The 576,716-nt window shown below is 43.1% G+C and overlaps 7 protein-coding genes across 14 annotated transcripts; 4 read left to right on the forward strand and 3 right to left on the reverse strand.

Annotated features, from left to right (window-relative positions):
* Positions 1–9,751: 9,751 nt before the first annotated feature.
* Positions 9,752–25,724, reverse strand: LOC106610169 (centrosomal protein of 44 kDa). Of its 2 annotated transcripts, none has more exons than XM_082978420.1 (11): positions 25,631–25,724; positions 24,970–25,068; positions 15,814–15,961; positions 11,899–12,045; positions 11,608–11,703; positions 11,293–11,451; positions 10,947–11,162; positions 10,593–10,659; positions 10,335–10,453; positions 10,021–10,058; positions 9,752–9,884 (listed from the first exon to the last, which is right to left on the reverse strand). In XM_082978420.1, exons 2-11 carry the CDS (start codon positions 25,059–25,061, stop codon positions 9,836–9,838), a joined length of 1,131 nt encoding a protein of 376 aa, XP_082834546.1. In that variant the 5' UTR covers positions 25,062–25,068; positions 25,631–25,724; the 3' UTR covers positions 9,752–9,835. The 2 variants fall into 2 exon arrangements, with proteins under 2 accessions (XP_082834546.1, XP_014064832.3); XM_014209357.3 differs by lacking the exon at positions 25,631–25,724 and adding an exon at positions 25,315–25,504.
* Positions 25,725–25,827: 103 nt separating this feature from the next.
* LOC106610168 (F-box only protein 8) lies at positions 25,828–40,134 on the forward strand. Of its 3 annotated transcripts, none has more exons than XM_045722716.2 (6): positions 25,828–26,453; positions 29,695–30,092; positions 31,308–31,434; positions 32,037–32,155; positions 32,246–32,442; positions 37,358–40,134. In XM_045722716.2, the coding sequence occupies exons 2-6, from the start codon at positions 29,704–29,706 to the stop codon at positions 37,543–37,545; spliced, it is 1,020 nt and encodes a 339-aa protein (XP_045578672.1). In that variant the 5' UTR covers positions 25,828–26,453; positions 29,695–29,703; the 3' UTR covers positions 37,546–40,134. The 3 variants fall into 3 exon arrangements, with proteins under 3 accessions (XP_045578672.1, XP_045578670.1, XP_045578671.1); XM_045722714.2 differs by having other exon boundaries at positions 25,828–26,111; positions 29,660–30,092; XM_045722715.2 differs by having other exon boundaries at positions 25,828–26,111.
* Positions 40,135–142,448: 102,314 nt separating this feature from the next.
* LOC106610170 (heart- and neural crest derivatives-expressed protein 2) lies at positions 142,449–144,642 on the forward strand. The gene is made up of 2 exons (XM_014209360.3): positions 142,449–143,549; positions 143,974–144,642. Exons 1-2 carry the CDS (start codon positions 143,013–143,015, stop codon positions 144,070–144,072), a joined length of 636 nt encoding a protein of 211 aa, XP_014064835.1. The 5' UTR covers positions 142,449–143,012; the 3' UTR covers positions 144,073–144,642.
* A 4,649-nt stretch (positions 144,643–149,291) lies between these two features.
* Positions 149,292–179,857, forward strand: LOC106610171 (scrapie-responsive protein 1). 3 transcript variants are annotated; one of them, XM_082978422.1, is made up of 5 exons: positions 149,292–149,512; positions 154,436–154,477; positions 158,916–159,003; positions 177,896–178,153; positions 178,845–179,857. In XM_082978422.1, exons 4-5 carry the CDS (start codon positions 177,906–177,908, stop codon positions 178,897–178,899), a joined length of 303 nt encoding a protein of 100 aa, XP_082834548.1. In that variant the 5' UTR covers positions 149,292–149,512; positions 154,436–154,477; positions 158,916–159,003; positions 177,896–177,905; the 3' UTR covers positions 178,900–179,857. The 3 variants fall into 3 exon arrangements, with proteins under 3 accessions (XP_082834548.1, XP_082834547.1, XP_045572569.1); XM_082978421.1 differs by lacking the exons at positions 154,436–154,477; positions 158,916–159,003 and having other exon boundaries at positions 149,295–149,512; XM_045716613.2 differs by lacking the exons at positions 149,292–149,512; positions 154,436–154,477; positions 158,916–159,003 and adding an exon at positions 171,368–171,512.
* A 6,163-nt stretch (positions 179,858–186,020) lies between these two features.
* On the forward strand, positions 186,021–188,231 carry hmgb2 (high-mobility group box 2). The gene is given in 5 exon segments (NM_001139698.1): positions 186,021–186,059; positions 186,848–187,009; positions 187,183–187,334; positions 187,423–187,597; positions 187,711–188,231. Coding segments are annotated over 4 exon segments (645 nt in total). The 5' UTR covers positions 186,021–186,059; positions 186,848–186,859; the 3' UTR covers positions 187,879–188,231.
* Positions 188,232–189,714: 1,483 nt separating this feature from the next.
* On the reverse strand, positions 189,715–224,446 carry LOC106610172 (N-acetylgalactosaminyltransferase 7). 2 transcript variants are annotated; one of them, XM_014209363.3, is made up of 12 exons: positions 224,131–224,446; positions 222,637–223,085; positions 207,073–207,239; positions 202,449–202,579; positions 202,134–202,213; positions 201,595–201,777; positions 200,245–200,362; positions 199,913–200,035; positions 199,152–199,370; positions 191,765–191,863; positions 191,547–191,675; positions 189,715–191,281 (listed from the first exon to the last, which is right to left on the reverse strand). In XM_014209363.3, exons 1-12 carry the CDS (start codon positions 224,251–224,253, stop codon positions 191,144–191,146), a joined length of 1,959 nt encoding a protein of 652 aa, XP_014064838.1. In that variant the 5' UTR covers positions 224,254–224,446; the 3' UTR covers positions 189,715–191,143. The 2 variants fall into 2 exon arrangements, with proteins under 2 accessions (XP_014064838.1, XP_014064837.1); XM_014209362.3 differs by lacking the exon at positions 201,595–201,777 and adding an exon at positions 201,220–201,402 and having other exon boundaries at positions 224,131–224,443.
* A 9,471-nt stretch (positions 224,447–233,917) lies between these two features.
* Positions 233,918–469,852, reverse strand: LOC106610173 (polypeptide N-acetylgalactosaminyltransferase-like 6). 2 transcript variants are annotated; one of them, XM_045722724.2, is made up of 13 exons: positions 469,398–469,852; positions 468,783–469,061; positions 414,931–415,039; positions 410,114–410,252; positions 405,482–405,648; positions 288,249–288,434; positions 285,207–285,390; positions 261,769–261,886; positions 246,513–246,620; positions 246,040–246,261; positions 239,963–240,079; positions 236,226–236,375; positions 233,918–234,871 (listed from the first exon to the last, which is right to left on the reverse strand). In XM_045722724.2, the coding sequence occupies exons 2-13, from the start codon at positions 468,915–468,917 to the stop codon at positions 234,698–234,700; spliced, it is 1,809 nt and encodes a 602-aa protein (XP_045578680.1). In that variant the 5' UTR covers positions 468,918–469,061; positions 469,398–469,852; the 3' UTR covers positions 233,918–234,697. The 2 variants fall into 2 exon arrangements, with proteins under 2 accessions (XP_045578680.1, XP_045578679.1); XM_045722723.2 differs by having other exon boundaries at positions 469,365–469,852.
* Positions 469,853–576,716: the final 106,864 nt, after the last annotated feature.

Genomic DNA, 576,716 nt, shown 5'->3' on the forward strand with positions numbered 1-576,716 from the left:
TCGCAGGATAACCAGCTTGGAACCGAGACAAATGTTAGGTAAGATAATAACGAAATCTTAATGTGAATCAAATCAACAATGACTGGATGTTCTTACACAGGGGCCCTAAGCGGGATATGGTTCAGCCATGAAGGTTTAGATATCTGGCTAGACTAACTTACCTAGCAATCTAATCGACTTTCTGACATAACACAAGAAAAACTGCTGATGCACTAGCTACCAAATTTCGAAATTGCACGTGGTGTATTCTTCTATGGTATTTTTCAACAGTAAGTTGAGAACCCCCGACTGAGGTCCCCCCTCAAATAGTCCTCCTAGCGGCCGCGGGGCCCTACCTGCAGCGCATAGTCTGCGTATAGGCAGATAACAAAACATCAAAGTCACTTTACTCATGAGCTCAGGAAAGAGCTGACAAACAATAACTACCGCTTACTGTGGACAGTCATGGGGGGGAAGTCATGGGGGGAATCCGCTATAAGCTAAGTGTCACATTTGATCGCAGGCGTCTGTCTAAAGGCACTTCACTGCCCGGTTTGGGCCCATACATTTCAGTCATCTATACCCGCAGCATTCATTACAATGACGGATTACTCCAATTAGCCTAGCATGGCCCAAGCAGCGGCGGTGCCTGCCATGTCTGTCTGCTATGGGGCTAACCAATCAGAAAGGTAAAGAGTTCATGGGCACGCTTGAGATCCATCTAATTAGGGGGGGAACTGAACTTGAATGTGGACTGGTGTGAGAGGAGGGAGGAGTGGCGGGGCGCACACAGAGGCATATAGCACCCTCACACACTCAGGACCCTGAAGGAATGTGCTGAGTGCCAGCTCCCTCTTAGATTATCCCTCCTTCTTCCCTCCTTCTTTCTCTCATTCTGCCTGTTTTCTCAGTACTGTTGAGACTGATGAAGGCTGGAGTGGAGATGCAGATTAAGGTAGATGTGGGGAGCGACAGACAGAACACTCTCTCGGTCTGTCTTAATATCAGCCTCTGGGGCTCTTAGTCTTGAGACACATTGTGATTACATCATGAATCATAGCGGTGGCTAGCGTATTCGTTTTAGAGCAGAGTGAATTGGGACTCTGATGGTATTTGGCTTTCAGTTAAAAACTGTAGCTCAATTGGTAGAGCATGGTGCTAACAAAGCCAGGATAGTGGGTTTGATTCCCGGGACCACCCATATATAAAATGTATGACTGTAAGTTGGTTTGGATATCCTAAATGGCATAGATACTGAACAAAAATATAAACGCAACATGTAAAGTGTTTCATGAGCTGAAATAAAAGATCCAAGAAATGTTTAATACATACACAAAGCTAATTTCCCTCAAATTTGTTTACATCCCTGTTAGTGAGCATTTCTCCTTTGCCAAGATAATCCATCCACCTGACAGATGTGGCATATCAAGAAACTGATTAAACAACATGATCATTACACAGGTGCACCTTGTGCTGGGGACAATAAAAGGCCACTCGAAAATGTGAAGTTTTGTCACACAACACAATGCCACAGATGTCTCAAGCTTTGAGGGCAATAGGCATGCTTACTGCAGGAATGTCCACCAGAGCTGATGAAACTGTGGGTTTGCGCAACTGAAGACGCTATGGACAACGAACACATTCGAATTTTAACGATGACAATTTGAATGCACAGATCAAATTGAATGCACGAGATCCTGAGGCCCATTTTCATGCCATTCATCCACCGCCATCACCTCATGTTTCAGCCTGATAATGCACTGCCCCACATCTCAAGGATCTGTACACAATTCCTGGAAGCTGAAAATGTCCCAGTTCTTCCATGGCCTGCCGACTCACCAGACATGTCACTCATTGAGCATGTTTGGGATGCTCTGGATCGATGTGTACGACAGCGTGTTCCAGTTCCTACCAATAACCAGCAATTTCGCAATGCCATTGCAGCGCGACAACATTCCACAGGCCACAATCAACAGTCTGATCAACTCTATGTGAAGGAGATGTGTCACGCTGCATGAGGTAAGTGGTTATCACACCAGATACTGACTGGTTTTCTGATCCACGCCCTACATTTTTTTTAAGGTACAGTGTCTGTGACCAACAGATGCATATCTGTATTCCCAGTCATGTGAAACCTATAGATTAGGGCCTAATTTATTTATTTCAATTGACTGATTTCCTTGTGTGAACTGCAACTCAGTAAAATCATTGAAATTGTTGCATGTTGTGTTTATATTTTTGTATATATGGAGGGAAGGGATTTTCTATTGAAACAGCTACTTGAGCAGACGGTGTTTGACTTACGTTATAGTAGGTATGTTGTAGCAATAAGACAACACAGATGTAATATTAGAGCCTTTTATCAGAAATACACTTTGGAGTGAACAGATGGCATATTTTGTATATTCCTTGTTGGACAGTAGTAGGCCTTTCTGCTGTAAAAGACACATTCCTTTAGGGTTGAAGAAGCATAGCGGTTCACAGTCTAGTCCATAAAACAAGAAAACATTCAAATTATGAAAGCAAAAAGTTTTTTTTCTTCTAATAATCCAATCTAACGCCTTGGACGATTGACCGTTTTACTGCAATTCATATTGACCTAAACTGATGACTGAGAAGACAATTGCAAAGAAAAAGATTGATGGAATCAATGGGCTTCATTCAACATGCATTAGCCTTGGAGTGCTTCCCTTTATTCAATAAATATCGACATTAGGGAGGGAGGGTGTATGTTTCTAGTGAATACACTTCCTCCTCTTCCAAAAGCCCTAAAGCTCCGGGTAATTACTCTAAGCTGAAATGGAACGGCTCTCTTCAACTCTACACAATGCAAGAGATGTGTTTGTTCAGGCAGGAGAACACAACAGTGCTTCATTGTACTCTTTAGTCATGTGTTGTATTCAATTCATAGAACATTATTTTTCTTGGGAGAGGAATTTCTCTTGATAGACTACATACAGCAAGACACAACCACATAATCCCAACAACAGTCAACACACACAGGATGCACAGTACAGAACATAAAATTAAAACCCTCGCACACAGCCAGTAAAAACAAGCAGGGTTTAGGGAACAATCTTGAGGAAACATAGCAGTGGAGAAGAAGTGATTAAGGACTTCTCCCCCGGCTTAGCCACATCTGGGTAGGGCAGGTCTCAGTCAGGCCGCAGCAGTCCTGTAGTAACCCAGACTGAGTGTTTCTGTATGGGGGAGGGTTGGGGGTGATCCAGGGTCTCCTGTTGGATTTGGGGGAGGTGGGGAGGGACGTGGGGGTGTTTTTAAAGGAGTTACATGCTGTCTGTTGAGTGTTAAAGGAGGAATGTGTGGATCTGCTACTTTTGGTTCTCGCTCTGTAGGTCTATGATCAGACTTTACTACAGAGACTGTGTGGTCTCGCTTTGACAGCTGGCACCCCCTGCTGAGCTCCCAGCATCACGGTAAGCTGCTCCACACACACACACACACACAAGCAACTAGAGACAGACACACACACCACCTCCACTGTCAGGGCTCACCTCTGATCTACCCATGTTTTTGCTGAGCTGCGTCACACACTTACTCCTGACTCACACTGAAAGTCAATAACAACGTTCAGGAACAGTGCCTTGGATTTGCAATAGCAGGCTCTGTTCCAGAATACTAATGTGTACATCCTTCCAGACAGGTCCCCACATGACCTGGATGTTTCCCCTCTCCAACAGCTTCAGCCAGCTAGAGGCCTGGGAGCTGAGCTAAACAACAGGTAAGAGGGAAGGAGAGGCGGAGGAAGAAAGGTCCGAGAGGTTAGGCTAGCTCTGTTCTGACTCGCTGTCTCTAGAACAAGGGGTCAATGAATGGACCCTCTAAGAATGACCGTTCAGATTTAGAGTGGCAATTTGCTCTGAAAACATTCCATCTCACAGAGCACTTTGCAAATATTCAAAGTAGCAGTGAAGGATAACACAGATGTATTGTTCTCTTATACATAGAATGACCAATAGAGGGCAACAATGAAGCATGAATTAATAATGTCAGCTGGAATATACTGTATAGCTGTCTGTTAGTGAACTCTAGTGGTCAAATCCATACATCACACTGTGGTCAGGGAAATAAAGCATCGGCAAAAGCACTGCATGTTTGTGTGTGCTTAATGTGTGAAATATAAAAAGATGTTGTATGTGAAATATACAAACATGAAAATCAAGAGGCATTTGAACACATTGAACACATTTGTTTTTTGACTCCGTTAATACATTTGGTAATGCAACATTTATTGGATGCCTTCATTGAAGAAGATGCATTGGGGACAGTGGTGGAATAAGTACCCAATTGTAAAGATTCCTTAATAGAACATGACTCAAGTAAAAGTCATCCAGTAAAATACTACTTGAGTAAAAGTCTCAAAGTATTTGGTTTAAAATGTACTTAAGTATTAAAAGTAAATGTAATTGCTAAAGTAAAAGTATAAATCATCTCAAATGACATATTAAGCAAACCAGACGGCACCATTACATGTATTACATTTATTTTACTAATAGCCAGGGGCACACTCCAACACTCAGACATCATTTACAGATAGCCAGGGGCACACTCCAACACTCAGACATAATTTACAAACGAAGCATTTGTGTTTACGGAGTCTGTCAGATCAGAGGCAGTAGAGATGACCAGGGATGTTCTCTTGATGAATGCGTGAATTGGACCATCTTCCTGTCCTGCTAAGCATTATAAATGTAACTAGCACTTTTGGGTGTCAGACAAAATGTATAGAGTAAAAAATACATTATTTTCTTTAGGAATGTAGTGAACTAAAAGTAAAAGTTGTCAAAAATATAAATAGTAATGTAAAGTACAGATATCCCCAAAAACTATTTTTACTTAAGTACTTTACACCACTGATTGGGGGTTTGCCACTTAGAGAGAGCAGCAGGAGCTGCTGAAGACTGTCCAAGCTCCATGTACCTTTGTTTGAATGAAGGTCTTTGGTTAAGTTTGATTAAGATAAGCTCTGACAGAGCTAGGCCTTTGAATTAGAGTTTGATCATGTTGTGGGCCCCTTAGAACCATGGTTCTAAGCCTCAGAAGGTGACCATCCCTTCGGCGACCGATTTGGTGGTTGTTCAGCCCCAGGAGGTCCTGGCTTTTGATCCCAGTCTCCAGCTAAGTTTGTCATTAAAAGTCTATATTTTGCCTTTAACCTGCCTCTTGAGTGTTTGTACTGTGGCCAATCCTTGATTAAACCACAGCTTATGTGGCACTTATAGGAATCAAAGCCAAATCTCTGGTGTTGCAAGCACCATGCTCCAGCACACTGGGTTGTCCATTTCTTTGGATCCACAACTCTCCTTGGTCATTGTTTTTGTTTTTTTATTATGCATTTTTATGATATTTTAGGCCAGGATTCAATTAAAGAGCACTTTGTCAGCAAAGACCACATTCACGGTACAATGCTGTATAGGGAAATAAGCATATCAAGAATCTGATTAAATAGCATGATCATTACACAGGTGCACCTTGTGCTGGGGACAAGAAAAGGCCACTCTAAAATGTGCAGTTCTCAAGTTGAGGGATGGTGCAATTGGCCTGCTGACTGCAGGAATGCCCAAAAGAGCTGTTGCCAGATAATTTTATGTTAATTTCTCTACCATAAGCCGCCTCCAATGTAGTTTTAGAGAATTTGGCAGTATGCCCAACCAGCCTCACAACCGCAGACCACGTGTAACCATGCCAGCCCAGGACCGCCACATCCGGCTTCTTCACCTGCGGGATCATCTGAGACCAGTCACCCGAACAGCTGATGAAACTGAGGGGTATTTCTGTCTGTAATAAAGCCCTTTTGTGAGGAAAAACTTATTCTGATTGGCTGGGCCTGGCTCCCCAGTGGGTGGGCCTATTCCCACCCATGGCTGCACTCATGCCCAGTCATTTGAAATCCATTAGGGCCTAATTAATGTATTTCAATTGACTGATTTCCTTGTATGAACTGTAAAACTCAGTAAAAATCACTGAAATTGTTGCATGTTGTATTTATATTTTTGTTCAGTATAATTGACCAATTGAATCAGGTGTGCTAGCTCTGGAATAGATCAAGTACATTAAAGATCTGGGGATCTCAATGAGAGGTTTGAGAAACCACTGTTTTATAACATGCCTTGAATTGAATCTCGGCCTGAATGAGGAAAACTTTGAGCAGAATTAGACTTTCTCAAATTATTAATTCCTTGTGTCCTTTCTCCTAGCCTTCATTTCAAAATGCAATTGATCTTCTTCATACATTGCAGTCCGTTCAGGGCCTAGGGGAGCTCTACAATGAGGAGGAAGGATTGAACGGGAGCTGGAGTATAGTCCAGTATAGCCAGAGAAGACGTCTCAGAGGTCTGTTAGTGACCTCTACTGGTCAGGTCCATAGTTCAGTGGCCAGGGAAATACAAGCAAGTGGATGTCAGTTTAGGCGCAGCTGCAGAGTAGACATCAACACACCGTGAGGCTTTATTCAATTTGCTTCGCTGAAGACTTACAGAATGCGTGACAGAAATGTAAAAGGTTATTTCAATTAAACTGACATCCAGCGTTTACCGTGAATGTAGTGTCCGCTTACACGGGAACATTGCATATACATTTCACATGCTGAACTTCCACTATACGGATTTAATAGAGCCCTCAGTTGACGGGTATTCCGACACACCACTCTGATTGAAAGTAAGGTTACACAAGACCGGGTATTGTACGTAAAATTGTTTGTGCAAATAAAATACAGAATTACAGTACCAGTCTAAAGTTTGGACACACTTACTCATTCAAGGGTTCTTTCTTTGTACTAATTTCTACATTGTAGAATAATAGTGAAGACAGCAAAACTATGAAATAACATATGGAATCATGTAGTAACCAATAACAAATCAAAATATATTTTACATTTGAGATTCTTCAAAGTAGCCACCATTTGTCTTGATGACAGCTTTGCACTCTTGGCATTCTCTCAACCAGCTTCATGAGGTAGTCACCTGGAATGCATTTCAATTAACAGGTGTGCCTTGTTAAAACTTCTTATGGCTTGAATCCCGTTAGCGGGATCGATATGACGACAGCCAATGAAAGTGCACGGCAGCAAATTCAAAACAACAAAAATCTCATAATTAAAATGTCTCAAACATACAAGTATTACACACCATTTTAAAGATAAGATTCTCCTTAATCTAACCACAGTGTCCGATTTCAAAAAGGCTTTACGGCGAAAGCAAAACATCAGATTATGTTAGGACAGCACCTAAACAAGAAAAACCACACAGCCATTTTCCAAGCAAGGAGACGCGTCACAAAAACCAGAAATACAGCTAAAATTAATTACTAACCTTTGATTGTCTTCATCAGATCACACTCCCAGGACTCAATGATACAAAATACATGTTTTATTCGATAAAATTCATATTTATATCCATAAACCCCATTTTACATTGGTGCGTGATGTTCAGAAAATGTATTCCCACCAAAACTTCCGGTGAATGAGCACATCAATTTACAAAAATACTCATCATAAACATTGATAAAATTTACAACAGTTATTGAAAGAATTATAGATATACTACTCCTTGATGCAACAGCTGTGTCAGATTTTAAAATTGCTTTTCGGCGAAAGCACATTTTTCAATATTCTGAGTACAGCGCTCAGCCATCAAAGCAAGCTATACAGTTACCCGCCAAGTTCTGGAGTCAACTAAACTCAGAATTAGTAATATAAATCTTCCCTTACCTTTGCTGATCTTTGTCAGAATGCACTCCCAGGACTCCCACAAGAAATGTTATTTTCTTCTAAATACTCCATATTTATGTCTAAATACCTCAGTTTTGTTCGCGGGGTCAGATCACTATCCAAAGGCATAACGCGTGAGCGTAAAACTAGAGACAAAAAGTCAAATAGTTCCATTACCGTTCGTAGAAACATGTCAAACGAAGTTTACAATCAACCCTTCTTTTTAACATAAAACGTCGATAATAGCGTATTCATTACAGAAGAAAAAGAAGGAGCGGCGCGCCAAACGTGCCTGCGCAGTAAACAACTCACTGGTCCCAGGCAGTCCACTGATAGACTGAGCTCCTATTCTCTGCCCAGTAACAGTAGACGGATGAAACAAGTTTCTAAAGGCTGTTGACAGCCAATAGAAGCCTTTAGGAAGTGCAAAATGACCCCACAGACACTGTAGTTTGAAGAGGGATTAGATAGAAAAACTACAAGTCACTTCCTGGTTGGATTTTTTCTCAGATTTTTGCCTGCCATATGAGTTCTTTTATACTCACAGACATCATTCAAACAGTTTTAGAAACTTCAGAGTGCTTTCTATCCAAATCTACTAGTAATTTGCATATCTTAGTTTCTGGGAGTGAGTAGCAGGCAGTTTACTCTGGGCAAGTTAAAAGTTCATTTGTGGAATTTATTTTCTTATTAATGCATTTGAGCCAGTCAGTTGTGTTGTGACAAGGTAGGGGTGGTATATAGAAGATACCAAAAAGGGCTAAAAGACCAAGTCCATATTATGGCAAGAACAGCTCAAATAAGCAAAGAGAAATGACAGTCCATCAATACTTTAAGACATTACTTTACTTCAATCCGGAAAAGTGCAGTCGTAAAAACCATCAAGCGCTATGATGAAACTGGCTCTCATGAGGACCGCCACAGGAAAGGAAGACCCAGAGTTACCTCAGCTGTAGAGAAGTTCATTAGAGTTACCAGCCTCAGAAATTGCAGCCCAAATAAATACTTCAGTGTTCAAGTAAGACACATCTCAACATCAACTGTTCAGAGGAGAGGAGACTTCGTGAATCAGGCCTTCATGGTCGCATTGCTGCAAAGAAACCACTACTAAAGGACACCAATAAGACTTGCTTGGGCCAAGAAACACGACCAATGGACATTAGACCGGTGGAAATCTGTCAAAATGTGAGATTTTTGGTTCCAACCCGCCATGTCTTTGTGAGATGCAGAGTTGGTGAACGGATGATCTCCGAATGTGTGGTTCCCACCGTGAAGCATGGAGAAGGTGTGGCAGGTAGCCTAGTGGTTAGAGCATTGAGCCAGTAACTGAAAGGCTGCTGGATCGAATTCCCGAGCTGCCAATGTAGAAATCTGTTGTTCTGCCCCTGAACAAGGCAGTTAACCCACTGTTCCCCGGTAGGCCATCATTGCAAATAAGAATTGGTTCTTAACTGACTTGCCTAGTTAAATAAAAAGGTTAAAAACAAACAAAAATGTTGTGGGGGTGCTTTGCTGGTGACACGGTCAGTGATTAATTTAAAAATCAAGGCACACTTAACCAGCATGGCTACCATAGCATTCTGCAGCGATAAGCCATCCCATCTAGTTTGGGCTTAGTGGGACTATCATTTATTTTTCAACAGTACAATGACACAAAACACACCTCCAGGCTGTGTAAGGGCTATTTGATCAAGCAGGAGAGTGATGGAGTGCAGTATCAGATGACCTGGCCTCCACAATCACCCGACCTCAACCCAATTGAGATGGTTTGGGATGAGTTGGACTGCAGAGCAAAGGAAAAGCAGCCAACAAGTGCTCAGGATATGTGGGAATTCCTTCAAGACTGTTGGAAAAGCATTCCTCATGAAGCTGGTTGAGAGAACGTCAAGAGTGTGCAAAGCTGTAGTAGTATTTCATAGTTTTGATGTCTTCACTATTATTCTACAATGTAGAAAATAGTAAAATAAGAAAAACCCTTGAATGAGTAGGTGTGTCCAAACTTTTGACTGGTACTGTATATAATGGATTGTGAACACAAGTCGGTATTTATCCATGATACCTTTATTCATCACTCACATACTAATCCAGAGATCAATTACAAAAATACTTTTTTTTTAAAGTCTGAATTTACATTGAGGGTTCCATACTTCTTAAAAGGCTGGAAGTGTCTTTCATCCTAAAACAAAGGAGAAGAACAAAACGAAGTTAATAATGAAATTAAACATAAATGCAGTATTATTTTATATACAATAGATTGTGTATTAGCCTTGGTTAACATTAGAGGGAATACAACATAGATCTACAGTACTTACATGTTGGCTATCCTTTCCAATCTCTCTTTCATATTCTCCTATAGAAAATGAGTCAAGAATGAATGAAAAACAAAGGGCTTGATTTAATCCGTATTGCGGAAGATCCGCGTAAAAATTCGAAGGTAATTTCCAATTGACTCGGCATATGCAGAGTTTACCGTGAATAAAGTCTCCTCGAACATTGCCTTTAACATTTCAAATCGACCTATAACGTGGATCTTTCACGATACTACAGATTGAATCCAGCCCAAAAAGTATTCTAATGTTTCCATTACACACACACACACACACACACTTGTAATATCTGCCATTACCTCTGGGGGTGCCGTTGTCACACAGGGGCTGATGGGATAGCTAGCGAAAGGGGTGGAGGACTGAGGACGCTCACAGCCAGAGTTGTGTAGGAGGCTCTCTGGAGGACTGGGTCTTGACTCTAAGGGTATGTGAGCATCAGTTTAACTTCTGTGTCACAGTGGGAATTTGATCTTTCTATTACTGTATTTCAGTTGTTGTATACAATGGCCTCATCAATACTCTACTAAGATACTTTTACTGTCAAAATCAGTTCCAACCCATGACTTCTGTTGCATTATCTGCCATGTGATGACTCCAACCTCCATTGATAAGTGATGACGACTCCTAGAGGGGGAAGAAAAAAAAACGACCTTGAAAGCTGTACATTTTTCCATCTTTAACCAGCAAACAGAGATGCAGTAGACATTCTGGAATGGACTGACATCATTAGTTCAACATCTGCTTCTACTTGTCATTGGATAGAGGTACGGAGAGTTCTTTAGAAGCGTCTCCAGATCAGACAGATGTGGTGTAGAGATCCCTTCCTACCTGGGCCATGGCGGACACACATGCAGACACACAGTATCCAATAATCCCTTTGCAGTGGATAGGGACACACACACAGAGCCTACCTGGGCCGTGGCTGTGGAGAGGGTCAGTCTGGTCTCCAGCAGTAGCACTCTGCTCTCCAGGTTCTCCCACTGGTGCTTGTCTATAGTGATCCTCCCGGCCGAGGCCTTCTCTAGAAGCTCCAGCCTCTGCTCCAGGGCCGAGAGCCTCCCCAGCCTGGTCTGGACCTGCAGCAGCTGGGCCTCCAGCGCTGCCAGCCTCCCCTCCACCACCAGGTCCTGGAAGGGTGGTCACAATCCAGTCAGTGTGTGTGTGTGTCACTTTGGTGCTGTGTGTTACAGAGAGAAGGGCTGTGTGTGTGTGTGTGTGTGGTCTGCTTATATTGTGGAGAAGTATGCTGGTACTCACTGTTTGAGGGACTGTAGGGGCTTGGTTCTGGACCTCCTCCAGTCCCAGCCCCTCCTCCTCCTCCTCCTCCTCAGACTCTTCATTATTTGAGGTTCTACTAGAGGAGACCCAGGAGTCACCACCAATGTGTCTCTCCACTAGTGGCCTGCTTAGGGACAACTGTGGGAAAGAACCATCTCACCTAGTCATGTTAAGGCCGGGCCATGTACTCATTTTACCTTTATTTAACTAGGAAAGCTCAGGCCTCTTTGATAAAGTGTAGAGAGCTGAACAGGTCTGTTGGTCTACACTGTCATGTCCTTGGCAAAGACTTACTGTGGTGGCCATGGGGTTCATCGTTTCAGCCTGAAATGGAAGAGCCTCACTTTTGGAGTCTGAACTCGAGGCCTGAAAACGAGGTCTCGGCTTCGGCTGCAACACACACAGATGCAATACAATACCTTTTCTTTTACCAGGTAGGCTATTGAGAACACATTTTCTATTACAATACAGACATGGTCTGATCATGAGGGTGCAATAGTTAATTGAACCGTGAATACCGTGTCATCATTATCACGTTGTTGATGAAACTCTTTGCTCTAGGCTCGTCAAAGCTGACAGACTGACCTTGTTGCCTTTGCTGAGCTCTTTGTGTTTCTGCAGGGCGAAGGCGATCACATCACAGAGGATGCAGGTCTTTCTTTCTGCAAAGCCAAACTGGAGGAACTGCTGCTTGGTCAGGACGGGTTTGTAGTGGAAGAGATCCCGCAGTACCTAGATGTGGGTGAACAATAGACAGTATGACACACGGCTGAATTCTCCCTGTTGAAAAGTTGTTTCAAATCAAAAATACACCATGTTTTTTTTTTATTCAAACAGTAAAGAAATGCAAAGATCAAAACAATATTCATTGAATTGTCATTGAAGATCACGTTGCAAAGTATCTCGTACAGGGGTTTAACTCATTTTGCGCCGGGGGCCACATTCGGTCTTCAAGAAGGTCCAGGGGGTCGCACTGAAAATGTGTTCATTTCGTCGCCATCAAAACGTGCAAAGAAATTGTCCTGTATCCAATGCTTTTGAAATTTGATGCTACCCGACTGGCTAGGTTTCATTTGAATAATTTTTACTGAGCTGGACACAGTATGAGTCTAGGTCCATTATATTTTCTACAGTTTCCATTTGGTTTTAATCGTTTTTAAAAAGTATATGGAGTTCGTTTTCCCTTCCAAAAAATGACATGTATCCCTTGCCTCGATACACTTAATTCACGTGAAAAGGGAATAATAGGAGCTGGAACACATGACAAATCCAAACATTCTATTGATAATTGTAAAACTCACTATAGTTAACATGAGTTCAGGGAAAGATGGCAGTAGGTATGTCAGGAGGGCTAAATGAGTGCTTTCCTGTTACACCGACTATAGCGCAGAGCAAATGGCTTGTCTCCTCTCTGGACTGTCTTCTGTATGAAATGCTGCTGGTGTGTCGGCCCAATCTGCCTCCCATATTTTTGTGTGTGTGCCAGCCAGGCGAAGCAGTGACTGGGCGCCGGCCTTCGCACAGAGGGTCTCGCTCTTCCTTCTCCTTATCGGTCTCCCTCTCCACTCTCGCCAAAATGAACCGATGCTGTGAGAGGCAGATAGTGCTGAGGCCGCAGGCGAGCTAAGAGAACAGAAGAGGGGATTCTGATCCGAGATGAGAACTTGGACCAACATGGAGTTCCTGTGTTCACCGCAGGAATCAGGATTTCATGTGTACCTTTAGAAAACATAATTGCTCAAGGACACTGTGCTGCCGACCACTGGTTGCCAGCTGGAAGGAAACACTAACAGAGTGTTAAATACAGATGCTGCAGATCAAGGCCTGCTCAGTGAAAACCCTGCTATCAGAACCAGAAGGGTTAACAGAGGCTACAGTACAGCCTCAACAAAAAGACTGAAAAACCCCTGATCCATTTACACAAGTCATTCCTTCCAAGTCCTCGGTTGGTTGTGATGAGAGAGGAGCTGTAATATTAGAACGCGCAATGACGGAAATGGCTTAGCCTTGACCAAGCACAATATCATGGAAAAAGGAATTCCGACAGTGGAGACCTATACCATTTCCCATAGATAAGAATGAATGGAATTCCTAGAGTACCTTAAGACTCCATTCATGTCATTTGAGCACCACAGGGATGAAAAGGAATCCCACGTGTAGCCTACCTTTTACTTCTACAGGGGAAATCTGTGAGGAAACAACTGGAAACACTGCCATTTTGAACCATTACAATAATAACTGTGATGTATGAGAGGGGATCTAGAGGGGATTGGGAGAAACTGCTATTGGGAGAAACTGTTTTGTGTTAGGGAGACGACACTGTATGGGGAGAGCGGTGGTGGGGAGCCTACTGGAAAAGTAGGACCCAGGAAAGATCCCAGCACGCAGTGAATGAACAGAGCATTATTAAATCATAGGGAGGGCATGAAGGAACAAGGCTGGGAGATAATACAGTCAACTGGGAGTGATGCCAATGTGTTTCTCAAACGGGTAGGTCTAGATGTGGGATTGCTGCAGGGGGGGATGCATTCAAAAACATGATTTCATCACGAAAGATGTTAGTCATTAGAACACAGTGTTCTAGTATTACGCTCTGTGTCTTCTTCCTACCGTACTAATGGAGACCTATGGAGTAAAATCCCTCCACTGTGCATGATGATACTTAAATACTAAGGCTACGTCACGGAAACATGTTAACCTACCGTATCAGTCAAAAGTTCGGACACACCTACTCATTCAAGGGTTTTTCTTCGTTTTTACTATTTTCTACATTGTAGAATAATAGTCAAGACATCAAAACTATGAAATAACAAATGGAATCATGTAGTAACCAATGTAGATTTTATACTTTGCATTTTTCAAAGTAGCTACCCTTTGCCTTGACGACAGCTTTGCACACTCTTGGCATGCGTTTGAGCCAATCAGTTGTGTTGTGACAAGGTAGGGTTGGTATACAGAAGATAGCCCAATTTGATAAAAGGCCAAGAACAGCTCAAGTAAGCAAAGAGAAATGACAGTCCATCATTACTTTAAGGTCAGTCAATCTGGAAAATTTGAAGAACTTTGAACGTTTCTTCGAGTGCAGTCGCAAAAACCATCAAGCACTATGATGAAACTGGCTCTCATGAGGACCGCCACAGGAAAGGAAGACCCAGAATTACCTCTGCTGCAGAGGATAAGTTAGAGTTAACAGCCATGGGCCTCCCGAGTGGCACAGTGGTCTAAGGCACTGCATCGCAGTGCTAGCTGTGCCACTAGAGATTCTGGGTTCGAGTCCAGGCTCTGTCGCAGCCGGGAGACCCATGGTGCGGCGCACAATTGGAACAGTGTCGTCCGGGTTAGGGGAGGGTTTGGCCAGCAAGGACGTCCTTGTCCCATTGTGCACTAGTGACTCCTGTGGCGGGCCGGGCGCAGTGCACGCTGACACCAGGTGTACGGTGTTTCCGCCGACACATTAGACCAGCTGGCTTCCGGGTTAAGAGGGCATTGTGTCAAAGAAGCAGTGCGGCTTGGTTGGGTTGTGTTTTGCAGGACGCACGGCTCTCGACCATCGCCTCTCCCGTACGGGAGTTGCAGCGATGGGACAATTGGATACCACGAAATTGGGGAGAAGAAAAGGGTGTAAAAAACACACTACTAAAGGACACCAATAAGAAGAGACTTGCTTGGGCCAAGAAACAAAAGCAATGGACATTAGACCGGTGGAAATCTGTCCTTTGGTCAGATGAGTCCAAATTTGAGATTTTTGGTTCCAACCGCCGTGTGTTTGTGAGACGCAGAGTAGGTGAACGGATAATCTCCGGATGTGTGGTTCCCACCGTGAAGCATGAAGGAGGAGGTGTGATGGTGCTTTGCTGGTGACACTGTCTGTGATTTATTTAGAATTCAAGGCACACTTAACCAGCATGGCTACCATAGCATTCTGCAGCGATACGCCATTCCATCTGGTTGGGGCTTAGTGGGACTATAATTTGTTTTTCAACAGGACAATGACCCAAAACATACCTCCAGGTTGTGTAAGCGCTATTTGACCAAGAAGGAGAGTGATGGAGTGCTGCATCAGATGACCTGGCCTCCAGAATATCACCCGACCTCAACCCAACTGAGATGGTTTGGGAAGAGTTGGACAGCAGAGTGAAGGAAAAGCAGCCAACAAGTGCTCAGCATATGTGGGAACTCCAAGATTGTTGGAAAAGCATTCCTCATGAAGCTGGCTGAGAGAACGTCAAGAGTGTGCAAAGCTATCATCAAGGCTAAGGGTGGCTACTAGAAGAATCTCAGATATTTTGATTTGTTTAACACTTTTTTGGTTACTACATGATTCCATGTGTGTTATTTCATAGTTTTGATGTCTTCACAATTATTCTACAATGTTGAAAATAGTCCAAATAAAGAAACACCCTTGAATGAGTAAGTGTCCAAACTTTTGACAGGTACTGTACACTATTACCCTTCACAGATTTTTTTTTAAAGAACAATAGAATCAATGTGTGGATTTACCTTGTAGATGCAGTCGATAAAACGTAGGTCGTTCTTCCCAGTGAGTTCCACTCCAAAGACCACCAGGTGTTCAGCAAGGTGTGGTGAATAGGAGATGAATGCATAACTCACTATGGGGAGAAAGGCAGAAGGATCCCCTTTGGCCAAGCTGTAGAGATAAAGCATAGATTGTGTTTTACAATGTGTACTACTGTTTTCATATGTATTAGTATCATTTAGACCTAAAAATATGACAATAATCCTCTGTTCAGACAGGTAGACCGAGTTTTCAACAAAAAAATGTTTTTTTGACCAATCAGATCAGCTCTGATAAAGACCTGATGTGATTGGTCAAAAGACCAGTTAGTGGAAAAAATGAGAATTGAGCTGCCCGTCTAAACGCAGCCCGTCTAAACGCAGCCCAACACACATTTTGACATCAATGGAACCCAAACGAGTTTAATAAAAACTAGTAAAATATACTGCTCAAAAAAATAAAGGGAACACTTAAACAACACATCCTAGATCTGAATGAAATAAATAATCTTATTAAATACTTTTTTCTTTACATAGTTGAATGTGCTGACAACAAAATCAAACAAAAATAATCAATGGAAATCCAATTTATCAACCCATGGAGGTCTGGATTTGGAGTCACACTCAAAATTAAAAGTGGAAAAACACACTACAGGCTGATCCAACTTTGATGTAATGTCCTTAAAACAAGTAAAAAATGAGGCTCAGTAGTGTGTGTGGCCTCCACGTGCCTGTATGACCTCCCTACAAATCCTGGGCATGCTCCTGATGAGGTGGCGGATGGTCTCCTGAGGGATCTCCTCCCAGACCTGGACTAAAGCATCCGCCAACTCCTGGACAGTCTGTGGTGCAACGTGCGTTGGTGGATGGAGCGAGACATGATGTCCCAGATGTCCTCAATTGGAATCAGGTCTGGGGAACGGGCGGGCCAGTCCATAGCATCAATGCCTTCCTCTTGCAGGAACTGCTGACACACTCCAGCCACATGAGGTCTAGCATTGTCTTGCATTAGGAGGAACCCAGGGCCAACCGCACCAGCATATGGTCTCACAAGGGGTCTGAGGATCTCATCTCGGTACCTAATGGCAGTCAGGCTACCTCTGGCGAGCACATGGAGGGCTGTGCGGCCCCCCAAAGAAATGCCACCCCATGACTGACCCACCGCCAAACCGGTCATGCTGGAGGATGTTGCAGGCAGCAGAACGTTCTCCACGGCGTCTCCAGACTCTGTCACGTCTGTCACGTGCTCAGTGTGAACCTGCTTTCATCTGTGAAGAGCACAGGGCGCCAGTGGCGAATTTGCCAATCTTGGTGTTCTCTGGCAAATGCCAAAACGTCCTGCACGGTGTTGGGCTGTAAGCACAACCCCCACCTGTGGACGTCGGGCCCTCATACCACCCTCATGGAGTCTGTTTCTGACCGTTTGAGCAGACACATGCACATTTGTGGCCTGCTGGAGGTCATTTTGCAGGGCTCTGGCAGTGCTTCTCCTGCTCCTCCTTGCACAAAGGCGGAGGTAGCGGTCCTGCTGCTGGGTTGTTGCCCTCCTACGGCCTCCTCCACATCTCCTGATGTACTGGCCTGTCTCCTGGTAGCGCCTCCATGCTCTGGACATTGATGTGCCATCCTGGATGAGCTGCACTACCTGAGCCACTTGTGTGGGTTGTAGACTCCGTCTCATGCTACCACTAGAGTGAAAGCACCGCCAGCATTCAAAAGTGACCAAAACATCAGCCAGGAAGCATCGGAACTGAGAAGTGGTCTGTGGTCCCCACCTGCAGAACCACTCCTTTATTGGGGGTGTCTTGCTAATTGCCTATAATTTCCATCTGTTGTCTATTCCATTTGCACAACAGCATGTGACATTTATTGTCAATCAGTGTTGCTTCCTAAGTGGACAGTTTGATTTCACAGAAGTGTGATTGACTTGGAGTTACATTGTGTTGTTTAAGTGTTCCCTTTATTTTTTTGAGCAGTGTATATACATTTCAAAAAAAGTGGCCAACCTTTGTCTCCTGATTTAAATTGTCTCACGTCCACAGAAAATTGTATTTGAGCCACATCATTTTTAAAATCCCCCACAAGCATATTATGTTTGATGCTCTTCGCTTCAAAAGGAATCCCTGCTCATCGGATGTGCAGACTGGGGTCCTCGTCAGAGGGGAACCCACAGCTGGTTAATGTAAAGCATGTTTACAAACCGAGTTATAGTCGGGCAGGGCTCCGTACAACCCCCTCTACCGCCTGCCGGAGACTTCAAAACAGACCCAGACCATGAACTGTCACCGTGGCTTCAGCCCCAATCTGGATGTTTATAGGACTACAGATGTTTAGTCTGTCTTCCAGCCAAATCATTTAGTCTTCGTCGCAAATAGCACCCTATATAGTGCAAAATTAGTTTAAACAGAGCCTATAGCACGCAAGAGTAGAGCACTATCTGGGGAATAGGGTCCCATATGGGACACAGTCTCGTGATTTTATCCTACACTACAGAGCAGGTTTGCCTATAGCACGCAAGAACATCATACAGACTGTTGATAATATTCATTCTAGCCCAAATTCTCATTCTTAATTCATCACAAGTTCCATATATCATCACACTTGCAATGTGTTGGCACTTTCAAGCCAAATACTGAGTGTAATGGACAAACGCCATAGAAATCAGTGACCCCACAACCTGGATAAAGAGCTGGTCAGATATGCTCATCATAACAACGGGATCATCGGAAATTAGGCTCATGGTGGAACAAAATGTTAAATCATGAGAAATGCTACCATATGCACACCTGCCTCTCCTTCAAGGTGTCATCTACACAAAATATTCTTAGATACTGCATGGATGGTTAATATTTAGAATATTTGTAGAATAATAGTGAAGACATCAAAATTATGACATAACACATATGGAATCATGTAGTAACCCCCCCCCCCAAAAAAGAAAGTGTTTAATCAAAATATATTTTATATTTGAGATTCTTCAAAGTAGCCGAAGGACTAGTAGTGAAGGACTGCCCGTTCCATGATCTCGCCATCACGGTTGACAACTCCCTTGTGTCCTCCTCCCAGAGTGCTAAGAACCTTGGCGTGATCCTGGACAACACCCTGTCGTTCTCCACTAACATCAAGGCGGTGACCCGATCCTGTAGGTTCATGCTCTACAACATTCGCAGAGTACGACCCTGCCTCACACAGGAAGTGGCACAGGTCCTAATCCAGGCACTTGTCATCTCCCGTCTGGATTACTGCAACTCGCTGTTGGCTGGGCTCCCTGCCTGTGCCATTAAACCCCTACAACTCATCCAGAACGCCGCAGCCCGTCTGGTGTTCAACCTTCCCAAGTTCTCTCACGTCACCCCGCTCCTCCGCTCTCTCCACTGGCTTCCAGTTGAAGCTCGCATCCGCTACAAGACCATGGTGATTGCCTACGGAGCTGTGAAGGGAACGGCACCTCCATACCTTCAGGCTCTGATCAGGCCCTACACCCAAACAAGGGCACTGCGTTCATCCACCTCTGGCCTGCTGGCCCCCCTACCTCTGAGGAAGCACAGTTCCCGCTCAGCCCATTCAAAACTGTTCGCTGCTCTGGCACCCCAATGGTGGAACAAGCTCCCTCACGACGCCAAGACAGCGGAGTCAATCACCACCTTCCGGAGACACCTGAAACCCCACCTCTTTAAGGAATACCTAGGATAGGATAAAGTAATCCTTCTAACCCCCCCCCCCTAAAAGATTTAGATGCACTATTGTAAAGTGGTTGTTCCACTGGATATCATAAGGTGAATGCACCAATTTGTAAGTCGCTCTGGATAAGAGCATCTGCTAAATGACTTAAAAATGTAATGTAAATGTAAATGTAGCCACCCTTTGCCTTGAGGACAGCTTTGCACACTCTTGGCATTCTCTCAACCAGCTTCACCTGGAATGCTTTTCCAACAGTCTTGAAGGAGTTCCCACATATGCTGAGCACTTGTTGGCTGCTTTTCCGTCACTCTGCGGTCCAACTCAACCCAAACCATCTCAATTGGGTTGAGGTCGGGTGATTGTGGAGGCCAGCTCACATGATGCAGCACTCCATCACTCTCCTTCTTGGTCAAATAGCCCTTACACAGCTTGGAGGTGTTTTGGGTTATTGTCTTGTTGAAAAACAAATGATAGTCCTACTAAGGCCAAACCAGATGGGATGTTGCGTCATACTGATGGCAGAGTCTATGGACCCTGCCTGGTGTCAACAGTACAGGATGGTTACAGTGGTGTACCGCCGTCCAATCTGCAGCAACAGCATGACACCATCGCGTCAGCATGTACCAACATCAATGTGTAACGTTTCCGACTTGTAGAATCCATGCCCCGAAGAATTCAGTGTATTCTGGAGGCAAAGGGGGTTCCGACCCAGTACTAGATGGGTGTAGCTAATAAACTGCCTGGTGAGTGAGTATGTACAGTGCCTTCGGAAAGGATTCAGACCCCTTGACTTTTTCCACATTGTTACGTTACAGCCTTATTACAAAATTGATTAAATAAAACATTTTCCTCAGCAATCTACACACAATACCTCATAATGACAAAGCAAAATGTAGAAATGTTTGCAAATGTATTCAAAATAAAAAACAGAAATACCTTATTTACATACTGTAAGTATTCAGACCTTATGCTATGAGACTTGAAATTGAGCGCAGGTGCATCCTGTTTCCATTGATCATCCTTGAGATGTTTCTACAACTTGACTGAAGTCCACCTGTGGTAAATTCAATTGATTGGACATGATTTGGAAAGGCACACACCTGTCTATATATGGTCCCACAGTTGACAGTGCATGTCAGAGCAAAAACGAAGCGATGAGGTCGAAGGAATTTTCCTTAGAACTCCGAGACAGGATTGTGTCAAGGCACAGATCTGGGGAAGGGTACCAAAAAAAATGTCTGCAGCATTTAAGGTCCACAAGAACACAATGGCCTCCATCATTCTTAAATGGAAGAAGTTTGGAATCACCAAGACTCTTCCTAGAGCTGGCCGCCAAGCCAAACTGAGCAATCTGTGGAGAAGGGCCTTGGTCAGGGAGGTGACCAAGAACCTGATGGTCACTCTAACAGAGCTCCAGAGTTCCTCTGTGGAGATGGGAGAACCTTCCAGAAGGACAACCATCTCTGCAGCACTCCACCAAATCAGGCCTTTATGGTAGAGTGGCCAGACGGAAGCCCCTCATCAGTAAAAGACATGACAGCCCGCTTGGAGTTTTCCAAAAGGCACCTAAAGACTCTCAGACCATGAGAAACAAGATTCTCTGATCTGATGAAACCAAGATTGAACACTTTGGCCTAAATGCCAAGCGTCACGTCTGGAGGAAACATGGCACCATCCCTACGGTGAAGCATGGCGGTGGCAGCATCATGCTGTGGGGATGTTTTTCATCTGCAGGGACTGGGAGACTAGTCAGGATCGAGGCAAAGATGAATGAAGCAAAGTACAGAAAGATCCTTGATGAAAACCTGCTCCAAAGCGCTCAGGACCTCAGACTGGGGCGAGGGTTCATCTTCCAACAAGAAAACTACCCTAAGCATACAGCGAAGACAACACAAGAGTGGCTTCGGGACGAGTCTCTGAATGTCCTTGAATGGCCCAGCCAGAGCCCAGGCTTGAACCCAATCGAACATCCCTGGAGAAACCTGAAAATAGCTGTGGAGTGAAGCTCCCCATCCAACCTGACAAAGCTTGAGAGGATCTGCAGAGAAGAATGGGAGAAACTCCCCAAATACAGGTGTGTCTTGTAGCATCATAGCCAAACTTGTAGCATCATAGCCAAGAAGACTTGAGGCTGTAATTGCTGCCAAAGGTTCTTCAACAAGGTACTGAGTAAAGGGTCTGAATACTTATGTAAATGTAATTATTATTTATTTTATTATAAATTATGGGGTATTGTGTGTAGATTTGAGGGGGGGGAAACAATTTATAATCAATTTTAGAATAAGGCTGTAACGTAACAAAATGTAGAAAAAGTCAAGGGATCTGAATACTTTCCAAAGGCAATGTATGCATGTATGCATTACACACACTGAGTATACAAAACAGAACACCTGCTCTTTCCATGACATAGATTGACCAAGTGAATCCAGGTGAAAGCTATGATCCCTTATTGATGTCACTTGTTAAATCAACTTCAATCAGTGTAGATGAGGGGGAGGAGACCGGTTAAAGAAGGATTTTTAAGCCTTGAGACAATTGAGTCATGGATTGTGTATTTTTGTCATTCAGAAGGTGAATAGACAAGACAACATATTTCAGTTCCTTTTAACGGGGTATGTTAGTAGGTGCCAGGCGCACCAGTTTTTGTTAACCTATCTAGGGAAGGTGGGACAAAATCGTCCCACCTACGTAACAGCCAGTGGAATCCTGTGGCGCGTTATTCAAATACCTTAGAAATGCTATTACTTAAATTTCTCAAACATATGACTATTTTACACCATTTTAAAGACAAGACTCTCGTTAATCTAACCACACTGTCCGATTTCAAAAAGGCTTTACAATGAAAGCAAAACATTAGATTATGTCAGCAGAGTACCCAGCCAGAAATAATCAGACACCCATTTTTCAAGCTAGCATATAATGTCACATAAACCCAAACCACAGCTAAATGCAGCACTAACCTTTGATGATGTTCATCAGATGACACGCCTAGGACATTATGTTATACAATACATGCATGTTTTGTTCAATCAAGTTCATATTTATATCAAAAACCAGCTTTTTACATTAGCATGTGACGTTCAGAACTAGCATACCCCCCGCTAACTTCCGGTGAATTTACTAAATTACTCACGATAAACGTTCACAAAAAACATAACAATTATTTTAAGAATTATAGATACAGAACTCCTCTATGCACTCGCTATGTCCGATTTTAAAATAGCTTTTCGGTGAAAGCACATTTTGCAATATCCTAAGTAGATAGCCCGGCATCACAGGGCTAGCCATTTAGACACCCACCAAGTTTAGCCCTCACCAAAGTCAGATTTACTATAAGAAAAATGTTATTACCTTTGCTGTTCTTCGCCAGAATGCACTCCCAGGACTTCTACTTCAATAACAAATGTTGGTTTGGTTCAAAATAATCCATAGTTATGTTCAAATATCCTCTGTTTTGTTCGTGCGTTCAAGACACTATCCGAAGTGTAAAGAAGGGTGACGCGCCCGACGCGTTTCGTGACAAAAAAATTCTAAATATTCCATTACCGTACTTCGAAGCATGTCAACCGCTGTTTAAAATCAATTTTTATGCCATTTTTCTCGTAAAAAAGCGATAATTTTCCGACCGGGAATCTGTGTTTTAGTACAAAGAGAGAAAATAAAAACATGGGGTCGCCTCGTGCCTCAGTCTCATTGTCCTCTGATAGACCACTTACCAAAGGCGCTAATGTTTTTCAGCCAGGGGCTGCCTCGACATCATTCAGCTATTTCCCGGGTTCTGAGAGCCTATGGGAGCCGTAGGAAGTGTCACGTTACAGCAAAGATCCTAAGTTTTCAATAAAAAGAGTCAAGAAGCCCAAGGAATGGTCAGAGAGGGCACTTCCTGTACAGATACTTCTCAGGTTTTTGCCTGCCATATGAGTTCTGTTATACTCACAGACACCATTCAAACAGTTTTAGAAACTGTAGGGTGTTTTCTATCCAAAGCCAATAATTATATGCATATTCTAGTTTCTGGCCAGTAGTAATAACCAGATTAAATCGGGTACGTTTTTTATCCGGCCGTGTAAATACTGCCCCCTAGCCCTAACAGGTTTTAAGGGCTGCAACACTGCTGGGTTTTTCCACACTCAACAGTTTCCTGTGTGTATCAAGACAGGTCCTCCACCCAAAGGACATCCAGCCAACTTGAAAAAAACTGTGGGAAGCATTGGAGTCAACATGGGCCAGCAGTCCTGTGAAACGCTTGACACCTTGTAGAGTCATGCCACGATGAATTGAGGCTCTGAGGGCAAATCATTATTAGGAAGGTGTTCTTAATGTTTGGTATACTCCATGTATACTGTATACAGTGAGCTCCAAAAGTATTGGGACAGTGACACATTTGTTGTTGTTTTGGCTCTGTAGTCCAATACTTAGGATTTGACTATGAATTTAAAATGCAGACTGTCAGCTTTAATTTGAGGGTATTTTAATATAGACCCCCATTTTAGAGGACCAAAAGTATTGAGACAAATTAACTTGTGTGTATTAAAGTAGTCAAAAGTTCAGTATTTGATCCCATATTCCTAGCACACAATGATTACGTCAAGCGTGTGACTCTACAAACTTGTTGGATGCATTTGCTGTGTGTTTTGGTTGTGTTTCAGATTATTTTGTGCTCAATAGAAATGAATGGTAAATAATGTATCGTGTCATTTTGGAGTCACTTTTACTGTAAGTAAGAATATAATATGCTTCTAAACACTTATACATTCATGTGGATGCTACAATGATTACAGATAGTCCTGAATGAATCGTAAATAATGAGTGAGAAAGTTAGACTCACAAATATCATACCCCAAGACATACTAACCTCTCCCATTATAATAACAGGGGAGATTAGCATTTGGGGGTGTATGATATTTGTGCATCTAACTTCCTCACTCATCATTATTCACGATTCATTCAGATCTATCTAATAATGACAGCAAAAATGGAGGGACTATGTACAAAAAGTGTTGTCATTTTTAAACGGTTCATACCCTCAAATTAAAGCTGACAGTCTGCACTTTAAACTCAATCATTGTATCATTTCAAATCCAAAGTGTCAACCCACTGTTCACCAGTCTTGGAATACCTGATGATCAAATCAGGTGCTGGAGTACAGAGCCAAACAACAACAAAATGGTCACCGCCCCAATACGTTTGGAGCTCACTATATATCAGAATGGACGAATATATGAGGGATGTATTTCTCCAACGTAAGCAAGTAAAAGTGAGACAAACGTGCATACATCTCCTGCACTGCACCTAAGAGACTGAATAGTAGAGCCATCATGTGGCCATCAACTGAACAACCACAACACAGGTGCCGACAGATTCTGTAAACTGGCTCCTTCCCTCAAAACATTTGGGAACGTGGCACAATTTTTTAGTTGGAACTGGCACCATTTTTTATCCATGACCTAGCTAACATACCCATTATAGTCGACCTCTCTTGGGTACTTCAATGCGCGTAGTTGAGCGTCCAGCTTCCGAAGACATCCTTTCAAATCACCGGTTGACATCATTGTGGACCTTGAAGATTCAAATGACAGACAGGTAACGTTACCGCAACAATTCTTCCATGAACTCTTTTACAACGAATGAATAAAACGCTAACTAACATAAACGATATAGCTATGTACGTGTTGGCTAGCTACCAACACAGCTTGCCAGCAAGTTATGTTACTTGCTATGTTATAGGCTAACGTTAGATTTTGTTGAGGTGACACGTTGTTGCAGCTACTGAAACATTCCATAACACAAAATATAATAAATTACCTTATATTTGAGTAGAAGTGCTAGCCAAATTAGCTATCTAGCTGGACATGTATTTAGTTTGTTTTGCCCGGGTAAATAACATAATTGCCGCGATTGGTTGCCATGATAAGTGAATCAGAAAAACTAGAAGGAAGATTCATAAGAGCACATTCATAGCTAGATGGCGTTAAAAGTTTTGTTTGTAGACTTCTAGTTTTAATGTCGATGGTAAACTGACGAGGATTTATGAAACAAGCTGAACTAACTAAAATACATGTAAAACGTCGTCTTTACTGTCTGTAGTTGAAAGGAAAACATAATTATTCTGGTTAGCTACCTTTAATGTGTTAGAAGAAACAAAGCAATGCACTGCAGATTTTTTCGTTAGACTGCTCTGTGTAGGCCGACCTTTTTACTAGAATAATACTTTTTTTTTAAACCAAAAAAAGAAATATTGTATATATCATAGTTAAGTACCATTCACAATCGTTAGATGGATTTACTCAGTTATAGCTACGTCATTTCCACCAATAACACGCGAAACGTCAAACCAGACAACAGTGCGTGTGAAAAGAGGAGGGCGAAAGGAGGAGTTGAAGAAGCCCCATATTGAGTGATGGGGCAGATTAGGCCTGTTGTCACTTTGTGAGCAGTTTTTCTCTACAACAGCGACGAGAGTGGGTCTTTTTGGACAGCATTTAACGGAAATGGGAGCATCTCGTTGTCGATAGAAGACCCACAACTATTCCCACCAAAGTTGTTTACGTTCTGGACTGTATATACGTCGCGGCGGCGGTAAAGTCTTCCATACAATTCAGGTAGGTGGCGCTGGTTACGATGGACTGTCATCGACCAGACGATCCTCCCCAATGGCTGGTTGGCTTGTATAATTATATTGAAGAAAGGCGAGGGCTTTAGGTCAATCTAGCTTGATAGTGAAATTATTATATATCAGCTGCAGAACATAACTTCAAGTTTGATGTTGTTTACAGCAAGACACTGAACATGTTTCCAGCCCACTACTGTCTGACTTTGTATGACAGTTTATCCAATTACTGAATTAGGCAAACGTCAACAGACGATGGGGCACATAACTCTAGTGCTTGACAGAGTATGGTCCCTCTGTTTACCAAGAGACAGTTATTATTACATGACTACAGGTATGTATGAATGTCCTTCTCACTAGCATAACGTTTGCATTAGTTTGTTAAAGATTGTACATTCAGTAGGCGGCTGATCGGAATGATTTCTCAGAATCTGTATGCTGCGTCACTTTATTGACTGTACACAGACCATTGGGTACAACATTCTCCGTACACACATGTACAGGTAGGCTACCACCTGTTTTTTCCATCACGAGTAAGTCAAAACCCACTGTAGATAGTTGCTCATTTGAAACAAATGATATGCTTGCAACCACCAGATTCAGTTAAAACACCCCCAAACCCAACTAATTTGAATGCCCCACCTCATGAACCAACTACCAATTTAGACCAACCATATGCCTGTCCTGTGCATTCGCAATACATCAATTCAGCCAATGTGATCACACCATGCACTGTGCTTTCTCTCCTTTTAAATGAGTGCAAGTTTTTATTTTTATCTACTGAATTATTTGTTCAGAAAATACTTAAAATAATTGACTCGCAAGCTAGGCCGTCATAAGTATGACAGTAAGACATCAATCCACATTTGAACAAATACACCCTTAGGTCAGTTGACCTAATCCATACAGTTTAGGCTATGTATCTAGACCTAGTCTTGGCCTACATGTCTAGAAACATCTATGACCTACAGTAACCCTCTCACCATGTAACCAGTAGACTCATGTCAACTTTAAAGATGCAATATGCCGAAATAGCTCTGCCTTTTCCTGGTTGCAAAAATGTTGTTAGTTTGCCTAATTTCAGTTTGTGACAAAATAATCAGTCAGTGTAGAGAATCATTGTACCATCTAAAACGCTGTGAAATATGTTTTCCGTATCCAAAAAGAGTGTATTTTCAGCTGTTTGAAGCTTGTGTACAAAAGTAAAAGATGCAAAAAAATAAACATAACGTGTATCATGGGCATAGCTTACAAAGAACATAACTACCACTTTTTTTTAGACTTGCTTTCAATGAGACTGACATATCTAGAACACACATTTCTTCGAATTTGGTCAGCTTGCCTAAAAAGTCACATATTGTAGCTTTAAGACATTCCCCAGTGTTTGAGTAGCCTACCGTCTTGATGCTCCCGCAGCAAGCAGGGAATGCTGAATAACAAGTGCAATGGCATTGCAGCAATGTAGCAGCAAGCAGCCTAGGAGCATGCCCGCATCACATGGGGGAACAAAGAATTGAGAACATGTGAGGAATTCCGAGTGTTAGGTTAAATAGGCTGGAATTGAGATTAAGCTGTAGTGACAGGGATGGATGATTCTAGCTTAATCCCAGATGTGTTTGTGCTGTCTTAACAATCACTACAGGAGTTGGCAAGCTGGAACAAACAAATCTGGGACCAGGCTATGATTCAGCTCTGAACCGTTCTAAGATGCTATTACAAGAGAGAAGAGAGTGCCTGTAGTGTGAACTGTCTGACTTTTTATTTGTCATGTGCCAACTACAACAGGTGTAGACCTTACAGTGAAATGCTTACTCACAAGCTCTTTCCGAACAATGCAAGTTAAATAAGAAAAAAGGGGAAACAAACGTGTGACAAAAAACACAAGAATTAGAAATGAAGCTACAAACCCACTCACTGAGACTGACTGACAGGGGAGTCGGAGAGAGTTGAATGCATGTCACCTAGCGGGTTAACTGAGGCTACTTCTGGTTTATAATGTAATACCACGTCGATCTGTGTTGTGGATAGGGTTTTTTTCATGGAGGAAAAATGGGGCCATAGCTGGCATGATAGAGGGTAAATGATAGCAGGCTACATGGTTTAGGCCTTGCCTCAGTTGCACTGTCTCCTGTTTGAAGGGGTAACGGTTTAGATGGCTAAAAATGGAAGGGGTAAGATAGTCTTTCCTGGCTAAAGGATTATAAGGGTAAAGATGGAGATGGGAGGCTTGATGCATATAGTAACTACACTGAACCAAAATATAAATGCAACATGTAAATTGTTGGTCCCATGTTTCATGAGCTGAAATAAAAGATCCCAGACATTTTCCATAGGCACAAAAAGCTTATTTCTCTTACATTTTGTGCACAAATTCGTTTACATCCCTGTTAGTGAGCATTTATCATTTTCCAAGATAATCCATCCACCTGACCGGTGTGCCATGTCAAGAATATGATTAAACAGCATGATCATTACACAGGTGCACCTTGTGCTTGGGACAATAAAAGGCCATTCTAAAATGTGCAGTTTTGTCACAACACAATGACACCGATTTCTCAAGTTTTGAGGGAGCGTGCAATTGGCATGCTGACTGCAGGAATATCCACCAGAGTTGTTGTCAGAGAATTTAATGTTAATTTCTGTACCATAAGCCGCCTCCAATGTCGTTTTAGAGAATTTGGCAGTACGTCCATCCGGCCTCACAACCGCAGACCACGTGTAACAATGCCAGCCCAGGACCTCCACATCCAGGATTCTTCACCTGCGGGATCGAAACTTAGGAGTATTTCTGTCTGTAATAAAGCCCTTTTGTGGGAAAAACATATTCTGATTGGCCTGGCCTGGCTCCCCAGTGGGTGGGCCTGTGCCCTCCCAAGCCCACCGATGGCTGCGCTGCTACCCAATCATGTGAAATCCATAGATTAGGGCCTCATTTATTTATTTAAATTTGACTAATTTCATTATGAACTGTAACTCTGTAAAATCGGTAATTGTTGCATTTATATTTTTGTTCAGTGTATTTCGAAATGGCTTGTTGTGCAAAGTCACATTAGAATCCTCCTCGAACCCTTAGAAACTGTTCCAGAGAGCACTTTCAGGAAGCAATTGCCTCTGCTTTCATGTGTCATCTCGCACACATTAGCCTAATCAAATCAAAGCAATCATTGAAATGTTTATGCGGACAAACAGCTAGGGTCTGAGTCCAGATTAAATTGACCCGTCACGGATGTTTCTCTATTTTGTGACAATCGCTGAGCCCTTCAGTGACTCAGCATAGCACGGTAACTCCAAGATAGATATGCCTACCATCAGCTGTTGCCATGCCAGTGACAAAAGTAACCAGGAAGTAATCCAGTTTCCCAAACATTTAAACAAGGTAGCACGATGGTGCACAGGAAAAACTCCCTAGAATGGCAGGAACCTAGGAAGAAACCTAGAGAGGAATCAGGCTCTGACTTTAATGCCTAGTAACTAGACCACTGAGCTACTTCTGTTTGATATTCCTCCTGAGGGAACCTATTCCCTATGTGACGCATGCAGGCTGTGCTGCCTGTGTTGTCTTGCCTATGCACCAGATCCTGCAGATGGGTCAGGGGCTGTGGAGGGTGGCCAGGAACCAGCAGCTGCAGCAGGAGTACGGAGAGCACTGGGACGCTGGACCAGGCCTTGACGGAGATCCCCGGGACTTGGGGATGGAGATGGGGGCTAACCCAGGCCAGGCTCCCCCCTCCCCCGGGGTGGGCGACCTGCCACCTCACCCCCACCCGCGGCGCCACCCCCAGCACTGCCAAGGGGCAGACATCTACCAGCTGCTGCGTGCCCGCCGGGGGAAGGGGCAGCAGGGTTTCATAGACCTGGAGATGCTTCCTCCAGAGCTCAGCATCACCATCCTGTCCTACCTGAACGCTACAGACCTCTGTCTGGCATCCTGCGTGTGGCAGGACCTGGGCCACGACGAGTACCTCTGGCAGGGGTGAGTAGTAGACTGACAGGGTCTGTGGAAGGGAGGCAGGGGTAAGTAGTAGACTGACAGGGTCTGTGGAAGGGAGGCAGGGGTGAGTAGTAGACTGACAGGGTCTGTGGAAGGGAGGCAGGGGTAAGTAGTAGACTGACAGGGTCTGTGGAAGGGAGGCAGGGGTGAGTAGTAGACTGACAGGGTCTGTGGAAGGGAGGCAGGGGTGAGTAGTAGACTGACAGGGTCTGTGGAAGGGAGGCAGGGGTGAGTAGTAGACTGACAGGGTCTGTGGAAGGGAGGCAGGGGTAAGTAGTAGACTGACAGGGTCTGTGGAAGGGAGGCAGGGGTGAGTAGTAGACTGACAGGGTCTGTGGAAGGGAGGCAGGGGTAAGTAGTAGACTGACAGGGTCTGTGGAAGGGAGGCAGGGGTGAGTAGTAGACTGACAGGGTCTGTGGAAGGGAGGCAGGGGTAAGTAGTAGACTGACAGGGTCTGTGGAAGGGAGGCAGGGGTGAGTAGTAGACTGACAGGGTCTGTGGAAGGGAGGCAGGGGTGAGTAGTAGACTGACAGGGTCTGTGGAAGGGAGGCAGGGGTAAGTAGTAGACTGACAGGGTCTGTGGAAGGGAGGCAGGGGTGAGTAGTAGACTGACAGGGTCTGTGGAAGGGAGGCAGGGGTGAGTAGTAGACTGACAGGGTCTGTGGAAGGGAGGCAGGGGTGAGTAGTAGACTGACAGGGTCTGTGGAAGGGAGGCAGGGGTAAGTAGTAGACTGACAGGGTCTGTGGAAGGGAGGCAGGGGTGAGTACAGTTAGAGGGCGTTCAGACTGAATAATTACAAAATAATGTCGCTAATTGGTATTTTGACCAAATAAGATAAGCTTTAAAAAATGTGATAAGTTCTGATGTTGTTGGTCAAAAGACCAATTATTGGCGAAAATATCAGAATTGGGCTCCCCGTGTGAATGCGGCCAATGAGAAGTGTGCTGCAGGACAGGACCTGATATGCCATTACAGATTCATCTATGTTTTTAATTGTCCACAAATCATTCAAATGGTGCTTGCCACAAGTAGGTATAACATTTACCAGGTTCTGTGTGACAATGTGCTTTTTTTAATGGTTCAAAGAGTTGATTGGGTGATCATGTTTCTAATTGCAGTCCTCCCTTTTTCTATGTCGCTCGCTTGTTCCCTGACTTGTTTGGTCTCTCTCTGTCTCTCTCTGGCTGTGTCCTAGTTTGTGTAAGTCCACATGGGGTCACTGTTCCATCTACAATCGAAGGCTTCCCTATGGCTTCTCATATAGAAGACTCTACATGATGCTAGATGAAGGCAGTCTGACATTCAACGCTAACCATCAGGAGGTAAGTCATCACTTTTTTACCTTTATCCCCAATGCCTCGTTCTCCTTTTATAAAGCATCGCTTCCCCACTGAAATACTCGGTTTCCCGGACATAGATAAAGCCGGCTTAATCTGTTTCCGGAAAATTGTTCCTTATAAGATTTGGCTAGATGTATACGGGCCAATTAGCTTTTTTTCTCTGTATGTTATTGGTTCTGCATAGATCAGCCTATGAATACCACAAAAAAATGATGATTTAGAAATAGTAAGTACACATCACACCCACCACACTTCAGCCCACCCTGAAGACAAATGACTACCAGCTAAATGACTTGTTTACTGCTGATGCATGCATTCTGAAAGACATCACAGCCTTGGAGGTCACTGCAGGTCAAAGCCTGGTTCCCTAGAATCTGTGGAACATTCTAATGGCGTTATTTGGTCTGTCTGTGTATCGCTAAGTGGATTAGGCTCACTATGGCCAGCCACTTAAAGGGCATGTGATAGCCCCACTGTGTGATGGACTGAGATGGTGCTGTCTGGGTCTCTTCTCTCTACTCTCCCCCTCTAATCCCTCTTTCTCTGTGTGTGTTTCATGTTGATCCACTCTCTCTCTCCAATAGGGTATCAGTTACTTCATGTCCAAAGGCATACTGGTGGACCACCCCAAGGACCTGGCCAAGTTCATCTTCTGCACTCGCACGCTCAACTGGAAGATGCTGAGGGTATACCTAGATGAGAGGTGGGTTTTCTTCATCGAATTCTCACTGGGCTTTTCTCAAATTCTCACTGGGCTTTTCTCAAATTCTTATTGGATTGTCTCTAATTGCAGGAGAGATGTGTTGGACGAGCTGGTCACGCTGCACAACTTCAGTAACCAGTTCCTGCCCAATGCACTGAGGGACTTCTTCAGACACATCCACGCCCCAGAGGAGAGGGGCGAATATCTAGAGACGCTCATCACCAAGTTCTCCCACCGCTTCTGCGCCTGCAACCCCGTCCTGGTCCGGGAGGTGGGTCTCAGCCCAGGTCAGTGCACTGCAGGGAGTTGGAGTTCTAATCTGCAGGGTGTTGAGGGAAGTCAGATGAGTGGAGGGGATTGTAGTTCTGGTGCGCGTTATGTTAATTCAGCCCATGTGAGGGGAGGGAGTTGTAGTTCTACAGGATGTTTAGTTTAGTGGAGGGAATTGTAGTAATAAATTAATCCATGGGAATTGTAGTCCTGACAGGTGTTTAGTTAGAGGCAAGATGTGTGTGGGTGCTGCAATGTTTGTTTTTCTTTTTTTTGCCGACGATCTAGACGTCTGCCCGCGCTACAGACTGCTACATCGGTCTGCTAATACAGGTCTACTAATACTAGTAAAGGCCCAGCGCACTACTTTGTAAGAGATGGGCCTACCGAGTGGCACAGCAGTCTAAGGCACTGCATCGCAGTGCTAGAGATGTCACTACAGACCCGGGTTCGATCCCGGGCTGTATCCCAATCGGCTGTGATCGGGAGTCCCATAGGGTGGCACACAATTGGCCCAGTGTCGTCCGGGTTTAGCCGTGGGGGCTTTACTTGGCTCATCGCGCTCTAGTGACTCCTTGTGGCGGGCCAGGCGCCTGGAGTATGACCCCCAGCCTGTGGCTGGCTTCCAGGTTAAGGGGGCGTGTGTTTAGAAGTGCGGTTGGGTGGGTCAGGTTTCGGAGGACGCATGACTCGACCTTCGCCTCCCCGAGCCCGTTGGGGAGTTGCAGCGACGAGACCAGATTGTAATTGGGGAGAAAAAGGGGGTGAAATACAAAAATATATACAGTCAGGTCGATAAATATTTGGACATTGACAATATTATTATTTTAGCTGTCTACCATAGCATATTGGAGTTGAATGAATATGAGCTTTAATTTGAGGGTATTTTCATCCAAATCGGGTGAACAGTGTAGGAATTACAGCACTTTTTATATGTGGTCCCTCCATTTTTGTCCAAGTAATTGGACAATTGGCTGCTCAGCTGTTCCATGGCCAGGTGTGTTATTCCCCCATTAGTTTATTTACAGGTAAGCAGATAAAAGGTCTAGAGTTGATTTCAAGTGTGGCATTTGGAATCGGTTGCTGTTAACCCTCAATATGAAGTCCAAAGGAGCTGTCACTGCCAGTGAAGGAAGACGTCATTAGGCTGAAAAATCCAAACAAACCCATCAGAGAGAAACATTAGGTGTGGCCAAATCAACTATTTGGTACATTCTTAGAAAGAAAGACACACTGGTGAGCTCAGGAACACCAAAAGGCTCAGAAGACCACAGAAAAACAACTGTGGTGGATGACAGAATAATAATTTCCCTGGTGAAGAAAATCCCCTTCACAACAGTTGGCGTGACCATGAACACCCTCCAGGAGGTAGACGTATGTGTCAGTCAACATTCAAGAGAAAGTTCATCAGAGTAAATACAGAGGGTTTACCACAAGATGTAAACCATTGGTAAGCCTCAAACAGGAAGACCATATTAGAGTTTGCCAAAAAACATCTAAAAAAAAAACCTGTACATTTCTGGAACCACATCCTATGGACAGATGAGACAAAGATCAACTTGTACCAGAATGATTAGAAGTGTATGGAGAAGGGCAGGAACTGTTCATGATCCGAAGTATACCACCTCATCTGTGAAGTATGGTGGAGGTCGTGTTATGGCGTGGGCATATATGGCTGCTTCCCTTGTATTTATTGATGGGACTGCTGACAAAAGCAGCAGGATGAATTCTGAAGTGTTTAGGGCTACATTTTCTGCTCAGATTCAGCCAAATGCTTCAAAATTCATTGGACGGCGCTTCACAGTGGAGAGGGACATTGACTCGAAGCAGACTTCAGGCAGTCATTGACTGCAAAGGATTTGCAACCAAGTATTAACTCATTTGATTGTTAGTTTGTCCAATTTATGTATAAAAATGGTTGTAATTCCTAAATGGTTCATACAATAATTTTGACAAAACCGTTAAAATAAAGATGAATCTACACTTAAAGCACATCTTGATTGTTTGTCTATATTTTTACTATTTTCTACATTAGAATAATAGTGAAGAAATCAAAACTATGAAATGGCATGTGGAATCATGTAGTAACCAAAAAAGTGTAAAACAAATCAAAATATATTTGAGATTCTTCAAAGTAGCCACCCTTTGCCTTGATGACAGCTTTGCACACGCTTCACATTCTCTCAACCAACTTCATGAGGTAGTCACCTGGAATGCATTTCAATGAATAGGTGTGCCTTGTTAATTTGTGGAATTTCTTTCCTTCTTAATGTGTTTGAGCCAATCAGTTGTGTTGTGACGACAAGGTCAGGGTGGTATACAGAAGATGGCCCTATTTGGTAAAAGACCAAGTCCATATTATGGCAAGAATTTTAAGACCTGAAGGTCCGTCAATTCCGGAAAATGTCAAGAACTTTTAAAGTTTCTTCAAGTGCAGTTGCAAAAACCATCAAGCGCAACGATGAAACTGGCTTTCATGAGGACCGCCACAGGAAAGGAAGACCCAGAATTACCTTTGCTGCAGAGGATAAGTTCATTAGAGTTACCAGCCTCAGAAATTGTAGCCCAAATAAATGCTTCAGAGTTCAAGTAACAGACACATCTCAGCATCAACTGTTCAGAGGAGACTGTGTCAATCAGGCCTTCATGGTAGAATCGCTGCAAAGAAACCACTACTAAAGGACACCAATAAGAAGACGAGACTTGCTTGGGCCAAGAAACACGAGCAATGGACATTTGAGTCCAAATTTTAGATTTTTGGTTACAACCGCCGTGTCTTCGTGAGACGCAGAGTAGGTGAACGGATAATCTGCATGTGTGGTTCCCACCGTGAAGCATGGAGGAGGTGGTGTGATGGTGTGGCTTGCTTTGCTGGTGACACTGTCGCTGATTTTTTTTTATTTTATTTTTTTAACTATTTTATTTTTTTATTCAAGGTACACTTAACCAGCATGGCTACCACAGCATTCTGCAGCGATACGCCATCCCATCTAGTTTGGGCTTAGTGGGACTATCATTTGTTTTTCAACAGGACAATTACCCAAAACACACCTCCAAGCTGTGTAAGGGCTATTTGACCAAGAAGGAGAGTGATTGAGTGCTGCATCAGATGACCTGACCCCCACAATCACCCAACCTTAACCCAAGTGAGATGGTTTGGGATGAGTTGGACCGCAGAGTGAAGGAAAAGCAGCCAACAAGTGCTCAGCATATGTGAGAACTCCTTTTAAGACTGTTGGAAAAGCATTCCAGGTGACTACCTCATGAAGCTGGTTGAGAATGCAAAGCTGTCATCAAGGCAAAGGCTGGCTGCTTTGAAGAATCTAAAATATATTTGGATTTTTTTGTTTACTACACGATTCCATGTGTGTTATTTCATAGTTTTGATGTCTTCACTATCCTTCTACAATGTAGAAAATAGTACAAATAAAGGAAAAACCCTTGAATGAGAAGGTGTCCAAACTTTTTACTGGTACTATATATTAATTTAGATTTTTCAGGGGGTGCTTCAGCACCTGATAATTCCCGTGGCTATGGTAAGTGGGTGTTGTAGTACTGGCAACAGATGGATTCAACCAGTCTAGACGTAGATCAGCTTTAGAGGACTGAGCCCTAGAAGACCCAAGTACTGTAAAAGGCCCTTTACTCCACTAGGAGCTAAACGGAATAGGTGATGTCACTGTAAACACCTGACATCATGCGTCTGTCTGTCTGTTGACAGCGCCTGCAACCACCTGCCAGTTTCTGCCACAGTTGAACAACTCCTAACTCGGGGTCCACGCTGAACAAATCCCACAGGCTTTAGGTCTTCTCTCGTCTGTTGATCTCCCCACAATGGCTCTGTAATTTACAAAGGGCTCTGGTGTTGCACTTGACCCAAGTTGTCCTGTCCTTGTTGCATGAATCAAATGTGAGAAATCTTTGTACTAACACTGTCATTGGTCCCTAAAGCCACAATAATCCCACGGGCTTAAAGTGTTAGGAGAGTGAGGGCAGCGCTCCAGCCAACCACAGGACGGCGTTGTAATAACATCTGGCGCGGTTCTCGGCCGTTCTGCGTCGTCCTGGAGGAGAAGTCGGCTGATTTATTATAAACTTACTGGCGATAGAATTGGCAGAGCAGTAACGGAGGAGCGGAGATGTACGCTCTCACACTTTCTCTCGCTCTCTCCAACTCTAAAGAGACCCCCCCTGTTCAACCCCTCTTAGTCTGCCCAGAACCAGGGCTGATACCCACACTGTAAGGTCTGAGAATATGAGTAGACACGTCTCTTTCCTTCCCTGTTATGTGTCCTGTCTTAAAGAACTATAATTCACACTTCAGAATGTGCTTATTTTTTTCTTTCTTTTTTGTAGACGCGTCATTATGAAACTATTTTTTTCTTTATCTGCCCTTCTCTTGTTCTGATGCTCTTTTCTGGTCTTCCCTTTACTCTGTCTCCCTGTCGTTTTATTCTTAAACTCCCACCCACCCTCTCAGCCAAGTGATGACCACACAATGAACAGAGAAAGTATTGCTGGACTGAGAAAGACATCAACTAAAACATTGGGGCTGGCTAATATATTGAATACATGTATATTACTAAGCAAGATAAAATATGTATTTTGTTGGCGTGTGTGTGCCCCATCTCCATTATTGATCTAAAATAGTTTTTTAGGTAAACACCATCACTTCTATATATGTGTGTATGTAATTTAGCAGACGCTATTCTCCAGAGCGACGAAGTGCCTTGCTCAAGGTCACATCGGCAGATTTTTCACCTTGTCAGCCCAGGATTCAAACCAGCGACCTTAATGGCCCAACTCTCTTAACCGCTAGGCTAGCTGCCACCCCACGTATACAACTTTATCTTCATTGGGTGCTGGGACTTGTTTGACCACTCTCCCAGTTCTCTCGCTCTCTCTCACATTCTGTCCATCTCTCCTCTCCAGATGCCGTGTATGTGCTCTGCTACTCGCTCATCCTGCTGTCTATAGACTTGACCAGCCCGCACGTCAAGAACAAGATGTCCAAACGCGAGTTCATCCGCAACACGCGCCGCGCTGCCCAAAACATCAGCGAGGACTTTGTCGGCCATCTTTACGACAACATCTATCTCATCGGCCACGTGGCGGCCTAACCAGGAAGTGACGAGGAGTGGTGTCGGTGAAGTACACGAACCAGTGATTGCACTGATGCAGGATACTACTTTGGACAATAGTTGTTGCTGGTCATTCTAAATATAGGGTTCTGTACTGCTAGCGATGATGCTTGTTTCCATACTGGGTGGGAGGCGATCTGTTCTCCGGCTGTAGAGCCAATGGAGACCAAGTAGCGTAGAGATTTGGCCCGCCCACATGAAGTGACATCTTAAGGTGCGAGGCCTCAGACAGGCTAGACGTATATCCGGCACACAAGTAGCATACGACAATATAACCAACTACTTCCAGCTTAACCACGCAGAAGTGTAGCTCCAGTATGTTAACAAAGTCCAGAAGAAGTTAAACATATGCTATGAACAAGGATTGAATATTATTACAGCAACAATTAGCAGTTGTGGTTCACATTATGCTCTGTTTTGGTTTGTGAGTTACTCTAAGTATGAGTTTTGAGTTTAATATTCTGGTTTTCTTTTTTAAATGTTGTTTTTGTTGGAATGTTTTTTACAATTAGAAGAACTTAAAAGAATGACTAATGGGGCTGGTAGAAACTCCGCTGCGTTTTTGTCCTTTACTTTGTGAGCTGGATTAAATTGGATGGAATTAATATGAATTTCCAAAAGGCACAACAATAATTAGTCCAACCACATTTACAACATGGAATCCTTTCATTTTTAGCAGAGCACTTCAAAGGACTATTTGCGTCCATTCCAAAGTATTTTATGAGTTGTAAAGTAATCGCCATGGGTCATACTCTGAAATGATGTGTGTGGATGACTCTAATGTCCATGGGAATCTCAGAGAGTCCAATTTTGAGTTTGTAATGTGAACTCTCATTTACATGCATCTCAGCTGGGTCGTATTAATTAGTGTGAAAAATTGAAAATGTTTTTCGCTTACGGAAGATGAAAATAAATGTTTCTTATTGGACAAGTCCAATTTAGTTTCTCAATGTTGCAATCTATTTTCTTCTATTTGGCACCTAACTAACACAACACTGGTAATACAGCTCTTTGATTGTTGATGGAAAAGTAGGTGTCAAAGTTGAGGACAATTTTTCAGTGAGTTTTTACCTGTGCCCAAGCTGTGATAGGTAATGTTGGTAAATGAAGTTGTTAGTGTATCTGTTACCTTATCCTTTTGTGTTGACAAGCATTCTACCCCTTCAAAACAGTCTGGATCCCAAATGGCATCCTATTCCCCTATGTGTTGCACTACAGTTGAACAGGGCCCATCGGGCTTGGGTCATAAGTAGTGCACTATATAGGGAATGGGGTGCCTTTTGGGACACATTCCGGCACTGACTAGCACCGATGCCTGCATTTACATAGGCAGCCCAATTCAGATTTTTTTTTTCACCCACTCATTGGTCTTTTGACCAATCGAATCCGATCTTTTCACACTCAGATCTGATTGGTCAAATGACCAATTAGTGAAGGAAAAAAAAGATTAGAATTGGGCTGCCTGTGTAAACAGCATAAGTGAAACCACAGATATGAACGTTAATCTTTCTCACCATCCTTTGCGGAATACATTTATCTTGTGATTTGTTTTATGTGTGTGACTCTGGACTGATGCCTCTATCATGTTTAAATCTTCCTGTCAATCTCTAATCTATTCTATGACTGCAACCTCTCACTCTTTCTCTCCCTACCTCTCCCCAGTGACTCTAAGGGCTTGATTCTATTTGCTATAAATGTCCAGAAATATGTCATCTAGATCAGACATGCCTCTCTGACATGTAGAATAAGGAATCATGTACACTCTATTTGTGACATTTCTATATGCAGTGTTCAGTAGATTGCACGTGACCCAGGACTACAAGATTGTTACTAACTAGTGAGCACTTTAACCAGGGGGTGTTTTCTCTCCACACTGCTGTCTTCTGAATCATATAGATATATATATATATATATATATATATATATCACACTATTTAGTTCTCACATATCTGAAGGACTGTTTGTTTTCTATCTGTTGTCTTAGCCATGCAGTCTTTATTATTAGTTATAGTGCCAATAAACAAAATGTTAAAAATGACAACCAAACTGACATGTGAACATGAGCAGAATAACTACTGTGGTAAATGTTTGCATACAATTGATTAAAACACAGATTTTATTTGCACATGTATAGAGATTTATATTTAAAAAAAACATTTTATTTTGATGTATTTTAACAGATCTTTTTTCTTCTCATAAGTTGACCTGTTTTTGCACTGACATTTTGTATGAGCACTGGACTGCATGCAGAGAACTGAGTCTTTGCGCAGTAAATGTTCTCTACTACCATGATCAATTTAAGTGATTTGAGATTATTATTGTAATATTTATGAAATGTTAATTACACTTAGTTTAACAGCAGCAAATGACAGTACAGACTTTTTTTTCTTTTCTTCAATTCCATTGTACATTTTAGTTTCCGGTGTGGATTTATGGATTGAGAATTTTATAGACAATTCCCGTTTCAACAGCCTAACGAAACCATTTACATCTGAGATAGGTTGCTGAATGACAACACTGGAAATGAAACATGTCTAGATTGTATACAAATAAAACTTTGACAAAATATTCCCCTTGTGTTGAGCTGTGACTATTTCTACAGTGATCATAATGTTTTGATATTCAAGATTGTGTCCATTACTGATTCACCCTTCGACTATGTACACTATATTTACGAATTAAGTCCCCTATATACACCTCTCAAACACGGCTCTCAAAACTACCAAACCCCATTTCAAAGCCCCGATCCATAGTGTATATATTAAACAGAGTTCCTCTGAGCCTGTCGGTGTATAGATAGACGGGAGTAAATCAACTCCAGACACAACATGACCCTCGACCTCTAGCAGAGTGTGCTTTATGTGCTGTAAATGAAAAGAGCGAGCGTCACAGGGGCCGTCAGCAGAGAGATACAAGGCCCTTAGCGCTGCATGGGAGAGGGGTCAATCTGAGAAAGTTTAGAGAGTGGTGATGCAATGTGTACCCTGACCCTTTTTAGCTCTCCATAGCGCAGGGAGACACAAGGGACCATGTCAAGGAGGGAGAATATATAACTCAACTTTATCTGTCTTCCTCAGACTCATTTCAGGGCCTACAAAAAAAAACATAGCAAAGCCAAATACTAGGCTAAACTGGATGGAGAACTGAAATGGTTCATGATTGAGTGGTTGGTAACCTACTTTAGAAGATACGATCCATTGGCTTAATGATTCATTTACTACCAGCTTTTTCGGTAAAAACACATGTTCGTACTAATTAAGATATGATTAATATCATTGTTGCAACAACCATGGGGTTATTCTACATTGAGGACCTATATAACTGTGCCAAAAGGAGCTCCAAGCTCCTTCCATTACTCGTATTATATAAAAGCAATACTATTTAAGCAAATCCTACATGCAAGTTACATCAGTTCATAGGAATCGTCGTGTTTAATTGACTGACATAAGTGACTTTCTGATAAGGCAGATTCTTAACTTGAGTAAAGCGATTACGCACGAGTTGACCGTGTAAATCAGTGGACGAGTTGTGCCAAACAATCGACTTATGCGCATAGGGAGGAAGGATGGGACATAAGATATCAAAATAAGGATTACAGTTAGTTAACCACGCTGAACATAAAATGGTACATGCAACATTAATATAGTTACATGTAAGTGTCTTATTATTATTATTTATGCACTTTGTAGTAATTTGCAACATTAAATTGAAATTGTGATAGTTTATTATTCTGCACTATTTATTTTTTTATTACACATAACTTATTAGCCTAGCTCATACATGTACATTTATTGGGCCATACCGTTCGTTTAATTTAGTCTAGGTGCATCTGAAACTGAAATGTATGATGATTTTTTTTTCTACCTTCCAATGAATAGGCTATATTTGATTCTGCTCTGTTCCCATAGACTAATCAGGGTTTCCGACAGTTGATGCTGTTTATACAGGTAACATTTTTTTTTTCGGGGTGGCTGACACAGAGGTTGCCTTTAATTTGGAATGATTGATGAAGTCCTTACGGTTCTCCAAATTCTGCAGTTTGTCAACACAACTACCTGCTGAGGGAGCGGGACGCCACGCTGTCGCTGCTGAGGCGCACGGTCTCTGGATGAAAGCAGGGGAAATTTGGGTAGGCTTCGAACCCATAGCCTAGCCTATATTATAAAACTACGCTGTACTTTTACTAATAATAGCAATAATAATAACAATAATAATTCTAATATAACGTTTACCAACATTCATATTGTATATTATTGAGGAACAGTAGGCCTATGCTAAAATTAACCTTCAAAATAGGCCATATACAAAATGCAGTTTGAGAGTTCAAGATAAACTCTACCTACGTTTACGAATTTTGTAGCAAACGTATAATATCTTTCTGGATAGGTAACGGCGAATGTTGAGTTCCATTTACCAGACTTTTGGTCATGTAAATAAAAAACGGATGCTAATCTGAAAGAAGCCAGGCCTATACTGCACAGGTATAATACAAGTAATACAAATATCATTGTCATTATTATAGTCTAATAGCCCCCCCAAAAAAATTAAAAGAAGAAGAATATAGATGGATAAGAATATTTAGATTCTGGAAATAGGCCTATCTACTATTTCGTCTAGTTGACGCCAGCATGATATGCCTACTTTCACTGGTCTCGTACACTTTGGCGAACTCACCATCAATCTCTAAACGTGATCATGCTGGACTAATTATGTTCATCCGAAACACAGCAACCGCCATTTTTTGCAATAATATCCATGACATCACAGTTTGAAAAGAGGCAAGAGGCATGCATCTCCTTTCATTATTTTGGTATGGTACCACCAATAATGTTTTCTGCCCAAGGTTTTAAATGTGCTTTGGTATCTTTATTGGTGTTACTCTCACGCAAGGCTTCCTCGGGTCCAAATGTCAAGCAGATGCCAAAGTTGGGGATGTTCTTAACAATCTGAAACCGCACCTCCCAATTCAAACCCCAAACCCAACGCTCTCGGAAATTGGAAATTTGGTTCCCATAGCCTTTATTATTTTTTTGTGTGTAATTTTACAATTTATGGTTTAGGATTATTTGGTTTTTAATGGTTTTCTGCTCTTTTTTATGTCCTAAAATAGATCTCAATCAATGTGACATTGAAATATTGTGATGTCAACAGACAGCAGTTATAGAAAGGCAGGAGTTTTGAGTGTTTGTTTTGTTTACCGATTTGATACATGAGTATAGGGTTATATTGTATGCAGTTTGTTTCAAAAGCATGCCTATAACTCAATCTGATTGCAAACGTGCACTACGTGATTACGTTTCGGGAAGTTTCGGTTGGATCCACTAGGTCCCATAACACCCCTGCGCACAAGGGGATGTGTCAATAAGGTTTTAAAAGCGTATTAATAAAACTGAAAATGATGGTGAAGATCATTTCAAGAAAACACGTTAACTAGGGGTAGTCCTTTGAAAGAAATGAATTACCCATCGGCAGTCCCGCAATGATGGTGCTTGTAGCTACCCTCTCTGACTCCAGGTCTTCTTTAGTGCTCTTGAGAAATCTACTTCCTATCGAAATAGCATCGAATTGCGATTATTTTAGGGAGTTACATGGCCTAATAATAACATAATTATTTACAATAGCATCGTTATAAGATGTATCTAATAGGTTCTCAATACTTAAACAAAGTTTATTGGTTGTAGGGAATAAAGCAATTTGCGTGATATATAACGAGATGTCCTTATGATCATTCTTTCGACATGATTTTCTATGATGAAAATATTTCAGAAATACATTCTATTATCCTTATGAAATACGTCAGTTCACGTAAATAAATTAAAAGCAGAAACATTATCACAAACAATGTTTCCCCTAACACTTATCAAGTAGCCTTATTGGCCATATCATAAATAATCATCATACAATATTATACTGATATGATTACCTGATATAATTGCTTGTTAGTCCGCTTAAATGTCACATTTGATTTGATCAAGAAACTGTGCGAGAGATAACGGACTTTAGTTCTGTCAGAGGTTTAAAGAATTGTAATCTCCAGATTGCCTTCTAATTGAAAATGGGCTGCCTTACTTTGTACTTAAGGTAACAAATGAAAGACGCAAGAGGACTTGATTTGTATGGCCGTTATGTCGTTCATGGGGAAGTCCTTTCAAGGAAGATGGAGGAGTATTGTAGCCCACCGAATGTTCATTCATATAAATGAACAAATCCTACATTTGCTATAGGGTTACATGGATACATATTGTTGTCGGGTGGGGAAGATTAAAACAATATCCGACCCTTTTTCTGACCTGACAGAGCGGCAGCATGTTGGTTGCAATTGATACTAATGTCACAATCCATCCCAAAAACAAAATGGTATAAAAAGTTAGCAAAAATCTGAAATCTTCTAATGATAATGTAAATGTATGTTCTCATAATGAATTACAATATGTCCAGGTATAGCCTCTGTACACTATACTGGCTATGAAGCCAAGCCAGTGAGGCAACTAATTGTATAATATAAGTCCAGTATATACCATAAGTATATACACCCTAAACATAGCCCCATCTGCAAACAGGGTCATTCTCTCCTTATCCCCATACACACACACACACTCTCTCTCTGTCTCCTATCCTGCAGCCTAAAGTGTCCCTTATATTCTGGAGTGGACAGAGAGTCTTCTGGACATCCAACAGCTCTGGCCAGCTGTTGTCCAGCTGTGGGGAGCGATCAGTGACCAAGTCTCTATACCCATCATAGACATCCCATCACAGACACGGCCCATAGGCTGATTCTCTATACCTGTCCTGTCATGGCTATGCTCTGATGAAGGGGAGTTAGGGAACAGTTGTCTTCTGTTTTATACAGGGAAGAAGGAAGGAGACTTCATATCCTATTGGAAAAGGGTACTTTTCAAAACCTCGGTCTGGCGCTCGACGGTACGCTATAACATTTCGTATTTGATTTATTCTGAATTCAGATTGGGAAGGAATATGGCTGCGAATATGACATGACCATCATTTTCAGCACCAGGACAGTGCTGTCATAGCCATGTGCATAACCTAGTAGACTGTTGCAGTCCGTTCTCTCTCCTTATGGTTCTCGTTTCTGAGTCGAATACTCAAAGGTGCGTTCCTGATTCTAAGGCGAGTCCTGAATAAGCCGTTAGGTGACGTAAGTGGTGGGGATATGTTTTACGGGATGTTTTTTTTTCATGAGACCATATCTCTCTGACAACTTACATTACATTACTGCCTCCCCTCCCCCAAGCTACATAAAGATATACTAGGGAGAGCTGCCCTGCCTAGACGTGACAGGCTGGGGTGTCAGACACTTGTCAGATTACAAGGAGGGGAGATCAGTGATCACTCTATAGGCTGTTGAGCTGTTGGATGGAACTACTGCTTTAATCTATCTGCTTATACAACCCCATCATATCGCAATCGCTGTGCTGCTACTGTTACTAGATTGGCACTGAGAGATGGAGAATAGAATAGAATGGACTGGAATAGAATAGAATAGAATGGGCTGGAATAGAATAGAATAGAATGGGCTGGAATAGAATTGGATAGAATGGGCTGGAATAGAATAGAATAGAATGGTCTGGAATAGAATATAATAGAATGGGCTGGAATAGAATAGAATAGAATGGGCTGGAATGGAATAGAATAGAATGGGCTGGAATAGAATAGAATGGGCTGGAATAGAATTGGATAGAATGGGATACAAAATAATACACCAAAATCTTCACTCATTTGTCCAACGTAGCCCACACATTATAACACACTGGAGTACATTTCCAACATTTGGAAATGAACTCTGCTGTAAATTTGGCAATAAGCTTTTATGGAAGGAGGCAGTTCCTTTCCGGATGGCGAGGGTCAACTTATTCAAAGGCTCTCTTCTGACATACTGCTGTACAACACCAGGCCATTCAGCAGCACTATGACAGTGTTATTAGATCCCGAGTGCATCTCAGGAAGTGTGGCCCAGGCTTTACTCGCTATGCTATTGAACATTAAAAGCCCACAAGTCATAGGAGCGTAATCTATATAATAACCCATAAAGGTTTCATTTACAGAAAGCCCGCTTGTTTCTCACCTCAGTGTCTATGTCTTAAAATGTATCCTATTCCCTACATAGTACACTACTTTTGACCAGGACCCATAGGGCTCTGGATAAAAGTAGCCCTAATGTAGGGAATAGGGTGACATTTGGGACGCAAAACCAGTGAATTCCATAAGAGTTACATTGTATCAAGCGTCAAATCTAAACAGGATCCGCTGGGCTGGTTTCCAGCTCGGGGTTCCTAAAAGATCCGACAGGAAATGTGATGGAAACCACTGAAACACAATCTTCGGTTAAAGCTGTTTTCTGGCCTTGCGAGGGGCTAGTTTCTGTACTGAATGAGGAGGCAATAGGTTGGGGGGGAAAGGGGGGATACGACTTTCAGTGAATCGTCCAAAGTATGCAGTATAAAGACAGAGTGCCCTGGCATATTAAAGCAAGGGTGGGAAAGCTACCGTAAGGTGTGTACATCAAATAAACAGATGGGGTGGCACAGACAAACACAGACCAACAGAGTGGTCAACCACATGTTGTGAGAGTTGTTATGAATGGCGTTAGTTATAATAGGGTGCTTGCCAATGTCCCCACTCTCCACAAGAGCTCATCAACTCCAATGCCCCCCTGCTTCAAAGCACCAGGAGGGAGACCCAGAGATCCAATGAGACCTCGGTTGGGAGCAGCCTTCTGTATGGAGGGCACCAGAGCCAGGGTACCAGGCCCTCCTGGGGCCTCAGAGGTCCAGCCCCCAGCCTCTCTAAGGGCCCAGTTCTTCCAGGTTCCTTTGGCCCTCTGGCTAAAATAATATCCAGTGGCTCCAGTCACTGAGCCTGGTTAATGCATCTGTCCAAGGCCTGCAATTACCTGGTCATAACATTACCCCAGCCGCTGCCGGCCAACCAATCAGGGCAGGGCTCCTATAGGCTTCTAAACAGCGCACATTTCGCCAATGTCAAGCTGTTTGATCTCTGAGGGTAATATTGCTGAGAGAAACGTATCAGGAGAGAGGAGAGAGGCCGAAGAGATGTGTTTTTGTCTTCTACCTAGCTACTATTGTTTGGAGGTATCCACCTTCATCACAGACTGGGACATGCGAGGCATACTACACACACAAAGGTGCACGTTTACACGTATAGAGACACACACACACAGACAATCATGCGTTATGTTTAGACACTTTTAGTAAGAAATAAATACTATGGGCATGTGTTCAAGATGTGTTGCTTATAAATCAATCTGACATTTTTCTTTTTTATATGTCAAATAATTATTCAGCTCTAGTTTTTAGATGTAAGCTATCCGTTATATACGTGGGGTTTTAAGATCATTCAAATGATCTCATTTCTGTAGGCCTATAGCTGCTCTATGTCGTGCCGGCATGCTGCCTCTTCATTATAGCTAAATGAAGCATGGACGTTTTACTTGTTTGTTATTTAGACAAGTCCAGCGTCGTCTATGTACCATATTTTGCTGCTGTGCCTATGAGCACTGGTGGTATAGTGCCTCGGTGTCTGCCTACTGAAGAACATAAAAAGGCGCGTGATTAATCGTGCAATTACCAGGGAAATTTTCCCTCTTATCGGCGCCGGACTGCAAAGTGATTTGCTTTATTGACTGGGCTGTCCTTGTTTTCACACATTACTACATTGTAAAAAGTCAAGGTGCGTTAATAAAAGGCAGAGGTGAGCGCTGTGTAATTATAAAACACACACATTTGTAATCCCGAGCCATCAAAGCGGTGAGACATAATTATAATTACTATGACAACCGATTATGTTTGTTTTTCAGAATGATTTGTAACGGGTTTTGATTTGTAATCGATTCGTTTAATCATAATTATCTTAATGGGAGGTAAATAATCACATTGAGGGGATGAATTAGTGCTTTAAGAAAGCCTAGAGGAACGTTTTACCGCCTGGTTTATCATTATGTCCATTACATAGAAATGAAAACATCCTTGATTTTGACCCACTCAACATGCAAGAAAAATATAGCAAACTCTACTTAAGTAGGCCTAGCCCAGGTAAATGAATGTTTGCATTGAAATGCAATTCAATAAGGCTATATTGATATTGTAGACGACACTGGAACTAAATCTAGGCCAGAATTCTTTTGAAAGAAGGTGACATTTATCCAGTTATTCTTTGTAATGATTAATGCGATACGTGTGTATATAATATATATATATATATTATATTAATATATATTAATATAGCCTTATTGCGTTTCACTTCAAAGCAAACATATTCATTTACCTGGGCCAGGCCTACTTAAGTAGATTTTGCAAAATTTTTCTTACATGTTGAGTGGGTCAAAATCCAGGACGTTATATATTTGGGTCGGCTATTAGAAAAAAATATAGTGGGTGATGGGCGATTTTCGTAAAACAAAATATGGGTAACAAACGTTGGTATCAAGACATTTACGTTTTTTTTATATACAGCTTATTAGAGATTGAATGAATGTATCAGTTTCCGTGTGTGTGTGTAATGTATATGCTGTACTTTTCCTATATAAGAAAATCTATAGGCCTATCTTCTATTGAAGATTGAGGTGTCCCTTCGCAATCATCGGTGCAATGCAGACTCTTACCCCCGTTGTTGGAAGAGGAGGACTCGGCTATATAGGCCAGTCAAGCATCCACTTTACATAGCCAGAAAAAGCTAATTATTTGATTCAAAGTGACCATGAGTCCTATGGCATTCTTTTCAAACAAGGATTACATCGCCACGAAATCAAGGAATAAACTATTCAAATTAATATTAAACGATTCATAATCATTCGATAGTGGATAGGTCCATTAAGAATTGAAAGTGAAAAAATCACGCTTTCAAAATAACGACAATGAGGAATACATTCACATAGACAACAATGATGGTTTCAACAATTAGATGAACATTTTTTACAGTTGCTTTCAGGGTTAGTGAGCGAATTGTATGCAGTTTAGGCTATTTCTATTCCCTTATTCAACTTGGCAATATGGCCAGACAAAGCAGAGGCACTACATGGGGGAGGGGGAGGGGGGGGGGGGGCCTGTGACAAAAATTTTGGACCCCCTTGTGGCCCCCCTAAATGTGGAGTATGAAATAATTTTTACATAACTAATTTTTTCTATCATTCTTTTTTTACATCCGTTATTAGACAGTGGCAACGATGATGATTGTGAACATGGGTATTTTACCTGCTAATGCCTGCAACGCAGTGAAGAACACGATATGACAACAATAACGTCTAATGTAACTGGCCCCTCTAACAGTACAACTGGCCCCAGCTTGGCCCCCCCAGTTGAAATGGTCTAGAACCGCCACTGGCCATATCGCTGTTTAAATTATTTCATAGGCCGAATAATGAATCATGTTATTATTTTTAATAAATGAACGACACATTTTTCACGAGGGTCAAATAAAAACGAACGGTAGGCTGATTCATTTAGAAAGTAATGGATTGTAGTATATTTTACTGTATATATCTCATATTTGCATCCGAGGGGATATCCTACACACCATGAGCAAGGCATTTTGACACAAAACAGGCAGGAAGAATAACTTAATTCATTCCTGATCACATTTGGTATTGCATAAAAGGCATTTCTTCAATGAGAGTATGAATTTCTCTCCAATAGTTTTTGTGTTTCGTTTTCAGATGTTTTCATTATACACTTGCCAGACATATGAATTCAATTCATGAAGAGCAAATCTGCACACAATATTGATGCTCTATGTTATTTTCTGTTCTATCCTTCGATGCGTCAAGGACATATTGCAATAGCTGGTCACCACGATTTTAGACCAAATAATAAGTAAAATATGAAATCCATTCACGTAAAATTGGCCTAAACTCTCAGAAGAAAAAAGTCCCAGTAGTGATTGTATCATTTTCGCATAAACGAACCATATACACTCTTAGAAAAAAAAGGTTTCGGGACGATCCAAAAAGGCTTCTAGGGTTGCTTCATATATGGCACCTTTAAGGGTTCTATGTGGTGCCATGTATGAAGCAAGAAATATAACCCTTTTTGGTTCTATCCGGATTTTTTTCTAAGAGTGTATATGTTTCGTTTATGCGAAAATGATACAATCACTACTGGGACTTTTTTCTTCTGAAGTCGACCATCTTCTCATCGAATGTGGAAAAACCATCATTGCTACCCGTAAGGTAGACCACTCTCTCTCACTCTCTCTCTCTCTCTCTGCACCAAGGCATTGTCCAGGATCACTAGGTGGCGATAGAAACCCCCACTAAAACACAACGTGGTTTCAGAGAAACCTGCCAACCTTTCGCCTCAGTCCAAACAACCAAAACAAAAACATATCCAAGTGTAAGCAGCATTCAGAAAGAACACAACCTCCCTAATAAACAACATCAATTGCTGTTTTTCTCTAGAACATGAGTTCGTGCTCTGTAGTTAACTTGCAGGCCGATTCCAGCTGCTCCTCCAATCAGATCCCACTGGGAACACACTGGTTGAATCAACGTAGTTTCCATGTCATTTCAATGAAAATATGTTGAACAAACGTGGAATAGAAGTTGAATAGATGTCTGTGCCCAGTGGGATATCAACCATCCATCAATCCCGTCAACACCTGGGGCGAGTGACTAGAAAGCTTACAGTTTATGTCAAAGTTGACTTTTCATAGCAGGTTAGAAGAATTTACATAGCAGGTTAGGATCATTAGGTTAGGTTTAGCTAAAATACAAAACAAAACTACTTTTGACGTCAATTTGACATAAACTGTATCCCATCTAGACATGGCCACATCTAGCTGAACAGTGAGGGAGAGAGTTGTAATCCCCATTGTTGTGCTCTTGAGTCTCTCTCTCTCTATGCCTCTCTTGGCTGCTCTACCAGTCTCTCATCTGTCTTTCACTCTCCCCATCTCTCTACACCTCCTTTCTCTAGAATGGTGCGTGCAGCCAGTCACATCAAACAATCTCTCTCTCTCTAGTTCTCTATTTTATTTAGTCTCTGTATACCTGCAGCCGCTCTCTCTCTCTCTCTCTCTCTCTCTCTCTTTCTCTCTGCCCATGGGGCCCGAGGTGACCCAGGGTGCCCCTCTCACCCGCTCTGACCGCCTGCGTGGCCCTGTGGGTGGCCGCGGGTCGTAAGGCTGGCTTGGACCGCCACAGGAATGCCCCCGGCTCCAGGCCTGACTCACAGCTATTGGCATACACTCAGCCCTCTGGCTCAGACCGTCCAGACACACTGTGCACTTTCCCCACATTCCTCCACACGTTGTTCCTCCTCAACCCCAAACTGACTGACATGTAGTCAACCCCAAAGCCAGCCTGGACAACCTAGTCCGTGCCAGACAGAGACATGTGTGGATATTTGTTGCCTGACTGACAAGGGAGACGCACGGTAAGAGGGTTGCACTCCGCACACAGCATGGAAAACACTGTCCATTGAACACTACAGATGGTGTAGTCAAAGTAACATTAGATACACAAAACAATGGGGGGGAAGAAGGTAATCTTGCAAAAGATTCATTCAATTATAAGCCAACGGAAGGATACTACAACATGACGCGCATTTTGATTACACTCCATCGAGTAATCTTTTAGTTAGACATTTCCCTCATTAAAGATCTAGATTTTTTATCATTCAATTATATTGATACAGTCAGCTAGAGGACTAGAACCCCCATTCTAATCAAGCTCTGTATAAAATCAATCATCCTCCAGTTTCAGTGGCCACAGTTTTACGGCTGCTACAGACGTGCGGGGCCGGAGAAGCTAAAAGTGGAGGGCCTGTACCTGGATTATGTAGCCGTTTGAAGTTTCTCCCTCTCAGATGGGCCCTTCAGTGAAAGGACACAATCAAATTGGGCCCCCTTCCCAGTTTAAAGGGACTAGAGTGGGACCACCAACAGCCAGGGAGAGCCAGGGCTGGGGCCTGCTTTTATGGCCTAGGTTGGGGCTGGGCTGAGGGGGTTGAGGGGCCGGGGTAGGCTAGTAGCTAGCTGGGAATCCATTTCAGCAATGGAAGTGAAGAGTTGGATAATGGCCTTCTTCCCTCAGGGGTGGCACAATGCGTTGTAAATCCTAGGAGTCCCGAGTCCCATACTCCATTTTTACTAGCTGCTTGCCTTGCCTGCTGATGTGAATGGATGAGTGAGTATCCAGTTTCAATTTAAGTTAGAAATAGTAGAAATGAGACTGAAAAAGGGCACTTATAATGCAGAAGTCTTGTTTTTCGTTCTCCGCAAAGACAAAGGCTTCAAAACGACATAGAAGGGGAGATCTTAATCCACTTTTCCGCTGTTAATTCATTTTTTTTCTGAGACAATCGGCTTGGGTTGCCCTGCCTGTACCAGAGAGAGAAAGAGAGAAAGAGAGAGATGTTGAAGTAAAACAGAGAGCCTAAAGAACACTTTATCTCCACCCATCCTGATCAGTTACTCTCTCCAAAATGGCCGCCCATGTACCACTACCACACACCCCTTCCTCCTTCGAAGCTGGCTACCATAGAAACGGTTCATTACCATAGATACAGAGGTCAGACCCGGTATGACCTCAGAGCAACAGGATGCCAGCAGCCAATCACAGGCTTCCCTCATGTCCCTCTGGGTTAGCGGTGGCATAGAATGAGATATAACAGATGCTTGCCCTCCTTCACCACTCAGCCACAGCAAGGGAGAGCCTAACATTTCATCATCCTTCTTCACAGCTCCAATCGCAAAATCCAATAGAAGCATAAGCCACAACCGTCTTGAGTGTTTGGGAGTCTTGCATTTAAAAACAAACAAATGTTGGCCACAAAACATACATTGTTTGACCATAAGGACAACACATACACTAATATTTGCGGAATCAAATCAAATAAGAAAAATGAAGTTGTTGTTTTTTACTTGTCAGACTACAATTACAAAACGTGATGAAACTACACCTCCCATGATCCTCTGTAGTGGCTTCATCGTAAACCGTGGTGGTCAGAGTAGCCTAACAACATTGTTGAAAGCTCTGGAGGAGCGGCCAATACTAAACAGAGCTGGTCCCATGGTGTTAGCACCTGGGTGGGCAGGCAACTTTCCTATGTCACGGCAGCCCTCGCCATTCCTGTCACAGCGATTACACGCCCTGTAAAATACTTGAAATAGTGTCGCATTAGTGAGAATATGTGAATGAGATTGACTGTTCTGCGATAGCCGGGGTTTGCGTTCATGTCAGTGTGTCGTGGCGTGACGCCTACGTGACAGGGACAAGTAGGTGGTGCCACTTCATAACAACAACACTACTTTACTCAACGGCCTGCGGAAAGGATGTTTTCCCAGGCATTTAAACATTATCCTGGTGCCATGTTTGGACATTATGAAATCATGGAAATCAGTCACACACATCAGAATTCAACCCTCTAACCCACTTCCTAAACCCTTCTGAATGGGCCTGAAGTAAACTAAATGACTAAAAGTATGTGGACACCTGCTTGTTGAACTTTTCATTCCAAAATAATGGCCATTAACATGGAGTTGGTCCCCACTTTTTTGCTATAACAGCCTCCACTCTTCTGGGAAGGCTTTCCACTAGATGTTGGAACATTGCTGCGGGGACTTGCTTCCATTCAGCCACAAGAGCAGGAGTGAGGTCGGGCAATGATGTTGGGCGATTAGGCCTGGCTCGCAGTCGGCGTTCCAATTCATCCCAAAGGTGTTCGATGGGGTTGAGGTCAGGGCTCTGTGCAGGCCAGTCAAGTTCTTCCACACCAATCTCGACAAACCATTTCTGTATGAACCTCGCTTTGTGCACAGGGGCATTGTCATGTTGAAACAGGAAAGGGCCTTCCACAAAACTGTTGCCACAAAGTTGGAAGCACAGAATCGTCTAGAATGTCTTTGTGTGCCGTAGTGTTAAGATTTCCCTTCACTGGAACTAAGGGGCCTAGCCCGAATTATGGGAAACAGCCCCAGATCATTATTCCTCCTCCACCAAACTTTACGGTTGGCACTATGCATTAGGACAGGTAGCGTTCTCCTGGCATCCGCCAAACCCAGATTCGTCTGTCGGACTGCCAAATAGTGAAGCGTGATTCATCACTCCAGAGAACGTGTTTCCACTGCTCCAGAGTCCAATGGCGGCGAGCTTTACACCACTCCAGCCAACGCTTGGCATTGGAAATCCATTTCATGAAGTTCCCGACTAACAGTTCTTGTGCTGACGTTGCTTCCAGAGGCAGTTTGGTACTCTGTAGTGAGTGTTGCAATCGAGGATAGACAATTTTTTCATGTTAGGTGCTTCTGCACTTGGCAATCCCGTTCTGTGAGCTTGTGGCCTACCACTTCGCGGCTGAGCCGTTGTTGCTCCTAGACGTTTCCACTTCACAATAACAGCGCTTACAGTTGACCGGGGCAGCTCTAGCAGGGCAGACATTTGACGAACTGACTTGTTGGAAATGTGGCATCCTATGACGGTGCCACGTTGAAAGTCACTGAGCTCTTCAATAAGGCCATTCTACTGCCAATGTTTGCCTATGGACATTGCATGGCTGTGTGCTCATCAGCTACGTGTGTGACTGAAATAGCCAAATCCACTAATTTGAAGGGGTGTCCACATACTTTTGTATATATAGTGTATATACTTGTTGTTAAGAATCAGTGTAATTACTGAAGACAGACAGAGACACCCATTCATAAGATGTTGTGTTGTGATTTGTGAGAAATTCTGGGGTAGACTTTATGGTGTAAACCCCCTGTGGTAATGACTTACAACTAATGACCACAGACCACCACACACTGCTACAGGGGCCCTGAGACACAACCAGGGCAAACAAGTCAGAACAATAAATCATCTACTGCTGAACAGTGGCAGTGCCTTTTAGACTAGAGGATGGCACCTGCTAAGTGTTGTGAGGCATAAGGGTCTCTTACTGTTGAGGCCCAGGGACTGTTGTGGCTGGCTATTCCAAAATGGCTGCTCAACTGAAGGAGGAATTGTCAGACATCACCTAAAGTAACGTCAGCGCAAAAGAAGAAAACAAATACAAAACACTCAAATGAAGAAAAAAAATTCTCTGTTGCGTGAAGAAAAGCATAAGCATTGCTTTATGTTCTGGTTGCATAGTTCACACTTCATTCATTAGCTAAACTAAAATCCATCCAATGGTTTAATTGTTTGTGGCCTGTATATCTTTAAGGCACCTTGTTTTGGAGGTCGGAGGCCAAGAGGAAACAATGGAACACTGTTTTCCTTTTTCTGTTAATTTGTTCTCTTGGCAACCCTGCCATTATGGCTCTTCATCCAAATGAATCTCCCTCGTGCATCAGAAATCATCCAGAGGTTTATATGTCTGTAAACCTATGTTTATATTGTTTCTATATATATACAGTATATATTGTTTATATATATAGAGAGGGCCTTGTGTTTTGGTGGTACAGTGAGGGTTAACGGACGCTACTGTATGTTGGTATACGATGTAATTCAGACTTTACTGTGGTTCTTTGCTGAGTGGCTATGTGACAGAGCTGTCTTATAAAGAGAATTTCATGACAGAGTGAGTGTACTTTGCGGGTTAACCTACCTTGTTAGTCGAAAGACAACTTTTACAGGCCTGTTAAAATGGCAAAATAGAGCTTTTTTTTTTTTACCTCACCTCTGCATGCGTGTAAACTAAGAGTTTGTAATTTCCTGTGACCGTATCTGCTTCCCATCCTCCTGTGTTTAATTTTGACTATATTTTTTTACTATTTAAAGTCAAATTTTCTTTCTCTATTCAGCATTTCTTCCCCGCTGTGGGGCTGATTCCAACCTCTCCAATTTGTGTGTCTGATGTCTGGTGCCTCTAGTATTACATTTATATCAGCAGGCTATAGACCCTTTCTAGCATGAGAGCTACTTTTTAAAATAATTACATTTTCTAGCTTTCAAATAGGCATATTCTTCTCTTCTCCTCTCCCTTGCAACTCTTCCCCGGGTCCTTAGTGGACTACCTTCTCTTGTACACTATGTTTTCTGCCAATATACCTGGTAAAATAATGTTTAATAAACAACTCTAAGGCGGGCCCTAAAAAATCAGATAAAAAAAAATATATGTTTTATATTTTCACAAATTATGTTTTCTTTGTTCGATTTTTCCTGGTTTTAGATATCTTTTAGTTTTTCCACTCTCAAAATTACATTTTTTTTATAGAGAAACAACAAAATTGTATGTTCTGAGTCCATGTCAATGGTTAAATCACATTAGAAGACCATCTTTCTTAGGTCTGGAAGAAAACTAACACATTCATTTTTTTGTGTAATTCCCCAATTCATTGCGCATCTGGCTCTTTAACTGTGCATCTAGTGAGTGAGGAATGTGCAGTCTAATGTGCAGGTCTAGTGAGTGAGGAATGTGCAGTCTAATGTGCAGGTCTAGTGAGTGAGGAATGTGCAGTCTAATGTGCAGGTCTAGTGAGTGAGGAATGTGCAGTCTAATGTGCAGGTCTAGCGATGGTTCCGTACTGCTGCTCCTCATTTCTTGGCAAAGTTTGCTAATAACAAGTAGTAGATACAAATGATATACTCACTCAAGATATACTTCTGCCAGGTAATCCTACTTTGCAGTTAACATTTCATTGAGAAGTATTTCTGTCAACCTACAAGATGGCTATCACATCAACTGGCTACACATGGAGTCATAGACAAATGTCTGCACCACACAGACAGACACTGTCACGTCCTGACCAGGTAAAGAGGTCATTTGCCATAGTAAAATGGTCAGGGCGGGGCAGGGGGTTGTTTTGTGTGGGTTTTTGGGTTTTCCGTTTCTATGTGGGAGTGTTCTAGTTTTCTATTTCTATGTGTTGTTTTTCCATGTTTGGCCGGGTATGGTTTCCAATCAGAGTCAGGTGTCTTTCGTTGTCTCTGACTGGAAGCCATACTTAGGCAGCCTGTTGTCCTTTGGGGTTTGTGGGTAGTTGTTTCCGTTTAGTCTTGTGTACCTGACGGGACTGTTATCGGTCGTTTGTTGTTTTTGTTGAGGTGTATTCATTAAAGAAAAAAAGAATGAGCACTTTACACGCCTTTCCACGACCCCTGTGACAGACACGGACAATATTGCTGGAAATTAATTGACAGATATTGTGTTAGGTTTGGCTTTTTAAGCCAATAGTGGCTAACCAGGGGTGGGATAATGTCAATGTTGCGTTCATTAGATTGTAGCTGGGAGCTTGTGTCTGATACTTGTGAAATTTGTTTGCGATGGAACACGTGAAAAATTGCACATACTTTCAGAAATAGTTTGGCGAGCTACTCATAGGTGGGTTACGAGCTACTCATAGGTGGGCTACGAGCTACTCATAGGTGGGTTACGAGCTACTCATAGGTGGGCTACGAGCTACTCATAGGTGGGTTACGAGCTACTCATAGGTGGGCTACGAGCTACTCATAGGTGGGCTACGAGCTACTCATAGGTGGGTTACGAGCTACTCATAGGTGGGTTACGAGCTACTCATAGGTGGGTTACGAGCTACTCATAGGTGGGCTATGAGTTACTGGTATCTAGCGACCTGTTGGAGACTCCTGCTATAGGCAGCCAGGCAGACAAGCAGACATGCAGACAGACAGGCCGACAGACCAACCGACAGGCAGACAGACAGACAGGCAGGCAGACTAGGCAGGCAGAGGAGAGTCGATGCTGAGCCCACTATAGAAAAATAACTACTAGAATGGGAGAAAAGGCCCTCATCACAGGAATATTGACTTGCATTTCACGGTAATGTCTACACTTGTTGTATTCGGCGCATGTGGCAAATACAGTTTGATTTGATTTGAATGAGAATATCCGTTCTAGTAATTTTATTTGTATGTAGGACATCCTCTCTACCAAAGGAGAGGAAGCAGCCATGTCTGTCTGACAGACTTTTAATTCAACCTAGAACAGAGCAGCTTACAGGGAAACAGACATCTCACCTGAGATTCTCTTCATATATTTAAATATCAAAGTGTTGTCCAATCCCCCATTACTCCCATAATATCCTAACGTTGATGTTTAAAGGGATCTACGACGGAATTCGATGACTATTATAATATCAAAGGTCAGTGTGTGTGTGTGTGTGCGCGTGCATGCCCGTTGGTGAGCGTGTTCCATTGATTGTGCAGGAGCGCGTGTGTGTGTGTGTGTGTGTGTGTGTGTGTGTGTGTGTGTGTGTGTGTGTGTGTGTGTGTGTGTGTGTGTGTGTGTGTGTGTGTGTGTGTGTGTGTGTGTGTGTGTGTGTGTGTGTGTGTGTGTGTGTGTGTGTGTGTGTGTGTGTGTGAGAGAGAGACGCTAGAATCTGCAGTGGCGGATTTCCCCATGGAGAGATGGGAGGGAAGGCCTTTTACCTTCTCTGACCCTGTCTCTCTCAGAGTGAGGTGTGTTAAGAGTTTTTGTAATTGATTTATTTATTATACTCTCAAAGGTTTATAATATGGCTGCGTTTCCATGTTTAAGGTGTACACAGATCCATTCTGTTGATTGTGTTATAATTTTATGCGATGGGATAACTCCTTAATAACCCAATACATTTACTGTCAGTGGTTTTATACATATAGGACGTGAAGGCTATAGTTTATTGTGTCTTATATAACATTTTGAAATGTTCACCATAAATTGCTGTATTATATTCGGGCGTTATTATTGGGACATAAGTCTGTTATACATGTGTAAATGTAATAATTATGTAGCATATCTCCCAAGGTTACATTTCATTATAATTACGCACATCGTTTACCAGGATGAATATACAAGGCTACATACTGTATTTACAGGATTAGCCTACTCATTTATTTACTGGTGTTTTAGAACACAATAAAAAGTCCTCTGAATTTCGTTCTCAAGATATACTAGGGGTTTTGCTTTCACTCAGTCATTTTACAGCATTAGTGAAGTGTCCAATCGTTTCACCATTACGCACAGGGGAGATTTCTAGATAATATCAAGATAGCAGAAAACTAAGAGCCACCACTTGTGGCTGATTGATTGAACCCAGGCCCCATTTAGTGACTGTTGGGCTGGCTGGGTTCTGTGAGGTTGTGGCTCGTTGAGCCTGCTGCTATCAGAAGCTCTGCTCCCTTATCTGATCACTGTGATCACACCAGCCGGTCGGTCGGTCATCCCTGAGTCGACAGTACGTGGACCAGGCCAGCCATGCGCAGACCGCGGTCCCAGTCACCCCTTTGGCCTTTGATTAGTCATCAGAGAGAAAGGAGGATGGAGGGCCGTCTGGTCGTTGAGGGGAGCTAACATGATTAGGAGCCTGAATGGCCACTGCAGCAGCCTTGATGTCACAAACGGCCTTAAATCAGCTGCTTTAGTGGACTAGTCCGGGTAGGGGCCGGTGGCTGTATAGACCAGCTGCTAGACGCCTGACCAGCCTGATGGGGGGACATTAAGACTGTCAGGATGACCTGGCCCCCAGGGGGTCACAGCTGGACCACCGACCGCCAGGCACTTATTCCTGATAGGGAGGTCTGAAATGACTGTTTCCTAACAGGCCGATGTCATTTCATAATTGGATTCATGTAATGAACATACTGTAAATGTTAGAAAGAGGAGGAAGGGAAGCGGTACTAAGGTATACAATAGTACATTTTGGTAGACAGAAGGTGCTCTTTGGTAAAAGGGGTGAATTGGTCATCAAAAAGAAAGGAGGACCATAGCACTCTTCATATAATTAATTAAAATGCCTTTATTAGAATGGCATGTTCAATAGAAACAAAGTATTAAAAAATCTGACGCGTTTCGGCTGCATGGCCTTCGTCAGGGAGTACAAAGAAATAATACAATGTCCTCTTTTGAACAGCTTTTCCAATTAGCCCTAATTAGAAGAGGGAGTGGTTACAAAATTGATTGGACACACCTAGTAAGCAATACTATACACATTCAAAAGTTAAATACTGTAGCTATGTTATCATAAAAATACAACTCCAAGCTAGAAGTATCAGGACACTTAGAAATAACCTTAAATATGACTGGGAGAAGTGTCAAGAATAAGAAAGCAATATATTCCATAGTACACTAGAACACAGCCAAACATGAACAACAACAGTCTAAACATAGCTGAGGGCAATTGAGCAAAATGTCCACTAGATGACAGCAAATGGACCTATCACAACCCTACAGGAAGGGTGAGAAATCCATATCTTCATTTAAACCAGGGTATTTAGTGGCCTGTAGTTTGTAAATCCCAAAACTTTCCTTTTGGTTTAACTGTTTAAGACGGTCCCCTTTTCTAATAGAGGCCGGAATATGATCAATACCCATAGCTTGTAGGGAGGCAGAGTTGCCATGGTGTAAGGACTTGTAGTGCCTTGCCATGGGGTAGTCTTCATTGCCTACCCGTATGGCGTACTTGTGTTCCGCTAAGCGGTCTTGAAGGCGTCTCTTTGTCCGTCCAATGCAGAACACCTTGCACTGTGGACATTCCAATCTATAGATGACATGAGTGGTTTTGCAGTTAATGAAATGCTTGACGTAATACTCCATTTTGGAAGCTGTGTCAACAAAATATTTATTCTGTGCAATATTTCTGCAATGGTTACATTTAAAAGAGCCCTTGGGTTTGTGGTAAAGTCAAGTTTTTTGAGAGTCACCCGGAAGATAACTGTGGACTAATTTGTCATTTAGGGTAGGACATCTCTTAAAGCTTATGACTGGTGGCTCAGGAAAGACTTGGCGTAGTAGCGTATCACTTTGGATGATTCCCCGTTGTTTTTAATGATTCTTTTAATGTTCTCTGCTTCAGTGCTGTATTTTGTATCAAAATACACTCTCTCTGATGTATCACGAGGCACTCCCTTTCGCAACAAGTTCTCTCTGTTAAGTAATCCAGCCCTTATACCTGCATCTTTCAGGACCTGAACGTTGTAGCCCCGATTCAAGAAGCGATTCTCCAATTCAGCAGATTTGACATTGTAGTCTGTTTCCTGATCGCAAATTCTGCGGACTCTTTGGAATTGGCCATATGGAATATTCTCTTTTAGCCTTTTGGGGTGAAAGCTGTCTGCCCTCAGAATGGTATTCCCATCTGTAGGCTTCCTAAAGATTGATGTGTGCAAACAACCTTTGTCATTTTTACTAATGTCGAGGTCCAAGAAATGAATGTTATCATTACTGTACTCCATAGTTAGTCCATGGTGACTAAAAAGGAAGCTATATTGTTCAATTCCTTAATTTTGTTCAACACATCTGTGGTATCTTGAAGATAGGCTGGGAGTGACGTCAGAAAAGGCTTAATAAAGTAATCAATGTACTTAGAGATGGGTTCTGTCAGACTTTCATTACCACTAATGACTGGTCTGCCTGGGAGATTTTCAAGATTTTTGTGGACTTTTGGTAGAAGGTAAAAAGAAGCCATACGCGGACTGCCATTGAAAAGAAATTTGAACTCATTGTCTGAAATGTAGCCATTCTCCTTAGCTTCTGTGAGGATCCCTTTCAATTCAGTTTTTAGGTCCTCTGTAGGGTTGAAGGTAAGAGATTGGTAGAATTCATCATTGTCTAATTGACGGTAGGCTTCTGTCACATATTTGTCTTTACTCCACAGTACTGTAGCGCCAACTTTGTCTGCTTTTTTAACCACAATCCGTTCATTTTTGGACAATGATTCAACTGCATCCCTCTCTGTCTTAGAAAGATTACGTTGTGTTTGGTTGGAGTCAATTTTACCCTTAAACAGATTCTCCACATCAAAATTCACTTTCTTTGCAAATGTATTTAGTGTGGCATTCTGGACGATGGGACAAAAAGTGGACTTGGGCTTAAAAGGTGGTTTTGAGGGAACAGAAGCTGCCTGACCTGAGACACTGGCGTCTGTAGTTGGAGAGATGTTTTGCTTGTACCAAGCCTTCAGATGTAGATTCCTGTAGAAACGAAATAGGTCAATCTTTGTATTAAATTCATTAGTTGAATATGTGGGGGCTAAGGACAGTCCTTTAGACAATACCCTTATACAATCATCAGAAAGGTGTTCTATAGAAATGTTGATCACAGCCTTGTTCTGGTCCTGCTCCATGTGGTTGGATAGTCTTGATTTCTACCTCCACCTTTGTGTTGGCCTCTTCCGCGTCCTCTCCCTCTCTTGTTGAGGAACCTGCGGGACTCCTCTTCCTGATCTAAAAAAATACATTTCCAGCTAATGGAGCACAAGGTAAAACTGAATTTAGAGATAAATGGGAGGCTATTCTCAACAAGTGTTCTTTTGACCTAATGCTACTTCTAATAGAATAATCTAAAAAGGACAGACAAGTAATCCAAACAGAAATTGAATAAGTAAAAAGGAAAATCACAGAACCCAGTGACAATTCTAACAAGGCACAATGTGATGAGATCTTGAAAGAGAAAGTAGACACATTCACTCTGACATTGAAGCAAGACAAGCTAAGAAAATTTAGAAGAGATGAAGTAGACTATAGAGATGGCAAGGTCTTTGCCTGAAGAAAACCAACGTGCAAGAATTCAGAATCACATCCGCAGAGAAGGAAACCTTGATCTGTTTCTTTCAACTTTACAAGCAGTGACGATGAGGATCACCCCAGACACTCAGAGGCCAGCTCCTCCCAAGATTTTTTAGATCAGGAAGAGGAGTCATGCAGGTTCCTCAACAAGAGAGGGAGAGGACGCGGAAAAGGCCAACACGGAGGGGGAGGAAGAAATCAGTAGTGTGGAGTAAAGACAAATATGTGACAGAAGCCTACCGTCAATTAGACAATGATGAATTCTACCAATCTCTTACCTTCAACCCTACAGAGGACCTAAAAACTGAATTGAAAGGGATCCTCACAGAAGCTAAGGAGAATGGCTACATTTCAGACAATGAGTTCAAATTTCTTTTCAATGGCAGTCCGCGTATGGCTTCTTTTTACCTTCTACCAAAAGTCCACAAAAATCTAGAAAATCTCCCAGGCAGGCCAGTCATTAGTGGTAATGAAAGTCTGACAGAACCCATCTCTAAGTACATTGATTACTTTATTAAGCCTTTTCTGACGTCACTCCCAGCCTATCTTCAAGATACCACAGATGTGTTGAACAAAATTAAGGAATTGAACAATATAGCTTCCTTTTTAGTCACCATGGATGTGGAGTCTCTATACACCACCATTGAACATGAACAAGGTTTGACAGCTATGCACCATTTCTTGAGTACCCGACCTGAAACTGAGATGCCTCCTACAGAATTCATTGTCTCACTGACTGAATAGACTCTTAATCATAACATCTTTATCTTTCAGGACCATATTTTTAAACAGGTCAAAGGATGTGCCATGGGAGCTTGCTACAGCCCTTCCTACACTGGTTTGTACTTGGGTAAATGGGAAAATGACTTCATTTTGGATCATTCTAATAACCATTTCTTTGACCGGATTATATTGTGGGGATGCTATATTGATGATGTTTGCCTGTTTTGGTCCGGCTCAGAAGATGAACTTATTTCCTTCCACCAATACCTTAACAGCATTAACCCTAACATCAAACTAACTATGGAGTACAGTAATGATAACATTCATTTTTTGGACTTCGACATTAGTAAAAATGACAAAAGTTGTTTGCACACATCAATCTTTAGGAAGCCTTCAGATGGGAATACCATTCTAAGGGCAGACAGCTTTCACCCCAAAAGACTAAAAGATAATACTCTATATGGCCAATTCCAAAGAGTCCGCAGAATTTGTGATCAGGAAACAGACTGCAATGTCAAATCTGCTGAATTGGAGAATCGCTTCTTGAATCGGGGCTACAACGTTCAGGTCCTGAAAGATGCAGGTATAAGGGCTGGATTACTTGACAGAGAGAACTTGTTGCGAAGGGGAGTGCCTCGTGATACATCAGAGAGAGTGTATTTTGTTACAAAATAAAGCACTGAAGCAGAGAACATTAAAAGAATCATTAAAAATAATTGGGGAATCATCCAAAGTGATATGCTACTACGCCAAGTCTTTCCTGAGCCACCAGTCATAAGCTTTAAGAGATGTCCTACCCTAAAGGACAAATTAGTCCACAGTTATCTTCCGGGTGACTCTCAAAAAACTTGGCTTGACCACAAACCCAAGGGCTCTTTTAAATGTAACCATTGCAACCATTGCAGAACTATTGCACAGAATAAGTATTTTGTTGACACAGCTTCCAAAATGGAGTATTACGTCAAGCATTTCATTAACAGCAAAACCACTCATGTCATCTATAGATTGGAATGTCCACAGTGCAAGGTGTTCTGCATTGGACGGACAAAGAGACGCCTTTAAGACCGCTTAGCGGAACACAAGTACGCCATACGGGTAGGCAATGAAGACTACCCCATGGCAAGGCACTACAAGTCCTTACACCATGGCAACTCTGCCTCCCTACAAGCTATGGGTATTGATCATATTCCGGCCTCTATTAGAAAAGGGGACCGTCTTAAACAGTTAAACCAAAGGGAAAGTTTTGGGATTTACAAACTACAGGCCACTAAATACCCTGGTTTAAATGAAGATATGGATTTCTCACCCTTCCTGTAGGGTTATGATAGGTCCATTTGCTGTTATCTAGTGGACATTTCGCTCAATTGCCCTCAGCTATGTTTAGACTGTTGTTGTTCATGTTTTGCTGTGTTCTAGTGTACTATGGAATATATTGCTTTCTTATTCTTGACACTTCTCCCAGTCATATTTAAGGTTATTTCTAAGTGTCCTGATACTTCTAGCTTGGAGTTGTATTTTTATGATAACATAGCTACAGTATTTAACTTTTGAATGTGTATAGTATTGCTTACTAGGTGTGTCCAATCAATTTTGTAACCACTCCCTCTTCTAATTAGGGCTAATTGGAAAAGCTGTTCAAAAGAGGACATTGTATAATTGTTTTGGTACTCCCTGACGAAGGCCATGCAGCCGAAACGCGTCAGATTTTTTAATACTTTGTTTCTATTGAACATGCCATACTAATAAAGGCATTTTAATTAATTATATGAAGAGTGTCTTGGTCCTCCTTTCTTTTTATACTGTAAATGTTGCTGCAAATGCATGAAGAGATTTTTCAAACATAACTTGAGAAGGGTTAGACTCAGATTTCACTAAAGCACAAGATAATCAGCTAGATAATATCCAGTTAAATGCATATGAAAATATCTCACTGTTTATTGCGTATGCATTACTTAAGATGAAATCATTTCTACTGCATTCCATTTCTTTTTCTGGAAAGGTTCTGGCAATGTAACATGTTTCTGCTAAATCATCTGTATATATCCAAAGGAGAGAATGAAAAATAGTATATATATATATATTATGTTGCAAATAATATAGTTGCCACAGTGATATTACATTCTGAATATTTCCTTGTACTGTTAATGAAAGCACAACAAAGTAATTTACCATCAGTTGTTTTAAAGAGCTCATGTTAAGCAGTTACAGTAAAGTGAGATTTGCCAGAACACTGCAAGAGGATGCTTGCTGGATATCCAGGTCGTGGATAGTTTGGTGGACTCACCACAACGAGAGCACACTACCACAAACAACACACACACACACACACACACACACACACACACACACACACACACACACACACACACACACACACACACCACACACACACACACACACACACACACACACACACACACACACACACACACACACACACACACACACACACACACACACACACACACACACACACACACACACACGCACACACACACTCCAACAAGCGCAGACTCCCACAAAAACAACACACGCACACTCCATCGAATACAGACTCCCACTGAAACACACTGATAACTACAATTTTGTTTGCCATCTCGTTATCTTTGTGTCTCCTTTTAAGGTTTCTTTTGACTGGTGAACCATTACAGTGTGTGTGTGTGTGTGTGTGTGTGTGTGTGTGTGTGTGTGTGTGTGTGTGTGTGTGTGTGTGTGTGTGTGTGTGTGTGTGTGTGTGTGTGTGTGTGTGTGTGTGTGTGTGTGTGTGTGTGTGTGTGTGTGTGTGTGTGTGTGTGTGTGTGTGTGTGTGTGTGTGTGTGTGTGTGTGTGTGTGTGTGTGTGTGTGTGTGTGTGTGTGTGAGAGAGAGAGAGATAATGTCCCTACGGTAGAGAAATTGAAACGACACCATGTATAGCCATACTTATTTCTGAATCCCCTTTGTGTTTTTCTATTTGGGTCATACACCAGTCATTAGCCATTAGAGGAAGCATCTCACTGCAACCCAGAGGTTACCCCCGTGCCAGCTTTCATGTCGGCGGCCACAGCAACCCCCTGTGACTGCGGGTGGCACTGCCGCCTCTCAAAGGCCCCCATTATGCTGCCCCGTCTCCCGCCTGCTCGATTATAAATGATTTTCTTGTCCGCCCAGAGTGTGTGGTATCATATACCCTCATCATCTTCAAATGCAAAATATCCCCTTTTCTTTTTCCTGCAAAGAGTTCCAAAGCCTTAGTCCTCTTCAACGAGCCATTGAGGATTTCCCTAATTGCCCTGAAGGAAGCGTTTCTCATGTTTAAATAAATACAGTTAGTAATGACCCGCCAGTTAGCAGCCTATAGGCCCTGGGCTACTGACAGATAAGGAGGGTTAGGACTGTTTTGGTCAGTTGGACTCTGAAACCTCTTTACACAGTATCAGAGAGGGCAGTGGGCAGGGCAGAGAAAGAGAGAGAGACAGAAAGGGCACAGAAAGAGAGAGAGGGCACAGAGAGAGAGTGAAGGACAGAAAGAGACGGCATAGAGAGAGAGAGAGACAGAGAGAAAGAGAGAGAAGGGGGAAACAGGAAACTATAAATCAGAAAAGAGCCAACGACTGATTGCTGTGTACTGCTAATTGAATCAGAGTGCTGCTCGGTGCAGTCGGCTCTCAAACCCCATTTCCATTTCCACCCCGGCCAAAAACACACAAACACACAGACCCTCATTTGACCATTGTCCGTATGTCCGTCTGTCGTCTGTGTCCAGCAGGGTTGGGGTCAGTTCCTTTTTAATTCAAATTGAAATTCCACATTTTTCTAATAGAGACACATTGAGCAAAATTGAAATTAGAAGTTCAGTATACTCCCTGAATTGACTGAATTGATATGGAACTGACCCCAACCAGCCAACGGCGGGGGAACACAGGAACGGGATAGGATATCAGTGAAGGTGGACTATCACCATCACTATCAACAACACTAGAGGGGGGCCAAATCACTGTGTAGTGAAATCAGCGCTGCCGGACCAGACGGCCCCCTGGCCCTCTGACACTCACCAGATACCTTGCTGGCCCTGCTTTAATTCACTTAACCCTGTCCCCTATGTGGTTCTGGGACCTGACTAGCCCCTGGGCAAGGGTTTGGGTTTATTACCATAGGGTTAACTGGATTTGGGCGATGTGTAATTGATGCTTAATGCACGGGTGTGTGTGTGTGTGTGTGTGTGTGTGTGTGTGTGTGTGTGTGTGTGTGTGTGTGTGTGTGTGTGTGTGTGTGTGTGTGTGTGTGTGTGTGTGTGTGTGTGTGTGTGTGTGTGTGTGTGTGTGTGTGTGTGTGTGTGTGTGTGTGTGTTCATGTGTGTGGTTGTTCTTGGAAGTGGACATGGAGATGGAGAGAAGGGTTTGATAACCTGGTTATATCCGGATTATAACGTCGGGTATATCGTTGATTTATATTCTAACATGAAACAGATCCACTGTCGTAGTTAACGCTGTGATTTATTTAGCTGACGTTAGACGACGTGAGTTTGACTGGGAATGAGTCCCTGGTACATGATAAATATATTCGATCACCCGGTATATTGCATGTCTTTTTACAGAACCACTACTCAAATTAAAAACAGTTGTATCAAGGCATTGCAATGTCAAAATATATGGCGCACACTCTGACACATTTGGCCTGTCATATCTTACTTTCATATCGGCTGTCAAACTATTTTGATTAGCTAATATATTACTAAGAAAATATTTTTCTGGCATGTATTATTTTACTGATAGAAAGAGAAGCCTCCATTAAAGTCGGTGGTGTGGGGTATCCGAGTGTAGGCCTCTGCTCTGTGTAGGGAAGGGAGCAGAAAGGTCATAGGTCATTTTGTGGTTTTAAGGTGATGATTGCCTTAGCAACAGGGTCACCACCGACAACAGCCACCAATAGACTTCTCTGCAATGAGTTATAATAGCTTCACAATCGTTGTGCACATAGCCCATTATGCAACTAAAGGGTTAAAGAATGTGGTTTATAGTGATGATGTCACGTTCGTCGTAAGAAGGAGAACAAGGTGCAGCGTGGTAAGCGTACATCTTACTTTTAATAGATGAACACCGAACAAAACAAAGAAAAATACAAAACGAACGTAAAGTTCTGCAGGCTTCACAGTAGCTATACAAAAACAAGATCCCACAATCACAGGTGGGAAAAGGGCTGCCTAAATATGATCCCCAATCAGAAACAACAAAAGACAGCTGCCTCTGATTGGGAAACATATCAGGCCAACATAGAAATACATAATCTAGAATGCCCACCCAACTCACACCCTGACCTAACCAAATAGAGAAATAAAAAGGCTCTCTACGGTCAGGGCGTGACAGATGAGCACTATGACGCTATCACGCAGCCGCTATTATTTCATTGATTTAATAAATAGCTCTATTGCAATCAATCTTTTAAATGACTTTTAATCAAGGCGAACAGGCCGTAAATCAGAAGGAGAGTTAACCGCAGCAGATGAATGAGTCTCCCACTCATATGGCTGTACATGGGTTATACTTCCTCTGTTTTGCACAGCACAGTGATTCTGCTCTGACGGTTAATTCATCTAATTCTCTGTTTTTTTTTTCTTCTTTTCTTTTTTTAAACTTTTCTTCCTCTCGTTTTTTTGTACGATGGAGTTGTTTGATGAGGTTTCTCCCAGAGTGTCAGAGAGCTCCGTGTTATTAATAGTGGCTGCATAGGGCTGGCCTGGACTGTGTACATCCCTGTCACACACACACACAGACACACACACACACAAAACAGGAAATGCACAGCGCCAGGCCACACTGTGGATAGATTCATATTGTCACTGTTTATTTTAAGATTCACAGAATGTCGATAAATCATGCCGATATTTAATGGATGATGGAATGGTGCAACACTTTTATTCCACATTGCGTTGCTTTCCATTCACAATTTGCACCTGACCCGATAATAAATGTTTTGAATACAATATAAATATGGAAAGATCGGAACGATCAACAGGCTGTGTAACCAGGGGAAATATTTACACATGGACCAGGCTAATATGGAGAGGGGCATTGTGCCAATCTAGTGTGCCAAGGTCAAATGGCGCTCATCTGTGTGTATTTGTGTGTGTGTGGAGGGGGAGTGCCTCATCTCTGCCAGGTGCCCCTGCCCATTTTCCCTGCATTAGCCACGGGGAGCGAGAAAAATGTGTCACTAGCTAATCATGATAGATAGTTCCTACCACTGCAATGGCAAGTGCTCTGTTGCTACATTCAACACTACAGCTGGTGGTAAGCAAGCTCCATATTTGAACTTTTAGCTCAAAGCTACATTACCAATTCACATTTTTCCTTCGATTTTACTTATCTGTTTCGGACTGTGCTGTTCTGAATCTCTATATCAAAAAGCAGACACTAAAATGTCAGATGACACAAAATGTGAAGATAAAAGAAAGACTCCTAATCAGCATCATAAGCCTCTCTGCTCTCATGCGCGACATCAATGGAAAGACTTGTGTCCCATCATCAGTCCTTTTGGGTTTGTTTATCTTGTTTCCACACAGTACTGATAAATACTTCCTGTCTTCTCAGAGATAGATAGGCAGTCACGCTGGAGCAGACCCCGTCCTCCACATTCAACTCACTAGTCACCACAAACACGCTGAGAACCATAGAAATATCATCACTAGAACAGTTGAAAAAAAACGTAGACCACTGTGATTCTATTTCTGTCCTGAGAATAACTTAATTCCATCCAAACCCATTCATATTCATGGCAGATTACTTTTATCTCTCCTCCTTCTCAGTCAGTAAGTCCTTGCTCACACAGAAGTCAGCCAGCCAGGCTCCCAGACTCCCGGCAGTTAGAGTGGTTCTAGTCTGCACTCTGCCTTAGGGTTCAAAAGGTGGAGGAGAGGAGAGGCGATTGAGTAGTCAGAGACAGCCAGACTCTCTGGTCATCTCCATCTCTTTCCCCCTGGCTTTGATTTCCACTCTGGGGCCCTGGGAGAAGGAAGACCCTGAGAGGCAGGGGGCGCAGAGCGATCGGACGTGTCACGGCGCCCGGCACAACCCGTGATTTATCCTCGCCGGTCGGGACCCATGTGAACACACCTCATTTGATTATGATGATGCAGAATGTCGGAATTCTTCGATCCGTGTTCAGTTACGGTTAAGGTTGGAATCCTTATGTGGACTGAGAAAAGGGACTGAGGGAAGGGAAGTAACAATATGGTTCCCATTTAGAGTTTTTTCTTTTCGCTTTTAAAAAAAAAAATTTTAGAAGGGTGTGGGTTGGCGAGGAAGGGTGGATGAAATGGGGTTTGGGGGTGGTGGGTGAGGGAGGATTACGCATGACAAAAGTTCAGGTGTGCCAGCTTTGAACGCATAAAACAAAACGAGAGAGAGAGAATGAACAAACGAGAAAGAGAGAGAGCGAACGAGAGAGAGAGTGAGAGAACGAACAAAAGAGAAAGCGAGAGAGGAGGTTCTGTTGGATGAAAGCCTGGCACACCCTGTATCCCCGGATATTTTTACGGCCGCCTTTCAAGATTACTATTCAGAAATATCGTCCGGGAGGGGGGTGGAGGAGTGGAGGGAGGTGGGGGGGGGGTATAATTGTGAAATCAATTAGCCGGCGTCGCGGGGTGATGAGGTGTACTAGGCCTCTCTCTCGCTGTCCCCTGTATTATTGTCCCGGTCCCAAATGGTACCCTAATCCCTATATAATTCACTAGGGCCAATAGGGCTCTGATCAAAAGTAGTGCCCTATGCAGGGAATAGGGACGCAGACATTGTCAGCTAGCGCTAGACCGCCTCACGCCCACCTCCACTACACTGGGCATCTGGACTACACATGTCAGGTTCTCCTACAGCCCCCCCCCCCCCCCCCAACCAAACTACCGCCCCCCTGTGTTCCCCACTACCTTTACACCCTACACCCCTTCCCCCTTCCACCCTCTCTCCCCATACGGCAGTAAGGCCCTTGAACCCAGAGTAGGGTGGAGGAATATTCCTGGGATTGTGACAGGAATGAAGTCTTTTCAGCTTTGACTTCATTACCTTTAATATGTACAAAATCAGGTACAGAAAATGTAGATTCATTTCTTTAAACAGACACACATTCATATGCTATAAGTAGCCAATGCACAAATAAAGTCAATCAAAGTCTATCTTAAATACAATAAAGGAAATTCAACTTAAGAATTACATCAGAATATATCATTTTTTCTATAACAAGTTGTTTTTGCGATAAGATACCCCGAAAAAGAATGAGGTCAAACACTGTCCCCATTATGAAACACACTACAGCCATGAATCATAGGGCTACAGCAGAGATACAAGAGTCAAGTCAACTAGCTAGGAACAGTAACCGATGTTGTTCTTCCACCAAAGAGCCACGCTAAGGATCTCACAAGATAAGCAATAAATAATCTCCCTATCCCAGCAGCCAGACACTTTCCATCCTTAGTGAGGTCACCAGAACCGTGGGTCCGTCAGGCTCCCCCCCCCCCCCCCTTCCCAGGCCATCCTCTGCCACCCTCTGCTACCCCAACCACGGTGGCCCACAGCTGGGCTGGTGGAATAAGTTAACCCCCTCTTGCCCCTGGAGTTATGGAGCTCCCAGTCCCAGCTCCCAACTCCCAACCCACTGGTAGTGGTAGGAGATTAGAGGGCCAGCTAGGTGCCAGTGTTATCTGTGTGAGTGGAGAAAAGGTTACACTACACTAACAAGAATGTCCCTGGCCATGCTTGACAAACTCCAGCTGCCTATGCCTGCCCCGGTGCTGCCCGCTTTCCAGGGCGGTGTGTGTGTGTGTGTGTGTGTGTGTGTGTGTGTGTGTGTGTGTGTGTGTGTGTGTGTGTGTGTGTGTGTGTGTGTGTGTGTGTGTGTGTGTGTGTGTGTGTGTGTGTGTGTGTGTGTGTGTGTGTGTGTGTGTGTGTGTGTGTGTGTGTGTGTGTGTGTGTGTGTGTGTGTGTGTGTGTGTACACGCTCTCCAGGGCTATGTAAGCTCTGAGGGCTGACTGAAGGGCAGAAGGTTCTACTTAAAAGCAGGGGAGGGGAGTGTTGAGGCGTCTCTGGAGATGAAGCACTCTAACTAGCCGTTTCCACCTCTCTGAGGGAGAAAATGGACCGACCGGACTCATCACGACGCCATTGGTTGGTCTACACGTCTGCTTCCATACCCTGGTCTCTGGTCACAGCAGATGAAATCATTTACCTTTATAACCTCTTGAACCTTCATGGTAGTTTTTGCTTTAGTTGTCATGGCCCCAAAAGTTAAAGGTTTTTGTACAGAGGCTGAACATTTATCTCTTGGCAATATCGAAACAATTTGCCTACAGCTTTTGATAATGCAACAATAAGAAAACATGTAACATTCATGTGGTACGTAGTATATATTTATTCCTAAGAATGGATATTTAGTTTCGCTATGTATTTTATCAAGGTATCATACCTCAGAAACCTCGTGATAAAATCAATGGATATCAAATTGGACCCATACTACATATATTGGTATCTCCATGGTGATGTTTTTAAGGAATTTAAGAGGTGGCGCCAGGGCAGCAAACACACCACGCACCGCAAACCTCCTACCCGCCCTCAATGATAGCCGTCGGTCTTTTGTCACCGTGGCGAGGGCGTCAGGCTTCCTGGTCATGTGACCGGTTAGTTGTCCTGGCCCTATTAGGCTGTCAGACTGTTGATAATGGAGAAGATTGCTTGTTTAGACTGTGTGTGTGTGTGTGTGTGTGTGTGTGTGTGTGTGTGTGTGTGTGTGTGTGTGTGTGTGTGTGTGTGTGTGTGTGTGTGTGTGTGTGTGTGTGTGTGTGTGTGTGTGTGTGTGTGTGTGTGTGTGTGTGTGTGTGTTTGTGTGTGTGTGTGTGTGTGTGTGTGTAGTGGCCTCCCCTCTCTAATTTAACCCCGGCTCTGCACTGACACCTTTAAATGCCTATCATCAGAAAATCCACATTTTCCAGAAGGACTAAAAACAACAGGAGTCTTGGTTTGGAGGTTAATTTAGCTCCTCTCTTTAGGGCCTAATTACCCCCTCATGTTTAATCTGCAATCTGGACCGAATCCTTTCCATCTCTCTCTGGCTGGGGTTAGAGCTGGGCTCTACCAACCAGGCAGACCTACTGGCCTCTATTATTTAATGACGGACCACTCACTCACTGCAGTCCTGGCTAGGGGAAATGTATGAAGAGTAAACAATGATATAAGTATTGTCTGGAAATGAACCATGATATTGTATCAAATGTTTTATTATATCAGAGATTGGAGCAAAACGGCCTCTTATGGATCCTTTGGTATAGCCTAAAATCTAGTATGATTACGTAATGAATAAACTGATGAAAGAGGGTTGCCATTTTCCTTTTGATATGGGAATCTAGGTTTTTCCAAGAATATGAAAATGCGTTACTTCATGAGTTGTTAATCCAGTTGGCTACTAAAGTAACCAAAGATCTAATCCATGGAATTCACAGTGTATCTGCTACAGAGGAAAACCACTAGTGATAATACATGGAGTAAAAGCAATCAGTGCCAATAAGCTGGATTTGAATACACTGGTCCATTGTTTGAAACAGAAGCAATGGCTTGTTCCCAAATACCCTTCGGAGTCCAATCTATCATTCCCAGCTCATAAGATCATCTTTGTGGGGGGAAATTGCAAAAACGGACAGTTTTCCTACTTGGCAGATAAATCAAAGAATCCATTTTGAAATGGTTAAAAACATGCGTTGCTTTGATCTTGCTCTTAGATCTGGATAGACGGCAGAAGGAGGGAGGACATCTTTATGCAGCCATTGTAGTTTACTAACTGCAGTCCTACAAGTATAATTGATACAAAAGTGCCTCTTTTCAATTAAATATATGGGGCGGAAACAAGAGACTGACCTACGCTAGTTCACTCAGCACAGGTAGCCTAAATCATGTCCTATGGTATTAGTTATATCCTAAGTGTGCTATCTGAACATTGCCGTTAAACACAGTACAATAACCAACCTGGCATGTTCAATAGGCTAGTGGTGGAGAACGGTTCAACACAAATATGGTAGACAGAACAAACGTGCCTCTGTGACATAGCTGTTCATGACATATCTATCTCAAACATTCAACAGCGTTTACTAAACGCGCCCCTGGTTTAAATAGCAGTCGCGGTGACTCCCCTGGATGCTTGCCCCGAAAGTGGCCCTGCTAAGTCCAACCAAATCTCTGTGAGACGCCAGATTGCCTTCACACTTAAACGCTAATACCCTTTATGCTATAGCTGGAGCCCATGTAAGATGAGGGATTGCCTGTGCAGAGTCAAATATCACCACTGCTAGAAATAGAGAGAGAGAGAGAGAGAGAGAGAGAGAGAGAGACAGAGAGAGAGAGAGAGAGAGAGAGAGACAGAGAGAGAGAGAGAGAGAGAGAAAATAAGAAAGTATGAAAGAGAGTGATGTTTGATGAGTTTGATGCACACTTGTTGCTTCACCGTTGCCTTTAGAAAAAACCTTTTGCTCCATAAAAATGTGCAAGAGAGTAGGGAAGTGAAAAAACACTCTTGTTGGACTGTCATATTGCATGACACACACACTCACACCGGCATCCTGAACTACGTAACGCTGTCCGACTACTAGAGTTACCGAAACACTGCTAATAGACAGTATTAGTGACAGCGCTGTCAGCGTTTGCATCATCAGCCCTCCTCAACGTCTCTCTCTGCCCATAGAAAGAAAACAACAGGAAGGGCGCCATCTTGTTTCCACGTCAAATTCCATCTGCCTGCAAATGTTTCCACACACACTTCAGCACGCAAGCACACAAACAGGCATGCACACACGATACACGATACGCGAACACACACACACACCAGTGGAGGCTGCTGAGAGGAGGACGGCTCACAATAATGGCTGGAACGGAGCGAATGGAATGGCAGAAAGCACATGTTTATTCTATTTGATACCATTCCACCTATTCCGCTCCAGCCATTACCACGAGCCCGTCCTCCCCAATTAAGGTGCCACCAACCTCCTGTGATACACACTCTCACACACGCACACCCCCCTTTTTCTCGGTGATCATCCGGTCATGGCCAGTTTATGTTTTCCCACAATTATAACCAATTTTATGAAATAGCCACCCGTTTCAATTTGTCCGTGACTAACCACCACCGCCGGTGGTGTTGTCCTTACAGGGGAAACCGTATTCCGAGTTCAAGGGGAATTAGGAGGACTTTGCATCACAAACTGACTTTAGAATTCAGTTATTTTATGAAGATATAATTGCATAACGGTAATGCCGTGTTGTGAAGGCTTGAAAGCTTAATGGACGGAGTCACAACACGATGGGAGGGCCTCCTTGACCTGTAGAGTGAGTTAAATTGTTTTTAATGTTCAAGAGCGCCTAGTCTAGACAAGTGGTTTTGACAGCTGGAGGCTCTCTGTATTCAACAAATAACAAAAACAAACACTTTTCTGAGATTATTTGAGAGAAGTTTCATCTGGTAAATAAATGTACTACTGATAATATCAATTGAGTGCTTTTTAGTGAACTGTGCCAAATTCGGAAGCGATAAATTCTAATGGCTGTAATTTTCAACATGTCAAAAAATATTCTTATAGTAGATTACAGTTTCCTTCTGTTGCACTGATCTGACGGAAACTGATGAGCCATTCAGGAGCAATAACTCTCCTACTGGAGAATTTATAAGCAAAGCTGCAATGTGTCAGACCGGGGGCTAAACAGGTCCGAATTATTCTTCCTCATGTAGAACAATAACTATACACATCTGAACAAATATTGTGGGGCTGGCAGTGTGTGCAAGCGTGCGTGCATGCCCACACTCACGTGTGTGTGTGTGTGTGTGTGTGTGTGTGTGTGTGTGTGTGTGTGTGTGTGTGTGTGTGTATGTGTGTGTGTGTAGCTCTTTCTGGACCAGACGTTCTCCACAACCTCCAGTGATTATCATACTCCTCACTGCTGTGATCAAACAGATTGCTAGTGTGAGCACTCCAGATTGGATCCACATAACGAGCAACCAGACACCTCCGGCTGGAGGTTGATAAGGCGGGGAGTCGTCCACACGCACACACACGCACACACACACACACACACACACACACACACACACACACACACACACACACACACACACACACACACACACACACACACACACACACACACACACACACACACACACACACACACACACACACACACACACACACACACTTGTCCTCATGCGCTGGTCGGGGTAATCCTGAGGTTACGAAAACATCTAAGTGCACCACTATATTATCCCCCCATTAAAGCTGACTCACTGTGGCATCCTTGTTTGGGTGAATGGGGGCTGGTGGGGGGGTACCCGGCTAAAGTTTGCAACATTCCCTTACGGGACATGAAAGAAGGCTATTCTTTTTTTTCTCACCCACTATTTCACTCCTGGAGGCTCATGGGCTTGTGGCAGAGGGCCAGAGGAGCAGCCAGGTTACAGCCAGGCCAGATGTCTGGGTCAGGGGGATCCACCGTTTGCTTCGTTGGCTGGGCTTGGGTCATAGAGCTGGGGCTGAGGATGGGGCTGAGGATGGGGTCATAGAGCTGGGGCTGAGGATGGGGCTGGGGCTGGGGATGGGGATGGGGATGGGGCTGGGGATGGGGATGGGGCTGGGGATGGGGCTGGGGATGGGGATGGGGCTGGGGAATGGGATGGAGATGGGGCTGGGGATGGGGCTGGGGCTGGGCTTGGGTCATAGAGCTGGGGCTGGGGCTGGGGATGGAGCTGGGATTGGGTCATAGAGCTGGGGATAGGGATGGGGCTGGGGATGGGGATGGAGCTGGGCTTGGGTCATAGAGCTGGGGCTGGGGATGGGGCTGGGGATGGGGATAGGGCTGGGCTTGGGTCATAAAGCTGGGGCTGGGAATGGGGCTGGGGATGGGGCTGGGCTTGGGTCATAGAGCTGGGGCTGGGGATGGGGCTGGGGATGGGGCTGGGCTTGGGTCATAGAGCTGGGGCTGAGGATGGGGCTGGGGTTATGGGGTGGTTAAGATAAAAAAACAGGGTCAATTGCCTGCCTATGTACAACAAAGTGTGGTCTGGCCTGAGATATCTATAACGCTATAAGTCTGTGGATACGCTCAGAGATCAATGAAGTTATGTTGCAGGACCCAGGACCCCCTCACAAAACCTTAAATCACTGCAACATCAAAGGAGGGCAGGGGGCTACGACATTGGGAAAGCTGGTGCCCTCCCCGCCCCTCCCTGGGTGACCAACCTCTGGATCCAGATGCCTTATCTATAACGGTCAGTCTGACCTCCAGTTGGAAGTAATTTACTCCTCGGCTATAATAAATTTGCCTCAGCATCACCTGCCTCAATAAACCGCCTGGAGGAACGCTAGCTATGTTGCTAATCTGGGGAGTGATGAAGTGATGTTTCTTGAAGTGTGAAGAAGACGAAGAAGAAGACGAAGAAGAAGAAGAATGGTCCAATCTATGGGGTTTCTAATAAGAGGCTTGTGCCAGCCATATTGGCCTTGTTTGACTTTATAACATCCATTTATATCTTTGACTTCTCGCTTAGGAATCCAGCTGAATATCCCTGAAGATATCCTGAAGCAGGGCAGGGAGTTAGTTTAATGAAAACATCCTGGTAGCTGAGTGCTAATGTTGGTGTTAAATCCACTTGGCCTAGTTTTAACTGGACTCATATCTACACATTGTGAACAGAACACACATTTATAAGGTCAACTGACTCAATGAAAGGAAACGGATGAAACAATGCCAATGATTTATAACTGAACTGAATTAAACTATTGCATAGTCTCTTCTCTCAATCCACAGAGGAAAGGATGCAAATCCTTCAACTACAGAATCAATCAATCAATCAAATGTTTTTATAAAGCCCTTCTTACATCAGCTGATGTCACAAAGCGCTGTACAGAAACCCAGCCTAAAACCACAAACAGCAAGCAATGCAGGTGTAGAAGCATGGTGGCTAGGAAAAACTCCCTAGAAAGGCCAGAACCTAGGAAGAAACCTAGAGAGGAACCAGGCTATGAGGGATGGCCAGTCCTCTTCTGGCTGTGCCGGGTGAAGATTATAACAGAACATGGCCCAGATGTTCAAATGTTCATAGATGACCAGCAGGGTCAAATAAGACTACAATCCCCCTCATTCTATACTATGGATTGTTGTTGGGCACTAAATCATCATAATTACCGTAGTAAAATAAAAAGTAGAATAGCTACCTTCCCTGCACAGCCAGATGGAATCTATGACATGGGAAACATGGGAAACCACAACATGGTTGTCAGTCTGATCCCTGTTAACTCTGGTCCCCTCTCCTCTCTCTCCCACTCAGAACCACTGAACCTGAATGCATTCCTGGCCCTCTGTCCCATATAGTGTGTATGTGTGTGTGTGTGTGTGTGTGTGTGTGTGTGTGTGTGTGTGTGTGTGTGTGTGTGTGTGTGTGTGTGTGTGTGTGTGTGTGTGTGTGTGTGTGTGTGTGTGTGTGTGTGTGTGTGTGTGTGTGTGTGTGTGTTTTTGTGTGTGTGTTTGTGTGCGTGCGTGCGTGCTTGAGGAATGGACTGTGATGTGATGACAGGTTAGACCCCTTTCACCTGTTCCCCCCCCCCCCCACCCCCACCCTCCACCTCCCAGCAGTTCCAGCTTCCGTGACCTCCGCTATCTTCTTCAAGGCCTCCAGGGATCAGAGGTCAGCCCAGACATGGGGCATGCTGGGTAACATATGTTCGCAGGCCATTCAATTATATTACAACTGGAAGTTGTGACAGTGATAGACGTCTGGCTCTTTACGTCAGAAAGGGAATGCATGGTTTGTTTGGTTGTTGGCGTTTGTTTAAATTGTGTTTTTATCTGTTTTTTCACTACTATCTTTCTTCCATCTTACTATTTTCTGGATTCTCCCTGCAGGTTCAAATACCCACTGGGCACAAACTGGTTGAATCAACGTGGTTTCAAAGTAATTTGTTAACATATTGTGACGTGGAATCAACGTGGAAAATAGTTTGGATTAAAAAACAATCATCAACTGTTGTTTTGAGGGTGAAATTTCAACCACAGGATTATGTCATCATGGTCACCAAATGTCAACATAGACAAACATTGGAGAAAATATGTTGAATTAGAACCTTTAAAACAATGTAAGCTCTTCAACGTTATATATCAGAAAAAAAACTATAGGCTGGGCAGCACCTCCTACTGGAGAGTTCATCTATCTACAGCTATCAATTTGGTCTCCCATCCAGGGTTTTAACCAGTCCTGCTTAGCTATGCTATTCATCCCTGACTATTATATAGTGCTATTGTGAGAATGATTGTTGAGAGATCTCCACTTCTCCAACGAAATAGATTCACTGTTGCTATCGAAGTCATTCCAAAGGGTAGGTTTAACAGAGCAAATGAAATGTGGTTGACGAAAGCAAATGAAAGCTCTGGTTGATTTCAAATGTATTTCTATTTTGTGATATTGAATTGTGTCAACAGTTGAAGGAGATGTATCTCCTGCTTGGGTAGTTCCTTCTGCCACTGATTTTAGTCTGGCTTTCACTTCAGTTTGTCTACAAAGTAATAATTGATATGTTGCATTCACGTCTCCATCTCAACCAAAAGTTAAAGGTCCAATGTAGCCATTTTTATCTCAATATCAAATCATTTCTGGGTCACAATTAACTACCTTACTGTGATAGTTTTTTGAAATGGTCAAAAATAAATCTAAATAGCTTCTTAGCAAATAATAATTGTGCTAGGACTGTCTGGGAGTTGGGAGGGGGGAACTGAAAACTAGCTGTTATTGGCAGAGGGGTTTGGAACTGTCTTATTGGTCTATTAACTAAGTTTCAAGTTTCAAGATTTAATGCCAAGTACAGTGAAATGCCTTTCTCGCTCCAAACCCAACAAAGCAGTAATCAACATCAACGCAGCACTAAAAGAACATGAGGACAAAAACACATGAGAAATCAAAATACAAAATAAGAACAAGAGAAAGTAAGAAGCTATGTACCAGGTTAGTTCCAATACCATATTTACAATGTGCAGGGATACTGGAGTGAAAGAGGTAGATATGTATAGGGGTAAGGTGACTAGGTGTAGTAGAGTGATGTTGTTCCCCTAGATTATGCACTAAGTTGCGCACAAGGACAGTTCAAGTAGGCCAGGTCAAGAGGGGATGTTAATAAGTTAATAACAATAATAATAATTCAATGTGTTTTCTTTATTTAATTACAGCAACATAGTTAATGTTATTTTTCGGTGTACAAACATTTTTTGATATCTATATTGTAAATACACCTAATTGTAAAAGTTTGTATATTTTGGTTTGGTCCATCGCGGGTTATCCGTACTTACGTACCCTTTTATCGTTCTCTTTTGCCGGACCTTCAGCTAGCAAGGTATGTTGTCCTTGGCGTCGTAATTTGGCAATATAAAACTGTGGTAAAGTTACATAAAGTGCTGTTACGCAACTATAGGTTTTGTTACAATGTGAACAATTATAAAGATTTATGTTAACAACTTTCACCAAGCTCGCTAATTAGGGTACCTATTGTAACTTGGGAGTATTTGGGACCGTGTTTGAGTGAGTTGGTATGTGCTCACGCAGGTGCCCGAGAGCTGTGACTGCACCGAGGGCTAACATATTGTGTGTTGTCTCTTCGTGTGCAGGTATGTCTTTTATTTTGTTCCGAATATGTTGTATACCATTTTAATTGTATAGTGTGCTGTTGGGCACTGAATGTATGTATGCACTTCCCGCTCTTTTGCCGGACCTTCAGCTAGCAAGGTGCCCGAGTGCTGTGACTGCACCGAGGGCTAACATATTGTGTGTTGTCTCTTTGTGTGCAGGTCGAATAAAAATGATTCTACCAACAGAATTCCAGTTGTGGCAGCGTCCTAAATAAAAATACACAACGCAGAACGAACCACGCTACAAACTGGTGCCGTGACCCGGATAGAAGCACTTGAAGCACAGCTGGTGCATCTGACAGTGAGCTTTGGTCCAGTGATTAGTGCTTCCACAGACGGCGCACTCACGCTGACGTTTGTGGAACTGTTTACGGGGCCCTCTGTTCACAGACTGAGTATTGCTGACCAGAGCCTTCTCTAACAAAGTCAAAACCTTCTCTAATGTCTCACCCTCAGATATAGATGGTGCCTGGTCTGGTTCACGGCCACATTGAGAAAAAGATGACACCTTAGGTCTGTTCACAGGACCCACTCCCTCCTGGGGGGAGTCAAAGACGGCAGCCACCTGCTGTGAAAGTTGTGTTCTACATGCTTTACGTTCCCTTAACAGTTCATCCAACTGATTCTGTACCTCGCTGGCTGTCCAGTCACGAAGGGGTTTGCTCTTGAACACTTGGGCCAACTCTTTATCAGGACAGTTGCGTACAAACATGACTGCCAACTCTGAGCACTCATTGGGTAGGGTCCTGCCCTCACTCACAAGGTACTGTTTGGCTGCCTCTGCAGCTTTGTTAAGCCTAATCCAGAAATCTATTGGACCCTCATTAGCATATGGTTTGATTGAATAGAAATCAGCTAATGGCATACCTGAGCAGACAGTATCCCCAAAGTGTTGCTTGAGAACACTGAACACCGCCTTAACATCTGTGACAACAGGGTTGTTACGCATCCAGACTTTGGTCACATCCCGTGCCCTCCCCATGAGCCTAGACATCACCTCCCCAACATTCTCAGACCTAGTGTAACCCCTCTTCTCTAAGTAGACTCCCATTAACTCCTCCCACTCCAGGACAGAGTACTTATCTGAGCCATCACCCCTAAAGAAAGGTGGAGGACTAACATCGGACTTCACAACCAGATTCAGCTTGGACGCATCAATAAAGGTTGACCCACACTGCTCAGGCAGGGGAAACTGCTGGGGTTGGTGAGGGGGACAGGCAGGAGCAAGACTTGAAACCCCAGACTGCAGTAAACTCGCTCTGATAGATTCACCTATCTCTGAACCAATCTGCTTAATAATGTCACTAAGCTGACTCGCAGGCGTCCCATCATCACTGAGGACTGTGGATGACGGTACATCAAAAGACAGAGGTGGGATACCCTGGTCAGGTGGAACAAACAGCCTACCCCTCCCAGCGCTTGCAAACTCAGGACTAGCAAACGCTCTACTCCCAGGAGCTGACTGTACAAGTGGTGTAAATGCAAGGACACCCCTCCCTCTACCCACACTAAAATCCCCAGCATAACTAAATTTGTGGACTTGAGAGTCTTCCATGGCTCAACAGAGCACTAAAATACAATGTAATTTACTGCATTCAAACACAAAAAAAAATTGCAATAAACAAATTCATCAAAAACATACAAATAAGCACGAATACCTGTATCTAATGAGTATGCTACACTCACATTCACTGTTCACAGTATATATTAGCTTACAGCAAACCATCAACAAATGCGCATGCGCAGGTCGTGCGCCTCAGCCACATGCACAGCTCCCGGGGGTCGGCTTGAGCTGACCAGTCGGCAGGTCACGGCACCAGTTTTTGGCATTTCGGCAACGGCACCAGGCCATTTCACATGCGCAGCACCTTGAGAAGTTGATGTCCATGGGTCAGAGCCCTTTACCTGTCTTTACACACAAGGAGCTGTATGATAACCAGTCACTGGATCCTGTCATCAGCAGAGTCATGTTCTTTGTAGATAGAGGCCGGCGCCCATCTAGGAGAGAGCGAGTCCTTGAAGCTAATGAAACAGTCTATACTCTAAGACAGTGGGGAAAACTCACCACGCGGTTAGGGATTCTGTATCGTGTCTCAAAACACCCAGTGAGTAAGAAGAAAATATTCCAGTATGTTGTACCTGTGTCTTTGAGAGGCCTTGTGTTGAAGGGAGTTCATGATGATGCTGGTCATCAGGGTCAGCAGCGCACATTGTGGCTTACGAGACAGCGGTTTTACTGGGACTCTATGGAAAAGGATGTCAAGGAATACGTGGCCCACTGTAAGAGATGCGTGTTGAGTAAAGCACCTGAGCCTGAAGCAAGAGCTCCACTTGTCTCCATTGTGACAACGGCACCTTTGGAACTTGTGTGTATTGATTTCTGGACTGCAGAAGATTCAAACAACAAGTCTGTTGATGTGTTAGTAGTGACTGATCACTTTACTAAGCTGGCATGTGCGTATCCGTGTCCAAACCAGTCTGCTAAGACTGTGGCTCGTGTTCTCTGGAATAATTTCTTCTGCGTTTATGGGTTCGCTGATTGTATCCATTCTGACAGGGGTGCATAACTTTGAAAGTTCACTTATTGCAGAATTACTTCAGTTATCTGGTGTTGGAAAGTCCCACACCACACCTTATCATCCCATGGGGAACGGTCAAGCAGAACGTCTAAATCGCACGCTGGGTGGGATGATTAGAGCTCTGCCAGCTAGGTCCAAGGCTAAATGGCCTCAGATGTTGAACACATTGACATTCTCCTATAACTGCACTGTTCACGAGACTACTGGGTTTCCGCCCTTCTTCTTGATGTTTGGACGCACCCCTAGGCTGCCAGTAGATGTTATGTTTGAAAGTGTGCTGTTGGATGGGGACACGGTCGATGTGGATAAGTATGTCCAGTCTTTGGGTGAGGATCTGAGAGAAGCCATGACATTGGCTCAGCAGCATGCAAGTAAGCAACAAAAGAGACAAGCCGAGGTCTACAACAGACGGTCGAAGGGTCATTCGGTAGAGAAGGGAGACAGAGTTCTACTTGCTAACAAGGGAGAGAGGGGCAAGAAGAAACTGGCTGATCGCTGGGACAGTGCGGTGTACATAGTTGTTGCGAAGAACAGCTCATTGAACACATATCGTATACAGCACCCTACCACTGGACGCATCAAGACGGTGCATAGGAACCTGATTATGCCAGTCAACTTTCTGCCTTTGCCTTCTTGGGAGGAACCTGAGAGTCACGGATATCTATCGAGTGGTGGCGTGTTCTCTGAGATGTCTGCAGCGTCCAGCAAAATGGATGGGAGTGACGCAAGGACTGTCCACTGGGTAGCAAGCCTTCCTGAGTCTTCTGGGAGGATATTCCAAGAGGATGGTGTAGTCCCAGTTGATGGAAGTGAAGTGGAACGGCCATATGACGTCCCCTTGAGTGAGGTGTGCTCAGTAGAAGTGGACCAGAGAGAGATCCCCAAAGCCTACAAGAGTTCTGATGGCGAAACTCCATTCAGTGGGGATGGTGCTGTAACAGATGTTGTTAACTTGGTTGAAGATGCTTTGTCAGTGTGGTCTGTGGCAATCTACCAGGATTCTGATCAGTCGTCTGACACTACTAGTGTTGAGTCTGTAACTGAAAGTGTGCTGGCTCCGGATAGGCCGAGTTGTAGTATTCCCCAACCTGAGGTTAGACCTCTGAGCACGGTTAGTGCTGTCCGTGACATTCCTGCTAGGTTTTTGGGTGAGGGTGTTCGGACTAGACTAGGTAGATTTATTAAGCCAGTGAATAGGTTAATCCAAACTATGTCTACACAGGAAATGAAACCGTTCTTGGTTTCTCAGTGACGGTAGGATATTGCCTACCTTTTCATTTTTTTGGGTGTATATGGTAATCTAACTGGGTGTTAGAGTGATTTGTGGGTTGGTCTAATATTTTTGACAATTCATGTAACTTTGTGTGTAGTTCATCAGCATAAAATGTATTTGGCATTTTTTGTATACGGTTGAATAAGGGATTAGCTACCTCTTATTTTTCCTAATCCTTCGCGGGATAGCTTTCCAGCTGATCGACCATTTGTGGGTCTAGACTTAAGGGACTACACTGGGTTACTCCGTCGCTCTGTGGGTGTGAATTTTTTTTCTTTCTTTGCTTTGTTACCTTCGAGGTAATGTGTTTTGTTTTGTGCCTAAAATCTAGTGTAAAACAGTGGGGGTGAATGTAGTAGAGTGATGTTGTTCCCCTAGATTATGCACTAAATTGCGCACAAGGACAGTTCAAGTAGGCCAGGTCAAGAGGGGATGTTAATAAGTTAATAATAATAATTCAATGTGTTTTCTTTATTTAATTACAGCAGCATAGTTAATGTTATTTTTCGGTGTACAAACATTTTTTGATATCTATATTGTAAATACACCTAATTGTAAAAGTTTGTATATTTTGGTTTGGTCCATCGCGGGTTATCCGTACTTACGTACCCTTTTATCGTTCTCTTTTGCCGGACCTTCAGCTAGCAAGGTGCCCGAGAGCTGTGACTGCACCGAGGGCTAACATATTGTGTGTTGTCTCTTCGTGTGCAGGTCGAATAAAAATGATTCTACCAACAGAATTCCAGTTGTGGCAGCGTCCTAAATAAAAATACACAACGCAGAACGAACCACGCTACATAGGCATCAGGATATATGATAAATAGAGTAGCAGCATCATAACTGATGATTGTATGTGTGTGTGTGTGTGTGTGTGTGCGTGTGCGTGTGTGTGTGTGTGTGTGTGTGTGTGTGTGTGTGTGAGTAGAGTCAGTATAAATGTGTGTGCATGTTATGTGTACAGTAAATAGCCTAATGTAACATTCAACCTTAAAATTAGTAACACATCCATGGCCACATTTTGAGGTCACTCTAACTATAAATGTCTTCATATGTAATCATAGAAAGCGTGGCTGTTTAATATAGCATGCGTAGGTTGTCGCAGGTCTGTGGAGACCTTCACAATTGCTGTGATCATCTGTGCAGAATCTCGAACAGCAGTAATCACTTGCACCATGTACTTATAATGTATTCTCAACTGCAATCCAGGTCATTTGGTTCTACTATTAGATGAAGTACAGTGATACCACATTAATCTGTTGTACAAATAAACTAAATATCTGAATATTTATTCCATTGGAATTTGGTTGTGCTTTTAGATGGTAGAAAGCATAGTGATAACACATAGAAAATTCAACTAACTTTTGGCTGTTTTTTTTTTTTAATCATTCAAATACTTTACCTGTTCTTGATTGAACTTGCTTGGCACTGGAACTAATAAAATAGTCCAAAAGACTAAAGATTTTGCATACCATTTGAACCCAGGTCAGATACTCCCATGGGATCCAACCCCCGTGGGGATCCAACCCTCGTGGGGATCCAACCCTCGTGTTTACTCACTACTCACTAATGTAAATGAAGTCACGGTTAACACTTAAACGTCTTTGGCTTCCCTGTTATGTCTTTACGGTCTGGGCCAGCTAGAAACAAACACTAACTGCTCACTCACACTCACACTCACACACTCTTACACACACACACTCACACTCACACACTCACACTCTTACACACACACACACACACACACACACCTAGACAGTTAGACCCATCCATCAGTTTAAAAAATACACACATAGCGTAAAGATGGGCCCTCAGAGAGACAAATGATCAATTACATGGAAGGAGTGGGACTCTGGTCTCCTGTGGCTTCATTTGCTTGAGGCAAGAACCTCTTTATCACAATGACCAATCAGTCACCTCCAAGGAAGGGAGGACAGACATGAGACTTTTACAAGAGTAAAACATCAGTCGTCATTCTATTCTAAATAAAAGTGATAAAAACATATTGTTAGTTGCTTGTTTTGACTGTCACTGTGGTTGTTGACATGTTGTTGTTGTGTCTTTAACCCTAGTGGGTTAAAAGGGAGTGTGTAAGGGTTCAGAGGGGTCAGTGACCTTATGGCGAGGTCTGAAAACAGGGAGGCAGACAGGGCGCGACCTCTAAACCCTGCCTTGTGCCTTGTCAAACGATACCTCCTGTGGGCTGTAATTACAACACTGACATGCATCTATTTTAAGATGCAGCACATCAACCAGTCTACTCAGATGGATATAAATAGCAGACAAAAAAATGCTAATTCTGACAAAGATTAAAATACCTTAAAGTAGCTATAAAGAAAATAGCCACACATATTGAGATAGAACAGGGTAGCAAAAGAACCTCCAACCAAAACGGCATCCATGCACACACACACACACACACACACACACACACACACACAGCCCCTCATCCCGACTCCAATTCGCCATTTTTGGCCGACCTCAACCGTGGGCCCTGTTATTGATTGCTGTGTGTATCCGCTTTCTAAGCTAGACCATTAGAAAACAAGGCCATTAAGACAATGCTGTTGTTCCTGGAACATCTAATAAAAGTGGCCATTTAGTTGCTCTGATGAAGTCCACTGGGCTGAACCAGGACAAGGTAATACATTTGAGTCTCTGTTCTGTTCTGGAGAGACTTCTCTGATATTCTGCCAGCTGCTCCCAAACACTGTTTACTCCCTTAAAAGCCCTCATCTAAGTCTGTCTGACATGCTGCTGCTTAAAGCTCTTTCAATTCCTTCTCTCATACTGTGATCTCGTTCTTATTCTCTCTCACGCTCTCTCTCCCTCTCTGTCTGTCTCTCTCCCTCCCTCCCTCCCTCTCCCTCTTTCTCTCTCCCCCTTTCTTTCTCTCTCTCTCCCTCTCTTTATCTCTCTCTCTCTCTGTCTCTCCCTCCCCCTCCCTCTCCTTCTCAATTCAATTTCAATTTAAGGGCTTTATTGGCATGGGAAACATGTGTAAACATTGCTAAAGTAAGTGAACTAGATAATAAGCAAAAGTGAAATAAACAATACAAATTAACAGTAAATATTACACTCACAAAAGTTCAAAAATAATAAAGACATCATATTATGTGCAAATAGTTCAAGTACAAAAGGGAAAATAAATAAACATAAATATGGGTTGTATTTACAATGGTGTTTGTTCTTCACTGGTTGCCCTTTTCTTGTGGCAACAGGTCACAAATCTTGCTGCTGTGATGTCACACTGTGGTATTTCACCCAGTAGATATGGGAGTTTATCAAAATTGGGTTTGTTTTCGAATTCTTTGTGTATCTGTGTAATCTGAGGGAAATCTCTCTCTCCGTCTCTCTCTCTCATTCCACTAGCATACTTCCCCTCTTTTTCTGCACTTGAACCAAGAATGTTAAACCCCCCCCCCCCCCCCCCCGACTAGACCGACCACAGTGTTTGTGGTCGATATGAATAGTTAAGTGATGTTTAATGTGTTGGAGGGGATCAGTTGAAGTAGTGTGCGGTATGTCTATGTACACATCGATGGACACTAAACCCAGCCAAGATTTTCTTAGCAGTTTCTTTGGAAAGCCAAAGAGCATGAATCCCCATGGCAATGTTTTATAAAGCTGTTCAGCAGTTTAGCTAACTACAGCTTTTGACCAGAGCGCTGGTCACACGTAGTGCACTGTATAGGGAATAGGGTGCCATTTCAGATGCAGCCTAGGTTACTGAGGTCACAGTTGAGTTGTAGGCTACATAGGAACCGACCGTGTCAACTTGCTAATAGGGTCGCTGCTTGGCCATTCATGCTACATAGGTACCATGTCAACTTGCTAATAGGGTCGAGCTACTCTGCCATTCACTCAAGTACACTCAATTAGCTGTGGTTATGGTCAATGTGTCACAGGGTTAATGCCCCATGAACAAAGACCTCTAACAGACCATTGGGCTGCTTCCTCCTGGCCATAAAGACTTTCTCTCTTCTCTTCCTCTCTCTCTCTCTCTCTCTCTCTCTCTCTCTGGTTTAATTTAAGAGTAACTAATGATAAGTTAATTGGTTCAGCAAACTCAGTCAGAACCCTCCCCCGAGGCAGTAAGAACACAAAAAGGACTGCACCGGGACAAGTACAGTAGTCACTGCACATGTCATCCAGCGAGCTAAGGAGCCAGAAACTGCATTACCTAAAATCCCATGCAAACATGATGGGAGATAAGGTTAAGAGCTACAGCGGAGGGAGGGAGGGAGGGAGGGAGGGAGGGAGGGAGGGAGGGAGGGAGGGAGGGAGAAGGACCTTTTAGGAGACACAGAGGAGAGGAGAGCAGAGAGATGGAGAGATAGTGAAGAGAATGTCTCAAGAGTCAAAGGTCAGAACGCGATAGGACAGATAGCATCTAAGAAATCTCATTATTGTTCAGCATGATTGTTGTTCAGGCACCTGTTGTGTTCCGTCACCTGGTGAACACACACACACACACACACACACACACACACACACACACACACACACACACACACACACACTGCCATGGCAACTGAGGAGGCACAAGCCAAGCAGCTGAGGAAGTGGATGATGGATTCAAGCCCTGCGGTTGGCAGGTGTGTGTGCGTGTGTGTGTGTGTGCGTGTGCGTGTGTGTGTGTGTGTGTGTGTGTGTGTGTGTGTGTGTGTGTGTGTGCACATGCAGGTGATGGGGAAGCTGTTGCTGCTATGAGGCTCAAATGGCTCCATGGCCTGTAGCACTTCCACTGGTTTAACAGAGAGACAGAGACAGAGGCAGAAAGCCTGAGGGTTAACACTGTAGTCCAGCTGACTATAAAGCTCAGCACTCACACACCTTAGGTCCGAGTGAAGAACAATGATAGTGTTGATCTTAAAATGCATTCTACAACAACCTTTGGCATTATTCTGATTTTATTATAATGCATATCAAATACAACACTATTTTCAGAGAGCAAATTCATACTATCTTGTTTAAATAATCAATAATAAAAAATAAATGCTTCAATGCAGAGTTATACAGTGCCTTGCAAAAGTATTCATCCACCTTGGCATTTTTCCTATTTTGTTGCATTACAACCTGTAATTTAAATAGATTTTTATTTGGATTTCATTAAATGGATATACACAAAATAGTCAAAATTGGTGAAGTGAAATGAAATAAATAACTTGTTTCAAAACATTCTGCAAAAACAATATGGAAAAGTGGTGCGTACATATGTATTCACCCCCTTTGCTGTGAAGCCCCTAATTAAGATCTGGTGCAGCCAATTACCTCCAGAAGTCACACAATTTGTTAAATAATGTCCCCCTGTGTGCAATCTAAGTGTCACATGATCTCAGTATATATACACCTGTTCTGAAAGGCCCAAGGAGCTCTCCAAACAGGTCAGGGACAAAGTTGTGGAGAAGTACAGATCAGGGTTGAGTTTTAAAAAAATGATCTGAATCTTTGAACATCCCACGGAACACCATTAAATCCATTATTAAAAAACTGAAATAATATGGCACCACAACAAACCTGCCAAGAAAGGGCCGCCCACCAAAACTCACGGACCAGGCATGGAGGGTATTAATCAGAGAGGCAACAAAGAGACCAAAGATAACCCCGAAGGAGCTGCAAATCTCCACAGCGGAGATTGGAGTATCTGTATCTGACTTAAAGATTGCTCTACACCAGCAGAACCCATCCAACTTGAAGGAGCTGGAGCAGTTTTGCCTTGAAGAATGGGCAAAAATCCAAAATCCAAGAGACTTACAGCTGTAATTCCTGCAAAAGGTGGCTCTACAAAGTATTGACTTTGGGGTGGTGAATAGTTATGCACACTCAAGTATTCTGTTTTTTGTCTTATTTCTTGTTTTTTCACAATAAAAAATATTTTGCATCTTCAAAGTGGTAGGCTTGTTGTGTAAATCAAATGATACAAAACCCACAAAAAAATATATTTTAATTCCAGGTTGTAAGGCAAAAAAAATGTAAAATGCCAATACTTTCGCAAGCCACTGTACAAGTTGCTTAGTCATATATACCCAGAATTCCATACACTGTTGCCGTTTTAGTCCGAGGCTCAGAGCAGAGATTTCCTGGATCTGAGGCTATAACGACCACTCAAATCTACTTTGGAGGTCGGATTACAACATTTGACCTATTAGTTCATGAGCCCATAATAGAAAATAGATATCAAATAAAATACTATTTTATTGGTCACATACACAGATGTTATTGCGGGTTTAGCGAAATGCTTGTGTTCCTAGCTCAGATACAGATACAGACGCTGTGTAACACCAGACAGTGACCGGGAAAGTACTGCACATTTACAGTAACAACGTGGCAAAGAGAAAAACTTTTTCTATTAGTAGTAGTGTTTATCTTTTCATCACAATGACGTAGTGATGTTTACAAGTGGAAAAAGTGAGCTCTCCTGTCCTATCAATGCTTGTCTGCTCAGTTGTTGCAGACCTATCTTCCTTCAACGATAACACCCAAACAGTTGAATCTAAAAGTAGCACTTTGACTTTTAGGGAGAATGGAAGCAGAGAGTAAGTTCTCTCCCTTCGCTCATTGTCTTTATCTCTCCTTGTCAGTTTGTTCTCTTCTTGTGTGTAATCATTCGCGTTCATGTAAGGTTGTGCGACGACGTGATCGTACTGCCACCAAACAGCGTTGTCATCATGAGCCTCCCTAGCAGAGCTCGGCGAAGGGAACGTCCGCGCTATCATGCTCCGAACTTAGACGTCACGAAATGTAGTCGTAATATACGCGCAAACTGTTTCAACTGGGAAGCATACGGTAAGTGTAAGAGTGCTTAAAAACAAGTATTCTCCGGCAGGCGAAAAGCATGAGAAAAATCCGTAAATAGGGGTTGACTTAACTGTTAAAATGCCATCTTCTGGGTCCTGCGATGGAGTCTTACCTACAAATCCCACCTGAGCAACTAACATCCAAATTCAACACAACTTACAACCGCAACACAATTCACAACCACCTGTGTCAAAAAAAGGTCAACAATGCTCTCTCTCTCTCTCTCTAAAGCACACACACACACACACACACACACACACACACACACACACACACACACACACACACACACACACACACACCACACACACACACACACACACACTGTCCCTCCAAAAAGAACTGTAAGGGTGAGTGATGGTGGGAAACAGCTGGCTCTCTGAGGTTTCATCAACCAATAAACCTGGTTTCCTCAAGACAAAATATGTCTTTCTCAACCAGCTCAGCACAGTACTGCCCTGACTGACTGGATGCCTGACTGGAGAACCGGCCCAGGCTATTCCTATGATAAATCACCAGCGTTAACCTAGTCAACATTCCCAACAACTCAAACTCCTCCATGTCATGACAAACTCCCTGTAAACGTTGTAAAGGTGAACGCAACTCCATAAGGGAGATGTGGTGAGCACCTCACTGTGTAAGTGTGCTATCCAGGTTCAGAAAGACAGTGTGTGTCTGCCTCTGCGTGCGTGCGTGCCTGCCTGCCTGCCTGCGTACGTGCTTGTGTGCATGTGTGCAGGTGTGTGAATGTGTGTGTTCACCAGCCACACTCAGAGGATGGATGGATTAGTGCTGTGAGGCGGCGGGCTGCAGCTGATGTCAAGGCCGCTTACCACCTCCCCCTGAAAGTGCTCTCCTGATGAAATGTCTGACATATATATGAGGTGGAATGCACCCATATAATTTGCTCTAAAAATCACCCTTTTCCCAAGGACTGGAAACAATGAAAAACAGCAACATGTGAGACACTTCCAGAGAGGGAAGGAGAGAAGGAGGGAGGGAAGGAAGGAAGGAAAGGAGGGAGGGAAGATAGAAAGAAAGAAAGGAAAACATGAGAGCAAGGAAGGGTAAAAGTTGTTTTTAGTACTATTAAAATATATATATATATATATATCCATAAAAGAGTAGGGAGAGGTATAACATGAAAGATCAACTTGAATATTTTGCACATATCTAATAAATGTAGGATCTTTCTACTCTTCGAAAAAAAAAGGTGCTATCTAGAACCTAAAATGGTTCTTTGGCTGTCCCCATTGGAGAAGCCTTTGAAGAACCCTTTTGGGTTCCATGTAGAACCCTTTCCACAGATGGTTCTACATGGAACCCAAAAGGTTCTACCTGGAACCGTAAAGGGTTCTACCCGGAACCCAAAATGGTTCTCTAATGGGGACAGCCAAAGAACCCTTTTGGAACTGTACACATATAAGGCAGAATGTCAGATCTACTTCATCAGCCTAAAACTATTCATATTAGTCACGTGGAAACATTTTCTAACTAATAGATACATAAATAACTATGATGACATCACTCAGATAAACTTCTCTCATGTCGATTGCGTCATCAAGGTTCTATGCAAAAACAAACCCAGTCTGAAAGAGTCCACCAGTCCAACGAGAGTGACATCATACTCTAGGCATGACACATATTAATGTTAGAACTGTAGAACTGATCATAATGAGTCGTCTCCAGTTGATATGCTCAATCACAAAGGAGTGAACTACGTCATAAACTGGCTAATAATGAAATCATTTAAAATCACACACACACACACACACACACACACACACACACACACACACACACACAGGTAAATACCCAGACCAGTCAAATAACTCTATGACCTTTGGTAAAACAATCTGACAACCCAGGTAGGGTAGGTAGATGAATCCTGGTGCTGGCACACAGACAGTGAGGGCGTATGGGGGTTAGGTATTAAAACATTGTAGTCGTTATTTTACGGCGGCATGGTCAGTTATGGCTGCTGGGTCGATTACCCAGCCAGTCAGACTGAGATATAAAATTAATGTTGCCTTGAATTGGTATACTGTCTCCTCCAATAGAGAGATGAAGGAGCTGTGTTGGCTACCTCTCCATAAAAACAGCCCTTTATTAGATCCTTAAAGGACCATACGGAGGGAGGGAGGCCCTTCAAGATGTCCGGGCCCTTGACTGGCCTCCCCACAATTACATTTCCGGAGGAAAAGGTCTGAGGGAAACAGGATAATGTAGTACTAAATCACAGGTCCCCAACCAGTCAGCCAGTCAAGCGGCCATCTTTGTTTGTATGTTGGGATGACTAAACACAATTCTTACACAATGGTTAGACAGAATAGATTCCATGCACCGTGAGTAACATTGACAGGAGACGTTTTTAAGTGACTCGCGGCAACATCATTTTAATGGGATTTTTAATTAGCTAAAGGGCGTGAAAGAGGAAATGATGTCAGAGATAAGGCGATCAAATCCTATAATGTCAATTAAGGGCTGCTACGGCATCCCCGGAAGCACCATGTACATACCCAAACTTGGAAGTTAGTATTTCAAGAGCTTTTTTTGTATTGTTCATAGTTATCTATTCTCTAGAGATGAGTCCAATCGAAAGGTGCCATTTAAAAAAAAAATCTTATTGCAAAACTGTGGTTGTCCAAATGAAGAAATAGAAATTCAAATTGATTGATGTCATAATGTCTTGAGCAAGGAGGGAGTAAAACACATTCTCTGAGATCCAACTCATCGACTCCCCCGTGATTTCACTACAAAATGTCATCATTCCTCTCTGTCTGGGGGAGAAAGTCTGTCATTGGTGCGTTCGGTACGTGTTGTGTAGCTTGCAGTCTGGGCTTGGGCTGAGTGAGGGTTGGGTGAGAAAGCAGTAAAACAGCCTGCTTGCTAAAGGACTCTTCTGAAAGGGGGAGGGCCCCCTGTCTGTTTTCTACGGTGATACACACACATTAGTGCTGCTTCATAAAATACATAAAGTACTCAGGGAGGATCGGTTATTAACTATTAAACTGTGTCTGTGAGTTATGATACAACGGCGACAAGGTGATTCATGCTTTGTCCTGATTTAAACTGAATATCAAGATAAAAGAGAGGTGGGAGTAGGGAATGTACTTTCCTTTGGAAATGTTTGTCCGCAAAAGTTGTTGCCAACGAGTTGACATGTTGATTTGGGATTTTATCACATATCATTAAATCCTGACTTTATCTAAATCTCCACGATCATCACATTTATAGTGCGTATCTATTACGTCCAAAAAAGAAAACAAACTGACAGAACCTCGAAACTTTGCCACCGCGGGTCTTTTTAGTCCAATGTCCTTATAGCCTAATATCAACAGACACTAACCAAGTTATTTCAGTGCTTGTTAATTGGCTGGCCAAATATGCTCTTTTCCTGTCAGATATCAGGGGCGACCCCCCGGTGACACACAGAGAAATTGGCAGCGCCAGCGATCGCGATGTGCGTAATTTCACTAATAGTCATAAGGCTCCTACCGGCCAGCTCCTTCTCTGAAGAATGTAGTGTCCCCCACCGCTCTGAAGTTAAAGTATCAACAGCTTTAAGCTATTAGGAGGCTTTTCAGACTTTTCCTTTTTTCTCCCTCTCTCGTTCTCTCTCTCTCTCTCTCTCTCTCTCTCGTTCTCTCTCTCTCTCGTTCTCTCTCGTTCTCTCTTTCTCTCTCGTTCTCTCTCTCTCTCTCTCTCTCTCTCTCGTTCTCTCTCTCTCTCGTTCTCTCTCGTTCTCTCTTTCTCTCTCGTTCTCTCTCTCTCTCGTTCTCTCTCTCTCTCTCTCTCGTTCTCTCGTTCTCTCGTTCTCTCTCTCTCTCTCTCTCTCTCTCTCTCTCTCTCTCGTTCTCTCTCGTTCTCTCTCTCTCTCTCTCCTCGTTCTCTCTCTCTCTCTCATTCTCTCTCTCTCTCTCTCGCTCTCTCTCTCTTTCTCTTTCTTTCCCTTCATCATCCAATCAGGCCTTGTATCAGACGAGAGCGGCTCATGACCCATTTTACAGATCGTTTGATTTGTTATCTAATTACTACATGAATAGATTATCACTGAAATGACTGAAATTACCGCATGAATAGATTATCACTGAAATGAAAATAGATCTGTTTTATGGCCGGAGGAAAATAGGAAAAATTGCCTTTATACTGCGCTAAATGGTTTTATTTGGACATGAATGAATGTCAACTAGACAGTATATTGCAGTGAGCTTGGGGGGGATAGTCTGTCCCAATAGGCATTGCACGTGCAAGGCTGCATTTACAAGCCGAGCACACTAACTCCTGTTGATTGTTAAATGTCGTTTTAAAGGCTCCTCTCTTCAGACTAGCAGTCTATTGAAGTGTCCTCCTTGTGTATCCCACCAACAAAACAGATCTAAGTAAAGAAGAAACCTTCATAACATCTGGATACATGCTTTAGGATCAAACAGTAAACAAACAGTCATATTCCAAAACATGGCAGATGTTCAGTAGTCTGATGACTGAAAGGGTTTGTCTTGACCTTCTCTCTCTCTCAACTAGATCCAGCACGGCTAAGTCCATAATGATGTTCCTAATCTCACTGCTCTTTAACAAGTCATTTCTCCCTTTGCTATCTGATGCCTGGCTATAATACGAGGCAACCAGAGGGTTAGGCAGAGGGGGAGAACTGGGAGAGAAGCCACAAAGGCAGTGTGGCCTGCTCCAGTGTGTGTGTGTGTGTGTGTGTGTGTGTGTGTGTGTGTGTGTGTGTGTGTGTGTGTGTGTGTGTGTGTGTGTGTGTGTGTGTGTGTGTGTGTGTGTGTGTGTGTGTGTGTGTGCGTGTGCGTGTGCGCGTGTGTGTGCGTGTCATGCCATATCACCCTGCTGCTCCCTGAGTTGATTGACACATGTGAAAAGCTTTATCAGTCTGGCACCACTGAGGCCTTTGTCTCAGCCTTGTTTTGCTCTGAGGCGTCTGGGACAGAGAGAGAGAGATGCCTGAAGTCACTGGGAAATTTGGCCCCAGTCTTACCTCATACACTATTGAACTCACACAAACACACCCACAGAGCAACAGGTATTTCAACACCCCCCCCCCCCCCCCCCACCCCCCAAAAAAAAAGAAAGAGTTGGTGACTTTATTCTGTGTTTGTTCTTTGAGTTATGCTTGAACTCTTGATATCCACCAATGTTTGAGTGAGCTTTCTTCGAATAGTCAAATATTTGGTCATTTAAACCATAAAGAGGCCTTGTTTCTATGGACAGTGACCTGACTCGTTTTGAACAGACAGCTTTGATGGTATCAATACAGGTCAAATGTCGCTTGACTCCCCGCAACAACTCTCACAAAGACCCCTGTCACATGTAGTGCCTGCAGAGGTTACAGAGAGAAGTAGGCTCATGTCTCTGAAGTGCAGACAGGCACATGTCCAACTAGCTCTCACAGTCTCATGTCACAATTAGACATTCATCCATGTTTCTCAAACGTCACGTTTCAAAGTTGTTCCAAACGTCAAATTTCGAAGCGGTTAAGTGAAGGTATTAACTACACATTTTTAAGGTTAGGGTTAAGTTAAGGAATTAACTCCGAAATCTTAAGGTTAGGTATTAACTCTGAATGGTTAAGGTAAGGGTTAAGGTTTGGGATAGGCTTAAAACAAAAATGGAAAAAAAAACGACTTTCTATCGCTGGATTCAAACATGCAACCTTTGGCACCAGAGGTAGATGCTTACGCTCATCCGCCAGCGCCGTCCACAACACCCTAGCAAAACCCGAAACCTACTTGAAGGTAACAGCGCTCACTGTTTTCACATCATCTCCTGACGTCCTCAGACATGGACGGACATCGAATAGTGATTTGACATGTCAGGGCTGAAAAATTAGGGCTTTAACTATCATAGCCAAAAGCTACAGAGTACCAAAGGCTACAGAGTACCAAAGGCTACAGAGTACGCTAAAGGCTACAGAGTACCAAAAGCTACAGAGTACCAAAGGCTACAGAGTAACAAGGCTACAGAGTGCCAAAGGGATACAGAGTACCAAAAGCTACAGAGTACCAAAAGCTACAGAATACCGGTTTGAAACACCAATAACAATGAGTAATGGGACACCACTTGGCTTTCGCAAAGGACTTCTGAATGATCTCATCATGTCTCGTCTTTAATAGAAAATAAACAATACTTCCCCCAGTCATCCTCTGTATTCCAACATGTCTCACACATAAGAGTTGAGTTTTCAATTACAGTATATTTCCATCAAGTTGAACTCCCATGTCCAATGTAAAGGGTAATGGTCCTGTCGGTGGATAATTAGGTCTACACAACTTCCAGTGAGGGACAATGGGCTTCGTTATGAGGCTGATGACTTGGAACTGACAAACTAATGTGGGGTCTGGTAACTGGTGGTCTTTCATGGGGCTAATGGGAGTAGGAACAACAGCCCTGGGGACATGGAGGGATGGGACTGGGGACTCCACACAGCTAGGGACCGGGGGTTTCAGAAAGAATCTCCAATACTAAGGCCTGTATGGGCTAAAGATAGCAGTGGTAATGGAGACGTACGACAGTGGCTGGGTCCGGGTGACTCACAGCACAGGGTCACAGTCTGGGTAAGTTAGCAAGTGAGTTAACTTGTGTGAGAGTGTCCAGTAAGCCTGGTGGAATTGCATGCACGAATGGCTTGCATAGGTTAGCATGGAATGCATCAATTCCATCATTTCAATCATTTGTTTACTTGTCAGCTACAGTTGACTTATCTGTTGCACCAGTACCAGAGCAATCCTTCAACCTAATTAGCCTAGAATCTAACAGCCCGTCAGTATTTAGTCTGTGTGGGGTAGGCCAGGCCAGTGGGGTTAGGTTAGAGGGCCAACCACAGGGCGGTGGATAAGTGACTCGGGTCACCTCTGTGGGCCAGCCAGCCACTGTCTCCTCTGCTGTACCCTGGAGCCACTGAGGGGGAGGGGAGAGACTAACCTACAGCTCTGACTGGGGTAACTCTGTCTCTATCTCTTCTCAGAGAGAGGCTATCTACACATGGGATTCCACCCACCACCACCAGACAGCCCTCATGATTCTGGAGTCATCAGACTGCCCCCCCCCCTCACAACCCACCGCATCCCCCTGTCCTCCAAACTGTCCACGGCTTAAACAAATCACTTATTCTCCTCTCGTCCTCTGCTCTGCCACCGAGTCTTCCTCTTCAAGCCCACTGTGAGACGGCCATTGTGTGGTGGTATATTGTGGGACAGTGTAATTGGGAAGGGTGGCAGTGAATCACACGGAGAGGTCAGACTGATTGGTTTGAGGACTGTACATTTGTACATAATGGCGGCTAATGGTGAGGACCACCAAGGAAACACAGTGGGGCCTCACTGACTACAGTACTATGTTCTCTCAGGTCATATTGTTGTCCTACCAGGCTATGGCTCAAACAGTATGTACCGCGTCTCTCCTATTGTTTACTATAAAGCATCTTGGTAACGCCACCAGGCGACAGGTTATAACACATTATGATGCTGTTATAATGTATTGTAATGTCTTATGGTCTCATAATGATCCTGACTAAAGATCTCTAATGCATCAGCATCAACTGTCACATGTCAGGGGTGGGAGACCCTGTTCTCTGGCTGCGCTGTGTTTTTCCTGAATGACGAGGCAGGCTGTCAGCTTGTCTATCAGCCTGCCTGCGGGCTGGAGCTGCAGAGCAGTCATAAGTTACCCTGGCTCAGAGTAGACACAGACAGTGCTGAGACAGACAGACAGACAGACAGACAGACAGACAGACAGACAGACAGACAGACAGACAGACAGACGGACAGACGGACAGACGGACGGACGGACGGACGGACGGACGGACGGACTCTATCCCTATTCTTCTCTCTTTCTCTTTCTCACTCTCTATCCCTCTCTGTCTATCCCTCTCTCTCTCTTTCTTTCTCTTCTATCTCTCTCTCCCCCTCTTTCTCTATTCTCTCTCTCCCCTCTCTCCATCTTCTCTCTCCTCTCTCCTCTCTCTTCTCTCTTCTCTCCCTCTCTCTCTGCTCTCTCTTTCTTCTCTCTCTCTCTTCCCTCTCCCTCTCAATTTTCAATTTTAATTTAATTTCAATTACGGGCTTATTTTGCATGGGAAACATATGTTAACATTGCCAAAGCAGGTGAAGTAGATAATAAACAAAAGTGAAATGAACAATTACAATTAACAGTAAACAGTACACTCACAGAAGTTCCAAAAGAATAAAGACATTTCAAATGTCATATTATGTGCAAATAAGTACAAAGGGGAATATAAATAAACAGAAATACGGGTTGTATTTACTGGTTGCCATTTTCATGTGGCAACAGGTCACAAATCTTGCTGCTTTCACCCAATAGATATGGGAGTTTATCAAAATTGGGTTTGTTTTCGAATTCGTACTGGATCTGTGTAATCTGAGGGAACTATGTGTCTCTAATATGGTCATACATTTGGCAGGAGTTTAGGAAGTGCAGCTCAGTTTCTACCTCATTTTGTGGGCAGTGTGCACATAGCCTGTCTTCTCTTAAGAGCCAGGTCTGCCTTCGGCGGCCTTTCTCAATAGCAAGGCTATGCTCACTGAGTCTGTACATAGTCAAACCTTTCTTTAAGTTTGGGTCAGTCACAGTGGTCAGGTATTCTGCCTGTATTCTGCATAATTCTGCATGCAGAATCTCAATTTGGTGTTTGTCCCATTTTGTGAATTCTTGGTTGGTGAGCAGACCCCAGACATCACAACCATAAAGGACAATGGGTTCAATAACCGATTCAAGTATTTTTAGCCAGACCCAAACTGGAATGTCGAATTTGATGTTCCTTTTGATGGCATAGAAGGCCCTTCTTGCCATGTGTCTAAGATCGTTCACAGCTTTGTGGAAGTTACCTGTGGCGCTGATGTTTAGGCCGAGATATGTATAATTTTTTGTGGGCTCTAGGGCAACGGTGTTTAGACATAATTTGTATTTGTGGTCCTGGCAACTGGACCTTTTTTGGAACACCATTATTATGGTCTTACTGAGATTTACTGTCAGGGCCCAGGTCTGGCAGAATCTGTGCAGAAGATCTAGGTGCTGCTGTAGGCCCTCCTTGGTTGGGGACAGAAGCACCAGATCATCAGCAAACAGTAGACATTTGACTTCAGATTCTAGTAGGGTGAAGCCGGGTGCTGCAGACTGTTCTAGTGCCCTCGCCAATTTGTTGATATATATGTTGAAGAGGGTGGGGATGAAGCTGCATCCCTGTCTCACCCTATGGCCCTGTGGAAAGAAATGTGTGTGTTTTTTGCCAATTTTAACCACATACTTGTTGTTTGTGTACATGGTTTTTATAATATCGTATGTTTTTCCACCAATGCCACTTTCCATCAATTTGTATAGCAAAACCTCATGCCAAATTGAGTCAAAAGCTTTTTTTTCAAATCAACAAAGCATGAGAAGACTATGCATTTGTATAGGTTTAATTTGTTTGTCAAATAGGGTGTGCAATATGTGGTCTGTCGTATGGTAATTTGGTAAAAAGACAATTTGACATTTGCTCAGTACATTGTTTTCACTGAGGAAATGTACGAGTCTGGTGTTAAGGATAATGCAGAGGATTTTCCCAAGGTTGCTGTTGACGCATATCCCACGGTAGTTATTGGGGTCAAATTTGTCTCCACTTTTGTGGATTGGGGTGATCAGTCCTTGGTTCCAAATATTGGGGAAGATGCCTCTCTCTCTCTTCTATATCTCCTTCCGTCTCTGCCCTCTCTCCCTCTCTCTCTTCTTTATATCTTCTCTCTCTTCTCTCTTCTCTCTCCCTCTCTCTCTTCTCTCCTCTCTCTCTCTTCTCTCTCCTCTCTCTTCTCTCTCCCTCCCTCCCTCTCTCTCTTCTCTCTCCCTCTCTCTCTCTTCTCTCTCCCTCTCTCTCTCTTCTCTCCTCTCTCTCTCTTCTCTCTCCCTCTTCTCTCCTCTCTCTCTTCTCTCTCCCTCTCTCCCTTTCTCCCTCTCTCTTCCCTCCTCTCTCTCTTCTCAATTCTCTCTCTCTTCTCTCTCCCTCTCTGTCTTCTCTCCCTCTCTCTTCTCTCTTCCCTCGCTGTCTTCTCTCTCTCTTCGCTCTTTCTTCTCTCTCTCTATTCTCTCTCCCTCTATCTTCTCTCCCTCTTCTCTCTCTCTCTCTCCTTTCTTCTCTCTTCCGCTCTCTCTGTCTCTCTCTCTCTCTCTGTCTCTCTGTCCCCTGGGGTTCTTCGGTCCTCTTCCCCCAGCTGCGCTTCTGAACTGTCAGGGCATCCTGATAAGGGCTGATCGATGGGCGACTCTCTGGCTCCGCTCTGCTCTGACCTCACTATGCCCCACTAAGGGTTCACCGCTTAGGGCTGAGCAGCTAAGGGCTCCCTTCGACTGAGGCCCCGGACCAGAGTCTGGGAACTGAACAAGGCTTCCCCTGAATCTTAAACAACAGCTGGGCCCCTATTCACAAAGAGCCTCAGAGTAGGAGTGCTGATCTAGGATCAGGTCTCTCCTGGTCTCCATTCAATGCTATTCATTATGATCTAAAAGGCCAAACTGATCCTATATCAGAACTCCCACTCTACTGTGACCCCCAGGTCCCCAGTACAGTAGCATGATGTGACTGTTTCTGTTGTGGCTGTTTTACACTTAGAGAAAGAAAGGTTAAATAGACGGGAGAGAGAAAGATATGAATGTTACGTAGGGAGGTAATAGCAGAGAGAGAGTGAGGGAGAGTGAGGGAGAGAGAGAGAGAGAGAGAGAGAGAGAGAGAGAGAGAGAGAGAGAGAGAGAGAGAGAGAGAGAGAGAGAGATTCTGGGCTGTGAAGGAATGCAGTGAGTGAGTGAAGAGCAGACCAGGTTGCTGAGAGAAGGGGGCAGTAATGGTGCAACACTGTGACAGATAGGCCAGGGAGAATAATGGCCGCTCACCGCAACACCATCGTTCATCCAGCTCCAGAACAGAGGCCTGCTTCACTTAAAGTTTAACAATGAAGCAGGACTAGGGCAGGGAGTGTTTCCTTACAATGCGGAAAAACTCCAGACTAGTTATTAATGGTCAGGTCACGTGGTCACGAAAAACTTGCGGCATTAGCATCACCCAGCTGTCTCCAGCCCACAGCCCAAGAGCAGTGTCTTTTCCTGGGCCTCCTAAAGGGTAAAACATGGGTCTGCCTGCCTGCCGACTTGGCCTAGATGGTAAAAAACCATCCACGTTCTGTCTACGTCTCAAATGGCACCCTATACCCTACATCGCGCACTACTTTTGACCAGAGTTCTATGGGCCCTGGTCTAAAGTAATGCACTATATAGGGAATAGAGTGCCATTTGTGACGCAGCCTCTGAAATACTGCATTGACTTCCATATAAACAGTACACCAACAACTGTCATGTTCGCAGCATCATTTCTCCTGCAGAGTTTACATTGTTTATACCCCACAATTCTTACATTTATTCAAACATTTTGCTATTCAATAAACATACAGGAACATGTTGCCACAGACCTTAGGGGGTTTGTTTATAATTCGTCACCTAGTATTTATGAGATCGCTCGCGCTTTTTTTCTGGTTGTCTGGCATGGAATCGCACATGTGCCAAACGGTGACAGTTTCACCATCCGTTTGTGTGGCTCTGTGGTCAAATAGTGAGAACTGGACATGTGTCTAACTTTGGACTGCCTCAACGGCTCAAAGAGTTTCTCTTTCTCAAAGCATGTTCGGTAAGAAGTGCTACTACTTATCTGTGTTTAACATGTCTTTAGTATAATCTCAGCAGACACGTAAACATCCCATTGATAAAAAGTCCTCGGTGGACAGATCACAAAATAATTAAAGGGGAAAAGTTTGGGAAGGAATGTAAACTTTGCGAGGGCTTCAATTTCTGTTTATTTTGAAACAGCTGTAAAGTGCCTGCGTTTCCTGCCAAGTGTAAGCAGCTGTTTGTCACTTCGATTTAACAAAAGGACCACTAGAAATGGAAAAAACAACTTCATACATGCTAATTTGTAAGGCATTATTATTCTCCCCAAAAAATTCAACGATGGCTTGTGTGTTTGTGTGTTTGTGTGTGTGTGTGTGTGTGTGTGTGTGTGTGTGTGTGTGTGTGTGTGTGTGTGTGTGTGTGTGTGTGTGTGTGTGTGTGTGTGTGTTTGTGTGTGTGTGTGTGTGTGTGTGTGTGTGTGTGTGTGTGTGTGTGTGTGTGTGTGTGTGTGTGTGTGTGTGTGTGTGTGTGTGTGTGTGTGTGTGTGTGGGAGGAGGAGGAGTTTAACTTACATGGTACCGGTCAGTGCCTTTCCAGCTCATACCGTATGACGGCTAAATGACTCTGTTCTGAGTCACGTCAACTAGGAGAGGCCTCTACCTCTATGTTACACACACACCACACACACACTTAGCAACTCCCTCACTTCTCTTCACTGTTAAAAAAAAAAACTCTTGACATTGCTAAAAGAGAGTCCTGTCACAGCCAAGCAAGCTCAGGGTGGATTTGTAAGCTTTGAGCTTGGCTTGGGCTGCAGGCCGTTTCTGTGATATATACTTCTTTCATTTACACCTTTAACGCAGGAGATCCTCGTATAAATAATTCCAAGAAATCAATCCGGTATAATCCGCCAAACCGTACATAGGAAAGTTTCCAGCTATTACTCGGAATAACTTGTGACAGTGCTGTCGGAGAGAGTCTCCCTGCGCAGGCCCGGGGATCAATTAGAACTGTAAGAGATGACTTAAACAAACACACGCAAGCACAGACGCAGATGCAAACACACACACACACACACACACCACACACACACACACACACACACACACACACACACACACACACACACACACAGCCTTTAGTTGTTCAGAATCTGGCAGGGTACATCCTTATAGTAAACTAGATCAATCTCAGAGTTGATAGAATCTAACCTTGTTCTCTCTCAGTGTTTTAATACCTCCGATAAATCAACCGGATCCAGAGAGAAGAAGAAGAGGTTCGGTCTGTCTGAAATCGGCAGGCTGCCACCAGCGGAAAAAGAGCGAGTGGGAAATGTTTAGAAACCCCACAGGTTGATTTATCCGTGTATATCAGGAAACATCAAATGAGGACCATCTAGTCGGTTTATTAAAGGACTGTGGAATGTCCCTTCTAAAATAGACCGACCGGCAGTTACCAAAGAAATTGTCATTCTTATAAGATATACTGTACTGGTCCATTTGTCTTCTGCTTTTATGCTTATGGCAGTAACAATCTCCCTACCTCCATTTTGCCTCATCTTGAAAAGTTTTTTTTAACCTTTATTTAACTAGGCAAGTCAGTTAAGAACAAATTCTTATTTACAATGACGGTCTACATCGGCCAAACCCGGACAACGCTGGGCCAATTGTGCGCCGCTCTATGGGACTCCCAATCACGGCCAGTTGTGATACAGCCTGGATTTCTGATCAAAGGTTACTGGCACCTTTGATATGATTGTAGCTGTATAATATAATAATATATGCCATTTAGCAGACGCTATTATCCAAAACAACTTACAGTCATGTCTGCCTACATTTTATTTATGGGTGGCTACCGGAACCGAACCCACAACCGTAGCGCTGCAAGCACCATTCTCTACCAACTGAGCCATGGACATCAGGCAGAGGAGCACAAGTTGTAGTACCATGGTAACATCTAGAATAAACACACCATCTCCCCTCGAAGTGCGTTGCACAACTGCAGTAGCGGACACCACAGGTAAGGATCAACCCTTTTTACTGTAGAGGGCCTCGTATCAACACCCTGGTTGTGGTCTGGTTGCGGTCAGGGTTTCACAGCCATAGAAATACATTTACAAGAACGGACATTCCCAATCAACTGAACGGTCCCTCGTGGATGGAGCAGCATCCATATTGACTGCACTGTGGAATTCCAGGGGTCGGAGGGGCCTTGCACATTCTATTTCGATACACTGATTGTGACATCACCAAGTAATGTCATGTCATTGCTACAACAAAGAGACATATTTAAGTGATAATGCCAGAGAAGCCGGTGTTTGGAGGATATATTGGCATGGGTGTTGTTGAAAACCGTACCAATATACCTGTATCCTCCAAACATCGGCTTTGAGGGCATTATCACTTTTATACAACGGGTTACCAGCATATTCCAATAATGATTGAATTTATTCATACTATTTCATCCTTCCACAAGATATAGTCCCGACAGAAATCTAGGGTTGCTACCCAAGCCGGCTGGTCGTTCGTTCTATTGGTTCAGTTGCTAAAGATGCGACCCAGTCGTTCAGTCTTTTTGTTCTGTATCTATGGACGCGACCCAGTCGTTCAGTCTTTTTGTTCTGTATCTATGGACGCGACCCAGTCGTTCAGTCTTTTTGTTCTGTATCTATGGACGCGACCCAGTCGTTCAGTCTTTTTGTTCTGTATCTATGGACGCGACCCAGTCGTTCGTTCTAAATGTTCCATTGCCATACTGGCTGGCAACGTTCTTATCCCTTGCTTGCTAGTTAGCCAATCACGGCAGCCAGAATAACAGCAAAGTAGATGCATTTGCATTTGTTTAAGCTGTTTTCTAGTGACATTTATTTGGATACATCCATAGCAATGAGCTAATGAGGAGCGATTTCGTCAGGACACTGTTGTTCAGAGGAGCTAGCCAACAACACAGCTAACACAATCACTTCAAACTGAAGCTGGAAAGACTGCAAACTAGCTGCACTTCGTTTTCTTTGTATATTTCCATAAAAATGATGCAGCTGATTCATGATTTCGACTGGCTGAGAAACGCTGCCTTCCTGTCTGTCTCGTCCCGACCCCGACACGTTCATTACTATGGGACAGCTGGAGTTCGACGTTAAATATTGAAACAATGTTGCAAATGTCGGAGAGACAGACAGCAAGTTTTATACAAATCTCCACTGTTGAAAACTAAATGTTAGTCTAAAAGAAATGTGAGATAATGTCTAGATGCTTTTTATAGTGGAGATCATGTTTATAACTTCCCTGCCTGGGCTGATGAGACAGTGGATTGCTCAGTCAGATGGAACAGAGTAAATAGGCATTTTAACATCATAGATTTAGCCAGTGGTGACATGTGGAATAGACACCGGCTGGAATGCGGTTTTAACCAATCAGCATTCAGGATTAGACCCACCCGTTGTATAAAATATAACAATTTCTGCCCTTCCTGTTTTGTTGTTCCAGAACCACCAGTTCAAAAGGTATTAGCATCTGGAACCACTTGACACTTTAAGGGCCAATCAGGGGTGAGAAACACGGTCTCAAGTAGAGAGGCAACGCCAAAATGAATGTGAGGGTGTTATATTTCAGTTTTCTACTGGATGAATCTAAACCTACATCATACAGTACCACATTCCACCAGTGAGATCTAGCTTACTCACCCTGCGTCTTCATAACATCAAAGAGCTGCAATTTGATTTGTTTATGTGGCTGTAAGAGGGGAGATCAAGGGTCAAATACTAACATATTGATAAACATTTTTGACAGGGAATAATGCAACTTGTTTTCCTGTTTACAAACACAATCATTTACTTCCTCTAAACTATTGCACACAATATGTTAATTTGTATGAAGGAAATAACAGTTTGATTAGTAAACCTTCTTGTATGTTAATAACCATATTGTGAAATCTTAATAGATAATGTGTTCAAGTAACTAAGGTAATACTGGCCACCGTGTCTGTCTGTCTGTCTGTCTGTCTGTCTGTCTGTCTGTCTGTCTGTCTGTCTGTCTGTCTGTCTGTCTGTCTGTCTGTCTGTCTGTCTGTCTGTCTGTCTGTCTGTCTGTCTGTCTGTCTGTCTGTCTGTCTGTCTGTCTGTCTGTCTGTCTGTCTGTCTGTCTGTCTGTCTGTAAACTGCCCTCATACCTCTTCTTTCTCCATTAACCTGGAGAGGTTTTAATTATAGAGACTGCATGGCTGGTCTGCCTGGTCAAAGAGGCCACCAATGAAGAAGCAGCTATTTAAAGCCCTAATGGTCAGACCTGACAGGGATGTTAGTTAATAACCGCCCCCATGATTAAACCTATTTGACCCCAGACGCACGCTCTGCCTGCACGCCCATGCCTGCACACACACACACACACACACACTTACCTTCTACTCAGGAGTCTGTGTGTGCGTCTCAATGATTTGTATTTCCAATTAATAATGGTAACATCCTGTTTCGGGCTTCTCTAGACTTGGAGACTCCAGCTTTGTTTCACTACAGGCTGACTGGGTCCCTAGGTTGTTACTCAGGTTACGTCCCAAATGGCACCCTATTCCCTACATAGTGCACTACTTTTGACCAGAGCCCTAGGGAATAGGGTGCCATTTGGGACGCAGACAAGTGGCCAGGGCAGATGATAAGGTACTGTTCCTACCTCCATACATCGTTAATGGATCGTCTAATGGATCTTACATAACTGCCTCTCCTTACTCCATTGGTCAATGCATTTGTTTTATTTATGATAGGTGGTGGTAACAATAGCTGGTTGTTGTTCCATTAAAATTGGACACAATTATACTAATGTATTTGTGGACCAGGTATGCACTGCCTATTTTTAGACTACATTTGCTGTTCCACTTTGCTTCTGCTTCCCCTATAGCCATGCGTTCCTTAACAGCCCTGAGCAGCCGAGCCAGCCGAGCCAGTCGCTAGGTGTTAACGTTAACACTGAGCTTAATTTAACAGCGAGGGTGCAAACAATTACACTGTGTGTTTGTCCTGTAGTTAGCAGGAGTAAGTGGCGTATTTACTACTGCGTGATGTCAGAAGGTGCCAAAGCAGATACCTTGTTAGAGCACACTGTAGCTCCCCTCTTCTCTCTCTCCACTTATCCTGCCTGTCATCTCTGCTCTCCTCTCTCTCTCTCTCTCTCTCTCTCTCTCTCTCTCTCTCTCTCTCTCTCTCTCCCTGTTCTGACTCTGTGTCCCCCCATGCTACCTCCTTCTCTCTCTCCCCCATCCCTCTCGCTCTCCTTCTATCTCGCCCCTACCCTTCTCTCCCATCTTCTCACTCCCTCCCTGTCCTGTCCCCCTGTCTCCCCCAGCCCAGGCGGTCTTTGAAGGGGCTGTGGTGTGTTTACGGGTTGACCCAGGCATGCCCCGTGAGCAGCAAGGGGACTCCAAACAGGCAGACCAGGGAGGATGGAACCGTGGTGAGGCCCTGATGCACAACCCTGGAGGAGATAGTGTTGTTTGGTGTTGTGGGTGGAGATCTAGAATTATTTTGTGTGGAGACTATAATAGAGATGAGAGATCTGGTTCAACTTTGCTATAAACTTGAAGTAGACCTACTGGAGGTGATATTAAAGGGAAGTACACAGTGTTCTAGCATAGGATTAGAACAGGTTTAACGAATCTGGATGTGAATGTGGGGAATCCATGATTTCCTAAAACCACCCAAGAAAACAATTATTAACAACCCTCCAATTTCCATACGCTACAGCATCCAATTCTTTGAATCTACATAATTGGGGAAATCTCACTGAGCAAGCACAGTTTAGTTTACCTCACTAAAACGTTTCACTGTGTTGGTCTGTGTGAACGCAGTGGAGAGGAGAAGGATAGTTAAGTCTCCACAAGCTAAACCGTCAAGACCAAAGCAGGATATGAAACATGAGACCAAAAGTAAGAAAATGTGTCTTAAACCAGCAGAGAGAGGAATATAAAACACAAGTATCATAGTTTTCTGCTGCGACCTTGCCATCTGTAACTTGATGTGAATCCCTTTCATGTTTTAGCCTCCCATCCCTCCCCGCAGTCCCCCACATGGGGCATAGGGTCTCCTCTCCAAGGCCAGAGAGGGGTGGTGGGATGGGGGATCTCTGAAAAGGGGCTCTGTCGTTAGGATAGGTCACCCCCGCAAAACCCCTTCTCTAACCACTCTCTCTCTCCCTCTATTTCCCTCTCCCCCCTTCTCTCTCCTTGGATGGGCTGTGTCGTTAGAATAAGTCACCCCGCTCCCCCCCCCCCACCACCACCACCCAGGCCCCCGAGGCCTCCAGGCTGCCTCTCTCTACCCCCAGATAGATAACCAGCCACAGACAGACCAAGGCTAATTATACGTTTGTCTTCCTGGGCGGCGGGGCATGAAGGAGCCAGCTCCATCCCCACTGTCACCCAGGAGAGATGGCTGGCTGCCAGCAGAGAGAAGACACGGCCTGTGCCCCCCTCAAACACTGTACAACACACTAGGGAAGACAGCAGATATACTGTGGGCCATAATGGCACTGTAGAGTGCACACAGTGTGTGTGCCATGATACTGTATTCCATCATATAGTGTGCCAACCATAGAAATATAATGAATAGAAAGGGGGTCTCCATTTAAGTCAATGACGGCATAATGGATACTGGCAGATATTTTGAGTGTACCCATGAGTTTACCAGTCAAATTGACAGGGTTAGAGCTTCCAAGCCTGTTCTGTTCATTCTATTTCTATGGTGCCAATATGCTCGATGGAGATTCTCAATTTTATAATCGAGGAATAGGCTTAATCTGTCTTTGGGAAACCTCCCCGAAGTGTGCTATATGCTACAGTGCTTTTTAAATGTTTTTATGTAGTAAAATAAACAGCATGGGACAATATTCTCCACCATTTCTCCCCAGCAGGGGCCAAGCCAGAGAAAAATTCCTATTTAACCTTATGTACAGTTGAAGTCGGATGTTTACATACACTTAGGTTGGAGTCATTAAAACTCGATTATCAACCACTCCACAAATTTCTTGTTAATAAACTATAGTTTTGGCAAGTCGGTTAGGACATGTACTTTGTGCATGACACAAGTAATTTTTCCAACAATTGTTTTCAGACAGATTATTTCACTTATAATTCACTGTATCACAATTCCAGTGGGTCAGAAGTTTACATACACTAAGTTGACTGTGCCTTTAAACAGCTTGGAAAATTCCTGAAAATTATGTCATGGCTTTAGAAGCTTCTGATGGGCTAATTGACATCCTTTGAGTCAATTGGAGGTGTACCTGTGGATGTATTTCAAGGCCTACCTTCAAACTCAGTGCCTCTTTGCATGACATCATGGGAAAATCAAAAGAAATCAACCAAGACCTCAGAAAACAAATTGTAGACCTCCACAGGTCTGGTTCATCCTTGGGAGCAATTTTCAAATGCCTGAAGGTACCACTTTCATCTGTACAAACAATAGTACACAAGTATAAACACCATGGGACCACGCAGCCTTTATACAGCTCAGGAAGGAGACGCGTTCTGTCTCCTAGAGATGAACGTACTTTGGTGCGAAAAGTGCAAATCAATCCCAGAACAACAGCAAAGGACCTTGTGAAGATGCTGGAAGAAACAGGTGCAAAAGTATCTATATGCACAGTAAAACGAGTCCTATATCGACATAACCTGAAAGGCCGCTCAGCAAGGAAGAAGCCACTGCTCCAAAACCGCCATAAAAAAAGCCAGACTACGGTTTGCAACTGCACATGGGGACAAAGATCATACTTTTTGGAGAAATGTCCTCTGGTCTGATGAAACAAAAATAGAACTGTTTGTCCATAATGACCATCATTATGTTTGGAGAAAATGGGGGAGGCTTGCAAGCCGAAGAACACCATCCCAATTGTGAAGCACGCGGGTGGCAGCATCATGTTGTGGGGGTGCTTTGCTGCAGGAGGGACTGGTGCACTTCACTAAATAGATGGCATCATGAGGCTGGAAAATTATGTGGATATATTGAAGCAACATCTCAAGACATCAGTCAGGAAGTTAAAGCTTGGTCGCAAATGGGTCTTCCAAATGGACAATGACCCCAAGCATACTTCCAAAGTTGTGGCAAAATGACTTAAGGACAACAAAGTCAAGGTATTTGTCAGGAGGTCTATGTGTAGCTGGTGTATAGGAGTCAGGCGCAGGACAGCAGATATGAGTAAATAAAGGTATTTTACTCAACATATAATAAATGCAATACAAAAACAGAGCCCACAATAACGGACCTTCCTACATAGAAACAATCACTCACAAACAAAAATGGGGGAACAGAGGGTTAAATAATGAACAGGTAATTGGGGGATTGAAACCAGGTGTGTAAGACAAAGTCAAAACAAATGGAAAATGAAAAGTGGATCGGCGATGGCTAGAAGGCCGGTGACATCGACCGCCGAACGCCGCTCGAACAAGGAAAGGGACCGACTTCGGCGGAAGTCGTGACAGTATTGGAGTGGCCATCACAAAGCCCTGACCTCAATCCCATAGAAAATTTGTGGGCAGAACTGAAAAAGCGTGTGCAAGCAAGGAGGCCTACAACCCTGACCCAGTTACACCAGCTCTGTCAGGAGGAATGGGCCAAAATCCACCCAACTTATTGTGGGAAGCTTGTGGAAGGCTACCCGAAACGTTTGACCCAAGTTAAACAATTTAAAGGCAATGCTACCAAATACTAATTGCGTATTTGGTAGCATTCTGACCCACTGGGAATGTGATGAAAGAAATAAAAGCTGAAATAAATCATTCTCTCTACTATTATTCTGACATTTCACATTCTTAAAATAAAGTACTGGTCCTAACTGACCTAAGAGGAATTTCTACAAGGATTAAATGTCAAGGAATTGTAGAAAACTGAATTTAAATGTATTTGGCTAAGATGTATGTAAACTTCTGACTTCAACTGTATGTATGTTGTTTTGTAGGATCCACGATGCTATATCGCTGTAAAGTTCATGTCCTGGTGGGGGTGGGTTTTTTATTTGTTCTATTGAGCATTACTTTGGAGGCCTCTGGGTAGAGAACATTTGTCATGCAGTCTCTCTGCCCTTAAAAGCCATGTGTGCTGGGCTAATTCATTTCCTCTCTCTCTTTCTCTGCATCTCACCCTCTCTCTCTCTCTCTCTGCCTCTTTATCTGCCTCTCTCTCTCTGCCACTCTCTACCTATCTCTCTCTCTCTGCCTCTCTCTCTCTGCCTCTTTATCTGCCTCTCTCTTCTTCTCTCTGCCTCTCTCTCTCTCTCTCTCTGCCTCTCTCTCTCTGCCTCTCTCTCTGCCTCTCTCTCTGCCTCTCTCTCTGCCTCTCTCTCTGCCTCTCTCTCTCTGCCTCTCTCGCTCTGCCTCTCTCTGACTCTCTCTCTGTCTCTCTGTCCTTTCTCTTTCTGTCCCTCTCTCTCTCTCCCCCTCTCTCTGCCTCTCTCTCTGTCTCTGCATCTCCCTCTCTCTCTCTCTCGCTCTCTCTCTGCCTCACTCTCTCTCGCTCTTGAACTCTTCTCAATACCCCAGAACAAATAAGTAATCAGAAAAATCTTCACCGTTCCACAAGATGAACACTTATCGCGGCCTTTAATTGTCTGTTCCCTAAGTTCAGCAGTGTGTACTAAAATATCATGAGTTTGGAAAGCAAGAGGGGGTCTGTCTGAGGGGCTGTGGCACAACAACATATGTCGAAAACCTAGGCTGCATATGAAATGGCACCCTATTCCCTTTATAGTGCATTACTTTTGACCTTCAAAAGTAGTGCACTATATAATACAGTGCCATTTTGGACGCCCCCCATCGTCATAACAGGTAATGGGAAATAGGGAAATTAAGAATACAGTGCTTCCATATTGGAATTGACTCTCCAGCTTGGACATTTTCCATGCATGTGCAGTCCGTCTGCGTCTTAATCTACTTCCTCTCTTCCTATCTCTATTAAATATTTCCCTCAATTTAGGAAACTTAGGTTGACCTCTCGATGATGTTGTGCAGTTTTAATGAATCAAGTCAGGCTGTGGTTTTAGCTTGGGAATCAATTTGGAACACTGCCACATTCTGTCTTTCTTCTTTCCAGGCTACAGATAAAACATGTTCAGTATGTTCAGTGACTGGAAGTCAGTGTTGCAAAATGCTGAACGTTGCATTTCCTGGCAGCTGATTAAAGGGGTAGTCAGGAGGGGAAACAACTCATCTGTGAATGACATGTCTGGTCCTTTTTCTATTGGCCATGACCGAGGAGAGAGTTGTCGAGCGTAGATACAGGAACAGGACATGGACACACACCTACGTCAAATGGAGTAGATGACGCTACGGCGTGCCAAACAGTTGAGATATTTCAATAAGTATATGTACATGTCCATAGACTTGTAATTAGCGATTGTAATTGTTGACATGGGTTGTTATAACCCGACATGGCTGTGCGCTTTTATTACCATTTACAATATCCTCCTGAAACCCAGATTTTTTTATTTTGACATTTTTTATTTTTTATAACATACTGTAAGTGTTTGAGTGGGAGAAAAAAAAACATGTTACAAATATTTTTTTTCACAAATATATTGTTATTTTGTAAGTGCCTCCTCTTTAGTGGTCATTAGGACATAATATGAAAAAAAAAGACAGTACAGTCAATGGGTACAGTAGGTGAAAAACAAGGCAGCGGCATCCAGGTATCCACTAGAGACGACATTTCTTCATGAGCTCTTATTTAGCTCTCAATTAATGTGAGAAAAAATATTACACAGTCCTGACAACTCACTTAACTATTCCTGAGATATTCACTTAATAGAAACGACTTGAATATCAACCTCCTAAAAATGATCATTAATAATTACACACACTTCTTTTAAAATGCCCATAAAATGAGCAAATTTTGACGGCAGACATTTTTTGAAGAACCAGAAGGATAAAGGTGTTAAGCTCTCTCCTCCATATCATTGAAAAGCCCAGAACATCCTCTCAAAGGGACAACAGGACTTAATACAGTGGCTTGTATGGCCTCAGTGATACGGACCAAGAACTGATGTCCACTAGAGAGGACAAAAATGAATTTCTGGGTCTCAGGAGGATATGACTGAAAAGGAAAATGACTTTCAGGAGCAACAGTAACAATTATCTCTGCATTATATCTTACGTTTTGTAGTTTTCCAAAGAAATTGCTTATCTCACAAGCCGTACGCACGACACAATCATCTATCTTTGACTAGGCAGATTAAGGAAGAGGCTGTACACTATTCTCAGACCCGGCCAACGTTCTATCCCGCTTCCGCCGTCCCATTACAAATGATGTCCCACCCGGTTTCAGAGGGAAGAGGAGAAAAGTTCACGACGAGACGAAGGAGAATACGTTCCTCCTGTTCTGAGACATACTGGCTTGTTAATCGTAAGAGGTTGACTAAAGGGCCATGCCAGAGTTCCGCACATTTGTTTATCTGTGGCACTTCTTTTCAAAATGGCTTCCTGGTCTTGAGATATGGCTGTAAACAGAGAGTGCTGGTAATTGGAAGAAGACATTTCTCTGTGAGCTTCGCAGTGATAAGAGAGCTGGAGTTGAAAAGAGAAAGAAGGAGAGAGAGAGAGCAAGAGAGAAATAGCGAGAGAGAGAGTGAGAGAGCGAGGGAGAGAGAGAGAGACAGAGAGACAGAGACAGAGAGACAGAGACGAGAGAGAGAGAGAGAGAGAGAGAGAGAGAGCATTTTCCTAAAAAGTTCCCTGATTCCCAAGACAAAAAAAAACAGATTAGTAAAAGAAACATCTCTGTCAAATAAATTTCCTGGCTATATATCTCATACATACGTGACACATGGCCTGGCTAACAATGGCAAACCCATGTTTGTTTTCTGAATTGCTTTCAAGGCCTCGCTCGATAGGCGTATGAAGAATCTATTGATTAATGACTCTGATTTTGCATACATCAAAAATAAAATACATTGTAAATAGAAATGGAAAAGGACAGGTTTTATGTTCGTCCCCTCTAACTGCTACAATTTTGTAATATTTTATTTTACAATCTATGTTTCTCCTATTTTCTTTACACCTGGGTTAGACTACATTTTAATGGTATTATTCTGGGTGTCTAGCTACATTAATTAAATGAAGTCAAATTAAAATATATGATTTAATTCAATGGTATATAGCTTTAGCATGTCATGAGAGGCTTAGCCTACGTACATGTAGCAACTTGTAAAGTTGTTGATTCTTTGTCAACATATTGTGGTGCCCTAATGTCTAAGTATTTGTTGTAACACTCGATTATAAAAGAAAGGGTTAGCATTTGGAAAAACATTGGTATCGTCAACTTGAAAGTGGAGAGGTCCTTATGACATGCTAAAACTTTAGTACATTGTTCCGAGGGCCAGTCACGTTCCCCTGATCTTTGAATGAGAGCGAGTCTTAAATTCCAGACGAAAAGAAAGAAGCGAATAAAAACAAAATTGAATTTGAGCACAACCACCTGACTATTTCCCAGCCACATGTGTCATCAATAAAAGCCTTGATGTGTGTGTGTGTGTGTGTGTCGGCTTTACTAAGAAGGCTAAATAAAGCATTTGTACGCTCATTGACTCACAGTGCACAGGCCTGGCCTTGTTCAGTACTACAAAATAGTGGACCTCTCTACCAACAACAACATGCTAGGAAAAGTAAATAGTGGACCTCTCTACCAACAACAACATGCTAGGAAATTAAATAGTGGACCTCTCTACCAACAACAAGATGCAAGGAAAAGTAAATAGTGGACCTCTCTACCAACAACAACATGCTAGGAAAAGTAAATAGTGGACCTCTCCACCAACAACAACATGCTAGGAAAAGTAAATAGTGGACCTCTCTACCAACAACAACATGCTAGGAAATTAAATAGTGGACCTCTCTACCAACAACAAGATGCAAGGAAAAGTAAATAGTGGACCTCTCTACCAACAACAACATGCTAGGAAAAGTAAATAGTGGACCTCTCTACCAACAACAACATGCTAGGAAAAGTAAATAGTGGACCTCTCCACCAACAACAACATGCTAGGAAAAGTAAATAGTGGACCTCTCTACCAACAACAACATGCTAGGAAAAGTAAATAGTGGACCTCTCTACCAACAACAACATGCTAGGAAAAGTAAATAGTGGACCTCTCTACCAACAACAACATGCTAGGAAAAGTAAATAGTGGACCTCTCTACCAACAACAACATGCTAGGAAAAGTAAATAGTGGACCTCTCTACTAACAACAACATGCTAGGAAAAGTAAATAGTGGATCTCTCTACCAACAACAACATGCTAGGAAAAGTAAATAGTGGATCTGTGACGTTCGTCTTAAAGGGTAGACCAAGGCGCAGCGTGTGTTGGATTCATCATATTTTATTTAACGGTGAACCAGCAAAAAAAACTAAACAATAAACAACACAACGAACGAAAAAACTTGCAGGGTACCTACAGCAATACAAAAACAAGATCCCACACAGAAGGAGGGGGGGAAAAAGGGCTGCCTAAGTATGATTCCTAATCAGAGACAACGATAGACAGCTGCCTCTGATTAGGAACCATACTCGGCTAAACACAAAGAAATAGAAAACATAGAACGGCATAGAATGCCCATCCCACATCCCACCCTGACGTAACCCAAAAAATAGAAAATAAACGGCAATCTAAGGTCAGGGCGTGACAGGATCTCTCTACCAACAACAACATGCTAGGAAAAGTAAATAGTGGACCTCTCTACCAACAACAACATGCTAGGAAAAGTAAATAGTGGACCTCTCTACTAACAACAACATGCTAGGAAAGTAAATAGTAGACCTCTCTACCAACAACAACATGCTAAGAAAAGTAAATAGTGGATCTCTCTACCAACAACAACATGCTAGGAAAAGTAAATAGTAGACCTCTCTACTAACAACAACATGCTAGGAAAAGTAAATATTGGACCTCTCTACCAACAACAACATGCTAGGAAAAGTAAATAGTGGACCACTCTACTAACAACAACATGCTAGGAAAAGTAAGTAGTAGGTCTCTCTACTAACAACAACATGCTAGGAAAGTAAATAGTAGACCTCTCTACTAACAACAACATGCTAGGAAAAGTAAATAGTGGACCTCTCTACCACAACAACATGCTAGGAAAAGTAAATAGTGGATCTCTCTACTAACAACACCATGCTAGGAAAAGTAAATAGTGGATCTCTCTAGCAACACCAACATGCTAGGAAAAGTAAATAGTGGGAGTGAACATTTAATGGATAACAGACAAGAAACTAACAAGGACAATGTCTGGACAGGGGAACGACATCAATGCTGACCCTTGGGAGCAAACTGAGTAGCAGACAGATATAGAGGGGCAATCAACAAAGTAATGGAGTCCGGGTGAGTCCAATATTGCGCAGATGCAAGAAGACTTCCGGTCGAGCAATGTAAGAAGACGCGTTTGAGAGAGGTCCCCAATTAAACTTTAATTTTAACGTTTTTTGCACGTCGCTGTTAGTTTTTATGTAGATGTCTTAGTTGGTTATATTATTCTAATCAATTTCCATGGTACCATGAGCAAGATCAACTCAAAGAGAACTGCTACGACTAACACATCGTCGAAGGCCGGATCAACTACGCGAACACTGAAAATGGCTGCTGCGGCCAGCCCTCCTGCAGAGTCAGAGGCCTTGTTTATGACCATGCTTGTAGCTGAGTTAGCTAAACAAAGAAGTAGCCTAAAAGAGGATATGGCTTCTCTCATCAGAACTTCACTGGCACCTCTCTAAACTTCCATTGACGTCTTTCGAGAAACGGTCAACACATTTGGGCAACACCTCACGACACAAGAAGGTTTCTCCACTGACAACACCGAGCGGATTGCTGAGCTAGAGGCAGCTGTCTCTTACATGAAAATGGCCAACACAGCTGTTGGAGAATTATACCAGAAGGGAAAACATCCGGATCGTTGGCGTCATGGAGGGAATTGAGACTGGAGTCAACCCTGTCAAATTTGTTTCCGACATGCTGGTGGAAGTGATGGGTAACAGGGTCTTTGACAAGCTGTCGGAGCTCAACCGAGAGCACAGATCCCTCGCCCCCAAACCCAACTCAGGGGAGAGGCCTAGGGCGATCATAGCGCGCCTTCATCATTACCAAGACAAGGAACGTGCAATGCGCTGGGCGAGGGAGCATTAACCAAAATTCCGTGCCCAACAGATACGATTCTACCTGGACCTGAGTGCCAATCTCGTGAAGAAAAGAGCTGAATTCAAAGACATCAAAACCTGTCTCTACAAGAAGGGGATAATGTTTCACCTCCTACACCCTGCCCGTCTTCATGTCTTTTATGAGGGAGAGACCCACATTTTTGACACACTGGCTGAGGCTAATGCATTCTTTGACCGCCGCATAGAGTAAAGTTGATAGAGGACGCAGCCCGGCTGGCTGGCCATGGCAGGAAGTATGTGGCTGGCTACTTTGCTAGCTAGAAATGGACTGATTTCATGACACCCACTTGGATATTATTTTTCACATAAAAGCAATGTTATTTGTTTTTAAAAATCTAATTCCGGGAGCACACAATGACATCTTTATTTTATTTAGTTTAATTGAGATGAGTGGCAACGTTAACTAATACATTACAATCAAATTGGCTGGCTAGCGGGTGCTGGCTGGACACTCTTGACTGTTTACTATCTGGCTGGCTAGCTAACGCCAATGTATTTTTACATGGCAACAAGGTGAATGGGGGGGGGGGGGGGGGGGTCAGCTATTAGGTTTACAAGCTGGAACGTCAGGGCAATGAACGGCCCGGTTAAACGGGCTAGAGTATTTGCTCTTCTTAAGAATTAAAAACTGATATAGCATTTTTACAAGAAACACATCTGTGTGCAGCACATCATGGTAGACTCCGTACATCTTGGGTAGGACAAATATTCCATTCAAAATGAAACTCCAAGGCAAGGGGAACAGCAGTACTTATTTATAAGAAAGTACAATTTACCGCTGCTGACATCATCTCGGATCCACAGGGGCGTTTTGTTATGGTATCTGGTTCTCTTTTTCACACTTGTTTTGCTTGTAAATGTTTATGCTCCCAATTGGGATGATGTTGATACATACGTATTTCTTTGCTGCCCAATCTCAACTCACAATATTACATTTTTGGAGGGGACTTGAATTGTGTGATCAACCCAGTCATGGACCGCTCAAACCCTAGATCATTATCTCCTTCAAAAATATCCAGCGCTTTGTCTGCATTTATGAGCCAGGCAGGATGTGTAGATCCATGGACATTCCTTTTTCCCAGTAACAAAGAATTCTCTTTCTTTTCATATGTACACCACTCCTATTCTAGAATAGACTACCATTTCGTAGATAAAGCCCTTCTCCCCTCTGTTAAGAAAGCAGAATACTCTGCCATTGTTATTAGTGACCATGCTCCTCTGTCACTCGACCTCTCATTCTCATTGAACTAAACAGATCGCCCCCCATGGAGACTTAACTCATCTTTACTTTCAGACAATTCATTCTGCACCATTCTATCGAATGCAATTGATGTCTTTATTGAGACAAATAAAACGAAATCTACCTCCCCATCTACACTTTGGGAAACACTTAAAGTTGTTCTTAAAGGCAAAATCATTTCCTATTCCTCTCTTCTCAATAAACAATGGAAAATTAAACAACAGCTGATTGACGCAATTCTGGAATTAGACCAAAAATACTCCGCCTCTCCATCACCAGAACTTTACAAAGGAAGGCTGAGTCTTCAAACTCAGTACAATTTACTATCCACAGATAAGGCTGAGCAGCCGCTACTCCGCGCACGCGCTTTTGTTTACGAACATGAAGAAAAGGCTGGTCGACTGCTAGCTCATCAACTCAAGTGCAAATCTGCCTCACAGATGATCCCTCAAATTCACAACACCTCGGGTGACTTAACAGTTAGTCCAACTGAAATCAATAACACCTGCAAAAAATTGGATTCAGATCTATACATCTCAGAATCACCTGAAGACAGTTCAATTATGAATGATTTTCTTGACAATTTGGAAACTCCTACCATTAGTACAGAGAAGAGAGAGGAAATCGATCAACCTTCGCAGGTTGATCGATTAAGATATTATTAATTAAATTACAGCAATGCAAAGTGGGAAATCCCCTGGCCCAGATGGCTACCCAATCGAATTCTACAATACATTTTCTGCCAAATTGGCTCCCCTCCTGCTTGAAATGTTTGAAAATGTCCTGGACCAGGGTGTTTTACACCAAACCCTGACACAGGCGTCGATCACACTTTTGCTAAAACCCGGCATAGATGCATCTGAGTGTGGCTCATACAGACCAATCTCACTTTTAAATGCAGATGTAAAAGTATTAGCAAAATTGCTTGCCTCTGGCATTGAATCCACTATAACAGACATCATATCGACGGATCAGACAGGGTTTATTAAGGGCCGCCACTCCTTTTCTAACATTCAACATCTGCTTAATGCCATACACTCTCTTGCGCCTTCTGGCGTTCCTGAAGTGGTTCTCTCTTTAGATGCGGAGAAGGCATTTGACAGGGTAGAATGGGAATATTTATTCTCTGTACTGGGAAAATTTGGCTTTGGTGCAAACACAATTTCCTGGGTCTGACTGTTGTACTCATCACCCAAGGCATCAGTACTTACAAACAAACTTTGTTCACCATATTTCCCATTATCAAGGGCCACACGCAAGGGATGTCCAATGTCACCTCTGTTATTTGCCCTGGCGATAGAACCCCTTTCTATTAAGCTAAAGGCCACACCCTCAATACATGGTATCTACAGATAGGAACTGGAACACAAAGTGTCCTTGTATGCAGATTACTTGCTTTTATATATCTCAGACCCCGAAGCGTGTATCCCTGAGGTAATGCACGTACTGCATAGGTTTGGTGTGTTTTCTGGCTATAAATTGAATTTCTCAGAAAGTGAATGTTTTCCTATTAATGAATTAGCATTACAAATTCCACGGGATACTATTCCATTTTGTATGTCCAAGACTGGCTTGAAATATTTAGGGATCAATATCAATCGTACGTTGTCCTCCCTTCCTCCCTTTTCTCCCCTGATTAACAAACTTAATCATCAGAGATGGAGTATTCTCCATTATACTTTAGCTGGTAAAGTGAATCATATCAAGATTAATGTATTGCCCAGATTTCTGTACTTGTTCCAATGTCTCCCTCTTGTTTTACCAAAGTATTTTTTCACTTCAGTGGATAAGCTTATATCTTTTTTTATGGGGAGGTGGGAATCCAAGAATGCGTAAAGCATTCCTCCAGAAAGATAGAACACATGGAGGACTATCCCTTCCTAACTTTATGTATTATTACTGGGCAGCAAATATACAAAAGATTGTTTACTGGCTTCACACACCAAAAACTGACTGTTGTCAAACAGAAGCCAACTCCTGTTTCTCCTCCTCATTGTCAGCTTTAGTTATTTCCAATCTCCCTCTTTCTGCTTCGCGCTGCACATTCAATCCAATTGTTGTCAATACTTAAAAAATGTGGACTCAACTCTGTCAACATTTTAAATTCTGAGATTTCTCTATTAAAGGTCCTATATGTAATACTCACCTCTTCCTTCCATCCCAACTAGATTCAGCTTTCAGGTTTTGGCAGAGGAATGGCCTTACTAAGTTGAATGACCTTTATATAGATGACACCTCGCAATCAAACTTTATCTACCCCATCCAAGTTTATTTAGGTATTTCCAAATTCGCCAGTTTGTCCGCATTCAAAGCCCAACCTTTCCAATTCTATCACCCGGATCCGATCTGGATGCCCTTTTGACAACTCCTTTTCACCTAAAATAGTTAGGCTATTACATTTTTGCTTGTATTGAAGTAACATTGTTGTATACTTTTGTTTTCTGATTTATAACTCAATGGCTTTGCCTTTCTTTGTAAATGTGTTTGGAGGAATTCTGGGGGAGGGGGATTGGACAATAAGGGGGAAAATGTACTATGTCTTTACATGTAATCTTTCATTCACTATGAATAAAAGTATTATGAAAAAAAATATTGCGCAGATGCGCGTAATGATTGTGACAGATGTGCGTAATGATGGGCCGCCTGGTGCCCTCGAGCGCCAGACAGGGGGAGCGGGAGCAGGCATGACACTTATAGGCTTTTTCAATGGAGGAAAGATCCAGTTTACATTATGGACCCCCTGTACTTTGGTTAGGCAGGGATCTGGTTCTTGTAGTACTTTTTGCATTTCTGTATCCTGTTGGATAGATGTCTGAAGAGATTACAGGGTACAGAAATGCAAAAACATCTATCCAACATATTAGCCCAAAACATGATAAATTTCTGAAATCCTCAGATGTTTCTTAGTCACACAAAATGTAATTTAATTGTCATTGGGTACAATTAGGACTATAATAATGGTGTCCCAGTTTATCTAATCTGCTGTCCCAATCTACCAAACGCAAACTGAAAATATGGTTTTGACTTAGTGAACACAAATGGGTGTCAAGCCTCCTGTCAACATAATATTAACATTTTTCTTTTGTGATTAGGAAACATCTTGAGGATTTCAAAAAATGTATTATGTGTTGGACTAATATGTTGGAGAGATGTCAAAAGAGGTTACAGAAGACGGAAATGCAAAAGTGTCCCACTTATTCCCTATACTAGAAGGAATGATGGTGACATATGATGGTGACATATTTTGGCCCCTTAGCTATATAGCTAACAATAATGTGATCAAGATGACACAGCGTCAGGTATGCAAAAACAAGCTTGATGGTTTTGTATGGTGCAACATACTTACAGATGTAGGATCTTAATTTGGTCATCCTGTTGCAGGAGAACTTTCCTGCAATGCATGGCATTTTAAACTTTATCTTTAAAAAGCCTTCTAAAGTTTGTAATTTCCACTTTTAGATTACACATTTAAGTTTCCCTTACGAAAAATGTATCAACACCTACAATAACGTCCAGTAATTTATAATCCACGTAATATTTCACATTTCCTGTTTCTGCAGGATTCCTTTCCTGCTGTAGCAAACTGGCTCAAATGAAGATCCTACATCTGTAATGACCGTAGCTAACCCAGAATAGTCCTTCTCCATACGTACTAGTAGGACCTCTTATGGTAATAACATTTTGACATCACTCTATTTATTGTGTGTTTCTGAGTGTGGGAGAAAACGTGGCTAAATATTGCAAAACAATTGCAGTTGGAAGAACATAGGCGTGTTTGAAATTACAAAAAAAAAAAGCTTGGTTTATTTGTGTGGCAATAGGGTCAGTGAGGAGGCACTTTATCATTCCAATGTGTAACGATAAACAATGTAATTGTTTAACGGGAGATTTAAGCTGACGTATCCTTTATAATTCTTTGATTAGGTTATTGTGGTTAACCACCATCACTTTTGGAATATTGCCGGTCAGACCGTTTTTGAGTGGTTTGACTGCCATTAGCTCAGCCTAAAATAACTCAGTCTGCTTTTGTTTAATGGAACAATAAAAACACGTTTGTTTTCGTTTGAATCAACGAATGATTCTAACCCATAAAACGGCTTTTTAAGACGCGTTGCGTCAACTTCCTTCTTCTGTGATGACAACTCCAAAATAACTGTCCGTTTTGTTATCTTTCGAGTTCCAACATCCTGAGAACCTTTAATACTTTTCAGATGAGTTTCAAAACAAAATATATCTTAACTTACCCCTCACAAATGATGAAGGCAACGCTTTGGATCTATTGTGCTATTCTATTGGAATAACTCGTGGAAAAGGGAATGAAGACATTTAGACATAAACACAGCAAGTGTTAGGAATTTTGGACGATTCTGAAGACGAGTGGATCGTAAAATAAACATCAAACGCTTGTAGTTTTTGTAAACTGTGTCATAATATTAAATAGTTTCTCATAAATCATTAAGGAATGATGGATGTCTTGTTTCGTCTGTTTCTTTGTCGATCCCTTGGCTTTTGTGGGCCCTCAAATGCTATAGGAGCTTTTAAACAGCTCTGATGTCTGATATCTGATGACTGCGTTGTCTTTGTAAGTAAAGGTATTGGTTGGGAGCTTTCAATGCAGGACTTGAGTATTTGGATCGATGGGTTGACTACAATAGCCTACGCTGCAGTTTGCTGTAGTTTATGGTGGGTGTTTCCACTATCTTAACATAGTTTTATGTTGCACAGTAAAAATGGGAGTCTGCATCCAATCCATACAGATGTATCTGTTAACATACCTTTCCTACATTCCTTTCCGCATATGGAATCCACACACAGGCCAAAGTATAGGCCAAAGTATATTCTTAAAGATCAGCGGTCTAAGGCATTGCATCGCAGTGCTAGAGGCGTCACTACAGATCCGGGTTTGATCCCGGGCCGTGTCGCAGCTGGTCGCAACCGAGAGACCCATGAGGTGTCGTCCGGTTTAGGAGAGGGTTTGGCCGGCTGGGATGTCATTGTCTCATTGCGCTCTAGCGACTCCTTGTGGCGGACCGGGCGCACGCCCACTGACTTCGGTCGCCAGCTGTACGTGTTTCCTCCGACACATTGGTGTGGCTGGCTCCCGGGATGGGCGAGCAGTGTGTCAAGAATCAGTGCGGCTTGGCGGGACGTGTTTCGGAGGACTCATGGCTCTCGACCTTCGCCTCTCCCGAGTCCATACGGGAGTTGCAGTGATGAGACAAGACTGTAACTACCAATTGGATATCATGAAATTGAGGAGAAAAGGGGTAAAAGTACAAAAAAAGATATATAATAAATAAAAGATATTACAATGGTTCATATTTCACCACCAATCCTTGCACAGAGCTGTTTAGCGATGAGGATTGGTGGACCTCTTGAATCGCTGGTGTCCTGGCAAGAGGGGGGCTTTACAGGAGTGAATATCAAATTCTAAAACAGCACACACACACACACACACGCGCGCGCGGACCTGCAAATGGGTGTGCATTCATTTCCCCAAACACACACACACACATTACATCAAATGTTGGAGTTGACAAGTCAGATTTGAAATAAAACACTTCTGATACTCCTCTACCAACACGTCACTAACACCTGAATCAAGTCAGTGATGGTAGTTCCCACAGTCAGGTTCAACGGTTATCTACTGTATGTACAAGACATCTTATCCGTCTTCTCCTCTGACACATTAGTTAGTTCTCGCATCACACACACGCGTGACCTCTCATGGTTCTTTCTGACAGCTTGAAAAGTGCTGCTTTTAGGCAAGACTCCAGGACTTTGCGGGTTCAAAGGCCTGAGGAAAGAATGTTTAGAATTCACCCAAATAATGTACTAATGGGGCGTTGTGTTGCTCCACACTCTCTGATTCATCTGTTCAAGTTACTACTCTTTCAACTGGCTTCTTTGTGATACTTGTTTCAATTCCACCATTCATCATTCCAATTCTGCGTCCCACATTAATAATCCTGAGGAAATTACGATATGATAAACCGGAATGGATTACTTTTTAATTCCCTCTGTTCTTTCTCAGATGTCAACATGAACACTCACACTTCCTCACTGCCACTTCCTCAGTGATGTTGTCTAGATGATGACTTGGACTGTACGTCGCCATTGTCCAGGGAGAGAGGACTGCTCCGTCGAAAGCCTTGTGGAAACTTTTCATCTTTAGTACCATCCATCCATTGTTGGGGAGGGAGGGAGGAATGCTTAGGGAAGCACTCTTATGAGCTATGTGTTATTGATGCCGTGCCAAAGTGTATCCTGAGTACATTTACAATATATTTTTTCCGACCCCATCCCCTTGCCAAATTGCGTCTAAACCTAGAATCATTCATTAGGGGGTATGGAGGAGGTGAGGGGGAGCTTAGGGTGTCGGAGGAGCAATGCCTTTTTGAGTGTGATTTCTGTAGCGCGGTCCGCAGTGTGCGCGAAGGAACATTGTTTCATCCCTCATGGGGGTGTCACTCTCAACCTCTCATATAGACCCTTAGAGCAACACAGACACACTGTGTCCACACACCTACACACCTACACATACACAGTGTCTTGGGAAGACCTGGAGCTTTGCCATGACTCACATTACCGTGAGGCGCTAGCCTAACTCCCTCCCAAGGCAACACTCATCGTGTTTCTGACAGATTCTGACTATTAAAGCATAGAAATAAAGTCCGGTGTGTAATTTGTTTCTTCCCAACATCACATGAAATGCCAATGGAAGTATATGGCAAATTTATAGTAAGAACACTAAAACTGCCACAGGGTGCTTATACAAATGAAGGCCCAATCCATCATCTGAGGTGCACTAAAGGACTGCGTCCCAAATGGCAGCCTATTCCCTATTTAGTGCACTACTTTTGACCAGGGCCCATGGGAGTCTGTTCAAAAGCAGTGCACTATATGGGGAATAGGGTGCCATTTTGGATACACTCATAGAGAAGATTGCTGGGCATCAGACTGCTGCCTAATATAGAAAAGCTGTGTGTTATTCCCTTCAGGCTGACTTCAAATGGAAAGGGGACATCTCAGTTCAGTTCACATTAAATATTGCCGCTGAGAAATGATCTGGCGGCCGGCCAGCTTCTAAGAAGTGTTAACGTTGGCACTTCCACTGTGTACATTTCCAGTAAATTGTTTTAGTGTTTATTTGACGGGATATGTGCCGGAGGATTGATGGATGGGATATTCAGACATCTTCATCTTCCTCTCTCTCTTTACCCCCCCCACCCCCACCCGGCCCCATCTTACCTTTTTCAGTCATATTATTGACTCAGGGGAAAGAGGGACTTGTGTGTGTGTGTATGTGTGTGTGTCTGCCTGCCTGCGCGTGTGTGTGCGAGTGTGTGTGTGTTAATGCTGCAGCATTTGAGGGGATGTGTGAGGCTTGGTTGTTCCCTGAATAGACCCCGTGTCATTAGGAACCAGACAGAGTGCCAAGAGCAGCTGAGGTGAGGGCAGCACTCTACCACTTTACTGACACACTCTGTCTCTCTCTCTCTCTGTCTCTCTCTCTCTCTGTCTTTCTCTCTCTCTCTGTCTCTCTCTCTGTCTCTCTCTCTCTCTCTGTCTCTCTCTCTCTCTGTCTCTCTCTCTGTCTCTCTGTCTCACTCTCTCTGTGTCTCTCTGTCTCTCTCTCTCTGTCTTTCTCTCTCTCTCTCTGTCTCTCTCTCTCTCTGTCTCTCTCTGTCTCTCTCTCTCTCTCGCTCTGTCTCTCTGTCTCTCTCTCTCTGTCTCTCTCTGTCTCTCTCTGTCTCTCTCTCTCTCACTCTGTCTCTCTCTCTGTCTCTCTCTCTCTCGCTGTCTCTCTGTCTCTCTCTCTATACAGTGGCAGCTACTAGACCTGTGCACTAATCATTGTATGATACCAGACCTCAGACTACTGGCTTTTTCCCCTATATGATTAATGATTATTGCAGATTTATGGTGCTTTGGTAAAACTTGCTGGATTTTCTCTTTTCCAGGACGGTAAACAAGCTACTGGCATGGTTTACGGTTTGAAGAAAGCGTATAAAATGAGCAGAGAGAGTAGTAGTCTAGTAGCCAGGTTGTCCTGAGGGATTGACCTTAAAAACATTGTTTCCAGGTGAACAAGGTTTTTCTCAAACCTGAGGTTCTCTCTCTTCACACTCTGTCTTTTCATCACCAAGATTATGAGTGAAATGGGTTAACTGAACTGTGGTGATAAATCATGAGAGAACTAGGCTATAGGGCACTTGTATTATCAGCTGCCATGTATGGCAGAGAATAGAACCTGGTCCCAACAGGTTGACTTTCCAAGACAGTAGTTGGCCTACGCTGACTGTGACCTGCGATGGCTAGGCTGATTCTGCTACGACCCTCTCTTTCCTCTTTCTGTTGTCCACCTATTTACTGATGTTAACAGATGGAAAATATCGCCCTTTAAAACAGCCAATTACCAGGGAAATACTTCACTCTCAGCCACGCACATAGAAGGCCATGGTAGACTGAATTTTCCCCTTCCAAAACATGAAGTAACAAATGGGCCATTGACGTACAACAGCTGCAATACCACCTTTGTCTCAGATTGGATGTTATCTGTATCTATTTTTGTCGTACAGTTTGAAGTTTAATAAAGTTTTTCAATTAAATTACAATGTTTTACGCCATGACACCTAGCGACACCTTTATCATTGATAGTAACATTATACAGTATTTAAGGTCAACATCCCAGCCATCAAGATTCCTCCCTCAAACAACAAAACAATTGGTGCTACAGCGATGGTTCCACTATTTATGACGAATTATACTACTGTTTATCCATTTAGCACTTAAGGGAAGAACTTTACAACATTTCAGCTCATCTTCCCCTTGACTTGTACAGACAAACACAACCCGGAGTAGCTAGTGTCTATGATTTTTACACTAGTGTCTGTGATCTCTGCAGACATCCCAACTTGTCTAGAAGCTAGTTTTACAAGGACGGTCTGTTTCTCCCTCAACTTCACTAACCCCAAAGGGAGGAGGGTCTCTTCTTCCGTTCTCTCCCCCGTGCAGCCCTGAGGTTCTCACCACTGAGGAAGTCGTTTTTATGTATTGTTATCCTTTCGCTCAATCTCTCTAACACCATTACATAACTTGGGCCGAGGTAATGTACACAATAATGGGGGAGACGGGTGTAAATCTATCAGGTGGTTGTAAATTCACACCTGGCACTTTTGTGTGCACGCATTACACTGCTCTGGGCTGGGCGATAATGTCTGGATGGCTGGCACGTGCACATACACACACAGAACCACACACACACACACATAAACACACAGACGCACACATACACACACATTTAAACAGTTTATTCCATGGCCTGCAAACGCACCAGCCATGTCAGCCATTGAGCATGTTTGGAAGGCTCTGGATCGACGTGTACGACAGCGTGTTCCAGTTCCCGCTAATATCCAGCAGCTTCGACACAGCCATTGAGGGGTGGGACAACATTCCACAGGCCACAATCAACAGCCTGATCAACTCTATGCGAAGGAGATGGTTCGCGCTGCATGAGGTAAATGGTGGTCACACCAGATACTGATTGGTTTTCTGATCCACGCCCCTACCTTTTTTAAGGTATCTGTGACAAACAGATAAATATCTGTATTCCCAGTCATGTAAAATTCATAGATTAGGGGCTAATGAATTTATTTAAATTGACTGATTTCCTTAAATTAACTGTAACTCAGTAAAATCTTTTAAATTGTTGTATGTTGCATTTATGTTTCGGTTCAGTGCATACACACACGCACACACACACACACACACATGATATGCAGTGTTTTTTCACTGTGAGTTCACTCTTAATAAATTTCCTTGACCACAAACGTTTACACAATACACACATAATGGCCAAATAACAGGGTAGCAATGTCCATGGGATACCTGTGGTTTGACTAGTATCAAAGGTTTATCTCAGAGTAATTCCACTCTCTTGCTCTCAGCCCTCTGAGTAAAAGGCTGTGGTTGTGTGAACTCTGACTCACAGTGTTATTGGTCAAGTGTACACTCTTAGAAGAAAGGGTTCCAAAAGGGTTATTTGGCTATCCCCATAGGAGAACCCTCTTTTTGGTTCCAGGTAGAGAAAAAGAGAGAGAGAGAGAGAGAGAGAGTGAGAAAGCAAGAAACTGTAGATGACTTTATTACTGACCTCAACCCAGAGTCTCTCAGAGCATAACACCCCTATCAGATCACAGCAAAATCACACTCTACCTGAACAGAGCAATACTCAACCATGAGGCATCAAAGCCAAAGGAACTCCATCATTATTAAGAAATGCTATAGATGGAAGGAAAGTAGTGTAGAAACCAACTAAAAAACAATTAGGCGACAACAAATTCAATGCCTTTTAGACAACGTCCTGGACAAAACATTTCACTGTAATAGTGAAGGTGTAAACTTGGCAGTAGAAAGCCTAAACAGTATAAATGACCTTTCAGCTTCCCTATCAAATCAAAACATTTCAAGCAGACAACATAAGAAAAGGAACAACAATGACAAATGGTTTGATGAAGAACGCAGAAACCTAAGAAAGAAATTGAGAAACCTGTCCAACCAACAACACTGAGACCCGGAAAACCTGAGTCTACGCCTTCACTACGGTGAATCACTAAAACAATACAGAAATACACTACAGAAAAAGAACGAACAGCATATCATAAATCAGCTCAATGTAATTGAAGAATCCATAGAATCTAACCACTTCTGGGAAAATTGGTTCTATAACAAAGAACATACAGCAAAAACATATACATGATCAATTACAAATCTGAGGATCAGCTATTAAAGACTACCAGAACCCACTGGATTCTCCAATTACATTGAAAGAACTACAGGACAATGGTGTTGATGATATCCTAAATTAAATGATAAATATACAGACCACAAATTCCAATTGGCTATACTTAAAATCTTTAACATCATCCTCAGCTCTAGTATCTTCCCCAATATTTGGAACTAAGGACCAACCTCAAAAGTGGAGACAAATATGACCCCAATAACTACCGTGGGATATGCGTCAACAGCAACCTTGGGAAAATCCTCTGCATTATCGTTAACACCAGACTTGTACATTTCCTCAGTGAAAACAATGTACTGAGCAAATGTCAAATTGGCTTTTTATCAAAATACCATACGACAGACCACGTATTGCACACCCTAATTGACAAACAAACAAACCAAAACAAAGGCAAAGTCTTCTCATGCTTTGTTGACTTCAAAAAAGCTTTGGACTCAATTTGGCATGAGGGTCTGCTATACAAATTGACGGAAAGTGGTGTTGGGGGAAAAACATACGACATTATAAAATCCATGTACACAAACATTTGTGCGGTTAAAATTGCCAAAAAACACACACATTTCTTTCAGTTTAAGCCCCACCCTCTTCAACATATATGTCAACAAATTGGCGAGGGCACTAGAACAGTCTGCAGCACCCGGCTTCACCCTACTAGAATCTGAAGTCAAATGTCTACTGTTTGCTGATGATCTGGTGTTTCTGTCCCAAATCAAGGAGGGCCTACAGCAAGACCTAGATATTCTGCACAGATTCTGTCAGAACTGGGCCCTGAGAGTAAATCTCAGTAAGACCATAATAATGGTGTTCCAGTTGCCAGGACCACAAATACAACTTCCATCTAGACACCATTGCCCTAGAGCCCACAAAAAACTACACATATCTCGGCCTAAACATCAGTGCTCTTAGAGACAAGGCAAGAAGGGCCTTTTATGCCATCAAAAGGAACATACAATTTGACATACCAATTAGGATCTGGCTAAAAAATACTTGAATCAGTTATAGAACCCATTGCCCTTTATGGTTGTGAGGTCTGGGGTCCGCTCACCAACCAAGAATTCACAAAATGGGACAAACACCAAATTGAGACTCCACATGCAGAATTCTGCAAAAAGATCCTCTGTGTACAATGTAAAACACAAAATAATGCATGCAGAGCAGAATTAGGCCAAAACCCACTAATTATCAAAATCCAGAAAAGAGCAGTTAAATTCTACAACCACCTAAAAGGAAGCGATTCCCAAACCTTCCATAACAAAGCCATCACCTACAGAGAGATGAACCTGGAGAAGAGTCCCCTAAGCAAGCTGGTCCTGGGGCTCTGTTTACAAACACAAACAGACCCCACAGAGCCCCAGGACAGCAACAAAATTAGACCCAACCAAATCATGAGAAAACTAAAATATAATTACTTGACACATTGGAAAGAATTAACAAAAAAAAACTGAGCAAACTAGAATGTACACATTGGCAGAATACTTTACCACTGTGACCGACTGACCCAAAATTAAGGAAATCTTTGACTATGTACAGACTCAGTGAGCATAGCCTTGCTATTGAGAAATAGGTAGACCTGGCTCTCAAGAGAAGACAGGCTACGTGCACACTGCCCGCAAAATGAGGTGGAAACTGAGCTGCACTTCCTAACCTCCTGCCAAATGTATGACCATATTAGAGACACATATTTCCCTCAGATTACACAGACCCACAAAGAATTTGAAAACAAATCCAATTTTGATAAACTCCCATATCTACTGGGTGAAATAACACAGTGTACAATCACAGCAGCAAGATTTGTGACCTGTTGCCACAAGAAAAGGGCAACCAGTGAAGAACAAACACCATTGAAAATACAACCCATATTTATGTTTATTTATATTCCCTTTTAATTTACTTAAACTATTTGCACATCATTAGGACACTGTATATAGACATAATATAACATTTGAAATGTCTTTATTCTTTTGGAACTTGTGTGAGTGTAATATTTACTGTTCACTTTTTATTGTTTATTTCACTTTTGTTTATCCATTTCACTTCCCATGCCAATAAAGCCAATAAAGAGAGAGAGAGAGAGAGAGAGAGAGAGAGAGAGAGAGAGAGAGAGATATGGCAAACTTCAGCAATTCACACAGACAGTAGTGTGCAGTATGTAGGGATGATCAATGAGGTGATGGGGGAGAACAGGTGCTGAGTGACAGGGGCTAAGGAAGTGATGATTACTACAGATAACTATTATGGATGAGAGAGAAGGGAGGACAGAGGAGAGGAGAAGGGAGTTGTTGAAGGAAAAGAGAGAGTTCCCAAACCAGGAGTTGTTTAATTGTATATCTTAGCAGGAGAGCGGGAGGGAGGGAGAGAGGGAGGGAGAACCGTTTTGGTTCCAGGCAGAACCCTTTTGGGTTCCATGTAGAACCCTTTGTGGAAAGGAACCAAAAGGGTTCTACCTGAAACCAAAAAGGGTTCTTCAAAGGGTTCTCCTATAGGGCTAGCCAAAGAACCCTTTAGGTTTTAGATAGCACCTTTTTTTCTAAGCGTATAGGCTAGAAGAGTATAGGGGAGGTAATATGTCTTATGGGAGACCTGAGAATAGCAGTCCGTGAGTGACTGTCTGGAGAGAGAGTGGATCAGAGAGAGAGGGAGAGAGAGAGAGAGAGGGAGAAAGAGAGAGAGAGAGAGAGAGAGAGAGAGAGAGGAGAGAGAGAGAGAGAGAGAGTTGTTTAATTGTATATCTTAGCAGCAGAGAAGGGAGGAAGAGAGGAGAGGAGGAGGGTGTCTGTCTAGTCAGGTTAATGTGATGAAGCACACGCTGAGCATCTCCCCTCCCTAGGATCTCCAGAGCCTAATGGGCCTTGGCTACACTCTGGAGCCATGAAAACACCGGCCCTGTTCCATCCATCCATTCCTCCCTCCCTCCATTCCTCCATTACACCCTCCCTCGGTGTGATCACGTTTAATATGAGGAGAAGGCTGCAGTAATTATGCATCAGATGCATTAAAAACACATCAATGAGCTGTGAAAGCCCATAATAACACACTAATGCCTGTTTGTTTTCATTCAGGGAAGAGAGAGAGAAGAGAGGAGGGGTTTGGAAAATATTAATTCTACACACACACACAATGTTGGACTTTTCCGATCTCAAACCAGGATGACAAGCAGGCCCCAAGGAGGAAAATCCCAACCTGACAGATGCTTCACAGACACCAGAAGTATCACACACACACACACACACTAGTACCTACACAATGTGAATTCTCTGTGTAATATGTTCCATACATAATGAAACAGGTTGGTATTTTAGTTGGAATAACATAAACAGTGCCAGATGAGGACACAGTGTAGTGAAACTGAAGGTAGTGGAAATCCTAATAATCCCACTGAGCCAGGTCACACTCGTACCGGATGAGAGGAGAGGACAGTGGACAAGAACCAACAGGGATGGAGAGAGAGAGAGAGAGAGACTTGCTTTGGCAATGTTAACATATGTTTCCCATGCCAATAAAGCCCCTTGAATTGAATTGAAAAGGGGAAAGAGGGGAGAGAGGGAGGGGAAACTGAGTGTGTGTGTGTGGTGTGCATGAGTGGGTGTGTGATTAACAGGGTCTCAGCCAGTGACTTCTGAATTTAAAAAAACTAAAAACCGAATGGAAAACACAGAGGTCCAGCTTCGCTTGGCGTCAGCGGCATGTTGGGTCTTTAATGAGAGATTAATGTTGGGCCTTTAATGAGAGATTAATGTTGGGCCTTTAATGAGAGATGAATGTTGGGTCTTTAATGAGAGATGAATGTTGGGTCTTTAATGAGAGATGAATGTTGGGTCTTTAATGAGAGATGAATGTTGGGTCTTTAATGAGAGATGAATGTTGGGTCTTTAATGAGAGATGAATGTTGGGCCTTTAATGAGAGATGAATGTTGGGTCTTTAATGAGAGATTAATGTTGGGTCTTTAATGAGAGATGAATGTTGGGTCTTTAATGAGAGATTAATGTTGGGCCTTTAATGAGAGATGAATGTTGGGTCTTTAATGAGAGATTAATGTTGGGCCTTTAATGAGAGATTAATGTTGGGCCTTTAATGAGAGATGAATGTTGGGTCTTTAATGAGAGATGAATGTTGGGTCTTTAATGAGAGATGAATGTTGGGTCTTTAATGAGAGATGAATGTTGGGTCTTTAATGAGAGATGAATGTTGGGTCTTTAATGAGAGATTAATGTTGGGTCTTTAATGAGAGATTAATGTTGGGCCTTTAATGAGAGATTAATGTTGGGCTTTTAATGAGAGATTAATGTTGGGCTTTTAATGAGAGATGAATTGCAAACGAGGTCACCCTCCTAGTTGGTGCTTCCCATCAAGCATTTTTATTTATTTTTTTACTTCACCTTTATTTAACCAGGTAGGCAAGTTGAGAACAAGTTCTCATTTACAATTGCGACCTGGCCAAGATAAAGCAAAGCAGTTCGACACATACAACAACACAGAGTTACACATGGAGTAAAACATGCAGTCAATAATACAGTAGAAAAATAAGTCTATACACAATGTGAGCAAATGGTGGCAAAGTAAATACAATATAGCAAGTAAAACACTGGAATGGTAGATTTGTAGTAGTCTTGTAGATGACCTGGAGCCAGTGGGTTTGGCGACGATTATGAAGCGAAGGCCAGCCAACGAGAGCGTACAGGTCGCAGTGGTACACTCTAATCCCGTAGCATTTCAATGAAAGTCAAACATTGAGTGAAATACGGAAATCGGTTAAATGATCTCAATGAATCTCAATGAACTCAATGTTTGACACAACGTTTTGACTTCATTTAAATGTCCTCATAAGTGCAAATCCATAACTCTGGTATTCATGTATGTAGGTACTGTCCAGTATAAATTCAGAAGAAAAAGTGATTGTTTTAGGGAAAACGACTGCAGTCTATGACATGGCCAGCTAAACTAGCCTGGTCCCAGACCTCTTTGTACTGTCTTGCTAACTCCTATGGTAATTTTTGATACAACATTGATCATGGGAGTTGGCTATACAACACAAACAGGTCTGGGACCAGACTAAAGCTAAACAACCTTTCTTGTGTGTGAAATAGTATGGTACGTGAGAGAGAGAGAGAGAGAGAGAGAGAGAGAGAGAGAGAGAGAGAGAGAGAGAGAGAGAGAGAGAGAGCTCACCCCTCTTCCTTGCAACATTAGTTATGGTGAAGAAGATTGATAAGAGAGGAGATGGGGGGGAACCACAACGTCAGGTAGGAGCAGATTTAGGTCATTGTTGGCTGTACAACATGTACATGGTGCTGATGAGTACAACTTAGCACAACCTTTTTCCTCACATGAGTCAATTTTTCCCACGCATACACACACACGGACGCGTGCACGCAAACACACAAACACACACACAGGAAGTGACTACTACAACAAAGGAAACAGGGGGTTATATTAGTATAATCAAGGCTCAACAACAAATAATATCTACAAATAAATAGCATTTCATTCACAGTTGAACACATCCACACCTGATGTATCGATTCAAAGAGAAACGAAAAGATATTGACGAAGACTTTGAAGAGAAAGCCACTGTAGGGAAAACAGTGGTGCTGTACAGTTAGAGTGGATGTACAAGAGGCTTCAGATTGTTATGAGTCCAGACCAGTAATGGTACACTACTACAACACTACAAACATATGGTTCTGATTAGGACAGAACAGATTGGATTTGGAATGTCTTGCATAAACTGGTTAGTAGTATTGTGTTAGCCGGGAATCCTGAGTTATGAATCTCATTTGTCTCTCAAATGACCCCTGTGCTCGTGCAAAATGGCTGCTGTTACAGCCGGCTACCAGAAACTACAGAAGGTGAGCCTCCAGTGAGTCTGGTGTGTGTGTGTGTGTGTGTGTGTGTGTGTGTGTGTGTGTGTGTGTGTGTGCGTGCGTGCGTGCGTGCGTGCGTGCGTGCGTGCGTGCGTGCGTGCGTGCGTGCGTGCGTGTGTGTGTCAGAGGGAGACAGGAGGGGGTGAAATTGCTTTAGTGAGCAGTAATAGCACATCAACACAATAAGACAAACAGTGACTCACAGACAGTCTTAGTAAATTAGTCTTCAGTATAATGGTTTTTTTCCTTCATTTCATTTTGCTGGAGATTGATTATGGATTTTGGACAAACAAAAACGAGAAACAAAGGGGGTTCTGGGTAATGGCCGTTAGCGTGTGAACGTGAGCCGATAAATTTATACCTCGATCAGTTTGTGGGGATTACCATGTATGGGCTTGTTTGTCCGGACTTTGAAAGCAAAGAAGGATAATATCACTCATGTTGGATTTCCCCAATTCCCACACGTTGAAGCTGTACTCTCATTTTACCCTCTGTAGGGTTTCTGTAAGGTTTCTATCTCCGGCGCTTAGCGGTGGACAATGAGAAAACGCCTGGCCGCAAAGCACAGTAAGCACAGTGGATTAACTATGTGTTTGGTGTCACCATGTCTCCCACACCTCGGGGTTACACAATGAGATAGACACCCAGAGGACGATAGGAGGGACAATGGGAGAGAGGAGGAGAGGGAGAGGGAGAGGGGGAAGGGGAGTGGAGGTTGGTGTGGGAGAGGTGAGGAGTACGGCTTTGAACCTGGCCCTTGGAGAGAGGGGGGGAAAGAGTGAGAGAAGAAAGGGGGTGGGTGATCAGAAGTGAGTGGTTATGGAAAGAAGAAGAGGAGGAAGAGGAGGAGGGGGCGAGAGAGGGGGAAAAAAGTGGGAAAGTCTATCCAAACACTGGACAGGGAGTGTAGATAAGGGTTGAGCGGGGTAGAAGAGGTGGAGAGGTACCGTAACTCAACAGGCCCTGACTGAGGATCAGACAGTCCTGCCCTCTCCTCTCTCCTCCATGGTTCTCCAGCAAGGTCTGGCCTGAGAGAGAGAGAGTAAGTTTATTTATTTTCCCTTGAGTACTTTAACTATTTGCACATAACATGACATTTGTAATGTCTTCATTATTTTGGAACTTTTGTGAGTGTAATTTTTACTGTTCATTTGTATTGTTTATTTCACTTGTTTATTATCTAACTGACTTGCTTTGGCAATGTTAACATATATTTCCCATGCCAATAAAGCCCAAGAGACAGAGATAATCAGAGAGAGAGAGAAAGAGAGAGAGAGAGATAATCAAAGAGAGAGACAGAGATAATCAGAGAGACAGAGAAAATCAGAGAGACAGAGGGAGACACAGAGAGAGACACACAGAGACACACAGAGAGCGAGAGAGAGAGAGAGAGAGAGAGAGAGAGAGAGATAATCAGAGAGAGAGACAGAGATAATCAGAGAGAGAGAGAAAGAGAGAGAGAGAGATAATCAAAGAGAGAGACAGAGATAATCAGAGAGAGAGAGAAAGAGAGAGAGAGAGATAATCAAAGAAAGAGACAGAGATAATCAGAGAGACAGAGAAAATCAGAGAGAGACAGAGGGAGACACAGAGAGAGACACACAGAGACACACAGAGAGCGAGAGAGAGAGAGAGAGAGAGAGAGATAATCAGAGAGAGAGACAGAGATAATCAGAGAGAGAGAGAAAGAGAGAGAGAGAGATAATCAAAGAGAGAGACAGAGATAATCAGAGAGACAGAGAAAATCAGAGAGAGACAGAGGGAGACACAGAGAGAGACACACAGAGACACACAGAGAGCGAGAGAGAGAGAGAGAGAGAGAGAGAGAGAGATAATCAGAGAGAGAGACATATGAGAAAGATATATGGCGGACTTCAGCAATTCACACAGACAGTAGTGTGCAGTATGTAGGGATGATCAATGAGGTGATGGGGAGAACAGGTGCTGAGTGACAGGGGCTAAGGAAGTGATGATTACTACAGATAACAATTATGGATGAGAGAGATACATGGAAACGGGAGGAAGGGAGGACAGATGAGAGAAGGGGGTTGTTGAAGGAAAAGAGAAAGTTCCCAAAACAGGTCTGACCCAATACAAGTAGTTCAACAGATATGTTTGACTTCAGTCATTGCTTATGATATTACAACTTTTAAGGAAAAACTATGTATCATATTATGTGGACAAATGTGTGAACGAGATAGATGGATTTTGCTAAGTGTTTCATGGTAGGATCCTTTCGCTTATGGGTTGTGATCGAGTTGTGTTTTGAGTTTGACTTTGAGTTTATTGATTCTCACTCACAGATAAAACTGAGGAAATGCAGAATGAACATCATAAGAAAATGGCTAAACACCAACTTAAGTGGTTTCCAGTCACGCAATGCTACCCTAGCCATGTTCACCTCCTTGAGCTACCTGAGCAGCACTGGCCTCACTGCTGACTGACTATAGCAGAGATAATGTGTTGGAGTGTGGGAGAATAGCTGCCTCTGCAGCCCTGTCTCACTATATGGATTCTACACATTCACAATATGGAGGAGAGAACTTATCGCATCCTATATACAATGCCATTATACATTACAAGGTGATTTTATAGATGTATTTGAGTGTTTATAGTCTTTAATCAATGTCTTTTGCAAAAAAAATATAGAACAAAAAAAGAGGGATTCTATGAATGCCTATGTATGCCGTTTTGAAAGGGGTTAATTTCAGGAACTTTTAGTTGAGTGGTTTGAATAAACAAAAAAGGTTTTGATTTTTAGTCTTCTCAATATTATCACTGGTTCTCTGTTGAATGACTTGCTTGTTTTCCTTTGTTTTAAAATATGAATACATTAAAAGTTTATTCCTGCATTATATTGCATGTTGTCAAACGTTTGCCATGATGTGTGTGGTATTGAAAATCTTTCTAACGTTAATATTTCGACAACCACTTAACTATTATTTATGTTCTTATGTATAATTTATAATTGATTAGTAATTGCACAGTGAACACGATCCAGGCCCTGGGCTTTATGAGGATAGGTAAACAATAGTTATACAACTTTGGCGTAATCAAAGATGTAAAAAAAGAAACGACAAAACACTTATTTTAAATGGCCTAATTAATATATAATACATAGTTAATTAATGAATGTGCATTATGTATAAGAGGGCCTATATTATGGCCTATAGTAAAAATACAATTCAATTTCATTTAGGTTAGCTAGCCTGAATGCGCTCAATGCCAGGGATCTCTGCAAAGGCTTGATGTTTCGCATCAAGCCTTTGGTTTCAATAAATGAACTTTCTCACTTCGTCCTCCTGTATATTAGACATGACAAGCATTCGCAATAACAAGCGCCAAGCATTTCAAAGCGTTTTTATGGGATTTAAAAGTTGGTTCTACACAGCTGTAATTCATACGAGCAGGTGAGCTGTATTAAAATCTCGTAAAAGTCCCTTAAATCCAGCTTTTAGCCTGTTCTCTATCAGTCGACATATCGGATGATCTTAATGCTGAAATAAATTAAGTTTAGGCGGTTGTTACGCTTAGCTTCTTAGGCCTACCTGCATTAGGCTATAGCTCAGACCATTGCTGCTGTAATGGGTCATGACGGAGAGAGAAAGGTGATGTGAGCTTGTTACTGGGGTCAACAACGATAACGGCCAGCCCTGCTGTAAATCCAACCAACGGGACATTGCTAGATTGGGCAATTTTGGGAAATAGCCCAATGCTTCACTAATGAGACCTCATGAGGGTTTGTATGAAGGGTAAATTGAGAAGTGCCCGCTTTTCAACCTATTTCAAGTATTTTTAGGGCCTATAGGCCTATATGTTGTGCATGTTGTAGGCCTATATGGGCGTTTATACTAGTTGTAGGTCTTAAGTATTGTGGACATCCAGGGATGCATTTTAGTCTGTTTGTATTTTGAGATTGTTTTGGGATGTTAAGAACTTCTCACAAAAAAATAATATATATTTTTCAAGGTTTATAGCCCATCCTACAAATAACTGACATATTGTATGAGTACAGGATATCCGAATAACGTCTCAATATTTTCCTATAAAGGTTATGGGTTATTACCAAGACCTGTCTGATCTCTACATTTGTTTTGTTTGTTTCTACTGATTATTTTAGATTATCTTTGTAATGAAAATGGCTATATAAACTAAATATAGTATTATTACCATGATTAGGCAATACAGAACTATTATTCTTTTACGTCGTATTATTTTGAGATGGCTACATTTGTAGGGCTATTTCGCTTAATTGCATGGAAAAAGTGAGAGTTTTTGTTAATTGAATTTAATTGTCACGCAAATAGCACTCGCAATGACAATCCCCAATCGTCGGTTTAGTTCCGCCGAATGTATATCACGTTCATCAAGCACTTCTCTCACGCTCAAATATTTGGCTCTGCATAACTTGTATTTATTTATACGAAATTCAGTTTCAGTTTCAAAGGAAATCAGAGAGGAGAGGAGGGGTTTGTAACAGGAGTCTGAACAAGTGACCTATAGCCTAATTATGTGTCATTAACTGGAGACTGGACGTATCTAAATGACTTAAAGAACTTCCATTCAGCCAGATGAATTACACTCCACCGCCCTACATACAACACTTAAACAAATATAAATCATGGCCCTTCTGCCTTCCTTTTTGAGTTTGGGATTTTTTTTTTCTTTTACACATTCTCTCTCCTTTTCTCTAGTCTGACACACATATCTAGGCTACACATATACACACACACACACACACACACACGCACGCGCGCACACACACGCGCACACACACGTTCAACATGCGGTGTGTGGGCTGAATAAGATATGCCGAGGAATGTGCAAATAAAACAGCTCTTGTATGCCAACTCGTTTATTCTGACCCCCATATGGTCTGTAGGATTGTTCTACAGAATAAAATGGGTTTTACCTCGTAGCAAATGTAATGGTGTCTCTGTGCAATTTAGTCAGTTTCATTTACTAAGGCATCGTTAATGATGGAACACCCTTCTCCGAGTATCGAACCCTATCAAAATACGCATTGTTCATTTTTAGGCCAATAGCCTAGACTACGTGTCAATTTCTTATGAGTTACCATGCAATGATACACTTGGTCTTATGCCAATTGAGATTTACCATAAATAAATAAACAACAACCTCGAGTCTAAATAAAGGTTCAAATGAGCCCTGAAACAAAATCAGTCGAGTATTTAAATGAATTGTTTACCTTATCAGCTATCTATGCGAAAGAGGCCTACTTTGCTTTAAATTGCGTCATCGGCTGGATTCTCCCTGGTCATTCAAGCCTATCGGTTTATGTATCGGCCTATTCCAGTACTGGAGGAAGGTCCTATAAAGTGTAGGCCTAAGGTTAATCTCTCTATTATATTCACATTTGCACCAAAATAATGCTATAATGAAATAGGCATTATTTATTTGCAATGTAATGAAGAAGTACAATTTAATTTCACATAGATATATAGTGTTTATGTGCTAATATAGCAAACGCATCCAACATTCTCTAGCTAGTCAGTTGTTTCGACGGGTGAAATATATTATATAACAAAAACTAAATAAATATCAAAGCTGTACATATCATAGAATAGTATGTTGTATATATATGTTGTATATATATATATATATGATACATTGTGAGAATGGGCCAACATGATTCCATTACATTTTGCCTCTCATTTTACTCTCAAAATTACTTTACGCATAGTTTGTTATCGAATTGATGGACGTTTAGCCAAATCGAGCAATAATGCATGTCAGTTAAAGCCAATATATGTCGAAAAAGTGTAGTATTTATTTCTACACAGATTAAATATTAAATTATTCTGTTTTTTGCTATTCGCATCATTTTGTTGTTTATGTGACACAATGTAGGATCATGCAATAGAGGTAATAATTGTTTTGCACGAGTAATATGGAATGTGACCAATAGGCCTATAATGCGCTTGGTTTATTGATAAGGGACTTGGCCAACTTCAGACAGATAACATATAGGCTTTTAATATGAATATGAAAAAGTGTCAGATGTGAAAAGCATAGGCTACTGTGAATAATATTCCTGTTCAACGATATCGAATCGCCTTTCCATGCGCGTACAATAAATGCATTGCTGCATTGATGACCGAAATAATCGACCCTAGTGACATATCCCACAAAATTATGTAGGCCTATTTCCTTGAAAGCTAACATCTACATCAAGACAAGACGAGTTTCATGAATAAACTAATCATGCGTTTGACTTTTACGTATTTTTTGTTGTTATTGAGTACAATCAAACGTGCAAACCACAAATAGTAATAGCCTACCACTAATCATAGGCTTATCATTCTTAAAATTAGCCTACAACAACAGCCCCTAACGTTGACATTTAAAGGCAAAAAAACGTCCATACCTCTCATTTTGTTGATGATTTTATAATTTCAATAGTCTAATTAGGCGGTGTATGGATTTTTCACAATCTTAATGTCATTAATAAAATACGTGGAGGCTGCCAATGCTTAAGAGGGGCCATTGAAATTTAGGAGCACAAACACCCAGCAATGTAGGTTATGGCCCTCCTCCTCTAAGACGCGATTGGCTCAGAGTGGTCTTGACGACATATATTAACCCAAGTCGTTCTCAAGATGAAGCTGTGACATGGAGATCAAACGGATGAATTCTGGTTGTGTGCTCAACTGAAAGGCTGTGTATTGCGTGCAGTGCACACTATAGCAGCTGGGATTTAGAACTTTTTTGTTATCTGACGCCCTATTTCATGAATTTGGTCTGGAATCCATAAAGAGTTTGGAGGGGAAAAGCTCGACCCGAAGTGCTTGAGGACGCAGTTCATCAGGCGAAACATGCACTGTCTGTCTCCGTAATGGAAAAGAAGGAACTTTCTCACGTTGGGAATGGACAAATTGAGAAATACGTGTAAGTAGCTGACAACATTCTTCTATACTCCACACCATAGACCAGCAAAACAGAAAAAATAACGTCTAAAAACGCATGCACTGCTGAAGTTTCGTTTAGGTGTCTATATTGGACAAATATAAATACCAGTGCTTTTCAAATGACCAACTGAACCAAGTTACTTTTTATGAGAATAGCCTATTTTCCTAAAATATTTTGGAGAACCTGACTATAATCGGAGCGCGAAACCGTATTCTTTCGTGGTTCGTTAGTAGCACAGTTTTTGGTCTCTTGCTGTGTCGCCATGAGTTTAGTTGGTGGATTCCCTCACCATCCGGTGATGCATCATGACGGCTACTCCTTCGCGGCAGCAGCAGCTGCAAGCCGCTGCCACGAAGAGAACCCCTACTTCCACGGTTGGCTGATAAGCCACCCGGAGATGTCTCCCCCAGACTACAGTATGGCGCCCTCGTACAGCCCCGAATACTCCACCGGGGGCCCGGCGTTAGACCACGCACACTACGGAGGTGGTATCCCCGGGGCTGGCGTCGCTGGGATCGGGATGGGACCTCGGCCGGTGAAACGGAGACCTACGGCAAACCGAAAGGAGAGGCGCAGGACTCAGAGCATCAACAGCGCCTTCTCGGAGCTCAGGGACTGCATTCCCAATGTTCCTGCGGATACTAAGCTGTCCAAAATAAAGACCCTCCGGCTGGCTACTAGTTATATCGCCTACCTCATGGACATTCTGGACAAGGACGAGCAGAACGGCGACGCAGAGGCCTTCAAAGCGGACTTCAAAAAGACAGAAGCAAAGGAGGAGAGGAGAAAGAAAGAAGTGGTAAGACAAATTCATAATTTCAGTTATGCATGCTTATGCAAACATGGAGTAGCCTCTTCCAAGGCTTGACATTAATGATCATACATTTGCTTATTATCTAGGTTTCTAGTAGCCTATGCTGTGAAACTCAATAGTAGCCTATGCTGTGAAACCTTAGGGCCTATAATATCTTGACATACGCGACCATAATACTGGTTTTATGGAGACACGGTTGCTAAATGATACCTGTTCTAAACTGGCGTTATAAAATACTGTAAATATATTATAATTTTCATAATAATTTAGTAATAACAACTTCAGGCCTCCACACCACAGTAGGCCGAATAACAGCCTTGAATGCCTGAGAGACGTGGTGATAAGTGGCATGAAAGTAGTATTTCTCGACAACAATAACATACATCTGATTTTTCCTTGTTTCCAACAGAATGACGTTTTGAAAAACACCGCGAGCAGCAATGACAAGAAAACCAAAGGAAGGACTGGTTGGCCGCAGCATGTCTGGGCTTTGGAACTCAAACAGTGAATATCCTTCTTCTCCTCTCAAAAAAAAAGACTTGAAATGATGAAAAAGTCTTCTTCTAGACTTTTATTTGTACTCTCACGTTATTTAATGGAATATTTATGTGCAATTGCCGCTACGGAGAGTGGATATTTGAAGAAAAAAACATTCCATTTTTAAGAGGAGATACAACACCCTTTGGTAAGGGACTTTGTCATTGCCTGATGTTGTTGGTTGGATGTTTGTTGTTGTCCCAAGAGTAAACCAAACAGAAATATTGGACACTATGGTGTATGTGAAGTCGTTCTCAATCTATCCCAATCTTTCTATCTCCATCTATCTCTCTTTGGATATAAATATCAATGGTGTTTGGCTGATATCGTGGTTGCAGTTCAAACAAATGTTTTATTTGAAAAAAAAGTAATGAAGTGTTATGTTGTCATTTTTGTGGTCGTATACAGTATTTGATAGTGTTTTAAACAACTGTTTAGTCCACTCAATTGCACTTCCGTCCAGAGACGTGGAATTTAAATAATATTTGAGATGTAAACAATGTAATTAATTCAATAAACCACTGTTTTTTTTTAAAACAAAGTCAACCACCTTGTTGCATAATTAAAGTGAAAATACGAGGCAGACTATAAAGGGTTTATTCTATACCAAACTCATTCAATGTAAAATATCGCTTGCAAGGTATGACATATTCTTTAAAAAAAAACATTTGCGTCTTAGTAGACAAGTAGCTCTTTCCCTCGAATAGAAAAAAAGTATTATATAGCTATGGTAAAAATGAAATCATGCATATTCTGTTTGATTAGAGGTAGCCTAAGCCTCAATAATATTTCAAATTAAGGCCTATAGGCTTGCCTGGGCTCTCCCTTCCCGAGTCCTGTCAAACAGCACTCACCCGATACATCCACAACAGCTCCTCAAGTAGAAACAGAAACATTCCCACGCGCAGGAGAAACGGTCTGTGTCGTGTTTGTAGCCTATTAGAACATGCGGGTTCTGACATAGGTGATCGTGTAGGAGATAAATATAGTCTAAGAAACAGCTTACAATGAAACTAAATATCTATCTGGGTGGACAGAACATTTATGTGTAGTGCGCCAGACGAATAATTACTGTGTGGTGTTTTCGGTCAGCAATAAGCTGCCATAAGGGTAAATGATATTGTTGTTTACATCAAACGTATGTTCATGGGGGCTATGACCAATTCAACAGAATCACCAAGGAAATGTATCCATGCTTCAACAACATGCAACACAGCTCATTGTTGTCATTTTCCTCCTTGATTATAGGCATCTTATTATATATCATGACGAGTATTATGATGTATAATATTATTAGTCGGCTGTTGTTACAGACCGTTATTATTAGCCCTATCATTTAGCTGATTGCTATTACATGCTGATTCCTCATTAACAGCCCTTCTAGTAGTGTAATATTGGTACCTATAGGCTAGTATCGTTGTTGTTGTCATTCCATATCAAAAGGATGAAATAAACAAATAGAATAAGCACACTACTAGGCTGCACTATCTTGATGATAAGAATTGTAGGCCTACGAATAGGCTAGTATAGTGGAATAATTACTCAACATTTTAAGACCACCGAGTTAACCACAATTGTTATATACTCAACATTAACAATGTGTATTATTTATTGCTGCTAGTGACTCCATTTTCCATGTTATGAAGTGATTCTCTATTTTAAATATTTTTCTAGTAACTGCGTAATAGCTATAGGCTACTATAATTTGATGGTCTAAGTAAAAAACTAGCCTTTCTTTAGGCTCCATGACCAACCCTTCTAAAGATGTAAACACGGTGGCAGAAATAGCATATATAGGCTTGAAATTCCATTGGTTAATTATGGCATTCCACTCTTCTCGCCCAAAACACAAGAGGACGAGACAGAGCGGAGCCGGGAAAAATGTGGATTTTGACGTTAAAAGCTGGTCGGTCCGAGGAAGGTAGATTGTCGAGGCTCGAGAGAGGGCCCAGCTATCGGATGTTCGTGTGATTGATAGCGTGCCTATCAAAATGCGGCGCTGAAGTGCCTTTTTAGGGTTGGGGGTTGAGGGCGGACGATGAAACCTGTAGCCTTTGCATAAAATCATTTTGGATATGACTAATATCCATCTTTTGATAGAAAACAATAGCCTATTGTTCTATAAATAGGTTAGATCTTTTTTTTTTTTTTAAATGCACGTCACTAATCAAACATTACAACGAAACCAAAAAAACATTACGTCTACAGCCTACTTCACTTATCAATGTGTGTCAGCTGCGCAATTATAGACTAGGCCTTCAACATAAAACGCCTGTAAACATAACATTTTGTATTTCACATGTCTATTTCACACTTTTGCCCACTGCATCACAGCATGGTAAATATTTACTAGAGAGTAGACTGGATTTAAACTGCCCTAAGAATAATCGTGACTTGTCCTTTGAATGCTTGGTTGGTGAGTAAACAGATCTCAAATAAGCTACAACAGGCCAAAGGATTCTTTCACGAGAAGCTATGCAATTAAAGTGACATCTACAGCGACGTAAATCAGAAGAGGATTGGACACGCCGAAGATTTACAGTCCATCCGATTGCATTAGATAATTGTAGCATGAAAATGGCTTGTTTCACGAGTCCGAAGTATGATAATTAGGAATAATTTGTTGTCTGTCCGTGTCAAGATGGCGTCCGAAATAGTATCAACTGGCTATCGTGATAAAGAGATGAGCTGAAACTGACCTGCTGCTGTATTATTTATAGAAGGATACAACTCATAGGCCAACTCATAGACCTATAGGCTACATACTTTGTTTTCAGCCGGTTGAGCTCACCATCCTCAAATCAGTGTAAATGCAGTAGGAAGCAATAACCTGGTCCAATGTGCCAATCAAATGTGCTACGTTTTGATTAATCCTCTGCGCTATGCCAAAATAATATAGTTTGCAGGATGGCTGGTATGCCTAGGCCTACAATAGCAAAGCTTTTAATTTCCTTAATTGCACACTGCATACGATCAAAATGAGTGTGTATGGGCCAATACTGTTCTTTGTTCTCTTGTTTAATTCCCTCTAATAACGGCAGTGGACTGGACTTACAACATGATAGACTTCTCTAAGTGTGGAATAAGATTTTTCCCTAGTATTACAAACATCTGCGAACGATTACTTCATAAGACCCTCCTACCCAGTTCTTTTCCCCCTGCAGTCTCAACGAAGGCGGGTAGACACGTTGACGTCGAATCAGATGGTTCGAAGCTATGCTGCTGCAACACTGAACGTAATGACGCGGTGCGTTCCACTCGCAATCTGGAAAGAGGATCAGTCTTAATTCATTTTTTTATATAGCCCATATAGGAAAACTATGGCATCAATTAATTGTCAAAGAAGTATGTCAGTATGTAGGGTTATACATGTGTTTGTATTTTAAGGAGAGACAGGCCTAGACTATTTCAATTCTGAAGATTTTTTTTTATTTCTCAGAACTATAAAAGTGCAAAAGGTGCACTCAAAACAGACTGCAAACCTACTATATATTTGTATTTTATTTATTTAACCTTTATTTAACTAGGCAAGTCAGTTAAGAACAAATTCTTATTTACAATGACGGCCAACTATATGTAACCCACGTGAGTCCAAATCTTTCTATGATGAAGTCCTAGATCGCTTTCCTCTGTTCAGACGTTGCATGCATAAATCAGTGGTTGCGTGCCACATCATCGACTGACAGATTGCACTAACATATGATGTGGTTAGCTGATAGGTAAAATACCTATCCAGGCGTTGTAAGATCAGGCAGGCATCAGCAGCGCCTGGGCAGAGGAACGAGCCCACTATCTACTGAGCTAATAGGCCTATGATTTGTCATGGTCCAGCACTTAAACAAAAGCCTATGAAACGTTGCATCATTGTGAAAAAAGATATATTCCAACAGTGCAACTTTTGATTAAAAATAAGATATGGCGCTGAAGTGGGGATATATTTAAATATAGCTGGGACAAAGATGTGATTACTAGGGGATGGGGCACAATCAACGAATGATCTACAGGGCAAAGACCGAGTGACATATTCATGCGGACATGTTTGTTGTACACATAATGAGAGTTACTATGCATACAGCTAGAATTTGGCCACAATTTTTAAAAAAAACATATGGCCACATCTTTATTGATCATTTAAAAAACACATTAAGACCAACAGAATATACTGAACAAATAAGTTGAATAATATGCCAGCACAACACATAAGAGCATTTTCCGATAATACAACCCACTGGGCACAGACATCAGTTTAACGTCTAGTTTTGATTTACATCTGTTTGAGTTGTTAGTTAACGTGAATTCAACGTGAAATCAACCAAAAAATGTCACCAGGTCATTTAGGTTAAAAGTTGGGTGAAAAAAAAATACGAAAATCCCCGATGTGGATTACTTTTTTCATTTCCAATCAGTTTTCCACGGGATTCAACGTCATCAAATGGATTTTGTTTAGGTTGAAATGACAAATAACGTGGATTCAAACAGTTTTTGCCCAGTGGGGAGTTCGATGAAATCATGTTCATGTCTCAAGTTTAGTTCAATAAGACTGAGTGGCACGGGTTATCAGTGTTTTCAAAAGCATCAACTGGCACTACAAATTGACTTTCAACAATGCATCGCTGTTAAATAAATATATCAAATTTAGGCAAGATGAAGGATGCATGTCTAGGCTGCAAGTGAAAATATTACTAGGTCAAGAGAATGACTTTATTCACCATGATAATTCAATGAATGATGAGTAAAATCATGCCCTATATGCAACAACTAATGAACAAACAAACAAATATTTGCATCCTTCAGTGTGAAACAACATTTCAGAATGGTTGTTTTTGCTTCACGTTTGCCGCGCATAAAGATGACGCTTACTTTTTAGAGATCATGAAATCAGTTCTGAGTCCAGGAGCATCTCTGGACTTGTGTGACCAGAATATTCCGCGACGCTTATCTGTGTGCCATCTCCAACCATTGCGAATGATACGTAAAATATATCCCCAAAAACAGACAACGGGCCTGACAACAATTGACCTTTATGCAAAACCTCTTATATGCCTACTTTTACGCGCAATGTTGTGCGGAAGATCAGGCCTGTGCCCTGTGTTGCTGTCAGTTGTGACAGTTCCCAGATGGGGCCTGCTACTGTATGTGAGATTGAGTTTCTCACAAAAAAAAAACCCCTCTCCATCCAAACCGTCCTTAAAAACCTTCTCCAGGCACAGGTCGGTGCGCCGTCTCCCAGGACAGAGGCTATGTTGTCTTGTTGAAAACCTATGAGTGCTCGGCATGAAAGGAACCGCTCCGGGTCTCTGTATAACCGAGGCCATTATCAGGGGATGGGGAATCGACACGGGCTGTTGGAACACTGCTGGTATTTCTTCCTATTAGAGGTCGCGGATATAACGAACCTTATCTAATCCATGGTAAGTAGCCTAAACTACGCGGATGTCTTCATTTGTTTTGAATACATTTCAAGGGACACTTGAATTAATTGTGATATTTACCTTTTATTTTTGTTATAGAGGCTATTTCCTGTCTTGCCTACATGTGATGCACAGTTTTCAGTAACGGTGTTGATGGAAGTCAGTCAAAGTTGACTACGACGATGTAACTCTATAGTTATTGCATTGGCTACCATGTGGAGCGTTGTGCGCTTGTTTGCTCGTTGTAAGCCGCTCTGTTACCTTGTTATTATAATGCTAAGTAGGCTACACTGGAGTACCACTTTGACACGTTATAACACTGTAATACTAATAGCCTAATAATAATCACCATCATAATAATAACCCGAATAATCAGAATACTAATAATAACAATGCATTGTCTTTATCATTATATGCGTGATGATTATAATAAATATTCAAAAGACAAATCAGAAATGAATGGTTACTGAAATGCATGCAGTAACACAGGCCCATGTGTGTGTGCTAGCTATAGACTATATGTTGATGGTGCAGATTTTTCGACTTACACAAAATGAACAACGTTGGCATTCAATAGACTACTATAGACCTTTTTAACGTATTTTTGAGGCGGGGCGGAAGTGCACATATAACGTGTTATTGTTTTGACAGTTGAAAAAGTCTATAGACAATGAAATAGAAAATATAATTGAAGAGGGGTAATCTAAATGATGTGCAATGTAGGGTGGAAATATTACAAATGTGTGTTTTCACGTAGGTTCTCTTTATATATACGATATGCTACACCCATTGCTATATACACAATGTGTATTAGGCAAATGACTATCCTAAAATATCGTTCTGAAACACCCTGACTCACGCTGCATGGTCTATTCGCCTGTGGCGCGCGGCACTATGAGATCAAGTGAGAAGAGAGCAGGAGAGGCAGACCTCCCAAGTGGCTGGGGGCATGCGTGTCATTGTAGGGGACTCGGCTAACACTCCATTCATCCCGGCGAGCAGGAGGCGACTGTTCTGTTTTGTCGGTGATAAACATTTAAAACCGTTAATAGAGACCATAAATCCAGTTGGGAATGCTGCACGCAAAAACATTGACCGGAAAATGGCTGCGTTTACACACACACACTGCAGACTATACTACCATGTACGCCTCGCGTCAACATCGTTATTCTGGCCTTGTGGATTTAACAAAATACACCTTCAAACAATACATAACCTTACCCGCAACCTTTTAAAAATGTAGGTAGCACTTATTATGGGTTTCACAATAGGGTACAGTGCAATATATTAGCCTACATTTAAACAAATATATAGGCTAGGCCTACTACTACGAATACGTTTCAGTGAGGGAACATGGATTGAGAGAGTTTGACATTTAAATCTACCCAACCTCTCTGCTTGTAAACTACTTATTCACAATTGACTGTTCACAGAGCATTTAGTAATGTAGGCCTATCATATCAAGGTGTGTGTGTGTGTGTGTGTGTGTGTGTGTGTGTGTGTGTGTGTGTGTGTGTGTGTGTGTGTGTGTGTGTGTGTGTGTGTGTGTGTGTGTGTGTGTGTGTACCTGCGCTCAATGATGCATTTTAGAAAGGTTGTTTTGCGTAAAGTTTGTTAGGCTATGCTAAAGTTGATGTCATTTACGGGTAAAGTTGATGTCATTTAAAACAATGTGCTCGTGTTTGTCTTTCTTATAGGCTATTGCGATATGCATTAGTTCTTCAACATTTCTGGAGCACTGTGTCTTTGTTTTAAAATGACTACATTTCAGACTTAGGTCTAATTCAATGTTCCCAGTCGGGTTTGTAAATAATTGGTGTCCAAATAATTAAGACTGGATACCGTCTATTAGCCATAATAGTTATGTTTTGTTAGCTAAACGCTGTGGCTTGACACTGACTGACCTTGGCCAGATTCGAGACATTTTATGCCATTTATTTAAGTGGAAGGCGCGTCGCCGTGGCATGATGAACAGCCGCGGTAGTTGTGTAATATTTCTTCACTGGGAAATAAACAGACCAGGGACATCCCAGACACGAGTTACGCACAGTAGTAACCTTTTAAACTAACCAATTAAAGAAAGGAATAGACAGTGCCCGGATGCTGTTCGATAGGCCTAACCAAGGCAGCACTTGCGGCGGTGAATGTCTGGTCAATTTGGCTGGAATATAAATTCAGGCCCAAATGGAATGGAAGGCGTATACAGCTTTCATCAAATCGATATCATAGTTGCTAATTTGCAAAAATTACCCTAACTATAGGCTAACGGTTAAATATTATTCGTTCAGGTTAATGCGTTAATATAGGACAAAATGATTTAACAAATCACTATATTCCAGGGTTTGTAGAATACTCTGCAAATCAGTGGCTTTATTTGCTTTATCGCGCCATTGAATGCAGCATGGACGCATTATTATCCAAAATGTGGCTTTGAAGGCTACTTTGGAAGTACTTTGAAATCACCCAAAAAAATGTGTCATTTCGCTGTGACAACACACATCAACAATTGAATACCTAAAATGCTCATAGACCGAAATGCTCATAGTCCCAAGTTATTGAACTCTACATTTTATCATCCATAACAACCCAACAAATCAATGTCCATGCATTTCACATCACTGTACTTCAAGAAACCGATACAAATCCAGCCTACAATAGAATGATATAGCCCACACCATTCACAATGTTAAACCCATTTTGAACACAAACCAATGAATAGCATAAGGTTGTAATGACGGTGCTTTAGGCACATCAGTGATAAGATAGACGGGGACTCGTTCGTAGGACTATAGCCTACTAACTGTTCAGATTATTGCCACTTGATCCCCATATGGGAGTTTTTCAAGGAATTAAAATAAAACAATAAACATGTCAAAGATGTTCTTCGGTTAATGTTTTATAGACATCTTTCTAAAATGAGGACTAAAATGGAAAACGGAAATAAACATTGTTGACGCGTTTCATGCTTATTTGCATTTTTTTTATGTGACATTATAAGGCAGGCAGCATTTGTACCACTAGTATGACCCAGTTTTTAAATTAAGCAGACAGAATGTATACGTCTAAACCTATCTGTAGCCAAAGGACTACGATTGCATTTGCAAAATCCTGTTAAATGACATGCAACATGCATGAGATAATACATCATATTGCAAATGCTTTTCAGGTCTATTTTTCTTCATTTTGGGTCCAGGGACTGAATTCCCTGGATTTTGGGTCCAGGGATTTTCTCTTGCTTGCTGTATGAGTGACGGCGAAGCAGCGGTCAAAAGACACCTAGATTATTAGGCTACCCCAAGAGGATGATGTCATCCCTATTCGGACGAGGTTCATTGACTTCTTAAAGATGGTTCGATTACTTTCAGCAGTTATATCTTCCCGACGCAGCTGCAACAACGCAGATGTCGCTGCAGGGTTTCGCTAACAACAGAGAACAAATAATTCAAGTCCGTATTTGGCTGACAACTAATGCGCCTGGGGGTTAAAAATGAAAATGAACAAAAACCTGAACTCTTTCTGAGTAGCCTCGACAATTGATGGCAATCAATACAACTTATCATTTTTTAAACATGAATCGTGCAGCCATCACCATCGAATGCAGACAAAAGCCTCATCGGTTTGACCAGTTGAAAATGTGATAGAGCATATTATCGTACATCATACACTGTCCCTCTGTGACTAGTTCCCATGCATGGTATGTCAGTGCGTTTCTGACCGGGAGCGAGTTCCTTATCTGTCCGGTGGAAGTGGCCGGGATAACTAGGTCGAGATGACGGCATCACGCTGTGTAGGTCACAGCGTGTTTCCAGCCTGGGACGTAATAAATAAATATTTACACCCTGTGCCACCTTCCTCTGAAGATTAGGAAAGGGAATTCAGCAAAAAACGAAAGATGTCCCTTATCTTTCTCTCTAAGTGTTATGATCAGGGGCATAAAGTCTAAACATTGAATTCAAAATGCAGAATAGTTTCCTGACTGATAACATTTATTTTTAGGACCAAAATTCTGCATATCAATGTAGGTTATTTTTTAGGGGCCCACATGACATTTTGCCATGCCAGACATTAAAATGTAAGGTCAATCAACTGATTTTGTTAAACGCCTAACAAAGATCTTTAAGCTTATATCAACAGAGGCCATGCTGTGTCCTCTTAAAGACATGGAAAATAAGATCTCTGTAATCTTACACCATTGTTCTGCGCCATATCTGACCTGAATAGCTACACTTCGGTGTTGTTACGCACCAGATTGTCTCCCAAAACATCAGCAATATTACATTGTTTTCATAAGACACAGCGTGGGACCATAGGCTGTGCCTCCCACGAATTCACGTGAGAAAGCGGGTACACACACACACACACACACACACACACACACACACACACACACACACACACACACACACACACACACACACACACACACACACACACACACACACACACACACACACACACTTTCTCATTTTCTCTTTCTCTCTCTCCTGGATCATTAATGAGCATCAGGTCAGAGTGGAGCGGTGTTGTGATGGTGATGGTATAACCCCTGGTTGGGTCCCTCCAGTCAGTCAGTCAGTTAGGGCCCTGTGAGGAGAAAAGAGGACGGTGCATCCGGGCCAGGTTCCTCTGTCATCCATCATGGGCAGTAATGGAGAGTTTCTGGAGAAGTCTGTGTCTAGCCTGCGTTAAACCACAGCGATGCTAACCATCCACTTTCTACCCCCTCTCACGCCATCTCTCTCTCTCTTGCTCTCTCTCTCTCACCCTCACCCTCCCTCCCTGTCCCCACATGTGTTACTAAGCTTTCTGAAAGGGTTCACCACATTCCCCCTATCTGGTGCAGAGACGGTGGACCCATATGCAATCTGCCATATTGAACGGGCACTAAGTTGGATCTATGAGTACCCTTTATTTTCTGTGCAGGTCAGTCCAGATCCAGTGAGAAACCAAAAAACTACTTTCGAGGTGAGGGTACAGAAACGCACACATCCGACACCCACTATGTGTCAACAGGCTATGGCCCGGGTTGATTAATGAGCATGCGGCCCAATGAATAATTCCTTGTTTTAATTAGGCTGATGACGACGTCACTGTGTTATTTTGACTCTCTCAGAGTCCCAGAGTACTCCCATCAGCCATCACAAGCACATAGGGACCTGTCATACATCAGACAGGAAGATAATGGCCCTTTTTCCCACTGATTCATCCACCGCCCCGAACCTTGAACTCTGATATCCACATATACAGTGCCATCAGAAAGTATTCATACCCCTTGACTTATTCCACATTTTGTTGTGTTACATCCTGAATTCAAAATTGATTACATTTATGTTTTGTCTCACCCATCTACACACAATACCCCATAATGACAAAGTTAAAACATGTTTACATATTTTTTGGCAAATTTATTGAAAATTAAATGCAGAAATATCTCATTTAGATAAGTATTCACACCGCTGAATCAATACATGTTAGAATCACCTTTGGCAGCGATTACAGCTGTGAGTCTTTCTGGGTACGTCTCTAAGAGCTTTGCACACCTGGATTGTACAATATTTGCCCATTATTCTTTTCAAAATTCTTTAAGCTCTGTCAAATTGGTTGATCATTGCTAGACAACCATTTTCAAGTCTTAAGTTTAAGTCAATACTGTAACTCGACCACTCAGGAACATTCATTGTCTTCTTGGTAAGCAACTCCAGTGTAGATTTGGCCTTGTGTTTTAGGATATTGTCCTGCTGAAACGTACATTCATCTCCCAGTGTCTGGTGGAAAGCAGACTGATCCAGGTTTTCCTCTAGGATTTTACCTGTGCTTAGCTCCATTCAGTTTCTTTTTATCCTGAAAAACTCCCCAGTCCTGAACGATTACAAGCATACTCATATCATGATGCAGCCACCACTATGCTTGAAAATATGGGGAGTGGTACTCAGTAATGTGTTGTGTTGGATTTGCCACAAACTGTAATGGCTGTCGTAGAGAGCCCGCTGATCCCCCCGCTGATCCCCCCGCTTCTGTGTCGCCGGAGGAACCAGACCGTGGATCATCGCCGGAGGCTCTGAAACACCGACCGCCGCTGAAGACTCTGGGCTGCAGGCCACCGCTGAAGACTCTGGGCTGCAGACCACCGCTGAAGACTCTGGGCTGCAGACCGCTGCTGAAGACTCGGGGCTGTAGACCGTCGTTGAAGACTCGGGGCTGCAGACCGTCGCTGAAGACTCTGGGCTGCAGGCCGGATCATCTCTACGGCTCCGGGCCATGGATCATCCCTACAGGCTTCTTGCCATGGATTATCCCTACAGGCTCCGGCCAATGGATCATCACTGGAGGCTTCGTGCCATGGATCATCCCTTCAGGCTCCGGGCCATAGACCATCACTGGAGGTTCTGGGCTGCAGGCCGCCGCTGGAGGCTCTGGGCTGCAGGCTGCCGCTGGAGGATCTGGGCTGCAGGCCGCCTCTGGAGGCTCTGGGCTGCAGGCCGCCACTGAAGGCTCTGGGCTACAGGCCGCCGCTGGAGGCTCTGGGCTGCAGGCCGCCGCTGGAGACTCTGGGCTGCAGGCTGCCGCTGAAGACTCTGGGCTGCAGGCCGCCGCTGATGACTCTGGGCTGCAGGCCGCCGCTGAAGACTCTGGGCTGCAGGCCGCCGCTGAAGACTCTGGGCTGCAGGCCGCCGCTGAAGACTCTGGGCTACAGGCCGTCTCAGGAGGTTCCGGGCTGCAGGCCGTCTCAGGAGGTTCCGGGCTGCAGGCCGTCTCAGGAGGTTCCGGGCTGCAGGCCGTCTCAGGAGGTTCCGTACTAGGGAGCGTCTCAGGAGGTTCTGTACTAGGCAGCTTCTCCAACCTGCTTCCATGGCAGGGTCTTGTCCCCTGCCATTACCTCCTCCCAGGTCCAGGACGTCCTCCACTCTCTCTTCTCCCTAGCCCAGGATCCCTGCTCCTCCTGGGCACGCTGCTTGGTCCGTTGGTGGTGGGTGGGCAGTTCTGTAACGGCTGTCGTAGAGAGGGGACCAAAGCGCAGCGTGTTGAGTGCTCATGATGATAATTTATAACTCAAAATACTGAAGCAAAATAACAAATAGAAAAACCGACAACGCACAATTCTGTCAGGTACAGAGACTAAACAGAAAACAACTACCCACAAAAACCAGGTGGGAAAAGGCTGCCTAAGTATGGCTCCCAATCAGAGACAACGATAGACAGCTGCCTCTGATTGGAAACTATACCCGGCCAAAACATAGAAATAAAATACATAGAATGCCCACCCCATATCACACTCCGACCTAACTAAACAGAGAAAAATGGCTCTCTCAGGTCAGGGCATGACACAAACAAACACTTTTTATTCCTTCTTTTCACTCTGTCATTTAGCTAAGTATTGTGGAGTAACTACAATGTTGTTGATCCGTCCTCAGATTCCTCCTATCACAGCCATTAAACTCTGTAACTGTTTTAAAGTTACCATTGGCATCGTGGTGAAATCTCTGAACGGTTTCATTCCTCTCCGGCAACTAAGTTAGGAACCATGCTCAGAGGGATATTCAATGTCTGCTTTTTTACCCATCTACCAATAGGTGCCGTTCTTTGTGAAGCATTAGAAAACCTCCCTGGTCTTTGTGGTTGAATCTGTGTTTGAAATTCACTGTTTGACTGAGGGACCTTACAATTACAGTGCCTTCAGAAAGTATTCACACCCCTTGACTTTTTCAGCCTGAATTGAAAATGTATCAAATTTGTGTCACTGGCCTACACACAATACCCCATAACTTCAATGTGGAATTATGTTTCAATAATTTTTTACTAATTTATTAAAAATTAAAAGCCGAAATGTCTTGAGTCAATAAGTATTCAACCCATTTGTTATGGCAAGCCTAAATATGTTTATTGGACTAAAAAACGTCACATAATAAGTCACATGGACTCACTCTGTGTGCAATAACAGTGTATAACATGATTTTTTAATGACTACCTCATTTCTGTACCTCACACATACAATTTTCTGTAAGGTCCCTTAGTCGAGCAGTGAATTTCAAACACAGATTCATTTACAACATTGTAGGTCCTCCATAATACTAACTTAATTGACAGAGTGAAAAGAAGGAAGCCTGTACAGAACAAAAATATTCCAAAACATGCAAAGCAATTCACTTATTGTCCTGAATACAAAGTGTTATGTCTGAGGCAAATCCAATACAACACTTTACTGAGTACCACTCTCCATATTGTCAAGCATAGTGGTGGCTTCATCATGTCATGGGTATGCTTGTCATCATTAAGAACTGGGAAGTTTTACAGGATAAAAAAGAAACGGAATGGAGCTAAGCACAGGCAAAATCCAAGAGGAAAACCTGGTTCAGTCTGCTTTCAAGCAAACACCGGGAGACAAATTCACCTTTCAGCAGGACAATAACCTAAAGCATAAAGCCAAATATACACTGGAGTTGCTTGCCAAGATGAGATTGAATGTTCCTGAGTGGCTTATTTACTTAAATCGTCTTGAAAATCTATGGCAAGACTTGAAAATGGCTGTCTTGAAATTGTCAACAACCAACTTGACAGAGCTTGAAGAATTAAAAAGTAATAATGTGCAAATATTGTACAATCCAGGTGTGCAAAGCTCTTAGAGACTTACCCAGAAAGACACTGTAATCACTGCCAAAGGTGATTCTAACATGTATTGACTCAGAGGTGTGAATACCTACATGAGATATTTCTGTGTTCCATTTTGAATACATTTGCGAAACATTTCTAAAAACTTGTTTTCACTTTGTCATTGTGGGGTATTGTGCACAAATATTTAACCCATTTTCAATTCAGTCTGTAAGACAACAAAATGATGAATAAGTCAAGGGGTATGAATACTTCCCCAAGGCACTATATCTGTATGTGTGGGGTACAGAGATGAGGAAGTCATTCAAAAATCATGTTAAACGCTATTATTGCACACAGAGTGAGACCATGTGACTTATTATGTGACTTGTTAAGCAAATGTTTATTCCTGAACTTATTTAGGCTTGCCAAATACATTTCAGATTTTACATTTTACAAAACATCATTACACTTTGACATTATGGGATATCGTTTGTAGGTCAGTGACAAAAAAATCTAAATTTAATCCATTTTAAATTCAGGCTCTAACACAACAAAATGTGGCAAAAGTCAAGTGGTGTGAATACTTTCTGAAGGCACAGTCTAACCTATAACCCCGACCGTAATCCCCCAGCTACCAGGTATTTGACGCCAGTGCAGTAGTGAAGTCCAAACCACACAGGTTAAGCCTGTATAATGCCTCACATTAGATATTGTTCTCTTTTTACTCAGATCAAAGGAGGGCTGTGAAAGTTCTCTATGGCTCGGCCAATCACTGGTCTCATGAGTATCACGTTTCTCTTTCATCAAATCACAGAGCTGGAAAATCCACTCGGGTCTCTCGGGCTGGCCAATGACACAGAGGCTGCTGCCAAGCTGGCCAATGGGAAAGAGGCAATTTTTTTGTGAGTATGTTTCCCAGAGCCAGCTGCCTCAGCACCAGACTACACTTACTTTCCCTTATGATACATGAGATAATCATCTGGTGTAGTACTGCACTTCAGCTTTGCTTGGCCACAGTGCTGTTCAAACATGTGTGGAAACCCAGCAGAGTAGGTGTCTATTTTAACTTGTCTAGTTAATTAATGATCTCAAAGTTTGAAGAGATGGAGAACTTGAGGAATTGTTCCAAAATGCTGGGCTGCAACAAGATCTCACGGTTTAACCAATTTTGACTTCAGATTCTGACGTTAATCCACATTTATCCAAACGTCAAATATTGAAGTGGCTCCAAACATCAAATTTCGAAGTTAAGTGTTAAGGTTTGGGATAGGGTTAAAACAAAAGTGTGTGTCTTCCACTGTGATTGAACACGCTACCTTCGGATCCAGAGTCATGGGATTACCTCTACTACTTGATGGTAATAGCGCTCACAGTTGCCCCTAGTGGCTGTGTTTGAAGGCATTTCCCAACATCCTCAAGACATGGACAGACGTCCAATCTCGAAGTCAATCTTGAGCGATCTAGCTGTCCAATGACGTGGCCCTGGTCCTTTCTAAGTAGTCTTTCTGTCCATGTTGTCATTTGATTTATAAGTGCTACTGATGAATTTAATTTCCACATTTCCTCTCATTTGAAACAAGTTAAGATGTTATGGTCTGTGCATGCCGTGGTTGTTCATCGATAGGTTTCCTGGCAATTGGCTTCCTTGAAATTAGGCCTATGCTATAATACCCTAGCGTGCTGCTTGACACAAAAAGTGTTTCTTTCTAAATTGAATAAAGTACAAGTTGAACTGCTAATAATATGGATAATGCCATGTAATTATACAATTTATTACAATATTTATAAAGTTGAAAGGAGATACTGTATTATGCATTGACATGATTAATACAGGTATTTGTATTACATGCCCAGATTGCAACAATATGCAAATGTTTTTATATACATGAATAATAGATGAATAGATACATAATTGAATGAATAAACGAGCTTAGCTACATGTTTGGTGCATCCTCACTTAAATTTAGCAGATCTTTCGCTAGAAATGATCAAACTTGAGTGTGTTTCAAGGCATAATTTATTAGCCTGAATTCTCTCATTTCGATGAGGCTATAGTTCACGTAGGACTAAATCTATAGGCTAATCAACTATATGGAAATTATGGGCTTAAATCATTGTGAGTATCGGTAGCGCACTTTTTTGATAGGCAATAGGCCGTATGGTTAGGCCTATATATTATTTCTAATTAGATCTAATATCCTCCATGAAATGAACCATAGGTATATTATGAATTATGTTGACAATGGTTATGGTTTTATGTTTTTATTTGGGGACAGGGATGTAGACTAATCATTTTTGGAGACAAAGTTACAACTTTTAAATCAAACATCTTCGCTTGAAAAGACGATTTCATATTTTTTTAAACATATAAACATTTAAGATATGGACTATAGTCTACTATAATATGACGGACAACAGCAATTCGCAACATTTATAATTTCGATAGCTAACTCCTACATGCAACTCACCACTTCTTTCCAAAATGTTTCATTTTAAGCGCGCATGGACTACGTAGCGTATTGATTTAATGAGTGGGTGGCAGATTGATCTGCAACGGAGTGGCCCCTTGTTTATTGGTCGTCTTGTCCGTAGGGCTGAGAACCTGAAGTCTCTCCCGGGTGGGCCAAATTCCAGGTGCCCTTAAACTTCCACAACACCCCACTGCTTTCATTACTTGCTGCAGAATGGTTTTGATCATGTTTGCAGCTAACATAAACCCTGACCACACACTTTTGGCGCCCTTTGGGTAAAAAGAAGGGGCATTTTTACGCTGCCCGGAGAGGGAGAGGGAGGAAAGAACACCAAGAAGTTGACCGGTGGTCGCTATCGCCTCAGATTGTCAGACATGAACATAACAGATTTTATTGTGTCTGCCTGCCACGTCGTATTTCATAATTCGATATCCAAATGTCATACCAAAAATATATAAAATTAGTATCCCCCTTGTGTAACAAGTTCTTAGGCTATTTAGTCTCCCGAGCTCATGAAGTCATGCAGCTCCCCACAATTACTGCCAATTTTACACTTATGTGTAGTTGATGCATTATGCACTAGTCACACATAGGCTATAATAGGTTGCACTGGACTAATCAAAAAATTGCACAGAAAGTAAAGGAAAGGGGGATACTTAGTCAGTTGTACAAATGAATGAATTCAACTGAAATGTGTCTGCCGCATTTAACCCAACCCCTCTGAAAGTACAGAACGGTTCATCAGGTTACCCCATGCAGGACATTGCTAAAATACAGGTGACGTTAACTACCAAAATAAAGGAAACACCAACATAAAGTATCACAAAAGCCAGAACAGCTTCAATCGTTTTTATGCTCATCAAACCATTCAGTGACCATTCGTTTCTTGCGGATGGGGGCATTGTCATCCAATGGGGACATAGACGTGGTAGCCAAAATAAAAGGCACCTTGTTTTGGTGCAGTGACATGAAGTCATAAACATATGTACTAGACCTCCACCCCCCACCCCACACACCCACACACCCACACCAGGTCTACTACTACTTCATCCCATAGACCAGTCAGTGCTCAACCCCCACGCAGACACATCTAACCCTATCCCACCCCCATCCCCTCCCAGACAGCTGATAACCAGTGTTTTAAGATTCCTGACAATTTATCAGCAGCACTGGCCTGGTTACTGGCCAGCTCTCTTTCTCTCTCTGGCTCTCAGTTCTGAGTGCATTTAAAAGGGAGAGTTAGAGGGGAGTCTGCATGTGAAAACACTAATGTTGGGGCGACTTGTTTTAAAAGATGAAACACTCATCTGTTGCGGGTAACTCTGCTCTACCACCATTTTTGATTTGATGTGTCTGCTCTGCTAGAACCCAATCTCCCGTCTGACATCTGCCTTCTAGGTACACTTCCTTTTCACATGTCAATAACAAAAAAAATACATTATACAGTATTCTATAGAGCTGGTATTACACACACCCATGCACGCATGCACTCTCTCTCTCTCTCTCTCTCTCTCTCTCTCTCTCTCTCTCTCTCTCTCTCTCTCTCCCCATGTTAGCTACAGTAGCCTTTGCTCTCACATCCAAATACACTCACAGCCTCATAATGAGAGGAAGTATACAGCTAAGCCCTGCTTGTAAAGGGAATCTCCTCTCTTCTGACTGTTGCAGCCATGAAGCCTCTTGCCAGACCACCAGCAACAGGTTCTTGGGTTACACCACTAGATTACACTATCACTGGAGCCAGGGGCTCCATGTCAGCTCTGCTCAAATGGGACGGGACCATACCTGGGTTCACATATATGACAAATCTTTCAATACTTTGAGCGTTTGCTTAAGCCTATCTGGAGAGCCATGTGGTCTGGGTTTGCACTTTTGGGGCTTTTCTATTGGTTTTGTTGCAACAGGCAAGCTCAATAAATCACAGCTATTTTTTTTTTTGATAGTTTCAAATAGTATTTGAACCGATAGGTTTGCGATACTCTCCCTCCCTTCAGCAGTCCTATTATAGCAGCTGTAATAAACAGGGGATGGTTTTTATGACATTGACTCCAACGTGCTGCTGATAGCAAAGGTGGTCCTGGGAAGACAACTTTAGATCGCCATGTCGAATAGCACCTCCTCTATTTCAACTAAGTGTACTCCTACTGTCTGTTGTGTTCGTTTTAACGTGTTTCTGAGTGGTAAATTGACCAATGAGAGAGAGCGGACTGGTCATATATTGGTCTCATATTGCAATATTACTCAGTCATAATGTAGTACTTTGGGTGTTGATATCCACATAAATCAACCAACACACACGATACACACCCAGCCGGGTGTCATATAGCGTCAACAAAGATTTGCTAGGACTTTCAAGTACACCCAAATCCTACAGCTGTGTTTGGCTACAGTTGTAAATGAAATTACTGCTCTATGAAATTTAAGAGCAATAAGTCCACTCTTGTGTTTGCTGTCACTATGGAAACCAGAGTGCCCCTGTCATAATTCATAACTCTACATTGCCATAGATTGCTGATGTATAAACTAGTTTACATACGCAATGCAACATGTCGGAAATCATCATAATCAACTGCATTTTCCGTCAATTATGTTTTGTGTAAATTAAAATGTATTGATTCTGTATTTATTTATACAATGATTTTACTCTGAAATGTAGAAGCAACATTCAAAATTCTGGTCTATAGAAAAAAATAAACCACACTATGTTGAGCTTTTTAAATATAATTTACACGGTTTTCCTGGCGTTGGCTGCTCAAAGCTCAATAACGGAACAAAAACGAAACAAAAGTCAGGAAAAGAGATGACATTTTCCAAGAAAACCACAACGACGCAACTGTCAAAGTCCTTAGAATTTAGGATTACAGTGGAACACAAATCAAATTCACTACAGCCTCTGGGAAGACTCTCTCTTTCTTTGTTACTGTTCAAGACCTCTATTTCCTCTGCTTATTTGAACTGTAAGGAAATGTGAACGGGCTCATTTCAAGGGCAGGCTCACTTGATGGAACTTGTAATATAAGTCAATGTGATATGCGACTGCTTAGGCCCTGAATAACATAAAACATATTTAGAAACCGAGGGTGAAATCTTGGAGACGTGCATATACAGGCTGCGACCCTTGATAACAGACAAGCCTGCAGTAAAAGTGACATTGATGCCTATAGAAAATGTAATATAAGTTACAGCCATATTGTCTGACTCCACAGGACACACCTGTGGATAGGGGAAATGATTCTTATTGGAATAACATTTATTTAACCACAGACCTGGGGTGTAATTTCATTCTCCACAAAGTGCTGTGGAGTTTTTCTGATTGTTTTTATGCAGGATGAGGTATACGCAAATGTAGCTAAATACTGACCTCTTGTGGTTAAGAAATGGCTTCAATACACACAAGCCTACTGACAAAGACGGATCTATTGGAGTTTCTGGCACTGGCAGTACAATTATTATCTTGTCATTTTTGATGGATTACATTGTATAGCACTTTTCCCTAGGTCTGAATGTTTTTTCAAAACCTATCAATAAATCCAATTTTCCATAGACAAAAACAACAATGGTCTTGCATTTCTCATTTTCTCCTCTCGCCCTCTACACTACAGCCAACCAACCAACCAGTCAGAAGAGAAACAGTCAAACTGAAGACTATGGAACCATGGAGATAGCTGCAAGACCAGCATATCACCATTCTGCCCTTAATAATCAACTCTAATATGTAGGCTACATATTGTTTGAGAAATACATTTGTGAGTTAAAGGGACAATCTGCGGTTGAAACAATTAGAAAGTGGACACCCCACCTCTGTTTTAGTAAAAAAAAGCTCAGAGAAGGGCCTGGAGAAATGTAACCACTCTAAAATGCATAGATAGCGCAATGGATGCAAGGACTGACCACCCAAGATATCAAAATAGTTTTAAGCATGTTTTGTAGCTAAATATGTGTATACCAATACAATTTGATTTGGTTTGTTTGTTTACATTTGTAAACAAGCTTATATTTTGGTTCTGATGGGGCACGTCAGTTGAACTAAGCTTATGAGGCATTTATAAGTTATATTCTTCAAGAATCAATGGGCAATGGGTATTCACACTCCCCTTGACTTTTTAAACATTTTGTTGTGCCTTCAGAAAGTATTCATACCCCTTGACTTTTTACACATTTTGTTGTGTTACAAAGTGGGATTCAAATTCAAAATGAATTGCAATTTTTTTGTCAACGACCTACACAAAATACTGTAACATTTGTTTAAAAAAATGTATGGAAAATAAAACTCTAATTTATCTTGATTAGCTAAGTATTCAACCCCCTGAGTCAATACATGTTATCATCACCTTTGACAGCTGTGTGCAATAATAATAACATGATGCAGCCACCACCATGCTTGAAAATATGAAGAGCGGTACTCAGTGATGTGTTGTTTTGGATTTGCCCCAAACATACAGTAATGCTTTGTATTCAGGACATAAAGTAACATTTCTTTGCCACATTTCTTTCCCGCAATATTACTTTAGTGTCTTATTGCAAACAGGATGTATGTTTTGTAATATTTTTATAATGTACAGGCTTCCTTCTTTCACTGTCCTTTAGCATTTAAGTTAGTATTGTGGAGTAACTACAATGTTGTTGATCCATTTCTCCTATCACAGCCATTAAACTCTGTAACTGTTTTAAAGTCACCATTGGCCTCATGGTGAAATCCTTGAGCGGTTTCTTTCCTTTCCGGCAACTGAGTTAGGAATGACGCCTGAATCTTTGTAGTGACTGGGTGTATTGATACACCATCTAAAGTGTAACTCATAACTGCCCAATGTTCAAAGGGATATTCAATGCTGCTTATTTTTTTTTACCCATCTACCAATAAGTGCCCTTCTTTGCAAACCATTGGAAAACCTCTCAAGTCTTTGTGGTTGAATCTGTGCTTAACATTTACTGCTCGACTAAGGGGCCTTACAGATAATTGTATGTGTGGGGTACAGAGATGAGGTAGTCATTTAAAAGTAATGTTAAACACTATTATTGCACACAGAGTGAGTCCATGCAACTTATTGTGTGACTTGTTAAGCAAAGTTTAACTCCTGAACTAATTTAGGCTTGTCATAACAAAAGGGTTGAACACTTATTGACTCAAGACATTTCAGCTTTTCCTTTTTAATTAATTTGTAAACATTTCTAAAAACATAACCACTTTGAGATTATGGTGAATTGTGCGTACATCAGTGACCAAAAAAAATCTAAATTTAATCCATTTTAAATTCAGGGGATGTGAATACTTTCTGAAGGCACTGTATCATTCATTTATAAATCCACAAATGGATGTACAGGTGTAGGATCTCGATTTGAGCCAGTTTGCTACAGCATGAAAATAATCCTGCAGCAACAGGAAATGTGAATTATGTGGATTATAATTAACAGACATTTTTGTTGGGGTTGATAGATTTTTCTTAGGGCAAATCAAGTCTGATATTTCTAAGTGGAAATGACTAACTTTAGAAGCCGTTTTAAATCTCAAGTTTAAAGTATCCTGCTGTGCATGAATATGCTCACAACAAAATAATAATCAAATTAAGATCCTACATCTGTAGCAACTGCAGATTACCCCTAAACGTATAATGCATAATCATGCATAACGAATAATTATAGAAGGTAACAACATAATAAAGGCATTCAACTTTTACTTAACGAATATGACAAACTGTGAAGGCGCTATTGTGAAAATGTACCATAAGATGGTGCTATATCACTAACAATCACTTGAAGAGTACCAGTAGCTTCAATCAATACCATTTACACTGAACAAAAATATAAATGCAACATGTAAAGTCCTGGTCCCATGTTTCATGAGCTGAAATTAAAAATCTCTGAAATGTTCCATATGCACAATAAGCTTATTTCTCTCAAATGTTTCTTAGCCAGGGCCACCTACTGGGGAGCCAGGCCCAGCCAATCAGAATTAGTTTTTACCCACAAAAGGGCTTTATTACAGACATAAATACCCCCCCCCCCCCCCCCCCCCCCCCCCCAGCAGGGCAAGAAGACAGATGTGGAGGTCTTGGGCTGGCGTGGTTATAAGTGGTCTGCAGCTGTGAGGCCGGTTGGAAGTACTGCCAAATTCTTTAAAATGACGTTGGCGGCAGCTTATGGTAGAGAAATTAACATTCAACTCTCTGGCAACAGCTCTGGTGGACATTCCTGCAGTCAGCATGCCAATTGCACACTCCCTCAAAACTTGAGACATCTGTGTCATTGTGTTGTGTGACAAAACTGCACATTTTAAAGTGGCCTTATTGTCCCCAGCACAAGGTGCACCTGTGTAATGACCATGCTGTTTAATCAGCTTCTTGGTATGCTATACCTGTCAGGTGGATTGATTATCTTGGCAAAGGAGAAATGCTTACTAACAGGGATGTAAACAAATTTGTGCACACAATTTGAGAGAAATAAGCTTTTTGTGCAGATGGATAACTTCTGGGATCATTTATTTCAGCTCATAAAACATGGGACCAACACTTTACATGATGCGTTTTATATATTTTTTCTATATATATATATATATATTAAAGTACTTGCTTCTTCATGAGGGTTGAGGACTAAACTGAGCATGTGCAGTGAGTCACATGATTCTAGCTTGTTCCTGATTGGAGATATTGAGTTTTACAACTCAGTGATGCCAACTTAGCAATTGTTGCTAGATTTAGCAACTTTTCAGACTACCCTGGCAACTTCTTTTTCAAACACCACCTAGCAACAAATGTTGCTACTTTTAAAAATGTATTTGGAACTTTTAGCAACTTTTGAAAAGTGCTCAAACGCTAAAATGCATGCATTTTCCCTCTAAATGACACAAAAACGATTTTCTCGTCACACACTCAGTCACAACACACGTGCTTGGCTGCAAAAGTGCATTGTGAGTGATGTCAGAAGCAAGCGCTCAGCTCGTGCACAGGCAGCAGTAGGCCAGCAGCAATTTCAGCAAATTGCAAATCATTGTCGGCTGACTGCAGCAGTAGTAGTATGCGTTCGACGAGACAAACCCAATGAATATAGTTGGTCACGAATGTTTGATCTTGAACAGAACTTACAACATCAATTAACATGTCTCAATCAAAATTGTACAGTCAGAAGTACAGAAAAGAGTGGGAGTCTGTACCTGAATTTAAAGGGTGGCTGAAGCCAGTAATTGGGGATGATTGTCGGGCATACTGTGCGTACTGCAAATATGTATGACATCAAAAAACATTGTGCTACAGCAAAGCATATAAATAAATCAAAACCGTACAACCCTGCAACGCAGTCTACGTTACCACAGTTGGTTAAGAAAGTGGATAACTGCAAAAGCGCAGAAGCTACTATGGCAATGGCCATTGCGGCGCATTGTTCGCTGCTAGCATGCAACCATTTAGGTATGGCTTGCAAAGCTGCCTTTTCAGATTCTGTGGCAGCAACAAACTTCCAAATGCACCGCACCAAGTGCACAGAAATAATTAGGGGAATACTGGCTCCTTATTTTCTCAAAAGGGTAACATCAGATGTGGGGGATGAGAAGTTCAGTCTCCTTTTGGATGAGTCCATTGATGTCAGTGTCTCGAAATACCTGGGTGTGGTGATTCGGTATTTCAGTGCAAAAAAAAATAACCGTCGTGTCCACATTTCCCGGGCTGGTTGAATTGGAGGGGGGGGGGGGGGGGGGGGGGGCAATGCCAGATCAATTGCAAAGGCGGTAGTTGAGTTTCTTGAGAAGAGTAACCTTAAAAAAGAGAATCTTCAGGGTATTGGCACTGATAATGCATCCGTGATGACTGGGGTGCACAACGGGGTGCACATGATTTTAAAGGAAACATGTGCATTGCCCAATTTGGTACTCATCCGCTGTGTGTGCCATTCTTTACAATTGGCTGTCAGTGCAGCATCCAAAGAAACCATCCCTAGGAGTGTTGAGTACTTAATCAGGGAAACCTACAACTGGTTTTCCATTCCCCCAAAACGGCACAAGGCGTACAAAGTAGTGTATGCCACCATTAATTGTGGCCAGAAACCCCTGCAGATCACCAAAGTGTGTGCCACACGTTGGCTATCGATTGAGCCTGCGGGAACTCGTATATTGAGCCAGTGGGAAGAACTGAAACTCCACTTTGAGGTGACCAAGGCCAGTGAGCGTTGATACATGGCGGATGTGCTCCAAGCCGTGTACATGGACAAGACCAACAATGTCTACCTGACATTCTTGAAATCAACCCTGTCCGACGTACAAGTTGCAGTGAAGTCATTTGGAGGAGAGCAAACAGATCCTGTCAAGCTTTTGGACAATCTGGTACACCACTTAACATCAATTTGCAGCAGAGTAGTCAACCCTATGGCAAAAATTGATGTCCTGAAAGATGCCATTGATGGACAACTCAGTCCATCACCATACCTTGGGTACCTTTTCGAGAGCACGGTGTACCAACTCAGTCTTGCGCCAGAGGACGAAAAGGTCATTCAGAGACAGTGCATCAACTACATTGTTGCTTTAAGCAAGACCTTGTTCAGTGTTAAGGAAACGCTAAAGCACAATAAAGGCACCCCTGAAATGATCAAAGTAGCTGAGCTACTGGGGTATAAGCCCCAAACAATTGATAAAATTGTTTCCCAATGGAGAAACATCCATCTGTTTAGGTGGGACTCAACTGAAAATACAGTCGAGTTTTGGAGTGAAGTGAATGACTACACGGACTCTTCCGAGTCAAATCCATTTGAAGAACTGTGCAAAGCTGCACTCGCTGCCCTCTCCTTGCCACACTCAAATGCGGAGGTTGAACGGCTGTTCAGCCAAATGAATGTAGTCAAGTCAAAGTTAAGAAATAGAATGTCACTGCACACTCTCAACTCCATACTCCTGGTGCAGTATGGACTGAAGCTGGCTGGTGATACCTGTGAAGTTCTGCAGCAGTTTGGCACCACAGCAGCATACAGCTTTAAGGCCGCTCCATTCTCTTCTGCTGGTTCCAGCTACGTGACAATGCAGTTGGACAGTGAAGATGAAGAGGATTTCCTTGCCAATCTATGATTCATCATATTTACAGTATGTATGCAAGGAGATTACTTTCTGGAACTGGCGGAGACACACAGCTGATGGTGACAGTGTGCACTGCAGTGTCAATGAGAACAGTGGCAATATCTGGAGGAAACCATTGAGCAGCTAGCCAGCTAAGCAGCACAACAACCTGGAGAGAGCTGGAGAGAGATGCCTAGCGCACACATCATTATTTGGGTTAAGTTGCTTGTTCAATAAGATAGCATATATACCTTGTTATTAGCTTGTACCTATAATTGTTGATCAGTTAGGTAGCATGTTCACTAACTACCAATACACTGCTTCAAACTATAATTGTTCAGAATGTGTAGGTTTACTAGTTAAAAATAAAATAAATAAAATGTAATTGTTCAATAATGTGTAATGTGTAAATGTTCAATAATTCAATGTGTTGTGTTTAAAAATAAAAAAATATCTGATCATATAAAATTTGTTGTGTTTATATTACTTTTTCAAATAAAAAGATGTGATAATAAACAAACAAATCTAAACTAACAAATGTCAAATCATATTTTTCTCCGAGATGGCCAGTCAATTTGAGTAACGTTATTGTGTATTCTACGTAATGACGCAGTTTTACGTTATTATGTAATGGCGTCATCACGCAATGACATCACAATGTAATTTAGCTACTTTTTGCAACAAATCGACCTGCCCCTTGCATCTTCCCCTGAAAATGTGTTAGCAACACTGTTACAACTATCCTGTGTTACAACCCTCCCTGTTCTCTATTGAGCTACTATAGGCCATTCAAAATATACAATTTGTCTTAATAAACTATTCTTAACATCAACCCATCTGATCCTCCAATGAAATAAGGCCCATCCATAGAAGAGCATGAAACACCCAACCGCAAAATGCCATCTTTTATTGAGTATGATATACATTCAGAGCCCCGAAAGGCCATTTCTCAGTTTTCGGTAGCTGTATAACACAAAGTAAATACCGCTTGATTTGTTTAAAGTGGAAACTGCAATGGATAAAACTGTGCTGCCGTACAATAAGAAGCAATTGATTTAACACACTAAGTAGATTATTACGTTTGGCTGTGACGGTAACTTTCACAGCCAATCAGCTCTATCAGCAGTCAGTGGAGCTCCTCTGGGTGTCAACAAGGGAAGGAGCCAAGTCAAGCCAAAGGTTACAGCTATAGAGAAACTTGCATTTCCCTTCCAACTGGTTCATTTACTGCATGCATCACTTGCGTTTCATTATACCCAGACAGACAATCCATTTAAACGGTACGAGAATCCACCACATCTGATTGCAACACTCACAGCAATTCAGATGCTTTAGAGAGTTTCAGTGAAAGGCAACATTCAGAATCAGGCATTAATTCATTCGCTCTTGGATGGTTTTCTATTGAAATGCAAAATGGCTGATATACAACCAATTAAAATAAAATAAAAACACATTGAAAACACATATACTAAAAATGTTGCCTACTACTTCAAGGCTGGTAAATTGGTATTATACGTTATCCTGGATGTGAACAAACGCTGTTTGTCCGCTAGACTGTAAAACCATGATTCAGACCCAGTTCATGTACTTTTCCACAGCATATATAAACTAAATCTATCTGAGACTGAGAGGTTTGGATCACTCCCCAAATGCTGGCCTCCTCTCTTAGCCCCTCTACCGTACTTGCCTGTAAGCATGGCGTTATTTTCGTGCTTGTGCAGAGTGAGGATTTAATCAATGCCCTTGGTTATTTCTCTCTCCCCTGGAGAGAGGGGAGAGATGGTCATACTCTTAGCATGGGGTAGAGTAGGGATAAAGACTCCTCTGTTTTCTGTTTTATACTTACGAAATGTACCCAATGAAAACGGGTCAGAAGCTACTGCCGTTCCTGAGGAGAGCACTAAATAAGGTAGGGGCTAATTTAATCAGCAGATAATGTTATGTAATTGGAAATATAATAATGATGGGGAGTTATAAGTAAATTAACACGAGTTATAACTAGTGGTGAATGATTCATTATTATAATTCGATGATAAAAAATAATAATTCGTTTTCGATTTCGGGTTTGGATTATTTGGGTTGAATGCTGTTACAACACATAATAAAACAATTAATAAAAGTACCATGATGGTAGTGACTGCCCATTACTGCTTATCACTTATTAACCATAATGTATTCACATTACTTTAATAACATATTTCAGTTGTTGTGTATATTTCATTTGTTTTACTTTATGATTGTATTATTTAATTCCAAGTCATCATCTCATCCCTATAGAGCTGCTGAATATTCTGTCTGACAAAATCACTAATTTGTATCTCTTCGGAGTAAATAAGGCATACGTCTATGACTGAATACGAACTATCAATCGCTTAGATCAATGTTTTTCAGGTAGCGATACCCTGTCAAGCATCAGCTGCTCTCTAAATCCCCTCACGATCGCGCATTCTTCTGCCACTTACCGTAGCACAAGTAGATGCGCAGTGGATTATGGTCATTGTAGTTAATTACTTCAATTTACGCTCTGAAATATGTAGGATATTGTCCTGTTGGAAACTACAACTCCCTACTACATCACACAGTTCAGCCTGGATCTGACTTATTTCTCGAGAAACTGCAATTTGTGCATTGACCTCACAGAAAAAAACGAACGAAACGGAATTCAAATAATTGAACCAAAATTTCGGTTAATTGCTCAGCACTAGTTATAACTGCAATGTATGAAGTGAAGTTTATAAGACTGCAATCATTGTACCGTGGAAATCTTTGCAATAATTGGGTTATGGTAATATAATTTAAATGCAAATAATATTGAATCTATTTAAAGCACAAGGTTTAATTATGTAGTGGCATAAGTGACATAGCAAATAGGCTGTATATATCCACCAATTTTTGAAATAACAGATGAATGCAATATTTATGTCCAGTATCAATATTGTTGCAAATTGAAAAATGTTATAGAGGATGTCCAACTTATGCTAGGATCAAATTCTACAATCAACAACATCATAACACTATATGAATCAGGGTCATACTTAAAGTGTCTTCAGAAATTTTTTACATCCCTTGACTTTTTCACATTTTGTTGAGTTACAGCCTGACTTTAACATTTATACAATTTAGATTTTTTTTGTCAGTAGCCTACACACAATGCCCTATAATGTCAAAGTGGACTTATATATTTTTTATTTTACAAATTAATACAGTATTTAAAGTTGAAATGACTTGAGTCAAAAACTATTCAAACCCTTTGTTATGGCAAGCCTAAATAAGTTCAGGAGTACAAATGTGCTTAACAAGTCACATAATAAGTTGCATGGACTCACTCAGTGTACAATAATAGTGTTTAGCAGGATTTTTGAATGACTACCTCATCTATGTATCCCATACATACAATTATCTGTAAGGTCCCTCAGTTGACCAGAGAATTTGAAACACAGATTCATCCACAAAGACCAGGAGGTTATCCAATGCCTCGCAAAGAAGGGCACCTATTGGTAGATGGGAAAAAAAAATAAGCAGATATTGAATATCCATTTGAGCATGGTGAAGTTATTAATTACACTTTCGATAGTGTATCAATACAGTCCCTAAAAAGATACAGGTGTCCTTCCTAAGTTAGGAAACCACTCAGGGACATCACCATTAAAACAGTTACAGGGTTTAATGGCTGTATAGGAGAAGACTGAGGATGGATCAACAACATTGTAATTACTCTACAATACTAACCTAATTGACAGAGTGAAAAGAAGAAAGCTTGTACAGAATAAAATATTCCAAAACATGCATCCTGTTTGCAACAACACACTAAAGTAATACTGCAAGAAAGTGTTATGTTTGGGGCAAATTCAATACAACACATTACTGTGTACCCCTCTCTATAATTTCAAGCATAGTGGTGGCTAATAAGTTACAAACAACGCAAATAAACGAACAAATGTCCAACCAGAGGGGAAAAAACTCTGGACCACCTTTACTCCACATAGAGACCCATACAAAGCACTCCCTCACCCTCATTTGGCAAATCTGACCATAATTCTATCCTCCTGATTCCTGCTTACAAGCAAAAATGAAAGCAGGATGCACCAGTGACTAGATCAATAAAAAAGTGGTCAGATGATGCAGATGCTAAGCTACAGGACTGTTTTTCTAGCACAGACTGGAATATGTTCCGGGATTCCTCCGATGGCATTGAGGAATACACCGCATCAGCCATTGGCTTCATCAATAAGTGTATCGATGACGTCGTCCCCACAGAGACCGTACGTACATACCCCAACCAGAAGCCATGGATTACAGGCAACATCCACACTGAGCTAAAGGCTAGAGCTGCCGCTTTCAAGGAGCGTGACTCTAACCCAGAAGCTTATAAGAAATCCCGCTATGCCCTCCGATGAACCATCAAACAGGCAAAGCGTCAATACAGGGCTAAGATCGAATCGTACTACACCGGCTCTGACGCTCGTCGGATGTGGCAAGGCTTGCAAACCATTACAGACTACAAAGGGAAGCACAGCCGAGAGCTGCCCAGTGACACGAGCCTACCAGACAAGATAAACTACTTCTACGCTTGCTTCGAGGCAAATAACACTGAAACATGCATGAGAGCACCAGCTGTTCCAGAAGACTGTGTGATCACGTTCTCCGCAGCCGATGTGAGTAAGACCTTTAAACAGGTCAACATTCACGAGGCCGCAGGGACAGACGGATTACCAGGACATGTATTGTGAGCATGTGCTGACCAACTGGCAAGTGTCTTCACTGACATTTTCAACCGCTCCCTGTCCAAGTCTGTAATACTAATATGTTTTAAGCAGATCACCACAGTGCCTGTGCCCAAGGACACTAAGGTAACCTGCCTAAATGACTACCGACCCGCACGTCTGTAGCCATGAAGTGCTTTGAAAGGCTGGTCATGGCTCACATCAACACCATTATCCCAGAAATTAGACCCACTCTAATTTGCATACCGCCCCAACAGATCCACAGATGATGCAATCTCTATCGCACTCCACACTGCCCTTTCCCACCTGGACAAAAGGAACACCTATGTGAGAATGCTATTCATTGACTACAGCTCAGCGTTCAACACCCTAGTGCCCTCAAAGCTCATCAATAAGCTAAGAACCCTGGGACTAAACACTTCCCTCTGCAACTGGATCCTGGACTTCCTGACGGGCCACCCCCGTCAGGTAGTAACAACACATCCGCCACGCTGATCCTCAACACAGGGGCCCCTCAGGGGTGCGTGCTCAGTCCCCTCCTGTACTCCCTGTTCACTCATGACTGCATGGCCAGGCACGACTCAAACACCATCATTAAGTTTGCTGATGACACAACAGTGGTAGGCCTGATCACCGACAACGACAAGACAGCCTATAGGGAGGAGGTCAGAGGCCAAGCTTCCTGCCATCCAGGAACTCTATACCAGGCGTTGTCAGAGGAAGGCCCTAAAAATTGTCAAAGACTCCAGCCACCCTAGTCATAGACTTTTCTCTCTGGTACTGCACGGCAATCGATACCGGAGCGCCAAGTCTAGGTCCAAGAGGCTTCTAAACAGCTTCTACCCCCAAGCCATAAGACTCCTGAACATCTAATCAAATGGCTACCCAGACAATTTGCATTGCATCTATACATAGTCACTTTAATTACTCTACCTACATGTACATATTACATCAACTAACCGGTGCCCCGGCGTACCACCCTCCCCACCCCCGTATAAAGTCTCACTATTGTTATTTTACTGCTGCTTTTTAATTACTTCTTACTTTTATTTCTTATTCTTATCTGTATTTTTTTTAACTGCATTTGATTTGATCATGTTATGGGTATGCTTGTAATAGTAATAGTTAAGAACTGGGGGGGGGGTTTCAGGATAAAAAGAAACGGAATGGAGCTAGAGGAAAACCTGGTTCTGTCTGCTTTTCACCAGACACGGGGAGATTCATTCACTTTTCAGCAGGACAATAACCTAAAAAACAAGGCCAAATTTACACCAGAGTTGCTTACAAAGAAGACGGGGTCTCAACTTACTGTTGAGAGTTAGAATAGTACAATTGGTGCATTTTCGAAATTTGGTTGTGCATCAGCAGTTTTCCTCTTCTTATATGTCACTCACTGACAGTCACTCAATTACTCCATATCAGTTAACATTTTGAAGATTGGTAAATTAGTCTAGTTAGTCTAGCCAGCTATATGAACTTTTAGTAATCATGGCTGAATTACGTGCCCAGGGGGCCCCCATTGATTTTATTATTCACGCTCACTCAGATATCATATCTCTTAAATGTAACTAAATGTAATCTAAAATGTAATCTACGTAATCCCCAAAAATTATTTATCATGAGAGGGCCATAAGTAATCCTGCATACTCCAAGAAAAGTTAAAATCTTACCTTTCTGATAAAAAATAGTTATAAATTGCTGAGGTGTAGTCACTTTTGAGGACACAAGCTCAAGTACACAAGTAAAAATATGATTCTTATTTTGTATGCATTTCCTATTCAACAAAACTGTATGAATAACGCTTGAAATATAGTATAATGAAATTAGAAAACGAATAACTATAAGATTTCACCTTCCTTATAACTGTAAAAATCCATATTTGTATGTCTAGTGTTAGATAAAATGTGCAGGTTTCTCTTGATCAAAACGTCTGCCCCTACCGCTGTGAATGTCACACAAGAGAGCTCTAGCTTGGCTTCCTGAACTCGCCTTTCATCTTACTATTGTCTGTCTAGGACAAACAAAAAGTGTTTTTTGTTTAAAAACTATTAATCTTTTTAGATTACTGTGATAAAGTTGGTTATAAATCGATCTCTGAATGTGCTCGAGGGACGAAACCACTCCATCCTGTTGCGCTACGATGTCAGGATTTTAAGGCATGTGCTTTGTCAGCGGCTGTGATGTATGGTTTAGACAGGACTTGATGGACAGTCGGAAGAGCGAATGAAATGGTAGAAGGGACATCCCAGCTTCAAGTGGTGTCAAATTTCACATCTTAAACAAAGATTATGGATATACTGACAAGACACATGTCTCGCTGTCCTAACAATGGAAGTCGTTGTCCACAAAGCGGCACAGTGTGCTGTCTAGGTCCCGCCTATTCTTTCTTTGGATTGGTGGATACATGTAATTATTGTAATCTCTTTTGAAAAATTCGATGAGGGTTGTTGACGTCAACTGCCTGTATTCAATGGAGACGCTACACTACTGGCCTCATACAATGAATATGCATAGCCATCTCGAGACAACGCCCATATAAAGTGTTTTTTCTCAAAATTGCCGGGATGTCACGTGCCCTACTTATATCAGTACACTCGTAACAATTTAAGCATTAGGAAACTATTATTGGATGAAATAAACCTACCGTAGCAAATAAGCCATACATTTTTTGGTTGACCAAATTCAACACTCTCTCATTGACTTCCATACAAAAACTATTTGCTTGGTGGGCGAAACAACGAAAAAACGCCACCTACTGAAAGGCGACATCTTTCCGCCGAGTTGGGCATCTCTATTCCTCTTCCTCTCTGTCATAAATCACACAGGCGGAAGAGATACACTAATGAGTCGTTATGAACCCGCGTAACCGCTCGATGCAAGCCATTTCGATCTATGGTGTCCACAGATCGATTTTATAAGCGAAAGTGTCGGTCGGAACCGGTACCAGAACCACGCAGGTCCTCTATACGTGGGACTTTATATCATGGCAAAATGTATACAATGCAGGAAATTAGCTTTTAAACGGCAAACATTTCTCCACAGCCCATAGCAAAATGTGTAGAATTGCAGGACATTGCAATAAAAAGTTCTGTAAAGCAAACATATGTGTTTGCGTTTTGTTAATAAATAAATAAATATTCTAACAGATCCCTCTGTACATATTGAAGTTTTTCATCTCGGTGCTGAGTTCATGTGAGTTCATGTGTAGTGGCAAATTGTAGAACTAATAGGCTACGTGTTATGTTGATCAACTGAGGTAAATTAAGCTGCAGCAACCAATGTGATAATGGCTGGGTACATTTTTGTCTGTATTTGCTGTCCTCCAAATAGTATTTTAGATTAGTTTTATTTGATAGAAATGCAATAAATAAACGTTTAACTTTCAAAAAATGTCCCTCCACCCCTCTGGACCTCGCTAAAACTCAGACCCTGGCTATGGCCCTAATGGGAATATATTTGTTGTGGGTTGGATTTGTAGTTCATGTTAAAATGTATTAATATATTAATGACTGGGGTGACTTTGGAGACATTCTAACCAATTATATACATTATGTCGTCCTATTTACAGCTTGATCAAAATGAAGCCACTACTCATTGCTGCTATTCTCTTGGTTGGACTATTGGCAATGGGCAGCGAGGCCATTCCATCAAACCGCTGGTCCTGCTACAAGAAAGTCTTGAAGGGCAGGGACTGTCGCAATGTTGGCATCTCCAACGGAGTTGCGAACATGCGACCCATCGATTCCCTGCAGAACCATTTCTGGGAGGGGAACAAATGCGACATGGTGTGCTACTGTAACTTCAGTGAGCTCCTCTGCTGCCCAAGGTACAGCAATTCCATTCTCCGCCAGTAGGTGGCGCTCATGTTCAGCACACATATACAGTCTATGTTAATACAGTTCTGGAACAGTGGACGGCTCTGTGGTGCTGTTATGTCCACTGGAGAACGAATGGAGGCCGGCGGGCAGTTAGGCGCCAATTATAGTTGGGAACGAATTGGATCCAGTCACAGGCTGCCCAGTGAACACTGCCTACATTGTGATTATCATAAGCCACCTATTAATACAGTCAGGCACGTGTGCCTGCTGCCGTGCAGTGAGCTGTGATGTGGAGTTGACTTTTGTTTCACTGGTCAGTTAAAAGGTCATTCGTGCTGTTTTTACGTCATGGCCTTTGCTCATGTAATGCAAATACGCTATGGCTAGACCTATGCATTTTGGCTCTGTTTTTAGTCAGCTGTTGACTACAGTGAATTGTTTTTCCTTTAAAGAGGCACTATATGCCTGGAAATCAAACAGATACATGGAGCTTATCAGTTTACAATCACAGTTTATCAGTTTATCAATTGAAAATAATGCCATTCTTGACTAGATGCTTCCTTCATTAACTAGGCCATTCTCTCCTGAACCACATGGTCCATCCACTAGAAAGTCATGGACAGTTTACCATAGTCTTGGATTCCAGGCTAATAGGGAAAAATACTAAACACATGTTTTTATTTTTTTATGTTGTTCCAGGGATGTCTTCTTTGGACCCAAAATCTCCTTTATAATTCCATGCAAAACCATCTGAGCCATCAGTCGTTTGAATGGACAGTGAACACGGACGGTGCAATCTTCTGAATTGAAACAAGAGTAAAGAGTAAATGGGGCCAAGGGGGATGGGCCCATCCAATCCGGACTACAGAATTACATGCATTTCATTCTTCACTTGGAGACAGCTACAACAATGACAAGTTCAGAAGGCTGGAGCTAAAACAAGAGCACAAGCTTTGAAGCTGAAAAAAAAGAGACCCACCTTTCACAATACTTGGGCCTACAAATTAAATGCTTTATATTCAGTCTCAAATACAGCACCAAGTATATTTATTATCTGTGAAGAGAATTCAATAAATGCAGCCCGTGTCCCTCCTTTGCCAAGGCTACAGTTCAACACTTGTATATCTGACTTGGCAGACCCTTCATTTGGCATTTGCAATGATGTGACACTCCCCATTATCTACACCCACACGTAAACAGATCTCACTATTTGGCAATAGTCGTAGTACAGTAATACCACGAGTGTGCCTTTATATTGAGTTATTGCACATCGAAAAATATGATTCAATAGTTAATAGTATGCCATTCATGAGAGACATTGCATTTTATATTCAAGGCTATTAAATGCCATAAATGTCAGCAGGATCATAAAATGTGATGTTGTGATGAGCCTATGAAGCATGATTTTACATGGATGAAACAAGTAGGCTGTACAACTGTATTGTAAATGTCTTTGCGAAAGGATTATAGTATTGTGTGTGTTACTAGGCCTAACTAACTGTAAGTCGCTCTGGATCAGAGCTTCTGCTAAATGACTCAAATGTAAATGCAAAATGTAATTAACATAGCACTACAGATCACCTAGACTGGTGGAGCTGTTTTAACAAGTTGTTCTACTGCTCCATGACATCTCCCTGTACTTATCCAATGATTTTATATCAATTACAACACTGTATATGAGAACATTAATAAACAGATCGGTTTGAGTGTTATTTTGCCTGCAGGCCTTACTTGTTGTATTATGAAACCACCTTTGTAGCTATATTTCCTTTGTGAGCTTGTTATGTTTCAGTTTGTTGTTGATAAACTTGCTTTTGTCAGTCAGTTACAAAACATCACTGATTAATATTGTTGTAATTAGAAGAGATTGTTCTACTGCTCTATGTAAACAAACTGAATTAAGGCTCTTGAGTGGGTAACATTTATTCACGGATTCACTGTTATTCTCCTATTCTATACAGTCACTGATAATAGATTCCAGTAACTGTAGAATAGGCCCACAGTGAAGGATGTCAAATCGCACAAATGCATCTCACAATTATATATATATATATATATTATTTTTTTTTACCTTTATTTAACTGGGCAAGTCAATTAAGAACAAATTCTTATTTACAATGACGGTCTACACCGGCCAAACCCGGACGACGCTGGTCCTATTGTGCGCCGCCCAATGGAACTCCCAATCACGGCCGGTTGTGATACAGCCTGGAATCGAACCAGGGTGTCTGTAGTGACACCTCAAGCACTGAGATGCAGTGCCTTAGACCGCTGCGCCACTCGGGAGCCAAAAGTATTTCAGTACTTCAGTCCTCAGTTCAAAGTCAACACACATAAACCACCCATAAACTGCTATCCTGTTTTTCCCCTATGTCTATAATCATATACAAGTTGAGACAAATCAATCCACTGTTTGCAATGTAACTCGTGCGAAAAAAGTCAGTACTGAGGATGGTAATTAGAGAGGAATCGAGCCTGCACTCTCCTGCCACCTTTAATACCTATGTTTGACACCCTGTGGATAAAGTCATCTGCTTCCCACAATGAGGATCCAGCATGAATAGGATCTTGGGTCCAGTGAGTATGTGAAAGGGTGTTTTGTCAGTTGGGCCTATTGGTAAACAACTGGGGGGCTTACAGTTTTATGCTAATGCTGATTGTCTTGTCAGCTCCTTTTGCTTGTGAGGCTATGTGCTTTTACTATGGGGCTGGGTGAGAACGGCTATGTTGGTGAGGCTAGAAAGGAAACCTTGAGCATCTACTTTACATCTTTTGTCTTGTGGCCTTATCTTTCATTTGATATCTAACCATTTGGTATGCTATTTGTCCACATTTACTATAGGTTAGCCACAACTTCATCTCTGCCAATTTTTTTTACAGTGCTTAACTGTGACTTTCCAATTTGCCCAGCTACTGGTGTAGGACTCTGGGGTGGTAGGTAGCCTATCGGTTAAGAGTGTTGGGCCAGTAACCAAAAGGTCACTGGTTTGAATCCCTGTGCCGACTAGATTAAAAATCTATCTGTGCCCTTGAGCAAGACACTTAACCCTAATTGCGCCAAGGTTGCTGTCAATAATGGCTTATCCTTGGCTGTGACCCCATGCTCCAAGGTTGACTCGGGGGGAGTGGGATATACAAAAAGCTAATTTCCAATGTACACGTGTATAATACACACTTGTACATGTGTGAAATAGGACAAACGTAAGGACCAACCTAATTATAATTAATATTAGTCACTTGTTGGCAAGCGTAAACAAGGGCCTACTATGTCATAACATAAGCATACTACTATACTATTTTGGTGCTATGGAATGAGAATAAAAAAACTTTACTGTACTGGGAGATCCTTGGACCTTCTAGGAATCTTCCTCTCCAAGTGCAGCTGCTATGGCGGCATTCAACATAGTGGCAACATGGACGTTCAGCCTCATTGACACTTGAGCAGCTGAGGCCTGCAGGAGAAAAGACACTCACAATAAATCTTGACATACAACCCCAACAACAGTGTATACTTTTTTCTCCTCCTGACACACTTAAACCGGTTTGAGCTGAACTGCTCCAGTTCCGCTGAGACCCTGGCTGTGAGAATGCAAAACAGAACAGGAGGAATGAAGCAGGGTTGTGACTTGATGGAGTACAGCTACGACCGGAAGTTACTTTTCAAAAGCATAACCGGTTAGGAGAGCATTATAGCTGACTCTAACCTTTTTTCAAATCTTTCCTAAATCCCCTAACCTGCTACCTTAATTCTCTTGAGCTGCTGCATAAATTCTCCTAACCTGCTACAAAAAATTAACTTCAGGTTGTAACTGTATAGGCTACCACCTAGTTTCTACCATGAAGCAGCCTGACTGAGAGAACAACAGTGAAGATGGCTGAAAATTGCTAATGCTAGCAACAAAGTAGGCCCTTTTCATTTTTCAAGAGAAGTGCCATAGGTTTCTTTTAGGCTTACACTCTTACAAAAAGAGTTCCAAAAGGGTCCTTAGGCTGTCCCCATAGGAGAACCCTTTCTGGTTCCAGGTAGAACCCCTTTTGGTTCAAGGTAGAACTATTTTGGGTTATATGTAGAACCCTCTGTGTAAAGGGTTCTACATGGGACTCAAAAGGGATCTAACTGCAACCAAAAAGGGTTCTTCAAAGGGTTCTCCTATGGGGACAGCCGAAGAACCCATTTAGGTTCTAGATAGCACCTTTTTTCTAAGAGTGTAGAGCAAGCAGACATTTTCCATAAATCATTTAGACATTGGACTACTACTTTAACGTAGTAAATCTAGAAAGCTGACCACAACAATAGACTACCAAGCTCGACCTCGCCACACAGCTGGACTAATTAGTTATAAAATGGGTACATTTATTACTGATGCATCAAAATAGCTCAGGTATGTTGCCTAGTAGGTCTATCTGAAATTGCAGCTAAGGACATTGGGACAGTAGATAGCAAACACACATTGATGCTGTGATAATGTACATCAATTTGTGAGAATAAACATACTTGTCTGTAGTGTTGATTGCTGCACTGATTGATTAAGGGGGCCAGCACAGAAAAAAAATGTATGAAATGTATGCATTCACTACAGTAAGTCGCTCTGGATAAGAGCGTCTGCTAAATGACTAAAATGTAAAATGTAAAATGTAAAATTATCATGCTGGCTGCAACCTGGTCTCAGAGCAAAACGTATTATTCTGTACCCTCTATTTGGTATGATATGTTTACCTCCGTATGGTATGTATTAATTTGTGGATGTCCATCACCCATTTTGTATGATGTGTTACGCGTTACAATTCATATTATATTTAACAAATGCAAACGTACAATATGTTACGAATTTGTGAAATGAATATGTGAAACATACAATATGTTATGAATTAGCAAAGCATATGATATGCTATGAATTCTAGCTTGGTGGCAAGGTGGCTAATGTTAGCTAGTTGGCTGACGTTAGCTAGGCTAGGGGTTAGGGTTACGTTTAGGAGTTAGGTTAAAGGGTTAAAGTTATGGTTAGCTAAAAGGGTTAAGGTTAGGTTTAGGAGAAGGGTTAGCTAACATGCTAAGTAGTTGCAAAGTAGCTAAAAAGTAGTACATAGTTGAAAAGTTGCTAATTAGCTAAAATGCTGAAGTTATCCATGATGAGATTCGAACTCACAACCTTTGGGTTGCTAGACTTTCGCATTATACCCTACCCGTTTTTGCCTTAACCTGTTATGGATAGGTGGCAGTATTTTCACGGCTGGATAAAAAACGTACCCGATTTAATCTGATTATTACTCCTGCCCAGAAACGAGAATATGCATATAATTATTAGCTTTGGATAGAAAACACTCCAAAGTTTCTAAAACTGTTTGGATGGTGTCTGTGAGTATAACAGAACTCATTTGGCAGGCCAAAACCTGAGAAGATTCTGTACAGGAAGTGCCCTCTCTGACCATTCCTTGGGCTTCTTGACTCTCTTTATTGAAAACTGAGGATCTCTGCTGTAACGTGACACTTCCTACGGCTCCCATAGGCTCTCAGAAGGCGGGAAAAAGCTGAATGATGTCTTTGCAGCCCCTGGCTGAAAAACATTAGCGCATTTTGATAGTGGTCGATCTGAGTACAATGAGACTGAGGCGCGTGCACGAGCCGACCCCATGTTTTTATTCTTTCGTCTTTGAATGAAAACAACGACTCCCGGTCGGAATATTATCGCTTTTTTACGAGAAAAATAGCAGAAAAATGTATTTTAAACAGCGGTTGACATGCTTCGAAGTACGGTAATGGAATATTTAGAATTTTTTTGTCACGAAACGCATCGGGCGCGTAACCCTTCGTCACCCTTGGATAGTGTCTTGAACGCACGAACAAAACGCCGCTATTTGGATATAACTATGGATTATTTTCAACCAAACCAACATTTGTTATTGAAGTAGAAGTCCTGGGAGTGCATTCTGACGAAGAACAACAAAGGTAATCCAATTTTTCTTATAGTAAATCTGAGTTTGGTGAGGGTCAAACTTGGTGGGTGTCAAAATAGCTAGCCTGTGATGGCGAGCTATCTACTCAGAATATTGCAAAATGTGCTTTCACCGAAAAGCTATTTTAAAATCGGACACCTCGATTGCATAAAGGAGTTCGGTATCTATAATTCTTAAAATAATTGTTATGTTTTTTGTGAACGTTTATCGTGAGTAATTTAGTAAATTCACCGGAAGTGTTCAGTGGGAATGCTAGTTCTGAACGTCACATGCTAATGTAAAAAGCTGGTTTTTGATACAAATATGAACTTGATTAAACAAAACATGCATGTATTGTATAACATAATGTCCTAGGGTTGTCATCTGATGAAGATCATCAAAGGTTAGTGCTGCATTTAGCTGTGGTTTTGTTTTTTTGTGACATTATATGCTAGCTTGAAAAATGGGTGTCTGATTATTTCTGGCTGGGTACTCTGCTGACATAATCTAATGTTTTGCCCTCGCTGTAAAGCCTTTTTGAAATCGGACAGTATGGTTAGATAAAGGAGAGTCTTGTCTTTAAAATGGTGTAAAATAGTCATATGTTTGAAAAATGGAAGTTTTGGGATTTTTGAGGAATTTGTAATTTGCGCCACGCCTATCATTGGATATTGGAGCAGGTGTTCCCGCTAGCGGAACGTCTAGATGTAAGAGGTTAAGCAAAAATGTGTCTTATGTAAGCATACCAAAAGTAACATATACTAATTTGATTTACCCGGATTTACGTATACTATGTTACGTCTAGTATATGAGACCAGGCTGCAACAATAGGCTAGGCTATAGGCTTAACTAGGCTATATAAAGCTACTACTAGGCCAATATTGCAACGATATCTTGATTTAATACTGTTTGAAAACAAAAGCTTCAGTCGCGTGGCGTGGCTTTACATTGCTACAATGTCTGCGGCTCGGTAGTACAACACAAAGCGTGGGCGCACACTGGGGTCGCATCCGCACGCAGCTGACAGCTGTTTCCCTGCTGGCCTTTGTGCTCTTGTTCTACGGTTATGGTGGAGCTTGCTGTTACATTTCTGACTGGCTAGATGGACACTTGCACATGGAAACATTTGAGCATTTAGAAGAGCTCAGGCAGAACGTATCAATGGCTGTGTGGGGTCTTTCTGTAGTAACGTTGTAACACTGTCTGAAATATTGAAAACGTTTTACACCTTTACATGAATACATACATGTTATTTGCATTGCATATTGAAATCTAGCTCAAATGTCTGCGCATGTTGTTGCTCAAATCTGATTGGCTTAATTTTGGTGATTTTTTGGGGGTAAATTTTAGTTTAATTTCATGATCATTCACCTTGATTACTGGCATCTGTTATCTCGCAGCTCAAACATTTTATTGTGTTTTTATTTTCATCAATAACTGTTCATTTCTATTGTTTCCTAAATTATCTGATGGGCTAGAAATGGCAACGGATCCTGTTAATATGATCCTTGAGACGTCACTACCACCCCCATTGCAGTTAACATTTTAAATAGTTACGGTAGGTTAATAGTTAAGGTTAGGTAAGGTTAAAGTAAGGGTTAGGGTAGGGACGGCCCAATGTTCTTGGATAGCACTGACCCAGTGGGAACGGGCATTCAACACACAACCCCCTTCAAAGCGTTTAGGCTTTTGGCGCCGTCTATTTTAAATCCCCACTCCGGCCAATCACATGAGTTTGCCATTGATCCGCCACAGACAACCTTGATAGTCTCAAAATATAGACATTCAGCCAATCCAAACAGCGTTCATGCCCTGGGTCCCAGATTCAAATTGAAATGCGTAATTTCAGCCAACCGTATATGACAAGCGGGAGGAGCTCTAAAAAACATTATTCAAGTTTGTGCGAACTCTCTCCCACTCACAAAACAGTGCGAAGGACTTTACATTGGCACTCATTGTACTTGTGTGGCTGGATAATAGGTGAGTAAGGGAACTTCTACGCCTATCAAATCTTTCGTGATTTTCTACATGTGAAGTTTGTTTTTGGAATGCTTTTGAACTTAAGGCAAAACCTCTCAAATGCTTACTGAAGAATATATGTGGTTAACTATTTTACTCAACTAAGCCAGCGAAGTTGGGAAGCGCGCGCTGTGATGCAGTTGCTATTTAGCTAGCGAACTTGATGCCCTAACACATTTTTAAAGAATGTATTGTTCTGGTCGTAGACAAGAATGTTCAGTATAAGGAACATTTTAAAAGTTTTCCGTGCGGAAAATACTTTTTGGGTACTTCTTTCAGACATAACATGCTAACATCGTGCTAGGTAGTTGGAAATGTTGCACGATGCATTCCATACTTGCTGCCATTGACTGAGCTAGCCTAGCTAGCGTCGTTACTAGACTAACTTCGATCAGCCTTGCAGAAATGGTTTAGGTAGCATTTCGGTGTTTATTTATGCCTAACGGGTATAATTCTGATTACCCAATTTATCAATGTTTAAATGGTTTGATTCTACTTATTGCATTTGTTGGGAGACTTGGTTTAGGCGGGAAACAAAATGGAGGGACGCTTATTGTCCTAGCCGTATAGCCACAATGAAGCAGGAACTCAATCGGATTAGCGCGGTTTCGCGTCCTTGGGCTGTCCGTGGAGTGGTTTGTGGCTTGTTTACTCGCTGGTACCATCCGAATACAAGCCTTTAGCGTTATTTATATATTTTGAGATTTTCTACAATTTTTTTTTCCTAATATTTTTTTTCCCTTTTTCAGAATATAGCAGCCATGCCGGGTAAAGATCCTAATAAGCCGAAGGGAAAGACTTCTTCCTATGCGTTCTTTGTTGCGACGTGCCGGGAAGAACACAAGAAAAAACACCCAGGAACTTCAGTGAACTTTTCCGAGTTCTCAAAGAAATGCTCAGAGAGGTGGAGGGTAAGTTCTGACTCAGCGGCCGCCATGTAAAAAATTGTTTTTTTCCGGGGGCAGGGGGCGGGGCAAAGCGTGCCTACGAAATAGTTAGCAAATCAATGTGTCAAATGGTGGGGATTTGGCGCAACATGGCTGCTGCAATGAGTGGTGTGACTAATGCAGTTTCTCTTTTCCAGACCATGTCTGCAAAAGAGAAGGTGAAGTTTGAGGACATGGCCAAGGGTGACAAAGTCCGTTATGACAAGGACATGAAGGGTTATGTGCCCCCCAAGGGATCCAAGGCAGCAGGAAAGAGAAAGAAGGACCCCAATGCCCCCAAGAGGCCACCGTAAGTACTCCACCTATACAACTGTATCGATTTCTGTAGTGTTCAGATTTTGGAACTAAATGTGTTCTCAACATTCGATCCCCAATAGTTCTGCATTTTTCGTGTTCTGTGCTGAACACCGTGGAAGAATCAAGGCTGATAACCCAGGCATGGGCATTGGCGACATCGCCAAGCAGCTGGGTCTGCTGTGGGGTAAGCAGACTCCCAAAGACAAGCTGCCACACGAAGCAAAGGCCGCCAAGCTGAAGGAAAAGTATGAGAAGGTAAGGTCCACTCCAGAACCACTTCAACTATCACTTATGACCGACTAGAACCGTTGTCGGAGACTCGTCATGAAAATCAAGTCCATTTTTGTTAACTGAATTGTTTGTTGTAGGATGTTGCTGCCTACAAGGCTAAGGGAGGCGCAGGTGCAACTGCTAAGAGTGGCCCTGGCAGGCCAGCTGTTGGCAAGAAGGCAGCGCCCATGGATGATGACGATGATGATGATGACGAAGAGGAGGATGATGATGACGAAGAGGATGATGACGAGGATGACGACTAAACTGCCTGGAAACTTGAGCTGGAGTATTTGCAAACCAATGTGAACCTTACAATGTAACATTTATAGCATTTTGGATTTTTCAGAACATGTACAGTGATGTGCAATGGCTGCAATAATGCATACAGGGGTCATATTGTGCTGTCTTGTAAATTAACAGCTCTTATTCTCAAAGCACTGCTTGTTTTGTCTTTGGATGGTGGTATGTTCTTTTCCGCCCTATATTGATATCGTTTCCACTGCCGTTTTTAAGAAATTCAAGAAAATGTGTAGACGTTTGCGACCCATTTTTAACGTGGAGTTTCAGTGTAGAATGACTTCTTTTTTATAATAAAATTTTGTTTTGTATATTATGATTAACTTCCTTGCCTTGTTGATGACAAGTTAGATTAGACAACTAGTCCAATTCAGAAGTTTTTTTCCACACCCCACTAACTAGTCTTTCAGATCTGATCATTTAAAAGCCCACTTGCTATGGGAAAAATTTCTGAATTGGCTGTGTAAAAGCAGCCAAATGTACTCCATGTTAGTTAGCTACTAGTTTCAAGGTAGTGACCTATTACATTGCACTAAAACTTCAATGATATAGCAATTCATGAAGTATACTAAATAAATGAAACATGTTGGGTTTCATGAGCTGAAATAAAAGCTCATTTTGTGTATTTCTACCACCAAGATGTGGCATATTAAGCCAATTAAACAATACATTAAAGGCCGCTCAAATGTGCAGTTTGTCAACACAATGCCACATCTCAAGTTGGGAGTGCAGTTGGGCATTCCTGCTGTCAGCATACCAAGTCTAGCAACCCCTCAATGTTCACTTCTCTACCATAAGCCACCAAGTCCAGCTCTATACTATGGGAAAGGGGTTTGCTGATGTCAACAGAGCTGGGTTATATGGGGAGGCATAAGCTACAGACAATGAACTGCATTTTATCAATGGTAATTTGAATGCACAGATTGTGATAAGATCAAGGTCCATTGTCTTGCCATGTTTCAGTATGATACAAGGATCTGTACACTCCCAGTTCTTCCATGGCCTGCATACTCACCAACATTCCGATCTATGCAACGGAGATGTTGCTCTGAATGAGGCAAATGGTCACACCAGATACTGACTGGTTTTCTGACCAACCAATGCATATCTGTATTCCCAGACATGTGAAATCCATAGTTTAGGGCCTAACGCATTTATTTCAACTGACTGATTTCCTTATATGAATTGTGAAATTGTTACATTTATATTTTCAGTATGAACTCATGTTTTACCTTTAACTAGGCAGGTCAGTTAAGAACAAATTCTTATTTTCAATGACGGCCTAGGAACAACTGCCTTAATCAGGGGCAGAACGACAGATTTTTACCATGTCAGCTCGGAGATTTGATCTTGCAACCTTTTGGTTACAAGTCCAATGCTCTAACCACTAGGCTACCTACTGCCCAATTATACTAGCTCGCTGTAAAGTTGACTTTCACCTTTGGTTGTAGACCTTGTGGTTACCAGCTAACAAGTCAATAGGGCACAGATGGTCTGAGGGAAATGCATGTCTCAAATCCACTGCAGTTGGAGTGGTTGACATATGGCCAGACAGGGTTGAGGCATTTTCTTTTGGATAGATAACATACAAAATGAGACCATGTTTATCTGGGGGAGGGGTGAAGGCCCCAAAATCTGGGGGATTTAGTGTAATCAGACCTGAACACAAGGTTGAAGGTTCAAAAGATGCATGAATACAATAGGCCTATCACAACATAGCTGCAATTGAGCATAATAAAAAAAGAGCTGGAGAAATATACATTTCCCTATAAAATTGTAATTTCAAGGAAATGGGGCAAAAGTCGTTAGTAAAAAGGTTCAATTTATTGCCATGACGAGTACAGTTCGAGCCAATATTTTCTTATAAGTTAGATATGTACACCTTCATCCAAGGCTCACTGCATAGCTCTGTTTTAGAAATAAACCTATTTACATTATAAAAATGCATACATATCACATCATACCCCAAAGAAAACACATTTTTTAATTTTGCTTTGAACAAAATGGTGTCTGATTCTGGTTGCTTTGTAGTCATCATTCAACAACATTTACATACCAAGCTGGAAATATATAAAAACAATAAAAACAAACCCTTTATATAGCCATTTGAAATTCACCAGTTACAGCTAACATGTTAAATTCAAGCTTTTGGAATTTCACTGTGCCTAAGACCAACATCATTGAAGTAGTAAATCCTTTCAAAACATCCAGTGTTCATGAGTGGACTTATCCATCTAGCCTGGTCCCAGATCTGTTTGTGCTTTCTTGCCAATTAAACACCTATGGGTCATTGTACAAACAGATCTGAGACCAGGTTATAATCCATTGCAGTTTTCAAAAACAGGATTCTTAAAAACCTAGCTAGTGGGCAGTTTATGACACGACTACTAGAAGTGGTTTTGAATTGTTGAATGTTCAATTCTGCACATCGATTAATGAATCCGCCACCAATGTTTTTTTAAAGTTAGAAAAATTCTCCGACCCCTGAGTAATAGCCCAAAGACCCCAATAAGATGTAAAGAGCGAGAGAAGAGCAAGAACGTGTAAACATCTACAACTGAAAAAAGGTCCATTATCCAAGTGTGTGTGCGGAGGAGTATCTTCCGTGGGACATGGTTGAGAGAGCACAGCATCCCCTATATAGTGCATTGCTTTTGACCAGGGCCCTCCAGTAGGGGTGTAATTTCAGCTAAGCCTACACAATTTAAAAACTCTAAAAAGCTATTATTTGGAGAGAGCGAAAACAAGCAAAATTGACTCCAGCCATTATCACCTTAGTTGTAGCTTCATTCCCCAGTCAATAAGGGACTTAACTTCCTACAAACATGTCATACAGCAATTAGCTGCTAAGCACTAGCTCTGCACCGGGATTAAAAACGAGTTAAGTTCCATAGCCATCTACAGCAATCTTCCACCTCCGCACTGTTTTAAGACAAAAAAACTGCCTCAGCTCAATGTGCTCTAGCCGCTTAAACTGCATTTGCCATTTAATGGGGATTGGAATGACTTCAGTAGCCCATTTTAAAATAGTTGGTGTATGTTGACTGCCATACACAATTGACACCCCTGCCCATAGGGCTCTGGAAGTAGTGCACTATATAGGGAAATACTGTGCCATTTCAGACGTACACAACCTCTCAATGCAGCAGACAGTTGAAGTGCAGTGTTCGATGCCCTATCCTATTGAGTGAGTTCCAGTAGGAGTAAAGTACCCTCTGTGGGGCCGTAGCTTTAAACCGCTACAATATTGTTCATCTCCCACTTTTGTGTGCTTTTGCTGGTGTCACAGTCTGCGATGAAGACCTTGTGGAGGACGTCTGACCGGTCCAGGCACCTCCCCGTGGGGACGTGGGTGAACCTGTGGAGGTCCTGGGAGGGAAACGAAACAGTGAGTTCACTTAAACTACATATACCCTCACACATACATGCTAATACGCCATGTACAGCAGTACCATCTCAAGCTGTAGCGCGATAGGGAAAACTCATAATACTGTATTGGTAACAAGGGTGAATTCTCTTTCCAACTGTTTACATCTTATGAAGCAATCATATATTGAAACAGTGGCACCAATCTAAGGAGGTTCTTATCTCAGGATTACACACTTTGTATATGAAGTTAGATGCAGCTGCATACCTTGAAGTATCTCCACTCTGTGTTCTCGTTCATGTTACAGTGTGTAACGATCACCGCCGACCCGTCTGGTCCTTTCGTCAAGCACTGGTCATACTGCATGAGCTGGTTGGCTTCATTTATCCTGAAAAGCTACAAGAGGTGTTTTATCAGTAAATGAGGAATAATGTTTAGGAATAAGTAAAGTCTATAATCCCAAATGACACAAAGGGTTTTCTGACCTGGTTCCCACCCATTCTGTGACAGGGTCCAATCTCCACGTTGCCTCCATTGGTGTGGCCCATACTGTCAATGCAGTAGCTGGTCTCATATCCACGGACCTGGAACAAAGCAATAATGTTCCCTATACATTCCAAATGCACACAAAAGTATGTGGACACCTCTTCAAATGAGTGGATTTGACTCAGCCACACCTGATGCTGACAGGTGTATAAAAAAAAAAAAAAAATACACAAATCGCCAAATTTTGCCAGTAGAATGGCCTTCTGAAGAGCTCAGTGACTTTCAACATGGCACCGTCATAGGATGCCACCTTTCCAACAAGTCAGTAAAATTTCTGCCCTGCTAGAGCTTCTCCGGTCAATTGTAAGTACTTTTGTATATATCGATTTCTTGTTGTACTTAAAACAACTTTTTTCTCCCCAATTTCGTGATATCCAAATTGGTAGTTACAGTCTTGTCCCATTGCTACAACTCCCCTACGGGCTCGGTAGAGGCGAAGGTCGAGAGCCATGCGTCCTCCGAAACAAGACCCAGCCAAGCCACACCGCTTCTTGACAAACCGCTTAACCCGGAAGCGAGCTGCACCAACGTGTTGGAGGAAACACTGTCCAGCTGGCGATCAGAGTCAGCTTGCAGGCACCCGGCCCGCCACAAGGATTCGTTAGAGCACGATGGGACAAGGAAATCCTGCCGGCCAAACCCTCCCCTAACCCGGACGATGCTGGGCCAATTGTGCGCTGCCTCACGGGTCTCCCGGTCACGGCTGGCTGTGACATAGCTTGGGATCGAACCTGGGTCTGTAGTGACACCTCAAGCACAGCAATGCAGTGCCTTAGGCTGCTGCGCCACTCAGGAGGCCAACTAATTGCTGTTATTGTGAAGTGGAAACGTCTAGGAGCAACAACGCCTCAGCAGCGAAGTGGTAGGCCAAACAAGCTCACAGAACGGGACCGGCGAGTTGCAACGCTATCGAGTTCCAAACTGCCTCTGGAAGTAACGTCAGCACAATAACTGTTCGTCGGGAGCTTCATGAAATGGGTTTCCATGGCCGAGCAGCAACACACAAGCCTAAGATCACCATGCGCAATGCCAAGCGTCGGCTTGAGTGGTGTAAAGCTCGCCGCCATTGGACTCTGGAGCAGAGGAAACGCATTTTCTGCAGCGATGAATCAGGTTTCACCATCTGGCAGTCCAACGGACAAATCTAGGTTTGGCAGGTGCCAGGAGAACACTATCTGCCTAAATGTATAGTGCCAAGTGTCAAGTTTGGTGGAGGAGGTATAATGGTCTGGGGCTGTTTTTCATGGTTTGGGCTAGGCCCCTTAGTCCCAGTAAAGGGAAATCTTAACCCTACAACTTTGTGGCAACAGTTTCCTGTTTCAGCATGACAATGCCCCCGTGCACAAAGCGAGGTCCATACAGAAATGTTTTGTCGAGATCGACAAAGAGCCCTAACCTCAACCCCATCGAACATCTTTGGGATGAATTGGAACGCCAACTGCAAGCAAGGCCTAATCACCCAACCTCACTAATACTCGTGGCTGAATGGAAGCAAGTCCCCGCAGCAACGTTCCATCTAGTGGAAAGCCTTCCCAGAAGAGTGGAGGCTGTTAAAGCAGGGGACAATCGCCACTAAATGGCCATGATGTTGGAATGAGATGTTCAACGAGCAGGAGTTTATTTTATTTCACCTTTACTTAACCAGGTAGGCTAGTTGAGAACAAGTTCTCATTTGCAACTGCGACCTGGCCAAAATAAAGCATAGCAATTCGACACAGAGTTACACATGGAATAAACAAAACATTAATACAGTAGAACAAAAGAAAACAAAAAGTCTATATACAGTGAGTGCAAATGAGGTAAGTTAAGGCAATAAATAGGCCATGGTGGCGAAGTAATTACAATATAGCAATTAAACACTGGAATGGTAGATGTGCAGAAGATGAATGTGCAAGTAGAGATACTGGGGTGCAAAGGAGCAAGATAAATAAATAAATACAGTATGGGGATGAGGTAGGTAGATAGATGGGCTGTTTACAGATGGGCTATGTACAGGTGCAGTGATCTGTGAGCTGCTCTGACAGCTGGTGCTTAAAGCTAGTGAGGGAGATATGAGTCTCCAGCTTGAGAGATTTTTGCAGTTCGTTCCAGTCATTGGCAGCAGATAACTGGAAGGAAAGACGACCAAAGGAGGAATTGGCTTTGGGGGTGACTAGTGAGATATACCTGCTGGAGCTTGTGCTACGAGTGGGTGCTGCTATGGTGACCAGTGAGCTGAGATAAGGCGGGGCTTTACCGAGCAGAGACTTGTAGATAACCTGTAGCCAGTGAGTTTGGCGACGAGTATGAAGCGAGGGCCAACCAACGAGAGCGTACAGGTTGCAATGGTGGGTAGTGTATGGGGCTTTGGTGACAAAACGGATGGCACTGTGATAGACTGCATCCAGTTTGTTGAGCAGAGTGTTGGAGGCTATTTTATACATGACATCACCGAAGTTGAGGATTGGTAGGATGGTCAGTTTTACGAGGGTATGTTTGGCAGCATGAGTGAAGGCCTTGGCCAGGTCGATGAATACGGCTGCACAGTAATGTCTCTTATCGATGGCGGTTATGATGTCGTTTAGGACCTTGAGGTGCACTCATGACCAGCTCTGAAACCAGATTGCATAGCGGAGAAGGTACGGTGGGATTCAAAATGGTCGGTAATCTGTTTGTTATCTTGGCTTTCGAAGACCTTAGAAAGGCAGGGTAGGATAGATATAGGTCTGTAGCAGTTTGGGTCTAGAGTGTCACCCCCTTTGAAGAGGGGGATGACCGCGGCAGCTTTCCAATCTTTGGGAATCTCAGACGATACGAAAGAGAGATAAGCAACAATTTCGGCAGATAATTTTAGAAAGAGAGGGTCCAGATGGTCTAACCCGGCTGATTTGTATGGGTCCAGATTTTTCAGCTCTTTCAGAACATCAACTATCTGGATTTGGGTGAAGGAGAAATGGTGGGGGCATTGGCATGTTGCTGTGGAGGGTGCCGGGCAGTTAACCGGGGTAGGGGTAGCCAGGTGGATAGTATGGCCAGCCGTAAAGAAATGCTTATTGAAATTCTCAATTATAGTGGATTTATCGGTGGTAAGTGTTTCCTAGACTCAGAGCAGTGGGCAGCTGGGAGGAGGTGCTCTTATTCTCCATGGACTTTACAGTGTCCCAGAACGTTGAGTTAGTACTACAGGATGCACATCTCTGTTTGAAAAAGCTAGCCTTAGCTTTTCTAACTGCATGTATATTTTGTTCCTAACTTCCCTGAAAAGTTGCATATCACGGGGGCTATTCGATGCTAATGCAGAACGCCACAGGATGTTTTTGTGCTGGTCAAGGGCAGACAGGTCTGGAGTGAACCAAGGACTATATCTATTCCTAGTTCTACATTTTTGGAGCGGGGCATGCTTATTTAAGATGGTGAGGAAGGCACTTTTAAAGATTAGCCAGGCATCATCTACTGACGGGATGAGGTCAATGTCATTCCAGGATAGCCCGGCCAGGTCGATTAGAAAGGCCTGCTCGCAAAAGTGTTTTAGGGAGCGTTTGACAGTGATGAGGGGTGGTCGTTTGGTCACAGACCCATTACGGATGCAGGCAATGAGTCAGTGATCGCTGAGATCTTGATTGAAAACAGAGGTGTATTTGGAGGGCGAGTTAGGATGACATCTATGAAGGTGCCCGTGTTTACAGATTTGGGGTTGTACCTGGTAGGTTCATTGATAATTTGAGTGAGATTGAGGGCATCAAGCTTAGATGGTAGGATGGCCGGGGTGTTAAGCATGTCCCAGTTTAGGTCGCCTAGTAGCACGAGCTCGGAAGATAGATGGGGGGGAAATCAATTCACATATGGTATCGAGGGCACAGCTGGGGGCAGAGTGAGGTGTATAGCAAGCGGCAACAGTGAGAGACTTGTTTCTGGAAAGGTGCATTTTTAGAAGTAGAAGCTCGAATTGTTTGGGTACAGACTTGGATAGTAAGACAGAACTCTGCAGGCTCTTTGCAGTAGATTGCAACACCGCCCCCTTTGGCAGTTCTATCTTGGCGGAAAATGTTATAGTTAGCGATGGAGATTTCAGGGTTTTGTGGTTTTCCTAAGCCAGGATTCAGACACGGCTAAGACATCCGGGTTGGCAGAGTGTGCTAAAGCAGTGAGTAAAACAAACTTAGGGAGTAGGCTTCTAATGTTAACATGCATGAAACCAAGGCTTTTACGGTTACAGAAGTCAACAAATGAGAGCACCTGGGGAGTGGAGCTCGGCACTGCAGGACCTGGATTAACCTCCACATCACCAGAGGAACAGAGGAGAAGTAGGATAAGGGTACGGCTAAAGGCTATAAGAACTGGCCGTCTAGCACATTCGGAACAGAGAGTAAAAGGAGCAGGTTTCTGGGCACAATAGCATCGATTAAAGGCATAGTGTACAGACAAAGGTAAGGTAGGATATGAGTACATTGGAGGTAAACCTACGCATTGAGTAATGATGACAGAGATATAGTCTCTAGAGATGTTTAAACCAGGTGATGTCATTGCATATGTAGGAGGTGGAACAACATGGTTGGTTAACTTCTCTAGGGTAGGGGGCAGTATTTTGACGTCCGGATGAAAGGCGTGCCCGTAGTAAGCTGCCTGCTACTCAGGCTCAGAAGGTAGGATATGCATATTATTAGTCGATTTGGATAGAAAACACTGAAATTTCTAAAACTGTTTGAATGATGTCTGTGAGTATAACAGAACTCTTATGGCAGGCAAAAACCTGAGAAAGAATCCAACCAGGAAGTGTGGAAATCTGAGGTTTGTAGTTTTTCAAGTGATTGCCTATACAGTGACTTAGGGCTAATTTTGCACTTCCTCAGGCTTCCACTAGATGTCAACAGTCTTTAGAACGTTGTTTCATGCTTCTACTGTGACTGGGGAGAGAATAAGAGCTCCTGGAGTGTGACGACAGAGAATGACATGAGTTCAGTGGCGTGCGCTCACTTGAGAGTTAGCTGTGTTCCTTTTCTTTTGTTGAAGACATTGGAATTGTCTGGTTGGAATATTACTGAAGATTTATGATAAAAACATCCTAAAGATTGATGCTATACATCGTTTGAGATGTTTCTACGAACGTAAATAGAACTTTAGACTTTTCGTAGTGACATTTTGCGCGCGGTTCCTGCATTTGGAGTAGTGGACTAAACGCGCAAACAAAAAGGAGGTATTTGGACAAAGATTAACTTTATCGAACATTTATTCTGGAACTGGGATTCCTGGGAGTGCATTCCGATGAAAATCAAAGTTAAATGAATATTTATAATGTCATTTTTGTCATTTCTGTTGACTCAAATGGCAGGTATTTGTATGGCTTGTTTTGATATCTGAGCGCTGTACTCAGATTGCAAAATTTGCTTTCGCCGTAAAGCTTTTTTGAAATCTGACACAGCGTTTGCATTAAGGAGAAGTGTATCTATAATTCTTTGAATAACTGTTGAATATTTTATCAACGTTTATGATGAGTATTTCTGTAAATTGATGTGCTCATTCACCGGAAGTTTGGGGAGGCAAAACATTTCTGAACATTACACGCCAATGTAAATTTTTTTGTTGTTGAGTTTTTGGATATAAATATGAACTTTATCGAGCACAACATACATGTATTGTGTAACATGAAGTCCTATGAGTGCCATCTGATGAAGATCAAAGGTTAGTGATTAATTTTAGCTGTATTTCTGGTTTTTGTGACGCCTCTCCTTGCTTGGAAAATAGCTGTGTGGTTTTTCCTTGTCTAGGTGATGTCCTAACATAATCTAATGTTATGATTTTGCCGTAAAGCCTTTTTGAAATTGGACAATGTGGTTGGATTAACGAGAAGTGTATCTTTAAAATGGGATATAATAGTTGTATGTTTGAGAAATTTGAATTATGAGATTTTTGTTGTTTCACTGGCTGTTGAATAGTGTGTCCCACATACCCCAGAGGTTAAGGCATATTGAGCAGGGCTAGAAGCTCTACGGTGAAATAAGACAGTAATCACTAACCAGGACAGTAATTGACGAGGCATATTGATATTAGAGAGAGGCATGCGTAGCCAAGTGAACATATGGGTCCAGTGAGTGGTTGGGCTGACTGGGGACACGGCGATTCAGACAGTTAGCAGGCCGATGCTAACAAGCTAACAGTTAGTAGGCCGGGGCTAAACAAGCTAGCAGTTAGCAGACCGGGGCTAAACAAGCTAGCAGTTAGCAGACCGGGTTAGCAAGCAAGCAGTTGGCACACCGGGGCTAGCAGTTAGCAGACCGGGGCAGGCAAGCTAGCAGTTAGCAGACCGGGGCAAGCAAGCTAGCAGTTAGCAGACCGGTGCTAGCAAGCTAGCCTTTGGGGGAACGTCACGATGGGGGTAAGTCTGTTTTTGCCTCTTCGTGCGGTGATGTCGATAGACCAGTCTTGGAATTAGTAGGGTTCCAAGTAGCTCTAGGTAGCTAGTAGGCCGCGGTTAGCAGAATGGGCCTTCTGCGGACGTCGCGCCCGAGGGGCCTGTTGGAATCCTCAGGCAGATTATGTCGGTATTCCAGTCGTAGAGGATCGGCGGGGTTCCGTGCCACGTACCGGCAGTAGAAGGGGTCCGGATATTGTAGCCCAGGAGTGGGCTTCGGTGGTAGCACAGGAGCCCTGGCCGGGCTTGCTTCAGGCTAATTGGTGCTTGCTCCGGGATGGAAACACTAGCCAGGAGTAGTCACCCGGGATTGCGGTTAGCTAGTTTGCGAAGACCCAGATGAAAATGTTCAGAGTTTGCGGTAGGAATCCGGGGATATGGGGGGGGGGGGGGGGGGGGGGGATGTAAAAATCATAATAGGTCCGTTATGCTGTGGTTTGAGTCACGTTGTTCGAACTGGCGAGAGCTTTCCGAGCTAAAGGTTAGCTGATGACCGCTAGCAGTGGTTTGCTGACTGATAGCTGGTAGGTAGTTAGCTGGCTAGCTTCAGTTGAGGGACTCCAGATCTGAAGTAAATATAAATACTTAAGAAAAAAAAAACAGATCCACACCACATTGGGTGAGGCGGGTTGCAGAAGAGTATTTAGAAGTTGAGGTTTAGGAAAATATTTTAAAAAGATATGTGAAGAAAAATATGTAAAAAGATATATACAAGGGACACGACAGGACAAAGAAAGACGTCTGACTGCTACGCCATCTTGGATTACGTACCCTTAGGAGTCCACATACGTTTGGTCATGTAGCGGACAGTAACACACTACTCCTCAACAGATGTATATTTTGATATTTTAATGAAGTAAGACTGCAATTCAGCTTTTAGCTACTATTGTGTAGCATGAATAAACTAAAAACAAAATATGGACAATATTTTTGCCTACCTCTCCCCACTCCACGTTTTTGGGAGGCAGTGGGTAGTTCATGGGGATGTCATAGGCAATTTCTTCCATGAACCACTTGAAGCTCTTGCAGCGGTGCTCCTCTCTGAACTTCTTGAGCTGGCTGATGTCCCCGTAGGCCAGGGTGAGGGTCTCCGGCCGGCTTGCGTAGAAGTAGTCCTTGTACTCGTCCCACCAAACCTCCACCACACGCACATAGTTCTGGAGCAGGGAGGATCAGAATAAAACGCCAATTATTAGTTCCCATGAAGGACAACACCTCTTGAAGGACATAAGTCAGTCAATCCATATGCTACTTCTCATATGGTGTTTTTCCATAAGATTGCTGATGTTTTATGATACAATACAGATGACCGATACATATGATGATATCCATATAATTAATCCACTACTGACCATTTGATAAACGGCTGTAGGCCTACATGAACTGTCCTTAGCACAACATATCATTCAATCTAGTCACCCTTGTAGACATTTGAAACTGGCTGAACCATATTAGTTTACAAGGATGAATCCAAGTAAATAAGCAGATGGTGCCAGGTCAGCTCAAAGGAGCCAAGAAAAGCTGCCAGGGATTTGCCAGAGTGGGCTAGCCTGGTCCCAGATCTGTTTGTGTTGTCCTGCCAAATCTTACAGTCATTGTGACAATCACCATAGGAGTTGGAAAGAGATTGAAAGCAGATCTGGGAGCAGGCTAAGAGGGGCAGCCTGAGTGCTAAGTTTGACAGATGTGGCACACTGACCTTAAGTGTGGGCGAGGAGCCAACGTGAGCAGGGGGTGGGTTGCCCTGCCAGCCCTGTAGGCGGTAGATATGGCCCACGCGGGAGCACGGCACGAAGAGCAGCTGGCCACCACACTGCCAGATCTGGGATCAGATCAGGACAATAAAACATGCTGAACATACAAAGCTGAAAATACAATAGTTGAAATTCACAGCAAATAAATAACAGCTACTAATCATTATGCATGATTAGTAACAGTATCAATACAGGACCAAACAATAGCCCAAGTATTTTATTATGATGTGAAATCTTTCGTAGATGATTGAGAGCTTTAGGTGGTCTTAGTGTTTACCTTATAGGATATCTCAAAGTTCTCCCCTCCCCAGATCTGCAGTCCTGGGTCATAGAGGCCCAGCTCAAAGAAGAAGTCCCTCTCAATGGCAAACAGCCCCCCAGCCATGGCAGGAGACCTGAGAAAGGTCCAAAACTACATTACCCACAATCCACAGGAGTCTCACCCAGAGAGAGGGACAAGAGCTAAAATGTAGTAGGGAAGAAGGTGGATACATGATTAAATAGGGAGAAACATAAGCATTATGACAAAAAGAGTGAAGAACATTGACCCAAAGAGTGCTCCCAAACATTCCTTCCTGTCAAATGACCAAATAACATGCTAGCCATCGAAGGTGAAACATTACTGATTTATCTTCTAAAACAATAGAATAACGTGGTAGGATACCGAGTTGTGGAGAAGACAGAAGAGATTATTGGTGAGGAAATCACACCAAGAAAAACTGAGAATGAGAATGCAGGACATTAGTGAGAGATTAAAGAGTTTAATTTCAACGACTTAAGCAATGATTTCTAAGGCACAAGCAGTGGCATCTGTCAAAATTCCTTCCAGGTATCAGAGACTGCTAGCATTCAGTGTTGGGACAAATTGATACTTTTAATTGGTCCAGGCCATAGGCATTTCCTCAAGAGCATGAAATTTGGCACTAGCAAGTTAGAGAAATTAATAAAACCACATTGAGTGCTACAGTTGGTAATTAATGGGTATTACATAGCTTTCTGATTATTGTTACATCTACAGACCACTATGAGGTAGTGCTTGTGTTTCATAGTTAAAGTACTGCGATCACTAGCAGGTCAGCATATAGTTATACACTATAGAGAAGTGCCAAGCAGTAGTATGAGCAAGCCAAGGCCAAGCAAATAGTACTGTACATGCAGACAGCATATTGTATACTCTAGTGCATCATTTGTGCCTCAGTTAGGGGTTGATGTTGCAAGCAGGGTAGATTTTTTTTTAGTGCCGATAAATTACCGATAGGGCTCAGTTTTAGTTAATCTCTTCTCCTTCTCCCTGCTACTGAGGGGCACACGCTTCCAGAGCATGCTCCAGTCCCATGCTCCGCGGGCAAAACCATCCTCGTCTCCTCCCCCTTGTGGGTCAATTCGGAATGTCTGGCCTTCTATGGAGTCTATGAGAGGGACCGTGCACACCGTTCTGGGTAGGGACAGCCGGTGGGGAGATGGGAGGGTTTCATGCATCACACACACACACACACACACACACACACACACACACACACACACACACACACACACACACACACACACACACACACACACACAGGGGGGAAAAACAATACATCTGGGTTTTAGATGGGCATGCGGCGGATGGCAGCAGGATGTTTACCGATAAGGCTCGGTCTTATGCTTTCGCTTAGCCTTCTCCCTGCTGGAGAGAGGCACTCTCTTCCACAGCAGGCTCCAGTCCCAGGCTCCCCGGGCCAGCCCGTCCTCATCACCACCTTGCTGGGGCTCTATGGTATAATCACTGCCGTCTATATAATCTATCAGAGGTACAGTGCATACCGTTCTGGAAACAGGCAATGAGAATACACACACACACACAAGATGTTACAGTGGGGCAGACCACTGCACTAAATGGATATTAATTACTGATCAATATTTAGCATAGATAAACAGTTTTGTATATTCAGCATGGATGGATACACCCATCAATATAATCATCTGCACATGAATTAGGTTGTATATACGTCAATGTATATCACTAGTTATGCTGTGACATAATACAGAGATGTTTCTGGTAGAGGATTCATGACCTGCACCATTCATTGATGATGGGTCAGAATATTTTTCATTATTACAGTAGAACAAGTCATCATATATGAAGTAGAAATATTCAAAATCACAGCCGCAGACCACTCATACCTGTCCTTGGATATGGGGGCCACCAGAGGAGCGTACCAGTTGGCAGCGACTTCACAGTGAGCGTCTAAATAGATAAGAACCTACAGACGACGGGACACACACAGCAGCCAAACACGTCAGACATTGGAGAGAACAGTTACTTGACAGTAGAGTTGTTACCATTCCATATCTTTCCATCTATATGGATGTCAATCTATATTAGTGGCTCCAGATCAATCCATTCATTCATTCATTCATTCATTCATTCATTCCCCCTTTCCCTTTGTCTCATCCACACACAGTAAGTGTAGAGGTGATGGAGTAGCTGTAACCTACCTGTCCCAGGGTGGCTACATGGGCTCCTATACTCCTAGCCTGGATGAGGCCCTCTCGCTTCTCATTGCGGTGCAGTTTGACCAGGCCATTCCACTGCTTAATGTACTCTTCTAGTCTCTCCTTCAGGTGCACTGGAGACAGACAGTGAGATTAAACCTACTTTTATTTGTCACGTACACAGTTTACCAGGAGTTACAAAAGGTGCAGTGAAACGCTTGGGTGCTAGGCCCCAGAACATTGCAGTACAATAAATCAGACTCAAATCAATAACAAGTAATAGAAGAGGTAGTATTCCTAGTAATAGCCTGATATGTACACAATAGGATATCCTACAGTATTAGATCATTATTGTGCTATGAAAAGTATGACTGCATTTACAAATATAAAGTGGGTAGTGACTTGGTCGCGCAGATTATATACTACAATCGTCACTAGAAGCTGACACACCGGTAGGATTATCAAACGTTTGCCAGCCGACAGTACTTAGCACCTCTGAACAGTGTCGGCAGTCAATCTCCTGTTCACACAGCAAAGACCTTGAAGTCGTCAGCCTTGTTAAAATACTCTAAACCAGAAGGTGGCAGAAGCACTGTTTGACACTGCTAAGTTTATGGTCTAGATTCCAATGTTAGCTAGCTAGCTGTGCTAATGTTGTAATTTTGCAGAAAGCCCTTCTTGATACTAGCCAGAGCTAGATTACTACCTAGCAAGATGACGAAGAAACAATTCAATTTATTCTCCATAATCCTATACAGCTAGTACCAGCCCATGGCCAAAAGTTTAACTAGCTAGCTAACGTTTGCATATTCGCTAGATGATGCAACATAGCTAGCTAGCTCTGTTTCGTTAGCTAGCTAATGTCAGCATATTTGCAAGCTAGTGCAACATACACCTGTTGCTGACAGGTGTATAAAATTGAGCATAAAGCCATGCAATCTCCACAGACAAAATGTTGGCAGTAGAACTGGCCTTACTGAAGAGCTCAGTGACTTTCAACGTGGCATAATCATAGGATGTCACCTTTCCGACAAGTCAAATTTCTGCCACGCTAGAGCTGTTCTGGTCAACTGTAGGTGCTGTTATTGTGAAGTGGAGCAACAGCAGCTCAGCCGCGAAGTGGTAGGCCACACAAGCTCACAGAACAGGACCACAGAGTGCTGAAGTGAGTAAAAATCGTCTGTCTTCGGTTGCAACACTCACTACTGAGTTCCAAACAGAAATGGTTTGTCGAGATCGTTGTGGAAGAACTTGACTAGCCTGCACAGAGCCCTGACCTCAACCCCATCGAACACCTTTGGGATGAATTGGAATGCCGACTGCAAGCCAGGCCTAATTACCCAAAAGTGCACGTCCTAACTAATGCTCATGGCTGAATTTGAGGCAAGTCCCCGCGTCAATGTTTCAAGTGGAATGCCTTCCCAGAAGAGTGGAGGCTGTTATTGCAGCAATGTGGGGGGACCAACTCCATATTATGTTTTTGGAATGAGACGTTCGACAAGCAGGTGTCCATATACTTTTAGTAATGTAGTGTAGCTAGCTAAGGACACTGCAGCTAACACAGGCAGCGGTTTCATGGAAACTAATCCATTGTGATTTCCTTATGTCAATATTTGCTCCAGTGGTTAGCTAGCTTGCAGGAAATACTTAGTGTTGTGTGCTTTGAGTCTGTGCACTTAGCTAGCCTCTATGGGCTAGGCGGGACGAATTCGTCCCACCTACGTAACAGCCACTTGAAGCCTGTGGCGCGACTTTCAAAACCTTAAAAATCCTATTACTTCAATTTCTCAAACATATGACTATTTTACAGCTATTTAAAGACAAGACTCTCGTTAATCTAACCACACTGTCCGATTTCAAAAAGGCTTTACAACGAAAGCAAAACATTAGATTATGTCAGCAGAGTACCAAGCCAGAAATAATCAGACACCCATTTTTCAAGCCAGCATATAATGTCACCAAAACCCAGAAGACAGCTAAATGCAGCACTCACCTTTGATGATCTTCATCAGATGACAACCCTAGGACATTATGTTATACAATACATGCATGTTTTGTTCAATCAAGTTCATATTTATATCAAAAAACAGCTTTTTACATTAGCATGTGACGTTCAGAACTAGCATACCCCCCGCAAACTTCCGGGGAATTCGCTAACATTTTACTAAATTACTCACGATAAACGTTCACAAAAAGCATAACAATTATTTTAAGAATTATAGATACAGACCTCCTCTATGCACTCGATATGTCCGATTTTAAAATAGCTTTTTGGTGAAAGCACATTTTGCAATATTCTAAGTACATAGCCCAGGCATCACGGGCTAGCTATTTAGACACCCGGCAAGTTTAGCACTCACCATAATCATATTTACTATTATAAAAGTTTGATTACCTTTTGTTGTCTTCGTCAGAATGCACTCCCAGGACTGCTACTTCAATAACAAATGTTGGTTTGGTCCAAAATAATCCATCGTTATATCCGAATAGCGGCGTTTTGTTCGTGCGTTCCAGACACTATCCGAAATGGTAAAGAAGGGTCGCGCGCATGGTGCAATTTGTGACAAAAAAATTCTAAATATTCCATTACCGTACTTCGAAGCATGTCAACCGCTGTTTAAAATCAATTTTTACGCCATTTTTCTCGTAGAAAAGCGATAATATTCCGACAGGGAATCTCCTTTTCGGCAAACAGAGGAAAAAAATCACAAAGGCGGGGGCGGTCGGGTCACGCGCCTAAGCCCAGAGTCCCTTGATCGGCCACTTGAGAAAGGCGATAATGTGTTTCAGCCTGGGGCTGGGATGACGACATTCTGTTTTTTCCCGGGCTCTGAGCGCCTATGGACGACGTAGGAAGTGTCACGTTAGAGCAGAGATCCTTAGTAAAAGATAGAGATGGAAAAGAAGTTCAAGAAATGGTCAGACAGGCCACTTCCTGTAAAGGAATCTCTCAGGTTTTGACCTGCCATTTGAGTTCTGTTATACTCACAGACACCATTCAAACAGTTTTAGAAACTTTAGGGTGTTTTCTATCCATGTGTAATAAGTATATGCATATTCTAGTTACTGGGTAGGAGTGGTAACCAGATTAAATCGGGTATGTTTTTTTATCCAGCCGTGTCAATACTGCCCCCTAGCCCTAACAGGCTAACTAACATCCCATAGCCTACATTGCATATGAAGTGTGACTGGCTCATGACATTTAACTGTACGGAGAAAACGCCCTCTTCCCATCTTTGTTGTCACTCCTGTCGGCTCTCCCACGTGGGGGTTTGTGCTCTCTGATCGGCTCAAAGTCAAGTAGTTGGCCACTGACGAGAATTGCAATTCTACAAGTAAAAACGGCAGGTTCGTTGCTACCGGGGACAGCACGCAGCAGGTACCGCTTTTGTTGTAGTAAGAAAAGGCACAGCCTACCACTGTGATAAGTACCTATCAGCAGCAAGACGGTTTCATGCTTTAACTATACAGAGATATTTCTGTATCGACCCTAGAATGCCATTTTATAAACCATAACCTTGAGTTTAATTCCATAACATCAGAAGTGCAACGACGATGAGCCCCTGGCATCGCTATATATTGCTTGCGGTCTGTGAGTTAGTCACAACCTTTATAATTACTTGTGTAATGTTTAGCTGTGGCTGCCTGCTGTAGAACTAAACGTGCAACAACTGATGTGAAACCTGAGCAATAGTGTGGCATCTTTATCCTTCAAAACCCTGTTTCCAATGGCCAGACTACAGCTTGATTGGCAATGAAGTGCTTGTGATAGCATGCAGATGGGTTAGAATACTGTAACAGGCTTTGGTAATAGCCATCAGTGGCAGGCTGCATGCTTAATGAGATGAATTCTCTGAGCTCTTGATGTTCTCAGGAAGTCAGTATCCATTACGTATATTTTGGTGTTGTGGTGCCCCCGCTTCAGGGGAATTACTCAGCCAGCTTTTCACAATGGTGGACTAGGCTCTCACAGTTCTACATCTGAATGGTGGACTAGGCGCTCACAGTTCTACTGAATAGTGTTCCATTGCTTGGGCAGGGCCTCACAATGCAAGACTAAGGGAGACACTGGGGGCGAAAGGCTGTTCCACTCCAATGCTTTTCATAGCCAGTGATAATTTAGCATGACAATGGCAAAGTGTTGTTGCAGAGCGCTGATTCAATTGCTGGGCGTTTTACTTGGTAATTGGAGTGGGGGTCCCCTGCTTACAGCCAACTGTAGTTATCTACTAGCCTAGCTGAAACAAAGCAGGGTGCTTTTAACTTTAAACCAAGAATAGACATGTTATGCACTAAGGCTTGTATCTGAGGAAATGTACAAGTGCAGCAGTGAAGCGCTGGTACACTGCAGCAGAGCGATGGCATGAAGCCTTCTAGTCTAACCTGATTGGCTAATTCAAAATGGAACAAACATTTCCATGCAAGTCCTTTAGCAGACACTCTTATCCAGAGCGACTTAGTGCATTGATCTTAAGGTAGCTAGGTGGGACAACCACATATCACAGTAGGTACATCAATGTAGCTGTCAGCAAAGTCAGAGCTAGTAAGGGGGCGAGCGTTAGTTCAAAAGACAATATTGGTACAATGTAATTTTGCAGAAATTACATTGTACTCAAACCAATGCTACCTTTGTTGCTGAAGTCGTCGATCATGACGATCTCGGCCAGGTATCGTCTGGGCGTTCTCTTGATGACGCTGTGGACCGTCCTCATCAGGGTGGACCAGCCCTCGTTGTGAAACACGATGATGACACTGGACGTCAACAGGTTGTCGTCGTAGTGCCAGTACTTACACCTACAGTAGGAGGAGAGGAAGAATTAAAATGGCTGTAGGCATACATACTGTACATGTAGTGGATAACAGGGAATATTTATATAGATTAGGCTATGTTCAGAAGCTGGAAAGTAACATTTTGACCAAGTTTGTATAGCATTTCATACATTTAGAAAATACTGCTTTGGAGTGATATAGGACTGTACACAAAAAAAAAAATAACATTTTTTTTCTCAAAAAGAGGCCAAAAGGCACAGATTCCACAACGCAATCTGAAGACATCAGAATAGACACAGCCCTGGCTAGCTTAGCTTCACCAGCAATTGCTACTAGCTAGATCCATTCCAACACATGATAGCCCTAAGCTCAGCTGCCTAGCCCTTTCTCCTTTGTGTCTACCCAGAGCTCTGCTAGGCCTCTGTCACAACCCCCAATCCCCTCCCCCCCCTCCTCCTCCACAGGCAGACCATCTGTGAGGCAGGAAGGCAGCCCTGCTTTGTGTGGTTTCCTCTGGCAGAGTGCACTGTGTGTATGTGTGCGCGTGTGTGTGTGTGTGTGTGTGTCCTGGACTCCACTTCCTCATTCTCAGCGTACTCACTCACTACAAGTCTCTGCTGCTCTTCTACTGCAAAAACAACAGTACTCACTACCTCCCATTGCCACATGCCATGCCTACGTATAGGCTTCAAGCCAGCCAATTGCCCTACAACTAGCCATCCAACTGCCCTGTTAATACAGCTGAGTGTGTGTGTGAGAGAGAGAGAGGCCGGGCCAGACACTGGTGTGGCATACTGAGGGTCTATTTTTAGCCTTGGTTTGAGCCCTTGGCGCTAGCAAAGTAATCTGCCTCGGGGACAACCCGAAAGGAAAAGACGGAGCGTCGAGGCATCTGAGGTCACTTGACCCAAGAACTTTGAGCGTTATCAGTGATATGCGGAATTCAGGACGGAGTGAGCAGTAAGAGGTTGGTCAGGTCTGGGCTGAACTGAAAACAGTTTGCAGCACAGCAGATCGAGAGTATCTGGGAGGGGTTGTTAAGGCTTAGAGACTGAACTGAGAACAGTTTATAGAGCATCTCTGGGAGGTTTCATTTGTGCTGAATCACACAGGTCTGCCTACCGGTACTTCCTGTTTAGGATGATTATAACATTTCTCTTTCTAAGAAACGCCTGGCTGGTTTGTGTGCATTGTGACGCGTGTATGTTTTGGATGTGTTTTGCATTGCAAATGTTAATCCTTGTGTTAGTGTGTGTGTGTGTGTGTTGCTCCCATTGCATCTCCCCTGCGGTAACATGCAGAACGGCTCCTGTTCTGACCTGTCCTCCTGGTTCTCACCCACCAAAACTCAGATAAACACCTCAGATTACAGTCCTGTTTGACCAAACCTTTAATATAACCTGAGAGCTCACAGCTCCATTAAGGGAAAGTGTCTTTCAGCCTCCCCAGGCCTGAAAACAGATAAAGATCCTCAGGCACCTCCTCACGTCACTCACTTTTACAGCCAGGGCGGTTTTGGACTGCCACTTTATTATGACCTGCACAAAAATGCTTCAACAGTAAATAAAGGCTAGGAAAGGCCAAAAGAGGGAGGCACTGAAGACAGACGGGTAGCATCTCAAATGGCAAATGATACACTACTTTTAAAACAGGACCCATAGGGCTCTGGTCAAAATATTTGTGCACTATATAGGGAATAGGGTGCCACTTAAGAAGTCTCCCTGGAGAGGCTTATAGAAAGTTGAGAAAGAAAAGATTAGAGGGGATCTTCTACTGAACTGGGATTCAGTGCGCTTACCATCCCCAACCCATCTCCGTGTTTAACAGTGTAACTAATGGCTTATCCTTCAGCTACAGTATGCTGGCTTGTGTTTTGAGTTGAGGCGTCCATGAGTTAGAAGTGCAGGGGAGGAAAGCATTAGTTATATCAGCTTCTTGTAAACACTGTGCAATAGTCTACACATGGGGTAAGCTCTATGGCTGTATTCAAATCTACTGCATTTGAGAACAATTTTGAAGTTGCTGCACTTCATTTCATGAATATTCACTAGGCCTATGGGTAATTTGCTCTGACTGTGTGGAGTGTTTTCTGGGAAAAAAAGTCCAACAGGGATCCATTGCAGAACAGCGGTTAGCCTACATGAGTTTCCACGAAAGCCTCACTCATTCCCATCTGAAACGACACAAATAGAAACATACCCAGTGATGGTCTTGGACCTGATGTTAATTAACTCAAGGGAGCGGGCACAGTTGAATGGCTTGGGTTGCTGTGTGAGAGAGGGAAGGTCTGTTCCAAAGACTTTAGTTCTCAGCATGACAACACACTGAACTCACTACTCCTGGTAAAAGGTCATGAATTTCTCCACATGGCATTACAATCGCAAAACTTCCATACGGATTTTGCAAGCATTTCGCCAACTCATCTTGTGGACAGATGACGTGAACATAAATTATGCATAATTTAGCTAAGATTATTAGCCAACATATCAGTCAGGATGCAGACTGGAGGCTTGAAGAGTGATCGTTGTGTGTGGAAACATCCATCACGCATCTATAAAGACAACAGTTCTCTCTGTGCTGAGCTCTACGGAGGGGAAGACAAAAGCAACACTAATGAATAACACCGGTGCCTCAACTCACAGTCTGTGAAGGTTACTTGTCGCACTTGATGCTTCATGTGAGTTTCAGTACGTGTGTGTGCGCCTGACAAATAGATCTAAAACAAGTGTATGCTCGTGTGTGTAGAGGGAAAGAGGGTCCTGTGCTGAGCGAAGGTCAGCCATCTTCCTGCCTATAAAACACCGCCGCAGCCTTGAAGTGAAGCGCCTCGCAGAAATCTTAAATGGAGACTGTTTCACCACATTTCTGCTGACATGATCCCTCCAGGCTAGGCAGCTCTAACCCAGTCACCCTCCCAGAGAAACACTAATGTATGACAGATACCTACTAACCTACCTCTCAACCACACACACAAACATGAAGCCTGGAACACGTCGGCCACGGCCAAGTCACATGTAAAGTACCACACGCATATGCTCTGTCAACAGAACAATTATGAAAAATCACAGCACTAAAAACAATTAAGTGTTTAAAGTCATGATTTAAGGAGGAGGCTAAGGGTGTAACAGCAATGTTTTCATAAGGCTTACACAAATTCTAGAAGTGAATAACTTAACAGTATTGTACTGCTAGTGTCATGTGTGGATATTGGATACATTCAGATTTTGCAGAAACACGATATGAACTGTTCAGCATGGAAAAGACTGAACGCTTACCCGGTTGACTATTTATACCAGGCTGACAACTAGTGCTGTCTGTAGACCTACGGCCGTGTCTCGGGACTAGTCTAATTGATACAGGCTCGCGCTTCAGAGAGGGCAGCTGAGCCAGAGCTGTGGTGAAAATACTGAACATCCTTGGCTTCTTCCCACCGTGTTATGGGACTGGGGCCAAGCATGCACACATAGGCAACACAACTCAGCCCCTCTGCAGAGAGTTGAGAATGTCTAACTTTATCTGCAATGAAAAAAAATAACAATAAAAATGAGTTCCTGCCACTGAATTGCAGTCTTACCCAATGTCCTGAACGGGGTTAAATTAAGAGTAATGGACAAGGCTGCTCAATAGTGACTGCAGTGGGCCATCTTGTGTCCAAAACGGGAACGACAGATCCTGTGTTGAGACATTCACATCCTGATTGCACAACCAATCCACCTCAGCCACATGGGTTTTGTGTAATCAAACACAGATTAAGCTAAATAAATATTGACAAATGATCGTGAACATCTATTAAAAGGGTAATAATGTTCAAATTGACCAAACAACTTTCTATTCCAGATAAATATTTTCTAATGTTTGGCAATTACTTTGCAAAATATATATGCGGCAAAGCCGCTCTACACCATTTACATTTTTATGTAACCTTTACTTAACTAGGCAAATCAGTTAAGAACAAATTCTTATTTACAATGACGACCTACACCAGCCAAACCTGGACGATGCTGGGCCAGTTGTGCGCCGCCCTATAGGACTCCCAATCACGGCCGGTTGTGATACAGCCTGGATTCGACCCAGAGCATCTGTAGTGACGCCTCTAAGCACTGAGATGCAGTGCCTTAGACCGCTGCGCCACTCGGGAGCCCCCCTAATGGTGTGAGTTACACCTTTGCCTACATCTGTTGTGCACTGATCCACAGAAGGGCATGAATAGCAGTGTGTCAATCAGGACCGTCTTTGTACAGAGCAGCTCAAGCCACAGCAAGTGATGCACTTTGTCATTAACTGGTTAGTCCACATGAGTTCTATTTTCCTAACACGGTGCAGTTCACATGGCTGTCAACAACCTCAAACTGACAGAATAATGTACAGCTGCCCATATATCATGGAACGGTTTACATATGTAGACCAACTAGGCAATGCAGTCTAGACATGCAGGTCTAATATCAACTGTTAGGTCTGGGGCAGTGATGTAGTGGTTAAAGTGCGTGAATGCCATTTCACAAATAGAAAGTTGCGAAAGAGACGTTCACCCTCCACTACACCCCTGGTCTGGGTGCAGCAACAGTCTCACACCTACTACAGTTAATGTCATCAGTCGACAGTATGTTGTCCTACATTCCTAGGAAGCACCAAACCAAAAAAAGAGGGCCCAGCCCAGCCACAACTCACTCCTGTTCTTTAGTCTAGCATCCATTATCTCTCATACTGACTAGGCTATAGTAAAGTCCACGTGGATGTCAGCACCCCAGCCACATAACCTAAAGCCTGTACTGTAGCGTCCAACCAGGGATGCCTGTCCTGTCTCATGCTGACTGTTCAAAGGTGCCCTTTGCGTTCCCACTGGGCCCCGCGGCCAGATGAAAGGCTGGAGAAATACACCTTTGCCTGTTTGTTCTCCACACAGTATTAGTCCATTGTGAGTTGATCAGTGACAGTGTGTGTGTGGCCCAATGTGTGCACACAGACAAAACGATGAGGTGACGCCATTCATTCCTATGTGAAGACTCAATAGCGCATAGAAGCCAATTGAAATCTGTTAAGATGGCGTCTCATGGAGACATAACCTGAAACGTTTGAGCTACTCCAGGAAGTGACGTTGCGCCCTCTCATCGAGTAACTCAAGTTGAAGACCGACCAGGGTACTGCAGGCTGCCATTAGCAATTAAATGACCCTTATACTTCTGTGTGCGATTAAAATAAATAAAAAATGGTTCAAGGACATACATTTGGTGTATTAGAAGCAATTACTAGTACCATGGTCTTCCAAAAATGTTTTTACACAAAGACATTCACATATTGGGGAATCCTGTTTTCTGCTAACAAATGCCTCCCATACCACTGTTGCCTTGAACTTCCATGGCTTCACTGAGAGAGGGCAGTCGTTCTCCCCTGGTTTGGCCATATATAAATGGAAAATTAAAGATCATATTTAGTTAAGAGTGATTAACACAATGTTTAGCATATTTCTGTAACACACATTTCCAGTGCTCTAGCTGTGACAGTCAAGGTGAGGGTTGGTCACTAGACTTGTTATGGATTATGCTCATATCGTTTGATAGTGATTGACGCCAGACTGGGGAGGTACAAGGACACACTGACTATTCACGGTTGTATTGATGACCTTCTGTGGACACCGATTATGTAGCAGCTGACAAAGCCGCTGCCTTGGTTTTGAACTGCAAGCCTCTCAGGCTGGTGTTTCCAGAACATTTGGTGCCATCTGATTAGAAGACGAAAAAGGGCCTGTCTCCAAGAGGCCAGTTAGACATTCTCTTTGTTCTGGAGGCGTCTCCGTTACAACTTGACTTGCGATTAACTTGACCTACGACTGCTCCTTTTTGTTCAGCTAGATATTCCCATTATACCAAACTTCACTCAGTACCTGAAATGTACTGCTACACAAACAACTCTACAGAACACTAATCAGCTAGTGTACAGTAATAAAACCTACGTAACAGTCTTATCAAGAACCAGACCACTGGCAACATAGCCTGTACTATTGGGATAGGGACATCAGTCACGCATCTCCAGTAATGAAAAGAATCTGTAGCTGCGCTCTACTTCCAGGGTTAGGAGAACAAGGCGATCTGATACGTTCGTTTATACACTGAATCCAAAACAACTCCATGCAAATGAAATCCAAAAGGTTTCCCCTCAGCTTGAGAACCTTGGGTTGACCTAGCCATGGGACAGCCTAGCCTCCATTCCTCATTTGTTCTGCTATGACTGTTCTCTAATCTGCTCTGATATAAACTAAAGCCATAATGCAGGTCAATTGGATTTATGTTGTTGCGTGTGTTTTGGCTGGCTGGACTGCTCTTCTGTATATACGCTGATGTTCTATGGTAGGGCTCCCACTGGCAAAGAGGTCTGACTGCCCCTCATGTTATTACATCGTCACCTGACCTTAAAGAGTTCCATCAATGCATACTAACCAGTGTTGTTACAGGGATTAAAATCACATCGCATAGCATTGGTAAAACCATGATATACTCTGGACCAAAAAAGTCACAGTTCATATAAAGGAAATCAGTTAATTGAAATAAATGACACCCTAAACTACAGATTTCACAACTGGAAATACAGATATGCATCTGTTGGTCACAGATCAATTTAAAAAGTAGGGGCGTGGATCAGAAAACTAGTCAGTGTCTGGTGTGAACACGATTTTGCCTCATGCACGACATCTTCACAGAGTTGATTAGGCTGCTGATCGTGGCCTGTGGAATGTTGTCCCACCCCTCAATGGCTGTGTGAAGTTTCTGGATATTAGCGGGAACTGCAACACACTGTCGTACACGTCGATCCAGAGCATCTCGAACATGCTCAATGGGTGACGTGTTAGGTGAGTATGCAGACATTTTCAGCTTCAAGGAATTGTGTACAAATCCTTGCGACATGGGGCTGTGCATTATGCTGAAACATGATGGCGGTGGATGAATGGCACGACAACGGGCCTCAGGATCTTGTCACAGTATCGCTGTGCATTCAAATTGCCATCTATAAAATCCAGTTGTGTTCGATGTCCGTAGCTTATGTTTACCCATACCATAACCCCACCATGGGGCACGCTGTTCACAACGTTGACAAAAATCAGCAAACCGCTCTCCCACACAATGCCATACACTGTCTGCCATCTGCCTGGTACTGTAGAAACCAGGATTAATCTGTGAAGAGTACACTTCTCCTGCGTGCCAGTGGCCATTGAAGGTGAGCATTTTGCCACTAGTCGGTTACGATGCCGAACTGCAGTCAGGTCAAAACCCGGATGAGGACAACAGGCACGCAGATGAGCTTCCCCGAGACGGTTTCTGACAGTTTGTACAGAAATTCTTTGGTTGTACAAACCCACAGTTTCATCTGTCCGGGTGGCTGGTCTCAGATGATACCACAGGTGAAGAAGCCGGATATGGAGGTCCTGGGCTGGTGTGGTTACACGAGGTCTGCGGTTGTGAGGCTGATTGGACGCACTGCCAAATTCTCCCAAAAAAAACATTGGTAGAGAATGGTAGAGAAATCAACATTTAATTCTCTGGCAACAGCTCTGGTGGACATTCCTGCAGTCAGCATTCCAATTGCACGCTCCCACAAAACTTGGAGACATCTGTGGCATTGTGTTGTGTGATAAAACTTCACATTTTAGAATGGCCTTTTTATTGTCCCCAGCACAAGGTGTGGAATGATCATGCTGTTTAATCAGCTTCTTGATATGCCACACCAGTCAGGTGGATGGATTATCTTAGCAAAGGAGAAATGCACACTAAGAGGGATGTAAACAAATTTGTGCACAACATTTTAGAGAAATAGGCTTTTTGCGCATATGGGACATTTCTGGGATTCTTTATTTCAGCTCAACATTTTAAATGTTGCGTTTATATTTTTGTTCAGTATACAAGGCCTAGTGTGACAGAGCTGGAAAGAAATTAGAGGGCATTTTACAGATATTGATAATTACACTAAAGTAGAGAAATGTGAAGTTTGAAATTAAATAATGCCGCTAATAGGATAAGTCACTTGAAAAAGCAATATGACCCATTACATGACTTTTGTTTAATGAGCTACTTTACAATATTGCTTTGTTTGGAAAGTAACGCGTTACTACTATACTACTTTGCATTACTCAAAAAAATATATATTTTTAAATCACCATTTGTTTGACAGTCATAGGGAGCAAGGCGAGCGCTCTACCAAAGATGAGCTGCTGCTCGCTCCTACCTACAGTGCCTTCGGAAAGTATTCAGACCCCTTCACTTTTTCCACATTGTTACAATTACAGCCTTATTCTAAAATGGATTTAAAAAAAATGTTTCCTCAATCTTCACACAATACCCCATAATGACAAAGCAAAAACAGGTTTAGATTTTTTGCAAATATATAAAAAAAAATAAACAGAAATACCTTATTTACATAGGTACGCGCTAGGAGACTCGAAATTGAGCTCAGGTGCATCCTGTTTCCATTGATCATGCTTGAGATATTTGTACAACTTGATTAGAGTCCACCTTTGGTAAATTCAAATGATTGGACATGATTTGGAAAAAGGCACACACACGTCTAGATAAGATCCAAGGAATTGTCCATAGAGCTCTCCTTTGAACAGCTACAGCTGCGTACCCCCTCTAGCACCAAGGTCAGCACACTCTCACATGTTTTTTTGCCATCATTGTAAGCCTGCCACACACACTATACATTTATTAAAACATAAGGAGTGTGAGTTTGTCACTTCCCACGAGCTGGGTTACAAAGAGCTCTTACAGGACCAGGGCACAAATAATAATCTTGCTCTTTATTTAGCCATCTTACATCTAAACGTGTATTTGTTAATCAAAAATTGTGAATAACTCGCCACAGGTTAATGGTTGAAAGGATGCACATAACTCTGCAATGTTGAGTTGTATTGAGAGAGTGTGTCTTAAATCATTTAACACAGTCTGTGCCTGTAATTAGTTTTCATGCTAGCAAGGGCCGAGAATCCACTCTCACGTGGTTGCAAAGGGCATCAGTGTGTTAACAGCGCGATTTGCTAAGGCAGGATACTCTGAGCGCAGCCCAATCCAGAAATCTGGCAGTGGCTTTGATTAAATTAAATTTTCACAGAACCGCTTGTTGCAATTTAGATGAGGCTCTCTTGTTCAGATATCGGTAAGTGGACTGGAGGCAGGGCATGAAAGGGATAACAAATCCAGTTGTGTCGTCCGTTTCGGGAAAGTACCTGCGTAATTGCGCACCCAACTCACTCAGGTGCGTCGCTATATCACATTTGACTTTGTCCGTAAGCTTGAGTTCATTTGCACACAAAAGAAAATCATACAATGATGGAAAGACCTGTGTGTTGTCCTTGCTAATGCAGACAGAAGAGCTCCAACTTTTTAAAAATCATAGCCTCAATTTTGTCCCGCACGGTGAATATAGTTGGGGAGAGTCCCTGTAATCCCAGATTCAGATCATTCAGGCGAGAAAAAACATCACCCAGATAGGCCAGTCGTGTGAGAAACTCGTCTTGACTGTTTGCGTGATGACAAGTGAAAATTAATGGTCAGTAAAATAAAACTAAGCTCGTCTCGCAATTAAAAAAATAAAAAAAAATAAAAAAATAAAGTGTCAATACTTTAACCCTTGATGACCAGCGCACTTCTGTACGTTGTAAAAGCGTTACATGATCGCTGCCCATATCATTGCATAATGCAGAAAATACAAGTCAAGGGGCCTTGCTTTAACAAAGATGTCAGGCATTTCCATTGGCAGCAAGAGCCCCTCAGTGGATGCTGCAGTGTACCCAAGTGGCGTCGGAAGCAACTGCTTGCACGCACGTTACCACTCCACTATGTCTCTCTGTCATGGCTTTTGCACCATCAGTACAGATACCAACACATCTTGACCACCAAAGTCCATTTGATGTCACAAAGCTGTCCAGTACTTTAAAAATATCCTCTCCTGTTGTCCTGGTTTCCAGAAGAGGATGTCTTCCTTAAATTGACCCCCCATAAACGTAACGGACATATACCAGGAGCTGTGCCAGGCCCGCCACTTCTGTTGACTCATCCAGCTGTAACGCATAGAACTCACTGGCTTGCATGCGAAGCAGTAATTGTTTCAAAAACATCTCCTGCCATGTCACTGTTGCATAATGAAAGTGTTGTTTGATGGAAACACTGTCTGTATAGTTTTGGCCTTGTCCCAGCCATATCAGCAGTAGCAGGAAGAATGAAGTCCTCCACAATAGTATGGGGCTTGCCTGTCCTAGCCACTCGCTAGCTCACCACAGACTTTCAGTCCATTCTTATTAATGGTATCTGTTGCTTTTATACGTCTTACTACTCAGAAGTAGTCTTAATTCTTGCTCAAAAAACTCCTGTGGTTTATTTTTCGTTTCTAAATGTCTGCGCAAGAGTGAAGGTTTCATCGAGTTGTGAGACAGTGTGTTATGCGCAAAAGTACTGTGGCTGAGGAAAGGCACTACTCCCAATATAAGTGAACTCCAAATCAATGTTGTTCTCATCATATTTGCGCCTCTTCAATAGGCCAACGTCCCTGTCTGTTGTTCGGTGCTTTCCCGGGTAAGGGGGCAGTAGCTCTTCGGCTGCATCAGATTCACAGCTGTCAGTGGCCATACTAGCTGGGCTAACAACAAATGTAGAATTACTGATGCTAGCATTGGATGTGCTTGTGGAAGCAGAACAACTTGTGTCGTCGACAGGTGCAGGTATAGTACTGCTGGTAGTAGCAGCAACTTACATATATTTTCCCCTCAATCTTCATAGACGGGTTGGTTGTTTAGCAACAAAACTGACATGTGCGCAACTAAATGGGGCAAAACAGCCTGGGTTGGCTTAGATTGTTGACCATTTAGTCTCCAATGTTTATTGAAAACAAATACATTTGCACAATAACCTAACTTATAGTAAACATATCCCTGACTTGCATGTGCACAAACCTATAGCTTTGTTCTACCAACATTTTTCTGCATAACTTCCTATTCTCGCTAACATCAGAAATGACAAACACACATATATATATATATATATATATATATATATATATATATATATATATATATATATATATATAAAAATGATCTGCTCCATCACAGTCACATCATTGTTATCAACGTTCCACAGACGCACCAGCCACATTGAGGTCTAAAAGTAGAACGGGAGCTAATGACTATTGCCCAGAGATGTAGTAGATTCCCAAGTCCCTTGTGCTCAGGTCCGGGGCCCAGTGCTCAAGTCGGGTCACTGGGTCCACATGAACTCAAAATAAATGATTTACCCAGTCAGATAAAGCATAGTGGCAAGTAGTCAAGTTGTTTGCTATCCATTTTTCTTTCTGTGCCACCAAAATGTTAGCACTGGTAATGCTAACAGGGCTACGTTCAGCTGAAAAACATTAACATTGTAGATTGAAATTCAATGCATCAAATCAAATTTAATTTATCACATGGACTGAATAAAACTGGTGTAGACATAACCGTAAAATACTAGCTTACGAACCATTCCCAACGATGCAGAGTATAAAAAAAAGAATAGTAACTAACAAGGAATAAAATGCACAAGAATAGAGCTATATACACAGGGAGTACCAGGTCAATGTAATAAGAGGTATTAGACATAGATATGGACACACAAAAGGCAGTAGTGTATGCCTATCAGGATAGATAAGAGTCTAATAAAAAAACAGTAGCAGCAGCAAATGAGTGTAAGTTTGTGTTGTGTCGGTGTGAGAATGACAGTGTGAGATGGTTTGGGTACCATTAATTGACTATTTAGTAGTCTGGCTATTTAGAAGTCTTATGGCTAAGGGGTAGAAGAGGTCTCGGAGCCTGTTGGTCCAAGAGACAATGCCCTGATACGGTTTGCCGGACAGTAGCAGAGTGAACGGTCTATGGCTTGGGTGGCTGGAGTCTTTGGGAATTTTTCAGGCCTTCCTCTGACACCGCCTGATATATACACTGACCAAAAATATTAATGCAACATGTAAAGTACTAGTCCCATGTTTCATGAGCTGAAATAAAATATCCCAGAAATGTTCCGAGCGCACAAAAAGCTTCTCTCAAATTGTGTGCACAAATTTGTTTTCATTTAACCAGCATGATCATTACACAGGTGCACCTTGTACTTGGGACAACAAAAGGCCATGTTAAAATATGCAGTTGTCACATAACACAGAGGTCTCAAGTTGAGGGAGTGTGCAATTGGCATGCTGATTGCAGGAATGTCCACCAGAGTTGTTGCCAGAGAATTCTCAACCATAAGCTGCCTCCAATGTCTCCAATGTCATTTTAGAGAATTTGGCATTACGTCCAACCAGCAGACCTTGTGTAATCATGCCAGCCCAGGACCTCCACATCCGGCTTCTTCACCTGTGGGATCGTCTGACCAGCCACCCTGACAGCTGATGAAACTGAGAACAATTTCTGTCTATAATAAACCCCTTTTGTGAGGAAAAACTCATTCTGACTGGTTGGGCCTGGCTCCCCAGTGGGTGGGCCTATGCCCTTCCAGGCCCATCCATGGCTGCACCCCTGTCTAGTCATGTGAAATCCCTAGATTAGGGCCTAATGAATTTTTCAATTAAATGATTTCCTTATAGGAACTGTAAAACTCAATAAAACATTTTTTTTTTTTTAAATCATTGTGTTTATATTTTTGTTCAGTATAGATGTACTGGATGGCAGGGAGCTCAGCTCCAGTGATGTGCTGGGCTGTCCGCGCCACCCTTTGTAGCACTTTGCGGTCAAGGGCAGTACAATTGCCATACCAAGCGGTGAGGCAGCCATTCAAGATGTTCTCGATGGTGCAGCTGTAGAACTTTGAGGATCTGAGGGCCCATGCAAAATCTTTTCAGCCTCCTGAGGGGGGAGAGGCGCTGCAGTTCACTCTTCACGACTGTGCGGGTGTGTGGACCATGTTAAGTCCTTAGCGATATGGAGGCCAAGGTTCTTGAAGCTCTCAACCCACTTCACAACAGCTCCATTGATGTGGATGGGGGCATGCTCTCCCCTTTCTCCTATAGTCCATGATCAGCTCATTGGTCTTACTGATGTTGAGGGAGAGGTTTTTGTCCTGGCACCACACTGCTAAGTCTGACTTGCTCCCTGTAGGCTGACTCCTCTCCGTCAGTGATCAGGCCAACCACCGTTGTGTCTTAAGCAAACTTGATAGTTGGAGTTGTGCACGACCACGCAGTCGATGAGGCACACACCCCTGAGGGGCTCCGTGCTAAGGGTCACCCTGGCGGAGGTGTTGTTGCCTACCCTCACCACCTGGGGCCGACACGTCAGGAAGTACAGCATCCAGTTGCAGAGGGAGGGGCTAGAGTCCCAGGTTGGGAGGGCTGAGTGAGACTACAAATTCAAAGATGGCCTACTCTTCTAGAGCCTACTCAAGGGACAGAAAAACACACCTAGACCGTTTTATTATTAAACTCAATGCTGTTTTTTGGGCTTGTGTTTCTCAACCAGGCAAAGGGTAGCTACTAAAAAGGCAGGTTAGCGAAGGTGAAGCGATCGGTCCAAAAACTCTTTCCCAGTCCACTAAGTGGTCAGAGAATTCTCGATTTAGTCAAGTGAAATACATTTTTTTGTGTCAGTTATAGTCTCGTCAATTGCCACTGAAAAATAGTTGTTTGACAAATATTTCAGTCACCATTTGCTGCCAAAATTAACACTAGTAGAAACAAACCTTACTGCGAGCCATCAGACCACGCGTATAATTTGTGATGTATAATAGGCTTACCTCGTCCTAAATTGAGTAGCACATTTCAGACAATGCGTCTTACAGTATATAACTCAATCAAGGTGTTGCATAGAAAGCCAGCATTCTTCCAAGCATCATTCTTAGCTCAGGCAGTAGGAAGCTCTCTCATCCATTTATATGCAGATGATACGGTCTTATACGCAGCTGGCCCATCCCTGGATTTTGTGTTAAATGCTCTACAACAAAGCTTTCTCAGTGTCCAACAAGCTTTCTCTACCCTTAACCATGTTCTGAACACCTCCAAAACAAAGGTCATGTGGTTTGGTAAATAAGAATTTGTTCTTAACTGACTTGCCTAGTTAAATAAAGGTTAAATAAAATAAATAAAAATCTTACCATTATTAGAAGAATGATGCTACATTTCCACATTCTACCCAGACTTTACTTGATAAAAACATCTTCAATAGAACACCTAGGCCTATAGCCTAATTGGTGTGTAAATGTAAGCATGTGTAACTCTTCTCAAAATAAAATGTTAATATGACTCAAACACTACGAACAGAATAGAGAAGCCACGCCTCGGATCTCAAGGTGTGAGTTTGTGACACACAATATATACAGTTTGATAATGGACCAACTGAATAGTTTGACTACCAAAGAATTGCTTTACTATTGGACTGGTGGTAGGCCTTTGTTCTGTTAACATTGCACCACCAACCTTTAAAAGCTGGACCCACACCCTTGTCATACCAGCCCTTCTGGTATAGAACTGTGCTTGCGACACCAGAATAGTGGGTTAGATTCCAATGTATGCACGCATGACAAAGTTGCTTTGGATAAAAGTGTCTGCTAAATGAAATGTACCGGGATTGACATAAAGGGTTGCCCCATTGACTAGGGCACGTGAACTCTGAACAGTGACGCAAGTTGAGCCTCCTCTTAGGTTGCCATACTGAGCAGGTGAAACAAAACAAAAAATAAAAACTGTAAAAATAATTCCAATAGCCTAACTGATCTTTCTGGTTCCTCCCCCCATTGTTTAAGTGAAAGACAGACCATTTATGGCAGTCCGGCAAGTTGAGCCTGCTCTGATAATAATTTTTTTCTGATAACTAAAATTCTTTATATTCTATCAGGTCTTTGATTCCTCCCCTGTGTCGGTAAAGGGCAGCTAGTATGGCATTTGTGTGTAAATAGTTAATTCACATTTTCAGGCAAGTGATCATAATCGTCAGGCCAAAAAAAAAAAAGATTATTTAAGACTCCTGACTTGCCTGATGGGCAAGTGCCTTTCAGACCTTAATCTCAAGCCATGGATACATTATGATCTTTAAAAAATATACATTTGTAAAAGGAACGATTAAGTAACATTCAACTGGAACACCCAGTGAGACATATTTAGAAGAGAAAAACATTAAGTTGATGACAGTTCCCTAACACACGTTCCATTCCGATAGGCCTAGCTACATCCTTAATAGGGACGACTACTAGTCTATACAACCCAGTACCACCAATCCATACAGTAGCCATCTACCTGGGCTCTAAGGCCTACTACTGTAATTACTCTTTATGGTGAATGTCACAGATTCCTTCTTCAATCTAATTCAACTGCCATAACACACAAACCATTCCAATAGGCCTAGGTCTAAAAAAAAAAAATGTATACTATGACCCAGCATATTGTCTATCTGCCTGGATTGGGCCTTGGTCTTAATACTACTTACTCTTCATGGCGAATGTCACTGATGGTCCTGTCTAGGGAGATCATGTCGCTGGCCACCATGTTGAAGCCAAATTCCTTAATGCTGGCCTGGGCGGCATCATGGTACTCCGCTCCCAGGACGAACGGCTTCGCCCCCTCCCCAGGCCCATCCTGCACCCCGTGGGGCTCCGGCTCCTTGAGCTCAAAGTTCCCCAGGGTCCCCTTCCTTAGGACGGGTGCCGAGTAGACATTGGTGTGGGGCTTGAAGGTGACATACTGTTTCTGGATGACATTCTGCTGGTTCTGAGCACCTCCGGCTGGTTTGCCAAGAACCAGCTTGTCGTCTCCTCTGTTCTTCTGTCGGATGGAGTCCAGGTCCACCTCGACCCCTTCCACGTGGGGCCAGGGGACCACGGGTTTGAACTGGTCAGCAATGTCATTCTTTGGCAAGAGGTTAGGGGCATCTCCCTCCTACATAGAATCAGAAAGAGGTTAGCTAGGCCTATTGTTTTTCCAAGGCCTAAAATGGAGAGTGTGATAGATTATCAAGCAAATTTAGCTGACAGCGGTAGCTACTAGCTTTTACAAGGCGTAAAAGGGTTAAAAAGATGATGATGATGCTCTTAATCTAGGTTTGCAGGATCAGCAAAGGTCTTAATCAGCCAATTGAGCTGTCAAGTAGGGCAAACTAGTCCCCCAACAATTAGCTTAAAGTCGAATTCCTTCACTGGCCACATTACGGTATGCACATGCGTTTATGTTCATGAGGTTCACAGTAAACGTCGCTAGGAACATTGCATAGTTAACCAAGAAATTACACGGCATTGCTCGTTTTAACACAGTATCACTTATTCGACAAAGGCAATTACAGCTTCGGTGCGAATCTTGACAGGTGTGAGTTTAGCTTCAGGGATGCATTAACGTAGATGGCTAGCTTTCCAGGCATTCGTTTTGCCAGCTGGCTACGTGTCATTTCAACACAACGTTTTTACAAGCTTGGAGGTGTCTTTTCATACAATGACAGCCATTGTCGAATTCGTGAGCAACAGGAGACAATTTGAACGAGAGACAGCTAGCAGGCTAAAGCCTTCCGGGTATATTTGATATTGTCGTCAAAGCATTTAAATATGACCTAACGCAAGCGGACATTCAGGAATGAGTGGGGTTCAATGCAGGAAAGCTAGCTAGCCAACGTTAGCTGGCTGATTAACTAGTTAACGTTAGATACCAAAATGTATAAGCAAATGGTAGTTAGCAACACTATCAAAGTTCCAATGACAATTTTACACTCTTAACGTTACAGTAGCTAGCTAAAATAGACCCAAACGCTAACAATCTCCATGACAACGACTCAGACTTGCTTGCTAGCTAGCTGACTTTAGCAACATGGTTAGGTAACGTTAGCCAGAATTACATGCCAAAAATGTTATAGAATGCATAGCTACAACAAAACACATGAAACATATAAAATGATAACGTTAGACCAATAGAAAGCTGGTTGTAATTGAAAACTTACCCGTTTAGCAAAGGGATTTTCGTCGTGCTCTTTCGGCGAAAGGGAAGACCAAAGCACCACAAGCCCTAAGAATGTGGCAATAACTATTGCACTACGAAGAATAAATCCAACTCTTAACCTCATTTTGAAAATAAGATCATCTACGAGGTGCTAGCTAACCTCGTCCCTTCGTGGCACCCCAAAGCCAGTTCGAATCCCAAATTGAGCCAACCGTGCGCCTCTCCTGATTGAATCCCTCTCGTCGGCATGTAACATTATCTGCGCTCGAGCGTCTGTCACACCTACTGCGAGCAAAAGTTGTAATATAAGCAGTGGCGACCCGTCATTCAGGGCAGGTGGGGCTCTTTTGAGCTTCACATTTTTGTTGTTGTTGTGGGGGCGTTCCTGTTTTGCATGTTATTTGACATACGTGTCACATATAAGTTTGCAAACAATGTAAAAAAATATATATACAAAAAATATATATATACACTGCTCAAAAAAATAAAGGGAACACTTAAACAACACATCCTAGATCTGAATGAAATAAATAATCTTATTAAATACTTTTTTCTTTACATAGTTGAATGTGCTGACAACAAAATCACACAAAAATAATCAATGGAAATCCAATTTATCAACCCATGGAGGTCTGGATTTGGAGTCACACTCAAAATTAAAGTGGAAAACCACACTACAGGCTGATCCAAGTTTGATGTAATGTCCTTAAAACAAGTCAAAATGAGGCTCAGTAGTGTGTGTGGCCTCCACGTGCCTGTATGACCTCCCTACAACGCCTGGGCATGCTCCTGATGAGGTGGCGGATGGTCTCCTGAGGGATCTCCTCCCAGACCTGGACTAAAGCATCCGCCAACTCCTGGACAGTCTGTGGTGCAACGTGGCGTTGGTGGATGGAGCGAGACATGATGTCCCAGATGTGCTCAGTTGGATTCAGGTCTGGGGAACGGGCGGGCCAGTCCATAGCATCAATGCCTTCCTCTTGCAGGAACTGCTGACACACTCCAGCCACATGAGGTCAGCATTGTCTTGCATTAGGAGGAACCCAGGGCCAACTGCACCAGCATATGGTCTCACAAGGGGTCTGAGGATCTCATCTCGGTACCTAATGGCAGTCAGGCTACCTCTGGCGAGCACATGGAGGGCTGTGCAGCCCCCCAAAGAAATGCCACCCCACACCATGACTGACCCACCGCCAAACCGGTCATGCTGGAGGATGTTGCAGGCAGCAGAACGTTCTCCACGGTGTCTCCAGACTCTGTCACGTCTGTCACGTGCTCAGTGTGAACCTGATTTCATCTGTGAAGAGCACAGGGCGCCAGTGGCGAATTTGCCAATCTTGGTGTTCTCTGACAAATGCCAAACGTCCTGCACGGTGTTGGGCTGTAAGCACAACCCCCACCTGTGGACGTCGGGCCCTCATACCACCCTCATGGAGTCTGTTTCTGACCGTTTGAGCAGACACATGCACATTTGTGGCCTGCTGGAGGTCATTTTGCAGGGCTCTGGCAGTGCTCCTCCTGCTCCTCCTTGCACAAAGGCAGAGGTAGCGGTCCTGCTGCTGGGTTGTTGCCCTCCTACGGCCTCCTCCACGTCTCCTGATGTACTGGTCTGTCTCCTGGTAGCACCTCCATGCTCTGGACACTACGCTGACAGACACAGCAAACCTTCTTGCCACAGCTCGCATTGATGTGCCATCCTGGATGAGCTGCATTACCTGAGCCACTTGTGTGGGTTGTAGACTCTGTCTCATGCTACCACTAGAGTGAAAGCACCGCCAGCATTCCAAAATGACCAAAACATCAGCCAGGAAGCATAGGAACTGAGAAGTGGTCTGTGGTCACCACCTGCTGAACCACTTCTTTATTGGGGGTGTCTTGCTTATTGCCTATAATTTCTACCTGTTGTCTATTCCATTTGCACAACAGCATGTGAAATTTATTGTCAATCAGTGTTGCTTCCTAAGTGGACAGTTTGATTTCACAGAAGTGTGATTGACTTGGAGTTACATTGTGTTGTTTAAGTGTTCCCTTTATTTTTTTGAGCAGTATATATATATATCATTGAGTTAATAAAGCTGCATACAAACATGGTCTCTTTTTTGTTTTCTTTACTAAGGCAGCTCCAAAATGCAGGTGTTTCAGCCTGGCTCAGTGCTTTCTGTGGTGGTGGGGCAAGCCAGCAGAAAATATGGAGGTTTGCTCCGTGATTTGCTCAGTGTTCTGTCACTCATGGGGACACTACGTCACCGCCAAGTCTAAGGTTAGAGCAAGAAAATTCAAGCTCCTTGGGTGCTGCCACAGAGTTACATTAGAAGTGCCCATCCAAGAAGGCTGAAGGTCACTGGCCACAGATAAAATTACGTCAAATCACATATCTACAGTATCTTTGATTGGACTGATCATGTCAACATCATACTTTCAAAATCTTAGCTAGAAGTCATCATCATGAATCAAGTAGACAATCTACTGGCAAATCCTGTTTGTCATAAGAAGATAAATAATTAAGAGAAAATAGGTAAAACGTATCGGTGCTTATCGGCCATTGGACATAAACATTACACAACAAGCTGGAAATCGCAAATTCAACAATGAGTGGTTTGGAAGGAATCAGTTGCTAACTGCAAGCATTGCAAAGCAATCATTAGCCTGCTTTTCAGTGGAGTGGCTGTGTGGTCCCAAGTCTAAGATTAAGGGTCTATTTTCCTAGTTTAAAATGATAAACATTCAACATTGGCCATGCTGTCAATGAAGCTTGATTTGTGCCGCGCATAAAACAACTTAACTCGGAACTGCAAAATCTGACTTTAGTGAGTTCAAGACAACTGGGAATTCGGGGAAAAATGAGCTACGACAGGGAAAATATGTTTAGAACTTTCATCCAACTCGGAATTGTACATTCGGAACTCGGGCTTCTTTCTAGAGCTATGACTTGAAGATCACTGACGTCATCATGATTCTACCTTTTTTCCCCTCCGAGTTTCCAGTTGTCTTGAAAGCACCATAAATCCAGAGAATGCCAGACTTGGATGACAAAGTTTGATGACAAAATTTGCCCACGAAAGACCGACACGCCACCCTCCTGTTCAAGTGAGCACAGCACAACAAGGTGAGTCCAAAAATGTCTTGTATGCTGCTGAATAAACTATGTAATATGCCAGGAAGATATGTATACTGTAGCTAAGAAAGTAATACTAAGTGTTGTGTAGTAAGCTGTTAGTAGCCCATGTGCCTCACCTTAATAATTTAATCTATTTTCTTCTCTTAATTTCGCCTACTGATCTGACTTGGTGGTGAACATGCAGTCTATAACCTGTTTTTGAGAAATGTAATCATTGAATATTGTAAGAGCTTTCATTGACTGCTTATATTCCCCCTTTATTTAGCCTACAGTTCTGACTTGGTGTACAGGGAGAACACTGTAAGAACGGCCCATGTTCTGAATTCTGTTGCTAAACAAATAGTTATATTGACTACGTCCGCCCTAGCTCACTCATTAATGTCTTAATCGAAATTACGGATGGCCTCTTATCCGCTTGTCGTCCCCTTATGCCATAGTTTGTACATCTCAATTGTCAGTAGAAACCACATTAGTTTAAGCAAGTCAGTCATATCAGCTATGTTTTTTTAAAAGGCAGTAAATGAGGCTGAATGAACTGTTTCGCTGCCAGACAAGGCTCCGCTGATAGACAGGTGTAGCAGTGGTAAGATGTTGGGACTGCTGTTGGGACTCTGCTGTTGGGATAGCTTTATGTAGGCCCTAACAGTTTGTCACCGTTATAGTGCAATTCATGTATTCTTTTGTGTTGTGTTGGGTAGTGGCTTTGCTGGCATGCATCCCACTTTTTTTTTTTTTGCCCCACCAAGATTCACATGCTAAAATCACCACTGAATGTAAGGCACCGCCTATAATTTCTAGAACGATGCAATCTTATAGAAATTGGAACGCAGGTTGAAAAGGTAGACGGACACACGGATGTGGAGCAATCAAAACCAGGAAGCCGCAGGCTTGTTTGATTAGCAGATCGTATTTGCATAACTATAAACATTGCCACATTTCGGTAGGCTATTACCACAGATGCAAGTCTTTGCTATTACAGATAGGTCCTTTGATATCCAGGATCCTGGGACGTCCCAACGCTTACGTCACCCCATTGAAGATAACATTTCAATGGTTAAGTTCAGGGTTGGGATTGTTTGGTAAGGGTTGTGGTTATGGTTTAAGGTAGGCACGTCCCAGGGATTGCACTAACCATTACAGATTGTTCCATCATGCACGGAACCAACCAGGGGTAACATAACTGAACATGTTGTGAATGCCAACCTCACTGACATGTCACCTAGCTTACCGTCACCATGTTTTAGGTTAGATAGCTGTCCGCTAGACTAACATACCAATCTAAAAACGTTGACAGTTGAGTGACGAATGAGGCACAACCACATTTTGAAATTACACCTTGTGTATTCTATTATTCTAACTCTCAACAAAAGGGAGGCCATGAGTTGCCCACCCCTGCTCTATATGAACATAATGTGTGTTGCAGACAGCATTGAGGTGACTTCTTGACATTCCACATCAGTCTCCTACAAAGAAGCAAAACTTGTTTCATAAGAAAGTGGGATAGTGACGTGAGGCATGATTTGAGAGACTGTAGAATAACTGCTCATTTACAGAGTATCTTATTGCTTTCTTACTTTTGGCAAGGTCTCCGTATCAAGAGCAATCTATGTATTATCTAAATTATAGCCTATGTTTTTATATCAGTTTTGGAGCAAAATAGTAGAATGACTAGAGAGAAGATGCAGTGGTGAATACATGGACACAGCTGACCTCTCATGTCCAATTATGGTAACTACAGAACAAATGACTAAAGCTGACTGATTGAATTAAAAACAATTATGAATACCTTCAATAGATTAGATTCATAAAAAAGGAATTAAGACCCAATTTAAGTCCATTTGATGCATTTTTCTCTTTACTCGTATTCTGACCTTGAACCTCTGACCTTGAACTAACTCGGAATTGGGAATTTACCACATACGACTGGTAAAAATACACTTGAATGCCAACTGCTAATTCATTACTAGTGGGAAACTCGTCTATCATTCTGCGTTCCCACTTCTCCCACATGCTGACCTCTGACATCACCTACTAAGTCTGACAGCAACACTGATTGGCAGACGTACTGCAAATTGAGAAATCATAGACTAAACTGATTAAAAATAAGAAGAAACTATACTATGACACAAAGATAAATGATATAAAGAATGATAGCACATTAAATGAAATTTTGGACAAAAAGGCAAACTCAGCTCCATCATTCATTGAATCAGTTGGCTCATTCATCACAAAACCGACTGCTATTGCCAACTACTATAATGATTTTTTTCATTGGCAAGATTAGAAAACATAGGCATGACATGCCAGCAACAAACGCTGACACTACACATCCAAGTATAATTGACCAAATTATGAAAGACAAGGATTGTAATTGGTTATTCTGTAAAGTAAGTGTGGAAAAGGTGAAAATAGTTTTGTTGTCTATCAACAATGACAAACCACCGAGGTCTGACAACTTGGATGGAAATTTACTGAGTATAACAGTGGTGTAACGCCCTGGCCATAGAGAGGGGTTTTTTGTTCTTTATTTTGGTTAGGCCAGGGTGTTACATTGGGTGGGCGTTCTATGTTCTTTTTCTAGGTTTTTTGTATTTCTTTGTTTTGGGCCGTGTGTGGCTCCCAATCAGGCACAGCTGAAGTTCATTGTTGTTGATTGGGAGTCACACATAAGGAGCATGTTTTTCCTTTGGGTTTTGTGGGGGATTGTTTTCTGTCGCATTTGTTTTTGACCAGACAGGACTGTTTGCTGTCTTTTATGTTTTGTTTATAGTGGTTCATTTTATTAAATATTCATAATGAATCCACAACCTCCGTTGCATCTTGGTTTTCTTGCGACGACAGCCGCTCCTATTTGCCATATCTTAAATTTAAGCCTACTAGAAAGTGTGTGCCCTCAGGCCTGGAGGGAAGCAAAAGTCATTCCGCTACCTAAGAATAGTAAAGCCCCCTTTACTGGCTCAAATAGCCGACTAATCAGCCTGTTACCAACCCTTAGTAAACTTTTTGAAAAAAAGTTGTTTGACCAGATACAATGCTATTTTACAGTAAACAAATTGATAAACATTCAGCACGCTTATAGGGAAGGACACAGACTATGGGAGATGCACAGTACTACATAGGAAGCAAACTATAAAGCATATAAAAAAATTATAATTAGATTAACTCATTAGTCATGTCCAGTGGTGACCTGTCATTCAGGGCAGGGGGGGGCTAGACCCCACCTGTTTTGAGCCCCAAATTTTTAGCAACCCCCAAAAATGTAAATGAACCCTTGCTGGGAGATTTGGAGCGACCTGTTCAGTCAGTCACTCGATAATATATTAATACTCTCGCAATCCGTTGATTCTATTAGATTAGATAGATTAAAATTGCATGTTAAACATCACAGCATAGTTGAAAGATATATGGCGTGTAGAAATCCGAAGAGGGTGGCCAGCAGAGATAGGTGGGATGGGCTGAGGGAAATCAAGGGTTGGAATATAGAACTGGAGATGAGTGGGAGTAAAGTTACTGATTGAGGCGTGGGGACTTCTAATATATCATTTTTAAAAAGCATATCAGCATGACAGGCATTTCCACCCCTTTCCTACAGTGAAGTATAAAATGCTGTGACCTTATGCATAATTGTAATTGTATGGCCTTCTAACTTGCAGTGATGACACTTGGAGACGCAAGCCAAATGGATAGGCTACGGCAGCCTGGCGCATTTGATGACGCGGCAAAGCTTTGCCTAATGACAGTCGTGCCAAATAAACCTTTGGGAAAGAGGATACCTATTCAGTTGTACAACTGAAATGTGTCTTCCACATTTAACCCAACTCCTCCGAATCAGAGAGGCGCCCAGGGGGCTGGCTTAATCCACATCATCGGCACCCAGGGATCAGTAGGTTAACTGCCTTGCTCAGGGGCAGAATGACAGATTTGAACACCTTGTCAGCTCGGGGATTCGATCCACCAACCATTCGGTTGGTTGCTGGCCAAATGCTCTAACCGCTAGGCTACCTGCCGGCACTCTCAAATATTATAATTGTATGCCCCGACGACTTTGTCTGTTTCTTACTATTCCTATCATGTTAAATATTAGTCACTATCAGCATTGACTGTCAGAAATAATCACACATATTTAACTGCCAATGTATCATTGTTTTGTTTACCTTCATTTGCTTTGTCTGTAAAGGCTGTCACGTCCGTGTGGTTGTTGCTGAGGATCACTAGTAATAGCTGATCATATTTAATGTAAATTTTTTTATTAACATGTAGGCTGATTAAATCATTATGGAGTGCAGACCAAGCTGTAAGTTTGTAACAGTTTGAACCATCATCACACAATTCCATTCAAGTGCGGGCAATAGGCTAGGGTATACTATTGTACACTATTCTCCCAATTATTATTCTTCTACACTAATCTTCCAACATTACCTTGGGTTGATGAACAGAATGTGGCAAATTTCAGAATGTATGAAAACGCTGATTGAATGAAACCCTATTTTCAATTAACCTTTAGTATTCATGAAAACATCCCTAAACATACATATGGTAAAACAACAGTGTTTTGAAATCTATGCATGGGTTCTCAAACTGAGATAAATATGCATGTTTTGATGGCTATCTTTCATTGATCTCCATTCTGAAAGCATTCTCCATAAGGCAACATTCTAATATTGTGCAGATCAAAATCAAATGAAAAGTACACAGCATTTAAAGGACACCCCCAGAGGAAGTTTCCTCCACTAGTTCGATGTGATATCCTGTCCTAGAGATAAACATCAACAAATGGGGCACTGACAACTTTGCCACAGATGGAAACCACTGGACTATCTTTGACTTTGCCATCTATTGTTATCTCCAAAGTTTTGACATTGTCCGTAAATTGCGGCTACGAATCCGCCATATAAATAGTTGAAGAATAAGATGAAGATCCGGAAATATTTTTCTATATTGAACAAAAATATAAACGCAACATGCAACAATTTCAAAGATTTTTCTGAGTTACAGTTCATAGAAGGAAATCCATCAATTGAAATAAATTCATTAGGCCCTAACCTATGGATTTCACATGACTGGGTCGCAGCCATGAGTGGGTCTCGGAGGGCATAGCCCCATCCACTTGGGAGCCAGGTCCACCCAGAAGATCCAGCAGGGCAAGAAGACAGATGTGGAGGTCTTGGGCTGGCGTGGTTACAAGTGGTCTGCAGCTGTGAGGCCAGTTGGATGTACTGCCAAATAGTCTAAAACAACGTTGGAGGTGGCTTATGTGGAGAAATTAACATTCAATTCTCTGGCAACAGCTCTGGTGGACATCCCTGCAGTCAGCATGCCAATTGCACGCTCCCTCAAAACTTGAGACATCTGTGGCATTGTGTTGTGTGGAAAAATGGCACATTTCAGAGTGGCCTTTTCTTGTCTCCAGCACAAGGTGCACATGTGTAATGATCATGCTGTTTAATCAGCTTCTTGATATGTGGTAGAGCAAAGCCAAGTCAGACGGTGCTCTTGGTTCTCACAAGGGAAGTGAAGTGATAGGCTACATGTAACTATAAATTCCTTGAACATTTTGCAGGTGCCTTTTCATTATCTGGATAGACACTTGTGGTTTCTAGCTAATGTTACACCCGTCAAAGCAGTAGAGCGTGTATTGAAGCAAAACTTTATAGTGGACAAAATCATTCATCTTGGGGCGACGGGGGGAGTGGGTTTGTAAAACGTATGACGCAATTATATTTGTATGATTTTGTATGACGCAATTTGTATGACGCAATTATACCATTTATAATATATATATTTTAATACAGACTGGAATTTTTTAAAAAAATCGGTGAAAATGTACAAATTATCCAATGGATTATGATAATTTTCTAGTAAGAAAAGGAGGTGCAAAAAAACATTTCATTTGCTCCTATTTTAATTTGCTCCATGGCTCAGGCGGCCAAGTGGAACAAAGGCTGTCATCTCAGTGGCGAAGAGGAATACCATTGCAGCTGTTTCTGATTAATAAACAATGCCATGCTGGTGGGTGGTAACATTCAAATAAAACCCAGTACTGAAACGAAACGTAGGCTGAAAATAATCTGTATGTCATATCATAAGAAAAGACTGCATTCACATGGATTTGCACAAAGTGGGCAGGTTGGATGTGTCACTTCAAGCCCAAATATATCATACTTTGACTAAAACGATGACTTATTGAATTAAATCGTTGGGCAACACCATGGGTAAGCTCTGGCCATCATCTTTCAGCTCGAAAAAGTGGATTTCTACTGGTGTGGGCGAATAGAGGGATTGATTAAGATGAACAAACAGAACAACTCCCTGATCAAATTAGTTGGCCACCCAGTGGGTGTGTTTTCTGGAATTTTATCAAATGTATACATTTGGGAGCCACACCCGCAAACCTTGTTACGCACGTGCATAGGGTAAGTCTGAATAGCACATACTAAGAAGTGCTTAAATCAAAACGTGTAAAAAAGGCATACATTTCCTAAGGCTGAATCGTCCCATTAGTGCACATGTAGATGAGTTATGAAACCTCTTCAAAAGAGGGCACACAATCATCACTTTTGAATGAGCACCCACATGCATAATCATAAGTCTATGGGCATCTTCTTGGCTGCTATCTACATGTAATATCATTGTGAGATGTGTCATCATATAAATGCTCACACACGCCATACAATTGTAATAATTCATGTATTTTTTTCACATTTTATTCATGTTTACTACATAATTTTCATTGGCTGAACTTCACAACTTCAAATCGTACAATCACGGGGACCAGAAATCTGAAAAACCCATTCAAGTATACACTTAATAAATTATTGTTCTTAAAAAAAAGACAAAATAAATTAATACAAAATAAATACAAATAAAATAATAATGGAAAATAAATAGCCTTACAAAAATGAGCAAATAATTTCATGAGCCTCCGATATAGTACAAATCCACCATGCGATCTTGAGAGAGTGACAGTTGGAACATTTCTTTTTCAACCTGATACAAACAAATCCAGTCTACTAGACCTGCTGTGTTTGACCTTTGACCCATAGAGGACCTAGAGGACAGTGTTCTGGACGTTTCTGTGTCCTCGACCAGCAAGGTGCCCCTGTGTGGCGGGTTAGCTTGGGTCTAGTTTAGTCTGGTTGGTTCTCTGAGAATAGGCGACCTTGAATGTCCCATCAGCCCATTGGGCAGAACCAGGCAGAATCCCAGAATCTCTTTCAGCCAGGAAGGAGTCTTTATCCTCCATTTTGGATCTGATCCCATCGGGCAGAGGATCCATCAGACAGAACAGAAACGTAGCCCCCCCACCCCCTTCTCTTCCACTTTGTAGCCCCCACGTTGATGAGCTGGGAGGTCTGGGAGACAGGACCGCTAGCTAACTGGCTGGCTGCTTGCTGCTACAATGCACACATTTGTTTTTTGTTTTTTTGTTGTGGGGGTTGGCGCCTGGTTCCTAGGAGCTGGCAGCCGCAGCTTTGTTGAATTTGTCCAGGACGGTGGCGTTGACTCTCTGGAACAGCCACTGCTGCGTCTCCGACCCAGGGTCGCATATATTCATGAAAATCCTCTTATCACCGGGACTGCAGTCCATGCAACCGCTGCTCACCAGGTGGTACAGCAATTTATCCTGTATGTGTTGGCCCAGAGAGAGAGAGAGAGAGCGTGCGAGAGACACAGAACGCGAAAGAAAAAGCACGAGGTAGAGAGAGAGAGAGAGAGAGAGAGAGAGAGCAGGAGGCAGAGAGAGAGAAGAAAGGGAGGGAAAGAAGGATTGAGATAAATTATTAAAATAAAGTAGAGACAGGTAAGCCTGTCTCCGGCAGGCAGGCTGCTGTTTAATCCTGCTCTCTCATCTCCCACTCCCTTCAAACAGATTACAGACGGGGAGCTGAGCATCTGACTGCAACACGGTTTTTCCTCCCTCCATTCTAATCTGAGTTTACTTCATTTTATGGAGAGAGGGGTCTGAATTTGGGAGTTAAACTAGGCTGAGAAATATGAGTTCAACACACACTAGTTTTTAAATCCAGAGTTCCAACAGACCATTACATTACTTTTCTGAATGTATATTCTTTGGGTTCATCCTCCCTCGCATGACAGAAAGGGAAAAGTAACAAATTCAGCTGCAAAAGAAAGAAGAATTGAATGAGGTACGAATCGTTGAAAACAGACAACACAAAATGGCTTCCAATAAAAGATTATCTATGGTGATTGCAAACTCTTAAATATAGCCAGTGATGGATTCAAACTGAAAAAGGATTCTCTGGGGAGGGATAAAGTTGTGGAGAAAGATGAGGAGGTGGAGAACGCCTCAGAGGTACTTGGCAGTAATTTTGTTCTTGTATCATGCGTCCGCCTTCCTGATTTTACAATGTTCACACAGCCTCAAGGCCACCGTGCACTTTGCAAGCCCAACTCAGCCCTTTAATAAGCGGCTATTGCATCTGTGTAGCCTGAGTTCAAGACCCGACTGTGTTGTCTTGCCACAGTAATGGAGGTGGCAAACAGATCTGGGTCTCACGCTAGCATCTGTGCACCTCTGAACCTCATTGAGTCATTCTAGGCAGAACCTTAAGAGAGATGGGACTGTAATGACATTCTGATTTTGCGCTGAGCAAACATTCATCTCTCCTCCCTAAACGATGTGGAGGAAATAGGAGTGGTGCTACGATAAAATAAGTCCTCTATTACTTTCCTCTACCTGGAACGCAGCAGTAAAAACGCAGTGTACATCTTTTCTATCTGATGACTTTGATATTGTGTACTGTCCTGTGGCTGTGGTAGTAATTTGAATGATGAGGTGTTTGATGTGGTGTTATAACAGTAATCATTCGGTATGTAAGTTACCAGGCTTTCTGTTGATTATTGATTATTTATTGATAATTTACGTTCCACATGGAATATAAAGCCAAAACAGAAGTAAAGTAAGTACCATACAGATACAATATAATTGTGTTCTATTTAATTCTGTTTAAAGTTACCTTCCTATAGCTCCAGTGCTGGTTGCCCTTCATGCCATGGCAGTCGTACAGTGTGACAGGGGAACTCTGGGAGATGGAGTCAAAGCAGAACTTCCTGGTGTGGAGAGGATCCCCTGGCCTGATGTCCTCTCTCCAGCCAAATGTAAATATCTGAGTACAAACAAGTACACAGGCACAACATGGTATCCAAGTTCCGTTATGAGATTCACAGTATGACTACCCTAAATGTCATTTTAGAGGCGGATGAACATGAGGACAAGAATGCGGTGATGATCTGTTCAGATTTAACAGTAAACAGCAGGAACATTAGTTGCATATGAAGCAATCGCCAGCTACAGTACCCTAAACTTGTTTTGTATTAAAGGAAAATGCCACCCAAACATTATCTTTTGGTATTTGTTTCATTAGTCCATTGTTGATATACTACTAATATGTTTTTCATGTCAGCAATCAAGTTTTCAACATTTCAACAACTTTCAAAATACAGAAGTAATGCCAGTATGATGCAAAAGTATAATAAATGCATCATACCAGCTGTATTGCTGTATTTTGAAAGTTGTATATCTTGATTGCTGACAGGCAAAAACATTTTGGGACTATATCAACAATGGACTAATGAAACAAATAACAAAATATCATTTTTGGGTGGAATTTTCCTTTTAGCGTAGTTCTGTGTATTTCGTATGTTATGGTTCTTTGCGAGACTAAGTGTTGTGATGGCTGTTTTGCAGACAACACATGTTGCGACTAATCTTTAATCAAATGATTGAAATGATAATCTTTAATCAAAGGATTTGCAGGGTACCTTCCCAAAAAGGTATTTCTTGCAAGGGGCAATATGCAGTTCAAACAATAACATTTGCAAGTTATATTCCTTAAGTATCAATGGGTACATATAATTCATTTAAAAGTCACAAAATGGATGTAGCAATTGCAGATTGCCGCTTTAATGGGGCTCCCTGCCTAAATAAAGGTTAAATAAATAGAACATAGTAGTATATACTGCACCTTGCTATTAAGTATAATATAGTATAGACAACACTGTACCATACAGTATAGACTACACCCTACTATACAGTATAATATAGTACAGACTACACCATACTATACAGTATAGACTACACCTTACTATACAGTATTATATGGTATAGTCTACTCCCTACTATACAGTATAATATAGTATAGACTATACCCTGCTACACAGTATAATATAGTATAGAATACACCCTACTATACAGTATAATATAGTATAGACTACACCATACTATACAGTATAGACTACACCTTACTATACAGTATTATATGGTATAGTCTACTCCCTACTATACAGTATAATATAGTATAGAATACAACCTACTTTACACTATAATATAGTATAGACTACACCCTACTATGCAGCATAATATAGTATAGACTACACCCACACCCTACTATACAATATAATATAGTATAGATGACACCCTACTATACAGTATGATATAATATAGACGACATATAATATAGTATATTATACTGTATAATATATTATACTATATATATACTGTATAATATAGACTACACCCTACTACACAGTATAATATAGTATAGACAACACTGTACCATACAGTATAATATAGTATTTGACTACACCCTACTATACAGTATAATATAGTATAGACTACACCCTACCATACAGTATAATATAGTATAGACTACACTCTACTATACAGTATAATATAGTATAAACTACACCATACCATACAGTATAATATAGTATAGACTACACTCTACTATACAGTATAATATGGTATAGACTACACCTACACCCTACTATACAGTATATTATAGTGTAGACTACACCCTACTTTACAGTATAATATAGTATAGACTATACCCTACTAGTATAATATAATATAGACTACACCCTACTATACAGTATAATATAGTATAGAACACACCCTACTATACAGTATAATATAGTATAGACTACACCTACACCCTACTATACAGTATAATATAGACTACACTCTACTATACAGTATAATATAGTATAGACTACACCTACACCCTACTATATAGTATATTATAGTGTAGACTACACCCTACTATACAGTATAATATAGTACAGACTATACCCTACTAGTATAATATAATATAGACTACACCCTACTATACAGTATAATGTAGTATAGGATACACCCTACTGTACAGTATAATATAATATAGACTACACCTTACTATACAGTATAATATAGTATAGAATACACCCTACTGTACAGTATAATATAATATAGATTATACCCTACTATACAGTATAATATAGTATAGAATACACCCTACTGTACAGTATAATATAATATAGATTACACCCTACTATACAGTATAATATAGTATAGAATACACCCTACTATACAGTATAATGTAGTATAGACTACACCTACACCCTACTGTACAGTATAATGTAGTATAGACTACACCTACACCCTACTATACAGTATAATGTAGTATAGACTACACCTACACCCCACTATACAGTATAATGTAGTATAGACTACACCTACACCCTACTATACAGTATAATGTAGTATAGACTACACCTACACCCTACTATACAGTATAATGTAGTATAGACTACACCTACACCCTACTATACAGTATAATGTAGTATAGACTACACCTACACCCTACTATAGAGTATAATGTAGTATAGACTACACCTACACCCTACTATACAGTATATTGTAGTATAGACTACACCTACACCCTACTATACAGTATAATGTAGTATAGACTACACCTACACCCTACTATACAGTATAATGTAGTATAGACTATACCTACACCCTACTATACAGTATAATGTAGTATAGACTACACCTACACCCTACTATACAGTATAATGTAGTATAGACTACACCTACACCCTACTATACAGTATAATGTAGTATAGACTACACCTACACCCTACTATAGAGTATAATGTAGTATAGACTACACCTACACCCTACTATACAGTATATTGTAGTATAGACTACACCTACACCCTACTATACAGTATATTGTAGTATAGACTACACCTACACCCTACTATACAGTATAATGTAGTATAGACTACACCTACACCCTACTATACAGTATAATGTAGTATAGACTATACCTACACCCTACTATACAGTATAATGTAGTATAGACTACACCTACACCCTACTATACAGTATAATGTAGTATAGACTACACCTACACCCCACTATACAGTATAATGTAGTATAGACTACACCTACACCCTACTATACAGTATAATGTAGTATAGACTACACCTACACCCTACTATACAGTATAATGTAGTATAGACTACACCTACAACCTACTATACAGTATAATGTAGTATAGACTACACCTACACCCTACTATACAGTATAATGTAGTATAGACTATACCTACACCCTACTATACAGTATAATGTAGTATAGACTACACCTACACCCTACTATACAGTATATTGTAGTATAGACTACACCTACACCCTACTATACAGTATAATGTAGTATAGACTACACCTACACCCTACTATACAGTATAATGTAGTATAGACTATACCTACACCCTACTATACAGTATAATGTAGTATAGACTACACCTACACCCTACTATACAGTATAATGTAGTATAGACTATACCTACACCCTACTATACAGTATAATGTAGTATAGACTACACCTACACCCTACTATACAGTACACGGCTCCGGTTGTACCTACCTGTTCGTGTGCCCAGGTGCGTTCAGCCCCCTCCTTCAGACAGGCGTCCAGTCGCAGCTCTGTCCCTGTGGGGCCGTGCTTGGAGTCTATACACAGACCTGATGCAGCGTTACGAATCTACAAGGACACAAAGAGAGAGAGGGCTCAGTTAAAACCAAACACACACACACTTTGAAGCCTCCCAAAAACAGCGAAAGGGAGGCCTCGGTGAAGACTTGCACGCATGCACACCCGCACACCCGCACACACACACACACACACACACACACACACACACACACACACCACACACACACACACACACACACACACACACACACACACACACACACACACACACACACACACACACACACACACACACACACACACAAACACCATGCAATATAGATCTATAGATGTAGAGACCACAGGATGAGATACTCCGGCTTCTCTCTAATCCTCAACGCTCTGATCACAGGACTCCAGTGTATAGTGAGTGGAATCCATGGCAAACTTCCAAACACACTGTACACAGTAACTTAGTACAAGCAGCCAACTATCTATACACAGTATGTGGTTTTAAGTAACAGCGTATGATCTGACATGGTATCAAAGCTCTCACAGTTTGCTGACAAGATCTACTCTCACCAGTGACCGTAAGAGATAAGCTAATTCGTTCCTGGAGCATCTTCCTCTCTCTAAGCCGGAGTTAATAGGCACCCCCTACTGTGAAAACTTTCAAAGTTTCAGAGTTACTTGGCTCTCAAACACATTTGATTGACTGTGTCATTTGCCTAATTCTCTTTATAGCATTCGGCTGAGCTTGGCTCGTGTCACAGTATGGCTCAATAATGCATGAATCCAGTAACACTGCATCTAAAGTAGTCTGGTCTCTGTCTGTCTCTGTGGCCCTCACTAACACATTCAGAGGAGAGAGAAAGGCGAGGGCAGAAGAGAGGAGAGAGGACAAAGGAGGAGAGAGGGGGAGAGTGAGTTAGAGTGTGTGAGAGATAGATAGAGAGAGAGCGAGAGGAATGGTTGGAGAGAGGAGGTCCTACAGGGTCAGAGTGAGACACTGTATTTGACAGGAAGGAGACCAGGGATGGAATACTCAGAGGTGTTTTGCACAGGGTTGACTCTCTTATAAATGTTGTTACCCCTGCTCGCCACTAGATGGGGCCAAAGACATTAGCTAGGGCTGTAGCAAATAATGGTGATTGTTTGACTGTTAGTGTGGAGAATGTCTGACAACAACGTTATGGTTGGCTCAAAAAAATTTGATTATAAAAATGTATACCAACTCAATGTCAGCTCTCATCAATGTTGTGCATGTTTTTCTAATAACAGAGTACAGATTACGGATTTTATTTGGGTCAGGATAACCTATGTTTCTTTTGTGGAGCAACAAAAACGAAACTAACGGAATGACAGATAAATTCTCTACAAAATGGCGACACATTTCTTGCCTCAGTGCTTTCTGCCTCTTTGGTTGCTCCTGCATCTAAACGAGAGAGGCTCTCCCCTTTTCCCATCATGAAGGAGTGAAATATTCAAGACAAGTGATTTCACCTTTCCTCTTGAACAACAACAGAAACATCCATTAGGTTCAGGTCAGATGTGACCAATTTTCTACAGGCAGCCCCATTTCTGCAAGGTCACATCGTCACCCACGCATACTTCTACTCTGAGATAAGATTACTTATATTCTCTAGGATGCAGCCAATGAGAAAAGACAGGGAAACGCTGTTTTCCTGACGTAGACCTGATTCAATCGGACACTACTCCAAAAGGATGATACATACCAATAATACAAATCTATGCTGCAAAGTTCTACAGTATTTTACATGGCAAACATTAATAAGAGTTTAGTCCTTTAAATGCTACAAACAAACTTGGCACTTTTGTGCCTACCAGGCACCCGTGGAGCAGCATTATCGTGTAATAAAGCAAAAAGTTTTGCCAGAAGTGCAGTTGGAAATGCAAAATAATACCCACCTGCATTGCAATTTTGAAACTTCAAATAATCAAACTCCCTCAGCCTGCCGCCCGCATCGACAAAGTGCATTTAACCACAGGGTCATTAGGAGTATACTGCTGATCGCTCTGAAAGACCAATAATGGTCTGCGAATTGTACTGCATAACGGGCCTTTACTCTCCACTTTTCCCAAGCCTCATCTGTCTGAAATGGGCCCAGGAGCAAAACACAGTGCTTATCCCTGATGCCATGCCTATCAACATGCCAGCGCTGATCTAGAGACACAGTTAGAGCCGAATCAAAAGGCCTGATGATTGCATCACTTGAAGTGATTTAGACCTATTGAAGGAGCCGCGGTGTGGAGTTGTGGGGAGGGAGGCAGATTGGATGGTGGGGAGGGGGTCAGATCGACAGCCCCCTATTTACCCAGTCTGCACAGCTCCAAGGCCGAGGTGTCGAGAAGGCTGACCCCCTGATCGTCATCTTCCAGAGATGTAGAGGAAGTTTAATCTGAGCTCTCTCTCCTCTATGTCTATCTCACAATCTCACTCTCTCTTTGTCCCTCTTATCTTATCCCCTTCTCTCTCTCTCTCTCTGTCGGTCTCCCCCCTCTCTCTTCTCTCTCCCTCTCCTCCCTTGCAATCTGGGCTTGAATAGCCAATGAGAGATCTTTATAGTTCCATAGATCAGGTGGGGTGACAGCGGGGTGACAGGCAGGGTGAGAGCCAGAGAAGAGATGGCACATGAAGCTGTCAGCCTGACGATAAAATTACTATCATCCTCACCCGGTGGAGGAAAGAGGAGATATTTACCTACTGTGCAAACATTTTCTCATCAAGAGATACACCGCTTCACTTGTTATTTACTATCCATTTTCACCTCTGGCTAATACGGAAGGGGTGGTTAATCAGCGGGGATGGTAATAAGTGGACTTGTGTTGTGTGTGTGCTTGTACAATTTGTGCTAATGGCCTTGTAGACGTGAACAGCGGAGAGTGGGAAAGGTGGGTCACCGCGGAGACGGCCTTCCATTCTACCTATTATCATTAGTACCCTGACCCAGGGGCCAGGACGTCAGAAAAACATAGAAAGTGAGATTTTCTGAAAGAAGGCAGAGCGAGGAATCCAATTATATGTAATGCAAAATGAATTTCATTTTCCATATTAACGTACAACGTGTTCGCCGTGAGGTTTCTGAAATATTTCAGTGGCTTGAGAGGAGGATGTGGTTTCCTTCCGGCAAATAGGATGAATTAATTAGTAAATGATGTATCCCAGGTCCATCTAACCATCTATCAGTGATGATTAAAACTACTCCTGCACCCAACGTCCCTATGGAAAAAAACTGGTTGGGAAACAATCTCCATGAATACCTGATTCTTAGCCTGGAGTCCCCACTATTTACAGTTGAAGTAGGAAGTTTACATACACTTAGGTTGGAGTCATTAAATCTTGTTTTTCAACCACTCCACACATTTCTTGTTAACAAACTATAGCTTTGGCAAGTCGGTTAGGACATCTACTTTGTGCATGACACAAGTAATTTTTCCAACAATTGTTTACAGACAGATTATTTCACTTATATTTCACTGTATCACAATTCCAGTGGGCCAGAAGTTTACATACACTAAGTTGACTGTGCCTTTAAACAGCTTGGAAAATTCCAGAAAATGATGTCATGGCTTTAGAAGCTTCTGATAGGCTAATTGACATCCTTTGAGTCAATTGGAGGTGTACCTGTGGATGTATTTCAAGGTCTACCTTCAAACTCAGTGCCTCTTTCCTTGACATTATACCGCTCAGGAAGGAGACGCGTTCTGTCTCCTAGAGATGAACGTACTTTGGTGCGAAAAGTTCAAATCAATCCCAGAACAACAGCAAAGGACCCTGTGAAGATGCTGGAGGAAACAGGTACAAAAGTATCTATATCCACAATACAACGAGTCCTATATCGACATAACCTGAAAGGCCACTCAGCAAGGAAGAAGCCACTGCTCCAAAACCGCCATAAAAAAGCCAGACTACAGTTTGCAACTGCACATGGGGACAAAGATTGTACTTTTTGGAGAAATGTCCTCTGGTCTGATGAAACAAAAAGAGAACTGTTTGGCCATTATGACCATCGTTATGTGTTCTTAGCCTGGGTCCCGTGTGGCTCAGTTGGTAGAGCATGGTGTTTGCAATGCCAGGGTTGTGGGTTTGATTCCCATGGGGGACCAGTACGGAGAAAAAAATGTATGAAATGTATGCATTCACTACTGTAAGTTGCTCTGGATAAGAGCGTCTGCTAAATGACTAAAATGTAAATGTAATGTATGGAGGAAAAAGGGGAAGCTTGCAAGCTGAAGAACACCATCCCAACCGTGAAGTACGGGGGTGGCATCACAATGCTTTGCTGCAGGAGGGACTGGTGCACTTCACAAAATAGATGGCATCATGAGGATGGAAAATTATGTGGATATATTGAAGCAACATCTCAAGACATCAGTCAGGAAGTTAAAGCTTGGTCGCAAATGGGTCTTCCAAATGGACAATGACCCCAAGCATACTTCCAAAGTTGTGGCAAAATGGCTTAAGGACAACAAAGTCAAGGTATTTTAGTGGCCATCACAAAGCCCTGACCTCAATCCCATAGAAAAATTGTGGGCAGAACTGAAAAAGCGTGTGCGAGCAAGGAGGCCTACACACCTGACTCAGATACACCAGCTCTGTCAGGAGGAATGGGCCAAAATTCACCCAACTTATTGTGGGAAGAGACAATGCTACCAAATACTAATTGAGTATATGTAAACTTCTGACCCACTGGGAATGTGATGAAAGGAATAAAATCTGAAATAAATCACTCTCTCTACTATAATTCTGACATTTCACATTCTAAAAATAAAGTGGTGATCCTAAATGACCTAAGACAGGGAATTTTTACTGAGATTAAATGTCAGAAATTGTGAAAAAACGTGAGTTTAAATGTATTTGGCTAAGGTGTACGTAAACTTCCGACTTCAACTGTAAATGGTGAACGGAGCATACGAGTGTGGATTCCAGGCAACCTGATTCCAGCTCCTGCATTTATGGGTATGATTGCCTGAGGCTAGATCCCATCCTCACAGAGCACAGATAGAGTGAGATTGTGTGTGTGTGTGCCAGAGAACAGATAGAGTGAGATTGTGTGTGTGTGTGTGTGTGTGTGTGTGTGTGTGTGTGTGTGTGTGTGTGTGTGTGTGTGTGCCAGAGAACAGATAGAGTGAGATAGTAATAAAATGCCAAGGCCATCTCCAGCCCCATCCCTTCACAAGTAACACAGAGAGGCATTATATATATCTCAGAATACGATGCAGCAAACTGCATGTCATGTTTATGTTCAATGTAAAGTAAAATCTGCTACTTATGGTTTCTGGGGGTAGTGAAGCAGGCAGTCCAGCTGTGTCCGTTTTGTGACACTGTCTACTCTAAAACATTTCATTAGCAGGCAGCTGGCTGCCTGTCCCATATGAGAAACGCATTACGTTTCAGCGAGCACCAGACATTCATAAATCAATGAACATGGAAGAGTCCCAAATGGCACCCTATTCCCTATATAGTGCACTATTCTGGGCCATGATCAAAAGCAATGCACTATAAAGGGAATAGGGTGCCATTTGGGATACAGCTCTGGTAGAATAATAGCCTTCCGTGACACACCTGTGGAGGCATTCAGGGACTGTCTCTTAGCTGATGTATTGGTGTCTGGAAATAGATTCATTCATTACAATACCAGCTAAAAATACGCAAGAAACCAAATCAGCCTGTGGATACTGCTCAGACTTAGCTGTTATTGGTGGCATGTAAGACAGTGGGTTTATGTAGGCCTAAGTATTGTGAGAAGTCCTATTATTTGTATCAATGCCTCAGTAAGTGACCTCGAAAACATGACCTGACATTTCATTTTGGATTCTAAGGTAATCACATATGGTTTTATATGCCTTTGTATGCTTTTCTGTTCGTGTGTGTACCGGCTCTTGCGAGTGTGTTCATTCGTTCTGTAGGTGCGTTTGCTCTGTCTGTGTGCATACGTGCTCTTGTATGTGTGTGTGTGTGTGTATGTGTGTGTGTGGTGGTTCTGTGTGTATTCCTAACTTCCTACCTCTCCCCAGGCGGCAGGCAGCGGCTCCACAGCGGGGTAGTACTTGGCCAGGTCCCAGGCCACAGCGTTCATGTACCACTTGAAGTCTTTACACTTAAGGTGTCTTCTCAGCTCCTTCTGGGCTGTCAGGTCCCCGGTGGACAGGTGGCGGTACTCTGGACGACGCTGGTAGATGAACTCTGTGTACTCATCCATCCATGTCTCAGCCACCCTCTTCAGGTTCTGAGATAAGGGAGAGAGACAGTGAGGGAGAGATGGGGTAAGGCGATGGACTGTCTGTGAGTTTAGCTTATCACAGCACAGGTCACAGTGCGCCGAGTTAGTCAGACCTCATCTTAAATCAGATAGATGTCTGGACCTACATCCTCAGTTTGACTATCAGCCATGTGCTGATAGTCAACCAGTCAAAATGGCCGCATGTTAGCCATAACCAGTTGATGGAAGCAGTGTACTGACTGGTCAGTCTAACTTACTCTGGCTAGGCTTGTTCCAGACGGCACTTTGTAGGGGACGTATTTCCTGTAGATATGTCCTACTCGGGAGCATGGTACGTCATACATACTGCCCCCACACATCCATACCTGAATGGAGATGGAACAGAAATAATACCTCAGTACATTACTTCAAAAGCTTTCTGTCAGCCTGCTAGCTATGTGTTCTAAGCAAGGCCCGCAAAACCTTTGTAACTCAACAAAACGTGTTTTGTAAGTAGGGTTGCAAAATTTCGGCAACATTTAATATATTTTCTGGTTCTCCAGAATACCTGATTGGATGATTCTGGATATCCTGCTTATTCCCTCCTGATTCTAGGATTTCGGGAGAAATCAGAGAATTTATTGAAAGTTCCCGGAATTTTGCAACCCTAGTTGTAAGCACTGAAGTAAAGAAAGAAAAGAAAAATCACACTTTGTTTTTCCTATTGTTCCAGAAAGGAATCACAGGTATCTTTCAATTTCAAAGCCCTGAGTTATTGTGGACTGAGTTCAGAGTGAGGATATTGTTGTTGAAATGGTTGTGTAGATGGGTTTGTGTTCTGTTTGTTGCAAGACACTAATACAGACAACTTATTGTCCCTCTGTCCACACTTGAAGTGGATTCCCACTTTGTCTGCTTGGCAGGGCCACATTATAAGCCTCTTTGAGTGGAGGGACTGAAAGGAATCCTATTTCCAGAGCACTCCGCTCAATACCCCTCTTTTCCTGCATCAAAGGAAGAGCTAGAAAGAAGAGGAAGGAAGAGGGCAGGTGTCAGTAGTGCTACTCTGAACCCCTTCAGTCTGCTATCCTCTCCCTTACTCTCTCCCTTGCTCTCTCTTCCTCCCTATGCCTCTCTTTATCTCTTCATGTCCCTCCATTCTTTCTCATTCCTCTCCCCTCTTTCCCTCCCTCTCTCACCCCTCCTTCTTTCAAACTTGGCAGCTTGATTAGAATTAGAGTGGTCATGCTGACTGTTTGGAAAGGATCCTGGGACATTTCACCTCTCCTCCGCGTCTCCTCCTCTCTCCCGCTGTGTGTGTGAGCGCTCCACCTCTCTCCCTGCTCTGCCATATCAAAACGAAGCAGGGTGCTTTCCTGTGGCGCCTCAGGTTAATGGTCAAGCTGGCTTTACAGGCTTCATTGACACGTGGAGAGATTCCTCCAGTCTTCAGAAAATGGCCTCCTCAGAGGACAAGTGTAGATGTTCATTAACCTCTCATATCAGTAGAAATATGAGGGGTTTATGAATGACTCCCATGCGTTCATGAGAAACAATTTCTTTTAGCGTACAACTCACAGGACGAGGTAAAATTCCTCGAGATGCTTTGATGATATCTGTTCAATATGAGATACAACCAGTGTCAATAGATTGTCAGTCTAACAGCTATCATATGCAGGCTAACTGTCAGACATCCATACTCTGTGACAGTAGAGGAGAGTGGGGTAAGTTGAGCCAAAGGGGTCAGTTGAGTCACCCTTGTTTTTAGGAAACCATACACATAATGTATAATTTGACCAAATATTTATGAAGAGGTCATCATTTCATGGAGTCTATGAAGGAAGAAACCACATGGAAAAAGTGGTAAGCAAGTTTGGTCCAAAAAGTCAAAATCATTTATTGTGTTAGAGGTTTCATGATGCTTCTTAACCAAAGTAGATCATCTTAAGAGTGTTCTATACATCAGTTTGGGTCTCTATAAGCTTCAATGTGAGGTCCTAAACCTAGCATGAAAGTGCATCCTTGTAGCTGTGTGGGGTAATAAAGTCTAAATGTTTGTCTTGGGGTAAGTTGAGCCAATGGCAAGTTGAGAAAATTGTTTTCTTCCCAAGTGTAATGCAATGCATTTATGGTGGGATATGAGGTTACAACAGCCCTGGCCTATGTTAATTTTAAAAAGTACAAAGTGTTTGTTTGGTGTTAAGCCTGTGTTAAAAGATTCTTCGAAATATATGTAGATATCTTTGCTAGAAATAATACTATAATTCATTAACAGAGTGATGCTGAATGTACAAAAATTCTCTCCTAATACCCTGACTACACCGCTCACGTCGGGTGCGCTCGCGTTGCAAAATAAATGTAGGAATCTATGTTATTCAATTATTGCACTCACACTGCTCGCGCGCGTCAATGAGCGTCTGCGTTGCCAAGGGCTAAAATAGAAGTCCTTTCTATTTCTGATGCAGATCACGCTGCAAGTCCTGCACCTCCCATCCTCATTGGTTTATAGAAGCAGGTACCCACATGCCATCTCCTCATTGGTTATACCCACATGAGTGATTGAAAGATGAACTGTTGTCGGTTGTCGTGGTAATACTATGAAAGTTTAGATGCCAATCACCATATACGTTCAACGATGAAAAAGCCTGGAAGGAGGAGAGATGACTAGAAACGATTTGGTTGACCGTTTTTATGTGTGGATTAATTGTCAGAGTAGAGGACCCTGTGCATTTCAGGTGAAATAACAACGTAATGTTTATATCCCAGGACAAATTTCCTAGCAGCAGCAAGCTAGCTAAATAGGACAAATTAGCTAGCAAGTGCAAGCTAACTAGCTAAATTGCCATAAATGTTTAATGCTTTTCGACCTGTCCCCAAATTAATGTCATTGGTTCAGAGTTTGTTTTGATATTTTAACCTGCGTGTCGTGATCGCGTTTGGTGTAGGGGGACAAAATACATTTATCGCACGATGACGCACGCGCGCAGCCGGTTTGGGTTCCGTGTTACCCCACTCTCCCCTAAGTAACTGGACCAGACAACTCTGAATCAGAGCTTTTAACATTTAGACAGAATGGGGGCACCACTGTGTAATATTTACACTTTTGCTTCATTTGTGTGCTTATTGTACACATGTGAATTCTCAATACAAAATAACACCAACGACTCAAAAAACACACAGATTAAAACAAATGTCTGGTTCCCACCTCCCACCTCTGTAAGAAGACTCATTGCAATTTTGCTTGGGAACTATTTTTATCGTTGCCATGGTTTCCAGTCAAGGAAGAAAGGGCTGCATTCCAATTACAAAGTGCACTCACTGACAGAACGAGAGCGAGAGAGAGAGAAAGCGAGAGAGAGAGAGTATACTGAGACCCGGATGGATGGCAGGTATGTCAGGCACGATAAACACAATATTCCCTCACATCCATATACCGTGTTCTCCTCCGGAAATCAAAATGGAATAACCTCTGAGCCGCAAACAAGCCAAACATCACTGGCTGTAATTAGTTTGGGAAGGAGGCTAAAGCCTGAACTACTCCTTGTAACCCACTAACACACACACACGTGCACACAAGGTTGCAGACACATTGGCACACACACACACACGCACACAAAAACATTATTTTGGAATGCTGGGTTCTGAGGAGTGCATTGTACTGGAGAAGGTAGGGGAAACAAAACACTGGAGAACAGAGCGAGAGAAATTCTTCTGAGTGAAAGTCATTCCAGTTTAATAAAGTTGTCTGGGAGCAGATTGACCTGTCTGGAGACTGAGGCAGGGGTATGGTGGGACAGGATGGAAAAGAATGGACGAAATAAACACATTGTTATGGGTCCATGACTGTCTAGACTCTAATATAATTGCAAGGTTGGTAGACTTTAGTGTGTTTTAAATCATCTGTAATTTTTAAGGGATGTATTGTTGTGCTTAGATGAATGACGCAACTTTATATGTATTTTAAATATGTCCAATAAAATTAATTCAATGTAAGATGGGACACAGTCACTGGATGAAAAGGGTGGAAGAGCCACATTGCTATGTGACCATGATTGTATCATATTAACTATTAGTAAATATAATTTATATTGTATCATATCCTATCATGTTGAATAAAAGATTAGTGGCATTTATATGTCATGTTACACACAGTGCAGACAAGGACTAAATAGAAGCACCTCAGCATAGATAGAAGTGGATAGGGTCAGTATGTTATATCTGGAGTATTTCTCCTGTCTTATGTGTCCTGTGTGAATGTAAGTATGCTCTCTCTAATCTCTCTCTCTCTCTCTCTCTCTCTCTCTCTCTCTCTCTCTCTCTCTCTCAGGACCTGAGCCCTAGGGCCATGCCTCAGGACTACCTGGCATGATGACTCCTTGTTGTCCCCAGTTCACCTGGCCATGCTGCTGCTCCAGTTTCAACTGTTCTGCCTGCGGCTATGGAACCCTGACCTGTTCACTGTGATTACTATTATTTGACCATGCTGGTCATTTATGAACATTTGAACATCTTGGCCATGTTCTGTTATAATCTCCACCCGGCACAGCCAGAAGAGGACTTAAGCATTCAGGCCAAAGAGTTCAAACTTGGTTTCATCAGACCAGAGAATCTTGTTTCTCATGGTCTGAGTCCTTTAGGTCCATTTTGGCAAACTCCAAGCGGGCTGTCATGTGCCTTTTACTGAGGAGTGGCTTCCGGGTGGCCACTACCATAAAGGCCTGATTGGTGGAGTGCTGCAGAGATGGTTGTCCTTCTGGAAGGTTCTCCCATCTCCACAGAGGAACTCTGGAGCTCATTCAGAGTGACCATCAGGTTCTTGGTCACCTCCCTGACCAAGGCCCTTCTCCCACGATTGCTCAGTTTGGCCTGGCGGCCAGCTCTAGGAAGAGTCTTGGAGGTTCCAAACTTCAACCATTTAAGAATGATGGAGGTCACTGTGTTTTTGGGGACCTTCAATCCTGCAGACATTTTTTGGTACCCTTCCCCAGACCTGTGACACAATCCTGTCTCAGAGCGCTACGGACAATTCCTTCGACCTCATGGCTTGTTTTTGCTCTGACATGCACTGTCAACTATGGGACCTTATATAGACAGGTGTGTGCCTTTCCAAATCATGTCCAATCAATTGAATTTACCACAGGTGGGCTCCAATCCAGCGTTAGAAACATCTCAAGGATTATCAATGGAAACAGGATGCACCTGAGCTCAATTTCAAGATTCATAGCAAAGAGTCTGAATACTTATGTAAATAAGGTTTTTCTGTTTCATATTTTTAATACACTTGCAAGTATTTCTAAAAACCCGTTTTCACTTTGTCATTATAGGGTATTGTGTGTAGTTTGATGAGATTTTGTGTTTATTTAATCCATTTTAGAATAAGGCTGTAAAGTAACAAAATGTGGAAAAAGTCAAGGGGTCTGAATGCACTGTGTGTGATTGTGTCTACATGTAATCAAGTTATGAAATGATTGCTATTTTCAAATAAATCTATGTTGGGGCTGAGTTGTAGTCAAATTATTATAATTATGTTAGGAGAGCCCCTTTGAGAGCCCCTTGGATGAGTGAAGAAAAAAATCAACTAAAGAGAAATTGCAGAAAGGCAGAGCGGAAGTGGAGAAAGTCAAAGTTGCAGGTCCATTATGATATTCTGAGAGAGCAACTTGGCATATACTGTACAGTAATAGTCAAAAGTTTGGACACACTCATTCAAGGGTTTTTCTTTATTTTTCCTATTTTCTACATTGTAGAATACTAGTGAAGACATCAAAACTATGAAATAACACATGGAATCATGTAGTAAACAAAAAAGTGTTAAACAAATCAAAATACATTTTATATTTGAGATTCTTCAAAGTAGCCACCCTTTGCCTTGATGACAGCTTTGCACACTCTTGGCATTCTCTCAACAAGCTTCACGAGGTAGTCACCTGGAATGCATTTCAATTAACAGGTGTGCCTTGTTAAAAGTTAATTTGTGGAATTTCTTTCCTTCTTAATGCATTTGAGACAATCAGTTGTGTTGTGACAAGGTAGCGGGGTATACAAAAGATAGCCTTATTTGGTAAAAAACCAAGCCCATATTATTGCAAGAAATAGCTGAAATAAGCAAAGGGAAACGACAGTCCATCATTACTTTAAGACATGAAGGCCAGTCAATCCGGGAAAATGTCAAGAACTTTTTTCAGTTGCAAAAACCATCAAGCACTATGATGAAACTGGCACAGGAAAGGAAGACCCAGAGTTACCTCTGCTGCAGAGGATAAGTTCATTAGAGTTACCAGCCTCAGAAATTGCAGCCCAAATAAATGCTTCACAGAGTTCAAGTAACAGACATATCTCAACATCAACTGGTCAGAGGAGACTGCGTCAATCAGGCCTTCATGGTCGAATTGCTGCAAAGAAACCACTACTAAAGGACACCCATAAGAAGAAGAGTGTCACGACTACTGCCGAGGGTGGTTCCTCTCCCTGTTCGGGTGGCGCTTGGCGGTCGTCGTCACCAGCCTACTAGCTGCCATCGATCCCCTTTTCGTTTTTCTGTTAGTTATGTCTTTATTAGTTGCACCTGTGTTCATTTAGGTAATTAGTGGTGTTATTTAAGCCCGCCTCTCCACCTGTTCTGTGTGCGGGCTTGTTACATGTTTTCACTGTGTTTGTGTAGTGTATCGTGTTGTTGGACTTTGGGTTTTTGTTACGCCCTGCTGTTTGGGCATATTTCTCTTTTGTGGTACTTATTAAATATATATTGTACCAAACATTTTTCTGCCTCCTGCGCCTGACTCCACACCCACGACGTCCAAGCGTTACAAAGAGACTTGCTTGGGCCAAGAAACACGAGAAATGGACATTAGACTGATGGAAATCTGTCCTTCGGTCTGATGAGTCCAAATTTAAGATTTTTGGTTCCAAACACTGTGCCTTTGTGAGACGCAGAGTAGGTGAATGGATGATCTTTGCATGTGTGGTTCCCACTGTGAAGCATGGAGGAGGAGGTGTCATGGTATGGGGGTCTCCTTCAAGACTGTTGGAAAAGCATTCTTCATGAAGCTGGTTTAGAGAATGCCAAGAGTGTGCAAAGCTGTCATCAAGGCAATGGGTGGCTACTTTGAAGAATCTAAAATAATTTAGATTTGCGTAACACTTTTTTGGTTACTACATAATTCCATATGTGTTATTTCATAGTTTTGATGTCTCCACTATTATTTTACAATGTAGAAATGTTTTTAAATAAAGAAAAACCCTCGAACGAGTATGTGTGTCCAAACTTTTGACTGGTACTCTATAACAAGGCAATTAGAAATACCAGACGGGCTCATTTTTCTAACGTGATCACTTATAATCAGAATAATTTGAGAGTGCTCTGCTCGACACCCTTGACGGCGTGATACATCCTACACCCGTGAACCTACAGTATGTGAACTTTCCTCTACATCTAAATGTGAGGAGTTTGCAGCATATTTCAGAGATAAGATAACAAACATTAGGCTGGGTATCAGTCAAGCAAGACCTGATGAGAAGTTTGATATGTGCCCTCGCCTACCACACAAAGGGACTATGGATTTTTTCCCCCCCCTGTTTGACATAGACATGCTCAGTAAAGTGATATCACAACTTAAATCTCCTACCTGCCTTCTCGGTCCTATCCCCACCACCTTCTTAAAAACAGTTTTTAATTGCATATGTGAAGAAGTGCAAGCTATTGTTAATCACTGACTATTCACAGGCACTTTCCCAACTGCACTAAAAACTGCTATGGTGAAACCCCTTCTGAAGAAAAGTAATCTAGATTCTTCAACTCTTAGCCATTTTCGGGCCATCTCCAACCTTCCATTCTTAAGCAAAACTCTGGAGCAATTGGTTTTCAAACAAATAAATAATTTTTTTAAGTGCCAACTGTATTTTTCAAAAATTCCAATCTGTTTTTCGTGCCCTTCACAGCACAGAGACAGCCTTACTTAAAGTGGTAAATGATCTTAGAGCCAACACAGATGCCAAACAGCTCTCTGTCCTTGTACTCTTGGATTTAAGTGCTGCACTCGACACGGTTGACCATGATGTCCTTCTGAAAAGACTGGAAAGGTGGGTTGGCCTCTCTGCTCCAGTTCTAAATTGGTTTAGGACCTATTTACTGGTCGAGAGTCAAAATAGGCGCTGTGGCGTCCACGAGGTTCGATTTTGGGTCTGGTGCTGTTCAGTTTATAAAGTACATGTTACCCCTTGGCAGCGTTATCAGAAAGCACAGCATTGATTTTAACTGCTACACAGACGATACACAACTTTACATTTCTGTGTCACAAGAGGATTTTAACTTCACAGATACATTATTAGACTGTATTAGTGATTTAAATACTTGGATGGCTCACAACTTCCTCCAGCTAAATCAAGACAAGACCGAGGTACTGGAGAAAGAATTTTTCTTTAAACGAATCGGACGCAAAGGATTTACTTCAGACACCGGACAAGGCCCAATTCCCTGTCATTCGCATAAAGAAGAGACAGAGATATTGGGGACGTAGGTCGGGGTGCCTTGTAAGGATTCAACGGCAAGTGGGTAATCCGCCTCTACCATCAGTCCTATTAGCCAACGTGCAATCATTGGATAATAAACTGGATGAGCTGTGATCAAGACTATACTACCAACAGAACATTAAAAACTGTAATATCTTATCTTTCATCGAGTAGTGGGCTGAACAACGACATGGGTAACATACAGCTGGCTGAGTTTTCCGTGCATTGGCTAGATAGAGCAGCTGCCTTTAGTAAGACAAGGGGTGGCAGTCTGTGTCTATTTGTCAGTAACAGCTGGTGTACAAAATCTAATATTAAGGAAGTCTTGAGGTTTTGCTCGCCTTAGGTAGAGTATCTCATGATAAGCTGTAGACAACAATATTTACCGAGAGAGTTTATCTATATTTTTCGTAGCTGTCTATTTACCACGACAAACCGATGCTGGAACTGAGACCGCACTCAACGAGCTGTATAAGGCCATAAGCAAACAAGAAAATGCTTATCCAGAGGCGGTGCTCCTAGTGTCCGGGTACTTTAATGCAGGGAAACTTAAATCCATTTTACCTCATTTCTACCAGCATGTTACATGTGCAACCAGATGAAATAAAACTCTAGACCACCTTTACTCCATACACAGAGATGCGTACAAAGCTCTCCCTCAGCCTCCATTTGGCAAATCTGACCATAATTCTATCCTTCTGAGTCCTGCTTACAAGCAAAAACTAAAGCAGGAAGTACTCACCTTAGGTAGAGTATCTCATGATAAGCTGTAGACCACAATATTTACCGAGAGAGTTTATCTATATTTTTCGTAGCTGTCTATTTACCATGACAAACCGATGCTGGCACTAAGACCGCACTCAACGAGCTTTATAAGGCCATAAGCAAACAAGAAAATGCTCATCCAGAGGTGGTGCTCCTACTGGCCGGGTACTTTAATGCAGGGAAACTTAAATCCATTTTACCTCATTTCTACCAGCATGTTACATGTGCAACCAGATGAAATAAAACTCTAGACCACCTTTACTCCACACACAGAGATGCATACAAAGCTCTCCCTCAGCCTCCATCTGGCAAATCTGACCATAACTCTATCCTTCTGAGTCCTGCTTACAAGCAAAAACTAAAGCAGGAAGTACCAGTGACTCGCTCAATACGGAAGTGGTCATATGACACAGATGCTAAGCTACAGGACTGTTTTGCTAGAACAGACTGGAATATGTTACGGGATTCTTACGATGGCATTGAGGAGTACACCACATCAGTCACTGGCTTCATCAATAAGCATTGATGACGTCGTCCCCACAGTGACCGTACGTACATATCCCAACCAGAAGCCATGGATTACAGGCAACATCCACACTGAGCTAAAGGGTAGAGCTGCCGCTTTCAAGGAGCGGGACACTAACCCGGACGCTTATAAGAAAACCCGCTATGCCCTTCGACAAACCATCAAACAGGGAAAGCGGCAATACAGGACTAAGATTGTGTCACGTTCTGATCTGTTTCACCTGTCTTTGTGATTGTCTCCGCCCACCTCCAGGTGTTACCTGTTTTCCCTATTAGTCCCCAGTGTATTTATGCCTGTGTTTCCTGTCTCTCTGTGCCAGTTCGTCTTCTATTTCCAAGTTAACCAGCATTTTTCCTTGCTCCTATTTTTCACAGTCTGTTTTTTCCTAGCCCTCCTGGTTTTTGACCCTTGCCTGTCCTGACGCCGAATCCGCCTGCCTGACCACTCTGCCTGTTCTGACCTCGAGCCTGCCAATCCCCTTGTACTGTTTGGACTTGGACCTGATCATTGAACCCCTGCCTGTCCTGACCTCGAGCCTGCCTATCGCCTGGTACTGTTTGGACTCTGACCTGGTTTATGAACTCTCACCTGTCCCTGACCTGCCTTTTGCCTACTCCTTTTGTTATAATAAATATCGGAGCTCAACCATCTGCCTCCTGTGTCTGCATTTGGGTCTCGCCAGGTGCCCTTATAAACTGCTAAAAAAAATAAAGGGAACACTAAAACAACACAATGTAACTCCGAGTCAATCACACTTCGGTGAAATCAAACTGTCCACTTAGGAAGCAACACTGATTGACAATACATTTCACATGCTGTTGTGCAAATGGAATAGATAACAGGTGGAAATTATAGGCAATTAGCAAGACACCCCCAATTAAAGGAGTGGTTCTGCAGGTGGGGACCACAGACCACTTCTCAGTTCCTATGCTTCCTGGCTGATGTTTTGGTCACTTTTGAATGCTGGCGGTGCTTTCACTCTAGTGGTAGCGTGAGACGGAGTCTACAACCCACACAAGTGGCTCAGGTAGTGCAGCTCATCCATGATGGCACATCAATGTGAGCTGTGGCAAGAAGGTTTGCTGTGTCTGTCAGCGTAGTGTCCAGAGCATGGAGGCGCTACCAGGAGACAGGCCAGTACATCAGGAGACGTGGAGGAGGCCGTAGGAGGGCAACAACCCAGCAGCAGGACCGCTACCTCCGCCTTTGTGCAAGGAGGAGCAGGAGAAGCACTGCCAGAGCCCTGCAAAATGACCTCCAGCAGGCCACAAATGTGCATGTGTCTGCTCAAACGGTCAGAAACAGACTCCATGAGGGTGGTAGGAGGGCCCGACGTCCACAGGTGGGGGTTGTGCTTACAGCCCAATACCGTGCAGGACGTTTGGCATTTGCCAGAGAACACCAAGATTGGCAAATTCGCCACTGGCGCCCTGTGCTCTTCACAGATGAAAGCAGGTTCACACTGAGCACGTGACAGACGTGACAGAGTCTGGCGACGCCGTGGAGAACATTCTGCTGCCTGCAACATCCTCCAGCATGACCGGTTTGGCGGTGGGTCAGTCATGGTGTGGGGTGGCATTTCTTTGGGAGGCTGCACAGCCCTCCATGTGCTCGCCAGAGGTAGCCTGACTGCCATTAGGTACCGAGATGAGATCCTCAGACCCCTTGTGAGAACATTTGCTGGTGCGGTTGGCCCTGGGTTCCTCCTAATGCAAGACAATGCTAGACCTCATGTGGCTGGAGTGTGTCAGCAGTTCCTGCAAGAGGAAGGCATTGATGCTATGGACTGGCCCGCCCGTTCCCCAGACCTGAATCCAATTGAGCACATCTGGGACATCATGTCTCGTTCCATCCACCAACGCCACGTTGCACCACAGACTGTCCAGGAGTTGGCGGATGCTTTAGTCCAGGTCTGTGAGGAGATCCCTCAGGAGACCATCCGCCACCTCATCAGGAGTATGCCCAGGTGTTGTAGGGAGGTCATACAGGCACGTGGAGGCTACACACACTACTGAGCCTCATTTTGACTTGTTTTAAGGACATTACATCAAAGTTGGATCAGCCTGTAGTGTGGTTTTTCCACTTTAATTTTGAGTGTGACTCCAAATCCAGACCTCCATGGGTTGATCAATTGGATTTCCATTGATTATTTTTGTGGGATTTTGTTGTCAGCACATTAAACTATGTAAAGTATTTTATAAGATTATTTATTTCATTCAGATCTAGGATGTGTTGTTTAAGTGTTCTCTTTATTTTTTGGAGCAGTATAGATTGAATTGTACTACACCGGCTCCGACGCTCGCCGGATGTGGCAGCGCTTGCAAACTATTACGGACTACAAAGGGAAACACAGCCGCGAGCTGCGCAGTGACACAAGCCTACTAGATGAGCTAAATTACTTCTATGCTCACTTCGAGGCAAGCAACACTGAAGCATGTATGAGAGCAGCAGCTGTTCTGGACGACTGTGTGATCACGCTCTCCATAGCCGATGTGAGTAAGACCTTTAAACAGGTCAAAAACGGATTACCAGGATGTGTACTTGGAGCATGTTCTGACCAACTGGAATGTGTCTTCACTGACATTTTCAATCTATTCCTGACCGAGTCTGTAATACCAACATGTTTCAAGCAGACCACCATAGTCCCTGTGGCCAAGACCACCGCCCCAACAGATCCACAGATGACGCAATCTCTATTGCACTCCACACTAACGTTTCCCACCTGGACAAAAGGAACACCTACGTGTGGAAGGACCACCAGAGGGCAGGCTGGGCTCACGGATAGTAGCCCAACCAGGCATGTGAGTCAAGGGGACATGAGGCAATTAAGCACAGCTGACGGTACTAATGACCTATTCTCTCTTCCCTACAAAAGAGAGGAGGGAACCAGCAGAGAGCTGGGGGGGAAACTATCTCTGGAGGGGGGAGAGAGGGGAGCTATCCATGAAGAACCATTAAGATGGTGACAAACCCGTGACTTTTGTTGTAGTTTAAAGATAATCGTATTGTGTTCCTGTTTCATCTGGAGAAGAAGATGTATGTTTTTCCTTGGGAAATTTTCACTGATTATGTTGGAGTGTTTGTATTGACCAAAATCCCTCAATAGAGAACTGTGTTCAATCAAGAAAACCTACTCCTGACTCGTTTATTCCACCTTTCCGCTTTAGAGTGACGCCACATTAAATGGTCCGCTCACATTGGTGGAGAATGCGGGAATTAGGTGGACGAGTGACACAAGAATAAGTGAGTAAATTCTTCCAGTAGACACAGAGGAACCATTCAAGAACGATGGACAACCCCCTACTACAACAGTTGATCATGGCACAGCAGACAACCATAGAACTCCTGCAACAACAGCTGAGCCGGCGAGAAGAACCTAGAGTTAAGCCAAGAGCGGCTGCTCACGCCATCTTACCTCGTCTCTCCAAGGAGGATGATATCGAGGCCTTCCTCTTGACCTTCGAAAGGACGGCCACCTTGGAAGAGTGGCCGCCCACAGAATGGGCGAGCACATTAGTCCCTCTTTTGACCGGGGTGGCCCAGGAAGCCTATTTTGACCTGGATTCCCGTGAAGCTGCGGACTATGGGCGACTAAAATCCGAGATCCTGTCCCGGTACTAGCTGACTGCCAGAGATAGAGCCGTAAAGTTCCATCAATGGACCTATACGGCTGACCAACCCGTCCGTGCCCAGATCTTCGCACTAATACGACTGACGAAACAGTGGCTGGAACCCAGAAAGGGAGTAGGACATGTAATAGAGACCCTCATAGTGGACAAGATATTGAGGGAATTAATTAATCAATTAATTAATGAATTAACCAGTGACTTAAAGGGTCGTGGGGCAAGCCAACCCGTTGTCAGCCGACAACATAGCCCAGGTGGTGGAAACATACCGATCTACAGGGGAGTTGTTAAAAGGTGACAAGGAGGAACGGAAGGATTCTGCAAATCCCGTACCACGACTCACCCCGGCGCGTCCGCCACCGAAACGTCCAAACCCCATCCGGAGGTGGGAGAAGTCATCCCCCACACAGCAGGGTCGGTGTTATAAATGTCAGTCTCCAGACCATTATGCCCCACAATGTCCTAGCAAGGACGAGTCCATGCTCATGGAGTCATCGCTGCTCATCCCCACGCATCCCAGTTCGAGAGGGCAGGATCAACACTGTTGGTTAGCAGAAATAGCCCCGGCCCCAGAGATTCCGGTTCGACTAGAAGGACAAGATGTGGTAGCCATTCTCGACTCGGAAAGTATGGTTACGTTAGTAGAGGAGCGGATGGTGCTACCAGACACTGCTACCAGACAAAGTAGCCGTGTCCTGTATCCATGGAGACACCCACTATTACCCTACCGTGAATCTGTCTATTCTCACTCCGAAAGGAAGGTGTACAGTTAGGGCAGGGAAAGTACCCCAGCTGAAGGTGCCATTATTGATCGGGACAGACTGTCCTCTATATAAAGAGCTGCGGCAGATGATGTTATGCACGGGAAGAAGGGGGACAGGAAAGAAGAAAAAAAAACAAATCCAAGCCTGAGGTAGTAGTCCTACAAGGAGACGTAGCCTCGACCTCGTCCTCGGGAGCAGAGGAAGAAATAGCGACCCATCGTTTACGACAGATATTCCAGGAAACTACCGATGAAGACACCTGCGAAGGGTTATACACGACGCAGGAAGGAAGGAGCAACCAGGAATTACTAATGGTGCCTAGACCATACAGGGATACAGTCCTACAGTTAGCCCATTCCCACGTCCTAGGAGGACACCTGGCACGGTGACTCATGAACAGCTAATCAAATGGCTACCCGGACTATCTGCATTGCCCCCCCCCCCCCCCCCCCCCCCCCATTTTTAGACTGCTGTAACTCCCTGTTAATTATCTATGCATACTCACTTTACCTCTACCTACATGTATATATTACCTCAATTACCCCAACTAACATGTGCCCCCGCACATTGACTCTGTACAAGTACCCCTTGTATATAGCCTCGCTACTGTAATTTTATTGTTGCTCTTTAATTATTTGTTATTTTTCTATTTTCTTGTAAATACTTTCTTAACACTTATTTTTCTTAAAACAGCATTGTTGGTTAAGGGCTTGTAAGTAAGCATTTCACTGTAAGGTCTACACCTGTTGTATTCAGCGCATGTGGCGAGTACAATTGGAGAGAGAATCTGGCCGGAGATTCTAATTCACGGGCAATAAAGATAAAACACCAGGTGAAACACCCAGATGTTATTTTAGATTCTGAACTCAATTTATTGTGCCCCCAGCCTCTGGAATAGCCTGCCAGAGAACCTGAGGGGGGCTAAAACTGCTTTAGCTTTGCTTTTCCTTAGGGTGATTTTTAGTCATTGTTGTTTTTTATCCTCTTGTTTTTTGTGTAGTAAATATTTTAATTGTTTTTATTCTGTTTTTTTTCTTCCTGTGAAGCACATTGTGTTGCATTTCATGTCTGAAATGTGCTGTATAAATTCAACTTGATTTGATTAAGCCACCCGACCATCCGCTCCGACAAAAATTGGCCTGTGGCTGAATCTAGTTGCCTAACCCTGGTGTATACTGAAAGATGAACTTAGCCCTCATGAGTATGACTAGCAACCTTAAGACTTCCAGTTTCCCTACAGTGCTGTATTGAGATGCTCGAATGATAAGACTTGTTCCAGTCTTGAGAACATTGGTAAGAGAAATGCATGATTGGGAAACGCTATCTTCTATACATTTTTGCTCACCTTGAACGATATCTCGTACTGCTCTCCGCCCCATATTTCCAAGCCAGTGTCGTAGCCACCCAGCTCCCAGAACCACTGACGGTTGACGGCAAAGAGACCTCCAGCCATCACTGGAGACCTGTAGGAGAGACAGGGAAAGAATCCATGTCTTTAGCTTGTCGGTAAAGTTATTTTCTAAATCTTCTGACCAGCACAAAACAATGTGGCGGTGTCCAGTTCTTTTTGTGTTATAATGTGAGCGTCTACTGCTACAGCTGTAGCTCTTAAGAGAGATAGACAGATAGAGAAACTGTACAAGAGAAACAGTGAGAGACAAAGAAATAATACAAGCGTTAGTTACCATGTTCAGATTTATTACATTAAAATAGTGCATAACATCCATATATTGAAAGGTGACATTTGGTGTAATTCCAAGCATCCTAAATCCAGAGAAAGTAATCTACACTTGCAGTGTTTGTGGTATCAGACAGACAACGGGTGTGAGTAATTCTTTATTCTTTAACAAAAATATAAAGTAACATACCTAATCCCTTGAGCTGAGAACAATATGACCTATGTAAAGTACATATATTGAAAGGTGGCATTTGAGCATCATAATCCAGAGACAATCATATTGCAGTCTTAGTGGAAGCATACAGAGAGAAATTATGTGGCCCTCACATGACCCTCATCTCTCTGTCGCCCCTGGATACGTAAATACACACCTTCTAAAACACCATCATACATATAGTAAAAACATGCACTCAGACACGCAGGCAGTCTCAAAGACATATTGAGTCTTTACCCATAAATCCCCAGGCTTGCAATAATAAAGGATGTTCCGTTCAGGCTTATCTCAGTCAAATCTTTCCTCCAATCACGGCAAAGAAATACCAGTCTCTCGCGGTATGCTGACACCGACCCTCGCGCAATCGATAAACTTCACAAAGAGCTCAAGCAGTCAAAAATCCCCATGATTGACACTTGACATGGCTATTTGCCTGACATTTCACATTTCCCACTGCAGAATCTACAGAAAAATCAAAGCAGACACGGGATTGGTGCACAGTAAGCAGCATCAACTCCAAGGAGAAGCAACTTCCTTCCTATCAACAACAAACTGCTTCTACTAATAGTATTCTAATCCTTTCTCCCTGCCTATTTCCATTCTCCCTCCTTGCTCATTGTACTGCCCCAAACCTGTACTCATTGTTATTTCACACTCCCTTTCAGCAGGGCTTAAGCTCGGGGAGTGGATTTTGTTGGACCCTGACTTTGGCATGTTTGAATGTTTTTCCTTGTAGTTCTTCTTCGACGCACGGTGGAGAATCAGAGTAATCCTCCGGGTAATGGGAAGAGCTCCTTTCCTGCGTTTGAGTCATTCCTCGGTCGCGACGAGGACGAGGCGACAATCTTCTAATAAAGCGTGGGGGGGATGAAATACTAAGATGTAAGTAGAGGAGGCCAAAAAAGGAAAACACCACAGCACTTTGAATTACTGAGAGGGCGAAAAGAGCGGTGTCTTGATGCGAGGCTTGGATGGATGCGGTACGGCAGTGTGGAGGATAGGTCTGGCGTTTGAGCTGGGGAGCCGTTGAACTAGGGGTGTTTTGTAACCAAAATGCTCCGAATAAACAGCACCATGGCGCAAAGCCACAACACAACAGCAAGCTTGACTCATTAAATCTCTTCACACCTCCTGATTCACAGAGAAAGCGTCGAATTATTTGGGCATCTTGGTCAACAAAAAAAAGAGTTTTAAGGCAAGAAAGTTTTAAGCAGTAAAATCCAAAATAGCAAAGGAGTTGTGGGAGGGATTGGATTTGGTGTCTTAAGGTTAGGCCTCCACAGATGGACAGTCTTTTTAATCCGAAAAACAGTTTGGTCTGACCCAATGATGAGTCAAAGGAACCAAACTTTCCTTGTTCCAATTTTTTTTTGTGTCTATGTATCTATGACAACCATGATCTGCCCGTGCAAAAAACAAGACAAGACAACAAGTGAGGAATGAGCTTGTGTGTGGTGGTGAAGGCAGAGCCAGACGGAGGGAGCTCAGTGCAGAAATCTATTTACTCTGCGGGTAATACCCTCCGGCCTGCTTCCCTCCAATTTAATAAAGCGCTGAAATATACCAGTCCACTCAATTAAAGGAGCTAACGGAGGAGCAAGCTGAAATCATTATATATTTTACCTTCTTTGCAGCCTTGCCAACAACAGCTGAAAAACACTAGAGAACATAGTTTATTTGGGAAGTTAAAGTCGTTTATTTGTCGTTGACACTACAACTTCTGGTGAAGGTGGTTGGAATGAGGGATTAGACAAAATGCAGAACTAACTCACGTAATATTCTTATCTTAAAAAACCCACAACACTAGAAGATTATTTGGGAAGTTAAAAGTTGTCGTGGACACTACACTTTCTGGTTGTGGTGGTTGAAATGAAAGGATAATATATATAACCCTCCTCGTTTGGAATGTCAGTTTTTCATTCCCTACGGTTGAAGTACACCATGGGAGAGATTGGGTGGGATGGTTTGTGTGGTGATATAGAAGGTAAGGAGAGCTGTTTTTTTAGCTGTGGATATCTCAGTGGTTAGTGGAGGCTTTACACTGTTTGATCAGCCTGGATTGCTGCTGATAGGCTCAGAGAGAGAGAGAGAGAGAATTAATATCCTTCATCTAATCCTACAGGAGGCTTACCCAACAAGGAGGAAGAAACCAGCCTGCTATGAAGAGATGATCTGATAGAAGGAGGGCAGCATTCAGAGACGTCATGCAATTTATTCAAGGGTGCCCTGATAGCCAAATTCAATATTGTAGGGTTAATTAATTATACGCAAAGTCAGTGTACAAACAGATAAAACTGAGGGGGGCTGAGCTGAATATGCAGCGTGCATGTTCCCTCTCCCGGCCGCAACACAATCCCAATCAAAAGGTAGTCCGTGGCCAAAAGTAGTGCCCTATTTAGGGAATAGGGTGCCATTTGGTATGCAGACCATGTAGTCAAGAAACAAGGCCAGTCAGTCAAAATGATATTAGTCAATCAAACCTGCCAGGGACAGAGGGCTAACACTAAGGATATGTGATTACTTCAGTGTGGGTTCCTCCCGGAATGATTGTGTCTGAGTTGAAGGGAGCAGCCAAACTGGATATGATATAGTAAGACTGCAGCGTGGTGGCTGTTATCGATCCCTTAATTAGACAGGGATCTCAGAGGGAACGTGTAGATCAATGAGGCTGAGCTGAGACGGAGGAGGCTGTATGTGTGTGTTCCTGTGTGTGTGTTTGTGTGTGTGTGTGTGTGTGTATCTGTGCGTGTGTGTGTGTGTGTGTGTGTGTGGTTGGCCAGCCAGGTGAGTAAAGCAGAGGTCACAGCGCTGCAGGTTGAGGTTCTGAGACAGTGGGGAGTGTGTAACCGGGTCAAGCTACTTACTGAGGCTGACTGAGCCTCTCTGGCCTCTGGCCTGTGAAGCCCATAGGAGACTGGGAGGCTCAGCCCATAGGAGAATGACCTGCTACCCACAGTAGGAACCTAATCACTGTAATCAAACAGCAGGACACACACAAGCATGCATTGGCCTATGTACACGTACTGTACAAACACACACACACAGGCACGCAGGCATGCACACTCACATTCACACACACTGTACAAGCCTCGGCTCACATAGCTCATTAACCTTCATACATACTGTTCCTAGTGTTATCATACTGAACATGCATAAATTACAGCACTCTGACACAACACCACTCTACCCTCCAGCCAGTTGAGTCTGTACTGCACTCTACACAGCAGATCACTGGTGTTCTACATTGATGTGTACATTATAGACCATTGGGGAATAGCTTACAAACAAGGCCTTAGCTGCTCTATTCATCCGTATATGTAACACGTTAGGCAAACGAAATAGAGCCATGAATGCCATTGAATTGAAGACCCTGTGTGTGTGTGTCTCTCTCTCTTGCTCTCTCTCGTGTGGATGTGTGTGTGTGGTTTCCTATGTCTGGCCAATTCCTTGTGGAATTAGACTAGAGCTCAACCCTGACAGACAGCCTGAACATAGCCTCATAATTACCAGACTGATTACCGCTGATATCTGTGTAGCCATCATGCATATAAGCTCGCAAGATCAGGCAGTTTACTAGTCTGAACACTGACTGACTGACTATAAGCGAATTAAGAAGTAATTCCACTCAAAATACTAATTATCTGATGTGATTAGTTAAATGCTGTTGGAATTAGTGCAACATGCTAATAAAGCCATGTTGTTGAACCCTTTGGCCTCTCTCTCTCTCTCTCTCTCTCTCGGGAAATGAGTTGGAGGTTTTTCTTCAAATATAACATCGTTTCTGTCCTGGGTTAAGCGGTGTAATGTGTGAACACTCTTGTCCAGGGAGAATAGGTTCTTTATGATTGGGTGAATCACACAGACAGATGTGGAAGAATTAACAAACACACACACAAAGACACACACTATACACACACACACACTGTACACACACACACTGTACACACACACACACACACACACACACACACACACTGTAAACACACACACGTACACACTGTACACACTGTACACACACACGTACACACTGTACACACACACGTACACACACGTACACACTGTACACACACTGTAAACACACTGTACACACACTGTACACACACTGTCACACACACACACACACACACACACACACACACACACACACAGACAAATAGTTAGCAAGACTTTGACACCTCTCATGTATGTTTGTCATCCCTTAACAGCACAGTAAAGCAACAGAGGATTGTGTGTCTGTGTGTGTGTGTGTGTGTGTGTGAGGAGACAATTTGGAAGGGCTCCCAGTCTCCATCAGTCCAAACGATAGGGGAGCTCAGCTCCAACCTCTCTTTACTTAGGCTTTTCCAAATACAATTAATCATTCCCCTTCTCTTCTGTAGTGCAGACAGACATACTACTGTAGCTTCCAGTGGCTTAGCTTTTAAAAACCCAGGCATCGATTCAGAGAGCCTCTGTCTGTCAAACACGCACATCTCTGACGAGCTCAGCAACACCTCAATATGTTGACACCTATCTGTTTCTGAGCCACGCTCCCCAATTACTGCCACCTACCTGCCTGCCTGGAGATGTCAATCATCATGTACATTCAAGGGATGAGCTCTTAGATCCAATTAAGGAAGGACCTCCACACAAACACCACATGTATGCAGCTTATAAACAATGTTCCCTCTAACCTGCATGCGTGTGCGCTGTTGCCCTGAGACTGCCGCACAGCTGCCATGCAGAAATATCACCCCTCAGAGAGAAGCACGAGATAGAACTTCACTCCACTTTCTACAGCAGTGGTCACCAACCATTCGATCGCATCCCACTGGTCCATCTCCAAGGCATTCCTAGTCAATCGACAAACATTTCTGTAAAAATCCCAACGATAAAGCCTTACGGCTCGTGTACACTGGCACGCGGTGAATTGCAGCGTGCCGCTTAGGCCGCCCAGAGTGGTTCGCTTGTAGGCGTGCTGGCAGCATATGGTTTATAAAAGTGTTGAATACAAAGTGTTGACAGTGCTGAGTAAGAACTTAAACATGAACTCATTCATATAAACAGCAGCTCTTTGCTGTATTCGTTGACAGTCTCTCTCTAGTCATGGTTTTAAACGTTTTGACATCTCACTTTACTGTATCTTTCCTTTATGCCTGCTACGTCACTGCAGACACGGTCATTTGAGCCATCCTATTGGCCAGCGGTAGACCTATACTGCACTTTAGTTTATTTTGGGGGCTCCTGAGTGGCGCAGCGGTCTAAGGCAACGCATCTCAGTGCTAGAGGCGTCACTACAGAAACCCTGGTTCGAATCCAGGCGGTATCATAACCGGCCGTGGTTGGGTGTCCCATAGGGCGGCGCACAATTTGCCCAACGTCGTCCAGGGTAGGCCGTCATTGTAAATAAGAATTTGTTCTGAAAGTAACTTGCCTTGTTAAATAATAAATTAAATGGGTAAATAGTTTGATCCGTTCTCCATTTCATGAATTTATTCACAGGTAAATAGTAATATGCTGTAAAACGCTCTGGTGACAAACAAACTTTGTTGCCCTGTTTCCAATCGTCCACATGGTTGGGAGGACCTATTCAAGTAAGTAAATACATTTCGAAAATGTAAAAAAAAACTATGTATTATTAGCTAGCTAGCTATCTAGCCAACATTACATACTGTATAGATAGCTAGCTAAGTGAACTAAATATCACCAGCTACCTAACTTCATATTAGCTAGCTACCTTGATGTATTTATCACTGTAAAAAAACAAATCCAAATGCATTTGTAGGTAGCTAGCTAACAGTCACGGAGGACGGTAAAATAGATAAGTGAGAGATTAGGCTATTCTGGATAGGGCAGGTACTTTTGTGTAGTTCCAGTCCCTAGAAGTGAGGATGGAGATAATAGTAACATAATATTCATTGCGGTCTAATTTGAGTATAATGAAGTCTGTTTCTTGTGAGGTTTTCTGTCCTCAGATACAGGGAGCGGTGAAAGCCTGTGCAGATTAAGAGGTCCCAATGAAGAGCAGTAGTTCCCAGTCCTGGTCCTGGGGACTCAAAGGGGTGCACATTTTTGTTTTTGCCTTAGTACTACACAGCTGATTCAATTGATCAACTCATCATCAAGCTTCAAGTGGTATTTATGTTTTCATTTGTGATGCTATCCTGGATATGATCCTGCTTGTCACGTGCTACACATGCACATGTGTGTGCACATGCATCTATCTATCCGATGTTATCATGATTTGTTATAAGGGATATTATACTTTAGTAATCCATAATGACCTGGTGATGTGAAAGTCTAATAATGAAATGATCTTCCATATTCCTACAGATACCTTCAAAATTATTGCCTACAGTTACCATGTAGGGCACTGCAAGGTTGGATGACCAGGGCCATCTGGGACTACCTCCTGGGAGATTTCAGGTGAGTGAAGGCTACCTGTGTCCTGCATAACTACATGATGATGGACACAAGGACCAGTAGGGGATCTGCAGCTCGCCCTCGTGCGCCAGAGGAGAAGTCTGCTGCTCTGCAGGATGTTTCAAGGATGGGGTCCAACAACACAGCACGGGAGGCAATCTGTGTGCGGGAGATCTTCACCTCCTACTTCTTCGAAGAGGGTGCTGTTCCCTGGCAACACCATAGACTACACTATGCCCAACCAAATGCTCTTTTAAGAGCCATTCACATTGAAATAAGAGTATTCTTCCATTTATGTAGCTATGTCAACTGCAGTTATTCAATTCCCAGTTTCTCTCCTTTTGCGTTCTACTTCTCAGGTGAGGGTGCTGTTCAGTAGGTGATGTCTGTACAAAATCAAAACAGGCTCATTTAAGAGTCACCCATATTGAAAAAATGTAGAACAATTAGACACCCTATAACCCACACCTACACACTCATGTATCGATCTGATTGATGGAATGTGTTGGGCAGTAAGCAGGCTCAGGTGTATAACTGTGGCTCCTTCCACCTTGAAATAATAGGCAAGAGGACCAACCATGGAGAATAGCAAGACACTTCATTATTTCTATTTATATAACTACGCTATATTGTTTGTCCTCCTGTGTCTGTGCATGTTTTCCAGTAAAAAGTCAGGGATGCAAACTGGTGAGGGCCCAAAAAGGTGACACTTTTTTTGGCACTGAAACATGAAAAAAATCCCTGCTAGGGGGTATAAAAAATCAATTAAAATAAATATCAGCTTTAAAATGCACATTTCTAGTGACTTAGGCTGGATCCCTTCTTGAAATGCAGGTTTTAACTAATTAAACAACAAAGAATATGATCTACATGATCAGTCTGTGTGTAAAATAAAAAGTGGTTAATGTGAACCTAACTCACAGTGCCGACCCATCATTCAGGGAAAATAAAAAGCATTAAAAAGATATGTATATATATTTAAAAAAATTGGCCTTGCCTGTTTTGCATGTTATTTTGGCATTAATGCGTGTCACATATCAGTTTGCAAACTGTAAAAAAAAAATATATAATTGAGTTAATAAAGCAGCATACAAACATGGTCTCTTTTTTGTTTTCTTTACTAAGGCAGCTCCAAAATGCAGGTGTTTCAGCCTGGCTCAGTGCTTTCTGTGGTGGTGGGGCAAGCCAGCAGAAAATAGGAGCATTGCGCCTGATTGGCTCAGTGTTCTGTCATTCATGGGGACACTATGCCACAGGCCAAGTCTAAGTCCTTAGTAAGGGTAGACATCGAACATTTCAGCCCTGCCATAGACTTACATTATAAGTACCCTTCCAAGAAGGCTCAAGGTCATTGGGCACAGATAAAATGACATAAAATCACATTATATGTACAGTAGCTTTGATTGGACTGATGTCAACATTTTACTTTCAAAATCTTAGCTAGCAGCCATCATTATGAATCAAGTCGACAATCTAATGGCAAATCCTTTTCAATCCTTGTCATATGAAGATAAATAATTAAGTGAATTAATAGATAAAACGTATCGGTGGTCATCGGCCATACCCATTCCACAACAAGTTGGATATTGCTAATTCAACAATGAGTGGTTTGGAAGGAATCAGTGGGTAACTGCAAGCATCGCAAAGCAATCACTAGCCTGCTATTCAGTGGAGTGGCTGTGTGTTTTTTTTCTTCAGAGTTCCCACCATAAATCCAGAGACAGACTTTGATGACAAAATTTGCCCAAAAAGGACCACTGTTTAAGTGAGCAAGGTGAGTCCAAATGTTTTGTATGCTGCTGCATAAATGATGTAATATGCCAGGGAGATATGTATACTGTAGCTAAGAAAGTAATACTAAGTGTATGTTGTATAGTAAGCTGTTAGAAGCCAAATGTGCCTCACCCCAATAATTTGGTCTATTTTCACCAATGCGGGATTGTAAACACATCTCTTGTGGCCGGTCTGTGATTATTAGCAGACTTTTTGTTTGTACAGTTTTGACAGTGCTACTGATAGTAGTGGTGGTGATTGGCCTGCATGTGCACATTCAGCACCCACAACATTCTATAATAGAGTTGTGTTATTTGACATTCCAAATTAAAAGCTTATTTAACGAGATAAAGTGTTATTTGACGTATATTTTTTTTATTACACAAAGACCCAAACGGCATTCAATGTGTCTCACCTTAATAATTTGGCCTATTTTCACCTCTTAATTTTGCCTACTGTTCTAACTTGGTTATTGACATGTAGCCTGTAAGCTGTTTTAAAGAAATGTAATCATCGAATACTGTAAGAGCTTTCATTCTGCTTATATGCCCCCTTTATTTATCCTACGGTTCTGACTTGGTGTACAGGGAGTACATTGTAAGAACGGTCCATGTTCTGAATTCTGTCCCTGTACATTTCAAAAGTGCTGAACAAATAGTTATTGACTACGTCCGTCATCGCTCGTTCATTAATGTCTTAATCAAAATTACGGATTGCCTTTTATCCGCTTGTCGTCCCCTTATGCCATAGTTTGTACATCTCAATTGTCAGTAGAAACCACATTTGTTTAAGCAAGTCAGCCATATCAGCTATGTTTTTTACAAAGGCAGTAAATGAGGCTGAATGAACTGTTTCACTGCCAGACAAGGCTCTGCTGATAGCCAGGTGTAGCGTGGTAAGGTGTTGGGACTGCTGTTGAGACTCTGCTGTTCGGACAGATTTATGTAGGCCCTAACAGTTTGTGGGCACCGTTTGTCACCGTTATAGTGCAATTCCTATATTGTTTAGTGTTGTGTAGTGGCTTTTTTGGCATGCATCACACTTTTTTTGTTTGCCCCACCAAAATCGCCACTGAACTCACAGCTAAAAAATATTAGGAAAGCAATCCAATGTTATTCGTTGCCTAGACTTTACTGCAAATGACACTCAAGTCCAGAGAAAAAAACAATACACTAATATTGCAGTTAGCCATGACAGCCTTTATAATAGAACGCTTGTGACCCCACACACATTTAAATATTGCACTTGGGAAAAAAAGATCTTAAAGTAGAAATAGAATGAAACAAACAGGCATTCTATTTTTGCTCTGTTATATTGGCCACTGTAGTAGACATCGATCAAGTGCACAAGGCTATGTGTGCAAAAATAACGTTCACTGAGTAAACCCTAAAAGAATCCCCCCTCACTCACACACAACTTTATATCAAGTTCAACACAACAAAAGCAATAGCTTTGAGCTACACTGCACGTTATTTCATTTTACACTTTCTGCCTGTGGACATCTGTTCTACAATGTGCCAGCAGCAGAGCATGAAACCCTTTGTTGGCATAATAGATCTCTTTCAGGCAGGGAGTACACCTGGCATACCCCTTTTTATCTACCGCATTGAAAAAGTGAGAAATATGAAAAATGTGTGGTGTTCCTTTCACCTCTATAGTGGCATCCAGCTTAAGCCAGGCCCAGCACCAGCTCCAATTCATCCCTGAATCCACTTGTTTAACAAGCAACACCTCCTTTTCACCTAATTCTCTCATTCTGAAAATTAACCACATAACGTTAATGTATAGGGAAAACCTCAGTTCATAGATAGTAATGTTAGTTCGCTAGCTAACAGAGAATTCGATCCAGCTAGCAAGAGATACTTAACAATGCTAACAATTCTTGTTCCACCACACTTGCTCCCTCACCTCAAACTTTCCAAATGCCTGTTGTTTTTCGGTTACAGCTCATGAAGTACGCTTCATCACCTTCTCACCCCCGGAGTCAGGCTTCTCACCTACCACATCGTTATCATTCAGTGGAAGCGCTGCTGTAGCTTTCTAGTGTGCGCGCTGATGCTGTAACTAGCAAGTTGGTTGTCTCTTCTCTTTAGTCGTGTGCTGCATTCTGTTGTTATGTGAACGATTGGCTGAGCCGTGGATACAGCTAGTATTGCGCCAAATGTGCATCGACACCCCAACTACCTCCTCCCAAACTTTTCTCATCGGATCTACATGAATCTCGTAGGTTACCTATTTTGCATTCAAAACGGTGAATTTCGCCGAAAGGTGACTAGCTTGCATCCCTGATAAAGTACTCTGCAGCCACTTAGTGTGGACACCAGGTGAGACCACACACACAGATTCCTGTTGAACACTGTATCTTTAACTACATTATTTTCTCAATAACTACCTTATTTTCTCTCCTCCCTTCTCCCTAAATCCTGTAGGTTATCAAATCAAATCGATTTATATAGCCTCTTACATCAGCTGATGTCTCAAAGTGCTGTACAGAAACCCAGCCTAAAACCCCAAACAACAAGCAATGCAGGTGTAGAAGCACGGTTATCAAATCAAATCAAATGTTATTGGTCACATACATGTTTTTAGAAGATGTTATTGTGGGTGTAGCAAAATGATTGTGTTCCTAGCTCCAACAGCGCAGTAGTATCTAATAATTCACAACAATACACACAAATCTAGGATGAGCAATGTCAGAGTGGCATTGACTAGAATACAGTAGAATATAATACATTATATATATATATATATATATATATGAAATGAGTAAAGCAGTATGTAAACATTATTAAAGTGACTAGTGTTCCATTATTAAAGTGGCCAGTGATTCCATGTCTGTATATAGGGCTGCAGGCTCTAAGGTGCAGGGTTGAGTAACCGGGTGGTAGCCGGCTAGTGATGGCTATTTAACAGTCTGATGGCATTGAGATAGAAGCTGTTTTTCAGTCTCTCGGTCCCAGCTTTGATGCACCTGCACTGACCTCGCCTTCTGGATGATAGCATGGTGAACAAGCTATGTCGGTGAACCCCCCCTGCATCTGAACTGGCTGACACATAGAGGGCATGACCGACTTGGTCGGGTCAACAGGAAGTATTATTAAAGAGATGTATTATTAATTGAGATGCAGATAGAGATGTAGTTGTCCCAGAGTTAATGATCCAAGGTCAGTTTTGCATTTCACCTACTGATGATTATGATGACTGGCAATGTTAGAATAAAAAGAAAACCAGGCTTAATCTTTCTCTCCATCTGTCTCTCGTCTGCAGGTATGTTTTGATGTGAGAGAGGATGCCAACCCCCAGTCCCGTCATCGCCATCTCACCCGCTATTAAGATAACCTTTGGGCCAACTGGGGTTCCAAGGCTGTTAGGAGACACCGCTAGAGACACTATAATGTAATTGTGATGAACTGAGAGAATATTAGGGTAGCACTGTGATTCATTAATCATATGCTGTCTTCCCTGCTCCTCTGTTCTTACTCTTTCCCTTTCTGTGTTTTATACTCTCTCACACCTCTCTACCTACCTCTTCTTTCTTCCTGTTTTTATAATGCACACCAGATGTGCATTGAAGTACAGATTGAACTTGTATTTATAATATCATATTACAATTATAATTTTTATAATGCATGTAATATGTATTTATAACACTTGGATAATGAACTTCTTTCAATGAAGCGTTTCACATTCTCTACTGGTTGAAATTAAGTCTCTCATTTGATGAAATACTACACCTATCCTGTGTCATCAGATCAATGCAGATGAAGGGAATTAGATATTGAGATGAACCGGTTTTAGAGTATTTACATGATGCATAGGAAGTGTAGTGTACAGTTTTAAAATTCTGTTTCTGTATATATGAATTACAAATCAGCCTTTAATTACTTAAATCATGTTTCTAGTCTATTGCATAGTTACAATGTGTAACCAGGTCACAGCTGTAAATGAGAACTTGTTCTCAACTGGCCTACCTGGTTAAATAAAGGTTAAATAAAAAAATAAGAAAAAAAATAAAAACCATCCCAGGACCAGGATTGGTATGCACGTGTATAATTGTAATACTTTATTTGCCAAGGTAGAGTACATGATCAGTGAATACAACAGGCTATGATGGCTGAGGTTCATAGCTAGGTTCTGAACTAATATTTATACCAAATGTTTTAGGGTCCATACATAGATCGGCTACATAGCTAGTTACAGTTCCATAGGCATACTGGTATTTTTATCCTCCACTACACAATAAGCAAGAAAATAGTTAGCTAGCTACATTACTTCAGCTGCATTGCATAGGAAATATCAGCAAGGCAAGCTTACAAAATTATACACTCAATTTGCAGTACATTCTTTAGCTAGCTAGATTCTTTACATCCACTGTTTCACAAGACGACAACCTGGTTTGCTGGTTTTCTCAGGAGTCCCTAAAACATTAAACAACAGAATTACAATTTCATACTCATGTCAGAACACCCATAAAGCTAGCTAGCTAGCTGGCTAATGTTAGCTAGTCAGCTAGCTTGCTAAATAGCAATTTTCTTAAATTAACTTTATGACATAAAAATGCATAATCGTTTGTCTCTACATTAACTAACATATTCTTCTCAACAGTACATTTTTTGCATGACTCGTTATGACGTTATAATTACTTTAATTACCATCCAAGTACATCAAGTGTACTATTAGCCTACCGCTGGCCAATCGGATGGCTCAGATGACCATGTCTGCAGTAACGTAGCAGGCATAAAAGAAAGATACAGCAAAATTGATACTGTGAGATTTCAAAACGTTTAAAACCATGACTAGAGAGAGACTGTCAACGAATACAGCAAAGAGCTGCTGTTTATATGAGTGAGTTCATGTTTAAGCTCTTACTCAGCACTGTCAACACTTTGTATTCAACACTTTTATAAACCATAAAATGCGCGTTCTTCCTATTTCCACCTTGTGCTACAACAAGCAGTGCAGCAGTAATGAATGAGTAGGAAAGTGTAGCTATAGTCTTGCGTTGTTGTTATTATTAGTGGCTTGGGTTTTTTTCAATAGAGAAATATTTTACTTTCCCTGTTCATAAGAGTAACAACATGGATTTGTGCATGAGGCAGAAACAATGCGGTGCGACTCGAGCTTCCCCATCAGCTGGCCACTGTTAAAACTGTAACTTAAAGTGGGTACAGCCTTAGTGTTCACATTAAACAGGCACTGGAAGTTGAACAAAATTTTCACAACGTTTAAGTTTGCGCTCAGCATACCTGAAATTTGCTCAGTGACGAAAAATATTAGAGGGAACATTGCTTATAAACACACACACACACGAACAAACGCATGCAAAACACACCCACGCACACACCCACACACTGTTTAGGAAAACTTCAGCCAAACCACAGTTATTACTCTTCCTCCAATATAATTTCCATCAATAAAAATCACACAATTTATTCAGAGCCTAGAAGAAAATAGAAAAAGCATCAATAGAGATTGCCATCTGCAGCACAAAAAAGCCCCTCCACTGGCCAGCACAGTTTAAGCTCTCCACTGGCCAGCACAGTTTAAGCTCTCCACTGGCCAGCACAGTTTAAGCTCTCCACTGGCCAGCACGGTTTAAGCTCTCCACTGGCCAGCACAGTTTAAGCTCTCCACTGGCCAGCACAGTTTAAGCTCTCCACTGGCCAGCATAGTTTAAGCTTGCCACTGGCCAGCACAGTCCACGCTCTCCACTCACCGGCACAGTCCACGCTCTCCACTGGCCAGCACAGTCCAAGCTCTCCACTGGCCAGCACAGTCCAAGCTATCCACTGGCCAGCACAGTCCAAGCTCTCCACTGGGGAAAATGGAATAATTGATGCCTTAACCTCCTTATGGCCAATTATGAAAGGCTTTATTAAAGGGATACTTCAGGATTTTGGAAATGAAGCCCTTTATCTACTTCCCCAGAGTCAGATGAACTTCTGAATATTTTTATGTCTCCTCGTGCATCCCTTTAAACAGTTCAATTCATGGAAATGGAAGGGGGGAAGATTATGTGTATACAGGGGGAGTTGCGTGTATGCGAGTGGGTAGGGGGGAGTCATTTGCAATGCACGTCCATGCAGCCAAGGTCAGAGACTGCCAGCGGGCAAGGGGGAGTCAGCTGAGAATATAGGCCCAATGTGTGTGTGCTATCCAGTGATACAGCTCCCTGCCCTCTGTGCATAGGTACCCCCCTCCCATCATTTATTTATTTCTCTTTATATAATCCCCTCGCCTTGAGGCCGCCATGTGAAGATTGTGCGTGTGTCTGTGTGTGTGTGTTTCTGTCTGTGTGTGTGTCTGTGTGTGTTTCTGTCTGTTTGTGTGTTTCTGTCTGTGTGTGTGTATCTGTGTGTGTGTGTGTCTCTGTGTGTGTGTGTCTGTGTGTGTGTTTCTGTCTGTGTGTGTGTGTATCTGTGTGTGTGTATCTGTGTGTGTGTGTGTCTGTGTGTTTCTGTCTGTGTGTGTATCTGTGTGTGTGTGTGTGTGTCTGTGTGTGTGTTCAAGGCACAGTAGTAGGAGACGGCAAGGGCACACAGTCACTGTGTCTCTGTATGGTGATTATATTATGATTAAAATGGATGTACTGTACATATCCATTATTCAATGCCCTCCGCCTCCACAGACTGCATATTATACAGAACAATGGGACCCCAGTATATGGAGTCAGCTATAATGATATAATAGAATGTCGGGACGGCAGCAGGGTCTGTAATATATGAATGAGAGTTTATTGTATTGTACTAATTAACCCTTAGCTAAGCCCCACCCCCAGGGGTGAAAGTAGATTTAATGTCTTACCCGTATGTACACACATTTTTTTATGCTACAAAATGACAGGGTAGCCTACTCTGCTGACACTGACAAACAGATAAATAAAAACCATGTTGTCAGATCCATATAATAGGCCTACAAAAAGGAGAGAAAAAAATACAATATGATGTCCATCTAACCTGGAGGAGGAAATGATTGTGCAAAAACAAACAAAAGTGGCACTGACCCATTGGCAGACAGTGAATATGCAGACTCAACGGGGATATGGTCAATGTTCTCTGCTGGTGCCAATAAGATAGGCGACTGTTCGCTTAATTAAGTTAAGAAGGGTTGATATCTAAAAGATAGACTGGAGTCTTTTCATTGTCATCTCTTTACAGCAATAGCCATTTACTTTCCAAACAGTTTCTCCGCGATTGTATTTTTAAATATTGCGATATGCTTGGCTGGGTCTCTCTGCTTTTCACTGACAGTCGCAACTCAACAATCATCTATTTCGTATTTGCAGCGAGCGCTGCCCAAATTGCAAGCCCTTCCGACTGTAGGCTATGCATTTTAAAACAATCCACAGCTTAAAAAAAAAAGCTATTTATCCTCTGTGGCCAAATCATGCTTTCTGTTCTAGTAGCCTATATTGAATGATTTTATTTATTTATGTATAGACAGGAGTTAGCTAATTAGACAATATCATTTTGGCAATTTAATTCAATTTACTTTAGGGAAAGCTTCCCCTAGCCTTATGGACACGCCGCCTATGCTTTTTAATGTGGCATAAACACAACCAGTCATTATGTTTTCATCTGATTGTCAAACAATCACTTAACAAAGGTGCTCCTGTTGGCTACCCACGCACATTCATCCACTCAGAAACTCATTTCAGCATCCAAAGCCCAACAGTGCACTGTGCACCCGCAATTTCATGAATGCAAAGAGGCATCTGCTACAAAACACCTACGTGTATTGTGATGACATTCTGCAATTGTCATTAGGCTCACACTTGTAGCCTGAACTGATGCATGTCCACGCCACTCATCTCCGCCTTGGCTGCGAGCGTCTTGGCCACCCATCTCCGCCTTGACAAAGTGTAAGTGTTCTCCTCAAACCACAACGCAATTTAGATTGCATAACACCCGGTTTCCAGTCAATTCGCTAATTTATCATGCAGCTGATATGCAGTAATGTTAAAAAATGGTGTAATAGTCTATATGCTTACGTTTTACCGGCATGGCTTACCCCCACTAATTATTTAGCCGGGATGCCGTACCGGACCGTCTTACTTTCCCCTCTGTCCACCCCCCTTGGTTACTGTTGCAATCTTGGACAACGTTTTCCTGGGAAACCCAATTCCCCCAATAACCACTGGCGAAATCCCCCCACATTGATAACAAACTTTAATACACAAGGAAATTAAACACAGACTACCCTTTGGTAATCAGGAAACTCTAGGGTATGATGTGGTGGACTGTCAACTGCTTCTCATGAACCCGGTAAAATTATGTTTGTAGTGTAGCTAGCCACTGATTGGCTCTGAATTCAATGTGAGCAGGTAGTCAAAGCTACAATCAATTTGGAGCAAACTAGTGCTGGGAGTTAATATGGCTAACTTAGCTAGCTAACATACATTTCGAGAAAACAAGTTATATTAAGTGGTTGGCTAAGTAGCGTTAGCAATGTTTGGTGGTCAATGAGGTGGCTAGCTAGCTAGCGTTAGCAATGTTTGGTGGTCAATGAGACTGAGAGCTAGCTAACCACCTGAGCTATCAATGTAACAAATGTATAATTTCGGATTCGAAAAATACACGCTCTGGATTTCAAAAATCACAGTAGCAAGTACTCCTGATACACGGCTTAATTACTAAGCCGTTTAAAATATATATTTGAATGAAACTCATGTTTTCCCACTGCCCACTGACTTTCATTCATTTCAAACATGAGCTTGTCCGAGTGTATCATACTCAACCATACTGCTATCCATTGGAGCACTGTGATTGGTTGCCCAAAATTCTGGGGAGGGGCTTAGCGAAGATTAAATTGATTTGATTATGGTGATACAGTATGTATGTAAAGGATATTATGATGATAGTGTTGTTGCTGTTAGGCCAGTAGGTGGCGATATGACATCAGATACAGACAGAGAGATAGGTCAGAGTGTAGGTCATGTCATGATCTGAATGTGGAGAAGGGAAGTGTGTGTGTGGGGGGGGGGGGGGGTGTAGTGTCATTTAGCAAGATTAATGCCTATCGAACAGCGCTGTGACAAAGTTAAAATTATCAGGTTTCATTTAGTTCTGATGTGCTAGGACAGATCGACACACACACACACACACACACACACACGGACGCACGCACGCACGCACGCACGCACGCACGCACGTACACGCACAAACAGAGCATGAAAAAAAAAGAAAAAAAATGTGCCTTCTCAATGGATCAGTCATTTCACAATGAGCTTTGTTCCAGATAGAGGAACTGCTTTCATCTGATAACAGGCGCTAAGATCTATATTAAGGCATTTTAGAGGAGCACACTTCACACATGCCAATATGTTGGTGCTGAATGTGCCAGGCAGGCTGGCAGGCAGGCAGGGAGGGAGGCAGGCAGGAAGGAAGGAAGGCAGAAATGGATGGAGGGAGGGAAGGGAGACAGGCAGGAAGGCAGGGATGGATGGAGGGAGGGAAGGGAGACAGGCAGGAAGGCAGGGATGGAGGCAGGAAGGCAGGGATGGAGGCAGGAAGAGACGGGGGCAGGCAGGCCCGCAGCCATATGTGGCGTCACCAGTAGAAAGGCAGGAGGGATTTATTGAAAGCCTGTGGAATCCTGTATCTCCTCTGAACCTAGCAGTAGAGCCTCATTACCAGTCCATCACATTTTTTCAAACAGAGGTAAAGTAGGAAATCAGCAGAGCCGGAGCAAGTTGTTATATGTTTTCTTTTATTTCTTCCTCCCTTCACTCCTCTGACAGTCAAGTACAAATCCACAACATGTCCTGACTTGACGTGGAAGTTGGTGGTCCTTCTAGTTTCACACAGAGAAAGGACTGTTCACAAACAGACGGACTGACTAATGTATTAAGTCTTGGACATCTTCAGAAGCCTTGGTTACTAGTTAACATGAGTGTCTGCCATCAGTGCCATGGCACGTGACAAAGTTTAACATGGACACACTGCCTGTTACGTTGTCAGCATCAGGGTCCTCCTTTATGCCTCTTACCCTGACCTCTGATCAGATGCTACGGAGAGTGTCCCATTCTCCCTCCTCCACAACATCCTCACAATAAAGTGCATGTCGTTGGTTATAACAAAGGAATAGAGCCTTCTCGTCCTCAACATTCTCCTGTACCTAGGGAACTGTTATTCTAATGAGATATGTGTGTTCTATAGAATCATTCTAAGTAGAAACCTTGGCCTAAGCTAGTTATTTATATTACATTGTTCCTCCCTGTTGGATATTCTTCTTAACCTCCCAGAGAGACAAGGTTGTGATGAGGAATATGTCCAGATATTCTGCTTGGTATCACAACGCCCATGAAGAAATACTGGTCTCGATATTGATTTTACTTTCTTCCTTGTCTCCTCTTCGTGTTTTTAACTTCTCTTTTCTCAAACCGAAACAAAAACTCAGCACCCAAAGGTTAAAAAAAGAAAGAAATAGTCTCAATAGCAAGGGGATTTAAAAGGAGCAAGTCTTTCACAAACGTTGCCTCCTACGTGATGACACCGTAGGTGAGATAAAAAACTCTTTGATATCTTTGTTTGGAACATGAACATGGAAGAGTTTCTTTCAGAACACGTACGTGGCTCACTAAAAGTAATGTACTCAAAGCATGTGTTCAGCTTTGTTCGACTAAGCAATAAGTGGAAATGGAATGGTTGTAGTATTGTGTCTGCTGATACAAATGAACATGCCTTCAATACAGTACGTGCTCGACTTTCAAAGTGTGCTTATGATTACAATTAAGTCATTCCACCAGAACTTTCATATGAGTCAACCCCACACAGTGATTTTTCTCAAATAAGCCACTCGAGTCTAAATTTACTGCTCAAAAAAATAAAGGGAACACTTAAACAACACATCCTAGATCTGTATGAAAGAAATAATCTTATTAAATACTTTTTTCTTTACATAGTTGAATGTGCTGACAACAAAATCACACAAAAATAATCAATGGAAATCCAATTTATCAACCCATGGAGGTCTGGATTTGGAGTCACACTCAAAATTAAAGTGGAAAACCACACTACAGGCTGATCCAAGTTTGATGTAATGTCCTTAAAACAAGTCAAAATGAGGCTCAGTAGTGTGTGTGGCCTCCACGTGCCTGTATAACCTCCCTACAACGCCTGGGCATGCTCCTGATGAGGTGGCGGATGGTCGCCAGAGGGATCTCCTCCCAGACCTGGACTAAAGCATCCGCCAACTCCTGGACAGTCTGTGGTGCAATGTGGCGTTGGTGGATGGAGCGAGACATGATGTCCCAGATGTGCTCAATTGGATTCAGGTCTGGGGAACGGGCGGGCCAGTCCATAGCATCAATGCCTTCCTCTTGCAGGAACTGCTGATACACTCCAGCCACATGAGGTCTAGCATTGTCTTGCATTAGGAGGAACCAAGGGCCAACCGCACCAGCATATGGTCTCACAAGGGGTCTGAGGATCTCATCTCGGTACCTAATGGCAGTCAGGCTACCTCTGGCGAGCACATGGAGGGCTGTGCGGCCCCCCAAAGAAATGCCACCCCACACCATGACTGACCCACCACCAAACCGGTCATGCTGGAGGATGTTGCAGGCAGCAGAACATTCTCCACGGCGTCTCCAGACTCTGTCACATGTGCTCAGTGTGAACCTGCTTTCATCTGTGAAGAGCACAGGGCGCCAGTGGCGAATTTGCCAATCTTGGTGTTCTCTGACAAATGCCAAACGTCCTGCACGGTGTTGGGCAGTAAGCACAACCCCCACCTGTGGACGTCGGGCCCTCATACCACCCTCATGGAGTCTGTTTCTGACCGTTTGAGCAGACACATGCACATTTGTGGCCTGCTGGAGGTCATTTTGCAGGGCTCTGGCAGTGCTTCTCCTGCTCCTCCTTGCACAAAGGCGGAGGTAGCGGTCCTGCTGCTGGCTTGTTGCCCTCCTACGACCTCCTCCATGTCTCCTGATGTACTGGCCTGTCTCCTGGTAGCGCCTCCATGCTCTGGACACTACGCTGACAGACACAGCAAACCTTCTTGCCACAGCTCGCATTGATGTGCCATCCTGGATGAGCTGCACTACCTGAGCCCCTTGTGTGGGTTGTAGACTCCGTCTCATACTACCACTAGAGTGAAAGCACCGCCAGCATTCAAAAGTGACCAAAACGTCAGCCAGGAAGCATAGGAACTAAGAAGTGGTCTGTGGTCCCCACCTGCAGAACCACTCCTTTATTGGGGGTGTCTTGCTAATTGCCTATAATTTCCACCTGTTGTCTATTCCATTTGCACAACAGCATGTGAAATCTATTGTCAATCAGTGTTGCTTCCTAAGTGGACAGTTTGATTTCACAGAAGTGTGATTGACTTGGAGTTACATTGTGTTGTTTAAGTGTTCCCTTTATTTTTTTGAGCAGTGTATATTGGTGCAGTAGTAATCTCATTTAAACTGTAATCATTTCAATGTACCCGCCCCATGTTCACATTACCAAACAGCATTGTGGGTATCATCTTGGTTGAACAGAATCTCTCTCCCATAGCCAAACATGACAGATGGAGGCAGTTTGGGAAAATGTTACATTTCATGAGCCACATCCTTCTGCATTCATTCCCTTAATATATCCCAATTTAGCACCGCTTTGACTGGGACACCTGTGGTAATAGACACACACACACACACACACACACACACACACACACACACACACACACACACACACACACACACACACACACACACACACACACACACACACACACACACACACACACACACACACACACACACACACACACACTGAAAGTTTAGGATGATGGAGCTGAGATGAGTAAGCAGTGTGGGAGGGTTAAAGGTCTGGTTTATCAGTGCAAGATGATGGAGCCAGGGATGCCTGGCTGAGAGTCTGGCTGTGTGAGTTGTGCTGGCTGGCTCCAGAGAGGATCCATGGATTCATGCCTGGTAGGGGGTGCATGCTGGGCCTCAGGGCCTATAGGGGAGCATACAAGTCTGGGCAGCCTACTGTGAGCTGCCCTGGGCCAAGTCCTTAGAGTCTGGAGGAGTAGGAGGCAGCAGCAGCCTGGGGGGATAGTCTGGGAACAGGGAGAGGGTTCGTTGGAAGGTAGGAGGGCTGTTGGTCTGTCTTTCTGTCTGTCTGGGTTTAGGATAAGAAGAGGACCATTGAGTGTGGAGAGCTTAGCCTCAGGCTATAGGCAGAGAGGTGGGAGATTTGGATAAAGGGAACCAGGAATGAGAGCTGGTGTTATAGAATTTAAATTAGGTAAAGGTTCAGATCCAGGGGTGCACGGCATTGAGCTGTCAGTGTTTTGGGCAAGTTGCTGTGGAGGTGGGGGGAGGATATTTGGTTGTCCTGGGAAAGGTCTAGATACGAGAAGGGAGGGAAAACAGCACCCTGACAGCTGGGTGGATAAGCACACGTGCACACACACCCACACCACCCCACCCCTATATTTACCATCTCAGCATTTACACAGTTTAACCCCTGATGATGCCGTTGCCCTTGAAGAGGACAGGTGATGATTTGCTTCATTAATAAACCATACTGTATCTCTATGTAAATGGAGGACGTGTAAAATGCCAACCGCTCCCTGTGACCTGGGATAAAAGTATCTGCTGACTGGGTAAAGCTATGCCTGTGTCCAAAACAGCACCCTATTCCCTATTCAGTACACTACTTTTGACCAGGGCCCTTAGGGGAATAGGGTGCCATTTGGGACACAGACCAGAAGTAACACCCACTGGATCATCCTGTTCTGCCTTTACGTCAGTGGGGCTTTCATCTATTCTAGGGGCCCTCTACCTACGTACCTCTGTAGATCTGTGAGCTATCGCCAGTCGGAGCCTGACGCGTTATAGAGATCAAAAAACGGTGTTCAGATTCAGATGTGTATCTTTAATGTGTATCTTTAACAGCAAGTGCTTACCTAGGATAGGATAGGATGAACTCTTATCTCCGCGAGGGATAAAATGGCCTTAGACACAGATCACAGACCTAGATCACAAAGATATTTTAGGGTGTAAAGAGTGACTAACTGGACAGCTTGCCAGACATCGTGAGTCATTTCTGGAGTTCTAAAGAGAGGTTAGCGGGTTCCTTTAAGCATTCATTGCATACACAGTAATAGCAGCAAGTAAAAAGGCCCTAGCAGGGGAACGAGAGAGTGAGCCAGAGGAGGCAGTCACAGTGAAGAGTAGAGGATGTTACAGCCCAGTGACTGCTGTGCTGCTCCCAATCCCCTACCCTCTATCACCTTCTCACACATTTCACCCCCAACTGGCGACGCAGCCAAGGCATTAAGCCCAGGATTAATTTAGAGGGATATATGAAGAAGGCTAGGAGAGGAAATTAGCTTTCTAGCTTTCTCACCTCACCTCCTTGCTGCCTGGCTGCACCACTGTTCTAGTAACTGACTGGGGGAAATGATTCAGCCGTGCGGCTTGTAGCAGGCTGATGTCGTGTGTCATAAATTAGGCTGCGTTTACACAGGCAATTCTGATCTTTTGGCCAATCACATCAAATCTTTCACATCAGATCTTTTTTAGAGTTGATCTGATTGGTCAAAAGACCAATTAGTTAAACAAATATTAGAATTGGGCTGCCTGTCTATGACACATATAAGGTGGTTGATAGGTGTGTGTGTGTGTGTGTGTGTGTGTGTGTGTGTGTGTGTGTGTGTGTGCGCGTGTGTGCGTGTGTGTGCGTGATTACGTGCACATGCGTATCTGTGTACTCACTCATAGGGATCACTTGTGTCGGGGCCCTGGAGCTCTGGAGGGATGGGGATGCGTTTGTAGTACATCTCCCAGTCGAAGGCTCCCCTCATGGCGTCCCCAGCCTGGGCTTCATATCCAAAGTGGTTATGGTCGATCACGTCAATCATAGGGCACACGATGGTCTTGGGGTTCTGGGCAATCTGGTCTTTATGGGGGACGGAACAACAGAGAGGAAGAGTGTGAGCATGTATCAACCACCATACCCTGCTGTTTGTAGTTCTATCTTTCTTTCTTTCTTTCTTTCTTTCTTTCTTTATCTCTTGTTCTTCTGTCTCCATTTCTCTGACGTACACATAGGGAGTGGAACCAGGGCAATTGCTTTCCCTCCCTCCCTCCCTCCCTCCCTCCCTCCCTCCCTCCCTCCCTCCCTCCCTCCCTCCCTCCCTCCCTCCCTCCCTCCCTCCCCTTCTACCGCTTCCTCCCTCCTCTCCCCTGATGTGGAGGTCTCTGGGCAGCTCTGCTCCTCCTACAGCGAGTCACTGGACGATTAGAAACAATTACAGCGTTTCAAAGTAGGTTGGCTCCGTGGAGGCCTGAGAGCCAGCCTCGACGTGTCTGTCTGCCGTGTGTGTGTGACTGAGCCGAGCAATGATAAGCCGCCCCAGATCTGTCACACCCCGCCCACCCTACCCACCTCTCTCTTCTGTGGGCCGTGTGTGCTGGACCATGGAGAGAAGGGGACCAGAGGCCCAACACCACAGCACTGAGACTAATGGGGAGTGACTGTACAGTATTGTACATTGACACACCTTACTATCAATACTGTTTGTGGTCCTATGGCTGTTGCCATGCCACGGGACTCAGTACTGGTAGCTTGGTCCCAGATCTGTTTATTGGCCAACTGCTATAAAATCATTGTCATGCAGCATGGCGAAGAGTAACACACCTTGAAATGGTGGCGGGTTTCTCACACGGTTAAGATGTAATTTAATTGGCATATGGAAGGCTGTACAAGCAGTAACTACCCAGCTATAAGCCCCCCTTTGGCCCTGCCAATATAAACATACAGAAACTATTGACGTGAATCAGTTTGTGTTTATGTGCAGGTCTCTATAATATTCATCTAGTGTGCTTACTGTGACATAATCCTTTGTTTTATTCCCTCACATTTCCAGCGCTGCGGCTAAGTAGTCTAAATCTCAATACCCATGACACCATCTTACTGGGCAGGCCCAGTAAGGATACATTTGAAACAAAGGAAAGAGAGAACGAGAGAGAGCTCCCAATTGTAATGAAATAGAAATGAACAAAAAGGCAAATAACAAGAGGCAAATGGGAAGGGAACTCTCAAGAGCTCATTAAACGAGAAGGGACTTCATTTCAAATGTAGCAGTCAGGTGAAAAAGAAAAAGAGGTAATCCACCCAGTTGCCATGCCCACACTTCCTTATCTTATAGGTTTGATTCACATAGCGAAAGAGCGGTTATTTCAAAAGTTGTTCCGTTCGTTATGTGGGTTATACATTATGTCCTTTGATCAAGGTAAGATCCAGGGTTTGTAGGAGATCCAAGGAGAGAGGAAGCATTAGATTCAGAGAGCAGTGATAAAACCTGGCCTGTTAATTAGAACGGTGTGGTGTTGGAGTCTTAGATCTACAGAGAGAGAGAGGTAGAGGGAGAGAAAGCAGGAGAGAGAAAGATAAAGAGATTGAAATAAGAGAGAAAGAAAGAAAGACAAACCGAAAATCTCTGTATTCCACTGATCTGATATCAGAGCCCGGCAGGATGATTGCATGTGTTACCGTGCCTGTGGATGGCCTGGGGTTCACTGCGGTATCTCCTCCACTCTATTCATACATGCAAGCCCCACAGCACAGCATGGCCTCCCTCCTCCGCTTCACGCCCCACATTACATCAGCCTCCCAAATGGCACCCTATTCCCTTTATAGTGCACTACTTTTGACCAGGGCCCATTGGAAAGTAGTGCACCATAAAGGGAATAGGGTGCCATTTGGGACACGTACCTCATCAACCTCGCTCTGTTCTGCTCTCTGACAGGCAGGCGGCTCCATTCCAACCAATTAAAGAACCCCATACTGCGAGTTCTCTTTCTCCGTTAGCCAGAAGACAATGGAGCCATGTCGTGGAATGGTGGTGTTGGTGTGGCTATTATCTACTATTATTATTATCATAGGGACCTGGACGTACATATCTGTCATACCTTTCATGGGAATCCCAGTCCCTGTGTGATTGAGTACAGTAATGGCTGTAATCACTTCACATCCATTTATTTGAACTGTGGGGAGATGGCTATTATTAGGGAGTTTCCCTAGTCTCCCTAATGTTGCAGTAACATACTGTGCTGGTATGTGAAGAACAGCACACCTGGGGATGGGGATATGTGAAGAACAGCACACCTGTTCACAGGCTACACGTGATGCGACAGCCCAGGAGGCAGTTTTCATCGATGCTTAGGGTGGCACCCCTGGAGTGGCGCTTTGGGAACGTGCATTGAACATGGATTCAAGCTAAGGCTGCGGCACTCTTTTTATCAAACAAACTACAGAAACAGAGAGATATTTCCTTTGTGAAACTGACAGATATAGAAGTGTGAGATAAGCCAGTTTTCTTATGGAGATTTTAACCTTCCTACTCTCTCACACGTTCTCTAGCTCGATTTGTCCCCCTTTCTTTAGCTCTCCTGACCACTCTCTTCTTACAGAGAAATAAAGACGACTAAAAGATGCACCTTCTAGGTCCCACTTTGTCTGACCTCTTCCCCCCCCCCCCCTTTCCTTTCCCGCTCACTCCTCTCCTGGCCCAAACCTCTCTCTGTCTAAGCTTTTTTTGAGTTATCTTTACCTGCAGCTACGCTCTGAGACTCCGTTCCAGTCGACTCACCGAACAGGGGTGACCACACTTTGTGTGGCTGGTCCACACACACACACACCACACACACACACACACACACACACACACACACACACACACACACACACACCACACACACACACACACACACACACACACACACACACACACACACACACACACTCACACTCACCAAGCAGGGGGGGCAGCCAGTTGACGTTGGCCTCACAGTGAGAGTCCAAGAAGGTGAGGACTTCTCCCTTGGCCACCGAGGCCCCCAGCAGACGGGTACGGATCAGACCCTCCCTCTTCTTGGTCCGAACGATGCGCACCTTGGGGAACCGGGCCATGTACTCCTCCAGACGGCCCTTCAGGTGCTCTGGGAAGGACAGGAAGAGAGAGAAAAGGTTAGAAATGTGCCGCATGGGAATGAAATCCATCCCTATACAGTACATTCCTCAAAGTTCATCTATTCAAAGAGAGAAGGGAGAGTGTTATAAAGGATATCCATCTCTATACATTATTTAGTACATGGGTTAGGATCACCTCTGTCACACACAGAGAAAGAGAAAGAGAGAGAGAGAGGAGAGAGATTTATAATCATATATATTTTATTTATATTTTTTATTTAACCTTTATTTAACTAGGCAAGTCAGTTAAGAACAAATTCTCATTTACAATGACGGCCTACCCCCGGCCAAACCCAGACGACGTTGGGCCAATTGTGCCCCACCCAAAGGGACTCCCAATCACGGCCGGATGTGATACAGCCTGGATTCGGTGCGGCAGGTAGCCTAGTGGTTAGAGTGTTGGACTAGTGACCGAATGGTTGCAAGATCGAATCCCCCAACTGACAAGGTAAAAAATCTGTCGTTCTGCCCCTGAACCAGCCAGTTAACCCACTGTTCCTAGGCCGTCATTGAAAATAAGAATTTGTTCTTAACTGACCTGCCTAGTTAAATAAATAAATAAATAATAATTAGAACCGGGGCAGTAGTGACGCCTCTGGCACTGAGATGCAGTGCCTTAGACCGCTATAAAAGGATAATGGCATTCCACAAATGTATACCATCTAGCCATATGCCCAGTAGGAGTTAAGTAGGAGTCGTGTCACAGAGAGAGGGGAGAAAGGAGAGAGGGAGGAGAAAGGAGGGAGAGGCGAGAAGAGGAGGGGGTGGTGATGTTAGCTCCTGGCTGCTCATCAGCTCAAGCTATCTCCAGGCCACCGATGGGGCTGATTATTCTGGATGTGCCTGAGCAGGGTGGGTCACCAATCAGCTAGTCGTGCCGGAGAGACACTTATGTCATCATTACTAGAGACGGGAGGGGATGACACTCTAGGTAGATTACACAGACCAAGGAGGTGTCAGATGGTACATTATGAAATACAGAGGGAGAGAGAGGTAGAGAGAGGGAAAGAGAGAAACAATCAGTGTTGCTCTTTTCCTTGAAACAGGAGGTAATTCAGGGTATTTCAATTGAAAGGAAAGGGGAAAGGGAGAGAGAGAGAGGGAAAGGAGTGACAGAGAAAGAAAAGGGGATACAGAAAAGTAAAAGAAAGAAGGAGATGGAAAGAACGAAAGAGGGAGAGGGGTAAGAGGGAAAAACTGAAAAGTTAAAGAGAGAATGGCAGAGCGATGGTAAGATAAAGAGATGGAGAGAGAATTTCATCTCTAGTGATGTGTTTATCTAATCTTGCTATTGTTTCACCATTCTCTTGGTCCCATTCAAGGGCATTAACAGTTAACGTCCCTTAAGATTGCCCTAATGTTAGCACTTAATTGAATTGTTGAATTGGTCTCTGTTTTTTTATATTACAAGGCCCACCTGATAAACCAAGGAAATTAACATGGCAGCAAGGCTAACCTATATAAGGACTTCATAACCCATACAAGAAACATTCATAAGCAGTAAATAAGCATGTCATACCGTAAAAGCTTGCTGTCGGTCAACCTTTGTCACATTGTGTTTGTAATAACTGAAATCCAGTTCAATTTGATCCCTCTATATACATGCATGCATACAAATAAGAACTGTCACCTTATCAAAATAATAACAATGAACATATTCTTACTGACAATATCTATTTCCAGAAATCTAATTTAGAACCTGAGAGACGAAGCAGGGGAATGTGATGGAAAAAAGCATTCCAAATCGACACCCATTCATTCCCCCCCACCTCTCTCTCTCTGCCCCCTTCTCTATCTCTCTCTCTGTGTCTCTCCCTTTCTCTCTCTGTGTCTTCCTCTCCCTCTCTGTCTATCTCTCTCTCTCACTCTGTCTCTCTATCTCTCTCTCCCATTCTCTCACTCTGTCTCTGTTCTCATATAAAGAACTGGTAATGTGTTTGACCCCTTCCTAACAGACGCCAAGATGACCATCAGTATGGTGGCAGTATAGTAGAATAGGAGAACCAGCCTTATCTTCCTTCATTGTATTATTTGTTAATTTCCCTGTCGGCGGGAGTTTTTTGCATGCCAACCGTGTCCCCGTTACCGGCATCATTCAAATCCTTTAAAGGTAGCCGTTAATACCTGCATGCTGGGGCTCTATCACACGGCTGCAGCCTCGGCCGCTGTTTGTCCGTGATTAGCTACACCGCTTTGCTTTTTAAACGCTCCGCATCGCACCAGACCGCACCCTGTCTGGATTTACACTAAGTAGAGTGTTGAAATGGGAGAGAAAAGGGGAAGGAAGAGGGTTTATTTCAGTCTATAGACAGATGCTGGCTTAGTTAGGTAGCCTAGCGGTTAGCGCGTTGGGCCAGTAACCGAAAAGTTGCTGGTTCGAATATCCGAGCCGACAAGGTGTCGATGTGACCTTGAGCATGACACTTAACCCTAATTTGCTCCAAGAGTGCCGTACTACTATGGCTGACCCTGTAGAAAAACATATTTCACTGCACCTATTCGGTGTCAGACTTTTCTTTCTAGCATCTAAGACAGGGCTGCCCAACCCTCTTCCTGGAGATCTACCGTCCTGTGGGTTTTCAGCAGAACCCTCTTCCTGGAGATCTACCGTCCTGTGGATTTTCAGCAGAACCCTCTTCCTGGAGATCTACCGTCCTGTGGGTTTTCAGCAGAACCCTCTTCCTGGAGATCTACCATCCTGTGGGTTTTCAGCCCAACCCTCTTCCTGGAGATCTACCGTCCTGTGGGTTTTCAGCCCAACCCTCTTCCTGGAGATCTACCGTCCTGTGGGTTTTCAGCCCAACCCTCTTCCTGGAGATCTACCGTCCTGTGGGTTTTCAGCCCAACCCTCTTCCTGGAGATCTACCGTCCTGTGGGTTTTCAGCCCAACCCTCTTCCTGGAGATCTACCGTCCTGTGGGTTTTCAGCCCAACCCTCTTCCTGGAGATCTACCGTCCTGTGGGTTTTCAGTCCAACCCTCTTCCTGGAGATCTACCGTCCTGTGGGTTTTCAGCCCAACCCTCTTCCTGGAGATCTGCTGTCCTGTAGGTTTTCAGCCCAACCCTCTTCCTGGAGATCTACCGTCCTGTGGGTTTTAAGTCCAATCCTAATTTAACACACCTGATTCTACTAATTAGCTACTCAACAAGACCTTAACTAGCTGAATCAGATACGCTAAAATAGAGTTGGACTGAAAACCTACAGGACAGTAGATCTCCAGGAAGAGGGTTGGGCAGCCCTGATCTAAGATGTTAACATCTAGGTAGAGCATAAACAGATATTAGCCTAGCTACCACCTTTAGAGATGAACGCCAATAGTACTGTCTCTACATCACCCCCCTGTAGCCATGTAAGACCAGTGTTCTCTGTGTAACCCATTCATCTACAAAAGAAGTCTGACCCCGGCACAGTAACATGTAATTTTCCATTCCGGAGCCTATTATTCACACCGTAAACATAACCATACATCTGAGTGTTGGCAAAGCCAATGAACCTCATTGTCCTATCAGCACACAGAGAGAATGTCCGGGTTGGCAAATAAGTCAGACATTTTGTGTCCTTGAGTGGGGTACACCTCCCCAAAGTCACTACTCACCACCTAAAAAAGTTGGATTCAGCACTTTTCTTTTCCCTTTTCCTCTCTATCTTTCCCCTCCCTCTCTCCCTTCATTGCAACACTTCTATCTAAACTCCCAGGGTGTCTCCCCTTCAAACTAATGGCCCCAATAAAAGTGACAGTAGCTGTATGAATGAGATGCCTCCCGACCTGACCCGGCGCTCTCTCTCTTTCTTTCTCTCTCTCTCTCTCTCTCTCTCTCGCAAAGGAACAGGACGACAGGAGGGGAAATTAAAAAGGAGGGAGGGAGAATGGTTCAATGTTTCACCGCTGCTAGGCTTGTTAGTGTAAGTGATATGCGCCACCTAGAAAACGCTAGGGAGCTCTGGAGCTGGTTGGAGGGGTCTAAAGAGGAAAGAGGCGGGCCAATTCCCTGTACAATTTCCAACAGGAAAGAGAGAGATCTATCATGCCAGGTGTCCTTTGAGTGGTTTATTAATCAAGGTCATAAATCAACGGACTGACACATGGCATGGTTGCTACGGCGGCAGAGGTGACAAACAGTTATGGAAGGGGGGAAAGTTTTGCGATCCCAGCGGCGCTGCCGCGAGCCCGACAGCTCATGATAAAGGGCAGCAGGCATGGCGGTGGGTTGGGTTCCTTCCTCCCTGCTACTTTGATGTTTCACAGGCAGGGGAATAGTCTTTTAAGGTGCTCTCTCTCTCTCTCTCTCTCCCCTCTCTCCGTCTAAACTGTCTTCGGGCGATTTCTCTTTGGGACCCACACTCTCTTCCTCTTCTCTCCTATTCTCTCTCATCTCTCTCCATCAAGGCATAAAAAGATGGATTGCTGAATAAGGGCGTTTAGCCTATAGAGCGTCTACCTGACCTCATCTGTCGGTCGGTCCATCAGGAGTTTAGATGCCTTCAAAGCCCAAGCCTTCTAATTTTTCCCACTGACCCCCATCACCAGCAATAACTACACAGAGAAAGAAACTCAAATTATGGATGTGTCTGAAATCATCCCTTGAAAACTAGTTCTTGAAACGTAGTCTGGGCAGGCTCCAGTTAAATAAATGATTAGAAATATAAGCGTTTTTAGGAAGTAGCAATTGCAGTATCCCTCTCTTCGCTCCTGTGTTTTAATGGAGAGGCAATAAGCCCAAGTTTTCCCTGCACTTTAATTGCATCAATTTCTGTATTAATACTATTTTATACTAACTCGATTGTTTCATCTGTAAAGTTCAAATAGCTTAGTGAAGAAAGACTATTAGCCAGTGTAAAGAGTGTTGGATAATTATGGCTTTGCTACTGGCTACGTTGTCAGCTCACACTCTTTGCAACACTGGATGGGTGTGTGTACAGCGTGTGCGTGCGTCCGTGTGAGTGTGTAGACGCCTCCATGCGTGTGTACATTTGCCCCCGCTATAGTGTTTGTCTTAAAGATCGACCATGTCAAAGACTACATATCTAGATGTTCTGGCTTCTCTCTTCAGTTCCATGACAGGTCATTCATTAAAACCTCCAATAGCTTCAGGGGGTATAGACTCAGTCAGGGTCACAGCTAGCTAGAGAAGTGAAAACGCACAGGGTAAAAGAAAATGGCCAGAATTTACATAATTTGCCTTTTAATCAAATAGGCGGAACAGAAAAGGTTTCAAAGCTAATTATGAGTGGAAAGTCCAAAACACCCCATGTGGTTTTTAAAGCTAATTATGAGTGGATAGTTGAAAACGTTATAGATGGTGTAGTTCAAATGAACCTCTCTACGGCTGGATCAAAGAGGGTATTGTGTGAGTGTGACCTTCGTTTCAGTATCGGCTCGAATTGAGGGGGTATGCTGGGGTATACCGGGGTATACCGTATCCCTTGTTAGAAAAAAGGTAAAAAGCGTACCCCTTGTTAGCTTAAAAATTTGAAAATTGGATCCCAATTATATTAAGCGATCTATAACAATGCTTTACTCTGCAATGCTTTTGTCACGCCCTGACCTTAGAGATCTTATTTATTCTCTATGTTTGGTTAGGTCAGGGTGTGACTCGGGTGGGAATATCTATGTTTTCTATTTCTTTGTTTTTGAGCCAAGTGTGGTTCCCAATCAGAGGCAGCTGTCTAACGTTGTTTCTGATTGGGAATCATACTTAGGCAGCCTGTTTTCCACCTGAGTTTTGTGGGAGGTTATTTTCTGTTTAGCTTATGTGCCTGACGGAACTGTGCATTTTCGTTTTTCCCTTTTGTTATTTTGTTTGAGTGTTTCTTGAAAATAAATATCATGAGCACTTACCACGCTGCGTTTTGGTCCACTTCTTCAACTACAAACGACGAGCGTTACAGCTTTAGGCTAGAAACAAGATGTGCGGCTCCGATGCACATGTGGATATCCTTGGATCGTCTCTGTAACATTCACAGGCATTTTGGAAGTGTAATGCGCCATTTCGAGAGTGGAACATCAGCTACATCAAAGATAAGAACGACACGAGACAGCATACGGAGCTGAGCAGGATGTGACTTTATTCTGGGTCAGGCAACCACCATCTCAATTAGTTCACGTGACAGACAGGAATTTATAGACACAGGTGTGACTCTGCCGATATCAATTGAGCTAATCACATTCTGAAAAAGATGTTTAACTAAATTGATACTTGATGGTTCATATAAATGAAATGTTTATAACATATTTGATAGTGAAATAACATTTGTGAAAATAGTCTAGACTTTATTTTGCCTATATGAAATTATAATTAAATAGCCTACCCAAAAGATGTCATGAGTCATGTTACTTACACTACATCGAATTGCAGGAAATTGGCTTGAAAACAAGTTTTAAGTATCTCAATGAACAATAATTAAAATAGGCCCAAATACAGGCTCTGGTCAGTATTTTCATCTCCAACCTTGACCAACTCACATTTCCCACACATCTGTTGAACTTATTTAGTCTTTCCCAATAGCCTATGTAAGTCAGTGGCATGCCCCCAGACCCACCTAGTAATAAGCATACTGATGGTGAAGAATCTCTAAAGAACTGACACTAGAACACGAGAAGCATCATCAAAGATAGAATCAAATAATCACTAAGCAAGCCATTGGCTCTATGCTTTGTTCACATTATTAGCTGTGCGTATTTGAAGTGCGCAGTAAGCCTAGGCCCAGCCTGTTGAATAAGAAGACCCCCCCTTCTCCCTTTGTTGGCTTCAATTTACTCCAACCAGGCTTTCCTCTGGGACGACTGCGATGAACCGCCCTGAACCGCTCATAAAGGCTTACCTCGCTCTGTACCAACAGAGATCAATGTTCAGACTCAATCCCAATTTATTACATTCTCGCTTTTCTAAAGAGAAGAAAACAATGCGGTTCACTCGCTTTGGTTGAATGGAATCTTGAGGGATTCCATCAGGCGTAGATTCTAGAACAAGGGTGAGGAGTAAATGTGTTCACGTGAGGGTGGAGTTGTTTGTGTAACTAGGCGCGCGAGGCTCCGATGTCCCAGAGTAGGCATGGTGGTTAATACACATAAAGGAGAGGAAGGGCAAGATGGAGGCATTCTGATCCAGCTATATCTTTTCATTCATCCTTTACTAATCACAAAAGCCCCATTGCGATTGGAATCTCTCTTTCTGACCTCTGAAATGGTCATCCTGAAACTGTAAAGCACGTGTTACTACAGTCCAAGTGTATGAAAAGAGAAAGCAGTACAACATAAAGAATGCATGTAATGAAGTGACTTTTTAAAGGTATGAGAAGTGTCTGGCGAGAAGTCTTTTCCAGCAGTTACTGCTTGGCTATTACCGAGTCACGGTAGTGAAAAGGTTGAAGTGACTCCTAAATCTTAAGCACAAAATAAACCAGATAAGATTCACAACGTGTGCACAGAGAGATCATGGTTAGTCCATGAACTTCTTGCCAACTCGACTAATAATTCATCTTCCCTCCCAATAAATCCTAAATGTTTTGGCTGGAGCTTCGTATTTCACTTAGATTGACGTACTGTATTTTGCCATGGCATGTCCTTCACTACAACCTAAAAGACCTGCCAGTTAAAAGCTTTTGCTTGGTAAATCATTCCAACTTCCATATATTCCAAGGTCTTCTAACCTTCCTGAGAGAGAACTGTTGTCCACACTCCTCCTTCTGTTGTTTCAATCACAATCTATCTATCCTTTTACAATCCACAGTGGATGTGAACCTTCAACTTATGAAAGCACATTTTCCTACAAAGACGTACTGAATATCTGTTCTTCTTACGAAACCCTATTGAATGGCACCAGAGCACTCTGTTCCAACCTTGGCAAGGTTGATGCCTACTGCCCAATGTATTAAGGACAGGATGACACACAATGCCACATAACAACACAGAAAACACTGATTTCTAAACACTTCACCAGAACAACGGTCCCTTGCTTTAAAAGGTGAAACAGCCAAGGAAGAGAATAGGATCCATAGACGTATGGATTTCCCACCCTGTAAGATCACCTGCAACAAGAAGCAAGAAGATCTATTGACGAGCGTTGAGATAATTGACATCCAAATGCTAAAGGTTGCTTGGTGAAGCGGTGAGGGCTCCGGTTGTATCTTTGATACACACCGATCGTTAGAGACGGGGAACAAAGCCCACACCTGGGCCTTATTGATCCGATGTGTGTGTTGTGTGTGTGTGTGTGTGTGTGTGTGTGTGTGTGTGTGTGTGTGCACATGCTCCCCTGCTCTTCGATGGGAGAAGATGACAGATGCCGCATATAATTGGCGAGATAAAGAGGCAGCGGGCGATTCTCCCACGGAGGGAGAAGACTCACCCGACGTATAACGCACCACACTGACATTTGTCGCGAGCGAGGGTTTCGTCCAATCAAAGGAGGCCAAGGGATAATTACCTGGCTGAGTTTGTGTAACACGGGTAAGACTAGTGAGGGGATGGTGGGAGGAAGGGGGGGTGGAGAGGTCGCTCCCCCGCACCTATCGGAAACAGTGGCTACTCTTTCATTCACTACGCTTGTTTACCACCAAGGTTATATGACACGGGGTCCTTAATCAGCGCTGAGGCAGGTGTGTGTGTCTGAGTGGCTTTTCTAGCTCTTATCTTGAGAATTGCCCTTTATCAACACTGGGCTCTCTGTTCCTTCCTAGGGACTAAATAAACTACAGGTGTATTCTTTCTACTCAACTCAGCATCTAGATGCCTTTGAGAACATCCGTTTCCATGATCTATGATAAAGTATTTAAGAAGGCATGGAGTCAGGCAGACAATACCAGCAAGGCAATATTTTGTTTTATAGTTTGACTTTGTCTCAATACATTAGCCTATACCAAATGTACAATGTCATGCAGAAGAAACCACTCTGACATGACCGTCTTCTGAATAAGATACCATTTCCAACATGCCATGCTTATATGAACAATTATTTGTCGTTGACGTTTTTAAAAGAGTCTGCTAGACGATTCCTTCACCTTACAACCCTCTTTAATGCATAATCACAATGTGTTTTGTACTTTCTATAGCCAACATGCTGCTAACAGACTACAGATGATTATTTCTGAAGTCGCATTAATGAAGAAGTGCTGTTCAGTGCAATACAATTCCAAGGGTGGGAATGAGGGTTCTTCCAGTCCAGAGAACATGTGTAGTTAACTTAGGCTTTCGTTTAAAAAAAAGGGCCTTTCATAATAATTAAAAATGTCAGTGAAAAAAGAGAGGAATGGAACAGATGACAATTACAAGGACAACGAGGACAATGACAGCTGCTAAAGCTAGTTTACTCTCTCTCTGTCTCTCTCTCTTGCGCTCTCGCTCTCTTTCAAATCTCCAACACAAGGAAGGACAACTCAAGGGAAGCAGATTTTGCTGACTTCAATGAACCACTTTCTTTACCAAACACCTCCCTGCTTTGCAAAATCATCTTTTAGTAACTCCTTGAACAAATGTGAAACTTCTCTCAGCCCTGCAACCATCACAATGGATTTGTCACACAGCGTTTGCAACAGATAACAGATTTATCAGTCTGACAAACTGAAAAACGCATAATTAAGATACAAAAAGATAAGTGAATGTTTGGAACAAAGTCGGCAGCAAAGTGACTATGACCTGGAAAACCCATGGTGGTTGTTCTTCGATAGAAGCTGAGGAAGGAACCGTGCTTACTGAAAACTTGCTAACAACCTGGTTACTTTGAAGGGAACCTACATAAGGACTTTGTAAGACATCCATATGACATAGCTAACACATTTATAAGAAGTAGATCAGCATTCATCTGCCGGAAAACAGATCTGTGTCTGTATCAAGACGGGAGTGGGCCGAAAGAGTCAAGGAAGTCTCGTCATGGCAACCAGTTATTATGATGCTGTTTGAAGTCTGGAAACATTGTCTGTTCTGTTGTTGTTGTTGTTATCAGTACTGTAGTGTACTCTCATAGGAAAGGTTCTTTATAGTGTGGAAGTCTCCTCCTTCATTCTCTTTCGATTCCCTCTACAGGCTCCTAAACAACTTCCCCAAAGTCCAATCAACAGCTCACATGCACCGAGCTCCCGAAGAACACCCTCTACACACTCAGCACATTCCATAAAGCACCATCACAATGACCTTACAGTGGAGGCAGAGCTGACAGAAGCAAGAACATCCCTGAAAGAAGTGGAGTGAAAAAAAACATGCCTCTTCTTTTTTCTGACACTCCACATTCAGCACTGGACAAAAGTGTCTCCAGTGTAGCATCCATAAAGACTGTGTTTGAGTGCCTGCATAGGTGCGCGTGTGTATATTTGTGTGTGTGTGTATTTGTGTGTATGTATTTCAGGGTTCCTTCAGGAGTTTGGGGAAGCAATTACACACTTGGCATGAAAAGAGATTCTGGCGAAAACCCATCGGACACAAAGACCCAAGGAGGAGCACGGCTTTAAATTAGTCGGTGCATTTTAAACAGCGCTCAACGTTGTCCAGCCTCTTCATTCCATCCTCTCAGAGCATATACTGTGCCTATTGAGCTGCCTATTTGTTCTTCCTCAAGTCATTAAATGTTTCCATTCCCTGAAACCTTAAATCAATGAATCCCTTCACTTAAGCACAGGACAGTTAAGCCTTCTGACTGATTAGTAGACCTAACCTGATTGCAGAGGAGTTTTTTTCCCCCCTCTGCAAATATGGTTGTTTTTGGAGGAGGGGTATATTGTGTCTCTCATCCTCATCTCATAATTTCTAAATGGAAATGTATGTTAAAACAGAACAGATCCTAAGCATATTTAGAACTGCATTATGGGTAGACGATGGGGTTCTTACAGTAATAATGGACACAAGTAGCCTTCTACTTTAACTGTCACTCTAATGCTCTGAGGGTAGAACTAACACGTTGTGAATGCAATTTGACATAGATTACCCTCCAAGTGTCTTGGTGTATATCTGTCTATTTTCTTTATACCGCCTTTTAGTTATTGGGGCCTTCTTGCTGTAATCATGTCAGAGTGTGGTGTCAGGGGGAAGTCTCTCTGAGTGCACTTTATCCATACCTGGGTGAGTCACAGTGAAAACATAAGTGAAGAAAGTGCAGGACGTGTGTGTGTATGTGTATGTGTGTGTGTGCGTGTGTGTGTGTGAAAACATGCGAAGCGAGAACAATGCTAAATTCCCATTTCTGATGTTACACAATAAAAAAGGTACAATAAAAACACAAGCACTTCGCCTAAATTCTTCATTTTTAGAGAACATCAACATTTTAATATTATGGAAGAGTGGATGATAATTATTATAACAATAGATGAATCACTGATCATTAAACAGGAACCACTGCCCTCTCATTGAAAGTAATTAAATGGATTGAGATGCTAATATTCAGTTATTATAACATTGGAGAAAAAGACCCAATGTTTTAATATGATAGGCAAATGAAAGGGAAGAGCTCATAAAGGTTTTGATTCACAAGCTTCCCTCCTCCCTTTCTCCCCTCTCCTCTCCTTCATCCTCCCCCTCTCCAAATCCTCTCCTCCTCCCCCCCCCCCTCCTCTCCCTGTCTTCTCAACCCTCTCTCCCCGCTTCCCAGGCAGAGCGTACAGTACAGGACATTAAAGGTGTCCTCTATTCCAGTTCCATAATGGAACCGGGAATCCACTCCCCGCCTCTGAGATGAAAGCGGCTGGAATTCTCCAGAACCCTGGGACCCTCTCTCTCGTCTGTGACATTCTACACTCGCCCGTTCTGAGGTCAGGATATGAATATTCTATTGGCAGTCGGCGGACTGATTGGAAGCACAGCGATGGTTTGGTTTCAAGAGAGATCATTAGTATGACGTACCACAACTCCCGCTTTGCCCCGGGGCCGACACCAACTGTCAATAGACAGGAGGAGACGGAGGAGAGCCGACTTCATTTCTCTCACAGAACATGGAGGATGGTCCTGTGGCTCACTAGTTACTGTGACTAGGTTGTAGAGGGCCACTCCAACTATATAGTCCCCACGCATTCACAGTATTCAGTGCAGAATGATATTCACATCCTTATACTGTATGTATGGGTAGATTTCCTTGTGACATTCCAGTAGTCCAACTGCTTACGACCGACCAGCTAGTCTGTGGTTATTTGCAGTTATTAAGGTAAAAGGACAATGGCATTGTAGTCCCCAGGCTTTTTAATGCAGTGTTGGTTTCAATTTCTCTACTCCACCATTTACTTAAGTAATAAGGCCCGAGGAGGTGTGGTATACGGCCAGTATACCACAGCTAAGGACTGTTCATACGCAAGACGCAATCCGGAGTGCCTGGACACAGCCCCCGAGGTGCCTTATTGCTATTATAAACTGTTTTCCAACGTAATTGGAGCAGTAAAAATAAATGTTTTGTCATACCTGTGGTATACGGTCTCATATACCACGGCTGTCAGCCAATCAGCATTTAGGGATCGAACCACCAGGTTTATAATTATATTTATACCATGGCATTGTTGAATACATGTTTCTGATTGGCTTGAAGGGCATTCTAGAGCATGCATTATTTCCCTATAACGCACAGTATATTTGCACGGTAAAATTTAATGGCTATAGTTCATTCCTTCATGTTCTATGTTTGGGCTGCTTTTGAAAGCAAAAGTCGAATTGAAAACATTACTGGCATTTTATTTTCATAATGGCAAGCTTGGACTGATGGTTTGGTTAGCTAAACTAGCAAGTCTGTTTGTTACCATGGCAACTACTGTAGCTATCTAGTAAACTTGCAAGCTACTTCAGTGGATGTTGAACACATTTCTACCTGCAAATGTATTAAATTATAGCCATGGTATTAAAGGGATAATCAACTTGGGCCTCTATGCATTCTACGGAACATAATGCAACTCCGTGGAAGGTCAGATCCACTCGGCTAGCGCGTCGTGGAAAACACCTTCAACGTCGTTCATTATCTTCCATAGAATGCATACATAGCACTTCGTTGAATATCCCTTACAAAGTATCCTCCTGCCCATTACCATCGTAACATTCTACTAGTGTTTGTAAAGCAACAACATACCTAAAGCTTACCTTGAGTGATCGTGAAAAAGTCATGCAGCTACAGCGTGTGTGTGTGTGTGTGTGTGTGTGTGTGTGTGTGTGTGTGTGTGTGTGTGTGTGTGTGTGTGTGTGTGTGTGTGTGTGTGTACGAGTGTTCCTGTGTGTGTGTGTGTGTGTGTGTGTGTGTGTGTGTGTGCGGTGTGTGTGTGTGTGTGTGTGTGTGTGTGTGTGTGTGTGTGTGTGTGTGCGTGTGTGTGTGTGTGTGTGTGTGTGTGTGTGTGTGTGTGTGTGTGTGTGTGTGTGTACGAGTGTTCCAGTGTGTGTGTGTGTGTGTGTGTGTGTGTGTGTGTGTATATCACTGATGTTATTTATTCTACCTCTGTGACTGGTGGGAGGAGTGGGACCAGTCAAGCCATGCCAAATCCTCCTACTGCAGAGACAGCGTATCACTATGGCTTATCATTATCACTGACACTAGGTCCTTTAGCACCAGGAGCTTTCTGACTGCAATCCTTTAGGGGTTTAAGTGGACTTGACTCTGTCCGATGGCGAGCAGGCTGCACGCTGTCACTGCAGCTAAGGAGGGAGAGGGGAAGGACATCTGTGTGGCACAACAGATTATGGCTTGTTAAGAAACAACTCCAGCCTCTACCTATTGGTTCACGTCAGACAGAGCGACTGAAAAACACCCACCCACAAAGCCTCAACCCACAGCACAGATTTAAAACATGGATATTGAGGCGGCAGAGGCTGCAGATAATAATAAAACCAATACTTGTAGTTCAGTCAGACAGACAGAAAATAGAGAGTCAACACAATTAGGAGCAAAACAGCAGACAAGAGCAGTAAACCTACAATAAAGAGGCTGTTGTTTTGTCTAGAAAACGTATCAGTACGAGTCAGAGGAACAGGCAGAAAGTTGGGTTTATGAGAGCTGCTGAGACATGATGATAGCAATGAATTAAGACAAACCACAAACACAGAACCTGTGAGTCACAAACAGATTTGAAGTGTAGTGTCTAACACAACAACAAAGCTCTAAGGAGCTACTGCTTGTACAATAGGCCTGTCTTATCACGGACGAGACAGGTTACTTCTCACAAAACGAAAGAAAAAGAAAAAGGGATGTTTTGGGGAGGTATGACGGTTGTTCCTGTTTTTCTTAAACTTACATCCCACCAACGAGAGAAAAAGAAGAGATGCTTTGTCTCCCAACGAGAGGAAAAAGAAGGGGTGTTTGGGGATTTATGACGGATGTGCCTACTGTCCTCTAAACAATGCCTTCATTATCCTCCAGGTCTGCTGCTTCACTCAGACAGAGAACAGATGGAAGTAGGACAAATAGAAGTCAGGAGAAGAGAGGGCGAGATGGAGAGAGAGAGAGGGGGGGGGGAGAAAGAGAGAGAGAGATGTAACTCAAACCTTCCTCCGAAAAAAATAACTCCATGTGGAAGATGTGAAAAGATTTGTGAAAAGGGTTTTTTAAACACATTCCTATCAGTAGGGGAAGCAGCTATGGAGCGGGCCTGAATCATCAAAACATGTGGCTAGTGCCAAGGAGCCTTGACCTTTTTAACACCGTCCAAATATTCTGGGAGAGACTGAGCACGGAATACCCATATGTCTTCCTGCCCCGCTCCGCACCGGCTGGCTGGCTGGGTGGGGAAACAAAAAGACGTGACATACATTTGGAAAAAGCTGTTTCTACATAGATAATAGTGAGAAATCTACCATCTAACCTCTAAAAGTCCGTGAGGATTTCAGAGTGAAGAGCAGGACTACTAACCTTTGAATAAGGACTGTTCAAGTATAATTAAAGAAGGATAGAAGTAAACGTTGTACTGAGGGAATTCAACTAATTATACATTCTCCTCAGGACTGAGAGTTGGAGTGTGAGACAATCTACTACAGGGATGCAGCCTGTCACGACTTCCGCCGAAGTCGGTCCCTCTCCTTGTTCGGGCAGCGTTCGGCGGTCGACGTTTCCATTTGTTTTGTCTTTGTCTTACACACCTGGTTTCAATCCCCCAATTACTTGTTCATTATTTAACCCTCTGTTCCCCCATGTTTGTTTGTGAGTAATTGTTTGTATGTAAGACGGTCCGTTATGTGGGCTCGCTTTATTGTATATCATTTGTCTATTTTGAGTAAATTACGTTTATTTACTCATATCTGCTGTCCTGCGCCTGACTCCTCTACACCAGCTACACACAGACCACATTACACAGCCAATGATGTGAACTCATTAGTTCAATAAGAAGCCCTCATTTTTGTTTTCCATTGCAAAACGTTTTGCCACAGTGTGTACATGGACCCAAACCTTCTTAGAAAGACATTACAGAAAGATAGGAAAACGCTCTGAAACTGAGTGAAACAGGGAGGTACTATCTGAACTTGTCCATTAAGAAACTCTCATTTGAGGTTTTTTCGAAAGGGTTCCCTTATGAACACGACCCTGTTTTAAGTCCTTCCAAACCATTGTTAGGGTTGTTCAGAACATAACCGTACCTCCAGGTACACCTACCTTGTATACCATTAAGCATAATTAAGCATAACCTCTGTAATATGCAATTCCATAACTGTGAAGTGAAGCCGTAACAAGAAACCGAAGGAACCATTTTATTAATTCAGCTCGTACAGTGGTCTCAGCAGCAGAATATATAACTGTAGCTTTATCTGAGCCCAGGAATGAGTAATATCTCTCAGATAAAATAACATCATTTCATCAAAGTAACTGTCACCGGTCTGAGTTGGTTGTTTGTCTTGACTGTACTCAAATAAATCATTCAACCAATAGGATTGGAAAGAGGAATGAAAGAGAGAAGACATCTGTCTTTCTTCCTCTCTGCTTCTATTGTAATTTCCTGTGTGACGCACCAGGGATGCATCACTGCTATAAGAACCCCATGGCCCGGGCTTTATTTTAAGCAGTAAAAAAATGATGATTAATGAACAGGGAGGGGAATATGGTCCTTTGGAGATTAAACCTGCAGTAGGAGGGGAGGTGAGAAAGTGTGTGCGTGTGTGAGAGAGACAGGGAGCGAGAGGGAGGGAGAGAGAGTGTGTTTCAGTGTGTGTTTGGTGTGTGTGTGTGAGAGAGACAGGGAGCGAGAGTGTGTTTCAGTGTGTGTTTGGTGTGTGTGTGTGAGAGAGACAGGGAGCGAGAGTGTGTTTCAGTGTGTGTTTGGTGTGTGTGTGAGAGAGACAGAGAGCGAGAGGGAGGGAGAGAGAGAGAGAGTGTGTTTCAGTGTGTGTGTGTGCGTGTGCGTGTGTGAGAGAGAGAGGGAGGGAGAGAGAGAGTGTGTGTTTCAGTGTGTGTGTGTGCGTGTGTGAAAGAGAGAGAGGGAGGGAGAGAGAGAGTGTGTGTTTCAGTGTGTGTGTGTGGTGTGTGTGCGTACTTCTGTGTGTTTCAACAGTGTCCTCACGTAGCTGCATACGAGCTTATACCACACAAAGAAATGTTTCTCCTCTATGCCTTTTCTCAACCGACTTCTCCTGCTCTCCGTTCCCTGTTAAATTGCATCTAAATGAGATTGCAATGGGCCAGCATCATTAACAGAAAAAATTGTGAAAAACTCACTTTCACTCCGTACTGGATTTCCACTTATATTTGCAATCATTGAATCTGTTTTTATTTGCTCTCCATAAAAGCCCATTTGTATTTGCAGAAAAAAAAGCAAACTTCCATTTTAATTAATTCAGAATAATACTGCCTAAGTCCCCTGTTTTATTTGAAACTGGCTGCCTTGAGTTGTAAGCTCTGCATTGATTATAAGGCGATAGATGAGAGATGGATTGTGGAGTAGTAAGCTCCTCCATCCAGGCACCACAGCCCTTGACTAAGTGTTTGAAGAAGGCAGGGTGACAACACCAGCTGTCCTCCCTGCCTCTTAACAGGCTGATCCTCAGCGCCCTGCAAACTAAGTGGAAAACGAGAGACCCACTGAGTGTGAAGAGAGTGAGGAGAGACCAAGGGAGTACAGGGGTGTGTGTGTGTGCGTGTGTGTGCGTGTATGTGCGTGTGTGTGTGTGTGTGTGTGTGTGTGTGTGTGTGTGTGTGTGTGTGTGTGTGTGTGTGTGTGTGTGTGTGTGGATGTGTACCTACTTGAGCGTTGTGTGATAAAAGAGTTTGAGATTTTGATTGTATTATTGAGACTGGTTTAAAGCTACACTTTATGAACGGACAAACATTGCGTGACTGAGGTCACTTGAGTTCACTTGAACTCATTTACCAGGCGGGACTCTTTTTTAGGCCCGAGGTACGGGACTTTTCTTGAGGAACCAGAGATCATTGTTTTGTGATGTTTTTATGTGTGTGATCAGTTGTTGTGGATTTCCAATGTTTGAAGGGTATTATGAAAAGTGTATTTCCATACGGACTTTTACACGAGTCCTCAGTATTGGTGTAGACTTGACGGACCAGACGGGACTCATTCCCTCACCAACAAAAAGGGGAAATCTATATTTTCTCTGGTAGGCACAACCAACCTGGCACCCCTAACAAACAATAACCTCAAGTCAAAAAACGTTACAATGTGTGTTTTCCCTCGGGGCCTCCTGTCGCTAACGAATGGTATATCTCAGGTATGCCATAACACGCGTACATAGAGTGCCTTCAGAAAGTATTCACACCCCTTGACTTTTTCCACATTGTGTTGTGTTACAGCCTGAATTTAAAATGGATCCAATTGAGATTTTGTGTCACTGGCCTACATACAGATAGGAAACCGCTCAGGGATTTCACCATGAGAGCCAATGGAGACTTTAAAACAGTTACAGAGCTTATTGGCTGTGATAGGAGAAAACTGAGGATGGATCAGCAACATTGTAGTTACGCCTCAAAACTAACCTAATTGACGGAGTGAAAAGAAGGAAGCCCGTACAGAATAAAAATATTCTAAAACATGCATCCTGTTTTCAAAAAGGCAGTAATGTAAAACTGCCAAAAATGTGGCAAAGAAATTAACTTTATGTCCTGAAAAAACAAGCATTATGTTGGGGCAAATCTAACACAACACATCACTCTTCATACTTTCAAGCATAGTGGTGGCTGCTTCATGTTATGAATATTTTTTATTTTATTTATTTTACTAGGCCAGTCCGTTAAGAACAAATTATTATTTACAATGACGGCCTACCCCGGCCAAACCATAACCCAGACGACACTGGGCCTATTGTGCATGCTCTAGGGGACTCCCAATCAAAGCTGGTTGTGATACAGCCTAGAATCAAACCAGGGTCTGTAGTGACACCTCCAGCACAGAGATGTAGTGCCTTGGACCGCTGCGCCACTCGGGAGGCAATGCTTGTCATCAGCAAGGACTAGGGAGCTTTTTTAGCATAAAAATAAACGGACTGTAGCTAAGCACAGGCAAAATCATTGAGGAAAACCTGGATCAGTCTGCTTTCCAACAGACACTGGGAGACAAATTCACCTTTCAGCTGGGCAATAAACTAAAACACAAGGCCAAATATACACTGGAGTTGCTTACCAAGACGACATTGAATGTTCCTGAGTGGCCTAGTTACAGTTTTTACTTAAATCGGCTTAAATCTATGGCAAGTCTTGAAAATGGCTGTCAAGCAGTGATCAACAACCGTCTTAACAGAGGTTGAAGAATTTTGTAAATAATAACGTGCAAATATTGTACAATCCAGGTGTGCAAAGCTCTTAGAGACTTACCCAGAAAGACTCACAGCTGTAATCGCTGACAAAGGTGATTCTAACATGTACAGTTGAAGTCGGAAGTTTACATAGACTTAGGTTGGAGTCATTTAAACTCGTTTTTCAACCACTCCACAAATTTCATGTTAACAAACTATTGTTTTGGCAAGTCGGTTAGGACATCTACTTTGTGCATGACACAAGTAATTTTTCCAACAATTGTTTACAGACAGATTATTTCCCTTATAATTCACTGTATCACAATTCCAGTGGGTCAGAAGTTTACATACACTAAGTTGACTGTGCCTTTAAACAGCTTGGAAAATTCCAGAAAATTATGTCATGGCTTTAGAAGCTTCTGATAGGCTAATTGACATCATTTTAGTCAATTGGAGGTGTACCTGTGGACGTATTTCAAGGCCTACCTTCCAACTCAGTGCCTCTTTGCTTGACATCATGGGAAAATGAAAAGAATTCAGCCAAGACCTCAGAAAAATAATTGTAGACCTCCACAAGTCTGGTTCATCCTTGGGAGCAATTTCCAAACGCCCGAAAGCACCACGTTCATCTGTACAAATAATAGTATGCAAGTATAAACACCATGGGACCACGCAGCCATCATACCGCTCAGGAAGGAGGCGCGTTCTGTCTCCTAGAGATGAACGTAATGTGGTGCGAAAAGCGCAAATCAATCCCAGAACAACAGCAAAGGACCCTGTGAAGATGCTGGAGGAAACAGGTATAAAAGTATCTATATCCACAATAAAACGAGTCCTATATCGACATAACCTGAAAGGTCGCAAGGAAGAAGCCACTGCTCCGAAACTGCCATAAAAAGCCAGACTATGGTTTGCAACTGCACATGGGGACAAAGATCGTACTTTTTGGAGAAATGTCCTCTGGTCTGATGAAACAAAAAATAGAACTGTTTGGCCATAATGACCATTGTTATGTTTGGAGGAAAAAGGGGGAGGCTTGCAAGCCGAAGAACACCATCTCAACCGTGAAGCACAGGGGTGGCAGCATCAAGTTGTGGGGGTGCTTTGCTGCAGGAGGGACTGGTGCACTTCACAAAATAGATGGCATCATGAGAAGGAAAGTTATGTGGATATTTTATTTTTACCTTCATTTAATTAGGCAAGTCAGTTAAGAACACATTTTTATTTTCAATGACTGCCTAGGAACAGTGGGTTAACTGCCTTGATCAGGGGCAGAAAGATGGATTTTTACCTCATCAGCTCTGGGATTTGATCTTGCAACCTTTCGGTTACAAGTCCATTGCTCTAACCACTATACCGCCCCGGTATATTGAAGCAACATTTTAAGACATCAGTCAGGAAGTTGAAGCTTGGTCGCCAATAGGTCTTCCAAATGGACAATGACCCCAAGCATACTTCCAAAGTTGTGGCAAAATGGCTTAAGGACAACAAAGTCAAGGTATTGGAGTGGTCATACCAAAGTCCTGACCTCAATCCTATAGAACATTTTTGGGAAGAACTGAAAAAGCATGTGCGAGCAAACCTGACTCAGTTACACCAGCTCTATCAGGAGGAATGGGCCAAAATTCACCCAACTTATTGTGGGAAGCTTGTGGAAGGCTACCCGAAATGTTTGACCCAAGTTAAACAATTTAAAGGGAATGCTACCAAATACTAATTGAGTGTATGTAAACTTCTGACCCACTGGGAATGTGATGAAACAAATAAAAGCTGAAATAAGTCATTCTCTATACTATTATTCTGACATTTCACATTCTTAAAATAAAGTGGTGATCCTAAATGACCTAAGACAGGGAATTGTTATTAGGATTAAATGTCAGGAATTGTGAAAAACTGAGTTTAAATGTATTTGGCAAAGGTGTATGTAAACTTCCGACTTCAACTGTATTGACTCAGAGGTGTGAATACTTATAGAAATGAGATATTTATGTATTTTATTTTCAATAAATTTGCAAAAATGTTAAAAAACATGGTTTCACTTTGTCATTATGGGGAATTGTGTGTAGATGGGTCAGAAAAAAAATCCATTGAATCAATTTTGAATAAATGCTTTAACACAACATAATATAGAATCAGTCAAGGGGTATGAATACTTTCTAAAGGCACTGTAAACACACACACACACACACACACACACACACACACACACACACACACACAATGATCAGAAAATGTCTTAATCCCTGCCAACAGCCCGTGGAGAGTCTGCTCCTTGCCAAGTCCCATCAACATCTGTTGAAATTCAATTACTTCACGAGAAAAAGCTGCACCCTTCTCTGATTTCCTCTTTTAATTTGAGCTCAAACTTTGAACCCCTGCATATTGACCAACCGGCCGGCATCCAAAAACAGGAAGGATTCAATATTAGCATGGAGGGCTGTCAAAAACAGTGCGGCGTAAGTTAAATATTACAGAACGGCTGCCAAACAAATCCCCTGAGGAATCTGAGTAACGTGCCGACGGCGGCCGACTTTAATGGGGTTGCTGTCGCCGTAGGGACATCTCCATAACGCAGCGATGACAGGGAGAGAAAGTAGGGCTGCATCTCCATTAGTAATGGGGGTCACATCTGGCTCCGTGCTGTAATCAAGCTCGTTTTATTGGGGGATTATGATATAATTAAAGCATCATCCAGCATGCCATGACACCAACAAGAGAGAGCCATTGAGAGAATGTTTTTCCCATCCGGGAAAATGGTGGAGGATTCCATTTCTAGAATGACTGCATTACATGGACTAGAGAACACACACACACACACACACACACACACACACACACACACACACACACACACACACACACACACACACACCACACACACACTGAAAACTGCTTGCGAAGACACGGAGGTAAACGCAAAGCTGAGAATCGGCACACATGCTGCACAGTGATAACTGATCATGTTTTCTTCGGTTAAGCTTACTTTAAAAGCCAGGGGGAGAGAGAGAGAGAGAGGGACAGAGAGAGAGACAGGACAAAGAGAGAGATGGAGAGAAGAGCACCCTTTCTAGTCCTGCTACTGAGCCTTGGAAAGGCATTTTCATGCCTTCTCCTCTCCATGCCTTTTGTTCCATTTCTTATTCTACCATTCCTGAGAAAACAAGCCCTGCTTCACATTGATTGTAGCACTGAGGAGTAGAAGAAGAAGCTCCTTCTGGATGGGGCCTTGCTCTCTCTCTGCCTCTCTCTCTCTCTGCCTCTCTCTCTCTCTCTCTCTCTCTCTCTCTCTCTGCCTCTCTCTCTCTCTCTGCCTCTCTCTCTCTCTCTGCCTCTCTCTGCCTCTCTCTCTCTCTGCCTCTCTCTCTCTCTGCCTCTCTCTCTCTCTGCCTCTCTCTCTCTCTGCCTCTCTCTCTCTCTCTGCCTCTCTCTCTCTCTGCCTCTCTCTCTCTCTCTGCGACCTCGGCAGTAGTGATTACATCGTGACAGAAAAGCGGTGTGTGTGTGTGTGGCTGCCTCACGGCCATGAGCTCCCTACCTCCATCCCTCTCTCCCTCCCTCCCTGCCTCCCTCCTTACCTCCCTACCTACCTACCTCCCTCCCTGCCTCCATCCCTCCTCCCTCCCTCCCTGCCTCCCTCCTTACCTCCCTACCTACCTCCCTCCCTGACTCCATCCCCGCCTCCATCCCTCCCTCCCTGCCTCCATCCCTCCCTCCCTCCCTACCTACCTACCTACCTCCCTGCCTCCATCCCTCCCTCCCTCCCTGCCTCCATCCCTCCCTGCCTCCATCCCTCCCTCCCTCCCTGCCTCCCTCCCTGCCTCCCTCCCTCCCTTCCTCCCTGCCTCCCACTCCAGTGTCCTCCTCTATCAAGGCCTTTATATCTGTTACATCAACTACTGGTGCTCTTTGTGCCGCTGCCCAGTGGCAGCATGTCTACACTCTGGATCTCTGTCTGCGCCACAAATGGCACCCTATTCCCAGGGCCCTGGACAAAAGTAGTGCACTATATAGGGAATAGGGTACCATTCGGGATGCAATCACACTCTCTGTTGTGGGGCCTGAGGCCTGATCTAGTAGTGCAAGTGCTTCTGCTTGCCACTATAAACTGCCATTGTTTCTGCTGCTACAGCTGCTGTTGCTACCTACCGGTGTTGTGTTCAGTGGCCCGAGGCCTGATCTACTAATGCAAGCCACTATGAATCGCCATCGATTCAACAACAGATGATGTCGCTACATACACAATGAAAAATGACATTCAAATCTCATTGTTGAACGTGGGCGGCGGGGTGGCAGGTGTTTCATCAGTTCAAGTAAACTCCTGTGTCGACGAGTCGCCGCAATTATCCTTGTCGTCCCGGCACAGCGGGAAAACAAAACCCTTCAAGGACTGTTTAAGAACAATCACCGTGTCTAATTGAATATGTCAAGCCTGAGTGATGGGCCATGTTAAATACATATAGAAGTGACTGGAAGGGAGAACAGAACACGGTAATGAACGCCAGACAATGTCAAAGAAGCACCAGGCAGTATTTCATGTCAGGGGATGTTGTCGTTTGTGCATAACGTGTCGCTGAATTGGAGCCATTTATCAATGAATGGGAGGGGTTTCCGCAGGTGGATTCTTCTTGGGTTTCTTCTCTACGTTTGGTAACCTAAAAGTTCTGTCATTTTTTTCTCATCAAAAGTTGACTTCTTGGGTATTCTACATATTGTAGCAATACTATTTATCATACATTCAATGGATTCGTATGTGAAGACTACAGACAATTGGGTTCGGTCACCGTCAGAGCTTTGCTTCTGCTCCCTTTTTTGCTGCGCAGGGGATTAAAGACAAATATTGCCAAATAAAGGATAGCAATCTTGTAAAGTTGAATTTCCTTATTCATCAGAACCAGAATGTGTGCCCAGGGGAGAGGCTCTATATTGCATTATTTCCATGCCTACAGAACGAATGGCTGCTCAAAGTCCTAAAGGTACCATACCATCTCTCTATTCTGTCTCGCTCCCTCTGGGGTATAGTAAAACAGTAGCTAAGCAAATTCAGATCCCATCAGCTCTGGGCTCCAGATAAAATCCCGGTGACTACGCTGTTTTATGGCTCTTGGAATTGCTGTGACATTTACTATCGCTTGGCTTCTTCCTCAAAATGAAGGCTATCCTTTGAGCAAGATGTGCCTTTATTTTACTCTCTCCATCTCTCTATCTCTCTCTCTCTCTCTCTCTCTGTCCCCCGCCCTCCCTCCCTCCCTCCCTTGTCACCCTACCTGGTATGGGATTGTTTAAAACGAGAGAGAGCGAAAAAGATAGAAAGACATCCCCATTGGGGTTTGTGCTCACATCTCTGACTATGACTCATGCCACTGAGAACAGAGAGAGGAACAGAGGGAGAAACAGAGAGGAACAGAGGGAGAAACAGAGAGAGGAACAGAGAGAGAAACAGAGGGAGGAACAGAGGGAGGAACAGAGAGAGGAACAGAGGGAGAAACAGAGAGGAACAGAGGGAGAAACAGAGAGAGGAACAGAGGGAGGAACAGAGAGAGGAACAGAGGGAGGAACAGAGAGAGGAACAGAGAGAGGAACAGAGAGAGAAACAGAGAGGAACAGAGGGAGGAACAGAGAGAGAAACAGAGGGAGGAACAGAGAGAGGAACAGAGGGAAAAACAGAGAGGAACAGAGGGAGAAACAGAGAGAGGAACAGAGAGAGGAACAGAGAGAGGAACAGAGAGAGGAACAGAGAGAGGAACAGAGAGAGGAACAGAGGGAGGAACAGAGGGAGGAACAGAGAGAGGAACAGAGGGAGGAACAGAGGGAGAAACAGAGAGAGGAACAGAGAGAGGAACAGAGGGAGGAACAGAGAGAGGAACAGAGAGAGGAACAGAGGGAGGAACAGAGGGAGGAACAGAGGGAGGAACAGAGAGAGGGACAGAGAGAGGGACAGAGAGAGGGACAGAGAGAGGAACAGAGGGAGAAACAGAGAGAGGAACAGAGGGAGGAACAGAGAGAGGAACAGAGAGAGGAACAGAGAGAGGAACAGAGGGAGGAACAGAGAGAGGAACAGAGAGAGGAACAGAGAGAGGAACAGAGAGAGGAACAGAGGGAGGAACAGAGGGAGGAACAGAGGGAGGAACAGAGAGAGGAACAGAGAGAGGAACAGAGAGAGGAACAGAGGGAGGAACAGAGAGAGGAACAGAGAGAGGAACAGAGAGAGGAACAGAGGGAGGAACAGAGGGAGGAACAGAGAGAGGAACAGAGAGAGGAACAGAGAGAGGAACAGAGAGAGGAACAGAGAGAGGAACGGGGAGGCAGGAGAGGAACAGAGAGAGGAACAGAGGGAGGAACAGAGAGAGGAACAGAGAGAGGAACAGAGGGAGGAACAGAGAGAGGAACAGAGAGAGGAACAGAGAGAGAAACAGAGGGAGGAACAGAGAGAGGAACAGAGAGAGGAACAGAGAGAGGAACAGAGAGAGGAACAGAGGGAGAAACAGAGAGAGGAACAGAGGGAGGAACAGAGAGAGGAACAGAGGGAGGAACAGAGAGAGGAACAGAGAGAGGAACAGAGAGAGGAACAGAGGGAGGAACAGAGAGAGGAACAGAGAGATGAACAGAGGGAGGAACAGAGGGAGGAACAGAGAGAGGAACAGAGAGAGGAACAGAGAGAGGAACAGAGAGAGGAACAGAGGGAGGAACAGAGAGAGGAACAGAGAGAGGAACAGAGAGAGGAACAGAGAGAGGGACAGACAGAGGAACAGAGGGAGGAACAGAGAGAGGAACAGAGGGAGGAACAGAGAGAGGAACAGAGAGAGGAACAGAGGGAGGAACAGAGAGAGGAACAGAGAGGAACAGAGAGAGGAACAGAGGGAGGAACAGAGGGAGGAACAGAGAGAGGAACAGAGAGAGGAACAGAGGGAGGAACAGAGGGAGGAACAGAGAGAGGAACAGAGGGAGGAACAGAGAGAGGAACAGAGAGAGGAACAGAGAGAGGAACAGAGGGAGGAACAGAGAGAGGAACAGAGAGAGGAACAGAGGGAGGAACAGAGAGAGGAACAGAGAGAGGAACAGAGAGAGGAACAGAGGGAGGAACAGAGAGAGGAACAGAGGGAGGAACAGAGAGAGGAACAGAGAGAGGGACAGACAGAGGAACAGACAGAGGAACAAACATAAAGAGAGAAGGGGAATTGTTCTGAGAAGGAATGAGATTCTGTAACTAATATGATGTATATAAAGGTAAAGCAGGGGAGACACCAGGTCCTCAGTGACTGGTCGTTAATTGCTTATGAGACTACCCGACGCGGGTTACCGTAGAATGGATCCCGGCCAGGACAAATGTGGAAAGCGGGTTGCAGGAAATCTCCCTGTTCCTCCTGCCGAGTGTAATCATGGGTGTTAGAGGGTCTCGGTCTCCCGACGCATCGCTGCAAATATCAAACCCCACAACCAGATTGAAACACAGGGGACGGAGCCGTGAAGGTCAGACACAAGCCGGGAGTCAGGCACCCAGAGGCATTAGTAAGCTGAAGTATATAGAAGAGATTTAGCTGAGACGAGGACAGGAGGCAGTGGCCATATAATCTCAAGGCTGGTGAGACAAGATGAGCACCAGAACTGGTCATTTAGCTGGCAGTAGGAGAGGAGACTTGGTGTAATGTGTCATTTCACATTTAGCTGGTGGATGTGTGAGATAAGCGACAGTGATGGAAAGGGACTGAGGAGAAAACAGAAGTAATGTCAACCTTAATGCTTGAAGTGAACCCAGTTATCACAGAGACCGGGGGAACATGAGAGAGTTATTCACGCAGCAATTGGAGCTAAAGAGAAAATAATATTTGATAAACCTTTTTTTTCAAAGTTTCTCATTGGTCCTAGGAGATCATATCTTCCCAAAGCCCCCTAATACCGTGCATACAAACTAGTAGATAATAGCTGATCTCTCTCTGCACCAGCAAATACACCCACCCACTACTTGTCAACAGTCAAAGCTCTCTTTATCCCTGGGAAATATTGCTCTGAGTCGCCGCTCAATAAGACTGTACAGTAGGACCATGCCTTGATTCCATGGTTAGAAAATGAAATATTTATTTCAGTCGTTGCGCAAGACTATCTATGATCACACATTGATTTCATGGTTATATATATAACTCAGACCATAACACGACCAGCCACCACAGCTTATCAACCACAACCCATAGTGTGGAGGGCCTAAAGCACCCAGGTTATGAACAGCAGCAGAGAGGCTGGGCAGTAGTAGTACTGTCAGAGCAGCTTTATGACAGGTTAAAGAGGTGGCAGGCGCCGAGGCTGGCCCCTCCGTCTCACTGACTGACAGCTTTACCATCCATATGGGGATTACCACCACCGCAACCGGCCGGCAGTGGGGAATAAATTCTTCCTGGCTTCCGCTGAAGTCAGGAGTTGGTCCGTTCTCTCTCTCTCTTCACTTCTCTCTCTCTCTCTTCCCCCCTTCTCTCTCTCTTCCTCTCTCTCTTCTGGCCTTCTCTCTCTCTCTCTTCCCCCCTTCTCTCTCTCTCTTCCTCTCTCTCTTCCACCCTTCTCTCTCTCTCTTCCCCCCCTTCTCCAAGATCACACCACCAGGGTTGTTATGGGCAGTCTTTCCCACTTGGCCACCTCTTAATGCTATACCGGAGACACTGTTGACAGACACCATGGGGAATACAGTAAGTAGTCCACTGTCATAAAGCGATAGCTACACTACAGCCATTATACAGTATGCTGGCAGGATATACAGTATTGCGTCAATACAACTTAATATGAATGACCATCGTGTGCTTAAGTGAAACTTTTCTCCGCGCAGCTTAATAATAATAACAATTGACCCTGCCATGCCAGGCATAACCAAGCTTTATCATTCAAATCATTACGGCCTTGAATTGAATACAAGTAAATGGTGCTGCTGAAGACTTGAATGCATTTCATTTTCTAACTCCTGCCCACAGGACAGGAAGGAAATAATCATTTGCTGTAGCTCTCTCGCTTGGCTCGCAGCGGGGACGGACTTTGCCATAGGTTGAAATCCAATAGAAGTGCTGTCCCCAAATAAATTGGCTTCTATTAATAAGGTAGTATGCCATTAACTGCACTGCTGTGTGCTGTTCAATCTGGACATGAGTGATTTACCCTGTCATGATGCCATTATGCAAGGTTAGCAGACCTAGACTTTCTGCCTTACTCTTACTCTTCTGGGTGGATAACGCCAGAGCCAATGATGTACACATAACCAGTCAGCATTTCAGACACACCTACTAATTTCTTTCTTTTTACTATTTTCTACATTGTAGAATAATAGTGAAGGCATCAAAACTGTGAAATAACACATATGGAATCATGTAGTAACCAAAAAAGTGTTAAACAAATCCAAATATATTTGATATTTGAGATTCTTCAAAGTAGCCACCCTTTGCATTCTCTCAACCAGCTTCATGAGGTAGTCACATGGAATGCTTTTCAAACAGTCTTGAAGGAGTTCCCACATATGCTGAGCACTTGTTGGCTGCTTTTCCTTCACTCTGTGGTCCAACTCATCCCAAATCATCTCAATTGGGTTGAGGTCGGATGATTGTGGAGGCCAGGTCATCTGATGCAGCATTCCATCACTCTACATCTTGGTCAAATAGCCCTTACACAGCCTGGAGATGTGTTGGGTCATTGTCCTGATGAAAAACAAATTATAGTCGCACTGAGGGCAAATTTGATGAGATGGCGTATCGCAGCAGAATGCTGTGGTAGCCATGCTGTTTAAGTGTGCCTTGAATTCTAAATAAATCACAACAGTGTCACCAGCAAAGCACCCCTACTCAGCATCTCACAAAGACACTGTGGTTTGAACCAAAAATATCAAATTTGGAAAGGACAGATTTCCACTGGTCTAATGTCCATTGCTCATGTTTCTTGGCCAAAGCAAGTCTCTTCTTCTTATTGGTGTCCTTTAGTAGTGTTTTTTTTCAGCAATTCGACAATGAAGGCCTGATTCACACAGTCTCCTCTGAACAATTGATGTTGAGATGTTTCTGTTACTTGAACTCTGTGAAGCATTTATTTGGGCTACAATTTCTAAAGCTGGTACCTCTAATGAACTTATCCTGTTCAGCAGAGGTAACTCTGGGTCTTCCTTTCCTGTGGCGGTCTTCATGAGGGCCAGTTTCATCATAGCGCTTGATGGTTTTTGCGACTGCACTTGAACAAACTTTCACAGTTTTTGAAATTTTCTGGGTTGACTGAACTTCATGTCTTAAAGTAATGATGGAGTGTCGTTTCTCTTTGCTTATTTGAGCTATTCTGGCCATATTATGGACTTGGTATTTTACCAAATAGGGCTATCTTCTGTATACCAATCCTACCTTGTCACAACAGAACTGATTGGCTCAAACACATTAAGAAGGAAAGAAATTCCACAAATTAACGTTTAACAAGGCACACCTGTTCATTGAAATGCATTCCATGTGACTACCTCATGAAGCTGGTTGAGAGAATGCCAAGAGTGTGCAAAGCTGTCATTAAGGCAAAAGGTGGCTACTTTGAAGAATCTCAAATATAAAATATATTTGGATTTGTTTAACACTTTTTTGGTTACTACATGATTCCATATGTAGTATTTTATAGTTTTGATATCTTCACTGTAGAAAATAGTAAGCATAAAGAAAAACCCTGGAAAGAGTAGGTCTGTCCAAACTTTTGACTGGTACTGTATATACTGCAAAATGTATCAATACGGATAAAGCCATGGAGCTGAGAGGAGGTAACACTAGTCTCCTGTTTTCTACAATCCATTCACATGGGGGATGTACCTAGTAATTAGATATGTGCACCACGTCACTCTCTCTCTCTCTCTCTCTCTCTCTCTCTCTCTCTCTCTCTCTCTCTCTCTCTCTCTCTCTCTCTCTCTCTCTCTCTCTCTCTCTCTCTCTCTCTCTCTCTCTCTCTCTCTCTCTCTCTCTCTCTCTCTCTCTGCCTCTCTCTCTCTCTCTGCCTCTCTCTCTCTCTCTCTCTCTCTCTCTCTCTCTCTCTGCTGTGTGTGTGTGTGTGAATCTTGCTAACTGTCACTCAAATGGTAAAGGGCTGAAGCCCCTTTGGCTAGAACTTTAATTGCTAGGGGGGAAATTGCGGAATTTTGGGAAAATGGTGCCGCACAGCTTTCAGTAAACAGCCACTTTCAAGGGATTTTGTGGCTAATTGAGTTAAGACAGTAATACTACTCATAGATGACACATCCAGCCCAAAGCGGGAGGTTTAAAAAAATATGTGCTAGCATGTCTTAAGTATCTGACCCTTTTTTTTCAATTTTCACCTAAAATGACATACCCAAATCTAACTTAATGTAGGAGAATATAACACATTCAATCTGGTAAAAGATCATACAGAGACAGCAGGGGTTAAAACTGTAGAACCCAGTTCCAACATTTGAATATAAAAATGGATTTGATCAAACAAAACTATGCTACATTTTATCTCGGGGACCCTCAGGATGACAAATCAGAGCAAGATTACTGAATGTAAGTACATTATTTACCTTCAGAGGTGAATGTATCAAATCAGTTGCCGTGATAAAAGTGTTTTGTTGTTGTGCACTCTCCTCAAACAATAGAAGGGTACTTTTTCACTGTAATAGCTACTGTAAATTGGACACTTCAGTTAAATGAACAAGAATTTAAGCTTTCTGCCCATATAAGACATGTCTATTCCTGGAAAGTTGGCTGTGACTTACAACATCATTCTAGTCACATTAGCGCACGTTAGCAACAACCGTCCCGGTTTAGGGACACCGATCTCGTAGTGGCAGTGGTGTTCACCACAATGTCAAGCTAAAAATGCCACCCATCTCTTCCCCTGAACCTACAGTCAGTTCTAGCATTACATTATAGTTAATTGTTTAGTTTAATTAATAGCATAATTGTTCATACTCACAGGCCATAATGCAAAATGGGGAAAATAGATGAAACAGCACACTGATCAGACTGACGTATCATTAAGAAAATCTGTGCTTTTATGGGCAAATAATGAAATAATGAAACAGTAAAGCCTACTCAAAGCCTATACTCAAGCTACATTCTACTTTGTAAGAGGGATGATGGGATGCAAACCATATGCACACTTCATAGAAAAACCCATGAAAAACATCAGGGAACTGCAACACTATCTTAGAAAAATCTAGAACATTCAATCAAATATTAATGGAGTTGCGTGATTAAGGATGAGAAATGTTTACTTTCCTTATTAAGTATAAACACATACTCCCTCTGGTCTTGGAGGATACATGTAGCACACACACACACACACACACACACACACACACACACACACACACACACACACACACACACACACACACACACACACACACACACACACACAGTCTCATTTCATGGTAGGTAATGCAACAGCTTGTTGAACTGACACTGAAGGCGGGCGCGTAGGCCGTCTGCTTCAAAGAGCAATTTCAAGGCTAGACAAACCATCTGCAATCAATCTATTAGCATTACCAAGACTGGTCTTTTCACAAATTACATGACATGGGAAAATGGACTGCTGAAAGTGTATTGCCTTGCATGATTGACATGCTGGGTAGGTGGACATACTGTATCATTTGGCATACACCCCTACAGGTAGCATTTTGATATTCAAGCTCTCAAGGTATCAATTTCATGAATCACGGTCCTTCCCCCCCAACTCCAAAGAATAAAAAACACACTAAATAAACAGAAAAATAATTATTCTATGATTAAGGGTACAATATTTCAAGGTTTTGCCACAGCAGGGTGGCAACCCACGTAATGCACCGTACAGCGTATGTTGATTAACTAAACAAAAGGCAAGATGACAAATCAAGAGTAATCACTACCTGGGTGATTCTGAACCTCACTGTGCAGCTCTCTAATCACCGGAGTGACAAGTCATTACAGACGGAGAAAGAGGTTTTTTTTGTCTAGTGTTTACAGAGGGAGAAGGACGATGAGATTGTCTGACCTCAAACAACCCATTTTATGAAACCGAGTATTTAAGGAAAACATTTTTACTGTAAAATCTATCTGTGAATATAACCGATCTGGTAAGGCTGGTATTAAGGTCAACAAGTTAGCAAAACACCAAAGTCAACATGTACTTTAGAGAAAGTTTAATTTCTCCCTCTTTCCCAGACTATTTCTCTCTCTCCCTCTCCTTCGCTTCCTCCCTCTCCATCTAAGCTTATTTCACGCACAAACATGTGAATTCTCACCCGTCACACAACATGCTGAGCTCTTAAATAATACAGTGCCATCCAAATTGAATCACCTACACTTCCTCCTAAGCCCGGCCAAGAGAAGATGACCAGACAAGACAAGCAGAATACATTTTGTGTGAATCCCAAATGGCACCGTATTGGCCCAAACACTCATAGAAGAAAAGGTGTTATCTAGAACCTAAAAGGGTTCTTCAGCTGTTCCCATAGGAGAACCCTTTGAAGAACCCTTTTTGGTTCCAGGTAGAACTGTCACGTTGGTAACAATGATTCGGGAGACGGGCGTAGGAATGCGTAATCGTTTTTTTTATTGCGCCCCAAATTACGGCGTGCCATGTAAGGGCACGGGGACGAAGACCAAACAAACACTACAAAACACAGGGTTGAAACACAAACAAAAGAGCGAGGAGTACCTCGAAGAAATGACACACGCGTACAATGATACCACACGTGTAACAGGGTGAGTGACTGGTTGCCGGGAAGTCAGGTGCAGGAGAGCAGAGATGGGTAATAACAGGAGAACTTTAATATACACCCTGGCCCAAAGGCACAGGCGAGGCAGCACAAAGCACAACCACGGTAACATGAACCGGATTAAACAAAACAAACAAACCTAGCGCAAGCCAGCCTGTAGCGTAACACCCTACACAAAGAACAATTCCACACAGACATGGGGGAAACAGAGGGTAATAAACATTTAGTCTGATGAGGGAATGTGAACCAGGTGTGCGGAAAAACAAGACAAAACTAAATGGAAAATGAAAGGTGGAGCAGCGATGGCTAGAAGACCGGTGACATTGACCGCCGAACGCCGCCTGAACAAGGAGAGGGACCGACTTCGGCGGAAGTCGTGACAACACGGGATGAGACCCGTAATCATCTGCTCAATCCACAAGGGCAAGAAAGCCCAAAACACACAGCACAGATACTCACACGCACCAACGGACATAGTAACAATAATAGACAGCACCAAGGTGAACAAAGGGCACATATATACAAATACAATCAGTGGGAATAGGGGCCAGGTGTGCGCAATGAAAGTTCCGGAGGGATCCGTGACAAGAACACTCTTCAGTTCCTGTAGAACAGAGGGTTTTACAGGGAACCACCAAAGGGTTCTTCCTGGAACCAATGAGGACAGGTGAAGAACCCTTTTGGAACCTTTTTTTCCAAGAGTGTAGAACTCTCGTAAAAAGTAGTGCACTATATAGGGAATAAGGTGCCATTAGGGACCCAGATATATTTTCTCTGGCGAAGCAGTTCATTGTGGGGCGACAGGGGCATCAGGTAGTCTAGTGGTTAGAGCGATGGCCTAGTAACCGAAAGGTTGCAAGATCGAATCCCTGAGCTGACAAGCTAAAAATCTGTCGTTCTGCCCCTGAACCAGCCAGTTAACCCACTGTTCCTAGACCGGCATTGAAAATAAGAATTTGTTCTTAACTGACTTACCTAGTTAAATAAATAAAAAGTTGTGCCATCCACTGCACTTTATCCTCTTATGAAGCCTGATTCATTACGACACTAGATTACAGGGGGAAGGAGACGGACCACATCACATCTCCAGGATGGATTACGCCACAATGCTGCAGGCCAGGAGCAAACAGATACAGTAGGACACCATGCTGAAATAAGATGGTCTGATAATGAAGTGATTAATGCATTGCGCTTGAGCGAGCACACACACACACGTATGCATTACCCCATGCGGTTATACTTTAAGCTCTGTGATGACACATTCTCATTTGCAAACTAGTGGCTCAGAAAGGAGTTATGCTGCTGTAAATGTCATTTACGGAAAGAAACTTCAGAAAACGCGCTTCCCTAATCGATACCACGACTGGCAGTGAGTGATCATGGATCGATTCTTATATCTAGCTATGTGTCAGTGAAGAAGTCTGATGAGAGTTGTGTGCTGATGATGAGAGTTGATGTCTCTGTAGTGTGTGTGTGTGTGTGTGTGTGTGTGTGTGTGTGTGTGTGTGTGTGTGTGTGTGTGTGTGTGTGTGTGTGTGTGTGTGTGCTAGCCTATTAATACAAAGCCATGCACCTCTTGCTGTTCGTCTATGAACAGGTTAACACAGCAAAGTAATCAGCACAGGCAGATTAGTGTTACCATCAAATACCTCTGAGGGGTCATTGGGGCTTGAAAGGGATTACCGCCCTGAGATTAACATGCATCTGGATCCTAACAATTTGCTTGACTTGGCTAATTAAAAGTGGAGTGTGTGTGTGTGTGTGTGTGATGCTGCAAAAAGCCGGTGAAGTCAGTCAAAGGCATAGTCCCCCTGCTTGCCTGCTCTCCCTTCAGATGAATTACCCTTCTATCAGACAGGCCCCCCTTTGAAGCCAATCATTAATTATTTACGGACAAATAGTCAACTCTCGCCCCTCCCCGGGAGCCTGTGTATCCCTTTAATTGCTTTCTGTAATCAAAGACAGCTTTTTTCCCCCTTTTTCTCCAGACAGACAGGACGGAGATGACATCTGTCATTCAGGGAGATGGACAGAGGAATTACAGAGAGGCGCACAGACACAATTACGGGGTTGGCGTTGGATCGCTGCCTCTGATTATAGGGAGATGGAAAAGAGAAAGAGCGAAAGAGAGCAAGACATTGTTTTAACACTGTACATAGCAATAATAGGACATTTGGAACTTTTGTGAGTGTAATGTTTACTGTACATTTTTTTGTTTATTATCTATATCACTTGCTTTGGCAATGTAAACATACAGTATATTTCCCATGCCAATAAAGCCCTTTGAATTAAATTGAATTGAATTGAGAGAGAGGGGAAAGGGAGAGAGAGATAGCGGGGAGGGAGGGAGAAAGAAAGAGAAAGAGAGAGGGAGACAAAAGAGAGACAGGGAAGCGATGGAGGGACTTCTCTGTGGTGAGACATGGAGAGGAGGTATATAACCCTCCCACTGTCTAAGTGCCTCTACAGTAATAACACTCAAATGGCACAAATGTTCCTGTTCAGACAACAAAAATAAAAGAGGAAAAAGGAACAGGAAAAAAGTCAGTCTCGTCTGTCACTTTTTCTCTGACTGTCTGGAAAAGCTTTAAAGTCTGATCCGGCATCATTAAGAGATGCTGAGGAAAGGTTTTAAGTGAGCGAAGCCAGAGACGTCCGCGGTGACAAAAGCTTTAAATGCTGAGCAGAACTCTATGGGCACAGCGAGGTTCAATTAAGACAGATCTCAGCGGAGGCACTTCTACCACATCATGGGCTGCCTCCCAAACGGCACTCTATTGCCTTTATAGCGCACTACTTCTGACCAGCTCTGGTCAACAGTAGTGCAGTACGAAGGGAATAGGGTGACTTTTGGGAGGCAGCCTGAGAAACCTTAACTTTCAACGCCAGCCAGGCAGACGCTTTGAGAGAAACACAGACAAAAGGACAACTCTTGCTGTTTGATTCGATGACAGTATGCACACCCTCCGAAGCGATAAAGCGTGGATGATGTCACTCGTCAATCCAACAGCATTGAGAACGGGAAACAAGGGAGGGGCTAGTGCTGCATTTAGTAAACATTATCATTCATAAGGGCTTTCATTAAAACTATGAGGATGAAACCTAAGTGAGGTGGGGGGTTTTCGGTTCCATCCAATCTCTAGAAGTCTCGACAACAAAGCCTTTAACTATATTTCCTGATTCCCTTTCATTTTATAATCAGATATAATGTATTACAGATCCTCCTTGAAACCTAGATCCTGAGATCAAAGAGACTAAAGTCTCCCCCACTGCCCTCTTCTACAAAAAAGGGTTTATGTTGCCTTTTTCATAACTTCTTCCTCTTCTTCACGCCCGACCTCGCCCGTTGTCTGGTACTGTAGTGGAACGGCCATTAATCAAGGAGCCTCCTCCGTGTGGCGCAATGATCTTCTCCCACTGGCCGGGGGAGGGATGGAGGAAGAAAGTCAAGGACACCACAGATTGATCCCTAGGCCCCTGTTCCGTTTCACTCCAGTGTCCAGGGTTTTTATAGCGTCCCTCTAAACGCCTGACCAGCAACCAGCTGGATCCTCCGAGGCTCCAGTGCTAGAGGGGCGACCACATCCCACCCTCCTCCACTCCATGGGGGATACGGACGGTTACGGTTGGGAGCCTTTACCCAAGGAATGATGGAGTATTAATTATACCTCCATAATTAATAATGAAGTCCGGCTTAATTAGCCGGGTTAATCAACTGTGATTGGACGAGAGGACCTCCCTACTGAGCATGTGCAGGCCGCTCTCTCTCCCTTCTCACAGCCCGGAGGGTGGTGATGAGGGGAAAATGGAGGAGACGAGAGAAAAGAAGGAGGATGTTTAGTCCTCTTTCAGACGACACTGAGGACTGGTAATGTCATAACAAAATTGACTATTAGCATAAATATTGGCGCCGTTGTGCAAAACAAGTTAATACAAGTTTACTTATATTCTGTGTCTCTCAAAGCAATTTTTAGTTTTACTTCATTGGGAATGAGGACGGATCCAGCATCTCTATACGTTTTTGTTATCAAGCTGTGTCCTGACATACGCCAACAGCTTTCTTGTTGCAATGATTATACAGGACACAGCATTTCCTGTCAGAAACGTTAACAAACACACAAACACATGACTAAACTAGATTGGGATGGATTCTCTTAATACTTGTTTGTTTATTCATTTATGCGTTTTCATCCCCATCACAACAAGGTTTGTTTATCTATGTGGAATTCAGTGACAACCTTTGATCACTACGTCTTTGAGAAGAATAAGAGTATAATTTGTGTGCCACATAGTATGTTTGCTCTCCCTTCTTAATCTGTTCCATGGCATTTTGCTTTCTAAATTCTTCTAAAACTATTTTCTTCTTTGCCACATAGTTTTCATAAATTGAGAATGCACGTACCATAAACTTTGAAAAACAAAAATAGCACCCTAAATTCGATTCAGAAACTGATTCCTAAATCGTTTGACTCATAATAAGCATAACCACATGTTGTATATCAAAACATACCTCCCATAGGCTTCACCACACTTAGCCCAAAGCCAACACAGCACGCCGAATAACTTGGAAATAAATAAGCCAACTTGGGGACATACTCAAATCTGTGAGTCCAGCCCAACATCAGTGGGGCAACATTCAAACCACGTAGCAAACTCTGGGTTGTCCAGGTAGGCTCTCAGATCAGATCACCATGTTTTCAGAGGTGAAGAGAGAAGTAAACAACAGCTCAAAGTAAAGACAGATATGAAGAGCGACAGAGAGAGAAAGAGTGACAGAGTGACAGAGAAAAAGAAAGAGGGGAGAGCGTGAGAGAGACAGAAAGAGTCAAAAAGAGGAGAGAGTGAGAGAGAGAGAGAGAGAGAAGCAAGAGAAAGAGCGAGGGAGAGAGAGAGGAGAGAGTGAGAGGATTTGAAAGAGAAAAAGCGAGAGGCTGAAGGGTAGCAGACTAGAGACAGCTATACATATAGAAGCAGATTCCCTGCCATACCTGCCCTCCTTGCAGAACCCCTGCCTGCAGCGTCTGCTTTTGAAGTGATGTCCACAATAAGGTTCAGGTAGTCGTACAGCCAGGTGTGCTGCAGCGTGATGCAATGATGCAACATCCGGGCAACAAGTCTTCATACAGACATCAGACAAGGATGGCATGATTATTTGTTATCGGTCTGTTGCTCACTGTTTCCTCATGCCATAAGTCTTCATGCATACAGTATGTGTTCAAGAGATGCAGATTAATCAATATTACACAGTACAGGCCTAATCTCAGTGTGTATATTAAGCCTGACAGTCTAGCACCATATAGCACCAGTTGGCCTGTGTTGTCAGGGCTGGACAAAAACACAAGGCCTTCTTGACCCTGAGATAACACCAAGTAGGGATTAACAAGTAGGGAAGAGAATATGACAGACGGTCTCTGAAATTAGATGAAAAGCTGCAGACTGATCTTATCCTCTGTCTCTCTCTGTATCTCTCTCTGTATCTCTCTCTGTATCTCTCTCTGTATCTCTCTCTGTCTCAATCTCTCTTTCTCCTTCTGTATCTCTGTCTCTCTCTGTATCTCTCTCTGTATCTCTCTCTGTCTCAATCTCTCTTTCTCCTTCTGTATCTCTGTCTCTCTCTGTATCTCTCTCTGTATCTCTCTCTGTCTCAATCTCTCTTTCTCCTTCTGTATCTCTGTCTCTCTCTGTATCTCTCTCTGTCTCAATCTCTCTTTCTCCTTCTGTATCTCTGTCTCTCTCTGTATCTCTCTCTGTATCTCTCTCTGTCTCAATCTCTCTTTCTCCTTCTGTATCTCTGTCTCTCTCTGTATCTCTCTCTGTCTCAATCTCTCTTTCTCCTTCTGTATCTCTGTCTCTCTCTGTATCTCTCTCTGTATCTCTCTCTGTCTCAATCTCTCTTTCTCCTTCTGTATCTCTGTATCTCTCTGTATCTCTCTCTGTATCTCTCTCTGTCTCAATCTCTCTTTCTCCTTCTGTATCTCTGTATCTCTCTGTATCTCTCTCTCTGCTCTCAGTTCAGCAGCAAAGTGAGAGGGTGACAGACACACACACCAGCACACCACACACACACACACACACACACACACACACACACACACACACACACACACACACACACACACACACACCAGCGTGTCAAAGGAGACTTTTGAGAGGCTGTGCGTGTGTGTGTGTGTGTGTGTGTGTGTGTGTGTGTGTGTGTGTGTGCACGTGCATGGCTGGTGGATACTTGTCTATAGGATAATGATCTCGTGCACTGTTTAACCAACATGAATTCAGACAAAGGAAGAATCTACATTAGGAGTCAGAAGTTGTTCCCTGTAATGATCATTAACATGTCCTGAGCTGTCAATCAAAACCGTAAAATCAAATACTTCACAGATTGCCCGCATGCTGTCCAGAATATTCATGGCAGGAGAACCACAGAAGTCTACTCCTGAATCCCAAATCACCTCCTAGTTCCTACCCCCTAGGCATTCTCAGTAGATCTGAGAGTATTGGCACAATAGGGCTCCATCTTTGCCTCTGATAGGCCAGGTGGAATTGTTGAGATATTGCGCCAACAATTCTCCACAAGTGGAATAGAGCCTCAGGGTTGAGTTGAGATTCGGGGTAAAAGTGAAGAAAATGAAGCGGTGAGAGCAGTCTTGTGGTAGTTAGGGAACAGAATGGCCTCGGTGGATTCCAGGTCAGCGTTTCCTCTACTATCGGAGTCTGATGTTGAGACCTGTTAATTACATGCATTTTTAGACGGCTGAAGATAACAAGGTGTCTAATTGCAGACACATCCAAACCACAAACCGATTATTTGCGGTAATAGTGATTATGTGAACCTGAGGTAATGTTGGTGAAACAATGACCGCTGCATGGTGGACCTCTTCATGGTGTTATACAGTTGTGTCACGTGCAACGATGTACAGTGGTGTTACGGTGTTATGTCACCTCTTGAAATGACGTGCCTGAAGGACATGCAAGGGTTGTTGAGGTAATGGAATGCTATCACAAAGTATTCATTATTTACCTGTGATAATATTAGCACCGCTAATAATTGTTGAGGTAAAATATTCCTGTGCAGACTCTCGTTTTGAAAAGCAAACAGACAGATCACCTAGTCTATCTTCACTGATTAAAACAGATCTACGGTGGAAGAAATGCTGAAACCAGCTGCCATTTTCTCTATCTGATAGAATTGCTTCAAGTTCACACTGGCAATTCCATAGCTGCAGTCATCATGATCTATTATCCATTCAACAGCATACACTAAATATCATCATCAAATGTAACTGTACAATGTCTGATCGGTGTCTGATCAATGCTTGATCAATGTCTGATCAAATTCTACAATGCCTTAAGGAATCCATGAAGAGGATCTCATTCAATAATATAACCAACAACCACATTCAATAATATCTCATTAGTCCCTGATCACACCTAATCATAATGGTGTATCTTAGCAGATGTTGCCTTACTACAGCTGGACCTCTGAGGACAAGCAGTCTGAGAGGGATACACGCATTACACGCACGCACGCACACACACGCACACACGCGCACACACACACACACACACACACACACACACACACACACAGGCACACACACACACACACACACACACACACACACACACACACACACACACACACACACACACACACACACACACACACACACACACACACACACACACACACACACACACACACACACACACACACACACACAGGAGGATTGTGCACAGACAGCCGGATGGACACACAGGGGAAGGAGGCTTTCAGTACAAACCTTCAGAGTGTAACCTTTAATTAGCCTCATCATGACAGCCAAACTCGCCACATCACTAAAAGAGAAATGCCATCCTAGTGACATGGAGCCGTTTGACTAATAACAAAAACCCTGACCTGGATGATACTGTTGAAAAATGTGTGACAGGGTTGCCCTCGATAATAAGTTCCCTTTGCAATATAGCTAATTTGTCTTATGTTCTTATTGGTGATAACATATGGCCTATGTTATGGTAAGTCTACTGCTGAAAGAGTAGGAGGCTGCAAATTGCTGATCAACAGTTTTATTGTGATCATCTGAGCGTCTGGCCTTGTAACTGACCTTTCACCTTTGAAACGAGGGCAAACATCAAGTCTGACATGAAATGAATCATCTAGTTAGCGCTGTAGATCCATCTGAGAGATTGGAAGATCTTGCTGAGATGAGTCTGACCTCTTGACCCCTGGTTGTTGACCCACAGTTGGCCCTCCTACACAGCCTTCAGGGCAACTGCCCTTCAGTCTATGTGTGTGTGTGGGTGTGTGTGCACGCACATGAGTGTTTGTTATGTTTCAGGATGGGGGGCCGATTTAATGATGAATCCCAGGGGTGAGAGTGTGTGGGCGAGTGTGCCTGTCGCTTTGGTAACCAAGCAGAAGTAGCACCTCATTCTTTCACCTCTGTCTCAGTTTTCTAACAGCCTGCTGACCTTCTCACCTGTGGTGTGTCAGTTCTTCTTTATTGATGTCCTGAAACTTTTGTTCACTTTGAAAAACATATTTGGTAGATCACTTTCACTTCCAAAACTGCCTTCAATCTGACCACAAAGTCATTTCAGCAGCCATCAATTCAAACATATACTGTACATCACAACATCCAACTACCTACCTCATCCCCATATTGTTTTTATTAACTTTTTTTTGTTGCTCTTTTGCACACCAGTATTTCTACTTGCACATCATCGTCTGCACATCTATCACTCCAGTGTTAATTTGCTAAATTGTAATTACTTCGCTACTATGGCCTATTTATTGCCTTACCTCCTTACTCCATTTGCACACACTGTATATATATTTTTCTATTGTGTTATTGACTGTACGTTTGTTTATCCCATGTGTAACTCCGTGTTGTTGTTTTTGTTGCACTGCTTTGCTTTATCTTGGCCAGGTCGCAGTTGTAAATGAGAACTTGTTCTCAACTGTTCTACCTGGTTAAATAAAGGGGAAATAAATAACAACATCATAACAGGAGATAGGTTCCTGCCCTCTGGGCTATTCTGGCTCGGACAACGCTACTTCATTTATCAAACGTACTTTAGAACAATATACTAAACTCATTTCTGTGTGAACATATTTGGTGGATCACTTTCACTTTGTAAACTGACATCAATCTGTAAACTGACCATGAAGTCATCTCATCAGCTCCTGCACTTTGGGCCATTCTGGTACTATGGATAACTCTGTCACTATGGGCCATTCTGGTACTATGGATAACTCTGTCACTATGGGCCATTCTGGTACTATGGATAACTCTGTCACTATGGGCCATTCTGGTACTATGGATAACTCTGTCACTATGGGCCATTCTGGTACTATGGATAATTCTGTCACTATGGGCCATTCTGGTACTATGGATAACTCTGTCACTATGGGCCATTCTGGTACTATGGATAACTCTGTCACTATGGGCCATTCTGGTACTATGGATAACTCTGTCACTATGGGCCATTCTGGTACTATGGATAACTCTGTCACTATGGGCCATTCTGGTACTATGGATAATTCTGTCACTATGGGCCATTCTGGTACTATGGATAATTCTGTCACTATGGGCCATTCTGGTACTATGGATAACTCTGTCACTATGGGCCATTCTGGTACTATGGATAACTCTGTCACTATGGGCCATTCTGGTACTATGGATAATTCTGTCACTATGGGCCATTCTGGTACTATGGATAACTCTGTCACTATGGGCCATTCTGGTACTATGGATAACTCTGTCACTATGGGCCATTCTGGTACTATGGATAATTCTGTCACTATGGGCCATTCTGGTACTATGGATAACTCTGTCACTATGGGCCATTCTGGTACTATGGATAACTCTGTCACTATGGGCCATTCTGGTACTATGGATAACTCTGTCACTATGGGCCATTCTGGTACTATGGATAACTCTGTCACTATGGGCCATTCTGGTACTATGGATAACTCTGCCACTATGGGCCATTCTGGTACTATGGATAACTCTGTCACTATGGGCCATTCTGGTACTATGGATAACTCTGTCACTATGGGCCATTCTGGTACTATGGATAACTCTGTCACTATGGGCCATTCTGGTACTATGGATAACTCTGTCACTATGGGCCATTCTGGTACTATGGATAACTCTGTCACTATGGGCCATTCTGGTACTATGGATAATTCTGTAACTATGGGCCATTCTGGCTTGGACATCACTACTTACTTACTTTAGAACGTCATACAAATCCCTTTTTTTCCCTATGCATGTTTGCTTGCACAATGTGATACAGTACGCCAGCTGGGCGACAATACTCCTCATCTTATTAGAAGCCCTGCTATGCTGGGCATCACTCCCTCTCTCCTTCCCTCTTTCCCCCCTCTGTGTCTTGGCCTCCAGAGTACTGTCTCATTTCCATAGCAGCGTGGCGCCTCGCCTCTCCATCCTTCGTCTGAATTTCCGAGGCTCATATCCTTGAGCAGCCATGTAAATAAACAGCCTGGTGTTAAATATTAAAACCTCATTGTGGGTGAGTGACAGGACAGGACCTGGACCCCCACCTATTAGCCAGCTGGGGCCTCGGCCGGTTTGTGTGTGTGTGTGTGTGTGTGTCTGTGTGTGCGCGTGCGCACACACGCAGGACACAGAACTGAGTAAAAACGTAACTTTACTCGAAAATAAACCACCAATAATTTCCACGCTGGGAAACACACCAGCTCACAGAAATACCGACCACTTAACAACGAACAAACACGCACAAAAACCATGGGGAAAACAGAGGGTTAAATAATGAACATGTAATTGGGGAAATGAAACCAGGTGTGTAAAACAAAGACAAAACAAAAGGAAAATGAAAAGTGGATCGGAGATGGCTAGAAGGCCGGTGACGTCGACCGCCGAACGCCACCTGAGCAAGGAGAGGGACCGGCTTCGGCGGAAGTCGTGACAGTGTGTGTGTGTGACCTCGACCCCACCTCAAGCTGTGGACCAGTACACCAGGGACTCCAACTCCTGTCCAACTACATCTGATGTAGGGTACACAGTTTCTGTATGAACACTTAGTGACATCTGCTGATGTAAACAGGGCTTTATAAATACATTTTAATCTATTTTTCAAGGTACCTTAGTTGCATTAGTATACAATGTCTATCCGTCACAGGCAATACATCTCCAATCATAGTCTTACAAGGACAAAATACAACAATGTGAATAGAGAATTTACCCACAACTATACAACTTAATGTGTATACCTTAGCATTGTCCCTCAAACAAAATGAAACATTTGTCTGGGGAGGAAATACATCTGTTTAACAACCCCGTTCTCATTAAACCTGTCCCTGAATCTGTTATCTATCTCATTGCATATGGTTCCTAGTCAACCTCATTTTTTATCATAAATTAAACCAACCAACCAATTTTACTGCATGGAGCCTTTAACAACCAGCTAAGTCGCGGTCCATGTAACACAGCCCTTTGCCCATCGCTATGGATTTTACAGCCAGAAGTCTCATCAGACAGCCACTTTCCATCAGTAGCTAGTTTCTGAAGCATTGGAATGTTATTACAGGTAGTCACTGGGAAGCCCTCATCCCAGTCATGAGTCTGTGAATGATGCACGCACATGCATGCACACACACACACACACACACACACACACACACACACACACACACACACACACACACACACACACACACACACACACACACACACACACACGAGTGACTCCCTGGAACAAATAGAGGATGGATAATGTCCGGGCCCCCATCAGGGCTCCAAACTGCCCCTGCCGCTATACACAAGCCATCAGACCCAAATCTCTTGTGACATCAAGGCTGGCCCCAAATGTAGACGGTCTTGATATATATGTGTGTGTATGTCTGCGTGCGTGCGTGCACATATGTTTGTGTGTGAGAGGTAGAGAGAAAGGAAAGGGAAAGGGGGATACCTAGCCAGCTGTACAACTGAATGCCTTCAACTGAAATGTGTCTTCCGCATTTAGAGAGAGAGAATATATGTGAATGTGCAATAAATGCTCACAAAGGTAGAAAATACTTGGCATTATCCTTGTAATACCTTTCTATATTCTTCTCAGACTACTTGCCTATTTCGTAACTGCATAATACATCTCACTTCTCCCCTTACGAAGACGTACACATTGATTTTGACCTGTGGTGGGTAAAAATCTAAGCCATGTGTAATGGGTGCGTGCTGGTGGCAGGGAAGTCAGGCGCAGGTGAACGAACTTGGTATAAACGGAGTCGTTTAATAAGTGCTCACAAAACTCCGAAAACCAAAATATACAAAATAATAAAAGTGGGTACAAAACCCGTCGCACACCAGAACATAACTTGCACATAACATACAATCAATCACCGGCAAGGACATGAGGGGAAACAGAGGGTTAAATACACAACATGTAATTGATGGGATTGGAACCAGGTGTGAAGGAAGACCAGACAAAACCAATGGAAAATGAAAAATGGATCAGCAATGGCTAGAAGGTCGGTGACGTCGACCGCCGAACACCGCCCGAACAAGGAGAGGGACCGACTTCGGCGGAAGTCGTGACACCATGTCTAAATGTGTGTGTGTGTGTGTGTGTGTGTGTACTGATCCAGATGAAAACAGTGAGGCCTGCAGTCATACTGTAGCAGCAGTGGAGATGGTTCTGATTGCAGTTATAATCACTACATTTCCCAGTGGGTAAATCTAGAAGCAGGAATTATTTCACAGTCAGGCACTATACAGACACACCCATAAGATCGCATGCATGCACGCACACACACACACCTGAAATAACAAGATATATAGTTTATTATTATTATTTTGTTGTTGTAATTTTACCCCCTTTTCTCCCCAACTTCGTGATGTCCAATTGCGATCCAACTCCCCAACGGCCTCGGGAGAGTCAAGTTCGAGTCATGTGTCCTCCGAAACATAACCTGAAAGCCAGCTTCACCATATATTCACCAATATTTAGATATTTTTTAGAATCAAAACCGTTTTCCCGTTCATAATCATAACTGCTTTTCCCCATTCATAATCATAACTGCTTTTTAAAAATCATAATCATAACGGCTTGAGAGTGTTCCATCCTTCGATTGTGCAGATGACAATACTGTGAATGACTTAATTTGTCTGAATACAGTATGCTAACACTGTCCTATTCATATTCAAATCGTTGACTCTGTATGGCAGTAAATGGGATTCACACAGCTAGACTGACTGAGAATTGTAAGCACTGTGGCAGTCATTTAGGCAGATTTAAACCCTATACTCACCCAGACTTCTCACATTGTCAGAAAACAAAAGAATCCATCTAATTATAAAAATGGAGGTTATAGCATGTCAGGCAAATGTTTTTCATTTTCTCATTTTAAGCTCCCAGTATTCAAACCAGGAGAGAACAGCCAGGCGTGTTGCAAACAACATGGTTGTGAAGCCATAACAGAAATGGTAATGTAGCGGCGTGTGCAGAACATGTCAGCGTCTCAGAAAAAAATCTGTGGCTGATTACTCGCTCTGATGAGTTCTAGTCAGTCAAATGCAGTTCCTTCCCTCAGTCATTATGCTTAATAGGCGTACTTCCTGTTGAGTGCAGGCAGGCAGGATCACTGCTTTATTCAGACGACAGCAGAGAGAGAGTGATGGGAGCGGTAGAAAGAGGAAATGGAGAAAGAAAGTAAAGGGGTGGTATATGGAGAAAGAGAAAGAGAAATGCAGAGGAGAGAGGGGAGAGAAAGGGGGATGTATAGAGAGGGAGAGAGAGAGGGGTAGAGGGGGAAAGCCAGAGAAAGGTGGAGAGAGAGAAAAAATAAAAACATGCAGGAAATAGTGCTTCATGCCAAGACATCAAAAACAAGACAGCCAATTAGTGGACAGAGCAGAGCAGTCGGGGAAGCTGAACTGACCAATCAGGGGCTTCGGTGGTGAATTGATTGTTTGTGTGTTGCATCCCGCTGTGCGTTTCCACATGGAGACACTCACAGACAGACCCCGCTCTGCTCTGCTTTGAGGTGATTGATCACATTCCAGGTGGGGCTCTCTCAAAATATTGGTGTGTGTGTGTGTGTGCACATTCAAAATGTTCAACAGGAAATTGGAATGTGGCCCTGCAAGCGTTGAGGGGGGAATTGGAAGTGACTTTGGTGACTAGCCAATTGACGTCTCTTTCTCTCTCTCTCTGTCTCTGACAGCTGGTGCATGGATGAGAAGAGGAGAGGAAAGGAGAGGACATGTCCTTCTGATGGATGTGCCGTTTGATAAGGCCATCTCTCCCGGTGAATGAATGGTGAAACATAACAGCTGCTGCTGGTATCAGACAGAGAGCCCAGCCAACCTCACCAGTGCCTTGCCTACGACCAACCAACCAAGCTTGGCAGACGTCGAGAGAGAAATCTCAGACCGCTGACAGGTTTACTGACAAACCTCGAACATTTCACGCTTTGCATGCTGGATGGAGGATGGGCTGGATGGTGAATGCACACTCAATAAAACGCACACAGACAGATATAAATCTTCCCCTCTGCCTCTGTAATGGCTTTTCAACATCATTACCAGAGGGATGGTGATGTACGTCCCTGCAGCCTCAGCTGAAGCTAGCTAGAGGAAGAGACACTTTTAGTGCATCTGCAAATACACACAGGTGGACATAGATGCACAGAGATGAGTGCACACACACACACACACACACACACACACACAAGCAAGAAAGTATATAAGTGCAAATGCTCCCACACACACAGGCAGGTAGGCTTGCTGTATTACCTTACAACACTTCCCGTTCAACAAATATGTTTGAACAACACAGTACTATGCAATTATTTCATCTCAGGGAACCCTTAATGAGTATTGATGTGAATACATTATTTCCTATCTATCTCTTCATGAGGTGCACAGTAACTTTCATTCCCGCTTGTACGCTATTTAATCAGAGCTCTATCCTCTCATTAAACTGTGACCTGGGCTGTTTAGCTCCCTGATGCAGAGTATGTGTGTGGGGCTCCCTGCTGTAAAGACTATGTGTTCAGCTCAATATTGGCTGGATTAACACCCTGCTGTGATCCATATCTGATCACCACAGTAACTTTATCATTCACTTAGCTACAGCTGGACTGGACTCAAACCAATGCACAGAGAGAGAGAGAGAGAGAGAGAGAGAGAGAGAGAGAGAGAGACACACAGAGAGAGAGACACAGAGAGAGAGAGAGAGAGACACACAGAGAGAGATACACAGAGAGAGACACACAGAGAGAGACACAGGCTATGTGCACACTGCCCACAAAATGAGGTGGAAACTGAGCTGCACTTCCTAACCTCCTGCTAAATGTATGACCATATTAGAGACACATATTTCCCTCAGATTACACAGATGCACAAAGAATTTGAAAACAAACCTGATTTTGATAAACTCCCATATCTACTGGGTGAAATACCACAGTGTGCCATCACCGCAGCAAGATTTGTGACCTGTTACCACAAGAAAAGGGCAACCAGTGAAGAACAAACACCACTGTAAATACAACCTATATTGATGCTTATTTATTTTCCCTTTTGTACTTTAACCATTTGTACAACACTGTATATATACATAATATGACATTTGTAATGTCTTTATTCTTTTGGAACTTCTGTGAGTGGAATGTTTACTGTTCATTTGTATTGTTTATTTCACTTTTGTATATTATCTACTTCACTTGCTTTGGCAATGTTAACATATGTTTCCCATGCCAATAAAGCCCCTTGAATTGAATTGAATTGACACACAGATCAAGAAAGAAAGAGGAGAGAGAGAGACTATACTGTTGGCTTTATTATTCACTTAGCTACCTCTGGACTACAGATATACTGTATAGCTTATAAAGCATATTTATTAATTATCTAGTTCATTCACTAGTGGCTATGAGCATGTTCACTCCTAACCTCTAATTAATTTCCACATTGACACACTAAGATAAGAGTTGACAGTCTACACTAAGCTACGCAGACAGACTCGTTCTCAGACTTAAGGTGTGAAGTGCACACACATTTATTGGATACAAACCACGGGCACTCAACGTCATTTCAATGTGTATAACTGTATAATAAGATTACAACCTATATTCACCCAATCAAAAAGAGAATGAAAAGTTGGTTGAATGTCCAATGTATTATCACTATGGATCTAAACGCACAACCAAATTCCAACGGAAAAACAATGTCGGATTTTTGGTTTAGTTGTCACCCGAATGTCCATCACTGCGCTTTCAACCATTTAAAAGCACAGCAAAGTTAAAATGGGAATACAATGTCAGATATTTTGGATTGCCGTTGAGAATACATTATAAGTACATGGTGCAAGTGACCAATGCCGTTCGAGATTCTGCACAGATGATTTCAGTATTTGTGAAGGTCTACACAGACCTGCGACGACCTACGACCTATAGCATTTTGAACATGCACGCTTTATATGATTACATAACAAGACATTTATAGTTACAGTAACCTACATTTTTTTTAAATATTTTTTTAATTTTGGATTAGTGTGTACTTGTTGACATTTACTGTATTGATTAATAGGAACTAAGAACATAAGCTTTTTGCTGGCTCTGCCATAACACCTGCTAAACGGTGTACACAACCAATAACTTTGATTTGAAAATGCGGGCCAGGGATGTGATACTCGTTTTAATGTTGATTGTTACATTAGTTTGTAAGATCACTTGAGGCTATTTATTGTATTTTGAAAGTGATATTGAATTGTGTTTTGTTATCAGTGCAACCAAATAGCAACATTTAAAGGAGATGTATCTTCTGCTGAGATAGTTCCATCTGCGCCACTGACTTAGTCTGGCTTTAATTCCAGTTTGTCTACAAATTAATAATTAACATGTTGGATTCACATCTCCATCCCAACCAAAAACCAAGGTTAAAGAGGACTATATCAAATCAAACTTTAAATGCACTTTAAATAAAGTCAATTTAGTCATATTCTTTAACTTGTTTGGTTGAGATGGATCTATCCAACATATAAATGATTAATTTGTAGACAAACTGGAATTAAAGCCAAAAAAATATCTCCTTCAAATGTTGATATTCGGTTGCATTGACAACCAAACCCAATATCACTAAATAACATTTTAAATCAACCAGAGCTTGAAACCCTAGGCCTACTATATTGTACATTTTTAGTTGAATTCTGGGTTGAATTAAAACAATATCTGTTGTTGACTTTCTAAATGCTATATTAGAGGTTTACAGTAAATAACATCTTTGATGATATATAACTGATAAAGTATGGTCACATTTCATTTGCTCGGTTTAACCTACCCTTTGGAATGATAGCAACAGTGAATGTATTTTGTTTTTAAATGGTGATCTCTCAACAATCATCCTCACAATAGCACACTGGTAATTAACAGATTAATAGTGAGTGAGAAATATAATAGCTAAGCAGGGCTGGGATTGGTTAAAACTCTGGGTGGGAGACCAAAGGTTAGCTGTGGGTTCAATTCTCCAGTAGGAGCTGTGGGTTCAATTCTCCAGTAGGAGCTGTTGGTTCAATTCTCCAGTAGGAGCTGTGGGTTCAATTCTCTAGTAGGAGCTGTGGGTTCAATTCTCCAGTAGAAGCTGTTGGTTCAATTCTGCAGTAGGAGCTGTTGGTTCAATTCTCCAGTAGGAGCTGTGGGTTCAATTCTCCAGTAGGAGGTGTGGGTTCAATTCTCCAGTAGGAGCTGTGGGTTCAATTCTCCAGTAGGAGCTGTTGGTTCAATTCTCCAGTAGGAGCTGTTGGTTCAATTCTCCAGTAGGAGCTGTGGGTTCAATTCTCCAGTAGGAGCTGTGGGTTCAATTCTCCAGTAGGAGCTGTGGGTTCAATTCTCCAGTAGGAGCTGTGGGTTCAATTCTCTAGTAGGAGCTGTGGGTTCAATTCTCCAGTAGGAGCTGTTGGTTCAATTCTGCAGTAGGAGCTGTTGGTTCAATTCTCCAGTAGGAGCTGTGGGTTCAATTCTCCAGTAGGAGGTGTGGGTTCAATTCTCCAGTAGGAGCTGTGGGTTCAATTCTCCAGTAGGAGCTGTTGGTTCAATTCTCCAGTAGGAGCTGTTGGTTCAATTCTCCAGTAGGAGCTGTGGGTTCAATTCTCCAGTAGGAGCTGTGGGTTCAATTCTCCAGTAGAAGCTGTGGGTTCAATTCTTCAGTAGGAGGTGCTGCCCAGCCTATAGTTTATTTTCTGATTGTGGATATAACGTTGAAGATCTGACGTTGTTTGAAAGGTATAAATTGAACATGTTTTATACAAGGTTTGTCTATGTTGAAATTTGGTTACCATGTTGAAAAAATCATGTGGTTGAAATTGCACCCTCAAAACAACTGGACTTTTTTCAAATCCAATGTATTTTCCACATAGATTCCACACCACAATACGTTGAGAAATGTTGTTGAAATAACATTGATTCAACCAGTTTGTGGGAAAACTGGATACACGGCAGGTCTATTCACACTGTTTGGGGTTTACTATTGAACATGTGTGAAGCTCTATTTGTTTCACACATCACTGTAGAGAATATCAATCTTATCATGGATGTCAGGTAACTGCCAAAATAAAGGAAACACCAACATAAAGAGTCTTAATAGGGCGTTGGGCCACCACGAGCCAGAACAGTTGCAATGCTCTTTGGCATAGATTCTACAAGTGTCTGGAATTCTATTGGAGTAATGCGACACCATTCTTCCATGAGAAATTCCATAATTTGGTGTTTTGTTGACGGTGCTGGAAAACGCTCAGGTCCCGCTCCAGAATCTCCCATAAGTGTTCCATTGGGTTGAGATCTTGTTACTGTGACAGCCATGGCATTTAGTTTACATCGTTTTCATGCTCATCAAACCATTCAGTGACCACTTGTGCCCAATAGAATTGGGACATTGCCATCCTATGGGGACATAGCCATGGTAAGCCAAATAATTTCCAAAATTATGGCCTGCCCAACATTATACATAACCCTCAGCATTAACTCAGGAACCACACCTGTGTGGAAGAACCTGCTTTCAATATACTTTGTTACCCTCATTTACTCAAGTGTTTCCATTATTTTGGCAGTTACCTGTACATTCCAGTTAGAATGAACGTGAAACACATCAGTCCAGACAGGAAAGATAACCTGAGGGCATATTTGAATCATGTATGGTAGCCGGGGTAGAGCAAAGGATTAGATGCAGGTGCTTTGGGGAGGGAGAGGTAAGACTGAGGTGCTCGCCTGTTTTCTGAGTGACTGCACGAAGCGTGTCTATGTTAAATATTCCCTTCTTTCTCAACATAGTCATAGAGACTCATAGAGAAGCATTAAGGTTGCATGATGCGGTGCTCTCTCTCTCTCTCTCTCTCTCTGTGTGTTGAGGAAATATTCATAGTGTACAAGAATCCCTCAACAAAAAAAACAGAACAGCCTCCACTTTACCTCACTCAACATGGCTGCATTAATATTCATTAGAGAAAGAGGAGGAAAGTGCTTTATAGACTCAGATGAGATGCCACACAATGAGTCCTGCATTCCAATTAGGTGGGGATACACACACACACACACACACACACACACACACACACACACACACACACACACACACACACACACACACACACACACACACACACCGTTTCCAAGGGAACAGCAGATTGGAATTCACCTGAATGAGCTCTGTCAAATTGTGCTTCCTATATAAAATGGAGGTCATGGCCACCAAGCATTCAGGGGGACGCTAGCTAGCCTACAACACCTTCCTACAGTGTTTTGACATAGATTAACATTACAACATTTTTTTTTGTAAGTGGTTATCTGGAAAGGGGGCAACATAATGCGGAACGAAAGGTATCGAGACCCCGGAACAATTCTCCCGTGTCACAAAACCCATTAGAGTGTAACAGACAGGGTGAGTAGCTCGGGGACAAAGACAGTAAGGATACTTCCTTCTGAGAGAGCAGTGCAGTGGAGTGCAGTAGAAGGACAACGTCATTGTTGGCAAAGTCAATCTCAATCCACAGGCGGGTGAGATAAGAACTCAGGAGCCCCTTGGCACTCAATGAAGATTTCAGATAGAATTGCTACAGTATTATCTCAATGAGAAATCCCTTCCCTGACTTAGAGAGCAGCTAAATCAATAGCCCATCAGAGCAGAGATAGGACGACGGCCTTGCTTGACTTTCGTGAGTACGGAGGAGCCGCTCTGTAAAACAGTAAGCAGTCAGAGCCACAGGGAGAGCAGAGCAGAGCAACACTTCCTAAGGTTCTGACTCACAGCCCGAACTAATGTCACTAGTAGAGGTATGTCAAATGAATTTCCCAACTCGCAAAATATAGTTCAGTACTCTGATAATGAAGCAGCCACGACTCTCAAGAAGAGAAGTTATGAACTGGCTTGAAAAGAGCTGGGGAGCACCTGGAGAAAGATGATGCCAAATGGGTCTTGTCTGAGTCAGTATGTCTGATGCCACTTTGGATATCCTTACCAAAAGGCATCCAATATGTCTCACACAATAACTTGGGCAAAGTGGGCTCCTCAAGTGCCTTCTGTTGCTCCAGTGCCCCACGTAAATTAAATTAGGCTTCAATTGTTTTTCATTTCAGTTCAATTTGATTTAATTTCAGTCTAGCTTTCCTTTTGGCATCTCTGAGTGAGTGATTGGGTATTTGTGTTTTTGGTTGGAAGGAACGATCAAAGGGAAAATACCTGGCTTTCAAATCAAAAGTGTTTCTGAAAGAGGCTTTGAAGAATGATGCATTCATGGCAGCTGAGTGGATAACCACCCCCATTTCTCCTGGTGATTTTACTGAATCACAGTCCATAACGGATGGAAAGACCTGTTGACCTCCAGACCTGCTGTACTCTTTATCCTGTGACCTGCATGGTGGAGGAACAGATCTGCTATTGTATCCGTGGTGTGGGGAGTATTTTGGTCTGTTTACTGCTGGCTCTACAACAAAAGCTCAGCATGATCCTCTTTTTTCTATTTCATACCTGCTACCCCAGACGCTCTCTGGCTGCTGCTGTAAGTGGTGCAACCTTTACACATAAAATAACACACATTTTTCAGAAAGCGAGAAATAATTTAATGTTTCATATGATTCCTGGATCCTGCATTCAGTCTCTGTGCTGTACCAAGGCTACAGTACCTGCCAGCATGACTGCGTGAGTGAAGTAGAGGCTACACAGTTCGATACTTCAGGAATGAGAGATGGAAATATACACTGAACAAAAACATCCATGCAGCATGCAGCAATTTCAAAGGTTTTACTCAATTACAGTTCATATAACAACATTTGTCAATTGAAATAAATTCATTAGGCCCTAATCTATGGATTTCACATGACTGGGAATCAGTGGTGACCCGTCATTCAGGGCAGGTGGGGCAGAGCCACACTTTTAATTTTTTGGGGTCGGGTTTGCCTGTTTTGCTTGTTATTTTGTCATTAATACGTGTCACATATCAGTTAGCAAACAATGTAAAAAAAAATGTAATTGAGTTAATAAAGCAGCATACAAACATGGTCTCTTTTTTGCTTTCTTGAGTAAGGCAGCTCCAAAATCAGGTGTTTCAGCCTAGCTCAGTGCTTTCTGTGGTGGTGGTGGGGCTAGCCAGCAGAAAATACAGAGCGTTGCGCCTGATTGGCTCAGTTTTCTGTCATGAATGGCTCAGTTTTCTGTCACTCATGGGACAGTACGTCATCCCCAATTCTAAGGTTAGAGCTTGAAAATGTTAGCCCCTTGGCTGAAGGTCACAGATAGAATGACATCAAATCACATTATACCTACAGTATTATTTTTATTTTATTTAACTTGGCAAGTCAGTTAAGAAAAAAGTGTTATTTACAATGACAGCCTACTGGGGAACAGTGGGTTAACTGCCTTATTCAGGGGCAGGATGACAGATTCTTTCCTTGTCAGCTCAGAGATATGATCCAGCAACCTTATGTCAACATCTTACTTTCAAAGTCTTAGCTAGCAGTCATCATCAGTTGTCGACAATCTACTGGCAAATCCTTTTTAATCCTTGTCACATGAAGAGAAATAATGAAGAGAAATTATAGATAAAACGTATCGGCCATTGTACTGGCCACCCCTCAGAGCCTGGTTCCTCACTAGGTTTCTTCCTAGGTTCCTGCCTTTCTAGGGAGTTCTTCATACCCACAGTGCTTCTACATCTGCATTGCTTCCTGTTTGGTGTTTTAGGCTGGGTTTCTGTATAGCACTTTGCGACATATGCTGATGTAAAAAGAGCTTTATAAATACATTTCATTGATTGAATTTTCCAACAAAGGACCGCTGCGCCACTTTCACAAGGTGAGCCCAAAAATGTATTGTATGCTGCTGCATAAATGATGTAATATGCCAGGGAGATATGTATACTGTAGCTAAGAAAGTAAAACTAAGTGTATATTGTGTAGTTAGCTGTTAGTAGCCCATGTGCCTCACCCTAATAATCTGGTCTATTTTCACCAACGGGGTATTGTAAACACATCGTTCATGGCCCGGTGTGTGCTTTTTTGGCTACTTTTTTTTGTACAGCTTTGACAGTGCTACTGATAGTAGTGGTGGTGCTTAGCTTGTACGTGCAAATTCAGCACACACAACATTCTATAATATAATTGTGCTATTTGACGTGTAAAATTAAAAGCTTATTTAACGCGCCAAATCGTGTTATATGACGGGTATCTTTTTTGACACGCAAAAACCCAAACGCCGTTCAATGTGTCTCACCTTAATAATTTGGTCTATTTTCACCTCTTGATTTTGCCTACTGTTCTAACTTGGTGGTGCACAACTAGCCTATAACCTGTTTTAGAGAAATGTAATCATCGAATATTGTAAGAGCTTTCATTGTCTGTTTATATGCACCATTGATTTATTATACGGTTCTGACGTGTACAGGGAGTACACTGTAAGAACGGCCCATGTTCTGAATTCTGTCGCTGTACATTTCAAAAGTACTGAACAAATAGTTATATTGACTCTGTCCATCGTCGCTTTCTCATTAATGTCTCAATCGAAATTACGGATTGCCTCTTACCCGCTTGTCGTCCCCTTATGCCATCGTTTGTACATCTCAATTGTCAGTAGAAACCACATTAGTTTAAGCAAGTCAGCCATATCAGCTATGATTTTATGTGTAGTGGCTTTGCTGGTATGCATCCCACTTTTTTTGTTTGTTTGCCCCACCAAGATTTACATGCTAAAATCGCCACTGCTGGGAATACAGATATGCATCTGTTGGTCACAGATACCTTAACAAAAGGTGGGGCTGTGTATCAGAAAACCATTCAGAATCTGGTGTCACCACCATTTGCCTCATGCACCATCTCCTTTGCATAGAATTGATCAGGCTGTGGATTGTGGCCTGTGGAATGTTATCCCACTCCTCTTCAATAGCTGTGCGAAGTTGCTGGATATTGGCGGGAACTAGAACATGCTGTTGAACACGTCGATCCAGAGCATCCAAACATACTCAATGGGTGACATGTCTGGTGAGTATGCAGGCCATGGAAGAACTGAGACATTTTCAGCTTTCTGTTCACAATGTAGACGTCAGCAAACCGCTCACCCACACAACGCCATACACGCTGTCTGCCATCTGCCTGGTACCGTTGAAACTGGGATTCATCTGTGAAGAGCACACTTCTCCAGCATGCCAGTGGCCATCGAAGGTGAGCATTTGCCCACTGAAGTTGGTTATGAGGCCAAACTGGAGTCAGGTCAAGATCCTAGTGAGGTAGCAGATGAGCTTCCCTGATACGGTTTCTGACAGCTTGTGCAGAAATGATTTGGTTGTGCAAACCTACAGTTTCATCAGTTGTCCGGGTGGCTGGTCTCAGACGATCCCACAGGTGAAGAAGCAAGATGTGGAGGTCCTGGGCTGGTGTGGTTACACGTGGTCTGCAGTTGTGAGGCCGGTTGGACGTACTGACAAATTCTCTAAAACAACGTCAGACGCGGCTTATGGTAGGGAAATGAACATTCAATTCTCTGGCAACAGCTCTGGTGGGCATTCCTGCAGTCAGAATGGCAATTCCATGCTCCCACAAAACTTGAAGCATCTGTGGCATAACTTGACATTTTAGAGCCCCCAGCACACATGTGTAATTATTATTATTTGTATTTTTTATTTAACTAGGCAAGTCAGTTAAGAGCAAATTCTTATTTACAATTACAGCCTACCAGGGAAGAGTGAGTTAACTGCCTTGTTCAGGGGTAGAACGATTTTTACCTTGTCAGCTCAGGAACTCGATCCAGCAACCTTTTGGTTACTGGCCCACTGCTCTAACCACTAGGCTACCTGCCACCCCAATGATCCTGCTGTTTAATCAGCTTCTTGATATGCCACACCTGTCAGGTGGATGGATTATCTTGGCAAAGGAGAAACGCTCGCTAACAAGATTGTAAACAAATTTGTGCACAACATTTGAGAGAAATAAGCTTTTTGTGCGTATGGAACATTTCTGGGATCTTTTATTTCAGCTCATGAAGCATGGGACCAACACTTTAAATGTTGCGTTTATATTTTTGTTCAGTATATTTCTAAATGTACAGTGCTTTACAATAATGGTTATGATCATTACAGATGCAAACATACTACATTCATAATGGTCCATTACACTGAAAGTCATTCAATACAGTAAGCATAAAACATGCATACAAATGTTTGCATTATGTGGAATGGAGGTCCGTAACTGATAACTGTACGTACAATTCAAAAGGTTTACAATTAGGAGGGTGGTGAGTGATGTTATGAGGATGGTGAGTGATATTATGAGGGTGGTGTGTGATATTAGGAGGGTGGTGAGTGATATTAGGAGGGTGGTGAGAGATATTAGGAGGATGGTGATTGATATTAGGAGGATGGTGAGTGATATTATGACGGTGGTGAGAGATATTAGGAGGGTGGTGAGAGATATTAGGAGGATGGTGAGTGATATTAGGAGGATGGTGAGTGATATTATGAGGATGGTGAGAGATATTAGGAGGGTGGTGAGTGATATTAGGAGGGTGGTGAGAGATATTAGGAGGATGGTGAGTGATATTAGGAGGATGGTGAGTGATATTATGAGGATGGTGAGAGATATTAGGAGGGTGGTGAGTGATATTATGAGGATGGTGAGTGATATTAGGAGGATGGTGAGTGATATTATGAGGGTGGTCAGTGATATTAGGAGGGTGGTGAGAGATATTAGGAGGATGGTGAGTGATATTAGGAGGATGGTGAGTGATATTATGACGGTGGTGAGTGATATTAGGAGGATGGTGAGTGATATTATGAGGATGGTGAGTGATATTATGAGGATGGTGAGTGATATTAGGAGGGTGGTGAGTGATATTAGGAGGACGGTGAGTGATATTAGGAGGATGGTGAGTGATATTATGACGGTGGTGAGTGATATTAGGAGGATGGTGAGTGATATTATGAGGATGGTGAGTGATATTATGAGGATGGTGAGTGATATTAGGAGGGTGGTGAGTGATATTATGACGGTGGTGAGTGATATTAGGAGGATGGTGAGTGATATTAGGAGGGTGGTGAGTGATATTATGACGGTGGTGAGTGATATTAGGAGGATGGTGAGTGATATTAGGAGGATGGTGAGTGATATTAGGAGGATGGTGAGTGATATTAGGAGGGTGGTGAGTGATATTATGACGGTGGTGAGTGATATTAGGAGGGTGGTGAGTGATATTATGAGGATGGTGAGTGATATTAGGAGGATGGTGAGTGATATTGTGACGGTGGTGAGTGATATTAGGAGGATGGTGAGTGATATTAGGAGGGTGGTGAGTGATATTAGGAGGGTGGTGAGGGCAGGTGATATTGCGACACAGGAAAAGGAAGGAGGGCTCATAGGACGGATTCTCTATATCTGACAGTGAAGTAAGATCACAAGGGAAGGTCAAAGAAAACGTGTATTTGTACAACAAGGAAACATGTAACTCAGGCACGCACGCACCCACACCCACACCCACCCTAACCACCCATTTGTGATATCATTGATTATCTGTACAGCTGGATGTGAGCCTGGGGCTCTGTGGGAGTGGATGTGTCCTCAGCAGGTGCAGCAGCACCAGGCTCTGATGAGGGTTCAGCCCCAGAGGATTTCACCACCAGCCGCTCTGCTCTGCCAGGGGATTCAACCCTCATTATTACTCCGCCACATTGGGGATACGTCCCAAATGGCACCCTTTCCATGATAAAGTGCACTACTTTTGACCAGAGCCCTACGGGCCCTGGTCAAAAGTACTGCACAATATAGGGAATATGGTACCATTCGGGACGCAGCATGGGACTCCATAACAAGAGGAATGGGAATAATAGGCTTTAGCTGGACATAATTAACCTTCACGCGGAGGAGGTATTTAAGCATGTTTAAGCTACTCTCCATCTCTGTAAATGTCACTGTGTGTATGTGTTCACTAAGAGGTCTGTCTGTCTGCCTGTCGGTCCACAGAGAAGAGTTTTACCTGCTAGGAGTCTAAACAGCCTACAGCCTCTAGTCAGGAGAAGAACAACTCCAGAACACACTGATTTACAACGACAACCTCAACACACAGCCAGGAGCATGTCTGAACACTGTACACACACACCATTACGCCCAGCACAGAGTAACTTCAGTGCACTAGCCCAAGGACGTGTTATGTATGAATCATTTATAATGTGAATGCATTTATACAGTAGGCTACCAGACGTATTTTAACTGAAACAAGCCCTACTCGCCTGTTCTCATTCAAATCATTCACACCAAAAGAGCTCAACAAATGAGAGTAATTCACACCAAAGAGCTCAGTGAAGGAAATTCACACCAAAAGATTCCAATCAAACCACTACACACATCTACAGAATGTAACGTATCTCTACAGATGAACCTCCTCACAGGGTGGAAGGATATTTTAACCGGGCTGACGTCATCAGGAGAAGAACTTCAGGTCAGCAGGGGAAGGCCTATCAATTATTAATATCGCTATGGAAACGATAAAGGCCAGGATATAATCGTCTGAGAGGCAGAATGAACATTCATGTATTCTGGATGGATGGTGAGTTATTCTACTGCTAATCTCCCTGTAGGAACTATTAGTGTGTGCCCTTGTTGCTCTGAGGGTTATGGAGTAAGCAATAGGCCCTACAATATACTGTAAAAGTCAACACTCCAGCAGTGTACTGTATGCACTGATAACACACAAGCACAAGTCATTATAGGCTCACCATAGCTGTCTTTCAGTTGGTCGAATCAAGGCTGTTTGTCCTCACGTCTGTCTCATAGAAGTCAACAGCAGTATACTGTAGGCCTGGTGATGATGCACAAACACAAGTCATTAAAGGGACGATCCAAGCAGTGTTTCAGAACCCGGATCAAGGGTTTCCATTGGCTGTAAGGGAATCTCAGACAGTAGCAGATCCAAGATGAAAAGCATGGCATCCTTCCTCCTGCCAGGGTTTGGTTCAATAGACCATCCATTTACTCCATGTTTCTCTGTGATCAATGTTTCTTCCTTTTGTCTCTCTCTCTTGCTCTTTCCAGCGCTTTATCTCTCTATTCTCTGTCTCTGTCTCTCGCTTCAAATGTCATATGTGCTTTCAGATCAAGTGATGAATCGCGACGAGCTCTGAGCTGTCAGCCTGTCATTTTTAAATCTCAGGTTGTTCTCCATTTGACATCCTCGTAATGGAGAATAAATGAATGCCTGTCTTGCCAACAACTGGTGGTTCAATTTAATACACATTGTTACCCCAATGATTTCTACATTCCTGTTGCTGCTGCTGCCCCCACAAGGCAGTGGTACAATAAAACAATTTACAGTATGTATCAACGTAAAGTCATTCTTTTTATAATCCCAATAAATCTGATTGGCACGTAGATTAAGCCGTAAATATAACAACCTAACAGAGTATCAATCTGCTCTCAAAGCAATTACCTTGTGTGTGGTACTGAATAAAGAGTATTTCTTTGTCACTATTAACAAGCGCCATTCTAATTACCTCAGAATACATTTCAGATTTTTTTTCCATCTGGGTATAGACTGTGTGAAAGGAGAAGCTCTGGTCTTTGATGCAGCAGCTCTGTTCTGAACTACATTTAATTATAACGCCACCAAATACTCCACCCTGGTAATAACGGGGATCCACATTCAGCAGCATTGTGGGAACTGAACTAAGAGTGGAAATGTTCATATGTTCTAATCCCCCCTGAGTCTGCCTCCCAGATCTTTCTTTTCACCAGTCAATAGACTAGATACATCTTCTCTTTCTCTCAGCTCTTCCCTCTTTTCTTTCTAGTTCGGGCTCCTTTATAATGCTCATGGAATCAATAGACAGCGATATGATGATGTCTCAGTACTGCGAACTGGGTTCATTTGCCATGCCGCATTTCATAAGCACCGAAAAAGAAAACAACATTGGGTTATAGGGCTATGTTAAGACTGGTGGATCATTCATATTATCCTAAATGTCTTTTTAAAAAGAGTGAGGGAAAATGCAGCTCACAAACGGCTGCCTGTGTAAATGTCCTCTGCTATATTGAAGAGATAAACTATCAATGGCATAAACATGCAGTGATGTGACTCAGAGATGGCATACGTACCGCTATTGATTCATAAAAACACTGACATGCTTTAACAGTCTGGGCACTGAGCACTGAGCACACCCACCATTGACAAACAAAGACTAAACTATACCCATTCTGTTAAATTGTCCAAATAGTACCTGAACCCAGATGTAGGTGTGACGCCCCACATTTCTACTGCCAGCCTACAGTAACAGTCTCCATGGTGCAGTGCAGACACTCTGGACTCTGAAGCCCCAGAGAAGCCCCAGAGAAGCCCCATAGGAGACCATGACATCAGTAAATCTAGACTCACATCTGGCCCTGCTGACAGCTGACTTGGGAGAGACCATCTGGTTCTGTGGAGATAGAACCAGGGATAACTTGGGAGAGACCATCTGGTTCTGTGGAGATAGAACCAGGGTTAACTTGGGAGAGACCATCTGGTTCTGTGGAGATAGAACCAGGGATAACTTGGGAGAGACCATCTGGTTCTGTGGCGATAGAACCAGGGATAACTTGGGAGAGACCATCTGGTTCTGTGGAGATAGAACCAGGGTTAACTTGGGAGAGACCATCTGGTTCTGTGGAGATAGAACCAGGGATAACTTGGGAGAGACCATCTGGTTCTGTGGAGATAGAACCAGGGATAACTTGGGAGAGACCATCTGGTTCTGTGGAGAGAGAACCAGGGATAACTTGGGAGAGACCATCTGGTTCTGTGGAGATAGAACCAGGGATAACTTGGGAGAGACCATCTGGAGGAAAGAACTGTGATTATAAGATAAAGCAGTAGCCTCCAATGCATGTGTTGACTGAGTGACACCTACCGTATGCAGGGGGATGGATACAAAAATAATTGCGGCTTAGACATTTTGATATATTATGTTCCAACCATATATTTTCCTTTGTGTTTTGGCCATGAGTCTTTATATCATCAGATAAGATATGGCATTTAACATATTTGAGGTCTTGCATGAGGTCTGATGTGGACATGTAACACCATGATTGCTGTTGCTTATTTCATAGCCTATGGTCCAGTAGACGAGACCATTCCACTACATACTGTATGTCCCCATGAGGTATATAGCCTATTAAGGTGTGTGTGTGTGTGTGTGTGTGTGTGTGTGTGTGTGTGTGTGTGTGTGTGTGTGTGTGTGTGTGTGTGTGTGTGTGTGTGTGTGTATTCCACTCCAGGATGTCCCCAGGAGGGCTCTAGCCTATTAAGATGGTTTTCACATTCTCATCACCGACCATAAGTTACGCTCTGGTTACATTATGGTTACACCCTGGCTACACTCTAGCTACACACTGGCTATACTCTGGCTACACTCTGGCTACACTCTGGCTACACCCTAGCTACACACTGGCTACACTCTGGCTACACTCTGGCTACACTCTGGCTACACCCTGGCCACACCCTCGCTACACACTGGCTATACGCTGGCTACACCCTGTCTACACCCTAGCTACACACTGGCTACACTCTGGCTACACCCTGGCTACACATTCTGGCTACACATTCTGGCTACACTCTGGCTACACCCTAGCTACACACTGGCTAAACCCTAGCTATACTCTGGCTACACCCTGGCTACACATTCTGGCTACACTCTGGCTACACCCTGGCTACACACTGGCTACACCCTGGCTACACCCTGGCTACAGTCTGGCTACACCCTAGCTACACACTGTCTATACCCTGGCTACACCCTGGCTACACTCTGGCTACACCCTGGCTACACCCTAGCTACACACTGGCTATACCCTGGCTATACCCTGGCTACACCCTAGCTACGCTCTCGCTACACCCTAGCTACACCCTGGCTACACTCTGGCTACACTGTCTATAATGAGACATATGATACAAAAATACAAGACTACTTGTATCACAACAACATTAGGCTAATTATTATACACCACTCACAGCCCACTACAAATGTCTTAAAATATGTATTTGTATTTATTATGGATCCCCATTAGTTCCTGCCAAGGTAGCAGCTAGTCTTCCTGGGCAGTAATATCGATTATAATAACATTTTTAAACATTAAAATACATTTTCCCACAGATTTCACAATACATTAAGTGTGTGCCCTCCGGCCACTACTCTACTACAATACACAATCCAGATGTACGTGTGTGTATAGTGTGTATGTTATGTGTGTTTGTGTGTTTGTACCTGTGTGTGTGACTCATCACAGTCCTCGCTGTTCCATAAGGTGTATTTTTATCTGTATAACATATTGTAGCCCTATATATGATGGGATATAACCTGATCGTAAATAACAAAACATCTAGTATAATCCTCTCTAGGGTAAGGGGCAGTATTTTCACGGCCGGATGAAAAACGTACCCAAATTAAACGGCCTACTACTCGGGCCCAGGAACTGGAATATGCATATTATTAGTAGATTTGGATCGAAAACACTCTGAAGTTTCTAAAACTGTTTGAATGATGTCTGTGAGTATAACAGAACTCATATGGCAGGCAAAAACCTGAGAAAAATCGAAGCAGGAAGTGAGAATTCTGGTGCTTGTAGTCCTTTCAAGTCATTGCCAATCGAACACACGGTGAGTTAGGGTTCATTTTGCACTTCCTAAGGCTTCCACTAGATATCAACAGTCTTTAGGAAGTTGTTTGAAGCGTCTACGATGAACAGAGACCGAATGAGAAGGCATGGAAGTTGTTGAGGCAGGGAATGACATCACTTCTTGGCGCCCGTTCATGAGGGTGGATCCTCCGTTCCAAAACCTTTTTCAAGACACAGGAACCGTCCGGTTGAAATATTACTGAATCTTCATGTTCTAAAGGCACTAAAGATTGATGTTTTACAACGTTTGACATGTTTGAACGAACGTAAATACAACTTTTTTTAACTTTTCGTCGTGACATCGTCCGCGCGCTTCCTACATTTGGAGTAGCTTACTGAACGGGCGAACAACAAGGAGATATTTGGACATAAATTATGGACTTTATCGAACAAAACAACATTTGTTGTGGACCTGGGATCCCTGGAAGTGCCTTCTGATGAAGATCATCAAAGGTAAGTGTCACGTCCTGGCCAGTATAAGGTTAATTGTTTTTGTAGTTTGGTCAGGACGTGGCAGAGGGTATTTGTTTTATGTGGTTCGGGGTGGTGTGTTTGTGTAAAGGGGTGTTTGATTTAGTATTTCCGGGTTTTTGGTTGATGGTCTATGTGTTTGTAGTCTATGGTTAGTCTGGTGTGTGTGTTTCTATGTTTGGTTAATTGGGGTTGGGACTCTCAGTTGAAGGCAGGTGTTGTCTATCTGCCTTTGATTGAGAGTCCCATATATTAGGGTGTGTTTGTGTGTGTGTGTGTGTGTGTTTTGTGGGTGATTGTTCTGTGCTTAGCCGTGTGCCTAGTCAGACTGTTATTGTCGTTCGTTCGTTTTTCGTGTTTGTTATTTTGTATGTTCATTTTGAGAGTAATTAAAAATCAAGATGAGCATTCACGTACCTGCTGCGTTTTGGTCCATTTCTACCAACAACGACTGTGACAGTAAGTGAATATTTCTAATACTATTTATTATTTTAGATGACTCCAACATGTATCGCCTAGTGTTTTTTTCTGAGCACAGTACTCAGATTATTGCAAAGTGTGATTTCCCAGTAAAGTTATTTTGAAATCTGGCAATGCGGTTGCATTCAGGAGATGTTAATCTATAATTCTTTGAATGACAGTTTAATTTTGTATCAACATTTATGGCAAGTATTTTTGTAAATTGTGGTGCTGCTTCACCGGCAGTATTTGAGGCAAAATACTTTCTGAACGTCACGCGCCAATGTAAAATGCTGTTTTTATATATAAATATCAACTTTATCGAACAAAAAAAAATGCATGTATTGTATAACAATGTCCTAGGAGTGTCATCTGATGAAGATCGTCAAAGGTTAGTGCTTCATTTAGCTGTGTTTTGGGTATTTGTGATGCATGCTAGTTGCTTAGAAAATGGCTGTGTGGTTATTGTGTCGATGTACTCTCCTAACATAATCTAATGTTTTGCTTTCGCTGTAAAGCCTTTTGGAAATCGGACAACGTGGTTCGATTCAGGAGAAGTGTATCTATAAAATGGTGTAAAATAGTCCTATGTTTGAGAACTTTGAATTATGACATTTTGTGGTTTTAAATCTGGCGCTCTGATTTTTCACTGGCTGTTGAATAGTGTGGGACGATTTCGTCCCACCTCCCCTAGAGAGGATAGAATGGTGGCTGTACTTCAATACAAGCCAAAAGAAAAAAATGATATCAACTGCTTAAATGGTAACTAATCTAAGGACAACAAAACACAAACCCCCAGCATTATAATACATGATCCATTTTTCATAGGGTTGATTAATTTTTTATGTGAGAACTTCCACTTGTATAGCTGATGGATAGCCAATCATCTAGTCATTGTGCTTCTCACTGGGAGGATTTAAAAGACAAACTAGAATTAAAAATCTATTAAATAAGACTTAACCAATGTCGTCTCCCAGATGGTATTTGGGGAAAGGTTAATGCTTTGAGAGTGTGTGTGTGTGCGTACTCGATTGAAACACTATAATTGGATTTCTCTGTGAAGGAGACAGAGAACATTTGATCGACACGGGTGTTCACCAGGAGGAGGAGGAGTATCGACATATCACAGTTAGTAGTTTTATGCGCTGGTTGAAAAACAGAGAAGTTGCGCATCGCAACGTTGTATAGTAGTTAAGCGTGCTGTGTGGTGTGTGTGTGTGTGTGTGTGTCCTTGGTAGGTAGAGATACTCCTCCAACACAGTGCTTCGATAGTGTTTCCAGCACTTGACCCCAATTGCTTGGGTTGTTCAGCTTGGTGATTATCGCTCTTGTTATATGGGTCACACACAGAGGTACACACACGTGTACACTCTTGAACACAGGTACTCACGCACACACACAAAAGATTGAACACACACACGCAAAAGAGTAAACACACACTCTCTACCATCATTTACCCCTCTCCTCTCAAGTAGCTCCACACTGAGCTAAGTGACACGGAGGAGGAAGGGCACAGGGAAGGAGTGTCTTGACTTGCTGTCTCACACGCTTTCATTGACTACAGTACATCACTGTACTACACGACTACGGCGTAGTAGTCTCCACGCAGTCAAACTCTCATCCCAATACAACACTGTAGTACACAGTCTGGTCTAGTAGCTGAAGGCTGTATCAGTATGTTAATAGAACATGTCCCCAACCTGGGGTTCGTTCCCAGTCCCACAGTAATAGAGCTGTAGAGCCGTCTGTCTGTCTGTCTGTCTCTTATTCTTGTCCTAAATGGAAATGTGGTGCTACACAAACTTCTGGGGAAATGACAGGCCTCTCCCAGACCTCCACTCTGCTCACCAGAGTCATCTGAGTCAGTGAATTAAATCACGTCATGTTCACCGTTTCCAATAAAGGGGAAGATAAAGTAGCGTGCCTCTCCCTCATGGGTGCTGCTATTTTTTTCTCTCTCCGTCTCTTCTTCTCCCTCTCTCTCTGTTTGTCGCTCTCTCTCTCTCTCCCTCCATCTCCTCCATTGCTCTGTCTCTCTCTCCATGTTAAAATATCAATTTGGTTACTATTACCATGGGACGTGGTGGCAAATGGCTCTTGCTTCTACAGATTAAACAACATGGGAAAAGAATGAAAGGCCATTTCCCAGATGCAGCAGCACCTCACATTAATGAGAGCCATCTATCAACTCGAGATATTTCCCACGGCAACAGGCTCATTATTGGATGCAATTTATGGGCTGTTCAGATAAGGTGTATCATAGCAACCCCTTGGCTTTTTGTCTTAAAGTTGTTGCGTGTGGGGCTAAAGTAATACACTTTTGAAAAGGGCCGGTACAATATAGTTAAAACGACCATGCATTAGAGAGGGTACACTTCACTTGTTGTGTGGCTTATGTGGATACACCTTATGGGGACAAGATGAGGAAGCCACAATAGACAATAGACATGCCCAAAGGCCCTCCTTGTGTCCAATTATGCATACTCAGCTAATCTAATGTCACGCAAAGTATAATATAATGCTGCTAGATTTGCATTAAGAAAAAGGTAAAAAAGTGGAGACTACTAGAGGAAACTGCAGGTTTGAGGAGGAGTAAACTATGGAGTAAAATGCACATGAGGACAGGAATAGTGCGATGCAATAACTGCAGGCTCTATTTTACAGCATCAAATTTCACCAAAGGGATTTCTCAGATGGGAGGATGGATTTCATCTAAAAGTAAGGGACACAGCCAGACACAGACTCTTTCTCTCTCTCTCTCTCTCTTGCTCTCTCCTTTACAATGCCCTTCCCAAAAACATTTGTCTCTTGCCGAGATATCAAAATAGCTCCTCTAATTGTGAATTCTCAGCAAGTAGTTACAGTACACTTACTTACGCATTTACTTGTAATTTCTACGAGTAAATCTAGTTTCTTGTTTCCACCATGCTGATTGGCACTGGCGATCCCACAGGGATGAGGCTTTTTTGCATTTCGCTTCTCCGCCTATACACACACACACACACACACTCCTCTATCTATTCCCTATGCCTCTCTGTCTGTTTGAACTCCCATCCCTCTCTTGCCTCCTCAGCCAGCCTCCATCGGGGCCCTGTGATAGTTTAGTGACATAGTTAATCTGTCTCCGAGGCCCTCAGGAGCAGATCTGTTTAAACCACAGAGCTCAGTAAACAGTCACACCCCAAAGAGCACATGCATACTCTGGCAGTGTTTCAAATGGCACCCTATTCCCTATATAATTCATTACTTTTAACCAGTTCCCATAGGGAATAGTGTGCTATGATTCCTCTCCGGCTAATGAAAACCAAACAGGCATGACATGATATGGAGGCCCCATGCCTTGTTATGGCTGCACTCTCACATCTCCAACTTCAGTAGCATGGCTCATACTGAGCATTAAAATGGAACTGACAGCGTTTTAACTACTTTGCAGAAAAAAAACCCACAACCACAATATCAGTCAAAAATATAATTCTGAACATTAAAGACTATGGACCATTGCACTACTTGGGGAGACCTCTTCTATGATATCCTACTCCAAATACCGCCATATCCGATATAATCGTTTTGCGGCGTTAATGACGCAATAATTCCAGACTGTACCATTATTATTTATGATATTATAGTCGCATTTTCATTAAATTATCTTTGTGAAACAATAAGGCTTAGTTCATTCATTTGGACTTATGTTCAACATATTGATAAAACTGCACTGTTTCGATTTGTAAAGTTCAAATAGAGTATAGTCTTGCACTTCACGATATATCATCAATGTAAAATCTCACTATATTCGACGATGAAATCATATATCGGCCCAACCTTAGGAGAAACGCCGAATACAACAGGTGTAGACCTTACAGTGAAATGCTTACTTACAGGCTCTAACCAATAGTGCAAAAAATGTATTAGGTGAACAATAGGTAAGTAAAGAAATAAAACAACAGTAAAAAGGCTATATACAGTAGCGAGACTATAAAAGTAGCGAGGCTACATACAGACACCGGTTAGTCAGGCTGATTGAGGTAGTATGTACGTGCAGATATGGTTAAAGTGACTATGCATATACGATAAACAGAGAGTAGCAGTACCGTAAAAGACTGGTTGGCGGGTGGCGGGACACAATGCAGATAGTCCGGGTAGCCAATGTGCGGGGCACCAGTTAGTCGCGCTAATTGAGGTAGTAAGTACATGAGTGTATAGTTAAAGTGAATATGCATATATGATTAACAGAGAATAGCAGCAGCGTAAAAGAGGGGTTGGGGGAAACACAACGCAAATAATCCAGGTAGCCATTTGATTACCTGTTCAGGAGTCTTATGATTTGGGGGTAAAAACTGTTGAGAAGCCTTTTTGTCTTAGACTTGGCACTCAGGTACCTCTTGCCATGCGGTGGTAGAGAGAACAGTCTATGACTGGGGTGGCTGGGGTTTTGACAATTTTTAGGGCCTTCCTCTCTGACACCGCCTGGTGTAGAGGTCCTGGATGGCAGGCAGCTTAGCCCCAGTGATGTACCGGGCCGTACGCACTACCCTCTGTAGTGCCTTGCGGTCAGAGGCCGAGCAATTGCCGTACCAGGCTGTGATGCAACCAGTCAGGATGCTCTCGATGTTGCAGCTGTAGAACCTTTTGAGGATCTCAGGACCCATGCCAAATCTTTTTAGTTTCCTGAGGGGGAATAGGCTTTGTCATGCCCTCTTCACGACTGTCTTGGTGTGTTTGGACCATTCTAGTTTGTTGTTGATGTGGACACCAAGGAACTTGAAGCTCTCAATCTGCTCCACTACAGCCCCGTCGATGAGAATGGGGGCGTGCTTGGTCCTTCTTTTCCTGTAGTCCACAATCATCTCCTTAGTCTTGGTTACGTTGAGGGATAGGTTGCTATTCTGGCACCACCAGGCCAGGCACCACCAGCCTCCCTATAGGCTGTCTCGTCATTGTCGGTGATCAGGCCTACCACTGTTGTGTCGTCTGCAAACTTAATGATGGTGTTGTAGTCGTGCCTGGCCATGCAGTCGTGGGTGAACAGGGAGTACAGGAGGGGACTGAGCACGCACCCCTGGGGAGCTCCAGTGTTGAGGATCAGTGTGGCAGATGTGTTGCTACCTACCCCCACCACCTGGGGGTGGCCCGTCAGGAAGTCCAGGATCCAGTTGCAGAGGGAGGTGTTTAGTCCCAGGATCCTTAGCTTAGTGATGAGCTTTGAGGGTACTAGGGTGTTAAATGCTGAGCTGTAGTCAATGAATAGCTTTCTCACATAAGTGTTCCTTTTGTCTAGGTGGGAAAGGGCAGTGTGGAGTGCAATAGAGACTGCATCATCCTCGGATCTGTTTGGGCGGTTTGCAAATTGGAGTGTGTCAAGGGTCTCTGGGATAATGGTGTTGATGTGAGCCATTACCAACCTTTCAAACCACTTCATGACTACGGACGTGAGTGCTACGGGTCTTTAGTCATTTAGGCAGGTTGCCTTTGTGTTCTAGGGCACAGGGACTATAGTGGTCTGCTCTAAGCTCTAAGTTCCACGATAACACTGAGCAAAGGTAACCTACAACCACAATATCATCCCCAGTATCAACAGATGATTCAATGTCAACTGACGACTGTTGCAAATGAGATGCAATGTCACAATTGAATATCCCCAATATCATTGTCATATTTGATGATGACAATGGGTGATTCCATGTTTGTGACAACTGTTGCAGTAGGACCAATGCTGCTCTGATTTCAACATGGAAAACATGATAACAGTAACTAAACTCTGATACAACCAACACCAACACCACGTCGACCAAAGCAAAAGCCACATCATTTCAGAGAGAAACTGTGAAATTGCACTGGGTGAAACTGCAAAACTAGAAATACATCAATTAATCAATCTGCAACGCAGACACCCTAGAGCAATACAAGCAATCCCATTCACAGTTAGCGATAATAAATACAGCTCTTTGACTAAAAGCTTTTTTGAAGGCTTGTGTTTTGACGAATCAATAGCCATTCTGTCAAGAAGCCACACAGGAGGATGCTGTTGAAAAGATCTCAGTGACCCCACAGCAATTTAACCGTCTAACAGCGAGAGAGCCCTCCCTCAATGACTAACAACAGGATAAAACTGCACAGAGTCACACACCCCCAAGACACTTCTAGAGAGGATGATACATCAGCATGGTGAGGGTTGGTGTCTATCAGAAGGGGAATAACACACACACACACACACACACTCGTTCTCTGATTTGTCAAAAGTTCTGGTTTAAATGAAGACTTGGATGTTGCCCTGATATTGTCCCTTCATGTTTCCTCCTCCAGGGCTATAATCAGACCTCTGATGGCTCGGCAGGATCTATTCAATGATGGACAAAGACTGACAGACAGGAGAGGGACACTCTTCCCCATGGGAAATAATAGCTCTCAACATAGAAAGGGTAAGAAAAGACCATAGACACACACACACCAGGCCCCCCATGTCCGTTCTGGAGCGTAAAGTCACAAGCTCTGCTGTTTGGCTAATGCGTAGCAACCTAGCAGGGCTGAATTATGTTAACGTTTGCTACAAATCGATTCATCTAATTAAATAGTGATCTGTTCTGACTACTACATTTGTCGTTACACTGGACCACGTGCTGACACAGACCAATTACGGGCCGGCAGGGTTTCATGCACGCGTCTCTCAGGCAGGGTGAAAACAACTACATTGATCATGATCCTTTGAAAGTTACGGCCACTTTCACCATGATCCATTCAGCCCCATTCAGCAATATGGCGCGCTTCAAATTCAAATACTTCCGGCTTCATGCGCCATTGGGAGTTTTTTTTATAGGAATACGTCAGCGCTATCACTATCTCCTGGTTTTAATGTCTATGACCCACACACAAACACGCACTTGCCAGGTAATGACAGACTTCCTGATCTCACTTGGTGCAGCGTCTCAGCTGTAATCTCCTGACACGGTCAGACGGTCTACTGGGAAACGAATGACTCAAACACAACAACAAGTTGAGTGCCTCATCCTCAGACAGCAGCTCCAGACATTATACCACTCTGGCCCCCTGGGGATACAGAGGAAGTCAGCGGGAGGGAAGACTGTTCCATATTCAGCAGAAACAAACCAGACAACATGGTGGCCTAGCAGTCAGACTGATGTCCTGATCCTTGGTTCATCCATCAACCTGTTGAGTCTGAGTGTGTGTGGCAAGAGTGTCCGGGTGTTTGTGAATGTGTGTGTGTTTGTGTGTTGGTGGTGGGAAGCAAATTAAAACAATACTCAGTAACTGTGTTTTTTTTTGTAACAGTATTTTTATTGGAGTTTCACAATTTTCACCCATGTTAAGAGATACAACAACAAAGACAAGGCAAAAAAAAACAGCACTCACTTACACATATCCATATGTATGCACGCACGTACACACACATACACCATTTTCCTCTCCCCACTCAGCGCTTCTCTCACCCCATCCCCCTCATTGCGTCTCTCAATACATACATTTTAAACAGAAATAAAATAAAAAGTAACAAATTTTTTTTTTTTTAAAAGCTCAGTTTAAACCAAAAAGTTGGGTTTGATACATTATGAATATGGTATTCAGGTGAGGTTATCTATGAGATTATCGGTTTACTGTTGTGCGCAGTGTAATTCTGAAATACATAGATCACCATTCTAAGAGAATCCTTGCAGCATAATAGCTGACACTTCAGGTTCTAGGTAATTTAGGTAAGGTTCCCATACTTTGTAGAACTGATCTGTCTTAGAATGCAATGTACATGTCAGATATTCCAGCGGCACCCATTCAAACAGTATCTTATGCCAATCTTTAATAGAGGGAACCTTATCACTAATCCACTGTGAAAGTATGTTTTTCCTCGCTGCGAAGGTGAGGATGTTGTAAAGCCTCCTCTTACCCACAGAAGTTACATGCCTACTAGGGAGACCTAACAGTAGAGAGACTGGGTCCAATTCTAGATCGACCCCTAGGATCTTTTCAATTTCTTGCAGAACACCAGACCAATATCTTTGTATTTTGGTACATGACCATAAACAATGTGTTAGGGTGCCTGTATCAGTTTTACATTTAAGACATTGAGGAGAGGAGGAAGAGGGGCTAAAAGCATGTCTGCGATTTGGGGATATATGCAATCTGTGTATTATTCTTAATTGAATTGCTCTAGTACGATTACATATAGATATTGTTTTTGCATATTTCCAAATGTCCTCCCACATCTCTTCATCAATAGTAACAGACAGTTCTTTCTCCCACACTTGTTTCACCCTCTGTGTGTCGACAGCGGCAAAGGACCTTAAAGCATCATAAAACAGACTTACAGACATTTTCCTTTGTGGGGAAAAAAGCATTCTTTCAATGACAGACATATCAGGGTTGCCAATTAAGGTGGTGCTCTTCAGAATATAATGTCTTACTTGTAGGAAACTGAAAAAGTCCTGCTTTGGGAGTTGATATTTCTCGACCATCTGCTCAAATGACAATAAAATCTTATCCGCAAATAAGTCATTTAGTCTGCGTATGCCCTTATTAAGCCAAACGTTAAAGCCAGCATCCAGCAATCCTGGGCCAAAATCTGGGTTGTTAAGAATTGGGGTAAGAGCAGAGGTTAGAGGTTGAAACTTGTGAAAAATAAAAGATCCTGTAAAGGGTATTTTGAAAGTGAAGTCTCAATGTCTAACCAAATAGAGGAGTCATCATTTGTGATCCAGTCAGAAATATAACATAGGTGGCAGTAACTGTTTAATAACAGTTTTATCTGAATTTATTTTTTATTATTCTGTAACGTACTGACTACAGCATTCAATATAGGCTTGCATCCATAGCTTTTTTCTACACTGTATATACACAAGTATGTGGACATCCTTTCAAATGAGTGGATTCGGCTATTTCAGCCATACCCCTTGCTGACAGCTATTTAAAATTGAGCACACAGCCATTCAATCTCCATAGACAAACACGGGCAGTAGAATGGCCTTACTGAAGAGCTCAGTGACTTTCAATGTGGCACCGTTGCTAGAGCTTCCCCGGTCAACTGCAAGTGCTGTTATTGTGAAGTGGAAACATCTAAGAGCAACAACGGCTCAACCGTGAAGTGGTAGGCCACACAAGCTCACAGAACGGAGCAGTGGATTCTGTGCTTCCAACTATGTGGCAACAGTTTGGGGAAGGCCCTTTCCTGTTTCAGCATGACAATGCCCCTGTACAAAAGTCAACAAGAAGCAGCAGCAGAGAAATTATTTTGATGAAACTGTTGCTATATTGAACCATTTCATGTGTCTGAAGGCACAAACTCCACCTTCCCTGCGGCCCCAGAGAACAAACCAAGTGCACTATAGGCCTACCGCTGGCCAATCGCCTGGCTCAGATGACCGTGTCTGCAGTAACATAGCAGGCATAAAATATACAGCAAAATTGATACTGTGAGATTGCGAGAGAGTGACTGTCAATGAATACAGCAAAGAGCTGCTGTTTTTATGAGTGAGTTCATGTTTAAGCTCTTACCCAGCACTGTCAACACTTTGTATTCAACACTTTTATAAACCATAAAATGCGCGTTCTTCCTATTTCCACCTTGTGCTACAACAAGCAGTGCAGCAGTAATGAATGAGTAGGAAAGTGTATTCTTGCGTTGCTTTTATTATTAGTGGCTTGGGTCTTTTTCAATATCAAGGAATATTTCACTTTCTCTGTTCATAGGAGAAATAATGGGGTGCAACACGAGTTTCACCATCAGCTGGAAGACGGTGTCCCTTTTTGGTCAGTGTCAGCGGAGGCGGACCCTCAGTCTACTGCTCTCTCCCTCCTCTGAGACTGACCATCAGATGCAGGCACCATCACCCCAGTAAAATTAAAATTAAAATCAAATGACTTCAATGTATGGTCATTCAGCTGGGCTTCACAAATAATAAAACAACAGATCACATAGCCTACCTCAAATGTTAAAATATAATTTTCAAAAATGGCCCGAACAACAATGCAATGGCAGGTAAATTCAAGCAAAGGCAAAAAGCGGTGGTAATGTAATGGGCCTATAGCTTACTGTACAAACCTCATTGCTACAGTACTGTTTTTAATTGGTTAATGTTGCTTAGGTTTTTTAAGTAATGTTAAAAAAAATCTGAGTGGTAGATATCAGCTTGCAAGTGATCTTGACTCAGAAAATCTTGGTGACTACTGTTCTAGTTTTCCCTGTTAACAATATCAACGTTTCTCTTTACTGTGGCAATTGTGACACGCAATATTAGCCACTTTCAATGTAACATACCGAAACAAATACAACAGATTTTGTTGTAGGCAGAACACATCGGAGTAGGACTCTATTGCATTTACACGCACTACTCAGCCTGTACTCTACACAGAGTATGGTGCAGCATAAACGGAGATGCAGTAGGCTTATTTACAAATCAACCATTGCCATATATGAATCTTTGCCAACTGGACTGTGTTGACAGCATGAGCGGTCATGAATAGATGTTTTGAGATCATTGGACCGGACCTCAACCCCATCAAACACCTTTGGGATGAATTGTAACACAGACCGCGGGCCAGGCCTAATCGCCCAACATCAGAGCCCGACCTCACTATTGCTCTTGTGGCTGAATGAAAGCAAGTCTCCGCAGCAATGTTCCAACATCTAGTGGAAAACCTCCCCAGAAGAGTGGAGGCTGTTATAGCAGCAAAGTGCGAACCAACAACATAGTAATGCCCATTATTTTGGAATGAGATGTTCGACAAGCATAAAATAAAGAAAAACCCTTGAATGAGTAGGTGTTCTAAAACTTTTGACCGGTAGTGTCAAAAGTTAGCCAGATAATCATCATGAGTGCGCCTGGCAGGTTCTCTCCCCTCTCCCCTCCCCCCTTCCTCACCTCTCTGCTTCCATCTGCTCTCTGGGTCTGCAGGAGAGCAGCTTAAGCCACATAGGAGTGTTGGGAGAAATAACCTCAGCCATGAAATGGAAGAAGTGCTTTGAGAAAAAAAAAGACTCAAACCTGATATGGTGAGAAACGGGAGGGAAGCCATGTGGATTGGAGAACCAATCATGTCTGTGACATCCATCTCAGCTACTAATGCCCTGGCGGTTATATAGAGTATAGTATTAGAGCTGTAGAAGAGTGGAAGAGCTATTTGTTGTTCTAGGTGAATTAACCCTGTGAGTACAGCATTGTTTCCCCTGTTTTCTCTCCAAGATGGGTCAAAGCAACATCTGTATATTCTAAAAAGAAAGCCAAAATGAGATGGTTTAAGACAAAACAATGGACTATGTGGGAGCTCACTCAAGACTGTTGGAAAAGCATTCCAGGTGAAGCTGGTTGAGAGAATGCCAAGAGTGTGCCAAGCAGTATTCTATTTACATAGAAGTCATTTACCAAATGTCAGTCCACCAGGAGAGGCAGTGGAAGGACATTTCAGTAAAGCTATTACTGAGAAAGGAAATTGTAGGAAATTCTAAATCCATTATGGCTTTCATTTCTTTGGACTTTTGACTTGGCTTGTTTTTTTTTAACTTTTATCCCCAGGTTGCCTCATTTTGCAGTTAAAAAGTAAAGAGCATTTTTCCCACCCCCGCCCAGTGATGATCTTACTCCAGCCATTCTTTGGTAAATGACTCCTATATGAATAGAATACTGCTCCTGCTCTCTCCTGGCAGGTAGCCTGAGCAGACAAGGTGAAATCAGATCTGTAGATTTGCTGTACTACTACCATTGCTGACACTGTACAACAACACATTTCACTCCACCTATCCGGTGTATGTGACAATATATCAATTTTTTTCCTTTCTCTCTCTCCCTCTCTCCAGCAGAAAGAAAGGTTGATGGTGGTGAAAAGTGATGCATCCGTTGATTAAGGTGACGCATCCGTTGATTTAAGTACCACACGTTCAGTAGTCAAGATGGAGGACTGTGGAACTGCAGGACTTGGTATCGATTGATCATCCCGACTGCTAGAGGATTTAAAACCTTTTCAACAGCAGGAGGAACATTTGTCATGTTAAAGTACAGTACAGCTATGTATAAAAGCCTGCTACAACTGCTCCCGGCCAGACCTTGGGACCCGGTAATGCGCTGACAAGATATTGATATACAGTGCCTTCAGAAAGTATTCACACCCCTTTACTCTTTCAATTTTTTTTGTTTTACAGTCTGAATTTAAAGTCAATTAAATTCTGACTTTTTTTGCCACTGGCCTACACAATGTAGATGGGACCATATTTTCATGTTGCGCACCTTTTAGTTGTCTCATTAAACGCTTTTAATATTTGTATATGGATTTCTACAATTTATAGTTGACTTGAGGTTTTTAAGTCATTGAATTTTAAGCTATTGACCTTTTAAAATATTGTCCCATGTAAATTGTGTAATTAAATGATGGTCCCTAACTAGCCCCATAGGGATATCGAATGTCAAACCAAATTGACCGGCATTACGATTGGGTTGCGTGCAGCTGTGCTCCGAATTGATGATTACTTGGGTGGTGCAAGCTGTGGGCATGTGGGCAGGGTTGAAATAAACCCAATCCAAGGAAAACTGTTATGGTACCCTTAACTCCGTGACATACAATTTTTTTCTAAATTATCTCTCAAATCTCTGTTTTGGACGAAAATGAATTTATTACCAAAAATATCCTATTTACATTTTGTAGTCAATTTTGACACTGGAACATTTCTTTCTAACTAATGTCAATATTCTACCAGAGAAGTTGTTTATTGCCTTCACTTGTCTTTGGTCTGTCAACTGGGGAGGTGCCTTCAGAAAGTATTCACACCCTGGGATTTGTTCCACATTTTGATGTGTTACAAAGTGGGAATTGAATTGATTTAATTGTCATTTTTGATCAACGATCTACACAAAATACTCTAATTTCAAAGTGGAAGAAAAATTCTAACATTTGTAACACAATTATGAAAAATAAAACACTCATATATATTGATTAGATAAGTATTCACCACCCTGAGACAATACATGTTAGAAACAACTTTGGTAGCGATTACAGCTGTGAGTCTTTCTGGGTAAGTCTCTAAGAACTTTGGACACCTGAAATGTACAATATTTGCAAATTTTTCTTTTTTAAATTCTTCAAGCTCTGTCAAGTTGGTTGTTGATCATTACTAGAAAGCCCTTTTCAAGTCTTTGACAAATGTTTTGCAGTATTACTTAAGTGCCTTTGTTGCATGTTTTGGAATATTTTTTGTTCTGTACAGGCTTGCTTCTTTTCACTCTGTCATTTAAAGTGCATTCTGAAAATACACACAATACCCCATAATGACAAAGCAAAAACAGGTTTTTAGAATTCTTTGCAAAAACCAAGCCATGAGGTCAAAGGAATTGTCCGTAGAGCTCCGAGACAGGATTGTGACGAGGCACAGATCTGGGGAAGGGTACAAAACTATTTCTACAGCATTGAAGTTCCCCAAGAACACAGTGGCCGCCATCATTCTTAATGGAACAAGTTTGGAAACCCCAAGACCCTTCCTAGAGTTGGCTGCCCGGCCAAACGGAGCAATTGGGGGAGAAGGGCCTTGGTCAAGGAGGTGAACCTGATGGTCACTCTGACAGAGCTTCTGAGTTCCTCTGTGGAGATGGACAACTATCTCTGCAGCACTCCACCAATCAGGCCTTTATGGTAGAGTGGCCAGACGGACGCCACTCCTCAGTAAAAGGCACATGACAGCCTGCTTGGAGTTTGCCAAAAAGCACCTAAAGGATTCTCAGACCATGAGAAACAAGATTCTCTGGTATGAAGAAACCGAGGCCAACTTCACATCTGGAAGTAACTTGGCACCATCCCTACAGTGAAGCATGGTGGTGGCAGCATCATGCTGTGGGGATGTTTTTCAGCGGCAGGGACTGAGAGACAAGCAGGATCAAGGGAAAGATGAACAGAGCAAAGTACAGAGAGATCCTTGATGAAAACCTTCTCCAGAGCGCTCAAGACCTCTGACTGGGGCGAAGGTTCACCTTCCAACAGGACAATGACACAGCACACAGCCAAGACAACGCAGGAGTGGCTTCGGGACAAGTCTTTGAATGTCCTTGAGTGGCCCAGCCAGAGCCCGGACTTGAACCCGATCAAATAAATCTGGAGAAACCTGAAAATAGCTGTGCAACAATGCTCCCCATCCAACCTGACAGAGCTTGAGAGGTTCTGCAGAGAAGAATGGGAGAAACTCCCCAAATATAGGTGTGCCAAGTTTGTAGCGTCATACCCAAGAAGACTGTAATCGCTGCCAAAGGCGCTTCAACAAAGCACTGAGTAAAGGGTCTGAATACTTATGTAAATGTCACATTTCCATGTATTTTTTATTTTTTATAAACCAGCAAAAAAAAATCTAATAACCTGTTTTTGCTTTGACATTATGGGGTATTGTGTGTAGATTGATGATGGGGAAAAAATACAATTTAATCAATTTTAGAATAAGGATGTAACGTGACAAAATGTGGAAAAAGTGAAGGGGTCTGAATACTTTCCGAATGCACTGTATGTTAATATTGTGGAGTAACTCAAATGTTTTTTCACATCTACCAGTGCCCTTCTTTGCGAGACATTGAAAAACATCCCTGGACTTTGTGGTTGAATCTGCTTGAAATTCACTAATCGATTAAGGGACATTGCAGATAATTGTATGTGTGGGATACAGAGATGGGGTAATCGTTAAATCATGTTAACGTCTATTATCGAACACAATGAGTCCATGCAATTTATTATGTGATTTGTTAAGCACATTTTTACTCCTGAGCTTCTTTAGGTTTGCCATAACGAAGGGGTTGAAAATGTATCGACTCAACACATTTCAGCGTTTCATTTTTTATTAATTCGTAAACATTTCTAAATCCATAATTCCACTTTGACATTATGGGGTATTGTGTGTGATTTATTGACGGTCCCTAACTACCCCCGGAAGCTATCAGGCTGAAGCTTATTGGCGAACGAAGTTGGCTAGCACAAGCTAGCCTAGGCAACTTCAAGACACAAGACTGGTCAGGCTGTTTCAAGTTATCTAGAAGGGTGAGTGACTGTAACTATGTACTGTTTTGGCAGAGTGAATGTACAAACGCTTGCCACGTGCAAACACACAAGAGACACCCACATTAAACCACCTTCCCAAGACAACTCTCGTTTATCTTCAGTCATGGCCGCTGCATTTCTTAATGAGTAAGCTAAAAAACAAGGTCATATCAGTAAGTTCAACCCCCCCTTTAACAATTCCCTCATGTTCACATTATAGAAAATAATGAACATTTAAAATGTGGGGAGTTTTAACCGATGAATATTATCATTGATTAGTGTGATAGTTTCCAGGGTCCCTATTGGTACCTTGAATTTAGTTGCTTCTGGAGTACATCTGCAGCTCCCAGCGTATTGCAAAGTGGCAAATGTTTTTTGTCACCAACCATCACTGTGACAAAACGCAACATTCATCATAATCATGTTTGCCATTTCGGAGTCACATCTCACTAACTATCGAAGCGATGTGAGCTGACAACATATCATGATGATGTGAATTAAGGCAATAACCTTAAACTCTGTCAGCCCGCAAGTCTTTCTCTCCTCCCCCATTTCCCCCCAAACTTCTTCTCTTTGCCAGCTCCGAAACCCACATGTTTCAATATGCCCCTGTTCTTATGTATTAAAGGGGAGCTGGCATGTCAGAGTCACAGTCCCTGGGCTTTGCATATCTTACACGGCCCCTGATTACGACAGCCAGTGGCAGCAGCAGCAGCAGCCAGCCGTCCGTGAAGACCGCAGCAGGCTCGCAGATTTACTCCACGGCCCCGGGGCAATGGCATTACACGAGACATTGGCAGGAAAAGCCTGGTCTACATGAAAGACAGCGTCCACGGGATCCCTGCTGCAGCCAACCAAAACCACCAGGGTGCGGTCAACGGCGTAACCGCTGTTCTGGTGGACTGGAACCGCTGCTCAGACTCAGGCCTGATTTCATGTCATGTAATGGTGGTACTGAGCCTAATGGTGGCTCCTATTGCCCTTGGACTATGTCGTTCCAAAGATTTGAATTGCTCTGTCTTGTTAAAGACACAAGACAAAGAATCATGTTAGCATACAGAAAAAACATGTATACAGTCAATTATTTAGCATTTGTACGTTCTGCTGAACAATGTGCTACCATGGCAACTGTGACAGTTAGATTTCTATTCAGAGACTACACAAACACACAAAAACACAAATGTTATTATTGCGCTGTTGCTTTAAGAGGGGAGGACAGTTGAATAAGTGAGATGTCTCATTGGTTAGTCATGTCGTCTTATTCGATTACCACGGTCTCTGCAATGGGGTCATGCAAGTGAGCACAGATGAACAGCCCTCTAATGGCTTACTACTGCAGCCTAAGTCCGCTTTTCCCTCCAGACCATAGCAATAGATGTTGATGTAGTACTGAGCAGAACAACACCTTCCCTTGTTTGTATGATAGTGCTGAGCCATTAGTGCTTTTTTCGGTTCGACAATTTAAAAAAATCATCACCATTTTCGATTCCGATTTCTATATATTTTTTTAAACATGAAATAATGAAATATATTATGAAATAAGGACGTTACAATGATTTTCGAGATTTTTATGGAAATTCCAAAGCCAAAAACGGTGAACATTCAATTACCAAAACATTGAAAATATTCGTTGTCTCTGTCAGCTCCACCTTGGGTAGACATCAATAGAAAAATAGGAAATTACTATGAAATAATAAAATATTTCAGTTGTGTATATTGCTTAGTTTTTATTTGATTACTTTATTATTTGAATTCCTTAAAGTAATCATCTCTGCTCAGGCAGTAGCAGTCCGCCTGCCAGGCCATCTAACGTTATGTCACTTCCTGACCAGCAGATGGCGTAATTGTATTAGTTTTGGTCAGGACGTGGCAGAGTTTTTGTTTTTCTATGTTTAGTTAATTGAGGTTGGACTCCCAATTGAAGGCAGGTGTGTTGAGTTGCCTTTGATTGGGAGTCCTATATAGTAGTGTGTGTTTTTCTTTGGGGTTGTGGGTAATTGTTTCTTGTTTAGTGTGTTTGCACCTGACAGGACTGTTGGCTGTCAGTTTCCTTGTTTTGTTTGTTATAGTGTTCTTTCTAATTAAATTGAAAGATGAATACTAACTCCGCTGCATTTTGGTCCATTCCTGAAGACAGCCCTTACAGAATTACCCACCACAAAAGGACCAAGCAGCGGAGGAGGGAGCAGCGCCAGGAGGGGCATCGGGTTGATGAATGGACATGGGAGGATGTCCTGAACGGCAAGGGATCCTACACATGGGCGGAGATCCTGGCTGGAACGGATCGCCTCCCATGGGAACAGGTGGAGGCACTCAGAAGAGCGGAGGCAGGAGGACAGAAGAACCAACGGCAGCGGTATGAGGGAACACGGCTGGGTAGGAAGCCCGAGAGGCACCCCCAATAATTGTTTTGGGGGGGGCACACGGGTAGTTTGGCTAGGCCAAGGAAGAGCCGTAAGCCAGCTACCCGTGATTACATTGAGGAGCGTATGAGGTGGAGGGCGCCATGTTTCGCTGAGGTGCGCACTATCTTGTCGATACGCACGCACAGCCCAGTCCGCCCTGTACCAGCGCCCCGCAGGTGCCAGGGCGAAGTGAGCATCGAGCCTGAAGGGATGATGCCAACCCTGCACTCAAGACCGCCAGTGCGCCTCTACGGTCCGGTGTTTCCCGCTATACGCACTAGCATTGAGGTGCGTGTCTCCAGGCTGGCACGTCCAGTACCAGCCCCACGCATCAGGCGTCTAGTGCGTCAGCCCAGCCTCGCCAGTCAGGAGTCGCCAGAGCCGCCCGCCAGTCAGGAGTCGCCAGAGCCGCCCGCCAGTCAGGAGTCGCCAGAGCCGCCCGCCAGTCAGGAGTCGCCAGAGCCGCCCGCCAGTCAGGAGTCGCCAGAGCCGCCCGCCAGTCAGGAGTCGCCAGAGCCGCCCGCCAGTCAGGAGTCGCCAGAGCCGCCCGCCAGTCAGGAGTCGCCAGAGCCGCCCGCCAGTCAGGAGTCGCCAGAGCCGCCCGCCAGTCAGGAGTCGCCAGAGCCGCCCGCCAGTCAGGAGTCGCCAGAGCCGCCCGCCAGTCAGGAGCCGCCAGAGCCGCCCGCCAGTCAGGAGCCGCCAGAGCCGCCCGCCAGTCAGGAGCCGCCAGAGCCGCCCGCCAGTCAGGAGCCGCCAGAGCCGCCCGCCAGTCAGGAGCCGCCAGAGCCGCCCGCCAGTCAGGAGCCGCCAGAGCCGCCCGCCAGTCAGGAGCCGCCAGAGCCGCCCGCCAGTCAGGAGTCGCCAGAGCCGCCCGCCAGTCAGGAGTCGCCAGAGCCGCCCGCCAGTCAGGAGTCGCCAGAGCCGCCCGCCAGAGCGGCCCGTCTGCCCGGAGATGCCAGAGCGGCCCGTCTGCCCGGATCAGCCAGAGCGGCCCGTCTGCCCGGATCAGCCAGAGCGGCCCGTCTGCCCGGATCAGCCAGAGCGGCCCGTCTGCCCGGCTCAGCCAGAGCGGCCCGTCTGCCCGGCTCAGCCAGAGCGGCCCGTCTGCCCGGCTCAGCCAGAGCGGCCCGTCTGCCCGGCTCAGCCAGAGCGGCCCGTCTGCCCGGCTCAGCCAGAGCGGCCCGTCTGCCCGGCTCAGCCAGAGCGGCCCGTCTGCCCGGCTCAGCCAGAGCGGCCCGACTGCCCGGAGCTGCCAGAGCGGCCCGACTGCCCGGAGCTGCCAGAGCGGCCCGACTGCCCGGAGCTGCCAGAGCGGCCCGACTGCCCGGAGCTGCCAGAGCGGCCCGACTGCCCGGAGCTGCCAGAGCGGCCCGACTGCCCGGAGCTGCCAGAGCGGCCCGACTGCCCGGAGCTGCCAGAGCGGCCCGACTGCCCAGAGCAGCCCGAGTGGCCCGCCTGTCCTCCGGCCCAGCCAGAGTGGCCCGCCTGTCCTCCGGCCCAGCCAGAGTGGTCCGTCTGCCAGGGTCAGCCCGAGTGGCCCGTCTGCCCGGCGCAGCTATCGGCACCACTGAAGTGGGCGACGCCGAAGGTGGAGAGAGGTCCACGTCCCGCACCTGAGCCACCTCCAGGATAGGTGGGTTGGGGAGGGAGGGTGTAGCACAGTGCCGTCGTTGACGGCAGCCACCCTCCCTTCCCTCCCTTATTGTTTAGGGGGTATTGTTTATTGGTTTTGTTGGGGTATTTGGGATTTTTTGTGTTTTCTTTTTTAAGGTGCATTCCGGGGTCTGCACCTTTAGGGGGGGTACTGTCACGTCCTGACCAGCAGAGGGCGTAATTGTATTCGTTTTGGTCAGGACGTGGCAGGGTTTTTGTTTTTCTATGTTTAGTTAATTGAGGTTGGACTCCCAATTGAAGGCAGGTGTGTTGAGTTGCCTTTGATTGGGAGTCCTATATAGTAGTGTGTGTTTTTCTTTGGGGTTGTGGGTAATTGTTTCTTGTTTAGTGTGTTTGCACCTGACAGGACTGTTGGCTGTCAGTTTCCTTGTTTTGTTTGTTATAGTGTTCTTTCTAATTAAATTGAAAGATGAATACTAACTCCGCTGCATTTTGGTCCATTCCTGAAGACAGCCCTTACACGTTACGTGCTCCCCAGACTGTACCGTCTTTAGTCATCATAATCAGCTAGCCTAAGCATGCTGCAGAGCTGTCTTATGAAATAATTTGATTAGTTCTTCAAAGTAGATAAAGTATACAGTGAGGGGGAAAAAGTATTTGATCCTCTGCTGATTTTGTACGTTTTCCCACTGACAAAGAAATGATCAGTCTACAATTTTAATGGTAGGTTTATTTGAACAGTGAGTGACAGAATAACAACAAAAAAATCCAGAAAAACGCATGTCAAAAATGTTATAAATTGATTTGCATTTTAATGAGGGAAATAAGTATTTGACCCCTCTGCAAAACATGACTTAGTACTTGGTGGCAAAACCCTCGTTGGCAATCAGAGGTCAGATGTTTCTTCTAGTTGGCCACCAGGTTTGCACACATCTCAGGAGGGATTTTGTCCCACTCCTTTTTGTAGATCTTCTCCAAGTCATTAAGGTTTCGAGGCTGACGTTTCTAAGTCCTGTCATCTCCTCCCTTTGCCTGGTCTCCCTACGGCCCTACAGACTGCGGAGGCTCTGTTTACACACGTCTTCCAGCACTACGGAGTGCCTGAGGATATAGTGTCTGATCGGGGCCCCCAGTTTACGTCAAGGGTCTGGAAGGCGTTTATGGAACCTCTGGGGGTCTTGGTCAGCCTTACCTCAGGTTTTCACCCCGAGAGTAACAAGCAGGTGGAGAGAGTTAACCAGGATGTGGGTAGGTTTCTGAGGTCTTATTGCCAGGACGGGCTGGGGGAGTGGGCGGCGTTCGTGCCCTGGGCAGAGATGGCCCAGAACTCGCTCCGCCACTCCTCCACTAACCTCTCTCCCTTTCAGTGTGTGTTGGGGTATCAGCCGGTTCTGGCCCCTTGGCATCAGTCAGACCGAGGCTCCTGCGGTGGACGACTGGTTCCGGCGCGCGGAGGAGACTTGGGACACCGCTCATGTCCACCTTCAGCACGCCGTACGTCACCAGAAAGTTGGCGCAGACCGTCACCGCTGTGAGGCCCCGGTGTTCGCACCGGGGGACAGGGTCTGGCTCTCAACCCGAAACCTGCCCCTCCGCCTACCCTGCCGGAAGCTGGGTCTGCGGTTTGTGGGGCTGTTTAAAGTCCTGAGGAGAGTGAACCAGGTATGTTATAGGTTAAAGCTTCCCCCCCATTACCGCATTAACCCCTCATTCCATGTGTCTCTCCTCAGGCCGGTGGTAGCTGGCCCGCTCCAGGAGGCAGAGGTGCGGGAGGTTCCTCCGCCCCCTCTGGACATTGAGGGGCCCCCGGCGTACTCCGTTCAATCCATCCTGGATTCGAGACGTCGGGCGAGGGGCCTTCAGTTCCTTGTGGACTGGAAGGGGTACGGTCCGGAGGAGAGATACTGGGTTCCGGTGGAAGATGTGTTAGATCCTTCCCTGCTGCGAGAGTTCCATCGTCTCTATCCGGATCGCCCTGCACCTCGTCCTCCGGGTCGTCCCCGAGGCCGGCGTCGATGCCCCTCCTTGTTCGGGTAGTGCTCGGCGGTCGACGTCACCGGTCTTCTAGCCATCATTGATCCATTTTTCATTTTCCATTGGTTTTGTCTTGTCTTCCTACACACCTGGTTCCAATCCCATTAATTACATGCTGTGTATTTAATCCTCTGTTTCCCCTCATGTCCTTGTCGGAGATTGTTTGTGGTTATGTGTTCGTGATTTTGTATAGGTGCGCGATGGGTATGTTTACCCATGTTTATTTTTATGTACGTTGGTTTTTTGGAGTTTGTTTTATAATAATTAAACTACTCCAGTTACACCAAGTTGGTTTCTCCTGCGCCTGACTTCCCTGCCACCTACACACACGACAATGACACACACAAAAACTATGCCGAAGGAAATGATGTACTACCTGTACTACCTATTTCCTAGTGTTTCACTTTATATCAATTGTGTTCCAAACACTTTTTATACAACAGCGATTTTTAATTAACTATGGATTGGAGTGGGTGAGCAGTAATGAGAGAGAACCGAGCAGGTCTGAAAAGGGGAGTGAAACATTTTCTCGATTAGTTTTTATAAGTAAATTAGGAGTAAATTTGATTTGTGCCTGACATTTTTGAAGACGGGGTAGTCATTGTATTTCTCAGCTATATTATACTGCTCTAATTCTTTACCAACAACCGGGGACCTTCATCCTATCTTCTGTCTCTTCCCATCTGACACACCCATACAATCAGAAAGTTACTGAATATATTCTGCTCTACCACCAGAATATATTGTTGCATGACCATACTGACCAACGTGTTTTTTTCTCCAAATCTCAAGTCTATTAGGTCTATTTAAACTGGTATAGCCCTACAAACCCTGACAGAGGTGCTTAATTGGGTTCACCTACTTTTAAAAAGGGGGAGTTTAAATAATGGACCAGGAAATTGCTGCCTGTAGGAACTGGAAGTTCCTTAAAAAAATAATAATCCTGAAATAGAAAATGCACACAAGCCCAATGTGAATGCTAATGCTTTCTCTTTCTTAAGTTAACTTCCAGTTTCTGTGTTGTACATGGTCCTTTAGCATTAAACTCTTCTTGTGTATTGAAGAGCCTTCAGTGCAGCCTTCCTTCCTGTCTGGACAACCATGGTGATTCCTTTCCACGGCTGTGACCTAATTTTCCACTACAATTTGCTGATGATATTTCATGTAAAACCTAACTGAGGGAAGAGGGCTGGTATAAAACTTTCAACATGCACTACGACTAATGTGAACTGTCACAAGTGCTGTCTGCCATTAAATACGACAGGCCCCTTCGTTGCGCTGCCACCCAGCCCAGTTAAATACCATCTGGCATCACGCTGCATTAGTGAAGCCACATTAAGCCACGTAGGACATTAATCTTTCACAGCTCCAGGTGTACTGGGGAATGTGCAGCTCTGGTCTGGCAACACACTGACTCTATGGCCTTTTACTCTCTGCAACAACCCCACCCTGCACATTTTATTATTTGCGAACTAGGAGAGATAATGTCTCCACTCAGACCAATGATTATCATACAGAACCCATCCAGTACAGTACACAACCCTGGGTGATACTTACAGGAAGAGAAACAGTCCACAGTGATACATCTCATCTGTCTTGGAAAACATGTCAACTCAGCTCCACTAAGACCCTGCAGTAGTACCCACTGGTGACTGTACTGTAGCTGCCACCAGGAGAGGAATAGAGTTTGGAGGCAGGAGAGAGAGGAGAAACCATCCATTTAATCACCAGCAGTAAGATTCACGGCGATGGTGATTAAAGTAAAACAAAGAGCCATTTCCCCTCCACCTCTGAAGTGGTGACGACCGGCCAGAGAAAGAACCAGAGAGACCAGAGAGATACTTTTTTGAAAAAGACAGCCAGTAAAGTAGAGTCTCTTTATGGCCCGCCTCTCCTATCCTTTATCCTCTCCCCTCTCCTCTGGTCTGTCTGCTCTCTGGTCCAGCTGCTCTGCTCCCATTAGAGCCTCTCCTCTCTGGCAGGTGTCACCCTGCACCAGATGCATGGCCGTCTCCTAGAGCCCTTCCTGTCCCATCATTAAGCCATCGACGCTGCATCACTGTGGACAGAGAGAAAACAGGCTGTGGCAGGAATAATCCTGCTGCTAGCCTGTCCAGATGAATAACACATGGGCCTGCCAGACAAATGTTAAACAAAGCAGGAGCAGACAACCAAGAGAGAGATGGAGAGAGAGAGAGACCAGAGGGAAAGAGAGGGATGGACTCCTCCTCGTCAACTTTAGTATGCAGAAAGGTGCTCCCTCTCCTCTCCTCTTCCCTTTGTGCTGAGCTCAACCTTGTTTGGATAGAGAGCTGGGTCCCCAGGGCTGACTCCTCCTATATGTTAGGATAGAGAGTTGGGTCCTCTGGCCTGACTCCTCCTATATGTTAGGATAGAGAGTTGGGTCCTCTGGCCTGACTCCTCCTATCTGTTTGGATAGAGAGTTGGGTCCTCAGGGCTGACTCCTCCTATATGTTAGTATAGAGAGGTGGGTCCTCAGGGCTGACTCCTCCTATCTGTTAGGATAGAGAGGTGGGTCCTCAGGGCTGACTCCTCCTATATGTTAGTATAGAGAGGTGGGTCCTCTGGCCTGACTCCTCCTATCTGTTTGGATAGAGAGTTGGGTCCTCAGGGCTGACTCCTCCTATATGTTAGTATAGAGAGGTGGGTCCTCAGGGCTGACTCCTCCTATCTGTTAGGATAGAGAGGTGGGTCCTCAGGGCTAACTCCTCCTATCTGTTAGGATAGAGTGGTGGGTCCTCAGGGCTGACTCCTCCTACCTGTTAGGATAGAGAGGTGGGTCCTCAGGGCTGACTCCTCCTACCTGTTTGGATAGAAATGTGGCTCCTCAGGGCTGACTCCTCCTACCTGTTAGGATAGAAAGGTGGGTCCTCAGGGCTGACTCCTCCTACCTGTTTGAGTTGATGGATTCTATCCTTCTCAATCAACTACTTGTCTGTTTTTCTCTCTGCTGCTAGAACAGTACGTCTCTCTCTCTCTCTCTCTCTCTCTGAGTCAGCCAACTCTGCCTGCCATACCCTCTGGCTCCACGGTAGAGTTGGGACCAACACACCATAACACCACCATCAGCGATGGGAGTATGGGAGAGGAATATACTAGTGGTACCAGACCTGGGTTAAAATAATAATTGGAATAATTTCAAATTCTTTATCTTTGCTTGATTGAGCTCGCCTTGTTATATATAGCCATGATATTTTTTACTCGTTGTTGTTATTCATTAGTCACTGTGTATTTATCCCTCATGTCTCTATATTGTTGAAAAAAAGGAACCGTAAGTAAGCATTTCACTGTTGGTCCACATCTGTTGTTTACGAAGAATGTGACAAATACAATTTGATTTGCCTGTCTGGCGCAATGGAACCAATAGAAATGTTCCAAAAGTGCAAACCACACACACCTGGCAATCCAGCCAGGCTCAATCAAACACAAAAAAAGTATTAGAAAGATATGGGAAAAACACAGCACACCAGCGATGGGGAGATGGGAGATGGAGAGGAATACAGTAGTAGTACTAACACAGGTAGGTACACATGTACAGGAAGCTCCGCATTCCCAACTGTCAACCGCATGCAGCATTTTAATGGAGCTGCTCAGAGCGCCGAATCTAATTAACAAAGTCGTGCTTGAATAACACTGATAGACACCATTATTGTAATCACTGTCAGTTGTCATCTGAGAAACTAATTAAAAATCCAATTAGTTAAACTAGCAAATAGCTAGTGCAGTGAAGTCACTTCAGAACAGAGATTAGCTTTTTTTCATCGCATGAGGCTGCCAAACTGTAGGCTAATAACTGAGCCAAGTGGATCCTCCAGTCCTTCAGTGTTGGTCAAAACCTGGCTGTTACCCAAAATGGCACCCAATTCCCTATATATTATAGTGCACTACTTTGACCAGAGCTGGTCAAAATGAGTGCACTATAATATATAGGGAATTGGGTGCCATTTTGGGACACTTCCCTCCTCTCACCCTCCTCACTGTTGTCCACTCTTGCTGCATGTAAAGTACACTATTAAACACGCCTACAGTGCACCATGTTGGGAGATGAGTTCTATCAAAGCCGAAATCAAAGCCATAACTGAGAGAGGAGAGGAATATTTTCATTTAAGGAAGATATCAGATCAAATGGGTAAATGTAGTGAGCGTAATTCGAGTAGAGATGCATTATTTAAAAGGGAATGGGTGAGTAGGACAGTAGAACTGCCATGCACTGTACCGGAGCAGGGCTCATGCTTTTTTCTTAACACTGCCTTTCTAAGTTCCTTTGACAAGTGTTGGGGAGAACTACATGTAACTCAACTAGCAATTGAATTGCATTTTGCTATAAGCTTGGTGCTAGCTGAATTCAAATCTCGGTAATGTTTTCAGTAGTTAATTACTTTGCCATGTAGTGGTGTAGCTCAGTGGTTCTCAAACGGTGGGGGGGGGTACTTCAAAGTGCAGTACTGCAGAGTGCAGTACCTTTACAGTCATACATCTAACACTCTTGATGTCTGGATTAATCAAGTCTAATTCATGCAGGAGTCGCTAATGCAGGATCAAATGTGGTAAAGCACCATCCTCGAGCGTGCCCCTACTGCGCCTCTGCATGGCGGATGTAGGCCCTAGTACCCCATTTCCAGCCATCCATACTTCCAGCAGCTTCAAGCACCATGGGGGTTACATGGTGGGGATGGCCTTGCAAGCCCATAAAAGAAATGTCAGGCATTAGGAGTTATCTATGGCTCTGTTGTGCAGAGGTGGCCAAGTGCACCAACTAGCCCCGTATTGCCGTTGCCATGATTTGTCATCTGGGCCGGGTAACAAATGGGCCCATCTCGGAGACCAGGCATATTCATCAGTCTCAGGCAGGCAGAGGTACTGTAGCACTGGGCAGAGCTGGGTTGCACAACACAACTCTCCCCCCAGTTGTACTGTTTCACTGGACTAGATTTACCAGCTCACCATCTAGACAAGTTCCCCCTCCCTCTGCACCACCAAGTGATCAGGTCTGGGAAAATGTCAAATGTATCACGGATACACACACAGGCTACGTCGCCATACACACACAGACACAGATATTAGACAAACATACTACAGCATTGATATGAAAGTGCTGAAATGCTAAATGAGCAATATGCTACAAAACCTACATAATGCATGACATCATAATATGTCTTTATATCAATCAATCAATCAATTTACAGATTAGCTGATATCTCAAAGTGCTGTACAGAAACCCAGCCTAAAACCCCAAACAGCAAGCAATGCAGATGTAGAAGCACGGTGGCTATGAAACAATCCCTAGAAAGGCAGGAACATAGGAAGAAACCTCGAGAGGAACCAGACTGATTGGCCAGTCCTCTTCTGGCTGTGCCGGGTGGAGATTATAAGAGTACATGGCCATTTAAGGCCAGATTGTTCTTGAAGATGACTACAATGATCCAGCTGTCTAAACCGCTGCCTCCATATCACATATATCGCTGCAGCATGGGTTTGAATCTGGCCTCCATCTTTCCCACTGTCTCTCCTCTATCCAATATTGCATACGATGCAAAAAATATACTGTACCTTTAAAATAAACAGGAAATGTGCATACAATGCGTGAGGCACAGCTGGGGTTTTATGCTGCACAAAAGCCTTCTCATAAAAAGGACATGACTGTGTACTTGTGTGAACCATTGTTGATCTACACAAAAGGCTTAATCATCTATCATTGATGAACAGAGGTATAACACAACACACTGGTAAACTATAGTAAAAAGGCATGCTTGGCAAGCTCTAGCTGGCTGGTGGTGGCTTGTCAGTCCTCTGTTCAGTATTTTTTTCTCTTTGGCCTTTTCTGTACCTTAACCACAGTAACCATAGTACAGGCCTGATTAGTGGCTTCATTTGTCCACTGTCGTCCATACAGGGTGGACAACAAAATAGTATTTTCTCTCTGTCTTTTTCTGTCCTGTTTTCGTCTCCTGTTCTGTTGTGTTTGGACGTGATGCTCTTCTCTCTGCCAGGACTGGCATTAGCAGCTGGACGAGATTCACCACACAAACAACCACTGCTGTTTGTAATTAGCTCCATATTACACAATTAGACTCACTCCCAGGCCCTCCCTTGTTCTTGTCGTCTGCTCAGAGTAAATGAGGTAACAGGGTGGGCAGAACAGCTCCTTTACTTCCCATGTAACTTCCTTTGTAAGATTTAGTTGATGGTTATACAGATGTGTTCAGAACATATTCTGTAAGCTTACAAGTGAAAATAGCAGTAATTTATCCGCCAAAGAAATCTATTACAAAGTTCCAACAATTGACATTATACCCCCACTAGATAAAATACATTCTCTAAAGGGCTATGACAGTGTTGAATTGAACTCCCTGACAATTGCAGTGAATGGGTAGAATAATTGCCATGGATCCTTCAACGCGGACAAGAAAATAGAAAATGACAGAAAAAGAAAGCTTTCAGTTTGTCTGGGCGTATTCTTCCACCCCTGTATTTTTGTAAAGGATTGGGGAATCGATCCACAGCGGTGATATGATAATTGCAATGTTCTCCCTCTAGTCTGACTGCTCTCAGCGAGATAACCAATCCTCATTTATAGAGTGATAGAGGAGGTCCAATCTCGTTAGGATGGAGAGGAGGGGGAGAGGAAGGAGGAGGAGTGGAGGAGGGGGTTATCTGTCTTAAGCCAGGCTGATAAAAGTGCTCTGTTCTGGGGTCTGGTGGTCAGGTTATCAGGCCTGCTGGAGGATCAGATCACTACTGACTGAATGGAGCTGGATGAGCTGCTGTATCTGGTAGGTCACTGGGACACTGTTATCACACAACTCCTCATTGGAAACAGAGCAGTTAGATCCAAGTCTCATCAGTACAGTGTTATCACACACAGCTTTTCATTATTGGATTTTCGCTGTGATGGAAACAGGTCCAGCAGCATCATATACTGCCCTCAGACTCAAACCTGGACCTTGGAGCCAGTTCCACTGCTTGTTTTCATTGTTCCCCTCTAATCAGGGACTGATTTAGACCTGGGACACCAGGTGGACGCAATTCATTATCAAGGTTGAAAAGAAAATCAGCAGGCTCTGGACCTCGTAGGGTAAGAGTTGAATACCCCTGATATACTGTATAGCCCAGCAACATTTCAGTTGTATAAAAAACAAATAAGAATAATATCCCAATGCCCCAGGGCAGTGATTGGGGACATTGCCCTGTGTAGGATGCTGTCTTTTGGATGGGACTTTAAATGGGTGTCGTGACTCTCTGTGGTCACTAAAGATCCCATGGCACTTATTGTAAGAGTATCAGTGTCCTGGCTTATCGGTGTCCTGGCTAAATTCCCAATCTGGGGCCCTCATACCATCATGGCCACCTAATCACTCCCAGCTTGCAATTGGCTCATTCATCCCCCCTCCTCTCCCCTGTAACTATTCCCCAGGTCATTGCTGTAAATGAAAATGTGTTCTCAGTCAACTTACCTGGTGAAATAAGGGAAGAAAAAAAAATATATATATATATATATATATATATAAAAATATTTTTTTACATATAATAATATATGCCATTTAGCCGACGCTTTAATCCAGCACATCTAGTCATACATGCATACATTTTACATATGGGTAGATCCAAGTCTAATCAACTGGGAAGAACAGTACAGTGTCAAGTCCACATACTCCAGTCCATAGTCCAGTTACATGTAGAGCTAAGCATGTACAGCGAACAGTAGGTGCATTCCAAAGGCTCTAAAAGCAGGAGACATTCTCTGTGATGTCCATAGAAGCCTATATGATAATGTACAGACAGCAGTGTGCTATATATTAAGAGAGGTAACCCCCAGTCCATAGTTGTACAGTAAGTGCACTCTAAAGGCTGTAAGAGCAGGTACGACATTCTCTATTAGTTTCATAGAAGCCTGTTATAATGTACAGTAGCATGCTACAGTACCTAGAGCACGGAGTAGTGCTTCACTAACGAGCCCAGGGCTATATTTAGAATCCACTTACATTCACGGCACACTGGCATGGCTGACAGAGGTAGGACTTCTGGTAATGATGCAAATAATAAAGCGGGAAATGTGCCCGTAATGATTGATTAATTGCAGTGCCATTTGGAAGAGTTTCAAGGCTAATTTCCATGGTAACTACCCCAACCGACTACACAGCGAAACACAGAGAAAACGGTTCAAGTCAAATTAGTTGGGGACAAATATATCTAAAAACAGGGACTTACATAGAATTCTCCATAACCAGTCAAAACAGACGGGGAGTCAAAGGGGTTCAGTACCAAGAAACTAACCTGTAAACCAGGTCTACAATAGGTCACAAAGTACAAGCTCATTGCTCCTGAATGAAATGACTAATATGCTGTCCTGTCTCAACCTAATGACTTTGGTGATGTTGTTTACTGAAGTTTGAGGACGAAAGCCAGGGACTGTCGTGCATCATCTTCATCAGAGAGAGTAGCTCATCTGCTAGCCATAGTCTGGGATAATTTGTCGGTGATGGAGACAGCAGCGACGGTGACAGAGTGTGTGTGTGTGTGTGTGTGTGTGTGTGTGTGTGTGTGTGTGTGTGTGTGTGTGTGTGTGTGTGCGTGCGTGCGTGCGTGCGTGCGTGTGTAAGGTTTGGGGAGGGTAGCTCAAATCGGTCGTTTCGGGTGTCCAAAATGAGCGATGGCTCGGCCAAGAGCACGGCCATCAATCACGGAGGACATTTCTCTTAAGGATGCGGTCATGTGGATTTGGTGTGCGTGTGTGTTAAGGTTGAGAGTTATGCTGAGCAGAGGGCCAGGAGGGCAGCCAGAGACACCAGACAGCCCCCTGGGGAGTGCAACAAGTCAGTTTGCAGGGAAATGGGGAGAAATACAGCTCCGGAGCTACGGAACCAAGACAGCTTCTTTCATTGACCTTTACCTTTCATTGACTGGTACTTACAAAAGAGCCTGGCTGTCAGCGTCATGGAGAGGCAAAGCAACTTTGGATGAAGTTTACTTGACTTCAGCAATTAGGGCTGTGTTGTTTCTGTTTGGATCTCAGACAGAGGCAGTGGTGAACGGGGGGGTCTGGTTTAGGAAGGTAAGTAGCTAGGGATGAATTGAGCGTTTGTTGGTTCGTTAGGTTGGTGTGTTTTGTTTGGATCTCAGAAATTAGAACTGGGGGTCTAGTTGCCAAGTCAACAGGCCACCTAATCAGAATACAAAGTGTTTAATCCGCATTGTCTGAGAATAATCATTTCGTTGAGAATATATTGAGACAAATGAATTAAAACGAAGTGGGTCTATTTAGTGTGCCAAATCAAATGGGGCAGACCGAGAACAAGACAGAAGGGTACAACCAAAATGGCGCTCTTTTCCCTATGTAGTGCACTACTTTTGACAAGGCCTGCATAGGGCACTGGTCAAAAGTAGTGCATTATGTGGAGAATAGGGTGCCATTTAGGGTGCAGACTGGGTGTGTGTCTGATCTCTTGTTGCCCAGAGCAGTAGGTCTTTGATCAGCACTGTGGTCAAGGTGGGCCAGAGAGATAACTTTATCCTTGGAGGGACCTGGGACTTAGCCAGTCTAAGCAGGGCTGGTTGGCACTCTCCTATTAAGATGTAATGGCAAGGTTGGCAAGGTTGACCCTGACACACACACTCACACGCGTTGCCCGCATACACACTTGCGTGTAGACACACACGCATGCACACACACCGCCAGCTAACTCTGCAGTGTATAGAGGACTTAGAATAGAGGATAGAGAGGCTACTCCATATAAATATCATACAGTGTGTGTGTGTGTGTGTGTGTGTGTGTGTGTGTGTGTGTGTGTGTGTGTGTGTGTGTGTGTGTGTGTGTGTGTTCTTCTGATACATACTGTATTAGAAATCCGTCTTGAGTGAAAATAAAAATGATGTGGGATTGTGTGATTCAATACAATGCCAAAATGAGAACTTCAGAAAGAAAGACATCACTGTGGCTCTCAGAACTGATGGAGAATTCTCATCATTTAATAGATTCTGTGACCTGCCTCTGCCCTCTATCTCTGAGCCAGAAAGAAAACAAACGCACGCGCACGCACGCACACACATACACAGACACACACAAAGGAAACACTCTGACGATCACAGACAGCTTCAAGATGTGTCTGGAAGAAGTACTAAAAACCACATAATACACAGGAACATTTCAAGTCCTTCCAAGAACTTACGTAACAGTACTTTGGTATTATACTGTATATAAATGATTCATATTATTTGCCAAGGCTATCAGCTGAAGAGGCTTCAATGAGGCTTCCATTTATCTCAGAACTGGGATGCTGCTATTGACGTGCAGAACGAGAGAGTGATGCAGGCAGCCAATATCTGCCAGAGGAAGTTTCACTGACAAGTGACACATTCCGGAAGGACTCTCTCTCGCTGAACTTCAACAGTAAAGTTGGCCGCTTATGAGTATCGACAGTTATGCCTGGAGGATGTGGACAAGACGATTGATTTTGCCTTAAACGTTTTTGCCGAAGGAAGAAAAGCTGGTCGGTTTGGGAGAAGCGGGGAAGCAGGCGGGTGGCAGGGACAAAGTGTACATCACTCTCTCTTTTGCCTGCTCCAATCAATCCCATCTCCATCCACTCTCCCAGGAAGGGAGTGTGTGGCTTATTCTCCCCCCCAAGAAACGCAGCCTTGCAGAGGCAGCAGAAATACTGGCCAAGGGCATCTGACTCTGGATGGCCCTGGTTCCATCTTCGTCTTATCTCATCTCATCCCAGCAGGCTGAGCCGAGTCCGGTCCGGTTTCCGCCTCCACAGTTTGAGATCACAGCGAGCCTAAGTCAATGGGCCATCGCTGGCCTGAAGCGAGGTTTTATCCCTGGCCCCTGTGACACACCGGTTACTACTCCACTTCACAAAGCACTTCTACAAGACAATGGAGTTCACAATCCATGATGAATACAGTGGGCTACTGTGTGGGTTGGATTGTCCTGTTGAAGCGTAGAGCCATGTGGAACTGAAATTCGTTTTTTTGACCATGAGAGAGAGAGACTCCCGAGCCGTACTTAAAGCTTTTGATGAGGGTCCTGAAATGTTCCCTGTACAATCTCATGGGGACAGAAAAACTAAGAAAGGGTATGTTTGATAAGGGTTAATGTATCAGAAAATGTGAGTTGACAAAACATTGCCTAATATTAAGTTGCAACCCCTTCCCTTTTGCTCTCAGAACAGCCTCACTCCATCGGGGCATCCCACCCGGATGCTGGCTCATGTTGACTCCAATGTTTCCCACAGTTGTGTCAAGTTGGCTCGATGTCCTTTGGGTGATGAACCATTCTTGATACACAGGGAAACTATTGAGTGTAAAAAACCCAGCAGCGTTGCAGTTCTTGACACACTCAAACCAATGCGCCTGGCACCTACTACCATACCCCATTCAACGGCACTTAAATCTTTTGTCTTGCCCATTCACCCTCTGAATGGCACACATACACAATCCATGTTCTTCATGTTTTGTTCACTCAGTGTACAGTAGACAGATCAATGGAGCCTGGGTTGAATTAACATATTTCAGTCGCTGCAATTAGTCTGGCCAAATAAAACAAGGACATAGCTTTGATTTGGCTTACTTCACATTGATCCTTAAAGCTGATCCTGAGCCCAAAAAGCTTAGTCTACATTAGACTGTGCAGTATAAGTCTTTAAGACAATGGATTTTCCTCTTACCTTGATTCTATTTATTGCTAAGGTACCGTAATCGAGGCATTTTAAGGCGATTTACAACACCGTTCGGAGGTCTTAATTAGCTTAGCTTGGTGGATAATTAACACGTAACATTAAAGAGGGGTCCTAAACCCAGCTGTCTTGTTAGGGGAAGAAATACAGGCATATTGTCCTCTGTAGCTCAGTTGGTAAAGCATGGTGCTTGCAACGTCCAGGTAGTGGGTTTGATTCCCGGGACCATCCGTATGTGAAATGTATGCACACATGACTGTAAATCCCTATTCGCACACGACTAGTATTACTAGAGAACGTTGGTTATGTAATTATTACTCCAGAATGTCTGTTATTCCAGATGACAATTTGGACAGTATCATATATATATATATATATATATATATATATATATATATATATATATATATATATATATATATATATATATATATATATATATATATATATATACATATATATAAATATATATTATTTAATTTGACTTCATTTCTAAATGTTTAGGTCAGTTGTATGCTGCTGCTTTGAGATCTATTAACAGCAAGCATTGCATTTTATAGGCGCAATATTTTTTACTGATGCATTTGGCAATATTAAATTAATCCGCACAAAAAATGTAAACAACAGCATTCACTGTGAAAGTTGATACATGTAGGACATTCATATATAGGCCATGCGCAGCCCCTTCGTTCAGTTGATCAAATCAGTTATTGTTTTCTTGCTCAAACCGCGAGTAACACCTGTCAAACTCAGACATTTCTCTCAATAACACAGGGATGTCGATTCGCACAGGACAAGTATTACCAGAAGACTTTGGAGTTCACCAAACAACTGTAGTTTATTCTGTCTGGAATTATTACTCTCCTGCCACGTAAAAATTACAGACGTGGCAGATTTGGACTGGACTAAAATTACAGACGTGGCAGATTCGGACCGGACTAAAATTACAGACGTGGCAGATTCGGACTGGACTAAAATTACAGACGTGGCAGATTCGGACTGGACTAAAATTACAGACGTGGCAGATTCGGACTGGACTAAAATTACAGACGTGGCAGATTCGGACTGGACTAAAATTACAGACGTGGCAGATTTGGACTGGACTAAAATTACAGACGTGGCAGATTCGGACTGGACTAAAATTACAAATGTGGTGTTTTGTGCTTGTGCACATAACTTCATTACCCATCCTCCCCCAGTAAAACTAATCCCGTCTCAATAGGGCTTTAGTTTCTTTGGATAAAAGCGTCTGCTAAATGGCATATATTATTATATTGGGTATTGACCCCAAATGTAGTAGACAAGATACAGTACTGTAGATACCTATACATTTGGGGTTGACTGACGCCTCTATCGCCGGTGGGGTCAATTCCATCTAAAGCACAGTCCATTCAGGAATTTAATTGCATTCTTCTGGAGTAATTCTATACTGCTAAAAAAAATAAAGGGAACACTTAAACAACACAATGTAACTCCAAGTCAATCACACTTCTGTGAAATCAAACTGTCCACTTAGGAAGCAACACTGATTGACAATACATTTCACATGCTGTTGTGCAAATGGAATAGACAACAGGTGGAAATTATAGGCAGTTAGCAAGACACCCCCAATAAAGGAGTGGTTCTGCAGGTGGTAACCACAGACCACTTCTCAGTTCCTATGCTTCCTGGCTGACGTTTTGGTCACTTTTGAATGCTGGCGGTGCTTTCACTCTAGTGGTAGCATGAGACGGAGTCTACAACCCACACAAGTGGCTCAGGTAGTGCAGCTCATCCAGGATGGCACATCAATGCGAGCTGTGGCAAGAAGGTTTCCTGTGTCTGTCAGCGTAGTGTCCAGAGCATGGAGGCGCTACCAGGAGACAGGCCAGTACATCAGGAGACGTGGAGGAGGCCGTAGGAGGGCAACAACCCAGCTGCAGGACCGCTACCTCCGCCTTTGTGCAAGGAGGAGCAGGAGAAGCACTGCCAGAGCCCTGCAAAATGACTTCCAGCAGGCCACAAATGTGCATGTGTCTGCTCAAACGGTCAGAAACAGACTCCATGAGGGTGGTATGAGGGCCTGACGTCCACAGGTGGGGGTTGTGCTTACAGCCCAACACCGTGCAGGACATTTGGCATTTGCCAAAGAACACCAAGATTGGCAAATTCGCCACTGGCGCCCTGTGCTCGTCACAGATGAAAGCAGGTTCACACTGAGCACATGTGACAGATGTGACAGTCTGGAGACGCCGTGGAGAACGTTCTGCTGCCTGCAACATCCTCCAGCATGACCGGTTTGGCGGTGGGTCAGTCATGGTGTGGGGTGGCATTTCTTTGGGGGGCCGCACAGCCCTCCATGTGCTCGCCAGAGGTAGCCTGACTGCCATTAGGTACCGAGATGAGATCCTCAGACCCCTTGTGAGACCATATGCTGGTGCGGTTGGCCCTGGGTTCCTCCTAATGCAAGACAATGCTAGACCTCATGTGGCTGGAGTGTGTCAGCAGTTCCTGCAAGAGGAAGGCATTGATGCTATGGACTGGCCCGCCCGTTCCCCAGACCTGAATCCAATTGAGCACATCTGGGACATCATGTCTCGCTCCATCCACCAACGCCACGTTGCACCACAGACTGTCCAGGAGTTGGCGGATGCTTTAGTCCAGGTCTGGGAAGAGATCCCTCAGGAGACCATCCGCCACCTCATCAGGAGCATGCCCAGGCGTTGTAGGGAGGTCATACAGGCACGTGGAGGCCACACACACTACTGAGCCTCATTTTGACTTATTTTAAGGACATTACATCAAAGTTGGATCAGCCTGTAGTGTGGTTTTCCACTTTAATTTTGAGTGTGACTCCAAATCCAGACCTCCATGGGTTGATAAATTGGATTTCCATTGATTATTTTTGTGTGATTTTGTTGTCAGCACATTCAACTATGTAAAGAAAAAAGTATTTAATAAGATTATTTCATTCATTCAGATCTAGGATGTGTTGTTTTAGTGTTCCCTTTCTTTTTTTGAGCAGTGTAGATTCAATGCAACATACCAGATAAATAAACCAGATGTTTCAGAATTGTACATGGTAGAAGTTCATTTCATTTGAAACTAAGTGGTTGACGCTACTGTAACCGTGTCGAGGTTTTCTGGGAAAAGTGAAATTTGAATTATTATACAGCCCTTAATTAAAGTGGCTGCTCATGTCATTTTATGTCAGAGCTTCCTTGTTTGAATGTTTGAATATGGAATGGAATGGAGAGTTCCAGAGGGAACTTCAGTAATGTAAAGTAACTTTCTACATTTGATTGATATACAGGACAGTGGATAAATGAATCATTCAATAATATTCCAAGGACACGCCCTTCTGAATTTGCAGAGAATATGTTTAGCTTGCGTACATTCTCTGTTCTCTCGTCACACACAGAACGGAACAGGTGGTAATTATTCACTGTCAATCTGATACGGCGTGCTAGACTGTGTGTGTGAGAGAGAGGGAGGGAGGGAATGTGTGTAGAGGTAGTGTGTGTGTTTGTGTGTGTAAGAGAGAGTGTTTGTGTGCGTGTGTGTTCATGAGTGCATGTGTGGTCTCAAGGGCTCCCTGTTGGCTTCCAATCTCATAAAGCCTGTTTTGGTTTATCCAAAAGGCAGAGTAAAAATGTTCAGTAATTACCCCCAAATATAGCTCCCTAAAGGTAAATCCCACATCCACAAATCCCAGAGCGTAGCTTTAGCCAAAAGCTAAAACAACTCTACCGCTGAGCTGCCGTGACCCCACACCACTCAGCTCTTCCAAAAGGCAACAGAGAATTACATTTCTGTATTATTTGCTACACAACATTGGCTTTAAGTGCCTCCAGGACTTCCATCACTAGCATCTGTTGAGACAAGGCGTCAGTTGGATCTATGGGAAGGGTTAGAGAAGAGAATTGGCGATGAAATCTAAAGTGCAGGCTTGTGTTTCGCAGGTTAGCGTTTTTCGTCATGAATCTTGTTCTGGAGGCAGCTCTGCAGAGTGGTCACTAGCTGGCACAGCCATAAAGTCATAAAATCTGATTTAAACCTAACCTTAACCCTAACCTTAACCACACTGCTAACCCTAATGCCTGTCCCTAACCTTAAATGAAGACTGAAAATAACATTTTTGTTTTCTTGAATTTTTACAATATAGCCAATTTGAGGCTGGCCAATCAGATATCGAGCAGTTCTGCCTCAAGGACGGTTTATAAAAATGACCTATTCCTCACCCATTAAAATGTCTGTCTTTCAAATACTATATTTTGATAGCCATTAAGCTCACATACAGTCACCGTTAAGGCTACCTCATCATCAAACAACCAAGTGAAGTAAGACCTCTAATTACTAGTTTCAATGTAATTAAGGTTTATTGTATAATGTATCTATACTAGGGCTGACCCCATTTAGTCGACCGGCCGGTAATTTCTGTTAATGCATTCAATATATTATTACAGTTGTTTACCGTTTTCATTGTCTGAGTGGACACGTTGTTAGCAGAACTCACAACCTATGCTACACTTGTGAGAGACAAGTTTTTATTCATTTCATTCCATTTTTGAGTTTTGTCAATTTATTAATTGTCTTTGCTGAGTAAGGACTCGCAGCTGATTACACATATAGAAGTAGGACTAGTCTACTGAGTCCGTTTTTAGACTCAATTGAGAATGCAAATATTTCCAGCTCTCTCCCTTTCGATAACCACTCGGCATTAAAATGAAAAATGTAAATGCTCTGTTCCAGTCATAAAATATCTGATTACTTGTTATCCCTTGCACAAATAACCTACAGCTGTGTCTGTCCTGAGCTCACTGGCACGGGAAACTCTGAGGGCCCAGAATACATTTGTTTTTATTCAGGATATTTTCTACCTGGAGGCTGCAATGTTTTTATTTGTTGGCTTTATGTAGGCTATTTTTACACATTTGGCAATGGAAATAAAAGTTACTTTTAGATTTGGATCATTAACCACAGACAATGATTTTGAGATACTAAGACTGTTATAAATGAAATGAAACTGTATCACAAAAATGTGCATATCAAAATCATAACAGGCACACAGATCAGTAGGAATGGTAGGATAAATTGGCACTCCAAATGTAAAAGGTTGCCGACCGTTGGTGTAGCCTAGCAACTCCAGGAGCGTAAAGGCAGATGCGGAACTAGAGTTTTATATATGGGGTGGCCAGGGGGTGGGGGCCAAGGCTACCTCAGGGGGTCCATAGACCATGACAGAACATTTGTGTGCTACCCTAACCTGGCATCTAAGGAGCATGAATGAATCCTATGATTAGGGCTGGGCGATATGACGATATATGTTGTGTGACGATAGAAAAACATCTATCGTTTCATATTATGCTCTGTTTACTTCGTTGTGTCGCAAATCACACTCTTTACGGCAACGCTTTGCGAAATTTACAACACAAACAAACACAGGAGAGTGAATGTGACACAGAGCTCGTACCTAAAAGAGGGGCTACTTCGGTCGCATGGACGTGGTTTGTGTATGAAAAGTCTGACACGGACCAGAAAACCGTCCTCTGCAAAATATGCCGCAGGCCAGTCCCAACAACATGCTCAAACACCACTAACCTCTTTTACCACCTACGCAAGAATCATGTGAAACAGTAGAGAGAGTCTACGGATGAGACCCAAAAAAGTACAGTTGAGTGCTCAAAACAAACCCCAGACTGAGACGTTGCAAGAGGCTTGCAATAGGCTATATTTTAGGCCTATATTTATTTTGTTTGCAACTATAGTTGAAGTGTTTCTATTTACCTTTTTAGATTTTATACATTAATATTTTATATTTTGTTAAATGCTTAATTGAAAATTTGCACAAAGGTTCTAAATAAAAGGAGAAATTGTCACGTCCTGACCAGTAAAAGGGGTTGTTTGTTATTGTAGTTTGGTCAGGGCGTGGCAGGGGGTGTTTGTTTAGTGTGTTTCGGGGTTTGTTGGCAATGTTCTATGTTAGTCTATTTCTATGTCTGTGTCTAGTTATTCTATTTCTATGCTTAGTTTATTGGGTTGACCTTCAATTGGAGGCAGCTGTTCCTCGTTGCCTCTAATTGAAGGTCCTATTTAATAGGGGTATTTTTCTATGGGATTTGTGGGTAGTTGTTTCTCCGAATAGTCATTTGCCCTTACGGGACTGTTTTTCGTCGTTGTTTTGTTCAAGTGTTTTGTTTCGTTTCTTTAATAAATAAGAAGATGAGCATACACATTCCCGCTTCGTTTTGGTCTACTCCATACGACGAACGTGACAGAACTACCCACCCTCAACGGACCAAGCAACGGGCCCAGGAGGAGCAAGGATCCTGGGCCAGGGAAAGAAGGGAGAAGGGAGGACGTCATGGACATGGGAGGAGGTAATGGGAGAGGACAAGACCCTGCCATGGAAACAGGTGGAGACAGCGAGGGAGGAATGGCGACAGTACGAAGAGCGAGCCCAACGACGGAAGCACGAGAAGAAACCACCCAATAAAAAATTGGGGGGGGGGGGGGAGCACACGGGAAGTTTGGCTGGGCCAAGGGCGAGCCCTAAGCCAACTCCCCGTACTTATTATGGGGAGCAGCGGATCATGAGTGCGCCGGTCTATGAGGAAGTGCACACGATCACAGCCCCTCGCAAGTGCCGTGCTAGAGTGGGCATCCAGCCAGGTAGGAGTATGCCTGCGCAGCACACCTGGCCACCAGTCCGTCTCCTAGGCCCAGGCTACCCTGCGCCTGCTCTACGCACGGCAGCCATCAGGCCTCTGCACAACCCAGTTCGCCCTGTGCCAGCACTCTGCCCGTGCAGGGCTACTGTGACTACCCAGCCAGGACGGGTGGTGCAGGCTGTGCGCTCCAGACCTCCAGTGCTTTTTCATGGCCCGGTGTATCCAGTTCCTGCTCCTCGTACTAGCCTTAAGATGCGTGTCCCTAGTCTGGCGCCTCCAAAGCCAGCACCACGCACCAGGTCTCCAGTGCGTCAGCCCAGTCCAGTACGTCCTCTTCCTGCTCCTCGCACTAGCCCAGTGGTACGCGTCCCTAGTCTGGTGTCTCCAAAGCTAGCCCCACGCACCAGGCCTTTAGTGCGCAGTCCCCGTCTAGAGCTTCCGGCGACAGTGCCCCGTCTAGAGCTTCCGGCGACAGTGCCCCGTCTAGAGCTTCCGGCGACAGTGCCCCGTCTAGAGCTTCCGGCGACAGTGCCCCGTCTAGAGCTTCCGGCGACAGTGCCCCGTCCAGTGCTTCCGGCGACAGTGCCCCGTCCAGTGCTTCCGGCGACAGTGCCCCGTCCAGTGCTTCCGGCGACATCTTACAGTCCGGAACCGACAGAGACGGCCCACAGTCAGGAACCGACAGAGACGGCCCACAGTCTGGAACTGACATACGGCCCACAGTCCGGAACCGACAGACGGCCCACAGTCCGGGAACCGACAGAGACGGCCCACAGTCCGGAACCGACAGACGGCCCACAGTCCGGAACCGGTGCAGCCAGAGACGCCCTACAGTCCGGAACCGGCGCAGCCAGAGTCGCCCTACAGTCCGGAACCGGCGCAGCCAGAGTCGCCCTAAATTGGGAACCGATCTCTCTTATCTGATTAACTGTCTGTTAATGGAGCCAAAGGTCTCACGTTAACTTACACAGCGACACAAAGTTGTCCAGGAAACCTAAGGTTTAGCAACGGGTTTAAAACTTACTTCAAATATCACCAATCGGGAAAAGATCTCGTGGAGCTGTGGGAATATTCTCTCTTCTTCTTCTGTATGTTCCTCTTATTCTTCTGTATCTCGCAACCAACGTTAATATTCTCTCTTCTTATTCTGTATGTTCTTCTTATTCTTATTCTTCTGTATCTCGCAAAGCACGTTAATATTCTCTCTTCCTCGTCCTCGATTTGAAAAATGCGCGCTGAATGTAAAAGAGATGCTTCTTTCAACAAGAGGTGAAATGAGATGTCAATCAGCATCAAACTGCCAGTAGCGAATAACATTTTGGGGTGGCACCCGGGGTGGCCAATCAGATGTCAGGGGTATCCAGTGCCACCCCAGACACCCCTCTGGCTCCGCCCCAGCGTAAAGGCAAAATAACAAATGCCAGCAGCAGTCGGAAACAGTTGTTTTTCTTCTGGTTAGGCTATATTGATCTCTGGCTCCCTCTTGAGTAATTTGTGTGTCCTAATTATTTAATCAAACAGCGTGCTTACAGCTTCAGACAAGTTCAGTACATACAGTCTATGGAAAAATACACATTTAAAAATTTCAACCAATCGATTGGTGATGACTCTCGGTCGCCCAAAATGTTATTATTGCAATTAGCACACCTTTGCATAATACATAGAAGAAAAAGAGCAAAAGTGCCTAACAGAGTGCCATCACGGTTCTAGCTAAATGACACTGAATGAGGGGACATTTCACGATTCATTAAATTCTGTGGAGTGAATTCAATTTGTGTCCATGTTTTAATGAGTGCCCAGCAGTGGTTAATTTGGAGATAACTATTTCACATTGCTTCTCAGGGTATCTTTCACAAGAACAGCTTTCCTTTCTAAATACTTTTAGCTGAAGTGTGTGTGTGTGTGTGTGGGGGGGGGGGGGGGGGGGTCTCTCTCTCTCTCTCTCTCTCTCTCTCTCTCTCTATGTGTGTGTGTGTATGTTACTGCCTGTGGAGGGAGAATGGTGATTTGGCTTAACAATAAAAGGAAACATTTACAAAGCACACACACAATACACAGCTGGATGTTTTTGCAGGGCCTTCCATTTAGCTAAGGATTGTTCTTTTAAAAACTTCAAAGCACTGTAAAGTTTTAATTTAGGCTACTTGGTATTTACTGTGAACATTTAGTTTTCAGCTTAGTGTTTTCTTACCTGGCATGCCTTGTCTTATTTCTAATTTGTCTAAAGTTAGACAGCAACAAATTCATGTTCTGAGATTCCTACCGATCTCATTTGAGTCTGTCATTCAGGTAGCTTAAATTAGAAACAACTGTCATCTTTGATGGTTTGAACGGTAGAATCCAATTCATATTCCGTTTTCCAACCCCTCTTGTTTGAGAGCTGCAGAAATGACACTGTCAGTCAGTCAGTCTATTCCAATAAGAACACCTCTCTCTTATCTCTCACATCACATTTTGTGGTGGCGGTTGCCGGGTGATTGATGGGAATTGGATCTTTGCCCTTAAATGTTGCCATGAAGATAAAGCGGTGGTGACAGCTCCATGCTGTGAGTGACTTCCTGGATATCTCCACGGTGACCGCGGGCGGTGACACTTCAGGAGTGACAGGTGATTTTCCCTCCCCAAGGTGTCAGAGGGGGTCTGAGCTCAGAGAGAGGGAAACTCTGAGTTCTGCCAAGGTGAAGACCTTTGGACACAATCCTTGCCAACAGGTTTCCGATTGGTTGGTTCACACATTGCAGGTACCAGGATAACTGGACTAGGTGTACCTTTAATACAGGGTAAAACATGCACATTTGAAGCAACAGTACATATGTATAGACAATATAACGAACAAGCAGCACACCAGTTTTTAACTTCTCTAGGGTATGTGGGACGGTAGCGTCCCACCTCGCCAACAGCCAGTGAAATAGCAGAGCGCCAAGTTCAAAACAACAAAAATGTCATAATTCAAAATTTCTCACACATACAAGTATTATAAACCATTTTAAAAATAATCTTCTCGTTAATCCAACCACACTGTCCGATTTCAAAAAGGCTTTACGGCGAAAGCATAGCATTAGATTATGTTAGGACAGCACCTAGACAAGAAAAACCACACAGCCATTTTCCAAGCAAGGAGAGGTGTCACAAAAACCAGAAATACAGCAAAAATTAATCACTAACCTTTGATGATCTTCATCAGATGGCACTCATATGACTTCATGTTACACAATACATGTATGTTTTGCTCGATAAAGTTCATATTTATATCCAAAAACCCCATTTTACATTGCTGTGTAATTTTCAGAAATGTTTTGCCTCCAAAACCCCCGGTGAATGAACACATCAATTTACAGAAATACTCATCATAAACTTTGATAAAAGATACAAGTGTTATGCACAGAATTATAGATAAACTTCTCCTTAATGCAATCGCTGTGTCAGATTTCAAAAAAGCTTTACGGCGAAAGCAAATTTTGCAATAATCTGAGTACAGCGCTCAGACATCAAAACAGATACCCGCCATTTTGGAGTCAACAGAAGTCACAAATAACATTACAAATGTTCACACTTACTTTTGATGATCTTCATCGGAATGCACTCCCAGGAATCTCAGTTCCAAAATAACATGTTTGTTTTGTTCGATAAAGTTCATCTTTATGTCCAAATACCTTTTGTTCGCACGTTCAGTCAAGTAATCCAAATCCACTGTGCTCGCGCAGTGAGTTCAGACGAAAAGTCAAAAAAGTTATATTACAGTTCGTAGAAACTTGTCAAACGATGTATAGAATCAATCTTTAGGAGGTTTTTATCATAAATCTTCCATAATATTCCAACCGGACGATTCCTTTGTCTTCAGAAATGAAAAGGAACACACCTAACTCTCACGGGAGTGCGCGCGATTGAGCTCATGTAATTTTCTCAGTCATCTGATTCCAAGCGCTCTTATTCTCTCCCCATTCACAGTAGAAGCATGAAACAACATTCTAAAGACTGTTGACATCTAGTGGAAGCCTTAGGAAGTGCAAAATGACCTCACAGACACTGTATATTGGATAGGGAAATGTAACGCCCTGGCCATAGAGAGGTTTTTTTTTGTTCTCTATTTTGGTTAGGCCAGGGTGTTACATGGGTGGGCGTTCTATGTTTATTTTTATATGTTGGTTTGTTTCTTTGGTTGGCCGTGTGTGGCTCTCAAACAGGAACAGCTGTAGTTCGTTGTTGCTGATTGGGAGTCATACATAGGCAGCCTGTTTTTCCTTTGGGGTTTGTGGGTGATTGTCTTCTGTTAGTGTGTTTTCCTGACAGGACTGTTTTGCTGTCGTCTTTGGTTTATTTTTGTCAAGTGTTCTCTTTTTTCAATTAAAATTCTAATGATGAACACATCCTCCGCTGCACCTTGGTCTAATTCTGACGACGGCCGTTACAGGAAACTTTCCACACTTCCTGGTTGGATTTCTTTCTCAGGTTTTTGCCCGCCATATGAGTTCTGTTATACTCACATACATCATTCAAACAGTTTTAGAAACTTGAGAGTGTTTTCTATCCAAATCTACTAATAATATGCATATCCTATCTTCTGGGCCTGAGTAGCAGGCAGTTTACTACGGGCACACCTTTCATCCGGACGTCAAAATACTGCCCCCTACCCAAGGGAGGTTACGCAATAAGGCATGAGAACCTGGGGATTATCGTGTGATAACTCCCGACTAACTTTATGCTGTAGGCTACCAAAATACTTGATCAACTTCCAAATATTTTACAAAGTAAAACAGGAGAGAGAGGCTTTTGGCACGAGCGCATCGGCCATCACCAGCGAGGGAGCTGCGCGTCATTGGGTGAGTCAGTGGAACTGGAAAAAAAATGTAGGACTATAATTTCCTACTCATATTGTAGCCTACAATAGCTATTGATGGATTCAAGACAAGTTAGTTTTTATTGATCTCAGATTCTCAGTTGTTCTTTGTCAAAGTAACCTCTCATGTCGATCATTTGTGTGGTATTATAGTGATTTTAAGACAATTGGGAACTCGAGTTGGAATCATGATGTCAGTGATCTTCAGGTCGGCGCTCTAGAAAGAGGCCTGAGTTCCTGACTTGGAATCCGAGTTAGATGACTATTCAAAACAAATTTGACCAATTGGAGCTAGTTTTTTCAGAGTTCCCAGTTGTCTTGAACGCACTGAATTTGGAATTCTGAGATTTCCCAGTTGCGAGTTCCTAGTTGTTTTGAACGCGGCATTAAAAAAGATTATACCAAAGTCTCCAGTCAAATGAAATGCGTTTTTAAAAGACAAACATTTTCCCAGACTCTATGCCACTAAAATTGTTCCCCATGCCACTACGCAAATGTGATGATATGCATGCAATGCTTTATTATAAAGGTGATTATTTTTTTCATGCGTTCCGGTACCTCAGAGCTCCCCAGGTCACCCCCCTCTCGTGCTCACTTTTTGTTCCAGCACTTCCCGATTTAGAAATTAAGCACTGAGGATAGCTAGGCTAATTGTTACTTCTCCTTTGCTACTGTAGCTAACTAGCCAACTAAAACTAACACACAATCACATCAAGCAGCTGAAATGACAGCAAACTATGTGCATTTTCCTTTGTTTTACCTTTGTTTATATTGCCAATTCTTTGGATATATCCATTAATGATCCTGATAAATGAATTGGCCTGACTTTTAAATGTAGCCTACAGTTCTGAGGACGCACAAAGTGAATGTTTTATTTTAAAGCTCTTTTTTCTCTCTCATGGGCTATGGGTTATGGGTTGCGTTTCACATGAAAAGGCATTTTACTATCATAGCGCATTTAGCCCTCTGGTCAGCCCTGACAACAGTATGCCATTTCCCCACTTCAAATAGCCTGCAGGCGCGCACCAACAGAGGGTTCACAAGACCTGACACAGATCAATGCAAAACCCTCACCAGAAAACTTTTTGTTGAAACAGAATCAGTTCTATGATGGCAAACATCAGACATATTCACTATTGCTGAAAGCTGAGGCAACTGTTAGGGAAAGGGGGATACCTAGACAGTTGTACAACTGAATGCTTTCAACTGAAATGTGTCTTCGGCATTTAACCCAACCCCTCTGACTCAGAGAGGTGCGGAGGGCTGCCTTAATCAACATCCACATCTTCGGCGCCTGGGGAACAGTGGGTTAACTGCCTTGCTCAGGGGCAAAACAACAGATTTTTTACCTTGTCAGCTCAAGGATTCCATGCAGAAAACTTTTGGTTACTGGCCCAACGCTCCTACCCACCAGGCTACCTGCCGACCCTAGCCAACAAATACCGGAATAGCACCCTGAAAACAACTGCACTGTCTGCTGTTGTGGCATTTTACGCCATTTTGTGTGACGTCATGTACAGAGGTACATCATAGGGGTCATTCATATGGGCACAGAAGACAACGTTTTTTACTTTATTTTTAAAGGTGCCCAGAGAGGACATCGTTTTTATGGGAAGAAGCAACTCATTACACTCTGAGGCTCCAGTACACAAAAAAGTACCTTTCCCAGCATCACTCCTGAACCTGTATAAGCACACATTAGCAACACCTGATGGTGCTGTGATTGTGTGCATCCCTAACACAGGGAAAGTATTCAGTTAGATATCTGGGCACAGAACAATAAATACTTGTGTAAACCAAACCCAGTCTAATCTAGGACACCCTCAATAGGCAACCAGTTGAGTTCCTGAAAGCATCTCTTGCCTATGTGTGTACATGGACTCACTTCAATACTACCCTGATCAGCTTATTCTGGGCTATCTGGAGCTTCCCCTTCATAAGCTTAGATAAGCCCCCAAACCAGGAAGTACTAGTGTAGTCAAAGTGGCATTGAATGAGGGCAGTGGCTATCACTTTCATGGAGTCCTTATCAAGCAGCTTGGACTTTCTAGGCAAAAATGTAGTCCTGGCATTAACCTTCCCTAGCTCTTTAGTGGCCATGCTCACACCTCCCAATTTTCCATCAAGGATGCATCCCAGGTAGCTAACAGAGGGTTTAGTAGTCAGCATCTCCCCCCTAACTCCACTCTGATTTCAAAGGACCTACTCAATTTAGGTCTGGATCCAAAAATAATTGCCTCAGTTTTACCTAAGTGCAGAGATAGATACCTTATTATCTCCAAGCCATTTGCTAATGTTAGTAAGCTCTGTGCTAAGTATGCTCTCCAACATAGTTTTACTTTTGTGAGACAGCAGAAGTGTAGAGTCATCCTAATAAAGGTAAAGATGGCAAGAACAAGCATCTTTCATACTGTTAATATACAGTAAAAACAGTAAAGGCCCAAGCACGCTCCCCTGCAGAACGCCACAACTCATTGGTTTTGCCTGAGACAGTGAACCATTAACCTGTACTGTTGCTCCCTACCTGATCAAAAGGACTTTACCCAGCCTAGAGGGATACTGCTTAACCCTAGTGCTTCCATTTCGGAGATTAGGAGACAGTGGTTAACTGTATCGGTGGCCTTTTGTAGGTCAAGCAGTACCATTCCACAGAGACTTCCCTCATCAATCTCTTTCCTGATGAAGTCAGTCAAGTAAAGTAGACATGAATCAGTGGAGTATGTTTTTCTAAAACCTGACTGAAAATCATACATTAGACCCTGTTTGCTGACATATTCATACATTTGCTCATGTACAACTCTCTCCAGGATCTTTGATGTTACACTGAGGATAGATACTACACCTGCTTCTACATCTGCATTGCTTGCCGTTTGGGGTTTTAGGCTGGGTTTCTGTACAGCACTTTGTGACACCAGCTGATGTAAGAAAGGCTTTATAAATACATTTGATTGGTTGATTGAGATACAGGCCTATAATTCCCAGGATCAGACTTTATCCCCTTCTTTACAGAGGTATAACTTTAGTGTTTTTCATGTTCCTGGGAAAGATGCCTTGTTCAAGAGAACGATTAACGATATGCGTAAATCAAGGGGCAATTTGCTCAGCAGAATCTATAAGAAACCTTGCAGGAATATTATCCAGGCCTGTGGCTTTGGAGCATTTAAGCTCTGCTAGCATCCTGGCTATTTTGGCTGTTGCTACCTTTGCAAAAGAGTTTGGCTGAACCCGTAACTAGGCATAATACTTATTGACTTGGTTGTTTCCATACATATCCCAACTGGTGGGCAGCTTGCTAACCAGCTTGCTGGCAACAAAAGTAAAAACAAATGTTGAATTCATTGGCAACCTCTGCTTTTTCATATACCATCTCCCCCCTGATGTTCAGTCAAATACTGTTTAGTTTGTTTTTGGTAGTACAACTACATGCTAGTTCTTTAAATGATTTCCAAAGTTTTTTAGGATCATTTTTGTTCTCAATGATTTTATCAGCAAAGTAACCCCTCTTAGCTTCATCCATCCTGCGCTGTGCTTCATTTCTGTGATGTTTATATAGGACAAAATCAGGCGGTTTTTGAGAGTTCTTAAATTTCATCAAGGCCTTATTCCTTGCTTGGATAGATTCTAGAATCTCATGATTAAACCAAGGGCTAGATCTCTGCTTTACCCTGACCTGTCTAATGGGAGCCATCACATTCACCACATCAAGGAATATACATTTAAAAGCTTCCCAGGCACTGTCTACCCCAACACTATCCAGCACTGGTGACCAGTCAATTTTGCCCACTTGCTCCCTAAACATTTCAACACAGTATTTTTTGAGTCCTCTGATTCTAACAGTTTTGTGACACTATAATATATCTTTAAAAACCCTCCTTGTGCAAAATGTAATAAAATGATCACTGATTCCATATACTATTACTCCACTCTGCGATATTTTGGATTTAATATTAAGTCAATTGTACTTTGCACTGTTTCACATACCCTGGTGGGATCTTTGATCATTTGGGTCAGGACAAGTGATCTACAGAAGTGCATAAATACATTGTGAGTTGAGTTTTCCTTTTTGCAGACATCAGTATTGAAATCCCCTAACAAAATTATTTGCTTCACCAGGGAATCATTATAGTTTGACAACACAATTTCGAGACCGACAGAGAATGCATTCTGATTGGGCAGCCTGTAACACACCCCAAACAAAATCGGCTTGGTTTTGGGAAGGAAGATATCCAGCCAGACAATCTCCAGATCAACGCATAAATCCGATCTGACGTTATATGCAATGTCCGATCTTACAAACGCACATATCCTCCCCACCGTTCCGATTCCGATCCTTCCTGTCTCTGTAAAACATAAGACACCCACCTCTGATTTGTGAAGCAACAGACATATCTCATCTATCTTCGGTAGTAGGCTTCGGACGTTTAAGTACACAAAATGTAAACACGTATTCCCAAAGGCCTCACTGAATTCCCGATCCACTTGTAACTTGCCTCCCACTGCACTACCATCCTCCCGCTGCACTGCCTCCGGTGGCCTCTCTGCCACCATTGAGCACCCCTCCCCAGGTGCTGCTCCGTCGGCCTCACCACCTTGTCCCCCGTCTCTCGCCTCTGGTGGCCTCCGCACCGCTGCAGACCCCCCCTCCTCTGGTGCACTCTCCGTCCTAGGTAAGTCCTCTGGTCCCACTCCACCTTCATATTATTTGAATAGTGGAATAATTTATAATGCCCATCCATATAAACTATGTAGCCAACTGATTGGTATACTTATGCAACATAATCATAGTTTTCCATTGAAACTTAATTGATAGGATATCTTCACAGGTACAGTAGGTGACTAATGCTGTGTTCACAAAAAGTGGGAAGGTGGTATTTACCACATTCAGCAGAAAAAATCCACTTGAACGCCCCTCCAACTGGTAATTACTAGTGGGAAACTTGTCTATCATCCCTGAGCTCCAACTTTTCCCACATGCTGACCTCTGATGACGCCTAGTGAGGAAATAACCTCGATAACTGCATTTTCGGCAGTCAAATACAACAACAAAACATTATTTATAAAAAGCAATCTATTAATATGGTTTTTCAGCATTATAATTTGTTTACAAGCATGGTAGCTGTACGTTTATGGTTGACGCAGCTTGTTGGCCTTTTGCCAATCAGTGTTTCTCAACGAGTACAAAGCACGTGACTGCATCCAACTGGTATTTAAGACTTCACAACTGGGAATTACAACCGTGCCACCGGGTTATGAACGTAGCATCAGACAATAAAGGTTGATTTCATTATTTATCATTCAAGCAACAGATGGAGAGTTATTATCATTATGACTCATAATTATACATTGCCAAATGATTTCTCAGAAGGTTTGGTTTCAAATGTAGCTATTCTGTCAGCAGAGCTGATTGTTATTCTCGCTTCAGGTGAAAAATCTGTTCATAGATAGTTCCTCTGCCCTCACTGGAGAATTGTCCTCCACAGGCACAAAGAGGCCACTCTGCCTAGCTGCTGTGTGCAACACACCAGAACGTGCCTAGCTTCTCTGTGTAACACACCAGAACATGATGGGGGTGAACGCAGTCCTAGGATATGTAGCCAGCATATCTGACATGCATTACACAGCTGACCAGTTTAGGTACTATTGAATTGTGGTTGTAAGATGGGAGAATAATTAAACAATATAATATGGCCAGTGACAATAACATTAGCACATCAAACGCAGGCAAGCACACACACACACACACATCTTGGGGGATAGATTCAGCTCTAGGGTAGAGCAGCTGTGCCCATCTGGTGTCCCACCGTGAGGACTATCGTCCCAGAGAGCCTCAACTCACTGAGAATCTGCCACCTCAAACACTGATCCCACACACACACACACACACACACACACACACACACACACACAAACCTTGCCCAAAGCTGCCATTCACACACACACACAGAACCCAAATGACCCATTTCCACACATTCACCTGACTCAGTATGTAAACAGAACAGACAGGTCTACAGCATGAATCAACCAACAGAGAGTGGTTACATGGATGAACTGTAGACCATGGACTCAAAATATGAAAGTGCACAGCTTTAACTTAAACGTTACAAACGTCATAGGGGAACTCAGCAGTTGAAATAACAATAAAGCTGGCACCCCACCACTGTTTTTGGTAAAAAGCTGGGGGATGGGGCTGGAGAAATTGCCAGGATTGACCATCCATGATATTAAAATGAGTTTTGACCATGTTTTGAGCCTATACTGTGTTTGTTTACATTTAGGTTGTTTACAAACATTGGAGTAGAACAAGCTGAAATTGTGGGTTCTGATGGGATACGACAGTTGAACTAAACTCATCAGCCATTTATGTACAAGACATATTCTTCAAGAATGAATTCCAAGTCCAAACTGGATGTAGCAACTGCGTATCGCTCCTTTAAACAACCAGTGAATTCCCCATTAGGCTGAATCATCACCTGATGCAAATGAAGAACACACACTCTAAAGTCCATCCACCAAGAGGTTGTTTGTGCTGTTGCTCTTCGCCTGCTAAAACAATATAAAAATACTTAAATTATGCTAATACATGCATGGGCTTCCAGAGGCGGAATATGGAATGTGGAACGATCCAGGCTAAACCCTGTGGTGTGGTTGAGTCTTCTCTCTGTGTGTGTATGTGTGTGTGTGTGTGTGTGTGGTGTGTGTGTGTGTGTGTGTGTGTGTGTGTGTGTGTGTCTGTCTCGGTAGGCCAGTGGACTGAGAGTTCCAGTGGATTGTCTCAACGTCTCAACACTGCGGGGGAGCATACAGTACACTGAGTCGACACAATGACTGACCCTGTCCGGCCACGGTGGTCTGGCTACTGAACGCTTACGTTCTATCTCACTCCCCCTGAGGCATGCAGCCACACCACTATAGGAAGTGAATCTGTTTCTATGCACAACACTAACATCCACAGAACCACAGGAGAGAAAGAAGGCACCAGCCAACAGGGCAACCAGCTGGCTGGGGAGCAAAACCCAACTCCTCCCAAACCAAACGACCTGACCATAGACGGATGAGAGGTTGACACAAATGAGTATGGCTCATACTAGCTTCACACACAGGGTTATCCTCAAGGCAAAGTGAATGTGACCAATACAATTTGATTTGATTTGATTTAACCAGGTCCTATCTGATACAGAGAGCATCATACTGCACTAACTGTAGTTTAACCAGGGTCCTACTAGCACCATAATGCACTAACTGTAGTTTAACCAGGGTCCTACCAACACCATACTGTAATAACTGTAGTTTAACTAAGGTTCTACCAACACCATACTGTAATAACTGTAGTTTAACTAAGGTTCTACCAGCACCATAGTTTAACCAGGGTTCTACCAGCACCATACTGCACTAACTGTAGTTTAACCAGGGTCCTACCAGCACCATACTGTAATAACTGTAGTTTAACCAGGGTCCTACCAACACCATACTGTAATAACTGTAGTTTAACCAGGGTCCTACCAACACCATAATGAAATAACTGTAGTTTAACTAAGGTTCTACCAGCACCATACTGTAATAACTGTAGTTTAACCAGGGTCCTACCAACACCATAATGAAATAACTGTAGTTTAACTAAGGTTCTACCAGCACCATACTGTAATAACTGTAGTTTAACTAAGGTTCTACCAGCACCATACTGTAATAACTGTAGTTTAACCAGGGTTCTACCAGCACCATACTGCACTAACTGTAGTTTAACTAGGGTTCTACCAGCACCATACTGCACTAACTGTAGTTTAATCAGGGTCCTACCAGCACCATACTGTAATAACTGTAGTTTAACCAGGGTCCTACCAACACCATACTGTAATAACTGTAGTTTAACCAGGGTCCTACCAACACCATACTGTAATAACTGTAGTTTAACCAGGGTCCTACCAGCACCATACTGTAATAACTGTAGTTTAACCAGGGTCCTACTAGCACCATACTGTAATAACTGTAGTTTAACCAGGGTCCTACTAGCACCATACTGTAATAACTGTAGTTTAACCAGGGTCCTACTAGCACCATACTGTAATAACTGTAGTTTAACCAGGGTCCTACCAGCACCATACTGTATTAACTGTAGTTTAACCAGGGTCCTACCAGCACCATACTGTAATAACTGTAGTTTAACCAGGGTCCTACCAGCACCATACTGTATTAACTGTAGTTTAACCAGGGTCCTACCAGCACCATACTGTAATAACTGTAGTTTAACCAGGGTCCTACCAGCACCATACTGTAATAACTGTAGTTTAACCAGGGTCCTACCACAGTCACTGAGTAGGGTATGGTGTAAGAACCCTGACCACCAATACTCACAGTAGCGTAACAGTTAACCAGGTGTCCTACCTCTGTCACTGTAGTCGTCCACCAGTATGATCTCAGCGATGAGGTGGTCTGGGGTACGGTAGGAGATGCTGTGGATGGTCCTCAGCAGGGACGACCAGCCCTCGTTGTGGAAGGGGATGATGATGCTGGTGTTGGGAAGGCTCTCCAGGTACAGCTTCGTCTTGCAGCTGAGGAAAGAGAATACACAATATACCAGGGACTGTATTAGCCTCCATGGTTTTCAATACATCAGACCAGACCTTTCTTGACCTGTCCTGACAAAGACCCCAGTGGGATCGAAATTCAATACATCAGAGACATCGTGCGTGTTTCATCTCCACGTGTAGCTTATGCATTTGATGAAGAGCTAGCTGCATGTGTTGGTATTTGGTATGTTTGAATATAGTGACTCTGTGATAGGCTAAATGTCACAATCTAATACTGATATCTTTAATCACGTCTTCCTACATCTGGAAAGCCAACCTGCTCCCTGCTGTGTGTCACACTGCCAAGCCAGCCAGCCTTCCAGCCAGCCAGCCATCCAGCCAGCCATCTTGCCAGCCAGCCGTCCATCCAGCTAGCCAGCCAGCCAGCCTCAAACACATAGGCTGCTTTACCTTCTACCTCTGTGCTGAGTCGTAAAGTAAATCAGCGTTTAAAAGAGCCACTCCAGCTTCAGCTGGCCTAATAAACAATTCAGGGAAATCTGCATGTTAATAGCCGCCTCGACAAAGCTGAAATTGGCAAATGAAGCAGCAGTTTTATGGTTCACACGAGTCTCCTGCTAATTTACCTCGGTGACAACCTTGACAAGCTGTTCTAATTTATCACCGGTCTCTGCAGAATGATGACTCGGTACTTGGTTAGAAGCCTTGGTTTTTATTATTGTTTTATTTAGAGAAAGAGGGAGGGAGGGAGGGAGGGAGGGAGGGAGGGAGGGAGGGAGGGAGGGAGGGAGGGAGGGAGGGAGGGAGGGAGGGAAGGGAGGGAGGGAGAGAGAAGAGACAATGAGAGAGAGTGAAAAGGGAAAGAAGAGAGCGATAGAGAGTGAGAGAGAGAGCGAGAGAGAGAGAAAGAGAGCGAGACCAAGGGTAGGGGGGAGAGACAGAGATTCTCTATTGAGGCCGAGGAGGGAGGGAGGAGGGAGGGAGGGAGGGAGGGAGGGAGGGAGGGAGGGAGGGAGGGAGGGAGGGAGGGAGGGAGGGAGGGAGGGAGGGAGGGAGGGAGGGAGCATAAAAATCCCCCACCAAACTGCTCCAGCTCCCTACATCTGTGCTGGGCTGGGAAAGCAAATTCATTCCTGCTGGAGTTGAGCCAATCTCTAAAACACAAGGTTGATCTCTCCAGCTGCCCTGTCAGATAATTCTACATTATGAAATACCATTCAGGAAGGAAAGGAGCATCGATTTGCATAGTAATAGGCAGATAGAGCCACATACCATTATGGAAAATACCGTTGTCACCCCCCTCCAGCGCCATATCGCGAGGAAACTTTAAATATGGGGCTGGATTGGGGCTTTATAGGCCTCTCTTAAATGCATATAGGCTTAAATTAAACTTCCATTTTCCCTTCCTTACTGTATGGAATGAGTGTGTGAGGAAGAGAGAAAGAAAGAGAGTGAGAGCGTGAATAAATAAATGACTGAATAGAGACTCCGTTCAGGTCAGGTAAGAATGAAGCAGAACTGTCAGCTTCCGTTGAACTTGATAAGATGACATTGAACATGATGCAGACTTGATGCTATCAACTGCTGATGTGGTTCTGTTTCATCTCAACTAGGCCTTTGCACCGCCGTGGTTGTCGCGCACACAGACCCGATGAGAATGACATTCATGTTACATTCTGTATGGGTAAATGCCTTCAGTCTGTTCCTTACGTGTTGATTTCCCACTCCCAGCATGATAGGATTCCCCACTGCGTCTTATACTGTCTGCCATGCTGTTACAGCCATTTAATAACAGGTCACCGCTCTCCAGATCAGATCAGTACTTACTGTAACACCTGACTGGGTAAATGCATAGGTGTTAATGTTGGATGAAATGTTGAGCTGCGTCATTTGGTGTATAATGCACAATGCAGTATCACATCTGCTTTAAAACCATGCCAGGCTTTATTCTGAGGCATTGCTCTGTTCAAGTGTAGGCTATGTACACTAACTACCGAACGTTGAGCTTCTCCATCACATCGTATGACTTGTGGAACTGATTATAGATAGTCCAATGCTTCACTAATTGAGAAAAAACTGTAATTAGTCAGCAGTGAAAACATTTTGAAAATAACCACATATAAAACAGTAACTGAAACCAAGTAGGTTTGGATCCAGGTATAACTATTTTGTGTAAAGGGTTCCACATGGAATTCAAAAGGGTTCTACCTGGAACCAAAAGGGTTCTACCTAGAACCAAAAAGGGTTTTCAAAGGGTTCTCCAATGGGGACAGGCCTAGGAACCATTTTAGGTTCTAGATAGTGTATGTGCAGACTGAGAAATAAAACATTGCCAAAAATACTTAGCATTCACAGACATCGCAATCCCTTAAATGTTTTTAACCTGTGAGGTTTCTTTTCCGTCAACAACATTAGCTAGGATAGCGGCAGCACTGGCCTCATTTCCATCTCTTAAATGTGTTGAAATCAGGGGTGTATCTGAGTTATAGCCGTCATTACATTAGGCAGGGAAGCAGAACAGGCAGGCAGAACAGACAGGCAGGCAGAACAGACAGACAGGCAGAGCAGGAAGACAGGCAGGGCCCCAGCTTACTGTGAGGAAGATGGAGATCATTCAGCCACTGTCTACAAAATAATGTTCCAGATCACATATTGAAAGGATTGCTGCAGGGCTTTATGAGACTGTAAATAAACAGAGATGCCCTCTCACCATAGATATTCTCTCTTGTTCTCTCTCTATCTATCTCACTATCTATCTCACTATCTATCTCACTATCTATCTCTCTATCTAACTCTCTCTCTCCTCCCCTCCCCCCTCTCTCTATAACTATCTATCGCTCTCCCCCCTCAATCTCTATCTCTTTCTCCCTCTATCTATCTCTTCCCTCTCTCGCTTTTTCTCTCTCTCTCTCTCTCTCTCCCCCTCTTCCTTTCTTCCTCCCCTCTCTCTTTCCCCCCTCCCTTTTTCCCTCCCCCCTCTCTCTCTCGCACACTAATAAACACACTCTCATTCTCTCCCTCTCTCACACTCCACACAAGGCACGTCACCTGCTGAAGAAAATTGCCATGGTTTTTTGTTATGATGGAACTGAACTGAAGAGCATTGCCCTGGAGGGCTGATTTAGCTTCATAGAAACCTGACTTCCTGTCAACACATGTTCTGATCCCACACACACGGATTGCGGTGTGGAAAACATGTTTACTAGTAATTGAGCACACACCATTTTCACACATGAAAATGTACTTACGTGCGCACCTTGTACATCCTATGCATCATGTCGAATATACTTGCACCCACACTCTCACACACACAGTCAGTAGATTAGACACGGGACAATATCCAGAGGGAGAAAACACTATATTTCAATCCTAAGCTTAACTAGCTTTCAAATGACAAAATGTCCCCATATCCCTCTCCACAGTATGCACAGCACAGTGTGGCATCTAATTTCCCTACCTCGCTAACATGGAATCACTTGGAGTCCAAACGGCACCCTATGCCCTATAAAGTGCATTATGTTTTACCAGGGCCCATAGGGTAAAAAGTAGTTCACTATATAGGGAGTAGGGTGCCATTGGGATGCAGTCACTCTCCAGCCCCCCCGCAGCGGAGAGAATAGTTCTCATTATCGACAGAGCTGTAACACTACTGCAACCCCCCTCCTGACTTCCAACCCATTGCAGTAGGAGTTACTGCGGGATTTGTTTCTTGCGGGAGAGGAGAGAGAGAGGAGAGAGAGGAGAGGGGGGGGGAGGGAGAGGGGAGAGAGAGAGAGAGAGAGAGAGAGAGAGAGAGAGAGAGAGAAAAATCCATGTTGTTTCTATGAGGCCTAATGGTACGCAGAAGACCAGTGGTTTCTCTCTCTCACTTTCTTACAATGCCCTTCTAGTGCTCCCTGAGAGCCATTATGGACCAATCCATCAAATACCTCATTGCAAATCCTCTTTAAGCAATATCTGACATCACTGCGAAAAGCAGCCAATACGGCCATCCTAACGTACATATGCAGCACTGTTCAACTAAACACCTTTGATTGGTACCAGAGTAGCAGAGTAACCACCCACAACAAATCCCTAATCGATGTAAGCTGCCATTTTCCATGTAATGATATTAGCCATGTTTGCCTACTAATGAATAGCAGTAAAGTGTCAGTGCAAATCGTGTGCATTGTATACGGGTTACTTTCACATTTATTTGATGTGAGGATCAATAGAGGTGAACGTGTTTGTTCACACTCCTGTCTTCCAAGCCATTGAACAGACACAGATACTAAGACCTGGGGGATTAGAGAAGACAACATCGTTGGAGATGCGAGGCGTGACCCCATTTTGTGTTTGAAGTGAAATGTTAACGCGCACACCGCCATGTTCTCTCGTTAGTAGTGCAGCAATTGACCCCCAATTAACACACGTTATTACCTCTGCTCTGCACATTTATTGTGTCAACATTTGGGTCAGAGAAAGACCCATCTGTCACTCTACTTACTTTGGATGTCTGATGTCTGGTAGAGAGCGGTCCAGGGCGATGTTGTTACTAACGTAGATGTTGAAGCCGTTCTCCTTGTAAACCGAGTCGTCACACTCATCCTCAGCCAGAGGGTAGGGCTTGCCGTGCTCCCCTTTCCCTAAAAGACAGAAAATACTGTGAAATATCAAGGTGCTTTGCAGTGTGTGTGTGTGTGTGTGTGTGTGTGTGTGTGTGTCTCAGAGGGTCATAATGGTCCACTTTAACCCATTTGTCAATGGGTCTTTTTCGGTAGATACCCCGTGGAGTAATTGCAGTGTTCCTCTTCTCTCCCATTTCTATGATCAGAAAAGACACTGTAAATGCACAGATTTTTTTCAGGGCTTGGCAGTTAGCCACTTTGGCGTAACGACGACTCCTAAATCCTCAACAGACATCAAACCAGGAAGGGAAACATTTGGCCTGCCCTGTGATCACTAATACAATTATACACACGTCTGTGATTTATCAGATCAGGAGTGTGAGTATGTATGTGTGTGTGTGTGTGTGTGCTTGTGTGTGTGTGTGTCTATTTAGAGATGCAAAACACTGTTTTCGGTATTGTAATCAACGTTGGGCCCAAACTAACAACAGGAACCGGGACTTCTTAAATTGAATAAGTAGCCCTCTACACACTCTGCTTAACATGCTGATAGAGAAGAGGTAATTGAATTATCCTTGGATACTGCCGTTTAGGCACATGTCACGTCCTGACCATAGAAAGATGTTATTTTCTATGGTAGAGTAGGTCAGGGCGTGACAGGTTTTTTCTCTCTATGTTTTCTATTTCTATGTTGTCAGGGTCTAGTTTTGTATTTCTATGTTGGGGTTTTGTTTGGGATGATCTCCAATTAGAGGCAGCTGGTCCTCGTTGTCTCTAATTGGAGATCATACTTAAGTAGGTTTTTTTCCCCACCTGGGTTTGTGGGAGATTATCTTTGAGTCAGTGTATGTTTCACCTCTGCGTCACGGTTTGTTGTTTTTGTCACTCAGTTATGTTTATGTATCGCATAGTTTCACGGTGTAAATAAAATGTGGAACGACACACACGCTGCACTTTGGTCCGCTTCTCCTTACGACAACCGTGACAGCACAAGTTAAATACAAACAACAGGCTAAGAGCTTTGTGTTCATTTGAACTGCTACAGTGTGAGTATCTCATTAGGGGGGCTTGGTAAAGCATGCAATGCTAAAAACAGTAGCCTACATGAATGTGGATCAATAGCTGTACTGAAACACTGCTATACAGCACCATTCGATGATTATAAAAGCTCATGGATGCTTATAACAAGTTATAGACCTAAAACATTATACCTGCAGGCTTGAAGTAAAGTGTTACTGTCTTTGTTCAATCAAATGGTGACATACTATAGTATCTATCTGCACAGGCTGTACTCTTGAGTCCATCCATTTGTTCTGAGACCCCCCTACTGTTTAATCTTGAGTCCTGGACTGAGATGTGAAACCTCAGAGTCTGTGTGGTGACAGAATCATTGGCTCACACTCTGCAATGTGCATTACTGCCATGAGCTTGACTAACTGCCCACCATGAATCAAGCCCCAGGGGCACCGACGCTGAAGGGAAGGCGTTATATATCACTTAAGCTGCCAATCACAATTGACTGACAGCTTCTCTTTCATCTAATTAAACCGTTTACCTCGTTTATACCTCCAAGGGGCCAGAAGTAGAGGATCCTATCGGCATACTTTATTAGAGGATGCTGCAATGAAATCACAAGTGGGTATAGAAGCATCTTATTCAGGAAGCCTGCTAATATGCATTAGTCTTATTGGACGAGGGATACATATGAGGGAAATGTACAGCTTCTAATATAAAGAGAAAGCTTACAATATAGAGAGAAATCTCCTAGGGAAAAAAACTGTTTTAGCGCATATTATTGTATGGTTAAGGTTATCCCTGAAAACACTCCTGGCGTGGCAAACACGCGGTTAATGTACACTGACAGCTGGCTTTGTTTGATGTACGGAGAGGATCCAGAAAGGAAAACAATGACATTCTTAACGAGAGGCTTTCCTTTTGATGTGTGAGCGAGACCGAGGAAAACATGGAAAGTTTCCAGGACGAGTACAAAAGAGGGAAATAGAAAAATCTTTGTTTTTGTAAAATATTAAATGGATTTGGAAGCGGGAGGTGGGAAATATTTTGCGGGCGCCGTCTGCCAAGTAAAGGCTTGTGTTTCAAGTAGGTATCGTATGCCACAATCTTAGAGTCGGCTGGAAATAGGATGAAACGAAACCCACGTCCCTGTCCTCTCATAAACACAATTCATTTTACATCCTTCGCCAAAACCAACGCTAATGAATAAATCACTTGCCAAGTTTTACATCGTTCATAATTTCTCTCATCAACGTGAATTATACATTGACAAAACCAGTGATCCCTCTCTCTCAATAATGCGGTGAGTTCAATAACACTACTGTGAGTATTGTTGGCCGCTGGAAGCTAATTTTCCTCGGTACATAATTATTGAAACACTACACCCACAGCACAGGGCAGCCAAGCTCACAAGAGGGAGGCGAAAAACCAAGCAAATGAAATATTCCAATCCAGCACACCCACACATCAATAGTAATGGTTTTCCATTCCATCGTTTCACTCGGAAAGGGCTTGATTTTCGAAACAATGGCGGTTCAAAAAACTAAAGTAAAACATGGACAAAGTGCACTCACCCAATTTCCCTGCTGACAGAACATGTAAATGGATGCTTTTAAAAGGCATAATGGGATAGACAATATATAGAGAAAATCACTTAATTGGTTTAACACATGAATGATTCCTACATGCTGTTCAATGGGGTAAGATTTTCCATAGCTTCCTGGTTGGGGGATGGTGGTGATTATGAGTCTGTATTCACAAAGAGTCTCAGACTAGGATCATTTTATCCTTTTAGATCATAATTAATAAGATGTCATGGACAAAGGGGACCTGATCCTAGATCAGCACTCCTACTCGGAGACACTATTTGAATGCAGGCCCTGTTCTGTAATCACTAATCTATTCACAACAGAGATGGGCAAGAGGCTGACGTCTACTTGATTGAGAGATGCTCAACATTTAATTAACAGGCCCATCACAGTACAATGATGTTGATTACCAGCACTGCAGCTTTATAAGTGGTTAATACACATGCCTACAATTCATTATACAGAGCATTTGTATATGAACTGCTTTAGATTTGTAAGTGGTTAATACGTATAGTATGCTACACTTTTCCCATCCGACGTACGCGAGAATAACAGGGGCAAATGTATTACTCACCCCTGGGTTTTATGCACTGATGAGCTATAATCAGCTTGATTCATCCAAAATTAATAGAAAGCTTTTATCATGGTCGCCGCAAACGTACAATCGAGGCTCAACAGATGGTGTGGTACATATGTGGTGGAGGTCTGGTGGGACAATGACCATGCATCATGATCTGACCAGACAGGAGGGCAGAGAAGGCAACGTTCAGGATTTAGGCAGCCATATTGTAGGGTTACGTGATGTGACAGGTCTGCCACCCTAATGGCACCCTATTCCCTACATAGTGCACTACTTTCGAAGAGGGCCCATAGGGGAATGTGGGGAATAGGGTGCCATTTAGGACAGAAGCCCTGTTTGACGTCTCTGTTTTAGTCCGGTAGCAATTCAACTTAGTCTAATCTGGCTAATGACTTTATTTAATACTCCGAAGTCTGCATGCATTAGAATTTACAGCCGAGTTCCGCAATTACAGAAGCTGTAAAAGTGTTCTATTCTCCATTGTTGCCTGGTCATTAATATTGCCTCTGACATGTTTATATACAGTTGACATGAACCCCTGACCGAAATAATATATTTCCTGTCTGGCATTGATGATTTATCTGGCTTGGCTTCAAATGTTTCCCAGCTCCGGGGTACGTTCCAAAACCCACCTTATTCCCTATATCGTGCACTACCCAGAACTGGTCAAAAGTAGTGCACTATGTAGGAACTAAGGTTCCATTTGGGATGCAGACTAGGTCTCTACCAGGATGGGACTATTGAAATCTATCTGCTAAAATATTAAAGCTTTAACTGGCAATGGCACAGTGATTTAACCTTAAGGGGGCTAAGACTGAAAATACTTAAGTTTCAAATAGAGCTCTATTTGACTGATGCTGTAACTGCACAGCGGCAGGAAGGAGACACAGATACTGTGTTTGGATTATGAGAGGAACATTGGGTCTTTGCCTCTCTGCTCTTTACTTGACATTTATGTAATGAATGGAAATAGAAATAGCTGGGTTATGTGTGGACACAATCATTTCTGGCCCGAACACCCCTCCCCCAGATACTTCTTGTTTGAATAGTGGATAATATTGGCTTGTCTGTCAGTGACCTTTTCTAATTAATGTAAATCTGAATTGAGATCCTGGTACATGTTCTTACTTAGCTAAGGGTTAGTCTTGCCTCTACTTGGTGGAAACAGACAATCATTTGTAATTTTTTTTATGTCTCAAATGGAAATGCATTTGTCCAGCAAGCAGAGCTAAAGCTAACATGATCAAATAGATCAATATGACTTACAAAGTTACTGTACAGTACCTACAGTACCTTAATAATACCCTTACTGCCTTGGAAAACAATCTCCCCTTTACCTTCATGGAAACCATTACAGTAAATCATGATAAAGATAGACTTTGTTGAAGTTCTTTATGTGGACATTTGTTACGTGAGTTCTCAGCTTGCTCGCTGTGTGCAGAGTGAAAACTCTTTAGCTACAGGAGGTGTAGTGATTGTCTGTGGTGTCCTGTGAGTTCTCTGTGAGACGTACCGATACGCAGTTCGTCTCTCCTGATGCTCTCGTTATCATGCCAGTCTCTCCTCCTCAAGCCGTCCGTCCAGGTGTAAATGTGTCCTTCGCTCAGTCCCAGCGAGAAGCCCTGAGAAAGAGGAGAGGAGGAAGAGGGTGGGGGACAATTCCATCATTCCATCATCACCCACTCTGAAAGATTAAACGCTGCAATTCAGTGTGAGCCTCAGCCAAACAGTAATATGAAGAGAAAGGTAAAACACTTACATTTTGATAGAGCGTTCAGCCCTGATAATTTAACTGACCATCATTTCTATTCATTCTCCCTTCACTCCATCAACAGTCGAACATGTGCTGATTCTATTATTTTTCTTTTTTTCTTCTATATGAATGACATTTGAATTCAACTGTCAAAAAAAATGTATGCATGAACGAGCCTGAAGTGACTTCAAATTGCTCTCTAAGGCCCCAGTGCAACAAAAGCTAGAACTTGGTAATAATTCAGATACCCTAAGCTTTGTTCTGCTTTCTGTTTGCTTTCTGTGAATTTTGAAGGTTGCTTTGGAGGTTCAGAGAAATAATTGCCTTTAACCTGAACTTTAGCAGGGAGCTTGCTGCAAACACAAATACAGCAAATGTTTTATGCTGTACATTCATCTAATGTCATTGAACACTGGTTACTTTAATAATGTTTACATACTGTTTTACAAACTTCATATGAATATACTGTATTCTAGTCAAGGCTCATCCTATATAATTACTGCTGTACAGTCGTGGCCAAAAGTTTTGAGAATGACACAAATATTAATTTTCACAAAGTCTGCTGCCTCAATTCGTATGATGGCAATTTGCATATACTCCAGAATGTTATGAAGAGTGATCAGATGAATTGCAATTAATTGCAAAGTCCCTCTTTGCCATGCAAATGAACTGAATCCCCCAAAAACATTTCCACTGCATTTCAGCCCTGCCACAAAAGGACCAGCTGACAACATGTCAGTAATTCTCTCGTTAACACAGGTGTGAGTGTTGATGAGGACAAGGCTCTGTCATGCTGATTGAGTTCGAATAAAAGACTGGAAGCTTCAAAAGGAGGGTGGTGCTTGGAATCATTGTTCTTCCTCTGTCAACCATGGTTACCTGCAAGGAAACGCGTGCCATCATCATTGCTTTGCACAAAAAGGGCTTCACAGGCAAGGATATTGCTGCCAGTAAGATTGCACCTAAATCAACCATTTATCGGATCATCAAGAACTTCAAGGAGAGCGGTTCAATTGTTGTGAAGAAGGCTTCAGGGTGCCCAAGAAAGTCCAACATGCGCCAGGACCGTCTCCTGAAGTTGATTCAGCTGCGGGATCGGGGCACCACCAGTACAGAGCTTGCTCAGGAATGGCAGCAGGCAGGTGTGAGAGCATCTGCACGCACAGTGAGGCAAAGACTTTTGGAGGATGGCACTTACTTCCAAGATAGCGTAGCAGTCAGATGTCTTTGTCCTGTCCTTGTAATTATCTTTTTATATCTTTTTCTTTTTATATCTTTTAAAATATTTCCCTAAACCTCAACTTCTAAATACTCTACTGCAACCCGCCTCACCCAATGTGGCGTGGATCTGTTTTTTTTCCTAAAGTATTTCTATTTACTTCAGATCTGGAATACCTCAATTGAAGCTAGCCAGCTAACTACCTACCAGATATCAGTCAGCAAACCACTGCTAGCGGTCATCAGCTAACCTTTAGCTCGGAAAGCTCTCGCCAGTTCGTACAACGTAACTCAAACCAGAGCAAAACGGACCAATTTTTTTCTCTCCATATCCCCAGATTCCTACCGCAAACTCTGAACATTTTCATCTGGATCTTCGCAACTAGCTAACCGCAATCCCGGGTGACTACTCCTGGCTAGCATTTCCATCCCGGAGCACGCACCAATTAGCCTGAAGCTAGCCCAGCTAGGGCTCCTGGGCTACCACCGAAGCCCACTCCTGAGCTACAATATCCGGACCCCTTCTACTGCCGGTATGGGGCACGGAACCCCGCCGATTCTCTACGACTGGAATACCGACATAATCTGCTCGAGGAATCCAACAGGCCCCTCAGGTGCGACGTCCACTGAAGGCCCATTCTGCTAACCGTGGCATGCTAGCTACCTAGAGCTACTTGGAACCCTACTAAAACACGACTGGTCTATCGACGTCACCGCACGAAGAGGCAAAAACAGACTTCCATCGCGACGTCCCCCAAAGGCCCTTCTGCTAACTTGCTAGCCCTGGTCTAGTAACTGCTCATCCACCTCTGGCCTGCTGGCCCCCCTACCTCTGAGGAAGCACAGTTCCCGCTCAGCCCAGTCAAAACTGTTCGCTGCTCTGGCACCCCTATCGTGGAACAAGCTCCCTCATGACGCCAGGACAGCGGAGTCAATCACCACCTTCCGGAGACACCTGAAACCCCACCTCTTTAAGGAATACCTAGGATAGGATAAAGTAATCCTTCTAACCCCCCCCCCAACAAAACATTTAGATGCACTACTGTAAAGTGGTTGTTCCACTGGATATCATAAGGTGAATGCACCAATTTGTAAGTCGCTCTGGATAAGAGCGTCTGCTAAATGACTTAAATGTAAATGTTAAAAATGCTCGCTTGCTAGCCCCGGTCTGCTAACTGCTAGCTTGCTTACCCCGGTCTGCTAATTGCTAGCTTGCTTGCCCCAGTCTGCTAACTGCTTGCTTGCTAACCCGGTCTGCTAGCTTGCTAGCCCCGGCCTACTAACTGCTAGCCTGTTAGCACCGGCCTGATAACTGTCTGAATCGCCGTGTCCCCAACCAGCCCAACCACTCACTGGACCCATATGTTCACTTGGCTACGCATGCCTCTCTCTAATATCAACATGCCTCGTCCATTACTGTCCTGGTTAGTGATTACTGTCTTATTTCACTGTAGAGCCTCTAGCCCTGCTCAATATGCCTTAACCAACCATGTTGTTCCACCTCCTACAAATGCGATGACATCACCTGGTTTAAATGTCTCTAGAGACTATATCTCTCTCATGCCTTGAATCTATGCTATCGTTCCCAGAAACCTGCTCCATTTACTCTGTTCCGAACGTGCTAGACAGCCAGTTCATATAGCCTTTAGCCGTACCCTTATCCTACTTCTCCTCTGTTCCTCTGGTGATGTGGAGGTTAATCCAGGTCCTGCAGTGCCTAGTTCCACTCCCACTCCCCAGGTGCTCTCATTTGTTGACTTCTGTAACCGTAAAAGTCAAGGTTTCATGCATGTTAACCTGTTGGGGCTAGGGGGCAGTATTTTCACGGCTGGATAAAAAAACGTACCCGATTTAATCTGGTTACTAATCCTACCCAGTAACTAGAATATGCATATACTTATTATATATGGATAGAAAACGCCCTAACGTTTCTAAAACTGTTTGAATGGTGTCTGTGAGTATAACAGAACTCATTTGGCAGGCAAAACCCTGAGACATTTTCTGACAGGAAGTGGATACCTGATGTGTTGAATTACCTTTAAGCCTATGCCATTGAAACACACAGGGGTTGATTAATGTTTTGGCACTTCCTATTGCTTCCACTAGATGTCACCAGCCTTTACAAAGTGTTTTGAGTCTTTTACTGTGAGATCTGACCGAACAAGAGCCTTGGAACGGTGATGGCCGATTAGACTCTGGCGCGCGAGTTCATGTTGGGTACCCTCGTTCCAATACGTTATAAAAGAGAATGCATTCGTCCACCTTGAATATTATTCATGTTCTGGTTAAAAAAGGCACTAATGATTTATGCTATACAACGTTTGACATGTTTGAACGAACGTAAATATATTTTTTCCCCTCGTTCATGACGAGAAGTCCGGCTGGCTTAGATCATGTGCTAACAACACGGAGCTTTTTGGACATAAATGATGAGCTTTTTTGAACAAAACTACATTCGTTATGGACCTGGGATTCCTGGAAGTGACATCTGATGAAGAGAATCAAAGGTAATGGATTATTTACATAGTATTTTCGATTTTAGATCTCTCCAACATGGCCGTTTGTCTGTATAGCAAAGCGTATTTTTCTGGGCGCAGTGCTCAGATTATTGCAAAGTGTGATTTCCCAGTAAGGTTATTTTTAAATCTGGCAAGTTGATTGCGTTCAAGAGATGTAAATCTATAATTCTTTAAATGACAATATAATATTTTACCAATGTTTTCTAATTTTAATTATTTAATTTGTGGTGCTGACTTGACTGCCGGTTATTGGAGGGAAACGATTTCCTGAACATCAACGCCATAGTAAACCGCTGTTTTTGGATATAAATATGAACTTGATAGAACTAAAAATGCATTTATTGTCTAACATAATGTCCTAGGAGTGTCATCTGATGGAGATTGTAAAAGGTTAGTGCATCATTTTAGCTGGTTTTATGGTTTTGGTGACGCCTGTCTTTGAATTGACAAAACATTACAAAACATTAGCTATTGTCAATGTACTCTCCTAACATAATCTAACTTTATGCTTTCGCCGTAAAACCTTTTTGAAATCGGACAACGTGGTTAGATTAAGGAGATGTTTATCTTTCAAAGGGTGTAAGATATATGTATGTAGGTATGTTTGAAAAATGTGAATTTTGACATTTATTTGGTTTCAAATTTGCCGCTCTTGAAATGCACCTGCTGTTGATAGGGTGCACCACGGGTGGCACGCTAGCGTCCCACATAGCCCCAAGAAGTTAACATTAGAAGCCTACTCCCTATGTTTGTTTTACTCACTGTTTTAGCACACTGCCAACCCGGATGTCTTAGCCGTGTCTGAATCCTGGCTTAGGAAAACCACCAAAAACCCTGAAATATCCATCCCTAACTATAACATTTTCCGCCAAGATAGAACTGCCAAAGGGGGCGGTGTTGCAATCTACTGCAAAGATAGCCTGCAGAGTTCTGTCTTACTATCCAGGTCTGTACCCAAACAATTCGAGCTTTTACTTCAAAAAAATTCACCTTTCCAGAAACAAGGCTTGTCCGGAGAAGACAAGGTGAGCGCTACCATCAGTCCTGTGTCATGCCAACAGTAAAGCATCCTGAGACCATTCATGGGCTCACTCACAGTTTTGCCTAAGAACACAGCCATGAATAAAGAATGGTACCAACACATCCTCCGTGAGCAACTTCTCCCAACGATCCAGGAACAGTTTGGTGACGAACAATGCCTTTTCCAGCATGATGGAGCACCTTGCCACAAGGCAAAAGTGATAACTAAGTGGCTCGGGGAACAAAACATCAATATTTTGGGTCCATAGCAAGGAAACTCCCCAGACCTTAATCCCATTGAGAACTTGTGGTCAATCCTCAAGAGGTGGGTGGACAAACAAAAACCCACAAATTCTGACAAACTCCAAGCATTGATTATGCAAGAATGGGCTGCCATCAGTCAGGATGTAGCCCAGAAGTTAATTGACAGCATGCCCGGGCGGATTGCAGAGGCCTTGAAAAAGAAGGGTCAACACGGCAAATATTGTCTCTTTGCATCAACTTCAGGTAATTGTCAATAAAAGCCTTTGACACTTATGAAATGCTTGTAATTATACTTCACTATTCCATAGTAACATCTGACAAAAATATCTGAAGACACTGAAGCAGCAAACTTTGTGGAAATTAATATTTGTGTCATTCTCAAAACTTTTGGCCACGACTGTACACACCTGTTCTATTCATATACTGTCCTTACTGTCTATACTTACCATTCACATACATACAGCACCAGTCAAACGTTTGGCCACTCCTATTCATTCAAGTGCTTTTCTTTCTTTTTACTATTTTCTACATTGTAGAATAATAGTGAAGACATCAAAACTATGAAATAACACATATGGAATCATGTAGTAACCAAAAAAGTGGAACCAAAAAACAAATCAAAATATATTTTATATTTGAGATTCTTCAAAGTAGCCACCCTTAGCCTTGATGACAGCTTTACACACTATTGGAATTCTCTCAACCAGCTTCATGAGGCCGTCACCTGGCATAAATTTCAATTAACAGGTGTACCTTGTTAAAAGTTAATTTGTTGATTTTCTTTCCTTCTTAATGCGTTTGAGCCAGTCAGTTGTGCTGTGACAAGGTAGGGTTGGTACACAGAAGATTTGGTAAAAGACCAAGTCCATATTATGGCAAGAACAGCTCAAATAAGCAAAGAGAAACAACAGTCCATCATTACTTTAAGACATGAAGGTCAGTCAATATGGAACATTTGAAGAACTTTGTGCAGTCGCAAAAACCATCAAGCGCTATGATGAAACTGGCTCTCATGAGGACCGCCACAGGAAAGGAAGACCCAGAGTTACCTCTGCTGCAGAGGATAAGTTCATTAGAGTCACCAGCCTCAGAAATTGCAGCCCAAATAAATGCTTCTCAGAGTTCAAGTAACAGATACAGTGGGGGGGGAAAGTATTTGATCCCCTGCTGATTTTGTACGTTTGCCTACTTACAAAGAAATGATCAGTCTATAATTTTAATAGTAGGTTTATTTGAACAGTGAGAGACAGAATAACAACAAAACAATCCAGAAAAACGCATGTCAAAAATGTTATAAAATGATTTGCATTTTAATGAGGGAAATAATTATTTGACCCCTCTGCAAAACATGACTTAGTGCTTGGTGGCAAAACCCTTGTTGGCAATCACAGAGGTCAGACGTTTCTTGTAGTTGGCCACCAGGTTTGCACACATCTCAGGAGGGATTTTGTCCCACTCCTCTTTGCAGATCTTCTCCAAGTCATTAAGGTTTCGAGGCTGACGTTTGGCAACTCGAACCTTCAGCTCCCTCCACAGATTTTCTATGAGATTAAGGTCTGGAGACTGGCTAGGCCACTCCAGGACCTTAATGTGCTTCTTCTTGAGCCACTCCTTTGTTGCCTTGGCCGTGTGTTTTGGGTCATTGTCATGCTGGAATACCCATCCACGACCCATTTTCAATGCCCTGGCTGAGGGAAGGAGGTTCTCACCCAAGATTTGACGGTACATCGTCCCTTTGATGCTGTGAAGTTGTCCTGTCCCCTTAGCAGAAAAACACCCCCAAAGCATAATGTTTCCACCTCCATGTTTGACGGTGGAGATGGTGTTCTTGGGGTCATAGGCAGCATTCCTCCTCCTCCAAACACGGCGAGTTGAGTTGATGTCAAAGAGCTCCATTTTGGTCTCATCTGACCACAACACTTTCACCAGTTGTCCTCTGAGTTATTCAGATGTTCATTGGCAAACTTCAGATGGGCATGTATATGTATTCTTGAGCAGGGGGACCTTGCGAGCGCTGCAGGATTTCAGTCCTTCACGGCGTGCAATAGACATTAGACCGGTGGAAATTTGTCCTTTGGTCTGATGAGTCCAAATTTGAGATTTTAGGTTCCAACAGCCATGTGTTTGTGAGACGCAGAGTATGTGAATGGACGATCTCCGCATGTGTGGTTCCCACCCCACCGTGAAGCATGGAGGAGGTGGTGTGATGGTGTGGGGGTGCGTTGCTGGTGACACTAAGTGATTTATTTAGAATTCAAGGCAGCATGGCTACCACAGCATTCTGCAGTAATACGCCATCCCATCTGGTTTGCGCTTAGTGGGATAATCATTTGTTTTTCAACAGGACAATGACCCAACACACCTCTATTTGACCAAGAAGGACAGTGTTGGAATGCTGCATCAGATGACCTTGTCACGTCCTGGCCAGTATAAGGGTTAATTGTTATTGTAGTTTGGTCAGGACGTGGCAGAGGGTATTTGTTTTATGTGGTTCAGGGTGGTGTTTTTGTAGTAAGGGCATTTGATTTAGTATTCCGGGGTTTTTTGGGCACTGTTTGAGATTCATGTATTCTATGTTTAGTCTAGGTAGTCTGTTTCTATGTTGAGTTAATTGGGGTGGACTTCCAATTGAAGGCAGCTGTGTGGTGTTGCCTTTGATTGGAAGTCCTATATTAGTTGGGTGTGTTTGTCTGTGTGTTTGTGGGAGATTGTTCTGTGTTTAGCCTTGTGCCTTGCCAGACTGTTTTGTTGATCGTTCGTTTTGTTGTTGTTATTTTGGTGTTCATTTTGAATTTATTAAATGTCAAGATGAGCATAAACATACCTGCTGCATTTTGGTCCTCCTTTACCAACGACAGCTGTGACAGACCTGGGCTTTACAACCTCAACCAAATTGAGATGGTTTGGACCGCAGAGTGAAGGAAAAGCAGCCAACAAGTGCTCAGCATATGTGGGAACTCCTTCAAGACTGTTGGAAAAGCATTTTGCTGCATTGGCGATAACATCTGCAAAACTGTGTACGTGACCAATAAACTTAGATTTTATTTGAAGTCATAACCAGAGGGGGAAGAATAAGCTTTTATGAAATGCTACTTTTAAAAGCACCGTGTCGCAGATAGGGCTTCGTAATCTCTCCTTCTCTCTCACTCTCTCACACACACGCACACACTCCTGATATGATAAATCTCAAAGGTGTGTATAATCATATTAGTCATCGCAGGGCAGGAAAAATGTTTGTCTTCCTGGTTTGATATCTCTTGAGGATTTAGGAGTCGTCGTTACGCCAAAGTGGCTAACTGCCAAGCCCTGAAAAAGATCTGTGCATTTACAGTGTCTTTTCTGATCATAGAAAGAAGAGGAACACTGCAATTACTCCATGGGGTATCTACCGAAAAAGACCCATTGACAAATGGGTTAAAGTGGACCATTATGTTTCCTGTCTGTTTCCAAAAGCTGCTGAAAAGTAGGCTCTTCTGAGGCCCTGCATCATATTTTTTTTTCATGAGATGCTGCAGTATCATGGCATGTAGGTGGAAATGTGGTTATTGTGGTTCAAATGGACCCCTCACAAATGGACTCCTATAGTACTTTGCCTCAGAAGAGACTACTTTTCAGCAGCTTTTGGAACACCAGAGTCATAATGATCCACTTTATCACTTCCCATTTGTCAATGGGTCTTTTTTGTTCGATTCCCTGTGGAGTAATTGTGGTGTTTCTCTTCTCTCCCTTAGTAGCAGCGGGTTAATGCCCTATGGGTAGCTGCATGGCTATGACGAGCAATTTGAGCTACAGGGCTACAACTAGACCTTGGTTATGTTCAGTAGGGCACCCAGTAGTAAAATCTCTTCAGATAGTACTTCCCTGTTTCACGCCATTTCAAAACGTTTCCCCTCAACTGAACAAGACAATAGAGGCATTCTGTAATGCTATTATCTCATCTCAGAGATCCTGATAGCACATTCATATGTTATCTCTGAGAACAAACACACTCCTGAATGGTAAATCAACAGACGTTCCTCATGAGAGTCGTATTGGAGTGGTTTACTGTTGGCTGAAGGCGATATGGCTGTGTTTACACAGGTAGCCAATTTGTGATCTTTTTCCACTAATTGGCCTTTGGACCAATCAAATCAGCTCTGAGAAAGATTGGATGTGAAAAGATCAAAATTGGGCTGCCTGTGTAAACGCAGCCCATGAGGCACACATCAAAATAAGGGATTTGGAGAGACACACAACAATGAATAACTTTGAAAAGCCATGTAGATATATGAAGAGAGCGATCATGATCATATCGGAGAAATTCAAATCTTGAATGAGGTGGTATTTTAGAGCTAATCAGCCTCCGCTGGACATAATCCAGTTACTTTACAGTTGGACGTGATCTAAAATCTAACGGAGCATGTATTTTTGAGACACAGTTATTACAGTCTCCTCACTTTACTAATCAGAGGTAAGAAGGATAGCGAAACAGTTGGATAATTGAAAATAAGCTCCAATGTAAAATGAAGCATGAGGTTGAAAAGAAAAATGTGTGTTTACTGCTTAGAGTTCAATTCTCTATTAGGGACAGACGTGAGATTTAGAGAACACATCTGATAAACCTTGTGATGAAAAAACAAGGACAGTGTTGACTTCTAAAAGTCAACTGATGCTACTAATTAGCATAGGATACATTTCAGACTTTTCTTTCCTTTTTATAGGTAATGTTGCCATGACAACTGTTCAATAAACTGAGGACACTTTATGAAGTCACTTCACCCACATGAGAGTAAAGGATGCTACAGTTTATGTGAGGGATAACTGTGTCTGTTTTCACACATCCATGCCAGCTTGTTTTCAGTACAAAGAATATATTCTAACTACTCAGGTAGAGCCTAAGAGGCTGATATCATTACAGTGAACCTGCGAAACCCTGCACTTTGAGTAATTTACATCTCTCTCAAGCTGACACGGGACACAGCGCAAAATAATTGCCAAGCCAAGGGGTAATCACAATCTTTAAAGGAGTGCAATTTTCATTTATATTGTCCTATAATTCCTATTTCATTGCCACCTGAAGACACTAGGTCCACACCTGTTAAATGTCTAAATGACCCCAGGGTTTCACACACACGAAGACAGATAGGGAACTCATCTTCTAATCCACACCTCATAAAGGGCAGGTCAAGAGGTGTTGGAGCTGGCTACCAATATTTCATGACTTCTCCTTCTCAGACTCCCAGGCTTTGAAGGCTACGACACAGACACACACACACACACACACACACACACAAATGTGCATGTGCATGTAAACAGACACACACATACACAGCAAAGAAATGTTTTGAACAAAGCAGCCCGCCGCCCTAAGCACTGTGCTTCTGTTCATATCCTTTCACCTATTGTGCTTTCACCTGCTTTAATTTTTTTAATGTAGACTGTATAATGTTTTTCTAGGTAAGTATCAGGTCAGGAATAACTCCAGAGTACAACGTTTTCTTCTCTCCAGTTCTATCCAGAATAGAAAATCAGTATGCATTGAGCTAGCTAATCGACCTAGCCTCTGAAGAGTGTTGTTTTCTGCAAAGAGGTTGAATTCTTGGTGAGGGTTGTTCTTGTTCAGGGTTGTCCTGGACTCATTGTGAACTGTGAGACTGTTCCTTTTAGTCTGGGTTTTGTCCTTCAATGTCCTTGCAGCACTGGCGGTGAGCCACTTAAAAATACATCTGAAAGAAACACTACTTCAAGGTAAAGTTAGGTAGGAAGCTATTGATTAAGTACATGCTTTAAAGGCTGATTCTTAAATACTTTTCCCCAACATTCCAGATATTTTCCGACACGCACGATACAGGAAGTTATTTTTGCAACTGTCTTCGGTAAGAGGACTTTGTGGGTAAACGCTAATGGTTCTTTTCCTCTATGCCCTATGTATATTCAAACTAAAACCTTATGGAGAAATAAGCCCTAATGCTTTGAAAATATACACTTTTCCCACCAACCAATGCTGTAAAACACAATCAAGGTGGAAAGTAAGTAAAATCCACACAGTTGAGCATACTTAAAAATCTCTTATATTCTCCAGACAGATAGCTAGACAGACAGGCTGATCAATAAACAGTACAGTGACCTTGCCTCTGTAAATCTGAACTCAGCAGTGGATCAAGGCTTGACAGGTCCTGTGGGGGATGGCTCGAATCAAAATAAGAGGAAGACATACTACTCAGACCAGACTAACCCTGTCTTAGTGTACTCTCCATAGAGATACACACATCACTGTATCCATCTCCGGGGTACTCCCCCTCTCTCTAAACAGTCTCCTCTGCTTATTCTGTTCTGTTCTGTTTTTTCTTCTCTCCACTGATCTGTTCCTTCTAATCCTGTACTGTACAGTGTACTCTTCCTCTCTCTCTGAAACCAAAATGTTGTTTGGTTTTCCCTCTCCTCTCCTGTCCTGTACTTATTCTGTTAATCTGTTCTGTTCTATTCATCTGTTCTGTTCTGTTCATCTGTTCTGTTCTGTCCTGTTCGGTTAATCTGTCCTGTCCTGTTCTGTTAATCTGTCCTGTTCTGTCCCTGTTTTGTTCACCTCTCCTGTTCTGTTCTGTACTGTTCTGTCCTGTTCATCTGTCCTGTTCTGTTCTGTCCTATTCATCTGTTCTGTTCTGTCCTGTTCTGTTCATTTCTCTCCTGTTCTGTACTGTTCTGTTCATCTGTCCTGTTCTGTTGTGTCCTGTCCTATTCATCTGTTCTGTTCTGTTCTTTTCATCTGTTCTGTTCTGTCCTGTCCTGTTCTGTTCTGTTAATCTGTTCTGTTCTGTTGCATTTTCTTCTCCTTCACCTTCACCTTGTCTGTTTGCTCTCCTCCTCCTCTCCTCCTTATTCTCTCCTCCTTATTCCCTTTCTGTTTTCTCTCTTCTCCTCCTCTCTACTCTTTCTCTTACTCTTCCCTTTGTTCTTAGAGCACGCTGAGACTGGCAGTCTGTCGGGCTGCGCTCCCTGCACATTGATTCCAGTAAATTTACCAATTACCGTACAGGCTCTGCCCAGACAGCTCGGGGTCTGGGGCCACAGACTCACTGCACAATGTGCTACTTAATTACACATGCTGAGAATGCTGCTCTCTCGCTCAGCAGAGGAACACGCAGGTATTGCAGGAGTTGTTTTATAACCTACATGCACTAACACACAGATTCATTTGGGAGTACTTTTAGGTCTCTGTATTCTAACAATGGGAACGGTTCTACATATAATGATGGCAGACGATGTGATTTTCAATAGATACTGTATCTGCAGTGATACTATAGAACTGACATTTAACAACCCATTCGTGAAGGTTGTTAGGTATTCTGACTTTCTCTGGTCACCAACTGTGACTCAGTAGTAATCTGTCTCTCTCTCTCTCATCATCACTACCAATCCCATGTGGCGCTGCAAATTAATGTCTGTTTGGATTTGGCATACAGTTCTGTCTTTCTCTTCCACTATGGATACTGTGTGACTGCGTGCCTACAGCCCCTTCCCTCTCTCTCTCTTTCCATTCCATGCCAGGAAAGAAACGAACATGGGAAGATATTTCACTTTCCCTATGCAAATGTTTGCTCATCAGAGTGCAGTGATGACCCTGGTAGCGGCCGTCGAGGTCGTTCCGCTCTCTCTGGAGGGAGAGGTTATGAAGTTTTCACTGGCACATATTTACGAGAGAGAGAGAGAAAGAGAGAGAGAGAGAGAGAGAGAGAGAGAAAAAAAAATCCCCCACCAAACTGCTCCAGCTCCCAACATCTGGGCTGGCTGGGGTTCTCAGTGGCACAGACTTCACTTAGCATTATGGGCACATTTTTTCTCTGATGTTTGTTACACTGAATGACTGCCACTACTAGAAGCCTATATAGGCAGCAGCTGTGACGGTCTTGGAATTTGAGGTTACGATAATTGGTCAGGCAATATACACGGTCATCGAAATAACCGTTCAGGGTTAAACAAGACATTACACTTCCTTATTATTATGTAATTTCCTTATTATTCAGGTTATTACTCACAAATATTAATCAGCAAATGAAGAAATGCCAAGTTGGAGTGGATCTGTCACATTTTCGTATTGACACAACATTAATGGAGTCCCCATAAAGATATATGCCTACCCTGTCCTTGTCTGTTGGCTTTTCAGCATATAATCCTAATTCGACGCACAAAACCATTCATTCAAACAAAGTCCGATGGGTTTTCTCCCACTTTCCCCCAAATAGCTGCTTTGGGATATGTTCTTCAAAGAGAGGATGCCGTAATTTGAGAAATAATGTAGCCGAAGAAATTAGGCCTTTTACAAGATTAAATCATGACAGGAGCATTTGACTGTTATTAAAGAGATGGAGTCCAGACAGGCTACTTTATGAAACTTTCTGAATGGACATATAGGCCTATAGAGAAAATCAGTGAACTCACACACGCACACCGTCAATCAAAGCCACCAGTGAATGTCATATACTGTAAAAGAGCAAATATTTCTCCTTTCCTTAAAACTTATTTACAAACCTAGGCCTACCTTAGGCTTTCACGAAAGTAGGCTATAAGATAATGAACTGACAAGGAAAGTATGAAGGGGCCAGCTATGCTATAGTATGGAGATGAAATTGACAATCATTCAAATATAAATAAATACAGGCAACACGACCAAAGCCTACTGCTCAGCAATGCTGATAATTGAGGGGGATAGCGTTGGAAAAATTACTTTCAGGAATAATGTGAGGAACTGTTATAATACTGTGAGGAACTATTATATGGCGCCGACAGACATGGCAGCTCTGCTTCTAACTCCAAAGCAACTTTGCAGTATTTTGTTTTTTGTGTGCAATTTCTTAAATGTTTTGCACCACAACCTGTTTTGTGTTATTACATACAGCCAGAAAGAACTTTTGGATATCAAAGAGGCGGTAACTCAACAGCATTACGACGAGGGATATTACTTTCCTGGATTGGATCCTTTGTTCGTTCCCCCAGGGCTATTGAACTTATCCCAGAGGCTACTCCAAGATGCTGCGGGTGGAGATGAGGTATTCGGAGTGGACTTCTAGTCTGATACAGGAGGCAGGGACACCATCACCGCTTCCGAGTATATTACTCGCCAATGTTCCGTCTCTGGACAATAAAGTAGACGAGCTCAGGGCAAGGATCTCCTTCCAGAGAGACATCAGGGACTGTAACATACTCTGTTTCACGGAATCATGGCTCTCTCCGGGTATACTGTCCCAGTCCATACAGCCAGCTGGGTTCTCAACACATCGTGCAGACAGAAATAAAGAACTCTCCGGGAAGAAGAAAGGCATTGGTGTATGTTTCATGATTCACTACTCATGGTGTGATTGTGATAGCGTACAGAAACTCAAGTCCTTTTGTTCATCCAACCTAGAAAACCTCACAATCAAAGGCCGACCGTATTATCTCCCAAGAGAATTCTCTTCGGTTATAGTCACAGCCGTGTATATTCCCCCTCAAGCCGATACCACGACAGCCCTCATGGAACTCCACTGGACTTTGTGCACACTGGAAACCACATATCCTGAGGCTGCATTTATTGTAGCTGGGGATTTTAACAAAGCAAATTTGAGGAAAATGCTACTGAAGTTCTATCAACACATTGACTGTAGTACACCGCGCTACTAAAACACTTGATCACTGCTATTCGCCCTTCCGGGATGGCTACAAGGCCTTCCCCCGCCTCCCTTCGGCAAATCAGATCACAACTCCATTTTTCTCCTCCCTTCCTCTAGGCAGAAACTCAAACAGGAAGTACCAGTGCTAAGGTCTATTAAATGCTGGTCGGACCAATCGGAATTCATGCTTCAAGATTGTTTTGATCACGCGGACTGGGATATGTTCTGGGTAGCCTCTGAGAATAACATTAACGATGTCACGGACATGGTGACTGAGTTAATCAGGAAGTGTATATGGGATGTTGTTCCCACGGTGACTATTAAAACCTACCCAAACCAGAAACTATGGATAGATGGCAGCATTAGTGTAAAACTGAAAGTGCAAACCACCGCATTTAACCATGGCAAAGTGACTGGGAATAAGGTTGAATACAAACAGTGTAGTTATTCTCTCGTAAGGCAATCAAACAGGCAAAAAGTCAGTGCAGAGACAAAGTGGAGTTGCAATTCAATGGCTCAGACACGAGTCATATGTGGCAGGGTCAACAGACAATCACGAATTACAAAGGGAAAACCAGCCAAGTCACGGACACCGACATCTTGCTTCCAGACAAGCTAAACACCTTCATCACCCGCTTTGAGGATAACACAGTGCCACTGACCGGCCCGCTCCCAAGGACTGTGGGCTCTCATTCTCCGTGGCCACGTGAGTAAGACATTCAAGCTTGTTAACCCTTGCAAGGCTGCCAGACCAGACAGCATCCCTAGCCGTGTCCTCAGTGTTTACGGACATATTCAATCTCTCCCTATCCCAGTCCGCTGTCCCCACTTGCTTAAATATATCCACCATTGTTCCTGTACCCAAAAAAGCAAAGGTAACTGAACTAAATTATTATAGCCCCGTAGCAGTCACTTCTGTCATCATGAAGTGCTTTGAGAGGCTAGTTAATGATCATATCACTTCTACGTCACCTGACACCCTAGACCCATTTCAATTTGCTTACCACCCTAATAGATCCACAGACGATGCAATCTCCATCACACTGCCATGTCCCATCTAAACAAGAGGAATACCTACGTCAGAATTCTGTTCATTGACTACAGCTCAGCCTTCAACCCCATAGTACCCTCCAAGCTCTTCATTAAGTTCGGGGCCCTGGGTCTGAACCCCGCCCTGTGCAACTGTGTCCTGGACTTCCTGATGGGCCGCCCCCAGGTGGTGAAGTTAGGAAACAACACTTCCACTTCGCTGATCCTCAACACAGGTTCCCCACAAGGGTGCGTGCTCAGCCCCCTCCTGTACTTCCTGTTCACCCATGACTGCGTGGCTGCGCATGCCTCCAACTCAATCATCAAGTTTGCAGATGACAACAGGCCTGATTACCAACAATGACGAGACAGCCTACAGGGAGAAGGTGTGGGCCCTGGTGGAGTGGTGCCAGGAAAATAACCTCTCCCTCAACGTCAACAAAATGAAGGAGCTGATCGTGGACTACAGGAAACAGCAGAGGGAGCACGCCCCCATCCACATTAACGGGACCGCAGTGGAGAAGGTGGAAAGCTTCAAGTTCCTCGGCGTACACGTCACTGAAAATCTGAAATGGTCCACCCACACAGACAGTATGGTGAAGAAGGTGCAACAGTGCCTCTTCAACCTCAGGAGGCTGAAGAAATTCACCTTGGTCCCTCAGACCCTTAGGAACTTTTACAGATGTACAATTAAGAGCATCCTGTCGGGCTGTATCACTGCCTGGTACGGCAACTGCACCGCCCGCACCCACAGGGATCTCCAGAGGGTGGTGTGGTCTGTCCAACGCATCACAGGAGGCACACTGCCTGCCCTCAAGGACACCTACACCACCCAATGTCACAGGAAGGCCAAAACGATCATCAAGGACATCAACCACCCGAGCCAATGCCTGTTCACCCCGCTATCGTCCAGAAGGTGAGGTCAGTACAGGTGCATCAAAGCTGGGACAGAGAGACTGAAAAACAGCTTCTATCTCAAGGCCATCAGACTGTTAAATATCCATCACTAGCCAGCTACCACCTGGTTACTCAACCCAGTACCTTAGAGGCTGCTGCCCTATATACACAGACATGGAATCACTGGGCACTTTAATAATGGAACACTAGTCACTTTAATAATGTTTACTCATCTCATATCTATATACTGTATTCTATTCAACTGTATTTTAGTCAATGCCACTCTGACATTGCTCATCCTAATATTTATATATTTCTTAACTCCATTCTTTTACTTTTTAGATTTGTTTAATGTTGTGAATTGTTAGATACTACTGCACTGTTGGAGCTAGTAACACAAGCATTTCGCTACACCCGCAATAACATCTGCTAAATATGTGTACGTGACCAATAAAATGTTATTTGACTTGATCATTTGAATGGATGTAACAAAAAAAAACAGACTTTGTTGACTTACTGTGTGAGGTGAAGAAAAAATGCGAGAAGCCGGCCAGGTACTTCTATGCGTGCTCATGTGCACGGCACTCTGACTACATTAACAGGACAGAGAACCCAGACACTCTGTCTACATTAAGAGGACAGAGAACCCAGACACTCTGTCTACATTAACAGGACAGAGAACCCAGACACTCTGTCTACATTAAGAGGACAGAGAACCCAGACACTCTGTCGACATTAACAGGACAGAGAACCCAGACACTCTGTCTACATTAACAGGACAGAGAACCCAGACACTCTGTCTACATTAACAGGACAGAGAACCCAGACACTCTGTCTACATTAACAGGACAGAGAACCCAGACGCTCTGTCGACATTAACAGGAGAGAGAACCCAGACACTCTGTCTACATTAACAGGACAGAGAACCCAGACGCTCTGTCGACATTAACAGGACAGAGAACCCAGACACGTGCTTAATTCTCACATGGAGCGAGTAAAAGACGGTATGAAATAAACCAAAACTTGTTTCTCACAAGTATAGCAGATTATGAACTCTGCAAACAACGTTTCCATTCCGAGAGTGAGAATGCTACATTTCTGTAATTAATACATGCATTAACAGAAATTAATTGCCTGTTTTCCAAACAGTAGACTACCACATGGGCATTCATAAAAGTCCATTGCGGGCCAACACTGTCTTCTATAAGGGGATAGGAGGGTGTCATTTAAAAAAATCTTGCCTATTTATTTTTACCTTTATTTAACTAAGCAAATCAGTTAAGAACAAGTTCTTATTTTCAGTGATGGACTAGGAACAGTGGGTTAACTGCCTTGTTCAGGGGCAGACCAACAGATTTTTACCTTGTCAGCTCAGGGATTTGATCTTGCAAACGTTCGGTTACTAGTCCAACGCTCTAACCACTAGGCCGCCCCAGCCTAGGGAAGCATATCAGCCAAGACCGGGTCTGATCAGCGTTGATTAGTCTATAAATAAAGAAAAGATTCTGTATCAAATTATATCATGCCAGGTTGGAGAGGATTGGCCAATTCTCCATTTGACACAAAATTAGCACCTAAGGCTATATGCCTCAGAGCCAGAACAACCTTGTCAACGGCTGTTGAATAATTAATGAATAGTCAGGCACATTCAACCTTTTTTAAAAGAAGTGATTTACTTATTTACTAACAAGCAATGAAAACGTGCATTGTATAAAAGAAAGTCCACACGTCAAACTATATTTTTTATGAAGTGCCGGAGCCTATAGCGCTCTACAACCCCGCGGATCTAGAAGATTAGCTGCTCCAGCATCACTCTACAACCCCGCGGATCTAGAAGATTAGCTGCTCCAGCATCACTCTACAACCCCGCGGATCTAGAAGATTAGCTGCTCCAGCATCACTCTACACCCCCGCGGATCTAGAAGATTAGCTGCTCCAGCATCACTCTACAACCCGCGGATCTAGAAGATTAGCTGCTCCAGCATCACTCTACACCCCCGCCGATCTAGAAGATTAGCTGCTCCAGCATCACTCTACAACCCCGCCGATCTAGAAGATTAGCTGCTCCAGCATCACTCTACACCCCCGCCGATCTAGAAGATTAGCTGCTCCAGCATCACTCTATACCCCCGCAGATCTAGAAGATTAGCTGCTCCAGCATCAAAGGACAGTTGGAAAGAAGAGATGTAGAAAGTTTCATAGACAGACTAAGTTAGCAAAACAATTGCTTATAATCATTAGCAAACACTCTGGCTATTAGGTCAAGTTCATCTACATGGAAATAAAGTTCATACACATTTTTTACAATCCTAAAATGAATGTTGGCCTATTTAAACGGTTATGGTCTTCATCCATAACCGTCAGTTACACGGTTATTCAATTATTGTCAAGGCCCTAGGCAGCATCATGGCTTTCTACCATAGGAAAGAGAGAGAGAGAGACTGTCACCCATATTCATCTCTCTCTCTCTCTCTCTCTCTCTCTCTCTCATAAGTGAGCAGCTGTTCCATCCTCTACCAGCGCACCGGTACCTAATTATGTATTCCAGCCGTGCTGTCCAAACTATCCATTGCTGTCATTTTTACAGCTTACTTCAATCTCTTCCATGGTCCCTGTGTTGAAAGAGGGCCTGTCTGTCAGCATGGTGCTCTGGTGCATTGTGGTTCTCTGAGCCAGGGTTGTCTTTGATAAGTAAACAGTAAACACAGTCTGATGAATGGTCTACAGCGGGAGGGAGAGATACATGAAACGTTACGAAAATGTGGCGCCGGACAACGTGACCAGGAAGATTTTAATTTGCGGCCCATTAAAAATGTACCGGAGCAATATGCATTGGATGCATAACCAACAGGAGTTGCATCTTCGGTTAAAATGCATCTTCTGTTCATATGAATTACCATAATCTAAATGGGATTAGATTATGGTAATTAACATTAACAGAACATGTAACTCCTCTAATGAAGCAGCCAATAAAATTTGCTGGAAAACACCATTGTAAACAGTGCACATGACCATATGTGACAGAGATTTAAATCTTTGTTAGAAATTTAGAAAGAGGGGGAATCTAAAAATGCAACAACTAGGCTTCTGGACAAAGAAAAAAAGTTGAGATGAAAACCAACAGAACAGGAGAGACATGCTGGTTTCAATGGCATACGAGGAAGTCTAAAATAATTGCCTCCACGTTTCCATAAAAACTGTTGTTAACATGCGATTGCATTTAAAATAGTTGCACAATGACAATGAAAAGCACTTTTCACTCCAGGTGATATTCAGCTCACTGAGGTGATATTCAGCTCAAAATAGGCTCTGTGTGCTGTGTGCGTGTGATGAATAGGATACATGATAACTATTTTGCGATGGGATCATTTTTTCTCCTGGTCAAGAGGCTAACGGAAACCCTGGCACACACATACACACTGAAAGGTGCCACTTAAGCCGGTCGGTATGAAGCAGAACAGAACCAAGATTAAAGACTGGCTGGAAGCGTTTTACAGTAAATCAGCTTTTTGTGATGCTGTCAGGTAGACACGGTCGAACCGTCACCGCTCTGCACAGCCTTATGTGATATCATGAGCCTGTCCTTCAGCTCTGCGTCTCACAGCTGGGAAACATGATTACAGCAGGTACACTCTTAGAAAAAAAGGGTTCCAAAGGGGTTCTTTAGCTGTCACCATAAGAGAATCCTTTTTGGTTCCAGGTAGAACTCTTTTGGGTTCCATGTAAAGCTCTCTGTGTAAAAGGTTCTACATGGAACTCAAAGGGTTTCTACCTGGAACCACCTGCTATATAGACGGGTCTTTCTATAACTAATGGGGCCAATGTCTTACATTGGGATAACAATTATGAAATGGTTTGAAACAAAATTAAGAAAGACTTTTATGCAGTTCCATATGTGTACTTAGATCAATATATGCAAATTGCCCCATAACTCCACCTATATAACAACATAGGTCTAGGACTATACATCCTTTAAGCAGGGTTCATACAGACATTGGCAAGTCAAATTCAAGCACTTCAATTCAAGGACGTCAATATTATACAATTGTATAATTTATATAATTGTACATATATGGCCTATTATTGAACACCCCCCCCCCAAAAAATGAATAAATAAGGCCAATATCACTTTAAGAACAATGCATTTTTTAGGCCCTTACCAATGCATTAATATTCAAATTATTATTACATTCTAAAATATGTGAGAATAATGTGGCCTGACTAAATAAATTGGATGGATGTAGGGTGATTTTCCTGTAGCCTGTGTGGCCGACACAGCCACACATAACAAAGCCTTGAATAAAGGTAGCATTAATCTCACCATCGCTGTTTTTATAATGAGAACGCCACCAAAAACCAGGTTCCTTTTGTACTGGAAGGATTTGTATGGAAAGCCAAGTTGGAGCCAGAATTAAATGTTGTCGTCCTCATAATAACCACACGTGGTTTTAACGCAACAGAGTAGTGCAGCACCCTTCAATTGAAGCGGAAACAAACGAAAGTGACCACATCTCTCACAAAAACGGATCAAAAAGGAAATCACTGATAATTATAAGGGAGCAGGACAATTTAGAAATTGGCTACAATATTTACACGGATTTTCAAGCCCCAAATTGAGGAAATGTCAGATTTGTTGCATGGCAGGCGCTATTACAACAGCCGTTCCTCACTTGACTGTTTTGGACAAATCCAATGTTTATTAAGACACCAAACACGAAAAAGGGTTAAACATAGATTTTAAATGAACCTGTGAATTTGATTGAATATACAGTAGCTATGATCCCCCCCCTTATATCTTAATGTATTGACATGAAAAACAATTGGCAGATTATTATCAGTGACTTATCAACATCTGTAACCAGTTGTCCAGCGTAGGAACTCTTCAATGGTAGCCTAGTTTATAGAAAGACCCAGATACCCAATCAGAAATGGCTCAATACTGACTGACTGACTGACTGCCTCACTGACTGACTGACTGACTCACTCACTGACTGACTGACTGACTGACTGACTGACTCACTCACTCACTCACTGACTGTGTTTGAGACTACATTGCAGTCAGACTGCACAGAATTACTGATTTGTAAATTAACTTGCAGCCCAAATAACTACTCATTATGTGAACAAGATTCTGCGGCTGGTCTCGGTCAAATTGATCCCGTCAAACACACGGATTGACTGTACAGAGCAGAACACTATGTTTTAATTATATAGACAGATAGGTTGGAAAATGTCCTCTTCAGCAGATACAGTGAGGGAAAAAGGTATTTGATCCCCTGCTGATTTTGTACGTTTGCCCACTGACAAAGAAATGATCAGTCTATAATTTTAATGGTAGGTTTATTTGAACAGTGAGAGACAGAATAACAACAAAAAAATCCAGAAAAACGCATGTCAAAAATGTTATAAATTGATTTCCATTTTTATGAGGGAAATAAGTATTTGACCCCTCTGCAAAATATGACTTCGTGCTTGGTGGCAAAACCCTTGTTGGCAATCACAGAGGTCAGACGTTTCTTGTAGTTGGCCACCAGGTTTGCACACATCTCAGGAGGGATTTTGTCCCACTCCTCTTTGCAGATCTTCTCCAAGTCATTAAGGTTTCGAGGCTGACGTTTGGCAACTCGAACCTTCAGCTCCCTCCACAGATTTTCTATGGGATTAAGGTCTGGAGACTGGCTAGGCCACTCCAGGACCTTAATGTGCTTCTTCTTGATCCACTCCTTTGTTGCCTTGGCCGTGTGGTTTGGGTCATTGTCATGCTGGAATACCCATCCACGACCCATTTTCAATGCCCTGGCTGAGGGAAGGAGGTTCTCACCCAAGATTTGACGGTACATGGCCCCGTCCATCATCCCTTTGATGCGGTGAAGTTGTCCTGTCCCCTTAGCAGAAAAACAACCCCAAAGCATAATGTTTCCACCTCCATGTTTGACGGTGGGGATGGTGTTCTTGGGGTCATAGGCAGCATTCCTCCTCCTCCAAACACGGCGAGTTGAGTTGATGCCAAAGAGCTCCATTTTGGTCTCAGCTGACCACAACACTGTCACCCAGTTGTCCTCTGAATCATTCAGATGTTCATTGGCAAACTTCAAACGGGCATGTATATGTGCTTTCTTGAGCAGGGGGACCTTGCGGGCGCTGCAGGATTTCAGTCCTTCACGGCGTAGTGTGTTACCAATTGTTTTCTTGGTGACTATGGTCCCAGCTGCCTTGAGATCATTGACAAGATCCTCCCGTGTAGTTCTGGGCTGATTCCTCACCGTTCTCATGATCATTGCAACTCCACGAGGTGTAAGACTACTGAAGGTGATGAAACTGGTGCGGTATGAGCCCCCCCCCCCCCCCCCCACACACACACACACACACACACACACACACACACACACACACACACACACACACACACGGCCATTACGGTACGTATGCTCTGCTCAGCATCTAGACCGACTGGTAAGCTGCTGCTGCACTGTCTGCTCCTCTAATGTCTACCCAAGGTGACCAATCACCTGTCTGCTAATGCAATTCCTGTCTGATCTTCAGTGCCAGGTCTTACATCTCTAGTGCGCACGCCGGCCGGAAAAACAGCGAGGAACGAGCGAGAAGCCGCCCGCTGCAAACGATGTACAAAACAAATTCCAATCTAGCAGAGAACATGACGCTGTGACCTCTCCTATCATTTCTCTTCTCTGAGAGATGGTGGGGAGTCACAGAGGGAATTCACAGTGTTTGTGTGTATGTATGTGTGTGTTGTCACGGAGGGAATTCAGTCATTTGCGGGACGGAAGGATGATGAGGGCCACTGTTTGAGTCATCAGCCGCTATGTATTCACTGCCCCCACTGTCTGTCTGGTGCCTGCCTGTCTGTCTGCCTGTCTGCTGTCCGCATCATTGCATTTCCAACCATAAATAGATCACCATCGCCATGGAATGGGAGCAGTTCTGTCCTATGAAAACCCACAAAGACCAGGTGCTGTAGTAAGAGAGAGCGAGAGAGAAAACATGAAAAGAGGAGATTAAAACAGGGAGAGAACAGTGATGATATAGCCATTCTGGTGGACAATAGGCACTAAGCAGATATGCAGTGGTGTGAGTAGCAGTGCCATTCTGAGAAAACGGCACACAAAAGAACTACTATATCTTGGGGCTGTGCTGACGTGTGTGTCTGTGTGTGTGTAGGTTGTTAGAGTGTGTGCCTGTGTGATTTGTGCGCATGGTTTAATAATGCGTGTACTTGGCTCCTGCGGTCCCCTGTAATTTGAGCAGATGTTTCATCTTCCTGTAGAGGAGGTGAATGGTGCTCCTGCTCTACTTCATCAGGCTGGAGTCCTTCTCCCTGTGGAGGGCTGGAGGTGCACGTAGAAGTCACAGCAGCATGGGACGCATGTAATCCTGCTGCACCTCGCTGCCTGCCCTCCACACGCACACGCAGACACACGTGCACGCCAACTTAGTGGCGCACTCAATTTCCTACATTTCCCCAAACAGTCACACTCATAATTTGATTAATTCTCAGGCTTTTAAACTCCATTTCTCCCTGGGACACTATTCATTTCACAAGAACTCATTTACTGAGGATCATTCTCCTGAAATTACAACTTCAAATGCCTGTTCACTGGGCCCTTTCTCTCATTAGCCCTTTGAGTACCTAGCACAATACTCTATAAACCCAGGGCCTGGCTGACTATCTGGGAAAAGGACATAAAAACCTAATTGAGAGAACTAAATTACACTTCCTGACCCTCAAATCAGTTTTTATATATATATATAAATGACCTACCAAGACAAAAGGACGTAGGACCACAGCATGTGCAGAGTCCCACTCCTAGCTATCTTGTTTCAGATCAAATAAAGACATTTTATTGAGTCATCATGAAACACAGCAATACCTAGCAGATAAACCTGTGCAGGATGTCTGATGTTCTGTACCTCCAGGCGTTTTTCCTTGTCTTGGGCATTTGTCTTTGATAATGTCACTGCTTTAAGCAATTTACTCCTGACATGAAAAATAACACTGATTACAGGAACATTCAGTATATTGATTTTACACAGACATACCACATTGCGCTCCTTCAAATCCAATTATCCTGACGTTTTCAACTTTTGGCAGAAGACACACACGCAAACACACACTCACACAAACACACACTCACGCAAACGCACACACACGCACACGCACGCAAACACACACACGCAAACACACACACGCAAACACACACACGCAAACACACACACACACACACACACACACACACACACACACACACACACACACACACACACACACACACACACACACACACACACACACACACACACACACACACACACACAGCTTCATCTCCACCAGATCTGGGCCTGCTGCTGTGCTCAGCCTCTCATCATTAACCGTCTTTCTGTTCTAAAGTGTTTCATTTTTAGAGAAGAAGAGCTTCACTATTCCAAGTGGCTTGGCTTCAAGCTGCAGACAGAGAGACTGGGATCTGAACAACAGGCTGCTAACGTAAAGATTTCTCCTCATTACACACCACTTTATTGCTTTTCTGCAACTCAGTTTGTATTTCTCTCAAAGCCGTTCCCAACAAATAACGGGAGCTTTTGCATGAGGCAGCCAGCGGCGACCCAGAAATTAAAGGGCTTTTATTATAGTTTCTAATTCTCAACACATTCTTTATTGCCAGATAAAAACTGTAATATCTTGGAGAGAATGTCTGAGAGAGGAAATAGTGTTATTTACATATACAATATTCTCTCTCTCTTTCTATCTCTCTCTCTGTGCCTCTCTCTCCGTGCCTCTCTCTCTGTGCCTCTCTCTCCGTGCCTCTCTCCCTCCCTCTCTCTCTCTCCCTCTCTCTCTCTCTCTCTCCCTCGCTCTGTTTCTCACTTGCTCTCTCTTTTTCATTATTCAAAATCCCTCTCTATCAATGTTCTCCCAATACCGCAACAAACTTTCCGGATAACTTTCCGGATAATCAGCATGGAGCTTCCTGTGATGATAGAATATTCAACACAACAATGCTCCAGTACACTCCCAGACCACTCATATCGCTGCTGATTGTCTTTATGTTATGCTCTGTGGCACTGGGAGTGCTGGTGTACAGAGAGAGATAAATGTCTGGCCTTCAGGGTCCATGGATGGATCAGCCCTACAGGATGACTCTGGGCTGCGGCACACCACAACATCCCAGTGCTTCAGTGTCTCAACACCACCGCAATACAGCATGCCACAGCAATAGAAACCACCGACTGCAACTACCTATGTGTACCACAGTACACTCGCCACATTGCATTTGTCCCACCCGTAACAAAGAACCATGACATCCCTCCACACAGCAATACAGCAGTAGTATATTACAGGGTCTCAGTTGCCAGGCATCAGAGACAAGCTTTCAGAGATAGGCCTACTGCTTAGAACCCACTCCAGAACAGACTGGCTGTACTGAGAAGGGAATGGCTATATTCTCACTACCGCCTTAATGTGTCGACTTCTCAGCGCAGCAATATGAGTCTGTGCAAACACCCAGTGTAAAGCTATAGGTAAATGAATGAGGTCCTATAGCTGACTTTTTTTTTTTGCGGTTGTCAGTACCTGGCCTAACTACAAAGTCATAAAATCAGATTTTATACCTAACCCTAACCTTAAACCTAACCTTAACCTGTCTGGGCTAGGGGGCAGTATTTTCACGGCCGGATAAAAAACGTACCCGATTTAAACTGGTTACTACTCTTTCACCTGCTGAGAAAATTCCAAGCAGGAAGTGGCCTGTCTGACAATTTGTAGTTCTTCTTTCTAGTTCTTCTTTCCAGTATCTCTGGGGTTACGTTGCACTTTCTAAGGCTTCCATTGGCTCTCTAAAGCCTTCAGAAAGTGGATTGAGGCGTCTCCTGTCTCTGGGCAGAGTATAGGAGCTCAGTTTGTCAGTGGTCTGCCCGGTGACAAAGAGATTGGAGATGCGCGGTCCCGCGACCATGCTGTTTTTTCTTTCCTCTTTGAATGAAAACACTATTGTCCGGTTGGAATATTATCGCTATTTTACGAGAAAAATACCATAAAAATTGATTTTAAACAGCGTTTGACATGCTTCTAAGTACGGTAAAGGAACATTTAGAATTTTTTTGTCTCGAACCCTTTGGATAGTGACATGAACGCACGAACAAAACGGAGGTATTTGGATATAACTATGGATTATTTGGAACAAAAACAACATTTCTTGTGGAAGTAGCAGTCCTGGGAGTGCATTCTGACGAAGATCAGCAAAGGTAATACAATTTTTCTAATAGTAATTCTGAGTTTAGTGAGCCCCGAAGTTGGCGGGTGTCAAAATAGCTAGCCGTGATGGCTGAGCTATGTACTCAGAATATTGCAAAATGTGCTTTCGCCGAAAAGCTATTTTAAAATCTGACATAGCGATTGCATAAAGGAGTTCTGTATCTATAATTCTTAAAATAATTGTTATGTATTTTGTCAACGTTTATGGTGAGTAATTTAGTAAATTCACCGGACATTTTGGGTGGGAATGCATGTTCTGAACATCACATGCCAATGTAAAAAGCTGTTTTTGGATATAAATATGAACTTCATTGAACAAAACATGCATGTATTGTATAACATAATGTCCTAGGAGTGTCATCTGATGAAGATCATCAAAGGTTAGTGCTTCATTTAGCTGTGTTTTGGGTTTATGTGACATATATGCTTGCTTGGAAAATGGCTGTGATTATTTGTGGCGATGTACTCTCCTAACATAATCTAATGTTTTGCTTTCGCTGTAAAGCCTTTTTGAAATCGGACAATGTGGTTAGATTAACGAGAGTCTTGTCTTTAAAATGGTGTAAAATAGTCTTATGTTAGAAAAATTTAAATGATAGCATTTTTGAGGTTTTGTATTTCGCGCCACGCTCTTCCACTGGCTGTTGAATAGAGTGGGACGGTGACGTGCCACCTAGCCCATAGAGGTTAACCACACAGTTAAGCTTGTTCCCAACCCCAACATTAAATGAAGGTTGTGCTTAGGCATAATTTTGTTTTCATATTTTTTTTACGATATAGACAATTTTGACTTTGCGGCTGGCCCATCTAACGGAAACTGCTCAACTCTGCCTCCAGGACAAGATTCATCCCAATAAACGTCAACATTCTTTTTTTTTCTTGCCACAGTAGCCCTATTTTAAGCAGCGGCTGGGCTGTTGTGTGAGAGAGAGCATCTGCAATCACTTTCCAGATGGCATCATGAACAAAAGGGCTTATGGCCAGGTGCATTCACCATCTCACCATGACAACCAGGGAATCATGCATAGAGTGGGGATTTGTGGCTACACATTATTCAATGCAACACCATACTGTAAAGTGTGTGAACACAAGAACATGCGTACAAGCATGCACACAAGCGTACACCGGTGCACGCACACACAGGCACACACACACACACAATTACCTCTTAATGCATTACTTAACACATACACACCCAATGCTTCATCATACTGTAACTATACCAATACATGGACAGAGTATGTACAGATATGGGAGAACACAACCAGGTTTATACTGGGGGGGATCCATTCTAAACTCATCTGAGTCATTACCGTTCACCACCTATAAAATGTTTTAAAGGAGTAAATGACAGATGTCACAAGTGGAGCAGCACGTTTACTTTGTTCCTGTGCCTCTGCGCCACAGTGGGGAGGCCACATGCAAGTCATTAAACACTGATCAAAGCATCATTTCGGGAGACACAATGTCTCAGAAGACGTGAGCCAAAGCTTCTCTCTCTCTCCTCTTTCCTCTTTCCTGCCTCTGATGCTATGGCTTAACACAGGGGAGGTACCAGGAGAAAACACCTCTCTGTCTTATTGATGGTTCGACTTCAAAGTACTCTACTTTTATAAGGAGGGAGGTGGGAGGTGGTATTTGATAGAAGTTTGATGGTGCAAGAAATAAAACATTGGGATAAGCTGCCTTTGCAGCACACTTAGCTATAGTACTTTTTTTGTTTAGCATTTTGGTCAAATACTGGTCACTTTTGGTAGATACATTGGATGAAAAAAACACTATTCTTACTGTTGTTTATTTGTTTCATCCAGTACTTGTGCTTCCTAGACAAGGCAGGATTGTAACACTACTGACATTTCAAAATGCAATATGCACTGACCTTGCTAAGGCTATTACGTGGCATGAGGATGACCAGTATAACCCCCGACAATTGAATTGATGTGTACTCTAAGCCCAGTTTTCCTGACACAGTGCAATGTGTGTCTACACACACAAGAATTGCCTGAAAATCAGCCTGATGAGGCATAACATGGAAGAAGCAATGACATGCATTCAGTATGGATTTGTCTTTGGCGAAGCAGCAAGCGGCAGATCCCTTTAGACTGTCCTTCCCTTCTCTCTCTGAGAGTGACAGGTGCTTATCCCGCAGCCCGGGCTGTCTGCTGTACGGTAATGAGGCCCTGTTTGCTTTGAGTTGTTGTTGAGCTGAGGGTTGCCGTGGCACTCTGAAGCGCTAGACTGGCAAGGCTACTGTTCTGTAGCAGCATGATTTGAGAAAGAGCTACACAGCGATGGCTTTTCTACAGCCTTGACTGACTTGGCTCTTGTCTTCCGCCAGACAAAACCATGAGCTTGTTATTGTAACGCAGAGTGAGCAGTGTGCTTCCGCGCGCATGCGTGTTGCTGGCCATGACACCAGGTTGATAGTATCTCAGGAGCTTTGTGCATCATGTGTTTCTATATCCCTGCTGCTCTTAAGACACACTGGCCTCCATTACTGTTCTGAATGACAAGGTCAAGACATTCATCTAGTAGTGTTCCCTTGTGTTTATTATGTCCATTTATTCATTATTCACTACTACAGTTATCTACTATTCACATCTCACTACTAGTTATTCACTATTCACTACTACAGTCATCTACTATTCACATCTCACTACTAGTTATTCATTATTCACTACTACAGTTATCTACTATTCACATCTCACCACTAGTTATTCATTATTCACTACTACAGTCATCTACTATTCACATCTCACTACTAGTTATTCATTATTCACTACTACAGTTATCTACTATTCACATCTCACTACTAGTTATTCATTATTCACTACTACAGTTATCTACTATTCACATCTCACCACTAGTTATTCATTATTCACTACTACAGGTATCTACTATTCACATCTCACCACTAGTTATTCATTATTCACTACTACAGTTATCTACTATTCACATCTCACTACTAGTTATTCATTATTCACTACTACAGTTATCTACTATTCACATCTCACCACTAGTTATTCATTATTCACTACTACAGTTATCTACTATTCACATCTCACTACTAGTTATTCATTATTCACTACTACAGTTATCTACTATTCACATCTCACTACTAGTTATTCATTACAACAGTCATCTACTATTCACATCTCACTACTAGTTATTCATTACAACAGTCATCTACTATTCACATCTCACTACTAGTTATTCACTATTCACTACTACCGTCATCTACTATTCACATCTCACTACTAGTTATTCATTATTCACTACTACAGTTATCTACTACTCACTACTAGTTATTCATTGCAACAGTTATCTACTACTCACATCTCACTACTAGTTATTTATTATTCTCTACTATAGTCATCTACTATTCACATCTCACTTCTAGTTCTTGAAGTTATTCACTACTACAGGTATCTACTATTCACGACTACAGTTATCTACTATTCAAATCTCACTTCTAGTTATTCACTATTCACTACTACAGTTATGACAAACAAGTGGTGAGAACATCTCAATTCCATAAATCCTCCAAAAGTTACAAAAAAATATGAAATTCTATATCTTTCTTGGGATACGCCCATGATTTCAGTCAACAAAGAATCCTGTAATTGTTTAGTCAATAATGGCTTCCTATTTCTTGTGGAAGTAAGAAAAAACCTAGAGTAAACACAGCCAATTCATCATTGTGACAACCTTATTGTTCTGCCACTGGTGCAAAGGCTGCCATTTCAGATATAATAAATACTTACTGTACTTTTGCCTTAATCAATACCTCAGGCTAGTGCTAGTCGGTAACGCTGTGGGCGCTGCACTGACCAAGGCGCGGTAGAAGACAGTTCATCTTAGACGGGGCCTGCTTTTTTTCCTTAGATAGAAACAGCACAATATTAAAGTGGGATCGCGATGGCGTGAACTTTCTCTTAATTCTTAGAATGTAGGGCTCCATGGTAATGTAAAATGCGTGTGTGTGTGTGCGTGTGTTGCAACCGCTGATGAATTGGCACCGCTGGGATGTCACTCTCTGCTTAGAGCTATTTCTACTGACAGAAATTAATACTAGATCAGACCATTAAAATTTTGCTCTATGGAAAACTGAATTGCATTCCCACTTTGGGACACAAAGTGGGAATGCCATTCAGTTTTTCATAGAGCTAAATTTTAATGGTCTGATCTATAGGTGCAATTAGGACTTGCTGTTAGCTGTGACATAGCTAGTAGATTGACAAAACACAGAGGCTATGTATGGCTTATTTAGTACTTATTGCATGATCAACGCATCAAACATACACTAATGTTCAAAAGTTTGGGGCCACTTAGAAATGTCCTTGTTTTTGAACGAACATTTTAAAATGGTCCATTAAAATAACATCAAATTGATCAGAAATACAGTGTAGACATTGTTAATGTTGTAAATGACTATTGTAGCTGGAAACGGCTGATTCTTTTATGGAATATCTACATAGTCGTACAGAGGCCCATTATCAGCAACCATCACTTCTGTGTTCCAATGGCACATTGTGTTATCTAATCCAAGTTTATCATATTAAAAGGCTAATTGATCATTGGAAAACCATTTGCAATTATGTCAGCACAGCTGAAAACTGTTGTTCTGATTAAAGAGCATCAGCATTTGTGGGTTTGATTACAGGCTCAAAATGGCCAGAAACAAAGAACTTTCTTCTGAAACTCATCAGTCTATTCTTGTTCTGAGAAATTAAGGCTATTCAATGCAAGAAATTGCCAAGAAACTGAAGATCTGGTACAACGCTGTGTACTACTCCCTTCACAGAACAGCGCAAACTGGCTATAACCAGAATAGAAAGAGGAGTGGGAGACCCCGGTGCACAACTGAGCAAGAGGACAAGTACATTAGAGGGTCTAGTTTGAGAAACAGATGCCTCACAAGTCCTCAACAGGCAGCTTCATTAAATAGTACCGGCAAAATACCAGTCTCAAAGTCAACAGAGGCGACTCCGTGATGCTGGCCTTCTAGGCATGTCTGATCAATTTGATGTTATTTTAATGGACACATTTTTTTACTTTTCTTTCAAAAACAAGGACATTTTTAAGCGACCCCAAACTTTTGAACGGTAGTGTAATATTGAACAAGCCATTCTTGTATAGTACAGTAACAATATTGCTGTTGCTGTAGAATGTGAGAGCGATAAAGCATTCTAGAACTCCCCAGTGTTCTAGAAGAACAGCCTGGAGTAGAAAGCGGTCAGCCCTGTTATCTCTTTTAATAACTCACCCTGAAAAAACACATAACATTGCTCTGAGGCCTGAGTCCATTTTTGATTAATGGTACGACACCAGGCTTGGCCTTTGTGTAACAGTTCATCCCCAGCCTTTCCACAGCCCTTTACAAGTCATTCTCAAGGTTAATGTTCCTTTCCTCTCAAAAATACTTTGTTAACATGCATTATGTGTTTGTGAGAGAAAGTGAAAGAGAGAAAGCAAGAGAGAGAAAAAGTGGAAGAGAGAAAGTGAAAGAGAAATAGAGAAAGAGTGAAAGAGAGAGAGTGAAAGAGAGTGAAAGAGAGAGAATGAAAGAGAGGGGGGGTATAGAGACCCTATAGAGTTTTTCCACAAGATGCCATTATTCATTAACAAAATGAGGTGACAAAACGGTCAACACTGTTTTCTAGTACAGACAGAAATGTTCTACAAATGTTCCCCATAGAGCTGCTCTCAAGTGCTGCCTGATGGTCATTTGGCAATGTTTTTCCCATCATGTTGATGTATTTGACCTACATATTTTGCAATATATTTGAAGAGAGATTTTGCCACAGACACTTCTGAATGTGGTTCCATTGTTGATCTATAATAGTAGATTCACAGTTCCAGTTAAATATCCCATCATACCGTAGCAAAGATGGGTTATGTATTTTGTCAAACAACATTGGACAAATTGACGGGCTGTCAGCTAACCCTCGAGCTAAAATCTAGGCATCATTACTGAAACTGATATAAGCATAACTTGTAAGTACAAAAGGGATTTTTGGGTGAACACAAATAATAACAAGCAGCGATAAACTGGGGGGCAATCTGTGATTTAGATTGCAGTGTGGGCTAAGGCTTACTCAAATCTCCCACCCACGGCTCAAATTATGCTAGCAATTATAAGCACATTGTGTCTTCTGGTCAAAAATCTGCTAGCGCTACTGCTTTTACTGCATTCCTATTAGCATAAACACCGGATATGCTAATCACTGTGCCCCATCAACTGCCCCGTCAACACCAACACAACAAATGCTTCAGCAAGTCATTTCAAGACGTATAACACCAACACTTAAGACGCCATGTATTAATGTGATGCTCAGTGGGTAGCTGCCTAGCACGGTTAACCGCCACGATCTATCAATATCACACTGAAAATGGAGGGGAAATATCTCCCAGTTTGATGTAATGATTTCCTGATTTCAGAAAACGGCAATTCCTTGTCCCACTGTTCCTGAGTCAGCAAGAATGACTTAATGTATTCCTCTCTCTCTCTCTCTCTCTCTCTCTCTCGCTCTCTCACTCTCTCTCTCTCTACACCTCCCTCCCTCCCTCCCTCTCAGAGACAGAGTGACCTGGGACTGTGGTAAATCAGTTGCAGCAGCATGTTAAAGGACTACAGAAGCTTAATGGGGGGCTGTAATGACTTCCTGGCACCCATCCAGCCAGGCAGAGACACTGAATGAAGCAGGTGAGGAGCTGAGGATACTAGCACCAAAACATCTAGTCACGACAAGCGCAAAAGTGGGACTCTATGACCACTAACACACTGTCATTACACACACATCCAATAAAGCTTATGGGGTACAGGGATGTCACACATCCAGCCAGGAAGAGACACTGAATAATGCTGGTGAGGTAATGTGGAGTGCTGAGGTGGGACGATGGTGGACGATGGTGATACACTGTCTTGACACATATCCAATAACCAAACTGACTGGTTGAGGCGCTGTGGAGACGTGCACCACCACAACAAGTGCTGAAGCTGGACTCTATAGACCACTAATGTGGTCGGAGGGTGATGATACACTATCCTTACAGCAGATTGAACAGAGCTTACAAAATGGAGCGCTGAATGGTGAATATTCTTCTCGTTATCCAAAAGCACCAGAGGTAACACATCTCCGAATGTCCTTCAACATTGCCATTACTGAATGAATGAACGCTTCCTGTTGTAGATATTCTAAATGAGACCTACAACTGCATGACTCAATCTCATCATTCTCTGTTCATACAGTACCAGAAACCACGACAGCCAAGTACGTGGAGAAGATGTCCTGCTACACTGAACATCCACTTAGGAGCCATGTGTCTAATAGCAGAAACTTATACATCCTGAGAGAGGTCACTTCCTGTAGTGGAGAGCAGTGCACTCATCATCCTGTTGATCCCTGAGTAATTAATATGGAGACGAGAGAGAGGAACACAGCATCTAGTACTCTTGACTTTTAATTTCACACACCACACACACACACCACTATAAGAAGGGATACGGGGGGGATTTTTAGTTCACTGTTGCCTAGAACAACAACCGGTTATGATACAACGGATACCACTCTCGGCTCAGTAGTATCCGTTGTTACCCCCAGTAGTATCCGTAGTAATGCTACAAGCTTTGAGAAATGGAAGATGGAATCTAGGTCATACGGTAGGTATACTTATAATAATGTGTGTAATATAAAGTGCAACGACCGGGAAAAGTGATTAAAATCACACAGGAAACGCATTAATATCGTTCTCAGGCTACTGCATGTGCAGGAACAGAGAGAGGTTGCTGTCAAACCCATTCGTACCTTTTTCACTTTGCCTCAATGCGGCTTTCACCAGGAACATATGTCCCAATACATAATATATACCAGATGATTAATATATAAAGCTTTTTGCTGCAGTGCTAGGTGGAGACAGTGAAACAATGACGTCTAATTATTCAGTAGTCTGCCAGTGCCCGGATTGTCCTGACTGCCCCTCTACCCTTGAGCCACTACTCAAAGGCTGTGTCCAAATGGCACCATATTCCATACATAGTGCACTACAATAGGGAATAGGATGCCAATTGGGACATAGCCCGTATCTATCTATCTCTCAGCAGCTACACATTGCTGGCTTAGAGGTTTACTGTGTTGCATTCAGATACATTGAACTGTTAGGATAAATATGATGTCACTGTGGATCTCATTTTTATCTGATGCAGAACAAGAAGAAAAAAAGGATTATTGTGTTTTTCACAACGTCATGATGAAGACAGTATAACACTTCAGCGAGTAATTCAACTAAAAATAAAGTCACCACAAAAGTCAACGAAAGAAAATAATACAATTGATACCATCACTGTGAAATAATTGCTTAAAGTAGCTCTAATTGTGACGGACTATAAAAGCTTGAGTTCTCTGCTCAAACTACTGCACTTAAGCAAAGTGTTCAATGTTCTGCACATTGTGTGAAGCGAACACATTATATGGCACTTAATGTATATGCATTCATTAGACTATATTCATTAGAGATCACTCTCTTCTACGCAAACACACATTGTTTACACCGGGCCAAGATGTGTCTTGAAAACACCTCTGGCAGCAAATCCCTCAGTTTGTTCCAGACTTTGTCAGCAACTCGGCGGATACAGAGATGTCACAGCGAACTGTAATTACATTTCTAATCCCCGAGCTGTGAAGATGAACACTAGTGCCGTCTAAATGAATATAGCTGAGGGGAGAACTCATCCACAAGAATGCTGTTGCACAAACATCACGCTAATAAAAGGTCATGTGTTACCCTAACAGATGCACAGGAGAAATGGGCTGAAGGTTCTTCCTTTTTTTGCTTCGCTGCTCCTCTCGCGTTTCCCGAGGCGGAAGCAAATTACACGCTTAAACAACATTAGAACTAACTACAAGCAAAGGAAAACAAGAATAATGGTCCTTGTTAGAGATGCTGTGGATTCAGTGCATGTTGACATTTTCACTGATATTACTCCCAGTCATGGGATGTAGCCTAGCTACAGTACTGTAAAAGCCCACTTGGCAGATTACATAATACCCCATCAGAAATGATGCACCAAATGCATACTGATGAAGAAACGATGCTTTGCTTCACTCCTAGAAAATATACTCTGATTCAGCAGTGTAACTAATACCATACATCACTGAATATCTGCATTGGGAGGCACACAGCGGCATAGTTTTTAATGGTTTTGTTGAATCCCACGACGACGGCACACACGTGCTCGTGCACACACACAAACACACAGCGCTCCCTCTTTATGGGGTCGAACCACATCCCAAACAATCACAAAGTTAGCTTTATTTTTCTGCGTTCCCATTTTTTTGTACATATTATATCTGCAATCTGTCACTTTTTAGTGGGATGAGAGGCTCGAGGAGCGAGACGACAGCCAGAGGGCCTGGAGGGACGTATCCGTCATGTTGGAGATCTGTGTTTGTTTTGAGTCTGATGTCATAAGAGAATCAGCCCGGGAGTTTACATGGAACGCCTCTGAAGATTCCGGAACACAAATAACATCACAGAGCTAGAGGAAAAACAATGAGCCCCATGTAGACAAATCACTCCGCAAAGTGTCTGGCTGTCACGTCCTGACCATAGTGAGCTCGTATTTTTCTATGGTAGAGTAGGTCAGGGCGTGACTGGGGGGGTTTTGTCTAGTTTATTTATTTCTATGTTTGGTTGTAGTTTCTTTTTTCTATGTTGGGTTTTTTGTCTAGTTTAAATTTTCTATGTTGTGTTCTAGGTTCTTTTTTCTAGGTAGGGGTTTTCGTATGATTCCCAATTAGAGGCAGCTTGTCATTGTTGTCTCTAATTGGGGATCATATTTAAGTTGTTGTTTTTCCCACTAGAGTTTGTGGGAGATTATTTTGAGTTAGTGCATGTTGCACCTCTTCGTCACGGTTTGTTGTTTTTGTTTATTGTATGTCTTGCATAGTTTCACATATAAATGAAGATGTGGAACGATACGCACGCTGCGCCTTGGTCTCATTCATATGACGACCGTGACACTGGCTGTCACACTAAGGCAGTTGGGATTGAATCAAAGAATCAAAACACGTCAGAAAGACAGGCTGAGATCATAAATCTCCTGATAGTAACATACCATTGGTGTACTTGGTCATTTTTCTTACACCTAACTTGATTCAACATTACATTTTTTAACTGTTTAGTTTCAATACAGTATTTTGGCTTTTGTGTGATGGGGATTTGACATAAAGCACATCTGAGAATAAGGAATGATGAAATTCACCTAGCTATCTTGCAGATGTACATGGAGTGAAGCCATTATGTGGATAATACATTCAGACTCCTACTGTAGCCAAGCCAATGCTCCATTTAGGAAATTACATCCATCAAGATTGATCTAACTAGTTGGTGGGGCTTTGAGGACACAGTATGGTGTCCAACAGAATCTTCCGTTTCAAAACCATTTAAAAATCGGCTCTGCTGTCCTATTAGACACAGTGGAAATGGATATTCCTCACATTACAAATCAGTCACAGTTACTCAACTGTTCCCCACAACAATCAGATATCACCTACTGACTGCAGGCAATAACTAGCCGAGAGAGCCATCATTGGTGTCTAAAATGATTAGGCTGCAGCAGAGGTGGGACCAAGTCACTATTATTCGAGTCACAAGCAAGACTCAAGTCACAAGGAGAATAGGTCGAGTCTCGAGTCAAGTCCATGTCGTGCATTCTAAGAGCAAGTCGAGCTGAGTCAAGTCAAAAGTCAAGTCTCAAGTAAATGCAGTGACTTGTACATCTACAAATCACTGTCTATTTATTGAGGCTACCAGATAGCATTTTCATTATTTTGTCTACAACACATTTACATTATGTAATAATTGATACATTTCAAGACAATTTTGACATACTAAAAGACCAGCAGGCCTATCCTATTGTTGCCTGATGCCCCATTGCTGGTGAGCTTGCAAGTAAATGCATTTGTTTTGGAGCTGCATATTTATTTATGGCAATTCTCTCCCTACAATTTGATATTTGTACTGCAGCCAATCCTATAGCTGTACAGCAAATCAGCAATCTGTTCGCTAGGCTCAGAGGTTCTCAAATTGTTTGACCCGTGACCCCGAAAAAGGTGTGGGTCAAAGGTTGCAACCTCTGCGCATGCACGTGTGCACACGAAGAACACAATCGCTGCGCAAATGTACCCTGTCATTTCAGCCATAAACAGTGTTGCATTTTCAAAATGTAAGATACAGAAATAAACTGCATTTTACACCTGCATTTTGAGCTGAAAGTCATTCATCTTAGCAGTCAATATCAACTAGGGATTACATGTTATATTGTCACTTCTCTGGAGTGCAGAGCAAGCAGGATCATATGGCCTACCTGTATGCAGCGGGGGTTGCAGAACCAAATGAAAATCATGATCTGGCTGGAGACTTTCTCTTCCTCACAATTATGAACACATCATTCATTCGCCAGAATATGTTACATCTTTATCCCATAAGTATTGATGGTAGCGCGATGTTACAGCTATTTTTAGACATATAGCCAGTACCACCACTGAGGTATAGAATTATTATCCATTCAAACTATGCCTATCTAAAATATGAAAATGAGCAATGAAATCACCAGGAAGCCTAATAGTATTGTTCTGGCAAAGATGATTCCATAGCAGATTGCTAAACTGTATTTTATATGGATAATATGATTCTGTGCCACAAAACGTTAATTTCAAATCAAGATAATTTCAAATCAAAGTCGAGTCCTGAGTTCTTTTTTTTTACATTTTAGTCATTTGGCATACGCTCTTATCCAGAGCGACTTACAGTAGTGACTGCATACATTTCATACATTATTAGTTAGTTCTGAAGCTCCAAGTGCAAGTCAAGTCTCAAGTTATTTTATTTTCTATCAAGTCTCTAAATATCATTCAACAAACGCCTTTGGATAACAGGGTCAGCACAGCAGCGTTCAGAGTATGAAACAAAGAGGTAATGATTTAATCTATAAGAGGTGCCGGTACTCAAGCAGTAGAAAATATGAGTTGACGGTACTCCATACTGGCGAGCATCGGCCCAAATCAAGCACTGCTAGTGATTGCCTTCCCCTGCTACTCCTCTGATCTCTTAACTTCAGGTTTCCGGAGGGGGATCTTGTAAAAAAAAACTTTAGCTTCACTCCCAATTCATCAGCAGGGTGAAACAAAGGTAAAGTTGGCAGATGCAGCCAGCCGAGGCCCCACATTAATCTTGATGGCAAAGTGTAATTAGGAAGCGGCTGTATGAGCAGACATGATGCCATAAATAACTCTAAACCAGAGAGGAGCATAGAGAGGAGAAAGGAGCTTGTATTTTAATGACCCCAGAGTCACTGTGAACAGCCACATGTCAACAGGACACAAGATTCATGGGGTTGGCCGTACTGGCGTAACACAGTTTCTCTGGACCCTCCGCAAGGTTCGAGTTCGACCCTCCCACCATCCTAAAATAAAAATAAATGTAATGTGTCAGCCAGACAGCCACTCACAAAGTATAGACCACCGGTCGCTGTCCATGGTGCTGAAATTGCGACATGTCTATGCAGCTGCATGCCTATCGAATCGATGATAGGCTTTCTGTGGTGCCAGGGCATGTATAGTTTTGCTTTAGCTAATGGGTAAATGTTTATTGGTAGGCCTATTTGGTCGTCATTTTGTCATGTTAAGCCTAACATTTCACAAAGCTACACGGTGTTGCAATGCTGCCATTTTTAGACTGCTGGCTGATGGCAATAATGAAATTCCTTATTCAGTAATTAAAGTTGGAAAGTCAAACATTGCAGATTGTAAAGTAAATTTTTAATGCAACAGCATACTAATCAGCTACCAATCCATAAAAAAAATATGAAATTGTTCTGTATATCCTACCTGAACCTGCATGACATGAGCTGTCCTCGCGCTCTCTCCCAGCTTTGATAGAAAGTTGTTGTGCGTAAAACCAGTCTATGAATTCAAAATAATACAGTCTGTCCACCCTCAAAACATGTGGTTACTAGGGATTGTTTCATTATGCAGTGTACTATTTATAGCTATATACTGTATTTAACTGCTATTTAGATGCAGTTTATAAACCTTTTATAAAATGTAAATATCAAATAGCCTAACACTGAGGAAAAAAGTAGTCGGCTTAAGGATAAAGTTAGCCACAATTTATTGTTAAACTCAGTGGGTTTTGTCTGGCGAATAGCCTCCACAAATGGGATGCAATAGTCAAGGTAAATTAAATTAAATCCAACTTGAGAGACTCCCCTGGTCTCCTGAAGTCCTCTTTTTTTTGTGCAAATGTTTTTACCACAGCCTGTAGGTCCAGGTTGCAGGCCCGACTGTTTTCTATACTGAGTAATGCCAACCCAAACAGTTTTCTGAGACATTGTGCATTATATGTCCATTGCGCTGCACACAATTAAATGTAGTCTTCAATGATGCATGCCAAGATACTCCAGGGATAAGGGACTGTTGATATTACAACCACACCAAGCTGGTTCACTAGCATGTTTTGTTCAAGCCCTCAAGAACTGTTGTCTGCTAAACATGATGATCTGTTTGTATCTGACAATTCATTGGCTGTCCAGTAACCAGACAACCTGTTGAGTCCGGCAACTAAGGAGAATGAGAGGCTCAATTAAAGATGTTGCAGAATTGCTGGATTTGAAGCACCACTCCCTTCTGCCCAGTTTCCCTGATGTTGCTACGGCAATCAGCTTTTGAACACCTGAGGAAGCCCCACTCATTGCACTGGCACCATCGCGGCCTTGACCACGCCATTTGTTCACCGATATGTCCGAATACTTTCAATCAGTTAAATGTTTCCTTTTTCAAGGCCTGAGGCACTTTTTCAGTCACATTCCTGGAGCCCAAGAAACAAACACTTAGCTTCCTAGTACATATGAAAATTAGATAGGTTTCTGAATTACTTTTTGTGCCCCCCTTCCTTGCGGGGCTGTCCAGTATGCCAGTGGTTGACCAGTGGTTGTTACTACGTGTAATAAATAATGAATCCGTTTTGCCAGAAGGAAAACCAACCGTATTTGTTTGTGCTGCTGACTCTAACAGTAGTTATATAATCTGAAAACAACAAGAGTGATACAATCTACCTCAGTCCACCTCAGTCTACCTCAGTGGTAAGCAAAGTCACGAGGAGAAAAGTGATTAAGGATGAGCATAACAAGTTCTCAGCGTGACCAGGAGGGGTGCTGTGAGGGTTTCAGTAAATCCCCTCATCTGTAGAGCGAGAGCCGGCAGGCAGAGCGTGTGTGTGTGTGTGTGTGTGTCTGACTGTTAAATCACCCTGGGAAAGAGCATGAAGTGTGACAGAGTGCATTTTTCTGCTCAAAACAATTTGGAGGGAATCAAAAAGCCTTGGCAGGAGAAACAAACCCCCCACACACACCCACATCCCTCAAATCTCTCTCTCTCTCACACACACCACACACACACACACACACACACACACACACACACACCCACACGTAAATGTATTTGGCCAGGCCCTGCGTATTACCCCAACAATCATGATGAATCACCTCCATGGGACAACAGAGGATTCAAGATTCCAAACTTTACAGAATAATATCTGTCCCAGTTGTCCCTGTATACAGGCTGAGTAATCAGTCACTCACTGGCTGCATGGTCCCTCACCAGCACCGACCGGCCCTTTCTTTTCTCATCAGCCTGACCCAGCACTCCTGCAGCACAGCACATGCATCCCTCACCCAGACACATCTCCCTCCTCATAAAAAGATAGTACATCCTCTTCGTGTTTCAGAGAGGCCAGTAATTCACGACACAGGAAGAGAGAAGAGAGATGATGTCACGTCCTGACCAGTAAAGAGGTTATTTGTTATTGTAGTTTGGTCAGGACGTGGCAGGGGGTGTTTGTTTTATGTGGTTCGGGGTTTGTTGGGCTATGTACTTATGTAAGAAGGGTGTTTGTTTTATGTGTTCCGGGGTTTTTTGGTCTATGTTCTATGTAAGTGTATTTCTATGTTAGTTCTAGTCTTTCTATTTCTATGTTTAGTTAATGGGGTTGACCTTCAATTGAAAGCAGCTGCTCCTCGTTGCTTCTGATTGAAGGTCCTATGTATAGGGGTGTTTTTGTAATGGGATTTGTGGGTAGTTGTTTTCTGTTTTGTGTCTGTATAGCTGGCAGGACTGTTTAGTGTCGGTCGTTGTTTTGTATACGTGATTTGTTTGTTTTTCCTTCTTTTGAGTTAATGAAGATGAGTATACACGTTCCCTCTGCACCTTGGTCCAATCCTTACGACACCCGTTACAGATGATATATTGACAACACAGGGAACCCATTTCTTAGCCTGGCTAAACCAGACTGAACGCTGCACTCTCCATTGAGGTGAATGGTGAGTTCAACATTCAGTCTAGTTTAACCAGGCTACACATGATTCCTCAAAGTTTTCCTCCATTAGAGAATCAAAAACTGCACCGTGGGCTTTTAATGAGATAGGATAATACAGTGGAATGACTCACAAATATCCTAATAAGCGCCAAGGACTTTCTTGTTAGGGAGACTGCTTGGGTTTTTCATCAGTGCAGTCAGTGAATTAGTAGGAGGAAGAAAGGAGGAAAAAGGAGGGAGGATGATGAAGGGAGTTCATTAAAAGGATAAAGAGGGAATAGAAAGGAATTTAAATCGATAACCTGAGACCACCTCTCAAATAAGCGGCACAATATTAAAAGATACTCATCAAGCTCATTCATATTTAAACCTAGGTAAAATATCCTATCCACCGCAGTGATCCAGTTTCAACATCATTTAAATCAGCTCTGGTGTACTAATACACTGTTGACATTTATATTCCTCACATTACAAATCACTCAGTTTGTCAACGGTTCCCCACAACAATCAGATATCACATCCCATCCTTCACACAAAGAAAATAATTGACTGCAGTTAATAACTAACAGAGATCCCCATCGTTGGTGACTGAAGTGATTAGGCTACAATGATTCACTGGCAAATCATCAGTAACTGTCCTGGAAGCTGTGGAAGATGCTAGTGGCTCTTGGGGCGCAGTCTAACACGTAGTGTTGTGGTTTAAATTCATGTTACTTGAAGGCTAAAATAAATCAATGGTTTATTGTGAGCATAGCTGTGCTGCGATTCATTCAGCCACTCAGTCAGTGTGTCCGACCTGCTGGGTTGATTCTTAGGTGTGTCTGTTGGTTGCACCGAGAAGGACAATAGGCCTTTTCAGAACACGACTGGGCCAACTGTCTGCTTTCAAATGCAGGACACGCCTATTTTTGTCCTTTCCACACAGGATACAACGAACGTAGGATACAACGAAAAGGTTACAACTCAATAACACACAGCAGGACACAACGTCTCCCTTTCACTGACTACCGCCACACAATATGTGACATCCTTTTGACTCAATTTCATAGTGACGAAAACAAAGGTTGATGTGATTGGAAGACACGGCTGACTGGCAATCTCAGCATGAATCAAGATATACTCATAAATATTGATTTCTGAGAGGTATTTTTGTTGTTATGTTTTAAAATCACATTTTCAACTTGAACATTCTGATTAGGTCTACAAACTCTTGTTTGAAAAGTAAAAGCAAAAAGGAAGATTGCTTAAAAAAACTTGAAACTTTACTCATCTGTAAGTAAGCCTATCCAACAAGATAATAATTGGACGGCTAGTACCTTTTTTAAAGGTACTAGCCATCAAGTGGAGTGGACAGTCACAGCCATGATCAATTACTCCCCTGGGAACCGCTTAATTGAAAAGTAGATTTTGGATTGCCTTTAATAGATGCAATATAATGACCCTTCAGACTCACGATAATCTCTTACAACCTCTGTCAGGCCACATTGTTAAACTGTCTGTCTAATTTAACTGTTAGTTATGTTTCACCGATGACAAGTATTACCTTGCGCGGTGGGTTTTAAACGCCGTAAATCTACGGTTCGACGCCGGCACCGCGGAGGAAAAGAGGGCCATAAAACATAAGAAGCTTTGCTCTCCTTGAATAACAATCACCAGAGTGGAGGAGTCAGTCAGTGCTGCCAGTTTAAACAGCCGTAACTCAGCCATCTCTGTGCTGAGGGACAGTTGAACAAGCCGGGGACAATTCATGGCCCATCTATGTGATTACACTCATGGTATGTATACCTAGGTTGTAACCCAAATGGCACCCTATTCCCTATATAGTGCACTACTCTTGACCAGGGCCTATAGGGTGCCATTTGAGATTCAGCCCTAGTCTAACGTATGGGAGCATTTGTGACTGATCACACGTTGACATGGATAGACATTCAATGTCCACACTTTCTCACTGATTTAGGTTAGTGCCACCAGGAGAATAAATAGGTGTGAGCTTTATAGGCTTGAATAAGTGGCTATATTTACCTCTTACACTGAAATAAGTTCATGACCATTAAAACAGATTGCACTGCTGTATAGTGTCTGACAATACAATGGCAGTGATTACATCGAGCCTATTTCCATTACTCTCAGAAGCATGAGAAAAAAAACACACAAGCGCTACTGGAGTGCTTTTAGCTTAATGGTCCACGTCACAACACTGAGGGGCGTCCAAAATGGCACCCTATTCCCTTCATAGTGCACTACTTCTGAGCAGAACCCTATGGGCCCAGTCAAATACCATTATGGAAGCACCCTTAATGATTACGTCTAGATCTCACCTCCTGAGAGTCGGTGGTGGTGAAAAAGTTGTTTTATATCACTGAGCAGACAGGGCCAGGCAGTCACTCCATATGAAATGCCCTTTATTCTCAGAAGACACAAAACAGCCTCCCACCACATTCTACTACCTGTCAGCGGCACACAAAGCACATCTGACAAATCAGGTTTAAACGGACCAAGACTAAGGAGTGGATGGAGGTGAAAATGATGTAAAGCTTCATGATACATATCATCAATACACAATGTGGCAAATCCTTGGTCCTGCCAGAAAGCTTATTGGGGAGCTGAGTGGAATGTAGATGATAAGTATGTGAGCAACAACTCAACATCAACACCAAAACACCTATTTTTGGAAAAGGATCGGTAATCAAGCTCATTGCGATACTGGTGAAAATGATGATAGCAGCATTGATGATACAATACCTCACCAACAACAACAACTTCTATAATGATAGTTCTACTATATAAACACAGAAACACAATCAGCTCAGTTCTCTAAAATAGCACAGTAATTACAGAAAAACTTTGTTAACGATGAGGGGAGAAGATAACGAGGCGTCATAAAAACAGAAGGAAACTAAAATGAAGTCATTAAGGAAGCGAATCATTATAAAATAATACACTGTACTGAGAAAGCTAGGAGTCAATACTTTGAAGCAACACTGACAGGTTTAATTACTACCGGTTTAATTACTAAATGTATTATGTGTTCCTTCTGTATGGTAATGGGGAAGCCTCTTTCACTGTTGATACGGGGAGAGTTCGATTCAAATTCATATTCAGAAGAATGATAACAATACTGGTTATTCATTGTCAAAATATCATGGTCACAATTGAATTCCTACCAACAAGCCAACAACCTATTACTGCTCACACAATTGAAGTCTTTGCATGTCACACCAAATCGGGTCCCTTCAACAGAGGGTTTTTATGCCTTGTGACAACCACTACAAGTCTAATCATGAATGGCCTTTTCAACCTGTTTTGTCCCATCTCACACTGAAAATAGATTCCATTGTTTTATATAAACCCCATCTCTGTTCTAATATATCTGGTAGATCATTCATCCATGGCCACATTGTCACTCAGCTCTGCATCTGCATTACCGTCATGCATCTCCTCCCTATGACATCGTGGTGGGTAGCCTAATTAGAATGACTGCCTTGCTCTTCCAACTGTCACTTTGTCACGAAATGGATACTGACAATAACAGTCAGTCACTAGGAAATCAAAATTCTCTCAGTTGGATCTAGAGGTTAAAGGCGGTTCTCAACATTCTTGGGTTATTATACATTTACATTTTTACATTTGAGTCATTTAGCAGACACTCTTATCCAGAGCGACTTACAGTCGTGAATGCATACATTTCATACATTTCTTTTCGTACTGGCCCCCCGTGGGAATCGAACCCACAACCCTGGTGTTGCAAACACCATGCTCCCAATCACACCCCAACCAAAGTAGGCGACCCCCTCATTTGCAGTGGATCATTAGGCCTACAGTGGCAAGAAAATGTATGTGAACCCTTTGGAATTACCTGGATTTCTGCATAAATTGGTCATCAAATTTGATCTGATCTTCATCCAAGTGACAACAATAGACAACCATAGTGCGCTTAAACTAATCACACACAAATGATTGTATTTTTATTGTCTATACTGAATACATAATTTAAACATTCACAGTGTAGGTGGGAAAAAGTATGTGAACCCCTAGGCTAATGACTTCTCCAAAAGCTAATTGGGAGTCAGGAGTCAGCTAACCTGGAGTCCAATCAATGAGACGAGATTGGAGATGTTGGTTAGAGCTGCCTTGCCCTATAAAAACACTCACAAAATTTGAGTTTGCTATTCACAAGAAGCATTGCCTGAAAGTGCACCTGGATGTTCCACAGCGCTACTGGCAAAATATTCTGTGGACAGATGAAACTACAGTTGAGTTGTTTGGAAGGAACACACAACACTATGTGTGGACATAAAATTAGACAGCACACCAACATCAAAACCTCATCCCAAATGTAAACTATGGTGGAGGGAGCATCATGGTTTGGGGCTGCTTTGCTACCTTAGGGCCTGGACAGCTTGCTATCATCGACGGAAAAATGAATTCCCAAGTTTATCAAGACATTTTGCAGGAGAATGTTAGGCTGTCCTCCAATTGAAGCTCAACAGAAGTTGGGTGACGCAATAGGACAACGACCCAAAACACAGAAGTAAATCAACAACAGAATGACTTCAATAGAAGAAAATACGCCTTCTGGAGTGGCCCAGTCAGAGTCCTGACCTCAACCCGATTTGAGATGCTGTGTCATGACCTCTAGAGAGCAGTTCACACCAGACATCCCAAGAATATTGCTGAACTGAAACAGTGTTGTAAAGAGGACTGTTCCAAAATTCCTCCTGACCGTTGTGCAGGTCTGATCCGCAACTACAGAAAACGTTTGGTTGAGGTTATTGCTGCCAAAGGAGGGTCAACCAATTATTAAATCCAAGGGTTCACATACTTTTTTCCACCCTGCACTATGAATGTTTATGCGGTGTGTTCAATAAAGAAGTTAAAGCTTGGTCGCAAATGGGTCTTCCAAATGGACAATGACCCAAAGAATACTTCCAAAGTCGTGGCAAAATGGCTTAAGGACAACAAAGTCAAGGTATTGGAGTGGCCATCACAAAGCCCTGACCTCAGTCCTATAGAACATTTGTGGGCAGAACTAAAAAAGTGTGTGCGAGCAAGGAGGCCTACAAACCTGACTCAGTTACACCAGGAGGAATGGGCCCGAATTCACCCAACTTGTGGGAAGCTTGTGGAAGGCTACCCGAAACGTTTGACCCAAGTTAAACAATTTAAAGGCAATGCTACCAAATACTAATTGAGTGTATGTAAACTTCTGTCACGACTTCCGCCGAAGTCGGTTCCTCTCCTTGTTCGGGCAGTGCTCGGCGGTCGGCGTCGCCGGTCTTCTAGCCATCATCGATCCACTTTTCATTTTCCATTTGTTTTGTCTTGTCTTCTCACACACCTGGTCTCAATTTCCCTCATTACATGTTGTGTATTTAACCCTCTGTTCCCCCCATGTCTTTGTGCGGAATTGTTTATTGTAAGTGTATGTGTACGTTTTCTCTGGTGTGCAACGGGTTTTGTACCCATTTGTTTATTGTTCTGGTTTCCGGTGGTTTTATGAATAAAACTGCTCCGTTGATTACCCAGGCTTGCTCTCCTGCGCCTGACTTCCCTGCCGCCAGTTACGCACTCCCTTACAACTTCTGACCCACTGGGAATGTGATAAAATAAATAAAAGCTGAAATAAATCATTCTCTCTACTATTATTCTGACATTTCACATTCTTAAAATAAAGTGGTGATCCTAACTGACCTAAGACAGGGAATTTTTACTAGGATTAAATGTCAGGAATTGTGAAAAACTGAGTTTAAATGTATTTGGCTAATGTGTATGTAAACTTCCGACTTCAACTGTATCTGCAGTACTAGTACCCCAGGTTGAGAACCACTAACCTAGAAGAAAGTCCCCAGAAATCCTTGTGAAAAAGTTTGATTACCATTATTTCCATCTAGTATTTATTAGAATCCCCATTAGCTGCTGTCAAGGCAGCAGCTATTCTTCCTGGGGTCCAAACAGGAATAAAACAATACAAAAGTCTACATCATAAATAAAACAGTACATCAAACTAGACATTGTGCATTATACATTATACAAATTAACAGTATAAAATGTACAATCTCAGCTACTGTTGCCCTCCATCACTTCCAAAATGTTATTAGGCCTAGCCTGCATTACTCCTGTAGACAATGCTTAAACGAGTATCCACACACCCTGTGTAGACTGATAACACTCTGTCTCTCACATGTCACTGCTCAGAATGCTATCATATATCCGAATCTAGCATACTCATCATCCCATGTAAACATCCCATCACAAGTGACAGCTGGTGAGTGTGTGTGTGTGTGTGTGTGTGTGTGTGTGTGTGTGTGTGTGTGTGTGTCTGTGTGTGTGTGTGTGTCTGTGTGTGTGTGTGCGTGTGCACCTGGTATCTAGGGTACAAAACACACCATCAGTACAAATGCTAGCTGTTGTTTGTTGTTTGCCACTAAATTTGCCTGTGAGCTGAGATCAGGTCCCTTACCACAAATAAGTTGCTTATATTGAAATGTATGAACAATGTTACAGAACTAGTCAAAGGCAATAATGTGTCCGATGTGATGCATCACATAAAAGACTGATGGATCATGATGTCCATATGCGTTTATAGCAAGAAATACATCATAATGTCGGTAATAATAGGCTAAACATCACCATGGTGACTAGGTTAATAACTAAAATGACAATCTGGTGAGCTTCGTTGGTAATTGGGCCCAACAGAAACATCCATCCCCAATGTCAATTATCTCACCCTGACTGCAGACAAAATTGCCCAATCAAACCGATACAAGCCCGGGCTTCTTTTTCCTTTTATGGTTGGCTGGTGTGTGAAACTTCCGCTGCTTTGATTTTGAGTCCAGGTACAGCTTCCCAAGTGCCACCCTATTCCCTATGTAGTGCACTACATTTGACCAGGGCTATAAAGTAGTGCACTATATAGGGAATAGGGTGCGATTTGGGACGCAGACTTTGAGACAGGGGAGGAAACGGGGTGATTCTGATCTTAGGGACTGTTCCCATTTTTCTGTTGCCTGCCACGGAGGATGAGCCTTTTCCCTCAGAGCATATAACGCTGCCGCTCCCTTCCGTCTTTCAGAGGATTGGCTGGCTGCTCGGTGGCTCTGAATGACGGAATCAGGAAGGAACTCATCAGTTCGCCTGTGTTGCTGCTCTGGGACCTACTGATCCCAACGAAAGGGTTCTAGACCTTCTTTTCTTGATTTGTTTTGTTTGTATCAAATGCCTGTAGTATAGGAGCTCAATCTAGAGACTATGGCACTATGGATTAAACTAAACCAAAAGGAATCAATAAGACTTACAAGAAAACCAAAGGACATCACCTTGTTCAGTAAAATGGCTGCCAAAAATACCAACACACCACTAATCTAAAGTTAACACATACCTACTGAGGCTCCTATTTTCAGTGGATAAAACAATAGAATGACAAGAGAGGACATTGGTCATCAAGTTGCACTGGTCCAAGGGGCTTTGTTCAATCTATTCATTCTTTCTATGAGACAGACAACCTCGAAATGGAATGTGAGACAATCTCAGCAGGGTGACTCAGTCTGTATCATGTAGAGGTCAGTGGAGAGAGCAGAGGACGGTAGGTGTCGTCCCACATAATGACCACCGCCTGATGTTTCTGTCCCTGTCAACCCGGGCCGGAGCTAGAGGGCGACAGGCTGGGTTAGCCTAATGGTGATGAACTGACAAGGCTTCACACAGACGGGGCCATGCGGTGCCGAAGGGCAATGTTACGCCATGCGGCAATGCAAATCGCGATCAGGCAAATGAGAAAGAGGCAATGACGAGATGCAATCATAAACCGACTTAGACAGTTTTTCACTGCACCCCCCAGCAGTAGAAATAGATTACAAGATGATAGGCGTATATGAAACAAGCCTCACGGCTAAACAGAGTGCAGCTAGGGCTACATAACATGCAGGGCTGGCAAAGAGCTGTAGGCGTTCAATGAGATCATCAAGCCACACAAGCTAAAGAGGATTTGGTGCCATGGTACTCTAACCTCATGCTATAATATTCTGAATGTACACATTACTGGAAAGCGGTTTCAGTCAATCAGCATTCAGGAACCAAACTACCCTTGTTATAATAAGTCACACTTAGGAGACAGCACAGTGACTTCCACCACAATCTGGGCCCAGCTCCACGAGGGGGCAAAAGGGGGCTTAGCCCCCTCAGTTTTAGTTTTATGTCCCTATATAAAAAAAGTTATTGAGTGACAGGTTGGTGCAAGATTTGTATCTCTGCTGCGCTGTATCAGTGGTTAGGTATGACTCCTTTGGTTTCCATAAAAAGCAGGAAAAAACACTTCTCATCTACGGTAGGCTAAGTGAATAACGTGATACACCTCCGCCTGTAATATTTGATTTAGGTTCATAAGGGCGGGGTCAAGTTTACCGTTGAAGCTGCTTCACTCAACTCAGCCTCACGCCCCACCACTACGGAGTTTAGTTAGCGTCTTAGCTAGCTGAAAAAAGCGTAAGTGTTATTAGCCTTAGCTGGAACCAGCTAATCGCCACTGCCACGGTGGATATCAGAAATTGGCTTAGCCAAAGTACCCAAACACAGCCAATGGAGAAGGGGACACCTGGCTACTGTGTCAGTGGCTGTTAAAAGTTGTGACAGCATCGTGAAGTTCCTTTCTGACATCGAATGCATGCGTTTGTAAAACACAGAAGTAAGACTTGAGTCTACAGGGCTGCTAAGGGCAATGCTGGACCCTGGCTTTAAGTTTACAGCCACCATGGTGCACAGAATCCTCAGTCTTCTCCATCCTCCAAACTAATGTATCCAGGCAAAAGCAACAGATCTTTACACTGGAGTCAAAGTGGTCCGCAGTGCGTTGGAGTGCTGAGGTGTGACAAGCCGGGGTGTGACAGCGAGTTCAAAGCCATTTGTGGACAGTTCAGTTCCAGTGGCACTGACGCACCACAAGCTCCAAGCAATTATGACACCGTTATGTAAGTACAAATCTCTAGCATTATGTGATGGACAGTACAGTAGGCCAGCAGGACAAAGGAGAAGAGACTGAGTGTAAAAGACTGTTCTTGGATGCTGTCATCAGTGAAATGCCAGTACAATTCAGCAAACGCAACAGCCAACTGGTGGAGACCCTGTTTACCCTTGAGAGCCATGACTTTGTAGATGTGAAAAAGGTGAAACCACTACTGGATCTAAGAAAAACTGATTTGGTGGAAGCTGAGTTTAGTGTTGCACGGCAGTTTTTGCAGACTGAAATCGCCTGCTCCGGCTCCATTGAGGACAAATGGGCCGCAGTTGATATCTTGCAACGATTCTCTGGTCCTCTCTCCGCTATGTCGACCATGCTTACTGCACTGACACGTATTGACTTTTGGGGCATCCACAGCTACATGCGAGAACTAATTTTCCACTTTGACAAACGTGTTCACTCAACTAATCCAACTGGCATTTGTTGGGGATTTCACAAGAATATTTTGGGGAGAGTGGAATGGTCGATTAATCAGGAAGTTCCACAGAGCATCAAGGAGGCTGCAACTCTTCTGAAAAGGTAAGAAACAATCTAGCTGGTTGATTTTTATCAAAGTCTTGGTGGCAGAGCCAGTGGCGTACTTTCAGCAAAAACCTATGGTATGGAATGGCAAAATGACTTCCTTAGCCAGACTATAGGCCTTTAAGTTTGTAGGGCGCTGTCCATGGTGGTGATAGAGCGTAGCTAAGATTTTGCACCAACCTGCCACTTCTTAGTCAAAAGCACTCAATGTTCTCGGCATTTGAATTTTTATGTTTATTGTGGTATAGCGTGATATAAGCAGAATTCAATATAATTCGAATGCAAGAACCCAAATGAAGCCCCTGGGTATAGCTACATATCAGTATGTTTCATCATAGAAATAGATACATTCTATTATGGTTTTCTAGGTAGCCTATTGGTTTTCGTGGTTGTAAACTGTACGTATTGGAAATGCATGTATGGTAGCCTGGCGTTGCTTAATTGATTATGTGGATCGAATTTGATCCACAGAAGTGTATTGTACCATATCACAACGTGTTGCTGAACTCATGAGCGCCATGATTTTCCATGTTTCAACCGGGCCAACAGGCCTGTTTGTTTGGCAAGACAGCGGTGCATGGCGGCATCTCACCGAAGTAGGCTGTGTTTTGGGTTTCTATTTGCTTTTTGTTTACTGTGCTTGTTTACTGTTAATGTAACTAGCCTAAATATATATTTTGTCATGCCTTTATTGATTTGATATTTTGTTTACTAGGCATACTTGGTATCGCTGTTTTGTTCTGTTCACATTAATTCGTTCACATTGTCTGTATTCTAAGCCAAACAACTATTCAATATTTTTGTTTGCCTGCATTAATAACTAGGTTACTACTTTCAGCATTTAGTTTGCATTATTGTAGTAAGACGGCTGTGTGTACAGCTGCATTCCCATAGGCTGTTTGTAATAGGTGAATTACCCTATCTATCTTGTAGCCTATATTCATTACCAAAACGGTATCACTTTAGTGTGTAGAGCATTGTCCATTGTGCTGATAGAGTGCACACCAACCCGCCACTTCAAAAGCACTCAAGGGTCATAGAGTCTCGGCATTTGAACTTTATGTTTATTGTGGTATAGCGTGATATAAGCAGAATTTAATATCATTCAAATATAATTCCGCCCCAAAATTGTGCCCCCTCGCTGATTTCAACTGCCCCCTTAGTCACTTTATCCTGGTGCCACAATCACAACAAAGGTTGACATGTTATCATATTTGAGGGACATTGGCCCGGATGCAAAATAACTTGGGTACAATTTAAACCAGGAACTAAATGTACTCTTACACAGAGGTGACTCGATTGCTTGCCTGCAGCACCCGTTAAAGTATATATAATGTATGCATACACATCTTTCACCCAAGGAAATGTATAAAAGCATTAAAAACATTTGTTTTGCATTTAATGGTTAGAATTAGGCTAACATTAGGCTATATTAACCAAATACTATATATGGTTGTATGTTCTACCCGATAGGCCTAATTTTCTGCACACAACTGGTGCCTCACACAGTCCTTCAGTCCTTCAGAGGGGAAGAATGAAAATCAGCAGTGCAACTGGGCTTCAAGGTCCAGATTTAAATTTGCCTAGTATAAAGTTGATGAAAAGATTCATGATATGTGGGCCTAACTGATGATGCGATAAGGATGATTGATGAGCCTTCCTAACACTGTTGCTCAAGCCATGACTGCGCAGGTTGTTGCCAAATTACTTTTCCCACCAACTCACAATTACTTTACATGAACTTAAAAATTATCAACATTGTAGCACCAGTTAGTTACTGTAGGCTACACCAGTTTGAAATGCGACGAATTTGGTGCTTAAAAAGTGGCAAAGCCAACGTAACTTGACTTTAGACCTACCTGTTCGCCGGCCTCGTGCGACTTCATCAGGTGTTTCTCCCGGTATAAAGACCACAGTCCGACGTTTGGCAGAAATATCAAAGCCACCATGAATACGAAGGCCATTTGCAACACTCGCTTCTGTCTCCTCTTCATCGTGGACACCCAAGTAAGAAGATATAATCCCAATATCTAAAAACTACGGAGTCCGTCCTTCTTGGCTCGTGCCACTCGGGTTGAAATGTTATTTGTTGGTCGGTGGCAAACCACCTTCTGCGGGAGCTGTTGACAAACGTTCACCTAAACAAACAATAAAATGTATCAGCATGTAGACTGACATTTAGCCTAATCGCAAATGCAGAGGACTGAGAAACCACCATTCCACTAATTTAAACATTTTGCTGCACATTAAAAACCACTACCAGTCTAACAGTAGGCTATGCTCTCATAGTTAACAATCATTAAACTACACGTGTCACTAAATCCAAACCAGAAACGAAGGCGATAGTGACACCTTTCAGTTTCAAATAAATAAAAGGTGACCCTACTACTTACAGCGCAAATGGTTAAACAGACAGCACTAAACACATCACAATGACTTACTGTCGGCGCGTATTTGCATGTTGCCTCATTTACCGTGATTGTTTTAGGTCCTTTTCGGCCGCATTTCTGTTATAAATCAAGACAAAAATAGAAGCGCTGAACAGCTTTATCTCCCACGATGCGCACGTGAGGGAATTTCGAGTCCGTCTCGCGCTCTAAATGAATCAGAAAAGCCCTCACGAGCTGCATTTCTCCCACATCTAGGTAGAAATGATGTTCTCCCCCTCCTTCTTTCGCAATGTCGCTCCTCAATACCGGGTTTTAGGTATTGCGGTTAAGAACCACGTGCACTGCGCATTAACGTGGGGAACATTCCTACGGCTTGGCGATCCCTTCAAAGGCAAGAGCGAGGTGTGGGATAGGGACAAGGAGCGCCAACGCGACCACATAGCTGTGAATCCAACAGCACTTTGGCACGAAACAGCGGACGAGAGAACAAAGCGCAGTGATGCATTGGACGGCTGCCTGATGCACTTTGGATAGATAGCCTAACAATTTTGCAGTCTGGCATTCAAATGAACGTGTTGATGAAATTCAGAATCTAATCATGTGCACTGCACTGATACTGAATATTGATAGCGAGGCAGAAATGTCATCACCTGTCACTATAGGAGTAATCAATTGCGGATGATGAACATGTTCATTTATATTGAGGTAGACACTACCAGTGAAAAGTTTTAGAACACCTACTCATTCAAGGGTTTTCTTTATTTTTTTTTTAACTACTTTCTACATTGGGGACAGCTGAAATGGACAGCTGATACTCAACTCTAGAGTACTAGCTAGCTACAGTACCTACCTTTTGGGACAAATCATATGCTCCCAGACTGTGTTGGCATGTACAGTACTTCTACAGTACTTTAAATCAACTTGTTGTGGCGGGGTCACCGCTTTGTTATTGTTTTAATCCCATATTTCCCCTTTAATGATCCATTTATGTCACTTACACAGGTCCATGGATGAGCCAACTCTGTGTCTATTAGTAAATATGAAATTATTGGCAGTATTGGCAGAAACCCTGGCCCAGACGTCCATGAATTTTTTTTGTTTTTTTTCACTTTGAGTTTTTTATAAGACTCACAATACAGCATTTTAAAGCAATGCTAGTATTGTTGCTGTCTGCTGCCTACCTTGAGAGTGAGAATTGATGTTGCCCATCCGTGAATTCAGGATATATTCACAACTCCTTTATAACCTTCAGAAACTTGAACCAAACACAGCTCAGATGAAACCAGCCTCAAAATAATAGAATCACTTCATGTTTTCCATGAAATGTTGTTTATGTGCAAGGAGTTGCTTTCCAAGAGAGAGGAGATTCTCAGAACTTGCTGAAATATTTATTTACTATTGAATCCTGCTTCATACTCGAAAGCATGCTAAAGGAGAGGGAGAGAGTAAAGATTGTATTGGAATACATGGAGAACAAAGTATTCATCACACTGTGTATGTGTGCGCGTGTGCGCGTGTGTGTCAATATTGAGGTTGTAGCCAATTGAACACAGACCACAACCTCAATAATGCATAGATGCAATGGTACAGCACAGTTATTATTCCCCTGTAGCAGTGCACCGAGGCACGGAGGTCTAGCAGATTATGTTTTCAGTCTCCCTGGCTATCAGTAGAGGGGTGTGTGGTTGAGACCATGCACTGTTAGTACAGACGGAACATCTGCAAGTAATGCACCGAGTTGGTGAGGTCATGTTGGCAAGTGTTTGAATACCCACCCATACACAAGCGTATGAATGATGTGTGTATGAAGCAGGTGGCTCTGTGCACCATAGCACTGTGCCAGTTGAAACATGGCATTTGACCTTCTTCCTCAGCTTTATCATGATCTTCACTGAATGCTATCAAAGTCTGTACCCATTATCAGACGATGCCAGTTTATCTGAAGTAAACCTTTAACTGTGATTCATTAGGCACGGCACTCGTTAGGCTTGACAGTGCAGTAGAACCAACCGGATTGTATTAGGAAAGCTGAGGAAATACATGGAGGAAAGATCTGAGAGCTATAGCGACAGCAGAGCGGGCGTAACAAGCACTCTGGATTTGTAGCTAGAACCTCTATACAGCCATGGTTGTTAGGCTCTATTGACTTAAGCCCTGAAGTTCTGCTAGTGTTGGGACTTTGGGATTACAATTCTTACTAACAAGATTGTATCAAGGAAGAAGGAGAAAAATATGTTGCTTCCAGTCAGTGTCAGAAGGCCTATAGCTATACTGTGCCCCCTTCACTTTTTCCCATCTTCTTTCCATTTTAGTTTGTGAAAGCTGCAGAGAGAGAGGGAGAGGATCCAGCCAACAATCAATTGGTCAGATCCGGAGATTTTCCATTTTAACTCACATTGTTCATTTTTAGAATGATAAAAAAAATGATACAAAATGCCATGACATTTTAACAATGAAAGATTCACGGCAAATTCGTTTGCAGCTTCTTATGAGGGATAATTAACTAGACATTCTGCTTATGTCACAATGTCAAATCAAGTATAGGATCAATTATTTCAGAATACACAGAGAGGGAGAGTTATAGGCAATGAATAATACCGTTTCTTCTCTCTCCTCTCTTCTTTCTCTTCCTCTTCCTTTGTCGCTCTCTGTCTCACTCTCCCCCCCTCTCTCTCTCTCCCAAAGAAACAAGGTTGTCCATTATAAATGAGTGGTTCAGTATGTTTTCAAAGCAGCAAAACACTGCAGCTAGGACATATTTGGTTCGAGACCTTGGACAGCACTCATGACCAGCGCTCCAGCAGCCTACAGTCTGGCGTCTAGAGTTCCAGGACCTTGGACAGGACTCACTACCAGCGCTCCAGCAGTCTGGCGTTGAGTTCCAGGACCGTGGACTGCGACCTTCACCCACGTAACATGGGCTGCTGTGCTTTCATAACCACAAGGAAAACAATCAACTTGACCCCAGTACAACTAGCACTTAGCGGTAAAGTGCACTTATACAGATGTAGAATCTTAATTTGATCACTCTTTTTGTTGCTGGGAATTTTCCTGCACAGCGGGAAATGCAAACTTGTAGTGTATTTTAGTTTTAAAAAGGCTTCTAAAGTTTGTCACTTTGAAATGTCAGACTTTATTTTCCCTAATGAAAAATGGATCAACCCCTACAAAAATGTCCATTAATTATAATCCACATAATAATTCACATTTCCTGTTGCTGCAGGATTATTTTCCTGCTGTAGCAAACACTCTAATTAAGAGCCTACATCTGTAACTAGGGCACTGAGTTTCTTCCTGGTCAGTTGACATGGTCAAGGAAAAACTCAAAGCCTTACTTTTAATGCCTGTTATGAGGGCAACACCACACTTAGAACACATCTTATGATAGCAACACTAAGCAACTGTCCAATACCACAGCAAGTGCAATACCACTGTGTGTCACGATCCCCTTTCTATTCACTATAGTGATTTTCGACAGAGAACTCAGGCTAGATATCCCATTATCACCATAATGGTTTTCATTAGACAGTTAAGATCAGGGGACATAGGTGAAGCATGTAATAGCCAAGGAAAAGACTCCCCAGGTGACTTTTAGCGTCAGACCCTTGGCTCAGCAGCACAGAGGTAGTGAGATACGGCACTGTAGTTAGTTCACATAAAGCCCCACTCATTACCAGTGTTGGGAGCGGTATCCATCTTCCCAATTGATTGGCTGATGTGGTACTGTATCTCTATGGCATAGACAGGTCAGATGAAGACATATGGAAAGATTACTACTGTACTATAAACCTCGTATTGTATATGACCAAAAGACACCACTTTGTGTGTCTGAAATGGCACCCTTCCCCTAAATATTGCACTACTTTTGACTATGGCCCGGCATAGGGCTCTGGTCCAAAGTAGTGCACTATGTAGGGAATAGGGTGACATGTCAGACCTAGACACTGTTTTTAATGCTTGTATTATGTAATAGAATACTATTGACTGTACGTATCTAGTGATTACATTTCTGGCCTATCTTTATATAATGCTTATCTGCCTAAATAGTTTCTCTTGTGAGTAAACATAATTATAGTTAACAGGGTAAACACACTGTTCTAATCTGATCTGTTCTAATCTGATCTGATTACTTTGAACCATAGATTTTGTTTGGAGCTGATGTATTGTAATTTGGAAACTCCACAGGATCTTCAAATGAGAGCGCCATCTGTCTAAAATTGAAAACAAACACTCTTGTTCTCCTCTCTCACTGCCCAAACACACACACACACACACACACACACACACACACACACACACGTATATATTTATATACACCCTTGCACACGCATACTCACACTCACAACCAAGCAACGTTGAATTTTTTTTTTTCTTGCGATGGCACTTTTTTAACGTAATTACTACGATGTAGCATATCCATCAAACTAACTGACTACAGCATATTGTGTCGGGCTAGAGTAAGCCATCTAAATCTAAAGGCAATTTAATGGAACAAATTAAACATTTGAGATCAATCAGAGAAATAAAGTGACTTCATATCCTTTCCAAGGTGAAAAGTGTATGATATCTGCTTGATTGCTTTATAGCGTCTCATATACCGCAGAGCAAAAAAAAGCTATTACCATTGCTGATTTTAAAACACGAGCGAAAACTGGCAGGAGAAAGAAAAATGTGTTTTGATCTATTGAAAGCTCACGGTAATGTGGCAACCAAAATGGTCTTTGATGTGAATGTTAATGGCTTTCCACTGGTTAACTCTGCAAAGGGTACAGTTATCTCTCTCTCACACAAGATACATTTGTCAACCTTTGATCCCAGAGATATTTGTAACATGAATCAGTGGCTGCGTCTGAAATGGCACCCTGTTCCCTATAAAGTGCAATGCTTTTGACCATAGGCCCCGCACAATTTCTTATAAAGTGCACATTTGACTTTTTCATGTCACTTTTGAACAGGTCCAATCTGCACTATATAGGGAATAGGGTGCCATTTCAGACCCAGCCTATATCTGCGTCAATGATCAATTGACCTTGCACCTGTTTTAGTTGGGATAGCAGGGCAGAGTTGTCTCATTAGGGTGAGTATACAGTACCAGTCAAAAGTTTGGACACAACTACTCATTCAAAAGTTTTTCTTTATTTTCACTATTTTCTACATTGTAAAACTCTGCCCTGCTATCCCAACTAAAACAGGTGCAAGGTCAATTGATGAAGACATCAAAACTATGAAATAACACATATGGAATCAGCCAATTTCATCATAGTGCTTGATGTTTTTTGCGACTGCACTTGAAGAAACTTTCAAAGTTCTTGAAATGTTCCATATTGACTGACCTTCATGTCTTAAAGTAATAATGGACTGTCATTTCTCTTTGCTTATTTGAGCTGTTCTTGCCATAATATGGACTTGGTCTTTTACCAAATAGGGCTATCTTCTGTATACCAACCCTACCTTGTCACAACACAACTGATTGGCTCAAACGCATTAAGAAGGAAAGAAATTCCACAAATTAACTTTTAACAAGGCACACCTGTTAATTGAAATGCTTTCCAGGTGACTACCTCATGAAGCTGGTTGAGAGAATGCCAAGAGTGTACAAAGCTGTCATCTAGGCAAAGGGTGGCTACTTTGAAGAATCTCAAATATAAAATATATTTGGATTTGTTTAACACTATTTTGGTTATTTTGTGTTATTTCATACTTTTGATTTCTTCACTATTACTCTACAATGTAGAAAATAGTAAAAATAAAGAAAAACCCTTGAATGAGTAGGTGTGTCCAAACTTTTACTGGAACTGATACATAATGTACACACACTTGACTTGAGATGGTGTACGTGTTACCCTTTCATGCAGTCAAGGGGTGGAATGTTATTCATATTTTTCACAATTCCATAATTAATAAAGATTATATCCAAAAACCTGACAAATTTGTTGTTTCTATGTCAAACAGTTTTGTTATATTTGTGTCATCTGTGATGGATATAAAGTGCAATATTGGGATGCAAACTCAAAATGTAATCCATTTCAACTCTATATCTGACATGCTACAGGTGTCTTCTTTGTTTAAGCCCATAACCAGGTGTGTGAGGTGTATACTTTTGTTTCATAGTAGATTTCTTTAAGACTACCCAGAATCACTCTGTGTGACCCTGATCTAGCCCATTGCAGTAAAAGGTTTTAAACTAAGCAATGTTGATCTGTCACCCAGTCAAAGCTGAAGCAATCAATGTCAGGCCTCATCAAAGTGTTGATGGATCAGCTCTACACTCTTAGAAAAATAGTGCTATCTGGAACCTAAAAGGGTTATTCGGCTGTCCCCATAGGAGAACCCTTTGGAGAACCCGTTTTGGTTGCAGGTGGAACCCTTTTCACAGAGGGTTCTACATGGAACCCAAAAGTATTCTACCTGGAACCAAAAAGGTTCTACCTGGAACCCAAAAGGGTTCTCCTATGGGGACAGCCGAATAATCTTTTTGAAACGCTGTAATGACTCCTATAAAAAGCTTCATTTAAAGTATGAAAATCCAGACCTGCATGTGGACTTATTTCCCATCCACACACAATAGGAATATTGTGCTAGGTTCATTCTGCCCTTGTATAGCCTACAGTGAAAGAGCGATGACTCATAACACCACTAATATCACTTTGTTTTAGGTATAAAAGACCAAAATAGGTAGTCTAGAACATACACGTACGGAACGTTCTCAATTCTTCTGAGATTCCTTCTATGATTCCAACATGTGCATGAATCTAACTGTGAGGTAGTAGGGAGAAGGAGATGAATTTGCAGAGTTGTGTATTTTATCATTGTCTTCCTGAGACTTGGGCCTATTGTAAGTTGTTGCCATGGCACAAACAGTCTCCAATGACTTCCAACCCCATGTGTGATTGCGAACATAAGGGTAGAAGCAATTCGCTGTGACCCCACTCTCCAAGGATGTCTCAGGGAGAGGTAGGACAAATAGGACAAATACAGGACAAATATAAGCACCAAGAAAAAATATTCTTTATTATTATTATTAAGACTCTGGATACGTACCAAATGGCACCCTATTTCCTATGGAGTGCACTATTTTGGGCCCGGGTCAAAAGCATTGCACTATATAGGTCAGGGATGGGCAACTCCAGTCCTTGGGGCTGGAGTGGTGTCACACTGTTTCCTTATCCCTAGCTAACACAGCTGATTCAACTAATTGCATTCTAAACTGAAGATCATAATTAGTTAAATATTGGAGTCGGGTGTGTTAGCTGGGGGAAAAATGTGACACAAATCAGGCCCCCGAGGACTAGAGTTGCCCACGCCTGATAAAGGGAATTGGGTGCCATTTGAAACGCAGACACTAGTGACTGTATTCAAGCTAGACTGATGAGCAGACTCACTCTCTCTCTCTGTGTAAGCAAAGTGAATGTTTATCATGTTGGGTTTACTACCCTGTGCTGTGTGGATGACATACACTGTGAGTTATTGTAATTTGAATGCTGCAATAAGCTAAAACGCCAGGCTTGGGGCTAATTAACAAATGTGACAAGTGTGCGTTCATCTGAAAATAACCAGATAAATTGTCTGCCTCAAGGTACGTGCTTGTGTCAAGATTGTGAATTCATGATATATTTTAAGTGCTCGGCACGCCAACTTTTGCCGTTGGTTGGTTTGGCGACATATGTTGTTGATCCTCTCTGTGAGTAAGTGGCATAGGGGTTGGCTGGTTAGTTCATTTTAAACGTACTGTATGTACACACTCGCAGGCAGGCACACACACATCCATACACACACAGATGTCTTCATCTTTGGTTATATAAATACGATCTCTCTCTGCAGAGATTAACAATTCGCTTGATCTAATCTGACATCTGTCCTTTGGTTGATATCTCACCCTGTAGATATCACTACGCTCTTTAACTCAACATAGAAGACAGTGCAAAAAGGTTACATGAATCTATATCTGATCTGCTGGATGTGCCTCTGCATTATGATAGTTTAATGGGAAGCCACTTTAAAGAACCAAATGGCACGCTATTCCCTATGGGCCCTGGTCAAAAGTAGTGCACTAAATAGGGAATGCCATTTTGGACGCAGCCCTTTGATTTCTATCTGCAAATCACCACTGGAAAAGGCCCATGGACAAGCATAAACTGTGTTCATTACCTCATTCTTTGAAGTGGAAATTCATGGAGCTATGTATCCTGAATGCATAATGCATCTTACCAAGGCCGATCAAATGTATTCTTTAACCTAATCCAACCCATATGGGAAATAGAAGGTCATTTTTAATAGGGAAGTGTATTAGTTGAAGTATTGACTTTTCAACATCAACCTGAGAGAAATGGTCATTAATGCCAGCTGTCTCACACACACACACACACACACACACACACACACACACACACACACACACACACACACACACACACACACACACACACACATACACACACACACACACACACTCATACTGTACAAACACAGTTACTAATATGGATAAATGGACTCAGAACTCAGAGGCAATCCAGAGGTCATATATGTCTCTACTCTACTATAAGTCTACTATAATTCAACAGTGGATTACTCATCTATCTGTATGTTATTCCAGGCCTGGGTTGGTTGGTTCAGGCTGTTTGCTATGGTACTCAGGGATCACACACACACAGGGATCCACACACACACACACACACACACACACACACACACACACACACACACACACACACACACACACACACACACACACACACACACACACTCATACTGTACAAACACAGTTACTAATATGGATAAATGGACTCAGAACTCAGAGGCAATCCAGAGGTCATATATGTCTCTACTCTACTATAAGTCTACTATAATTCAACAGTGGATTACTCATCTATCTGTATGTTATTCCAGGCCTGGGTTGGTTGGTTCAGGCTGTTTGCTATGGTACTCAGGGATCACACACACACAGGGATCACACACACACACACACACACACACACACACACACACACACACACACACACACACACACACACACACACACACACACACACACACACACACAGTATGAGCAATGATAGGAGAGCATCCTTAATCCCTCTTGACTGGCTACAGGGATTTACTCTCATGGCTGTTAACCTGACACCAATACACCACAACACAACGCACCTCTAGTCAGCTGTTAACCTGACACCAATACACCACAATACAACGCACCTCTAGTCAGCTGTTAACCTGACACCAATACACCACAATACAACGCACCTCTAGTCAGCTGTTAACCTGACACCAATACACCACAATACAACACACCTCTCGTCAGCTGTTAACCTGACACCAATACACCACAATACAACACACCTCTATTCAGCTGTTAACCTGACACCAATACACCACAATACAACACACTTCTAGTCAGCTGTTAACCTGACACCAATACATCACAATACAACACACCTCTATTCAGCTGTTAACCTGACACCAATACACCACAACACACCTCTAGTCAGCTGTTAACTTGACACCAATACACCACAATACAACACACCTCAATTCAGCAGATAACCTGACACCAATACACCACACCACAACACACCTCTAGTCAGCTGTTAACCTGACACCAATACACCACAATACAACGCACCTCTAATCAGCTGTTAACCTGACACCAATACACAGCAATACAACGCACCTCTAGTCAGCTGTTAACCTGACACCAATACACCACAATACAACACACCTCTCGTCAGCTGTTAACCTGACACCAATACACCACAATACAACACACCTCTAGTCAGCTGTTAACCTGACACCAATACACCACAATACAACACACCTCTATTCAGCTGTTAACCTGACACCAATACACCACAATACAACGCACCTCTAGTCAGCTGTTAACCTGACACCAATACACCACAATACAACGCACCTCTAGTCAGCTGTTAACATGACACCAATACACCACAATACAACACACCTCTATTCAGCTGTTAACCTGACACCAATACACCACAACACACCTCTAGTCAGCTGTTAACCTGACACCAATACACCACAATACAACACACCTCTATTCAGCTGTTAACCTGACACCAATACACCACAACACACCTCTAGTCAGCTGTTAACCTGACACCAATACACCACAACACACCTCTAGTCAGCTGTTAACCTGACACCAATACACCACAATACAACACACCTCTATTCAGCTGTTAACCTGACACCATACACCACACCACAACACACCTCTAGTCAGCTGTTAACTTGACACCAATACACCACAATACAACACACCTCAATTCAGCAGATAACCTGACACCAATACACCACAACACACCTCTAGTCAGCTGTTAACCTGACACCAATACATCACAATACAACGCACCTCTAGTCAGCTGTTAACCTGACACCAATACACCACAATACAACGCACCTCTAGTCAGCTGTTAACCTGACACCAATACACCACAATACAACGCACCTCTATTCAGCTGTTAACCTGACACCAATACACCACAATACAACGCATCTCTATTCAGCTGTTAACCTGACACCAATACACCACAATACAACGCACCTCTAGTCAGCTGTTAACCTGACACCAAAACACCACAATACAACACACCTCTATTCAGCTGTTAACCTGACACCAATACACCACAATACAACACACCTCTATTCAGCTGTTAACCTGACACCAATACACCACAATACAACACACCTCTATTCAGCTGTTAACCTGACACTAATACACCACAACACACCTCTAGTCAGCTGTTAACCTGACACCAATACACCACAATACAACACATCTCTATTCAGCTGTTAACCTGACATCAATACACCACAATACAACGCACCTCTAGTCAGCTGTTAACCTGACACCAATACACCACAATACAACACACCTCTATTCAGCTGTTAACCTGACACCAATACACCACAATACAACACACCTCTATTCAGCTGTTAACCTGACACCAATACACCACAATACAACACACCTCTATTCAGCTGTTAACCTGACATCAGTACACCACAACACACCTCTAGTCAGCTGTTAACCTGACACCAATACACCACAATACAACACACCTCTATTCAGCTGTTAACCTGACACCAATACACCACAACACACCTCTAGTCAGCTGTTAACCTGACACCAATACACCACAATACAACACACCTCTAGTCAGCTGTTAACCTGACACCAATACACCACAATACAACACACCTCTATTCAGCTGTTAAGCTGACACCAATACACCACAATACAACACACCTCTAGTCAGCTGTTAACCTGACACCAATACACCACAATACAACACACCTCTATTCAGCTGTTAACCTGACACCAATACACCACAACACACCTCTAGTCAGCTGTTAACTTGACACCAATACACCACAATACAACACACCTCAATTCAGCAGATAACCTGACACCAATACACCACAATACAACACACCTCTATTCAGCTGTTAACCTGACACCAATACACCACAACACACCTCTAGTCAGCTGTTAACCTGACACCAATACACCACAACACACCTCTAGTCAGCTGTTAACTTGACACCAATACACCACAATACAACACACCTCTAGTCAGCTGTTAACCTGACACCAATACATCACAATACAACACACCTCTAGTCAGCTGTTAACCTGACACCAATACACCACAACACACCTCTATTCAGATGTTAACCTGACACCAATACACCACAATACAACACATCTCTATTCAGCTGTTGACCTGACACCAATACACCACAATACAACACACCTCTAGTCAGCTGTTAACCTGACACCAATACACCACAATACAAAGCACCTCTAGTCAGCTGTTAACCTGACACCAATACACCACAACACAACGCACATCTAGTCAGCTGTTAACCTGACACCAATACACCACAATACAATGCACCTCTATTCAGCTGTTAACCTGACACCAATACACCACAACACACCTCTAGTCAGCTGTTAACCTGACACCAATACACCACAATACAACACACCTCTAGTCAGCTGTTAACCTGACACCAATACACCACAACACACCTCTATTCAGATGTTAACCTGACACCAATACACCACAATACAACACACCTCTAGTCAGCTGTTAACCTGACACCAATACACCACAACACAATGCACCTCTAGTCAGCTGTTAACCTGACACCAATACACCAGAATACAACACACCTCTAGTCAGCTGTTAACCTGACACCAATACACCACAATACAACGCACCTCTAGTCAGCTGTTAACCTGACACCAATACACCACAACACACCTCTAGTCAGCTGTTAACCTGACACCAATACACCACAATACAACACACCTCTATTCAGCTGTTAACCTGACACCAATACACCACAATACAACGCACCTCGATTCAGCTGTTAACCTGACACCAATACACCACAATACAACGCACCTCTAGTCAGCTGTTAACCTGACACCAATACACCACAACACACCTCTAGTCAGCTGTTAACCTGACACCAATACACCACAACACACCTCTAGTCAGCTGTTAACCTGACACCAATACACCACAATACAACACACCTCTAGTCAGCTGTTAACCTGACACCGATACACCACAACACACCTCTAGTCAGCTGTTAACCTGACACCAATACACCAAAACACACCTCTAGTCAGCTGTTAACCTGACACCAATACACCACAACACACCTCTAGTCAGCTGTTAACCTGACACCAATACACCACAATACAACGCACCTCTATTCAGCTGTTAACCTGACATCAGTACACCACAACACACCTCTAGTCAGCTGTTAACCTGACACCAATACACCACAATACAACACACCTCTAGTCAGCTGTTAACCTGACACCAATACACCACAATACAACACACCTCTATTCAGCTGTTAAGCTGACACCAATACACCACAATACAACACACCTCTAGTCAGCTGTTAACCTGACACCAATACACCACAATACAACACACCTCTATTCAGCTGTTAACCTGACACCAATACACCACAACACACCTCTAGTCAGCTGTTAACTTTACACCAATACACCACAATACAACACACCTCAATTCAGCAGATAACCTGACACCAATACACCACACCACAACACACCTCTAGTCAGCTGTTAACATGACACCAATACACCACAATACAACGCACCTCTAGTCAGCTGTTAACCTGACACCAATACACCACAATACAACGCACCTCTAGTCAGCTGTTAACCAGACACCAATACACCACAATACAACGCACCTCTATTCAGCTGTTAACCTGACACCAATACACCACAATACAACGCACCTCTAGTCAGCTGTTAACCTGACACCAATACACCACAATACAACGCACCTCTAGTCAGCTGTTAACCTGACACCAATACACCACAATACAACACACCTCTATCCAGCTGTTAACCTGACACCAATACACCACAACACACCTCTAGTCAGCTGTTAAACTGACACCAATACACCACAACACACCTCTAGTCAGCTGTTAACTTGACACCAATACACCACAACACACCTCTATTCAGCTGTTAACCTGACACCAATACACCACAATACAACACACCTCTAGTCAGCTGTTAACCTGACACCAATACACCACAACACAATGCACCTCTAGTCAGCTGTTAACCTGACACCAATACACCATAATACAACACACCTCTAGTCAGCTGTTAACCTGACACCAATACACCACAATACAACGCACCTCTAGTCAGCTGTTAACCTGACACCAATACACCACAACACACCTCTAGTCAGCTGTTAACCTGACACCAATACACCACAATACAACACACCTCTATTCAGCTGTTAACCTGACACCAATACACCACAATAAAACACACCTCTAGTCAGCTGTTAACCTGACACCAATACACCACAATACAACGCACCTCGATTCAGCTGTTAACCTGACACCAATACACCACAATACAACGCACCTCTAGTCAGCTGTTAACCTGACACCAATACACCACAACACACCTCTAGTCAGCTGTTAACCTGACACCAATACACCACAACACACCTCTAGTCAGCTGTTAACCTGACACCAATACACCACAATACAACACACCTCTAGTCAGCTGTTAACCTGACACCAATACACCACAACACACCTCTAGTCAGCTGTTAACCTGACACCAATACACCACAACACACCTCTAGTCAGCTGTTAACCTGACACCAATACACCACAACACACCTATAGTCAGCTGTTAACCTGACACCAATACACCAAAATACAACGCACCTCTATTCAGCTGTTAACCTGACACCAATACACCACAATACAACACACCTCTATTCAGCTGTTAACCTGACACTAATACACCACAACACACCTCTAGTCAGCTGTTAACCTGACACCAATACACCACAATACAACACATCTCTATTCAGCTGTTAACCTGACATCAATACACCACAATACAACACACCTCTAGTCAGCTGTTAACCTGACACCAATACACCACAATACAACACACCTCTATTCAGCTGTTAACCTGACACCAATACACCACAATACAACACACCTCTATTCAGCTGTTAACCTGACACCAATACACCACAATACAACACACCTCTATTCAGCTGTTAACCTGACATCAGTACACCACAACACACCTCTAGTCAGCTGTTAACCTGACACCAATACACCACAATACAACACACCTCTATTCAGCTGTTAACCTGACACCAATACACCACAACACACCTCTAGTCAGCTGTTAACCTGACACCAATACACCACAATACAACACACCTCTAGTCAGCTGTTAACCTGACACCAATACACCACAATACAACACACCTCTATTCAGCTGTTAAGCTGACACCAATACACCACAATACAACACACCTCTAGTCAGCTGTTAACCTGACACCAATACACCACAATACAACACACCTCTATTCAGCTGTTAACCTGACACCAATACACCACAACACACCTCTAGTCAGCTGTTAACTTGACACCAATACACCACAATACAACACACCACAATTCAGCAGATAACCTGACACCAATACACCACACCACAACACACCTCTAGTCAGCTGTTAACCTGACACCAATACACCACAATACAACGCACCTCTAGTCAGCTGTTAACCTGACACCAATACACCACAATACAACGCACCTCTAGTCAGCTGTTAACCTGACACCAATACACCACAATACAACGCACCTCTATTCAGCTGTTAACCTGACACCAATACACCACAATACAACGCACCTCTAGTCAGCTGTTAACCTGACATCAATACACCACAATACAACGCACCTCTAGTCAGCTGTTAACCTGACACCAATACACCACAATACAACACACCTCTATTCAGCTGTTAACCTGACACCAATACACCACAACACACCTCTAGTCAGCTGTTAACCTGACACCAATACACCACAACACACCTCTAGTCAGCTGTTAACTTGACACCAATACACCACAACACACCTCTAGTCAGCTGTTAACCAGACACCAATACATCACAATACAACGCACCTCTAGTCAGCTGTTAACCTGACACCAAAACACACCTCTATTCAGATGTTAACCTGACACCAATACACCACAATACAACGCACCTCTAGTCAGCTGTTAACCTGACACCAATACACCACAATACAAAGCACCTCTATTCAGCTGTTAACCTGACACCAATACACCACAATACAACACATCTCTATTCAGCTGTTAACCTGACACCAATACACCACAACACACCTCTAGTCAGCTGTTAACCTGACACCAATACACCACAATACAACACATCTCTATTCAGCTGTTAACCTGACATCAATACACCACAATACAACTCACCTCTAGTCAGCTGTTAACCTGACACCAATACACCACAATACAACACACCTCTATTCAGCTGTTAACCTGACACCAATACACCACAATACAACACACCTCTATTCAGCTGTTAACCTGACACCAATACACCACAATACAACACACCTCTATTCAGCTGTTAACCTGACATCAGTACACCACAACACACCTCTAGTCAGCTGTTAACCTGACACCAATACACCACAACACAACACACCTCTAGTCAGCTGTTAACTTGACACCAATACACCACAATACAACACACCTCTATTCAGCTGCTAACCTGACACCAATACAACACAATACAACACACCTCTATTCAGCTGTTAACCTGACACCAGTACACCACAACACACCTCTAGTCAGCTGTTAACCTGACACCAATACACCACAATACAACACACCTCTATTCAGCTGTTAACCTGACACAATTACACCACAACACACCTCTAGTCAGCTGTTAACCTGACACCAATACACCACAACACACCTCTAGTCAGCTGTTAACTTGACACCAATACACCACAATACAACACACCTCTAGTCAGCTGTTAACCTGACACCAATACACCACAATACAACACATCTCAATTCAGCTGTTAACCTGACACCAATACACCACAATACAAAGCACCTCTAGTCAGCTGTTAACCTGACACCAATACACCACAACACAACGCACATCTAGTCAGCTGTTAACCTGACACCAATACACCACAATACAAAGCACCTCTATTCAGCTGTTAACCTGACACCAATACACCACAACACACCTCTAGTCAGCTGTTAACCTGACACCAATACACCACAATACAACACACCTCTATTCAGCTGTTAACCTGACACCAATACACCACAATACAACACACCTCTATTCAGCTGTTAACCTGACTCCAACACACCACAATACAACACACCTCTATTCAGCTGTTAACCTGACACTAATACACCACAACACACCTCTAGTCAGCTGTTAACCTGACACCAATACACCACAATACAACACATCTCTATTCAGCTGTTAACCTGACATCAATACACCACAATACAACGCACCTCTAGTCAGCTGTTAACCTGACACCAATACACCACAATACAACACACCTCTATTCAGCTGTTAACCTGACACCAATACACCACAATACAAAACACCTCTATTCAGCTGTTAACCTGACACCAATACACCACAATACAACACACCTCTATTCAGCTGTTAACCTGACATCAGTACACCACAACACACCTCTAGTCAGCTGTTAACCTGACACCAATACACCACAATACAACACACCTCTAGTCAGCTGTTAACCTGACACCAATACACCACAATACAACACACCTCTATTCAGCTGTTAAGCTGACACCAATACACCACAATACAACACACCTCTAGTCAGCTGTTAACCTGACACCAATACACCACAATACAACACACCTCTATTCAGCTGTTAACCTGACACCAATACACCACAACACACCTCTAGTCAGCTGTTAACTTGACACCAATACACCACAATACAACACACCTCAATTCAGCAGATAACCTGACACCAATACACCACACCACAACACACCTCTAGTCAGCTGTTAACCTGACACCAATACACCACAATACAACGCACCTCTAGTCAGCTGTTAACCTGACACCAATACACCACAATACAACGCACCTCTAGTCAGCTGTTAACCAGACACCAATACACCACAATACAACGCACCTCTATTCAGCTGTTAACCTGACACCAATACACCACAATACAACGCACCTCTAGTCAGCTGTTAACCTGACACCAATACACCACAATACAACGCACCTCTAGTCAGCTGTTAACCTGACACCAATACACCACAATACAACACACCTCTATTCAGCTGTTAACCTGACACCAATACACCACAACACACCTCTAGTCAGCTGTTAAACTGACACCAATACACCACAACACACCTCTAGTCAGCTGTTAACTTGACACCAATACACCACAACACACCTCTATTCAGCTGTTAACCTGACACCAATACACCACAATACAATGCACCTCTAGTCAGCTGTTAACCTGACACCAATACACCAGAATACAACACACCTCTAGTCAGCTGTTAACCTGACACCAATACACCACAATACAACGCACCTCTAGTCAGCTGTTAACCTGACACCAATACACCACAACACACCTCTAGTCAGCTGTTAACCTGACACCAATACACCACAATACAACACACCTCTATTCAGCTGTTAACCTGACACCAATACACCACAATACAACACACCTTTAGTCAGCTGTTAACCTGACACCAATACACCACAATACAACGCACCTCGATTCAGCTGTTAACCTGACACCAATACACCACAATACAACGCACCTCTAGTCAGCTGTTAACCTGACACCAATACACCACAACACACCTCTAGTCAGCTGTTAACCTGACACCAATACACCACAACACACCTCTAGTCAGCTGTTAACCTGACACCAATACACCACAATACAACACACCTCTAGTCAGCTGTTAACCTGACACCAATACACCACAACACACCTCTAGTCAGCTGTTAACCTGACACCAATACACCACAACACACCTCTAGTCAGCTGTTAACCTGACACCAATACACCACAACACACCTATAGTCAGCTGTTAACCTGACACCAATACACCAAAATACAACGCACCTCTATTCAGCTGTTAACCTGACACCAATACACCACAATACAACACATCTCTATTCAGCTGTTAACCTGACATCAATACACCACAATACAACACACCTCTAGTCAGCTGTTAACCTGACACCAATACACCACAATACAACACACCTCTATTCAGCTGTTAACCTGACACCAATACACCACAATACAACACACCTCTATTCAGCTGTTAACCTGACACCAATACACCACAATACAACACACCTCTATTCAGCTGTTAACCTGACACCAATACACCACAACACACCTCTAGTCAGCTGTTAACTTGACACCAATACACCACAATACAACACACCTCAATTCAGCAGATAACCTGACACCAATACACCACACCACAACACACCTCTAGTCAGCTGTTAACCTGACACCAATACACCACAATACAACGCACCTCTAGTCAGCTGTTAACCTGACACCAATACACCACAATACAACGCACCTCTAGTCAGCTGTTAACCAGACACCAATACACCACAATACAACGCACCTCTATTCAGCTGTTAACCTGACACCAATACACCACAATACAACGCACCTCTAGTCAGCTGTTAACCTGACACCAATACACCACAATACAACGCACCTCTAGTCAGCTGTTAACCTGACACCAATACACCACAATACAACACACCTCTATTCAGCTGTTAACCTGACACCAATACACCACAACACACCTCTAGTCAGCTGTTAAACTGACACCAATACACCACAACACACCTCTAGTCAGCTGTTAACTTGACACCAATACACCACAACACACCTCTATTCAGCTGTTAACCTGACACCAATACACCACAATACAACACACCTCTAGTCAGCTGTTAACCTGACACCAATACACCACAACACAATGCACCTCTAGTCAGCTGTTAACCTGACACCAATACACCAGAATACAACACACCTCTAGTCAGCTGTTAACCTGACACCAATACACCACAATACAACGCACCTCTAGTCAGCTGTTAACCTGACACCAATACACCACAACACACCTCTAGTCAGCTGTTAACCTGACACCAATACACCACAATACAACACACCTCTATTCAGCTGTTAACCTGACACCAATACACCACAATACAACACACCTCTAGTCAGCTGTTAACCTGACACCAATACACCACAATACAACGCACCTCGATTCAGCTGTTAACCTGACACCAATACACCACAATACAACGCACCTCTAGTCAGCTGTTAACCTGACACCAATACACCACAACACACCTCTAGTCAGCTGTTAACCTGACACCAATACACCACAACACACCTCTAGTCAGCTGTTAACCTGACACCAATACACCACAATACAACACACCTCTAGTCAGCTGTTAACCTGACACCAATACACCACAACACACCTCTAGTCAGCTGTTAACCTGACACCAATACACCACAACACACCTCTAGTCAGCTGTTAACCTGACACCAATACACCACAACACACCTATAGTCAGCTGTTAACCTGACACCAATACACCAAAATACAACGCACCTCTATTCAGCTGTTAACCTGACACCAATACACCACAATACAACACATCTCTATTCAGCTGTTAACCTGACATCAATACACCACAATACAACACACCTCTAGTCAGCTGTTAACCTGACACCAATACACCACAATACAACACACCTCTATTCAGCTGTTAACCTGACACCAATACACCACAATACAACACACCTCTATTCAGCTGTTAACCTGACACCAATACACCACAATACAACACACCTCTATTCAGCTGTTAACCTGACATCAGTACACCACAACACACCTCTAGTCAGCTGTTAACCTGACACCAATACACCAAAATACAACACACCTCTATTCAGCTGTTAACCTGACACCAATACACCACAATACAACACACCTCTATTCAGCTGTTAACCTGACACCAATACACCACAATACAACACACCTCTATTCAGCTGTTAACCTGACATCAGTACACCACAACACACCTCTAGTCAGCTGTTAACCTGACACCAATACACCACAATACAACACACCTCTATTCAGCTGTTAACCTGACACCAATACACCACAACACACCTCTAGTCAGCTGTTAACCTGACACCAATACACCACAATACAACACACCTCTAGTCAGCTGTTAACCTGACACCAATACACCACAATACAACACACCTCTATTCAGCTGTTAAGCTGACACCAATACACCACAATACAACACACCTCTAGTCAGCTGTTAACCTGACACCAATACACCACAACACACCTCTAGTCAGCTGTTAACTTGACACCAATACACCACAATACAACACACCTATATTCAGCAGATAACCTGACACCAATACACCACAACACAACGCACATCTAGTCAGCTGTTAACCTGACACCAATACACCACAATACAATGCACCTCTATTCAGCTGTTAACCTGACACCAATACACCACAACACACCTCTAGTCAGCTGTTAACCTGACACCAATACACCACAATACAACACACCTCTAGTCAGCTGTTAACCTGACACCAATACACCACAACACACCTCTATTCAGATGTTAACCTGACACCAATACACCACAATACAACACACCTCTAGTCAGCTGTTAACCTGACACCAATACACCACAACACAATGCACCTCTAGTCAGCTGTTAACCTGACACCAATACACCACAACACACCTCTAGTCAGCTGTTAACCTGACACCAATACACCACAATACAACACACCTCTATTCAGCTGTTAACCTGACACCAATACACCACAATACAACGCACCTCGATTCAGCTGTTAACCTGACACCAATACACCACAATACAACGCACCTCTAGTCAGCTGTTAACCTGACACCAATACACCACAACACACCTCTAGTCAGCTGTTAACCTGACACCAATACACCACAACACACCTCTAGTCAGCTGTTAACCTGACACCAATACACCACAATACAACACACCTCTAGTCAGCTGTTAACCTGACACCGATACACCACAACACACCTCTAGTCAGCTGTTAACCTGACACCAATACACCAAAACACACCTCTAGTCAGCTGTTAACCTGACACCAATACACCACAACACACCTCTAGTCAGCTGTTAACCTGACACCAATACACCACAATACAACGCACCTCTATTCAGCTGTTAACCTGACACCAATACACCACAATACAAAACATCTCTATTCAGCTGTTAACCTGACACCAATACACCACAATACAACGCACCTCTAGTCAGCTGTTAACCTGACACCAATACACCACAATACAACACACCTCTATTCAGCTGTTAACCTGACACCAATACACCACAATACAACACACCTCTATTCAGCTGTTAACCTGACTCCAACACACCACAATACAACACACCTCTATTCAGCTGTTAACCTGACACTAATACACCACAACACACCTCTAGTCAGCTGTTAACCTGACACCAATACACCACAATACAACACATCTCTATTCAGCTGTTAACCTGACATCAATACACCACAATACAACGCACCTCTAGTCAGCTGTTAACCTGACACCAATACACCACAATACAACACACCTCTATTCAGCTGTTAACCTGACACCAATACACCACAATACAACACACCTCTATTCAGCTGTTAACCTGACTCCAACACACCACAATACAACACACCTCTATTCAGCTGTTAACCTGACACTAATACACCACAACACACCTCTAGTCAGCTGTTAACCTGACACCAATACACCACAATACAACACACCTCTATTCAGCTGTTAACCTGACATCAGTACACCAAAACACACCTCTAGTCAGCTGTTAACCTGACACCAATACACCACAATACAACACACCTATATTCAGCTGTTAACCTGACACCAATACACCACAATACAACACACCTCTATTCAGCTGTTAACCTGACACCAATACACCACAATACAACACACCTCTATTCAGCTGTTAACCTGACATCAGTACACCACAACACACCTCTAGTCAGCTGTTAACCTGACACCAATACACCACAACACAACACACCTCCAGTCAGCTGTTAACTTGACACCAATACACCACAATACAACACACCTCTATTCAGCTGTTAACCTGACACCAATACACCACAATACAACACACCTCTATTCAGCTGTTAACCTGACACCAGTACACCACAACACACCTCTAGTCAGCTGTTAACCTGACACCAATACACCACAATACAACACACCTCTATTCAGCTGTTAACCTGACACCAATACACCACAACACACCTCTAGTCAGCTGTTAACCTGACACCAATACACCACAACACACCTCTAGTCAGCTGTTAACTTGACACCAATACACCACAATACAACACACCTCTAGTCAGCTGTTAACCTGACACCAATACACCACAATACAACACATCTCTATTCAGCTGTTAACCTGACACCAATACACCACAATACAACACACCTCTAGTCAGCTGTTAACCTGACACCAATACACCACAATACAAAGCACCTCTAGTCAGCTGTTAACCTGACACCAATACACCACAACACAACGCACATCTAGTCAGCTGTTAACCTGACACCAATACACCACAATACAAAGCACCTCTATTCAGCTGTTAACCTGACACCAATACACCACAACACACCTCTAGTCAGCTGTTAACCTGACACCAATACACCACAATACAACACACCTCTATTCAGCTGTTAACCTGACACCAATACACCACAATACAACACACCTCTATTCAGCTGTTAACCTGACTCCAACACACCACAATACAACACACCTCTATTCAGCTGTTAACCTGACACCAATACACCACAATACAACGCATCTCTATTCAGCTGTTAACCTGACATCAATACACCACAATACAACGCACCTCTAGTCAGCTGTTAACCTGACACCAATACACCACAATACAACACACCTCTATTCAGCTGTTAACCTGACACCAATACACCACAATACAAAACACCTCTATTCAGCTGTTAACCTGACACCAATACACCACAATACAACACACCTCTATTCAGCTGTTAACCTGACATCAGTACACCACAACACACCTCTAGTCAGCTGTTAACCTGACACCAATACACCACAATACAACACACCTCTAGTCAGCTGTTAACCTGACACCAATACACCACAATACAACACACCTCTATTCAGCTGTTAAGCTGACACCAATACACCACAATACAACACACCTCTAGTCAGCTGTTAACCTGACACCAATACACCATAATACAACACACCTCTATTCAGCTGTTAACCTGACACCAATACACCACAACACACCTCTAGTCAGCTGTTAACTTGACACCAATACACCACAATACAACACACCTCAATTCAGCAGATAACCTGACACCAATACACCACACCACAACACACCTCTAGTCAGCTGTTAACCTGACACCAATACACCACAATACAACGCACCTCTAGTCAGCTGTTAACCTGACACCAATACACCACAATACAACGCACCTCTAGTCAGCTGTAACCAGACACCAATACACCACAATACAACGCACCTCTATTCAGCTGTTAACCTGACACCAATGCACCACAATACAACGCACCTCTAGTCAGCTGTTAACCTGACACCAATACACCACAATACAACGCACCTCTAGTCAGCTGTTAACCTGACACCAATACACCACAATACAACACACCTCTATTCAGCTGTTAACCTGACACCAATACACCACAACACACCTCTAGTCAGCTGTTAAACTGACACCAATACACCACAACACACCTCTAGTCAGCTGTTAACTTGACACCAATACACCACAACACACCTCTATTCAGCTGTTAACCTGACACCAATACACCACAATACAACACACCTCTAGTCAGCTGTTAACCTGACACCAATACACCACAACACAATGCACCTCTAGTCAGCTGTTAACCTGACACCAATACACCAGAATACAACACACCTCTAGTCAGCTGTTAACCTGACACCAATACACCACAATACAACGCACCTCTAGTCAGCTGTTAACCTGACACCAATACACCACAACACACCTCTAGTCAGCTGTTAACCTGACACCAATACACCACAATACAACACACCTCTATTCAGCTGTTAACCTGACACCAATACACCACAATACAACACACCTCTAGTCAGCTGTTAACCTGACACCAATACACCACAATACAACGCACCTCGATTCAGCTGTTAACCTGACACCAATACACCACAATACAACGCACCTCTAGTCAGCTGTTAACCTGACACCAATACACCACAACACACCTCTAGTCAGCTGTTAACCTGACACCAATACACCACAGCACACCTCTAGTCAGCTGTTAACCTGACACCAATACACCACAATACAACACACCTCTAGTCAGCTGTTAACCTGACACCAATACACCACAACACACCTCTAGTCAGCTGTTAACCTGACACCAATACACCACAACACACCTCTAGTCAGCTGTTAACCTGACACCAATACACCACAACACACCTATAGTCAGCTGTTAACCTGACACCAATACACCAAAATACAACGCACCTCTATTCAGCTGTTAACCTGACACCAATACACCACAATACAACACATCTCTATTCAGCTGTTAACCTGACACCAATACACCACAATACAACGCACCTCTAGTCAGCTGTTAACCTGACACCAATACACCACAATACAACACACCTCTATTCAGCTGTTAACCTGACACCAATACACCACAATACAACACACCTCTATTCAGCTGTTAACCTGACACCAATACACCACAATACAACACACCTCTATTCAGCTGTTAACCTGACACTAATACACCACAACACACCTCTAGTCAGCTGTTAACCTGACACCAATACACCACAATACAACACATCTCTATTCAGCTGTTAACCTGACATCAATACACCACAATACAACACACCTCTAGTCAGCTGTTAACCTGACACCAATACACCACAATACAACACACCTCTATTCAGCTGTTAACCTGACACCAATACACCACAATACAACACACCTCTATTCAGCTGTTAACCTGACACCAATACACCACAATACAACACACCTCTATTCAGCTGTTAACCTGACATCAGTACACCACAACACACCTCTAGTCAGCTGTTAACCTGACACCAATACACCACAATACAACACACCTCTATTCAGCTGTTAACCTGACACCAATACACCACAATACAACACACCTCTATTCAGCTGTTAACCTGACACCAATACACCACAATACAACACACCTATATTCAGCTGTTAACCTGACATCAGTACACCACAACACACCTCTAGTCAGCTGTTAACCTGACACCAATACACCACAATACAACACACCTCTATTCAGCTGTTAACCTGACACCAATACACCACAACACACCTCTAGTCAGCTGTTAACCTGACACCAATACACCACAATACAATACACCTCTAGTCAGCTGTTAACCTGACACCAATACACCACAATACAACACACCTCTATTCAGCTGTTAAGCTGACACCAATACACCACAATACAACACACCTCTAGTCAGCTGTTAACCTGACACCAATACACCACAATACAACACACCTCTATTCAGCTGTTAACCTGACACCAATACACCACAACACACCTCTAGTCAGCTGTTAACTTGACACCAATACACCACAATACAACACACCTCAATTCAGCAGATAACCTGACACCAATACACCACAATACAACACACCTCTATTCAGCTGTTAACCTGACACCAATACACCACAACACACCTCTAGTCAGCTGTTAACCTGACACCAATACACCACAACACACCTCTAGTCAGCTGTTAACTTGACACCAATACACCACAATACAACACACCTCTAGTCAGCTGTTAACCTGACACCAATACATCACAATACAACACACCTCTAGTCAGCTGTTAACCTGACACCAATACACCACAACACACATCTATTCAGATGTTAACCTGACACCAATACACCACAATACAACACATCTCTATTCAGCTGTTAACCTGACACCAATACACCAAAATACAACGCACCTCTATTCAGCTGTTAACCTGACACCAATACACCACAATACAACACACCTCTATTCAGCTGTTAACCTGACACCAATACACCACAATACAACACACCTCTAGTCAGCTGTTAACCTGACACCAATACACCACAACACAATGCACCTCTAGTCAGCTGTTAACCTGACACCAATACACCAGAATACAACACACCTCTAGTCAGCTGTTAACCTGACACCAATACACCACAATACAACGCACCTCTAGTCAGCTGTTAACCTGACACCAATACACCACAACACACCTCTAGTCAGCTGTTAACCTGACACCAATACACCACAATACAACACACCTCTATTCAGCTGTTAACCTGACACCAATACACCACAATACAACGCACCTCGATTCAGCTGTTAACCTGACACCAATACACCACAATACAACGCACCTCTAGTCAGCTGTTAACCTGACACCAATACACCACAACACACCTCTAGTCAGCTGTTAACCTGACACCAATACACCACAACACACCTCTAGTCAGCTGTTAACCTGACACCAATACACCACAATACAACACACCTCTAGTCAGCTGTTAACCTGACACCGATACACCACAACACACCTCTAGTCAGCTGTTAACCTGACACCAATACACCAAAACACACCTCTAGTCAGCTGTTAACCTGACACCAATACACCACAACACACCTCTAGTCAGCTGTTAACCTGACACCAATACACCACAATACAACGCACCTCTATTCAGCTGTTAACCTGACACCAATACACCACAATACAACACATCTCTATTCAGCTGTTAACCTGACACCAATACACCACAATACAACGCACCTCTAGTCAGCTGTTAACCTGACACCAATACACCACAATACAACACAACTCTATTCAGCTGTTAACCTGACACCAATACACCACAATACAACACACCTCTATTCAGCTGTTAACCTGACTCCAACACACCACAATACAACACACCTCTATTCAGCTGTTAACCTGACACTAATACACCACAACACACCTCTAGTCAGCTGTTAACCTGACACCAATACACCACAATACAACACATCTCTATTCAGCTGTTAACCTGACATCAATACACCACAATACAACGCACCTCTAGTCAGCTGTTAACCTGAAACCAATACACCACAATACAACACACCTCTATTCAGCTGTTAACCTGACACCAATACACCACAATACAAAACACCTCTATTCAGCTGTTAACCTGACACCAATACACCACAATACAACACACCTCTATTCAGCTGTTAACCTGACATCAGTACACCACAACACACCTCTAGTCAGCTGTTAACCTGACACCAATACACCACAACACAACACACCTCTAGTCAGCTGTTAACCTGACACCAATACACCACAATACAACACACCTCTATTCAGCTGTAAAGCTGACACCAATACACCACAATACAACACACCTCTATTCAGCTGTTAACCTGACACCAATACACCACAACACACCTCTAGTCAGCTGTTAACTTGACACCAATACACCACAATACAACACACCTCAATTCAGCAGATAACCTGACACCAATACACCACACCACAACACACCTCTAGTCAGCTGTTAACCTGACACCAATACACCACACCACAACACACCTCTAGTCAGCTGTTAACCTGACACCAATACACCACAATACAACGCACCTCTAGTCAGCTGTTAACCTGACACCAATACACCACATTACAACGCACCTCTAGTCAGCTGTTAACCAGACACCAATACACCACAATACAACGCACCTCTATTCAGCTGTTAACCTGACACCAATACACCACAATACAACGCACCTCTAGTCAGCTGTTAACCTGACACCAATACACCACAATACAACGCAACTCTAGTCAGCTGTTAACCTGACACCAATACACCACAATACAACACACCTCTATTCAGCTGTTAACCTGACACCAATACACCACAACACACCTCTAGTCAGCTGTTAAACTGACACCAATACACCACAACACACCTCTAGTCAGCTGTTAACTTGACACCAATACACCACAACACACCTCTATTCAGCTGTTAACCTGACACCAATACACCACAATACAACACACCTCTAGTCAGCTGTTAACCTGACACCAATACACCACAACACAATGCACCTCTAGTCAGCTGTTAACCTGACACCAATACACCAGAATACAACACACCTCTAGTCAGCTGTTAACCTGACACCAATACACCACAATACAACGCACCTCTAGTCAGCTGTTAACCTGACACCAATACACCACAACACACCTCTAGTCAGCTGTTAACCTGACACCAATACACCACAATACAACACACCTCTATTCAGCTGTTAACCTGACACCAATACACCACAATACAACACACCTCTAGTCAGCTGTTAACCTGACACCAATACACCACAATACAACGCACCTCGATTCAGCTGTTAACCTGACACCAATACACCACAATACAACGCACCTCTAGTCAGCTGTTAACCTGACACCAATACACCACAACACACCTCTAGTCAGCTGTTAACCTGACACCAATACACCACAACACACCTCTAGTCAGCTGTTAACCTGACACCAATACACCACAATACAACACACCTCTAGTCAGCTGTTAACCTGACACCAATACACCACAACACACCTCTAGTCAGCTGTTAACCTGACACCAATACACCACAACACACCTCTAGTCAGCTGTTAACCTGACACCAATACACCACAACACACCTATAGTCAGCTGTTAACCTGACACCAATACACCAAAATACAACGCACCTCTATTCAGCTGTTAACCTGACACCAATACACCACAATACAACACATCTCTATTCAGCTGTTAACCTGACACCAATACACCACAATACAACGCACCTCTAGTCAGCTGTTAACCTGACACCAATACACCACAATACAACACACCTCTATTCAGCTGTTAACCTGACACCAATACACCACAATACAACACACCTCTATTCAGCTGTTAACCTGACACCAATACACCACAATACAACACACCTCTATTCAGCTGTTAACCTGACACTAATACACCACAACACACCTCTAGTCAGCTGTTAACCTGACACCAATACACCACAATACAACACATCTCTATTCAGCTGTTAACCTGACATCAATACACCACAATACAACACACCTCTAGTCAGCTGTTAACCTGACACCAATACACCACAATACAACACACCTCTATTCAGCTGTTAACCTGACACCAATACACCACAATACAACACACCTCTATTCAGCTGTTAACCTGACACCAATACACCACAATACAACACACCTCTATTCAGCTGTTAACCTGACATCAGTACACCACAACACACCTCTAGTCAGCTGTTAACCTGACACCAATACACCACAATACAACACACCTCTATTCAGCTGTTAACCTGACACCAATACACCACAACACACCTCTAGTCAGCTGTTAACCTGACACCAATACACCACAATACAACACACCTCTAGTCAGCTGTTAACCTGACACCAATACACCACAATACAACACACCTCTATTCAGCTGTTAAGCTGACACCAATACACCACAATACAACACACCTCTAGTCAGCTGTTAACCTGACACCAATACACCACAATACAACACACCTCTATTCAGCTGTTAACCTGACACCAATACACCACAACACACCTCTAGTCAGCTGTTAACCTGACACCAATACACCACAATACAACGCACCTCTAGTCAGCTGTTAACCTGACACCAATACACCACAATACAACGCACCTCTATTCAGCTGTTAACCTGACACCAATACACCACAATACAACGCACCTCTAGTCAGCTGTTAACCTGACACCAATACACCACAATACAACGCACCTCTAGTCAGCTGTTAACCTGACACCAATACACCACAATACAACACACCTCTATTCAGCTGTTAACCTGACACCAATACACCACAACACACCTCTAGTCAGCTGTTAACTTGACACCAATACACCACAACACATCTCTAGTCAGCTGTTAACCTGACACCAATACACCACAATACAACACACCTCTATTCAGCTGTTAACCTGACACCAATACACAACACCACAACACACCTCTAGTCAGCTGTTAACTTGACACCAATACACCACAATACAACACACCTCAATTCAGCAGATATCCTGACACCAATACACCACACCACAACACACCTCTAGTCAGCTGTTAACCTGACACCAATACACCACAATACAACACACCTCTATTCAGCTGTTAACCTGACACCAATACACCACAATACAACACACCTCAATTCAGCAGATAACCTGACCCCAATACACCACACCACACCACAACACACCTCTAGTCAGCTGTTAACTTGACACCAATACACCACAATACAACACACCTCAATTCAGCAGATAACCTGACACCAATACACCACACCACAACACACCTCTAGTCAGCTGTTAACCAGACACCAATACATAACAATACAACGCACCTCTAGTCAGCTGTTAACCTGACACCAATACACCACAACACACCTCTATTCAGATGTTAACCTGACACCAATACACCACAATACAACGCACCTCTAGTCAGCTGTTAACCTGACACCAATACACCACAATACAACGCACCTCTAGTCAGCTGTTAACCTGACACCAATACACCACATTACAACGCACCTCTAGTCAGCTGTTAACCAGACACCAATACACCACAATACAACGCACCTCTATTCAGCTGTTAACCTGACACCAATACACCACAATACAACGCACCTCTAGTCAGCTGTTAACCTGACACCAATACACCACAATACAACGCACCTCTAGTCAGCTGTTAACCTGACACCAATACACCACAATACAACACACCTCTATTCAGCTGTTAACCTGACACCAATACACCACAACACACCTCTAGTCAGCTGTTAAACTGACACCAATACACCACAACACACCTCTAGTCAGCTGTTAACTTGACACCAATACACCACAACACACCTCTATTCAGCTGTTAACCTGACACCAATACACCACAATACAACACACCTCTAGTCAGCTGTTAACCTGACACCAATACACCACAATACAACACACCTCTATTCAGCTGTTAAGCTGACACCAATACACCACAATACAACACACCTCTAGTCAGCTGTTAACCTGACACCAATACACCACAATACAACACACCTCTATTCAGCTGTTAACCTGACACCAATACACCACAACACACCTCTAGTCAGCTGTTAACTTGACACCAATACACCACAATACAACACACCACAATTCAGCAGATAACCTGACACCAATACACCACACCACAACACACCTCTAGTCAGCTGTTAACCTGACACCAATACACCACAATACAACGCACCTCTAGTCAGCTGTTAACCTGACACCAATACACCACAATACAACGCACCTCTAGTCAGCTGTTAACCTGACACCAATACACCACAATACAACGCACCTCTATTCAGCTGTTAACCTGACACCAATACACCACAATACAACGCACCTCTAGTCAGCTGTTAACCTGACACCAATACACCACAATACAACGCACCTCTAGTCAGCTGTTAACCTGACACCAATACACCACAATACAACACACCTCTATTCAGCTGTTAACCTGACACCAATACACCACAACACACCTCTAGTCAGCTGTTAACTTGACACCAATACACCACAACACACCTCTAGTCAGCTGTTAACCTGACACCAATACACCACAATACAACACACCTCTATTCAGCTGTTAACCTGACACCAATACACAACACCACAACACACCTCTAGTCAGCTGTTAACCTGACACCAATACACCACAATACAACACACCTCTATTCAGCTGTTAACCTGACACCAATACACCACAATACAACACACCTCAATTCAGCAGATAACCTGACCCCAATACACCACACCACACCACAACACACCTCTAGTCAGCTGTTAACTTGACACCAATACACCACAATACAACACACCTCAATTCAGCAGATAACCTGACACCAATACACCACACCACAACACACCTCTAGTCAGCTGTTAACCAGACACCAATACATAACAATACAACGCACCTCTAGTCAGCTGTTAACCTGACACCAATACACCACAACACACCTCTATTCAGATGTTAACCTGACACCAATACACCACAATACAACGCACCTCTAGTCAGCTGTTAACCTGACACCAATACACCACAATACAACGCACCTCTAGTCAGCTGTTAACCTGACACCAATACACCACATTACAACGCACCTCTAGTCAGCTGTTAACCAGACACCAATACACCACAATACAACGCACCTCTATTCAGCTGTTAACCTGACACCAATACACCACAATACAACGCACCTCTAGTCAGCTGTTAACCTGACACCAATACACCACAATACAACGCACCTCTAGTCAGCTGTTAACCTGACACCAATACACCACAATACAACACACCTCTATTCAGCTGTTAACCTGACACCAATACACCACAACACACCTCTAGTCAGCTGTTAAACTGACACCAATACACCACAACACACCTCTAGTCAGCTGTTAACTTGACACCAATACACCACAACACACCTCTATTCAGCTGTTAACCTGACACCAATACACCACAATACAACACACCTCTAGTCAGCTGTTAACCTGACACCAATACACCACAATACAACACACCTCTATTCAGCTGTTAAGCTGACACCAATACACCACAATACAACACACCTCTAGTCAGCTGTTAACCTGACACCAATACACCACAATACAACACACCTCTATTCAGCTGTTAACCTGACACCAATACACCACAACACACCTCTAGTCAGCTGTTAACTTGACACCAATACACCACAATACAACACACCACAATTCAGCAGATAACCTGACACCAATACACCACACCACAACACACCTCTAGTCAGCTGTTAACCTGACACCAATACACCACAATACAACGCACCTCTAGTCAGCTGTTAACCTGACACCAATACACCACAATACAACGCACCTCTAGTCAGCTGTTAACCTGACACCAATACACCACAATACAACGCACCTCTATTCAGCTGTTAACCTGACACCAATACACCACAATACAACGCACCTCTAGTCAGCTGTTAACCTGACACCAATACACCACAATACAACGCACCTCTAGTCAGCTGTTAACCTGACACCAATACACCACAATACAACACACCTCTATTCAGCTGTTAACCTGACACCAATACACCACAACACACCTCTAGTCAGCTGTTAACTTGACACCAATACACCACAACACACCTCTAGTCAGCTGTTAACCTGACACCAATACACCACAATACAACACACCTCTATTCAGCTGTTAACCTGACACCAATACACAACACCACAACACACCTCTAGTCAGCTGTTAACTTGACACCAATACACCACAATACAACACACCTCAATTCAGCAGATATCCTGACACCAATACACCACACCACAACACACCTCTAGTCAGCTGTTAACCTGACACCAATACACCACAATACAACACACCTCTATTCAGCTGTTAACCTGACACCAATACACCACAATACAACACACCTCAATTCAGCAGATAACCTGACCCCAATACACCACACCACAACACACCTCTAGTCAGCTGTTAACTTGACACCAATACACCACAATACAACACACCTCAATTCAGCAGATAACCTGACACCAATACACCACACCACAACACACCTCTAGTCAGCTGTTAACCAGACACCAATACATAACAATACAACGCACCTCTAGTCAGCTGTTAACCTGACACCAATACACCACAACACACCTCTATTCAGATGTTAACCTGACACCAATACACCACAATACAACGCACCTCTAGTCAGCTGTTAACCTGACACCAATACACCACAATACAACGCACCTCTAGTCAGCTGTTAACCTGACACCAATACACCACATTACAACGCACCTCTAGTCAGCTGTTAACCAGACACCAATACACCACAATACAACGCACCTCTATTCAGCTGTTAACCTGACACCAATACACCACAATACAACGCACCTCTAGTCAGCTGTTAACCTGACACCAATACACCACAATACAACGCACCTCTAGTCAGCTGTTAACCTGACACCAATCCACCACAATACAACACACCTCTATTCAGCTGTTAACCTGACACCAATACACCACAACACACCTCTAGTCAGCTGTTAAACTGACACCAATACACCACAACACACCTCTAGTCAGCTGTTAACTTGACACCAATACACCACAACACACCTCTATTCAGCTGTTAACCTGACACCAATACACCACAATACAACACACCTCTAGTCAGCTGTTAACCTGACACCAATACACCACAACACAATGCACCTCTAGTCAGCTGTTAACCTGACACCAATACACCACAACACACCTCTAGTCAGCTGTTAACCTGACACCAATACACCACAATACAACACACCTCTAGTCAGCTGTTAACCTGACACCAATACACCACAATACAACACACCTCTAGTCAGCTGTTAACCTGACACCAATACACCACAATACAACGCACCTCTAGTCAGCTGTTAACCTGACACCAATACACCACAACACACCTCTAGTCAGCTGTTAACCTGACACCAATACACCACAATACAACACACCTCTATTCAGCTGTTAACCTGACACCAATACACCACAATACAACACACCTCTAGTCAGCTGTTAACCTGACACCAATACACCACAATACAACGCACCTCGATTCAGCTGTTAACCTGACACCAATACACCACAATACAACGCACCTCTAGTCAGCTGTTAACCTGACACCAATACACCACAACACACCTCTAGTCAGCTGTTAACCTGACACCAATACACCACAACACAACTCTAGTCAGCTGTTAACCTGACACCAATACACCACAATACAACACACCTCTAGTCAGCTGTTAACCTGACACCAATACACCACAACACACCTCTAGTCAGCTGTTAACCTGACACCAATACACCACAACACACCTCTAGTCAGCTGTTAACCTGACACCAATACACCACAACACACCTATAGTCAGCTGTTAACCTGACACCAATACACCAAAATACAACGCACCTCTATTCAGCTGTTAACCTGACACCAATACACCACAATACAACACACCTCTATTCAGCTGTTAACCTGACACCAATACACCACAATACAACGCACCTCTAGTCAGCTGTTAACCTGACACCAATACACCACAATACAACACACCTCTATTCAGCTGTTAACCTGACACCAATACACCACAATACAACACACCTCTATTCAGCTGTTAACCTGACACCAATACACCACAATACAACACACCTCTATTCAGCTGTTAACCTGACACTAATACACCACAACACACCTCTAGTCAGCTGTTAACCTGACACCAATACACCACAATACAACACATCTCTATTCAGCTGTTAACCTGACATCAATACACCACAATACAACACACCTCTAGTCAGCTGTTAACCTGACACCAATACACCACAATACAACACACCTCTATTCAGCTGTTAACCTGACACCAATACACCACAATACAACACACCTCTATTCAGCTGTTAACCTGACACCAATACACCACAATACAACACACCTCTATTCAGCTGTTAACCTGACATCAGTACACCACAACACACCTCTAGTCAGCTGTTAACCTGACACCAATACACCACAATACAACACACCTCTATTCAGCTGTTAACCTGACACCAATACACCACAACACACCTCTAGTCAGCTGTTAACCTGACACCAATACACCACAATACAACACACCTCTAGTCAGCTGTTAACCTGACACCAATACACCACAATACAACACACCTCTATTCAGCTGTTAAGCTGACACCAATACACCACAATACAACACACCTCTAGTCAGCTGTTAACCTGACACCAATACACCACAATACAACACACCTCTATTCAGCTGTTAACCTGACACCAATACACCACAACACACCTCTAGTCAGCTGTTAACTTGACACCAATACACCACAATACAACACACCACAATTCAGCAGATAACCTGACACCAATACACCACACCACAACACACCTCTAGTCAGCTGTTAACCTGACACCAATACACCACAATACAACGCACCTCTAGTCAGCTGTTAACCTGACACCAATACACCACAATACAACGCACCTCTAGTCAGCTGTTAACCTGACACCAATACACCACAATACAACGCACCTCTATTCAGCTGTTAACCTGACACCAATACACCACAATACAACGCACCTCTAGTCAGCTGTTAACCTGACACCAATACACCACAATACAACGCACCTCTAGTCAGCTGTTAACCTGACACCAATACACCACAATACAACACACCTCTATTCAGCTGTTAACCTGACACCAATACACCACAACACACCTCTAGTCAGCTGTTAACTTGACACCAATACACCACAACACACCTCTAGTCAGCTGTTAACCTGACACCAATACACCACAATACAACACACCTCTATTCAGCTGTTAACCTGACACCAATACACAACACCACAACACACCTCTAGTCAGCTGTTAACTTGACACCAATACACCACAATACAACACACCTCAATTCAGCAGATATCCTGACACCAATACACCACACCACAACACACCTCTAGTCAGCTGTTAACCTGACACCAATACACCACAATACAACACACCTCTATTCAGCTGTTAACCTGACACCAATACACCACAATACAACACACCTCAATTCAGCAGATAACCTGACCCCAATACACCACACCACACCACAACACACCTCTAGTCAGCTGTTAACTTGACACCAATACACCACAATACAACACACCTCAATTCAGCAGATAACCTGACACCAATACACCACACCACAACACACCTCTAGTCAGCTGTTAACCAGACACCAATACATAACAATACAACGCACCTCTAGTCAGCTGTTAACCTGACACCAATACACCACAACACACCTCTATTCAGATGTTAACCTGACACCAATACACCACAATACAACGCACCTCTAGTCAGCTGTTAACCTGACACCAATACACCACAATACAACGCACCTCTAGTCAGCTGTTAACCTGACACCAATACACCACATTACAACGCACCTCTAGTCAGCTGTTAACCAGACACCAATACACCACAATACAACGCACCTCTATTCAGCTGTTAACCTGACACCAATACACCACAATACAACGCACCTCTAGTCAGCTGTTAACCTGACACCAATACACCACAATACAACGCACCTCTAGTCAGCTGTTAACCTGACACCAATACACCACAATACAACACACCTCTATTCAGCTGTTAACCTGACACCAATACACCACAACACACCTCTAGTCAGCTGTTAAACTGACACCAATACACCACAACACACCTCTAGTCAGCTGTTAACTTGACACCAATACACCACAACACACCTCTATTCAGCTGTTAACCTGACACCAATACACCACAATACAACACACCTCTAGTCAGCTGTTAACCTGACACCAATACACCACAATACAACACACCTCTATTCAGCTGTTAAGCTGACACCAATACACCACAATACAACACACCTCTAGTCAGCTGTTAACCTGACACCAATACACCACAATACAACACACCTCTATTCAGCTGTTAACCTGACACCAATACACCACAACACACCTCTAGTCAGCTGTTAACTTGACACCAATACACCACAATACAACACACCACAATTCAGCAGATAACCTGACACCAATACACCACACCACAACACACCTCTAGTCAGCTGTTAACCTGACACCAATACACCACAATACAACGCACCTCTAGTCAGCTGTTAACCTGACACCAATACACCACAATACAACGCACCTCTAGTCAGCTGTTAACCTGACACCAATACACCACAATACAACGCACCTCTATTCAGCTGTTAACCTGACACCAATACACCACAATACAACGCACCTCTAGTCAGCTGTTAACCTGACACCAATACACCACAATACAACGCACCTCTAGTCAGCTGTTAACCTGACACCAATACACCACAATACAACACACCTCTATTCAGCTGTTAACCTGACACCAATACACCACAACACACCTCTAGTCAGCTGTTAACTTGACACCAATACACCACAACACACCTCTAGTCAGCTGTTAACCTGACACCAATACACCACAATACAACACACCTCTATTCAGCTGTTAACCTGACACCAATACACAACACCACAACACACCTCTAGTCAGCTGTTAACCTGACACCAATACACCACAATACAACACACCTCTATTCAGCTCTTAACCTGACACCAATACACCACAATACAACACACCTCAATTCAGCAGATAACCTGACCCCAATACACCACACCACACCACAACACACCTCTAGTCAGCTGTTAACTTGACACCAATACACCACAATACAACACACCTCAATTCAGCAGATAACCTGACACCAATACACCACACCACAACACACCTCTAGTCAGCTGTTAACCAGACACCAATACATAACAATACAACGCACCTCTAGTCAGCTGTTAACCTGACACCAATACACCACAACACACCTCTATTCAGATGTTAACCTGACACCAATACACCACAATACAACGCACCTCTAGTCAGCTGTTAACCTGACACCAATACACCACAATACAACGCACCTCTAGTCAGCTGTTAACCTGACACCAATACACCACATTACAACGCACCTCTAGTCAGCTGTTAACCAGACACCAATACACCACAATACAACGCACCTCTATTCAGCTGTTAACCTGACACCAATACACCACAATACAACGCACCTCTAGTCAGCTGTTAACCTGACACCAATACACCACAATACAACGCACCTCTAGTCAGCTGTTAACCTGACACCAATACACCACAATACAACACACCTCTATTCAGCTGTTAACCTGACACCAATACACCACAACACACCTCTAGTCAGCTGTTAAACTGACACCAATACACCACAACACACCTCTAGTCAGCTGTTAACTTGACACCAATACACCACAACACACCTCTATTCAGCTGTTAACCTGACACCAATACACCACAATACAACACACCTCTAGTCAGCTGTTAACCTGACACCAATACACCACAATACAACACACCTCTATTCAGCTGTTAAGCTGACACCAATACACCACAATACAACACACCTCTAGTCAGCTGTTAACCTGACACCAATACACCACAATACAACACACCTCTATTCAGCTGTTAACCTGACACCAATACACCACAACACACCTCTAGTCAGCTGTTAACTTGACACCAATACACCACAATACAACACACCACAATTCAGCAGATAACCTGACACCAATACACCACACCACAACACACCTCTAGTCAGCTGTTAACCTGACACCAATACACCACAATACAACGCACCTCTAGTCAGCTGTTAACCTGACACCAATACACCACAATACAACGCACCTCTAGTCAGCTGTTAACCTGACACCAATACACCACAATACAACGCACCTCTATTCAGCTGTTAACCTGACACCAATACACCACAATACAACGCACCTCTAGTCAGCTGTTAACCTGACACCAATACACCACAATACAACGCACCTCTAGTCAGCTGTTAACCTGACACCAATACACCACAATACAACACACCTCTATTCAGCTGTTAACCTGACACCAATACACCACAACACACCTCTAGTCAGCTGTTAACTTGACACCAATACACCACAACACACCTCTAGTCAGCTGTTAACCTGACACCAATACACCACAATACAACACACCTCTATTCAGCTGTTAACCTGACACCAATACACAACACCACAACACACCTCTAGTCAGCTGTTAACTTGACACCAATACACCACAATACAACACACCTCAATTCAGCAGATATCCTGACACCAATACACCACACCACAACACACCTCTAGTCAGCTGTTAACCTGACACCAATACACCACAATACAACACACCTCTATTCAGCTGTTAACCTGACACCAATACACCACAATACAACACACCTCAATTCAGCAGATAACCTGACCCCAATACACCACACCACAACACACCTCTAGTCAGCTGTTAACTTGACACCAATACACCACAATACAACACACCTCAATTCAGCAGATAACCTGACACCAATACACCACACCACAAAACACCTCTAGTCAGCTGTTAACCAGACACCAATACATAACAATACAACGCACCTCTAGTCAGCTGTTAACCTGACACCAATACACCACAACACACCTCTATTCAGATGTTAACCTGACACCAATACACCACAATACAACGCACCTCTAGTCAGCTGTTAACCTGACACCAATACACCACAATACAACGCACCTCTAGTCAGCTGTTAACCTGACACCAATACACCACATTACAACGCACCTCTAGTCAGCTGTTAACCAGACACCAATACACCACAATACAACGCACCTCTATTCAGCTGTTAACCTGACACCAATACACCACAATACAACGCACCTCTAGTCAGCTGTTAACCTGACACCAATACACCACAATACAACGCACCTCTAGTCAGCTGTTAACCTGACACCAATACACCACAATACAACACACCTCTATTCAGCTGTTAACCTGACACCAATACACCACAACACACCTCTAGTCAGCTGTTAAACTGACACCAATACACCACAACACACCTCTAGTCAGCTGTTAACTTGACACCAATACACCACAACACACCTCTATTCAGCTGTTAACCTGACACCAATACACCACAATACAACACACCTCTAGTCAGCTGTTAACCTGACACCAATACACCACAACACAATGCACCTCTAGTCAGCTGTTAACCTGACACCAATACACCAGAATACAACACACCTCTAGTCAGCTGTTAACCTGACACCAATACACCACAATACAACGCACCTCTAGTCAGCTGTTAACCTGACACCAATACACCACAACACACCTCTAGTCAGCTGTTAACCTGACACCAATACACCACAATACAACACACCTCTATTCAGCTGTTAACCTGACACCAATACACCACAATACAACACACCTCTAGTCAGCTGTTAACCTGACACCAATACACCACAATACAACGCACCTCGATTCAGCTGTTAACCTGACACCAATACACCACAATACAACGCACCTCTAGTCAGCTGTTAACCTGACACCAATACACCACAACACACCTCTAGTCAGCTGTTAACCTGACACCAATACACCACAACACAACTCTAGTCAGCTGTTAACCTGACACCAATACACCACAATACAACACACCTCTAGTCAGCTGTTAACCTGACACCAATACACCACAACACACCTCTAGTCAGCTGTTAACCTGACACCAATACACCACAACACACCTCTAGTCAGCTGTTAACCTGACACCAATACACCACAACACACCTATAGTCAGCTGTTAACCTGACACCAATACACCAAAATACAACGCACCTCTATTCAGCTGTTAACCTGACACCAATACACCACAATACAACACACCTCTATTCAGCTGTTAACCTGACACCAATACACCACAATACAACGCACCTCTAGTCAGCTGTTAACCTGACACCAATACACCACAATACAACACACCTCTATTCAGCTGTTAACCTGACACCAATACACCACAATACAACACACCTCTATTCAGCTGTTAACCTGACACCAATACACCACAATACAACACACCTCTATTCAGCTGTTAACCTGACACTAATACACCACAACACACCTCTAGTCAGCTGTTAACCTGACACCAATACACCACAATACAACACATCTCTATTCAGCTGTTAACCTGACATCAATACACCACAATACAACACACCTCTAGTCAGCTGTTAACCTGACACCAATACACCACAATACAACACACCTCTATTCAGCTGTTAACCTGACACCAATACACCACAATACAACACACCTCTATTCAGCTGTTAACCTGACACCAATACACCACAATACAACACACCTCTATTCAGCTGTTAACCTGACATCAGTACACCACAACACACCTCTAGTCAGCTGTTAACCTGACACCAATACACCACAATACAACACACCTCTATTCAGCTGTTAACCTGACACCAATACACCACAACACACCTCTAGTCAGCTGTTAACCTGACACCAATACACCACAATACAACACACCTCTAGTCAGCTGTTAACCTGACACCAATACACCACAATACAACACACCTCTATTCAGCTGTTAAGCTGACACCAATACACCACAATACAACACACCTCTAGTCAGCTGTTAACCTGACACCAATACACCACAATACAACACACCTCTATTCAGCTGTTAACCTGACACCAATACACCACAACACACCTCTAGTCAGCTGTTAACTTGACACCAATACACCACAATACAACACACCACAATTCAGCAGATAACCTGACACCAATACACCACACCACAACACACCTCTAGTCAGCTGTTAACCTGACACCAATACACCACAATACAACGCACCTCTAGTCAGCTGTTAACCTGACACCAATACACCACAATACAACGCACCTCTAGTCAGCTGTTAACCTGACACCAATACACCACAATACAACGCACCTCTATTCAGCTGTTAACCTGACACCAATACACCACAATACAACGCACCTCTAGTCAGCTGTTAACCTGACACCAATACAGCACAATACAACGCACCTCTAGTCAGCTGTTAACCTGACACCAATACACCACAATACAACACACCTCTATTCAGCTGTTAACCTGACACCAATACACCACAACACACCTCTAGTCAGCTGTTAACTTGACACCAATACACCACAACACACCTCTAGTCAGCTGTTAACCTGACACCAATACACCACAATACAACGCACCTCGATTCAGCTGTTAACCTGACACCAATACACCACAATACAACGCACCTCTAGTCAGCTGTTAACCTGACACCAATACACCACAACACACCTCTAGTCAGCTGTTAACCTGACACCAATACACCACAACACAACTCTAGTCAGCTGTTAACTTGACACCAATACACCACAATACAACACACCTCAATTCAGCAGATAACCTGACACCAATACACCACACCACAACACACCTCTAGTCAGCTGTTAACCTGACACCAATACATCACAATACAACGCACCTCTCGTCAGCTGTTAACCTGACACCAATACACCACAATACAACACAACTCTATTCAGCTGTTAACCTGACACCAATACACCACAATACAACACACCTCAATTCAGCAGATAACCTGACCCCAATACACCACACCACACCACAACACACCTCTAGTCAGCTGTTAACTTGACACCAATACACCACAATACAACAGACCTCAATTCAGCAGATAACCTGACACCAATACACCACACCACAACACACCTCTAGTCAGCTGTTAACCAGACACCAATACATCACAATACAACGCACCTCTAGTCAGCTGTTAACCTGACACCAATACACCACAACACACCTCTATTCAGATGTTAACCTGACACCAATACACCACAATACAACGCACCTCTAGTCAGCTGTTAACCTGACACCAATACACCACAATACAAAGCACCTCTATTCAGCTGTTAACCTGACACCAATACACCACAATACAACACATCTCTATTCAGCTGTTAACCTGACACCAATACACCACAACACACCTCTAGTCAGCTGTTAACCTGACACCAATACACCACAACACACCTCTATTCAGATGTTAACCTGACACCAATACACCACAATACAACACACCTCTAGTCAGCTGTTAACCTGACACCAATACACCACAACACAATGCACCTCTAGTCAGCTGTTAACCTGACACCAATACACCAGAATACAACACACCTCTAGTCAGCTGTTAACCTGACACCAATACACCACAATACAACGCACCTCTAGTCAGCTGTTAACCTGACACCAATACACCACAACACACCTCTAGTCAGCTGTTAACCTGACACCAATACACCACAATACAACACACCTCTATTCAGCTGTTAACCTGACACCAATACACCACAATACAACGCACCTCGATTCAGCTGTTAACCTGACACCAATACACCACAACACACCTCTAGTCAGCTGTTAACCTGACACCAATACACCACAACACACCTCTAGTCAGCTGTTAACCTGACACCAATACACCACAATACAACACACCTCTAGTCAGCTGTTAACCTGACACCGATACACCACAACACACCTCTAGTCAGCTGTTAACCTGACACCAATACACCAAAACACACCTCTAGTCAGCTGTTAACCTGACACCAATACACCACAACACACCTCTAGTCAGCTGTTAACCTGACACCAATACACCACAATACAACGCACCTCTATTCAGCTGTTAACCTGACACCAATACACCACAATACAACACATCTCTATTCAGCTGTTAACCTGACACCAATACACCACAATACAACGCACCTCTAGTCAGCTGTTAACCTGACACCAATACACCACAATACAACACACCTCTATTCAGCTGTTAACCTGACACCAATACACCACAATACAACACACCTCTATTCAGCTGTTAACCTGACTCCAACACACCACAATACAACACACCTCTATTCAGCTGTTAACCTGACACTAATACACCACAACACACCTCTAGTCAGCTGTTAACCTGACACCAATACACCACAATACAACACATCTCTATTCAGCTGTTAACCTGACATCAATACACCACAATACAACGCACCTCTAGTCAGCTGTTAACCTGACACCAATACACCACAATACAACACACCTCTATTCAGCTGTTAACCTGACACCAATACACCACAATACAAAACACCTCTATTCAGCTGTTAACCTGACACCAATACACCACAATACAACACACCTCTATTCAGCTGTTAACCTGACATCAGTACACCACAACACACCTCTAGTCAGCTGTTAACCTGACACCAATACACCACAATACAACACACCTCTAGTCAGCTGTTAACCTGACACCAATACACCACAATACAACACACCTCTATTCAGCTGTTAAGCTGACACCAATACACCACAATACAACACACCTCTAGTCAGCTGTTAACCTGACACCAATACACCACAATACAACACACCTCTATTCAGCTGTTAACCTGACACCAATACACCACAACACACCTCTAGTCAGCTGTTAACTTGACACCAATACACCACAATACAACACACCTCTAGTCAGCTGATAACCTGACACCAATACACCACACCACAACACACCTCTAGTCAGCTGTTAACCTGACACCAATACACCACAATACGACGCACCTCTAGTCAGCTGTTAACCTGACACCAATACACCACAATACAACGCACCTCTAGTCAGCTGTTAACCAGACACCAATACACCACAATACAACGCACCTCTATTCAGCTGTTAACCTGACACAAATACACCACAATACAACGCAGCTCTAGTCAGCTGTTAACCTGACACCAATACACCACAATACAACGCACCTCTATTCAGCTGTTAACCTGACACCAATACACCACAACACACCTCTAGTCAGCTGTTAACCTGACACCAATACACCACAACACACCTCTAGTCAGCTGTTAACTTGACACCAATACACCACAACACACCTCTAGTCAGCTGTTAACCTGACACCAATACACCACAATACAACACACCTCTATTCAGCTGTTAACCTGACACCAATACACCAAACCACAACACACCTCTAGTCAGCTGTTAACTTGACACCAATACACCACAATACAACACACCTCAATTCAGCAGATAACCTGACACCAATACACCACACCACAACACACCTCTAGTCAGCTGTTAACCTGACACCAATACATCACAATACAACGCACCTCTCATCAGCTGTTAACCTGACACCAATACACCACAATACAACACACCTCAATTCAGCAGATAACCTGACCCCAATACACCACACCACAACACACCTCTAGTCAGCTGTTAACTTGACACCAATACACCACAATACAACACACCTCAATTCAGCAGATAACCTGACTCCAACACACCACAATACAACACACCTCTATTCAGCTGTTAACCTGACACTAATACACCACAACACACCTCTAGTCAGCTGTTAACCTGACACCAATACACCACAATACAACACATCTCTATTCAGCTGTTAACCTGACATCAATACACCACAATACAACGCACCTCTAGTCAGCTGTTAACCTGACACCAATACACCACAATACAACACACCTCTATTCAGCTGTTAACCTGACACCAATACACCACAATACAAAACACCTCTATTCAGCTGTTAACCTGACACCAATACACCACAATACAACACACCTCTATTCAGCTGTTAACCTGACATCAGTACACCACAACACACCTCTAGTCAGCTGTTAACCTGACACCAATACACCACAATACAACACACCTCTAGTCAGCTGTTAACCTGACACCAATACACCACAATACAACACACCTCTATTCAGCTGTTAAGCTGACACCAATACACCACAATACAACACACCTCTAGTCAGCTGTTAACCTGACACCAATACACCACAATACAACACACCTCTATTCAGCTGTTAACCTGACACCAATACACCACAACACACCTCTAGTCAGCTGTTAACTTGACACCAATACACCACAATACAACACACCTCAATTCAGCAGATAACCTGACACCAATACACCACACCACAACACACCTCTAGTCAGCTGTTAACCTGACACCAATACACCACAATACGACGCACCTCTAGTCAGCTGTTAACCTGACACCAATACACCACAATACAACGCACCTCTAGTCAGCTGTTAACCAGACACCAATACACCACAATACAACGCACCTCTATTCAGCTGTTAACCTGACACAAATACACCACAATACAACGCACCTCTAGTCAGCTGTTAACCTGACACCAATACACCACAATACAACGCACCTCTATTCAGCTGTTAACCTGACACCAATACACCACAACACACCTCTAGTCAGCTGTTAACCTGACACCAATACACCACAACACACCTCTAGTCAGCTGTTAACTTGACACCAATACACCACAACACACCTCTAGTCAGCTGTTAACCTGACACCAATACACCACAATACAACACACCTCTATTCAGCTGTTAACCTGACACCAATACACCACACCACAACACACCTCTAGTCAGCTGTTAACTTGACACCAATACACCACAATACAACACACCTCAATTCAGCAGATAACCTGACACCAATACACCACACCACAACACACCTCTAGTCAGCTGTTAACCTGACACCAATACATCACAATACAACGCACCTCTCGTCAGCTGTTAACCTGACACCAATACACCACAATACAACACAACTCTATTCAGCTGTTAACCTGACACCAATACACCACAATACAACACACCTCAATTCAGCAGATAACCTGACCCCAATACACCACACCACACCACAACACACCTCTAGTCAGCTGTTAACTTGACACCAATACACCACAATACAACAGACCTAAATTCAGCAGATAACCTGACACCAATACACCACACCACAACACACCTCTAGTCAGCTGTTAACCAGACACCAATACATCACAATACAACGCACCTCTAGTCAGCTGTTAACCTGACACCAATACACCACAACACACCTCTATTCAGATGTTAACCTGACACCAATACACCACAATACAACGCACCTCTAGTCAGCTGTTAACCTGACACCAATACACCACAATACAAAGCACCTCTATTCAGCTGTTAACCTGACACCAATACACCACAATACAACACATCTCTATTCAGCTGTTAACCTGACACCAATACACCACAACACACCTCTAGTCAGCTGTTAACCTGACACCAATACACCACAATACAACAGATCTCTATTCAGCTGTTAACCTGACATCAATACACCACAATACAACTCACCTCTAGTCAGCTGTTAACCTGACACCAATACACCACAATACAACACACCTCTATTCAGCTGTTAACCTGACACCAATACACCACAATACAACACACCTCTATTCAGCTGTTAACCTGACACCAATACACCACAATACAACACACCTCTATTCAGCTGTTAACCTGACATCAGTACACCACAACACACCTCTAGTCAGCTGTTAACCTGACACCAATACACCACAACACAACACACCTCTAGTCAGCTGTTAACTTGACACCAATACACCACAATACAACACACCTCTATTCAGCTGTTAACCTGACACCAATACACCACAATACAACACACCTCTATTCAGCTGTTCACCTGACACCAGTACACCACAACACACCTCTAGTCAGCTGTTAACCTGACACCAATACACCACAATACAACACACCTCTATTCAGCTGTTAACCTGACACCAATACACCACAACACACCTCTAGTCAGCTGTTAACCTGACACCAATACACCACAACACACCTCTAGTCAGCTGTTAACTTGACACCAATACACCACAATACAACACACCTCTAGTCAGCTGTTAACCTGACACCAATACACCACAATACAACACATCTCTATTCAGCTGTTAACCTGACACCAATACACCACAATACAACACACCTCTAGTCAGCTGTTAACCTGACACCAATACACCACAATACAAAGCACCTCTAGTCAGCTGTTAACCTGACACCAATACACCACAACACAACGCACATCTAGTCAGCTGTTAACCTGACACCAATACACCACAATACAAAGCACCTCTATTCAGCTGTTAACCTGACACCAATACACCACAACACACCTCTAGTCAGCTGTTAACCTGACACCAATACACCACAATACAACACACCTCTAGTCAGCTGTTAACCTGACACCAATACACCACAACACACCTCTATTCAGCTGTTAACCTGACACTAATACACCACAATACAACACACCTCTAGTCAGCTGTTAACCTGACACCAATACACCACAACACAATGCACCTCTAGTCAGCTGTTAACCTGACACCAATACACCAGAATACAACACACCTCTAGTCAGCTGTTAACCTGACACCAATACACCACAATACAACGCACCTCTAGTCAGCTGTTAACCTGACACCAATACACCACAACACACCTCTAGTCAGCTGTTAACCTGACACCAATACACCACAATACAACACACCTCTATTCAGCTGTTAACCTGACACCAATACACCACAATACAACACACCTCTAGTCAGCTGTTAACCTGACACCAATACACCACAATACAACGCACCTCTATTCAGCTGTTAACCTGACACCAATACACCACAATACAACGCACCTCTAGTCAGCTGTTAACCTGACACCAATACACCACAACACACCTCTAGTCAGCTGTTAACCTGACACCAATACACCACAATACAACACACCTCTAGTCAGCTGTTAACCTGACACCAATACACCACAACACACCTCTAGTCAGCTGTTAACCTGACACCAATACACCACAATACAACACACCTCTAGTCAGCTGTTAACCTTACACCAATACACCACAATACAAAGCACCTCTAGTCAGCTGTTAACCTGACACCAATACACCACAACACAACGCACATCTAGTCAGCTGTTAACCTGACACCAATACACCACAATACAAAGCACCTCTATTCAGCTGTTAACCTGACACCAATACACCACAACACACCTCTAGTCAGCTGTTAACCTGACACCAATACACCACAATACAACACACCTCTAGTCAGCTGTTAACCTGACACCAATACACCACAACACACCTCTATTCAGCTGTTAACCTGACACCAATACACCACAATACAACACACCTCTAGTCAGCTGTTAACCTGACACCAATACACCACAACACAATGCACCTCTAGTCAGCTGTTAACCTGACACCAATACACCACAACACACCTCTAGTCAGCTGTTAACCTGACACCAATACACCACAATACAACACACCTCTATTCAGCTGTTAACCTGACACCAATACACCACAATACAACACACCTCTAGTCAGCTGTTAACCTGACACCAATACACCACAATACAACGCACCTCTATTCAGCTGTTAACCTGACACCAATACACCACAATACAACGCACCTCTAGTCAGCTGTTAACCTGACACCAATACACCACAACACACCTCTAGTCAGCTGTTAACCTGACACCAATACACCACAACACACCTCTAGTCAGCTGTTAACCTGACACCAATACACCACAATACAACACACCTCTAGTCAGCTGTTAACCTGACACCAATACACCACAACACACCTCTAGTCAGCTGTTAACCTGACACCAATACACCACAACACACCTCTAGTCAGCTGTTAACCTGACACCAATACACCACAATACAACGCACCTCTATTCAGCTGTTAACCTGACACCAATACACCACAATACAACGCACCTCTAGTCAGCTGTTAACCTGACACCAATACACCACAACACACCTCTAGTCAGCTGTTAACCTGACACCAATACACCACAACACATCTCTAGTCAGCTGTTAACCTGACAACAATACACCACAATACAACACACCTCTAGTCAGCTGTTAACCTGACACCAATACACCACAACACACCTCTAGTCAGCTGTTAACCTGACACCAATACACCACAACACACCTCTAGTCAGCTGTTAACCTGACACCAATACACCACAACACACCTCTATTCTGCTGTTAACCTGACACCAATACACCACAATACAACACACCTCTATTCAGCTGTTAACCTGACACCAATACACCACAATACAATGCACCTCTAGTCAGCTGTTAACCTGACACCAATACACCAGAATACAACACACCTCTATTCAGCTGTTAACCTCACACCAATACACCACAACACACCTCTAGTCAGCTGTTAACCTGACACCAATACACCAGAATACAACACACCTCTATTCAGCTGTTAACCTGACATCAGTACACCACAACACACCTCTAGTCAGCTGTTAACCTGACACCAATACACCACAACACAACACACCTCTAGTCAGCTGTTAACTTGACACCAACACACCACAATACAACACACCTCTATTCAGCTGTTAACCTGACACCAATACACCACAATACAACACACCTCTATTCAGCTGTTAACCTGACACCAGTACACCACAACACACCTCTAGTCAGCTGTAAACCTGACACCAATACACCACAATACAACACACCTCTATTTAGCTGTTAACCTGACACCAATACACCACAACACACCTCTAGTCAGCTGTTAACCTGACACCAATACACCACAACACACCTCTAGTCAGCTGTTAACTTGACACCAATACACCACAATACAACACACCTCTAGTCAGCTGTTAACCTGACACCAATACACCACAATACAACACATCTCTATTCAGCTGTTAACCTGACACCAATACACCACAATACAACACACCTCTAGTCAGCTGTTAACCTGACACCAATACACCACAATACAAAGCACCTCTAGTCAGCTGTTAACCTGACACCAATACACCACAACACAACGCACATCTAGTCAGCTGTTAACCTGACACCAATACACCACAATACAAAGCACCTCTATTCAGCTGTTAACCAGACACCAATACACCACAACACACCTCTAGTCAGCTGTTAACCTGACACCAATACACCACAATACAACACACCTCTAGTCAGCTGTTAACCTGACACCAATACACCACAACAAACCTCTATTCAGCTGTTAACCTGACACCAATACACCAGAATACAACACACCTCTAGTCAGCTGTTAACCTGACACCAATACACCACAATACAACGCACCTCTAGTCAGCTGTTAACCTGACACCAATACACCACAACACACCTCTAGTCAGCTGTTAACCTGACACCAATACACCACAATACAACACACCTCTATTCAGCTGTTAACCTGACACCAATACACCACAATACAACACACCTCTAGTCAGCTGTTAACCTGACACCAATACACCACAATACAACGCACCTCTATTCAGCTGTTAACCTGACACCAATACACCACAATACTACGCACCTCTAGTCAGCTGTTAACCTGACACCAATACACCACAACACACCTCTAGTCAGCTGTTAACCTTACACCAATACACCACAACACACCTCTAGTCAGCTGTTAACCTGACACCAATACACCACAATACAACACACCTCTAGTCAGCTGTTAACCTGACACCAATACACCACAACACACCTCTAGTCAGCTGTTAACCTGACACCAATACACCACAACACACCTCTAGTCAGCTGTTAACCTGACACCAATACACCACAATACAACGCACCTCAAGTCAGCTGTTAACCTGACACCAATACACCACAACACACCTCTAGTCAGCTGTTAACCTGACACCAATACACCACAACACACCTCTAGTCAGCTGTTAACCTGACAACAATACACCACAATACAACACACCTCTAGTCAGCTGTTAACCTGACACCAATACACCACAACACACCTCTAGTCAGCTGTTAACCTGACACCAATACACCACAACACACCTCTAGTCAGCTGTTAACCTGACACCAATACACCACAACACACCTCTATTCTGCTGTTAACCTGACACCAATACACCACAATACAACACACCTCTATTCAGCTGTTAACCTGAAACCAATACACCACAATACAATGCACCTCTAGTCAGCTGTTAACCTGACACCAATACACCAGAATACAACACACCTCTATTCAGCTGTTAACCTGACACCAATACACCACAACACACCTCTAGTCAGCTGTTAACCTGACACCAATACACCACAATACAACACACCTCTATTCAGCTGTTAACCTGACACCAATACACCACAATACAACACACCTCTATTCAGCTGTTAACCTGACACCAATACACCACAATACAACACACCTCTATTCAGCTGTTAACCTGACATCAGTACACCACAACACACCTCTAGTCAGCTGTTAACCTGACACCAATACACCACAATACAACACACCTCTATTCAGCTGTTAACCTGACACCAATACACCACAACACACCTCTAGTCAGCTGTTAACCTGACACCAATACACCACAATACAACACACCTCTAGTCAGCTGTTAACCTGACACCAATACACCACAATACAACACACCTCTATTCAGCTGTTAAGCTGACACCAATACACCACAATACAACACACCTCTAGTCAGCTGTTAACCTGACACCAATACACCACAATACAACACACCTCTATTCAGCTGTTAACCTGACACCAATACACCACAACACACCTCTAGTCAGCTGTTAACTTGACACCAATACACCACAATACAACACACCACAATTCAGCAGATAACCTGACACCAATACACCACACCACAACACACCTCTAGTCAGCTGTTAACCTGACTCCAATACACCACAATACAACGCACCTCTATTCAGCTGTTAACCTGACACCAATACACCACAATACAACGCACCTCTAGTCAGCTGTTAACCTGACACCAATACACCACAATACAACGCACCTCTATTCAGCTGTTAACCTGACACCAATACACCACAATACAACGCACCTCTATTCAGCTGTTAACCTGACACCAATACACCACAATACAACACACCTCTATTCAGCTGTTAACCTGACACCAATACACCACAACACACCTCTAGTCAGCTGTTAACCTGACACCAATACACCACAACACACCTCTAGTCAGCTGTTAACCTGACACCAATACACCACAATACAACACATCTCTATTCAGCTGTTAACCTGACACCAATACACCACAACACACCTCTAGTCAGCTGTTAACCTGACACCAATACACCACAATACAACACATCTCTAGTCAGCTGTTAACCTGACACCAATACACCACAATACAACGCACCTCTAGTCAGCTGTTAACCTGACACCAATACACCACAACACACCTCTAGTCAGCTGTTAACCTGACACCAATACACCACAACACACCTCTAGTCAGCTGTTAACCTGACAACAATACACCACAATACAACACACCTCTAGTCAGCTGTTAACCTGACACCAATACAACACAACACACCTCTAGTCAGCTGTTAACCTGACACCAATACACCACAACACACCTCTAGTCAGCTGTTAACCTGACACCAATACACCACAACACACCTCTATTCTGCTGTTAACCTGACACCAATACACCACAATACAACACACCTCTATTCAGCTGTTAACCTGACACCAATACACCACAATACAATGCACCTCTAGTCAGCTGTTAACCTGACACCAATACACCAGAATACAACACACCTCTATTCAGCTGTTAACCTGACACCAATACACCACAACACACCTCTAGTCAGCTGTTAACCTGACACCAATACACCACAATACAACACACCTCTATTCAGCTGTTAACCTGACACCAATACACCACAATACAACACACCTCTATTCAGCTGTTAACCTGACACCAATACACCACAATACAACACACCTCTATTCAGCTGTTAACCTGACATCAGTACACCACAACACACCTCTAGTCAGCTGTTAACCTGACACCAATACACCACAATACAACACACCTCTATTCAGCTGTTAACCTGACACCAATACACCACAACACACCTCTAGTCAGCTGTTAACTTGACACCAATACACCACAATACAACACACCACAATTCAGCAGATAACCTGACACCCATACACCACACCACAACACACCTCTAGTCAGCTGTTAACCTGACTCCAATACACCACAATACAACGCACCTCTATTCAGCTGTTAACCTGACACCAATACACCACAATACAACGCACCTCTAGTCAGCTGTTAACCTGACACCAATACACCACAATACAACGCACCTCTATTCAGCTGTTAACCTGACACCAATACACCACAATACAAAACACCTCTATTCAGCTGTTAACCTGACACCAATACACCACAATACAACACACCTCTATTCAGCTGTTAACCTGACATCAGTACACCACAACACACCTCTAGTCAGCTGTTAACCTGACACCAATACACCACAATACAACACACCTCTAGTCAGCTGTTAACCTGACACCAATACACCACAATACAACACACCTCTATTCAGCTGTTAAGCTGACACCAATACACCACAATACAACACACCTCTATTCAGCTGTTAACCTGACACCAATACACCACAACACACCTCTAGTCAGCTGTTAACTTGACACCAATACACCACAATACAACACACCTAAATTCAGCAGATAACCTGACACAAATACACCACACCACAACACACCTCTAGTCAGCTGTTAACCTGACACCAATACACCACAATACGACGCACCTCTAGTCAGCTGTTAACCTGACACCAATACACCACAATACAACGCACCTCTAGTCAGCTGTTAACCAGACACCAATACACCACAATACAACGCACCTCTATTCAGCTGTTAACCTGACACAAATACACCACAATACAAAGCACCTCTAGTCAGCTGTTAACCTGACACCAATACACCACAATACAACGCACCTCTATTCAGCTGTTAACCTGACACCAATACACCACAACACACCTCTAGTCAGCTGTTAACCTGACACCAATACACCACAACACACCTCTAGTCAGCTGTTAACTTGACACCAATACACCACAACACACCTCTAGTCAGCTGTTAACCTGACACCAATACACCACAATACAACACACCTCTATTCAGCTGTTAACCTGACACCAATACACCACACCACAACACACCTCTAGTCAGCTGTTAACTTGACACCAATACACCACAATACAACACACCTCAATTCAGCAGATAACCTGACACCAATACACCACACCACAACACACCTCTAGTCAGCTGTTAACCTGACACCAATACATCACAATACAACGCACCTCTCGTCAGCTGTTAACCTGACACCAATACACCACAATACAACACAACTCTATTCAGCTGTTAACCTGACACCAATACACCACAATACAACACACCTCAATTCAGCAGATAACCTGACCCCAATACACCACACCACACCACAACACACCTCTAGTCAGCTGTTAACTTGACACCAATACACCACAATACAACAGACCTCAATTCAGCAGATAACCTGACACCAATACACCACACCACAACACACCTCTAGTAAGCTGTTAACCAGACACCAATACATCACAATACAACGCACCTCTAGTCAGCTGTTAACCTGACACCAATACACCACAACACACCTCTATTCAGATGTTAACCTGACACCAATACACCACAATACAACGCACCTCTAGTCAGCTGTTAACCTGACACCAATACACCACAATACAAAGCACCTCTATTCAGCTGTTAACCTGACACCAATACACCACAATACAACACATCTCTATTCAGCTGTTAACCTGACACCAATACACCACAACACACCTCTAGTCAGCTGTTAACCTGACACCAATACACCACAACACACCTCTATTCAGATGTTAACCTGACACCAATACACCACAATACAACACACCTCTAGTCAGCTGTTAACCTGACACCAATACACCACAACACAATGCACCTCTAGTCAGCTGTTAACCTGACACCAATACACCAGAATACAACACACCTCTAGTCAGCTGTTAACCTGACACCAATACACCACAATACAACGCACCTCTAGTCAGCTGTTAACCTGACACCAATACACCACAACACACCTCTAGTCAGCTGTTAACCTGACACCAATACACCACAATACAACACACCTCTATTCAGCTGTTAACCTGACACCAATACACCACAATACAACGCACCTCGATTCAGCTGTTAACCTGACACCAATACACCACAATACAACGCACCTCTAGTCAGCTGTTAACCTGACACCAATACACCACAACACACCTCTAGTCAGCTGTTAACCTGACACCAATACACCACAACACACCTCTAGTCAGCTGTTAACCTGACACCAATACACCACAATACCACACACCTCTAGTCAGCTGTTAACCTGACACCGATACACCACAACACACCTCTAGTCAGCTGTTAACCTGACACCAATACACCAAAACACACCTCTAGTCAGCTGTTAACCTGACACCAATACACCACAACACACCTCTAGTCAGCTGTTAACCTGACATCAATACACCACAATACAACGCACCTCTAGTCAGCTGTTAACCTGACACCAATACACCACAATACAACACACCTCTATTCAGCTGTTAACCTGACACCAATACACCACAATACAAAACACCTCTATTCAGCTGTTAACCTGACACCAATACACCACAATACAACACACTTCTATTCAGCTGTTAACCTGACATCAGTACACCACAACACACCTCTAGTCAGCTGTTAACCTGACACCAATACACCACAATACAACACACCTCTAGTCAGCTGTTAACCTGACACCAATACACCACAATACAACACACCTCTATTCAGCTGTTAAGCTGACACCAATACACCACAATACAACACACCTCTAGTCAGCTGTTAACCTGACACCAATACACCACAATACAACACACCTCTATTCAGCTGTTAACCTGACACCAATACACCACAACACACCTCTAGTCAGCTGTTAACTTGACACCAATACACCACAATACAACACACCTCAATTCAGCAGATAACCTGACACCAATACACCACACCACAACACACCTCTAGTCAGCTGTTAACCTGACACCAATACACCACAATACGACGCACCTCTAGTCAGCTGTTAACCTGACACCAATACACCACAATACAACGCACCTCTAGTCAGCTGTTAACCAGACACCAATACACCACAATACAACGCACCTCTATTCAGCTGTTAACCTGACACAAATACACCACAATACAACGCAGCTCTAGTCAGCTGTTAACCTGACACCAATACACCACAATACAACGCACCTCTATTCAGCTGTTAACCTGACACCAATACACCACAACACACCTCTAGTCAGCTGTTAACCTGACACCAATACACCACAACACACCTCTAGTCAGCTGTTAACTTGACACCAATACACCACAACACACCTCTAGTCAGCTGTTAACCTGACACCAATACACCACAATACAACACACCTCTATTCAGCTGTTAACCTGACACCAATACACCACACCACAACACACCTCTAGTCAGCTGTTAACTTGACACCAATACACCACAATACAACACACCTCAATTCAGCAGATAACCTGACACCAATACACCACACCACAACACACCTCTAGTCAGCTGTTAACCTGACACCAATACATCACAATACAACGCACCTCTCGTCAGCTGTTAACCTGACACCAATACACCACAATACAACACAACTCTATTCAGCTGTTAACCTGACACCAATACACCACAATACAACACACCTCAATTCAGCAGATAACCTGACCCCAATACACCACACCACACCACAACACACCTCTAGTCAGCTGTTAACTTGACACCAATACACCACAATACAACACACCTCAATTCAGCAGATAACCTGACTCCAACACACCACAATACAACACACCTCTATTCAGCTGTTAACCTGACACTAATACACCACAACACACCTCTAGTCAGCTGTTAACCTGACACCAATACACCACAATACAACACACCTCTATTCAGCTGTTAACCTGACACCAATACACCACAATACAAAACACCTCTATTCAGCTGTTAACCTGACACCAATACACCACAATACAACACACCTCTATTCAGCTGTTAACCTGACATCAGTACACCACAACACACCTCTAGTCAGCTGTTAACCTGACACCAATACACCACAATACAACACACCTCTAGTCAGCTGTTAACCTGACACCAATACACCACAATACAACACACCTCTATTCAGCTGTTAAGCTGACACCAATACACCACAATACAACACACCTCTAGTCAGCTGTTAACCTGACACCAATACACCACAATACAACACACCTCTATTCAGCTGTTAACCTGACACCAATACACCACAACACACCTCTAGTCAGCTGTTAACTTGACACCAATACACCACAATACAACACACCTCAATTCAGCAGATAACCTGACACCAATACACCACACCACAACACACCTCTAGTCAGCTGTTAACCTGACACCAATACACCACAATACGACGCACCTCTAGTCAGCTGTTAACCTGACACCAATACACCACAATACAACGCACCTCTAGTCAGCTGTTAACCAGACACCAATACACCACAATACAACGCACCTCTATTCAGCTGTTAACCTGACACAAATACACCACAATACAACGCACCTCTAGTCAGCTGTTAACCTGACACCAATACAACACAATACAACGCACCTCTATTCAGCTGTTAACCTGACACCAATACACCACAACACACCTCTAGTCAGCTGTTAACCTGACACCAATACACCACAACACACCTCTAGTCAGCTGTTAACTTGACACCAATACACCACAACACACCTCTAGTCAGCTGTTAACCTGACACCAATACACCACAACACACCTCTAGTCAGCTGTTAACTTGACACCAATACACCACAACACACCTCTAGTCAGCTGTTAACTTGACACCAATACACCACAATACAACAGACCTCAATTCAGCAGATAACCTGACACCAATACACCACACCACAACACACCTCTAGTCAGCTGTTAACCAGACACCAATACATCACAATACAACGCACCTCTAGTCAGCTGTTAACCTGACACCAATACACCACAACACACCTCTATTCAGATGTTAACCTGACACCAATACACCACAATACAACGCACCTCTAGTCAGCTGTTAACCTGACACCAATACACCACAATACAAAGCACCTCTATTCAGCTGTTAACCTGACACCAATACACCACAATACAACACATCTCTATTCAGCTGTTAACCTGACACCAATACACCACAACACACCTCTAGTCAGCTGTTAACCTGACACCAATACACCACAATACAACAGATCTCTATTCAGCTGTTAACCTGACATCAATACACCACAATACAACTCACCTCTAGTCAGCTGTTAACCTGACACCAATACACCACAATACAACACACCTCTATTCAGCTGTTAACCTGACACCAATACACCACAATACAACACACCTCTATTCAGCTGTTAACCTGACACCAATACACCACAATACAACACACCTCTATTCAGCTGTTAACCTGACATCAGTACACCACAACACACCTCTAGTCAGCTGTTAACCTGACACCAATACACCACAACACAACACACCTCTAGTCAGCTGTTAACTTGACACCAATACACCACAATACAACACACCTCTATTCAGCTGTTAACCTGACACCAATACACCACAATACAACACACCTCTATTCAGCTGTTAACCTGACACCAGTACACCACAACACACCTCTAGTCAGCTGTTAACCTGACACCAATACACCACAATACAACACACCTCTATTCAGCTGTTAACCTGACACCAATACACCACAACACACCTCTAGTCAGCTGTTAACCTGACACCAATACACCACAACACACCTCTAGTCAGCTGTTAACTTGACACCAATACACCACAATACAACACACCTCTAGTCAGCTGTTAACCTGACACCAATACACCACAATACAACACATCTCTATTCAGCTGTTAACCTGACACCAATACACCACAATACAACACACCTCTAGTCAGCTGTTAACCTGACACCAATACACCACAATACAAAGCACCTCTAGTCAGCTGTTAACCTGACACCAATACACCACAACACAACGCACATCTAGTCAGCTGTTAACCTGACACCAATACACCACAATACAAAGCACCTCTATTCAGCTGTTAACCTGACACCAATACACCACAACACACCTCTAGTCAGCTGTTAACCTGACACCAATACACCACAATACAACACACCTCTAGTCAGCTGTTAACCTGACACCAATACACCACAACACACCTCTATTCAGCTGTTAACCTGACACCAATACACCACAATACAACACACCTCTAGTCAGCTGTTAACCTGACACCAATACACCACAACACAATGCACCTCTAGTCAGCTGTTAACCTGACACCAATACACCAGAATACAACACACCTCTAGTCAGCTGTTAACCTGACACCAATACACCACAATACAACGCACCTCTAGTCAGCTGTTAACCTGACACCAATACACCACAACACACCTCTATTCAGCTGTTAACCTGACACCAATACACCACAATACAACACACCTCTATTCAGCTGTTAACCTGACACCAATACACCACAATACAACGCACCTCTAGTCAGCTGTTAACCTGACACCAATACACCACAACACACCTCTAGTCAGCTGTTAACCTGACACCAATACACCACAACACACCTCTAGTCAGCTGTTAACCTGACACCAATACACCACAATACAACACACCTCTAGTCAGCTGTTAACCTGACACCAATACACCACAACACACCTCTAGTCAGCTGTTAACCTGACACCAATACACCACAATACAACACACCTCTAGTCAGCTGTTAACCTTACACCAATACACCACAATACAAAGCACCTCTAGTCAGCTGTTAACCTGACACCAATACACCACAACACAACGCACATCTAGTCAGCTGTTAACCTGACACCAATACACCACAATACAAAGCACCTCTATTCAGCTGTTAACCTGACACCAATACACCACAACACACCTCTAGTCAGCTGTTAACCTGACACCAATACACCACAATACAACACACCTCTAGTCAGCTGTTAACCTGACACCAATACACCACAACACACCTCTATTCAGCTGTTAACCTGACACCAATACACCACAATACAACACACCTCTAGTCAGCTGTTAACCTGACACCAATACACCACAACACAATGCACCTCTAGTCAGCTGTTAACCTGACACCAATACACCAGAATACAACACACCTCTAGTCAGCTGTTAACCTGACACCAATACACCACAATACAACGCACCTCTAGTCAGCTGTTAACCTGACACCAATACACCACAACACACCTCTAGTCAGCTGTTAACCTGACACCAATACACCACAATACAACACACCTCTATTCAGCTGTTAACCTGACACCAATACACCACAATACAACACACCTCTAGTCAGCTGTTAACCTGACACCAATACACCACAATACAACGCACCTCTATTCAGCTGTTAACCTGACACCAATACACCACAATACAACGCACCTCTAGTCAGCTGTTAACCTGACACCAATACACCACAACACACCTCTAGTCAGCTGTTAACCTGACACCAATACACCACAACACACCTCTAGTCAGCTGTTAACCTGACACCAATACACCACAATACAACACACCTCTAGTCAGCTGTTAACCTGACACCAATACACCACAACACACCTCTAGTCAGCTGTTAACCTGACACCAATACACCACAACACACCTCTAGTCAGCTGTTAACCTGACACCAATACACCACAATACAACGCACCTCTATTCAGCTGTTAACCTGACACCAATACACCACAATACAACGCACCTCTAGTCAGCTGTTAACCTGACACCAATACACCACAACACACCTCTAGTCAGCTGTTAACCTGACACCAATACACCACAACACATCTCTAGTCAGCTGTTAACCTGACAACAATACACCACAATACAACACACCTCTAGTCAGCTGTTAACCTGACACCAATACACCACAACACACCTCTAGTCAGCTGTTAACCTGACACCAATACACCACAACACACCTCTAGTCAGCTGTTAACCTGACACCAATACACCACAACACACCTCTATTCTGCTGTTAACCTGACACCAATACACCACAATACAACACACCTCTATTCAGCTGTTAACCTGACACCAATACACCACAATACAATGCACCTCTAGTCAGCTGTTAACCTGACACCAATACACCAGAATACAACACACCTCTATTCAGCTGTTAACCTCACACCAATACACCACAACACACCTCTAGTCAGCTGTTAACCTGACACCAATACACCAGAATACAACACACCTCTATTCAGCTGTTAACCTGACATCAGTACACCACAACACACCTCTAGTCAGCTGTTAACCTGACACCAATACACCACAACACAACACACCTCTAGTCAGCTGTTAACTTGACACCAATACACCACAATACAACACACCTCTATTCAGCTGTTAACCTGACACCAATACACCACAATACAACACACCTCTATTCAGCTGTTAACCTGACACCAGTACACCACAACACACCTCTAGTCAGCTGTTAACCTGACACCAATACACCACAATACAACACACCTCTATTCAGCTGTTAACCTGACACCAATACACCACAACACACCTCTAGTCAGCTGTTAACCTGACACCAATACACCACAACACACCTCTAGTCAGCTGTTAACTTGACACCAATACACCACAATACAACACACCTCTAGTCAGCTGTTAACCTGACACCAATACACCACAATACAACACATCTCTATTCAGCTGTTAACCTGACACCAATACACCACAATACAACACACCTCTAGTCAGCTGTTAACCTGACACCAATACACCACAATACAAAGCACCTCTAGTCAGCTGTTAACCTGACACCAATACACCACAACACAACGCACATCTAGTCAGCTGTTAACCTGACACCAATACACCACAATACAAAGCACCTCTATTCAGCTGTTAACCTGACACCAATACACCACAACACACCTCTAGTCAGCTGTTAACCTGACACCAATACACCACAATACAACACACCTCTAGTCAGCTGTTAACCTGACACCAATACACCACAACACACCTCTATTCAGCTGTTAACCTGACACCAATACACCAGAATACAACACACCTCTAGTCAGCTGTTAACCTGACACCAATACACCACAATACAACGCACCTCTAGTCAGCTGTTAACCTGACACCAATACACCACAACACACCTCTAGTCAGCTGTTAACCTGACACCAATACACCACAATACAACACACCTCTATTCAGCTGTTAACCTGACACCAATACACCACAATACAACACACCTCTAGTCAGCTGTTAACCTGACACCAATACACCACAATACAACGCACCTCTATTCAGCTGTTAACCTGACACCAATACACCACAATACAACGCACCTCTAGTCAGCTGTTAACCTGACACCAATACACCACAACACACCTCTAGTCAGCTGTTAACCTTACACCAATACACCACAACACACCTCTAGTCAGCTGTTAACCTGACACCAATACACCACAATACAACACACCTCTAGTCAGCTGTTAACCTGACACCAATACACCACAACACACCTCTAGTCAGCTGTTAACCTGACACCAATACACCACAACACACCTCTAGTCAGCTGTTAACCTGACACCAATACACCACAATACAACGCACCTCTAGTCAGCTGTTAACCTGACACCAATACACCACAACACACCTCTAGTCAGCTGTTAACCTGACACCAATACACCACAACACACCTCTAGTCAGCTGTTAACCTGACAACAATACACCACAATACAACACACCTCTAGTCAGCTGTTAACCTGACACCAATACACCACAACACACCTCTAGTCAGCTGTTAACCTGACACCAATACACCACAACACACCTCTAGTCAGCTGTTAACCTGACACCAATACACCACAACACACCTCTATTCTGCTGTTAACCTGACACCAATACACCACAATACAACACACCTCTATTCAGCTGTTAACCTGACACCAATACACCACAATACAATGCACCTCTAGTCAGCTGTTAACCTGACACCAATACACCACAATACAACACACCTCTAGTCAGCTGTTAACCTGACACCAATACACCACAACACACCTCTATTCAGCTGTTAACCTGACACCAATACACCACAATACAACACACCTCTATTCAGCTGTTAACCTGACACCAATACACCACAATACAACACACCTCTATTCAGCTGTTAACCTGACACCAATACACCACAATACAACACACCTCTATTCAGCTGTTAACCTGACATCAGTACACCACAACACACCTCTAGTCAGCTGTTAACCTGACACCAATACACCACAATACAACACACCTCTATTCAGCTGTTAACCTGACACCAATACACCACAACACACCTCTAGTCAGCTGTTAACCTGACACCAATACACCACAATACAACACACCTCTAGTCAGCTGTTAACCTGACACCAATACACCACAATACAACACACCTCTATTCAGCTGTTAAGCTGACACCAATACACCACAATACAACACACCTCTAGTCAGCTGTTAACCTGACACCAATACACCACAATACAACACACCTCTATTCAGCTGTTAACCTGACACCAATACACCACAACACACCTCTAGTCAGCTGTTAACTTGACACCAATACACCACAATACAACACACCACAATTCAGCAGATAACCTGACACCAATACACCACACCACAACACACCTCTAGTCAGCTGTTAACCTGACTCCAATACACCACAATACAACGCACCTCTATTCAGCTGTTAACCTGACACCAATACACCACAATACAACGCACCTCTAGTCAGCTGTTAACCTGACACCAATACACCACAATACAACGCACCTCTATTCAGCTGTTAACCTGACACCAATACACCACAATACAACGCACCTCTATTCAGCTGTTAACCTGACACCAATACACCACAATACAACACACCTCTATTCAGCTGTTAACCTGACACCAATACACCACAACACACCTCTAGTCAGCTGTTAACCTGACACCAATACACCACAACACACCTCTAGTCAGCTGTTAACCTGACACCAATACACCACAATACAACACATCTCTATTCAGCTGTTAACCTGACACCAATACACCACAACACACCTCTAGTCAGCTGTTAACCTGACACCAATACACCACAATACAACACATCTCTAGTCAGCTGTTAACCTGACACCAATACACCACAATACAACGCACCTCTAGTCAGCTGTTAACCTGACACCAATACACCACAACACACCTCTAGTCAGCTGTTAACCTGACACCAATACACCACAACACACCTCTAGTCAGCTGTTAACCTGACAACAATACACCACAATACAACACACCTCTAGTCAGCTGTTAACCTGACACCAATACACCACAACACATCTCTAGTCAGCTGTTAACCTGACACCAATACACCACAACACACCTCTAGTCAGCTGTTAACCTGACACCAATACACCACAACACACCTCTATTCTGCTGTTAACCTGACACCAATACACCACAATACAACACACCTCTATTCAGCTGTTAACCTGACACCAATACACCACAATACAATGCACCTCTAGTCAGCTGTTAACCTGACACCAATACACCAGAATACAACACACCTCTATTCAGCTGTTAACCTGACACCAATACACCACAACACACCTCTAGTCAGCTGTTAACCTGACACCAATACACCACAATACAACACACCTCTATTCAGCTGTTAACCTGACACCAATACACCACAATACAACACACCTCTATTCAGCTGTTAACCTGACACCAATACACCACAATACAACACACCTCTATTCAGCTGTTAACCTGACATCAGTACACCACAACACACCTCTAGTCAGCTGTTAACCTGACACCAATACACCACAATACAACACACCTCTATTCAGCTGTTAACCTGACACCAATACACCACAACACACCTCTAGTGAGCTGTTAACCTGACACCAATACACCACAATACAACACACCTCTAGTCAGCTGTTAACCTGACACCAATACACCACAATACAACACACCTCTATTCAGCTGTTAAGCTGACACCAATACACCACAATACAACACACCTCTAGTCAGCTGTTAACCTGACACCAATACACCACAATACAACACACCTCTATTCAGCTGTTAACCTGACACCAATACACCACAACACACCTCTAGTCAGCTGTTAACTTGACACCAATACACCACAATACAAAACACCACAATTCAGCAGATAACCTGATACCAATACACCACACCACAACAAACCTCTAGTCAGCTGTTAACCTGACTCCAATACACCACAATACAACGCACCTCTATTCAGCTGTTAACCTGACACCAATACACCACAATACAACGCACCTCTAGTCAGCTGTTAACCTGACACCAATACACCACAATACAACGCACCTCTATTCAGCTGTTAACCTGACACCAATACACCACAATACAACGCACCTCTATTCAGCTGTTAACCTGACACCAATACACCACAATACAACACACCTCTATTCAGCTGTTAACCTGACACCAATACACCACAACACACCTCTAGTCAGCTGTTAACCTGACACCAATACACCACAACACACCTCTAGTCAGCTGTTAACTTGACACCAATACACCACAACACACCTTTAGTCAGCTGTTAACCTGACACCAATACACCACAATACAACACACCTCTATTCAGCTGTTAACCTGACACCAATACACCACACCACAACACACCTCTAGTCAGCTGTTAACTTGACACCAATACACCACAATACAACACACCTCAATTCAGCAGATAACCTGACACCAATACACCACACCACAACACACCTCTAGTCAGCTGTTAACCTGACACCAATACATCACAATACAACGCACCTCTCGTCAGCTGTTAACCTGACACCAATACACCACAATACAACAGACCTCTATTCAGCTGTTAACCTGACACCAATACACCACAATACAACACACCTCAATTCAGCAGATAACCTGACACCAATACACCACACCACAACACACCTCTAGTCAGCTGTTAACCAGACACCAATACATCACAATACAACGCACCTCTAGTCAGCTGTTAACCTGACACCAATACACCACAACACACCTCTAGTCAGCTGTTAACCTGACACCAATACACCACAATACAACACATCTCTATTCAGCTGTTAACCTGACATCAATACACCACAATACAACTCACCTCTAGTCAGCTGTTAACCTGACACCAATACACCACAATACAACACACCTCTATTCAGATGTTAACCTGACACCAATACACCACAATACAACACACCTCTATTCAGCTGTTAACCTGACACCAATACACCACAATACAACACACCTCTATTCAGCTGTTAACCTGACATCAGTACACCACAACACACCTCTAGTCAGCTGTTAACCTGACACCAATACACCACAATACAACGCACCTCTAGTCAGCTGTTAACCTGACACCAATACACCACAATACAACGCACCTCTAGTCAGCTGTTAACCTGACACCAATACACCACAATACAACACACCTCTATTCAGCTGTTAACCTGACACCAATACACCACAACACACCTCTAGTCAGCTGTTAACCTGACACCAATACACCACAACACACCTCTAGTCAGCTGTTAACTTGACACCAATACACCACAACACACCTCTAGTCAGCTGTTAACCTGACACCAATACACCACAATACAACACACCTCTATTCAGCTGTTAACCTGACACCATACACCACACCACAACACACCTCTAGTCAGCTGTTAACTTGACACCAATACACCACAATACAACACACCTCAATTCAGCAGATATCCTGACACCAATACACCACACCACAACACACCTCTAGTCAGCTGTTAACCTGACACCAATACATCACAATACAACGCACCTCTAGTCAGCTGTTAACCTGACACCAATACACCACAATACAACGCACCTCTAGTCAGCTGTTAACCTGACACCAATACACCACAATACAACGCACCTCTATTCAGCTGTTAACCTGACACCAATACACCACAATACAACGCACCTCTAGTCAGCTGTTAACCTGACACCAATACACCACAATACAACACACCTCTATTCAGCTGTTAACCTGACACCAATACACCACAATACAACACACCTCTATTCAGCTGTTAACCTGACAACAATACACCACAATACAACACACCTCTATTCAGCTGTTAACCTGACACTAATACACCACAACACACCTCTAGTCAGCTGTTAACCTGACACCAATACACCACAATACAACACATCTCTATTCAGCTGTTCACCTGACATCAATACACCACAATACAACGCACCTCTAGTCAGCTGTTAACCTGACACCAATACACCACAATACAACACACCTCTATTCAGCTGTTAACCTGACACCAATACACCACAATACAACACACCTCTATTCAGCTGTTAACCTGACACCAATACACCACAATACAACACACCTCTATTCAGCTGTTAACCTGACATCAGTACACCACAACACACCTCTAGTCAGCTGTTAACCTGACACCAATACACCACAATACAACACACCTCTATTCAGCTGTTAACCTGACACCAATACACCACAACACACCTCTAGTCAGCTGTTAACCTGACACCAATACACCACAATACAACGCACCTCTAGTCAGCTGTTAACCTGACACCAATACACCACAATACAACACACCTCTATTCAGCTGTTAACCTGACACCAATACACCACAACACACCTCTAGTCAGCTGTTAACCTGACACCAATACACCACAACACACCTCTAGTCAGCTGTTAACTTGACACCAATACACCACAACACACCTCTAGTCAGCTGTTAACCTGACACCAATACACCACAATACAACACACCTCTATTCAGCTGTTAACCTGACACCATACACCACACCACAACACACCTCTAGTCAGCTGTTAACTTGACACCAATACACCACAATACAACACACCTCAATTCAGCAGATATCCTGACACCAATACACCACACCACAACACACCTCTAGTCAGCTGTTAACCTGACACCAATACATCACAATACAACGCACCTCTAGTCAGCTGTTAACCTGACACCAATACACCACAATACAACGCACCTCTAGTCAGCTATTAACCTGACACCAATACACCACAATACAACGCACCTCTATTCAGCTGTTAACCTGACACCAATACACCACAATACAACGCACCTCTAGTCAGCTGTTAACCTGACACCAATACACCACAATACAACACACCTCTATTCAGCTGTTAACCTGACACCAATACACCACAATACAACACACCTCTATTCAGCTGTTAACCTGACACCAATACACCACAATACAACACACCTCTATTCAGCTGTTAACCTGACACTAATACACCACAACACACCTCTAGTCAGCTGTTAACCTGACACCAATACACCACAATACAACACATCTCTATTCAGCTGTTCACCTGACATCAATACACCACAATACAATGCACCTCTAGTCAGCTGTTAACCTGACACCAATACACCACAATACAACACACCTCTATTCAGCTGTTAACCTGACACCAATACACCACAATACAACACACCTCTATTCAGCTGTTAACCTGACACCAATACACCACAATACAACACACCTCTATTCAGCTGTTAACCTGACATCAGTACACCACAACACACCTCTAGTCAGCTGTTAACCTGACACCAATACACCACAATACAACACACCTCTATTCAGCTGTTAACCTGACACCAATACACCACAACACACCTCTAGTCAGCTGTTAACCTGACACCAATACACCACAATACAACACACCTCTAGTCAGCTGTTAACCTGACACCAATACACCACAATACAACACACCTCTATTCAGCTGTTAAGCTGACACCAATACACCACAATACAACACACCTCTAGTCAGCTGTTAACCTGACACCAATACACCACAATACAACACACCTCTATTCAGCTGTTAACCTGACACCAATACACCACAACACACCTCTAGTCAGCTGTTAACTTGACACCAATACACCACAATACAACACACCTCAATTCAGCAGATAACCTGACACCAATACACCACAATACAACACACCTCTATTCAGCTGTTAACCTGACACTAATACACCACAACACACCTCTAGTCAGCTGTTAACCTGACACCAATACACCACAACACACCTCTAGTCAGCTGTTAACTTGACACCAATACACCACAATACAACACACCTCTAGTCAGCTGTTAACCTGACACCAATACATCACAATACAACACACCTCTAGTCAGCTGTTAACCTGACACCAATACACCACAACACACCTATATTCAGATGTTAACCTGACACCAATACACCACAATACAACACATCTCTATTCAGCTGTTCACCTGACACCAATACACCACAATACAACACACCTCTAGTCAGCTGTTAACCTGACACCAATACACCACAATACAAAGCACCTCTAGTCAGCTGTTAACCTGACACCAATACACCACAACACAACGCACATCTAGTCAGCTGTTAACCTGACACCAATACACCACAATACAATGCACCTCTATTCAGCTGTTAACCTGACACCAATACACCACAACACACCTCTAGTCAGCTGTTAACCTGACACCAATAAACCACAATACAACACACCTCTAGTCAGCTGTTAACCTGACACCAATACACCACAACACACCTCTATTCAGATGTTAACCTGACACCAATACACCACAATACAACACACCTCTAGTCAGCTGTTAACCTGACACCAATACACCACAACACAATGCACCTCTAGTCAGCTGTTAACCTGACACCAATACACCAGAATACAACACACCTCTAGTCAGCTGTTAACCTGACACCAATACACCACAATACAACGCACCTCTAGTCAGCTGTTAACCTGACACCAATACACCACAACACACCTCTAGTCAGCTGTTAACCTGACACCAATACACCACAATACAACACACCTCTATTCAGCTGTTAACGTGACACCAATACACCACAAAACAACGCACCTCGATTCAGCTGTTAACCTGACACCAATACACCACAATACAACGCACCTCTAGTCAGCTGTTAACCTGACACCAATACACCACAACACACCTCTAGTCAGCTGTTAACCTGACACCAATACACCACAACACACCTCTAGTCAGCTGTTAACCTGACACCAATACACCACAATACAACACACCTCTAGTCAGCTGTTAACCTGACACCGATACACCACAACACACCTCTAGTCAGCTGTTAACCTGACACCAATACACCAAAACACACCTCTAGTCAACTGTTAACCTGACACCAATACACCACAACACACCTCTAGTCAGCTGTTAACCTGACACCAATACACCACAATACAACGCACCTCTATTCAGCTGTTAACCTGACACCAATACACCACAATACAACACATCTCTATTCAGCTGTTAACCTGACACCAATACACCACAATACAACGCACCTCTAGTCAGCTGTTAACCTGACACCAATACACCACAATACAACACACCTCTATTCAGCTGTTAACCTGACACCAATACACCACAATACAACACACCTCTATTCAGCTGTTAACCTGACTCCAACACACCACAATACAACACATCTCTATTCAGCTGTTAACCTGACACCAATACACCACAACACACCTATAGTCAGCTGTTAACCTGACACCAATACACCACAATACAACAGATCTCTATTCAGCTGTTAACCTGACATCAATACACCACAATACAACTCACCTCTAGTCAGCTGTTAACCTGACACCAATACACCACAATACAACACACCTCTATTCAGCTGTTAACCTGACACCAATACACCACAATACAAAACACCTCTATTCAGCTGTTAACCTGACACCAATACACCACAATACAACACACCTCTATTCAGCTGTTAACCTGACATCAGTACACCACAACACACCTCTAGTCAGCTGTTAACCTGACACCAATACACCACAATACAACACACCTCTAGTCAGCTGTTAACCTGACACCAATACACCACAATACAACACACCTCTATTCAGCTGTTAAGCTGACACCAATACACCACAATACAACACACCTCTAGTCAGCTGTTAACCTGACACCAATACACCACAATACAACACACCTCTATTCAGCTTTAACCTGACACCAATACACCACAACACACCTCTAGTCAGCTGTTAACTTGACACCAATACACCACAATACAACACACCTCAATTCAGCAGATAACCTGACACCAATACACCACACAACAACACACCTCTAGTCAGCTGTTAACCTGACACCAATACACCACAATACGACGCACCTCTAGTCAGCCGTTAACCTGACACCAATACACCACAATACAACGCACCTCTAGTCAGCTGTTAACCAGACACCAATACACCACAATACAACGCACCTCTATTCAGCTGTTAACCTGACACAAATACACCACAATACAACGCACCTCTAGTCAGCTGTTAACCTGACACCAATACACCACAATACAACGCACCTCTATTCAGCTGTTAACCTGACACCAATACACCACAACACACCTCTAGTCAGCTGTTAACCTGACACCAATACACCACAACACACCTCTAGTCAGCTGTTAACTTGACACCAATACACCACAACACACCTCTAGTCAGCTGTTAACCTGACACCAATACACCACAATACAACACACCTCTATTCAGCTGTTAACCTGACACCAATACACCACACCACAACACACCTCTAGTCAGCTGTTAACTTGACACCAATACACCACAATACAACACACCTCAATTCAGCAGATAACCTGACACCAATACACCACACCACAACACACCTCTAGTCAGCTGTTAACCTGACACCAATACATCACAATACAACGCACCTCTCGTCAGCTGTTAACCTGACACCAATACACCACAATACAACACAACTCTATTCAGCTGTTAACCTGACACCAATACACCACAATACAACACACCTCAATTCAGCAGATAACCTGACCCCAATACACCACAACACACCTCTAGTCAGCTGTTAACTTGACACCAATACACCACAATACAACACACCTCAATTCAGCAGATAACCTGACACCAATACACCACACCACAACACACCTCTAGTCAGCTGTTAACCAGACACCAATACATCACAATACAACGCACCTCTAGTCAGCTGTTAACCTGACACCAATACACCACAACACACCTCTATTCAGATGTTAACCTGACACCAATACACCACAATACAACGCACCTCTAGTCAGCTGTTAACCTGACACCAATACACCACAATACAAAGCACCTCTATTCAGCTGTTAACCTGACACCAATAAACCACAATACAACACATCTCTATTCAGCTGTTAACCTGACACCAATACACCACAACACACCTATAGTCAGCTGTTAACCTGACACCAATACACCACAATACAACAGATCTCTATTCAGCTGTTAACCTGACATCAATACACCACAATACAACTCACCTCTAGTCAGCTGTTAACCTGACACCAATACACCACAATACAACACACCTCTATTCAGCTGTTAACCTGACACCAATACACCACAATACAACACACCTCTATTCAGCTGTTAACCTGACACCAATACACCACAATACAACACACCTCTATTCAGCTGTAAACCTGACATCAGTACACCACAACACACCTCTAGTCAGCTGTTAACCTGACACCAATACACCACAATACAACACACCTCTATTCAGCTGTTAACCTGACACCAGTACACCACAACACACCTCTAGTCAGCTGTTAACCTGACAACAATACACCACAATACAACACACCTCTATTCAGCTGTTAACCTGACACCAATACACCACAACACACCTCTAGTCAGCTGTTAACCTGACACCAATACACCACAACACACCTCTAGTCAGCTGTTAACTTGACACCAATACACCACAATACAACACACCTCTAGTCAGCTGTTAACCTGACACCAATACACCACAATACAACACATCTCTATTCAGCTGTTAACCTGACACCAATACACCACAATACAACACACCTCTAGTCAGCTGTTAACCTGACACCAATACACCACAATACAAAGCACCTCTAGTCAGCTGTTAACCTGACACCAATACACCACAACACAACGCACATCTAGTCAGCTGTTAACCTGACACCAATACACCACAATACAAAGCACCTCTATTCAGCTGTTAACCTGACACCAATACACCACAATACAACGCACCTCAATTCAGCAGATAACCTGACCCCAATACACCACACCACAACACACCTCTAGTCAGCTGTTAACTTGACACCAATACACCACAATACAACACACCTCAATTCAGCAGATAACCTGACACCAATACACCACACCACAACACACCTCTAGTCAGCTGTTAACCAGACACCAATACATCACAATACAACGCACCTCTAGTCAGCTGTTAACCTGACACCAATACACCACAACACACCTCTATTCAGATGTTAACCTGACACCAATACACCACAATACAACGCACCTCTAGTCAGCTGTTAACCTGACACCAATACACCACAATACAAAGCACCTCTATTCAGCTGTTAACCTGACACCAATACACCACAATACAACACATCTCTATTCAGCTGTTAACCTGACACCAATACACCACAACACACCTATAGTCAGCTGTTAACCTGACACCAATACACCACAATACAACAGATCTCTATTCAGCTGTTAACCTGACATCAATACACCACAATACAACTCACCTCTAGTCAGCTGTTAACCTGACACCAATACACCACAATACAACACACCTCTATTCAGCTGTTAACCTGACACCAATACACCACAATACAACACACCTCTATTCAGCTGTTAACCTGACACCAATACACCACAATACAACACACCTCTATTCAGCTGTAAACCTGACATCAGTACACCACAACACACCTCTAGTCAGCTGTTAACCTGACACCAATACACCACAATACAACACACCTCTATTCAGCTGTTAACCTGACACCAGTACACCACAACACACCTCTAGTCAGCTGTTAACCTGACAACAATACACCACAATACAACACACCTCTATTCAGCTGTTAACCTGACACCAATACACCACAACACACCTCTAGTCAGCTGTTAACCTGACACCAATACACCACAACACACCTCTAGTCAGCTGTTAACTTGACACCAATACACCACAATACAACACACCTCTAGTCAGCTGTTAACCTGACACCAATACACCACAATACAACACATCTCTATTCAGCTGTTAACCTGACACCAATACACCACAATACAACACACCTCTAGTCAGCTGTTAACCTGACACCAATACACCACAATACAAAGCACCTCTAGTCAGCTGTTAACCTGACACCAATACACCACAACACAACGCACATCTAGTCAGCTGTTAACCTGACACCAATACACCACAATACAAAGCACCTCTATTCAGCTGTTAACCTGACACCAATACACCACAACACACCTCTAGTCAGCTGTTAACCTGACACCAATACACCACAATACAACACACCTCTAGTCAGCTGTTAACCTGACACCAATACACCACAACACAATGCACCTCTAGTCAGCTGTTAACCTGACACCAATACACCACAATACAACACACCTCTAGTCAGCTGTTAACCTGACACCAATACACCACAATACAACGCACCTCTAGTCAGCTGTTAACCTGACACCAATACACCACAACACACCTCTAGTCAGCTGTTAACCTGACACCAATACACCACAATACAGCACACCTCTATTCAGCTGTTAACCTGACACCAATACACCACAATACAACACACCTCTAGTCAGCTGTTAACCTGACACCAATACACCACAATACAACGCACCTCTATTCAGCTGTTAACCTGACACCAATACACCACAATACAACGCACCTCTAGTCAGCTGTTAACCTGACACCAATACACCACAACACACCTCTAGTCAGCTGTTAACCTGACACCAATACACCACAACACACCTCTAGTCAGCTGTTAACCTGACACCAATACACCACAATACAACACACCTCTAGTCAGCTGTTAACCTGACACCAATACACCACAACACACCTCTAGTCAGCTGTTAACCTGACACCAATACACCACAACACACCTCTAGTCAGCTGTTAACCTGACACCAATACACCAGAATACAACGCACCTCTATTCAGCTGTTAACCTGACACCAATACACCACAATACAACGCACCTCTAGTCAGCTGTTAACCTGACACCAATACACCACAACACACCTCTAGTCAGCTGTTAACCTGACACCAATACACCACAACACACCTCTAGTCAGCTGTTAACCTGACAACAATACACCACACTACAACACACCTCTAGTCAGCTGTTAACCTGACACCAATACACCACAACACACCTCTAGTCAGCTGTTAACCTGACACCAATACACCACAACACACCTCTAGTCAGCTGTTAACCTGACACCAATACACCACAACACACCTCTATTCTGCTGTTAACCTGACACCAATACACCACAATACAACACACCTCTATTCAGCTGTTAACCTGACACCAATACACCACAATACAATGCACCTCTAGTCAGCTGTTAACCTGACACCAATACACCAGAATACAACACACCTCTATTCAGCTGTTAACCTGACACCAATACACCACAACACACCTCTAGTCAGCTGTTAACTGACACCAATACACCACAATACAACACACCTCTATTCAGCTGTTAACCTGACACCAATACACCACAATACAACGCACCTCTAGTCAGCTGTTAACCTGACACCAATACAGCACAACACAACGCACCTCTAGTCAGCTGTTAACCTGACACCAATACACCACAACACACCTCTAGTCAGCTGTTAACCTGACACCAATACACCACAACACAACGCACCTCTAGTCAGCTGTTAACCTGACACCAATACACCACAATACAACGCACCTCTATTCAGCTGTTAACCTGACACCAATACACCACAATACAACGCACCTCTATTCAGCTGTTAACCTGACACCAATACACCACAACACACCTCTAGTCAGCTGTTAACCTGACACCAATACACCACAATACAACACACCTCTATTCAGCTGTTAACCTGACACCAATACACCACAATACAACACACCTCTATTCAACTGTTAACCTGACACCAATACACCACAACACACCTCTAGTCAGCTGTTAACCTGACACCAATACACCACAACACACCTCTAGTCAGCTGTTAACTTGACACCAATACACCACAACACACCTCTAGTCAGCTGTTAACCTGACACCAATACACCACAATACAACACACCTCTATTCAGCTGTTAACCTGACACCAATACACCACACCACAACACACCTCTAGTCAGCTGTTAACTTGACACCAATACACCACAATACAACACACCTCAATTCAGCAGATAACCTGACACCAATACACCACACCACAACACACCTCTAGTCAGCTGTTAACCTGACACCAATACATCACAATACAACGCACCTCTCGTCAGCTGTTAACCTGACACCAATACACCACAATACAACACACCTCTATTCAGCTGTTAACCTGACACCAATACACCACAATACAACACACCTCAATTCAGCAGATAACCTGACCCCAATACACCACACCACAACACACCTCTAGTCAGCTGTTAACTTGACACCAATACACCACAATACAACACACCTCAATTCAGCAGATAACCTGACACCAATACACCACACCACAACACACCTCTAGTCAGCTGTTAACCAGACACCAATACATCACAATACAACGCACCTCTAGTCAGCTGTTAACCTGACACCAATACACCACAACACACCTCTATTCAGATGTTAACCTCACACCAATACACCACAATGCAACGCACCTCTAGTCAGCTGTTAACCTGACACCAATACACCACAATACAAAGCACCTCTATTCAGCTGTTAACCTGACACCAATACACCACAATACAACACATCTCTATTCAGCTGTTAACCTGACACCAATACACCACAACACACCTCTAGTCAGCTGTTAACCTGACACCAATACACCACAATACAACACATCTCTATTCAGCTGTTAACCTGACATCAATACACCACAATACAACTCACCTCTAGTCAGCTGTTAACCTGACACCAATACACCACAATACAACACACCTCTATTCAGCTGTTAACCTGACACCAATACACCACAATACAACACACCTCTATTCAGCTGTTAGCCTGACACCAATACACCACAATACAACACACCTCTATTCAGCTGTTAACCTGACATCAGTACACCACAACACACCTCTAGTCAGCTGTTAACCTGACACCAATACACCACAACACAACACACCTCTAGTCAGCTGTTAACTTGACACCAATACACCACAATACAACACACCTCTATTCAGCTGTTAACCTGACACCAATACACCACAATACAACACACCTCTATTCAGCTGTTAACCTGACACCAGTACACCACAACACACCTCTAGTCAGCTGTTAACCTGACACCAATACACCACAATACAACACACCTCTATTCAGCTGTTAACCTGACACCAATACACCACAACACACCTCTAGTCAGCTGTTAACCTGACACCAATACACCACAACACACCTCTAGTCAGCTGTTAACCTGACACCAATACACCACAACACACCTCTAGTCAGCTGTTAACTTGACACCAATACACCACAATACAACACACCTCTAGTCAGCTGTTAACCTGACACCAATACACCACAATACAACACATCTCTATTCAGCTGTTAACCTGACACCAATACACCACAATACAACACACCTCTAGTCAGCTGTTAACCTGACACCTATACACCACAATACAAAGCACCTCTAGTCAGCTGTTAACCTGACACCAATACACCACAATACAACACACCTCTAGTCAGCTGTTAACCTGACACCAATACACCACAACACAATGCACCTCTAGTCAGCTGTTAACCTGACACCAATACACCAGAATACAACACACCTCTAGTCAGCTGTTAACCTGACACCAATACACCACAATACAACGCACCTCTAGTCAGCTGTTAACCTGACACCAATACACCACAACACACCTCTAGTCAGCTGTTAACCTGACACCAATACACCACAATACAACACACCTCTATTCAGCTGTTAACCTGACACCAATACAGCACAATACAACACACCTCTAGTCAGCTGTTAACCTGACACCAATACACCACAATACAACGCACCTCTAGTCAGCTGTTAACCTGACACCAATACACCACAATACAACACACCTCTAGTCAGCTGTTAACCTGACACCAATACACCACAACACACCTCTAGTCAGCTGTTAACCTGACACCAATACACCACAATACAACACACCTCTAGTCAGCTGTTAACCTGACACCAATACACCACAACACACCTCTAGTCAGCTGTTAACCAGACACCAATACATCACAATACAACGCACCTCTAGTCAGCTGTTAACCTGACACCAATACACCACAACACACCTCTATTCAGATGTTAACCTGACACCAATACACCACAATACAGCACACCTCTATTCAGCTGTTAACCTGACACCAATACACCACAATACAAAGCACCTCTATTCAGCTGTTAACCTGACACCAATACACCACAATACAACACATCTCTATTCAGCTGTTAACCTGACACCAATACACCACAACACACCTCTAGTCAGCTGTTAACCTGACACCAATACACCACAATACAACAGATCTCTATTCAGCTGTTAACCTGACATCAATACACCACAATACAACTCACCTCTAGTCAGCTGTTAACCTGACACCAATACACCACAATACAACACACCTCTATTCAGCTGTTAACCTGACACCAATACACCACAATACAACACACCTCTATTCAGCTGTTAACCTGACACCAATACACCACAATACAACACACCTCTATTCAGCTGTTAACCTGACATCAGTACACCACAACACACCTCTAGTCAGCTGTTAACCTGACACCAATACACCACAACACAACACACCTCTAGTCAGCTGTTAACTTGACACCAATACACCACAATACAACACACCTCTATTCAGATGTTAACCTGACACCAATACACCACAATACAACACACCTCTATTCAGCTGTTAACCTGACACCAATACACCACAATACAACACACCTCTATTCAGCTGTTTACCTGACATCAGTACACCACAACACACCTCTAGTCAGCTGTTAACCTGACACCAATACACCACAATACAACGCACCTCTAGTCAGCTGTTAACCTGACACCAATACACCACAATACAACGCACCTCTAGTCAGCTGTTAACCTGACACCAATACACCACAATACAACACACCTCTATTCAGCTGTTAACCTGACACCAATACACCACAACACACCTCTAGTCAGCTGTTAACCTGACACCAATACACCACAACACACCTCTAGTCAGCTGTTAACTTGACACCAATACACCACAACACACCTCTAGTCAGCTGTTAACCTGACACCAATACACCACAATACAACACACCTCTATTCAGCTGTTAACCTGACACCATACACCACACCACAACACACCTCTAGTCAGCTGTTAACTTGACACCAATACACCACAATACAACACACCTCAATTCAGCAGATATCCTGACACCAATACACCACACCACAACACACCTCTAGTCAGCTGTTAACCTGACACCAATACATCACAATACAACGCACCTCTAGTCAGCTGTTAACCTGACACCAATACACCACAATACAACGCACCTCTAGTCAGCTGTTAACCTGACACCAATACACCACAATACAACGCACCTCTATTCAGCTGTTAACCTGACACCAATACACCACAATACAACGCACCTCTAGTCAGCTGTTAACCTGACACCAATACACCACAATACAACACACCTCTATTCAGCTGTTAACCTGACACCAATACACCACAATACAACACACCTCTATTCAGCTGTTAACCTGACAACAATACACCACAATACAACACACCTCTATTCAGCTGTTAACCTGACACTAATACACCACAACACACCTCTAGTCAGCTGTTAACCTGACACCAATACACCACAATACAACACATCTCTATTCAGCTGTTCACCTGACATCAATACACCACAATACAACGCACCTCTAGTCAGCTGTTAACCTGACACCAATACACCACAATACAACACACCTCTATTCAGCTGTTAACCTGACACCAATACACCACAATACAACACACCTCTATTCAGCTGTTAACCTGACACCAATACACCACAATACAACACACCTCTATTCAGCTGTTAACCTGACATCAGTACACCACAACACACCTCTAGTCAGCTGTTAACCTGACACCAATACACCACAATACAACACACCTCTATTCAGCTGTTAACCTGACACCAATACACCACAACACACCTCTAGTCAGCTGTTAACCTGACACCAATACACCACAATACAACGCACCTCTAGTCAGCTGTTTACCTGACACCAATACACCACAATACAACACACCTCTATTCAGCTGTTAACCTGACACCAATACACCACAACACACCTCTAGTCAGCTGTTAACCTGACACCAATACACCACAACACACCTCTAGTCAGCTGTTAACTTGACACCAATACACCACAACACACCTCTAGTCAGCTGTTAACCTGACACCAATACACCACAATACAACACACCTCTATTCAGCTGTTAACCTGACACCATACACCACACCACAACACACCTCTAGTCAGCTGTTAACTTGACACCAATACACCACAATACAACACACCTCAATTCAGCAGATATCCTGACACCAATACACCACACCACAACACACCTCTAGTCAGCTGTTAACCTGACACCAATACATCACAATACAACGCACCTCTAGTCAGCTGTTAACCTGACACCAATACACCACAATACAACGCACCTCTAGTCAGCTGTTAACCTGACACCAATACACCACAATACAACGCACCTCTATTCAGCTGTTAACCTGACACCAATACACCACAATACAACGCACCTCTAGTCAGCTGTTAACCTGACACCAATACACCACAATACAACACACCTCTATTCAGCTGTTAACCTGACACCAATACACCACAATACAACACACCTCTATTCAGCTGTTAACCTGACACCAATACACCACAATACAACACACCTCTATTCAGCTGTTAACCTGACACTAATACACCACAACACACCTCTAGTCAGCTGTTAACCTGACACCAATACACCACAATACAACACATCTCTATTCAGCTGTTCACCTGACATCAATACACCACAATACAACGCACCTCTAGTCAGCTGTTAACCTGACACCAATACACCACAATACAACACACCTCTATTCAGCTGTTAACCTGACACCAATACACCACAATACAACACACCTCTATTCAGCTGTTAACCTGACACCAATACACCACAATACAACACACCTCTATTCAGCTGTTAACCTGACATCAGTACACCACAACACACCTCTAGTCAGCTGTTAACCTGACACCAATACACCACAATACAACACACCTCTATTCAGCTGTTAACCTGACACCAATACACCACAACACACCTCTAGTCAGCTGTTAACCTGACACCAATACACCACAATACAACACACCTCTAGTCAGCTGTTAACCTGACACCAATACACCACAATACAACACACCTCTATTCAGCTGTTAAGCTGACACCAATACACCACAATACAACACACCTCTAGTCAGCTGTTAACCTGACACCAATACACCACAATACAACACACCTCTATTCAGCTGTTAACCTGACACCAATACACCACAACACACCTCTAGTCAGCTGTTAACTTGACACCAATACACCACAATACAACACACCTCAATTCAGCAGATAACCTGACACCAATACACCACAATACAACACACCTCTATTCAGCTGTTAACCTGACACTAATACACCACAACACACCTCTAGTCAGCTGTTAACCTGACACCAATACACCACAACACACCTCTAGTCAGCTGTTAACTTGACACCAATACACCACAATACAACACACCTCTAGTCAGCTGTTAACCTGACACCAATACATCACAATACAACACACCTCTAGTCAGCTGTTAACCTGACACCAATACACCACAACACACCTCTATTCAGATGTTAACCTGACACCAATACACCACAATACAACACATCTCTATTCAGCTGTTCACCTGACACCAATACACCACAATACAACACACCTCTAGTCAGCTGTTAACCTGACACCAATACACCACAATACAAAGCACCTCTAGTCAGCTGTTAACCTGACACCAATACACCACAACACAACGCACATCTAGTCAGCTGTTAACCTGACACCAATACACCACAATACAATGCACCTCTAGTCAGCTGTTAACCTGACACCAATACACCAGAATACAACACACCTCTAGTCAGCTGTTAACCTGACACCAATACACCACAATACAACGCACCTCTAGTCAGCTGTTAACCTGACACCAATACACCACAACACACCTCTAGTCAGCTGTTAACCTGACACCAATACACCACAATACAACACACCTCTATTCAGCTGTTAACGTGACACCAATACACCACAAAACAACGCACCTCGATTCAGCTGTTAACCTGACACCAATACACCACAATACAACGCACCTCTAGTCAGCTGTTAACCTGACACCAATACACCACAACACACCTCTAGTCAGCTGTTAACCTGACACCAATACACCACAACACACCTCTAGTCAGCTGTTAACCTGACACCAATACACCACAATACAACACACCTCTAGTCAGCTGTTAACCTGACACCGATACACCACAACACACCTCTAGTCAGCTGTTAACCTGACACCAATACACCAAAACACACCTCTAGTCAACTGTTAACCTGACACCAATACACCACAACACACCTCTAGTCAGCTGTTAACCTGACACCAATACACCACAATACAACGCACCTCTATTCAGCTGTTAACCTGACACCAATACACCACAATACAACACATCTCTATTCAGCTGTTAACCTGACACCAATACACCACAATACAACGCACCTCTAGTCAGCTGTTAACCTGACACCAATACACCACAATACAACACACCTCTATTCAGCTGTTAACCTGACACCAATACAACACACCTCTATTCAGCTGTTAACCTGACTCCAACACACCACAATACAACACACCTCTATTCAGCTGTTAACCTGACACTAATACACCACAACACACCTCTAGTCAGCTGTTAACCTGACACCAATACACCACAATAAAACACATCTCTATTCAGCTGTTAACCTGACATCAATACACCACAATACAACGCACATCTAGTCAGCTGTTAACCTGACACCAATACACCACAATACAACACACCTCTATTCAGCTGTTAACCTGACACCAATACACCACAATACAAAACACCTCTATTCAGCTGTTAACCTGACACCAATACACCACAATACAACACACCTCTATTCAGCTGTTAACTTGACATCAGTACACCACAACACACCTCTAGTCAGCTGTTAACCTGACACCAATACACCACAATACAACACACCTCTAGTCAGCTGTTAACCTGACACCAATACACCACAATACAACACACCTCTATTCAGCTGTTAAGCTGACACCAATACACCACAATACAACACACCTCTAGTCAGCTGTTAACCTGACACCAATACACCACAATACAACACACCTCTATTCAGCTTTAACCTGACACCAATACACCACAACACACCTCTAGTCAGCTGTTAACTTGACACCAATACACCACAATACAACACACCTCAATTCAGCAGATAACCTGACACCAATACACCACACAACAACACACCTCTAGTCAGCTGTTAACCTGACACCAATACACCACAATACGACGCACCTCTAGTCAGCCGTTAACCTGACACCAATACACCACAATACAACGCACCTCTAGTCAGCTGTTAACCAGACACCAATACACCACAATACAACGCACCTCTATTCAGCTGTTAACCTGACACAAATACACCACAATACAACGCACCTCTAGTCAGCTGTTAACCTGACACCAATACACCACAATACAACGCACCTCTATTCAGCTGTTAACCTGACACCAATACACCACAACACACCTCTAGTCAGCTGTTAACCTGACACCAATACACCACAACACACCTCTAGTCAGCTGTTAACTTGACACCAATACACCACAACACACCTCTAGTCAGCTGTTAACCTGACACCAATACACCACAATACAACACACCTCTATTCAGCTGTTAACCTGACACCAATACACCACACCACAACACACCTCTAGTCAGCTGTTAACCTGACACCAATACATCACAATACAACGCACCTCTAGTCAGCTGTTAACCTGACACCAATACACCACAATACAACGCACCTCTAGTCAGCTGTTAACCTGACACCAATACACCACAATACAACGCACCTCTATTCAGCTGTTAACCTGACACCAATACACCACAATACAACGCACCTCTAGTCAGCTGTTAACCTGACACCAATACACCACAATACAACACACCTCTATTCAGCTGTTAACCTGACACCAATACACCACAATACAACACACCTCTATTCAGCTGTTAACCTGACAACAATACACCACAATACAACACACCTCTATTCAGCTGTTAACCTGACACTAATACACCACAACACACCTCTAGTCAGCTGTTAACCTGACACCAATACACCACAATACAACACATCTCTATTCAGCTGTTCACCTGACATCAATACACCACAATACAACGCACCTCTAGTCAGCTGTTAACCTGACACCAATACACCACAATACAACACACCTCTATTCAGCTGTTAACCTGACACCAATACACCACAATACAACACACCTCTATTCAGCTGTTAACCTGACACCAATACACCACAATACAACACACCTCTATTCAGCTGTTAACCTGACATCAGTACACCACAACACACCTCTAGTCAGCTGTTAACCTGACACCAATACACCACAATACAACACACCTCTATTCAGCTGTTAACCTGACACCAATACACCACAACACACCTCTAGTCAGCTGTTAACCTGACACCAATACACCACAATACAACGCACCTCTAGTCAGCTGTTAACCTGACACCAATACACCACAATACAACACACCTCTATTCAGCTGTTAACCTGACACCAATACACCACAACACACCTCTAGTCAGCTGTTAACCTGACACCAATACACCACAACACACCTCTAGTCAGCTGTTAACTTGACACCAATACACCACAACACACCTCTAGTCAGCTGTTAACCTGACACCAATACACCACAATACAACACACCTCTATTCAGCTGTTAACCTGACACCATACACCACACCACAACACACCTCTAGTCAGCTGTTAACTTGACACCAATACACCACAATACAACACACCTCAATTCAGCAGATATCCTGACACCAATACACCACACCACAACACACCTCTAGTCAGCTGTTAACCTGACACCAATACATCACAATACAACGCACCTCTAGTCAGCTGTTAACCTGACACCAATACACCACAATACAACGCACCTCTAGTCAGCTGTTAACCTGACACCAATACACCACAATACAACGCACCTCTATTCAGCTGTTAACCTGACACCAATACACCACAATACAACGCACCTCTAGTCAGCTGTTAACCTGACACCAATACACCACAATACAACACACCTCTATTCAGCTGTTAACCTGACACCAATACACCACAATACAACACACCTCTATTCAGCTGTTAACCTGACACCAATACACCACAATACAACACACCTCTATTCAGCTGTTAACCTGACACTAATACACCACAACACACCTCTAGTCAGCTGTTAACCTGACACCAATACACCACAATACAACACATCTCTATTCAGCTGTTCACCTGACATCAATACACCACAATACAACGCACCTCTAGTCAGCTGTTAACCTGACACCAATACACCACAATACAACACACCTCTATTCAGCTGTTAACCTGACACCAATACACCACAATACAACACACCTCTATTCAGCTGTTAACCTGACACCAATACACCACAATACAACACACCTCTATTCAGCTGTTAACCTGACATCAGTACACCACAACACACCTCTAGTCAGCTGTTAACCTGACACCAATACACCACAATACAACACACCTCTATTCAGCTGTTAACCTGACACCAATACACCACAACACACCTCTAGTCAGCTGTTAACCTGACACCAATACACCACAATACAACACACCTCTAGTCAGCTGTTAACCTGACACCAATACACCACAATACAACACACCTCTATTCAGCTGTTAAGCTGACACCAATACACCACAATACAACACACCTCTAGTCAGCTGTTAACCTGACACCAATACACCACAATACAACACACCTCTATTCAGCTGTTAACCTGACACCAATACACCACAACACACCTCTAGTCAGCTGTTAACTTGACACCAATACACCACAATACAACACACCTCAATTCAGCAGATAACCTGACACCAATACACCACAATACAACACACCTCTATTCAGCTGTTAACCTGACACTAATACACCACAACACACCTCTAGTCAGCTGTTAACCTGACACCAATACACCACAACACACCTCTAGTCAGCTGTTAACTTGACACCAATACACCACAATACAACACACCTCTAGTCAGCTGTTAACCTGACACCAATACATCACAATACAACACACCTCTAGTCAGCTGTTAACCTGACACCAATACACCACAACACACCTCTATTCAGATGTTAACCTGACACCAATACACCACAATACAACACATCTCTATTCAGCTGTTCACCTGACACCAATACACCACAATACAACACACCTCTAGTCAGCTGTTAACCTGACACCAATACACCACAATACAAAGCACCTCTAGTCAGCTGTTAACCTGACACCAATACACCACAACACAACGCACATCTAGTCAGCTGTTAACCTGACACCAATACACCACAATACAATGCACCTCTATTCAGCTGTTAACCTGACACCAATACACCACAACACACCTCTAGTCAGCTGTTAACCTGACACCAATAAACCACAATACAACACACCTCTAGTCAGCTGTTAACCTGACACCAATACACCACAACACACCTCTATTCAGATGTTAACCTGACACCAATACACCACAATACAACACACCTCTAGTCAGCTGTTAACCTGACACCAATACACCACAACACAATGCACCTCTAGTCAGCTGTTAACCTGACACCAATACACCAGAATACAACACACCTCTAGTCAGCTGTTAACCTGACACCAATACACCACAATACAACGCACCTCTAGTCAGCTGTTAACCTGACACCAATACACCACAACACACCTCTAGTCAGCTGTTAACCTGACACCAATACACCACAATACAACACACCTCTATTCAGCTGTTAACGTGACACCAATACACCACAAAACAACGCACCTCGATTCAGCTGTTAACCTGACACCAATACACCACAATACAACGCACCTCTAGTCAGCTGTTAACCTGACACCAATACACCACAACACACCTCTAGTCAGCTGTTAACCTGACACCAATACACCACAACACACCTCTAGTCAGCTGTTAACCTGACACCAATACACCACAATACAACACACCTCTAGTCAGCTGTTAACCTGACACCGATACACCACAACACACCTCTAGTCAGCTGTTAACCTGACACCAATACACCAAAACACACCTCTAGTCAACTGTTAACCTGACACCAATACACCACAACACACCTCTAGTCAGCTGTTAACCTGACACCAATACACCACAATACAACGCACCTCTATTCAGCTGTTAACCTGACACCAATACACCACAATACAACACATCTCTATTCAGCTGTTAACCTGACACCAATACACCACAATACAACGCACCTCTAGTCAGCTGTTAACCTGACACCAATACACCACAATACAACACACCTCTATTCAGCTGTTAACCTGACACCAATACACCACAATACAACACACCTCTATTCAGCTGTTAACCTGACTCCAACACACCACAATACAACACACCTCTATTCAGCTGTTAACCTGACACTAATACACCACAACACACCTCTAGTCAGCTGTTAACCTGACACCAATACACCACAATAAAACACATCTCTATTCAGCTGTTAACCTGACATCAATACACCACAATACAACGCACCTCTAGTCAGCTGTTAACCTGACACCAATACACCACAATACAACACACCTCTATTCAGCTGTTAACCTGACACCAATACACCACAATACAAAACACCTCTATTCAGCTGTTAACCTGACACCAATACACCACAATACAACACACCTCTATTCAGCTGTTAACCTGACATCAGTACACCACAACACACCTCTAGTCAGCTGTTAACCTGACACCAATACACCACAATACAACACACCTCTAGTCAGCTGTTAACCTGACACCAATACACCACAATACAACACACCTCTATTCAGCTGTTAAGCTGACACCAATACACCACAATACAACACACCTCTAGTCAGCTGTTAACCTGACACCAATACACCACAATACAACACACCTCTATTCAGCTTTAACCTGACACCAATACACCACAACACACCTCTAGTCAGCTGTTAACTTGACACCAATACACCACAATACAACACACCTCAATTCAGCAGATAACCTGACACCAATACACCACACAACAACACACCTCTAGTCAGCTGTTAACCTGACACCAATACACCACAATACGACGCACCTCTAGTCAGCCGTTAACCTGACACCAATACACCACAATACAACGCACCTCTAGTCAGCTGTTAACCAGACACCAATACACCACAATACAACGCACCTCTATTCAGCTGTTAACCTGACACAAATACACCACAATACAACGCACCTCTAGTCAGCTGTTAACCTGACACCAATACACCACAATACAACGCACCTCTATTCAGCTGTTAACCTGACACCAATACACCACAACACACCTCTAGTCAGCTGTTAACCTGACACCAATACACCACAACACACCTCTAGTCAGCTGTTAACTTGACACCAATACACCACAACACACCTCTAGTCAGCTGTTAACCTGACACCAATACACCACAATACAACACACCTCTATTCAGCTGTTAACCTGACACCAATACACCACACCACAACACACCTCTAGTCAGCTGTTAACTTGACACCAATACACCACAATACAACACACCTCAATTCAGCAGATAACCTGACACCAATACACCACACCACAACACACCTCTAGTCAGCTGTTAACCTGACACCAATACATCACAATACAACGCACCTCTCGTCAGCTGTTAACCTGACACCAATACACCACAATACAACACAACTCTATTCAGCTGTTAACCTGACACCAATACACCACAATACAACACACCTCAATTCAGCAGATAACCTGACCCCAATACACCACACCACAACACACCTCTAGTCAGCTGTTAACTTGACACCAATACACCACAATACAACACACCTCAATTCAGCAGATAACCTGACACCAATACACCACACCACAACACACCTCTAGTCAGCTGTTAACCAGACACCAATACATCACAATACAACGCACCTCTAGTCAGCTGTTAACCTGACACCAATACACCACAACACACCTCTATTCAGATGTTAACCTGACACCAATACACCACAATACAACGCACCTCTAGTCAGCTGTTAACCTGACACCAATACACCACAATACAAAGCACCTCTATTCAGCTGTTAACCTGACACCAATAAACCACAATACAACACATCTCTATTCAGCTGTTAACCTGACACCAATACACCACAACACACCTATAGTCAGCTGTTAACCTGACACCAATACACCACAATACAACAGATCTCTATTCAGCTGTTAACCTGACATCAATACACCACAATACAACTCACCTCTAGTCAGCTGTTAACCTGACACCAATACACCACAATACAACACACCTCTATTCAGCTGTTAACCTGACACCAATACACCACAATACAACACACCTCTATTCAGCTGTTAACCTGACACCAATACACCACAATACAACACACCTCTATTCAGCTGTAAACCTGACATCAGTACACCACAACACACCTCTAGTCAGCTGTTAACCTGACACCAATACACCACAATACAACACACCTCTATTCAGCTGTTAACCTGACACCAGTACACCACAACACACCTCTAGTCAGCTGTTAACCTGACAACAATACACCACAATACAACACACCTCTATTCAGCTGTTAACCTGACACCAATACACCACAACACACCTCTAGTCAGCTGTTAACCTGACACCAATACACCACAACACACCTCTAGTCAGCTGTTAACTTGACACCAATACACCACAATACAACACACCTCTAGTCAGCTGTTAACCTGACACCAATACACCACAATACAACACATCTCTATTCAGCTGTTAACCTGACACCAATACACCACAATACAACACACCTCTAGTCAGCTGTTAACCTGACACCAATACACCACAATACAAAGCACCTCTAGTCAGCTGTTAACCTGACACCAATACACCACAACACAACGCACATCTAGTCAGCTGTTAACCTGACACCAATACACCACAATACAAAGCACCTCTATTCAGCTGTTAACCTGACACCAATACACCACAATACAACGCACCTCAATTCAGCAGATAACCTGACCCCAATACACCACACCACAACACACCTCTAGTCAGCTGTTAACTTGACACCAATACACCACAATACAACACACCTCAATTCAGCAGATAACCTGACACCAATACACCACACCACAACACACCTCTAGTCAGCTGTTAACCAGACACCAATACACCAGAATACAACACACCTCTAGTCAGCTGTTAACCTGACACCAATACACCACAATACAACGCACCTCTAGTCAGCTGTTAACCTGACACCAATACACCACAACACACCTCTAGTCAGCTGTTAACCTGACACCAATACACCACAATACAACACACCTCTATTCAGCTGTTAACGTGACACCAATACACCACAAAACAACGCACCTCGATTCAGCTGTTAACCTGACACCAATACACCACAATACAACGCACCTCTAGTCAGCTGTTAACCTGACACCAATACACCACAACACACCTCTAGTCAGCTGTTAACCTGACACCAATACACCACAACACACCTCTAGTCAGCTGTTAACCTGACACCAATACACCACAATACAACACACCTCTAGTCAGCTGTTAACCTGACACCGATACACCACAACACACCTCTAGTCAGCTGTTAACCTGACACCAATACACCAAAACACACCTCTAGTCAACTGTTAACCTGACACCAATACACCACAACACACCTCTAGTCAGCTGTTAACCTGACACCAATACACCACAATACAACGCACCTCTATTCAGCTGTTAACCTGACACCAATACACCACAATACAACACATCTCTATTCAGCTGTTAACCTGACACCAATACACCACAATACAACGCACCTCTAGTCAGCTGTTAACCTGACACCAATACACCACAATACAACACACCTCTATTCAGCTGTTAACCTGACACCAATACACCACAATACAACACACCTCTATTCAGCTGTTAACCTGACTCCAACACACCACAATACAACACACCTCTATTCAGCTGTTAACCTGACACTAATACACCACAACACACCTCTAGTCAGCTGTTAACCTGACACCAATACACCACAATAAAACACATCTCTATTCAGCTGTTAACCTGACATCAATACACCACAATACAACGCACCTCTAGTCAGCTGTTAACCTGACACCAATACACCACAATACAACACACCTCTATTCAGCTGTTAACCTGACACCAATACACCACAATACAAAACACCTCTATTCAGCTGTTAACCTGACACCAATACACCACAATACAACACACCTCTATTCAGCTGTTAACCTGACATCAGTACACCACAACACACCTCTAGTCAGCTGTTAACCTGACACCAATACACCACAATACAACACACCTCTAGTCAGCTGTTAACCTGACACCAATACACCACAATACAACACACCTCTATTCAGCTGTTAAGCTGACACCAATACACCACAATACAACACACCTCTAGTCAGCTGTTAACCTGACACCAATACACCACAATACAACACACCTCTATTCAGCTTTAACCTGACACCAATACACCACAACACACCTCTAGTCAGCTGTTAACTTGACACCAATACACCACAATACAACACACCTCAATTCAGCAGATAACCTGACACCAATACACCACACAACAACACACCTCTAGTCAGCTGTTAACCTGACACCAATACACCACAATACGACGCACCTCTAGTCAGCCGTTAACCTGACACCAATACACCACAATACAACGCACCTCTAGTCAGCTGTTAACCAGACACCAATACACCACAATACAACGCACCTCTATTCAGCTGTTAACCTGACACAAATACACCACAATACAACGCACCTCTAGTCAGCTGTTAACCTGACACCAATACACCACAATACAACGCACCTCTATTCAGCTGTTAACCTGACACCAATACACCACAACACACCTCTAGTCAGCTGTTAACCTGACACCAATACACCACAACACACCTCTAGTCAGCTGTTAACTTGACACCAATACACCACAACACACCTCTAGTCAGCTGTTAACCTGACACCAATACACCACAATACAACACACCTCTATTCAGCTGTTAACCTGACACCAATACACCACACCACAACACACCTCTAGTCAGCTGTTAACTTGACACCAATACACCACAATACAACACACCTCAATTCAGCAGATAACCTGACACCAATACACCACACCACAACACACCTCTAGTCAGCTGTTAACCTGACACCAATACATCACAATACAACGCACCTCTCGTCAGCTGTTAACCTGACACCAATACACCACAATACAACACAACTCTATTCAGCTGTTAACCTGACACCAATACACCACAATACAACACACCTCAATTCAGCAGATAACCTGACCCCAATACACCACACCACAACACACCTCTAGTCAGCTGTTAACTTGACACCAATACACCACAATACAACACACCTCAATTCAGCAGATAACCTGACACCAATACACCACACCACAACACACCTCTAGTCAGCTGTTAACCAGACACCAATACATCACAATACAACGCACCTCTAGTCAGCTGTTAACCTGACACCAATACACCACAACACACCTCTATTCAGATGTTAACCTGACACCAATACACCACAATACAACGCACCTCTAGTCAGCTGTTAACCTGACACCAATACACCACAATACAAAGCACCTCTATTCAGCTGTTAACCTGACACCAATAAACCACAATACAACACATCTCTATTCAGCTGTTAACCTGACACCAATACACCACAACACACCTATAGTCAGCTGTTAACCTGACACCAATACACCACAATACAACAGATCTCTATTCAGCTGTTAACCTGACATCAATACACCACAATACAACTCACCTCTAGTCAGCTGTTAACCTGACACCAATACACCACAATACAACACACCTCTATTCAGCTGTTAACCTGACACCAATACACCACAATACAACACACCTCTATTCAGCTGTTAACCTGACACCAATACACCACAATACAACACACCTCTATTCAGCTGTAAACCTGACATCAGTACACCACAACACACCTCTAGTCAGCTGTTAACCTGACACCAATACACCACAATACAACACACCTCTATTCAGCTGTTAACCTGACACCAGTACACCACAACACACCTCTAGTCAGCTGTTAACCTGACAACAATACACCACAATACAACACACCTCTATTCAGCTGTTAACCTGACACCAATACACCACAACACACCTCTAGTCAGCTGTTAACCTGACACCAATACACCACAACACACCTCTAGTCAGCTGTTAACTTGACACCAATACACCACAATACAACACACCTCTAGTCAGCTGTTAACCTGACACCAATACACCACAATACAACACATCTCTATTCAGCTGTTAACCTGACACCAATACACCACAATACAACACACCTCTAGTCAGCTGTTAACCTGACACCAATACACCACAATACAAAGCACCTCTAGTCAGCTGTTAACCTGACACCAATACACCACAACACAACGCACATCTAGTCAGCTGTTAACCTGACACCAATACACCACAATACAAAGCACCTCTATTCAGCTGTTAACCTGACACCAATACACCACAATACAACGCACCTCAATTCAGCAGATAACCTGACCCCAATACACCACACCACAACACACCTCTAGTCAGCTGTTAACTTGACACCAATACACCACAATACAACACACCTCTATTCAGCTGTTAACCTGACACCAATACACCACAATACAACACACCTCTATTCAGCTGTTAACCTGACACCAATACACCACAATACAACACACCTCTATTCAGCTGTAAACCTGACATCAGTACACCACAACACACCTCTAGTCAGCTGTTAACCTGACACCAATACACCACAATACAACACACCTCTATTCAGCTGTTAACCTGACACCAGTACACCACAACACACCTCTAGTCAGCTGTTAACCTGACAACAATACACCACAATACAACACACCTCTATTCAGCTGTTAACCTGACACCAATACACCACAACACACCTCTAGTCAGCTGTTAACCTGACACCAATACACCACAACACACCTCTAGTCAGCTGTTAACTTGACACCAATACACCACAATACAACACACCTCTAGTCAGCTGTTAACCTGACACCAATACACCACAATACAACACATCTCTATTCAGCTGTTAACCTGACACCAATACACCACAATACAACACACCTCTAGTCAGCTGTTAACCTGACACCAATACACCACAATACAAAGCACCTCTAGTCAGCTGTTAACCTGACACCAATACACCACAACACAACGCACATCTAGTCAGCTGTTAACCTGACACCAATACACCACAATACAAAGCACCTCTATTCAGCTGTTAACCTGACACCAATACACCACAACACACCTCTAGTCAGCTGTTAACCTGACACCAATACACCACAATACAACACACCTCTAGTCAGCTGTTAACCTGACACCAATACACCACAACACAATGCACCTCTAGTCAGCTGTTAACCTGACACCAATACACCACAATACAACACACCTCTAGTCAGCTGTTAACCTGACACCAATACACCACAATACAACGCACCTCTAGTCAGCTGTTAACCTGACACCAATACACCACAACACACCTCTAGTCAGCTGTTAACCTGACACCAATACACCACAACACACCTCTAGTCAGCTGTTAACCTGACACCAATACACCACAACACACCTCTAGTCAGCTGTTAACTTGACACCAATACACCACAATACAACACACCTCTAGTCAGCTGTTAACCTGACACCAATACACCACAATACAACACATCTCTATTCAGCTGTTAACCTGACACCAATACACCACAATACAACACACCTCTAGTCAGCTGTTAACCTGACACCAATACACCACAATACAAAGCACCTCTAGTCAGCTGTTAACCTGACACCAATACACCACAACACAACGCACATCTAGTCAGCTGTTAACCTGACACCAATACACCACAATACAAAGCACCTCTATTCAGCTGTTAACCTGACACCAATACACCACAACACACCTCTAGTCAGCTGTTAACCTGACACCAATACACCACAATACAACACACCTCTAGTCAGCTGTTAACCTGACACCAATACACCACAACACAATGCACCTCTAGTCAGCTGTTAACCTGACACCAATACACCACAATACAACACACCTCTAGTCAGCTGTTAACCTGACACCAATACACCACAATACAACGCACCTCTAGTCAGCTGTTAACCTGACACCAATACACCACAACACACCTCTAGTCAGCTGTTAACCTGACACCAATACACCACAATACAGCACACCTCTATTCAGCTGTTAACCTGACACCAATACACCACAATACAACACACCTCTAGTCAGCTGTTAACCTGACACCAATACACCACAATACAACGCACCTCTATTCAGCTGTTAACCTGACACCAATACACCACAATACAACGCACCTCTAGTCAGCTGTTAACCTGACACCAATACACCACAACACACCTCTAGTCAGCTGTTAACTTGACACCAATACACCACAATACAACACACCTCTAGTCAGCTGTTAACCTGACACCAATACACCACAATACAACACATCTCTATTCAGCTGTTAACCTGACACCAATACACCACAATACAACACACCTCTAGTCAGCTGTTAACCTGACACCAATACACCACAATACAAAGCACCTCTAGTCAGCTGTTAACCTGACACCAATACACCACAACACAACGCACATCTAGTCAGCTGTTAACCTGACACCAATACACCACAATACAAAGCACCTCTATTCAGCTGTTAACCTGACACCAATACACCACAACACACCTCTAGTCAGCTGTTAACCTGACACCAATACACCACAATACAACACACCTCTAGTCAGCTGTTAACCTGACACCAATACACCACAACACAATGCACCTCTAGTCAGCTGTTAACCTGACACCAATACACCACAATACAACACACCTCTAGTCAGCTGTTAACCTGACACCAATACACCACAATACAACGCACCTCTAGTCAGCTGTTAACCTGACACCAATACACCACAACACACCTCTAGTCAGCTGTTAACCTGACACCAATACACCACAACACACCTCTAGTCAGCTGTTAACCTGACACCAATACACCACAACACACCTCTAGTCAGCTGTTAACTTGACACCAATACACCACAATACAACACACCTCTAGTCAGCTGTTAACCTGACACCAATACACCACAATACAACACATCTCTATTCAGCTGTTAACCTGACACCAATACACCACAATACAACACACCTCTAGTCAGCTGTTAACCTGACACCAATACACCACAATACAAAGCACCTCTAGTCAGCTGTTAACCTGACACCAATACACCACAACACAACGCACATCTAGTCAGCTGTTAACCTGACACCAATACACCACAATACAAAGCACCTCTATTCAGCTGTTAACCTGACACCAATACACCACAACACACCTCTAGTCAGCTGTTAACCTGACACCAATACACCACAATACAACACACCTCTAGTCAGCTGTTAACCTGACACCAATACACCACAACACAATGCACCTCTAGTCAGCTGTTAACCTGACACCAATACACCACAATACAACACACCTCTAGTCAGCTGTTAACCTGACACCAATACACCACAATACAACGCACCTCTAGTCAGCTGTTAACCTGACACCAATACACCACAACACACCTCTAGTCAGCTGTTAACCTGACACCAATACACCACAATACAGCACACCTCTATTCAGCTGTTAACCTGACACCAATACACCACAATACAACACACCTCTAGTCAGCTGTTAACCTGACACCAATACACCACAATACAACGCACCTCTATTCAGCTGTTAACCTGACACCAATACACCACAATACAACGCACCTCTAGTCAGCTGTTAACCTGACACCAATACACCACAACACACCTCTAGTCAGCTGTTAACCTGACACCAATACACCACAACACACCTCTAGTCAGCTGTTAACCTGACACCAATACACCACAATACAACACACCTCTAGTCAGCTGTTAACCTGACACCAATACACCACAACACACCTCTAGTCAGCTGTTAACCTGACACCAATACACCACAACACACCTCTAGTCAGCTGTTAACCTGACACCAATACACCAGAATACAACGCACCTCTATTCAGCTGTTAACCTGACACCAATACACCACAATACAACGCACCTCTAGTCAGCTGTTAACCTGACACCAATACACCACAACACACCTCTAGTCAGCTGTTAACCTGACACCAATACACCACAACACACCTCTAGTCAGCTGTTAACCTGACAACAATACACCACACTACAACACACCTCTAGTCAGCTGTTAACCTGACACCAATACACCACAACACACCTCTAGTCAGCTGTTAACCTGACACCAATACACCACAACACACCTCTAGTCAGCTGTTAACCTGACACCAATACACCACAACACACCTCTATTCTGCTGTTAACCTGACACCAATACACCACAATACAACACACCTCTATTCAGCTGTTAACCTGACACCAATACACCACAATACAATGCACCTCTAGTCAGCTGTTAACCTGACACCAATACACCAGAATACAACACACCTCTATTCAGCTGTTAACCTGACACCAATACACCACAACACACCTCTAGTCAGCTGTTAACTGACACCAATACACCACAATACAACACACCTCTATTCAGCTGTTAACCTGACACCAATACACCACAATACAACGCACCTCTAGTCAGCTGTTAACCTGACACCAATACAGCACAACACAACGCACCTCTAGTCAGCTGTTAACCTGACACCAATACACCACAACACACCTCTAGTCAGCTGTTAACCTGACACCAATACACCACAACACAACGCACCTCTAGTCAGCTGTTAACCTGACACCAATACACCACAATACAACGCACCTCTATTCAGCTGTTAACCTGACACCAATACACCACAATACAACGCACCTCTATTCAGCTGTTAACCTGACACCAATACACCACAACACACCTCTAGTCAGCTGTTAACCTGACACCAATACACCACAATACAACACACCTCTATTCAGCTGTTAACATGACACCAATACACCACAATACAACACACCTCTATTCAACTGTTAACCTGACACCAATACACCACAACACACCTCTAGTCAGCTGTTAACCTGACACCAATACACCACAACACACCTCTAGTCAGCTGTTAACTTGACACCAATACACCACAACACACCTCTAGTCAGCTGTTAACCTGACACCAATACACCACAATACAACACACCTCTATTCAGCTGTTACCCTGACACCAATACACCACACCACAACACACCTCTAGTCAGCTGTTAACTTGACACCAATACACCACAATACAACACACCTCAATTCAGCAGATAACCTGACACCAATACACCACACCACAACACACCTCTAGTCAGCTGTTAACCTGACACCAATACATCACAATACAACGCACCTCTCGTCAGCTGTTAACCTGACACCAATACACCACAATACAACACACCTCTATTCAGCTGTTAACCTGACACCAATACACCACAATACAACACACCTCAATTCAGCAGATAACCTGACCCCAATACACCACACCACACCACAACACACCTCTAGTCAGCTGTTAACTTGACACCAATACACCACAATACAACACACCTCAATTCAGCAGATAACCTGACACCAATACACCACACCACAACACACCTCTAGTCAGCTGTTAACCAGACACCAATACATCACAATACAACGCACCTCTAGTCAGCTGTTAACCTGACACCAATACACCACAACACACCTCTATTCAGATGTTAACCTCACACCAATACACCACAATGCAACGCACCTCTAGTCAGCTGTTAACCTGACACCAATACACCACAATACAAAGCACCTCTATTCAGCTGTTAACCTGACACCAATACACCACAATACAACACATCTCTATTCAGCTGTTAACCTGACACCAATACACCACAACACACCTCTAGTCAGCTGTTAACCTGACACCAATACACCACAATACAACACATCTCTATTCAGCTGTTAACCTGACATCAATACACCACAATACAACTCACCTCTAGTCAGCTGTTAACCTGACACCAATACACCACAATACAACACACCTCTATTCAGCTGTTAACCTGACACCAATACACCACAATACAACACACCTCTATTCAGCTGTTAGCCTGACACCAATACACCACAATACAACACACCTCTATTCAGCTGTTAACCTGACATCAGTACACCACAACACACCTCTAGTCAGCTGTTAACCTGACACCAATACACCACAACACAACACACCTCTAGTCAGCTGTTAACTTGACACCAATACACCACAATACAACACACCTCTATTCAGCTGTTAACCTGACACCAATACACCACAATACAACACACCTCTATTCAGCTGTTAACCTGACACCAGTACACCACAACACACCTCTAGTCAGCTGTTAACCTGACACCAATACACCACAATACAACACACCTCTATTCAGCTGTTAACCTGACACCAATACACCACAACACACCTCTAGTCAGCTGTTAACCTGACACCAATACACCACAACACACCTCTAGTCAGCTGTTAACCTGACACCAATACACCACAACACACCTCTAGTCAGCTGTTAACTTGACACCAATACACCACAATACAACACACCTCTAGTCAGCTGTTAACCTGACACCAATACACCACAATACAACACATCTCTATTCAGCTGTTAACCTGACACCAATACACCACAATACAACACACCTCTAGTCAGCTGTTAACCTGACACCAATACACCACAATACAAAGCACCTCTAGTCAGCTGTTAACCTGACACCAATACACCACAATACAACACACCTCTAGTCAGCTGTTAACCTGACACCAATACACCACAACACAATGCACCTCTAGTCAGCTGTTAACCTGACACCAATACACCAGAATACAACACACCTCTAGTCAGCTGTTAACCTGACACCAATACACCACAATACAACGCACCTCTAGTCAGCTGTTAACCTGACACCAATACACCACAACACACCTCTAGTCAGCTGTTAACCTGACACCAATACACCACAATACAACACACCTCTATTCAGCTGTTAACCTGACACCAATACACCACAATACAACACACCTCTAGTCAGCTGTTAACCTGACACCAATACACCACAATACAACGCACCTCTAGTCAGCTGTTAACCTGACACCAATACACCACAATACAACACACCTCTAGTCAGCTGTTAACCTGACACCAATACACCACAACACACCTCTAGTCAGCTGTTAACCTGACACCAATACACCACAATACAACACACCTCTAGTCAGCTGTTAACCTGACACCAATACACCACAACACACCTCTAGTCAGCTGTTAACCAGACACCAATACATCACAATACAACGCACCTCTAGTCAGCTGTTAACCTGACACCAATACACCACAACACACCTCTATTCAGATGTTAACCTGACACCAATACACCACAATACAGCACACCTCTATTCAGCTGTTAACCTGACACCAATACACCACAATACAAAGCACCTCTATTCAGCTGTTAACCTGACACCAATACACCACAATACAACACATCTCTATTCAGCTGTTAACCTGACACCAATACACCACAACACACCTCTAGTCAGCTGTTAACCTGACACCAATACACCACAATACAACAGATCTCTATTCAGCTGTTAACCTGACATCAATACACCACAATACAACTCACCTCTAGTCAGCTGTTAACCTGACACCAATACACCACAATACAACACACCTCTATTCAGCTGTTAACCTGACACCAATACACCACAATACAACACACCTCTATTCAGCTGTTAACCTGACACCAATACACCACAATACAACACACCTCTATTCAGCTGTTAACCTGACATCAGTACACCACAACACACCTCTAGTCAGCTGTTAACCTGACACCAATACACCACAACACAACACACCTCTAGTCAGCTGTTAACTTGACACCAATACACCACAATACAACACACCTCTATTCAGATGTTAACCTGACACCAATACACCACAATACAACACACCTCTATTCAGCTGTTAACCTGACACCAATACACCACAATACAACACACCTCTATTCAGCTGTTAACCTGACATCAGTACACCACAACACACCTCTAGTCAGCTGTTAACCTGACACCAATACACCACAATACAACGCACCTCTAGTCAGCTGTTAACCTGACACCAATACACCACAATACAACGCACCTCTAGTCAGCTGTTAACCTGACACCAATACACCACAATACAACACACCTCTATTCAGCTGTTAACCTGACACCAATACACCACAACACACCTCTAGTCAGCTGTTAACCTGACACCAATACACCACAACACACCTCTAGTCAGCTGTTAACTTGACACCAATACACCACAACACACCTCTAGTCAGCTGTTAACCTGACACCAATACACCACAATACAACACACCTCTATTCAGCTGTTAACCTGACACCATACACCACACCACAACACACCTCTAGTCAGCTGTTAACTTGACACCAATACACCACAATACAACACACCTCAATTCAGCAGATATCCTGACACCAATACACCACACCACAACACACCTCTAGTCAGCTGTTAACCTGACACCAATACATCACAATACAACGCACCTCTAGTCAGCTGTTAACCTGACACCAATACACCACAATACAACGCACCTCTAGTCAGCTGTTAACCTGACACCAATACACCACAATACAACGCACCTCTATTCAGCTGTTAACCTGACACCAATACACCACAATACAACGCACCTCTAGTCAGCTGTTAACCTGACACCAATACACCACAATACAACACACCTCTATTCAGCTGTTAACCTGACACCAATACACCACAATACAACACACCTCTATTCAGCTGTTAACCTGACAACAATACACCACAATACAACACACCTCTATTCAGCTGTTAACCTGACACTAATACACCACAACACACCTCTAGTCAGCTGTTAACCTGACACCAATACACCACAATACAACACATCTCTATTCAGCTGTTCACCTGACATCAATACACCACAATACAACGCACCTCTAGTCAGCTGTTAACCTGACACCAATACACCACAATACAACACACCTCTATTCAGCTGTTAACCTGACACCAATACACCACAATACAACACACCTCTATTCAGCTGTTAACCTGACACCAATACACCACAATACAACACACCTCTATTCAGCTGTTAACCTGACATCAGTACACCACAACACACCTCTAGTCAGCTGTTAACCTGACACCAATACACCACAATACAACACACCTCTATTCAGCTGTTAACCTGACACCAATACACCACAACACACCTCTAGTCAGCTGTTAACCTGACACCAATACACCACAATACAACGCACCTCTAGTCAGCTGTTAACCTGACACCAATACACCACAATACAACACACCTCTATTCAGCTGTTAACCTGACACCAATACACCACAACACACCTCTAGTCAGCTGTTAACCTGACACCAATACACCACAACACACCTCTAGTCAGCTGTTAACTTGACACCAATACACCACAACACACCTCTAGTCAGCTGTTAACCTGACACCAATACACCACAATACAACACACCTCTATTCAGCTGTTAACCTGACACCATACACCACACCACAACACACCTCTAGTCAGCTGTTAACTTGACACCAATACACCACAATACAACACACCTCAATTCAGCAGATATCCTGACACCAATACACCACACCACAACACACCTCTAGTCAGCTGTTAACCTGACACCAATACATCACAATACAACGCACCTCTAGTCAGCTGTTAACCTGACACCAATACACCACAATACAACGCACCTCTAGTCAGCTGTTAAACTGACACCAATACACCACAATACAACGCACCTCTATTCAGCTGTTAACCTGACACCAATACACCACAATACAACGCACCTCTAGTCAGCTGTTAACCTGACACCAATACACCACAATACAACACACCTCTATTCAGCTGTTAACCTGACACCAATACACCACAATACAACACACCTCTATTCAGCTGTTAACCTGACACCAATACACCACAATACAACACACCTCTATTCAGCTGTTAACCTGACACTAATACACCACAACACACCTCTAGTCAGCTGTTAACCTGACACCAATACACCACAATACAACACATCTCTATTCAGCTGTTCACCTGACATCAATACACCACAATACAACGCACCTCTAGTCAGCTGTTAACCTGACACCAATACACCACAATACAACACACCTCTATTCAGCTGTTAACCTGACACCAATACACCACAATACAACACACCTCTATTCAGCTGTTAACCTGACACCAATACACCACAATACAACACACCTCTATTCAGCTGTTAACCTGACATCAGTACACCACAACACACCTCTAGTCAGCTGTTAACCTGACACCAATACACCACAATACAACACACCTCTATTCAGCTGTTAACCTGACACCAATACACCACAACACACCTCTAGTCAGCTGTTAACCTGACACCAATACACCACAATACAACACACCTCTATTCAGCTGTTAACCTGACACCAATACACCACACCACAACACACCTCTAGTCAGCTGTTAACTTGACACCAATACACCACAATACAACACACCTCAATTCAGCAGATAACCTGACACCAATACACCACACCACAACACACCTCTAGTCAGCTGTTAACCTGACACCAATACATCACAATACAACGCACCTCTCGTCAGCTGTTAACCTGACACCAATACACCACAATACAACACACCTCTATTCAGCTGTTAACCTGACACCAATACACCACAATACAACACACCTCAATTCAGCAGATAACCTGACCCCAATACACCACACAACACACCTCTAGTCAGCTGTTAACTTGACACCAATACACCACAATACAACACACCTCAATTCAGCAGATAACCTGACACCAATACACCACACCACAACACACCTCTAGTCAGCTGTTAACCAGACACCAATACATCACAATACAACGCACCTCTAGTCAGCTGTTAACCTGACACCAATACACCACAACACACCTCTATTCAGAT

This window comes from Salmo salar, chromosome 08 (genome assembly GCF_965601325.2).
Source record: "Salmo salar chromosome 08, fSalSal1, whole genome shotgun sequence".
Classification (NCBI taxonomy): Eukaryota; Metazoa; Chordata; class Actinopteri; order Salmoniformes; family Salmonidae; genus Salmo; species Salmo salar.

Excerpts from the sequence above, each read along its gene's own strand:
- LOC106610169 (XM_082978420.1), bottom strand. The coding sequence starts at position 25,061 with ATGATGTCAACCGGTGATTTGAAAGGATGTCTTCGGAAGCTGGACGCT. Across the intron at positions 11,163-11,292 it reads CCCCTACAGTCCCTCAAACA|GACCTGGTGGTGGAGGGGAG; the intron begins GTGAGTACCAGC and ends CCACCCTTCCAG. Across the intron at positions 10,660-10,946 it reads TCTCCACAGCCACGGCCCAG|GAGTCGTCATCACTTATCAA; the intron begins GTAGGCTCTGTG and ends TTCCCCCTCTAG.
- LOC106610168 (XM_045722714.2), top strand. The coding sequence starts at position 29,686 with ATGCACCAGATCCTGCAGATGGGTCAGGGGCTGTGGAGGGTGGCCAGG. Across the intron at positions 30,093-31,307 it reads GACGAGTACCTCTGGCAGGG|TTTGTGTAAGTCCACATGGG; the intron begins GTGAGTAGTAGA and ends GCTGTGTCCTAG. Across the intron at positions 32,443-37,357 it reads GGAGGTGGGTCTCAGCCCAG|ATGCCGTGTATGTGCTCTGC; the intron begins GTCAGTGCACTG and ends TCTCCTCTCCAG.
- LOC106610170 (XM_014209360.3), top strand. The coding sequence starts at position 143,013 with ATGAGTTTAGTTGGTGGATTCCCTCACCATCCGGTGATGCATCATGAC. Across the intron at positions 143,550-143,973 it reads AGAGGAGAAAGAAAGAAGTG|AATGACGTTTTGAAAAACAC; the intron begins GTAAGACAAATT and ends TGTTTCCAACAG.
- LOC106610171 (XM_082978422.1), top strand. The coding sequence starts at position 177,906 with ATGAAGCCACTACTCATTGCTGCTATTCTCTTGGTTGGACTATTGGCA. Across the intron at positions 178,154-178,844 it reads GAGCTCCTCTGCTGCCCAAG|GGATGTCTTCTTTGGACCCA; the intron begins GTACAGCAATTC and ends ATGTTGTTCCAG.
- LOC106610172 (XM_014209363.3), bottom strand. The coding sequence starts at position 224,253 with ATGAGGTTAAGAGTTGGATTTATTCTTCGTAGTGCAATAGTTATTGCC. Across the intron at positions 207,240-222,636 it reads AGTGACATTCGCCATGAAGA|GTGTAAGTACTGGCACTACG; the intron begins GTAAGTAGTATT and ends CTCCTACTGTAG. Across the intron at positions 200,363-201,594 it reads CATAAGACCGAGCCTTATCG|GTCTCCTGCCATGGCTGGGG; the intron begins GTAAACATCCTG and ends GACCTTTCTCAG.
- LOC106610173 (XM_045722724.2), bottom strand. The coding sequence starts at position 468,917 with ATGAAGAGGAGACAGAAGCGAGTGTTGCAAATGGCCTTCGTATTCATG. Across the intron at positions 410,253-414,930 it reads GAGAGACGAACTGCGTATCG|GGAAAGGGGAGCACGGCAAG; the intron begins GTACGTCTCACA and ends TCTGTCTTTTAG. Across the intron at positions 405,649-410,113 it reads CCAGACATCAGACATCCAAA|CTGCAAGACGAAGCTGTACC; the intron begins GTAAGTAGAGTG and ends CTCTTTCCTCAG.